Here is a 576716-nt window from a genome sequence, read left to right on the forward strand (position 1 = left end):
TTTGTACGATGTGCACAGCCAGTTTTTTTATACCTCACCTTCATCTTCCGCATGGCACTATAGGGCTGGAGGACTTGATCAGAAAGATCAACTCCCCCCATGTGTTTGTTGTACCCCAGGGCACAGTCCGGTTTGTGGACCTGTGCTGGGGTACCTCGAACGGTGGTGGCCGTGGTGCCGGGACCATGGATTGTGGTTAAGAAAAAGACGTCCCATTTGTCTTTGAACTTGACCGCAAGCATGTTGCTTCTACATTGAGCCCGGCTCTCACCCTTTGGGAGAGCCTTCCCAATTAGCAACAAAGGAAGACCCCTCTTGTTTCTGCGCACGGTATCGCAAGCGACGGTGGGTCTGGCAGAGAGGGATTGAAAGAGTGGGATGCTTGTATAAAAGTTATCAACATACAGATGGTAACCTTTATCAAGCAGTGGGTGGACCAAATCCCACAATATTTTCCCACTCACCCCCAGAGCAGGTGGACATTCTGGGGGCTGGATACTGCGGTCCTTTCCTTGATAAACCCTAAAGTTGAGAGTGTACCCTGAGGTACTCTCACAGCTCTTGTAGAGTTTTATCCTGTACCTCGCCCTCTTGTTGGGCAGGTACTGACGGAACTGAAGCCTCCCTTTGAAGTGGATGAGGGATTCATCCACACAAATTTCCCTTTGGGGAATGTACTCTTCAGCAAACTTGTTGCTGAAGTGTTCTATGACAGGCCGAATTTTGAACAGTCTATCAAAATTCGGGTCATCGCGGGGAAGGATGTCCGTATTGTCCCTAAAATGAAGAAATTTATGAATCGCCTCAAAATGTTTGCGATTCATAACCATGCCATATATTGGAGTTTGATATAAAATATCAGTACTCCAGTATTGGCGAATTTCTGGTTTCTTCACAATCCCCATGTGAAGGACCAGTCCCCAATATTTCATCATTTCTACGGAGTCAACGGGATTCCAAGTAGTAAATGATGAACTTGGGTTTTGGGCAAAAAATTGCAGGGCATATAAGTTTGTTTGCTTCACCATGAGACTGACAATTGACTCCTAGAAAAAGACTTTGAAAATGTCTATTTCCCTGAGGTTGGCAGTCTCGAATTGGATTCCTGATTGGGGAATGAAATCAGGAATCCGTGGAGCAAAATTTTCAGGGATGGGGGTCCAGGTGGGGGCACTAGTGCTAGGTTGGGTGTGACTAGCACTAGGTTGGGGGTTACTTACACTTGGCTGTGGGTCTTCTCTCCTGGGCTCCGGCTCTTCTTCCCTGGGCTCCGGGCGATTTCTCGTCCTGCAACATCTTGGAGGTGGCGAGTCCATGTCACTGGAGGAGGAAGAATGGGAGGAATACAGAAAAGTGGGGTCCTCTCCCTCACTATCAGCTTTGGAGGCAAGAAAGGAATATGCCTCCTCAGCTGAGTACAACCTTTGTGACTGGGATGACTGGGATGAGTGGGACATTGTGTGTGTGGTGTGTGTGCGTGTGTAAAAAAAATCTAAACTTTATTACAGTGTTGCGTGTGCATGTGTATGTGCGAGTGTTTGGTGAAACTCTTCTGCAGGAGGAGGCTATCAGGTGCGGGGAGCTGTCAGATGCGCGGGGGGCTGTCAGGCGTGGGGGGCTGTCAGGCGTGGGGGACTGTCAGGCGCAGTGGGACAGGAAGGGGCTGAGGAGATGCAGCGTCAGATGGAGATGAAGCTGGCAGCAGCACGTGATCAGGGGGCAGGGGTGATTAGGGGGCAGGGGGTGATCAGGGGGGGCAGGGGGTGATTAGCGGTGATCACTGAAGAGGGTGATCACCAGGGGAGGAGGGGCTGACAGACGCAGGGGCGGTAGAAGAGAAGAAAACACAGCAGCAGCAGGTGATAAGGGGGGCAGAGGGGTGATCAGGTGGACGGGGGGGGCAGGGGGTGATCAGGGGGGGCAGGGGGTGATTAGCGGTGATCACTGTTGTGATTTTGCTTTTTGCTCCCTCTAGTGGTCATTAGTGATTTGACTCTGGAGCTTCTGTCTTTTCCTATATCCTCACCTGGGCCGTTAGTTCAGGGGCGTTGCTATATAAGCTCCCTGGACCTTCAGTTCAATGCCTGGCATCGTTGAAATCAGAGCTAATCTGTTGTGCTCTTGTCCTATGATCCTGGTTCCTGTATTTCAAGCTAAGTCTGCTTCCTTGCTTTTTGCTTTTGTTTTGTTTGGTATTTTTGTCCAGCTTGTTCCAATCTGTATCCTGACCTTTGCTGGAAGCTCTAGGGGGCTGGTGTTCTCCCCCCGGACCGTTAGACGGTTCGGGGGTTCTTGAATCTCCAGCGTGGATTTTTATAGGGTTTTTGTTGACCAGATAAGTTATCTTGCTATATTCTGCTATTAGTAAGCTGGCCTCTCTTTGCTGAACCTGGTTCATTTCTGTGTTTGTCATTTCCTCTTACCTCGCCGTTATTGTTTGTGGGGGGCTTGTATCTTGCTTTGGGGTCCCTTTCTCTGGAGGCAAGAGAGGTCTTTGTTTTCTTCTCCTAGGGGTAGTTAGATTCTCCGGCTGGCGCGAGTCATCTAGCGATCACCGTAGTCATGATCCCCGGCTACTTCTAGTGTTGGCGTTAGGAGTAGCTATTTGGTCAACCCAGTTACCACAGCCCTATGAGCTGGATTTTTGAATCTCGCAGACTTACACGTTCCTCTGAGACCCTGTCCACTGGGGTCATAACAGTATGCCAGGCCAGTATTAAATGTTTAATGCATTGCAGAAGTGGGATTATAAGAAAGAAAATTTTGAGTTTTTTTTTTTCCCTCTCTCATTTTTTTTTTTTTTTTTTTTTTTTTCTTTTCCCCTTTACCTCAGAGTGGCTTAAGCTTGCTGCAGACATGAATGTCCAGACCTTGATTACAAGTGTGGACCAGCTTGCCGCTCGTGTGCAGGGTATACAAGATTATGTTACCAGAAATCCTAGGTCTGAACCCAAGATTCCGATTCCTGAACTGTTTTCAGGAGACCGATTTAAGTTTAGGAATTTCAGGAATAATTGTAAATTGTTTTTGTCCCTGAAACCTTGTTCGTCTGGAGACTCTGCTCAACAAGTAAAAATTGTTATTTCATTCTTACGGGGTGACCCTCAAGATTGGGCTTTTTCGTTGGCGCCAGGAGATCCGGCATTGGCTGATATTGATGCGTTTTTTCTGGTGCTCGGTTTACTTTATGAGGAACCCAATCTTGAGATTCAGACAGAGAAAGCCTTGCTGGCTATGTCTCAGGGCCAGGACGAGGCTGAGGTGTATTGCCAAAAATTTCGGAAATGGTCCGTGCTGACACATTGGAACGACTGTGCACTGGCCGCTAATTTTAGAAATGGCCTTTCTGAGGCCATTAAGAATGTTATGGTGGGTTTTCCCATTCCCACAGGTCTGAATGATACCATGTCCCTGGCTATTCAAATTGACCGGCGGTTGCGGGAGCGCAAAACCGCAAATTCCCTCATGTTGTTGTCTGAACAGACACCTGATGTGATGCAATGTGATAGAAAAACCGCAAATTCCCTCATGGTGTTGTCTGAACGGACACCTGATTTGATGCAATGTGATAGAATCCTGACTAGAAATGAGAGGAAAATTCATAGACGCCGGAATGGCTTGTGCTACTACTGTGGTGATTCTACACATGTTATCTCAGCATGCTCTAAACGTATATCTAAGGTTGTTAGTCCTGTCACCGTTGGTAATTTGCATCCTAAGTTTATTCTGTCTGTAACTTTGATTTGCTCACTGTCATCTTATCCTGTCATGGCGTTTGTAGATTCAGGTGCTGCCCTGAGTCTTATGGATCTCTCATTTGCTAAGCGCTGTGGTTTTATTCTTGAACCATTAGAAAATCCTATCCCTCTTAGGGGTATTGATGCTACGCCATTAGCAGAAAATAAACCGCAGTATTGGACACAGGTTACCATGTGCATGACTCCTGAACACCGCGAGGTGATACGTTTTCTCGTTCTACATAAAATGCATGATTTGGTTGTTTTGGGGCTGCCATGGTTACAGACCCATAATCCAGTCCTTGACTGGAAGGCTATGTCAGTGTCTAGTTGGGGCTGTCGTGGTATTCATGAGGATTCCCTTCCTGTGTCTATTGCTTCTTCTACGCCTTCGGAAGTTCCGGAGTATTTGTCTGATTATCAGGATGTCTTTAGCGAGTCCAGGTCCAGTGCATTGCCTCCTCATAGGGAATGTGACTGTGCAATAGATTTGATTCCAGGCAGTAAATTTCCTAAGGGAAGACTGTTTAATCTGTCGATACCTGAACATACCGCTATGCGTTCATATATCAAGGAGTCTCTGGAGAAAGGACACATCCGTCCGTCTTCTTCCCCTCTTGGTGCGGGATTCCTTTTTGTGGCTAAAAAGGACGGATCTTTGAGGCCTTGTATTGACTATCGGCTTTTAAATAAGATCACTGTCAAATTTCAGTATCCTTTGCCGCTGTTGTCTGACTTGTTTGCCCGGATTAAAGGTGCCAAGTGGTTTACCAAGATAGACCTTCGTGGTGCGTACAACCTTGTGCGCATTAAGCAAGGGGATGAATGGAAAACCGCATTCAATACGCCCGAAGGTCATTTTGAGTACTTGGTGATGCCTTTTGGGCTCTCTAATGCCCCTTCAGTTTTTCAGTCCTTTATGCATGACATTTTCCGGAACTATCTGGATAAATTTTTGATCGTTTATATGGATGATATTCTGTTTTTTTCTGATAATTGGGACTCGCATGTGGAGCAGGTCAGGATGGTCTTTAAAATTTTGCGTGAAAATTCTTTGTTTGTCAAGGGCTCAAAGTGTCTTTTTGGTGTACAGAAGGTTCCCTTTTTGGGGTTCATTTTTTCCCCTTCTGCTGTGGAGATGGACCCAGTCAAGGTCCGAGCTATTCTTGATTGGACTCAGCCCTCGTCAGTTAAGAGTCTTCAGAAGTTCTTGGGTTTCGCTAACTTCTACCGTCGTTTTATCGCTAACTTTTCTAGCATTGTGAAACCTTTGACGGATATGACCAAGAAGGGCTCCGATGTGGTTAATTGGGCTCCTGCTGCCGTGGAGGCTTTCCAGGAGTTGAAACGTCGGTTTACTTCGGCGCCTGTTTTTTGCCAGCCTGATGTCTCGCTTCCCTTTCAGGTTGAGGTGGATGCTTCAGAGATTGGAGCAGGGGCCGTTTTGTCGCAGAGAGGCCCTGGTTGCTCTGTTATGAGACCTTGCGCCTTTTTCTCTAGGAAGTTTTCGCCTGCGGAGCGAAATTATGATGTGGGCAATCGGGAGTTGTTGGCCATGAAATGGGCATTTGAGGAGTGGCGTCATTGGCTCGAGGGTGCTAAGCATCGTGTGGTGGTCTTGACTGATCACAAAAATCTGATGTATCTCGAGTCTGCTAAACGCCTGAATCCTAGACAGGCCCGCTGGTCATTGTTTTTCTCCCGTTTTGACTTTGTTGTCTCGTATTTACCAGGTTCAAAAAATGTGAAGGCCGATGCTCTTTCCAGGAGCTTTGTGCCTGATGCTCCTGGAGTCGCTGAACCTGTTGGTATTCTTAAGGATGGTATTATCTTGTCAGCTATTTCTCCAGATCTGCGACGTGTGTTGCAGAGATTTCAGGCTGATAGGCCTGATTCTTGTCCACCTGACAGACTGTTTGTGCCTGATAAGTGGACCAGCAGAGTCATTTCCGAGGTTCATTCCTCGGTGTTGGCAGGTCACCCAGGAATTTTTGGCACCAGAGATCTGGTGGTCAGATCCTTTTGGTGGCCTTCCTTGTCTAGGGATGTGCGGTCATTTGTACAGTCCTGTGGGACTTGTGCTCGAGCTAAGCCTTGCTGTTCTCGTGCCAGCGGGTTGCTCTTGCCCTTGCCTGTCCCTAAGAGACCTTGGACACATATCTCCATGGATTTCATTTCTGATCTTCCGGTGTCTCAAGGCATGTCTGTTATCTGGGTGATATGTGATCGCTTCTCCAAGATGGTCCATTTGGTTCCTTTGCCTAAGCTGCCTTCCTCTTCCGATCTGGTTCCTGTGTTTTTCCAGAACGTGGTTCGTTTGCACGGCATCCCTGAGAATATTGTGTCAGACAGAGGATCCCAGTTCGTTTCCAGATTCTGGCGATCCTTTTGTAGTAGGATGGGCATTGACTTGTCGTTTTCGTCTGCTTTCCTTCCTCAGACTAATGGACAGACGGAGCGAACTAATCAGACTTTGGAGGCTTATTTGAGGTGTTTTGTCTCTGCTGATCAGGACGATTGGGTGACCTTCTTGCCGTTGGCTGAGTTTGCCCTTAATAATCGGGCTAGTTCCGCCACCTTGGTTTCGCCGTTTTTCTGCAACTCTGGTTTCCACCCTCGTTTTTCTTCGGGTCATGTGGAACCTTCTGACTGCCCTGGGGTGGATTCTGTGGTGGATAGGTTGCAGCGGATCTGGAATCTTGTGGTAGACAACTTGAAGTTGTCACAGGAGAGGGCTCAGCGCTTTGCCAACCGCCGCCGCGGTGTGGGTCCCCGACTACATGTTGGGGATTTGGTGTGGCTTTCTTCCCGCTTTGTTCCTATGAAGGTTTCCTCTCCCAAATTTAAACCTCGTTTTATTGGTCCTTACAAGATATTGGAAATCCTTAATCCTGTATCCTTTCGCCTGGATCTTCCTGTGTCGTTTGCTATCCACAACGTGTTTCATAGGTCCTTGTTGCGGCGGTACGTTGTGCCTGTGGTTCCTTCTGCTGAGCCTCCTGCTCCGGTGTTGGTTGAGGGCGAGTTGGAGTACGTGGTGGAGAAGATCTTGGATTCTCGTCTCTCCAGGCGGAGGCTTCAGTACCTGGTCAAGTGGAAGGGCTATGGTCAGGAAGATAATTCCTGGGTGGTCGCCTCTGATGTTCATGCGGCCGATTTAGTTCGTGCCTTTCACGCCGCTCGTCCTGATCGCCCTGGTGGTCGCGGTGAGGGTTCGGTGACCCCTCACTAAGGGGGGGGTACTGTTGTGATTTTGCTTTTTGCTCCCTCTAGTGGTCATTAGTGATTTGACTCTGGAGCTTCTGTCTTTTCCTATATCCTCACCTGGGCCGTTAGTTCAGGGGCGTTGCTATATAAGCTCCCTGGACCTTCAGTTCAATGCCTGGCATCGTTGAAATCAGAGCTAATCTGTTGTGCTCTTGTCCTATGATCCTGGTTCCTGTATTTCAAGCTAAGTCTGCTTCCTTGCTTTTTGCTTTTGTTTTGTTTGGTATTTTTGTCCAGCTTGTTCCAATCTGTATCCTGACCTTTGCTGGAAGCTCTAGGGGGCTGGTGTTCTCCCCCCGGACCGTTAGACGGTTCGGGGGTTCTTGAATCTCCAGCGTGGATTTTTATAGGGTTTTTGTTGACCAGATAAGTTATCTTGCTATATTCTGCTATTAGTAAGCTGGCCTCTCTTTGCTGAACCTGGTTCATTTCTGTGTTTGTCATTTCCTCTTACCTCGCCGTTATTGTTTGTGGGGGGCTTGTATCTTGCTTTGGGGTCCCTTTCTCTGGAGGCAAGAGAGGTCTTTGTTTTCTTCTCCTAGGGGTAGTTAGATTCTCCGGCTGGCGCGAGTCATCTAGCGATCACCGTAGGCATGATCCCCGGCTACTTCTAGTGTTGGCGTTAGGAGTAGCTATTTGGTCAACCCAGTTACCACAGCCCTATGAGCTGGATTTTTGAATCTCGCAGACTTACACGTTCCTATGAGACCCTGTCCACTGGGGTCATAACAGATCACTAAAGAGGGTGATCACCAGGGGAGGAGGGGCTGACAGACACAGGGGGTGGTAGGAGAGAAGAAAACAGCAGCAGCAGGTGATAAAGGGGGGCAGAGTGGTGATCAGGTGGACAGGGGGGGAAGGGGGTGATCAGAGGGTAGGGGGTGATCAGGGGGGCAGGGGATGATTAGCGGTGATCACTAAAGAGGGTGATCACCAGGAGAGGAGGGGCTGACAGACACAGGGGGCGGTAAGAGAGAAGAAAACACAGCAGCAGCAGGTGATAAAGGGAGGGCAGAGGGGTGATCAGGTGGACAGGGGGGCAGGGGGTGATCAGGGGGGATAGGGGGTGATCAGGGGGGGCAGGGGGTGATTAGCGGTGATCACTGAAGAGGGTGATCACCAGGGGAGAAGGGGCTGACAGACGCAGGGGGCGGTAGGAGAGAAGAAAACACAGCAGCAGCAGGTGATAAAGGGGACAGAGGGGTGATCAGGTGGACAGGGGGGGCAGGGTGTGATCGGGGGGTAGGGGGTGATCAGGGGGAAGGGGATGATTAGCGGTGATCACTAAAGAGGGTGATCACCAGGGGAGGAGGGGCTGACAGACACAGGGCGTGGTAGGAGAGAAGAAAACAAAGCAGCAGCAGGTGATAAAGGGGTGCAGAGGGGTGATCAGGTGGACAGGGGGTGATCAGGGGGGATAGGGGGTGATCAGGGGGGGCAGGGGGTGATTAGCGGTGATCACTAAAGAGGGTGATCACCAGGGGAGGAGGGGCTGACAGACACAGGGCGTGGTAGGAGAGAAGAAAACACATCAGCAGCAGGTGATAAAGGGGTGCAGAGGGGTGTTCAGGTGGACAGGGGGTGATCAGGGGGGATAGGGGGTGATCGGGGGGGGCAGGGGGTGATTAGCGGTGATCACTGAAGAGGGTGATCACCAGGGGAGGTGGGGCTGACAGATGCAGGGGGCGGTAGGAGAAAAGAAAGTAGAGCAGCAGCAGGTGATAAAGGGGGGCAGGGGGGTGATCACCGGAGCAGGGGGTGATCAAGGGGGCAGGGGGGAGGGAGCGGAGGTTGGGGGAGTGGAGGACAGGAGAGGGGAGGTACCTGTCCTCAGCAGCAGCGGTGGTGCTGGCGGTAGCAGTGGGGGAGGCGATGGTAGCGGCAGCGGCGGCGCTCTGAAGAGGTATGCAGCAGCGGCGGCGGCGATCGCGGTGTCTGGGGGGGCAGGTGAGCAGTCGGGCACATCGCTCCTCAGCTTCCACGGATGGGATGAAGCTGAGGAGGGAGGCAGACACTGTTTTTCTCCGCCCCTCCACATCTGATTGGAGTGCTAGTGTCACATGGACGCTAGCTCCAATCAGAGCTGGAGGGGGTTAAAAAAAGTTCACCCGGAGCGATCGTAGACCCGGGGGGGCAAATCCACTCCCCCTGGGGTGAAGTGCAGGTTCCCCTGCACCTGCAGGTCTGGTGACATTTGAATGACCCCGGTCACCGGACCCGCAGGGAAGCGTTCCCGCCATGACATCACATAGGCGTCATGGGTCGGATTGGCACCGACTTTCATGACGCCTACGTGGCGTCATGGGTCGGGAAGGGGTTAATTGCACTGTCGTGATTCTCTAGTTTAGCTATTTGGTAAAATAAAGATGTAGATATAGAAATGTCTGTTTCCAGCCATCTTATTCACTATAGTTCCTACAACTTCTCACGTTAGTCCCTGTTTCTTCCCCTCAGTGGAGTCCACAGAGCAGCCCAGAACCTGAAAAGTAAGAAGCTGACCCCTATCTATGAACAGTATGTAAAGTGTGTATTTAGGTGAGCATAAGTGTGTGCATGTACGAAGAATGTATTAACATGTCTGTGGTTGTATATAGGAATGCAGATTGTCTGCATCTATGTGTGCATATATGTGTATGTAGTAGGTGCACAAATTTAGAGAATGTGTGTGTGTAAATGTGTGCCTAAAATATAGATGTCCATATGTGTGTATTGGAAAGCATTATTACATGACAGGTATGCAGTACTATTTTTATATAAGGTGACATATATATGACATTATTGGTCTTCATTTGGCATATAAAATGGACAAAGCTCCTGATTAGTGATCAGCTAATTTGTTTGGAAAACGATCGCCAAACATAAATTCGGCACGAATATGGCACATTCGGATTTGTGATCGGAAACACAAGTAAACTGTAAATAAAATCGGTAAAAATCGGTAACATCTAGTAAAAGTGTGGGAAAATTGCAATGCCACAAAAGTATTTTCAGCCCTTTAGTAATGATAATGGTGGTGTATCATGAGCGTTTGGCACGTGTGTGATGATGCGAAGGGGTTTGCAGAACTCAAAGGCACAGCGTTATTGTAAAAAAATTTTTCCTACATTTATGTGTGCACATTGCGGCTAGACAATCAGAGAGCAAGAAACATCCATAATGTCCTGACACCATGGCTTACTACATTACGTGCAGATAGCTGCCACACTTTCCATACCATTGCAGCCATTCCATATGGAGAGTTCATCAGAGTTAAGAGAATTTTCATTGGCTGTAAGCCATAATCATCAACATTAACAGACATAAACACTTGAAAATACATCACTCTATTTGTAATGACTCTATATAATATATGGGTTTCACTTTTTCTTTTGACGAACTGAAATAAATTAACTTTTTGATGATATTCTAATTTTGTAAGAAGCACCTGTATAAGAGTGGCCAGAGCTCGCCTCACATGCCTTGGAGGTTTTGTAATTGCCCAGCAACCAGCGTTCTGTCTGAACATTTATTCAGCGCTGCTGGTGGTGTCCTGATGAAAATGTGTATCTGGCTGTCCATTGAAAGGAGAGGCCACTTGATGCATTGCTAGCCATCCTCTGGAGCACATGTTCTTTCTGTCCCTCATCTACAAGCATACTGCGGTGCGGCTGCCATAGAAAGAGAGTTGAGTAGCCCATCCAATAACAGACATTGTAATTTGTCTTTGAATACGAAGAGCCAGTGTTTGTTCAGTAGATCTTTTAGTAACATTACCACCTATTCTGCATACACCTAAAAAACCAAGCCTTTTCCCTCTTCCACCACAACCTTGCTTTCATCCACTCATGTTGGGTGTACCCTTCCCCACTCTTAACCAGCTGTTTCACAAAACTAGGCCCAGCCTTGGCAGTCACCGGTCACTAAGTTAATAATCAGTATTTATTGGCTGAGATAGTGTGTCTCGACCACAGAATTAGCACAAAAGATTTAGATGCTGAATTATGAAATGCACCAGAGTATTAGGCCAAATGATTTTGATTATGAAATGAGGCCCGTTACCTGCACCATAATTTTAGCCCCAACAATTTGGATTAAGAAATGAGGCATGGTGCCTTCACAAGAGTATTAGGTCAAACAATTTAGATTATGAAATGAGGCATGGTGCATGTACCAGAGTATTAGCCCATTTTTTTAAATGAGTCCTGGTGCCTGCACTAGAGTTTAATCCCAAACAATTGTGATTAGGAAATGTGGCCTGGTGCTTGCACACCAATATTAGCCCAAATCATTTTGATTGGAAAACAGGGCCTTTTGCCAGCACCCCACTATTAGCCAATCAATTTTGATTTTGATTAGGTTATGTGTCCTCATGTCTGCTCTACAATATTAGCCCAGACAATTTTGATTAGGAAATGTGGTGTTGTGCCTACACACCAATATAAGCCCATTAAATTTTGATTAGGAAATGGGGCATCGTGCCTGCACATCAATATCGGACCATATGATTTTGTTTAGCAAATGTGACCTCCTGAGTCCTGACTGCAACCATATTAGCCAAGATAATTTTGATTAGTAAATGTGGACTCTTGCCTGCACAACAATATTTGCCCAAACAATTTTGAATATGAAATACAGACTCTGGCCTGCACAACAATATTAGCCCAAATTATTTTTATTAGTAGATGTGACCTCCTGAGTCCTGAATGCAATAAATTATGAGCCCAAACGATTTGGATTAGGAAATGTGTACACTTGCCTGCACAAAACTGTTAGCACAAAATAGTTAGTTGCTGGAAGATTAATTTTATACAGGGCAGGATTTTATCTAACTATATAACTTGCATCAGGAACAGAGTCTCTGCAATGTTGCGCTTAGATAATGGCACCAGCATAAAAACATGTCTGCTTTTTATATGAGGAGGAACATGTGACTTTGGCAGCCAATGATAGAAGCCCTTGTGTCTGTACATTGTGGATGGTTTCTGCTTCTTGATTAGCTGCCAGAATCTACACACATTAACTTAAATTAAAAAAAAACACTCAGCCGCTCCTCTGACCTCAATCCATCCCCTCCCCTCATCAAACACGACCCCCATTCATCATGCAGCACCACTATTCTGGCCAAAGTTGTAACAAAAAAATTAGTGGAAACGTGATTATTTACTGAACTGTACCCGATTTTTGATTACTTTGAGAGAAAATTCTTCTTCGGAATCTGAAAATGAATCCGAATGAGCTAGATTCAAGCTGAATTTGAGATTGGTGAAATGTTTCTGAACAAGTTCTCTCATCTCTTTTGCTGACAAGGAGTGTAGTGACAATATGGGCTGTGAAGAAGGCGAGACACTGTGCTTTTTTGGTCTTGGTGAGGCTACAGTAGAAGGAAACTGGATGTGAAAATGCTTTATACTGTGAAGTAAAGGTCCATAAGACTTTGTACCTGCTACCTCTTCTATATAACCCTTACCGAGTTACCGTTTAGTAAAGACTGTGTCTTGGCCAGCCAAAACTACTGGTTACAGGTCTCCTGCTCAAGTATAAGGCCCTCACAGCCCTCACAGCACCAACACCAAAGCCCAGCCAGGACCCACTCATTCATGTAGCGAACCAGCACATTACAGGAGAAGGCGAGGGTCTATCTGTTGTGAATTAGACTTTTTGGCTCCCTCTTGTGGTTACTTGTGATATGACTCTGGGATTTTCTTCCCTCAGGTTGCACCCACCTGGGTCGTTAGTTCAGGGGTGTTGCTATATAAACCTCCTGGATCCTTAGTCCAGTGCCTGGCATCGTTGTAATCAGACACATTCTGTTTGCTCCTATCTGCTGGTCCTGGTTCGTGCAAAATTAAGCTAAGTCCTGCTTCTTGTTTTTTTTGGGTTATTTGCTTGCTCTCATTTTTGTCCATCTTGTACTAAATGTGATTCCTGACCTTGCTGGAAGCTCTAGGGGGCTGGTGTTCTCCCCCCGGGCCATTAGACGGTTCGGGGGTTCTTGAATTTCCAGTGTGGATATTTTTGATAGGGTTTTTGCTGACCATATAAGTTATCTTTCTATATTCTGCTATTAGCTAGTGGGCCTCTCTTTGCTAAATACCTAGCTCATTCTTATGTTTGTCTTTTCCTCTTACCTCACCGTTATTATTTGTTGGGGGCTTGTATCCAACTTTTGGGGTATTTTCTCTGGAGGCAAGAAAGGTCTTTATTTTCCCTTCTAGGGTTAGCTAGTTCTCTGGCTGGCGCGAGACGTCTAGAATCAACGTAGGTACGTTCCCCGGCTGCTGTTATTTGTGGTGCTAGGATTAGATATATGGTCAGCCCAGTTACCACTGCCCTATGAGCTGGTTTTTGTGTTTGCAGACTTAGAAATTATTTCTGAGACCCTCTGCCATTGGGGTCATAACATCTATCCTGCAGCTACCGCCCCATGCCGTGCTACATCTGCTGCTACTATAAGCAATGTGGGCAACTTGCCCTCTACATTCTGCTTACTCTTAGCTAAAAACCATAGTGCAACAGAAATTAACGTAAGCCCATAATGATTGTTATGTTTCAGAGTCTAATTTTCTCTGTGAATATTATTTTCCTGCTGGTATTTGGATGTGGCTTTTTTTCTCCTTGTGAAATGTATTTTGCCCAATGGGTGGAGATATTCTGCAGAATCAATTGCAGAGTTCAGGATCGTTATGTCATTTGTTTTGTGAACAAAACTCCTATTCATTCTGTGATCAGACAGATCCTATGACCACTGGGTCCTTTCACAAATAAGAAACAGTTTTTCTCAGAGTCTCAACCTCTCCTGAATGTAAGTACATTTTACATTTCCATACAACTCTCATTTCCTTTTGCATTGTTATAATAGAACGTAAAGAATAGAAGATATAATCATGCAATGCTGTTGAGTTTAGAAATGACCAATGCAAGGGCCATCACAAAGCTTAGATTCAGAGGCTGAGTCCCGATCCCGATTCTCTAGTTTACCTACAGTTATATGAAAAAGTTTGGGCACCCCTATTAATCTTAAGCTTAATGTTTTATAAAAATTGTGGGGGTTTTTTGCAACAGCTATTTCACTTTCATATATCTAATAACTGTTGGACACAGTAATGTTTCTGCCTTGAAATGAGCTTTATTGTACTAACAGAAAATGTGCAATCTGCATTCAAACAAAATTTGACAGGTGCATAAGTATGGGCACCTCACCAGAAAAGTGACATTAATATTTAGTAGATCCTCCTTTTGCAAAAATAACAGCCTCTGGTCGCTTCCTGTAGCTTTTAATGAGTTCCTGGATCTTGGATGAAGGTATTTTTGACCATTCCTCTTTACAAAACAATTCCAGTTCAGTTAAGTTTGATGGCCGCCGAGCATGGACAGTCCTCTTCAAATGATCCCACAGATGTTCAATGATATTCAGGTCTGGGGACTGGGATGGCCATTCCAGAACAGTGCAATTGTTCCTCTGCATGAATGCCTGAGTAGATTTGGAGCGGTGTTTTGGATCATTGTCTTGCTGAAAGATCCATCCCCTGCATAACTTCAACTTTGTCACTGATTCATGAGCATTATTATCAAGAATCTGCTGATACTGAGAGGAATCCATGCATCCCTCAACTTTAACAAGATTCCCGGTGCCGGCATTGGCCACACAGCCCCAAAGCATGATGGAACCTCCACCAAACTTTACTGTGGGTAGCAAGTGTTTTTCTTGGAATGCTGTGTTTTTTTGCCGCCATGCATAACGCCTTTTTGTATGACTAAACAACTCAATCTTAGTTTTATCAGTCCACAGGACCTTCTTCCAAAAAGAAATTGGCTTCTCCAAATGTGCTTTTGCATACCTCAGCCGACTCTGTTTGTGGCGTGCTTGCAGAAATGGCTTCTTTCGCATCACTCTCCCATACAGCTTCTCCTTGTGTAAAGTGCGTTGTATAGTTGACTGATGCACAGTGACACCATCTGCAGCAAGTTGATGCTGCAGCTATCTGGAGGTGGTCTGAGGATTGTCCTTGACTGATCTCACCATTCTTCTTCTCTGCCTTTCTGATGTTTTTCTTGGCCTGCCACTTCTGGCCTTAACAAGTACTGTACCTGTGTTCTTCGATTTCCTTACTATGCTCCTCACAGTGGAAATTGACAGGTTAAATCTCTGAGACAGCTTTTTGTATCCTTCCCCTGAACAACTATGTTGAATAATCTTTGTTTTCAGATTATTTGACAGTTGTTTTGAGGAGCCCATGATGCCACTCTTCAGAGGAGATTCAAACAGGAGAACAACTTGCAAGTGGCCACTTTAAGTAGCTTTTCTCATGATTGCATACACCTGGCTATGAAGTTCAAAGCTCAATGAGGTTACAAAACCAAAAAAAGTGCTTTAGTAAGTCAGTAAAAAGTAGGTAGGAGTATTTAAAACAAGAAAATGATAAGGGTGCCCATTAGGGTTGAGCGAAACGGGTCGATCATTTTCAAAAGTCGCCGACTTTTGGCTAAGTCGGCGTCTCATGAAACCCGATCCGACCCCTGTGCTTGTCGGCCATGCGGTACGCGACTTTCGCGCCAAAGTCGCGTTTCAATGACGCGAAAAGCGCCATTTCTCAGCCAATGAAGGTGAACGCAGAGTGTGGGCAGCGTGATGACATAGATCCTGGTCCCCACCATCTTAGAGAAGGGCATTGCAGTGATTGGCTTGCTGTCTGCGGTGTCACAGGGGCTATAAAGGGGCGTTCCCGCCGACCGCCATCTTACTGCTGCTGATCTGAGCTTAGGGACAGGTTGCTGCCGCTTTGTCAGAAGCAGGGAGAGCGTTAGGCAGGGTCCACTAACCACCAAACCGCTTGTGCTGCAGCGATTTCCACTGTCCAACACCACCTTCGGTGTGCAGGAACAGTGGAAGCTATTTTTTTTTTTTTCCCCTCAGCGCTGTAGCTCATTGGGCTGCCCTAGAAGGTTCCGTGACCGTGATAGCTGTATTGCTGTGTGTACGCCACTGTGGAAACCAACTGCTTTTTTCAAAGCACATATCCTCTTGTTCCTTCCTTTCTGCACAGCTATCTTTTTTGTTTGTCCACACTTTTTATTTAATTTGTGCATCAGTCCACTCCTATTGCTGCCTGCCATACCTGGCTTACATTACTGCAGGGAGATAGTAATTGTAGGACAGTCCCTGTTTTTTTTTTTTTTTTTTTTGTGGGAGATTAAGATTGGCATTTCTGCTACAGTGCCATCCCTGTGTGTGCCATCTCTCACTGAGTGGGCCATAGAAAGCCTATTTATTTTTTCCGTGATTTGTGTTCTAAATTCTACCTCAACACAAAAACACTACATCTATCAGTGGGAGAAAAATATTGGCCTCAGTCAGGGCTTGTGTGCCACTGCTGTGTGTGCTATCTCTCATTCAGTGGGATATAGAAAGCCTATTTTTTTTTTTTTTGTTTAATATTATTTGGTTTCTAAAGTCTCCCTGAAAAAAAAAAAATACCTAAAAAAACAGTGGGAGAGTAATATTGCCCTTTCAGCTTGTGTGCCAGTCTTGACTCCTGGGTGTGCCACCTCTCTCTCTCATTCAGTGGGCCATAGAAAGGCTATTTTTTTTTTTGGTTTTTTTAATATTATTTGGTTTCTAAAGTCTCCCTGAAAAAAAAAAAAAAAACATACAAAAACAGTGGGAGAGTAATATTGCCCTTTCAGCTTGTGTGCCAGTCTTGACTCCTGGGTGTGCCACCTCTCTCCCTTTCATTCAGTGGGCCATAGAAAGGCTATTTATTTATTTTTTTAAATATTATTGGGTTTCTAAAGTCTCCCTTAAAAAACAAAAAATACATAAAAAAACAGTGGGAGAGTAATATTGCCCTTTCAGCTTGTGTGCCAGTCTTGACTCCTGGGTGTGCCACCTCTCTCTCTCATTCAGTGGGCCATAGAAAGGCTATTTTTTTTTTGGTTTTTTTTAATATTATTTGGTTTCTAAAGTCTCCCTGAAAAAAAAAAAAAAACATACAAAAAACAGTGGGAGAGTAATATTGCCCTTTCAGCTTGTGTGCCAGTCTTGACTCCTGGGTGTGCCACCTCTCTCCCTTTCATTCAGTGGGCCATAGAAAGCCTATTTATTTATTTTTTTAAATATTATTGGGTTTCTAAAGTCTCCCTTAAAAAACAAAAAATACATAAAAAAACAGTGGGAGAGTAATATTGCCCTTTCAGCTTGTGTGCCAGTCTTGACTCCTGGGTGTGCCACCTCTCTCTCTCATTCAGTGGGCCATAGAAAGGCTATTTTTTTTTTGGTTTTTTTAATATTATTTGGTTTCTAAAGTCTCCCTGAAAAAAAAAAAAAAAACATACAAAAAACAGTGGGAGAGTAATATTGCCCTTTCAGCTTGTGTGCCAGTCTTGACTCCTGGGTGTGCCACCTCTCTCCCTTTCATTCAGTGGGCCATAGAAAGCCTATTTATTTTTTTTTTTTAATATTATTGGGTTTCTAAAGTCTCCCTTAAAAAACAAAAAATACATAAAAAAACAGTGGGAGAGTAATATTGCCCTTTCAGCTTGTGTGCCAGTCTTGACTCCTGGGTGTGCCACCTCTCTCTCTCATTCAGTGGGCCATAGAAAGGCTATTTTTTTTTTGTTTTTTTTAATATTATTTGGTTTCTAAAGTCTCCCTGAAAAAAAAAAAAAAAACATACAAAAAACAGTGGGAGAGTAATATTGCCCTTTCAGCTTGTGTGCCAGTCTTGACTCCTGGGTGTGCCACCTCTCTCCCTTTCATTCAGTGGGCCATAGAAAGCCTATTTATTTTTTTTTTTAAATATTATTGGGTTTCTAAAGTCTCCCTTAAAAAACAAAAAATACATAAAAAAACAGTGGGAGAGTAATATTGCCCTTTCAGCTTGTGTGCCAGTCTTGACTCCTGGGTGTGCCACCTCTCTCTCTCATTCAGTGGGCCATAGAAAGGCTATTTTTTTTTTGGTTTTTTTAATATTATTTGGTTTCTAAAGTCTCCCTGAAAAAAAAAAAAAAAACATACAAAAAACAGTGGGAGAGTAATATTGCCCTTTCAGCTTGTGTGCCAGTCTTGACTCCTGGGTGTGCCACCTCTCTCCCTTTCATTCAGTGGGCCATAGAAAGCCTATTTATTTTTTTTTTAAATATTATTGGGTTTCTAAAGTCTCCCTTAAAAAACAAAAAATACATAAAAAAACAGTGGGAGAGTAATATTGCCCTTTCAGCTTGTGTGCCAGTCTTGACTCCTGGGTGTGCCACCTCTCTCTCTCTAATTGTGGGCCATAGAAAGCCTTTTTTTTTTTTTTTTTTTAATATTATTTGGTTTCTAAAGTCTCCCTGAGAAAAAAAAATAAATAAATTAGGTGGGAGATTAATATTGACATTAGTGCTTGAGTGACAGTCCTGCGTGTGTGTCATCTCTGTGATTTTGTGCCACAGAAAACAGAGTGTGTAACATTGTGCCTGATTTTCCTTGTGGTCTCACCAACCTGTTAAGGGATATTGAAATCATACTGAAGTTATAGCTCACCGTGTAAGTTGTTTGACAGCAACAAATAAAGTTACTTTGGTTAAGATTTTAAAACAATGAGGAAGTCTGGTGCAAGAGGTCGTCGTGGGCGTTCATTGTCAGCTGGTAATGATGGTAGTGGTAGTGGTGCATCAGGTGGTCGTGGGGATAAAAATATTCCACCTAAGTCTGGAGCTGTGGAGCCAGTTTCGTCGTCAGGCTACACACGGCCTCGAACGCTCTCTTTTCTGGGAGTAGGAAAACCGCTTTTAAAGGCGGAGCAGCAACAGCAAGTTTTGGCTTACATTGCAGACTCAGCCTCTAGCTCTTTTGCCTCCTCTTCCGAAACTGGTAAATGTAAAAGCAGCGCGTCGCTTGTGGATGTTCACGGTCAGGGACAAGTCGCTTCCTTGTCCTCCTCAGCAAAAACTACAACAAGAGAGAAGGATGCAGCAGGCAACACAACGGGTCACTCCATGGAGCTCTTTACACATACCGTCCCTGGCTTAGAAAGTGAAACATTTAACAGGCCATGCCCATTACAAGTATATTCTGACATGGAGTGCACTGATGCACAGCCACAGCCAGAGTACTATGCTGCTCCTTTGACTCAGACCACCACATTGCCCTCTCAGGGTACAGATCCACAATCAGACCCTGATGAGACTATGTTGCCCCGCCACGAACGCTATACCACCGACCGACACAGTGACACAGACGAAGTTGCACACGAGCTCGAAGAGGAGGTAATAGATGACCCAGTTATTGACCCCGATTGGCAGCCATTGGGGGAACAGGGTGCAGGCGGCAGTAGTTCAGAAGCGGAGGTGGAGGAGGGGCCGCAGCAGGCATCAACATCGCAACAGGTTCCATCTGCCGGGCCCGTATCTGGCCCAAAACGCATGTCAAAGCCAAAACCTGTTGGAGCACAGCGTTGCCATCCGGTTAAAGCTCAGTCTGCAATCCCTGAAAAGGGATCCGAGTCTAGGAAGAGTGCAGTCTGGCATTTTTTTAAACAACATCCAACTGATCAGCGCAAAGTCATCTGTCAAAAATGTTCAACTAGCTTAAGCAGAGGTCAGAATCTGAAAAGTCTAAATACTAGTTGCATGCATAGACACTTAACCACCATGCATTTTCAAGCCTGGACTAACTACCAAACGTCCCTCAAGGTTGTAGCACCCTCGGCCAATGAAGCTAGTCAGCAACGCAACATCCCTTCCGTCACTGTAAGGCCACCATTTTCCGCACCACCGGCAGTATCTGTGCAGGTTTCTTTGCCAGCCAAAAGCAGTCAGGGTCAGGGAATCACCAGTTTTGTAGGAGGAAATATTGCATCTAGGGCACCGGCGGAAACAATACCGTCTCCAACCGTCTCTCAGTCTGCCATGTACACCGGCACACCCGAAAGTTCCACGATCTCCAGCTCTCCAGTCCAGCTCACCCTACATGAGACTCTGGTTAGAAAAAGGAAGTACTTATCCTCGCATCCGCGTACACAGTGTTTTAACGCCCACATAGCTAGACTAATCTCGTTAGAGATGATGCCCTACCGGTTAGTTGAAAGCGAAGCTTTCAAAGCCCTGATGGAGTACGCTGAACCACGATACGAGCTACCCAGTCGACACTTTTTTTCCAGAAAAGCCATCCCAGCCCTGCACCAGTGTCATGATCTCCATGGCCAGAGAACTAGCATAAGCCTCAATAGGAACAAGCTCTTGGAAGATGTAACTGTACTGACCATGAACTAAACCTACCGCATCATCTAGAAGTAGCCAGGTAGCATGTCCTACTTTTTATCCCTATATGCCCAGCGCCGGCCGGAGAACTAAATAATGCTAGCAGAGGGAAATATAAGACCTGACTCACCTCTAGAGAAATGCCCAAAAAGGAGACAGAAGCCCCCCACATATATTGGCGGTGATATGAGATGAAACAACAAACGCAGCAGGAAAATAGTTTTAGCAAATTTGAGGTCCGCTTTCTAGATAGCAGAAGACAGAAAGCATACTTTCATGGTCAGTAGAAAACCCTAACAAAACGCATCCAGAAATTACTTTAGGACTCTGGCATTAACTCATAATACCAGAGTGGCAATTCCTGATCAACAAGAGCTTTCCAGACACAGTAACGAAACTGCAGCTGTGAACTGGAACCAAAATACAAAAACAAAACATGGACGAATGTCCAACTTATCTAGTAGATGTCTGGGAGCAGGAACAAGCACAGAGAGGCTTCTGATAACATTGTTGAACGGCAAGCATCTAACAGAGAAGCCAGGTTATATAGCGACACCCAGATCTAATCAGAACAGGTGAACAGGGAAGATGATGTCACAAGTTCAATTCCACCAGTAGCCACCGGGGGAGCCCAGAATCCAAATTCACAACAGTACCCCCCCCTCAAGGAGGGGGCACCGAACCCTCACCAGAACCACCAGGGCGATCAGGATGGGCCCTATGAAAGGCACGAACCAGATCAGAGGCATGAACATCAGATGCAGTGACCCAAGAATTATCCTCCTGGCCGTATCCCTTCCACTTGACCAGATACTGGAGTCTCCGTCTGGAAACACGGGAGTCTAGGATTTTTTCCACAACGTACTCCAACTCACCCTCAACCAACACCGGAGCAGGAGGCTCAACGGAAGGCACAACCGGTGCCTCATACCTGCGCAATAACGACCGATGAAAAACGTTATGAATAGAAAAGGATGCAGGGAGGTCCAAACGGAAGGAAACAGGGTTAAGAATCTCCAATATTTTATACGGACCGATGAACCGAGGCTTAAACTTAGGAGATGAGACCCTCATAGGGACAAAACGAGAAGACAACCACACCAAATCTCCAACACAAAGCCGAGGACCAACACGACGGTGACGGTTGGCAAAAAGCTGAGTCTTCTCCTGGGACAACTTTAAATTGTCCATCACCTGCCCCCAGATATGATGCAATCTCTCCACCACCGCATCCACTCCAGGACAATCCGAGGATTCCATCTGACCGGAGGAAAATCGAGGGTGGAACCCCGAATTACAGAAAAACGGGGACACCAAAGTGGCAGAGCTGGCCCGATTATTGAGGGCGAACTCCGCCAATGGCAAAAAAGCAACCCAATCATCCTGGTCAGCAGACACAAAACACCTCAGATATGTCTCCAGGGTCTGATTAGTCCGCTCGGTCTGGCCATTAGTCTGAGGGTGAAAAGCAGACGAAAAAGACAAATCTATGCCCATCCTAGCACAGAATGCCCGCCAAAATCTAGACACAAATTGGGTTCCTCTGTCAGAAACGATATTCTCAGGAATACCATGCAAACGAACAACATTTTGAAAAAACAGGGGCACCAACTCGGAAGAAGAAGGCAATTTGGGCAGGGGAACCAAATGGACCATCTTAGAAAAACGGTCACACACCACCCAGATGACAGACATCTTCTGAGAAACAGGCAGATCTGAAATAAAATCCATCGAGATGTGTGTCCAAGGCCTCTTAGGAATAGGCAAGGGCAACAATAATCCACTAGCCCGAGAACAACAAGGCTTGGCCCGAGCACAAACGTCACAAGACTGCACAAAGCCTCGCACATCTCGTGACAGGGAAGGCCACCAGAAGGATCTTGCCACCAAATCCCTGGTACCAAAAATTCCAGGATGACCTGCCAATGCAGAAGAATGTACCTCAGAGATGACTCTACTGGTCCAATCATCAGGAACAAACAACCTATCAGGCGGACAACGATCCGGTCTATCCGCCTGAAACTCCTGCAAGGCCCGCCGCAGGTCTGGAGAAACGGCTGACAAGATAACTCCCTCCTTAAGAATACCTGTGGGGTCAGAGTTGCCGGGTGAATCAGGCTCAAAACTCCTAGAAAGGGCATCCGCCTTAACATTCTTAGAACCCGGTAGGTACGATACCACAAAATTAAACCGAGAGAAAAATAATGACCAGCGCGCCTGTCTAGGATTCAGGCGCCTGGCGGTCTCAAGATAGATCAAATTTTTGTGGTCAGTCAATACCACCACCTGATGTCTGGCCCCCTCGAGCCAATGGCGCCACTCCTCAAACGCCCACTTCATGGCCAAAAGCTCCTGATTCCCAACATCATAATTCCGCTCAGCAGGCGAAAATTTACGGGAAAAGAAGGCACAAGGCCTCATCACGGCGCAGTCAGAACTTTTCTGCGACAACACTGCCCCAGCCCCGATCTCAGAAGCGTCGACCTCAACCTGAAAAGGAAGAGTCACATCAGGCTGACGCAACACAGGGGCAGAAGAAAAATGGCGCTTAAGCTCCTGAAAGGCCTCCACAGCATCAGGGGACCAATTAGCAACATCAGCACCCTGTCTAGTCAAATCGGTCAATGGCTTAACGACATCCGAAAAACCAGAAATAAATCGACGATAAAAGTTGGCAAAGCCCAAAAATTTCTGAAGACTTTTAAGAGAAGAGGGCTGCGTCCAATCACAAATAGCTTGAACCTTGACAGGATCCATCTCAATGGAAGAGGGAGAAAAAATATATCCCAAAAAGGAAATTCTCTGAACCCCAAAAACGCACTTAGAACCCTTGACACACAGAGAATTAGACCGCAAAACCTGAAAAACCCTCTTAACTTGCCGGACATGAGAGTCCCAATCATCCGAAAAAATCAGAATATCATCCAGATACACTATCATAAATTTATCCAAAAATTCGCGGAAAATATCATGCATAAAGGACTGGAAGACTGAAGGGGCATTAGAAAGACCAAAAGGCATCACCAAATACTCAAAGTGGCCCTCGGGCGTATTAAATGCGGTTTTCCACTCATCCCCCTGCCTGATCCGCACCAAATTATACGCCCCACGGAGATCAATCTTAGAGAACCACTTGGCCCCCTTTATGCGAGCAAACAAATCAGTCAGCAACGGCAATGGGTATTGATATTTAACCGTGATTTTATTCAAAAGCCGATAATCAATACATGGTCTCAAAGAGCCGTCTTTTTTTTAACACAAAGAAAAAACCGGCTCCTAAGGGAGATGACGATGGACGAATATGTCCCTTTTCCAAGGACTCCTTTATATATTCTCGCATAGCAGTATGTTCAGGCACAGACAGATTAAATAAACGACCCTTTGGGTATTTACTACCCGGAATTAAATCTATAGCACAATCGCACTCACGGTGCGGAGGTAGCGAACCCAGCTTGGGTTCTTCAAAGACGTCACGATAATCAGACAGGAACTCAGGGATTTCAGAGGGAATAGATGATGAAATGGACACCAAAGGTACGTCCCCATGAGTCCCCTTACATCCCCAGCTCAACACAGACATAGCTCTCCAGTCAAGGACTGGGTTGTGAGACTGCAGCCATGGCAATCCTAGCACCAAATCATCATGTAGATTATACAGCACCAGAAAACGAATAGTCTCCTGGTGATCCGGATTAATACACATAGTCACTTGTGTCCAGTATTGTGGTTTATTATTAGCCAATGGGGTGGAGTCAATCCCCTTCAGAGGAATAAGAGTCTCCAAAGGTTCTAAATCATACCCACAACGATTGGCAAAGGACCAATCCATAAGACTCAAAGCGGCGCCAGAGTCGATATAGGCGTCCGTAGTAATAGATGACAAAGAGCAAATCAGGGTCACAGACAAAATAAATTTAGACTGTAAAGTGCCAATGGGAACGGATTTATCAAGCTTTTTAGTACGCTTAGAGCATGCTGATATAACATGAGTAGAATCCCCACAATAGAAACACAACCCATTTTTCCGTCTAAAATTCTGCCGCTCGCTTCTGGACAGAATTCTATCACACTGCATGTTTTCTGGCGTCTTCTCAGTGGACACCGCCAGATGGTGCACTGGTTTGCGCTCCCGCAGACGCCTATCGATCTGAATGGCCATTGTCATGGACTCATTCAGACTTGCAGGCACAGGGAACCCCACCATAACATCCTTAATGGCATCAGAAAGACCCTCTCTGAAAGTAGCCGCCAAGGCACACTCATTCCACTGAGTAAGCACAGACCATTTACGGAATCTTTGGCAGTAAATTTCAGCTTCATCTTGCCCCTGCGATAGGGACATCAAAGTTTTTTCTGCCTGAAGTTCCAAATGAGGTTCCTCATAAAGCAAGCCCAAGGCCAGAAAAAACGCATCCACATTGCGCAACGCAGGATCCCCTGGTGCCAATGCAAAAGCCCAATCTTGAGGGTCGCCGCGGAGCAAGGAAATCACAATCCCAACCTGCTGTGCAGGGTCTCCAGCAGAACGAGATTTCAGGGACAAAAATAACTTACAATTATTTCTAAAATTCTGAAAGCTAGATCTATTCCCTGAGAAGAATTCCGGCAAAGGAATTCTCGGCTCTGATACCGGAGCATGAACAACAAAATCTTGCAAACTTTGTACTTTCGTGGCGAGATTATTCAAACCTGCAGTTACACTCTGTAGATCCATTATAGACAGGTGAACATAGAGCCATTCAAAGATTAGAAGGAGAGAGAAAAAAAAAAAAGACTGCAGCATAGACAGACTGGCAAGTGATCCAATTAAGAGCACACTAACTACTAGAGAAAAAAAAAAAAAAAAAAAAATTTTCAGCAGACTTCTTATTTCTCTCCTTTCTCAGCCAAGGATTTTAACCCTTTAGTGGGCCGGTCAAACTGTCATGATCTCCATGGCCAGAGAACTAGCATAAGCCTCAATAGGAACAAGCTCTTGGAAGATGTAACTGTACTGACCATGAACTAAACCTACCGCATCATCTAGAAGTAGCCAGGTAGCATGTCCTACTTTTTATCCCTATATGCCCAGCGCCGGCCGGAGAACTAAATAATGCTAGCAGAGGGAAATATAAGACCTGACTCACCTCTAGAGAAATGCCCAAAAAGGAGACAGAAGCCCCCCACATATATTGGCGGTGATATGAGATGAAACAACAAACGCAGCAGGAAAATAGTTTTAGCAAATTTGAGGTCCGCTTTCTAGATAGCAGAAGACAGAAAGCATACTTTCATGGTCAGTAGAAAACCCTAACAAAACGCATCCAGAAATTACTTTAGGACTCTGGCATTAACTCATAATACCAGAGTGGCAATTCCTGATCAACAAGAGCTTTCCAGACACAGTAACGAAACTGCAGCTGTGAACTGGAACCAAAATACAAAAACAAAACATGGACGAATGTCCAACTTATCTAGTAGATGTCTGGGAGCAGGAACAAGCACAGAGAGGCTTCTGATAACATTGTTGACCGGCAAGCATCTAACAGAGAAGCCAGGTTATATAGCGACACCCAGATCTAATCAGAACAGGTGAACAGGGAAGATGATGTCACAAGTTCAATTCCACCAGTAGCCACCGGGGGAGCCCAGAATCCAAATTCACAACACACCAGCATGTTAAACAGCGCATCGTCCATGCACTCAGGCAATCTGTGAGTACAAAGGTGCACCTGACTACAGATGCATGGACCAGTAGGCATGGCCAGGGACGTTATGTGTCCATCACGGCACACTGGGTGAATGTGGTGGATGCAGGGTCCACAGGCGACATCAATTTAGGGACAGTTGTGCCTAGCCCACGGTCTAGGAAACAGTTGGCTGTAGGCGTTCGCACCCCCTCCTCCTCCTCCTCCTCGTCCTCCTGCAGAAGCTACAGCTCTTCCACAGAACGCAGTCTGCCAACCACTCCATCGGCAGATGACACTGTTGCACACCAGTTGTCCCATTATGGGCCAGCTACTGCCAAGCATCAGCAGGCTGTATTGGCTATGAAGTGCTTGGGCGACAACAGACACACCGCGGAAGTTCTGTCCGAGTTCTTGCAACAAGAAACGCAGTCGTGGCTGGGCACAGTAGATCTTGAGGCAGGCAAGGTAGTGAGTGATAACGGAAGGAATTTCATGGCTGCCATCTCCCTTTCCCAACTGAAACACATTCCTTGCCTGGCTCACACCTTAAACCTGGTGGTGCAGTGCTTATTGAAAACTTATCCTGGGTTCTCCGACCTGCTCCTCAAAGTGCGTGCACTTTGCTCACATATCCGACGTTCGCCTGTACACGCCAGCCGTATGCAGACCTATCAGCGGTCTTTGAACCTTCCCCAGCATCGCCTAATCATAGACGTTGCAACAAGGTGGAACTCAACACTGCACATGCTTCAGAGACTGTGCGAACAGAGGCGTGCTGTTATTTATTTGTGGGAGGATACACGGGCAGGCAGTAGGATGGCAGACATGGAGTTGTCAGGTGTGCAGTGGTCTAAGATACAAGACATGTGTCAAGTCCTTCAGTGTTTTGAGGAATGCACACGGCTGGTTAGTGCAGACAACGCCGTAATAAGCATGAGCATCCCCCTAATGCGTCTGCTGATGCAAAGTTTGACGCACATAAAGGAGCAGGCGTCTGCACCAGAGGAAGAGGAAAGCCTTGATGACAGTCAGCCATTGTCTGGTCAGGGCAGTGTACAGGACGAGGTAGCGGGCGAAGAGGAGGTGGAGGACGAGGAGGATGATGGGGATGAGTATATTTTTAATGCCGAACCTTTCCCGGGGGCACAGGAATTTGGTTGCGTGTCACGGCCGGGTTCTGGTTTTTTGAGGGACACAAGTGACGTAGATTTGCCTGCAACTGCCCCTCAACCAATCACAACCGGAGATTTGACAACTGGAACTTTGGCCCACATGGCGGATTATGCCTTACGTATCCTAAAAAGGGACACACGCATTACGAAAATGATGAACGATGACGATTACTGGTTGGCCTGCCTCCTTGATCCACGCTATAAAGGCAAATTGCAAAATATTATGCCACATGAGAACTTGGAACTAATATTAGCAACCAAACAATCAACTCTTGTTGACCGTTTGCTTCAGGCATTCCCAGCACACAGCGCACGTGATCGTTCTCACACGAGCTCCAGGGGGCAGCAGACTAGGAGTGTTAGGGGTGCACACATCAGAAGTGGCGTTGGACAGAGGGGTTTTCTGACCAGGTTGTGGAGTGATTTTGCTATGACCGCAGACAGGACAGGTACTGCTGCATCAATTGAAAGTGACAGGAGACAACATTTGTCCAGTATGGTTACTAACTATTTTTCATCCCTTATCGATGTTCTCCCTCAACCGTCATTCCCATTTGATTACTGGGCCTCCAAATTAGACACCTGGCCAGAATTGGCAGAATATGCATTGCAGGAGCTTGCTTGCCCGGCAGCAAGTGTCCTATCAGAAAGAGTATTCAGTGCTGCAGGTTCAATATTAACCGAAAAAAGGACTCGTCTGGCTACCCAAAATGTTGACGATCTAACATTCATTAAAATGAACCACAACTGGATTTCGAAATCTTTTGCCCCACCTTGCCCGGCCGACACCTAGCTTTCCTATGAAAAGCTCTTGCCTGTGAATTACTTTTCTAATGTCTAATTTGCTGCAGCTGATTGTACAGCATACGACATGTTTACACCTCCCTAAATGGCAAAACTCCCCACACGGGGCCGTGGTATCGCGACTTGGCGCAAGCACCCGTGAGACTGCTGTTTGTCTGAAGAGGTGGGTGTGCTCGCTTTTGGTTGACGGCATTGCTACTGGGTCCCTCATAGTACAATGTAGTGTCTCTGGCGGTGGTGGTGCGCACCCAACGTCAGACACACCGTTGTAACATGAGGGGCCCTGGGGCGGTCCCGCCGGCCTCAAGAGAGTTCCCCCCTACCCCAGCTCAAAATGTGCTCTACCACGTCCAAAATTATGTTGCACAGCTCCACCAATCTTTAGTCTATTCGCTGACATCATTCAATGTCTGGCACTGACAATACAAATTTGTAGACATCTATGATGCAACTTAAAGTAGTCTGTGTCTGTGTCCTATATTGGCACCATTAAATAGTTACTGCCAAATTACTATGTCAGAAACTCAGTAGATGAGCCCACCCCTGTACCTAAGTATGCCACCTTTTTTTTTGTTTTGGTTGTTTTGCGAGACATTAACATCTATTTATATTTTGGGAGTACTGGGACAGACACTCCTTGCACTACTCCTCCACTCACCACCAAGCTGCCTGTGTATCCATGTAACCGCTGTAAAGCTGCCATGAGCCTATTGTTTGTTATTTTAGGCCTTTGATAGCCTGTCTGCGGTCCCTACTTTAAATACTCCTCCACTGACCACCAAGCTGCCTGCCCGTGTATCCATGTAACCGCTGTAAAACTGCCATAAGCCTATTGTTTGTTATTTTAGGCCTTTGATAGCCTGTCTGCGGTCCCTACTTTAAATACTCCTCCACTGACCACCAAGCTGCCTGCCCGTGTGTCCATGTAACCGCTGTAAAACTGCCATGAGCCTATTGTTTGTTATTTTAGGCCTTTGATAGCCTGTCTGCGGTCCCTACTTTAAATACTCCTCCACTCACCACCACCAAGCTGCCTGCCCGTGTATCCATGTAACCGCTGTAAAACTGCCATAAGCCTATTGTTTGTTATTTTAGGCCTTTGATAGCCTGTCTGCGGTCCCTACTTTAAATACTCCTCCACTGACCACCAAGCTGCCTGCCCGTGTATCCATGTAACCGCTGTAAAACTGCCATGAGCCTATTGTTTGTTATTTTAGGCCTTTGATAGCCTGTCTGCGGTCCCTACTTTAAATACTCCTCCACTCACCACCACCAAGCTGCCTGCCCGTGTATCCATGTAACCGCTGTAAAACTGCCATAAGCCTATTGTTTGTTATTTTAGGCCTTTGATAGCCTGTCTGCGGTCCCTACTTTAAATACTCCTCCACTGACCACCAAGCTGCCTGCCCGTGTATCCATGTAACCGCTGTAAAACTGCCATGAGCCTATTGTTTGTTATTTTAGGCCTTTGATAGCCTGTCTGCGGTCCCTACTTTAAATACTCCTCCACTGACCACCAAGCTGCCTGCCCGTGTATCCATGTAACCGCTGTAAAACTGCCATAAGCCTATTGTTTGTTATTTTAGGCCTTTGATAGCCTGTCTGCGGTCCCTACTTTAAATACTCCTCCACTGACCACCAAGCTGCCTGCCCGTGTATCCATGTAACCGCTGTAAAGCTGCCATGAGCCTATTGTTTGTTATTTTAGGCATTTGATAGCCTGTCTGCGGTCCCTACTTTAAATACTCCTCCACTGACCACCAAGCTGCCTGCCCGTGTATCCATGTAACCGCTGTAAAACTGCCATGAGCCTATTGTTTGTTATTTTAGGCCTTTGATAGCCTGTCTGCGGTCCCTACTTTAAATACTCCTCCACTGACCACCAAGCTGCCTGCCTGTGTATCCATGTAACCGCTGTAAAACTGCCATGAGCCTATTGTTTGTTATGTTAGGCCTTTGATAGCCTGTCTGCGGCCCCTACTTGCAATACTCCTCCACTGACCACAATGCTGCCTGGAGTGCCTGCCTGTGTATCCATGTAACCGATGTAAGACTGCCATGACTGCCTACTGTTTGTTATTTTAGGCCTTTGATAGCCTGTCTGCAGCCCCTACTTGCAATACTCCTCCACTGACCACACCAATGCTGCCCGTGTACCCCTGGAACCTATTTAAAAGTTCATAGAGCCTAGTTATATATTTTATTTACTATTAATAAGGCCATGATGGACTACGCTGTACCACGCTACAAGCTAACCAGTCGACACTTATTTTGCGAGAAAACCCATCCCAACCCTCCACCAGCATGTAGAAGACCGCATTGTCCATGCACTCTGGCAATCTGTGAGTACAAAGGTGCACCTGACAACAGACGCATGGACCTGTAGGCATGGCCACGGAAGATTACGTGTCCATTACGGCGCAATGGGTTGATGTGGTGGATGCATGGTCCACAGGGGACAGCCTACTAAGTCTGTCTGCAGTCCCTAATTCAAATTGTCCTCCACTGTCTAAATCGGAGCTTCCACCTTCTGGCTTTCGGCCTATAGTATCAGAAATTAAACTGCATTTGGCCTTCAACTTTGGTTAGGGCCTACTAACGGCTTCTGCCCCTGCCTGGTGTTGCCCTCAACTAAATAAAGCTGAGCTTCAACCTTCTGCTCCAAATTACCATTTTAAAAAATGCAATAGGCTTTTCCGGCCTACTAAAGGTGTCTGTCTGTGTGCCCCTGCCTGGTGTTGCCCTCAACTAAATAAAGCTGAGCTTCAACCTTCTGCTCCAAATTACCATTTTAAAAAATGCAATAGGCTTTTCCGGCCTACTAAAGGTGTCTGTCTGTGTGCCCCTGCCTGGTGTTGCCCTCAACTAAATAAAGCTGAGCTTCAACCTTCTGCTCCAAATTACCATTTTAAAAAATGCAATAGGCTTTTCCGGCCTACTAAAGGTGTCTGTCTGTGTGCCCCTGCCTGGTGTTGTCCTCAACTAAATAAAGCTGAGCTTCAACCTTCCGGCTCTCATTAAGTGGTTTTAAAAAAAAAAAATGGTGGTTAGGGCCTACTAACGGCTTCTGCCCCTCCCTGGTGTTGCCCTCAACTAAATAAAGCTGAGCTTCAACCTTCTGCTCCAAATTACCATTTTAAAAAATGTAATAGGCTTTTCCGGCCTACTAAAGGTGTCTGTCTGTGTGCCCCTGCCTGGTGTTGCCCTCAACTAAATAAAGCTGAGCTTCAACCTTCTGCTCCAAATTACCATTTTAAAAAATGCAATAGGCTTTTCCGGCCTACTAAAGGTGTCTGTCTGTGTGCCCCTGCCTGGTGTTGCCCTCAACTAAATAAAGCTGAGCTTCAACCTTCTGCTCCAAATTACCATTTTAAAAAATGCAATAGGCTTTTCCGGCCTACTAAAGGTGTCTGTCTGTGTGCCCCTGCCTGGTGTTGCCCTCAACTAAATAAAGCTGAGCTTCAACCTTCTGCTCCAAATTACCATTTTAAAAAATGCAATAGGCTTTTCCGGCCTACTAAAGGTGTCTGTCTGTGTGCCCCTGCCTGGTGTTGCCCTCAACTAAATAAAGCTGAGCTTCAACCTTCTGCTCCAAATTACCATTTTAAAAAATGCAATAGGCTTTTCCGGCCTACTAAAGGTGTCTGTCTGTGTGCCCCTGCCTGGTGTTGCCCTCAACTAAATAAAGCTGAGCTTCAACCTTCTGCTCCAAATTACCATTTTAAAAAATGCAATAGGCTTTTCCGGCCTACTAAAGGTGTCTGTCTGTGTGCCCCTGCCTGGTGTTGCCCTCAACTAAATAAAGCTGAGCTTCAACCTTCTGCTCCAAATTACCATTTTAAAAAATGCAATAGGCTTTTCCGGCCTACTAAAGGTGTCTGTCTGTGTGCCCCTGCCTGGTGTTGTCCTCAACTAAATAAAGCTGAGCTTCAACCTTCCGGCTCTCATTAAGTGGTTTTAAAAAAAAAAAATGGTGGTTAGGGCCTACTAACGGCTTCTGCCCCTCCCTGGTGTTGCCCTCAACTAAATAAAGCTGAGCTTCAACCTTCTGCTCCAAATTACCATTTTAAAAAATGCAATAGGCTTTTCCGGCCTACTAAAGGTGTCTGTCTGTGTGCCCCTGCCTGGTGTTGCCCTCAACTAAATAAAGCTGAGCTTCAACCTTCTGCTCCAAATTACCATTTTAAAAAATGCAATAGGCTTTTCCGGCCTACTAAAGGTGTCTGTCTGTGTGCCCCTGCCTGGTGTTGCCCTCAACTAAATAAAGCTGAGCTTCAACCTTCTGCTCCAAATTACCATTTTAAAAAATGCAATAGGCTTTTCCGGCCTACTAAAGGTGTCTGTCTGTGTGCCCCTGCCTGGTGTTGCCCTCAACTAAATAAAGCTGAGCTTCAACCTTCTGCTCCAAATTACCATTTTAAAAAATGCAATAGGCTTTTCCGGCCTACTAAAGGTGTCTGTCTGTGTGCCCCTGCCTGGTGTTGCCCTCAACTAAATAAAGCTGAGCTTCAACCTTCTGCTCCAAATTACCATTTTAAAAAATGCAATAGGCTTTTCCGGCCTACTAAAGGTGTCTGTCTGTGTGCCCCTGCCTGGTGTTGCCCTCAACTAAATAAAGCTGAGCTTCAACCTTCTGCTCCAAATTACCATTTTAAAAAATGCAATAGGCTTTTCCGGCCTACTAAAGGTGTCTGTCTGTGTGCCCCTGCCTGGTGTTGCCCTCAACTAAATAAAGCTGAGCTTCAACCTTCTGCTCCAAATTACCATTTTAAAAAATGCAATAGGCTTTTCCGGCCTACTAAAGGTGTCTGTCTGTGTGCCCCTGCCTGGTGTTGTCCTCAACTAAATAAAGCTGAGCTTCAACCTTCCGGCTCTCATTAAGTGGTTTTAAAAAAAAAAAATGGTGGTTAGGGCCTACTAACGGCTTCTGCCCCTCCCTGGTGTTGCCCTCAACTAAATAAAGCTGAGCTTCAACCTTCTGCTCCAAATTACCATTTTAAAAAATGCAATAGGCTTTTCCGGCCTACTAAAGGTGTCTGTCTGTGTGCCCCTGCCTGGTGTTGCCCTCAACTAAATAAAGCTGAGCTTCAACCTTCTGCTCCAAATTACCATTTTAAAAAATGCAATAGGCTTTTCCGGCCTACTAAAGGTGTCTGTCTGTGTGCCCCTGCCTGGTGTTGCCCTCAACTAAATAAAGCTGAGCTTCAACCTTCTGCTCCAAATTACCATTTTAAAAAATGCAATAGGCTTTTCCGGCCTACTAAAGGTGTCTGTCTGTGTGCCCCTGCCTGGTGTTGCCCTCAACTAAATAAAGCTGAGCTTCAACCTTCTGCTCCAAATTACCATTTTAAAAAATGCAATAGGCTTTTCCGGCCTACTAAAGGTGTCTGTCTGTGTGCCCCTGCCTGGTGTTGCCCTCAACTAAATAAAGCTGAGCTTCAACCTTCTGCTCCAAATTACCATTTTAAAAAATGCAATAGGCTTTTCCGGCCTACTAAAGGTGTCTGTCTGTGTGCCCCTGCCTGGTGTTGCCCTCAACTAAATAAAGCTGAGCTTCAACCTTCTGCTCCAAATTACCATTTTAAAAAATGCAATAGGCTTTTCCGGCCTACTAAAGGTGTCTGTCTGTGTGCCCCTGCCTGGTGTTGTCCTCAACTAAATAAAGCTGAGCTTCAACCTTCCGGCTCTCATTAAGTGGTTTTAAAAAAAAAAAATGGTGGTTAGGGCCTACTAACGGCTTCTGCCCCTCCCTGGTGTTGCCCTCAACTAAATAAAGCTGAGCTTCAACCTTCTGCTCCAAATTACCATTTTAAAAAATGCAATAGGCTTTTCCGGCCTACTAAAGGTGTCTGCCCCTCCCTGGTGTTGTCCTCAACTGAACAAAGCTGAGCTTCCACATTCTGGCTTTCGCCCTATACTATCAGATATTAAACTGCATTTGGCCTACTAGTGTGGTTAGGCCCTTGAAACAGTGTCTGCTGCTCTTGGGTTTGCTACTCCACTGAACAAAGCAATGCCGCCTGTTTAGTCCTGTTACCAAGTTTGAACTGCATGTAGCCTACTTTATTCTTTGGCCCTATATCTGTTTCCTCCTCATCCTGCCCATTGCCCAGCCACTGCTAAATGAGTCTGCTGGTACATTGACCTAGACCACTACATTCCCCTTGTACTCTACACAGCCAGAATCTGACCCTGCTGAAAGTAAGGTTCCCCTTCCCGCATGTTATACCACCTTACACAGGGACAAAGAGGAAGGTGCAGATGAAAGTGCAGGTTCCTTCATCAGGTGGGGGGGCATACTCGTTGGCGACGTCACTGGCACAGGGCCCCTCAGAGTACGCAAAAGTGTCGCTGCTGGTGGGAGGCGCCCCCGCCATGCAAACACACCGCCGTACTTTGAGGGGCCCTGTGCCAGTGGCAATGCGAACGAGTGGGCCCCCCCGCTTGCTCAGGATCACAGCACTTGCAACGTTTAAATACTTACCTTTCCCTGCAACACCGCCGTGACGTAGTCCGCATTTCCTGGGCCCACGAAAAACTTGAGCCAGCCCTACTCCCCCCACAACTTTCCCCCAATTCCCTATGCCCAACTATTATTATACAGTTAATTAAGATTGGCAAGCTTCAGAAACAAGAATGGATGTTTTTGGCATTAAAATGGGCACTGTAGGTGTTTTCCTGGCCTCCACTCACTGCCGACTATGCTTCCCCATTGACTTGCATTGGGTTTCGTGTTTCGGTCGATCCCCGACTTTTAGCGTTAATCGGCCGACTGCACTCGACTCGACTCTGGACAAAATCGGGTTTCCCAAAACCCTACTCGATCTTAAAAAAATGAAAGTCGCTCAACCCTAGTGCCCATACTTATGCACCTGTCAAATTTTGTTTGAATGCAGATTGCACATTTTCTGTTAGTACAATAAACCTCATTTCAAGGCAGAAACATTACTGTGTCCAACAGTTATTAGATATATGAAACGGAAATAGCTGTTGCAAAAAAAAAACAATTTTTATAAAACATTAAGCTTAAGATTAATAGGGGTGCCCAAACTTTTTCATATAACTGTATTTGCTAAAATAAAGATGACTTTATAGAAATGTCTGTTTCCACCCATCCAATACACTATAGTTCCTACTACAACTTCCCACTTTAGTCCCTGTTGCTTCCCCTCAGTGGAGTCCACAGTGCAGCCCAGAACTTGGAAAGTAAGAATGTGACCCCTATCTATGAACAGTATGCAAAGTGGGCATTTAGGTGAGCATAAGTGTGCATGTATGAAGAATGTATTAACAGGTGTGTGGTTGTTTATAGGAATGCAGAATGTCTGTATCTGTGTGTGCATATATGTATATGTGTATGTGGTAGGGGCACATATGTAGTGAATGTGTATGTGTAAGCGTGAGCCTGAAATATAGATGTCCATATGTGTGTATTGGAAAGCATTACTATATGACAGGTATGCAGTATTACTTGCATATAAGGTGATGTATATATAGGACATTAGCTCCCGACATACCCCCAATGGATGCCATGCAGTGGCGTTTTTCACTTTTAGGTCCACTTGGTATACCACACAGTTTACCTTCTACTGTATATTGTGGAGGACAGGTTAGTTTTTATGCTATTCTATAAATTTTTTGCAGTATAGGCCGGATGGTTAATTCTAAATTACAGACATTCCTTATAATTTAGAAAAAAATGTTTCAGCACAAATATAAAATGCTGCAGGTTTAAATATGTGCAACATGCCCAAATATCTGCAATTTACATTTCCATGTATTGTATATGGGGATTTGTAAAACTCTGCTTACTTCCATTGATCTGTAAGTTAGTTACAGATTTTTGGTGTGGACATTACAGTATACCAAAAGATTTAGAATTGAGAGTCCTCAGTGGTTGATACCTTTTAATGGCTACCTGAAAAGATGGTAACAAATTGCAAGCTTTCGAGACTACACAGGTCTCTTCATCAGGCATAGACTAATACAAAATCTGAATCTGAAGAATCACATATTTATACACAACACAACACAGAACTGTCATTATATGAGAGTGATAAACAGTTGTGTCCATAAATATTGGAAAGTTCCTAGATAAGGAGTGAATGTATTGCTGTCCTCTGATTGGGGTCTGGTTCTGCGTTATGATGCCCCACAAGGTCTGAGTGCAAATTCCTTAATTGATGTAATAAGACATAAATCCATGTGTCAAAGGATGTCATAAATTTTTTCTTCCGAGATGGGGAAAATACATGTTGGGAAGAGGAGAGAGAGAACCCCACTAACCATAAACGCTTATACTCTACAGGATAAAGAGAGAGAGTGTAAGGTGGCTCGGGTGGTAGTCAGGGCGAGGGGCGACTGTTCCGTCACACCCTGGCACCCCGCAACGAAAATACAATGTCCCATTGGTTGTGTGATTTGTGTGCAATGCATGTCAATCTCTTTTAGATTTGAGTTCGCCTCAGGTTACACTGTCCCAGTTCCAGATATCATCACACACTGTTTGACAAGAGTCCAAGTCAATTTTTAACAAAACAAGTTTACTCAGCAAGTTCAGTTCAGTCACCGGCATTGCACAGTAATTCTCACTGATCACAGATCCTTTCCTCTTTGCTGTCCCTTGCTCTACTGGCTATCTTTGTTCCGGTAATGTACCACCCGATACCTCAGCTTCCCGACTAGCCAGACTAGTTCATGCTTGGGGTTCCCCACCTGTTTTCCTCTCTGAGGGTGAAGTAAAGAAAGGTGCTTCCCAACCTATTCAAGACCATAGTTCGCAGACCTTCTGGATTTCCCACTGAACCTAGTCACTGCTGCTGTCAAGCTGCTCTTGTTCACTAGTGCTTGTGTGACTTCCAGCCCCGAGGCACTGAACTGCTGAACTCCTCCTCTTGAATTTTTTTCTGAATCAACCTTACTGTTCATCTTCCAACTCTCTAACTAACTAAACCCAGGAATTGTCTCAACTATCACTACTCTGGCCCCTCCTAACTTGGAAATCCTCTATTCCTTAACCAGTACTTATACTAACCTTATCTAATCTCCTCGTCTACAATTCCCACATTACTAAACCCTATATTACCTGTTACTATTAATCTGACTAGATCCTCCCCTTATACTGTAATTCCCGAACTCTATCCCTAGTCCATAAAGATGCACAACTTACACATTACACAGACATCATAGCATTATAAAGCATCCTACTACACAATAAATTATTGTCACATAATACACAATTTTACACATAGAATGTACCTGCTTTATCAGGAAGGGATGTGAAGGGATGCAGGGCATGACTTGACCCGCAACACACCTCTTACATACCTCCCTCCTAAAGCATAGTCATCCCTGACCATACGGTACATGTAGGATATATCACAAATATAAAACATCATTTTAAAACACATTTAACCAGCAAAATTCTTAAACTCTACACAAGAGTATGTTTCTCCTCTCTGTCGTCCATCTCTGACCTTGATCTTGGTCAGGACTGGTACCTGTCCCACTTGGTTGAGACCCTGAAACTTGCAGTTAAAATCCCTTTTGTTAACCTGGCCCTTTGGCCAACAATATACATTTGCCAGTAGACGCATAGGCACAGTCCTGTATAACCCGGCACAATACTCGAGTTGCCAGTTTAATACTATGGGTCCATTTGACCCTGGTCCCTCCACCACAGGGACCATGACACAGTGTGTCTAAGTACCTTTGTCAGCATAGGTCCGCATGACCCGGTCCCTTTTCCTAGGGACACTGACACAGAGTGTCCAAGTATCTTTTTCCTTAAACATGGGTACATCTGTCCCTGGTCCCCTTGCTCCTGGGACCCGAACACACATCGTGCTCATGAACAACATTCCAGGCCCATTGGCCAGTCCTTTCTTGTGTCCAAACACAGGAAGTCCTTTTAATGACCCAGCAGCCAACCAACAAACAGCTCCGACAGTCCAGGAGCACTCACAATCCATATAATCCTGACCCGGCTCACTCCTCAGGTCTTCCTGTTCAGGTTTTCCCCTCCCTCCTTTTTACATAGTACAGCCCCTTAAAAGCAAGAGTATTGCTCTTAAAGGGCACCTGTCACCCCGTTTTTTCAGTATGAGATAAAAATACTGTTAAATAGGGCCTGAGCTGAGCATTACAATAGTGTATTTTGTGGACCCCGATTCCCCGCCTATGCTGCCAAAATACGTTACCAAAGTAGTCGTTTTCGCCTGTCAATCAGGCTGGTCTGGTCAAAAGGGCGTGGTGTCTTCCCCCAGATCTTGCTTAGTTTTCCGTTGGTGGCGTAGTGGTGTGCGCATGTCCAAGGTCCTGAATCCACTGCACAGGGGAGTTAAAAGAGCGCGATGTGCACTATTTCATTGGTGATCGGTGGGGGCGGCCATCTTCCTTTGGCGCTCTGCTGGCCGCGGCTTCAGGAAAATGGCCGCGGGATGCCGCGCGTGTGCAGATGGAGATCGCGGCGGCCATTTTCCTGAAGCAGAGTTCGCATCTCGGCTTCATGAAAATGGCTGCCGCGATCTCCATCTGCGCACACGCGGCATCCAGCGGCCATCTTCCTGAAGCCTCGGCCAGCAAAGCGCCGCTTCTGCGCACGCGCGGCCAAAGGAAGATGGCCGCCCCCACCGATCACCAATGAAATAGTGCACATTGCGCTCTTTTAACTCCCCTGTGCAGTGGATTCGGGACCTTGGACATGCGCACACCACTACGCCACCAACGGAAAACTAAGCAAGATCTGGGGGAAGACACCACGCCCTTTTGACCAGACCAGCCTGATTGACAGGCGAAAACGACTACTTTGGTAACGTATTTTGGCAGCATAGGTGGGGAATCGGGGTCCACAAAATACACTATTGTAATGCACAGCTCAGGCCCTATTTAACAGTATTTTTATCTCATACTGAAAAAACGGGGTGACAGGTGCCCTTTGAATTCCTGGGGAAAAATACAATTAACCCCTTCATGACCGTGGGATTTTCCGTTTTTCCGTATTCGTTTTTCACTCCCCTCCTTCCCAGAGCCATAACTTTTTTATTTTTCCATCAATTTGGCCATGTGAGGGCTTATTTTTTGCGGGACGAGTTGTACTTTTGATCGACATCATTGGTTTTACCATGTCTTGTACTAGAAAACGGGAAAAAAATTCCAAGTGCGGTGAAATTGCAAAAAAAGTGCAATCCCACACTTGTTTTTTGCTTGACTTTTTTGCTAGGTTCACTAAATGGTAAAACTGACCTGCCACTATGATTCTCCAGGTCATTACGAGTTCATAGACACCTAACATGACTAGATTATTTTTTACCTAAGTGGTGAAAAAAAATTCCAAACTTTGCTAAAAAAAAAAAAAAAAAAAAAATTGTGCCATTTTCCGATACTCGTAGCGTCTCCATTTTTCATGATCTAGGGTCGGTTGAGGGCGTATTTTTTGCGTGCCGAGCTGGCGTTTTTAATGATACCATTTTGGTGCAGATATATTCTTTTTATTGCCCATTATTGCATTTTAATGCAATGTCACGGTGACCAAAAAAACGTAATTCTGGCGTTTCGGATTTTATTCTCATTACGCCGTTTAGCGATCAGGTTAATGCTTTTTTTTATTGATAGATCGGGCGATTATGAACGCGGCAATACCAAATATGTGTAGGTTTGATTTTTTTTTATTGATTTATTTTGATTGGGGCGAAAGGGGGGTGATTTAAACTTTTATGTTTTTTTTTATTTTTCACATTTCACATTTTTTTTAACTTTTTTTTTTTTACTTTTGCCACGCTTCAATAGCCTCCATGGGAGGCTAGAAGCTGGCACAGCACGATCGGCTCTGCTACATAACAGCGATCATTAGATCGCTGCCATGCAGCAGAAAATCAGGTGTGCTGTGAGCGCCGACCACAGCTACCGGCGATCGGTAACCATAGAGGTCTCAAGGACCTCTATGGTTACAATACTGGAGCATCGCCGCCCCCCGATCATGTGACGGGGGTCGGCGATGACGTCATTTCCGGCCGCCCAGCCAGATGCGGTAGTTAAATTCCGCTGTCTGCGTTTGACAGCGGCATTTAGCTAGTTAATAGCGGCGGGTGAATCGCGATTTCACCCGCCGCTATTGCGGGCACATGTCAGCTGTTCAAAACAGCTGACATCTCCCGGCTTTGATGCGGGTTCACCGCGGAGCACTGCATCAAAGCAGGGGACCTGAAGTCGGACGTACTATCCCGTCCGACGTCAGGAAGGGGAAGGCAGTTCGTGGGTAATAGAGCATAGTCTATAGATCAGCCACACACAGTCTGTTTTTATTACAAAGAGTGGTCGACCCCATTAGGGCCTCAGTCCCGTAATCCAGCTGGAAATGCGCAAACGTGCGCTAAAGAACTTGGAGGGGGAAAAAACAATATAACTTCTTTTAAGAAAACGCCTATCAATCTGATCAACACCAGCTGTTCCCAGTTGCCACGGGCCTCCTGCCCTCAGGGACGCCGAACAGTCTCATTTTTCTTTCCTCATGCAACTAGCACAACATCAACAATTTATTGGGGCCACCTTCATTTGGCTGTGTCCTTGTGACCAGAGTAGTGAGCTGCATTCTGGCCCTGCACAACAATAAAAGTATGTCCCAAAGATCCACTGGAGGAAGACTCTTTGCTGCTTCTCCTACTCCTCCCTCCAGAAGACAGCTGGCCCGGAGACCTTGGAGCCCCCTGCTCCTGTGGCCTGGCTGCTACCACCGCTTCATATGGAGGCATCGCCGCTCTTGGGGTTGTCACTTGAGCTGCGACCGTAAGAGGCAGCTACACGATATGTCAGGCCTCTATCACTCACTGCTCTTCCATACTGGAAATCATGGTGACTGTAACGGGATATGGTCCCCTGGGCCCCTCCTCCTTTAAGAAGGCCATCCAGTCCCACTCTTGCAAAGGACCCTCTTGTGTGATGGACCAAGCATTCACGTACACTTTTTCACTGCTCCTGGCCTCTTGAATGAACCCATATCCCCTGGTATAGTTAAAATATTTAATCAGGCCATCTGTCATTCAACCGGCCATGGCTCCGCATTACACACTACACAGACATCATGACATTATAAAGCATCCTACTACACAATAAAGCATTGTCACATAGTACACCATTTTACACTTAAACCATACCCGCCTTATCAGGAAGGGATGTGAAGGGATGCAGGGCATGACTTGACCCCCAACACACCCCTTACAAGAGGATCTGCTGACCATAAGAGTTTATAGTCTACAGGAGAGAAAAAGCCAGAGGTCCCCACTGACCATAAGAGCTTACACTCTACAGGAGAGAGAGGACCCCACTGACCATAAGAGCTTACACTCTACAGGAGAGAGAGGACCCCACTGACCATAAGAGCTTACACTCTACAGGAGAGAGAGGACCCCGCTGACCATATGAACTTACATTCTACAGGAGAGAGAGGACCCCACTGACCATAAGAGCTTACACTCTACAGGAGAGAGAGGACCCCACTGACCATAAGAGCTTACACTCTACAGGAGAGAGAGGACCCCACTGACCATAAGAGCTTACATTCTACAGGAGAGAGAGAGGACCCCACTGATCATAAGAGCTTACACTTTACAAGTTATAGGACCAGACTGACCATAAAAAGCTTACACTTTACGAGAGAGAGAGACTTACTTTGTGATTCTGGATATGGAAAAAGACTATAATCCGTTAGATGTCATAGCTGCAGGGGATTATGAGGAAGCGAGAGCAGCAATGTCAAATTATGCTAGCCCACTCTCTGATGTTTTACCAGTGTGAGAAATGATGATGGCCATGTTTTTTTCGTGTCAAACCTCAAATTGAATCTCAAAATATTCAAATTCCTGTGAAACCGCAAGTTTTAGGAAATTTGACTCAAACTTGATCCTGTGGGTATTAAATCTGCACATCTCTGAAATAACTAAAAGGGTTTTCTGAGCTAAAAAAAAAGTTACTGTGGACATGGATGAGGTGAAAATAACAGAGCTAGCATACACACCTCTTGTCACCCTTTGGATCTTGTGCAGGCCAGTCTGGTGGTCTTGGACAACATTTGCACTTGCAATTGCTTGCAGTGGTCAGGTGACTGCAATGACATGTTAGAAGGAAACTTTCAGTGATTTCATGGCAAACCATGTCTCATTTGATACAAAATTGATATTTTTTCTGATTTACCACTGCTTTCGCCACTCTTATCAAAAGAAACAGGGCTTGGTGCAACAGGTAAAAAAAATGCTATAAAATTTTCCAAATTTATTGGTAATACAGCTTTTAATAAATTACCCCCCTCTTGCTTCAGTGCAATTTAAAAAAAAAAACTACTGTATGAAAAGCTTGTCTTACCTACATCTGAAACATATAAGCCAAGCTGTCTGGGTTCTGGTTCTTTATAATATGTTTTAATTTAGATATTATAAAACTCAGAAATATACTTTGAGTGTATTGTGATATTGGATTTTCCTGACTTTCTGAACCATTTCAGTTTTTTATGCTAAATTACTTGCTGAGTGTACTTTACCAAAATATATTTTTCAGAAAAAACTTCTTAAAGTTCTGTTAATTCTGTTAATGTTTCGGATTTTGTTTTGCCTGTTACCAGAAGAAAAGAAAAAATATGGTGACGCTCCAGCTCCCTAACATTTTTTAAACTTTATTTGTCCTATTTTATGCTTTGATAAAGATCTGGCTTCAGATCGAAACACGTCGCGTTAACCCCTTGAATTCACATCGCATAAGGAGTTTTTCACCGCCATAATTTTTTTTTAGTAAGGAAAAATAAAGATGGACATTTTTTAAGGAGCTGGAACGTCACCATATTTTTACTTCAGACATCTCGTCCCATCTAGACGAAGTTCCGTGCACCTGCGGGTTTGGTCGGTGAGCTGACTGTGGTTTCTAACCACATTGTTTCTATTTTACCAGAGGAAAAGAATCACATATCTGGTGCTAAATAGAGGTGAGCAAATATTTCAATGTTCGGTTTGGATTACATTCAACGAATTTGCAATATTTGCGGATTAATTAGTTGAATATTCACCAAACATAACCTATCGCCAATCACCTCAATGGGAGGCAAAAACAAACTCATGCACAACACCTTATGCTGGCCCCAAATGCTACCAAAACACATCAAATGAGGGACAGACACCAGGAAAGTAACCTCAATTCACCCACAGGACAGATTTTAGCATGACACTGCAGCAATCAGCCAGGCATGAGGTATCGGGGTCTGGGACACCATTTATAGATTTCAATTGAACGTCACAGTATGATGAGGTGGGTGAAGGATCGGTGTAGGCCTCCAGTGCTGGGAGCCCTGATACCACATGCAACACCTCTACATGCTTTCATGTTGAGCCACACTCAGGAGGCACAAATATCAGTTTTCTAAACAACCATGGCCAGAAAAATTTAAGGATAGTAACACGGGTAGTTGAGTCAAGGGACATGGAGGCCTGACGGTCTCAGAGGCCTACTGCTACAGGCAACACGCATGATGGAGACCCAACCAAGGGTCTGCACATTTAAAAAAAAATTAATGGCAGACAAAAACAAAGGGTCATCAATTGACAAGAGAGAGAGGACCTTGTAAGGGAGCCACAGGCAGCAAGGAACTCGCTTTAAAGCACAAGAAGGAAGGTTTATGAACCTCACCTGGGAGAGGGATCCACCATTGCCTCAAGGCCAACCGAACCACACCAACACCTGTTGCTGGTTCCCTGGACTGTCTACATCAGTAAACCAGGTAAAGAAACGTCAACCCTGTGTCTTCCGTTTATTTTCGGCACCACACCATCCTTGCCAAACATACCGGAGCCCTGGTTACCTAGCTTCACCTGTGGGAAGCAATACCATCATTGCTGCAGTACTATCACCCTCAGAGGACACCCGTAAGCAGCATTGGTCACCCCTGACCAAGTACCACAGGTGGCGTCACGAACATTTCCTTTTTTAGAAACATTATTCAACAACCCCTTTAAAGTCCTTTCCCTTTTACTTGGACACCCAGGGCGATGGACCGAGTCGGTTCCACCATGACCATCCCTTTAATGATGACCGGACCTGGTAACAAGCACCCCTAGGCCCTGGAGGGCGCTCGATGGGTAAGGCTTGGGGCCGGTATATCACTTCTTCTCCAAGGGAGAGGGGATGGAACACCCTGATGGTGTGAACCTCAAAATAAGAATGGTGTTCAATTGGCCTTGTTGTTGGCAGCAAGGAGTGTAGTTTTATCAAAACGATCAGTGATCGTACAGCGGGATATACGCATATTCCATATGTTGCAATCTAGACATGGATAAGCCGTACCCTCATAGTTACATAGTTATTAAGGTTGAAGGAAGACTGTAAGTCCATCTAGTTCAGCCCATAGCCTAACCTAACATGCCCTAACATGTTGATCCAGGGGAAGGCAAAAAAAACCCATGTGGTAAGAGTAAGCTCCACCATGGGGAAAAAAATTCCTTCCCGACCCCACATATGGCAATCAGACTAGTTACCTGGATCAACGCCCTATCAAAGAATCTAATATATATACCCTGTAACATTATACTTTTCCAGGAAGGTATCCAGTCCCCTCTTAAATTTAAGTAATGACTCATTCATTACAACATCATACGGCAGAGAGTTCCATAGTCTCACTGCTCTTACAGTAAAGAATCCGCGTCTGTTATTATGCTTAAACCTTTTTTCCTCCAGACGTAGAGGATGCCCCCTTGTCCCTGTCACCGGTCTATGATTAAAAAGATCAGCAGAAAGGTCTTTGTACTGTCCCCTCATATATTTATACATTAACATAAGATCCCCCCTTAGCCTTCGTTTTTCCAAACTAAATAGCCCCAAGTGTAATAACCTATCTTGGTATTGCAGACCCCCCAGTCCTCTAATAACCTTGGTCGCTCTTCTCTGCACCCGCTCCAGTTCAGCTATGTCTTTCTTATACACCGGAGACCAGAACTGTGCACAGTATTCTAAGTGTGGTCGCACTAGTGACTTGTATAGAGGTAAAATTATGTTCTCCTTATGAGCATCTTTGCCTCTTTTAATACATCCCATTATTTTATTTGCCTTTGTAGCAGCTGCCTGACACTGGCCACTGAATATGAGTCTGTCATCCACCCATACACCCAGGTCTTTTTCATTGATGGTTTTGCCCAGAGTTTTAGAATTAAGCACATAGTTATACACCTTATTACTTCTACGCAAGTGCATGACCTTACATTTATCCTCATTAAATCTCATTTGCCATTTATCAGCCCAAGCTTCTAGTTTACATAAATCATCCCGTAATATAAAATTGTCCTCCCCTGTATTGATTACCCTGCAGAGTTTAGTGTCATCTGCCAATATTGAAATTCTACTCTGAATGCCCCCTACAAGGTCATTAATAAATATGTTAAAAAGAAGAGGGCCCAATACTGACCCCTGTGGTACCCCACTGCTAACCGCGACCCAGTCCGAGTGTGCTCCATTAATAACCACCCTTTGTTTCCTATCCCTGAGCCAGCTCTCAATCCACTTACACATATTTTCCCCTATCCCCATTATTCTCATTTTATGTATCAACCTTTTATGTGGCACCGTATCAAAAGCTTTTGAAAAGTCCATATACACTACGTCCACTGGGTTCCCTTGGTCCAGACCGGAACTTACCTCTTCATAGAAGCTGATCAAATTAGTCTGACATGAACGGTTCCTAGTAAACCCGTGCTGATACTGGGTCATGAGGTTATTCCTCTTCAGATACTCCAGTATAGCATCCCTTAGAATCCCCTCCAGGATTTTACCCACAGTAGAGGTTAAGCTTACTGGCCTATAATTACCGAGTTCAGTTTTTATCCCCTTTTTGAATATTGGCACCACATTTGCTATACGCCAGTCCTGTGGTACAGACCCTGTTATTATGGACTCTTTAAAGATTAAAAATAATGGTCTATCAATGACTGTACTTAGTTCCTGCAGTACTCGGGGGTGTATCCCATCCGGGCCCGGAGATTTGTCAATTTTAGTGATTTTTACACGCCGCCGTAATTCCTGCTGGGTTAAGCAGGTGACACTTAATGGGGAATTTTTATCACTAGTCATTTTGTCTGCCATGGGATTTTCTTTTGTAAATACTGATGAAAAAAAGTCATTTAGCATATTGGCTTTTTCCTCATCCTCATCCACCCTCACTATTACTTTTCTGATAACTAATTATTGTGAACAGCCTGCATCCTCCTCGGATAACTCATGGCGTAATCGTGTCATTGTCTGGATGATAGGGGCCATCTGAGACCTATAAGCTACTAAGATCATAGCGCTTGTTTCTGTATGACTTATTGCCTGTGATCTCTGTGATTATTAAAAGGCTGCTCTAATCTGTTGGCCATGGAAATGCAGCCTTTACGCCTTATGGATACAGACGGTTTCCGAAAGCTGATGGCTGTTGCAGTCCTCCAATATCAATTACCCAGTCACCATTACTTATGAAAGAAAGATGTGCCTGTGCTACAGCAACAAATCGCAGACAACATCACCTGTTCCATTAAAAATTCTATGTCTGCTAGGGTTGCATAACTAAACCACTACACACCATACGATGGAAAACTAAACTAATAGACAACCAGGGTTGGAGAGCTAAACTACTAAACAGTTATGATTGCAAAACTAAACAAATACACACCAGAACATGCTGTGGCTCCGGCGCAAGCATACTTTGTCTTCCCTGTTGTGGGCAGAGCAAAGTACTGCAGTGTGCAGGTGCTGGGCCTCTCTGACCTTTCCCGGTGCCTGCGCACTGCAGTACTTTGCTCTGCCAAGACAAGAAGAGGACATCGTCGTAAGAAGATGGGAGTCCCCGGACCGGACCGTGTCGCCCATCGGACCGGACCGCAGCGGGACCGCCCCTGGGTGAGTATAATCTAACCTCTTTTTCTCATCATTCAGGATACATCGGGGGCTTATCTACAGCATTACAGAATGCTGTAGATAAGCCCCTGATGCCAGTGGGCTTAGCTCACCTTCGATTTTGGGGGTGACAGGTTTAAACAAGCATAGGGGAAAAATTATGGATCACTCAATTCTGAGGAAAAAATTATGGAATCATGAAAAACAAACAAACAAAACCACACTCCAAAACATCACTAGTATTTTGTTGCACCACCTCTGTCTTTTATTACTGCTTGCAGTCTCTGAGGCATGGACTTAATGAGTGTCACACAGGACTCTTCATCAATCTGGCTCCAACTTTCTCTGATTGCTGTTGCCAGATCAGCTTTGCAGGTTGGAGCTTTGTCATGGATCATTTTCTTCAACTTCCACCAAAGATTTTCAATTGGATAGAGATCCGGACTATTTGCAGGCCATGACATTGACCTTATGTGTCTTTTTTCAAGGAATGTTTTCACAGTTTTTGCTCTATGGCAAGATGCATTATCATCTTGAAAAATTATTCCATCATCCCTAAACATCCTTTCAATTGATAGGATAAGAAATGTGTCCAAAATATCAACATACACTTGTGCATTTATTGAAGATGTAATGACCGCCATCTCCCCAGTGCCTTTACCCGACATGCAGCCCCATATCATCAATGACTGTGGAAATTTGCATGTTCTCTTCAGGCAGTCATCTTTATAAATCTCATTGGAATGGCCCAAAACAAAAGTTCCAGCATCATCACCTTGCCCAATGCAGATTCATGATTCATCACTGAATGTGACTTCCATCCAGTCATCCACAGTCCACGATTGCTTTTCCTTAGCCCATTGTAACCTTGTTTTTGTCTGTTTAGGTGGTAATGATTTGTTTTGTTTAGCTTTTCTGTATGTAAATCCCATTTTCTTTAGGTGGTTTCTTACAGTTCGGTCACAGACGTTGACTCCAGTTTCCACCCATTCGTTTGTTTTGTTGTGCATTTCCTGTTTTGGAGACATATTGCTTTAAGTTTCCGGTCTTGACGCTTTGATGTCTTCCTTGGTCTACCAGTATTTTTGACTTTAACAACCTTCTCATGTTGTTTGTATTTGGTCCAGATTTTAGACACAGCTGACTGTGAACAACCAACATCTTTTGCGTGATGATTTACCCTCTTTTAAGAGTTTTATAATCCTCTCTTTTGTTTCAATTGACATCTCTCGTGTTGGAGCCATGATTCATGTCAGTCCACTTGGTGCAACAGCTCTCCAAGTTGTGATCACTCCTTTTTAGATGCAGACTAACGAGCAGATCTAATTTGATGCAGGTGTTATTTTTGGGTATGAAAATTTGGAGGGTGATTCCATAATTTTTTCCTCAGAATTGAGTGATTCCATTATTTTTTCCTCTATGCTTGGTTAAAAAAGTAACAATTACTGACTACCACATTTTTTGTTCTTGATTTCTTTTAGTGTTTCTTAAAGCCAGAAAGTTGCCATTTGAAATGACTTTAGTTTTGTGCCATGTCTGTGATCTTCTTTTTTTCTACAAAATTAAACAGCTGAATGAACATTCTCCAAGGCCATTGATTCCATAATTTTTGCCAGGGGTTGTACTAAACAGCTTGAGTTGGAGAACTGAGCTACAACAAATCAGGGGATGGAGACTTAAAGCGCTAGACAGCAAGGTGTCACTAGAGACCAAGTCTTGGAAACCCCAGGGCTTGCAGAACAAACCTCTGTATCTAATGCTTCCTACAGTGCTTCTGCCTCCTCCATCTCCTTTAGGGTCTCCACCTTTGCCTTAATGAAACAGAAGTTAAAAAACTGCAGTGGTAATTCCCCCCAACTTGTTACTGTGCAACCATGGCTCACTAAAATCAGGCAGTGTTTAAATTAATATGCCTTGGAGATCGCAGTCACACAGATCAACAGTTGTGGACAGCTATCCATGCCAAGGTTGAGCAATATCAGCCTATACTCAACCTGGAGCCATGGAAGGTCATGTGTGATAATGGTGCAAACCTGATGGTGGTCCTATGGCATGTCAACCTTACACATGTGCCTTGCATGGCTCGCATCCTCATCCTGAGGGTACAGCAATTCCAACATCACTGTTCCATCATGGATGCACAGCTGTAGAAAACACTGTCATTGTGTGTTCACGTTCACCAGTCCATTTAAGTTGGTATAGAGATCTTTCGGACAATCAGTTACCCGATTAATATGCGAAGTAAGAACACCGTGAAATTCAACTCTGCACATGTTGCAGCAACTGTGGCAGTAGTGCCAAGATCTGATGCAGTATGCCATTTTACATAGCTTGGTACAACACAGTATGGACATGATGCAATTCACACTTGCGTAGTGGACACAGATGAAGGACCTCTGCATCCTTCTGCATGCTTTCGAAATGGCTGCTAAGATGGTGAGCAGTGACAATGCCATCATCAGCATCACTATTACTGTCATCTAAATGCTGGAGCACACTTTAGATAGTCTGTGTGAGGAGGTGCTGATGGTATCGGGAGAAGACACGGAAGCAGAGGAGGATGCCTTTAGGGTTAACAATATCTCTAAGTTCAGGACCGTCATCTCACAGGCGGTTGCCATGGGAGGAACAGATGGAGGTGGAACAAATGGAGAAGGTTGAGAAGGAAGAGGTGATGGATGAGCACCAGTTAGGAGATGAAGAGGATAATGATTGAGTGTTATCCCGCCACCAACACACTATGGATTTGGGCCTCATGAAAGAGACTGACCCATGTGTGCCATCTTGCAGCACTATCTGCAACATGATTGTTACCCGTATAGTTATGCTTTAAAATAGTGCTGATATCTGGGTGCCAGTGTGTTCTATCCATAATACAAAAGTACATTTTGACAGTTGCCTCTCTCCCTGAAAAAGGGGTGCACCCATCCTGCAGTATCAAAATATGCTTGAAGGCAATATTGACAGTGGTTTTCCCCAAGACAGCAGTGATGCTCACCGTTTGCATCAAAGTGATAGGCTTCCAACCACAGAAACGTTGTCAACGCAAAAACATTAGTAGCCTTGCAGTTCCTGAATCCTGTGTTCCAACCACACCAAGGACAGCATCTGCAAAGAGTCTGTATGTTCTAACTGTGCATGCAACGGTTTCCTCCCCACACTCCAAAGACATACAGATAGTAAATTTCGATTGTGAGTAGGGTTGAGCGAAACGGATCGGTCATTTTCATAAGTCGCCGACTTTTTGAAAAGTCGGGTTTCATGAAACCCGACCGGATCCCTGTGTGGGGTCGGCCACGCGGTACGCGACTTTCGCGCCAAAGTCGCGTTTCAATGATGCTAAAAGCGCCATTTCTCAGCCAAAGAAGGTGGACGCAGAGTGTGGGCAGCGTGATGACATAGATCTCAGTCCCCACCTTCTTAGAGAAGGGCATTGCAGTGATTGGCTTTCTTTCTGCGGTGTCACAGGGGCTATAAAGGGGCGTTCCCGCCGACCGCCATCTTACTGCTGCTGATCTGAGCGTAGGGAGAGGTGCCACTTCGTCAGAAGCAGGGATAGTGTTAGGCAGGGTAAATTAACCCCCAAACTGCTTGTGCTGTAGCGATTTCCACTGTCCAACACCTCCTTTTGTTTGCAGGGACAGTGGAAGCTACATTTTTTTTCCCTCAGCGCTGTAGCTCATTGGGCTGCCCTAGAAGGCTCCCTGATAGCTGCGTTGCTGTGTGTACGCCACTGTGCAAACCAACTGCTTTTTTCAAAGCACAAATCCTGTTGTTCCTTCCTTTCTGCACAGCTATCTTGTTTGGTTGTCCACACTTTTGTTTTTTTTTTTGTGCAGCTGTCCACTCCTTGTTATTGCTGCCTGCCATACCTTGCTGAGATTACTGCAGAGAGATAGTAATTGTAGGACAGTCCCTTTTTTTTTTTTTTTTTTTTTAATTCTCCCTGAAAACAAAAAAAATAGTGGGAGATTAAGATTGGCATTTCTGCTTGAGTGCCGGTCCTGTGTGTGCCATCTGTCTCAAATTATTGGGGCACAGAAAACCTAGTGTGTCATACTGGGAAATTTTTTATTTTTTTTTAAATTCTCCCTGAAAACAAAAAAAAATAGTGGGAGATTAAGATTGGCATTTCTGATTGAGTGCCGGTCCTGTGTGTGCCATCTGTCTCAAAATATTGGGGCACAGAAAACCTAGTGTGTCATACTGGGCCTGATGTTGTGATTTTGCTTTTTGCTCCCTCTAGTGGTCATTAGTGATTTGACTCTGGAGCGTCTGTCTTTTCCTATATCCTCACCTGGGCCGTTAGTTCAGGGGTGTTGCTATATAAGCTCCCTGGACCTTCAGTTCAATGCCTGGCATCGTTGAAATCAGAGCTAATCTGTTGTGCTCTTGTCCTCTGATCCTGGTTCCTGTTTTTCAAGCTAAGTCTGCTTCTTTGCTTTTTGCTTTTGTTTTGTTTGGTATTTTTGTCCAGCTTGTTCCTATCTGTATCCTGACCTTTGCTGGAAGCTCTAGGGGGCTGGTGTTCTCCCCCCGGACCGTTAGACGGTTCGGGGGTTCTTGAATCTCCAGCGTGGATTTTTATAGGGTTTTTGTTGACCAGATAAGTTATCTTGCTATATTCTGCTATTAGTAAGCTGGCCTCTCTTTGCTGAACCTGGTTCATTTCTGTGTTTGTCATTTCCTCTTACCTCACCATTATTTTTTGTGGGGGGCTTGTATCTTGCTTTGGGGTCCCTTTCTCTGGAGGCAAGAGAGGTCTTTGTTTTCTTCTCCTAGGGGTAGTTAGATTCTCCGGCTGGCGCGAGTCATCTAGGGATCACCGTAGGCATGATCCCCGGCTACTTCTAGTGTTGGCGTTAGGAGTAGCTATTTGGTCAACCCAGTTACCACAGCCCTATGAGCTGGATTTTTGTATCTTGCAGACTTACACGTTCCTCTGAGACCCTGTCCACTGGGGTCATAACAGTATGCCAGGCCAGTATTAAATGTTTAATGCATTGCAGAAGTGGGATTATAAGAAAGAAAATTTTGAGTTTTTTTTTTCCCTCTCTCATTTTTTTTTTCTTTTCCCCTTTACCTCAGAGTGGCTTAAGCTTGCTGCAGACATGAATGTCCAGACCTTGATTACAAGTGTGGACCAGCTTGCCGCTCGTGTGCAGGGTATACAAGATTATGTTACCAGAAATCCTAGGTCTGAACCCAAGATTCCGATTCCTGAACTGTTTTCAGGAGACCGATTTAAGTTTAGGAATTTCAGGAATAATTGTAAATTATTTTTGTCCCTGAAACCTTGTTCGTCTGGAGACTCTGCTCAACAAGTAAAAATTGTTATTTCATTCTTACGGGGTGACCCTCAGGATTGGGCTTTTTCGTTGGCGCCAGGAGATCCGGCATTGGCTGATATTGATGCGTTTTTTCTGGCGCTCGGTTTACTTTATGAGGAACCCAATCTTGAGATTCAGGCAGAGAAAGCCTTGCTGGCTATGTCTCAGGGCCAGGACGAGGCTGAGGTGTATTGCCAAAAATTTCGGAAATGGTCCGTGCTGACACATTGGAACGAGTGTGCACTGGCCGCTAATTTTAGAAATGGCCTTTCTGAGGCCATTAAGAATGTTATGGTGGGTTTTCCCATTCCCACAGGTCTGAATGATACCATGTCCCTGGCTATTCAAATTGACCGGCGGTTGCGGGAGCGCAAAACCGCAAATTCCCTCATGTTGTTGTCTGAACAGACACCTGATGTGATGCAATGTGATAGAAAAACCGCAAATTCCCTCATGGTGTTGTCTGAACGGACACCTGATTTGATGCAATGTGATAGAATCCTGACTAGAAATGAGAGGAAAATTCATAGACGCCGGAATGGCTTGTGCTACTACTGTGGTGATTCTACACATGTTATCTCAGCATGCTCTAAACGTATATCTAAGGTTGTTAGTCCTGTCACTGTAATTTGCATCCTAAGTTTATTCTGTCTGTAACTTTGATTTGCTCACTGTCATCTTATCCTGTCATGGCGTTTGTAGATTCAGGTGCTGCCCTGGGTCTTATGGATCTCTCATTTGCTAAGCGCTGTGGTTTTATTCTTGAACCATTAGAAAATCCTATCCCTCTTAGGGGTATTGATGCTACGCCATTGGCAGAAAATAAGCCGCAGTATTGGACACAGGTTACCATGTGCATGACTGCTGAACACCGCGAGGTGATACGTTTTCTCGTTCTACATAAAATGCATGATTTGGTTGTTTTGGGGCTGCCATGGTTACAGACCCATAATCCAGTCCTTGACTGGAAGGCTATGTCAGTGTCTAGTTGGGGCTGTCGTGGTATTCATGAGGATTCCCTGCCGGTGTCTATTGCTTCTTCTACGCCTTCGGAAGTTCCGGAGTACTTGTCTGATTATCAGGATGTCTTTAGCGAGTCCAGGTCCAGTGCATTGCCTCCTCATAGGGAATGTAACTGTGCAATAGATTTGATTCCAGGCAGTAAATTTCCTAAGGGAAGACTGTTTAATCTGTCGATACCTGAACATACCGCTATGCGTTCATATATCAAGGAGTCTCTGGAGAAAGGACACATCCGTCTGTCTTCTTCCCCTCTTGGTGCGGGATTCTTTTTTGTGGCTAAAAAGGACGGATCTTTGAGGCCTTGTATTGACTATCGGCTTTTAAATAAGATCACTGTCAAATTTCAGTATCCTTTGCCGCTGTTGTCTGACTTGTTTGCCCGGATTAAAGGTGCCAAGTGGTTTACCAAGATAGACCTTCGTGGTGCGTACAACCTTGTGCGCATTAAGCAAGGGGATGAATGGAAAACCGCATTCAATACGCCCGAAGGTCATTTTGAGTACTTGGTGATGCCTTTTGGGCTCTCTAATGCCCCTTCAGTTTTTCAGTCCTTTATGCATGACATTTTCCGGAACTATCTGGATAAATTTCTGATCGTTTATCTGGATGATATTCTGTTTTTTTCTGATAATTGGGACTCGCATGTGGAGCAGGTCAGGATGGTCTTTAAAATTTTGCGTGAAAATTCTTTGTTTGTCAAGGGCTCAAAGTGTCTTTTTGGTGTACAGAAGGTTCCCTTTTTGGGGTTCATTTTTCCCCTTCTGCTGTGGAGATGGACCCAGTCAAGGTCCGAGCTATTCTTGATTGGACTCAGCCCTCGTCAGTTAAGAGTCTTCAGAAGTTCTTGGGTTTCGCTAACTTCTACCGTCGTTTTATCGCTAACTTTTCTAGCATTGTGAAACCTTTGACGGATATGACCAAGAAGGGCTCCGATGTGGTTAATTGGGCTCCTGCTGCCGTGGAGGCTTTCCAGGAGTTGAAACGTCGGTTTACTTCGGCGCCTGTTTTGTGCCAGCCTGATGTCTCGCTTCCCTTTCAAGTTGAGGTGGATGCTTCAGAGATTGGAGCAGGGGCCGTTTTGTCGCAGAGTTGCTCTGTTATGAGACCTTGCGCCTTTTTCTCTAGGAAGTTTTCGCCTGCGGAGCGAAATTATGATGTGGGCAATCGGGAGTTGTTGGCCATGAAATGGGCATTTGAGGAGTGGCGTCATTGGCTCGAGGGTGCTAAGCATCGTGTGGTGGTCTTGACTGATCACAAAAATCTGATGTATCTCGAGTCTGCTAAACGCCTGAATCCTAGACAGGCCCGCTGGTCATTGTTTTTCTCCCGTTTTGACTTTGTTGTCTCGTATTTACCAGGTTCAAAGAATGTGAAGGCCGATGCTCTTTCCAGGAGCTTTGTGCCTGATGCTCCTGGAGTCGCTGAACCTGTTGGTATTCTTAAGGATGGTATTATCTTGTCAGCTATTTCTCCAGATCTGCGACGTGTGTTGCAGAGATTTCAGGCTGATAGGCCTGATTCTTGTCCACCTGACAGACTGTTTGTGCCTGATAAGTGGACCAGCAGAGTAATTTCCGAGGTTCATTCCTCGGTGTTGGCAGGTCACCCAGGAATTTTTGGCACCAGAGATCTGGTGGCCAGATCCTTTTGGTGGCCTTCCTTGTCTAGGGATGTGCGGTCATTTGTACAGTCCTGTGGGACTTGTGCTCGAGCTAAGCCTTGCTGTTCTCGTGCCAGCGGGTTGCTCTTGCCCTTGCCTGTCCCTAAGAGACCTTGGACACATATCTCCATGGATTTCATTTCTGATCTTCCGGTGTCTCAGGGCATGTCTGTTATCTGGGTGATATGTGATCGCTTCTCCAAGATGGTCCATTTGGTTCCTTTGCCTAAACTGCCTTCCTCTTCCGATCTGGTTCCTGTGTTTTTCCAGAACGTGGTTCGTTTGCACGGCATCCCTGAGAATATTGTGTCAGACAGAGGATCCCAGTTCGTTTCCAGATTCTGGCGATCCTTTTGTAGTAGGATGGGCATTGACTTGTCGTTTTCGTATGCTTTCCATCCTCAGACTAATGGACAGACGGAGCGAACTAATCAGACTTTGGAGGCTTATTTGAGGTGTTTTGTCTCTGCTGATCAGGACGATTGGGTGACCTTCTTGCCGTTAGCTGAGTTTGCCCTTAATAATCGGGCTAGTTCCGCCACCTTGGTTTCGCCGTTTTTCTGCAACTCTGGTTTCCACCCTCGTTTTTCTTCGGGTCATGTGGAACCTTCTGACTGCCCTGGGGTGGATTCTGTGGTGGATAGGTTGCAGCGGATCTGGAATCTTGTGGTGGACAACTTGAAGTTGTCACAGGAGAGGGCTCAGCGCTTTGCCAACCGCCGCCGCGGTGTGGGTCCCCGACTACGTGTTGGGGATTTGGTGTGGCTTTCTTCCCGCTTTGTTCCTATGAAGATTTCCTCTCCCAAATTTAAACCTCGTTTTATTGGTCCTTACAAGATATTGGAAATTCTTAATCCTGTATCCTTTCGCCTGGATCTTCCTGTGTCGTTTGCTATCCACAACGTGTTTCATAGGTCCTTGTTGTGGCGGTACGTTGTGCCTGTGGTTCCTTCTGCTGAGCCTCCTGCTCCAGTGTTGGTTGAGGGCGAGTTGGAGTACGTGGTGGAGAAGATCTTGGATTCTCGTCTCTCCAGGCGGAGGCTTCAGTACCTGGTCAAGTGGAAGGGCTATGGTCAGGAAGATAATTCCTGGGTGGTCGCCTCTGATGTTCATGCGGCCGATTTAGTTTGTGCCTTTCACGCCGCTCATCCTGATCGCCCTGGTGGTCGTGGTGAGGGTTCGGTGACCACTCACTAAGGGGGGGGTACTGTTGTGATTTTGCTTTTTGCTCCCTCTAGTGGTCATTAGTGATTTGACTCTGGAGCGTCTGTCTTTTCCTATATCCTCACCTGGGCCGTTAGTTCAGGGGCGTTGCTATATAAGCTCCCTGGACCTTCAGTTCAATGCCTGGCATCGTTGAAATCAGAGCTAATCTGTTGTGCTCTTGTCCTCTGATCCTGGTTCCTGTTTTTCAAGCTAAGTCTGCTTCTTTGCTTTTTGCTTTTGTTTTGTTTGGTATTTTTGTCCAGCTTGTTCCTATCTGTATCCTGACCTTTGCTGGAAGCTCTAGGGGGCTGGTGTTCTCCCCCCGGACCGTTAGACGGTTCGGGGGTTCTTGAATCTCCAGCGTGGATTTTTATAGGGTTTTCGTTGACCAGATAAGTTATCTTGCTATATTCTGCTATTATTAAGCTGGCCTCTCTTTGCTGAACCTGGTTCATTTCTGTGTTTGTCATTTCCTCTTACCTCACCGTTATTATTTGTGGGGGGCTTGTATCTTGCTTTGGGGTCCCTTTCTCTGGAGGCAAGAGAGGTCTTTGTTTTCTTCTCCTAGGGGTAGTTAGATTCTCCGGCTGGCGCGAGTCATCTAGCGATCACCGTAGGCATGATCCCCGGCTACTTCTAGTGTTGGCGTTAGGAGTAGCTATTTGGTCAACCCAGTTACCACAGCCCTATGAGCTGGATTTTTGTATCTTGCAGACTTACACGTTCCTCTGAGACCCTGTCCACTGGGGTCATAACAGCCTGATTTTCCTTTCAGTGTCAGCCACCTATAAAGGTTTATATAAATCATACAGAAGTTTGAGTTCCTTATAAGTTGTTTTACAGTAACAAATACCGTTACTTTGGTTACGTTTTGCAAAGAATGAGGAAGTCTGGTGGAAAAGGTCGTGGCCGTGGGCGGTCATTGTCAGCTGGTAATGATGGTAGTGGTGGTGGAGCATCAGGTGGTCATGGTAAAAGCAATACAGCTCCTAAGTTTCGAGTTGTTGAGCCAGGTTCGTCGTCTGGCTACACAAGGCCTCGAACGCTCCCTTTTCTGGGAGTAGGAAAACCGCTTTTAAAGCCGGAGCAGCAAGAACAAGTTTTGGCTTTCCTTGCTGACTCAGCCTCTAGCTCTTTTGCCTCCTCTTCTGAAAGTGCTAAATGTAAAAGCAGCGCGTCGTTAGTGGATGTTCACGGTCAGGTACAAGTCGCTTCCTTGTCTTCTTCACCCAGAACAAGAGAGAAGGATGCGTCAGGCGACACAACGGGTTACTCCATGGAGCTCTTTAGACATACCGTTCCTGGGTTAGACAGTGAAACAGTTAACAGGCCATGCCCATTAGAAGTTGAATCGGACATGGAGTGCACAGATGCACAGCCACAGCCAGATTACTATGCTGTTCCTTTGACTCAGACCAGAACATTGCCCTCGCAGTGTACTGAGCCAGAATCAAACCCAGCTGAGACTATGGTGCCCCGTCACGAACGCTATACCACCGGCTTACACGGTGACACAGACGAAGTTGCACACGAGATAGAAGAGGAGGTCATAGATGACCCAGTTGTTGACCCGGATTGGCAGCCATTGGGGGAACAGGGTGCAGGCCGCAGTAGTTCTGAAGCGGAGGAGGAGGAGCCACAGCAGGCATCAACATCACAACAGGTTCCATCTGCCGGTCCCATATCTGGCCAAAAACGCGTGGCAAAACCAAAACCAGTTGGAGGACAGCGTGGCCATCCGGTTAAAGAAGCTCAGTCTGCAATGCCTGAAATGGTATCCGATAGTAGAAAGAATGCAGTCTGGCATTTTTTTAAACAACATCCAAATGATCAGCGCAAAGTCATCTGTCAAAAATGTTCAACTACCTTAAGCAGAGGTCAGAATCTTAAAAGTCTAAATACAAGTTGCATGCATAGACATTTAACCACCATGCATTTGCAAGCCTGGACTAACTACCAAACGTCCCTAAAGGTTGCAGCACCCTCGGCCAATGAAGCTAGTCAGCAATGCTACATCCCTTCCCTCACTGTAAGCCCACCATTTCCCGCACCACCTGCAGTATCTGTGCAGCTTTCGTCGCCAGGCCAAAGCAGTCAGGGATAAAGAAGAAACCTGGCACTCAACTTAATGCTCGTGTCAATTTAATGTAGTACACAAAACGTTTCGGTCCTATGCTCGGACCTTCATCAGTTACGTACTGCAAGAATGGAGGGTGACAGATGACAACACGTGTCAAAATTTACCCGGTGGACTGCGCCTGTCAAAATGCGCTGTAAGAGCATGAATGGAAGGGTTAATACTGGCCGTAGAAGCGTGCACCGGTGTACAGACGCGGTATCCACCGCGGCCAGTATTAAGCCTTCCATTCATGCTCTTACAGCGCATTTTGACAGGCGCAGTCCACCGGGTAAATTTTGACACGTGTTGTCATCTGTCACCCTCCATTCTTGCAGTACGTAACTGATGAAGGTCCGAGCATAGGACCGAAACATTTTGTGTACTACATTAAATTGACACGAGCATTAAGTTGAGTGCCAGGTTTCTTCTTTATGTGTCACAAGGTGTGGGAACCTACCTCGGCACCTATCCTAGTAGTGCACACGCCGTTATTCCTAAAGCAGTCAGGGAATCACCAGGTTCGTAGTAGGAAACACTGCATGTAGGGCACCGGCAAGAATACCATCTCCAACCCTCTCTCACTCACCCATGTCCATCGGCACCACCGCTAGTTCCACAATCTCCAGCTCTCCAGTCCAGCTCACCCTACATGAGACTCTTGTTAGGAAAAGGAAGTACTCATCCTCGCATCCGCGTACACAGGGTTTGAACGCCCACATTGCTAGACTAATCTCATTAGAGATGATGCCCTACCAGTTAGTTGAAAGCGAAGCTTTCAAAGCGCTGATGGACTACGCTGTACCACGCTACGAGCTACCCAGTCGACACTTCTTTTCGAGAAAAGCCATCCCAGCCCTCCAGCACCATGTTAAAGAGCGCATCGTCCATGCACTCAGGCAATCTGTGACTACAAAGGTGCACCTGACAACAGATGCATGGACCAGTAGGCATGGCCAGGGACGTTACGTGTCCATGATGGCACACTGGGTGAATGTGGTGGATGCAGGGTCCACAGGGGACAGCAATATTGGGACAGTTCTGCCTAGCCTACGGTCTAGGAAACAGTTGGCTGTAGGCGTTCCCCCCCTCCTCCTCCTCGTCCTCCTGCAGAAGCGAGAGCTCATCCACAGACCACAGTCGCACAACCACTCCATCCGCAGCTAACACTGTTGCACACCAGGTGTCCCATTATGGGACAGCTAGTGGCAAGCATCAGCAGGCTGTATTGGCAATGAAGTGTTTGGGTGACAACAGACACACCGCGGAAGTTCTGTCCGAGTTCTTGCAGAAAGAAACTCAGTCATGGCTGGGCACTGTACATCTTGAGGCAGGCAAGGTAGTGAGTGATAATGGAAGGAATTTCATGGCTGCCATAGCCCTTTCCCAACTGAAACACATTCCTTGCCTGGCTCACACCTTAAACCTGGTGGTGCAGTGCTTCCTGAAAAGTTATCTGGGGTTACCCGACATGCTCCTCAAAGTGCGCAGACTTTGCTCGCATATTCACCATTCGCCCGTACACTCCAGCCGTATGCAGAACTATCAGCGGTCTTTGAACCTTCCATAGCATCGCTTAATCATCGATGTTGCAACAAAATGGAACTCAACACTGCACATGCTTCAGAGACTGTGCGAACAGAGGCGTGCTGTTATATATTTGTGGGAGGATACACATACACGGGCAGGCAGTTGGATGGCAGACATGGAGTTGTCAGTGTGCAGTGGTCGAAGGTACAAGACCTGTGTCAAGTCCTTCAGTGTTTTGAGGAATGCACATGGCTGGTTAGTGCAGACAATGCCATAATAAGCATGAGCATCCCCCTAATGCGTCTGCTGATGCAAAGTTTGACGCACATAAAGGAGCAGGTGTCGGCAGCCGAGGAAGAGGAAAGCCTTGATGACAGTCAGCCATTGTCTGGTCAGGGCAGTCTACAGGACGAGGTAGCGGGTGAAGAGGAGGAGGACGAGGAGGATGATGGGGATGAGTATTTTTTAAATGAGGAAGCTTCTCCGGGGCCAATGGAAATTGGTGGCGTGGCAAGGCCGGGTTCAGGTTTTTTGAGGGAGACAGGTGACGTAGATTTGCCTGTAACTGCCCCTCAAACCAGCACAACCGCAGATTTGACAACTGGAACTTTGGCCCACATGGCGGATTATGCCTTATGTATCCTCAAAAGGGACCCACGCATTATTAAAATGATGACCGATGACGATTACTGGTTGGCCTGCCTCCTTGATCCTCGCTATAAAGGCAAATTGCAAAATATTATGCCACATGAGAACCTCGAACAAATATTAGCAACCAAACAAGCAACTCTTGTAGACCGTTTGATTCAGGCATTCCCAGCACACAGCGCCGGTGATGGTTCTCACACGAACTGCAGGGGGCTACAGGGCAGAGGTGTTTTAGGTGCACAAATCAGAAGTGGCGTTGGACAGAGGGGTTTTCTGACCAGGTTGTGGAGTGATTTCGCAATGACCGCAGACAGGACAGGTACTGCAGCATCTATTCAAAGTGACAGGAGACAACATTTGTCCAGTATGGTTACTAACTATTTTTCAGCCCTTATCGATGTTCTCCCTCAACCGTCATTCCCATTTGATTACTGGGCATCCAAATTAGACATCTGGCCTGAATTGGCAGAATATGCATTGCAGGAGCTTGCTTGCCCAGCAGCTAGTGTGCTATCAGAAAGAGTATTCAGTGCTGCTGGTTCAATATTAACCAAAAAAAGGACTCGTCTGGCTACCCAAAATGTTGATGATCTAACCTTCATTAAAATGAACCACTCCTGGATTTCAAATTATTTTGCCCCACCTTTCCCGGCTGACAACCTAGCTTTTCAATAAAAAGGTCTTGCTTGTGGACTGGTCTTACTGAGTGTTCCAATCTCTTAATTTGCAGCAGCTGTTTGTCCAGCATACGACATGTTTACACCTCCCTAAATGGGAAAACTCCTTCCACGGGGCCGTGGTCTCACCACTTGGCACAAGCACCCGTTAGAGTGCCGTTTGTCTGAAGGTGGATGTGCCCGCTTTTGGTCGACGGCACTGCCACTGGGTCCCTCATAGTACAATAAAGTGTCTCTGGCGGTGGTGGCGCGCAACCAACATCAGACACACCGTTGTAACATGAGGGGCCCTGGGCCTGTACCACCGGCCACAAGAGAATCCCCCCCCAGCTCAAACTGTGCTCTACCACGTGCAAAACTATCTCTCACAGCTCCAAAAATGTTTAGTCTATGCGCTGACATCCTTCAATGCCTGGCACTGACAATACCAATTTGTTGACATGTATGATGCTAGTTAAAATAGTCAGGGTCAGTGTCCTATATTGACACCAGTAAATACTTAGTGCCAAATTACTATGTCTGAAACTCAGCAGAGGAGCCCACCCCTGTACCTAAGTATGCCACACTTTTGTTTTTTTGTTTTGTTGTTTTGTGAGACATTAACATCTATTTATTTTTTGGGAGTACTAACTGTGTCAGACACTTCTTCCAATTGTCCTCCGCTGACCACACCAATGCTGCCTGTGTACCCATGTAACCTATTTAAAACTGCATAGAGCCTATTTTATTATTTTAGGCCTAGTAAGTCTGTCTGCGGTCCCTCCTTGCAATCGTCCTCCGCTGACCACACCAATGCTGCCTGTGTACCCATGTAACCTATTTAAAACTGCATAGAGCCTGCTTTTTTATTTTAGGCCTAGTAAGTCTGTCTGCGGTCCCTCCTTGCAATCGTCCTCCGCTGACTACACCAATGCTGCCTGTGTACCCCTGCGAGATAACTCTAAGTGCCTTGAGCCTATTTTATTATTTTAGGCCTAGTAAGTCTGTCTGCGGTCCCTTCTTGCAATCGTCCTCCGCTGACCACACCAATGCTGCCTGTGTACCCATGTAACCTATTTAAAACTGCATAGAGCCTATTTTATTATTTTAGGCCTAGTACGTCTGTCTGCGGTCCATCCTTGCAATCGTCCTCTGCTGACCACACCAATGCTGCCTGTGTATCCATGTAACCTATTTAAAACTGCATAGAGCTTGCTTTTTTATTTTAGGCCTAGTAAGTCTGTCTGCGGTCCCTCCTTGCAATCGTCCTCCGCTGACCACACCAATCCTGCCTGTGTACCCATGTAACCTATTTAAAACTGCAAAGAGCCCGCTTTTTTATTTTAGGCCTAGTAAGTCTGTCTGCGGTCCCTCCTTGCAATCGTCCTCCGCTGACCACACCAATGCTGCCTGTGTACCCATGTAACCTATTTAAACCTGCATAGAGCCTGCTTTTTTATTTTAGGCCTAGTAAGTCTGTCTGCGGTCCCTCCTTGCAATCATCCTCCGCTGACCGCATCAATGCTGCCTGTGTACCCCTGCGAGATAACTCTAAGTGCCTTGAGCCTATTTTATTATTTTAGGCCTAGTAAGTCTGTCTGCGGTCCCTCCTTGCAATTGTCCTCCGCTGACCACACCAATGCTGCCTGTGTACCCATGTAACCTATTTAAAACTGCATAGAGCCAGCTTTTTTATTTTAGGCCTAGTAAGTCTGTCTGCGGTCCCTCCTTGCAATCGTCCTCCGCTGACCACACCAATGCTGCCTGTGTACCCCTGCAAGATAACTCTAAGTGCCTTGAGCCTATTTTATTATTTTAGGCCTAGTAAGTCTGTCTGCGGTCCCTCCTTGCAATCGTCCTCCGCTGACCACACCAATGCTGCCTGTGTACCCATGTAACCTATTTAAAACTGCATAGAGCCTGCTTTTTTATTTTAGGCCTAGTAAGTCTGTCTGCGGTCCCTCCTTGCAATCGTCCTCCGCTGACCACACCAATGCTGCCTGTGTACCCCTGCGAGATAAGTCTAAGTGCCTTGAGCCTATTTTATTATTTTAGGCCTAGTAAGTCTGTCAGCAGTCCCTCCTTGCAATCGTCCTCCACTGACCTCACCAATGCTGCCTGTGTACCCATGTAATCTATTTAAAACTGCATAGAGCCTATTTCATTATTTTAGGCCTAGTAAGTCTGTCTGCGGTCCCTCCTTGCAATCGTCCTCCGCTGACCTCACCAATTCTGCCTGTGTACCCATGTAACCTATTTAAAACTGCATAGAGCCTATTTCATTATTTTAGGCCTAGTAAGTCTGTCTGCGGTCCCTCCTTGCAATCGTCCTCCGCTGACCTCACCAATGCTGCCTGTGTACCCATGTAACCTATTTAAAACTGCATAGAGCCTATTTTATTATTTTAGGCCTAGTAAGTCTGTCTGCGTTCCCTCCTTGCAATCGTCCTCCGCTGACCACATCAATGCTGCCCGTGTACCCATGTAACCTATTTAAAACTGCATAGAGCCTATTTTATTATTTTAGGCCTAGTAAGTCTGTCTGCGGTCCCTCCTTGCAATCGTCCTCCGCTGACCACACCAATGCTGCCTGTGTACCCCTGTAACCAATTTAGAACTGCATAGAGCCAACTTTTTTAGTTAACACATACTACCTTTGTCTGTCTGCGCCCCTAAGTCACTCTGACCTCCACTGAAAAAGCTGAGCTTCAACCTTCAGGCTCTCATTGAGTATTTTTTAATGTCACACTGCAGTTGCCCTACTACTTTGGTTGGGGCCTAGTAACGGTGTCTGCCGCTCCTTGGTGTTCTCCTCCAGGTTTCCTTGTCTGAGCTTCAACCTTCAGGCTGTCATTGAGTATTTTTTAATGTCACAATGCAGTTGGCCTACTACTTTGGTTGGGGCCTAGTAACGGTGTCTGCCGCTCCCTGGTGTTGTCTTCCACTGAAAAAGCTGAGCTTCAACCTTCAGGCTCTTATTGAGTATTTTTTTATGTCACACTGCAGTTGGCCTACTACTTTGTTTGGGGCCTAGTAACGGTGTCTGCCGCTCCCTGGTTTTGTCCTCCCCTGGAAAAGCTGAGCTTCAACCTTCAGGCTCTCATTGAGTATTTTTTAATGTCACAATGCAGTTGGCCTACTACTTTGGTTGGGGCCTAGTAACGGTGTCTGCTGCTCCCTGGTGTTGTCCTCCACTGAAAAAGCTGAGCTTCAACCTTCAGGCTCTCATTGAGTATTTTTTTATGTCACACTGCAGTTGGCCTACTACTTTGATTGGGGCCTAGTAACGGTGTCTGCCGCTCCCTGGTTTTGTCCTCCACTAAAAAAGCTGAGCTTCAACCTTCAGGCTTTCATTGAGTATTTTTTAATGTCACACTGCAGTTGGCCTACTACTTTGTTTGGGGCCTAGTAACGGTGTCTGCCGCTCCCTGGTGTTGTCCTCCACTGAAAAAGCTGAGCTTCAACCTTCAGGCTCTCATTGAGTATTTTTTAATGTCACACTGCAGTTGCCCTACTACTTTTGTTGGGGCCTAGTAACGGTGTCTGCCGTTCCTTGGTGTTCTCCTCCACTGAACAAAGCAGTGCCGCCTGTTTACTCCTGTTACCAATTTTGAACTTCATTGGCCCACTTAATTACTTGGGCCTACTAACTGTATCAGCCTCTCATTACAGTTGTCCTCCACTGAACAAACCAATGCCGCCTGGTTAGTCCTGTTACCAATTTTGAACTGCATTTAGCCTAGTTTATTCTTTGGCCCTATATCTGTATTTCCTCCTCATCCTGCCCATTGCCCAGCCACTGCTAGATAAGTCTGCTGGTACATTGACCCAGACCACTACATTCCCCTTGCACTCTACACAGCCAGAATATGACCCTGTTGAAAGTAAGGTTCCCCTTCCCGCATGCTATACCACGTTACACGGGGACAAAGAGGAAGGTGCAGATGAAAGTGCAGGTTCCTTCATCGGGTGGGGGGGGCATACTCGTTGGCGACGTCACTGGCACAGGGCCCCTCATAGTATGCAAAAGTGTCGCTGCCGGTGGGAGGCCCCCCAGCCATGCAAACACACCGCCGTACTTTGAGGGGCCCTGTGCCAGTGCCAATGCCAAAGAGTGGGCACCCCCTGCTTGCTCAGGATCACAGCACTTGCAAAGCTGAAATACTTACCTCTCCCTGCGCCACTGCCGTGACGTGGTTCAGATTTCCTGGGCCCACAAAATACTTGAACCAGCCCTACCCCCAACAACTTTAGCCAAATGACCCCCAATTTCCAATGCCTAACTATTATTATAAGGGAAATTAAGATTGACAAGCTTCATTAACAAGAATGGATGTTTTTTCCATTAAAATGGGCACTCTAGGTGTTTTCCTTGCCCCCACTCACTGCCGACTATGCTGCCCCATTGACTTGCATTGGGTTTCGTGTTTCGGCCAATCCCGACTTTACGAGATAATCGGCCGATTTCAGTCGACCCGACTTTTGAGATAGTCGAGTTCCATGAAACCCGACTCGACCCTACAAAGGTCAAAGTCGCTCAACCCTAATTGTGAGTGCTAATGGTGACAGTGGCAGTAATGTCTATAAATGTCTGTGAAGCGTATGTTGAATTATTAGCGCTTTATAAGTGATAAAAAAATTCTGAAATTGATGCTCAGCCACACTCAGATGGCACAAATAAAAGTTTTGTAGATTATTTCTGTCAAATGTAAGAATCGTAACATGGGTAGTTGAGTCAATGAGAGTGGAGAACTGCTGGTCACGGAGGCCTACAGCTAAAGGCAACATACTCTCATTTCCAAAAATGTATTTGCAGACGCCAACAAAGTGACATCAATTTCACCACAGTAGAAATAGTATTATATGCACCAACAATTCTTCCACTATAGCCAACCCAGCAGATGGACACCCAACCAGGAGTGTACACATTTCCAAAAATGAATGGCAGACACCAACAAAGTGGTATCAATTTCACCACAGAAAATTGTATAATAGGGACCTAAAGATCTTCCACTACACCCAACTCAGCAGATTGACACCCAACTAGGATTGCTCACATTTCAAACAATTAGTGGCAGACACCACCAAAGTGGCATCAATTTCAGTACAAATAGTATAATGGGGAGCGACATCCCTTCCACTACAGCCAACCCAGCAGATGTACACCAAACCACGAGTACACACATTTGCAAAATTAGTTGGAGACACCAACAAAGTGGTATCAATTTTAAGAGATTAGAAATAGTATAATAGGGACTGACACATCTTCCACTACAGCTAACCCAGCAACTGGACACCCAACCAAGAGTGTACACATATCCAAAAATTAGGCGCAAATCTCTATAAAATGGCATCAATTTCACCACCAATCCCATTTAGACTTGGAACACTGAGCCTAATCCCCCTTCCACCCTGACCAGTCATGTTGCTCAGATAGTGTGCTATGAGCACAGTATTAGAAACTAAAATTAGATTTTTTACTCTGCGCCACCTCTGCACAGCTGAATTTCAGTGGCACTAAATGAGAAGGTGAATTATGGCATGCTGAATTGAGATAGTAACAGAAAAAAAAATCTGTGTGGATGGGGCCTGTATGACAAAGAAGATGTGCTCCAAACAATTTAAAACTGAGATTTCCCCTACTGTATGACTTTTGTAGCAGAATAATTGTTTTGTGCCTGTATAAGACTGAGTGGATGCTCCAAACAATTTAAAAGTGTAACAGGCTGGGTGGTGGAACCACTGTGCCAAAGCCCAAGTAAGACCTGTAGGGGTGCAACTAGGAGCCTCACTCAATCTGACCACAGACTCGCAGCGGCTAATGACACTGCAGTCCATGGAGGGACAAGGGAGGTGATTCAGGTTCTACTCCAGGACTGACTTTGGGCAGATGGTGGCTGATTCCTAGGAATGGATAGCTGGAATGGCCCGGGGAAATGTCCAACAGATGAAGACAGGTGGAGAAGATGACAGGAACTGCAGGTGCAGACAGGACAGTCTAACGGACAGATAAGCACTGGTGGGTGCAGCTAGGTCTGCTGCCCTTGAGGTGAGCACTGGCGGGTGCAGCTGGCTCTGCTGCTGTTGAAGAGAGCACAGGAGAGTGCAGCTGGCTCTGCTGCCACTGAGGTGAGCAATGGCAGTTGTGGCTGGCTCTGCTGCTCTGTAGGTGAGCACTGGTGGGTGCATTTGGCTCTGCTGCCATTGAGATTAGCACTAGCAGATGCAACTGGCTCTGCTGACATTGAAGTGAGTACTGGCAAGTGCAGCAGACTGGGATCAAAGTACAGGGATCTGAGAACTGGGAACAAACTCACAACATTGCACTGGCATCTCCATGTTTGAGGAGGCAGTTTAAATAGAAAAAAAATCGCCGGCCGTTGACTGGGGACACTTTAGTGGCCCCTTTAAGAAAAAGGAAGGGTGCGTGCGCCCGCTCTAAGCACAGTACTTGGAGACCTGCTAGGAGTGCGTGCACCCTGGGAAGCAGCAGACCAGGAAAGGGCAAGATGGGATTCTTGGTGGTGAGTGTGATGATTTCTCTGCATGGAGAGAGGGACAGCAGGCAGAGATGCGGGCACTACAAAAAGTGACATGTCCGCAACTGTATGACGTTAGTAACAGAAGAATTTTTTGGGCCTGTCGATAAGGCCTGTATAAGATTGAGTGGAGTGGATTGAGTGGATGCTCCAAACAATTTAAAAGTGACATGTCCTCTGCTGTATGACATTAGTAACAGAAGAATTTTTTGGGCCTGTCAATAAGGCATTTATAAGATTGAGAGGATGCTCCAAACAATTTAAAAGTGTAACGGGCTCGGTTGTGGAACCACTGTGCCAAAGCCCATGTAAGAACTGGAGGGGTGTGACTAGGAGCCTCACTCAATCTGACCACAGCAATGCAGCAGCTAAAGGTACCTTCACACTAAACGACTTTGCAGCGATAACGATAGCGATCCGTGACGTTGCAGCGTCCTGGATAGCGATATCGTTGTGTTTGACACGCAGCAGCGATCTGGATTCCGCTGTGATATCGCTGGTCGTTGCTGAAAGTTCAGAACTTTATTTGGTCGTCAGATCGGCTTGTATCGTCGTGTTTGACAGCAAAAGCAACGATGCCAGCGATGTTTTACCATGGTAACCAGGGTAAATATCGGGTTACTAAGCGCAGGGCCGCGCTCAGTAACCCGATATTTACCCTGGTTACCATTGTAAAAGTAAAAAAAAAAACAGTACATACTCACCTGATGTCTGTCACGTCCCCCGGCGTCCGCGCTGCTGCTCAGAGCTTCCTGCACTGAATGAGTCAGTGCCGGCCGGAAAGCAAAGCACAGCGGTGACGTCACCGCTGTACTCTGTACTGCCGGCGCTTACACAGTGCAGGGAAGCGGACGCCGGGGGATGCGAATGTAAGTATGTAGTGTTTGTTTTTTTACATTTACACTGGTAACCAGGGTAAACATCGGGTTACTAAGTGCGGCCCTGCGCTTAGCAACCCGATGTTTACCCTGCTTACCCGGGGACTTCAGGATCGTTGGTCGCTGGAGAGCTGTCTGTGTGACAGCTCTCCAGCGACCACACAACGACGCTGCAGCGATCGGCATCGTTGTCGATATCGCTGCAGCATCGTTTAGTGTGAAGGTACCCTTAATGACACCACAGTCCATAGAGAGGCAAGGGAGGTGATCCAGGTGCTACTCCAGGACTGGCCTTGGGTAGATGGAGGCTGACCCCTAGGAGTGGATAGCTGGAATGAACCGGGGAAATGTCCAACAGATGCAGACAGGCGGAGAAGATGACAGGAACCGCAGGTGCAGGCAGGACAGTCTTATGGACATATGAGCACTGATGGGTGCAGCTGGCTCTGCTGCTGTTGAGGTGAGTACTGGAGGGTGCAGCAGACTCGGATACAAGTATAGGGACCTGAGAACTGACAAGCATTTTAGAAAAAACTCACAACATTGCATAGGCACCTTTATGTTGGAGGAGGTAGTTTAAATAGAAAGAGACCTCCAGCCATTGACACTTTAGAGGAACGCATGTGGCCCCTTTAAGAAAGAGGAGGGTGCACACGCGCTCTAAGGACAGTACTTGGAGACCTGCTAGGAGTGAGTGAATCCTGGGCAGCAGCAGACCTGTAAAAGGCAGGACGGGATCCTTGGCGGTGAATACGCTGATGACTCTGCAGGGAGAGAGGGACAGCAGGCAGAGATGCGGGCGCTACAAAAAGGGACATGTCCCCTACTGCATGATGTTAGTAACACAATAATTTTTGGGAGCCTGTCAACAAGGTGTCTATAAGATTGAGTGGATGCTCAATACAGTTTAAAAGAGACGTGTACCTACTGTATGATGTTAGTAACAGAAGAATTATTTTGAGCAGGAATGGGAATGTACAAAAGGATCAATAACAGGGCAGGTATGGGAAGTACAATATCCAGGATCCAACCTACAACTATTACTCATCTACCCAATACCAATTACCAGAGAACATTTGATGCTCGTCAGAAGATAGATGTAACAGATGCGTGTCTCATGCTAGATATAAAAAATGCCCGTGAGAAATTGGATTCCAAAAATGCACATAAACTAGAAGATAGTCTCCAAACGATTTAAAAGTGACATGTTCCCTGCTGTATGATGTTAGTAACAGAAGAGTTTTGGGGGACCTGTCAATAAGGCATGTATAAGATTAAGTAGATGCTCAAAACAACTTCAAAGTCACATGTCCCCTATTGTATGACATTAGTAGCAGGAGAATTTTTGGGGCCTGTCGATAAGGCCTGTATAACATTGACGAGATGATCCAAACAATTTAAAAGTGACATGTCCTCTGCTGTATGATGTATAGTAACAGAAGATTTTTAGGGGGCCTGTCAGAAAGGCCTGCATAAGATTGAGTAGATTTTTTTTTTTCTAGATGCTCAATACAGTTTACAAGAGGCATGTCCCCTACTGTATGACGTTAGTAACAGAAAAAAATTGGGGGGTTGGGAGTAGGAACGTACAACAGGATCAATATCATTGTGACTATGGGAAGTACAAGATACAGGATCAAGCCTAGCCTACTACTATTACTCATCTATCTAACACCAATTACCAGAGAGCATTTGATGCTCATCAGAAAATAGGTGTACCTGATGCACATCTCAAGCTAGGTATAAAAGATGCCCGTGAGAAATTGGATGCCAAGGAAGCATAAAATCTAGAAGATATGCTCAAAACAAATTCAAACTCAGATCTCGGCTGCTGCATCACTTTTGTAAAAAAAAATAAAATTAATTTTAATGTGCAACAGCTCTGCACACAGGAAAACTTCAATGCCACATGAAAAGGTTGGATATAGCGGGCTGTATCACATTTATTAACAGAAAAAAATAAATATTTTAATGTCCTTGAGGTCTGCAGACAGCTTCATATCACCACCACAAAATGACAATGTTGGATCTGGCGGGCTGTATCATATTCAGCAACAGAAAAATTGAGAACTTGTCACACTGCTGCATTGCAGGTAGGTGCAGAATCCACTAGATGGCAGTAGGGTGGAAGCAGGACTGCACCTAAACAGAGCTGGCCTACAGTGCAGCAGTGAGGTTGCCACAGGTGACAGCAGAATAGTCAAAACAAGCCAGGTCAAATCCTAGAGTGTAGCGCAGTACCAAAGGAATAAACAAACTCATGGTCAGAGACAAGCCAGGGAGTCAGTAACGGTCATGAGCGGAAAAGGCAGAAGCAGATCAGGATAGAAGCCAAGTCAAAACCAGGGAGTCAGCACACTAATGGGAAACACGGAGTCAAGACGGGAATAGGGGAACACAGAGACATGAGTTCAGACAGCAATGCAGCAGGATCAGCAAATCAGAGCAATCAGAGTCAGCTACAGCAGCACTAGGCAAAAACTATAACTGATATTGCCTGCAGGAAGCAGCAGCGATAAATAGCCAACTTGAACCCAGACAGAGGCTGAGAACGGTTAAATCCTAACATGACCATACCGGGAAAAAGGGAAAACAGGACTCAAAATCCAGTCTGGATCATGACAGAACTTTTTTTAATGCGTGTTAGGTTTGCAGACAGGTTCATAGGACTGCCACAACATGACAACATGGGATACAGCGGGCTGAACGTCATTTAGCAAAAGAAAATATTCAAATTTCTTTTAATGAGCGCTAGACCTGCAGACAGGTTCATATCACTGCACAACATGACAATGTGTGGCCTATGGATCAGGCCTCTATAACACACTGGATGCTACAAACTATTTAAAGTCAGATCCCTTACTGTATGACGTTAATAGCAGAATATTGTTTGTGGCGTATGGATTAGGCCTCTATAACACACTAGATGCTGCAAACTAATTTTAAAGTCAGGTCCCTTATTGTGTGACATTAATGGCAGAAACATTTGTTTGTGGCCTGTGGATCAGGCCTCTACAGCTTAATTTCAACCCAAACAAATGACAAAGTGTGATACAGTGGGTTGTCTAACTTTTTGGAACTTTAATGTGCCTTAGGTCTGCAGACAGATTCATAACACTGCCACAAAATGTCTTTGCAGGCTGTTTCACATTTAGCACCAGAAAAAAATTATAACTTTTTTTAATGTGCCTTAGGTCTGCAGACAGTTTTATTTCACCACATCACTAAATGACAATGTGGGATACAGCAGGCTGTTTAATATTTTTTCACTAGCTACATGTGAATTAGAATGCTACACTCAAGCATTGATCACAATAGAAGCAGTGCACAACACATGCCCTGCTGGATATCTATGTGCACCTCAGTATGGCCAAAAATGAAAAAAGGGCTGGAAGGTAAATTTAACAGCCACACTGCACAATATCTACCTACAGTATCTGACAGATATGCAAACACCTAGCTAATTAGCTAAAATGTGGGATATAGCAGGCTTTTCTACATTTACCTACTGAAATAATATTAATGCTATACTCATGCATGGAGCACTGAAGAAGCAGTGCACAACACACTTGTAGGGCACGTGCCCTGCTGGCTTTGCCTGAGAACCTCAGTAATGTCCCCCCAAAAAAAAATCTGGAAGGAAAATTTTGCAGCCACACTGGATACTATCAAGCCACACTATTTGACTGATATACAACCGAATAACTAACTAGATAAAATCTTGCTGCTAATATTGCCAGCATCAGGAGCAGCCTCTCTGTGCTGTTACAGTATCAAAATGGTGCTAAAACAAGATGTCTGCTATTTATATGGAGAGGGACATGTGATTTCAGCAGCCAATGACACAAGCTGTGGTGTCAGGACATTGTGGGTGTTTCCTGCGCCCTGGTTGGCTAGCCGCAATGTGCACACACAAAGTTAGGAAAAAAAAATCTACAAGGTATGAAAAAAAATCTGTACAAAGTACAGTGTGCAAAGAATGAAAGACATTTTCAAAGCTTCTATACTTACATAGACGGCAGCACTGTGACCAAGACAGCAGCACCGGGATGTCAGCAACAAACAGTCTAGAAGCAACAGAAAAAAAACATAAGTACAGAGTACAGAGTGCAGTGAGAGACAGACAGACATTTTCAAAGCTTCTATACTTACATCCAGAGTCATCTGCCTGTGGCCGCATCAAGAGTCTTGAGAGTAATGGACTACCTGTCTTCTCACCCTCTTTTATACATCAGTGTTTGTGCAGGTGGTAACATAGTTTCCTGGACATGATTAGTGTTAAGTACGCATTACGTTTCGAACACATGCGTACACATGATCTTGCGTTTCAATGCGTTCACACAGACAGTAATGCTTTTTTTTTACGCAATCATCCACAATCGTCTGCATGAGGACGATTGAGCAATATTTGACGCCTCAGAAAATGCAACATGCTGCATTCAAGGACCCCGCCGCACGCCTCAAAACAACGCATGTGTACGCATCTGCAAAGCGAACGCATGCAATAACATGTCCCTGCATACACAATGTTAAAGATATGTACGCATGACGCATGCGGATGGCACGCTGCGCACACAGGCACAAATGTGAACCCGGCCTTACCAGATCTTTCTGGCACTTCTTTATTTCAGCTGCTGGCTTCCACCTGTGTATCAGGATTACTTCCCTAAAGGGGTTGATCACTACTTTACAAGTGCCTTTCAAGTGAAGGAACTGCCATTAATAAGCTGTTTTGTAAATACTATACTATACTATACTGTACTAATCCACTGGCGCTGGGTCCAAGAATATTTTTTTTCCGAGCAGCCTCTTTGGATAACAGCAACTTTTCTTAAACACGTCTGCAGCCCAGATCGTTCATTCAGTGAGGGAACACTCAGCAACAAAGGTAACTTTATCTATGCATCATATGGTTACATCTGTCTAATACATTTAAGCACTTTTGACTGCTGCTGATACCATTGACGGTCTTTAACATATTGGGGACTTTAGGAAAGGATTGCAGTGAACTGTTTTTATTCTTTCTGTTTGTGCAGTTCTTACCTCGGTATAAACTAGTAGCTTAGACCTTCGGATTCCTGGTTGATATGCAATGTTAGCGTCACTATTTCAACTAAGTTTATAGGAGGCAAATTTTAATTACCACTTTTGGGTCTCCGGTGACAATAATAGATATTCCTCACATTTGGGCTCTAAGAGCAACATTATCTGTATGTTTTCTCTTGAACCCTTAGTTCTTGTGTGAGGACAGATCATATACTAAGTTTGGCACATATTTTTTAACTGTTTGAGTGCCGTTTGGAACTTTTTTAGTGTATTAGATATATTAGGTATATTTAGGTATTACATATCTTATGTAAATACCTTGCTTTTACATATGTTTCTGTAACATGAGCTGCTTTCCTGGTCCCATGGTGCCTAGGTGAGAATCCCTTAACTTCCTGTGATGTCACTTCAACACCTCCCTGAGATCTGGAGGGTTCTGGAAACTCGTGGGTGGGCATAGCTGTCTGTGTTGGTGGGTGGGACTAAATTGATTAGAGCTGACAGTGCTCCTGTGCATGCTGCTGCTGACACCACTCTCATTGCAGACATAGCTCTGGGCTGCAAGTCAGCAGTGAGCACAGACATGTAGCACTGCCTAAACTTCTCCCCCAGCATCAAAGCCCTAGCCCCATCTCTTATACAAGGCACTGTTGTTACAGGGAATAAAAGTAATGTTCAGAGCACCAGGACACCAGCCCACAAAATAAAGATTATGCCTTACTCTCCCTCACTGACTAATGGATTGAACAGATGGGAATTTATTGACAATCCTCATTTTCCGGTCTGTGTCCTGCTTGTACATTACTTGTATTCCCTGTAACAGCAGTGTCTTTTCTAGGAAATGGGGCTAGGGCTTTGTGGGACGCTGTGGTAGGCATATTTACAGGTCTGTGCTCACTGCTGATTTGTAGTAAAGCACAAAGGCTGATGGGTAGCCAGAGAGAGCTGAGGATTTTGAGGGGGACGTGATGTCTGTGCCAGGGTACAAGAAGCAAAGTAGAAACAAATAAAACAAGGCCGAATTGAAAGAGAAGATACAAGTAGAGATGGGCAAGCCTGAACAGTAAAGTTTGGCGTCCGTACCGAATACCTAGTGAGTTTGTCTCACGGTGCTAGCAGGGATTTCATCGACTTCACGGCAGTTCAGCCCAGCTGGGAACGCAATTTCAGTGACCGGAGGTAACCTCGATGATGACACTGCCGGTCACTGAGGCTGTGCTCGCAGCAGTTCAGTCACCAGTGATTCTCAGCCTAGACGGTCGCATCTTGGCACCTTCCAGGTTGAAAACTGTTTATCCCTCAGACATGGATTACTGCATTGGACAGAATGACGGATAGATGAGAGATATTACTTTTTTATTTTTATTTTCTCACAGAAGGCGAGGGATTCAGTGGAATTAGGCATTAGATGAGTATAACAATGCTTGTTATTTTTAAACAAAAATGTAAAACTGTGTTTAGTCTTATTTCTAATAAAGGATTTTCTTCTGGCTGTGTCATTATTTAAAATATAATTATAGAATTAGTAATGGATAGGTGTCTTATAGACGCCTCTCCATTACTAACTCGTGGTCTTCATGTCACCGGACAATACAAATGTGACATCAACCCCACAAATATGAACCCCACTTTACACCACTCCAGGGCAAGTGGGAAGAGCCAGGCAAAGCGCCAGAATTGGTGCATCTAATAGATGTGCCTTTTCTGGGCATTGCGGGCTGTTACTTTTAGGCTGAAGCAGTCAAAATCCATGGTTACCAGCCTTAGAATTCCAACTCCTACCTGTCAGCTTTAGCAAGGCTTGTTGTCAAAAATGGGAGAGATCCCATGCCGTTTTTTTAAATTATTTATTTAAATAATTACAAAATACAGCATAGGGATCCCTCTGTTCTTGATATCCAACCTTGTTGGAGCTGACAGATGAGGGCTGCAGTATCCCAGCTGTGAGTTTGCCTTGCTGGTTATCAAAAATACAGGGGAACCCACGTCATTATTTTCTAAAATTATTTATTTACAGCTCAGGAGCCAGCTGATAAATACTCTCATCTGCAGCTCCTGCTCCCACTGTTATTAGCTACTGGAGGTGTTGGATGATGGGAACAGTGGTCCCATTAGCGGACACTAGTGACCAGAGGTAAACTTTATACCTTCGATCACAGCTGAGTGCTCATGCTGTCTTTTGACAGTGTGGGAACTGCGGCTCTCTGACCGGTGGGGATGATTTAACCATCGATCAGTAGCGGTGGTTGCCGTGCTGTCATACACATGGGATACTGTTCTGGTACCTGAACCTGAACTTTTTGTAACTGTTCGGTCAAACTTGCTGGACCCAAACATCCAGGTGTCCGCCCATCTCTAGATACAAGGGGTTCTTTAGGGGATTAATCTTTAGGATGTGTGGCAAAAACAGTAACTGAGTTGGGTAATGGATATACTCTTTAATGTGTTACAGAGCAGAATTTACATTCTTCAGTGACACCTGTTTTTGTTCTGCCCCATTGTCCACTAACCCACAGCTCCCAGGGTGCCGAGGAAAACACTATACCAAAACAACTTTATTCATTTTATTAATTGGAAGAGATTAACAGCCTGACTATGTACTCAGAAGACATGGCTATGGAAAAAAGAGAGCATGATGCTAGTGCTAAGCTGTGTTTCTGGCTTAGAGAGTCATTATCGAAGTGCACTGTCAGCCATAATAGCATTTTAAGCCATTGCGAATCTCAAGATGGCAATTAGGTAGCTCAATCCAATTCCAAAAAAAAAGCAAATATCACACAACTGTCAGGGATGATGATTATAGGGTGGTCAAGATTTGGATACAAGATGGAGTGCAAAAGAGGTGATGCCATCAGAGGAGCAGGATGTTTGTCGCGGCGACACACAGTGCAGGCAACATGCTGCTAAAAGATTCTCTGGGAAAAATGTACTTGTTTTATGCAGATAATACATTGATAACTAGTGACAGTATACACAGGAGCTCTGTATATAATGTCAGTGTACAAGTAATACAGGGATCACCAGTGACAATATATATAGGAGCTCTGCATACAGTATCAATGTACAGGTAATACAGTGATCACCAGTGACATTATACACAGGAGCTCTGTACATAGTGTCAGTGTACAGGTAATACAGTGATCCCCAGTGACATTATACACATGAGCTCTGTATATAGTGTCAGAGTCCAGGTAATACAGTTATCACCAGTGACATTATACACAGTAGCTCTGTATATAGTGTCAGTGTACAGGTAATACAGTGATCACCAGTGACATTATACACAGGAGCTCTGTACATTGTATACAGTGTGTAATGTCAGTGTACAGGTAATGCAATGATCACCAGTGAAATTATACACAGGCGCTCTGTATATAGTGTCAGAGTCCAGGTAATACAGTTATCACCAGTGACATTATACACAGTAGCTCTGTATATAGTGTCAGTGTACAGGTAATACAGTGATCACCAGTGACATTATACACAGGAGCTCTGTACATTGTATACAGTGTGTAATGTCAGTGTACAGGTAATGCAATGATCACCAGTGACATTATACACAGGCGCTCTGTATATAGTGTCAGAGTCCAGGTAATACAGGGATCACCAGTGACATTATACACAGGCGCTCTGTATATAGTGTATAGTGTACAGGTAACACAGTGATCACCAGTGACATTATACACAGGAGCTCTGTATATAATGTCAGTGTACAAGTAATACAGGGATCACCAGTGACAATATATATAGGAGCTCTGCATACAGTATCAATGTACAGGTAATACAGTGATCACCAGTGACATTATACACAGGAGCTCTGTACATAGTGTCAGTGTACAGGTAATACAGTGATCCCCAGTGACATTATACACATGAGCTCTGTATATAGTGTCAGAGTCCAGGTAATACAGTTATCACCAGTGACATTATACACAGTAGCTCTGTATATAGTGTCAGTGTACAGGTAATACAGTGATCACCAGTGACATTATACACAGGAGCTCTGTACATTGTATACAGTGTGTAATGTCAGTGTACAGGTAATGCAATGATCACCAGTGAAATTATACACAGGCGCTCTGTATATAGTGTCAGAGTCCAGGTAATACAGTTATCACCAGTGACATTATACACAGTAGCTCTGTATATAGTGTCAGTGTACAGGTAATACAGTGATCACCAGTGACATTATACACAGGGGCTCTGTACATTGTATACAGTGTGTAATGTCAGTGTACAGGTAATGCAATGATCACCAGTGACATTATACACAGGCGCTCTGTATATAGTGTCAGAGTCCAGGTAATACAGGGATCACCAGTGACATTATACACAGGCGCTCTGTATATAGTGTATAGTGTACAGGTAACACAGTGATCACCAGTGACATTATACACAGGAGCTCTGTATATAGTGTCAGAGTCCAGGTAATACATGGATCACCAGTGACATTATACACAGGAGCTCTGCATACAGTGTAAAGTGTACAGGTAATACATGGATCATCAGTGATTTTATACACAGGATCTCTGTATACAGTGTAAAGTGTGCATGTAATACAGGGATCACTAGTGACAATATACACAGGAGCTATGCATACAGTATCAATGTACAGGTAATACATGGATCATCAGTGACATTATACACAGGAGCTCTGCATAAAGTGTAAAGTGTGCAGGTAATAAAGGGATCACTATTGACATTATACACAGGTTCTCTGTATACAGTGTATACCATACAGGTAGTACAGTGATCCCCAGTGACATTAAACATAGGAGCTCTGCATATTTTGCATAATGTACAGGTAATACAGTGATCACCAGTTACATTATACATAGGAGCTCTGTACATAGTATACAACGTATAGTGTAAGTGTACAGATAACACACTGACTCATGGGTGACGTGTCTAGTTGAAGTCCTTCATCTTCTTTTTTCTTCTTCATCCAGCGCAGATTGCCGTCACTTCTTACAGCCAGGACTCATATCTTTATAAAATAACACTGTTATCTAGAGCACCACTTTCAGAGCACATTCCCCACTTTTTCTCCAACTTCTACACTACATAGCTGAATACACCCACTATTAATATATGGTGAATACGGAAAGTATTCAGACCCCTTTCAATTTTTCACTCTTTGTTTCATTGCAGCCATTTGGTAAATTCAAAAAAGTTCATTTTTTTCTCATTAATGTACACTCTGCACCCCATCTTGACTGAAAAAAAACAGAAATGTAGAAATTTTAGCAAATTTATTAAAAAAGAAAAACTGAAATATCACATGGGAAAAAAATTCCAAGTGCCGTGAAATTTCAAAAGAAGTACAATCCCACACTTGTTTTTTGGGCTTTGTTTTTTTTTTTCACCATGTTCACTAAATACTAAAAACTGAGCTGCCATTATGATTCTCCAGGTCACTAAGAGTGCACATACACTAAACATGCTATGTTCTTTTTTATCTAAGTGGTGAAAAAAAAAATTGTTAAATAAAAGTGCCATTTTCTGATACCCGTAGCGTCTCCATTTTTCATTATCTTGGGTTGGATGAAGGCTTGTTTTTTTTGTGTGCCGAGCTGACATTTTTGATGATGCCATTTTGGTTCAGATGCAATCTTTTGATCTCCCGTTATTGCATTTTAATTCAATGTCATGGCGACCAAACAAAGCTTAATTCTTTTGTTTTGACTTTTTTTCTCACTATGCCATTTAGCAATCAGGTTAATCCCTTTTTTATTGATAGATTGAGCGATTCAGAATGCGGTGATACCAAATATGTTTATGTTTTTTTTTATTTATTTATTTTATTTTGAGTGGGTCAAAAGGGGGGTGGTTTGAATTTTTATGCTTTTTTTATATTTTTAAAACCTTTTTTTTACTTTTGGCATGCTTGAATATTCTCCATGGGAGACTAGAAGCTGCCAAAACACGGCTCTGCTACATACAGGCGATGATCAGATCCCCTGTATGTAGCAGAATTGCTCACTTGCTATGAGCGCCGATCACCGGATGGCGCTCATAGCAATCCAAGAGTGACAACCATAGAGGTCTTCAGGAGACCTCTGGTTGTCATGCCAGCGTATTGCTGACCCGCGATCACATGACGGGGTCACCGATGGGTGGATTTCCTGAATGATGGCCGTAAGTTCGAGTTAAATGCTGCTGTTAGAGTTTGAGAGTGACAATAAATGGGTTAATAGCCATGGTTGGATCGTGATTCCACCCACGGATTTTCCGGGCGCATGTCAGCTGTTCAAAACAGCTCACATGTACTGGGAAAGGAGTACGCCAGATGTTGGAAAGGAGTTAATGACCATTTTCCCCACCCATTAAATGTATAAATTAATTAGCACCTATACTCTTTTCTCTCTCCCACCCCTACCCTTATTGCAACATCATGTGCTTTCCCTCACACTCAATTTATAACAATAATAATAATAATTTTTGTTTATATAGCGCCAACATATTCCGCAGCGCTTTACAACTTATAGAGGGGACTTGTACAGACAATAGACATTACAGCATAACAGAAATCACAGTTCAAAACAGATACCAGGAGGAATGAGGGTCCTGCTCGCAAGCTTACAAACTATGAGGAAAAGGGGAGACACGAGAGGTGGATGGTAACAATTGCTTTAGTTATTTGGACCAGCCATAGTGTAAGGCTCGGGTGTTCATGTAAAGCTGCATGAACCAGATAACTGCCTAAGTATGTAGCAGTACAGACACAGAGGCTATTAACTGCATAAAGTGTATGAGAACATGATGCGAGCAACCTGATTATGTTTTTTTTTTTTTTTAATAGGCCACACAGGGATAATTAGGTTAATGCGTTGAGTCGGTAGACCAGTCTGAACAAATGAGTTTTTAGGGCACGCTTAAAACTGTGGGGATTGGGTATTAATCGTATTAACTTAGTAGTTAGTAGTGCATTCCAAAGAATCGGCGCAGCACGTGTAAAGTCTTGGAGACGGGAGTGGGAGTGTTCTGATTATTGAGGATGCTAACCTGAGGTCATTAGCGGAGCGGAGGGCACGAGTAGGGTGGTAGACTAAGACCAGAGAGGAGATGTAGGGTGGTGCTGAGCCATGGAGAGCTTTGTGGATGAGGGTAGTAGTTTTGTACTGGATTCTGGAGTGGATGGGTAGCCAGTGTAATGACTGGCACAAGGTAGAGGCATCGGTGTAACGGTTCGTGAGGAATATGATCCTGGCAGCAGCATTCAGGACAGATTGGAGCGGCGAGAGTTTAGTAAGAGGGAGGCCGATTAGTAGAGAGTTACAATAGTCCAGATGAGAATGAATAAGTGAAACAGTAAGAGTGTTTGCAGAGTCGAAAGTAAGAAAAAGGCAAATTCTAGAAATGTTTTTGAGATGCAGATAAGAAGAGCGAGCCAGTGATCGGATGTGGGGGGTGAATGAAAGCTCTGAATCAAGGATGACCCCAAGGCAGCGGGCATGTTGCTTTGGAGTAATGGTGGAACCGCACACGGAGATGGCAATGTCAGGCAAAGGTAGGTTAGTAGAGGGAGAGAACACGAGGAGTTCAGTTTTTGACAGGTTCAGTTTCAGATAGAGGGAGGACATGATGTTAGAGACAGCGGTAAGACAATCACTGGTGTTTTCTAAGAAGGTCGGCATGAAAGCAGGAGAAGAGGTGTATAATTGGGTGTCTTCAGCATAGAGATGGTACTGGAAACCAAATCTACTGATTGTTTGTCCAATAGGGGCAGTGTTGTGAATTTGGATTCTGGGCTCCCCCGGTGGCTACTGGTGGAATTGAACTGTGTCTTCATCTTCTCTGTTCACCTGTTCCCATCAAGATGTGGGAGTCGCTATATAACCTTGCTGCTCTGTTAGTTGCTTGCCGGTCAACAATGTTATCAGAAGCCTCTCTGTGCTTGTTCCTGCTCCTAGACAACTACTAGATAAGTTGGACTCTTGTCCATGTTTGTTTTTGCATTTTTGTTCCAGTTCACAGCTGTAGTTTCGTTACTGTGTCTGGAAAGCTCTTGTGAACAGGAATTGCCACTCTGGTGTTATGAGTTAATGCCAGAGTTTTAAAGTAATTTCTGGATGGTGTTTTTGATAGGGTTTTCAGCTGACCATGAAAGTGTCCTTTCTGTCTTCTGCTATGTAGTAAGTGGACCTCAAATTTGCTAAACCTATTTTCATACTACGTTTGTTATTTCATCTCAACTCACCGCCAATACATGTGGGGGGCCTCTGTCTCCTTTCGGGGTATTTCTCTAGAGGTGAGCTAGGACTAATATTTTCCTCTGCTAGCTTTATTTAGTCCTCCGGCTGGTGCTGGGCATCTAGAATCAACGTAGGCATGCTACCCGGCCACTGCTAGTTGTGCGTTAGGTTTAGTTCATGGTCAGCTCAGTTTCCATCTTCCAAGAGCTAGTTCCTATATATGCTTATGCTATGTTCTCTTGCCATTGAGATCATGACAGTTTGACCGGCCCTCAAAGTGTTAATTGTTTGGGCTGAAGCAGGAGAAAAAGAAGTGTTGAAGGGAAATTTTTTTTTTTTTTTTTCCCCTCAGAGTTTTGCTGCCTAGCCCTTAATTGCTGTCTAGCTGCTTCTTACCTCCTCTTAACCCTTGAATGGCTCTGTGTCCACCTGTTTGTAATGGATCTTCAGAGTGTAACTGCAGGTTTGAATAATCTCGCCACGAAGGTACAAAATTTGCAAGATTTTGTTTGTCATGCACCTGTATCTGAGCCGAGAATTCCTTTGCCGGAATTTTTCTCGGGGAATAGATCTGGGTTTCAGAATTTTCGAAATAATTGCAAATTATTTTTGTCCTTGAAATTTCGCTCTGCCGGAGACCCTGCACAGCAGGTCAGGATTGTGATTTCCTTGCTCCGGGGCGACCCTCAAGACTGGGCTTTTTCATTGACACCAGGGGATCCTGCGTTGCTCAATGTGGATGCGTTTTTTCTGGCCTTGGGGTTGCTTTATGACGAACCTCATTTGGAGCTTCAGGCAGAAAAAACTTTGATGTCCCTATCTCAGGGGCAAGATGAAGCAGAAATTTACTGCCAAAGATTCCGTAAATGGTCTGTGCTTACTCAGTGGAATGAGTGCGCCCTGGCGGCGACTTTCAGAGAGGGTCTCTCTGATGCCATTAAGGATGTTATGGTGGGGTTCCCTGTGCCTGCGGGTCTGAATGAGTCCATGACAATGGCTATTCAGATCGATAGGCGTTTGCGGGAGCGCAAACCAGTGCACCATCTGGCGGTGGCCACTGAGAAGTCGCCAGAGAGTATGCAGTGTGATAGAATTCTGTCCCGAAGCGAGCGGCAGAATTTTAGACGGAAAAATGGGTTGTGTTTCTATTGTGGTGATTCTACTCATGTTATATCAGCATGCTCTAAGCGCACTAAAAAGCTTGATAAATCTGTTTCCATTTGCACCTTACCGTCTAAGTTTATTCTATCTGTGACCCTGATTTGCTCTTTGTCATCTATTACCACGGACGCCTATGTCGACTCTGGCGCCGCTTTGAGTCTTATGGATTGGTCCTTTGCCAAACGCTGTGGGTATGATTTAGAGCCTTTGGAGACTTCTATTCCTCTGAAGGGGATTGACTCCACCCCATTGGCTAATAATAAACAACAATACTGGACACAAGTAACTATGCGTATTAATCCGGATCACCAGGAGATTATTCGCTTTCTGGTGTTGTATAATCTACATGATGATTTGGTGCTAGGATTGCCTTGGCTGCAATCTCACAACCCAGTCCTCGACTGGAGAGCTATGTCTGTGTTGAGCTTTCATCATCTATTCCCTCTGAAATTCCTGAGTTCCTGTCTGACTATTATGACGTCTTTGAAGAATCCAAGCTTGGTTCGTTACCTCCGCACCGAGAGTGCGATTGTGCCATAGATTTAATTCCGGGTAGTAAATACCCAAAGGGTCGTTTATTTAATTTGTCTGTGCCTGAACATGCTGCTATGCGAGAATATATAAAGGAGTCCTTGGAAAAGGGACATATTCGTCCATCGTCATCTCCCTTAGGAGCCGGTTTTTTCTTTGTGTCAAAAAAAGACGGCTCTTTGAGACCATGTATTGATTATCGGCTTTTGAATAAGATCACTGTTAAATATCAATACCCATTGCCGTTGCTGACTGATTTGTTTGCTCGCATAAAGGGGGCCAAGTGGTTCTCTAAGATTGACCTTCGTGGGGCGTATAATTTGGTGCGAATCAGGCAGGGGGATGAGTGGAAAACCGCATTTAATACGCCCGAGGGCCACTTTGAGTATTTAGTGATGCCTTTTGGTCTTTCAAATGCTCCGTCAGTTTTCCAGTCCTTTATGCATGATATTTTTCGCGATTATTTGGATAAATTTATGATTGTGTATCTGGATGATATTCTGATTTTTTCGGATGACTGGGACTCTCATGTCCAGCAAGTCAGGAGGGTTTTTCAGGTTTTGCGGTCTAATTCTTTGTGTGTGAAGGGTTCTAAGTGTGTTTTTGGGGTACAGAGGATTTCCTTTTTGGGATATATTTTTTCCCCCTCTTCCATTGAAATGGATCCTGTCAAGGTTCAAGCCATTTGTGATTGGACGCAGCCCTCTTCTCTTAAGAGTCTTCAGAAATTTTTGGGCTTTGCTAACTTTTATCGTCGATTTATTGCTGGTTTTTCGGATATTGCTAAGCCATTGACCGATTTGACTAAGAAGGGTGCTGATGTTGCTGATTGGTCCCCTGATGCTGTGGAGGCCTTTCGGGAGCTTAAGCGCCGTTTTTCCTCTGCCCCTGTGTTGCGTCAGCCTGATGTTGCTCTACCTTTTCAGGTTGAGGTCGACGCTTCTGAGATCGGAGCTGGGGCAGTGTTGTCGCAGAAAAGTTCTGACTGCTCCGTGATGAGGCCTTGTGCCTTCTTTTCCCGTAAATTTTCGCCCGCTGAGCGGAATTATGATGTTGGGAATCGGGAGCTTTTGGCCATGAAGTGGGCTTTTGAGGAGTGGCGCCATTGGCTTGAGGGGGCCAGACATCAGGTGGTGGTATTGACTGACCACAAAAATTTGATTTATCTTGAGACCGCCAGGCGCCTGAATCCTAGACAGGCGCGCTGGTCATTATTTTTCTCTCGGTTTAATTTTGTGGTGTCATACCTACCGGGTTCTAAGAATCTTAAGGCGGATGCCCTTTCTAGGAGTTTTGAGCCTGACTCGCGTGGTAACTCTGAGCCCACAGGTATCCTTAAGGATGGAGTGGTATTGTCAGCCGTTTCTCCAGACCTGCGGCGGGCCTTGCAGGAGTTTCAGGCGGATAGACCTGATCGTTGCCCACCTGATAAACTGTTTGTTCCTGATGATTGGACCAGTAGAGTCATCTCTGAGGTTCATTCTTCTGCGTTGGCAGGTCATCCTGGCATTTTTGGTACCAGGGATTTGGTGGCAAGGTCCTTCTGGTGGCCTTCCCTGTCACGAGATGTGCGAGGCTTTGTGCAGTCTTGTGACGTTTGTGCTCGGGCCAAGCCTTGTTGTTCTCGGGCTAGTGGATTATTGTTGCCCTTGCCTATTCCTAAGAGGCCTTGGACGCACATCTCGATGGATTTTATTTCAGATCTGCCTGTTTCTCAGAAGATGTCTGTCATCTGGGTGGTGTGTGACCGTTTTTCTAAGATGGTCCATTTGGTTCCTCTGCCCAAGTTGCCTTCTTCTTCCGAGTTGGTTCCTCTGTTTTTTCAAAATGTTGTTCGTTTGCATGGTATTCCTGAGAATATCGTTTCTGACAGAGGGACCCAATTCGTGTCTAGATTTTGGCGGGCATTCTGTGCTAGGATGGGCATAGATTTATCTTTTTCGTCCGCTTTCCATCCTCAGACTAATGGCCAGACCGAGCGGATTAATCAGACCCTGGAGACATATCTGAGGTGTTTTGTGTCTGCTGACCAGGATGATTGGGTTGCTTTTTTGCCATTGGCGGAGTTCGCTCTCAATAATCGGGCCAGCTATGCCACTTTGGTGTCCCCGTTTTTCTGTAATTCGGGGTTTCATCCTCGATTTTCCTCTGGTCAGGTGGAATCTTCGGATTGTCCTGGAGTGGATGCTGTGGTGGAGAGATTGCATCAGATCTGGGGGCAGGTGGTGGACAATTTGAGGTTGTCCCAGGAGAAGACTCAGCTTTTTGCCAACCGCCACCGTCGTGTTGGTCCTCGGCTTTGTGTTGGGGATTTGGTGTGGTTGTCTTCTCGTTTTGTCCCTATGAGGGTCTCTTCTCCTAAGTTTAAGCCTCGGTTCATCGGCCCGTATAAGATATTGGAGATTCTTAACCCTGTTTCCTTCCGTTTGGACCTCCCTGCATCCTTTTCTATTCATAACGTTTTTCATCGGTCATTATTGCGCAGGTATGAGGTACCTGTTGTGCCTTCCGTTGAGCCTCCTGCTCCGGTGTTGGTTGAGGGTGAGTTGGAGTACGTTGTGGAGAAAATCTTAGACTCTCGTGTTTCCAGACGGAGACTCCAGTATCTGGTCAAGTGGAAGGGATACGGCCAGGAGGATAATTCTTGGGTGAATGCATCTGATGTTCATGCCTCTGATCTGGTTCGTGCCTTTCATAGGGCCCATCCTGATCGCCCTGGTGGTTCTGGTGAGGGTTCGGTGCCCCCTCCTTGAGGGGGGGGTACTGTTGTGAATTTGGATTCTGGGCTCCCCCGGTGGCTACTGGTGGAATTGAACTGTGTCTTCATCTTCTCTGTTCACCTGTTCCCATCAAGATGTGGGAGTCGCTATATAACCTTGCTGCTCTGTTAGTTGCTTGCCGGTCAACAATGTTATCAGAAGCCTCTCTGTGCTTGTTCCTGCTCCTAGACAACTACTAGATAAGTTGGACTCTTGTCCATGTTTGTTTTTGCATTTTTGTTCCAGTTCACAGCTGTAGTTTCGTTACTGTGTCTGGAAAGCTCTTGTGAACAGGAATTGCCACTCTGGTGTTATGAGTTAATGCCAGAGTTTTAAAGTAATTTCTGGATGGTGTTTTTGATAGGGTTTTCAGCTGACCATGAAAGTGTCCTTTCTGTCTTCTGCTATGTAGTAAGTGGACCTCAAATTTGCTAAACCTATTTTCATACTACGTTTGTTATTTCATCTCAACTCACCGCCAATACATGTGGGGGGCCTCTGTCTCCTTTCGGGGTATTTCTCTAGAGGTGAGCTAGGACTAATATTTTCCTCTGCTAGCTTTATTTAGTCCTCCGGCTGGTGCTGGGCATCTAGAATCAACGTAGGCATGCTACCCGGCCACTGCTAGTTGTGCGTTAGGTTTAGTTCATGGTCAGCTCAGTTTCCATCTTCCAAGAGCTAGTTCCTATATATGCTTATGCTATGTTCTCTTGCCATTGAGATCATGACAGGGCAGTATACAAAGAGAAGAGGAGGGAGCCTAGGATTGATCCTTGAGGAACCCCAACAGTCAGGGGAAGGTGAGAGGAGGAGGAACCAGCAAAACATACAGTGAAGGATCGGTCAGAGAGATAGGAGGAGAACCAAGAGAGAACGGTGTCCTTGAGGCCGATGGAGCTGAGCATAGTGAGGAGGAGCTGATGATCCACAGTGTCGAATGCTGCGGAGAGATCCAAGAGAATTAGCATGGAGTAGTGACCATTAGATTTAGCTGTTAGTAGGTCATTAGAGACTTGATTTATCATCATTTATTGACCCCCACCCTCAATTTATCATTTACTAGTCTCAATTCATCATATTTTCTCTTTATCACCACCTTTACATTATCATTTGCTGTACCACACTTTCAATTTATCTTTACCTCCCCACCCTCTACCCTCAAGTCATAATTCGCTCTCCCCACCCTCAAAAAAATAATTCATTACCCACTGTCCCCCTCCCCCACAATCAGTTCATCATTTACTGTGATCCACCCTTAAGTCATCATTCACAGTCCCCATCCCCCATCCTCAATTCATCATTCACTGTCCACCGACCCACACCCTCAATTCATCATCATTTGCTGTCCCCAAGCCCATTTAATTTATTTTAGTAAAAAAGTTTTTCATACTTACCATTCATCCAATCTCCTGCAGTTCCACTTCTGGACTGGTATCCTGGCAAGATACACGTGTACATGCCGGTGCATATGTGATGATGTCATCGTGTACGCGCCATCATGAGTGCATCACAGAAGAGTAGGATGAACTTCCTTGGAGCTGCAGAACCATTCAGTTTTGAAGGCTGTGGCGCTAGCTCCAGAAGCTCCCTGCACTGGCGCACGATACTCTGGGGCCTGGTGAGCAGAAGCACAAGAGAGGGGGCTCAGACTGAGCAGTAAGGGCAGTGAGAGATGTATGTCGGCTTACCAGGGCAGTATAAATGAACATAAATGTAATTGCACTCACTCCAGAATAATCTTTATACTTGTTGTCAATAGATCTGTTTCTTTATAATTAAAGGTGTTTTAGCAACTAGATGTCAGCAGTTTACAGATTCATATGACTGTCACCTGTATGTCAGTTGGCACACAGGGATAAAGCCAGTTTGAACCACCCCCAGCGTCAGTTAGAAAACTGAAGTAAGACTGAGAGATGCAGGCGGCCATCTTGAGGATGGTCTGCAGGAGTGTGTAAGGTTGTGCTGAAGACAGATGTGGTGAAATCTCCTCATGACAGCACCCGTCTGAGTAAAGAGCTGTGGCAGATTGAGGCAGGGAATTCCTCCTGTAAATGTTGCTAAAGAGCAGAAAGATCCGGGACCTGTGAAGTGAAAGGTGTCTCATCAAGCACAAGTCTTCTCGGTATTGCTCACCAGCTGGAAGAGCTCTGCATCCATCTGCGTGTCCTGATTGTGTGGTTTAGAGAAGACCCGGCGGTAAGAAACACTAAAAGACCACTGTGACGCCGCAGTAAGTAAACCGGCATGCATCATAATATATTTTGGCGCCAAGAGACACAAGGCCGCAAATAAACCTTTCGTTAGTTAGGCATATTGACGCTATGACCACGTTTTCCTACCGGAATCAACGACCACAAACCCTAGATTTGCCAGTACATTTTCGTGCTGTTTAGTAGCTAAGGATTCTATGCTACATTTTGGTGCTGACACAACACACAGTGAACTCCAGGAAGGACTTGTGTTTTCCTCTCTATTCTTAGGAAGAGGAATCTCTCTATGGGACAATATAAGGTGGAGCAGTGAATCAGTTCCAATAGACTTTGTCCATGGCACCCTCACTAAACTTTATGTATATGTATGTTTGATTAATTCTGTAACAGCCTCCATATCGTAGAGGACGGACATTTCCTCTAGTTTTTTGAGTTCATACTGGGACAGGAGGGGAATGTTTGACTGGGAAATAGAAATAGAAATATATATTCTTAAGATTGTAAACCACTGTGATAGACCGTAGGTGAGCGTGTGCGTTGCACTTAAATAAACCAGTTTACTCTCAGGGTGTAATAAGGTAACGGCGGCCGGTTCAGACGAGGACATGCCAACAGTTCAATTCCCGTAGAGTCAATAGCAGAAAAGGCTCTCTTTAGTGCCGTGCTGTCCAGCACAGTGGGTATAGCTTCTAGGAAAATGTTTGTTTGATGTGTTTTCTTTGCACATTTAGCAAAACCGAGTAGGAATAACTTAGTTTCTAAGTAGAATAGTTACTGACACTGGGCTGTGTGGAAATTAGTTATTTTCTCATCTGTGACGCTGCTGTATCTTGAACAACACCCTCGGTACATGATTCACATGATTTACAGCAGTAATGCCCTGAGGCTTCTCATGTGACAGAGCTCTTTCGCATGCTCCCAACAGACAATTTATTTGCAGCCTGCAGGCTTTGCCATGGAAAAATTAGCTGTGTATGTTCCAGCTCACATAAGATAAGAACTATGGCTTTCTAGTGGAACATAATCTACATAACCTGCCCATTTGTGAAAAATAAGGTAGCCAGCAATTATAGCAAGCCTCAAGTTGTCATCTTCCCACCTCTCGTCATGTTCATCTTCCTGTCAGCCAGGCCGCCCCAACAGCTCAGTGTCATCATCACTACAGCTTGTGTTTCTACAAAATACACTTTTCCTTCTTTGAAAGGCAAATATCCATCCCTGACTTTGTGTCAGGAAAACAGGCGTATGCTTCCAGTCATATAATGATCGTGCAGTGAGCTGGCCGGCTGTGACTGTTCTCTTATCATTGACATAGAATCTGTGACAGACACTGACCCCGTGTGGCCAGAAGTTATACCTATGCCGAATGTGATTGCAGAGAAACAAACTGTATTGGCTAAACTCCCCCCTGCTATGTCATGTGAACAGGAAGGGGAGGGAGAAGAAAAAGAGCCCGGGAAACCAGTCGGTGCAGAGAGAGGTCTGTGTGTGCTGACGTCCTCCTGTAGGTGCGATAGAGAAGATTGCCTGGATGACCTCTCTCTCTTGGAAGCTGACATCCAGATTGTTCCCAGCTCCCACACTGCGGAGCACTCAGCGGTGACATCTTCACAGATCCTGGAGCCCATGAACTGTAAGCGGGTCCTCTGTTGAGAGGCCGAAGATTCCACCCTTACCTGCTGAACCCCAAGGACTACAGTCTGGACCTGAGAGACAGAGTTTTGTTTGATCCTTGTTGTTTTCTCTTCGGCCGGAGCGTCTCCCTGCAGTGACAGACAGGCCTGCGACGTGGGAAGATAACCTCTTGGAGCAAAGGAACTGGTAACGTGTGGATAGGGACAGTGAGGGATAGTTTGTTATTACACGTTATTTCTGCGAATAAGCATACTTTGTCCTGTCTATTATTGTGTTCTGCCGTGTTAAGAAAAATGTATAACAGTAAAGATACGTTTGTTAAAATGGAATCTGAGTGTGGAGGTTTTGCTGGGCCAGATCATGGATATGCATGGGCGACCTTACCCTCGACCACTTCAATTTTCTAGATATACTTTCACCTGTCAAGTTGCTGGTTGTTAAGTCACTGCTAGACCACCGTGTGGAGTCAGCTGTCTTTTGAGAAGCTATGGTGTACCTTCAGCCTTGCTGGAGCTAATGTTTTACCCTCAGCCTTGCTGGAAGATACCCAGCTGCTATTATTTCTTTCAAAAAGTGGTGCCCACTCTCTGCTCTCAAGTGCAGAAGAACATATGACATGTTCTTGATTTGTCAGTAATCTCCGTGTGTACTGCACCATGAACACGTGGAGTAGCAATTATGGGAAGGGACAATACATGAAATTCACCACTGCAGTTAGGACAGGTGTTGAACCTTCCTTGATTGGGAGCTATGTCTGTTTCCACCTCCAAGCATCAGGTATCTGTCTCTTCTACACCTCCTCTGGATCCTACTCAACAAACATGACCACGTCATCAACAGCCAAATAACCAACTATGTCCTCAACATACTTCCTCATCTTTAAGCTCCAGTACGGTGATACAGCTACTCACCAGCGCTGTTGTGTGTATAATATAACTATTATTGTTTCAAAGCTTTTTTATAACAAAAAGTACATCCGTCTTACAGGTTCGATGGTCAAACTTTCACCATTTTAACCAAGCCATGATGTAGGACAGTGATTTTCAACCAGACACATGGTCGGGTGTGCCGCGGGGAAAATTCCCCAAACTATGGTGCCCCCTTTGTTTTGTTCCTCGGCAATGTGCAGCGATGCGCAGTCACGGAATAACACATGCGCGAGCTTTGAACGCTCGCGCGACTTAATGATGTCACCGAGGCCGGCGCATCATCCTGAGAGCGAAGAGACTCTCGCATTTGCCCGCCGCCAAGGTAATGCCCGCCAATAATGCTGTGTATAATCATTAAGTCAGCAACAGCTCATTAACAGTTAATCAGCTGTTGCTGACTATATGAGCTTTTGCCTGAGTATATGAACTGTTGGCAGAATACTCAGCATATGAGCTGGTACTTTTAGTACCTGGCAGAGGTCCTTTAAGTGTGGCAGATAATGTAATACTCTTCTATTTTAGTGTGTGGCTGCGCAAACTATCTCAGCAGTGATGGAGAAGTATTTGAGAATGGAAAAGGCAAATGCTGAACAGGACCCTGGACACAATTCTAACCCAGATGAAGGCGCTAGTATGAGAAGTCGACAAAAGAAAAAAGACAAGACGGTGAGCTCAATGCAATACAGTGAAAGCTATCTTTCATCTGGATTTACTTTCACTGGGGATGCGACAGCACCAACACCACTGTGTGTGGTGAGAAGCTATCCAATAGCACCATGGTGCCAAGCAAGCTTAAACGTCATCTCCAAACGAAACACCCTTCCATTCAAAATAAGCCGATGGAGTATTTTGTACGCTTACGTACAAACAATGAGAAAGGGGCAACTTTTTTGAGAAAAAGCACAAAGGTAAATGAGAGAGCCCTCAAAGCTAGCTACATTGTTGCTGAACTCATAGCTAAATCAAAAAAGTCACACACTGTGGCAGAAACATTAATACTGCCAGCTTGTAAAGCTATTGTAAATGAGATGCTTGGCCCTGATGCAGCCAAAGAGATAGCTAAAGTGCCTCTCTCTGATAACACAATTGCCAGACGGATTGATGACATGTCTGCGGACATTGAAACAGTTGTTTTGGAAAAGGTGCGGATCAGTAAGAAATTTGCCTTGCAACTTGATGAGTCGACGGATATCAGTGGACATTGTCAGCTGTTGGCCAATGTGCGTTTTGTGGATGGAGAAGCCATTAAAGAAAACTTCCTATTTTGCAAGGCACTGCCAGAAAAATCAACAGGAGAGGTAATATTCCAGGTCACATCGGAATATCTTGATAAAAGTGGGCTTACATGGGAAAACTGCACAGGTGTCTGCACTGATGGAGCCGCAGCCATGGTCGGGCGCATCAAAGGCTTTGTAAGTAGGGTTAAAGAAAGAAACCCAGATGTTCTTGTTACCCACTGTTTCTTGCACCGTGAGGCCCTCGTTGCAAAGACCTTACCAGCAGATCTAGCTCCCGTGTTGGATGATGTTGTGCGCATAGTGAACTTTGTGAAGACGCGACCTTTGAGATGTCGCTTATTTGCGTCTTTGTGTACAGAAATGGGAGCGGAACATAAAATCTTATTGCTCCGCACGGAGGTCAGGTGGCTGTCACGTGGCAAAGTGCTGGCCCGTGTGTATGAGTTGCGAGAGGAACTTAAAATATTTCTGAAAACGAGAGGTCCGATTATTCAAAGCTGCTTGCAAGTGATGAGTGGTGTGCAAAGCTGGCATACCTGGCTGATATATTTCAATATCTGAATGAACTAAACACATGGATGCAAGGCCGAAATGAAAACCTGCTTACAAGCACTGATAAAATGAACGTATTCCGTTTAAAGTTGCAGCTCTGGCAGCAACATGTGCAGGGTGGCAACCTTCAGATGTTCCCGCTCACCGAGAAACTGCATGATGACAACACTGCTGCAATGTGCGAGGTGATTGGCAGACATTTGAAAACTCTTGAGGAGAAGTTATCGTTTTATTTCTCTTCAACCTTCACAGAATGCCTTGACTGGGTTAGGGACCGATACAGCTCATTATCCGTTGCTGGAAAGGACATGACTTTAAAGGAGCAAGAGGAACTCATTGAACTGAGGCAAGATCACGGTTTAAAGCTAAAGTTTGCTGATCTTCCTTTGGACAGTTTTTGGTTATCTGTTGCCAAGGAGTTCCCCATTCTGGCCAACAAAGCTATTTTGACATTGCTCCCATTTTCGACCACATATCTATGTGAGCTGGGCTTCTCAAGCTTGACTGCGATAAAAACTAAAAACAGAGAGAGACTGAGAACTGTTGAGGAAGAGCTTCGTGTGTGTCTTTCCACCATTCCTGCCAGGATATCCCTTTTGTGTTTATCGAAACAGGCCCAGGTTTCACACTGAGTGAGTATAAATACATTTAGAATCTATATTATTAACTATATGTAGAATATGTACTGTTTTAGTGTCATTTTGTGCCATTTTGGTTGGTGGTGTGCCCCGGGATTTTTTAAGTATAAAAAGTGTGCCGCGGCTCAAAAAAGGTTGAAAATCACTGATGTAGGAGATTCAAACATGGTAAGGTGTGGACAAGGCAGAAACTTATTTCCAATTTAGGTTAGGCAGAAACGCCATATTAGAGATTGAACACCCACACCACGGCCACGTTTCGGGGTTCCCCCCTTTCTCAATCATGCAGCTCATTGTAGTGTTCTTACTTAAAGGATGAACACTATTTGACACCCAGCACAAATCCTGAAATAGGTGCCTAAAAAACATATCAAACTGAATAATCTTATCGCCCATCACTACAATGAAATATTCTTCTACAGCATAATAAAAGTAAATGATGAAAACAATGTATACTCGCCCAGCCTCCACCTATCTCACCACGCAGATACTCTCTGGCCTGGTCGTATTCTTCATCACACTCTTCGTTGGGTCATCCTCTGACATTTCTGGGATCATGACGCTACAACCATGTCAGAGCAAGACATGACCAGAACGAAGAAGACAGGTGGAGGCCCATTGAGAATTTTTTTTTCTATTTTCTGTCTTTTTTTAATCCAGCAAAGTGAAAGCCGGCCACTGCTAGCTGCTTTAATATGAATGGAAAAAAAAGAAAATCTGATTTTGGTGAATCTGAATTATTTAAGTCATTTTGCTTTCCATTACAGCAGTTTGATCGTAGTGATAACATTTTTGTTATGTAAAGATTTTTGGTGCTACTGGGAACGGCAACAGCCCACTCAGCTTCCGGAGGGTCATGGCAAGGCTCACAAGAGAAAGTGAGGATGCCAGCTGTGCACAATACATCAAAATAAATAAAATTGGGGTTAAACTAAAGAATATTAACCCCTTCATGACCGTGGGATTTTTCGTTTTTCCGTTTTCGTTTTTCACTCCTCTCCTTCCCAGAGCCATAACTTTTTTATTTTTCCATCAATTTGGCCATGTGAGGGCTTATTTTTTGCGGGACGAGTTGTACTTTTGAATGACACTATTGGTTTTACCATGGCATGTACTAGAAAACGGGAAAAAAATTCCAAGTGCGGTGAAATTGCAAAAAAAGTGCAATCCCACACTTGTTTTTTGTTTGTTTTTTTTGCTAGGTTCACTAAATGCTAAAACTGACCTGCCATTATGATTCTCCAGGTCAGTACGAGTTCATAGACACCTAACATGACTAGGTTATTTTATACCTAAGTGGTGAAAAAAAATTCCAAACTTTGCAAAAAAAAAAAACTAAATAAAATTGCGCCATTTTCCGATACCCGTAGCGTCTCCATTTTTCATGATCTGGAGTCAATTGAGGGCTTATTTTTTTGCGTGCCGAGATGGCGTTTTTAATGATACCAATTTGGTGCAGATGCATTTTTTTGATCGCCCGTTATTGCATTTTAATGCAAATCGCGGTGACCAAAAAAACGTAATTCTGGCGTTTCGATTTTTTTCTCGTTACGCCGTTTTGCGATCAGGTTAATGCTTTTTTTTATTGATAGATCGGGCGATTCTGAACGCGGCAATACCAAATATGTGTAGGTTTGATTATTTTTTTATTGATTTATTTTGATTGGGGCGAAAGGGGGGTGATTTAAACTTTTATATATTTTTTATTTTTTTCACATTTTTTTTTACTTTTTTTAAACTTTTACCATGCTTCTATAACCTCCATGGGAGGCTAGAAGCAGGCACAGCCCAATCGGCTCTGCTACATAACAGCGATCATCAGATCGCTGTTATGTAGCTAAAATGCAGGTGTGCTGTGAGCGCCGACCACAGGGGGGCGCTCACAGCCACCGGCGATCAGTAACCATAGATGTCTCAAGGACCTCTATGGCTACAATATACAAGCATCGCTGACCCCCGATCATGTGACGGGGGTCGGCGATGCGCTCATTTCCGGCCGCCCGGCCGGATGCGGTAGTTAAATGCCGCTGTCTGCGTTTGACAGCGGCATTTAACTAGTTAATAGCGGCGGGTGATCGCGATTTCACCCGCCACTATTGCGCACACATGTCAGCTGTAAAAAGCAGCTGACATGTCGCGACTTTGATGTGCGCTCACCGCCGGAGCGCACATCAAAGCAGGGGACCCGACATCGGACGGTATAGTACGTCCGATGTCGGGAAGGGGTTAATATTCAGGGGATGTGTTGTAAATCCTGAAGCATTCCTTTATACAAAGTCCTGCTTTGTCAGGGCACATATTACACTGATAGGTAAATAATTGCTATTGAAAAGAACATTGGCTGAAGTTATGAAGAAATACTTGTTTATCTGAGAAGTTACTCAATAATAGAGAACTGGTTTTGGCACAAAACTTGCACATACATATCACATAATCACTGCTGAATGTGGAGTGCTCACTATCACAAAGGTTGTGATAATATTAAACCTTTAGCGCTCAGGTCCTCAAGAGCCACCAACAGGTCATGTTTTCAGGACTTCCTTAGTGTTGCCCAGGTGATAATTATGTCACCTTCACAGGCAATAATTCCACCACCTGTGAAATACACAGGAAGTCCTGAAAACATGACTCGTTGGTGGCTCTTGAGGACTGGAGTTGGGGAACTCTGCGCAAAGGGATGTACCTGTTCATGCTGGGGGTCTGGAATTTGGAGGGTGGTCAGGAGCTAAGCCTCCTACAAAAGCAGCAGATGCTGGCTGGGCTATAGAGCCTACATCTATGTGTAACAGTAGAGCCTGCGCCAGTTGTCTCTGATTTACTATTTAGTTGCCACTGTCAATCACTGCCAGAGTCATTTAACTCCTTAAGGATCAGGGGTATTTCCATCTTTGCGTTTCCATTTTTTGCTCCTCTTCTTCCCAGAGCTATAAATTTGTTACTTTTCCTTCAATATGTTCATGTGAGGGCTTGTTTTTTGCATGACGAGTTGTACTTTTAATCATCGCCATTAGTTTTACCACATTGTGTACTAGAAAATGGGGAAAAAAATTCATATTGAAGTGAAATTGCAAAAAAGGGCAAATGCACAATTGTTTTGGGATTTTTTTTACCGTGTTCACTAAATGCTAAAACTGACTTGTAGTACTGGACGAGCACTAAAATACTCGGGTGCTTGTTGCTTGGGTCAAGCAAATTGGAATACTTGGGTACTCGACCCGAGCAACGAGCCCAATAAAAGTCTATGGGAAACTTGAGCATTTTTCCCAGGCGGTCTGTAGACAGACTAGAAATTGGGGAAATCGATGGGAACAGTGCTCAAATGACATGGGAATAGCATGGGGAAGACCCCTGGATGCATTTTTTACTCCCAGGTCACTGCTGTGAACAATGTTGTCAGAGTCTTACGCCATTTTTACAGACTCACAATAAACCAAACAAAAACGAAAACAAAATGGATTTTTCTAGAAAATATGTTAAGGAACATCCTTTCCAGGTTAATTACTTGTATATAAGGCAAAATAAATAACCAAAAACTAAAATGCTCCTCCACACCTTGGGCTATGTTCACACGTAACATTTTTGATGCATTTTTGAACTTTAGCATTAGTTTCAACCAAGACAAATGCATTCATTGGGAAATGTCATAGTAACATTTTACAACCTTATCTGGCCATGTGGTGTGTGACACATCATCAGACACATCCTGTTTCATTTATGAAGGAGGGACTCTGAAAATCACAAAACCTATTTTTATAGAGCCATCAGGCGGCCTTTATTATTCTTAAAGGGCCAGCAGTCGGTCCTCACTATTCTTAGAGAGTCATCAGCTGGCTATGCTTTGTTGTTCCCATAATTAAACAGTCAGTCTCCTATACTGTTATAGCGTATGCAGTGAGTGGCAGGGCTGCCCAAAATTTGGACGCACCCCAATAACCATTTGAAAAGAAGTAGAGGAGGGCCTCCTGAAAACAATGTTCCCATTATTAGGAATTGGGTCTCCCATACTGCTTGCCTATGCAGTGAATGCAAAGCCTGCCAAAAATTTGCACCTACTCCAATGCCCCTTGGACATAGAGGAGGCATAATGAAAAAAAATTCCCATTATTAGGAAGTGGGTCTCCCACAATATTTGCCTATGCAGTGAAGCAACGGTTGCAAAATGTTTGGAGGAATTCCAATGCTCCTTGGAAGAGACACAGAGGTCAGAGGGCCTCCTAAAAACAATGTTCCCAATTATTAAGAAGTGGGTCTCCCATAGTGTTTTCCTATGCAGTGAATGTAAGAGCTGCGAAAAATTGCACCTCAATGCTCCTTTGAAGAGACGTACAAGAGGGCTTCCTGAAAACAATGTTCCCATTATTAGGAAGTGGGTCTCCAATAGTGTTTGCCTATGCAGTGAAGTAACGGCTGCAAAATACTTTGAGGCACTCCAATGCCCCTTGGAAGAGACATGGAGGAGGGCCTCATAAAATAAATGTTCGATTAGAAAGGAGGAGGTCACCTATGTAATGCTGCTGCAGTGCATTATAGCTCAACCTTCACCAAGGGATGCTGGTGAAGGAAGAGAGGTTGCAAACAAAGTGTAGCACCACTGAGCAGCAGCACAGGTGTCACAAAGTGCCAAGAGAGTGGTCAGATGAGCCGAGTCTAAAACAGCCAGGACAAGAAGTACCAGAGGTCACAGCAATACACGTGGTCAAATACAAGCCAGAAGTCAGAGCCAGATAGGAGCAGAGATAATCGAGACATGAGATAGTCAAACAGGTCAGAAGACAAGCTGGGTCACATACCAAGAGGTCCAAGCACAGGGAGCACACGCTAAGACAAGCAGGGTGGCAGGAAAGGGAAGTCACGAGTAAACGGGCAGAAGACAAAACATGGTATCAAGGGGTCAGCTGCTCTAGCCTGTAAACATGAACTATCACTAACATTGGTCTGCAGGCCACAGCAGACTGAAATAGCCCCACAAAACCCAAATCAACGTAGAAGGTTAAACTCCTCATGACCAGACCGGGGAGAGAAAGACAAGACACAAACCCCGGCCTGGATCGTGATATCCTACACTTGTAATGCCCATGCACTAAGTGTGTGGGCTGACAAACATTTACCCCAGGGGGTATACATGAACATACTGTATACCATTATTTTTGTGGGCATAATGAACACCTTTTTAAAAAAAAAATGTGGGTATTGCATCACGGACTACTGTCCCCCTGGTGATATGGTGGTGGAGGATGAGGATGAGGAAAATGAGAAGGACAACAGCAAATAGCCCAAATCAGGTAGTTATGTTGCTATCATTTGGTGGTGTTGAAAAATCTGGCCCAATCCAGCGCTTGTTCATTTTTAAAACATTCAGCCTGTCAGCATTTTCAGTTGACAGTCGGATGCGCTTATCAGTTATAATTCCACTAGCGGCGCTAAAAACCTGACCTGACAAAATCCTAGCGGCAGGGCAGGCCAGGACCTCCAAGGTGTAGAGAGCCAGTTCATGCCACATGTCAAGTTTGGATACCAAATAATTATAAGGCACAGAAGAATCACAGAGTACGTTGGTAAGGTCAGCAAGGTACTCCCTCAGCATCTTCCCAAACTTTGCACTCCTTGTGAGAGTACCCCACACCTCAGGGCCTGTGCGATGGGAGGGTCTGAGAAAACTCTCCCAGAACTTTGACAGTGTTCCTCTGTCTCTGCTGGTTTGGAGCTATGTCTCTCTTGCCTGTACTCCTTGGTTGTCCAATGAACTGTGACTGCTGCCGCCAGCGTTTTCAGATGGGGATTTTTTAAACTATTCCGCAACAATGGCCTTCTGGTACTGCCCCATTTTAGTAGACCTGGACCTGTCCACCGTAGGAATAATCGAAAGTTCTCCTTATAGCGTGGGTCTAGAAATTTCACCAACCAGTAATGACTGTCACCCAAATTTTTGAGAAAGCGAGGGTCATGGGGAAGGCAGCATAAAATAAACTCAGCCATGCATGTCAGACTGCTAACAGGCAAGACTTCCATGTCCTCACCAAGAGGACGACTGACCATGATCTCCTCCTCCTACCTGTCCTCAGGCCATCCATACTGAAAAGACAGTATAACACTTGTGCAGGTAGTACCTTCTATAGCTCATGAAACAAGCTCCTGTTCTTCCTCCTCCTCCTCCTCATTGTCACCCAATCCACATTGGTATGAGATGAGGCTGGGCTGTGTGTAATCACCCTGTATGGTTCCTTGCTCCATCTCATCATGCTCCACCTGCAATGCATCCTCTTTGATTGTGAGCAGAGAGCATTTCAAAGTACAGACAAGCGTGATGATGATGCTAATTATTGCATCATTACCACTCACCATCTTGGTGGAGTCCTCAAAGATTTGAAGGATGTTACATATGTCTGACATCCATTTATACTCCTGAGATCTTATGTGTGGAGTCTGAACTGAATACAGACGGCCTTGTTGATGCCCTTTTCTTCTCACAAATCCTTTCCAACATCTGCAGTGTAGAGTTCCAAATTGTAGGGACATCACACACCTGTCAGTGAGCCGGAAGCTGCCAACATTGTTGAAGCATGGCAAATGCTGCGGAAACTGTAGCTCACTTTCTAAAATGGGCACACAGACAGCGTACTTTGACAAGCAGATCTGGCAGCTCCAGAAAGGTTTTGAGAAACTGCTGAACCACAAGGTTAAGTAAATGAGCCAGGCATGGTACATGTGTGAGCTCACTTCAGAGCCGCCACCAGGTTTCGGTCATTGTCACACACGACAGTGCCTGGCTGTAGGTTCAGCGGTGTCAGCCATGAATCTACCTGCTCTTTCAGAGCTGTCCACAATTCTTCAGCATTGTGCGGTTTGTCACCTATTAGCTTCAGCACAGCCTGTTGCCACTTGACTGAGGCAGAGCAGCAGAGCTTCCAGTTTGTGACTGATGTGGTCATTTCAGAGATGGATACTGAAGAGGAGGAGTAGGAGGAGGAGGTGCAGGAGCTGTAGACTGTGGGGGCAACCCTGATTGACCTAGGGCCCGCAATCCTCGGAATCGGTTGGAAGTGTTCCATCTCAAGGTCCAACTTGGAATCGGCTTCCACTATGTTAACCCAGTATACCATCAGCGAGATGTACCGTCCCTGCCCACAAGCACTTGTCCACGTGTCCGTGGTTAGGTGGACGTTCTCAGTAATTGCATTGATGAGGGCATGGCTAATGTTGTGGGACATATGCTTGTGTAATGTGGGGATAATACACCAGGAGAAATAGTGGTGGCTGTGGACCGAGTACCGAGGGATAGCCGCCACCATCAGGTTGTGGAAAGCTTCCATCTCCACGCGCCTAAAAGGCAATATTTCAAGCACAAGCAGTCGAAAAATGTGGGAATTTAGTAGTGTGGCCTGTGGTGCATTGGCTGCGTATTTGTGCTTCATTTCCACGGACTGGGGTACAGACAACTGAACGCTGCTCTGGGACAAGGACGTGGACGTCCTTGCTGATGGTGCTAGTTGAGTGTGTGCAATAACAGGTGCAGGACAGGAGGCATCTATGCATTCACCATGGACAGGGGATTGGCTTGCATGCAAAACAGCAGAAGAAGCAGTGGTGTCACCCGCAGACCCTGTTCCTGGCCTCTGGGGGTTCAGCCCACAAAGTCAGATGCAGTGCTGCCATGTGTCTAATCATGCTGGTGGTGGTCAGGCTGGTAGTTTTGCTACCCATGATGATGCTTTCCTTGCAGGTGGTGCAAATGGACTTTTTGCGGTTATTGGCAGAGTCTTTAAAAATGAAACAGACTCAAGAAGACCTAATAGTTGTACTGGCAACGTCTGTCGCATTGGTGTTACGGGGAATGGTTGCCGGCCTTCTGTCTGTGGCCACCACATTGCTTCTTTCTGCCTGTTGGGGTGCTACACATCCCTCCTCCTGTGTGCTGCTGTCCTCTGCATGTCCTCCTGCCAGGAAGGGTCAGATACTATATCATCCACCACCTCGTCTTCCTCTTCCACACCCTGGTCCTCCATCTGATTTTCTGGCAATTGTGTCTCATCATCATCCACCTCTTGTGAATCTTTCACACGGTCACCTTCATGTGACCGTGGCTGCTCAAATATTTGGGCATCACTACATGTGATCTCCTCTTGCCCCAGTACAAGTGGAGGGGATGAAAGACCCAAATCTCTAAATGGAAAAGTTAACAGCTCTTCGGAGTGTCCAAAGGCTACGCACTAAGTGCAAAGCCTGCCAAAATTTACAACAGGGTCATACATATAACCTTGAAAGCATCAACGGTAGTACCTCATACAAATATTTTGAGCACAGTATAGTTACAGTACATACATATATATATATATATATATATATATATATATATATATATATATATATATATATACACACCATTTAGGGCAACAACTGGATGGCATTATTAAAATTTTAAGAAAGAGTACACTTGTAACAAGCTGTGGAGAAACTGGATTATATCTTAATTACCCAGATGACTATTTTAAGCAAACCAAGAATTGTCTTTTTCTCTGTATGTTGGCTTTTGGATTTAAATGCTGATTTCTGGTTGGTCAAGGAAACTGACTTTTGTTTGAGTAACCCTGAAATACTGACTTGTAAGCTGATATTTGATATAACATAGTATGCTCTTATCCTTGATGAAATGTGAGGTCTACTGATATGTTAATTGTAAATTATTAAGCCCAGATAATTTGTTGATTTTTAAAACAGGAAGAAAATCTATGCAAATAGATTACATAATCAAACAAGCAACTAGGTCACCAAAATTTTTCCCCTTATCTTTGAGGCTGGACTGAAGGACACTAGGTAGATATAAAAATAGGTTACTTACCTTGGTATAAAGAGACAGAGATGGAGATAGAGACAGCCAGAGATTCTGCCAAGACATATACATCCAAAGGATCAGAGACAGGACAGCAGCCAATGTCATGGCACCATCACGAGAGACACAGATCTATCATTCTACAGGAAAAACCTAGGAGTTTTAGGATCTGGTTGGAAGCATACAGATCTTCTCCACTGACCATCCCTGGATCAAGGATACATTTGGGGAAATCAAGGATTGGGACTCACTGGACGCCTGGCTCCATAGAGATGTTTGGAGAAGCCAGGTTGTGACTCTCATGTCAACTGGCCTTGTACCTTGTATGGATTCAATGGACTGTCATCTTCCTAAGCTTGTCATTACCTCCTCTCTGTGTGTATTCCACAGGTATAAAAAGAAAAAAAAAGAAAAAAAAACACAAGGCGCCCCCAATGTGTCACACTGTATATAGATAAATACAGACTTGGTAGGGAATATGCTCACCTATTGCAGTTGTGAAAATGGGTCACAACTCCCATGCGGGTGTAACCGTAGCAGCAGGTCTCCACAGAAATCCAGGAGGATGTTGGGAGTAGTAGTCTTAGGCAAAATGAAGACCGCGCTCACGGGATATATTTAAAATGGTTTATTTTAGCCTACGTGTTTCAAGAGCGTTCCTGCTCTCTTCCTCAGGGCATGTAATACATAACACAATATGGAGTATATTTATAGAAAAGAAAGGAAGGGGAGGGGCGACAATGCCCCTATATTATAGTACTTGAACTAGTTAAAAACATATATATATGGTAATACAAAGGCAATACACATTAATATCAATAACCTAAAACGAAAATTTATTAAAAAGACAAACAGAAACATGAAAAGATGAAAAAAATTATTAAAATAAATAAAAAATAAATAAACTGGGAGCTGAGTATAAAAGGCAGGGATCTCAGGTAGCACAACAAGTATTCGAACCGGGGACCCTTGTATGGTAATTCTATTATTTAAGCTCCTCAAGTCATTGTGCCACCGGTTCCTGATAGGTTACAGGATGTCTGCTATTACATTTAGCCCTTCAGGTTCAAGGGAATTCAAGGTGTATATCCAATAAATTTCTTTCCTACTAAGTGACTGTGTACGATTAGAAACATGTGCAGGAACGTGATCAATGGGGTGAACACGAAATAATAAAGGATTACAATTATGTGCGATATTGAAATGTCTAGAAAGACCATGTTTTAGATAACCTGTTTTAATATTGTGTCGGTGTGAGTTCATACGGAGGTGAAGTGGTTGTGTAGTCCTACCAACATATATCTTGTTGCAAGGACAAGTGATAATGTAAATAACAAAGGAAGTGGTGCAGGTGAAGACATGACTAGTGTTGAGCGATACCGTCCGATACTTGAAAGTATCGGTATCGGAAAGTATCGGCCGATACCGTCACAGTATCGGAATCCAATCCGATACCGATACCCGATACCAATACAAGTCAATGGGACTCATGTATCGGACGGTATCCCTGATGGTTCCCAGGGTCTGAAGGAGAGGAAACTCTCCTTAAGGCCCTGGGAACCATATAAATGTGTAAAAGAAAGAATTAAAATAAAAAATATCGCTATACTCACCTGTCCGACGCAGCCGGGACTTCAGCGAGGGAACCGGCAGCGTTGTTTGTTTAAAAATCGCGCTATTACTTGGTTACGTGAATTCCCGGCTTGTGATTGGTCAGGTCGGCCATGTTGCCGGGACGCGGACCAATCACAGCAAGCCGTGACGAAATTACGTCACGGCTTGCTGTGATTGGTCCGCGTCCCGGCAATATGGCCGCCCTGACCAATCACAAGCCGGGACGTCACGGGAGGCTGGACACGCGCTCATTTTAAAATGGGCGCGTGTCCAGCCTCCCGTGACGTCACGGCTTGTGATTGGTTGCGCCGCGATCAACCAATCACAAGCCGGGAGGCTGGACGCGCTCATTTTGAAATGGGCGCGTGTCCAGCCTCCCGTGACGTCACGGCTTGTGATTGGTTGCGCCGCGATCAACCAATCACAAGCCGGGAGGCTGGACGCGCTCATTTTGAAATGGGCGCGTGTCCAGCCTCCCGGCTTGTGATTGGTTGACCGCGACGCAACCAATCACAAGCCGTGACGTCACGGGAGGCTGGACACGCGCCCTTTTTAAAATGAGCGCGTTTCCAGCCTCCCGTGACGTCACGGCTTGTGATTGGTTAATGGCGGCCATGTTGCCGGGACGCGGACCAATCACAGCAAGCCGTGACGTATTTTCGTCACGGCTTGCTGTGATTGGTCCGCGGCCCGGCAACATGGCCGCCCTGACCAATCACAAGCCGGGACTTCGCGTAACCATGTAAAAGCGGGAATTTTAAACAAACAACGCTGCCGGTTCCTGCGCTGAGGTCCCGGCTGCGTCGGACAGGTGAGTATAGCGATATTTTTTATTTTAATTCTCTATTTTACACATTTTAACATTAATGTTGTTCCGATACCCGATACCCGATACCACAAGAGTATCGGAATCCCGGTATCGGAATTCCGATACAGCAAGTATCGGCCGATACCCGATACTTGCAGCATCGGAATGCTCAACACTAGACATGACTGATTGGAAAAGAATAAGGAAAGGAAGGATGTTTGAATCCTGTACTGGTATGGGCTATAATACCACAACATAGACATTTTTTGTGAAAACATTTAAAAATCCCTGGTTTTTGTGCAACAAATGATTTTTTTCTTTCATCAAGAAGTCTGCTGGGAGCCAATTTGTTTTTCAGGCTTGGTGCTCTCCTAAAAATAATTTTAGGATGTTGTGGCACCAGTTTACCAAGTATTTTATCCTTCCTTATTTAAGCTTAAATAATAGAATTACCATACAAGGGTCCCCGGTTCGAATACTTGTTGTGCTACCTGAGATCCCTGCCTTTTATACTCAGCTCCCAGTTTATTTTTTATTTATTTTAATAATTTTTTTCATCTTTTCATGTTTCTGTTTGTCTTTTTAATAAATTTTCGTTTTAGGTTATTGATATTAATGTGTATTGCCTTTGTATTACCATATATATATGTTTTTAACTAGTTCAAGTACTATAATATAGGGGCATTGTCGCCCCTCCCCTTCCTTTCTTTTCTATAAATATACTCCATATTGTGTTATGTATTACATGCCCTGAGGAAGAGAGCAGGAACGCTCTTGAAACGCGTAGGCTAAAATAAACCATTTTAAATATATCCCGTGAGCGCGGTCTTCATTTTGCCTAAGACTACTACTCCCAACATCCTCCTGGATTTCTGTGGAGACCTGCTGCTACGGTTACACCCGCATGGGAGTTGTGACCCATTTTCACAACTGCAATAGGTGAGCATATTCCCTACCAAGTCTGTATTTATCTATATACAGTGTGACACATTGGGGGCGCCTTGTGTTTTTTTTCTTTTTATTTCTGTTATAGCTGGAGACTCCTGGCCGGGCCTCCTGCATAAGGTGATTTCACCGCCCACAAGTGCTGCCTCTTGCTGTGATCCACTCCTACCAATGGAATACTTTCAGCACCGTCTCCTGTCTAGAGAACGTCTGATCCTGCAAACAGTTGGGTCCAAAACCACCATACCGCCAGATACTACCACCACCCAGGATTTCTCAGAGGAAGATACTAATCTTATGAAGAAACTGTTTCATAATTTAGAGGAGAACATTAAGGAAGAAATTCATCAAAGCCTGGATGCAAGGTTTCTTGATATTTATATTGATGAACATATATGCCCACGGGGATTACGTATAGACCTCAGATGTCGGTTTCCAACGGACAAAGATTTAAATAATGAATGGAGCACTATATTATCAGATTGTATGCGTAGAATCTTAAGCTGCCTATATAAGAAAAGAACCACCCTTGCTGAACAAGCAGCCTTAAGGGTGCAAAAAATCAGCAATTAATTATTTAGGTTTAAAAACCATCCCTTATATAGAAATATAAATTCCAGTATATCTACGAACGTAACTAAAATTGAACACGATACCATTATCAGGAGGTCTAAAAAATTGACTAGAGACCGAACCGATTTTGGTTCTAATTCTAGTGAATTCACCCATATTGAGGGTGAGAAAAAGGAGGGCATTCCTGCCACATTAACCCCTTCACTAGTTAACAATTACACACGTACTTTTGTCAATAGTCACAAACATGCACTTAAGAGAAGTAACCCAGGGGATGTAAAAAATCCTTGCCAAACCAATAAAAATGTGGGCAGCATGAATTATCATACTGTAGATCTAACCAAATTGATTGATAATAATATTGAAAAATTTGAGAAATCTGCTGAAGGAAAAATGTCTAAACCCTTATCTGAATCTGCTGAATTAGTATTAAAGAACAGAAGGGAGTCAGCTTCCTTCACATTACCACTTTTTGATCCAAAAATAAGTATTACTGATGCTAATGATGTTTATAAAAATGATATTGATGAAGATTTATTAAATCTCTCCATTCATGAAGTCTCACAATCAGATGAACCTCTGATTTATTTAGATGATATAACGATTAACTCTCACAATAAGATTAATAATATAAGTATAAACCCAACACACAAAAATACTGACACCACCTCAGCTGCTACTGCTCCCACTAATTCTACATCTGTCATTATTGACAATTCCGCAGCAGGACTTTCAGCAGCTGTCCCTTTTCTTCCAAGGGTGGATAGCTCTATTCCGTCCACCAGTAAATCCTCTCTTGATATATTAGACACCACTAACACTAAAACTATCCCTCATTTTTTCTGCAAGGCTCAAGTAAAAAGAAAAGGAAATATAGAGGGTCTAGAGGAAAAGGAAAAGAAAAAAGGCAAAAACGATCCTCAATAACACCCAATAATGTCTTCAACCTTTCCTCCTTGGCATTGACTGGAACAGATTTAACCCTTTTATCTAGAGGTCTATCTTATTGCCCCAATTCAGGCAGTAAGAATCTTGATATATTTCTTGATGTTCATAGGTTTGTTAGAAAACTGACTTTAAAGAGACACCATGAAATCAAAAAATGCGTGCCTAATATTAATGATAATGTAGAACCATCTAATACACCCGAACTCACAGGGTTACATTTGGATGTCAAACGAAAAAGCAAATTTTATCCGATAGAAAGTAAGGGTCCTCATTTGGAAACATTTTCCAATTTACTACTTAAAAAATTTAATAATATTGAAAAAAATTGCAAGTTAAAATCTAAAAAAGGTGGGAATTTAACACCCGATGAGAAAGCGTCTCTTTTAAAACTTAAAAATAATAAAGAGATAGTCATCAGAGCTGCAGATAAGGGAGGTGGTATAGTGGTGCAAGACCGTGGTGACTATATAAAAGAAGCCCATAATATATTGTCTGACCATGATTTTTATTCTAAAATAACCAATGATCCTTTTTCAGAAATGCAAAAAGCCTATAAATTCATGATCAAGGAAGCTTTTGATAGTGGTGTCTTAAATGAGAACGAGAGCAAGTTTCTTTCCATAACAAACCCAAGCGTACCTTTCATGTACCATATTCCTAAAATTCACAAGAGTCTAAAAAATCCCCCGGGTCGTCCCATTATTTCTAGTATTGGTTCCCTGACTTCAAACCTATCTAGCTATATAGACAGTATTATGCAGGTACATGTTACCCAATTGAGAAGCTACATTAAGGATTCTGCACATGTGATCAGACGTATCAGAAATATTAAATGGAAAGATAGTTATGTATTTGTTACAGTTGATGTTTGCTCATTATATACAAATATCAAACACGAACTTGGACTTGAAAGTATGAAATTATTTATGGATACAGATCCGAGATTATCGGACAAACAAAAACAATTTTTAATGTCGGGAATGAGTTTTATTTTAAAAAATAATTATTTTACTTTCTTGGGTGAACTGTACCACCAGACACGTGGTGCAGCGATGGGGTCTCGGGTAGCACCAACTTATGCTAATTTATTTATGGGTCATTTTGAGAATTCCTTTATTTATAATAGTGCTTTTACTGATTGTATGGTTTTTTATGGACGTTATATTGATGACCTTGTTTTTATTTGGGATACAACTTTTAAATCTCCTGAATTTTTAATATCAGAGCTGAAAAACAACCCCTGGGGTCTCGATTTTACTTCCGTTTTTAATAAAACTGCTATCAATTATCTAGATGTGATATTCTTTATTGTGGATGGCGAAATTCATACAAAGAACTTTTTTAAAAAAATAGATAGTAATAGCTATGTTCATTATAATAGCAACCATCTTGATAAATGGCTCTGTAATATTCCAAAAAGCCAGTTCATGCGTATTAGGAGAAATTGTTCTTCTGATAGTGATTTTAAGGATCAATCGGAGGTTTTAAAAAATAAGTTTTTAGCACAAAAATACCCCAGGGAGTTGGTAAACAGAGCAATCGAACACGTTTTTAAGAATTTTAATCAAGAAATGTTATTAAAAAAAGAAAAAGGTGACACTGCAGCTAATTTAGATTAATACACCTGTAGTTTTTTAACCACATTCAGTACTGACCACAAATTTATTAAAAAATCTATTAATGAGTTATGGCATATAGTAAGAGAGGATAATATACTTGGTAAACTGGTGCCACAACATCCTAAAATTATTTTTAGGAGAGCACCAAGCCTGAAAAACAAATTGGCTCCCAGCAGACTTCTTGATGAAAGAAAAAAATCATTTGTTGCACAAAAACCAGGGATTTTTAAATGTTTTCACAAAAAATGTCTATGTTGTGGTATTATAGCCCATACCAGTACAGGATTCAAACATCCTTCCTTTCCTTATTCTTTTCCAATCAGTCATGTCTTCACCTGCACCACTTCCTTTGTTATTTACATTATATCACTTGTCCTTGCAACAAGATATATGTTGGTAGGACTACACAACCACTTCACCTCCGTATGAACTCACACCGACACAATATTAAAACAGGTTATCTAAAACATGGTCTTTCTAGACATTTCAATATCGCACATAATTGTAATCCTTTATTATTTCGTGTTCACCCCATTGATCACGTTCCTGCACATGTTTCTAATCGTACACAGTCACTTAGTAGGAAAGAAATTTATTGGATATACACCTTGAATTCCCTTGAACCTGAAGGGCTAAATGTAATAGCAGACATCCTCTAACCTATCAGGAACCGGTGGCACAATGACTTGAGGAGCTTAAATAATAGAATTACCATACAAGGGTCCCCGGTTCGAATACTTGTTGTGCTACCTGAGATCCCTGCCTTTTATACTCAGCTCCCAGTTTATTTATTTTTTATTTATTTTAATAATTTTTTTCATCTTTTCATGTTTCTGTTTGTCTTTTTAATAAATTTTCGTTTTAGGTTATTGATATTAATGTGTATTGCCTTTGTATTACCATATATATATGTTTTTAACTAGTTCAAGTACTATAATATAGGGGCATTGTCGCCCCTCCCCTTCCTTTCTTTTCTATAAATATACTCCATATTGTGTTATGTATTACATGCCCTGAGGAAGAGAGCAGGAACGCTCTTGAAACACGTAGGCTAAAATAAACCATTTTAAATATATCCCGTGAGCGCGGTCTTCATTTTGCCTAAGACTGTATTCCACAGGTGGGATAGCAACCCTGGAATATCTGACATAACATCTGCCATTATCCTGGTAGGTCAGCGGAAGGGTGAGACTCTGTAATGTGCAACATATGGGAACAATGCTGGGATTGTTCCATTTGTTATCTGCCTGTTTTTCAGTTCAATAAGGCATTGCCACACTGTTTTATCCTCACCCTGTGTTGTCTGAGCAGTGTTATGCCCACGTTAAAGGAAGAACAGGCTTTGTGCGGGACAATTCCTGGTCCATGCGGCTCAGGCTAGCAGACCGGGATGCCCGCCAACCCCATTGTGTTTCCACACAAGCCAATTTTGTTTTTTATTTCCAACAAACCAACAACCAACAATTTCCCACAAAGCAGGCTCTACAGTACATATGACAATAGTCAATTTTTTTAGCAAAAAAATATTTTGTGAACTGTACCAGGCAAAGCATTTTTTTACATTTAAACCCACTGTAACTACTTTGCACAAAGCACGCTAAATTGTATGCATGAATCATTGAATCCATAAATATTTTTTGGGAGCATTTTTTAGAGTTTAATTTACCAGCGAAATGTAACAGGAATCACATTAGGCTGGTTTCACATGTACTGATTGTTAATTGTCACACTAGGGTGCGACCCGTCTTAATTCTCTGCTGCCAAATTGGAGGTGAAGTTTTTTACGGCCGGAGAAATCAGGACACAAATGCAAGCAATTGTCTCTCGAAAGATTTCTGATCTTTATTGGTCGGACTGCTCTCTTTATAAGAGAAATCGGGCGGACATTACATCATAGGTCTTTTCAACTTAATAATTATCACAAGTCACTTTGATCTTATATGTTCTATGTTATTATTACTATTACTATTACAGAATAGGGCATTGCAGACGTAGGTGGTAGACAGGTGCTATGGGCCAGGATCTTCAACTGGCAACCCATAATGATGTCAGAAGCCTTGTCCAGTACAGGTGGGTTGCAAAGCGGCTCTCATGCAGGTTGGGACTCCACAGGCCACTGGTTTAAGAGTAGTATCCAGGAGGGCATTGTCTCCTGTGAAGCTGTGTCAGGACTCCAGTTGCATGGCCTTGCTTCTCCATGACAAAACAGGCAGAACAGTTTGTTATAGCCTGGCAGTCCTAGAGCAGGAGAGGATGTGAGTGCAGATTAGCATGTCAAACCCATTGATGGCATCCTTGGTTGAACAGAAAGGAGTGTCCTTGAGGCAATCATACAGGGGCTGCATGTTTAGAGGCATCAAGGCTCCAGGGACGGCAGGAAACTAGTCCAGTGAAGGATTGTAGCTGTGTTGGCTTGGCTGCCAGAGGTATGTGCTAAACAGCTGCTTCCCTGTCTTCAGTCAGAGTTGCAGTGGGATGTGTCATCTTCCAGGGCTCCAGCTATATTTCCAGTTGTTGTATAATGGAGGCAGATTGCGAAACGGAGTGTGGGTATTGCAGTTTCCATGGCAGCAGGGCTCCTGAATTCAGTTCCATCTTCATAGGCTGGACTTTGAGCCTGCCAATTTCTTCCGGGCCTTGTGGCCGCAGTGAGTCTGGGATCAATGCCATCAGTTCAATGTCCACAAGATCTACAGGTGTGTCCTGTAAAGAGAAGAGACCGTACACTTCTGCAGACTGCTCCTGTGAAAGTGACAGTTATGTCCTTATGAAACAGAATGCTGGCTTGGAGTTTTGGTAGTAAATCTGATCCTAGTAAACTGACAGGTTAGGTGGATGAGACAACTAATTGAGACAGCATACTCTGTAGGTTATAGGCCTTTGTGTAGGGGTCTGATCCTTGGAGTGTACCATGTGTTACCATCCACCCCTACAAAAGACACTACTTCATCCGTGAGAAAGTCTGGGTGGGGTAAGTCAATGTTCCTGATTACGCTTCTGGCTGCTTCGGGACCTCACCAGGAAATTGAGGGGTATACCCTCAATCTCTATATGGGTGAGAGGTGTTGCTTCTCTTGGGTATTTTTGTGGACTGTAAGGGTATACGTACTTTCATGGGTTGCAGATTCAGTATGCCAATACCCTATTAGGGTCTGGAGCTCGGTGGTCAAAGTTTCTTCTAATTGACTAACTTTTATTTCAAATCTGAGATCCTGAAACTTTTGATTACATCGATGGAAGAAACTATCCACAGGTTCTCCTTTCCCCTGAATGACATCCTGGAGAGTAGGGGTCTGGGCTGGCAGGTGGTTCTTAGCCCAGAAGTAAAGCTTATGGAGGAAATGTTCTCCAGATACACGTGACTCAAGCCATTCTACATGGAGGTTGTCAGGCTCAATGGCTAGTCTCATCCTTTGCCAAAGGGAATATCCTGCTGTAATTTGAGTGAGCCTTTCTAAATCTGTCCATGAGGCAGAGTGTGCCTTCTGTATTTGATGCATCCTTTTATAAAATGGCATGCGATGTTGCACTGGGTCTGGCAAGCTGATCACTAGAGTATCTGTCTCCTGGTATTTCCAAGGGTCCTTTTGTGGAGTAGGCTGTGTGCGAGTGTAAGCTTGGAGGTTTAGAAGATGATGATGATGTACTCCCACCATATAGTGGTGGATTCTGCGGATTATCAGTCTGAGCTGTTAATTCCTGTCTTCCCTCTTCTGCTTGATCATGTACCTCCATGTCATGTTCATCTTTTCCTTCATTATTTTTTTTATAGACTGCATTAATTAATTGAGCTGTAGTGGATGCTGGACAGGATGTAGCATAAGGTATTCAGTCTACATATATAGTTGGATAGGAAGTAGGTCTATTTGGGTTGGTCATCTGACAGTCAGAACAAGTCTCACGATATCTGCATTCTCACGATATTCTGGTACATGTCCAGTCCTCGGGAATGTATATGTATCAATGACTGTAATGCAGATGTTGCAACTGACACATTTTCTGTAAGCGCCTGTTTGGCTTAAAATTCAGTATCCTTGTCATATTCCTGTCTCCATGCCTGTCTTCTATCTTCCTTTACCATCTTATAAAATGTAAACCCACTGTAACTACTTTGCACAAAGCATGCTAAATTGTATGCATGAATCATTGAATCCATAAAAGGTATCAACCACTGAGGACTCTCAATTCTAAACATTTTTGAATCCATAAATATATTTTGGGAGCATTTTTTAGAGTTAAATTTACCAGTGAAATGTAACAGGAATCACATTAGGCTGGTTTCACATGTACTGATAATTCCAGTACAGAAAAATTGGTACCGGAGATGTCAGTGTCCGTGTGTATAGAACTTGTGGCACACATGTGGCAACAGTGTGCCTCATCAGGGCCACACGGATGGGCGCCAGGGAAGAATCAGTACAGGAAGAGCTGTACCCCAGCACTGGGTGCTGAAGACGCTCCCATCATTCCACCCTGCTCTGCCGGAGATCAGCACAAGCAGGGGAGAATGATGAGAGCTATATTCAAGTGAGAAAATTGACAGCAGGCGGGGGCTGATGAGACTATTACTCTTATTAGCCAACACCAGCTGCCGCTAATTACTGTGACATCAAGAGCAGCTGATGGGAGTATTCCTCACCCGCCGCCTGCGCTATAAATAAATACATTTAAAAAACAGTGTGGTTTCCCCTGTGTTTTTGACAACCAGCCTTGCTAAAGCTGACAGTTGGGGGCTGGTATTCTCAGACTGGTAAAGGGCCATGGATATTGACCTCAGCATAAAAATAGCAGCCCGCATCTGTCCAGAAAAGGCACATCTATGTGATGCGTGAATTCTGGCACTTTGCCTGGCTCTTCCCACATGCCCTGTAGTGGTGGCAATTGAAGCTCATATTTGTGGGGTTGATGTCACCTTTGTATTGTCCGGTGAGGTGACATCAAGCCCATGGCTTAGCAATGGATAGGCATCTATAAGACACCTATCAATTACTAATCCTATAGTTGTATTGAAAATAAAAATACAGCCAGAATAAAGTCTTTTATTAGAAATAAAACAAAACTCAGTTTTCCATTTTTATTTAAAAATAACAAACATAGTTTTTTCATATATTTCCTTTTTCCCAACTCCAGTCACATATTGATTAATTTTATTTATCAAAAATTCTTTTATAGCAGTGTGCAGTTATTATTATTACTACTATTTTATCATATGAGCTGAGATGGTGAGTGCACGCACCGATCAATTCTTAGGCCCTGACAGAGACTTCCTGACCCACTCTCTTGTGATTGGCTGATGTGGGTATTTAAACCTGAATGCCCCCTGCCCTGATATGCCTCCTTAAGAAGTGGCATGAAAAGTGGGTCGGGACAGAGGTTCTCCGTCGTGTGCAGTGGCAGCTCATCTCTGGCAGGCATTAGAAACTTTTTCAAAACTGCGGTGGCGGTCAATTTGTCAATGTATTAAAATGGCACTATGTGCACTTTAATAATCAGCACCATATTATAGAATAAATTAGGCCTTCAGAATTTTCATGCCTCCCAGCAACATGGTATATCCGGGATAAGGGACGGGTAGTGATAAAATGCATACAAATCGTAGCAGCAAGAAATGTTTAAGCGTCCCACCTGCTCTGACTATATTATAATTTATTTATAACTTTGAGCTGCCTTTGAATATCTGGCACAACGTTCATCATTTCCAGCACCTATGTGTATTTTTTAGTTTTTATGCATTTTTTTTACACTGTTGTGAAATAAAAATTATATATTTAAAAAAATAATCTACCCACTTCTTTTCATTACCTGGATGATACACATCCTTGGTTAAATGGTTCCACTTCTAAGGGAGTAGTAATATAGTGGACACAGCAGGGTCACACTTATCTTTTTAGAAACACACAGAAGGGGAGGAGAGCAGTGATATCAGACACGTGTGAGCAGATTCATCCATTTACTGCTGTCATAATGTGAGCTAGTTGTACATGGCAAATTTCAGCTGCTGCTTCCTCTAGTGTTTTAAAGTGGAAATACCAAACCTTTTTATATTATTTTTCATATCTTAGTTAATTTAAAACAAATTATAATTTTTTAAAAAAAATAAAACATTAATACTTTACATTTTTTCAATTATTGAAAACTTTTTTATGCCACTTTCCCTTTGTGGACTTATTCATCAGTTTGTTTTTTTATGTCTGTATGGGGTCCGTTTTTTAAGGATAGCAAATTCCGACACACGCACACATATTGCATTCAATGTAGATGCGCACTTGTCAGGTTTATCACACAGTGTATCCATCTGTAAAACCAGCACATGGGAGTTATATTCAGGCGCCAGCATCTGGGGAGAGGCGGTGCAGTTTGCGCTGATCTCAGGTGACTGCGGCTGCTGAAGACAGCTCTCAGCATTGCAGCCTGGTCTCCTTGAGATCAGCGTTACCAGGAGCCATTGATAGTCTCACAAAATTTTCATAACCAGCAAAGACAAAGCCCACGGCTGAGGGCTGACCTTAATAATCTGGGGCAAGTGACAATACCCCATAAGGTTTCCAGGCTATTAATAACAGCTCACAGATGTTTGCTCAGAATTTCCTGGTAAATTTATGCAGGGACCCCAGAAAATATTTTTTGTAGAGTCCCCCTATAAACTAAAACCAGCAAAGGCTAAACAGACAGCTGTGGCTTGATTTTAGTAGCCTCGGAAGAGGTTAGAGATATTGTCCCTCCTCATGCTACCAACATCAGCCCTCAGCTGCCTCAGAAATAGCCCATAAGATTCGCTAAATCTAGTGCTTATCCTTGCTCTTCCCATTTGCCCTGTGGAGGTGGCAAGTGGTGTAAATGGGTTTGGGGTTGATGTCACCCAGGGCCCAGGAGTTAATATTGGAGAGGCAACTATAAGACACGCCGATTACTAACCCCATACTAAGTTTGTAAATAAATACACAAAAATAATAAAGTTCTTTATTTGAAAAACAAAATACCCTGTTTTACACATTTGTTTAACCCCTTAGTGACAGAGCCAATTTGGTACTTAATGACCGAGCCAATTTTTACAATTCTGACCAGTGTCACTTTATGAGGTTATAACTCTGGAACGCTTTATCAGATCCCACTGATTCTGAGAATGTTTTTTCGTGACATGTTGTACTTCAAGTTAGTGGTAACATTTCTTCGATATTACTTGCGATTATTTATGAAAAAAATGGAAATATGGCGAAAATTTTTAAAATTTTGCAATTTTCAAACTTTGTATTTTTATGCCCTTAAATCAGAGAGATATGTCACAAAAAATAGTTAATAAATAACATTTCTCACATGTCTACTTTACATCAGCACAATTTTGGAAACAATTTTTTTTTTTGTTAGGGAGTTATAAGGGTTAAAAGTTGACCAGCAATTTCTCATTTTTACAACACAATGTTTTTTTTAGGGACCACATCACCTTTGAAGTGATTTTGAGGGGTCTATATGATAGAAAATAACCAAGTGTGACACCATTCTAAAAACTGCACCCCTCAAGCTGCTCAAAACCACATTCAAGAAGTTTATTAACCCTTTACGTACTTCACAGGAACTAAAACAATGTGGAAGAAAAAAATGAACATTTTACTTTTTTTTGCAAACATTTTACTTTAGAACCATTTTTTTTAATTTTCACAAGTGTAAAAACAGAAATTTTAACCACAAATTTTGTTGTGCAATTTTTCCTGAGTACACCGATACCCCATATGTGGAGGTAAACCACTGTTTAGGCGCACCGCAGAGCTTGGAAGTGAAGGAGCACCGTTTGACTGTTTCAATGCAGAATTGGCTGGAATTGAGATCGGACGCCATGTCGCGTTTGGAGAGCCCCTAATGTGCCTAAACAGTGGAAACCCCCCACAAGTGACACCATTTTGGAAACTAGACCCCCCAAGGAACTTATCTAGATGTGTGTTGAGCACTTTGAACCCCCAAGTGCTTCACAGAAGTTTATAACGTAGAGCCGTGAAAATAAAAAATCGCATTTGTTTTCACAAAAATGATTTTTTCGCCCACAAATTCTTATTTTCACAACGGTAACAGGAGAAATTAGAACAAAAAAGTTATTGTGCAATTTCTCCTGAGTACGTCGATACCCCATATGTGGAGGTAAACCACTGTTTGGGCGCACCGCAGAGCTTGGAAGTGAAGGAGCACCGTTTGACTTTTTCAATGCAGAATTGGCTGGAATTGAGATCGGATGCCATGTCGCGTTTGGAGAGTCCCTGATGTGCCTAAACAGTGGAAACCCCCCACAAGTGATACCATTTTGGAAACTAGACCCCTTAAGGAACTTATCTAGATGTGTGGTGAGCACTTTGAACCCCCAAGTGCTTCACAGAAGTTTATAACGTAGAGCCGTGAAAATAAAAAATCTCATTTTTTCTACAAAAATGATCTTTTTGCCCCCAAATTTTTATTTTCACAAGGGTAACAGGAGAAATTAGACCACAAAAGTTGTTGTGCAATTTCTCCTGAGTACGTAGATACCCCATATATGGGGGTAAACCACTGTTTGGGCGCACCGCAGAGCTTGGAAGAGAAGGAGTGTCGTTTTACTTTTTCAATGTAGAATTGGCTGGAATTGAGATCGGACGCCATGTCACGTTTGGAGAGCCGCTGATGTGCCTAAACAGTAGAGACCCCCACATATGACACCATTTTGGAAACTAGACCCCTTAAGGAACTTATCTAGATGTGTGGTGAGCACTTTAAACCCCCAGGTGCTTCACAGAAGTTTATAACGTAGAGCCGTGAAAATAAAAAAATCGCATTTTTTCTGCAAAAATGATCTTTTTGCCTCCAAATTTTTATTTTACCAAGGGTAACAGGAGAAAATGGACCCCAGAAGCTGTTGTACAATTTGTCTTGAGTACGCCGACACCCCATATGTGGGGGTAAACCACTGTTTGGGCGCATGGCTGAGCTCGGAAGCAAAGGAGCGCCATTTGACTTTTTAATGCAAAATTGACTGGAATTGAGATCGGACGCCCTGTCGCGTTTGGAGAGCCCCTGATGTGCCTAAACAGCAGAAACCCCCCAAAAGTGACCCCATTTTGGAAACTAGACCCCCCATGGAACTTATCTAGATGTGTAGTGAGAACTTTGAATGCCCAAGTGCATCACAGAAGTTTATAATGCAGAGTCGTGAAAATAAAAAATATATATTTTTTAACAATAAAGATTTTTTTAGCCCCCAAGTTTTTATTTTCACAAGGGTAACAAGAGAAATTGGACCCCAAAAGTTGTTGTCCAATTTGTCCTGAGTATGCTGGTACCCCATATGTGGGGGTAAACCACTGTTTGGGCGCACGGCAGAGCTCGGAAGGGAAGGAGTGCCATTTTGGAATGCAGACTTTGATAGAATTGTCTGCGGGCGTTATGTTGCCTTTGCAGACCCCTAATGTACCTAAACAGTAGAAACCCCCAACAAGTGACCCCATTTTGGAAAATAGACCCCCCAAGGAACTTATCTAGATATGTGGTGAGAACTTTGAATGCCCAAGTGCTTCACAGAAGTTTATAATGCAGAGTAGTGAAAATAAAAAATATTTTTTTTCCCACAAAAAAGATTTTTTTAGCCCCCAAATTTTTACTTTCACAAGGGTAACAAGAGAAATTGTACCCCAAAAGTTGTTGTCCATTTGTCCTGAGTATGCTGGTACCCCATATGTGGGGGTAAACCACTGTTTGGGCGCACGGCAGAGCTCGGAAGGGAAGGAGCGCCATTTTGGAATGCAGACTTTGATAGAATTGTCTGCGGGCGTTATGTTGCGTTTGCAGACCCCTAATGTACCTAAACAGTAGAAACCCCCAACAAGTGACCCCATTTTGGAAAATAGACCCCCCAAGGAACTTATCTAGATATGTGGTGAGAACTTTGAATGCCCAAGTGCTTCACAGAAGTTTATAATGCAGAGTAGTGAAAATAAAAAATATTTTTTTTCCCACAAAAAAGATTTTTTTAGCCCCCAAATTTTTACTTTCACAAGGGTAACAAGAGAAATTGGACCCCAAAAGTTGTTTTCCAATTTGTCCTGAGTATGCTGGTACCCCATATGTGGGGGTAAACCACTGTTTGGGCGCACGGCAGAGCTCGGAAGGGAAGGAGCGCCATTTTGGAATGCAGACTTTGATAGAATTGTCTGCGGGCGTTATGTTGCGTTTGCAGACCCCTAATGTACCTAAACAGTAGAAACCCCCACAAGTGACCAAATTTTGGAAACTAGACCCCCTAAGGAACTTGTCTAGATATGTGGTGAGAACTTTGAAAGCTCAAGTGCTTCACAGAAATTTATAATGCAGAGTAGTGAAAATAAAAAAATATATTTTTTTCCAACAAAAAAGATTTTTAGCCCCCAAGTTTTTATTTTCACAAGGGTAACAGGAGAAATTGGACCCCAAAAGTTGTTGTCCAATTTATCCCGAGTACGCTGATGCCCCATATGTGGGGGTAAACCACTGTTTGGGCGCACGGCAGAGCTCAGAAGGGAGGGAGTACCATTTGACTTTTTTAGCGCAAAATTGGCTGTCGTGTTTGGAGACCCCCTGATGTACCTAAACAGTGGAAACCCCCCAATTCTAACTCCAACCCTAACCCCAACACAGCCCTAACCCTAATCTCAACCCGATCCATAATCCTAATCACAACCCTAACGATAATCACAACCCTAACCCCAAAACAGCCCTAATCTCAACCCTAACCATAGCCCTAATCAAAACCCTAAATCCAACACACCCCTAACCCTAATCCCAACCCTAACCCTAATCCCAACCCTAATCCCAAACGTAACACTAATCCCAACCCTAATCCAAACCCTAACCCTAATCCCAACTCTAACCCTAACTTTAGCCCCAACCCTAACTTTAGCCCCAACCCTAACCATAACTTTAGCCCCCGTCGTCACAAAAAAAGTTCAATGTAACCTTTTTTTTGTACGTCGCGTCCGCCATTTCCGCGGATGCGTGGCCGTAACTCTGCCCCCTCCTCCCCAGGACATAGACTGGGCAGCGGATGCGTTGAAAAACTGCATCCGCTGCCCACGTTGTGCACAATTTTCACAACGTGCGTCGGTACATCGGGCCGACGCATTGCGACCGCCCCGTACCGACGCAAGTGTGAAAGAAGCCTAAGGCTACTTTCACACTAGCGTCGTACTCGGCCCATCGCAGTGTGTCGGGCCGACGTACCGACGCTAGCGTTGTAAGCGCCGCACAACGGGTGCAGCGGATGCTGTTTTTTCAACGCATCCACTGCCCCATTGTGAGGTGCGGGGAGGCGGGGGCAGAGTTCCGGCCACGCATGCGCGGTCGGAAATGGCGGACACGTCGCACAAAAAAGTTACATGTAGTTTTTTTTGTGTCGACGGTCCGCCGAAGCACGACGCATCCGTCGCATGACGGATGTGACATGTGGCAATCCGTCGCAATGCGTCGCTAATGCAAGCCAATGGAGAAAAAACGCATCCTGCAAGCACTTTTGCAGGATGCGTTTTTTCTCCAACGACGCATTGCGACGGAAGCCAAAAAACGCTAGTGTGAAAGTAGCCTAACCCTAGCCCTAGCCCTAACCCTAACCCTAAATTTAGCCCCAACCCTAACCCTAACTCTAACCCTAACTCTAACCCTAACCCTAACTCTAACCCTAACTCTAACCCTAACCCTAACCCTAACTCTAACTCTAACCCTAACTCTAACCCTAACCCTAACCCTAATTTTAGCCCCAACTTGTCTTCTCCTGCCGGCCGGCAGATGGCAGCAGATGGCGGGCGCACTGCGCATGCGCCCGCCATGATGAAAAAGCCGGCTGGCAGGAGAAGACAGAAGAGGACCCAGGGACCCCGGGTGAGTATGATAGGGTCCCCGAATCCCCCTATTTCTCTGTCCTCTGATGTGCGATCACATCAGAGGACAGAGAAATAACTGATCGCTTTTTTTTTTTTTTTTTGCGGTCGCCGGTAAACTGTTAATTACCGGCGATCGCAAAGCAGGGGTCGGTGCAAACCGACCCCGATCATGTTCTTTGGGGTCTCGGCTACCCCCGGCAGCCGAGACCCCAAAGAACATCCGGGTGCCGGGCGGCGGGCGCACTGCGCATGCGCCCGCCATTTTTTCCCGGAAAAAAGATGGCGGCGCCCATCGGGAGCCACGAGGAGCACCGGGGGAGATAGGTGAGTATTGGGGGGCTATTGGTGGCCATCGGGGACCACATTTCTCTGTCCTCCGATGTGCGATCACATCGGAGGACAGAGAAATTAAACGGCAAATCGCATTTTTTTTGTTGTTGTTGCGACCGCCGGTAAACGGTTAATTACCGGCGATCGCAACTCGGGGGTCGGTAAAAACCCCCCGAATCATGTTCTCTGGGGTCTCGGCTACCCTCGGCAACCGAGACCCCAGAGAAAATCCGACTCTGGGGGGCGCTATTCACTTTTTCCACAGCGCCGTTAATTAACGGCGCTGTGGATTAAGTACCCTTAGCGGCCGCCGTTAAAAGGCGTATCGGCGGTCGTTAAGGGGTTAAAAATAAAAAAGCACAGCTACGCTCACCTTATGCTCAATTTATTGAAGCCCTTGTCTCCTGTAAAAAAAAATCAAAAATAATAAACAACCATATCCCTCACCTTTCCCTGATGTGAAGGTAATCCTCTAATGCCCATGTCCCATCTAAAAAGAAAAAAATAATAAAAACAACAATATCTCTCAATATCTCTCAACTGTTGAACATACTGTCCCATGCCATAATCCATCTCAGTGATACCAGGTTTTCAACCTGGACAGTGCCTTGATGTGACCATCCAGGCTTAAAACCAGGAAACAATGAGGTGCTGCGATCGCAGATTCAGTGACGAGCAGTGACTCCATAGAGGTTACCGCTGGTCATTGAAGCTGCGTTCCCACATTTCATTGTGAGCGGCTTGATGAACTTCACCACGAGCACCATGATGAGGCCTTATGGTGTTGCAAAAGTGAGTGTATGCTGACAAACCATGTGACACTTATTGTAGATTGCACACAGGTGGATCTCCTTTCACCGAGCGTGTGACTTATAAAGGTAATTAATTGTATCAGAAAATGTATAGATGCTTCATAGCAAAACGGGTGAATAGATATGCACATGCCAATTTTTAGCAATTTCTTCCCAAATATTTAATTTATGCCTATATTTTTTTCACTTCAATTCATCAATTTTGATCATTTAGTGCTGATGCACCACACAGATCAGATTACAAAATTATTTAAGCACAGGTTGCAATTTAACAAAACTGGTAAAAAGCCAAGGGGGTGAATATTTTTGCAAGACACTGTATGCAGGGGGCTGTTTGGGGTCTCATACTGTATATAGGGACTTTGTGTGGGTTCATGCACTATATAGGGGACTGTATCCAACCTCATACCGCATATAGGGAGGTGTCAGCATACCTAATTCTGTTTAATATTCAATTAATAGTAATATAAAATAATTATAATTAATGTATACATACTACTATTGAGCAGATAACTTGTTAGTTTGGCCCTCCATATCAGTCATGATCTCTAATATGGCCACTCTGAAAAATTTAATTAATGAAAAAATTACCTACCCTGACTTAGACCATATAAATAGTTTACCTTGTTCTGGAATAATATAAGAGATGGATTTGCATGGTGCTACTGTAGTTTGCAGTGTATCAAGAAAAGACAAGAAAATTTGCAGCAATCGGAGTGATTGCTTCTTCCATCTGCTTCTGGTCAATGTACAGTTTTTAAATCTTGGTCATGCCATTAACCTACTGCTAAGTAAAAGTAGCTATTACTGCATTTACAGTGGGTACGGAAAGTATTCAGACCCCTTTACATTTTTCACTCTTTGTTTCATTGCAGACATTTGGTAAATTCAAAAACGTTCATTTTGTTCTCATTAATGTGCACTCTGCACCCCATCTTGACTGACAAAAACAGAAATGTAGAAATGTTTTGCACATTTATTAAAAAAGAAAAACTGAAATCTCACATGGTCATAAGTCTTTAGCCCCTTTGCTCAGTATTGAGGAGAAGCACCTTTTGAGCTAGTGCAGCCATGAGTCTTCTTGGGAATGATGCAACAAGTTTTTCACACCTGAATTTGGAGATCCTCTCCAGTTCCTTCAGGTTGGATGGTGAACGTTGGTTGACAGGAGACAATGATGAAAGTTATGTTCAGACCCCTTTGTGTACTTCCTGTGTTAAATATATAGTTAAATAGAAAAACGGTGTGGGCTCCCATACATTTTTCATAACCAGCAGAGGGAAATCCCATGGCTGCAGGGATATGTTAATAACCTGGGACAAGGGACAATATACCATAAAGTTCCCAGGCTATTATTAACAGCTCACAAATGTTTGCCCAGCATTTCCTGGTAAATTTATGGGAGGACTCAAGAAAAAATATGACGTAGGGTCCTCTTATGAATTCAAACCAGCAAAGGCTAAACAGACAGCTGTGGCTTAATATTAGTAGCCTGGGAAGAGGTCAGAGATATTGCCCCCTCAAACTACCAATATCAGGCCTCAGTCACCCCAGAAATGGCACATCCATAAGATGCACAAATTCTGGTGCTTAGCCTCGCCCTTCCTACTTGTCCTGTGGTGGTTGCAAGTGGAGTAATGAAGAGGTGTGTATTAGATGCCTGTCCATTGGGGTTGAGCAAAACGGATCGGACAAATTCAATTTCATGAAACCCGACCCGATCCTAGTGTGGAATCGGCCATGCGGTCGGCAATAAAGTCACATTTCTATGATGCGTTTAGAGCCATTTCTCAGCCAATGAAGGAGGACGCAGAGTGTGGGCAGCGTGATGACATAGGTTTCGGTCCCCACCATCTTAGAGAAGGGCATGACAGTGATTGGCTTGCTTTCTGCGGCGTCACAGGGGGTATAAAGGGGCGTGCACACCGACCGCCATCTTACTTCTGCTGATCATAGCATAAGGAGAGGTTGCTGCAGCTTCGTCAGAAGAAGGGACATAGTTAGGGAGGTAAGATTAACCCCCAAACCGTTTGTGCTGTAGCGATTTCCACTGTCCAACACCACCTTTTTTTTGCAGGGACAGTGGAGGCTATATCTTTGTGCATCAGCTCTGTAGCTTATTAGGCTGCCTTATAAGGCTCCCTGATAGCTGCATTGCTGTTTGTACGCCGCTGTGCAAACCAACTGCTTTTTCAAAAGCAAAAATCCTGTTGCTCCTTTCTGCACAGTTCTCTTGTTTATTTGTCCCCACTTTTGTATGCAGCAGTCCTTTTTATTGCTGCCATACTTGTCCTGAGATCATAGTAGGGAGATTGAAATTGTACTACAGTGTGAAACAACACCGTGAGCACAGCTATGAAGTGGTGTTATAGTTAGGCTCCCACGCCATATACTTAATCAACATAAAACTTAGCACTCAACTTAGGATGCTTGGAACAGAAGAATTTATTTTGCAGTATACTCAAAACGTTTCGGTTCAACATGAACCTTCTTTAGTTACTACAAAATGTAAAAAGTGCAAATAAATACAAAAAGACAAAATAACCAAAGTATGTACAAAAAGGAGAAACAATCGGTCAAATACAATGTAATCATACATGATACTCAGCGGAAGTGAATCTGGCAGAGAATATAAGCCAAAATCCGAGCACAATCAAATATAGGTGTAAGGAAGAGAGGAAGTGCAGGACAAATGTTAGATACGTGTCCGCGTGGTATAAGGTAACTAGAGAACATACCGTATACGGAATACATGTGATGAATGGGGCCGGAAGTCAGTGGGCCACACAAATTCTATGCTGGGGGCTGTGGAAAGTAACGGGGTAACCAGAGGGTTAAACAAAGGACAACAGAGGGAGAAATATACATGGACATGCTACTTACACCACAGCTGAGGTATGCAGAGAGAAGTGCTGTAGGAATTTAAAATAATAGTAGTAAGTGAGTGAAATGGAGGTAAAAGCATTAACCGTGTGAGGAGGGGTTAAATTACCTTTAGGAGAGCGAGGTGTAGGCGTGCATGCCGCCAGACGCGGAGTCCACCGCTAGTCTGGGGATGTAGAAGGGAAGGGGCGGGACACCTTAGCCAGCAAACCAATGAGTGAGGAGCCCTGGCCGGGAGTGACATATCGCTACTTAGAGGGGAAAAAAAAAAAGCAATGTTGTAGATGGGGAGCGAACTAATCTAAAACCTGGCTGAAGGCTGGCAACCGCAAATAGATGGGAATATGAAACTAGCTAGGGGAACAGGTGACATGAGATGCATGGTGGGGACAAAGTGAGAGGGGTGTTGCAGGGAGCAGATGTGGGCAAGAGGGTGGGCGGAGGATAGACTTCTATGGAGAAATGTGAACCATGTATAGCAAAAGAAGTGCCCATAGTCTGCTAAGGTGAAACTAGGTGCAAACTACTATCCAGATGTTGAGAGGAGTAGCTGTGCCCAATGCTGTAGACGTGCAGGAGGAAATTCGTGCTGGTGACTTCCAATCATATTAATATAAGCGGCTCTAGTAGAGAACAGAACAATATATTAGTATGCAAACACAACAAGCATTAAGCATGTAAAGAGAGCACCTAATAAATATGACAAATAACCAAAATGACAACAAAGGAGAGAGCACGTTAAATAAATGCTGATATTTCATATTCCCTATTCAGGCCCCTTGGACTCATGGTGTCAAGAGTGTGAATCCAGAAGGCCTCACGTTTTCCCAAAGTAAGAATCCTGTTACCACCCCTGCGTGGGGGTGGCACGTGTTCAATAATTTGGTATCTCAGCTGGGAGATATTATGTCCCTTGGTGATAAAATGATGCGGGATAGGGAGATGAAGATTCTAACATCTGATGGTACTTTTATGTTTGGAAATTCTGTCTCTAATGGGTTGAGACGTCTCCCCCACGTACAGCAGGCCACAAGGGCACTTGATAAGATAGACGACAAAAGACGAGTCGCAAGTAAAGAAACCTTGTACTTTGAACTCTTTGCCCGATAGGGGATGTATAAATTTCTCCCCTTTGAGGACATTGTTACACTGGGCACAGTGTAAGCACAGGAAGGTCCCTACTTTGCGTCTGTGTAGAAAACTCTGCTTCTCACGGGGAAGTATAGGGCCAATGTCGGCCTTTAAAAGGTTGTCTTTAATATTGCGTGGTCGCTTGAAGCATGGGAGGAAGGGTTGTCCGAACTCCGGGACGTCCGGATGAGCAGTAGACAAAAGAGACCAATTTTTACGGATAGCCTTGTTGATGATGTACGCGAAAGGATGGAATGTATGTACAAACGGTATACACTTGGAATTATTGCGTTGGGCTCTATTAGAGGGCACCTTAGCCTCATTCAACAGGGTGGAAGGATAACTCCTTGTAAGAAATTTCTCCGTCATTTCCACTAGGTGTAGGTCCCGAGTGGCAGGGTCAGATACAATGCGCTGTACTCGATGAAATTGTGACTTGGGGATAGATTTTTTTGTGGCAGGAGGATGTAAACTCTGGAAGTGAAGAAGACTATTACGGTCAGTCTGTTTGATATAGAGATCCGTGGTAAGGGTGCCATTGGAATCTTTAATAACCAAGGTGTCTAGGAAGTTGACCCGTTGTTGGTCATGTCCCATGGTGAAAGAAATGCCTGGCCAGGAGAGATTAAGGAAGTCCAGAACAAGCAAGAGGGACTCTAATGTGCCCCCCCAGATGCAAAAGAAGTCATCTATATAGCGTTTCCACACAATTACATGGTTACGAAATAGGTCATTGTCATATATGATAGTTGCTTCGAAGTCTGCCATATAGGCGTTAGCATAGGGGGGCGCCACATTAGAGCCCATTGCGGTCCCGCGTATCTGTAGGAAAAAATCATCTTGGAAACGGAAGTAGTTAGAGGTAAGTACCAGTGTGAGGAGGTCAACGCACATCTGGATCTGGTCCGGATCCATGTTTGTAGTAGACAGGAATCTCTGTGTGGAAGCTATACCCTCTAGATGGGGGATGGGGGGATGGAGGTATAGAGATCTTTTATGTCCAGAGTGACAAGTAGGGCATCAGTAGGGATGGAGCCGATTTGGCGTATGGTGTCCAGAAAAGCGTTGGTATCGAGTAAAAAAGATGGTGTCTGTTTGATCAGAGGGGTAAGAATTTTTTCTAAGTATATTGCTAATGGTGACAGGATGGAGTCGGTCGATGCCACGATTGGTCTCCCCGAGGGATTTTGTAGATTTTTGTGAATTTTGGGGAGGGTGTAAAACACCAGAGTGATGGGGTTATGGTTGGTAAGGAAATCGCAGGTTTTTTGGTCTAGGACACCAAGGGAGGAATATCTATGAAGGATCACCTCGATTTTGTGTCTAATGTTATAAGAAGGGTCCTTATTTAGGGGACAGTAGACTGACCGGTCACTTAATTGTCGCGTGATTTCTGCCAGATAGAGAGATTTGTCCATCACCACCAAAGCACCCCCTTTATCCGCCGGTTTTATAATTATGGAGTTATCATTTTGCAGGGCCGTTCCTCCAATGTAAGATTGGATGGATAAAACAGGGCCCCTCTTTCAATGTCATGTCGCAATGTTTGAAAGGAATTATGTACAAATGTCACAAAGGTTTCAACCGCATGCGAGGTATGGGGTGGACGAAATGAACTCTTACTGGGTAGACCCAAACTAATAGCTGAAAGGCATTTGGGGTTAGTGGTAACTGGGGGACTAGGTCCAGAAGAAGGGATGGAGGAAAAATGTGCCTTTAGTCTAATCAACCTGAAAAAATGTTGTAAATCCATCTCAAGATCAAACGTCCGACAACGGTAAGAGGGGCAGAATGACAGCCCTTTCTGTAGTAAACAATGTTCTGAAGGGCTCAATTTTCTTGATGAAATATTATCTACCAAATTGTCCATACCTTGGAACGGGTGATGCGCCCCGAGTCCTGGTCCCTTCTTGTGTTTCTGTCCCCGTCGCATTTTCGTCTGTAGTTGGGGCGGCTGCGTTGACCTAAAAAAGGAACTGCGGTAGCAGAGGTTAGTCCTTGCTCCTGGTCGGAGCCGGAGGTGGAGAAGTCGGAAGAAGTATGTGGAGGATGACGTGTAGTAATGCGCCTTGAACTGTCCTGCCATCTGTATACACGGTTCAGTCTATAGTCCTCGGCGTCCCGAGCAAACTTGTTCCGTTTTCTTATTTCGATATCTCGTTTGTGGCGGTGGATGCGATCTTCAATCTCAGATTTTAGAGTAGCAAGTTCCTCCGGAGTGCCTGTTGTTGACAGCTGGGCCTCAATGACCTTAATTTTATCAGAGCTAGAAGTGATTGCTTTCTGGAGAAATTCAACAGTTAGGGTTATGAGGTCAAGAGAGCACTTGTTCAATATCTGTTCGAATTTGGCACAAAACTCAGGTGATTCATGGAACAATGTGGGACGCAGAGGAACCTGTAAGCCTCGTGGAATGCGTTGTACCCTCAGGTATTCCGAGAGGGTGGCACAATGTAGTTTGATGTTGGTGGCGAATCTTAGTTCGCGCTCAAGATCCCTGCCCCGGGTCTCACTCGGGGGAATTAATAGAAATTCACTGGAGATTTTAGACTGTGCGAGGATGTTGGCTGTTTCCTCTGTGTTGTAGGAAAATGTGGTAGTGGTGGACATGACCGAGTAGCATGCTAAAAAGCAATGTTGTAGATGGGGAGCGAACTAATATAAAACCTGGCTGGAGGCTGGCAACCGCAAATAGATGGGAATATGAAAGTAGCTAGGGGAACAGGTGACATGAGCTGTATGGTGGGGACAAAGTGAGAGGGGTGTTGCAGGGAGCAGCAGTGGCCAAGAGGGTGGGCGGAGGATAGACTTCTATGGAGAAATGTGAACCATGTATAGCAAAAGAAGTGCCCATAGTCTGCTAAGGTGAAACTAGGTGCAAACTACTATCCAGATGTTGAGAGGAGTAGCTGTGCCCAATGCTGTAGACGTGCAGGAGGAAATTCGTGCTGGTGACTTCCAGTCATATTAATATAAGCGGCTCTAGTAGAGAACAGAACAATATATTAGTATGCAAACACAACAAGCACTAAGCATGTAAAGAGAGCACCTAATAAATATGACAAATAACCAAAATGACAACAAAGGAGAGAGCGCGTTAAATAAATGCTGATATTTCATATTCCCTATTCAGGCCCCTTGCGTTCTGCGCCGCACAACGGGGGCAGTGGATGCATTTTTCCAGCGCATCTGCCGCCCCATTGTGAGGTGCGGGGAAGTGCGGGGAGGTGGGGGCATTACATTACATGTAGCGTTTTTTTGTGCCGACAGTCCGCCACAACACGGCGCAACCGTCACACGACGGTTGCGACGTGTGTCAATCCATCGCAATACGTCGCTTAATGTTAGTCTATGGGGAAAAAACGCATCCTGCAAGCACTTTTGCAGGATGCATTTTTTCGGCCAAACGACGCATTGCGATGGATTGCAAAAAACGCTAGTGTGAAAGTAGCCTTACATTGTGTTGTGTAATACACCGGGCCTGAGTTTTGGTGCAGTCTCCCCCCCAAAAAATGGAGATTTAAAATCTCAACAAGTTTATATACACCTTCTACCTTGTTTTACAGTACCATATAATGGTTGTTATTTTGGTTACATTTTCCCAAAAATGAGGAAGTCTGGTGGAAGAGGCCATGGGCGGTCGTTGCCAGCTGCTAATGATAGTGGTGGTGCATCTGGTGGTAGTGGGAAAAGCAAAATAGCACCTAAGTCTCGAGGTGTTGAGCCAGCGTCATTGTCTGGCTACACAAGGCCTCGAAGGCTCCCTTATCTGGGAGTAGGAAAACCGCTTTTAAAGCCGGAGCAGCAGGAAAAAGTTTTGGCTTTCCTTGCTGTCTCAGCCTCTAGCTCTTTCACCTCCTCTTCCGAAAGTTCGAAATATAAAGCAGCGAGTCGTCAGTGGATGCTCCCGGTCAGGAACAAGTCACTTCCTTGTGTCCTTCAACCAAACCAAAATTGAAGGATGCATCAGGCGACACTACAGGTTACTCCATGGAGCTTTTTACACATACCGTGCCTGGGATAGAAAGGGAAATTGTTAACAGCCCATTACAAGATGAATCGGACATGGAGTGCACAGATGCACAGCCACGGCTAGATTATTATGCTGTTCCATTGACTCAGATCACAACATTGCCCTCGCAGTTTACTGAGCCAGAATCTGACCCTGATGAGACTATGGTGCCCCGTCCGGAACGCTATAGCACTTTACACGGTGACACAGAGGAAGGTGCACATGACATTGAAGAGGAGGTGATGGGTGATCCGTTTGTTGACCCAGATTGGCAGCCATTGGGGGAAGAGGGTGCCGCTGCCTGTAGCTCAGAAGTGGAGGAGGATGATCCACAGCAGACATCTACATCACAACAGCTGTCATCTGGCAGGCCCGTATCAGGCCAAACACATTTGTCAAAAACAAAAACAGTTTTAGGACAGCGTGGCCATCCGGTGAAAGTAGCACAGCGTGCAATGCCTGAAAATGTTATCCATAGTAGGATGAGTGCAGTGTGGCAATTTTTTAACCAAGATCCGAATGATCAGTCAAAAGTTATCTGTAAGAAATGCTCAAAAAGACCTTTAGCAGAGGGAAGAATCTCCAAAATTTAAATACAACGTTCATGCGTAGACATTTAACCAGCATCCAATTTGTTTTATTTTGCCAAGAGTAACAGGAGAAAATGGACCCCAATAGTTGTTATACAATTTGTCCTGAGTACCCCGATACCCCATATGTGGGGGTAAACCACTGTTTTGGCACATGGCAGAGCTCGGAAGTGAAGGAGCGCCATTTGACTCGATTCAATGCAAAATTGGCTGGAATTGAGATGGGACGCCATGTTACGTTTGGAGAGCTCCTGATGTGCCTAAACATTGAAAACCCTCACAATTGAAACCATTTTGGAAAGTAGACCCTCTAAGGAACTTATCTAGATGTGTGGTGAGCACTTTGACCCATTAAGTGATTCACAGAAGTTTATAATGCAGAGCCATAAAAATAAAAAGTCATATTTTTTCACAAAAATGATCTTTTCGCACCCAATTTTTTATTTTCTCAAGGGTAAGAGAAGAAATTGGACCCCAAAAGGTGTTGTACAATTTGTCCTGAGTACGCTGATACCCCATGTGTGGGGGAACCACCGTTTGAGTGCATGGCAGAGCTCGGAAGGGAAGGAGCGCCATTTGGAATGCAGACTTAGATGGACTGGTCTGCAGGCATCACATTGCGTTTGCAGAGCCCCTAATGTACCTAAACAGTAGGAAACCTCCCACAAGTGACCCCATATTGGAAACTAGACCCCTCAAGGAACTTATCTAGATGTGTTGTGAGAACTTTGAACCCCCAAGTGTTTCACAACAGTTTATAACGCAGAGCCCTGAAAATAAAAAATCTTTTTTTTTCCACAAAAATTATTTTTTAGCCCCCAGTTTAGTATTTTCCCATGGGTAACATGAGAAATTGGACCCCAAAGTTGTTGTCCAATGTGTCCTGAGTACGCTGATACCCCATATGTTGGGGTAAACCCCTGTTTGGGCGCACAGGAGAGCTCAGAAGGGAAGGAGCACTGTTTTACTTTTTCAACGCAGAATTCGCTGGAATTGAGATCGGACGCCATGTCGTGTTTGGAGAGTCCCTGATGTGCCTAAACAGTGGAAACCCCCAATTATAACTGAAACCCTAATCCAAATACACCCCTAACCCTAATCCCAATGGTAACCCTAACCACACCCCTAACCCTGACACAACCTTAACCCTAATCCCAACTGTAAATGTAATCCAAACCATAACCCTAAATTTAGCCCAAACCCTAATCCTAACCCTAGCCCCTTCCCTAAACCTAACTCTAGCCCTAACCCAAACCCTAGCCCTAGCCCTAGCCCTAACCCTAGCCCTAACCCTAGCCCTAACCCTAGCCCTAATCCTAACCCTAGCCCAAACCCTAGCCCTAACCCTAGCCCTAACCCTAATGCGAAAATGGAAATAAATACTTTTTTAATTTTTTTATTTTTCCCTAACTAAGGGGGTGATGATGGGGGTTTGATTTACTTTTATAGCGGGTCTTTTAGCACATCTTTATGATTGGCAGCCGTCAAACACTTAAAGATGCTTTTTATTGCAAAAAATATTTTTTGCGTTACCACATTTTGAGAGCTATAAACTTTCCATATTTTGGTCCACAGAGTCCTGTATTGTCTTGTTTTTTGCAGGACGAGTTGACATTTTTATTGGTAACATTTTCGGGCATGTGACATTTTTTGATCGCTTTTTATTCCGATTTTTGTAAGGCAGAAAGACCAAAAACCAGCTATTCATGAATTTCTTTTTTTGGGTGGGCATTTATACCGTTCCGCGTTTGGTAAAATGGATAAAGCAGTTTTATTCTTCGGGTCAGTACGATTACAGCGATACTACATTTATGTCTTTTTTTAATGTTTTGGCGCTTTTATACGATAAAAACTATTTTATAGAAAAAATAATTATTTTTGCATCGCTTTATTCTGAGGACTATAACTTTTTTATTTTTTCACTGATGATGCTGCATGGTAGCTCATTTTTTGGGGGACAAGATGACGTTTTCAGCGGTACCATGGTTATTTATATCCGTCTTTTGGATCCCGTGTTATTCCACTTTTTGTTAGGTGGTATGATAATAAAGCGTTTTTTGCCTCGTTTTTTTTACAGTGTTCACTGAAAGGGTTAACAAGGGGGACAGTTTTATAGGTCGCGTCATTACGGATGCGGCGATACTAAATATGTGTACTTTTATTGTTTTTTGTTTTATTTAGATAAAGAGATGTATTTATATTTTTTTTTGGGGGGGGGATTTTTTTAAATTTTTTTTTACATATGTGAATATTTTTTTTTTACATTGTAACATTGCCGCGGGGGGGCATCATGTTATAGTGTAAGATCGCTGATCTGACACTTTGCTGTGCACTGTGTCAGGTCAGTGATCTGACGTGCACTCCTGCAGGCTTACCAGCGCTTGCTCTGAGCAGTCGCTTGGTAAGCCACCTCCCTGCAGGACCCGGATGCAGCCCCGTGGCCATTTTGGATCTGGGTCCTGCAGGAAGGAGGAGGTAGGAGACCCTCGGAGCAACGCAATCACAGGGAAGCACGCAGGGAGCCCCCTCCCTGCGTGATGCTTCCCTATACCGCCGGAACACTGTTTGATCGCAGTGTGCCTGGGGTTAATGTGCCGAGGGTGGTCCGTGACCACTCATGGCACATAGTGCCGGATGTCAGCTGCGATAGTCAGCTGACACCCGGCGCGATCGACCACGCTCCCCCCATGAGCGCGGCTGGTCGCACTGGACGTACTATCCCATCGGTGGTCATACGGGCCCACCCCACCTCGATGGGATAGTACGTCCAATGTCAGAAAGGGGTTAAACTGTCATAAAGCTTATGGTAGTAAAACACATAACTGCTTCAGGTTCAGGTGAGACCTCAGTACCAGCCACCGATATCTTCATGGTGCCTGACAAGATGCCTCTTTAGTAGTGTTGAGCATTCCGATACCGCAAGTATCGGAATTCCGATACCGAGATCCGATACTTTTGTGGTATCGGGTATCGGTATCGAAACAACATTAATGTAAAAATGTGTAAAAGAGAGAATTAAAATAAAAAAATATTGCTATACTCACCTCTCCGACGCAGCCTGCACCTTACCGAGGGAAGCGGCAGCGTTCTTTGTTTAAAATTTGCGCTTTTCTTTCCTTACGTGAAGTCCCGGCTTGTGATTGGTCGCATGCCGCCCATGTGGCGGCGACGCAACCAATCACAGCAAGCCGTGACGTAATTTCAGGTCATTCAGTATTTTAAAATTACGCTCCGGCTTTGTGATTGGTGTTGTGAATTTGGATTCTGGGCTCCCCCGGTGGCCGCTTGTGGAATTGGACTTGTCATCCTCTTTCCTGTTTCACCTGATTCCATCAGTAGTGGGTGTCGCTATTTAAGCTCATTTCTCTGGTGGTTTCTTGCCGGTCAACAATGTTATCTGATGCCTCTCAGTGCTTGTTCCTGCTTCTAGACTACTACTAGATAAGTTGGACTTTTGTCCATGTTTTGTTTTGCCTATTTGTTCCAGTTCACAGCTGAAGTTTTGTTACTGTGTCTGGAAAGCTCTCGTTGATCAGGGATTGCTACTCTGGCGTTATGAGTTAATGCCAGAGTTTAAGGTAATCTCTGGATGGTGTTTTGTTAGTGTTTTTCTGCTGACCATGAAAGTATACTATCTGTCTTCTGCTATCTAGTAAGCGGACCTCAAATTTGCTAAGACTATTTTCCTGCTGCGTTTGTTGTTTCATCTGAACTCACCGTCATTATATGTGGGGGGCTACTGTCTTCTTTGGAATATTTCTCTAGAGGTGAGCCAGGTCTTATATTTCCCTCTGCTAGCTATTTAGGTCTTAGGCCAGAGCTGGGCATCTAGCGTTAAATAGGAAATGCTACCTGGCTATTTCTAGTTGCGCGACAGGCTTAGTTCATGGTCAGTATAGTTCCATCTTCCGAGAGCTTGTCCCTCTATAGGCTTGCTATGATCTCTGCCTGCAGAGATCATGACAGTTTGACCGGCCCATAAAGTGTTAAAGACCCAGGTTGAGAAAGGAGAGTTATAAGAAGTCTGCTGAAATTTTTTTTTTTTTTTTTTCCTCCAGTCTGCCTTGCTGCAGTCTTTTCTCTCTCTCTCCTCCTAATCTCTGTATGCTCTGTGTGCACCTGACAATAATGGATCTCCAGAGTGTAACTGCGGGTTTGAATAATCTCATCACGAAAGTACAAAATTTACAAGATTTTGTGGTACATGCTCCGGTATCTGAGCCGAGAATTCCTTTGCCGGAGTTCTTCACAGGGAATAGAGCTAGCTTCCAGAATTTCCGAAATAATTGTAAGCTTTATTTGTCCCTGAAGTCTCGTTCAGCTGGAGACCCTGCTCAGCAGGTTAGGATTGTGATTTCCTTGCTCAGGGGTGACCCTCAAGATTGGGCCTTCTCATTGCCAGCAGGGGATCCTGCGTTACGCGATGTGGATGCGTTTTTTCTGGCCTTGGGCTTGCTTTATGAGGAACCTCATTTGGAACTTCAGGCAGAAAAAACTTTGATGGCACTATCTCAGGGGCAAGACGAAGCTGAAGTTTTCTGCCAAAAATTCCGTAAATGGTCTGTGCTTACTCAGTGGAATGAGTGCGCCTTGGCGGCAACTTTCAGAGAAGGTCTCTCTGATGCCGTTAAGGATGTTATGGTGGGGTTCCCTTTGCCTGCAGGTCTGAATGAGTCCATGACAATGGCTATTCAGATTGATAGGCGTCTGCGGGAGCGCAAACCGGTGCACCATCTGGCGGTGTCTATGGAAAAGACGCCAGAAAGTATGCAGTGTGATAGAATTCTGTCCAGGAGCGAGCGACAGAATTTTAGACGGAAGAATGGATTGTGTTTCTATTGTGGGGATTCTACTCATGTTATATCAGCATGCTCTAGGCGTACAAAGAAGCTTGATAAGTCTGTTTCCATTAGCACCATTCAGTCTAAGTTTATTTTGTCTGTAACCCTGATTTGCTCTTTGTCATCCATTGCCACGGACGCCTATGTTGACTCTGGCGCCGCTCTGAGTCTTATGGATTGGTCCTTTGCCAATCGTTGTGGTTTTGATTTAGAGCCTTTGGAGACTCTTATTCCTCTGAAGGGGATTGACTCCACCCCATTGGCTAATAATAAACCACAATACTGGACACAAGTAACCATGCGTATCAATCCGGATCACCAGGAGATTATTCGTTTCCTGGTGCTGTATAATTTACATGACGATTTGGTACTGGGATTGCCATGGTTGCAGTCTCACAACCCAGTCTTGGACTGGAGAGCAATGTCTGTGTTGAGCTGGGGATGTAAGGGTATTCATGGGGACGTACCTTTGGTTTCTATTTCGTCGTCCATTCCCTCTGAAGTCCCTGAGTTCCTCTCTGATTATCAAGACGTCTTTGACGAACCCAAGCTTGGGTCGTTACCTCCGCACCGTGAGTGCGATTGTGCCATAGATTTGATACCGGGTTGTAAATATCCAAAGGGTCGTTTGTTTAATTTGTCTGTGCCGGAACATGCTGCTATGCGGGAATATATAAAGGAGTCTTTGGAAAAGGGACATATTCGTCCATCTTCTTCTCCCTTGGGAGCTGGGTTTTTCTTTGTCTCAAAAAAAGACGGCTCTTTGAGACCATGTATTGATTATCGGCTTCTGAATAAGATCACTGTTAAGTATCAATACCCATTGCCATTGCTTACTGATTTGTTTGCTCGTATAGAGGGTGCTAAGTGGTTCTCTAAAATTGATCTTCGTGGGGCGTATAATTTGGTGCGGATCAGGCAGGGGGATGAGTGGAAGACCGCATTTAATACGCCCGAGGGCCACTTTGAGTATTTGGTCATGCCTTTTGGTCTTTCTAATGCCCCTTCAGTTTTCCAGTCTTTTATGCATGATATTTTCCGCGATTTTCTGGATAAATTTATGATAATATATCTGGATGATATTCTGATTTTTTCTGATGACTGGGACTCTCATGTCCAGCAGGTCAGGAGAGTTTTTCAGGTTCTGCGGTCTAATTCTTTATGTGTGAAGGGGTCTAAGTGCGTTTTTGGGGTCCAGAAAATTTCCTTTTTGGGGTATATTTTTTCTCCCTCTTCCATTGAGATGGATCCCGTTAAGGTGCAAGCTATTTGTGACTGGACTCAGCCCTCCTCTCTTAAGGGTCTTCAGAGATTTTTGGGCTTTGCCAACTTTTACCGCCGATTTATTGCTGGTTTTTCGGATGTCGTTAAACCACTGACTGATTTGACCAGACAAGGCGCTGATGTTGCTAATTGGTCCCCTCATGCTGTAGAGGCCTTTCAGGAGCTTAAGCGCCGTTTTGCCTCTGCCCCTGTGTTGCGTCAGCCTGATGTGAATCTGCCTTTTCAGGTTGAGGTTGACGCTTCGGAGATCGGAGCTGGGGCAGTGTTGTCGCAGAAAGGTTCCGACTGCTCCGTCATTAGGCCTTGTGCCTTCTTTTCTCGCAAATTTTCGCCCGCAGAGCGGAATTATGATGTTGGGAATCGGGAGCTTTTGGCCATGAAGTGGGCGTTTGAGGAGTGGCGCCATTGGCTCGAGGGGGCTAGACATCAGGTGGTGGTATTGACTGACCACAAAAATTTGATTTATCTTGAGACTGCCAGACGCCTGAATCCTAGACAGGCGCGCTGGTCTTTATTTTTTTCTCGCTTTAATTTTGTGGTGTCATACCTACCGGGTTCTAAGAATGTTAAGGCAGATGCCCTTTCTAGGAGTTTTGACCCGGACTCTCCTGGTAATTCTGAACCCACAGGTATCCTTAGGGAGGGAGTAATTTTGTCGGCCGTTTCTCCTGATCTGCGGCGGTCCTTGCAAGAGTTTCAGGCGGATAGACCGGATCGTTGTCCGCCTGATAGACTGTTTGTTCCGGATGATTGGACCAGCAGAGTTATCTCTGAGGTACATTCTTCTGCATTGGCAGGTCATCCCGGAATTTTTGGTACCAGGGATTTGGTGGCAAGATCCTTCTGGTGGCCTTCTCTGTCACGAGATGTGCGAGTCTTTGTGCAGTCATGTGACGTTTGTGCTCGGGCCAAGTCTTGTAGTTCTCGGGCTAGCGGACTGCTGTTGCCCTTGCCTATTCCTAAGAGGCCTTGGACACACATCTCGATGGATTTTATTTCAGATCTGCCTGTTTCCCAGAAGATGTCTGTCATCTGGGTGGTCTGTGACCGTTTCTCTAAAATGGTCCATTTGGTTACTCTGCCCAAGTTGCCTTCTTCTTCTGAGTTGGTTCCTCTGTTTTTTCAGAATGTTGTCCGATTGCACGGTATTCCTGAGAATATTGTTTCTGACAGAGGTACCCAATTTGTGTCTAGATTTTGGCGGGCATTCTGTGCTAGGATGGGCATAGATTTGTCTTTTTCGTCTGCTTTTCACCCTCAGACTAATGGCCAGACCGAGCGGACTAATCAGACCCTTGAGACATATCTGAGGTGTTTTGTCTCTGCTGACCAGGATGATTGGGTTGCTTTTTTGCCATTGGCAGAGTTCGCCCTCAATAATCGGGCCAGTTCTTCCACCTTGGTGTCCCCGTTTTTCTGTAATTCGGGGTTTCACCCTCGATTTTCCTCCGGTCAGGTGGAATCCTCGGATTGTCCTGGAGTGGATGCGGTGGTAGAGAGATTGCATCACATTTGGGGGCAGGTTATGGACAATTTGAAGTTGTCCCAGGAGAAGACTCAGCGTTTTGCCAACCGTCATCGTCGTGTTGGTTCTCGGCTTTGTGTTGGAGATTTAGTGTGGTTGTCTTCTCGTTTTGTCCCTATGAGGGTCTCTTCTCCTAAGTTTAAACCTCGGTTCATCGGCCCTTATAGAATATTGGAGATTCTTAATCCTGTTTCTTTCCGTTTGGACCTCCCTGCGTCCTTTTCCATTCATAACGTTTTTCATCGGTCGTTATTGCGCAGGTATGAGGTACCTGTTGTACCTTCAGTTGAGCCTCCTGCTCCGGTGTTGGTTGAGGGTGAGTTGGAGTACGTTGTGGAGAAAATTTTGGACTCTCGTGTTTCCAGACGGAAACTCCAGTATCTGGTCAACTGGAAGGGTTACGGCCAGGAGGATAATTCTTGGGTCAATGCATCTGATGTTCATGCTTCTGATCTTGTTCGTGCCTTCCATAGGGCTCATCCTGGTCGCCCTGGTGGATCTGGTGAGGGTTCGGTGCCCCCTCCTTGAGGGGGGGGTACTGTTGTGAATTTGGATTCTGGGCTCCCCCGGTGGCCGCTTGTGGAATTGGACTTGTCATCCTCTTTCCTGTTTCACCTGATTCCATCAGTAGTGGGTGTCGCTATTTAAGCTCATTTCTCTGGTGGTTTCTTGCCGGTCAACAATGTTATCTGATGCCTCTCAGTGCTTGTTCCTGCTTCTAGACTACTACTAGATAAGTTGGACTTTTGTCCATGTTTTGTTTTGCCTATTTGTTCCAGTTCACAGCTGAAGTTTTGTTACTGTGTCTGGAAAGCTCTCGTTGATCAGGGATTGCTACTCTGGCGTTATGAGTTAATGCCAGAGTTTAAGGTAATCTCTGGATGGTGTTTTGTTAGTGTTTTTCTGCTGACCATGAAAGTATACTATCTGTCTTCTGCTATCTAGTAAGCGGACCTCAAATTTGCTAAGACTATTTTCCTGCTGCGTTTGTTGTTTCATCTGAACTCACCGTCATTATATGTGGGGGGCTACTGTCTTCTTTGGAATATTTCTCTAGAGGTGAGCCAGGTCTTATATTTCCCTCTGCTAGCTATTTAGGTCTTAGGCCAGAGCTGGGCATCTAGCGTTAAATAGGAAATGCTACCTGGCTATTTCTAGTTGCGCGGCAGGCTTAGTTCATGGTCAGTATAGTTCCATCTTCCGAGAGCTTGTCCCTCTATAGGCTTGCTATGATCTCTGCCTGCAGAGATCATGACAGATTGGTTGCGTCGCAGTCACATGGGCGCCGCAACCAATCACAAGCCGTGACGTCACGGGAGGCTGGACACGCGCGCATTTTAAAATGGGCGCGTGTCCAGCCTCCCGTGACGTCCCGGCTTGTGATTGGTTGCGGCGCGGTCAACCAATCACAAGCCGGGAGGCTGGACACGCGCGCATTTTAAAATGGGCGCGTGTCCAGCCTCCTGTGACGTCCCGGCTTGTGATTGGTTGCGGCGCGGTCAACCAATCACAAGCCGGGAGGCTGGACACGCGCGCATTTTAAAATGGCTTCCCGGCTTGTGATTGGTTGACCGCGCCGCAACCAATCACAAGCCGGGACGTCACGGGAGGCTGGACACGCGCGCATTTTAAAATGGGCGCGTGTCCAGCCTCCCGTGACGTCCCGGCTTGTGATTGGTTGCGGCGCGGTCAACCAATCACAAGCCGGGAAGCCATTTTAAAATGCGCGCGTGTCCAGCCTCCCGGCTTGTGATTGGTTGACCGCGCCGCAACCAATCACAAGCCGGGACGTCACAGGAGGCTGGACACGCGCCCATTTTAAAATGCGTGCGTGTCCAGCCTCCCGGCTTGTGATTGTTTGACCGCGCCGCAACCAATCACAAGCCGGGACGTCACAGGAGGCTGGACACGCGCCCATTTTAAAATGCGCGCGTGTCCAGCCTCCCGTGACGTCACGGCTTGTGATTGGTTGCGTCGCCCATGTGACTGCGACGCAACCAATCACAAAGCCGGAGCGTAATTTTAAAATACTGAATGACCTGAAATTACGTCACGGCTTGCTGTGATTGGTTGCGTCGCCGCCACATGGGCGGCATGCGACCAATCACAAGCCGGGACTTCACGTAAGGAAAGAAAAGCGCAAATTTTAAACAAAGAACACTGCCGCTTCCCTCGGTAAGGTGCAGGCTGCGTCGGAGAGGTGAGTATAGCAATATTTTTTATTTTAATTCTTTCTTTTACACATTAATATGGATCCCAGGGCCTGAAGGAGAGTTTCCTCTCCTTCAGACCCTGGGAACCATCAGGGATACCGTCCGATACTTGAGTCCCATTGACTTGTATTGGTATCGGGTATCGGTATCGGATTGGATCCGATACTTTGCCGGTATCGGCCGATACTTTCCGATACCGATACTTTCAAGTATCGGACGGTATCGCTCAACACTACTCTTTAGTAATCCAGCCTCTCGTGCTCAGTAATCGTATTGTGCATCAGATAAATGTTGATCAGATTTGCATGTTGCTCCCAGTAACTGATGTTAGCACCTAATTTGGGGTATGGTAAGTGGCAGTTTCTATTCTAAAGTCTAAAGAGATAAAGGTACTTACTCTGTAAACTTTGTGATCCTTTTCAATATGTTGAAGTATGCATATTACCTTATTGTGACCTCATCTTTTATCTGTTTTAAGGAAAATATGTCGGATCTTCACTTTGAATACAGGGGAGTCCTTTACCCTAACCAATCAATGTCTAAGGAAGTTCTGGAGTTTGTGGAAAATGAATTTCAAGTTAGAGATGATGACATCTATAATATAACCTATCCAAAATCAGGTGAAGGATTATTAAAGTCAAAGATTAAATACAAATCATTTCATTTTAGATAATACAGCTCTTCTCCATTGTCAGTGTTTTTGTCGCACTTTCTCTTTGTTTTCTCTTTTTCTTATGAAAAATAGATATTGGCGTGCACTCCGAGTTTCACTAGTGGAGGTGCCAATTGAGGGGATTGGTGAAATCCCTCTTAGACCATGTAGAATAAATATCAATTGCACACTACTTTTGAATGCAAACAAGATTGCTTTTATTAAAGGTCAAAAAATAAAAAATAAGAGCAACTTTTGAACGTCAGCATGTTTCGGCCAACTCGGCTTTTTTTTACGACAGTTGCACTCAGTAGGTATTCTCTTCTAGACAGGGATTTTTCTTCCCTGGAGGTACGATTGAGATATCCTTGAGTATTTTGATGAATGTGAAAAGCCAATAATGGAATAGGTATGTCCTAAACTATAGTGCCTGTATTTCTTACGTCCCAGACTGGTTGCTTGCTTAAATGTGTCACACACAGATGTGCCTTTTCTGGGCAGCTGCCAGCTGCTATCTTTAGGCTGGGGGTGCCAATATCCATGGCCCCTTACCAGCCTGAGAATACCAGCCCCCCGCTGTCTGCTTTAGCAAGGTTCGGTGTCAAAAATGTGGGTGACCCCATGCCTTTTTTAAATTATTTATAAGAAGTGGTGTTTGCCGCGCTGTCATGCACTTGACAGCGCATCAAACACTAGATCTTCGGGCCCCCAATTCAAAAGAATGGGCTCAGGGTTCAAGTTCAGGTCTGGGTACTGTTCTGGCATCCAAACCTCAACTTTTTGTAACTGTTCAGCCAAACCCACCAGACCCAAACATTCACGTTTACGACCAGCTCTACTTCTCTTTTCACTCAATATTAGCTGGTCCTCTTGGTTAAGACCAGGGAACTTATGTCTATCTGAGTTCATGTTTACTTTAAAACATTGGCCTTTAGGCTCACACAACAATGGCTCTTCAGTCCATGAGCACAATCCATTATCCTTAATCTGGTTTTTCAATCGGGTCATCCATCCCTCTTCCCCAAAAATGTGTCCTTTTGGCAAGCACACAGTCAATAAAGTCCGGGCTGTAACATTGGGTCGTCAGGTTTCCTCCCCTCCCATTTTTGTGAGCAGCAGTCCTTTTAATTGCAAAATGCTGCCACCGTGTCAAGGTCACAGTCTCTTGGGGGCAAAAGTAAACAGTCTTTTGAGCCCTAAAATGGATTTGGCTTTTTACTGTCCCATAATCCAGCAGGGGGATTCTCAAATGTGCCTAAAAAAACTAGGGGGAAGAAACACAAACCTTCAGCAATCCTTGGCCAACTCCGGGGACCTCAGTCACTGTTGTGCCTTCTGCAGCATTAACGTGGAGCAGTTTGTCTGCTGTCTCTATATGCAAGTAGCTCAACAGAAAACGGATCAGGGCTAACCTTTTTACTCGGCCACCATTTTGGAATTTCCATGGCTGCTCTTACACCTAAGTCTCCTTGATACTGAAAGTTGTGGTCGTTCCTGGTGAAGAAGTCTTTTGCACTTTGAAAAGCATAGGATAAACCACTATCCATTTGACAATCTGAGATATACGTCTCATCGTTGATCAGCAACCGTGAAAATCATACAGAAATCTCTCCTTTCTTTCCAGCACAAGAGAAATAAATAAGGCCTCTTACTGCCATGAACTTACTGACGCTAGCAGCTCATTGCACTTGAACTTAACCTTGGTGAATGTAGTTCTCTATAAAGGCAATGTGAGAAAAAAATTTGCATTGCACTAATACCAATGTTTATCTGTGAGTTTTTCCTCACTTGGAATTGGGGTGACGAAATTATCGCAGCATGCTGTGTATAACCGCCTAAAATGACCGAGACTCACCAATGCAAGTCAATGGGTGTAAGAAAAAAAATCACATGGCACATGTTCCATGCATGTGCTCTCTGATTTTTGCTCACCCATCTCATAGGAAACTGGACATTTCATCAGGGGAGTGCAATAAATTCACAGTGAACCATTGGAATCGATATTGTAGATAGAAAGGTATCAGTCAGAAATATAATTAGTGCAGTGCATGATTAGTTGACTGTACATATATTTTGCTATTAAAAAATTAAATGAAAAAATATGGAGTGTTTCCCTTAATTTTAAAACCCAGATGAGGGAAAGCAGACAGCTGGGGGCTGGTGTTATTATTCTGGGAAAACATTAGAGGCAGGGCAGGCCAGCACCTCCAAGGCTTTAGCGGGACAGTTGATGCCATGTGTCCAGCTTGGATACCCAATAGTTCTATGGCACAAAGGAATCACCGAGGATGTTGGTACATTTGTCTAGGTACTCCATCATCTTCCAAAGGTTTTCCCTCCTTGACAGAGTACCTCATGCATCAGGGCCTGGGCTCTGGGAGGGTCTAACAAAACTGTCCCCATCCTTGGATAGTCTTCCCCTGCCTCTGTTGGACCTGGTGTGTGTCTCCCTCATCTCTCCTCCTTTGTTATCCAAAGAACTATGACCTCTGCTGCTCGTGTTGTCAGATATGAATTTTTCTATTATTTGTTCGACTAGGGCCTTCTCTTATTGCACCATTTTACTAGACTTTTCTGCCACATGAAGGAGACATGGAAAGTTATTCATGTAATGTGGGTCGAGAAGGGTGAGCAACCAGTAATCAGAGTTGGCCAAATGCGTATAACGCGTGGGTCTTGGGAAAGGCAGGGAGACATAAAGTCAGCCATGTTTGCCAGTCTACCAACAGGACTGCCTCCCTCTCCATTTTCCCCACACTCTTCTTCAGCCCAACCACTTTGAACAGATGTGATGAAATTGGTGTGACTAGTATCCTCTTTAGTTCAGGCAATAATCTTTTTTTTCCTCCTCCTCATTGTCTCCCACTTCGCACAGAGATGAGTAGAGGCTGGGCAGTTTCTCCCTATGTATTTTCTTCCTCCATCTCCACCTGAGCAGTGGGCATTTGAGTAGACACAGAAGCGGGATGATTAAGCTGACTATGATGTCATTGACACTCACCACCTTAGTTGATTCCGCAAAGGTTAGTAAAACCTCATACATCCATGTCCACTTGTTGGTTCTTATTTGCAGAGGCTGACCGGAATAGCGACAGGCATGTAGTAGTTGATATTCCACTACTGCCCTTTGGATGCTCACAAATCCTTGCCAACATACAGTATATAATTTTGTGTTCCAGCATGTGGTCTTATCACAAACCAGTTGGTGAGGCAGCACTTGCAAGTGCTGCTGCAGCAAGAGATACAGATCTCTCTGGTCTGTTAGACCTTTCAACAACTCTGCGGCGGTGTGCTTTCTGTCACATAAAGAAATAAGTTTCAGCTGAGCCTATTGCTGCTTCAATGAGGCCGTGCTGCAGTGCTTCCAGATCGTGACTGATATGGACAACAATTCTCAGGAGTAGGAGGAGGGGGTGCTGGAATTGGTGTATGAGGTCTCGCAATTCTATGTGTCAGTAGCGCATGTGCAGTCCTGGTGTCCAACTTCATCCTGGCAAACAATAGGTTCTCCCAGTTTGCCTTGAGGAAATTGTAGTGTCCCTGGTCATAATCACTTGTCGATGTGTTACATAGTTACATAGTTATTAAGGTTGAAGGAAGACTTTAAGTCCATCTAGTTCAACCCATAGCCTAGCATGCCCTAACATGTTGATCCAGGGGAAGGCAAAAAAAAACCATCTGGTAAGAGTAAGCTCCACCATGGGGAAAAAATGTGTTGGTGGTTAAGTGCACCTTTTAAGTAACTGATTTTTGTCAGGACACGGGTGATGTTATAGGACACTTGCTTGTATAAGACGAGGATGGCACAACGGGAGAAATAGTGGCAGCTGGGGACCAAATACTGAGTGACGGCTTTGGCCATGAGGTTGCCAAAAGCCTTAGTGTACACAAACCAAATCAGCAACATTTCCATGGCAATCAGTCTGGATATGTGGCAGTTTTATGTTTTCCACTTGCGTTTCAAAGTCTGGGGTAGGGGACAGCTGAATGCAGCTATGAGATAACAAAGTGAACTTGCTTTCTGATGGTAATTGCAAATGTCCAATGACATGTCCAAGGCAGAAAACATCATCATCTTCGTCCTTGCCAGGAGAATGTCAAGCACTTAGCACAGGGGAATAAGCAGTGGTGTCACCCACAGAAAATGATTGTGGTCCCATGCGTTCATCCCACCAAGTCAGGTGCTTGGAGGACATGTGCCTGAGCCTGCTGAGGGTGGTCAGGCTGGTAGTGGTCAGGCCCCTGCTGATCTTAGAATCCTAGAATCATTGAGTGGTAGAGTTGGAAAGGACATCCTGGGTCATCTGGTCCAACCCCCTGCTCAAAGCAGGATTCACTAAATCAACCCAGACAGAAATATGTCCAGCCTCTGTTTGAAGACTTCCATTGAAGGGAAACTCACAACCTCTCATGGTAGCCTGTTTCACTTATTGATCACCCTAACTGTCAAAAAGTTTTTTTCTAATAACTAATCTGTGTCTCCTCTCTTTCAATTTAATCGCATTGCTTCTAGTATTTCCTTGTGCAAATGAAAAAAAAATATGATCCTTCTACAATGTGACAGCCCTTGAGATATTTGTAGACAGCTATTAAGTCTCCTCTCAGTCTTCTTTTCTGCAAGCTAAACATTCCCAAGTCCTGCAACCGTTCCTCATAGGGCATGGTTTGCAGACCAGTCACCATTCTGGTCGCTCTTCTCTGAACTTGCTCCAGGTTGTTGATGTCTTTTTTAAAATGTGGTGCCCAAAACTGGACACAGTATTCCAGATGAGCTCTGACCAAAGAGGAGAAGAAGGCAGTAATGCCTTCACGTGATCTAGACTGTATGCTTCTGTTAATACATCCCAGAATTGCATTTGCCTTTTTTACTGCTGCATCACACTGTTGACTCATGTTCAATCTGTGATCTTTTAGTATACCTAAGTCTTTTTCACATGTGCTGTTGCTTAACCTTATTCCTCCCATTCTGTATATTCTTTTTTCGTTTTATTGCCCAGATGTAGTACTTTACATTTTTCCCTGTTAAATTCATTCTGTTAGTTTCTGCCCACTGCTCCAGTTTATTTATATCTTTTTGAATCCTCTCTCTCTCTTCTCTAGTATTAGCTATCCCTCCCATCTTTCTGTCATCAGCAAATTTATTCAGTTTACCCTGAATTCCTTCATCTAAATCATTGATAAATATGTTGAACAATACAGGGCCCAGGACAGAGCCCTGTAGTACTCCACTTGAGATATTATTCCAACTGGATGTGCAGCCATTTATGACCACTCTTTGGTTCCGATCACTAAGCCAGCTATGAGCCCACCTAACAGTTGCCTTGTCTATTCCATACTTAGTCATTTTTTCCATGATGATTGTGTGAGATACTTTGTTAAATGCTTTGCTGAAGTCAAGTATATTATATCTACAGCATTTCCCTGATCCACCCAGTCAGTGATTCTATCATAGAAAGATTTTAAGTTAGACTGACATGACGTATTAGTTACAAACCCATGCTTGCTCTCGTTAATCACTTTATTCTTATCCAGGTACTTACATACAAGGTTTTTAATAATTTGTTGAAAGATCTTTGCTGGTATAGAAGTCAGGCTCACCGGGCTATAGTTCCCTGGGTCCAGCTTCTTCCCCTTTTTGAAGATAGGAACAACATTTGCTCTTCTCCAGTCTTCTGAGACTTCTTCTGTTCTCCAAGAATTTTGAAGATTATGGCGAGTGGTTCAACAATTTATTCTGCTATCTCCTTCAGTACTCTGGGGTATAATTCATCTGGAGAAGGAGACTTGAATTCATTTTCAGGTGCATCTCACAAAATTAGAAAATCATCTAATTGTGTTAAGTATCCACAATCAGTGATGGTTTTGGGAGCCATGTCATCTGCTGATGTAGGTCCACTGTGTTTTATTATGAGCAACATGAACGCAGCTGTCTATCAGGAAATTTTTGAGCACTTCATGCTTCCCTCTGCCAACAAGGTTTTTTGAGATGGAAATGTCTTTCTCCAGCAGAACTTGGCACCTGTACACAATACCAAAATACCAATTCTTGATTTAAAAACAACAGTATCACTGTGCTTGATTGGCAGCAAACTCGCCTTACCTTAACCCCATCTATGGTGTATTGTCAAGAGGAAGATAAGAGACACCAAACCCAACAATGCAGACAAGCTGAAGGCTGCTATCAAAGCAACCTGGACATCCACAACACCCCTTAGCAGTGCCACAGACTGATCGCCTCCATGCCACGCCACATTGATGCAGTAATTGATGCAAAAGGAGACCCCACCAAGTATTGAGTGCATTCACTGAATATACATTTCAGTAAGCCAACATTTTGGATTTTAAAATCATTTTTTCAAGCTGGTTGTATAAAGCATTTTAATTTTCTGAGACAATGATTTTTGGGTTTTCATTGGCTGTGAGCCATAATCATCAATATTAACAGAAATAATCACTTGAATTACATCACTCTATTTGTAATGACTCTATATAACATATGAGTTTCACTTTTTGTATTGAAGAACTGACTTAAATTAACTTTTTGATGATATTCTAATTTTGTGAGATGCATCTGTATATTAGCTAAGTGTTTCCTCATTATTCGTGTTGAGCGAGCACTAAAATGCTCGGTGCTCACTGCTCAGGTAGAGCAAATTGGAATACTCGGGTAAACAAGGACAGAACAACGAGCCCAATGTAAGTCTATGGGAGACCCAAGCATTTTTATCGGGTCCTTTTAAGGTCTAAAAACATCTGAAAATGATGGAAACACTGCCCAAATGACACGGGAACATCATGGAGATCTCCCCTGGAAGCCTTTCTGACTCCTAGGTCACAGCTGTAAACAATGTTGTCAGAGATTCATGCCATTTTTACATGTGTACCAAAAAACATTAACAAATGAAATCAAAATGGATTTTGCTGGGAAATATGTTAAGGTACATTCTTTCCAGGGTAATGACTTGTATATAAAGCAAAATAATTAACCCCAGACCAAAATGTTCCTCCCCCACTTGGTCTATGTTCACACGCAGCGTTTTTAATGCATTTTTCAACTTTAACATTGCTTTCAACCAATACAAATGCATTCATTGGGAAAAGAATCTTCCAACAGGTGGCGCTATAAAGTTAAGTCCTCTTTTTCTCGGAAGAGGCAATTTGCATATTTAAATTCCCAGAGGAGCATTGCACGGAGAATAACCCTCCTTACCTTGACAAGCCAGCCGGTATGTCACTCTTCAGAAGGAGAAACGTTACCCCTTAGACCCCAGTCCAGAGCCTCTCACCTAGCCAAATCAGTTCTCATGCTTCGCACTGACGAGGGGCAAGAGCCCGAAACACCGTGTCTGCGAATTGAGATACTGATTTGGCTTTTATCCTAAGTCATATTGTACGACTCGTTAAAGGGTTGATTGTGACTTGTAGGATCGCTACTTCCAACAGGTGGCGCTATAGAGTTAAGTCCTCTTTTTCTTGGAAGAGGCAATTTGCACATTTCATTGGGAAATGTCATTTTAACATTTAACAACCCTAGCTGGCCATATGGTGTGCGACACATAAGCAGACCCATCTTGTTTCATTTATGAAGGAGGGACTCTTAAATCTGCAAAGCCTATTTTTAGAGAGGCATCAGGCAGCATTAATATTCGTAAAGGTCCCTTATTAAACAGTGGGTCTCCTATGCTGTTATTGCCTATGCAGTGAGTGGCTGGGCTGCAAAGAATTACTACGCACCCCAATACCCCTTTCACGAGAAGTACAGGAGGGCCTCCTGAAAAAATGTTGCATTAAATGCAAGGCCTGCCCTGCTACCAAGTCATATGCACCCCAAGAAGCCTTTGAACCCAGGTACTGGATGGCCACAAGAAAACCCACTGCACATTCTTCAGTTGGTCCTGCCATATTGTTTCCTTATGCATTGATTGCATGGGCTGCCCTGACCTAAATTTGCACGCACTCCAATCCCCCCTTGGAAGAACCATGGAGGAGGGCCTCATAAAAAACTGTCCCATTACAAAGGAACAGGTCTCCTAGAAACGTAATGCGACAAACATTTCCCCACGGGTGGTAAAGTTAAAAAAAAATGTTTACGGGCATCATAAACACCCTTGCAAAAAACTGGAGTGGCTGTAGCAGCATGGTGCACATTAACCCTGGTGATCTAGTGGCAGTGGAAGATGAGACGTGAAGGAAGGTCTCATTAAAAACTAGGCCCAATTTAAAGGAGCGGGCCTTGTAGACTTGGAATGACCATACACTAAGGCTATGTGCACACATTGCGGATTTCCTGCAGATCAGCATTTTTTACCATGCAGAAACGTTGCAGGTCCGCAAGTGATTTACAGTACAATGTACCGTATTTTTCGGACTATAAGATGCACCGGACCATAAGACGCACCCCAAATTTGGGGTGAAAATTGCAGAAAAAAAATATTTTTTATAAGATGGGGGTCCGTCTTATTGTCCGAATTTAAGATCTCTTACCTGAGGGCAGGCAGTGGCAGAGCAGGGTCACAGGAGGCATGGTGGTGGCAGAGGTGAGGTGATGCTGAGGTGCGGTGGGTGGAATGGCGTGCACCTGAGCAGGGTCCCATCCTGCTTAGGTGGGCGACGCCATGGCCTGGTGTCCATGGGCAGGTTGCGGCAGTGCTGTGGCGGCGGCAGATGTGCGGTCACTTCCTCAGGTGGCGGCGGCCAGGGTCGCTTCCACATTTGAGGTGACGCCACCGCAGTATTGAAGGAAAGCAGGAGAGCAGCAGAGTTGGGTGAGTCACGGTTTTCCCGGTGGCAGCGGGCTTACCAGCATTGTGGTGGCGACAGAGGTGCGGGGATGATGTGGCGCGGTGACCGATATGGCGTGAGCAGGGTCCCGTCCACATTTGAGGTGAATCCGCGGCCCGGTATTGGAGAGCAGCAGAGCTGGGTGAGTTACGGTTTTCCCGGTGGCGGTGGCCATCTTTCTGAGGCCACGCGTGCGCAGATTCAGTACTCTGCTTCCCAGGGCTTCAGGAAAATGGCCGCGGGAGGCCACGCGTGCGCAGATGGAGATCACGGTGGCCATTTTCCTGAAGCCGAGATCTCAATCTGCGAACTCGGCTTCAGGAAAATGGCCGCCGCGATCTCCATCTGCACACGCGCGGCCTCCCGCGGCCATTTTCCTGAAGCCCCAGGAAGCAGAAAACTCAATCTGCGCACGCGCGGCCTCAGGAAGATGGCCGCCGCCACCGGGAAAACCGTAACTCACCCAGCTCTGCTGCTCTCCAGGTGTCAGGCCCTCATTTTTTACAATGTGAACACTCCTGATTGGGTATCCGTCTGTTGGATTGGGTGTAGTGGAAGAACTGTTGGTCCATATTATACTATTTCTACTGTGGTGAAATTGAAGACACTTCTGTGGTGTAAGACCCTCATTTATTTACATTTTAACTTTCCTTTTAGGGTGTCCATCTGCTGGATTGTGTGTAGTGGAAGAACGGTCTGTCCCTATTATACTATTTCTACTGTGGTGAAATTGATGCTACCTCTGTGGTGTAAGGCCCTCATTTCTTTAAATGTGAACATTCCTTGTTGGGTGTCCATCTGCTGGATTGAGTGTAGTGGAAGAACTGTCGGTCCCTATTATACGATTTCTACTGTGCTGAAATTTATGCTACTTCTGTGGTGTAATGCCCTCATTTCTTTAAATGTGAACACTCCTTCTATTGTGTCCATCTGCTGGATTGGGTGTAGTGAAGTCCTGTTGGTCCCTAATATACTATTTCTACTGTGGGAAAATTGATGGCAATTTGGTGGTGTTTGCCAATAATTTTTGGAAATGTGAACACTAGTGATGAGTGAATGTGCTTGCCACTATGCAGTACTCGACTGAGTATCGCTATGCTTGGCGTACTCAGTGAGCAGCGAGCATTTCTGGGATTATTCGGCGGGAACTGCAGCCTCCAACCACCAGTTTTGGCGGACTTTAGAGACCCAATCACGGTGCAGGGATTGTCTGCCAGGCCATGAAACGCCACAGCCATCTTTGTTGTGGTCGTGCAGTGATTGGCTTGGCTGTACAGCATCATCACGAGTATAAGAGACCTGGCGCCGCCCTGCTCACCGCATTCTGTTCCTGTTTTAGCGAGAGTAGGGAGAGCTGGTGCCGAAATAGGGTCAGAATCGTGGTTTTTAGAGGTAGTGTAGGTCTTCAACTCTTACATCCACAAGTCTTGAGAAACCAACAGTCCTTTTAGGGCTAATTCGTGGGTCCCGATATTGCAGCGCTAGGCAGGCAGGGCATAGCATATCCACATCAGTGCAAGGGCTGCAGGCACTGTATGAGCGTACATTGCTCCCACTGCATTCCTCCCAAAGCTGCATAACTGTCTGCTGCTGCTGCTTCTTTACTATATACCTAGTTGGATTTTTTTTCCAAAAATTTGCCCCCCCCCCAAAAAAAAAAAAAAAATACTGTCTGTTCTGTCAGACTGAGGCGTGTTGAGAAATCCTAGTTTGTCAGGCATACATAGTTGTGTGTGCTATCCTTGTGCCACATTTTTTTGTGTGTTTTAAATTCACCGAAAAAGGCCTCACATATCTGCGTGCTCCAAGTTTGGTCATTATAAGCCAGTGTACTTATACTGTATTTTTGCTGTCTGATACTCAAATTCTCTTCCACACTATTTTGCATTTCACAACAAAAAAAGGCCACATATTTGCCAGTCTGGTATTTCCATTTCAGCCTTCATATATCTGCGTTCTCCAAGTTTGGATTTTGTAGGCCGGTGTACTTAATTTTTGGCTGTCAAATTCTACACAGCGCTATTTTGCATAAATTAACTTCACAAAAAAAAAGCCTTCAAACATTGAATACAGTCTTTTACGTCAGGCTGAGGCCTGCCTCATGTTTGGGTTTGAAAAATCATAGATTTGCAGGCATACTGATCAGATATTATTTCGCAACTAATAAAGACATTTGTGTTGAGCATTTGAAATAGTGCAGTAGTCAATTTAAAATGGTTAAGGCAAGGGACAGGGAAGTGGACGTGATGCTGATGGTGCATCCAGAGGACGTGGGTGTGGCCAAGGTGAAAGTGGGCAACAACAAAGACCCACATCGTCTCGCTCGACATACCTATGCCAGTTTCTAGGGGACCGCAGCACACCACTATTGATGCCAGAGCAGTGTGAAAAGGGTTTTGGTTAGATTGCGGATAAGGCTTCCAGTCATTTAGCCACCATCACCACTATATCTTCCACATGGTCAAGTCTGAGTAGCCATGAGTGTGGCCAAGATATTCCTCACCCTGATCCTCCTTCCTCCCACCATCCCGAGTGCCCTGAGACAACTGATCCCACACTTGGACACTCTGAAGAGCTGTTCAGTTGTCCATTTCAAGATTCAGAAATCTCTGCCAGTCAACTTGAAGTGGGGAAAGATGAAATCGCATGTAGAGCTGCCCAAAGCTTTGACCAGCCCCGGTCATACGAAGGTGATGGTGAGAAAGTGTCACAAGAGGTGGACGATGATGAGACGCAATTGCCAGATAGTCAGGAGGAGGAGCAGGGTGCGGATGTGGAAGACGAGGTGGTGGATGACATAGTGACTGACCCAACCTGGCAGAAGGACATGCATAGCGAGGACAGCAGCACACAGGGGAAGGGAGGCATATCCCACCAACAGGCAGGAAGAAGCAGTGTGATGGCCACAGACAAAAGTCGTGCATCCTTTCCCAGTAACACAAACATGATGGAAGTTGCCATTCCAACAGATAGATCTTCCCGAGTCTGGTTATTTTTTAAAGACTCTGCCAATAACCCCAAACAGGCCGTTTGCAGCACCTGCCATGCCTGCATCAGCAGGTGTTGCAAAACAACCAGCCTTACCACCACCAGAATTATCAGGCACATGCATGCAAAGCACTCGACTTTGTGGGCCAAACCCCAGGCTCCAGGAACACGGTTTGCAAGTCACCCCAGTGCTTCTTCCACTGTTTTGCGTAGAAGCCAATCTCCAGTCCATCATGCATGTGAAGATGCCTCTAGCCCCGCACCTGTTGTGCACCACAGTCAAGCAGCACCATCATCGAGCCCTTCCATGTCCTTGTCCTAGCACAGCCTTCAGTTGTCTATAACCCAGTCTTTTGAATGCAAGCGGAAATACCCAGCCAACGCCCCACAGGCCACAGTCCCAAATTCTAATATTTCTCTTCTGCTTGGGCTAGAAATGCTGCCTTTTAGGCTTGTTGTACGGAAGCTTTCTGCAACCTGATGGCGGCGGCCATCCCAAGGTACTCGGTCTCCAGTCGTCACTATTTCTCCTGGTGTGCTGTACCGGCATTACACCAGCCTGTGTCCCACAACATTTCCCGTGCCCTCAACAATGCTGTTACAGGGAAAGTCCACCTAACCACGGACAAGTGGACAAGTGCTTGTGGGCAGGGATGGTTCATCTCAATGACGGCAAACTGGGTTAACATAGTGGAAGCCGGGACCCATTTGGACCTTGGGATGGAACACATTTTCCCCATGCTGAGGATTGCTGGTCCTATGTCAATCAGGGTTCCCCCCACAGTCTACAGCTCCTGCACCTCCTCCTCTTCATCCTCCATCTCTGAAATCAACACATCAGTCAGAAGCTGGAAGCACTGCAGCACCGCCTCAGCAAAGTGGCAACAGGCTATGCTGAAGCTAATCCGCATAGATGACAAACCGCACAATAAAGAATAGTAGTGCACAGCGCTGAAAGAGCAGTCGGATGTTTGGCTGACACCGCTGAACCTGCAGCCAGGCATGGTCGCATGTGATAATGGCCGTAACCTCGTGGCGGCTCTGAGGCAAGGTGAGCTCACACGTGTACCTTGCTTGGCCCATGTGCTTAACCTCATGGTTCAACGTTTTCTGAAAAGCTACCCGGAGCTTCCGGATCTGCTAGTGAAAGTACGCCGTCTGTCTGCCCATTTTAAAAAGTCAGCTACAGCTTCAGCCGCCCTTGCCGTGCTTCAGCAGTGTTTTCAGCTTCCAGCTCACCGACTATTGTGTGATGTCCCCACGAGCTGGAACACTACACTGCATATGTTGGAAAGGATTTGTGAGCAGAAGAGGGCCATTGTTGACTACGAACATTAACAAGGTTGTCAAATTTCAGGTCAGACTCCACACATTAGACCTCAGGAGTGGACATGGATGTCAGAAATATGTAACATCCTCCAAAACTTTGAGGGCTGCACCAAGATGGTGAGCGGCGATGAAGCCATAATTAGCATCACCATCCTGCTTCTCTGCATTCTGAAAACCTCTCCGCTCACAATCAAAGATAATGCATTGCAGGCGGAGTACGAGGACATGGAGCAAGGAAACATACTAGGGGATTACACTTAGCCTAGCCTCATGTCTTCTCAACGTGGATTGGCAGGCAATAAGGAGGAGGAAGTGGAAGAACAGGAGCTACTTTCATGCGCTATAGATGGTACTATAAACACATCTGTATTAGCATCTGTTCAGCGGGGATGGCCTGAGGACAGGGAGGAGGAGGATGAGGAAGAGGTGGACTGCATGGTCAGTCATCCTGTTGATGAGGACATGGAAGTCTTGCCTGTTAGCAGTCTGGCAAACATGGATGACTTTATGTTGCGCTGCATTTCACATGACCCTCGCATTATCAAAATTTTGAGTGATACTCATTACTGGTTGGTGACACTTCTAGACCCACGCTACAAGGAGAACTTTCAATCTCTTCTGCCTGAGGCACAGAGGTGTGCTAAAATGTTGCTGTACCAGAGGGCCCTTGTAGGGGTATTACTTAGAAAATTCCCATGTGAGAACGCTGGCAGTAGACGTCAGAATCTGTTGTGCAACCAAGGAGTCCAAGTGAGAGAGACAGAAGTACAATCCAGCTCAGGCAGGGGAACAATGGCCAAGTTCTGGGACACTGTTCTCCTCCCATCGAGGCGGCACAGAGGCAAGGGGTTGCTGTTACAAGAAGTGGAATGTTTGGGAAGATGGTGAGGGAGTAGCTTGCAGATCTTACAAACGTGCCTTTTAATTATTGGGTATCCAAACTGGACACGTGGCATGAACTGGCTCTCTATGCCTTGGAGGTCCTGGCCTGCCCTGCTGCTAGCATTCTGTCAGAGAGGGTTTTTAGTGCCGCTGTTGGAATTATAACAGATAAGAGCATCCGCCTGTCAACTGAAAATGCTGACAGGCTGACTCTTATAAAATAAATAAGACCTGGATTGGGAAATACTTTGGTACACTACCAAGTGAAAACATCGAAACATAACCTCAAACAAATTCGCTCTTTTGGGGAGGTGTATTCTAATGCACCTCTTCAAAACCACACATGGGTATACTCTTCCATATTTGGTCTGTTTATTTTTCTCCTCCTCCTTTTCCACATCCTCATCATCCAGAACCACTAGATGACCTGGGTTAATGTGCTCTGTACAGTGCATTTAGGTCAAGGGGGCTATGATGGCGCTCTTCTATTTTTTTTAAAATGACCCACACATTGGGGAATTGGACATGACATTACTTTGGGCCAACTTCTTCATTCTGTCTCCTGCAATGTGTCCTTTAACTGCCACTAGATCACCAGGGTTAACGTGCTCTGTGTTAGGGTTGGCGGAACTCACTGAGCATATATATATATGAATTATTAGGTGTGTTCGCAACCCGGGGTTTACTGTGCAGAAGAGGAACCTGCTGCTGGCAAAAGGCGGTGCTATATGGCGGTATAAGCGAACTCTGTTAACTCCACAGAGTCGCTAGAAATAAGATGCTGTGCCCTGTTAGCGTCACAGGAGAAAACAGCTAACTGCTGAGCTGATGGAAGTCAGTGGTCACGCACCCAGAAAAGCACACAAACACACCTCACCGGAGGTGCAGGTATTCTAGGGGCTTATTTCAGCCGGGTCCCTAAACACATATATGTAAACTCCTCACCGGAGGTGTAGGTATCCTAGGGGCTTATTTTAGCCGGGTTCCTGAATACACACATACAGGCATGACCACAAATAACAAGCTCATGACATGAGGTGATACTAGCGCATGGCCGTGCAGCCATGCAAACCTTTTATAGCTCTAGCAGCTTCAGGGCCTTCCTAGGGAACCAATGGAAGATGCTACAGTACCTGAGCAACTTCAGGACCTTCCTAGAGGACCAATGATAGCTGCTGCAGTACCTGAGCATGTGACCCCTGACCTTCAATGAGAGGTCTTACCTTGGGCATGCTCAGTGTGTGCAAGGCAGGCGCTATGCTACAATTGGTGCTAGAATGCGGGCAAAACGGTTCCCAAGAAGCACATGTACGGTGCTGGCTGAGCCAGAGAAGTCGACGGTCTGACAACCGTGTGTTATGCTGATCGGGATCAGTGAGATAAAGAGTGTTTGTGCAATAATGCTGTACCTCGGCGGGGTTACGAAGGTGACAAGCGTCTTGTTGTAACTCGGCGGGGTTACGACGGTGACAAGCGTCTTGCTGTGGATCGGCGGGTCCACGAAGTCTGCGGTGGAGCCGTACAGAGCGTTGTGGAGTGCGGCTGCAGTTGCAGCAAGAGGTTCAGCAGCAGCGGCTTGTGATTGCCAGCAGGAGCTGGTGAAGTGTTGAAAAAAAAAACAAAACTTTTTTTCTTCTTTCCGTGCAGACTCTTAAAGGGCCAGTGCGACCAAAAGAGACATGTTTTTTTCTCTGTACTGTGTGAACTGTTACTGTTGGGTGTACCCAAGGGAAGGGGTGGTGTCCCTAAAGGGTAGCAGCCCCCCCAAAAATGGGGTGGAAAACCCAAACAGGGATGGTTGCCAAAAAGGGGCGGAGTCCCAAAAGGGGGTGTTATCCCAAAAGGGAGTAATTGCCCAAAAAGGGGTGGTAACCCTAAAGGGGGTGGAGTCCCAAAAGGGAGCGGTAACCCAGGGAATGCCAGTGTCCACAAAAGGGACGGAGCCTCCTGAAGTTAAAGGGGTGGCGCAGACCGGTGGGCCCCAAGGGAAATTGTACTATGCAGGTCCATGTTATACTGTGGATTGCTCAGCTAATGGTTTATCATGACAGTGCTCCTTTTTGCTGGATGGAGAATGTGTGATGGAACTGATAGACCCAGGGAGTAAGGCGACTTTGCTGAGAACCCCTTCTGAATGCACTGTGTCACCTGGGTTAGGGACAAGTGTGAATCACAGAGGAGTCCACGTGTCACGATGTAAGAGTAGTCCCGGACTTACTATACACTATGGTAATAGGGCGAGATTTGGAAACCCAGTGGGACTGGTGGATAAAAGGGAAAGTGTCTGTGGAATTAATGTGTATGAAAGTTAATGCAGAGAATGCAAACCCTATAGTTGACAGTCCTAAGTTAGGCGTGACCAAGGAAGATGGTGGACGGTCCCAACTTACGGACATGACAACACCTGCCACAATATGACTGTTAGTGATGTGGTAGATAAAACGTGTGGAGCTGACGCCCAGGAAGAGTGTGACTTGGGGGTTCACCATACTGTGAGGTGTGAAACAGAATATGCAGGTGACTGTGACTCTAAGGAAAAGGGAGTACAGTAAAGAAGAGGCCACCAAAGGAGTGGGGCCTGAAGTAGAAACCCGGTTAAAGCAAGATGAGCTTTGGAGACAGGCTGCTGAGTGCCGTGTGAGAGCCTAATGGAAGAAAGTCAGTGGAAGGAGTGGTCAAGCCATGCAGGAGATGGTGGATGGGTCTGTAGTCCTGAGGTTGAGAGTGACATAGGTGGGAGACCTTGTTACAAAAATGTGGTGACTAAAAGGTCTGTTGCCACAGACAGATGGTGACTTGGCGGCTTAAGTTCAAGACTTACATGTTGACCGCTAAGGGCTGGAAAAACCTAACAAAGGTGTGATGATGAGGATGGTGTGTGATAAGTGTTCAACCCTACGGGTTTGAACAGAGGGGGGGAATATGTAGTATAGTGACCCCTGTGGCAACTAGGGGGCGCTGTGTGTGCTCCTTGGGATATGCATTGAGGCATATCTGTTATGATAATGGTGGTGAAACAGTGACTGGCAGTGTTGTGAATGGCCGATATGTGTCGCAGAGGGAGTCTGCGTGGTAAGTCTGATGCAATGTTGTTGTTCTGGGACCTGTAGTCCCTCAAGAGTGTGTATATCTATGGTGTAGTTGTAAGGGAGACTTATTAGGCTAGTTGTGTGAGATGGGCGGGACAAATTAGCCACACATCCATACTCCCACCTGTGGGAGTGGTTAGTACTATATAATGTGACCATACAGCAGGGCTGGCCTTGCTGCCAATGTGTAAAACAAAGGAGTATGGAGTACAAAATGCATAATGTGAAGTGGATTATCATGGGCCCATCCAGTATGTGGGTTCAAAGGCTTATTGGGGTGCAAATGAATTGCTATCCGGGCAGGCCTTGAATTCAATGCAACACTTTTTCAGGAGCCCCCCTGAACATCTAATGACAGGGGTATTGTGGTGCGTCGTAATTCTTTGCAGCCCATCCACTCACAGCATAGGCTACAACAGAGTAGGAGACCCACTGTTGCAAGATGGCCCTTTAAGAAGATTAATGCTGCCTGATGCACCAGTAAAAATAGACTTTGTGACTTTAAGAGTCCCTCCTTCGTAAATGAAACAAGATGGGTCTGCTTATGTGTCACACACCACATGGCCAGCTAGGGGTGTTATATGTTACAATGACATTTCCCAGTGAATGCATTTGAAGTGGTTGAAAGTAATGTTAAAGTTGAAAAACGCTTCAAAAGCACTGCGTCTGAACTAAGCCTAAGTGGGGGAGGAAATTTTCGGTCTGGTGTTAAATATTTGGCCTTACAGGCAAGTCATTAACCTGCAAAGGAAGGACCTTGACATATTTCCAAGCAAAACCCATTTTGGTTTCGATTTAATGTGTATTTTTTGTGGCACCGGGAAAAATGTCATGAATCTCGGGAAAAATTGATTAAAGCTGTGAACTAGGAGTCACAAAAGCTTCCAAGGTCGATCCCCATGAGGTCTCTGTGTCATTTGAGCAGTGTTTCCTTCATTTTCAGACGTTTTTAGACCTTAAAAGTACCCCCGGGGGGATCGCGGTAAAAATACTCGGGTCTCCCATAGACTTACGTTGGGCTAGTTGTTCTGGCCGAGTACCCGAGTTTTCCAAGTTGCTTGACCCGAGCAACGAGCACCCAAGCATTTTAGTGCTCACCCATCACTAGTGAACACTCTTGGTTGGGTGCTCATCTGCTGTGTGTTTGGTGTAGTGGAAGAACTGTGGGTCCCTATTATACTATTTCTACTGTGATGAAATTGGTGCCACTTTGGTGGTGTCTGTCAATATTTTTTTGGAAACGTAAACACTTCTGGTTGGGTGTCCATCTGCTGCATTGGGTTTATTGTAAGTCCTGTCAGTCCCTATTATACCATTTCAACTGAGGTGAAATTGATACCACTTTTGTGGTGTCTGCCAATAATTTTTGGAAATGTGAGCAGTACTCCTGGTTGGGTCTCCTTCATGCGTGTTGTCTGTAGCAGTAGGCCTCCAATACCATCAGGCCTCCACTACTTTGGACTCAACTACCCGTGTTACTATCCTTAAATTTATCTGACAATGGTAGTCTACAAAACTGACCCTACACCGATCCCTCACCCACCTCGTCTTACTGTGACGATCAATTGAAATCTGTTAATGCTGTCCCAGACCCCAATACCTCATGCCTCTCTGATTGTTGCAGTGCCATGCTAAAATCTGTGCTGTGGGTGAATTGAGCCCACTTTCCTTTTGACTTTCCCTCATTTGATGTGTTTTGGCAGCATGTGGGGCCATTGCAAGGTATTGTGCATGCGTTTGTTTTTGCCTTCCATTGAGGTGAATGGCGTTGGGTTATGTTCGTTGATTATTCAACTAATTAGGGGTGAATATTGCAAATTCGGTGAACATAATCGAAACCGAACATTGAAATATTTGCTCATCTCTAATTTCAGTATTTGATCGGATCTTATCCATGGCCCTCTGGAAGGTGGCTGTGGCTCCTTACAACCCAAAAGCCATCTTTTGAAAACACCATTTGGTGTAGAGAAGGCCATCTTCTATTCAGCTGCTTGGGACATGGTGAATTGCTTGCTAGGTCAAGGGTGGTGATGTATCTTGCTGACCTCAACCTCTCAATGAGCTTATTGACCCAGGGTATCAGATACTCATCAAACTTGGATATTTCAGTCAGCTTACAATAATCATTACAAAACTGACTTTCTCCATTTGGCTTCAGCACAAGGACAATGGGACTGGACCAGCTGCTCTTGGATTATTCAATGATGCCCAAGGTCAACATTTTTCTCAACTTCTTCAAAACCATGACACAGCCGAGTTTACGGTTGTGAATTCCGCTCTTGGGCTCCCTCCGGTGGTTGTAAGTAGCATTTTTGTGAATTCTGCTCTTGGGCTCCCTCCTGTGGTTTTGAGTGGTATGGCTGCTTCTTGGATTTAGCATCTGCAGCTGTTTCCACTGATCGTCTTTCTAGCTCGGCTCGGCTACTCTGACCAGTTCATCAAAGCTAAGTCCTTGCTTGTCCTTTTGCAGTTCACTTGTTGTGGACTTTATTGTTCAGTACTTTCTATGTTTTGCTCATTTGTCCAGCTTATCAGTATGGATCTATTCAGCTAAGCTGGAAGCTCTGGGCAGCAGATTTTGCCCTCCACACCTTTAGTCAGGTGTGGAAATTTTTGCATTGCTCTGCGGTGGACTTTTTCTAGTTTTTATTACTGACCGCACAGTGTCCTATTCTGTACTACCTATCTAGCTAGAGGTGGCCTCCTTTGCTGAATCTTGTTTCATACTACGTATGTCATTTCCTTCTCCTCTCACAGTCATTATTTGTGGGGGGCTGTCCTATCCTTTGGGGATTTTCTCTGAGGCAAGATAGCTTTCTTGTTTCTACCTTTAGGGGTAGCTAGTTCTCCGGCTGTGAAGAGGTGTCGAGGGAGTGACAGGAACATTCCACGGCTACTGCTAGTGTTTGTGTTAAGATCAGGAACTGTGGTCTGTATAGTTACCACCTGCTCAGAGCTAGTCGCATGTCGCTCCTAAATCACCAGACCATAACAGTACAACTGGCCAAAAATGAGCTGAATGCATCTCAAAAGAAGGAAAAGAAAAAGAGTTCTGAGCCATTTTTTTTTTCTTTAGTCTGTTTTGTCTTTTTCCTTCCTCTTAATCTCTGGGTGGTTCAGGATTTGGATGCGGGCATGGATGTTCAGGGGTTGTTTTCTCGTGTGGATCAGCTTGCTGCAAGAGTACAGAGTATTCAAGATTATGTTGTTCAGACTCCGGCCTTAGAGCCTAGAATTCCTACTCCGGATTTGTTTTACGGGGATAGATCTAAGTTTTTGAACTTTAAAAATAACGGCAAATTGTTTTTTGCTCTTAAACCCCGTTCCTCTGGTGACCCCATTCTGCAAGTTAAAATAGTTATTTCTCTGCTGCGTGGTGACCCTCAGGACTGGGCATTCTCCCTTGAGTCAGGGGATCCGGCATTGCTTAATGTAGATGCATTTTTTCAATTGCTCGGATTATTGTATGACGAACCTAACTCTGTGGATCATGCGGAAAAAACCTTGTTGGCCCTGTGTCAGGGTCAGGAAGCGGCAGAATTATACTGCGAGAAATTTAGAAAATGGTCTGTGCTCACTAAATGGAATGAGGACGCTCTGGCAGCAATTTTCAGAAAGGGTCTTTCTGAAGCCCTTAAGGATGTTATGGTGGGGTTCCCCACGCCTGTTGGTTTGAGCGAATCTATGTCTCTGGCCATTCAGATTGATCGGCGCCTGCGCGAACGCAAGGTGGTGCACCATATGGCAGAGCAGAGTCCTGAGCCTATGCAATGTGATAGGATTTTGACTAGAGCGGAACAGAGGGGATACAGACGTCAGAATGGGCTGTGTTTTTACTGTGGTGATTCTGCTCATGCTATTTCTGATTGCCCTAAGCGTATTAAGAGGGTCGCTAGATCTGTTACCATTAGTACTGTACAGCCTAAGTTTCTCTTGTCTGTGACCCTGATTTGCTCATTGTCATCTTTTTCTGTCATGGCATTTGTGGATTCAGGCGCTGCTCTGAACTTAATGGACGTAGAATTCGCCAGGCGCTGTGGTTTTTCTTTGCAGCCTTTGCAGAGTCCTATTCCCTTGAGGGGTATTGATGCTACACCGTTGGCCAAGAATAAACCTCAGTATTGGACTCAGCTGACTATGTGCATGGCTCCAGCACATCAGGAAGATTGCCGTTTTCTGGTGTTGCATAATTTACATGATGTTCTTGTACTGGGTTTTCCATGGTTACAAGTACACAATCCAGTGCTGGATTGGAAATCGATGTCTGTGACTAGTTGGGGTTGTCAAGGGGTACATAGTGACGTTCCTTTGATGTCAATTTCCTCTTCCCCCTCTTCTGATGTTCCTGAATTTTTGTCAGATTTCCAGGATGTATTCGATGAGCCCAAGTCCAGTTCCCTTCCTCCACATAGGGACTGTGATTATGCTATTGACTTGATTCCTGGCTGTAAGTTCCCTAAGGGCTGATTTTTCAATCTGTCTGTGCCAGAGCATGCAGCCATGCGGAGATATGTAAAGGAGTCTTTGGAGAAGGGGCATATTCGGCCGTCCTCCTCATCATTGGGAGCGGGATTTTTTTTTGTTGCCAAGAAGGATGGCTCCTTGAGACCCTGTATTGATTATCGCCTTCTTAATAAGATCACGGTCAAATTCCAATACCCTTTACCTTTGCTCTCTGATTTGTTTGCTCGGATTAAGGGGGCTAGTTGGTTTACCAAGATTGACCTTCGAGGGGCATATAATCTTGTTCGTATTAAACGGGGTGACGAATGGAAAACTGCATTTAATACGCCCGAAGGTCATTTTGAATACCTGGTGATGCCTTTCGGGCTTTCTAATGCTCCTTCTGTATTTCAGTCCTTTATGCATGATATTTTCCGCAATTATCTTGATAAATTCTTGATTGTGTATTTGGATGATATTTTGATTTTTTCCAATGATTGGGAGTCTCATGTGAAGCAGGTCAGGATGGTATTCCAGATCCTTCGTGATAATGCTCTATTTGTGAAGGGGTCTAAGTGCCTATTTGGAGTTCAGAAGGTCTCTTTTTGGGGGTTTATTTTTTCTCCTTCGTCTATAGAATTGGATCCTGTTAAGGTCCAGGCCATTCATGACTGGATTCAGCCCACATCTGTGAAGAGCCTTCAGAAGTTTTTGGGCTTTGCTAATTTTTATCGCCGTTTCATTGCCAACTTCTCTAGTGTGGTTAAATCCCTGACCGATTTGACGAAGAAAGGCGCTGATGTGACAAATTGGTCCTCTGAGGCTGTTGAAGCCTTTCAGGAGCTTAAGCGCCAATTTACTTCGGCCCCTGTCTTGCGTCAGCCGGATTTTTCTCTTCCTTTTCAGGTTGAGGTTGACGCTTCTGAGATTGGGGCAGGGGCCGTTTTGTCACAGAGGAATTCTGATGGTTCCTTGATGAAGCCATGTGCCTTCTTTTCCCGAAAGTTTTCGCCTGCGGAACGCAATTATGATGTCGGCAATCGGGAGTTGTTGGCTATGAAGTGGGCATTTGAGGAGTGGCAATATTGGCTTGAGGGAGCCAAGCACCTCATTGTGGTCTTGACCGATCATAAGAATCTGATTTACCTCGAGTCGGCCAAGCGGCTGAACCCTAGACAGGCTCGGTGGTCCCTGTTTTTCTCCCATTTTGATTTTGTGGTCTCATATCTTCCGTGATCTAAGAATGTTAAAGCGGATGCCCTCTCTAGGAGTTTTTTGCCTGATTCTCCTGGAGTCCTTGAGCCGGTTGGCATTCTTAGGAAAGGGGTGATTCTTTCTGTCATCTCCCCTGATTTGCGGCAGGCGCTTCAGGAAATTCAGGCTGATAAACCTGACCGCTGTCCTGTGGGGAAGCTGTTTGTTCCTGATAGATGGACAAGTAAGGTAATTTCTGAGGTCCATTGTTCTGTGTTGGCCGGTCATCCTGGGATTTTTGGTACCAGAGATTTGGTTGCTAGGTCCTTTTGGTGGCCTTCCTTGTCACGGGATGTGCGTTCTTTTGTGCAGTCCTGTGGGACTTGTGCCCGGGCTAAGCCTTGCTGTTCCCGCGCTAGTGGGTTGCTTTTGCCTTTGCCTGTCCCTGAGAGGCCTTGGACGCATATTTCCATGGATTTTATTTCGGATCTTCCTGTGTCCCAGAGGATGTCTGTTATCTGGGTGGTTTGTGATCGGTTCTCTAAAATGGTCCATTTGGTACCTTTGCCTAAATTGCCTTCCTCCTCTGATTTGGTTCCATTGTTTTTTCAGCATGTGGTTCGTTTGCATGGCATTCCGGAGAATATTGTGTCTGACAGAGGTTCCCAGTTTGTTTCCAGGTTTTGGCGGGCCTTTTGTGCTAAGATGGGCATTAATTTGTCCTTTTCTTCGGCGTTCCATCCTCAGACTAATGGCCAAACTGAGTGAACTAATCAAACCTTGGAAAACTCTTTGAGATGCTTTGTGTCTGCTGATCAGGATGATTGGGTGGCTTTCTTGCCATTGGCCGAGTTTGCCCTTAATAATCGGGCCAGTTCGGCTACTTTGGTTTCGCCTTTCTTTTGTAATTTTGGTTTCCATCCTCGTTTTTCTTCAGGGCAGGTTGAGCCTTCTGATTGTCCTGGTGTAGATTCTGTGATGGACAGGTTATAGCGGATTTGGACTCATGTGGTAGACAATTTGACGTTGTCTCAGGAAAAGGCTCAGCGTTTTGCTAACCGCCGTCGGTGTGTTGGTCCTCGGCTTCGTGTGGGGGATTTGGTCTGGTTATCTTCTCGTCATGTTCCTATGAAGGTTTCTTCCCCTATGTTCAAGCCTCGGTTTATTGGTCCTTATAAGATTTCTGAGATTATCAATCCAGTGTCTTTTCGTTTGGCCCTTCCAGCCTCTTTTGCCATCCACAATGTTTTCCATAGATCTTTGTTGCGGAGATATGTGGTACCCGTTGTTCCATCTGTTGATCCTCCTGCCCCGGTGTTGGTTGAGGGGGAGTTGGAATATGTGGTTGAGAGAATTTTGGATTCTCGTTTTTCGAGGCGGAGGCTTCAGTATCTTGTCAAGTGGAAGGGTTATGGCCAGGAGGATAATTCTTGAGTGATTGCCTCCGATGTACATGCCGCCAATTTGGTTCGTGCTTTTCCTTTGGCTCATCCTGATCAGCCTGGGGGCTCTGGTGAGGGTTCGGTGACCCCTCCTCAAGGGTGGGGTACTGTTGTGAATTCCGCTCTTGGGCTCCCTCCGGTGGTTGTAAGTAGCATTTTTGTGAATTCTGCTCTTGGGTTCCCTCCTGTGGTTTTGAGTGGTATGGCTGCTTCTTGGATTTAGCATCTGCAGCTGTTTCCACTGATCGTCTTTCTGGCTCGGCTATTTTAGTCTGGCCTTATCCCTCAATCAATGCCAGTTGTCAATTGTCCCAGCTTGGAGTCACGGCTCTTTGGATTTCTCTGACACTCTGACCAGTTCATCAAAGCTAAGTCCTTGCTTGTCCTTTTGCAGTTCACTTGTTGTGGACTTTATTGTTCAGTACTTTCTATGTTTTGCTCATTTGTCCAGCTTATCAGTATGGATCTATTCAGCTAAGCTGGAAGCTCTGGGCAGCAGATTTTGCCCTCCACACCTTTAGTCAGGTGTGGAGATTTTTGCATTTCTCTGCGGTGGACTTTTTCTAGTTTTTATTACTGACCGCACAGTGTCCTATTCTGTACTACCTATCTAGGTAGAGGTGGCCTCCTTTGCTGAATCTTGTTTCATACTACGTATGTCATTTCCTTCTCCTCTCACAGTCATTATTTGTGGGGGGCTGTCCTATCCTTTGGGGATTTTCTCTGAGGCAAGATAGCTTTCCTGTTTCTACCTTTAGGGGTAGCTAGTTCTCCGGCTGTGACGAGGTGTCGAGGGAGTGACAGGAACATCCCACGGCTACTGCTAGTGTTTGTGTTAAGATCAGGAACTGTGGTCTGTATAGTTACCACCTGCTCAGAGCTAGTCGCATGTCGCTCCTAAATCACCAGACCATAACAGTTTACCATCATGTGTGTTCCATCAGAATTTCATGTTCCACGGTCTGAGTACATCCTGGCAACTCTGAAAACAGATTTCGGTTTCGCTGGAGTTCTCGGCACTCTTGTTTCTGAGCTTCTGATAGTGTTTCTGTCACCTCAACATCCGCAACATTGGCTTTGAGTTTAGCCTCCAGGCATGGAGCTTCCACCATATCTCTATCATGCTATGGCTTGAGCATGTTGACATGGTAGATGTGATAGGGTTTTCTTCTCACTGGATGGTGGATCTTGTAGTTAACTTTGCTCAGTTTTTCACCACTTAATATGTACCTTGCCACTTAGCCAGAAATCTACTTTACAACATGGGAATCAGCAATATGACTTTATCTCCAGGGCTAAATTGTCTCAGCCTTGCCGACCAATTGTAGACCAATGATTGAGCCTATTGTTCCTGGAGGAGGCTCTCTCTCACAATCAGCATTACCTCTGCAATTCTCCCCTAAATGTGGGCCACATGTTTATTATTATTATTATTATTACTTTTTATTCATATAGCACCATTAATCCCATGGTGCTGTACATTAGACGGGGTTACAGAAAAATATAAATATCACTTAAAGTAAACAAAACTAACAATGGCAGACTGGTACAGAGGGAAGGGGACCCTGAATTTGCAGGCTTACATAGCTTACATATCGTAGCTCCGATAGTGTTGAGGTGGCCATGTGGTCATTACAGGTTGCAAGCTTTTTTGAAGAGCTGGGTTTTCAGGTTCCGTTTAAAGGATCGAAATGTGGTGGATAACCGGACGTGTTGGGGCACAGAATTTCAGATGATGGGGGATATTCGGGAGACATCTTGCAGGTGATTGGGTGAGGAGCGAAAAAGCATGGAGGAGAGAAGGAGGTCTTGGAAGGACCGGAGATTACGTGAGGGAAGATATTGAGAGAAGGTACTGGAAGCCATAGGACTTTAAGAGTTGTCCCAGGCCAAGGGTATAGATTGAGAAGACAAGGTATCCTAGGACAAAGCCTTGAGGGACACCAATAGAGAGGGGGAAAGATGAAGTATGGGAGTAGGAAACGCTAAATGTGCAGTTGATGTTGATGTTTGATTATGCCCCAGTGGGGTGTAACTTCTGCTTCCCAAGTGTCCTTTGCAACATTCAAGAGACCTCCAGGGTGCTGGACATTTTTCAGTTCAAATGGAGAAAATCCTGTAGAGGCCTGTAGAACTTCCCTTATGGTGAACAGCAGATATGGGAGTAGGGTTTCCCAGCCTCAACCATCCTTCTCCACGACCTTCTTAAGCATGGACTTCAGGGTTTAATTAAGCCTCTCCACAAGGCTGTCAGTTTGCGAATAGTATATCGTTATCCTGAGTTGCATATCTGGAGGGCCATTCACAAGTCTCTCATCACTTTGAAAATTAATGGATTTCCTTGGTCCATCAGTATAAACTGTGGCAGACCGGTCCAGAAAAAAACAGTTCTCGGGCTACTTAGGGGTACTGCCTCCGGGTACCTTGTTGCGTAGTCTAGGACTACCAGGATATATTGATGCCCTCTGGTGGAATTTACAAAGGGTTCAACTATATCCATGGCAATGTGGTCAAACTGGATCTCTATAATGGGTAACAGTACTAGAGGACAGCTAGCATGTCGGACAGGACCTACAATAGTTTGAAATCTTTTGGTGACATCCAGGCCAGTAGAACTTACAAAAGACCCACATTTGGGTCTTGTCTGCAACCAAATGATAACTCAAGACATGAGAATAGGCCAGTTCAAAAACCCTAGTAATATAGTGCCCTGGTACTACCAGTTGTTTTAATACCTCTCCCCCTAGCTTAGTCACCCAATATACCAAATCTCCTTTTTCTGTGTGAAAGTGTGAAAACAGGTTGTTAATTTCCATGGTTACTCTAGTAACAGGGTAGTCCTTAGCATTTCCATGAATAAAAAGGATGCCCACAATCTCTCCAGGGATCAACTGGTCAGGGAGGGAGGCCTTTATATGGGTGACTTGGCTCCCTGTGTCCAAGAGTCCACCAGTACTCCATTTATCATCACGAGACATCTCTATGACCCCTTCTTTTGTTGACAGTCCACACTGCAGGCTGGATAAGCATACTACATTCTGCGCCGCCCTAGGCTGCAGTCCATTGGTTCAGGGGACATGGGACAATGAGAAGCTATGTGCCCTGGATTCTGACACCTCCAACAAATTAAGTCTTTATACACGACCCTTGGCAATCCCTCAGCAGGCCCCTGGTACCTTGGATGCCCCCCATTTGCAGCTCTAGTACCCCTTTTTAAAATCAGTTTCCTTTTGGGGTACCTCCTTATAGGAATGATATGACACCCGGTTTCCTTAATGACTTCTCGACCACCTGGTACCTTTCAACTAAGCCTACAAGGTCGTCCGCATTTCAAGGAACTCCTAGGGAAATCTAGGTTTGCAGTGGTCTATAAACCTGTCCATTACTATGCGCTCAACCATATGGGCTGGGGTTGAAGATTCTAGCAGCAACCATTTCTGAACAAGATGTAGCAAATCAAACATTTGGGAGCAGGGAGGTTTGTTGCCAAAGTTACTCACAAACGTGCGATGTTTCTGTCATTAGTTTGGCATAGTCGTTTGCATCCTGTTCCTCCATCAGCTTCTCCCAAACAGAGACCCCTTCAAATACCACCAAAAATGCCTCCACATCATCCCCCTTGGTCATCTTTTGCATGGCATGCCTTTCCACTTTCTGGATGTTAGAGTCATCATATGGTCTTGGGGATGGGGTGCTTTCTCTCATGCAGACATTCCTTGACAGTATTTCCAGCTGCCACTGCTACTGTTGCATCTGTTATATCAGAAGTTTATTTTGTTTTGTATTGGGCTTGCTGCTGCTGCTGGTGCTGCTACTGAAGTAGCTGCTAATGCTGCTGCTACTGGCTTTGGACCAGGTACTTGATCAGCTCCTCCATTTTTTCCGACCGCTATTCCATCCTTAAAGCAACCTTCACCCAGGACATGCAGTTTGTCCACAGCCATTACACATGCTTCATGGTGATCTTTCCTGCACTTCTAGCACCAGCTTTGGTAGATCGGCTCAATCAGCTGCTTAGTAAGGTAGTCAAGGGAAGACTTTTTAATTAAGTCTTCAGCTAGTTGGCTTAAATCAGACTTGGTGGCATAAACAAAGAGCACCCTTAACAGTCTATATAGCTGCGGAGATCCACCCGCTAAAAAGGAGGGTTCTCTTTTGAAAGAGCAAAGCACTGTAGGTCAGCTTCATTTCCAAAGCACACACAGAACAATCCTTAACCCCTTCATACCGCAGCCCTTTTTAGTTTTTGCGTTTTCGTTTTTTGCTTCCCTCATTCCCAGAGCCATAACTTTTTTATTTTTCTTTCAATATGGCCATGTGAGGGCTTATTTTTTGCAGTACTAGTTGTAATTTTGAACAACACCATTGGTTTTACCATGTCGTGTACTAGAAAACGGGAACAAATTCCAAGTGTGGTGAAATTGCAAAAAAAGTGCAATCCCACACTGGTTTTTTGTTTGGCTTTTTTGCTAAATTCACTAAATGCCAAAACTGACCTGCCTTTTTGATTCTCCAGGTCATTACGAGTTCATAGACACCAAACATATCTAGGTTATTTTTTATCTAAGTGGTGAAAAAAAATTCCAAACTTTGCTGAAAAAAAAAAATTGCGCCATTTTCCGATACTCGTAGCGTCTCCATTTTTTGGGATCTCAGGTTGGGTGAGGGCTTATTTTTTGCGCGCCAAGATGGCGTTTTTAATGATACCACAATTGTGCAGATACGTTCTTTTGATCGAGCATTATTGCATTTTAATGCAATGTCACGGCGACCAAAAAACGTAAGTCTGATGTTTCTAATTTTTTTCTCGCTGCGCTGTTTAGCGATTAGGTTAATGCTTTTTTTATTGATAGATCGGGCAATTCTGAACGCAGCGATACAAAATATGTGTATGTTTGATTTTTTTTATTGTTTTATTTTGGATGGGGTAAAAGGGGGATGATTTAAACTTTTATATTTTTTTATTTTTTTCATATTTAAAACATTTTTTTTACTTTTGCCATGCTTTAATAGCCTCCATGGGAGGCTAGAAACTGGCATAGCCTGATACGCTCTGCTACATAGCAGCGATCATCAGATCGCTCCTATGTAGCTTAATTACAGGCTAGCTATGAGCGCCGACCACAGGGTGGCGCTCACAGCAAACCGGCATCAGTAACCATAGAGGTCTCAATGACCTCTATGGTTACTATTCTGATGCATCGCTGATGGCCGATCATGTGATGGGGGTCGGCGATGCGAGCGTTTCCGGCCGCGCGGCCAGAAGCGCCGGTTAAATGCCGCTGTCAGCGTTTAACAGTGGCATTTAACTGGTTAATAGTGGTGGGTGATTCGCGATTTCACCTGCCGCTATTGCGCACACATGTCAGCTGTACAAAACAGCTGACATGTCACGACTTTGATGTGGGCTCACCGCCGGAGTCCACTTCAAAGGGGGAGACACGACATGCCCCATACTAGTAAGGGGCATGTCGTGAAGGAGTTAAGTCCAGAGGCTTCACCTTTGCCTTCTGGACCACATCCTAGAGTGTAGTTTTCGTAAACAGTCAACTCGCCCCACTATTCAGCTGTTAACAAAAATAAACCTGGCCCTGTCATGGCAGATTCACTTTTCTCAGTACATAATATGCTGGAGAAAACTTCCAGGTTCATATCATTGAAGCTAATAACCTCTTTGAAACATATCTCACCTCCAGCACATTATCATTAACTCTCTCATATCCACTATATTTATATTAAAATTGCACTTGTTTCTGCCTTTCATATGGAATTAATTATACAGCTTTTCATGCCTGTTTAACCAAATACATTTTAAAATGACTTGGGGTCCCCTATATTTTATAAAATAAGCAAAGTTAAAACAGACAACTGTGAGCTGATATTGTCAAGCTGGCAAGGTCAATTGTTATTGGGTCCTATCCAACCTAAAAATGCCAGTTCTCATCCAGCCCCAAAAGTGGAGCATGACACGAGATGCTCTAATTCTGGCACTACGCCTTCGCTCTTCCTGATGCCCTAGTACCTTAACCCATTATCTACCAATGTCCTTTTTTTAGGACACCTAATCTTTAGCAACTAAGATTTTATAATTTTTATAATAAGGTCCAATTTTTGGGGTTGTGTTTGTAAAATGAATGTTTACAAAATAGGAAATCATGTCATTGTCATTTTTGTTTGAATATTGGGACGCCCTTTTCTGAAAAATCCGTACTTGAAAAATTTAGCAAATTATGTTTCTGATTCATTAGGACCCAAATCATTAAAAATCTGTCATTGGAAAAAAAAAAATGAAAATTGCTAATTTGGCAAGTAATGGGTTAACCATCTGGGCAATGGGGCTTGGGGATCATGTCAGCTTTGAAATGTCCAAAAACACAACTGACAACAAGCCCTGGTGTTAGTAATGGAGAGGTGTACATAAGACACCGCCTTTACTAACACAATAATAAAAAATAAAAAAACAAACATACAAAAATTGTTTATTTTTAAAAACACTTTCTGACTTTTTTTTCCTGCTTCACCAATTTATTTAAAAAATGAAAAGATCCCAAGTAGGTCCAATGTTGTCCAGGTAATCCGACATAGTCCATAAATGGAAACATGAAAAACATAAAAAGAGATAAATAAAAACAAGACATTGTTCGATCATTCACCAGCTTATTATAAAAAAGTCTCGTGCAAGTCCTCCTTAAGCCAATGCTTCCCACGACGTTCCCCAATTCAATCGTCCAAAGTTGATGAAGACTCGTTCTAAAGCTCCATAGCCTTTTAGCAGCAGACACTCCTGACTCACGCTGAACTGCGTGAGACTCAGTGACTGTGAAGAGCAGTGAAGCAATAACATTACTGACGTCACTGCTCATCAGAGTCTCTGGGTCTCGCATTTATCAAGACCTGGCTGCTGTAAAGTACAGTATCGTTATTGATGTCACCTCTCATCAGAGTTGCCTGGTCATGCTGTGCTATGCGAGGCCTGATGACTGAAGAGCGGTGACGTCATGAACATTACTGTTCTTTACAATCGCTGGTTCTGACAGACCACAGCGTGAGCTGGGATTGGCTGCTGCCAAAAGCCTGTAGAACCTCATAAAAAGGCTCCATAGGCTTTGGATAATGGAATCGGGGAACAAAGTGAGAAGCGCTGGACTATGCCAGACCTATGTGGGAACTTTTTTAAAATAATTAATTGGTCGATGTGGGACAGTGGCTTGTTTGTCTTGTTTTTATTTCTCTCTTTTTTGGTTTTTCAGGTTTCCATTTGTGGACTACAGTTCAGACCAAAAGTTTGGACACACCTTCTCATTTAAAGATTTTTCTGTATTTTCATGACTATGAAAATTGTAAATTCACACTGAAGGCATCAAAACTATGAATTAACACATGTGGAATTATATACTTAACAAAAAAGTGTGAAACAACTGAAATTATGTCTTATATTTTAGGAACTTCAAAGTATTCACCTTTTGCTTTAATGACTGCTTTGCACACTCTTGGCATTCTCTTGATGAGCTTCAAGAGGTAGTCACCGGAAATGGTCTTCCAACAATCTTGAAGGAGTTCCGAGAGATGCTTAACACTTGTAGGCCCTTTTGCCTTCACTCTGCGGTCCAGCTCACCCCAAACCATCTGGATTGGGTTCAGGTCTGGTGACTGTGGAGGCCAGGTCATCTGGCGTAGCACCCCATCACTCTCCTTCTTGGTGAAATAGCCCTTACACAGCCTGGGGGTGTGTTTGGGGTCATTGTCCTGTTGAAAAATAAATGATGGTCCAACTAAACGCAAACCGGATGGAACAGCATGCCGTTGCAAGATGCTGTGGTAGCCATACTGGTTCAGTATGCCTTCAATTTTGAATATATCTACAAGATTGTCACAAGCAAAGCACCACCACACTATCACACCTCCTCCTCCATGCTTCACGGTGGGAACCAGGCATGTAGAGTCCATCCGTTCACCCTTTCTGCGTCGCACAAAGTCACGGTGGTTGGAACCAAAGATCTCAAATTTGGACTCATCAGACCAAAGCACAGATTTCCACTGGTCTAATGTCCATTCCTTGTGTTCTTTAGCCCAAAACAGTCTCTTCTGCTTGTTGCCTGTCCTTAGCAGTGGTTTCCTAGCAGCTATTTTACCATGAAAGCCTGCTGCACAAAGTCTCCTCTTAACAGTTGTTGTAGAGATGTGTCTGCTGCTAGAACTCTGTGTGGCATTGACCTGGTCTCTAATCTAAGCTTCTGCTAACCTGCGATTTCTGAGGCTGGTGACTCGGATAAACTTATCCTCAGAAGCAGAGGGGACTCTTGGTCTTCCTTTCCTGGGGCATTCCTCATGTGAGCCAGTTTCTTTGTAGCGCTGGATGGTTTTTGCCACTGCGCTTGGGGACACTTTCAAAGTTTTCCCAATTTTTCGGACTGACTGACCTTAATTTCTTAAAGTAATGATGGCCACTCGTTTTTCTTTACTTAGCTGCTTTTTTCTTGCCATAATACAAATTCTTACAGTCTATTCAGTAGGACTATCAGCTGTGTATCCACCAGACTTCTGCACAACACAACTGATGGTCCCAACCCCATTTATAAGGCAAGAAATCCCACTTATTAAATCTGACAGGGCACACTTCTGAAGTGAAAACCATTTCCGGTGACTACCTCTCTCATAAAGAGAATGCCAAGAGTGTGCAAAGCAGTCATCAGAGCAAAAGGTGGCTACTTTGAAGAACCTAGAATATAAGACATAATTTCAGTTGTTTCACACTATTTTGTTAAGTATATGATTCCACATGTGTTAATTCATAGTTTTGATGCCTTCAGTGTGAATGTACAATTTTCATAGTCATGAAAATACAGAAAAATCTTTAAATGAGAAGGTGTGTCCAAACCTCTGTACTGTATATCTGATTTCCTGGATTATGTTGGACCTGCATGGGTCTTTTTGTTTGTTTTAAAATAAATTGGTAAATGATGGAAAAAATTATGGAGTGTTTTTTAAATTGAACAATTTTTTTTTTTTTTACTTTTTAGTACTAGGTTATTAATGCGGGTGTCTGATAGACACATTTCGATTAAAAACACCATGTGTTAATGTTAGTTGTGTTTTTGGACAAATAACAGCTGACCTCAACACCAACTACCCCAATTGCCAATGCATCAGGGCAATCAGGAAGAGCGAAGATGAAACACCATAGCACACCTGATGTGGTGTTCCACTTCTGGGGCAGTTGAGTGCTGGTATTTAAGACTTGGAAGAGCCTAATAACCAGGGACCTTCCCAGCCTGACAATGTCAGTTGACAGCTGTCTACTCTATTTTTGCTGCTTTTATAGAATATGGAGGACCACATGTCATTTTTTTTTAATTTATTAGGATAAGCAAGCATAAAAAGCTGTAGAATAAATTGTACATGAAAAGCATGAAATGGTGCAATTTTGATATATAATAATAATAATAATATTTATTTATATAGCGCCAACATATTCCACAGCGCTTTACAGTTTAACAGTTTCAAACACAACGGTCATAGGTAACAATGTTAACAATACAGTAATAAAGCAAAATAAGACAAAATAAGACGACCCTGCTCGTGAGAGCTTACAATCTACAATGAGGCGGGGAGATACAAAGTACAGGTGTGTATTTACAATGATGTATTTACAATGATGGTCCAGCCATATTCAGGGGGTGGGGGGTAGATGGAGATAGTGAATGGGCTACACACACACACACACACACAAACATAAAATGACTGATTAGGGAACGTGATAGGCTGCTCTGAACAAATGAGTTTTGAGCGAGCGCCTTAAACTATGCAAGTTGTGGATGGTCCTAATATCTTGGGGTAAAGCATTCCAGAGGATTTGCGCAGCATGGGAGAAGTCTTGGAGTCAGGAGTGGGAGGTATGGATTAGTGCAGAGGTTAGTCGATAGTCATTTGCAGAGCGCAACGGTCGGCTAGGCCGATAGACAGAAATGAGGGAGGAGATGTAAGGGGGTGCCGCACTGTGGAGCGCTTTGTGGGTGAGAACAAGTACTTTGAATTGTATCCTGTAATGAATGGGCAGCCAGTGTAAAAACTGGCGAAGAGCGGACACGTCCGAGTAACGATTAGCCAGATGGACGACCCTGGCTGCTGCATTAAGGATAGACTGGAGAGGGGAAAGTCGCGTGAGGGGGAGGCCAATTAATAGAGAGTTGCAGTAGTCCAGACGGGAGTGGATTAGGGCGACAGTGAGAGTTTTTGTGGTCTCCATGGTGAGAAAAGGGCGGATTCTAGAGATGTTCTTTAGGTGTAAGCGGCATGAGCGGGCAAGAGATTGTATGTGGGAGGTGAAGGAGAGATCGGAGTCAAACATAACACCCAGACAGCGTGCCTGCTGCCTAGGCGTTATTATGGTGCCACCCATGGAGAGGGAAATGTCAGATTTAGGGAGGCTAGTAGAAGGCGGGAGCAGAAGAAGTTCAGTTTTGGAGAGGTTGAGTTTCAGATAGAGAGTGGACATGATGTTAGTGACTGCAGACAGACAGTCAGTGGTGTTCTGTAGTACAGCGGGGGTAAGGTCAGGGGCTGACATGTATAGTTGTGTGTCATCAGCATAAAGATGGTACTGAAAGCCAAATCTGCTGATGGTCTGTCCAATTGGGGCCGTGTAGAGGGAGAAGAGAAGGGGGCCAAGGACTGAGCCCTGAGGTACCCCGACAGTGAGAGGAAGAGGAGATGAAGTGGAGCCGGAGAACAGAACACTGAAGGAGCAGTCAGAAAGATAGGAAGAGAACCAGGAGAGAGCAGTGTCCTTAATGCCTAGTGACTGGAGCCTAGAGAGTAGGAGAGGGTGGTCAACAGTGTCGAAAGCTGCAGAAAGATCGAGGAGAATGAGCAGAGAGTGGTCACCGTTACATTTTGCTGTCAGAAGGTCATTGGTCACCTTGATGAGTGCAGTTTCTATCGAATGTAGGGGGCGGAACCCGGACTGTGAAGGGTCTGCGAGGGAATGTGTGGAGAGGTAACGGGTAAGGCGGGAGTAGACTAGGCGCTCCAGGAGTTTTGAGATGAAGGGGAGATTGGAGACCGGTCTGTAGTTGTTTGCGCATGATGGGTCAAGGGTGGGTTTTTTTAGTAATGGAGTAATGATAGAGTGTTTGAAGGAGGAGGGGAAAATGCCAGAGGAGAGTGAGAGATTAAAGATTGTAGTTAGGTGAGTTTTGACGACTGGAGAGAGACTGGAGGAGGTGTGAGGGAATGGGGTCGGTGGTGCATGTAGTTGGACGAGAAGAGGAGAGGAGCTTGGAGACTTCTTCTTCTGTGATGGGATCGAATGTGGAGAGTGAGCCAGGGGAGATGCAGGGAGGAATGGGAGTCATTGCACTTGGTGTCTGGGAGCGGATTTCCTGACGGATATTGTCTATTTTCTCTATAAAGTGGGAGGCCAGGTCATCAGCACAAATGTCTGTGATAGGGGCTTGTGCTTTTGGCCTGAGGAGGGAGTGAAAGGTGTCAAAAAGTTTCTTGGGGTTGTTGGATAGTGATGAGATCAGAGTGGTGAAGTAGGTCTGTTTGGCAAGGTGAAGGGCAGAGTTATAGGTCCTTAACATAAATTTGAAGTGTATGAAGTCTTCTGGGGTGCGAGTTTTCCTCCATAAGCGTTCAGCACTCCTAGAGCATCGCTGGAGAAATCGGGTTTGCGATGTGAGCCAGGGCTGTTTCACTCTGTGTTTGGAGGTTCTGAGGGTGAGGGGAGCTACTTGGTCTAGGGTGCTTCTAAGAGTGTCGTTGTAGTGATGTACCACCAGATCAGGACAGGAAAAAGAGGAGATTGGGGACAGTGATGAGTGTAAGAAGTCTGAAAGTGTATGAGGGTTAATGGTATGTAGATTTCTGAATGTGTGGTAGGTAGGAGGGTGCTGGGGTGGGCGAGGAGTTGTGAGTGTGAAGGAGAGAATGTTGTGGTCAGAGAGGGGAAGTGGTGAGTTATCTAGGTAAGAGATTGAACAGAGTCGGGCAAAGACCAGGTCCAGGGTGTTACCGTCTTTGTGTGTTTCGGAGGTTGAGAGCTGTGAGAGGCCTAGGGAAGTGGTTAGTGATAGAAGCTGGGATGCAGATGTGGAAGTGGGGCTGTTAATGGGAATGTTGAAGTCTCCCAGGATAAGGGTTGGTAGTTCTGAGGACATGAAGTGCGGCAGCCAGGCTGAGAAGTGGTCCAGGAAGTGGGTGGGTGAGCCTGGGGGCCGGTATATGACAGCTACTCTGAGGGAGAGGGGACGGAAGAGCCTGATGGTGTGGACCTCAAAAGAAGGGAATGAAAGTGAAGGAACTGGGGGTATAACCTGGAACATGCATTGGGGGGACAAGAGTATGCCGACTCCACCACCAGGTCTGTTAGTGGGTCTTGGGGAATGGGAGAATTGTAAGCCACCATGGGAAATGGCAGCAGGGGAGACAGTGTCAGAGTCTTGGATCCAGGTTTCAGTGAGGGCCAACAGATTGAGAGAGTTGTTCAGAGTTGCGCAGGAAAGGGAGCTTGTTACATACAGACCGTGGATTCCAAAAGGCACAATTGAAAGGGAGAGGTGAGGGAGTGCAAGTAATATTAATAAGGTTAGTATGGTTTTGATATGAGGTAGGGTAGCGGTTGAGGTTGGGGGATGGGGGACCGGGGTTGGGGGATATGTCCCCCGAAATCAGTAGGAGTAACAAGATAAAAAGCAAGTAGTGTTTTGAAATGTTTGAAGTTTTTTTGTGCAGTGTGTTTGGGTAAGATGGGCTGATGTTTTTCAGGAAGGTGAGAAGTGCATGGGAGCTGTACATGGGAGATGGAAGCAGTGAGGAGCTGATGTGTATGAGTCGTGGTGGAGGGAGGATTGGGCGGTGAATGTGGATTGCAAGGGAGCATAGGAGGATAGGAATGAAGCACATGGATAGAAGGGAGAGCAGAGTGTGGGTTACCTGACTCCTGCCCTGACTAACTGCCATGAAATAACTGCGGTATCACGACGCTTATCTTCCGTGACGCTTTGCTTCTGTGACGCGTGCACCCCCACTAGCGTGCCCCCCTAAGGATGGTTCTACATTTATAGTCCAGTGATGGGTCAGAAGAGATGGATTATGGGACCAGGGTGAGGATAATTTGGCAGCTGGGGCCAGCACACCAGGGGGTGGTTAAATGATCAAAGGCATTGTGGCTGGCAACATGCTATAACACCTTCACCTGATTGTATCTAGAGTGGCCACAGTAATGGATATACATCAAACAGTGAGTACATCCTACAATACAACCAATGAATTATACCAAACATTACGCAGGCACATTAAAATAAGTTGATAGATGGTACAGTGGCAGATGACAGACAGCAGACAGCAAGCAGAGGTGGGAAGCTATACCATTAGAGTCTATTGCAGCAGATGAGACATGAGACAGCAAGCAGAGGTGGGAAGCTATACCTGTGTGAAGAGAGAAGATGGATGTTAGTTCTGTGCCTATATGTAGGAGAGTTGTGAAGTTATATTATATATCTGCAGGATTATCTATCTGCAGTGGCTTGCAAAATTAATCATCCCATTGGCTTTTTACTTATTTTGTTACATTACAAACTGTGTTTAAATATTTTTATAATCTGATATGTGTTTTATGCATCAGCACAAAATAGTAAGTTAGTGAAACTTAGATGAGACCAAAATTGAACTTTTTGCCCACAGAGGTAAATGCTATGTCTGAAGCCAAACCAACGCAACTCATCACCCCAAGAACATGATCCTCACAGTGAAACATCGTAATGTCAGCACCATGCTGTGGGGGTGTTTTTCAGCAGCAGGGACAGGGAACATGGTCTTCGTAGAGAAGAAAATTGATTGTGTAAAATACATGGATATTTTTGAGCAAAACCTGTTTCAGTCTGTCAGTGATTTTAGAATGGGATGGAGGTTCAGCTTCCAACAAGACAATGACCCAAAGTATACTGCTAAAGCAACACTACAGTGGTTTAAGGGGAAATGTGTCAATGTTTGGAGTGGCCTACTCAAAGCCCAGACCTTAATCCAATTGAGAATCTGGGGTCAGACTTGAAGATTGCTGTTCATCAAAGGAAATCATCTAACCTAAAGGTACCGTCACACTAAACGATATCGCTAGCGATCCGTGATGTTGCAGCGTCCTGGAAAGCGATATTGTTGTGTTTGACACGCAGCAGTGATCAGGATCCTGCTGTGATATCGCTGGTCGTTGATTAAAGTTCAGAACTTTATTTGGTCGTCAGATCGCCGTGTATCGTTGTGTTTGACAGCAAAAGCAACGATACCAGCGATGTTTTACAATGGTAACCAGGGTAAATATTGAATTACTAAGCGCAGGGCCGCGCTTAGTAACCCGATGTTTACCCTGGTTACCAGTGTAAAATGTAAAAAAACAAACACTACATACTCACCTTCTGATGTCTGTCACACGTCCCTCGCCATCCGCTTCCTGCACTGACTGTGAGCGCCGGCCGTAAAGCACAGCACAGCGGTGATGTCACCACTCTGCTGTTAGGGTCGGCACTCAGTCAGTGCAGGAAGCGGACACCGGGGGACGCAAAGGTGAGTATGTACTGTTTGTTTTTTTACATTTTACACTGGTAACCAGGGTAAACATCGGGTTACTAAGCGCGGCCCTGCGCTTAGTAACCCAATGTTTACCCTGGTTACCCGTGGACTTCGGCTTCGTTGGTCGCTGGAGAGCGGTCTGTGTGACAGCTCTCGAGCGACCAAACAGCGACGCTGCAGCGATCGGCATCGTTGTCTGTATCGCTGCAGCGTCGCTTAGTGTCACGGTACCTTAAAGGAGCTGGAGCAGTTTTGCCTTGAGGTTTGGACAAAAATCTCAGTATCAAGATGTGGAAAGTTCATGAAGACTTATCCAAAGCAACTTGCAACTGTAATTGCCACAAAATGAGGTTCTACAAAGTACTAACTTTAGGGGAGTAAAGTTATTCACACTGAAGTTTTCATTTATTTTGTCCTACATGTTTGTCCTATCTTTACATGACCTGATGCAAAGCCTTAAAAAATGGTTGTGAGGTAGCAAACCAAAGAAGACACCAATGGGTTAAAAAATTTTCAAGCTTCCGTATCTATACTATTTACTATCTATATATTTTAGATCTATCATCTTTGTATCTATATCTTAATATATCATTGCTTTATTTTTGTCAACTAGCTATTAAGTTTACATAGTGTATTATAGTATGTAAAAGATGATTAAAAAATGCATTGCATATGAATCCGAGATGAGAAAATATTTGCACTTGCATGACAAAAGGTGAACCACATGGATTTCGCTAGTTCATCTTTTCAGGATGAGAACGGGACTGATTTTTTAGAAGCTACTGTGAGCGAACTGTAAAAGTCAGGATCATTGTATAAGGTTTTGAGTTTGTCTCAGCTCCAATCATTCTGCTCCTAAAAAAGCTTTTGATGTTAATAATCCTTGTACATCCACAATACAAAAAATGTCAGATCACAGATGGTTTACAAGTGAGAAAATGCATTTCTGAGTTCAAATTTGCTTCTTCCACGTATCTTATTTGTAGTTGTGTATTGTTTTATTGTAATTTATTGTGACATTTAATATACACTGCTCAAAAAATAAAGGGAACACAAACAACAGAATATAACTCCAAGTAAATCAAACTCCTGTGAAATCAAACTGTCCACTTAGGAAGCAACACTGATTGACAATCAATTTCACATGCTGTTGTGCAAATGGAATAGACAGCAGATGGAAATTCTTGGCAATTATCAAGACATCCTCAATAAAGGAGTGGTTCTGCAGGTGGTGACCACAGACCACATCTCAGTACCAATGGTTTATGGCTGATGTTCCAGTCATTCTTGACTGTTGGTTGTGCTTTCACACTCTTGGTAGCATGAGATGGACTCTTCAACCCACACAAGTGGCTCAGGTAGTGCAGCTCATCCAGGATGGTACATCAATGCGAGCTGTGGCAAGAAGGTTTGCTGTATCTGTCAGTGCAGTGTCCAGAGGCTGGAGGCGCTACCAGGAGATAGGCCAGTACCACAGGAGGTGTGAAGGGGGCCATAGGAGGGCAACAACCCAGCAGCAGGACCGCTACCTCCGCCTTTGTGCAAGAAGGAGCTGGAGGAGCACTGCCAAAGCCCTGCAAAATGACCTCTATCAGGCCACAAATGTACATGTGTCTGCACAAACTGTTAGAAACTGACTCCATGAGGGTGGTCTGAGGGCCCGATGTCCACAGATGGGGGTTGTGCTCACAGCCCAACACCGTGCAGGACACTTGGCATTTGCCACAGAACACCAGGATTGGCAAATTCACCACTGGCGCCCTGTGCTCTTCACAGACGAAAGCAGGTTCACACTGAGCACATGTGACAGACGTAACAAAGTCTGGGGACACCATAAAGAGCGATCTGCTGCCTTCAACATCCTTCAGGATGGCTGGTTTGCAGTGGGCCAGTAATGGTGTGGGGTGGCATTTCTTTAGAGGTCCGCACAGCCCTTCATGTGCTTGCCAGAGGTAGCCTGACTACCATTAGGCACCGAGATGAGATCCTCAGACCCCTTGTGAGACCATATGCTGGTGCGGTTGGACCTGGGATCCTCCTAATGCAGGACAATGCCAGACCTCATGTGGCTGGAGTGTGTCAGCAGTTCCTTCAAGATGAAGGGAGGTCATACAGGCCCGTGGAGGCCACACACAATACTGAGCATCTTTTTCTTGTCATGGGGCATTTCCACTGAATTTTATTTTCCACTTTGATTTTGAGTATCTTTCCAAATCCAGACCTCCATTTTGATTTACATTCATTATTGTTATGTTTTATTGTTCTGAACACATTCCACTATGCAACGAATAAAAATTTGTAACTGGAATAATTCATTCAGAGATATCTAGGATGTGGTATTTTAGTGTTCCCTTTATTTTTTTGAACAGTGTATATTTTTGAATGTGTCATATAAGATGAATTCAGGTCCAGCCCCATAATTTGAAATGCCTTGCACAAATGCTCAGAGATCATCTTGCATAACTAAAATTTCTCAAATGTTAAAATTATATATTTTTTCGTTTTTGCTTTTAATAACATTATTAGGTACCACATGGATGGTTGAGATTTTAAGCCTCATTCAAAAGAATGGAGACCCAACCTGGAGCAATACTGTACTGAACTGGGAAAGAGTACCTTGGATTGAAGAGATGGATTATGCCGAAAAACTACAACAAAGTGAGGAACACCCTCGCCTAATTACCAGCCACTTGCACAGACACATGTTTATGAAATCATTTAATGGTTCTAAGGCAAAGGTAAATTTTTACACAGAAAGTCATCAAAAACATTCTGCAATGCTTAACTGAGATCACGTTTGTATATTTAATATTATATTTATCAATACGATTATTGTGTCAAAATGAAAAGTACAGTGCCTTGCGAAAATATTCAGCTCCCTGGAACTTTTCAACCTTTTCCTACATATCACGCTTCAAACATAAAGATACAAAATGAAAATTTTTGGTGAACAATCAACAAGTGGAACACAATTGTGAAGTTGAACGAAATTTATTGGTTATTTTAAATTTTTGCGGAAATTCAAAAACTGAAAAGTGGGGCGTGCAATATTATTCGGCCCCTTTACTTTCAGTGCTGCAAACTTACTCCAGAAGCTCATTGTGGATCTCTGAATGATCCAATGTTGTCCTAAATGCCTAATGATGATAAAAATAATCCACCTGTGTGTAATCAAGTCTCCGTATAAATGCACCTGCTCTGCGATAGTCTCAGGGTTCTGTTTGAAGCACAGAGAGCATCATGAAGACCAAGAAACACAACAGGCAGGTCTGTGATACTGTTGTGGAGAAGTTTAAAGCTGGATTTAAATACAAAATGATTTCCAAACTTTAAACATCCCAAGTAGCATTGTGCAAGTGATCATATTGAAATGGAAGGAGAATCATACCACTGCAAATCTACCAAGACCCGGCCGTCCCTCTAAACTATATCTCAAACAAGGAGAAGACTGATCAGAGATGCAGCCAAGAGGCCCATGATAACTCTGGATGAATTCAGAGATCTACAGCTGAGGTGTGACAGTCTGTCCATAGGACAACAATCAGTCGTACACTGCACTAATCTTGCCTTTATGGAAGAGTGGCAAGGAGAAAGCCATTTCTCAAAGACATCCATAAAAAGTGTTGTTTAAAGCTTGCAACAAGCCACCTGGGAGACACACCAAACATGTGGAAGAAGGTGCTCTGGTCAGATGGAACCAAAATCAAACTTTTTGGCAACACAGCTCATCACCCTGAATACACCATCCCCACTGTCAAACATGGTGGTGGAGGCATCATGGTTTGGGCCTGCTTTTCTTCACAGGGACAGAGAAGATGGTAAAAATTGATGGGAAGATGGATAGAGCCAAATACAGGACAATTCTTGAAGAAAAGCTGTTGGAGTCTGCAAAAGACCTGAGACTGGGATGGAGATTTTTCTTCCAACAAAACACTGATCCCAAACGTAAAGCAAAATCTGTAATGGAATGGTTCAGAAATAAACGTATCCAGGTGTTAGAATGGCCAAGTCACAGTCCAGACCTCAATACAATCGAGAATCTGTAAAAAGAGCTGAAAACTGCTGTTCACAAACGATCTCCATCAAACCCACTGACCTCGAGCTTTTTGCCAAGGAAGAATGGGCAAGAATTTCAGTCTCTCGATGTACAAAACTGATAGAGACATACCCCAAGTGAGTTGCAGCTGTAATTGCAGCAAAAGGTGGCGCAACAAAGTATTAAGTTAAAGGGGTCGAATAATATTGCACACCCCACTTTTCAGTTTTTGAATTTCCATAAAAATTTTAAATAACCAATACATTTTGTTAAAATTCACAATTGTGTCCCACTTGTTGTCGATTCTTCCCCCAAAAATTACATTTTGTATCTTTATGTTTGAATCTTGATATGTGGGAAAGGGTTGAAAAGTTCCAGGGAGCTGAATACTTTCGCAAGGCACTGTACATAACAACTAGATGTAATACATAGATCAAATATATAATGTAGAAAGTGCAATTTAAAGAGTGTAGAAGCACAGTGTAAGTACTAAGATGTGTGTAAACATTAACCCTTTTACCCGCTAGGTGGTTTGACCGTCAATTACAATTCTGACCACTGTCACTTTATGAGGTAGTAACTCAGAATCAGTGGGATTCGTTTAAGTATTTCAGAGAATCTTTTTCATGACATTTTGTACTTCACAAAAGTTGCAAAATTTATTTGATATAACTTGCATTTATTTGCTGAAAAAAAAGAAAATTTGGCAATTTTCAAACTTTCAGATCTTATGCCCTTCAATCAGAGAGATATATCACACAAAAATAGTTAATAAATAACATTTCCCACATGTTTACTTTACATCAGAGCAATTTTTTAAACACTTTTTTTTAGGAAGTTATGAGGGTAAAAAGTTGACCAGTGATTTCTAATTTTTCTAACAATATTTACAAAACCATTTTTTAAGGACCACCTCACATTTAAAGTGACTTTGAGGAGTCTATGTGATAGAAAATACCCAAAAATGACACATCCTAAAAACTGCACCCCTCATGGTGCTCAAAACCTCATTCAAGCAATTTACTAACCCTTCAGGTGCTTCACAGGAATTTTTGGAATGTAGGAAAAAAATGAACATTTAACTTTTTTCACCAAATTATTTAGACCCAGTTTTTTTATTTTTACAAGGGTAACAGGAAAAAGTGAGCTACAAAATGTGTTGTACAATTTCTCCTGAACACATCAATACCCCACATGTGGGGAAAAACCACTGTTAGGGCAAACAGCAAAGCTCGGAAGAGAAAGAGAGTTATTTGACTTTTTGAACTCAAAATTTGCTGGAATCATTAGTGGATGCCATGACCTGTTTGGAAAGCCCCTGATGTGCCTAAACAATAGAAACCCCCGACAAGTGACCCCAATTTAGAAACTAGACCCCTCATTTGTGTGGTAAGCATCTTGATCCCCCAGGTGTTTCACAGAAGTTTATAACGTTGAGTTGTGAAAATAAAAAAAATAACATTTTCCCCACAAAAATGATAATTGAGCCATAATTTCTTATTTTACAAGGGTAACAGGAGAAATTGCACCTTACAATTTGTTGTAGTTTCTTCTGAGTGTGCTGATACCACATATATGGAGAAATAAAACTTTTGAGGCACAGTGCAAAGCTCAGAAGGGAAGAAGTGCCATATTGCAGTTCAGATTTTGCTGTAAAGGTTTCAGGGTTCCATGTCACATTGGCAGTGCCCCTGAGGTGCCAGAAAAACAGAAATTCCCCAAATATGTCATTTTACCAACTACATTCCTCATTTAAATCATCTAGGAGTGCAGTTGCAGCGCCCCAGAGTCCTGGTCGTTGCAGTACTGATGCTCCGCCGCTAAGGGGGGCTATGGTACGTCTGATGGCACTGAAGTAGTTCACCTGACCAGGTATCACAGACACCAATACACTTCACAGTCTGGCCTCCAGGGGGAGCTAAGGGTGCTATGTATTAGGCCACTCCTCACAATCTGGTAAAACTGGGGGTTAGATAGGAAGTTAGACAGAAGCTGACTGGGTTGGAACCAGGCAACATCCTGTGGCAGAGGGTGTTGCAGGGGAAGATTCAAGGGGGTCCCTGTCAGGGGTGGGATCCTGACAGAGGCCTAGCGAACAGAAAGAACATTACGGGACCGCGCCTGCACTTCATCGCGGCAGTACCCCAAGAAAGGACAAGAAGCGAGGTTTATTGTGCTGAGTGAGAAACGAGATCAACGCAACAAGGAGAAACACCAGTAGGAGTCGTGCTGTAAGACGAGGCAACGTCCTACTGAGGCGCGTAGCCGGTGGCCGGAAACACCAAGGAAGTATTGAGCTCCAGGCCTTACTTCAAACCTACAGCAGGACAGTCAGTTCTAGGCGGGCTGTCTCACCCAAAATCACCTAAGCAGACATAGGGGGCAACATTTGGAGAGGGGCGACTCTAGGGTCCTGGAAGAGCTCCGAGCCTACCCGTCATATGGGTGCGTCCTAGCCATATCATCTGGGGGGACGAAGAAGAACATCAAAATCGAGTTGTGAGGGAACTTCAGAAACAGACACAACAGTTGTGGGGACTATTCCGTAAGCACAGCAGGGAAGGACCACAACACACAAGCGCTAGAAGGTAGGCACAGATTTCCACCTGCAAAGGGAACTCTGGAGGTGCCATCGGACCGGCCGGACTCCGGTAGCCCGGTTGACCGTATTCCGGACTGAGGATCCTGAAGCCTTCAGTAAAGAGGTAAAGAGACTGCAACCTGGTGTCCTCGTTATTCACCGCGACCTGCACCGCACCATAACATCATCACATTCTCAACTTTCACGGGACGCCCCTCAGCAGGGTCACGGACCGGGCCTAGCCACTGTGACAACCCCAGGACTGAGACACAGAGGCCCGGTAACGGGTACCCCTCGGCCCTGCGGCAGTGGGGGCGCTCCACAGTGATCATATTGACACTACATGTGTCTCAGAATTATTTTCTATTGAGCAGTGAAGAAAGAATAAATTACATTTTTACCATTAAAATGTTGTTTTAGCCCCAAGTTTTTAATTTTTCTAAGGGCTAATAGGAATTGTTTTTACAGCAAACTGAGGTTAATTTTTCCTGAGCGTGCCAATACCCTGTATGTAATTGGGAAATATTTTTCAGGCACAGGGCAAATCTTAGACTTACTATAGTGCAGATTTTACTGTTAAGGTTAAGATTTTATATTTTCACAAAAGAAGTGTGTAAAAATGAAACTATAATTTGTCCCATAATTTCTACCGAACATGGCAATACCCCATATGTGGCTGTACAATACTGCCTGGCCATAAGGAGAGACTCGGGAAGGACAGAGCACTATTTGCCACCTGGAGACCAGATTTGCCTAGATTAGTTTGCGGACTCCATATACAGAGTACCTAATTGCTAGAAAAGCAGAGTCCCTCCCTCAAGTGACCCCATTTTGGAAATTATACATCTATGGGAATCTATCTACAGGTGCAAACTTTTGTAGTAGTGACCAATACGCTGTAGTAACCAGTACATTGTAGTGACCAGTACCTTATTGTGACCAGTACATTATGCTCAGCTCATGCTTCTGGAGACATGCATCTGTAAGTTAGTCGGGCTCTCATCGCTTCATAAATGCCAAACCTGTGGACATTAAATGTGGATTAGACACACTGGGGCTCAGAAGGGAGGAGGCATTTGGATTTGAGAGTGCAGAATTTGCTGAATTTCTTTTGATGGGAGAGGAGCCATTTCTCTTTTCCAGAGCCTTTGTGCTACCATTAACATGGAAGCCCCTATATTTCTGTTAAGAGATGAGTTATCCTGAGTGAGGACTTGCTTTTTTTGTGAATTGAGTTGAAGCTTTTGTTATGAACATTTTACATAACGTTTTGGATCATATTTATCTGACACTCTACACTGAGCACTTACATCAGGGTGTCCACCTAAATCTCTGAGTGATGTGATCCCTTCCCTATAATGCGGTAGCAGAGTTACTCTGGACTACATCTGGCCTCTTTCAGCGGTGTCCTTCTTTTCAGAAGTGCACAAAACTGTGGCCAACGGCAATTTTATGCAATCCTAAAAAGACAGATATCGCCGGATCACAGGTCAGACGTCATCCACAGTGCCTTCATTTGCCTCATTATAGGGAATCTTCTGACAGGGGTTCTGTCTGAATCATTAGTTTCAGAGATTTACATGGAAACTCCAGTGCAAGCGCTCAGCGCAGAGAGCAGGATAAATGTTTGCTGAGCCTTACTGCCTTTGGGAGGCAAAATGAACAAATCAACAGCAGGTGAAGAATTGGCTTTGTTTTTTTTGCCGTTACTCATGCTGTATATGTGATATGGTGACTTTATTCTTCGGGTCAGTGAGATTACAGTGATTCCAGATTTATATAGTTTAATTATGTTTGGATGCTGTCACACACTTAAGAAAGGACTAGATGCCTTTCTTGAAAAGTATAATGTTACAGGTTATATACACTAGATTCCTTAATAGAGCATTGATCCAGGGAACTAGTCTGATTGCCATATGTGGAGTCGGGAAGGAATTTTTTCCCTAATGTGGAGCTTACTCTTTGCCACATGGTTTTTTTTGCCTTCCTCTGGATCAACATGTTAGGGAGGGCATGTTAGGTTAGGCTATGGGTTGAACTAGATGGACTTAAAGTCTTCCTTCAACCTTAAAAATATGCTACCTTGTTACTATGTTACTATGTATGGTAAAATTGATAAGGTAGTTTTATTCTTCAGGTCTATATGATTACAGTAATACCACATTTATATAGTTTTTTTAATGTTATGGTGCTTTTACACTATAAAAACGATTTAATAGAAAAATCATTATTTTTGCATTACTTTATTCTGAGAGCTATAACTTTTTTTTAGCTTTTTTAGTTTTCTGCTGATGGAGCTGTGTTATGGCTTGTTTTTGTGGGATATGATGACATTTTTAGTGGTACCATGTTTATTTATATTTGTATTTTGATTGTTTATTCCACAATTTGTTTAGTTGTATAATGATTTTTTACCTTGTTTTTACCTATATTTATATGGTACATCCAGCAGGGTCTCCTGATAACATTGTTTTCATTATTAGTAATGGGTAGTGTTGAGCATTCCGATACCGCAAGTATCGGGTATCGGCCGATATTTGCTGTATCGGAATTCCGATACCGAGATCCGATACTTTTGTGGTATCGGGAATCGGAAGTTCCCAGTGTATGGTTCCCAGGGTCTGAAGGAGAGGAAACTCTCCTTCAGGCCCTGGGATCCATATCCATGTAAAAAATAAAGAATTAAAATAAAAAATAGGGATATACTCACCCTCAGACGCACCCTGGTAGTAACCGGCAGCCTTTGCTTAAAATGAGCGCGTTCAGCACCTTCCATGATGTCACGGCTTCTGATTGCTCGCGTGCCGCTCATGTGACCGCCACGCGACCAATCACAAGCCGCGACGTCATCCCTCAGGTCCTATATTCCCTTCTAGGAATTTAGGACCTGAGGGATGACGTCACGGCTTCTGATTGGTCGCGTGGCGGTCACATGAGCGGCACGCGACCAATCAGAAGCCGTGACGTAATGGAAGGTACTGAACGCGCTCATTTTAAGCAAAGAAGGCTGCCGGTTCACAGCAGTAAGATCCAGGCTGCGTCGGAGAGGTGAGTATATCAATATTTTTTATTTTAATTCTTTATTTTACACATTAATATGGATCCCAGGGCCTGAAGGAGAGTTTCCTCTCCTTCAGACCCTGGGAACCATCAGGATACCTTCCGATACTTGGTGTCCCATTGACTTGTATTGGTATCGGGTATCGGTATCGGCGATATCCGATACTTTTCGGGTATCGGCCGATACTATCCGATACCGATACTTTCAAGTATCGGACGGTATCGCTCAACACTAGTAATGGGTCTCCCATACTGTTTGCCTATGCAGTGAATGCTTAAGCTGCCAAAAATTAGAACACACAATAACACCCCTTTGACGAGACATACCGGAGGACCTCATAAAAAATGTTCACATTATTAGGAAGTGGGTCTCCCATACTATTAGCCTATGCAGCGAATGCAAGAGCTGCCAAAAATTTGGACGCACCAAAATACGCCTTTGAAGAAACGTAGATTAGTGCCCCCTGAAAATAATGTTCCCATTATTAAGAATGGGTCTCCCATAATGTTTGCCTATGCATTGAATGCAAGAGCTGCCAAAAATTTTGATGCACCATAATAACCCTTTGACGAGACGTACCAAAGGGCCTCATGAAAAAATGTTCCCATTATTAGGAAGTGGGTCTCCCATACTGTTTGCCTAAGCAGTGTATGCAAGGGCTGCCAAAAACTTAGAGGCACTACAATGCCCAATGGAAGAGACGTGGAGGAGGACCTCATAAAATAATGTTCCCATTAGAAAGGAGCGGGTCTCCCATAGTGTTTGCCTATGCAGTGAATGCAAGGGCTGCCAAAAATTTGATTCACTACAATGCCCCTTGGAAGAGACATGGAGGAGGGCCTCATAAAAAATTCCCATTAGAAGGAAGCGGGTTTCCTATACTGGTAATGCCCATACAATAAGTGTATGGGCTGACAAACATTTACCCCTGGGTGGTATACATGAACATACTGACTTAGATTGTGAGCCCCACTGGGGATAGCGATGATGTGTGCAAACTGTAAAGCGCTGCGGAATATGTTAGCGCTATATAAAAATAAAGAACGGGCATCAGAGTGTTTTTAAAACACCCTTTAAAAAAATATGTGGGTGTGGCATCATGGACCACGGTCACCCTGGTGATTTGGTGGTGGAGGATGAGGAGAAGGAGGAGGATAACAGCAGCAGGTATTCAGAATTAGGAAGCACATACCCATGTGTGGGTGTGAAGAGGTGTATGAGAATAGACCTACCAAAAGAAGACACTTGATTAGAGTTTAAGTTATGCTGCTATCATTCAGTTGTGTTGAGAAGTTTGGCTCAATTCAGCCCTTGTTCATTTTTGTAAGAGACAGCTTGTCAGTATTTTCAGTTGACAGGTGGATTCTCTTGTCAGTTATAATTCCACCAGTGGCGCTAAAAACACAATTTGACAAAATGCTAGCGGCAGGGCCGGCCAGGACCTCCAAGGCATAGAGAGGCAGTTCCTGCCTCGTGTCCAGCTTGGATACCTAAAAATTATAAAGCACAGAGGAATCACGGAGGACGTTGGTACAGTCAGCAAGGTACTCTCTCAGCGTCTTCCAAACTTTGCACTCTTTGTGCGAGTGCCCCACGTCTCAGTGCCTGTGTGATGGGAGGGACTGAGATAACTCTACCAGAACTTTGCCAGTGTCTCCCTGCCTCTGCTGCATTGGAGTTCAGTGTCTCTCACCTGTACTCCTTGGTTGTCCACCAAACTGTGATCTCTGCCACCAGCGTTTTCAGATGGGAATTTTTTAATAATTCAGCAACAAGGGCCTTCTGGTACTGCCCCATTTTAGTAGACCTGTTCGCCTCGGGAATAAGAAATAGAAAGTTATTCTTGTAGCGTGAGTCTAGAAGTGTCACCAACCAATAATGACTATCACCGAAAACTCTGAGAACGCGAGGGTCACGGGAAAGACAGCGTAACATAAACTCAGCCATGAAAACCAGATTGCTAACAGGCAAGACTTCCATGTTCTCACCAAGAGGACAATTGACCATGCTCTCCTCCTCCTCTTCTGCCTCCCTGTCATCAAGCCATCCATGCTGAACAGACGGTATGATTATTTTGCAGGTATTACCGTTTTTAGCACATGAAATTAGCTCCTGTTCTTCCTCCTCCTCCTCTTTCTCAATGTGACCCAATCCACATTGGATTGAGATGAGGCTGAGCTGTGTGTAATAACTCTGTTTGGTTCCTTGCTCCATCTCTTCGTGCTCTGTCTGCAATGCATCCTGTTTGATTGTGAGCAGAGAGTGTTTCAGAAGACAGAGAAGCAGGATGGTGATGCTAATTATGACGTAAGTTTTGGAGGATGGTACATATGTCTGACATCCATGTCCACTACTGAGGTCTTATGTGTGGAGGCTAAACTGAATAATGATGGCCTTGTTGATGCTGGTAGTCAACAATTGCCCTCTTCTGCTCACAAATCCTTCCCAACATATGCAGTGTAGAGTTCCAAATTGTGGGGACATCACACACCAGTCAGTGAGGCGGAAGCTGCAGACACTGCTGAAGCACGGCAAAGGCAGCAGAAGCTGTATCTAACTTTCCAAAATGGGCACAAAGGCAGCGTACTTTACAAGCAGATCCGATAGCTTTGGATAGGTTTTAAGAACCACGAATGTTAAGCACATGGGCCAGGCATGGTACGTGCGTGAGCTCGCCTCACCTCAGAACTGCCACCAGGTTTCAGCCATTGTCACATACGACCATGCCTGACTTTAGGTTCAGCAGGGTCAGCCACAGATTTGCCTGCTCTTTCAGAGCTGTAGACAACTCTTTAGCATTGTTTGGTTTGTCACTTAAGCATATTAGCTTCAGCACAGCCTTTTTCCGCTTGGCTGAGGCAGTGCTGCAAAGCTTCCAGCTTGTGACTGATGTGGTCATTTTGGAGATGGAGTTTTATTATAAGGAGGAGGAGGAGGATGAGGTGCAGGAGCTGTAGACTGTGGGGGCAACCATAATTGATCTTGGGCATGTAATCCTCAGCGTCAGGATGACATGCTCTATCCCAAGGACCGACTGAGTCCCGGATTCCACTATGTTAACTCAGTGTGCCTTCAGAGAGATGTACCATCCATGCCAAAAAGCACTTGTCTACATGTTCGTGCTTAGGTGGACTTTCCCAGTAACTGCATTGTTGAGGGCACTTCTAATGTTGTGGGACATGTGCTTGTGTAATGCGGGCACGGCACACCGGAAGAGATAGTGGCTGCTGGGGACAGAGTACCTTGCGACGGCTGCCGCCATCAGGTTGCAGAAAGCTTCCATTTCCATGAGCCTAAAAGGCAACATTTTGAGCGAAATCGGTCAAGAAATGTAAGAATTTAATAGTGTGGCCTGTGGGGCGTTGGCTGCTTGCGTTTTATAGATGCCTATTTCTGCATTCAGGACCTGAAATTACGTCACGGCTTGCTGTGATTGGTCGCGTCGCGGCCACATGGGCGGCACGCAACCAATCACAAGCCGTGACGTAATTTTAAAAATGCGCGCGTCTCCTGCCTCCCGTGACGTCACGGCTTGTGATTGGTCGCGTCGCCCATGTGACCGCGACGCGACCAATCACAAGCCGGAACGCAATTTTAAAATCCTGAATGCCTAGAATTAGGCATCCAGGACCTCAAAATTACGTCACGGCTTGCTGTGATTGGTCGCGTCGCGGCCACATGGGCGGCACGCGACCAATCAGAAGCCGTGACGTCACGGAAGGAAGGAAACGCGCGCATTTTAAGCAAACAACGCTGCCGGTTCCCTCGGTGAGGTCCAGGCTGCGTCGGAGAGGTGAGTATAGCAATATTTTTTATTTTAATTCTTTATTTTACACATTAATGTTGTATTTTACACATTAATGTTGTTTCGATACCGATACCCGATACCACAAAAGTATCGGATCTCGGTATCGGAATTCCGATACCCGCAAGTATCGGCCGATACCCGATACTTGCGGTATCGGAATGCTCAACACTATATATCATCCATCACTTCGTTTTTCACATATGCACCCTGCTCCTCCTCCTGACTTTCTGGCAATTGTGTCTCATCATCGTCCACCTCTTGTGACACTTTCCCACCATTGCGTTCGTGTAACCATGGCTCCTCAAATATTTTGGCATTGTTACATGTGATCTCCTCTTGCCCCGCTTCAAGTGGACTGGGCGAGATGGCTGATTCGATAAATGGAAAAGTGAACAGCTCTTTGGAGTGTCCAAGTGTGGGATCAGTTGTCTCCGGACACTTGGCATAGTGGAAGGAAGGAGGATCAGGGTGAGGAATATGTTGTCCAGATTCACAGGTACTGAGACTTGACCATGTGGAAGACAGGGTGGTGGTGTTGGTGGCAAATTGGAAGCAATATCTGCTATCCAAACAATAACCTTTGGACACTGCTCTGATTTCAATAGTAGTGTGCTGCTGCGGTTCCCTAGTATTTGGAACAGGAAGGTCGGGCGAGAAGATATGTGTGTTTGTTGAGGCACAATTTCACCTTGCCCATGGCCTCGGCCTCTGCATGCACCACACCATCACCATCATGTCCAAATTCCCGTCTCTTGCCACGTGCCTTGCCCATTTTAAATGTAGGACAATATGTTCCACGTTCACTACAAATGGCTGAATTTGGAGTGAACTTATATGTGATCCGTGTGACAGAAAACCAGAGTTTAAAATATCTGGCCTGTGAGTAACTTTTTTTTTTCAGCAAGCTGGTGTTAATGACTTGACTATGACACTGCAACAAAATTTAAATTGAGGCCTGAAATGGCACAATTTTGAGCGCACTGATATGTGACTGACAAACTCCAGTTTAAAATATTTTGCCTGTAGGTAACTATTTTTTTTCAGCAAACTGGTGTCATTAGATTGGCTAAGACACTGCAACAAAATTTAAATGGAGGCCTGAAATACCGCAATTTTGATCACACTGTTATGTGATCCATGTGAACAACAAACCCCAGTTTAAAATAGCTGGATTTTTAGAGCTGTAATATGGAAAGGATCTGGCTGTATTCTGCAGTGCCAACAAGCAAATGGAGCAGAAAAATGGTGTTCTCTTTGTTGCTTTTAAACCAAATAAAAATGATTCCTGGCCCCTGATACCTGGGGCCATGGCTATAAATATATGCAATAGGCAGCAGCAGACAGAACTGAAATGGACCCTCTTGCTATATGTACTGCGTCTGCCACATATGCTGCCTGCCTAGAATTGATATACATGCAGCTTTATTAGTCCTCAGAAGGACTGTTAGTTGAGATGGATATGTATATTATATATAGTATACCCACACTAAGTACGAAGCAAAAAAATCTCTCCCTAGCTCAGCAGCAACTCTTCATACACTGCCTGATTCCGGAGCAGACTGTGACGAGCATGGCGGCACCAGGTCTGATATAGACCTGATGACGCTGTGCGGCCAGCCAATCACTGTAATGCCACAACCAACATGGCTGCGGTATTACAGTGTGTGCAGACAACCCCTGCATGCTCTTTGGCTCTGAGCATCTCGAGCAGTGAGATACTCGGGCGAGCACCGAGTGGTTACGAGCATGCTCGCTCATCACTAATCTTAAACTTATGAACTTTGAATCCCGAGACATTACCACTAGTGTTGAGCAATACCGTCCGATACTTGAAAGTATCGGTATCGGATAGTATCGGCCGATACCCGAAAAGTATCGGATATCGCCGATACCGATACCAGATACCAATACAAGTCAATGGGACACCAAGTATCGGAAGGTATCCTGATGGTTCCCAGGGTCTGAAGGAGAGGAAACTCTCCTTCAGGCCCTGGGATCCATATTAATGTGTAAAATAAAGAATTAAAATAAAAAATATTGATATACTCACCTCTCCGGAGGCCCCTGCACCTTACCGCTGTTAACCGGCAGCCTTCTTTGCTTAAAATGAGCGCGTTTAGGGCCTTCCATGACGTCACGGCTTCTGATTGGTCGCGTGCCGCTCATGTGACCGCCACGCGACCAATCACAAGCCGCAACGTCATTCTCAGGTCCTAAATTCCTAATTCTAGGGTTTATTTACAGGAGCCATTAACAAAAAGATATGAGTATTTGTATGTGGAACACCCCACAATAGCCTATATATCAGAGGTGTCAAACTGCATTCCTCAAGGGCCGCAAACAGGTGATATTTTCAGGATTTCCTTAGCATTCCACAAGGTGCTGGAATCATTCTGTGCAGGTGATTAAATTATCACATGTGCAATACAAGGAAATCCTGAAAACATGACCTGTTTGCGGCCCTCGAGGAGTGCAGTTTGACACCTCTGCTATATATCATGCTACATGTAGTTTCATCAGAGACACCAAATTTGTGAATGGTGTCTTTAATGAAATTGATTGGAAAAAAGAATTCAACAGGTTTTCTTGTGATGTGGTGGGTCCCTACCCCTCTATTCCACACAATATTGCCATCTCCTTTTTATCATACAATCTTGACACCTACAGCTCCTACGAAACCACAACTAAGGATTTCTTACTGTCTGCCATCAACTTCCTCTTGAAACATAATTATTTCAGTTTTGACTGACGTTATTTTTTACGAAAATCTGGAGTCAATATGGGAGCCAATTTTTTTCCGGTTCCAGCGAATTTAGTGATGTCAATATGGGAGGAACTGTATCTCTACAATGATAATAACTTACGTAGCAAACATATAATTTAGTATGGTAGATATATCGACGATCTCCTTTTTGTGCAGGGAGGTACTCAATTAGAAGCCATGCCATGGACTTTATAGAATATATAAATTTCAATAATATTACTGGAATTATCAAAAAATATATTCCAATATTAAATCAAGATAACAAACTAAAACATGTACTAAACAATAACATACAGTACATAAATAAAAAAAAGCCCCTACTGTAGGCTCTTCACGTTCGCCCAGATTATTTTCCAGTGATCAGCCCAGTTCACACTCAGCAGGTTAAAAAACCTGGTTGGATCAACAGGTTTTTTTTAGATGTGGCACGAAGCGTTGCATAGCATGTCAAATAAATATCAATATTCACATATTTCTACTAGTAGACATGTACATGATTTCATAAATTGCTATTACACATTTGTCAATTACCTTATAGAATGCACTGTCCGCAAACTACAAAATGTAGGAAGTATGACATGTCCCATCAAAGCAAGAATCAGACAGCACATTTCTGACGCTGCTAATCCCCAGGCTTTATCTTCTTCTGGAATGTCTAAACACTTTGCAAATGTCCATAAAGGTGATGTGAGCTGTCTGAAATTTTGTATTATAGAAAGAGAATAGAGAGTGATTCTGGATATACACACTTGGAAACAGAATACCGTCTCAACCACAGACAGGATCTTATCCTGCAATATTAAAATTGCTCATATTTTTTGTCTCAGGTTTTTCTATGCTTGTTTTTATACATATTATTGTTCCCATATATATATATATATATATACAGTGGGGCAAAAAAGTATTTAGTCAGTCAGCAATAGTGCAAGTTCCACCACTTAAAAAGATGAGAGGCGTCTGTAATTTACATCATAGGTAGACCTCAACTATGGGAGACAAACTGAGAAAAAAAAATCCAGAAAATCACATTGTCTGTTTTTTTATCATTTTATTTGCATATTATGGTGGAAAATAAGTATTTGGTCAAAAACAAACAATCAAGATTTCTGGCTCTCACAGACCTGTAACTTCTTCTTTAAGAGTCTCCTCTTTCCTCCACTCATTACCTGTAGTAATGGCACCTGTTTAAACTTGTTATCAGTATAAAAAGACACCTGTGCACACCCTCAAACAGTCTGACTCCAAACTCCACTATGGTGAAGACCAAAGAGCTGTCAAAGGACACCAGAAACAAAATTGTAGCCCTGCACCAGGCTGGGAAGACTGAATCTGCAATAGCCAACCAGCTTGGAGTGAAGAAATCAACAGTGGGAGCAATAATTAGAAAATGGAAGACATTCAAGACCACTGATAATCTCCCTCGATCTGGGGCTCCACGCAAAATCCCACCCCGTGGGGTCAGAATGATCACAAGAACGGTGAGCAAAAATCCCAGAACCACGCGGGGGGACCTAGTGAATGAACTGCAGAGAGCTGGGACCAATGTAACAAGGCCTACCATAAGTAACACACTACGCCACCATGGACTCAGATCCTGCAGTGCCAGACGTGTCCCACTGCTTAAGCCAGTACATGTCCGGGCCCGTCTGAAGTTTGCTAGAGAGCATTTGGATGATCCAGAGGAGTTTGGGGAGAATGTCCTATGGTCTGATGAAACCAAACTGGAACTGTTTGGTAGAAACACAACTTGTCGTGTTTGGAGGAAAAAGAATACTGAGTTGCATCCATCAAACACCATACCTACTGTAAAGCATAGTGGTGGATACATCATGCTTTGGGGCTGTTTCTCTGCAAAGGGGCCAGGACGACTGATCCGGGTACATGAAAGAATGAATGGGGCCATGTATCGTGAGATTTTGAGTGCAAACCTCCTTCCATCAGCAAGGGCATTGAAGATGAAACGTGGCTGGGTCTTTCAACATGACAATGATCCAAAGCTCCCCGCCAGGGCAATGAAGGAGTGGCTTCGTAAGAAGCATTTCAAGGTCCTGGAGTGGCCTAGCCAGTCTCCAGATCTCAACCCTATAGAAAACCTTTGGAGGGAGTTGAAAGTCCGTGTTGCCAAGCGAAAAGCCAAAAACATCACTGCTCTAGAGGAGATCTGCATGGAGGAATGGGCCAACATACCAACAACAGTGTGTGGCAACCTTGTGAAGACTTACAGAAAACGTTTGACCTCTGTCATTGCCAACAAAGGATATATTACAAAGTATTGAGATGAAATTTTGTTTCTGACCAAATACTTATTTTCCACCATAATATGCAAATAAAATGATAAAAAAACAGACAATGTGATTTTCTGGATTTTTTTTTCTCAGTTTGTCTCCCATAGTTGAGGTCTACCTATGATGTAAATTACAGACGCCTCTCATCTTTTTAAGTGGTGGAACTTGCACTATTGCTGACTGACTAAATACTTTTTTGCCCCACTGTATATATATATATATATATATATATATATATATATATATATATATATATATATATATATATATATATATATATATATGTATATATAATTGTCTAAGGGTTTTTCCGTCTGTCTGTCTGTCTGTCTTTCTGTCTGTCTGTCTTTCTGTCTGTCTGTCTGTCTGTCCTGGAAATCCCACGTCTCTGATTGGTCGAGGCCGCCAGGCCTCGACCAATCAGCGACGGGCACAGTATCGACGTAGAAGTCATAATGGTTGCCATGGCGACGATGATGTCCTAAAGGTTGCCTCGACCAATCAGCGACGGGCACAGTCTGCCGCGAATTCTGGAATCATCATTGTCCATATACTACGGGGACATGCATATTCTAGAATACCCGATTGTAGGGATTGTACTCTCTCAGCTGCATCAGGAGGAAGACATGAGGCATGTTCCTTTCAAAGTCCACGGGTTTATTTGCTTAATTTGTTTTCACATCTATGCTCCAGCGTTCTTTCCAATGTGTATTGCAGGAACTTTAGCTGTAATTTTGAGGGTTATGGGAATATAGTCAATACACTATATGATTTTTTTCTAGTCTCTGGATACAAGTTATATTTATGTTGATACTTATTTGTGTATTTTCAATCTTCACTACGTTGATCATTCGCATTACATCTTGCTCTTGCCTGCCATCTGCTGGTGCCACTTACTTTCTTTGGCTCATCACCTTGCACTGTATTGGCACTTTTTAACGTTGTTTGTCTTTTAAATTATTTCTACTAAAACATTGTTATTTTATTGTTCATCTTACACCTCTTCTTATATGCTCTCTCTTTTCCCCTTGTGTCGTCGTCTGAATGGGAGTCACCACTACTCAGTCTGTCATCCTGGAGCCATCAGTCCCCACTTAAACAGTTGTCAGACCCCTTTCCTGGAGCTACCCTATCTTCAACGGTCACACTTTTGGTCACCTCTGCCAAGTTCCAGAGTTGGTCAGACCCACACTTCCGTCCGATCATACTTTCTCGTACTGCCTTCTCCGTCGTGTCGCTAAGTTGAGCCCGTCCACAATTTCTCTGGGTCATGCCTAACTCAGGACTACCACCTCTAGGAGGCGCATTCTCCTCATTATTAGATCTTATACACATTATTTCTACAGACACCTCTCACTTTATCCAGCAGTCCTACAGTGCTTCCATGTCCTGACCTATTACCACAGGATGCCGTAAGTCCGGATCTACACTCACCTAGTGGTATGTGGAAACCTCAGCCACGTCAGTGTACTTGCAGGCTATTAGAAGACCTTTAACATCCTCACATCCGCCGCTTACTTTCGTCCAAGATGACCTAAAGTGTTCCAGAGGGGCTCTTAGCAAGGACACTCCACTCCCCGGGTCTATCAGTCCCATCACATCTTCTCCATCCAGCTTGATGGGACACAGTTGTGATGCCTCATTGGCCGAGCAATCCACACTGTAAATTTCACTGTACCTGGCTACAGACCAATGGCACAACTGTCGCCCTTTTTGGGCCATCACTCCTATTTAGGTCACCGCCCCTATTTGGGACTCCACCCCATTTAGGGTCACTGCCCCTTTTGGCACTCCACCCCTTTCTGGGCAACCATCCCTGTTTGGGTTACCGCCCCCTTTTAGTACTCCACCCTTTTTGTGCAACCATCCCTGTTTTGGTCACCCCCCCTTTCCGGACTCCACCCCTTTTCAGGCAACCATCCCTCCTTGGGGTGCATGCTGTGGACTCCCTGTGTCCTCTCAGGTGCTCATCGCCTGTGCACAGCATTCTATCTGCCCAAACAGTATCTCACAGCGAGGCTCTGCATCATTCTCTGCATCTTCCGACAAGCCTACAACCTGCAGTAACCACCAATCAACCAAACCGCTGCATGACCAGCTCTGTCCTCACCTACTGTATTCTCACCCATCCCTTGTAGATTGTGAGCCTTCGCGGGCAGGGTCCTCACTCCTCCTGTACCAGTTATGACTTGTATTGTTTAAGATTATTGTACTTGTTTTTATTATGTATACCCCTCCTCACATGTAAAGTGCCATGGAATAAATGGCGCTATAACAATAAATAATAATAATAATAATAATAATTCTACTCGGCACTGTCTGGCTCCGCAAGGCTCTGCATGGCTCTGCATAGTGAGGCTCCGCACTGCTCTGCTAGGCTCTTCACTGCTCCGAAAGACTCTGCACCTCTCTGCACGAGTCTGCACCGCTCTGCAGGGCTCTACTCTGCAGACTTCGTTGACCCGTCGATCCACAGCACCTGCCCAGATTTCGTGGAGTCGCTAATCCACACAATGCAGCCCAGAGTTCATGGACCCATCGACCAACAGCAAGCCACCCACTGTTATCCTCCCAGGTACCTCCTGGACCAATGCCTGCAGTGTAGCACCAACTGTAGGGATTGTACTCACTCAGGTGTATCATGAGGAAGACAGGAGGCACGTTCCTTTTAAAGTAAATATGTGTTTATTTGCTTCATAACCCAGAAGCACCAACAAAAAGGAAAACAGCCTTTAGAGCAGGCAAAAACAAATCATCAGTGTCCATAACACAGTCCTCTAGCTATGGTCCTATCTGTCCATCACACCTTAGCGCACGCACCACATGTCCATCTAGTGTCACATGACTGAAGATGTCACGTGTAGGTCCTACAGGTCCTGTAAGCACACACATGCTTATACTAGTACCGCTGGACGCCGGAACCAAGCGCTTGTCAATTGGCTGGGACAGCGCTTTCTAATCTTCACAAGAGTATCTACAAGTCACCAAAGACTAATTCATGCAATTCATTTAACCTGGACCTATTAGGACATCCACAAATGCCATAACAGAGTAGGACGACAGTGAGCAAATCAGAGTAACAGATAAGAGAAATTTAGGCTGCAAAGTACTAATGGTGACAGACCTAGCGAACCTCTTAGTGCGCTTAGGACAATCAGAGATAGTATGAGAGGAGTCACCACAGTAAAAACACAGCCCATTCTGACGTCTGTGTTCTTGCCGTTCAGCTCTGGTCAAAGTCCTATCACATTGCATAAGCTCAGGCCTCCGCTCAGAGGACACCGCCAAATGGCGCAAACGCCGATCAATCTGAATGGCCAAAGACAGACTCATTCAGACCAGCAGGCGTGGGGAACCCCACCATAACATCCTTAAGGGCTTCAGAAAGACCCTTTCTGAAAATTGCTGCCAGGGCACACTCATTCCATTGAGTAAGCACAGACCACTTTCTAAACTTCTGGCAATATACTTCTGCCTCATCCTGACCCTGACATAGAGTCAGCAAGATCTTTTCTGCCTGATCCACAGAATTAGGTTCATCATAAAGCAATCCAAGCGCTAGAAAAAATGCATCCACATTAAGCAATGCAGGATTTCCTGGCCCAAGGGAGAATGCCCAGTCTTGCGGGTCACCACGCAACAAAGAAATAATAATCTTTACTTGCTGAATGGGATCACCAGAGGAGCGGGGTTTCAGAGCAGGAAACAGTCTGCAATTATTTTTGAAATTCAAAAATTTAGATCTATCCCCAGAAAACAAATCAGGAATTGGAATTCTAGGCTCTAACATCGGATTCTGAACTACATAATCTTGAATACTCTGTACCCTAGCAGTGAGTTGATCCACACAAGAGGACAAACCTTGAATATCCATATCTACACCTGAGTCCTGAACCACCCAGAGGTTAAGGGGAAAAGAAAGACAAAACAAGCTGCAAAGAAAAAAAAATGACTCAGAACTTCTCTTATCCCTCTTTTGAGATGCATTAACACTTTGTGGGCCAGCTGTACTGTTATGACCTGGTGGTTAGAAGCACCCGAAGTGACCTGATGGTTAAAACAGAAAACCTGGGACAAGCTCTGAGGAAGTGGTAACTCTACTGACCGCAATCCCTAATCCTATCACACACACTAGAAATAGCCGTGGAGCGTACCTAACTCTCCCTAGACGCCTCTTCACAGCCTAAGAGCTAACTACCCCTAAAGATAGAAATAGTAGCCTACCTTGCCTCAGAGAAATTCCCCAAAGTAAAGGTAGCCCCCCACAAATATTAACTGTGAGTTAAGAGGGAAGTGACAAACACAGGAATGAAACAGATTTTAGCAAAGGATGCCGAATCTTCTCTAGAAAGACAGAGGATAGGAAAGGGAACTATGCGGTCAGTATAAAAAACTACAAAAACCACGCAGAGTGTGCAAAAAGACCTCCACACCGGCTCACGGTGTGGAGGTGCAGCTCTGCACCCCCAGAGCTTCCAGCTAGCAAGGAAATATCATAATAGCAGGCTGGACTGAAACATAGCATGTACTGAAAAATATATTCAAAAACCAATGAACAGCAAATGACTAGCAAGGACTTAGCTTCTGCTGGAGTAGTCAGGTCATCTGAGAATTCCAAGAGAGATCTGAACCAGTACTGAGACATTGACAGCTGGCATGAACTAACGACCTGGGCAGAGTTAAATAGGGAAGCGAGCAGAAGCAATAAACGAGGGCAGCTGAGAAAGCCAACCTCAAAGATCAGCAGTTCCACTCAAAGCCACCAGAGGGTGTCCAAGGACAGAACTCACCAAAGTACCATTCACGACCACAGGAGGGAGCCCGAGAACGGAATTCACAACCACATACACTCAAGCACCTTAATCATCAGGACTCTGCATTAGTATCCGAAGGACATCTACCTCACGCACTGAGGCACTTTAATCATCAGGACCTGTCACCAGTATCTGAAGGTAAAGTCCCCTCTGTTTGGCATTTGCCCTTAAGGTCTCATCAGTGTTATTGAACATTAAAACATTGGATTAAAGGTACCTTCACACTGAACAACTTTCCAATGAGAACGAGAACGATCCGTGATGTTGCAGCGTCCTGGATAGCGATATCGTTGTCTTTGACACGCAGCAGCGATCTGGATCCCGCTGTGATATCCTTGGTCGGAGCTAGAAGGCCAGCACCTTATTTCGTCGTTAGGTCGGTGTGTATCGTCGTGTTTGACAGCAAAAGCAACGATGCCAGCAATGTTTTACAATGGTAACCAGGGTAAATATCGGGTTACTAAGCGCAGGGCCGCACTTAATAACCCGATATTTACCCTACCTAACAGTACATACTCACCTTCTGATGTCTGTCATGTCCCCCGGCGTCCGCGCTGCTGCTCAGAGCTTCCTGCACTGAATGTGTCAGTGCCGGCCGTAAAGCAGAGCCCTGACACATTCAGTGCAGGAAGCTTTGAGCAGCAGCTCGGACGCCGGGGGACGTGACAGACATCAGAAGTTGAGTATGTAGTGTTTTTTTTTTTACTTTTACAATGGTAACCAGGGTAAATATCGGGTTACTAAGATCGGCCCTGCACTTAGTAACCCAATGTTTACCCTGGTTACCAGGGTGCTGCAGGGGGACTTCGGCATCGTTGAAGACAGTTTTAACGATGCCGAAGTCGTTCCCCTGATCGTTGGTCACTGGAGAGAGCTGTCTGTGTGACAGCTCCCCAGCGACCTAAACAGCGACGCTTCAGCGATCGGCTCGTTGTCTATATCGCTGCAGCGTCGCTGAGTGTGACGGTACGTTAAGGCTAGCAATTTTTTCAGTACAGAGAAGGAAGCTTTAGTACCTGAAACCAGTGCAAATTATTTATAACTTTTATTCGTATTTTGGTTGGTCCAACTGGTTGAGACACTAATTCTGTAGGAGTTATACCGTTAGTATAAGAGCGCCACTAAACATAGCAATGTATTTATTTGTATTTTAAATGGCTTATTAAAAGCTGTATTTTATTACAAGATCGCAGTATCTTGCTGGATTCTTCTCCAATATAAAAATCACACCTGAAACCAGGTAAGAATTGAAGAAGTTGACTCAATCTTTGCATTGTGTGTCTGTATGTGCCACACTAAGCATGGAGAGCAGAAAGAGAAGAGATCTGTCTGAGGACTTGAAAACAAAAATTGTTGACAAAAATAAAGTCCATCTTCAGAGATCTTGATGTTCCTATGTCCATTGTGTGCAAAATAATAAAGACATTTACAACCTATGGCACTGTAGCTAATCTGGCACTGTAGCAAATCACTCTCGATGTGGATGTAAGAGAAAAATTGATGAAAGGTTGCAGTGCAGAATAATCTGAATGGGGAAAAGCAGCCCCAATCAAATTAAAAAGAACTTGAAGCTGTTGTGCAGGCTCAGAGGGCATCAATATCAATGCGAGTTATTCCTGGACATTTGAATGAAATGAAACCCTATGGCAGGAGATCCAGGTGGAACCCACTGCTGACATAGACATAAAAAAGCTAGACTGCATATTGCCAAATGTGCGCGAGTAAGCCAAAATCTTTCTTGTAAAGTGTCTTGTGGACAGATGTGACAAAGATAGAGCTTTTTCATAAACCACATCATTCTACTGTTTACCGAAAATGAAATGACGCCTACAAAGAAAGAATACATTGTCAAACAGTCAAATATGGTGGAGGTTCGGAGATGTTTGGGGGTTATTTTGATGCCTCTGGCACTTTTGCCTTGACTGTGTGCTAAGCATCATGAAATCTGAAGATTACCTAAGGATTTGGGGTCACAATCTAGTGCTTAGAAAGCTAAGTTTGTGCCCTAAGTCATGGGTCTTTCAGCAGGACAACGACCCAAAACATAATTCAAGAAGCACCCAGAAATAAAGGGAAACACAGCACTGGAGAGTTCTGAAGTGGCAGCAATGAGTCCTGATCTAAATCTCAATGAACAACTGTGGAGAGATCTTAAATTGCTGTATAGAGAAGGGCCTTCAAATATGAGAGAGATTTAGCAGTTTGCAAAAGAAGAGTGGTCAAAAATTCCAGTTGGGAAGTGTAAGAAGCTTGTTGATTGTGTAGAGCGGTGGTGTTTACACTGTGCAGTAATGAGACAGTGACCCAGTTCAACGCAAATATCTTTATTGTGCAATACTCACAAATAAAAATTGTATGCTCCGCACTGCAATCGGGCGTCAAAACAGTCCGTATCCGAGACCGATTGTCGTGGGTGACTGCACCACCGTGTCACGCTGAGGGGGGCACCAGGAGTTGTTGCTTTTAGTGATGTTTAATAAAAAAAGCGGAGTATTGATTGATCACTGGTTTTCACTCCCTGTCCTGTTTGTGTTTCACCTTTTGTATGTAAAACACTGTTGGTCTATGATTTTGAATGTAGCGCTATGTAAAGTTAATTTTGGTGCTACCTTTTGGTAGCTTCTTCTGCGATTCTATCTGTGTTTGTGCTACCTAGAGAAGGCCGCCTCCCAGCTGACGAAGTGGCACCATCATTATTCGTGGCCGCTTTTCATTGGCTCCATGTTAGGGAGTCGTTGGTTGATCAGTGTGTGTGCACGTCAGAGAGGGGAGGCGGGTCGGTGTCTATATTGGTCCGGTGTCCGTGCCACCGCACGCAGCTCTCATCGTGGCCGGGAGTATTATGCTCCATTGTAAAATCATAAGGACAAATGCTGAAGGGTTAAGCCTCCTGATGTACCCTAATATGATCGTGTAGGGCGAAACGCGTTGAGGCGACGCTGCCATGGTGTGCTAGAATCTAATATCACGGCTCTACATCTCAGGCAGATTATGAATATACTAATCCCATTACAAATATGGGGAAGAGGCAAAACTGCTGAGATGTGATAGAGCTCTAAGTGTATGGCTTAGCATCTCTGGCAGACTGTATATATGGGATTCCTATGAGAATAAAGGGATAGAATGTGCCTATGAGGAGTGGCTTTTAGGGACTGAATGAATGAGTGCATCCATTCAGTCACTGGATGTCACTATTTTGTTTCAATTGAGCAAAAGAGCCTTTGTGTAGTTAATAGATTGATGCTGCACTAGGGAGATTTGTTATTCCATTGGGGATTATATGCAGTAGCATTAGCACTTTAGCCTGCTGATCGGAATAAGACAGTGGCATATTCTCAGGATAAGGATATAGTGCAATAAATATCAAACACTTCTCTTAAGAAAGGATACCTAGTGACATTATGCCATGTCATTAAAAGGTGTTCATAAGTCTATGAATACAGTGTCGTACATGTTATTTTAATACTTATATTAGTGTCTTTTGTGATCCCCCGTGTTCGAGGTTGATTGGACAGACTGCACACTAGCACGGTGAATGTTTTGAATTATTATTTATTCACAATATTATTAAAAGTTACATTTTATTATTTTTCCACCAGAGTCAGTGATTTTTTTTTCACTGTAGCTATTCGCCCTTGATGTGGATGGCAAAGAAAAATTGATGAAAGGTTGCAGTGCATAATCCGAATGGGGATAAGCAGCCCCAATCAAATTAAAAAGAACTTGAAGCTGTCCTGCAGGCTCAGGGTGCATCAGAATCAACGCGAGTTATTCCTTGACATTTGAATGAAATGAAACCTTATGAGAGGAGACCCAGGTGGACCCCACTGCTGACACAGAGACATAAAAAAAAGCTAGACTGCAGTTTGCCAAATGTGCATGAGTTAGACTACTTTCACACTAGCGTTGTACGACGCACATCGCAATGCGACGTTGCGACGTATCAACGCATACTGTGGAAGCGTCGCATAAGGGGGGCAGCGGATGCAGTTTTTCAACGCATCCGCTGCCCCATTCTGAGCTCCGGGGAGGAGGGGGCAGATTTCCGGCCGCGCATGCGCGGTCGGAAATGCTGCACGCGACGCACCAAAAAACGTTACATGCAACGTTTTTTGGTGGCGACGGTCCGACACAACATGACGCAACCATTGCACGACGGTTACGACGTGTGGCAATGCATCGCTAATAAAAGTCTATGGAGAAAAAACGCATCCTGCAAGCAATTTGGCAGGATGCGGTTTTTCTGCAAAACGACGCATAGCGACGTGCAGTGCACGATGCTAGTGTGAAAGAGGCCTAAGCCAAAATCTTTCTTGTAAAGTGTCTTGTGGACAGATGTGACAGAGATAGAGTTTTTTCCTAAATCACATCATTCTACTGTTTACTGAAAATGGAACGAGGCCTACAAAGAAAAGAACACATTATCAAACAGTCAATTATGGTGGAGGTTCGAAGATGTTTGAGGGTTATTTTGCCGCCTCTGGCACTAGGGCCTCCACTGTGTGCTGGCAGCATGAAATTTGAAGATTACCAAATGATTTGGGGTCACAATGTAGTGCTCAGAAAGATAGGTTTGTGCCCTAAGTCATGGGACTTTCATGAGGACAACGACCTCAAATATACTACAAGAAGCACCCAGAAATAGATGGAAACACAGCACTGGAGAGTTCTGAAGTGGCTAGCATGAGTCTAAAGAGATTTATATCAGTTATTTATTCTAAAAGGTGTGCAACAAAATATTGAGTTGAGGGTGCCAGCAATTCTGCTTTTGAGCCCACTCCAAGCACTTTGACACCTTCTGTGAAAACAATCCACACAGAGCTGAAGCTACAACTGACAACTATCTGGTACTGCCAGCTCAGTTAAATAGCTGAGCAATCAAGAGAATAGGCAGCATCTGGTGAGAGTTCAGCACCTCCCAGTCTCAGATTGGATGGCTGAGCTGTCAATAAAAACACAGAAAGCTCAGTGCGCCACTGCACCCGACTGGACAACTGAGCTATCATTCACTGGACAGACATACTGAGGGTTGAATCATTACAGTACTCCATCTTCTAGTGGGGCTATCAGATCCACAGGAAACTTTTGAATGGAAGGTCCTGACTAACCGCTTGGCCTTCACTTCTCGACTTGGGAACCAATATCTCTGTTCGGGTCTGAATCCCCTCCAGTGGATGAGATGTTGGAAGGAATTTCAGACCCTATGAGAGTTTGCAACACTGCACCACATACTTTAAACTGCCACTAAAAGCAACTGGAGGAGGTGGGAATGAGGGTGGCACCACCAAGGGAATAAATTCCTTCAACAAGGATGTATAGAAGGCATTAGGGATGCAGAGAGATGGAGGAACCTTAACCCTAAATGCCACCTGATTGACCACTTCCAGAATTTCATAGGGACTGATTAACTTCGGACCCAACTTTTGAAAGGTACCTTAAGTTTATTGTTTCTTGATGACAGCCAAACCCTCTCTCCAACCTTTTAAAACAGGAAACATCGAACATCTTTTATCAGCATTCCATTTTCGGTGAATCTCATCGGTCCCAATGTCCTTTTGAACCTGCCTCCAGATATCCCTATGTCTCACAGCGACTTCCACCCCAGGACATTCAGAACCAATCCAAGAAAATCCATCAAAATTGTGATGAAAACAACAAATATATAAAAACTGCGAGGTTCAAGTGAACTGATTTACCTGAGTGTTGTTCTTCCTGCCGAGCTGCTACAAAGCACCTTAAAATTTGTTTCAAAGATTGATTTAACCTCTCTGTCTGACTAATGGTTTCAGGGTGGTCTGCAGAGTAAAATGACAAGTCAATCTCTAATTTTGCAACAAAAAGCTCTCCGGAATTTAGAGACAAATTGCACTCACTTATCAGACACAATGTTAAGAGGGAGCCTATGTAGCCTTACAATGTGAGAACAAACAACATGGAAAGTACCTTTGAATTAGGTAATTCTGACAAAGGAAAAAAATGAGCTTGGTTGCAGAATTGGTCAATAACCACCCAAATAGTAGTTTCCCACCAGACAAAGGCAAATCCGTGTTGAAATCCATGGAAACTGGGTCCACCGTCTTTCTGGAATTAACAGTGGAGCCAATTCCCTGGCTATCTGGTTATGACTGACTTGCGCATGTGCAGACTTCACAAGTGGATACAAAGTCTTTAATATCTTTATGCTCTGATGGTCACCAAAAAAATCTAGCAATTGTTTTCAGTGTAGCAGTAACCCCAGGATGACCTTTCAAGATGAAACATGAAACTCTTGTAACAGACGCAATCTTAGGTACACAGGCACTTGTAATTTGGACCCTGGAGCAGCATAAGGAGGCAACACCTGGACTTTTGAAAGGATCTCCTCTTCCAATTATGAGGTTATCATGAAGACCACAATACCCTTAAGAAGAATGGAAGACGTAGGTTCTGGAGGAGATATTGAATCGAGACTGCTAGATAAATTTTCAGGATTCACATTTTTGGACCCAAGCCTTAATTTGAAAGATAAATTAAAAATAGAGAAGAACAGCTGCCATCTGGCTTGTCTGGGGGTTAATCATTTAGCTGACTCAGTGTAAGCTAGATTTTTGAGATATGTGAACACAGTAATTTGATGAACCACCCATTTTTTTTTAAAATGCCTCCATTCCTCAAAGGCCAGTTAAACAGCAAGTAACTCACAATTCCCAATATCATAACTTCTTTCAGCAGAGAAAAAAAGCACATGGACAGTTGGACACAGGTTCTTCAGCATTTTGGGCCCCCATAAAAAAACGGCCCCACCCAACCTCTGAAGCATCCATAATGAAGTATTTTAATTTTTCAAAACCCCTGATAGCATTCGGCAATTAAACCTTAAGATTCGCCCCCTTACGCGTGAGGTTGGTAAGAGGTTTAGCAATTTTAGAAAATTCCTTGACAAATTCCCTATATTAGTTGTCAAATCCAAGAAAATGTTGTAAAGCTTCAAGGTCACGAGGTTGAATCTAATCACCTTCCCAGTGTCACCTTCAACCTCTCGGTAGATCCCAAGAACAAAATTTCCAGAACAGAAAAAAACATTCAATAATTTTACAAACAAAGTTCATCCTCAACCTTTGTAATTCTGCATGGACATGTTCCTGGTGTGAGTCCAAATCGAGAGAGAAAATTTGAATATCATCCAGGTAAATCACAAAAAGTCTTCCAATGTAATCATCAAAAATATAATTTAGAACATTTTGGAAAACAGCAGGTGCATTGCATAAGCTAAATGGCATGATAAGATTTTCAAATAAGACCCTCTGATGTTAGGAATGCCATTTTCCACCAATCATCGTTCCAGATGCATATTAAATTTTAAGCCCATCTGTGATCAAGTTTAGAAAACCATTTAGCCCCCAGAGGCTAATAATATAGATTGGGGATGACTGGAAGCTAGCATGTACTGTATTTTTAACTGATTTTATTTACTTCTCGGAAATCGAAGCAATGATGGTCAAGCAGCTATAGGGGAGTAGGACAGACAGATATAACTCTTTCATAAACTTTTGTTAACATATTATTTCATGGCTGTCCGTTCAGGCCCAGTCAAATTGTAAAGGCGAACTTTAGGTAATTTTGCAACAGGGAGAAGATTATTAGCACAATCAGGACAATGTGCAGGTAGTATCTCCCCATCATTTTCCAAGAACACAATTCTGAAGTCCTGCAGGAACCCCGACACACCCTTCAGAGTAGCGGAGCATATTTGTACTGATTTTAGACATATATTGTAACAATTGGGGCTCCATTTAACAATTTGCTTCTGACATCAATCAATGACAGCTTTGTGAAGAAGCTGCCATGAATTCCCGAGTCCCAACACAGCAGCTAAATTATCCAAAACAAAACAGTATATGGATTTAGAGTGAAATGCTCCTACTTGTAGAGTGAAATCCACTGTTACACTCTTGACCAAATTCCAGACTAACGGTATCTGGCCAATCGCAAAAGTCTGAAAGGTCTTTCTAAACTAACTGTCATTAATCTTAACTTTAGAACCAGTCCCAAATCAATAAAGTTAGCAGCAGACCCGCAGTCAGGGAATGCCAATGCTGATAACATCTGGTTCTTGAAGGATAACATCAGTACCCTGTGAGAGGAAGTAAAAGGTACTTGGTTGTCTGGATGCCTACTTCGGCCATCACCTAGACTCTGACATTCTCCCGATGGTTTGATTGCTTGAGGATGGGTTGGGCATTTCTTGAGAAAATGTCCTGTGAGAGGACAGTACCGACAGAATCCAAGATCTTATCTACATATTCTCTGCACAACAGGAAGACTAGCAATTCAAACTTTCAATGGCTTCACCTCTGGTAAATGGACTTTCTTTGTGGAAGTATATAGGGCAGCATTCTGTTTGCAATGTCCCTCATGGATTCTGCTGTCCATTTGTATGTCCTGGGTCATGGCCTCCACTTGAGACCAAGGGATATCATGAATAACCAGAGCATTCTTAAAGGGCTTCGGAAACACTTTTGTGAAACTGACACCTTAGACTTGCATCATTTCATAGGACTTTAGTGGGCCACTGTCAGAAGTCAGTGCAGTATTCCTCAGCTGTGTGGCCCCCCTGTTCATGTTATTTGTCTCAGCATCCTGGATCCTGTTGAGTTTGTCATAAATCAAACCTAAAATGCTAAAAAAGGGGTCCACTGTAGACCATTCTAGGATCTATGAGGACAAGGAAAATGCTCAAGTCTGAGGACCCCCTTGCACTAGGGATATGATTATTACCGCTTAATGTAACTCATCCCCTGACGACCGACCAGGGAAGAAAGATACAAAATAAACTACAGCTCTCCCTAAACACCTTAAACTGGTCTTTCTCTCCTGATAATTTACCCAGAAGGTCCATTACAGGTTTTGAAGAGACCACCCGTACATCAGTGTGTACCGATATCAGAGCCATTGCCCACAGTGGAGGGCTAGATGAAGTTTTTAAAAAAATACTGTATATACTCGCGTATAAGCTGAGATTTTCAGCACAATTTTTTGTGCTGAAGACACACCCCTGAGCTAATACATGAGTCAATTGTCCAGAATGCTGGCGGGGGAAGGGGGAGCAGACATCATATTCAACCTCCGTCGCTGCATCTCTGTCCCTGCTTCTCTGTTGTCACAGCAACGGCAGCTCTCTGCTCCTGTGCTGAGCAGACACGTGGTACCGCTCATTAAGGTAATGAATAGGGATGTGTCTCCACTCCCTTAGGCATGGAGCTCACATTCATTACCTTAATGAGCGGTACCGTGTGACCGCTGAGCGTAGGAGAGGAGAGTTGCCGGCGCCAGACAATGGAGATGCAGGGACAGAGATGCAGGTGCGAGGAGGGTGAGTATGACGGGGAAGGGGGGTGTCATGAACCAGGGTTGTTTGGTTGGCCCCGGTTCATTTCCTGAAGGGGATTTATCTATATCCCACTTCCCAGTTCCGGTTTGGAATTTGCAGCTCTCTGTGCCCACTTACCCTTAGGTCAGTCAGGGAACTGCACCTAGGATAATTAGTCACCAGAAAGGCTGCCTGCAAAGTTCTGGCTATTGGGCTCACACAGCAGTGAGGGTGAAATAATTATTCTCAGTCGCAGCCGAGCAATACACTTATAAACCCCGTTCTGTCACTGCCAGCTTTACCCAACAAGCTCAATACAGTCTGCTGCCACCAGCTCTTGTTCCTTAATTATTAATGGGTCAGGAGCCAACCAAATTAGTAGCATAATTTACTTCAGAGGATGTGAAAGTACGTTATAGAGCAAGGAGAAACGAAGCTAGTAATTTTATATATTTTACTCTAAAAAGTAAGCAATGTTTACGAAAGAGTAAAAAGATATTATAAAATGAGACAAGTATCATATGTACGAACAACTGCCAAAATAATAAGGATTAAATACAAAAATAATGTTACAGCTGCTTATGTCATTTCATAGCAGACCATGCAGTGCGGGGGAGGGGTGATACATCCAGATGCATCACAGAACATCTCTCAGCTAGTTTCCTGGGCAAAACTGCTGCAAAATGAGCACTCCTTAACTTATACTTGTGCCCAAAACCCAGGCACTCCCCCTGTGGAGACCTCACTGGGTGGCTGAATACTCTTTCTTGAAGATATGAAAAACAATCTCTACACATATCTCGGTGTATGAACCTCGTAGAATGATGACAAATGTATTGCATGTCCTCTCACTAGGTTAGCTTCCATTTAAGTCTACACATGGGGTAGATGGGTGCCCCGGTTAAGCAGTAATCCATTTCTTTGTTTCTGCTAGGTGCTGTGCTTAGAAAATGCACTGGTGTGTAGCCCTACTGTTGCACATCCAAAATATGTAACTTTCATATATCTAATAGATCAATGGCTGCACTCAAAATTTACTGTGCTAAGGCAAGGAAATGTGCAATATGTGAAATGTGAATAGCATAATGGCTAGGGAAATTTATGAAAAAACACATGAGATTCTTAGCACAAGATTTGGCCAAAAGTTGTGAGCCCATCCACCAAACGTCAAGGTAATCTCAGATCGGATGGGTAACTGAGCTGACTGCCTAGTGTGAACACTTACCTATGGCTAATAACATGGTAAAGCCTGCTTTTATAGGAAGCTCAGAACCAACTGTGTTAGGATGTAATTAAAATCACAGCATGGTGAAGGGCGGAGCGTTCAAGCCAGAAAAATAATACATAGTAAATATAAGAAAACTGACCGAACAGCAATCTAATCTGAACTGGTGCATAACCAAAAAAGTCATATAGCAAATAGATCAATGGCTGCACTCAAAATTTACTGTGCTAAGGCAAGGAAATGTGCAATATGTGAACTGTGAATAGCATAATGGCTAGGGAAATTTATGAAAAAACACATGAGATTCTTAGCACAAGATTTGGACAAAAGTTGTGAGCCCATCCACCAAACGTCAAGGTAATCTCAGATCGGATGGGTAACTGAGCTGACTGCCTAGTGTGAACACTTACCTATGGCTAATAACATGGTAAAGCCTGCTTTTATAGGAAGCTCAGAACCAACTGTGTTAGGATGTAATTAAAATCACAGCATGGTGAAGGGCGGAGCGTTCAAGCCAGAAAAATAATACATAGTAAATATAAGAAAACTGACCGAACAGCAATCTAATCTGAACTGGTGCATAACCAAAAAAGTCATATAGCAAATAGATCAATGGCTGCACTCAAAATTTACTGTGCTAAGGCAAGGAAATGTGCAATATGTGAACTGTGAATAGCATAATGGCTAGGGAAATTTATTAAAAAACACATGAGATTCTTAGCACAAGATTTGGCCAAAAGTTGTATTCGTATTCTCAGATCGGATGGGTACCTGAGCTGACTGCCTAGTGTGAACACTTACTTTTATAGGAAGCTCAGAACCAACTGTGTTAGGATGTAATTAAAATCACAGCATGGTGAAGGGCAGGGCGTTCAAGTCAGAATAAATAGTACATAGTAAATATAGGAAAACTGACCGAACAGCAATCTAATCTGAACTAATTCTTAGCACAAGATTAGGTAAGTGTTCACACTAGGCAGTCAGCTCAATTACCCATCCGATCTGAGATTACCTTGACGTTTGGTTCCTCGTGTTCTCTCCCTCTACTAACCTACCTTTGCCTGACATTGCCATCTCCGTGTGTGGTTCCACCATTACTCCAAAGCAACATGCCCGCTGCCTTGGGGTTATCCTTGATTCTGAGCTTTCATTCACCCCCCACATCCGATCACTGGCTCGCTCTTCTTATTTGCATCTCAAAAACATTTCTAGAATTCGCCCTTTTCTTACTTTCGACTCTGCAAAAACTCTTACTGCTTCTCTTATTCATTCCCGTCTGGACTATTGCAACTCTCTACTAATCGGCCTCCCTCTTACCAAACTCTCCCCGCTCCAATCTGTCCTGAATGCTGCTGCCAGGATCATATTCCTCACCAACCGTTACACCGATGCCTCTACCTTGTGCCAGTCATTACACTGGCTACCCATCCACTCCAGAATCCAGTACAAAACTACTACCCTCATCCACAAAGCACTCCATGGCTCAGCACCACCCTACATCTCCTCTCTGGTCTCAGTCTACCACCCTACCCGTGCCCTCCGCTCCGCTAATGACCTCAGGTTAGCATCCTCAATAATCAGAACCTCCCACTCCCGTCTCCAAGACTTTACACATGCTGCGCCGATTCTTTGGAATGCACTACCCAGGGTAATACGATTAATCCCCAATCCCCACAGTTTTAAGCGTGCCCTAAAAACGCATTTGTTCAGACTGGCCTACCGCCTCAACGCATTAACCTAACTATCCCTGTGTGGCCTATTAAAAATAGAAAAAAAAAAAAAAAAACACATAATCAGGTTCCTCGCATCATGTTCTCATACACTTTATGCAGTTAATAGCCCTCTGTGTCTGTACTGCTACATACTTAGGCAGTTAACTGGTTCATGCAGCTTTACATGAACACCCGAGCCTTACAATATGGCTGGTCCAAATAACCAAAGCAATTGTTACCATCCACCTCTCGTGTCTCCCCTTTTCCTCATAGATTGTAAGCTTGCGAGCAGGGCCCTCACTCCTCCTGGTATCTGTTTTGAACTGTGATTTCTGTTATGCTGTAATGACTATTGTCTGTACAAATCCCCTCTATAAGTTGTAAAAGCGCTGCGGAATATGTTGGCGCTATATAAATAAAAATTATTATTATTATTATGCTATTCACATTTCACATATTGCACATTTCCTTGCCTTAGCACAGTAAATTTTGAGTGCAACCATTGATCTATTTGCTATATGACTTTTTTGGTTATGCACCAGTTCAGATTAGATTGCTGTTCGGTCAGTTTTCTTATATTTACTTTCATATATCTGCCAGCACCTGGAGTCGAATTATTCATCATGAATAACTTTCACACAAATCACAAAGCGCATGGCTTCAAACAAAAGAACAAGTTTTTTTGCTAACCCCCATATTCTTGAAGGAGAACAGAGTCACACACTGGAGTTTCACATTATATCTTCATGCAGGGGGAATGGAGGAGGGAGCAGTGAAAAGAAGAGCTTTCTAGGCAGTGTTAAGAGGGGGTCTGAAACCCCACAGCATATGTCTGAAAAGACATGGAACCTTCTATGTGTATACTCCAAATATGGCATATTAATATTATCGTGACAAAGGGTAATGTGAGCCATGCATACAACCAGTGGAAAGGGGAGAGCTGAGCCATGGGGGACGGGGAACCGATCCATGTGGAACAGGGGAGCCAAGCTATGCAGACTGGGGGAGCTGAGCAATGCGGGATCAGGTGAGCTGAGCAATGTGGGACAAGGGGAGCTGAGCAATGTGAAACCGGTGGAGCAGACCACTGCTGCACCGGAGGAGCTGAGCAATGCGGGGCCAGGGGAGCTGAGCAGTGCAGGAATGGGAGAGCCATGTATACAACAGGGGGAGCCACACATACCAGGACAGGGGGAGCCACATACCAGGACAGGACAGGGGGAGCCACATACCAGGACAGGACAGGGGGAGCCACATACCAGGACAGGACAAGGGGAACCACATACCAGGACAGGACAGGGGGAGCCACATACCAGGACAGGACAGGGGGAGCCACATACCAGGACAGGACAGGGGGAGCCACATACCAGGACAGGACGAGGGGAGCCACATACCAGGACAGGGGAGCCACATACCAGGACAGGACGAGGGGAGCCACATACCAGGACAGGATGGGGGAGCCACATACCAGGACAGGACAGGAGAAACCACACATACCAGGACAGGGATGAGGGGACAATGCATACCCGGCTTATACTCGAGTCAATAAGCTTTCCCAGTTTTCCATGGCAAAAGTAGGTGCCTTGGCTTAAACTTGGGTTGGCTTACACTTGAGTATATACGGTAATTATCTGACCCTGCAACTGATACAATGATGGTTCTAGACTCTGGAATTCATTAGAAAGATACTGTGACAAATTTTCCACCTGGTCACACAGCGTGTGAACAGGTTCTACACTGGTGAATAAGAGAAATGTGTAGTTCAGCCGTAATATGACACAAATTACTTCTCATGGACAAACCGCGAGTAGGGATAGTCAAAAAGTCTGAGGTCAATAGCCAGGAAGTGGCCATAAACAGAGAGAAGACACAAAGGCGTTGTCAAGTAAAAGTCCAAGGTTATAATGCAAAAAAGAAAAGCAAATCAGAGTAAAGCAAATCCATTAGACAAATGGATGTTCAGAATGAAGTTCAAGGTCAAGCAGCGATAGATCAATAAGCAAGGCACTTGGTACAGAGCAAACAATCCACACAGAGCTGAAGATACGGCTGACAGCTATCTGGTACTGCCAGCTCAGTTATATAGCTGAGCAATCAAGGGAATAGTCACTACCTGGCGAGAGCTCTGCATCTCCCAGTGTCAGATTGGACGGCTGAGCTGTCAATTAGGGTATGTGTCCACGTTCAGGATTGCATCAGGATTTGGTCAGGATTTTATGCAGGTAAAATCCTGACCAAATCTGCACCTGAGGTCACTGGCAGGTCACCTGCGTTGTTCTTGCGCTGTTTGCGCATTGTAAGGACATGCTGCGTTCTTAAAAGACTCGCCGCATGTCCGTCTCCGCGGGTCTGCCGCATGCATCTTTTAATGCTAAGGGGTGGAAGCATTACAGTATGAAGGTGTGCATCATATCACAACTCAAGTATCTAATTTATAAATACCATCAGTTCCTGTTTTTTTTTTCTTTTTTAAACTGTTGTGATCCAGTGTTGCATTTTTGTTTCGTATTGGGAAAAACATCATATTAGATTATATAGAAGCCAGTTATTAATATCAAGATATATTATGTCACCCGACAACTCTAACCATCTGTGGTGGATTAATTTAGTTTTGACACTATTTTGAAAGAAATCCCTTCTTTTATAGAGGAAATACATCTTAAAAGCAAGTACTTATGCATAAGATTGTATGAACAATCATTTAACAAATATACATTTTTATATCTTGTTTTTGAAATGTTTGTTTTAGATCATATATACAATCAGAGATCCTAAAGATGCCGCGGTGTCCCTTTATCATTTTTCAAAAATGAGTACATACTTCAAAGATCCAGAAAATATGGATGATTTTCTTAAAGAATTCTTAACTGGAAACAGTAAGTAATTAAAATTCATGTAAACTTATAAAATTGTCAGTTATAAGCATATTCTCTGCTGTCCTATTTTATTCATTACAGTACCATATGGATCTTGGTTTAATCATGTCAAGGGATGGATGGCATTGCTGGGAAAAGATAACTTTATGTTTCAAACCTATGAGGATCTTCAGAAGGTAAATCTTTAATATCAAATTATTGACATGTAGAGGAAACATTCTTATGAATATCTAATGTAAGTATAGAAATAAACCTCATAAAAAAGGTTAAACATTTAAGAGATTGAATTCTCACCTTTGCAAAACCAAAATATGAGGAGAATGGATGTTATATCATCCAGATGTGTGACTAAAGAGAACCTGCTAGCACGATTTGGCAATGTAAAGTAAATACTGTACATGGCTGTAGTGGTGCAAAAATACAAATTGCATTAATACCTTTAGTGAGGAAATCTACTTTCTGGTTCTTCTTTAATCACCACTTGAATTTTTCTGCTAATTAGATTCTGGTGCACAGGGGCCGGACACTGGGTGTTCTCACTGTCTGATTCTCTGGCTCCTTTGCCTGCTTCCTCTTTTTGAATTGGAATTTCAATCACAGAAGGGAGGTCATAGAAAAAGATAAGTGGAGAAGCCTCGGAATCACAGACAGGAAGGAGAAGACCAAATGTTCAGTCTGGTCCTGTGCACTGAAACCTATTTAAAAACAAAGTCAACAAAGTGTATTTCTTCACCAAAAGTAGGGATCCAAGGGTTATTGTTTCTGTGGAGAGTGACATATCAAGCATGCCATGATGAGGAGACTTTCAAGCCACAATGCTCCTTTCGGAAGTATGCAAAGAGACAATTTGTTTATTTCCCAGAGGAGCATTGTGGCTTGAAAGTCTCATCTCAACAAGCTTGACATGTCACTCTCCGCAAGGAGAAACGATACCCCTTGGATCCCGGTCAGACACCTCTCACACAGCCAAACCAAATCTCACACTTTGCCCTGATGAGAGGCAGTACTCTGAAAGTCTCTACAAATTAAGATTCTGGTTTTGGCTTTTATCCTAAGTCTTGTGGCAAGGCTCGTTAAAGCATCGACATTCACTGTTAGGATTGCTACTTCTTATATGTGGTACTAGAATTCTATTCCTTTTCCTCTCTGAAGAGACAAATTGCATATTTAACAAAACTATAAAATCAATCAGCATTACAGCACCATTACAGCCATGTCTTTACTTAACATTACAAATCAAGCAAACAGGTTCTCTCTACATGACTGTGGTTCTCTGCATTTTACATTTTTGGCACCGCCAGCTAAGCAAAAGAGCCAAAGCCCGATGGCCATCTTATCGTGATCAATAGTCATGGGCAACTCCTTTCTATGAATGTGGTTTGATATAAATGTCTATTATGTAAAAAAAAATATTAACCCCTTTATGACATTTGTCGTAATAATACATCCGTGTGCACTGGTCCTGTTTGTGCGCAGGCGATCGCTGACAGTTGTCAGCTGATTCTGACAGCGAACAGCCGGCACTAACTGATAGGAGCTGTCACGCACCACTCCCAGCACTTTAATCCCCTAAATGCTTCAATCGAAAGTGATTGCAGCATTTCAGAAGCTGCAGAGGGATGGCAGTCCCACTGCCCTTGGATCAGAGACCTCATGGTGTGACGCAGGCTACCGATAGTTGCCATGGTGACCCAATGTCATCATGACTACATCCAGGTCGCTAGAGCTAGGAAAGTTGCTTGATCATGCGCAGTGCATGGTCAGCAACTTTCTCCAGTGCAGAGCTGCTGCATCCCCATGATATACAAGCAACCATCCTGCAAAAAATGATGGTGCCATAGTGGACAAAGTAAAAAAGTTAAAAAAGTAAAGAAAAATGTTCTAAAAAATTGTAAAAACATGTTTTTAATAAATGTAGAATAATAATAAAAAAATAAAAAATATTGTATCCATAAAAAATATGAACAATAAAGCACACGTTTGTGTGTCCGCAACAGCCCGACCTATAAAACTGTTCAAAAAGTTAACTCCTTTGGTGAAAACAGTAAAAAAATGAAATAAAAAGCAAGGCAGAAATCAATGTTTTCGTATCATACCACAGAAGATAAAGTGGAATAAAATGTGATAAAAAAGGCAGATACAGTATAAATCAGCATGGTATCCCTGAAAACATCATATTGTCCGGTAAAAAGACAAGCCAAGATGCAGCTCCATCAGTGGAATATAAAAAAAAGTTATAGCTCTCAGAATAAAGTGCTGCAAAAATAATTATTTTTTCTATAAAATAGTTTTTATTCTATAAAAGCGCCAAAACATAAAAAAAGAAAAAATGAGTTATCACTGTAATCATACTGACCTGAATAATAAAACGGCCTTATCAATTTTGCCACACAGGGAACGGTATAACCCACCCAAGCAAAACAAAATTCCTGAATTGCTGGTTTTTGTTAATTCTGCTTCCAAAAAATCAGAATAAAAAGCGCTCAAAAAATGTAATTTGCCTAAAAATGGTAGCAATAAAAATGGCAACTTGTCCCGCAATAAACAAGCCCTCACATGACTCTGTGAGCCAAAATATAGAAAAATTATAGCTCTCAAAATATGGTGATGCAAAAAACTATTCTTTGGAATAAAACGTGTATTTTAGTGTGTGACAGCCGCCAAACATAAAAACCCAATATAAATCTTGTATCGCAGAATAAAGTCACTTTGTCACTTATACAGCACGAGGAAAAATAAATAAAACCAATTCATCACCTGCTGTTGATTTTTCTCATTTTGCCTCCCAAAAATCGCAGTAAGGCTCGGTGCACATTTATCCAGCACTCTGCTTTGAGCACTTGCATTGGGGTTTCCGTGAAAATCTCTAAAATATGTGATTCAGAATGAACTCTTGGTGGAAGATTCCCTATAATGAGGCAGATGCAGGCTCTGTGAACACCGTCAGACTTGTGATCAGGCAGTGTCCGTCTTTTTAGGATTGCACAAAAGTGCCGTCTGCCATAGTTATGTTCACTTCTGAAAAGAAAGACACCGCTGAACAGAGGCCAGACAAAAGTAACTCTGCTGCTGCACTATAGTGAACGAATCACTCTAAAGTTTCATCTGAATCATATTAATTAGAGATTTAGATGGACACCCCAAAGCAAGTGCTCAGCGTAAAAGCTTCAACTCAATCCACAAAAAAGCAAGACTTCACTCAGGTCTGTCATATGTTAATGGAAATATAGGGGCCTTCACGTTGCTGGTAGTACAAAGGATCTGGAAAAGCAAAATGGCTCCTCACCCACCAAAAGAAATTCAGCATATTCTCCACTCCCAAATCCAAATGCCCCCTCCTTTCTGAGCCCCAAAGTGTACCTATGCCACATATAGCATCCATGGTTGGTATTTCTGAAGCAATGAGAGCCTGCTTAACTTATGGGTGCATGCCTCCAGAAGCAAGGGCTGGGCATAAGGTACTGGTGACTGCAACATACTGGTCACTGCAACGGTAGTTTGCCATTTTCACTTGCAACATTCATTGCTGCTTGTTTATGGAAAATACCCATGGAGTCAAAATCATCACTACACCTGTGGATAAATTCCCCAAGAGGTATAATTTCCAAAATGGGGTCACTTGAGGGGGGAGTCTGCTCTTCTAGCAATTAGGGGCTCTGCATATGGAGTCTCCAAACTGTTCTAGGAAAATGCGCTCCAGGAGGCTAATAGTGCTCCATTCCTCCCAAGTCTCTCCATATGGCTATGTAGCACTGTACAGCCACATATGGTCTATTGCCACATTCAGTAGAAATTATGGAACCAATATTGGTGCCACTTTTACTCACTTCTTGTGTGAAAATGTAAAATCTTGGGCTAAAACTAAATTTTGGTTGTAATAATGTAGTTATTTTTTCTTCACTGTCCAACGGTATAAAATTCTGTGACATATCCGTGGTATCAATATGATCATTGCACCCCTAGATGAATTCATTGAGAGGTGTAGTTTATAAAATGTGGTCAGTTATGGAAGTTCTGCTGTTCTGGCATCTCATGGGCTCTCCTAGTAGGTCAGGGCACCTGCAAGGCATAACAGTGAAATCTGGAGCTCGTCGCCTTCTGAGCTATGGACTGTGTCTGAAAATTATTTCATGATTACATGTAGGGTATTGGTGCACCCAGGAAAATGTGTACATCGATTTTTTGTAAAAAAAAAAAAAATCCTATTAGCCCTTAGGAAAATTAAAAACTTGGGGCTAAAACAACATTTTAGTGGTAAAAATGTAATTTATTCTTTCTTCATTACTCAATGGTATAAAATTCTGTGAGGCACATGTGGTGTGAATATGACCACTGCACCCCTGGATGAATTCATTGGGGAGTGTAGTTTGTAAAATCAGTTCACATATAGGGGTTTATGTTGTTCTGGCACCTCAGGGGCTCTGCCAATGTGACATGGCACCCTCAAACCATTCCAGCAAAATCTGAACTCCAATATGGCTCCTCTTCCCTTCTGAGCTTTGCACTGTGCCTCAAAAGTAGTATTCCCCCACATATCATCGGCATTGGCATACTCAGGAAAAATTGAACAACAAATTGTATGTGCAATTTCTCCTGTTCTCCTTGAAAATGCAAAATGTGGGGCCAAAATAACATTTTGTGGGGAAAATGTGCTTTTTAATTTTCACAGCTCAACTTCATAAACTTCTGTGAAGCACCTGGGTTTTCAATGTGCTCGTCACACATCTAAATACATTCCTTGAGGGGTCTAGTTTACAAAACGGGGTCACTTGTGGGGGGTTTCCACTATTTAGACACATCAGGGGCTCTGCAAATTAGACATGACGTCCGCTAATGATGTCAGGAAATTTTACATGAAAAAAAATGAAATGATACTACTTCCTTTCCGAGCCCTGCATGCGTGCAAACAGTAATTTTCTCCCTCATATAAAATGTCGACGTATCCAGGAGATATTGCACAGCAAATTGTATTGTGCAATTTTTCCTGTTACCCTTATGAAAATGCAACAGATGAGGCTAAACATATTTTGGGGAAAATTTAATTGTCTTTATTTTCACGGCTCAACATTATAAACATCTGTGAAGCACCAGAGGTGTCATGGTTCCCAATGGCAAGGGAACGTAGGAAACATATAAATAACGAACGAGCTCTCGGGTGATGGAAACTCGAGTTGACCATGAGCTAAATCTACCACACAACTAACAGTAGCCAGGGAGCATACCTACGGCTTCCTAAATGCCACGCGCCAGCCGGAGGACTAACTACGCCTGGTAGAGGAAGAAACAGACCTGGCTTACCTCTAGGGAAATACCCCAAAAGATGATAGCAGCCCCCCACATGTAATAACGGTGAATTAAGAGGAAAAGACATACACAGTATGAAAGTAGATTTAGCAAAGAGAGGTCCACTTACTAGATAGCAGAAGGATACAAAAGAGGACTTCACGGTCAACTGAAAACCCTTTCAAAAAAACATCCTGAAATTACTTTAAGACTCCTGTGTCAACTCATGACACAGGAGTGGCAATTTCAGCCCGCAAGAGCTTCCAGCTACAGAGAAATACAAAAACTGCAAACTGGACAAAAGGTACAAAACAAAAGGACAAAGTCCACTTAGCTGATCAGCAGACTAGTAGCAGGAACATGCAACCGAAGGCTCTGGTTACAATGATGACCGGCAAGGAAATGACTGGAGAGCAAGGCTAAATAGGAAACTCCCAAACACTGATGGAAGCAGGTGAACAGAAGCAGCAAAGTGCAAACAAGTCACCAGTACCACCAGCAACCACCAGGGGAGCCCAAAAAGCGGATACACAACAGTACCCTCCCCTTAAGGAGGGGGCACCGAACCCTCACAAGAACCGCCAGGGCGATCTGGATGAGCCCTATGAAAGGCACGAACCAAATCCGAGGCATGAACATCAGAGGCAGTTACCCAAGAATTATCTTCCTGACCATAGCCTTTCCATTTAACCAGATATTGAAGTCTCCGTCTGGAAATACGTGAGTCCAAGATCTTCTCTACGACGTACTCCAATTCACCCTCCACCAGCACAGGAGCAGGAGGTTCAGTAGAAGGAACCACCGGTACCTCATATCTCCGCAACAACGACCGATGGAACACATTATGGATAGCGAAAGATGCCGGGAGGTCCAAACGAAAGGAAACAGGGTTAAGAATCTCCAAAATCCTATAAGGACCGATGAACCGAGGCTTAAATTTGGGAGAAGAAACCCTCATAGGGACAAAACGGGAAGACAACCACACCAAGTCCCCAACACGAAGGTGGGGACCAACACGACGACGACGGTTAGCAAACTGCTGAGTCCTCTCCTGGGACAATTCCAAATTATCCACCACTTGTCCCCAAATCCGATGCAACCGATCCACCACCGCATCCACTCCAGGACAATCCGAAGATTCAACCTGACCAGATGAAAACCGCGGATGAAACCCTGAATTGCAAAAGAAAGGAGAAACCAAAGTGGCAGAACTAGCCCGATTATTAAGAGCAAACTCCGCCAACGGCAGAAAGGCAACCCAATCATCCTGATCCGCAGACACAAAACACCTCAAATAAGTCTCCAAAGTTTGATTAGTTCGCTCCGTCTGGCCATTGGTCTGAGGATGGAATGCAGACGAAAAGGACAAATCAATGCCCAACCTGGCACAGACTGCCCGCCAAAATCTAGACACGAACTGGGTACCCCTGTCAGAAACGATGTTCTCCGGAATACCATGCAAGCGAACCACATTTTGAAAAAACAGAGGGACCAACTCAGATGAGGAAGGCAACTTAGGCAATGGCACCAAATGAACCATTTTAGAAAAACGGTCACACACCACCCAGATGACAGACATCTTCTGAGAAACAGGGAGATCCGAGAGAAAGTCCATAGAGATGTGCGTCCAAGGCCTCTTAGGAATAGGCAAGGGCAACAACAACCCACTAGCCCTAGAACAACAAGGCTTGGCCCGAGCACACACATCGCAAGACTGCACAAAAACGCGCACATCTCGAGACAGGGACGGCCACCAGAAGGATCTAGCCACCAAATCTCTGGTGCCAAAAATTCCCGGATGACCTGCCAGAGTAGAAGAATGAACTTCCGAGATGACTCTAGTGGTCCAATCGTCAGGAACAAACAGTCTACCAGACGGACAACGATCAGGTCTCTCCACCTGAAATTCTTGCAAAGCATGTCGCAGATCTGGAGAGACAGCAGACAAAACCACCGCATCCTTAAGGACACCAGCAGGTTCAGAATTCCCAGGAGAGTCAGGCTCAAAACTCCTAGAAAGAGCATCTGCCTTCACATTCCTAGAACCCGGTAAGTACGAGACCACAAAATTAAACCGGGAAAAGAACAACGACCAACGTGCCTGTCTAGGATTCAGGCGCCTGGCAGACTCCAAATAAATTAAATTCTTGTGATTAGTCAAAACTACCACCTGATGTCTGGCACCCTCAAGCCAATGACGCCACTCCTCAAATGCCCACTTCATGGCCAAAAGCTCCCGATTACCAACATCATAGTTTCGCTCGGCGGCCGAAAATTTTCACGAAAAGAATGCACAAGGTCTCATCACTGAGCAGTCGGAACTTCTCTGCGACAAAACCGCCCCCGCTCCGATCTCGGAAGCATCGACCTCAACCTGAAAGGGAAGAGAAACATCAGGCTGGCGCAACACAGGGGCAGACAAAAAGCGGCGCTTAAGCTCCCGAAAGGCCTCCACAGCAGCAGGGGACCAATTGGCAACATCAGCACCCTTTTTAGTCAAATCCGTCAGAGGTTTAGCAATGCCAGAAAAACCAGCTATAAATCGACGATAAAAATTAGCAAAGCCCAAGAATTTCTGAAGACTCTTCAGAGAAGTAGGCTGCGTCCAGTCGTAAATAGCCCGAACCTTGACAGGGTCCATCTCAATAGAAGAAGGGGAAAAAATGTACCCCAAAAAGGAAATTTTTTGAACCCCAAAAACACACTTTGAACCCTATACACACAAAGAATTCTCCCGCAAAACCTGAAAAACCCTCCTGACCTGCTGAACATGAGACTCCCAGTCATCAGAAAAAATCAAAATATCATCCAAGTACACAATCATAAATTTATCCAAATATTCACGGAAAATATCATGCATTAAGGACTGAAAGACAGAAGGTGCATTAGAAAGGCCGAAAGGCATTACCAAATACTCAAAATGGCCCTCAGGCGTATTAAATGCGGTTTTCCACTCATCCCCCTGCTTAATTCGCACCAAATTATACGCCCCACGAAGATCAATCTTAGAGAACCACATAGCCCCCTTATGCGAGCAAACAAATCAGTCAGCAAAGGCAACGGATACTGATATTTGACTGTAATTTTATTCAGGAGTCGATAATCGATACAAGGCCTCAGAGAGCCATCCTTTTTAGAGACAAAGAAAAAACCGGCTCCTAAAGGTGATGAAGAAGGACGAATATGTCCCTTTTCCAGGGACTCCTTAATATACTCGCGCATAGCAGCATGTTCAGGTACAGATAGGTAAAACAAACGACCCTTTGGAAATTTACTGCCAGGAATCAGATCTATGGCGCAATCACAATCCCTGTGAGGAGGGAGTGAACCAATTTTAGGCTCTTCAAAATTATCACGATAATCAGACAAAAATGCCGGAATCTCAGATGGAATAGATGACGAAATGGACACCAAAGGAGTGTCCCCATGAGCCCCCCGACATCCCCAGCTTACCACAGACATAGCTTTCCAGTCAAGGACTGGGTTATGAGACTGTAACCATGGTAATCCAAGCACCAAAACATCATGTAAATTGTACAACACAAGGAAGCTAATCACCTCCTGATGGTCTGGAGTCATACGCATAGTCACTTGCGTCCAGAACTGTGGTTTATTACAAGCCAAAGGTGTAGAATCAATACCCTTCAGAGGTATAGGGACTTCCAGAGGCTCTAAATCAAACCCACAGCGCCTGGCAAAGGACCAGTCCATAAGACTCAGAGCGGCGCCAGAGTCCACATAGGCATCCACGGTAATAACTGATAATGAACAATTCAAGGTTACAGACAAAATAAATTTGGACTGTAAAGTGCCAATTGAAATAGACTTGTCAACCTTCCTAGTACGTTTAGAGCATGCCGATATAACATGAGCAGAATCACCACAATAGAAGCATAACCCATTTTTATGCCTATAATTCTGCGCTCGCTTCTGGACATAATTCTGTCACATTGCATTTTCTCTGGCGTCTCTTCAGAAGATACCGCTAAATGGTGCACGGGTTTGCGCTCCCGCAAACGCCGATCAATCTGAATTGCCATTGTCATGGACTCATTCAGACCTGTAGGCGCAGGGAACCCGACCATAACATCTTTAACGGCATCAGAAAGGCCCTCTCTGAAATTTGCCGCTAAGGCGCACTCATTCCACTGAGTAAGCACAGACCATTTACGAAATTTTTGGCAGTATATCTCAGCTTCATCTTGCCCTTGAGATAGGGCTATCAAAGCTTTTTCAGCCTGAATCTCCAAATTAGGTTCCTCATAAAGCAACCCTAAAGCCAGGAAAAACGCATCCACATTGAGCAACGCAGGATCCCCTGGTGCCAATGAAAATGCCCAATTTTGAGGGTCACCTCGCAGCAAAGAAATTACAATCTTAACCTGCTGGACAGGATCTCCTGAGGAGTGAGGTCTGAGAGAAAGGAATAATTTACAATTATATTTGAAATTCAGAAACCGAGATCTATCTCCGGAAAACACCTCTGGTGTAGGGATTTTAGGTTCAGAAATAGGAGTATGCATAACAAAATCTTGTAAATTTTGAACCTTCGTAGCAAGATTATTTAAACCTGCAGCCAAACTCTGAGGATCCATCTTTAAACAGGTGAGCTCAGAGCCATTCAAGGATTATAAGGAGAGAAAGGCAAAGGCAGTAATTAGAGCTGAAATACAACTGATCCAACTATGGAGCAAGCATAGGGGAAACGAAAAAAAAAAAAAATTTACAGACTTCTTTTTTCTCTCCTTTCTTCTGCCAATAAGTTTAACACTGGCCGGTCATACTGTCATGGTTCCCAATGGCAAGGGAACGTAGGAAACATATAAATAACGAACGAGCTCTCGGGTGATGGAAACTCGAGTTGACCGTGAGCTAAATCTACCACACAACTAACAGTAGCCAGGGAGCATACCTACGGCTTCCTAAATGCCACGCGCCAGCCGGAGGACTAACTACGCCTGGTAGAGGAAGAAACAGACCTGGCTTACCTCTAGGGAAATACCCCAAAAGATGATAGCAGCCCCCCACATGTAATAACGGTGAATTAAGAGGAAAAGACATACACAGTATGAAAGTAGATTTAGCAAAGAGAGGTCCACTTACTAGATAGCAGAAGGATACAAAAGAGGACTTCACGGTCAACTGAAAACCCTTTCAAAAAAACATCCTGAAATTACTTTAAGACTCCTGTGTCAACTCATGACACAGGAGTGGCAATTTCAGCCCGCAAGAGCTTCCAGCTACAGAGAAATACAAAAACTGCAAACTGGACAAAAGGTACAAAACAAAAGGACAAAGTCCACTTAGCTGATCAGCAGACTAGTAGCAGGAACATGCAACCGAAGGCTCTGGTTACAATGATGACCGGCAAGGAAATGACTGGAGAGCAAGGCTAAATAGGAAACTCCCAAACACTGATGGAAGCAGGTGAACAGAAGCAGCAAAGTGCAAACAAGTCACCAGTACCACCAGCAACCACCAGGGGAGCCCAAAAAGCGGATACACAACAGTACCCTCCCCTTAAGGAGGGGGCACCGAACCCTCACAAGAACCGCCAGGGCGATCTGGATGAGCCCTATGAAAGGCACGAACCAAATCCGAGGCATGAACATCAGAGGCAGTTACCCAAGAATTATCTTCCTGACCATAGCCTTTCCATTTAACCAGATATTGAAGTCTCCGTCTGGAAATACGTGAGTCCAAGATCTTCTCTACGACGTACTCCAATTCACCCTCCACCAGCACAGGAGCAGGAGGTTCAGTAGAAGGAACCACCGGTACCTCATATCTCCGCAACAACGACCGATGGAACACATTATGGATAGCGAAAGATGCCGGGAGGTCCAAACGAAAGGAAACAGGGTTAAGAATCTCCAAAATCCTATAAGGACCGATGAACCGAGGCTTAAATTTGGGAGAAGAAACCCTCATAGGGACAAAACGGGAAGACAACCACACCAAGTCCCCAACACGAAGGTGGGGACCAACACGACGACGACGGTTAGCAAACTGCTGAGTCCTCTCCTGGGACAATTCCAAATTATCCACCACTTGTCCCCAAATCCGATGCAACCGATCCACCACCGCATCCACTCCAGGACAATCCGAAGATTCAACCTGACCAGATGAAAACCGCGGATGAAACCCTGAATTGCAAAAGAAAGGAGAAACCAAAGTGGCAGAACTAGCCCGATTATTAAGAGCAAACTCCGCCAACGGCAGAAAGGCAACCCAATCATCCTGATCCGCAGACACAAAACACCTCAAATAAGTCTCCAAAGTTTGATTAGTTCGCTCCGTCTGGCCATTGGTCTGAGGATGGAATGCAGACGAAAAGGACAAATCAATGCCCAACCTGGCACAGACTGCCCGCCAAAATCTAGACACGAACTGGGTACCCCTGTCAGAAACGATGTTCTCCGGAATACCATGCAAGCGAACCACATTTTGAAAAAACAGAGGGACCAACTCAGATGAGGAAGGCAACTTAGGCAATGGCACCAAATGAACCATTTTAGAAAAACGGTCACACACCACCCAGATGACAGACATCTTCTGAGAAACAGGGAGATCCGAGAGAAAGTCCATAGAGATGTGCGTCCAAGGCCTCTTAGGAATAGGCAAGGGCAACAACAACCCACTAGCCCTAGAACAACAAGGCTTGGCCCGAGCACACACATCGCAAGACTGCACAAAAACGCGCACATCTCGAGACAGGGACGGCCACCAGAAGGATCTAGACACCAAATCTCTGGTGCCAAAAATTCCCGGATGACCTGCCAGAGTAGAAGAATGAACTTCCGAGATGACTCTAGTGGTCCAATCGTCAGGAACAAACAGTCTACCAGACGGACAACGATCAGGTCTCTCCGCCTGAAATTCTTGCAAAGCATGTCGCAGATCTGGAGAGACAGCAGACAAAACCACCGCATCCTTAAGGACACCAGCAGGTTCAGAATTCCCAGGAGAGTCAGGCTCAAAACTCCTAGAAAGAGCATCTGCCTTCACATTCCTAGAACCCGGTAAGTACGAGACCACAAAATTAAACCGGGAAAAGAACAACGACCAACGTGCCTGTCTAGGATTCAGGCGCCTGGCAGACTCCAAATAAATTAAATTCTTGTGATTAGTCAAAACTACCACCTGATGTCTGGCACCCTCAAGCCAATGACGCCACTCCTCAAATGCCCACTTCATGGCCAAAAGCTCCCGATTACCAACATCATAGTTTCGCTCGGCGGCCGAAAATTTTCACGAAAAGAATGCACAAGGTCTCATCACTGAGCAGTCGGAACTTCTCTGCGACAAAACCGCCCCCGCTCCGATCTCGGAAGCATCGACCTCAACCTGAAAGGGAAGAGAAACATCAGGCTGGCGCAACACAGGGGCAGACAAAAAGCGGCGCTTAAGCTCCCGAAAGGCCTCCACAGCAGCAGGGGACCAATTGGCAACATCAGCACCCTTTTTAGTCAAATCCGTCAGAGGTTTAGCAACGCCAGAAAAACCAGCTATAAATCGACGATAAAAATTAGCAAAGCCCAAGAATTTCTGAAGACTCTTCAGAGAAGTAGGCTGCGTCCAGTCGTAAATAGCCCGAACCTTGACAGGGTCCATCTCAGTAGAAGAAGGGGAAAAAATGTACCCCAAAAAGGAAATTTTTTGAACCCCAAAAACACACTTTGAACCCTATACACACAAAGAATTCTCCCGCAAAACCTGAAAAACCCTCCTGACCTGCTGAACATGAGACTCCCAGTCATCAGAAAAAATCAAAATATCATCCAAGTACACAATCATAAATTTATCCAAATATTCACGGAAAATATCATGCATTAAGGACTGAAAGACAGAAGGTGCATTAGAAAGGCCGAAAGGCATTACCAAATACTCAAAATGGCCCTCAGGCGTATTAAATGCGGTTTTCCACTCATCCCCCTGCTTAATTCGCACCAAATTATACGCCCCACGAAGATCAATCTTAGAGAACCACATAGCCCCCTTATGCGAGCAAACAAATCAGTCAGCAAAGGCAACGGATACTGATATTTGACTGTAATTTTATTCAGGAGTCGATAATCGATACAAGGCCTCAGAGAGCCATCCTTTTTAGAGACAAAGAAAAAACCGGCTCCTAAAGGTGATGAAGAAGGACGAATATGTCCCTTTTCCAGGGACTCCTTAATATACTCGCGCATAGCAGCATGTTCAGGTACAGATAGGTAAAACAAACGACCCTTTGGAAATTTACTGCCAGGAATCAGATCTATGGCGCAATCACAATCCCTGTGAGGAGGGAGTGAACCAATTTTAGGCTCTTCAAAAATATCACGATAATCAGACAAAAATGCCGGAATCTCAGATGGAATAGATGACGAAATGGACACCAAAGGAGTGTCCCCATGAGCCCCCCGACATCCCCAGCTTACCACAGACATAGCTTTCCAGTCAAGGACTGGGTTATGAGACTGTAACCATGGTAATCCAAGCACCAAAACATCATGTAAATTGTACAACACAAGGAAGCTAATCACCTCCTGATGGTCTGGAGTCATACGCATAGTCACTTGCGTCCAGAACTGTGGTTTATTACAAGCCAAAGGTGTAGAATCAATACCCTTCAGAGGTATAGGGACTTCCAGAGGCTCTAAATCAAACCCACAGCGCCTGGCAAAGGACCAGTCCATAAGACTCAGAGCGGCGCCAGAGTCCACATAGGCATCCACGGTAATAACTGATAATGAACAAATCAAGGTTACAGACAAAATAAATTTGGACTGTAAAGTGCCAATTGAAATAGACTTGTCAACCTTCCTAGTACGTTTAGAGCATGCCGATATAACATGAGCAGAATCACCACAATAGAAGCATAACCCATTTTTACGCCTATAATTCTGCGCTCGCTTCTGGACATAATTCTGTCACATTGCATTTTCTCTGGCGTCTCTTCAGAAGATACCGCTAAATGGTGCACGGGTTTGCGCTCCCGCAAACGCCGATCAATCTGAATTGCCATTGTCATGGACTCATTCAGACCTGTAGGCGCAGGGAACCCGACCATAACATCTTTAACGGCATCAGAAAGGCCCTCTCTGAAATTTGCCGCTAAGGCGCACTCATTCCACTGAGTAAGCACAGACCATTTACGAAATTTTTGGCAGTATATCTCAGCTTCATCTTGCCCTTGAGATAGGGCTATCAAAGCTTTTTCAGCCTGAATCTCCAAATTAGGTTCCTCATAAAGCAACCCTAAAGCCAGGAAAAACGCATCCACATTGAGCAACGCAGGATCCCCTGGTGCCAATGAAAATGCCCAATTTTGAGGGTCACCTCGCAGCAAAGAAATTACAATCTTAACCTGCTGGACAGGATCTCCTGAGGAGTGAGGTCTGAGAGAAAGGAATAATTTACAATTATATTTGAAATTCAGAAACCGAGATCTATCTCCGGAAAACACCTCTGGTGTAGGGATTTTAGGTTCAGAAATAGGAGTATGCATAACAAAATCTTGTAAATTTTGAACCTTCGTAGCAAGATTATTTAAACCTGCAGCCAAACTCTGAGGATCCATCTTTAAACAGGTGAGCTCAGAGCCATTCAAGGATTATAAGGAGAGAAAGGCAAAGGCAGTAATTAGAGCTGAAATACAACTGATCCAACTATGGAGCAAGCATAGGGGAAACGAAAAAAAAAAAAAAATTACAGACTTCTTTTTTCTCTCCTTTCTTCTGCCAATAAGTTTAACACTGGCCGGTCATACTGTCATGGTTCCCAATGGCAAGGGAACGTAGGAAACATATAAATAACGAACGAGCTCTCGGGTGATGGAAACTCGAGTTGACCGTGAGCTAAATCTACCACACAACTAACAGTAGCCAGGGAGCATACCTACGGCTTCCTAAATGCCACGCGCCAGCCGGAGGACTAACTACGCCTGGTAGAGGAAGAAACAGACCTGGCTTACCTCTAGGGAAATACCCCAAAAGATGATAGCAGCCCCCCACATGTAATAACGGTGAATTAAGAGGAAAAGACATACACAGTATGAAAGTAGATTTAGCAAAGAGAGGTCCACTTACTAGATAGCAGAAGGATACAAAAGAGGACTTCACGGTCAACTGAAAACCCTTTCAAAAAAACATCCTGAAATTACTTTAAGACTCCTGTGTCAACTCATGACACAGGAGTGGCAATTTCAGCCCGCAAGAGCTTCCAGCTACAGAGAAATACAAAAACTGCAAACTGGACAAAAGGTACAAAACAAAAGGACAAAGTCCACTTAGCTGATCAGCAGACTAGTAGCAGGAACATGCAACCGAAGGCTCTGGTTACAATGATGACCGGCAAGGAAATGACTGGAGAGCAAGGCTAAATAGGAAACTCCCAAACACTGATGGAAGCAGGTGAACAGAAGCAGCAAAGTGCAAACAAGTCACCAGTACCACCAGCAACCACCAGGGGAGCCCAAAAAGCGGATACACAACACAGAGGGTTTCAAGGTACTCACCACACCTCAGTTCCTTGAGTGGTCTAGTTTCCAAAACCAGTGTCACTTGTGGGAGATTTTCACTGTTTAGGCACATCAGAGACTCTCCAAAGGCAAAATCCTCCAGTCCTCCAATTGTTCCAACAAAATTTGCATTCAAAAAGTCAAATGGTGCTCCATCCATTCTGAGCTCTACAATGCGCCCAAACAGTGGTTGTCTTCCTAATACGAGGTATTGGCGTACTCAGGAGAAATTACACAACAAATTTTGTGCCCTACTTTTACAGTTGTTACCATTGTCAAAATATGTGGTGCCTATAAAAAATGGTTTTGTAAATTTTGTTGGAAAAATTAAAAATCACTGGTCAACTTTTAACCCTTATAACAAAAAAGTTTGGTTTACAAAATTGTGCTGATGTAAAGTAGTCATTGGAAAATTGCAAACTTGATATAATTTTCAACATTTTCACCAAATTTTTGGAAGTGCGTTGAACAGCAAAGTGGATTGCTGCTGAGGGGAAAGAGAGAGAAAAAAAAAATTTTGTTTAAATCTTCAGCTTAGCGAGTGTGAACGAGCTGAGTGTGACCTGAGCGTAAGTGTGAATGGCGGTAAGTGTGACTTGTGATTCAGTGAAGAAGTATTTGGAAAACTTTTTAAAAATTCCTGTGTGAATTGGTGTGAGTTGCTGAATTGGGAGTAGCTATATTCACAAGGGGTTAATTTAGGGTGGGCGGTCATATTCAAGGGTTTATAAGGGGCAGCTGGTTGGGGCTCAAGTCCTTTTTGGAAATGCATTGAACAGCAATGTGGATTGCTGCTGAGGGGAAAGCGAGAGAAAACAATATTTTTTAAATCTTCAGCTTAGTGAGTGTGAATGAGCTGAGTGTGACCTAAGCGTAAGTGTGGACGGCGGTAAGTGTGACTTGTGATTCAGTGACTTGCGATTCAGGGAGTTTCCAAGGGAGGAATTACTGAATTGCTGTCTGTATTTTATTGATACTTTGCATTTATTTTTTATTTAACGTTTGTGTGGTGCAATCCCCTTTAGGAAATGTGCTCCACTATTGTTAATGCCATCCAGTGCACATCTTGCCACATGTATGCAGTCCTTGATCAGCCGGTCGAGGGTGCATACTGTTGTGCGAGATATGAGCACATTGAGCATTTGGAAGCCCAGATTCTGAATCTAAATGTGCAGCTGGCAACACTGAGATCCATAGACAATATGGAAAAGAGTCTTCTGCTCACTGAGCAGACGCTCAATGGGATAGATGAGGCGGTGGATGGTAGGATGGAGCTGCAGGACAGTGGAGCAGCAAGCTGGGTGACAGACAGCCATAGAGGGAAGAGTGCCAGGGAAGCTAGTCCTGATCTGGCACACCCTAATAAGTTTTCTAAGTTGGCGGATGAGGGGGATGCCAGAACAGGGGTAGCACTGCTGCAGCCAGGCATGTCCTCTGAAAGCCAGAGGAGTGACTGCTCTAGTAAGGAGGGAAATAGGAGAGCAGGGCAGGCCAGACAGGTGCTGGTAGTGGGGGACTCAATTATTAGGGGAACAGATAGGGCAATCTGTCACAAAGACAGTGATCATCGAACGGTGTGCTGCCTACCTGGTGTTCGAGTCCGACACATCGCTGATCGGGTGGACAGATTACTGGGAGGGGCTGGTGAGGACCCAGCGGTCATTGTGCACATTGGCACAAATGACAAAGTTAGAGGTAGCTGGAAGTTCCTTAAAGATGATTTCAGGGAATTAGGCTGCAAGCTGAAAGCCAGGACCATCAACGTGGTATTTTCCGAAATACTGCCTGTACCACATGCCACGCCAGAGAGGCAACGGGAGATTAGGGAGGTTAATAAGTGGCTCAAGAATTGGTGTAGGAATTAGGGGTTTGGGTTCCTGCAGAACTGGGCCGACTTCTCAGTTGGCTACAGGCTCTACGCTAGGGACGGGCTGCACCTCAATGGGGAAGGTGCAGCTGTGCTGGGGGAGAAAATGGCAAGAAGGTTGGAGGAGTGTTTAAACTAGGGAATGGGAGGAGGGTATTCATTTTATAGGAGGGGAAGATAGTGTAGATAGAGACCTGGGCACAAATAAGGAAGTTGGGGGTGGCGGTGGCATGGGGGGTGGGGTTAGAACAGTTAATAATTTAAGAAAGAATAGAGGTGCAGAGATACATAAAAGTTATGTATAATAATGCGGGACGCGTGGCCAACAAATTGGACGAATTGGAGCTAATGTGTTGGAGCATAATTATGGCATGGTGGGGATATCTGAGACGTGGCTGGATGAGAGCCATGACTGGGCTGTTAACTTGCAGGGCTATAGTCTGTTCAAAAATGACTGAAAGGATAGGCGAGGGGGAGGGGTGTGTCTATATGTAAAATCATCCTTAAAACCCAACCTGCTAGTATAGGTGAATCTAATGAAAATGTAGAGTCCCTGTGGGTGGAGATAAGGGGAGGGGGGGAAATAATAAATTACTGATAGGGGTTTTTATAAGCCTCCAAAAATAATGGAAGCAATGGAGAATATCCTCGTAAAGCAAATAGATGAAGCTGCGACTGAAGGAGAAGTCATTATTATGGGGGAATTCAACTACCCTGAAATAGATTGGGGAACAGAAACCTGCAGTTCCAGTAAAGGTAATCGGTTTTTGACAACTATGAGAGACAATTACCTTTCACAACTGGTTCAGGACCCAACAAGAAGGGGGGCACTGTTAGACCTAATATTAACCAACAGGCCAGACCGCATATCAAATATAAGGGTTGGGGGTCACTTGGGGAATAGTGATCACAAAATAATAAGTTTTCATGTCTCCTTTAATAAGATGTGTAGTAGAGGAGTGACAAGGACACTAAACTTCAGGAGGGCAAATTTCCAACGGATGAGAGAGGATCTTGGTGCAATTAACTGGGACGATATCCTGAGACATAAAGATACACAAAGAAAATGGGAGACGTTTATTAGCCTCCTGGATAGGACCTGTGCACAGTATATACCGTATGGGAATAAACATACTAGAAATAGGAGGAAACCAATATGGCTAAATAGAGCTGTAAGGGGCGCAATAAGTGACAAAAAGAAAGCATTTAGAGAATTAAAGGAAGTAGGTAGTGATGAGGCAATAAATAAATACAGAAAATTAAAGGTAGGGTGCCGTGATTTTAGTTTTTGTATTAATAATTATTGATTATACAATCAATTATTTTTAATACAAAAGTAAATGTATCTCTTTCATACTTTTTTATTTATTCACTTTTACTTTCACCACTGGAGGCCGCCATTTTCATTAGTGTGGGTGTAAGTGTCTGGGCACGACACTTGCACTCCTCACTTACGGCAGCCATGGACATAGGAGCCAACGGTCGGGCCCCGACCGCATCTTCTCCTGCCTCTCAGCTGTGATTTGGCCACGCCCACTGAGCTGCTACGTCACAGCTGTGAGAGGAGATCGCGGCCATTTTGTTTATTTCCCTCTGCCATCGCACACACAGCTCAGTGCGTGCGATGGCAGGAGCTGCCAGGGAGAAGCTGCTGCCGAGGGTCCAGGGTAAGTATCTGCAGCGAGGAGCTGTGATTGCAGCCTGTACTTAGCATAAAGGCTCCGTCACACACAGCGACGCTGCAGCGATACAGACAACGATGCTGATCGCTGCAGCGTCGCTGTTTAGTCGCTGTGTGGTCGCTGGAGAGCTGTCACACAGACCGCGCTTAGTAACCCGATGTTTACCCTGGTTACCAGCGTAAAAGTAAAAAAAACCAAACACTACGTACTCACCTTCCGCTGTCTGTCCCCCGGCATCCGCTTCTCTGCACTGTGTAAGCACAGTGGCCGGAAAGCAGAGCGGTGATGTCACCGCTGTGCTGTGTTTTCCGGCTGGCCGGCGCTCACAGTGCAGAGAAGCACAGCACCGGGGGACAGACAGCGGAATGTGAGTATGTAGTGTTTTTTTTTTTTTACTTTTACGCTGGTAACCAGGGTAAACATCGGGTTACTAAGTGCGGCCCTGCGCTTAGTAACCCGATGTTTACCCTGGTTACCAGTGAAGACATCGCTGAATCCATGTCACACACAGCGATTCAGCGATGTCAGCGGGACCTCAACGACCAAAAAAAGGTCCAGGCCATTCCGACACGACCAGCGATCTCACAGCAGGGGCCTGGTCGCTGCTACGTGTCAATCATAGCGAGATCGCTACTGAGGTCGCTGTTGCGTCACAAAACTTGTGACTCAGCAGCGATCTCGCTAGCAATCTCGCTATGTGAGACGGGGCCTTGAGGGTATGTGCACACGTCAGGATTTTGTCAGGATTTTTCATCAGGATTTGTAGCCAAAACCAGGAGTGGAACAATTAGAGGAAAAGTATAATAGAAACATATGCACCACTTCTGCATTTATCACCCACTCCTGGTTTTGGCTACAAAACCTGATGAAAAATCCTGACAAAATCCTGACAAAATCCTGACAAAATCCTGCCGTGTGCACATACCCTGAAGGTAAGTACAGCGTTTTTATTTTCTTATGCATCTACCACTGCTACCAGCCCCTATATACCACCTAGCACTGCCTGCCTGCCTCTGTATACCACTGCCTGCCTGCCTCTGTATACCCCTGCCTGCCTGCCTCTGTATACCCCTGCCTGCCTCTGTATACCACTGTCTGCCTGCCTCTGTATACCACTGCCTGCCTGCCTGCCTCTGTATACCCCTGCCTGCCTCTGTATACCCCTGCCTGCCTCTGTATACCCCTGCCTGCCTCTGTATACCACTGCCTGCCTGCCTCTGTATACCCCTGCCTGCCTCTGTATACCAATGCCTGCCTGCCTCTGTATACCACTGCCTGCCTGCCTCTGTATACCACTGCCTGCCTGCCTCTGTATACCACTGCCTGCCTGCCTCTGTATACCACTGCCTGCCTGCCTCTGTATACCCCTGCCTGCCTCTGTATACCCCTGCATACCTCTGTATACCACTGTCTGCCTGCCTCTGTATACCCCTGCCTGCCTCTGTATACGACTGCCTGCCTGCCTCTGTATACCACTGTCTGCCTGCCTCTGTATACCACTGTCTGCCTGCCTCTGTATACCACCCCCTGCCTGCCTCTGTATACCACTGCCTGCCTGCCTCTCTATACCACTGCCTGCCTGCCTCTGTATACCACTGCCTGCCTCTGTATACCACTGCCTGCCTGCCTCTGTATACCACTGCCTGCCTCTGTATACCCCTGCCTGCCTCTGTATACCACTGCCTGCCTCTGTATACCCCTGCCTGCCTCTGTATACCACTGCCTGCCTGCCTCTGTATACCACTGCCTGCCTGCCTCTGCACACCACTATCTGCCTCTATATACCACTGCTACCTGCCTCTATATACCCCTGTGTTGTGATCCTTAGTGGTTGAGGATCACAAATTACTCCAGCAAGGTGACTAAACATAGGACAAGCTCTAGGGAGGTGGTAAACTGGACTGACCGCAAAACTGAACCTATCCAAACACACTAGAGGTAGCCAGTGAACGTGCCTAAAATTCCTAGACGTCTCAAGCCAGCCTGAGGAACTAACTACCCCTAGAGGGAAAGAAAGACCTCTCTTGCCTCCAGAGAAATAATCCCCAAAGATATAGAAGCCCCCAATGTCCCCTAGAGCAACCAGCAAGTAATAATTCACATTTTAGCAAGCTGGACAAAAAACATGATGAACGCTGATAATCAGAAAATAAACAAACAAGAACTTAGCTTGTCTTGGAGAGACTGGGAGCAAGGTAGTCACAAGGAATCTGAAGAGCACTGAATACATTGATAGCAGGCAAGGAACTGAGTATCCAGGTGAGTTAAATAGGAAACCAACCAAGGATAACGAACCAGCTGATGCAGCCAACCTGCAGAAAGACAACACTACACAGTACCGCTAGTGACCACTAGAGGGAGCCCAAAAATAGAGTTCACAACACCCCTGCCTGCCTCTGTATACCACTGCCTGCCTGCCTCTGTATACCACTGCCTGCCTGCCTCTGTATACCCCTGCCTGCCTCTGTATACCCCTGCCTGCCTCTGTATACCACTGCCTGCCTGCCTCTGTATACCCCTGCCTGCCTCTGTATACCACTGCCTGCCTGCCTCTGTATACCACTATCTGCCTCTATATACCACTGCTACCTGCCTCTATATACACCTACTACTGCTACCTCTGTCCTTTGTTGCTAATCTAGTCCTGGGTAGCTAATCCTGTCCCGTATACTGTGTCCTCAGCAGTCGGTATCACACAGGACAAGATTAGATACACGGCTCAGCAGTTGGTGTCACACAGGACAGGATTAGATACACAGCTCAGCAGTCAGTATCACACAGGACAGGATTAGATACAAGGCTCAGCAGTCGGTATCACACAGGACAGGATTAGATACACGGCTCAGCACAGTATCATACAGGACAGGATTAGATACACGGCTCAGCACAGTATCACAGAGGACAGGATTAGATACACGGCTCAGCAGTCGGTATCACACAGGACAGGATTAGATACACGGCTCAGCAGTCGGTATCACACAGGACAGGATTAGATACAAGGCTCAGCAGTCAGTATCTAATCCTCTCCTATGCACTCTCCCCCCTGCGTGTCTTTTCCCAATGTGGTTTATTATTTTTGTTGTGGGAGATGAGGGAGTTGAGGATTATGCGTTTGGTATGGTTTAAAAAAGATTAATAAAGGACTTTATTCTGGCCGAGTCTTTATTTACAATACAACTATAGGATTAGTAATGGATGGGTGCCTTATAGACGCCTCTCCATTACTAAGCTGTGGGCTTGATGTCACCGGAAAATATTAAGGTGACATTAACCTCACAAATATGAACCCCACTTGCTACCGCTACAGGGCAAGTGGAAATTGCCAGGCAAAGCGCCTGAAAAGGTGCATGTAAAAGGCGGCTGAGAGCTGATGTTTTTAGCCTGGGGGGGACAGTATCCATGGCCCCTTCCTAGGCTATTAATGTCAGCCCACAGCTGTCAGCATAGTATTTGATGGTTATTAATTATAGGGGGCCCCACGTCTTATTTTGGGGGGTGTCCCCCATTTTAATAGCCAGTAAAGGCTATAAGTATACAGTTGCGAGCGTGTGAGTGTGAGCACACCCTACCACCCATAGACCAGTACACTACTCTCCTGAAATACTCTGTGCTCCTGTCACCCTGCTCCTTCCACCATACATCTGTGATCTCCCTAGAGCAGCACAATACCATATGGATCACGTATAATGCCGCTATATATATTTATCACATAATACTCCCGTAAAGACCACACATTATGCCGAGATATTATAATATATATATTATATCACACATTATGCCACCAAGTATTGTGTGATATATGTGACGGTATTATATGTGATCTATATGGCAATATTATGTTTGATCAGTGTTGTGGAATGATGTAAAAACCATGACGGTGGTATGTGAGAACTATATTGTGGGATTATGTGTGATCTATGTGGCAGTACTAGGTGAGAATTATATGGCGGTATTATGTGTGATCTATATGGTGGTATGCGAGAACTGTATGACAGTATTGTGTGATCTATTTGATAGTATTGTGTGTGATCTATATGGCGGTATTATGTGTGATCTATATGGCGGTATTATGTGAGAACACTATGGCAGTATTATCTTCAGAAAGCGGACCCATTCCATGGTGGTTCTGGCTGAGCACCTGCACGCGGGTCTGGGGTAATAGAGGGGCAGCATGACCTCCAGTTAGGTGCAGTCAGGACTGGTAAGGCAGCTGAAGAGAGGGGTCTCATTTTTATCGTTACTATAAGGCTACATTTCCTTCCCAGCGTCACCCCTGACTGCGCCTGTCGTCTCGCTTTCACACATCGCCAGGACAGGATGGAGAAGACAGGATCTGAGGAGGGGAATGGGGTCTGCATGCAAAGTCTGGATCAGAACAGGACATCAATCAGCAGAAATGTTTCCTGGATTTCTGTGGAGCAGACGGTCCATCCATGTGTATAAAAGACAGCGCTCTATGTGCATACAATCCCTGGCTCCGTGCACCAAACAGGGTGCCCCCCAAAGACCAGCACACTGCTCTCCTGAAATACTCTGTGCTGCTGTCACCCTGCTCCCTCCACCACATATCTCCCAGAATCCTTGCTGTCTGCCTTCCTCGGTGACTGTCTACTTGTCAGTATAAGGCTGCGGTCACACTAGCAGTATTTGGTCAGCATTTTACCTCAGTATTTGTAAGCCAAAACCAGGAGTGGGTGATAAATGCAGAAGTGGTGCATATGTTTCTGTTATACTTTTCATTCTAATTGCTCCTCTCCTGGTTTAGGCTTACAAATACTGAGGTAAAATACTGACCAAATACTGCTAGTGTGACGACAAAACCCTCAATCCCCGGACTATAATCCAGAAGAAAAAGGTGTGGACTAGGTTAAATTTTAAATTTAAAATCATCTTTAATAAATATATGATAAAATACACAAAAACAGAAAAATTCACAGTACATATGATGGGGACAAAAGAAACACCCTAAATCAGGTAGCTGCCAAAATCAATTGATACTGTCATAATCTCAAAATACATATTACATACACAAATAGTATAAAATGCAGATATTACTAGGCCATTTATATAGCAAAAAAAGTGCACAGTGCCTATTGGAATGGAGTAAAATACCCCTAATATAATGCTATATATATGTAAACAGCCATTTAACAACCTTCTATACAGAGTACAATAAAAGGCTGATACATCCTCAGTGCAGTGCTACATGTGTATACACAGCCATGTGACAACTTAACATATATACTATAAAAAAAGGGGTAGCATAAAGAGATTGACAAATGAAAACTTACATGGTCAGCTGTTTCCCAATGGTACCGTCCCCAACACCCCTTAAGGGGAACAGTACAATGACCTTTCTGATGATCTTTAAATTTGCAATCAATCAGAACAATAAGAAACAAAGCTGTAGCATGAACCTATGATGATGAAGATTAGAGGTGAGCAAACGCGAACTGTAAAGTTTGGTGTTCTTACTGGACACCTGGTGTCCTATGCTGAACTCCGCATACGGACTTCTCCTGGAAGTCCATTTTACAGTTTGGAGTCTGGAGACAGAGAAAAAGAGAGCATGCCATCATGGAGCAGAGCAAGAATACATCTAAACATTCAGTAGTTAAGATAGGAACTTATGAGACGTAAGTGCAGTCTTAGGATGCAGCTACACTCTATGGCTCATCATGCATTGAGGCTCATTCCAGCCATGGTTGGCCAATGTCTAGACTATTTTTAAATAAAACCATGCAACAATTGGCAAAAAGCATGAACGGAGTTTTGTCCTCATGTGTCCAGTCGCAATGTGTGGTCTCACCATAAAAGTTGAAACATAAATATTTAATTTAATTCTGTATAATTATTATGCTCAATATTGGATTTTCCTAATTGGCAACAGGACCTACGAGGAAGCGTGATTAAGATTTGCAAATTTCTTGGAAAGGATTTAGATGACGAAGCAGTGGACTCTGTGGTGAAAAATGCTTCCTTTAAGAACATGAAACAGAACAATATGACTAACTACAGTCTTGCACCACTTGATTACATGGACCTGGAGAAAAGTCCATTTATGAGAAAAGGTGAGCACTAAACACCATATTGAGAAAAAAAAATGTGTATAGTCAAAGTCACATCTTGCGTTAATTCTGCACTAGACACTTTCTGTCATACTTTCTCCTGGCAAGTCAGACTGAATGTATGCACACAAAGTGTTTTAGTCTGCCTGATTCCACCTGAAAGGCTTAAAAAAAGAAAAACTGTATTAACTTATGCACAGCAATGTCAAAATAACTTCATAGGTCCCTTCATTCATTACTTCTTTTAAATTCAAGCTTCAAAAGCCATGAAGTAGCATAAAAATGTGAAAAGCCCAATATTCAAGTGGCCTCAGCTTTTTTACCTTTTTCAGTTGGGTATGCTATATAACCTGGAAAAAGTAGACTCTAAAGGTCTGAACATATTCACTGCAATGTGAAAACGGTTTGCTGTTTAGGTTTCATTAACTGTTTGGGGCTTCCAAAGATGTCAAGAGGTTAAAAAAGTGACAAAAGATGTTGAGGACAAAACAATGAAAAAAAGAGATGCAAAATAAGACTATTCAGGAGAAAAGACACCGGCATGTCATGAAGCATCTTCCACCTGAAAAATTTGTCGAGTTCACAGACATTTAAAATACATAGTGTGCACATACTATAATGGTGACCATACCCTAAAAGTCACAAATTAACATAAGACTAAGGCTTCTTTCACACTAGCGTCGGGCTCGGCCCGTCGCCATGCATCGGGCCGAGGTCCCCGACGCTAGCGTTGTCCCCGCCGCTAGCGTTGTCCCCGCCGCACAACGGGGGCAGCGGATGCATTTTTCCTGCGCATCCGCTGCCTCATTGTGAGGTGCGGGGAAGTGCGTGGAGGTGGGGGCGGAGTTCCGGCCGCGCATGCGCGGTCGGAAAAAGCGGACCGTCGGGAGCAAAAAAGTAACGTTTTTTGCTCCCGACGGTCTGCAACAGCACGGCGCAACCGTCGCAGGACGGTTGCGACGTGTGTCATTGCATCGCAAATGCGTCGCTAATGTTAGTCAATGCTGAAAAAACGCATCCTGCAAGCACTTTTGCAGGATGCGTTTTTTCGGCAAAACGACGCATTTGCGACGTAATGCAGTTAACGCTAGTGTGAAAGTAGCCTAACAGTGGCCAAACCGGCCAATATCAAAAGGTTCAGCTGACAGTGTAGTATGTATAGGTGCTTCTGACTAATGATTGATGGGGGAAATAAGAATCCGGCGTGTCCAATTTCAGATTGTAGATCCTTTTATTATCTAACAGATAAGTTGCCACCAGAAATGTTTGTAGCAGCTTTCTCAAAGAAAACAGAGCACTCGACAAAGTGGGGGGATAGTATGAGATAAGCTAGCTGCTAACTAAACAATCTGAAAGCTATCAAAAGCATATGGGGTCTTTAGTAGTGATGAGCGAGTATACTCATTGCTCTGGTTTTTCCGAGCATGCTCGGGTGTCCTCTGAGTATTTTGGTGTGCTCGGAGATTTAGTTTTTGTCGATGCAGCTGCATGATTTGTGGGGATTCCCCAACAAACAGGCAATCTCCACATGTATTCAGGGTATCTTGATGCCACAAATCATGCAGCTACCTAAATTCCGAGCACGCCAAAATACTCGGAGGACACCCGAGTATACTTGCTCATCACTAGTCTTTAGACAAACACTAATTCAGGTGATATACAAGGGACGTTCATTAAAGATTTTCCTTGACTCACTTCCTGTGAATGGAGAGCAATGAAACTTGGCACAGTTAACAGTCCTTCTCTACATAGGTTCCACCTAGGGACACACTTCTCTTATCTCTTTAAGCAACTGTAAACACCTCGCTTGTTGAAGTTGACAGGTTGTTCCAAAAGCCATGTTGTGACTTCGGAAATCAGAGTCTCATCATCTGGAAAATGCTTGCCCCTCAAAAATAACTTTATTGTTGGAAAGAGGTGGAAGTCCAATGGTACAATTTGGGTGAATAAAGGGGATGCAGTGGAATTTCAAGGCCCCAGGAGCATGCTTCCATTTGGGCAACATGTGAGTTGTGAACTGGTGCATTGTCTTGCAGAAGGTGGACACCTATGGTGAGCATGCCACATCTCTTGGTTTTGATGGCTTCCCACAATTTCTGCAGCAGTGAAGCATAGTATGCCCCAGTGATCATGGTACCCTTTGCTAGGAAATCCATCAATACAACTCTGTGCTGGTCTCAAAATACTGTGAGCACGACCTTGACTGCTGAGGGTTAGACATGTGCATTCAAAGGCAGTGCTTCAATTGCATCAACTGGACTTTAGTCTCAGGATCATGGTGATGAACCCTGGATTCCACCTGTGTGATCAGTCTGTTGAAAAAGTCCTCCTGGTTTCCATGGCACATCGTCAGCAGAGCCTGAGAGCATTCGACTCGTTCCTGCTTCTGGAAAGGTGTGAGCAGCCGTGGAACCCAGCGAGAGGATATCTTATGCATGTGAAGATGGTTTGGGATGATTTTTTCCTTGGACCTCACACTAATCTTGACATTTTGGGCTGGGTATTGAATGGTTAAACAGTAATTTTCCAAAAGGGCGACCTATGCTTGCTGGATGGTGTGTTCATCAACAGCAGAGTGGGGTCGCCCTGGAATTGACTACATCATATTATGGGGAATGATCACAATAAACCTCTTTCATCTCACTGAACGCCTCCTTTGGTGTGTGGCTTTTTAATAAAGGATCTTGATGTCTTCCACTGGGTCCATAATCAAACCTCAAACCGCTTCAGCACATGTAAAATCAAGACCATTATCAGTTCTGAGTTGCACTTTGTCATGTAATCTATAGAGACATACAATTTCACATGTGCAGTTCCAGTGTCCTGTGATAAATAGAAATGGGTCAGTGGAAATCAATAATGCCCCTTGTATATGGCCCCGTTCAGGCGGCTGTATTTTCAGTCTTTGTGCTGTCCATGTGTGAAACAGACAACACACTGACCCCATAATCATCTACTGCAAAGTCTAATGAATGAAGGATTACTATATCTGTATTAATATAGGATTACTGTGTGCCTATAACTGATCTCTTAAACACAAATTTAAATTTTTTTTCACCACTTGTGATTTACAGGGATAGTCGGAGATTGGAAAAATAATTTTACTGTGGCTCAAAATGAATATTTTGACAAGATCTACAAGGCAGAAATGAAAGACTTCAGTGTGAAGTTTCCTTGGGATACAAACATACCGGAATAACGGGGCTTTGCCAGCTGAAAAATGTTCTCAGTGCAGTAAATTTACCAGTCGGTGATGATTATTGGTTACAAATAAACACTGTTTATGTAAGATCACATAAAGCTTCACACATTCATTGTTTTTATGAATAAGATGAATGATCTAGTAAAGGATATTGATGTTTTCTGAATGTTCTGCCTGTACTGAGTTCATTTCAATATTTTAAATAAATTCATTGCATTTGAGTGGACTTCATGTTTCCATATCTGTATATAACAAAACTTTACAGGTAACAAGTTTGTTCCTGCAGCCGGTGGCTTCTAATGACTGACCTTGTATATCTCTTATGTGATAGCCAGGTTCTTGATGGCTGTCCACCTGTTTATAGATGATCGGCCATACCAGACATTCCCCATAGACACATGTGGTTGTGGTTTAGTAAAAAATTGACAGTGTAATTTTATTTTAGACAAGTGCTTCTGTAATAGGTTGCAAGTACTGAGTATGTCACCAGGGACCAGACAGACCAACAGTTGAGGGGTTTAATAACAGGAATCAGGTTCTCCTCACAAGGAGGAAGCAGTGGAATATAACTAGCAATAAAACAGTGCAAAATATGGGAGTCAAACAGTGTAACAGAATTAAGCAGGATTTCTTGAAAAAAAGAACACTTATCAGTCTGATGAGGACTTGCTTGAAGGGTCGTCTTCTCCAACGTAGGCGCCGAGAAACAGCGGCACTTGTAGTCCCTCTGTTGTCCGTGGGCTGAGTAATCTCTAGGAGCCCACTGCCTGGGGTTTCGGGAGTTAATGTGATATGCACAGGCTCTGAGTCTTTAGCTTTTACAGCACAGCCTCTCCAGGGAAAACGATGGTCAGTCTATTATTAAGTCTCTCACCAGGAATCAAGGGCTCTGCACTGATACCGTGGGTGCCAGGGGTCACAGTCTCTGTACTGATACTGTGGGTACCAGGGGTCACAGTCTTTGCACGGGCCAATGTCTCTGCATGAGTCTCAAAGCACCCCTCTGTAGTCACAGCAGAGCCCGCTTTCATGTACTCACAAGATGCAGTCTTTCTGGGCAATCTCCCTGTATTTGTCCTCTGACCAGGAGCTCTCTCTCTCTACCGGTGCACAGCTGTGCCCTGCTCTGACCGCTGCTCACGCTGCTCTGTCCCTTGCACGTGCATCTTTCCCGCTCTTTGCCTGGCTTCTTTCCTGTCCCAGTCTCTAAGTCTGCCCCCTGGGGAACCTGCAGCACAGCTCAATGGTTCCAGGCATAGAGCCGAGAAGGTAACCACCCCCGGACTCTTCTTGTGCTTCACCTCCTTACACTTCAAACTGTACGGTGTAGGTCAAGAATTGGTGATGGGCGACAGGGAAGACTATTTCCAAAGAAGTGATGATATGCTTCAGTATTTTCTATAAATAAATCTGGAAGTGGGAAACAGAGAGCACAATAAGGTGATACCCTATGGAGGAAGAGTAGGAGAGGGCTGGTTACACTCATCTGGTGGAGTTGTGACAGGGACAACTCCTATGTAGGCATGGAGAAAGATAGCTGCTGCTGCCTCATGGCTGGTGAATGAATCCTCCAGGAGATATTGGATCCAATTGGATAAACTTGCAGGTGGGCTGCACTGCTTGTGTGAATCAATTCTTCAGAAATGAGGATGAGAATGAGAATGGGACAACTCATAAAGTCCCATGGATTCCAGTACCACCTCTATGCTGATGACACTCAGATCTACCTCTCTGGCCCAGACATCACCTCCCTGCTGTCCAGAATCCCAGAGTGCCTATCAGCCATATCCTCCTTCTTCTCCTCTCGCTTCCTCAAACTCATTGTGGACAAATCTGAACTCATCATCTTTCCTCCATCCCATAGATCTTCCTTACTTGACCTATCTATCACAATCAATGACATCATGCTTTCCCCCATACCGGAAGTCAGCTGCCTCGGAGTAACCTTCGACTCTGCCCTGTCCTTCAAACCGCACATCCAAGCTCTTTCCACCTCCTGTCGCCTACAGCTCAAAAATATCTCCAGAATCCATCCTTTCCTCAACTGTCAATCAACTAAAATGCTTGTGCATGCCCTCATCATCTCCCGCCTTGACTACTGCAACATCCTTTTCTGCGGCCTCCCTGCCAACACCCTTGCACCTCTACAGTCCATCCTTAACTCTGCTGCCCAACTAATTCATCTATCTCCTCGCTATTCCTCCACTTCCCCCTCTGCAAATCCCTTCACTGGCTCCCATTCCCTCAGCGTATCCAGTTCAAATTACTAATACTGACCTACAAAGCCATCCATAACCTGTCTCCTCCATATATCTCTGAACTAATCTCCCGATATCTTCCCTCACGTAATCTCCAGTCCTCCCAAGACCTCCTTCTCTACTCCACACTTATTTGCTCCTCATCCAATCGCCTCCAAGACTTCTCACGAATATCCCACATCCTCTGGAATTCTTTGCCCCAACACGTCCGACTATCAACCATATTCGGATCCTTCAGACGGAACCTGAAAACCCATCTCTTCAGGAAAGCTTACAGCCTGCAGTGACCCCGCTGCCTCCTCATCACTACTGAAGCTACCGCCTCACCAACACCGGAGCTGCAGCAGCCCTCAACCTACTGTCTCCTTCCCCATCATCCTGTAGAATGTAAGCCCGCAAGGGCAGGGTCCTCGCCCCTCTGTATCAGTCTGTCATTGTTAGTTTGTTTAGTGTAAGTGATATCTTTAACTTGTATGTAACCCCTTCTCATGTACAGCACCATGGAATCAATGGTGCTATATAAATAAATAATAATAATAATAATAATAAGGTTTTTTGTTCACAATGTTTTTCAATGCTGTACTGGCATCTTTATCAGGTTGAAATACAAATGTGAAACCTATGACAAAAGATGGATTCTTAAAGGCCCAAGATGGATGGCAATTACATATGGAACACCCACAGGAACACTTAAACCAATAGGGAAATCGGGAAGTTGAGGGAAGTTCTACTGGCAATTACAAATTGATTAAAGTTAGAGAGAAAAAATAAAGAGACCATACTTACTGATGCTAAATGTAAATAGAAGACAAGGAGTAGAGGAGAAAGGATTGGAATGTTGTAGAAGTAAGATAAGAACCCAGGATGGACCAGTGAATAGGAGCAAGAAAGGACAAATTTAATGGAGGAGCCACCTAAGATGATGAGGAAAAGGGGATACAGAGAAGGCAACTGAACATATAAATGATAATATATATATATATGAATAAAGGACAAAGTGTTGAAAAAATGAGTGCAGGAGAAATGGCATTAGAACCCAGGAAGAACCCAGAAATAACAACCAGAAGAAGTTCTTTAAGCAGAGGAGCCAAAAAAAAAAGATGATCTAAAAGCACAAAAACAATACAAAAAAAAATCTACATATACATATAAAAATAAAAAATGTGAATAGATGAAAAATGACAAAGTGTTGAAAAGAAAGGAGTGAAATGCGTAAAGTTTAGAGTGCAGGAGGAACAGAATTTGAACTCAGGAAGTTTATAATGCAGAGCCATAAAAATAAAACAACATTTTTTTCCCACAAAAATTATTTTTTAGCCATCAGTTTTGTATTTTCCCGAGGGTAACAGAAGAAATTGGACCCCAAAAGTTGTTGTCCAATTTGTCCTGAGTATGCTGATACCCCATATGTGGGGGGGGGGGAACCACCGTTTGGGCGCATGGGAGGGCTCGGAAGGGATGGAGCGCCATTTGGAATGCAGACTTAGATGTGATGGTCTGCAGGCGTCACATTGCGTTTGCAGAGCCCCTAATGTACCTAAACAGTAAAAAAAAAAAACACAAGTGACACCATTTTGGAAAGTAGACGCCCTAAGGAACTCATCTAGATATGTTGTGAGAGCTTTGAACCCCCAAGTGTTTCACTACAGTTTATAACGCAGAGCTTTGAAAATAATAAAAAAAGAAATTTCCACAAAAATTATTTTTTAGCCCCAGTTTTGTATTTTCCCAAGGGTAACAGGAGAAATTGGACCCCAACAGTTGTTCTCCAATGTGTTCCGAGTACGCTGATACCCCATATGTTGGGATAAACCCCTGTTTGGGCGCACTGGAGAGCTCGGAAGGGAAGGAGCACTGTTTTACTTTTTCAACGCAGAATTGGCTGGAATTGAGATCTTAAAGGGAACCTGTCACCCCGTTTTTTCCGTATGAGATAAAAATACTGTTAAATAGCGCCTGAGCTGTGCATTACAATAGTGTATTTTGTGGACCCCGATTCCCCACCTATGCTGCCGAAATACGTTACCAAAGTCGCCGTTTTCGCCTGTCAATCAGGCTGGTCTGGTCAGATGGGCGTGGTGACATAGCTGTTTCTTCCCCCAGATCTTGCTTAGTTTTCCGTTGGTGGCGTAGTGGTTTGCGCATGCCCAAGTCCCGAATCCACTGCACAGGGGAGGGAAAAGAGCGCGATCTGCGCTAATCCCCTGGTGATCGGTGGGGGCGGCCATCTTTCCTGTGGCCGCGCGTGCGCAGATGGAGCGCTCTGCTGCCCGGGGCTTCAGGAAAATGGCCGCCGCGATATCCATCTGCGCACACGCGGCATCCCGCGGCCATTTTCCTGAAGCCCCGGGCAGCAGAGGGCTCCATCTGTGCACGCGCGGCCACAGGAAGGTGGTCGCCCCCACCGATCACCAGGGGAATAGCGCAGATCGTGCTCTTTTCTCTCCCCTGTGCAGTGGATTCAGGACTTGGGCATGCGCAAACCACTACGCCACCAACGGAAAACTAAGCAAGATCTGGGGGAAGAAACAGCGATGTCACCACGCCCATCTGACCAGACCAGCCTGATTGACAGGCGAAAACGGCGACTTTGGTAATGTATTTCGGCAGCATAGGTGGGGAATCGGGGTCCACAAAATACACTATTGTAATGCACAGCTCAGGCGCTATTTAACAGTATTTTTATCTCATATGGAAAAAACGGGTGACAGGTTCCCTTTAATTGCATTGTCCCGGTACTCTAGTTTATCTTTTAGCTAAAATAAAGATTACTTTATAGAAATGTCTGCTTTCACCCATCTGATTCAGTATAGTTCCCATCACTTCTCTCTTTAGGCTATGTGCACACGTTACAGATTTGACTGTGAAATTTTCTGTGCAAATTCTGCATTTCTTGGCAGAAAACGCAGGTCAGAATCTGCGCCTTTTTTTGGGATGTGCACGCGTTGCAGATTTTGTGCAGATTTCTTCCTTTTTTTACCCCTGCAGATTTCTATTATGGAATGGGTGCAGAAACGCAGCATATCTGCACGAAGAATTGATATGGTCCTTTTTTGAATCTGCTGCGTTTTCCGTGCAGATTTTTCTGCACCATTAGCACAGCATTTTTTTTTGTTACTGATTTTCATTGTACTGTAAATCACTTGCAGATCTGCAGTGTTTCTGCACAGAAAAAATCTGCAGATCTGCAGGAAATCTGCAACGTGTGCACATATCCTTAGTCCCTGTTGCTTCCCCTCAGTGGAGTCCTTCGTACAGTCCAGAACCTGAAAAGTAAGAAGCTGACCCCTATCTATGAGCAGTATGTAAAGTGTGCATTTAGGTGAGCATAAGTTTGTGCATGTATGAAGAAAGCATGAACATGTGTGCGGGTATATATGGGAATGCAGATTGTCTGTATCTGTGTGTGCATATACAGGTCCTTCTCAAAAAATTAGCATATAGTGTTAAATTTCATTATTTACCATAATGTAATGATTACAATTAAACTTTCATATATTATAGATTCATTATCCACCAACTGAAATTTGTCAGGTCTTTTATTGTTTTAATACTGATGATTTTGGCATACAACTCCTGAAAACCCAAAAAACCTGTCTCAATAAATTAGCATATTTCACCCGTCCAATCAAATAAAAGTGTTTTTTAATAACAAACAAAAAAACCATCAAATAATAATGTTCAGTTATGCACTCAATACTTGGTCAGGAATCCTTTGGCAGAAATGACTGCTTCAATGCGGCGTGGCATGGAGGCAATCAGCCTGTGACACTGCTGAGATGTTATGGAGGCCCAGGATGCTTCAATAGCGGCCTTAAGCTCATCCAGAGTGTTGGGTCTTGCGTCTCTCAACTTTCTCTTCACAATATCCCACAGATTCTCTATGGGGTTCAGGTCAGGAGAGTTGGCAGGCCAATTGAGCACAGTAATACCATGGTCAGTAAACCATTTACCAGTGGTTTTGGCACTGTGAGCAGGTGCCAGGTCATGCTGAAAAATGAAATCTTCATCTCCATAAAGCTTTTCAGCCGATGGAAGCATGAAGTGCTCCAAAATCTCCTGATAGCTAGCTGCATTGACCCTGCCCTTGATGAAACACAGTGGACCAACACCAGCAGCTGACATGGCACCCCACACCATCACTGACTGTGGGTACTTGACACTGGACTTCAGGCATTTTGGCATTTCCTTCTCCCCAGTCTTCCTCCAGACTCTGGCACCTTGATTTCCGAATGACATGCAAAATTTGCTTTCATCAGAAAAAAGTACTTGGGACCACTTAGCAACAGTCCAGTGCTGCTTCTCTGTAGCCCAGGTCAGGCGCTTCTGCCGCTGTTTATGGTTCAAAAGTGGCTTTACCTGGGGAATGCGGCACCTGTAGCCCATTTCCTGCACACGCCTGTGCACGGTGGCTCTGGATGTTTCCAAACCAGACTCAGTCCACTGCTTCCTCAGGTTCCCCAAGGTCTGGAATTGGTCCTTCTCCACAATCTTCCTCAGGGTCCGGTCACCTCTTCTCGTTGTACAGCGTTTTCTGCCACATTGTTTCCTTCCAACAGACTTACCATTGAGGTGCCTTGATACAACACTCTGGGAACAGCCTATTTGTTGAGAAATTTCTTTCTGGGTCTTACCCTCTTGCTTGAGGGTGTCAATGATGGCCTTCTTGACATCTGTCAGGTCGCTAGTCTTACCCATGATGGGGGTTTTGAGTAATGAACCAGGCAGGGAGTTTTTAAAAGCCTCAGGTATCTTTTGCATGTGTTTAGAGTTAATTAGTTGATTCAGAGGATTAGGGTAATAGGTCATTTAGAGAACCTTTTCTTGATATGCTAATTTATTGAGACAGGTTTTTTGGGTTTTCAGGAGTTGTATGCCAAAATCATCAGTATTAAAACAATAAAAGACCTGACAAATTTCAGTTGGTGGATAATGAATCTATAATATATGAAAGTTTAATTGTAATCATTACATTATGGTAAATAATGAAATTTAACACTATATGCTAATTTTTTGAGAAGGACCTGTATGTAGTATATGGGTGTGTAGTAGGTGCACATATGTGGTGAATGTGTGTGTGCATAAATGTGTGCCTAAAAATATAGATGTCCATATGTGTGTATTGGAAAGCATTATTACATGACAGGTATGCAGTACTATTTTTATATAAGGTGACGTATATATGACATTATTGGTCTTCATTTGGCATATAAATTGGACAAAGCTCCTGATTAGAGATGAGTGATTTTTTTTGGAAAACGATCGCCAAACATAAATTCTTAACGGATATGGCACATTCGGATTTGTAATCGAAAACACGAGTAAAATGTTTAAAAATCAGTAACATTTGGTGAAAGTGCGGGAAAATATTTGCGCTGCCACAAAAGTATTTTCAGCACTTTATTAACGGTAATGGTGGTGCATCATGAGCGTTTGGCAAGTGTTTGATGAGGCGAGGGGGTTCCAGAGCTCAGAGGTGCGGTGTTCTTGTAAGTAGAGCACAGCAGCCTACTTTTTTTATTTCCTAACTTTATGTGTGCACATTGCAGCTAGCCAATCAGGGTGCATGAAACACCCACAATGTCCTGACACCACGGCTTGTGTCACTGGCTGCTGAAACAACATGTCCCTCTCTATATCAAGAGCGGACATCTTGTTTTAGCGCCATTTTGACACTGTAACAGCGCAGAGAGGCTCCTCCTGATGCTGGCACTGTTAGCAGCAAGATTTTAGCTATTTAGGAAGGTGGTTGTATATCAGTCGGATAGTGTAGCTAGCTAGTGTCCAGTGTGGCTGTTAAATTTGCCTTCCAGCAGTTTTTTTTTTGGGGGGGCATTACTGAGGTCCACAGACAAAGCCGGCAGGAAACATGTCCTACAAGTGTGTTGTGCACTAATTCTATTATTCTCCATGCATGAGTATAGCATTCTAAATAATATTTTTTTGCTAGCTAAATTTGAAACAGCCTGCTGCATCCCACCTTGTCATTTAGCGCTGTGGTGATATGAAACTGTTTGCAGACGTAAAGCACAATAAAAAAAATAATTTTCAGTTGCAAAAAGTTAGACAGCCCACCATGTAACACTTTGTCATTTTGATGGGTTGAAATTAAGCTGTTTGCAGATCTCATGTACATAACCAAAAAATGTTTTCAGTTGCAAATTGTCATACAGTAGGGGACCTGACATTAAAATAGTTTGTAGCATCTAGTGTATTATAGAGGCCTAATCCAAAGGCCACAAATATCCTTCTGTTCCTAGTGTCATACAGTAGGGAGTAGGGGACATCTGACTTTCAAATTGTTTGTAGCATTAATTGCCATACAGGCCTCATCCACACTCAAACAATTATTTCTTCTGTGACTAATATGATACAGCACGCCATATTTCACCTTGGAATTTACTGCTGCTGAAATCCAGCTGTTTTCAGAGGTGGTGCAGAGTTTAAAATCTATTTTTGTTGCAAATATTGTGCTCCTTCCACACTATCTGAGCAACATAACTGGGAAAAAGTGAGGCCCTGATGGAAGGGGAATTAGGCTTGGTGTTCAAGGTGTATAAGGTGTAGGTGGTAATGTTTGTGCAATCACTAGTGAAGCAACAACATCACGTCCTATGCAAAGACAACTGACAACTTATGTTACTCGGCAGGCTACTCCAAACCTTTCTTTGGCATATGCACAGTGGTGTGCCTTGTTGATGATGCCCAGAAGGTGCATGTGCTCGAGTGAATGGCAAGTGCAGCTTCAAGTGGCCTCTCCTCCTCTTCCTCTACCTCAACATCACACCCAGTACAGACCACAGAGATGGCACCCAAATTCCCCTTGCTTCCTCCCGCTTCCCAACTGTCCAACCGTTCAACTGACTGTACAGAACCACAGATGGATGAGTCTGAAGAGCTGTTCACACATTCAATGCCATGGTTATCAGTAATGTAGAAGTGTAACTTGATTCTAGCTCACCCAATTGCTCTATGCTCATCCTCCTGGGGGTCAGACACCGGCCTCGCCCTGGCCTCACATCAAGGATAATGGAAAAAATTGGAGTCCGGATCAACAGGACTGGATTTTCCTGACTCATGAGTAGGGCTGCCTAATGCAGTCGAAACACATCGACAGGGTCATGTCGACCATGTAAATTATTCTTTTGCATGCACCATATTTTCTTTAGAAAAAGAAAAGGAAAAGAGAAATCCAGTCCTGTTTAGCTGGACTCCAATTTTTTCTATTATCAGAAGTGTACTCAAAAGCTTCACAGAGTCAAGAGAAGAGATGAGTGAATATTTCAATGTTCGGTTCAGCCCACGATTGCCGAATTTGCAATACTCACAGATTTAATTGTTGATTAAATCACTGAGTATAGATGAACATACACAGCACAAAAGCAGGTGGGAAACAACGCTTCTGATTGGCGGTGAAATCATGACCGCCGGTGAGAGAGCAGCTGTTCCATTGTTGTCAGAAGACAGTGTGAGCGCTCAGCTGTGATCAGAGGTAAATAGTTTACCTCCGGTCACTGTAGTCAGCTGATGGGACTACAGCTCCCATCATCCGACACCTGCTGCCGCTAATAACAGTGAGAACAGGAGTGGCGGATGGGAGTATTCATCAGCCACTCCTGCACTGTAAATAATTAAAAAAAACCTGTATGGGTTCCCCTGTATTTTTGATAACCAACCAGGTAAAATTCACAGCTGTCAGATTCAGCAAGGTTGGATATCAAGAATAGAGGGGTCCCCCATGCCATATTTTTAATTATGTAAAATAAATAATTAAAAAAACAAGGTGGGCTCCCCACCATTTTTGACAACCAGCCTTGCTTAAGCAGACAGCTGGGGGCTGATATTCTCAGGCTGGTAAGGGGTCATGTATATTTGCCACTGCAGCCTAAAAATAGCAGCCCGCAGCTGCCCAGAAAAGGCACATCTATTAGATCTGTATATTCTGTTGCTTTGCTCAGCTCTTCCCACGTGCCCTGTACTTGTGGCAAATGGGGATCATATTTGTGTTGTTGATGTCACCTTTGTATTGTCAGGTGACATCAAGCCCACATATTACTAATAAAGAGGAGTCAGTAAGACACCTATCCATTATTAATTCTATAGTTGTATGGGAAATACATAGCAAGAATAAAGTCCTATATTAGAAATAAGACAAAACACAGTTTTCCATTTTATTTAAAAATAACAAACACAATTATACTCACCTAACGCCTAATTCCACCAAAGCCCTCGTTCTCCTGTAATAAAACTAAAATAAAAAACAACAATATACCACACCAGTCTGTCGTTCTGTCCCACGCTGTAATCCATATCTGGGGGATTAATAGCTTTCAACTTGGACGGTGCCAAAATGTGACCGTCCAGGCTGAGAAACAATGGGGAATGAGCTGCTGGGAACGCAGCCTCAGTGACTAGTGGTGACATTATCGAGGTTATGTATGGTCACTGAGGCTGTGTTTCCAGCTGTGCTGAACTGCTGTGACCTCGGTGAGATCTCTGCTAGCACAGTGGGAAAACGTCACTGAGTTCACCGCAGGTTCAAGCTCAGTGGCTTCACAGCAGATCACTGTGAGAATTTTTCACCGTGATCTGCGGTGACTTCACTGAGCTTGAACTGCGGTGACCTCATCACTGACTTTTTCCCATGGTGGTGAGGTCACTTCAGTTCAGCACCACTGGGAATGCAGCCACAGTGACAGACGGTGACTTCGATGATGTCACCACCGGTCAATGACGCTGCACTCGCAGCATCTCAGTCACCAGTGTTTCTTAGCTTGGACGGACACATCTTGGCATCATCCTAGTTTAAAACTATTAATCCCCCAGATATGAATTAAGGTGTGGGACAGATTGACAGGCATGTGAGGGATATTGTCTTTTATTTTAGTTTTACTACAGGATGGTGTTTAGTCTTATTTCTAATTAAAGACTTTATTCTGGCTGTGTCTTTATTTACCATACAACTATAGGATTAGGAATGGATAGGTGTGTTAGAGACGCCTCTCCATTACGAATCCATGGACTTATTGTCACCTGACAATACAAAGTGTGTCAGAAATGAGGAAAGGACTATGCAGAAAAAGGTGCACACCTAAATGTATCTGATAGTGAAAAAATAAACAATTTTATTACACCAACTGACAAACAAGTTAAGAACACATAAAACCAAAAAAGAGGGTGGTATATACCATCCCCCCTGGCCGAAGATGAGTATACTGTTGAAAATGCTTTAGATGTTATAAAAAACAACAATGGTAGGTAGAAAAAAACATAATGTACATATGATAATAAACCTACAAGGGATACATATAGAAATGGGCATATAAAAACAAGTGTGAACAGTATCAAAGTCACATAATTATGCCCATATGTAGTTGTGGGCGTCCCCACAGACAATCAAGTAAAAAAGTCGAACAGAATAAGTCTGACAATAATCTCAGTCTGATGTAGGACCTGATAATGTCAGGTCTATGAACAGTATTTATGGTAAATCACGCGCAGCATAAAGAATGCGTGAATAAATCAAATCCAATAAAGCTAAGCATAGTCCTAGTAAACAAATAGTGTGAATCACAAGAATAGCCCCAATGTAAAGATTGCTGTGAACTGTAGGAACCTGCTGAGAGGCTACACAGGCGCTATTATAAAGCCCTGATAGAAGAAAAAGAGATAGCCACAGCATGCCCTGATGAACAATGGTAAGCTCTGAGGTTCAGCTGCCAGGACAGTGCATGAGTACATGGTCACAGACCAGGGGGGCCGGAGAGACACACGTGTATCGCAGCTTGAAGCAGCTTCTTCAGGGAAAATGAGCTGTAATGATTCAGAAGGTGTGAAATACCCCACTGATTACCTCAGTAAGGGTACCGTCTCACATAACGATTTACCAACGATCACGACCAGCGATACGACCTGGCCGTGATCGTTGGTAAGTCGTTGTGTGGTCGCTGGAGAGCTGTCACACAGACCGCTCTCCAGCGACCAACGATGCCGAGGTTCGCTGGTAACCTGGGTAAACATCGGGTTACTAAGCGCAGGGCCGCGCTTAGTAACCCGATGTTTACCGTGGTTACCAGCGTAAAAGTAAAAAAAAAAAAAACCGTACATACTCACCATCTGATGTCCTTCAGGTCCCTTGCTGTCTGCTTCCCGCTGTGACTGAGTGCCGCCGTAAAGTGAAAGCAGATCACAGCGGCGACGTCACCGCTGTGATCTGCTCTCACTTTCCGGCCGGCAGACAGTCAGAGCGGAAAGCAGACGGCAAGGGACCTGACAGACATCAGATGGTGAGTATGTACGTTTTTTTTTTTTTACTTTTACGCTGGTAACCACGGTAAACATCGGGTTACTAAGCGCGGCCCTGCGCTTAGTAATCCGATGTTTACCCTGGTTACCAGCGAACGCATCGCTGGATCGCTGTCACACACAACGATCCAGTGATGACAGCGGGAGATCCAGCGACGAAAGAAAGTTTCAAACGATCTGCTACGACGTACGATTCTCAGCAGGGTCCCTGATCGCTGCTGCATGTCAGACACTGCGAGATCGTAACGATATCGCTAGAACGTCACGAATCGTGCCATCGTAGCGATGAAAATGCCACTGTGAGACGGTACCCTAAGGAACACCAGAGATGGTCTGCAGTCATAGTCGGACTGGGTTGTTTGGGCCCACCAGGGGAATGGACTCTAGGGGTCCAAAATCAAACTTTGAGATTCATCACTAGTGTACTGGGTGGTATCGAGTAAGAGGAATATTACAGGACCACTGGCCTATTTTATTAGCCGATGCCCAGACTGCTCCACTTAGGAGTGCCCAACCACTACTGACAGCTAGGAGAGCCCCGAACTAATGGAACATTTTAATGTGTCGGGCAGACATCGCAAGAACTAAGAAAGTGGTCACAGAAGTATCTATCCACCATCGATCTATCAGCAACAGACAGTAAAAAGGGTAAGACTCTGACACCCACTACCCATTCCAACATGATGGTACAATTTCTAATACCCATTTTTTTGGCCTGCAGAAAATTAGAGGAAACGGGAGAAGCGGGGACTGCCACCAAGTACTACTACAAACTGAGTCCAGATGGATCTTCTGCCTGCAAACAGTTAATCCTTCAGTACTGATTGAGGAATTGCTCTTCACGGGTTCCTTGGACAATCATACCCTGAACTTACCATATTGATGACGGTGCTTCAAGCCAACTTTTACTCTTGATTGGACGTTGAATGGGCCTTTGGGAGTCATTCTTGGTGACTACATCCATTTGACTGAATATTCCTTCACGGACTGGTTGTTCTGATGCTCGGCTTGGATATCGATTCAGGGCCCCAAGCTCACCAATCATCAGCTCTTTACACTCTATAACAACTGGGAGGGGGAGTTTATGCGGTTTTCGGACATTTCTAACTTCTCTAGATTTAGAATTGTTTATTTTCTATCCATCTATATGGTTACTATAGATTTTATCTCCAGCTAACCATTCATTATATATACATACACAATCATTTATATACATGCATGGAAAGTAGATAGTGTTCTTTTTCTGCCTTCTTTGTGTATTTTTAACATAACTTTACATGCTTTACCTTATTAAACCAGCTTATGATGCATATTACAAATATGTTCCTATTGTCCTGACGTTGTTTCTGCGCGGCCCTATTTGTCATCACTAATGATACCATAACTATCTTTATGACCAGATTGACATTGCTCTCGTACACCTTTTATGGCCACCATTTACCTTTTTTATCAGGACAGTTTTTCCATCTATGTGATTTACTTCCTTCTTGGGACAATATTTATTAGACTCCTAGAAGATCGGCATACTGGCCTCATCAGGTTCTATTTATTACTGATTTCCTTCTTGTTCTTTCACCATGAGCACATTGCCTTTAACATGATGCCTTTTCCCTATGTGGTAGAAGGATTTACCCTCCCTGTCCCACGCCATGGGGCACCCCACTTGCATATTCACACCTATTATGTGCCCTTGTGACTTTATTCCTTTTATTTACACAATGATTTTCCATATTCTAATACAGCCCTGCGGCTGACTTGATCTTTCTTATTTGTTCTTTATGCTTTGTCCCTGTGACGTGCGGACAGACTGCAGACGTCTCCGGTGTTCCTTACCGAGGTAATCAGCGGGGTATTTCACACTTTCTGAATCGTTACAGCTCATTTTCCCTGAGGAAGCTGCGATACGCATGCGTCTCTCCGGCCTCCCTGGTCTGGTGACCATGTCCTCAGGCTCTGTCCTGGCAGCTTTACCTCAGAGCTTACCATTGCTCAGCACGCCATGCTGTGGTTGTCTCTTACCTTCTGTCAGGGCTTTATAATAGCGCTTGTGTAGCCTCTCAGCAGGTTCCTACAGTTCACAGCCATCTTTACATTGGGGCTACTCTCGTGATTCACACTGTTTGCTAGGACTATGGTTAGCGTTATTGGATTTGATTTATTCACACCTCCTTTATGCTGCGCATGATTTACCATAAATACTGTTCATAGACCTGACACTATCAGGTCCTACATCAGCCCGAGATTATTGACTTATTCTGGTCGTCTTTTTTACATGCTTGTCGCTACTACATATGGGCATATTTTGTGACTTTGATCCCGTTCATACTTGTTTTATATGCCCATTTCTATATGCATCTCTTGTAGGTTTAATATCATACAAGCTGGAGAGCTTGGTGTTGACCGGGCGTAGAAAGTATCTGTGGTTATTATAACAAATTACAAAGATTATACTGCACATAAAAGCATTTCACATCATATACTCAACAACATTACAGGTATGCAACACAAATTAATTAAACTATTACCGAAGTATTGACAGCATTTTATTTTCAACTCATTCAAGAGCCTTTTGATAAACAACATTTTTGGCTTTTCCTTCTGGTGCAAAGATGAATATTGCCTATTAAGCAGCTGTCTGTGGTGCATGGCATTACATCTTCAGCAGTTATCGTTGGTGTGTGGCATTGTTTCTTAAAGGGCACCTGTCACCCCGTTTTTTGAAGATGAGCTAAAAATAGCGTTAAATAGGGGCAGAGCTGGGCGTTACATTAGTGTCTTTGTGTACCTTTATTACCTACCTAAGCTGCCGAAATACCTTTGTAAAGTCGCCGTTTTCTGCTGTCACTCACGCTGGTCTGGTCATATGGGCGTGGTGACAGCGCTGTTTCTCCCCCAGAAACCTGCTCATCATTGCGTTGGTGGCATAGTGGTGTGCGCATGTCCAAAGCGAAGATCCACTGCCCAGGAGATTCCCGCGGCCATTTTCCTGAAGCCCCGGGCAGCAGAGCGCTCCATCTGCGCACGCGCGGCCACAGGAAAGATGGCCGCGCCCACCGGTAAACTGCGAATAGCGAAGACCGCGCTGTTTTGAATCTCCTGGGCAGTGGATCTTCGCTTTGGACATGCGCACACCACTACGCCACCAACGTAATGATGAGCAGGATTCTGGGGGAGAAACAGCGCTGTCACCACGCCCATAGGACCAGACCAGCATGAGTGACAGCAGAAAACGACGACTTTACAAAGGTATTTTGGCAGCTTAGGTAGGTAATAAAGGCACACAAAGACACTAATGTAACGCCCAGCTCTGCCCCTATTTAACGGTATTTTTAGCTCATCTTCAAAAAACGGGGTGACCGGTTCCCTTTAAGCAGTTGTCTTTGGTTTATGGAATTGCCTACTAAGCAGTTGTCTTTGGAGCATGACATTGTATATTAAGCAGTTGTACGTCGTGCATGGCATTACATCTTACGCAGTTATCTTTGGTATATGGCATTGCCTATTAAGCAGTTGTCTTATATATATATATTATATATATATATATATATATATATATATATATATACACTTCAGGTCTCAGAAAATGGCAACTTTTTTTTAACCACAAAAAGAAATAAAATTTGGTATCGCCATAAGTGTACCGCCCAAGAGAATCGTGTCACCAGGTCATTTTTACCACCGAATGAACGCCATAAATAGGGGAAAAAAGGCAAAATTGTTGTTTTCAATCATTAGTGAAATGGGCCTCTGTGAGCGCTGTGAATTATTTTTTCCATTAAAAATGGCTGCAATGGGAGGAGGTTCATGCGGGCATTCCAGCATTTGGGGCTGTGGGATGCATTTATGGGGGGCTTTTAGCACAAGATGACACTCAGCCGCCCACTAGACAGAGAAACAGACACTTCATAGCACAGGTAGAACATATGATATCAGCTGTGTTTTCACATTTCACAGCAGATTACAGGATTAAAGACCAATAACGGTGACATTTACCTCAGAAACCATTAATATCAGCACCGTTCACCACAAGGACAGAACTACTGGTGTCATCATTCACCTCAAGAGCATTTCCCGCCTAGAAATAGTGCAGCATCTGAGGAAAGTCGGCAGTTTTCGCAATGATTGCTGGGAGTCGTAGTTTAATAATCACTTCTGCATATTAGATAACAGCAGACATGAACTACAGTTCCCAGAAATCCATGCACCGCCGCAAGTGATTTCTGGTAACTGTTGTCCAGAGAAAGCAGCAACAAATGCTAGACGGGGACAGTTACGCTACGAATCCCAGAAATCATTGCGGGATCAATTCTAGGTGTAAAATAGAGGTTGTTGATGAGGAGCGCTCTCTTACATGAGAGGAGGGGGAGAGCATAATATGAGTGACTGCTGGGACTTGTAGTTCCCCTGTAGCTAAGGAGCTAATCTCCTCAGATTATATAGATGATGTTAGTCAGCTTTCAGCATCATCTACTATATAATTGTCTAAGGCCTCTTTCACACTTCAGTCTTTTGGCGTCAGTTTGAATCCGCCGTTTTCTTTAAATAGCGGATCTGCCATTTTTTTTTGGCAGAGCCGCTATTTTCTCATAGACTTGCATTAGCAACAGATTGTGGCGGATGGTCGTCCGTTCCATCCGCCAAGTGACGGATCCGTCGAGATTTGGTGGACGTCATCTAGACATAGACGGACATTGGAAGGTTTTTTGTCTACGCCGAAATGGCGGTTCGCAGCGGATCCTGCCCGTCCGCCGTTCCATAGAATGGTCGCCTATGGGCGACGGATCAGTCGCGACCGTCATTTCGGCGGATCCGTCGCCCCAATCCGCTTTTTCAATTGCGCATGCTCCAAAAAGTAGATACTTTCCCAGACAACCCCCAAGTAAAGGATCTGTCAAAAAAACGGATCCGTTAGAACCGCTTTATCAACAATTGTGACGGATCCGTCGATCCGTCACGATGTTGGAGCTGACTGACACCAAACAACTGAAGTGTGAAAGAAGCCTAAGGGTCACTTCCGTCTGTCTGTCCTTCTGTCTGTCTGTCACGGATATTCATTGGTCGCGGCCTCTGTCTGTCATGGAATCCAAGTCGCTGATTGGTCGTGGCAAAACGCCCATGACCATTGCCACGACCAATCAGCGATGCGCACAGTCTGGAAGAAAATGGCCGCTCCTTACTCCCCGCACTCACTGCCCGGCGCCCGCATACACCCCTCCGGTCACCACTCACACAGGGTTAATGCCGGTGGTAACAGACCACGTTATGCCGCGGGTAACGCACTCCGTTACTGCCGCTATTAACCCTGTGTGACCAAGTTTTTTACTATTGACGCAGCCTATGCAGCGTCAATAGTAAAAACATCTAATGTTAAAAATAATAAAAAATCATTATATACTCACCTACACCGCCTTTCCCGCTCCTCGTGATGCTCCGGCCTGTCCATGCAAGCAGCACGTTCCAGTAGCAAGCATGGTCTGGGAGAAGGACCTGCCATGATGTCACGGTCATGTGACCATGACGTCATCACAAGTCCTGCGTGCGTGCACGAGAAGGACCTGCCGTGACGTTACGGTCATGTGACCGCGACACGGTCACGTGACCGTGACATCATCACACCCTGGGATCGGAAGCTGCCACCTGCACCCCACACAGGCGACAGAGCTACAACGCGCCTGTGGAAGGTGAGTATATGTTTATTTTTTATTTTTTTAACCTGTGGCATACATGGCTGGGCAATATACTATGTAGCTGGGCAATATACTACATGGGCTGTGCAATATACTACATGGTTCTGTGCTGTATACTACGTCACTGGGCAATATACAATGTAACTGGGCAATATACTACGTAACTGGGCAATATACTAAGTGGCTGGGCAATATACTACGTGGCTGGGCAATATACTACGTGGCTGGGCAATATACTACGTGGCTGGGAAATATACTATGTGGCTGGGCAATATACTAAGTGGCTGGGCAATATACTACGTGGCTGGGCAATATACTACGTGGCTGGGCAATATACTACGTGGCTGGGCAATATACTACGTGGCTGGGAAATATACTATGTGGCTGGGCAATATACTATGTGGCTGGGCAATATACTACGTGGCTGGGCAATATACTACGTGGCTGGGCAATATACTACGTGGCTGGGCAATATACTACGTGGCTGGGAAATATACTATGTGGCTGGGCAATATACTACGTGGCTGGGCAATATACTACGTGGCTGGGCAATATACTACGTCACTGGGCAATATACTACGTAACTGGGCAATATACTACGTGGCTGGGCAATATACTACGTGGCTGGGAAATATACTACGTGGCTGGGCAATATACTATGTGGCTGGGCAATATACTACGTGGCTGGGCAATATACTACGTGGCTGGGCAATATACTACGTGGCTGGGCAATATACTACGTGGCTGGGAAATATACTATGTGGCTGGGCAATATACTACGTGGCTGGGCAATATACTACGTGGCTGGGCAATATACTACGTCACTGGGCAATATACTACGTAACTGGGCAATATACTACGTGGCTGGGCAATATACTACGTGGCTGGGAAATATACTATGTGGCTGGGCAATATACTACGTGGCTGGGCAATATACTACGTGGCTGGGCAATATACTACGTAACTGGGCAATATACTAAGTGGCTGGGCAATATACTACGTGGCTGGGCAATATACTACGTGGCTGGGCAATATACTACGTGGCTGGGCAATATACTACGTAACTGGGCAATATACTACGTAACTGGGCAATATACTACGTCACTGGGCAATATACTACGTAACTGGGCAATATACTAAGTGGCTGGGCAATATACTACATGGCTGGGCAATATACTACGTCACTGGGCAATATACTACATGGCTGGGCAATATACTACGTGGCTGGGCAATATACTATATGGCTGGGCAATATACTACATATACTACATGGACATGCATATTCTAGAATACCCGATGCGTTAGAATCGGGCCACCATCTAGTGAATGTATAAATGTCACCGTTATTATTAAGCACATTTGCTGTCGCCATCACATTTCTCTGACATGTTGCGTTTTTATTTCTCTTCTCATGATATTTCTCCATCTTTCGATAACTCTGCTGTTGCTATGCGGAGTAGGTGTGGCTATGTGGACTGGGCGTGGCTATGTGAAGTGAGTGTGGCTATGCGGAAAGGGTGGAGCTATTTTGAGTGGGCGTGGCTCGATACATACACACACATACATGCACTCAACTTTATATATGTAGACGTATGTTTTTTCATCCTATCGTTTGACACGATAAATTTATATGTCAACCATTGTTGTTTTTCATAACATCTAGAGTATTTTCAACAGTGTACACATCTTCAGCCAAGGGGGACGGTGTATACCACCCTCTTTTGTTTTTTTTATGTGTTTTTAGCTTGTCAGTTGGTGTAATAAAATTCTGTATTTTTTCACTATCAGATACATTTAGGTGTGCGCTTTATTCTGCATAGTACTTTCCTCTTTTCTGACATATATTATCTTTATGCGGTATTCAGCACTCTACTCTTTATTTAAATTTATGGTCTGACTAGTGGTGCACCCAACATTTCCTTTATTTCTGACAATACATAGGTGACATCAATCTCACAAATATGAACCCCACTTGCCACCGCTACAGGACAAGTGGGAAGAGCTGGGCAAAGGGCCATAATTCGTGCATCTAATAGATTTTACTTTTCTGGGTGACTGTGGGCTGCTATCTTTAGGCTGGGGGGGGGGCAATATCCATGGTCCCTTACCAGTTTGAGAATACCATCCTACAGCTGTCTGCTTTAGCAAGGATGGTTGTCAAAAATGGGGGGGACCTCATACCATTTTTTAAAATTATTAATTAAAACAATTAAACAAATACGGCGTGGGGACCCCTCCATTCTTGTTATCCAGCCTTGCTGAAGCTGACAGCTGGGTTTTGCCTGACTGGTTATCAAAAAAACAGGGGAACCCATGCAGGTTTTTTTAAAATATTTATTTACAGTGCAGGAACAGTGCCAGAATTGGCGCATCTTAGAGATGTGCTCATTCTGGGGTGGCTGAGAGCTGATGTTTTTAGCCTGGGGGGCAGTATCCATGGCCACTTCCTAGGATTTTAGCATCAGCCTGCAGCTGTCTGCATAGCCTTTGCTGGTTATTAATTATAGAGGACCCTATGTCATTTGTTTAGGGTCCCCATTTTAATAGCCAAAGAAGGCTAAGTATAATTTTTTGAGCGGATATCAATAGCCTGGGAAGCTCCATGGGTATTACCCCTTCCCAGGCTATAAACATCGGCCTCCAGCTGTCGGCTTTCCCTTTGCTAGTTACAAAAATTACGTGGGAGCCCACTCCATTATTTTCAGAAAAATATATTTATTAATTAAATACATGTACAGTAATCTGTGCACACACTGTACTAATTGTATGTCACTGACATATGTATGTCTACCTTTTCTATTTGTATTTACTGTGTGCAATCCATCTTTTATATCTTGTCAGCTTCTGCTGTGATTTTACACAACACAGTTGCTGAATTGCCGACATATATATGGAGCGCCCCCACACCGCCGCAGGGCCGAGGGGTACCCGGAGCCGGGCCTCTAGGTCTCCGTCCTGGGGTTGTCACGGTGGCTAGACCCGGTCCGTGGCCCTGTCCGTCAGTGGGGGACGTCCGGTGCAATAAGTGATGTTGTATCGGTGCAGGTCGCGGTAAATAATGAAGACACCAGGTTGCAGTCTCTTTACCTCTTTACTGAAGATGTTGGAGACCTCAGTCCAGAGCGCTGTTAACTGGGTTGTCAGAGACCGGCCGGTCCAAAGGCACATCAGGAGTTCTCTTTACAGGTGGGAATCAGTGCCTTCCTTCTAGCGCTGTGTGTTGTAGTTCTTCCCTGCTGAGCTCCCGGGATAGTCCTCACAACTGTTTCTTTCTGTCTCTACTGTTCTTTCTCCGTCCTCCAGGTGATATGGTAGGACGCACCCGTATGACGGGGTAGGCCTGGAGTTCTTCCGGGACCCTAGAGTCGCCCCTCTCCCACAGCTGCCTCCGTTGTCTGCTTAGGTGTTAAGTGAGACAGCCAACCTGTAATTAGCTGTCCTGCCGTGGTTTGCAATGTACTTAAAGTCTCTTACTTGCTCGGCGTTCCGGCCACCGACTGTTTGCGCCTCAGAAGGATGTTGCCTCGGTCTAACAGCAAGACCCCTTCTGGTATTCCTCCTTTTCTGTATTCCCGTTGGTTACTGGTTAGTTCTGCTCTGAGGAGTCTGCCAGGATCCCATCCCTGACAGGTCCTCTCACTAGCTCTTCCCAGCTACTTCTCCCTGTCTTCCTGTCCAACCCCCAGTTTTACCAGAGTTGTGAGGAGTGGCCTACTAGATAGGACCCCCCCCCCCTGGTGGCCGGAGTGTGAAGTGTGGTGTGAGTGTACCTGATCAGAGAAACTCCTTAGTGCAATCAGACGTACCATAGCTCCCCATAGTGGCGGAGTCACAGTACTGCAACAACCAGGACTCTGGGGTGCTGCACTCCCCCCCGGTTAAATCCAGTACTCCGGGACTGGGAAAACAAGAACAATAATACATGTTAAACAGGAAACACACAAATTTTTGAAATAACATAACAATTGAACAAAACAATGCTTCCCTTTACGGGAGGTGAGGATTCTTGAACGTTGCGAAAATTAGGTCATGCACAGTTTATGACTCTCAGTTCAGTGGTTGAAACAGCGGGGACCCCGGGTAAACAAAGGGGTCCCCCTGTGGAAGTTTTTGAGCAATTCACCGTCCATTACTCTAGTGTCCATTTAAAAAAACCTATAACAAAAAGATATGCATACAAACATTTTCAATTACATAGCAGCCCTTATCAATACCTCCAAGGTTTGAAGCGGAGAGGAGTTTGATTTTGAGTGCTGCGTGTGGACCTTCGCAGAGCAGGGGTTGCTATTGGCCTAACAGGGCCCGCTATGCTTGCTACCGCTGGTGTAGTGCACTGTCTTCTAGCTACACTTCTAGTGAGTCTGGGTAGCACTGGCAGGTTGGGGCTCTCAGAGCTGCTGCTGTCAACAGTGGGTACAGCAGATTCACTGATAGCAGAGGGCGGACTTGCCGGTTCAACGATTGGCAGGGCTTCATCAGGTAAGGCTTGTTGAGGTAGTGGAGCCAGATGATCTGGTACCACCATGGTTTCCGGCGGGTCCGGCTGTTCAAACATCACAACAGGTACCACAACGGCTTGGTTTATCTGAGTCCAGGACTGGGGAAAGTCGCCAAGGACAGTATGGAACATTTTCTCCTTTTCCACCGGTGGGGAGATTTCTGGGGCCGTGCCCCTCTCTTTCAACTTGTCGGGGCAGACCTTAAGGTGATCCCTGGATACCGCTGTCGAGGTCTCCCCTCTGTCCTTGCTGATGAGACAGACCTTAGTGTTGTCGAAGTCGGATGGCAAGATGGTATACGGTTCCGCTTCCCATTGGTCATCAAGCTTGTGTAACCTCCTCTTTCGTTTAAGCACTTGCTCACCAGGTGACAGGGGAATCGCAGGAGCGTGTTGATTGTAGTCCTTTTCTTGTTTCTGCCTAGCCTGGGCGAGACTTCTCTCTACACACTCCTGTACTTCGCGGTATCTTCGCTGCCTTTCTGTATCCCAATCTGCCTCCGGCGAGGTATCTTCGGGTACTAGGACCCCCATGTCCAGATCAACAGGTAACCGACTAGACCTTCCTCGCATCAGGTACGCTGGAGTACAGTTGGTGGAACTTACTGGGATGTGGTTGTACATATCCACCAAGTCAGGCAACTTTGTCGGCCACAGGTTCCGTTCCTCCACAGGCAAGGTCTTCAATAAATCGATTACTACCTGGTTCATCTTCTCGCACATCCCGTTGGTTTGGGGGTGGTACGGTGTAGTTCTGATCTTCTTACACCCGTACAACTGGCAGAATTCTTGGAACACTTCCGCTTCGAATGCAGGCCCCTGATCGGTCAGTACTTTCTCTGGGTAGCCATGGGGTCTACAAAAGTGCTGCTGGAAGGCCCTGGCGGCAGTCCTAGCTGTCAGATCCTTGACAGGCACAACCACCAAAAACCTGGAGTAGTGGTCCACGATGGTAAGGGCGTAGATATAGCCCGACCGGCTAGGTGTCAGCTTCACATGATCCAGCGCGACCAGTTCGAGCGGCCGTTTGGTGATGATAGGCCGCAGGGGAGCCCGTTGACTGTCACAGTCCTTTCTGCGCAGACTACATGGACCACACTCCCGACACCACTTCTCAATGGTTCTCTTCATGCCAATCCAATAGAACCTCCCTCGGAGTAGCTTCTCCAGCTTCTTCCATCCGAAGTGTCCGGCTCCATCATGGTAGGCTCCCAGAACCATGGGCGCATCTCGCCTTGGCACCACTATCTGCCACACCAATTCATGAGTACGTGGGTCGATGCTCCTCCTGCACAGCTTGCCATCATGGATAAACAGCTTGCTTCTCCCCCTCCACAGCTGTTGGGTTTCTTGTGGATCATCTGGGCCAGGGTGCAACCCAGCCTGCGTCAAGAGTTCCTTCACCTGACGGACCGCGGGGTCACTATCCTGGGTTTCTGCCCATCCGTGGTGGGGCAGGGGATTCAGCGTGGCATCTGGTTGGCTCTTGTGCCTGTTCTTCACATGGTGAGAGTTTTGAGTGGCTTTGGGACGATGGAAGGCAGGCAGCTCCACCTCTTCAAGTGCCTCCGGGTCCTCTCCCACTTCTGGTAAATTGGGCATTCGGGACAGAGCATCGGCATTGGCATTCTGGTGCCCTGCCCGATATTTGATGGTGAAATCATAGTTGGACAGCCGGGCCATCCACCGCTGTTCCAAAGCCCCGAGTTTGGCAGTATCCAGATGCGTTAGCGGATTGTTGTCCGTGAAGACGGTGAATTTCGCGGAGGCCAGGTAGTGCTTAAACCTCTCCGTCACTGCCCAGACGAGGGCCAGGAATTCCAGCTTAAAGGAACTATAGTTGTCAGGGTTCCTTTCCGTGGGACGGAGTTTCCTGCTGGCGTAAGCGATCACCCTTTCTTTGCCGTTCTGAACCTGGGACAGCACGGCTCCTAATCCCACATTACTGGCATCTGTGTACAGCACAAATGGTTGATCGTATTCGGGGTAAGCCAGTATCTCTTCTCCCGTCAGTGCCGACTTCAAACAGGTGAAGGATTCCTCCAGCTCTTCGTTCCAATCAAAGGGGGTTTTCCTCCCCTTGGTCTTCTTTGGTTGGCCCACCAGCAGATTTTGCAAGGGTGCGGCCTTCTTGGTGAAATCCTTAATGAATCTCCGATAGTAACCTACCAACCCGAGGAACTGCCGGACTTCGTGGAGGTCACTAGGCTTTGGCCAGTCCTTGATCACTGTGACCTTGTCGGGGTCTGGGGCCACTCCTTCAGCGCTCACCACATGGCCCAGGTACTGCACTTTAGGTTTCAGCAGATGACACTTGGACGGTTTCACTTTTAGGCCGAATTTGGACAAGGCTTCAAACACCTCAGCCAGGTGCTTTAGATGGTCTTCGTAGGTTTTAGAGAAGACTATGACATCATCCAGATATAACAGCACGGTTTCAAAGTTCAGGTGTCCCAGGCAGCTCTCCATCATCCTCTGGAACGTTCCGGGAGCATTGCACAATCCGAAGGGCATGTAGTTGAACTCGCAGAGGCCCATTGGCGTCGTGAAGGCCGTCTTCTCTCTGTCCGCCTCCGCCACAGGAACCTGCCAGTACCCACTGGTGAGATCTAAGGTAGAGAAATAGTTAGCAGATTTTAAAGCAGCCAGAGACTCCTCTATCCTGGGCAGTGGGTATGCGTCCTTATGTGTAATGCGATTCAACTGTCTGTAATCAACACACATCCTCATTGTACCATCTTTCTTTTTAACAAGGACTAACGGAGCCGCCCAGGGGCTACAGCTGTCTCTCACCACCCCGGCCTCCTTCATTTCCCGCAACATGTCCTTGGCACACTGGTAATGAGCTGGGGGTACAGGGCGATATCTCTCTTTTATGGGTCGATGATCTCCCGTGGGGATGTGGTGTTGGATCCCTTTCACCTGCCCAAAATCTGAGGGGTGTTTGCTGAATACCTGCTCGTACTCGTGTACCACCCTGTACGCCCCCTGTATTTGATGAGATGGGGTAGAGTCAGTGCCCACATGCAATTCCCGACACCAGTCCTTCGGGTGCTCTGCAGAACCTTTGTTCTCTGCCATGTTTGACGGGACCAAGGGTTCAGGTGTCTGTATTACACTATTATTGACAGTGAACAGTTTGGCGAGCGTGGTATACTTGGTTAGGTGGACCTCTTCCTCCCCACAATTGAGGACACGTACGGGCACTCTCCCCTGTCGGACGTCGACCACCCCCCGGGCTGTCAGAACAGTAGGCCTATTGTCTGAATATACAGGTTCTACCAAGGCCTGGTAGTCCTTACCCCTGAGGCCTATGGCTGCTCGACACCATATTAACATTTCACTTTTGGGGGGTATCGCGATGGGGTTTGAATCGCTCACAGTGACACGACCAATCTCACCACCAGTCAGCTCTACCTGCTGTCTCTGCATCAGAGCTCTGATTTCCTTCTGCAGGGCACGTTGCTCGCTGTGGCCAGCGTTTTCTGCCACCTGTTGCAACAAAACAATCACTTCTGCAAGACAATTTTCTATAACATTAGTACCAAGAGTCATCATGGGATTACATTCTCGACGATCAATATCTACAATCACAATCCCTTGGGCTTTCAATTCCACCCGCCCCACTTTGATGGTGACCTCCTTATACCCCACTTGTGGCAACGGCTGACCATTACTGGCGATTATGGTGAAATCATCGTCAGGGCCACGAGTAATATCAGCGTCCTCCCAATACCGTTTGTAGAGCACGTAAGGTATAGTCGTCACCTGAGAACCGGTGTCCAGCAAAGCATTCAAGGGGATTCCATCAATCACTACAGGGAGAACTGGTCGTTCTCCAATATACTTGGTTCTCCAATGCTGCGGGCCTGACCGTCCTACTCCTGGGGGTTGGCCCTTTGCCCCAGGGGTTGCTCGTTTAAAGGACAGTACCTTGCAAGATGGCCCACCTGGTGACAGCGGCGGCAGATGGGTCGTCCATCCTGGTGGAAGCGATCGTCGGGCCGGCTCCTGGTCGGTGGAGTCCTCCTCTGTCGCATCCAAGGGACATCCTCCGGGCTGGAAGCCAACTGGATCTTCTCTTTGGGGGCCTCCTGTAGGGACTGCACCATCCGGGCCAGGGCAGCAACGCTCTTGGTTAGCTCTTGCATCTGGAGACGAAGTCCTGCAGGGGAGTCGTCCTCGAAGCTCTGGGCGTTGGCCTCCGCGGCAACTGGGGTATCCGATGCCACCTCCTGGTGGTATGTGAGAGCGGGGCGCCTGGGTGGTACTGCGCGGCTGGGCTGTCGCTCCTGCAATGCCTGGATAGCTTTATCTTTAAACTGCGCAAAAGTCAAGTCTGGATTTTGCATGGCCAGGAAGTGCAATTGGCCCCGCTGGTGACTGCACAGGAGCCCCTCAATGAACCGCTCCTTCAGGATTTTATCTTCATCCTGCATGCTGCCGGGGTCACTCTGCTTAATGGCCCGCATCGCCTCCTGGAGATTAAGAGCATAGTCCCGCAAGCTCTCCTGTGACCTTTGTTTGCATCCATAAAAAGTCAGTTTAATTTCTGTAGCAGTGCGAGTATCAAAGGTGGCTTTAAGCTTGGCAAAAATCTGTTGTGCAGTTCCTTTATCCTCAGCGGGCCAGGATTTCAATTCTCTCAGAGCCGCCCCAAAGAGTTGGCCGGTTATCATATGGACCTTCTGGGGCTCGGTTAGGGGATAGAACTCGAGCAGGCTGCAGAGTCCTTCTTTAAAGTCAGTGAACGTATGTGCCTCCCCAGAGTATCGTGGGAGCCAGGCCGCTCCGGGCAGGTAGGGCATGGAGAAGGGCATTATGACTTTTGCATTAGCGGCAGTGTCCGACTGGCTGATGGGGGCAGCGGGTTCTGCGGCAGCCGGTGGTGGTATTAGGGCCGCGGCTTCGCCCGCTGCGGGGACCGGAGCTGCCCCTGCGTCCGCGGCTGCGACCGCCACCTCCTCTCCTCCCGACTCGGACATGGCCGTCCCTTCCTCCCACTAACCTGCTGGAGGTCGGAGTTCCTCTTCCGGGATGGGCGCCTCACCGCGCTTTCCGTTCCGCGCTTCTTTTGGCCGATCCCGCCCACGTAGCTAAGGCTCCTCCCTCCGCGCGCGGCAATGGCGAATTTTGGCGGCAAATGGCACAGCACAGTCTTTTCAATAAAGTACAGTCCAAGCACAATAAATCACAGTTCCAAGGCACACATGACCTGATTTTTCAGGCTTAAGTAAATCCTGTTCGTGACGCCAAATTTGGAGCGCCCCCACACCGCCGCAGGGCCGAGGGGTACCCGGAGCCGGGCCTCTAGGTCTCCGTCCTGGGGTTGTCACGGTGGCTAGACCCGGTCCGTGGCCCTGTCCGTCAGTGGGGGACGTCCGGTGCAATAAGTGATGTTGTATCGGTGCAGGTCGCGGTAAATAATGAAGACACCAGGTTGCAGTCTCTTTACCTCTTTACTGAAGATGTTGGAGACCTCAGTCCAGAGCGCTGTTAACTGGGTTGTCAGAGACCGGCCGGTCCAAAGGCACATCAGGAGTTCTCTTTACAGGTGGGAATCAGTGCCTTCCTTCTAGCGCTGTGTGTTGTAGTTCTTCCCTGCTGAGCTCCCGGGATAGTCCTCACAACTGTTTCTTTCTGTCTCTACTGTTCTTTCTCCGTCCTCCAGGTGATATGGTAGGACGCACCCGTATGACGGGGTAGGCCTGGAGTTCTTCCGGGACCCTAGAGTCGCCCCTCTCCCACAGCTGCCTCCGTTGTCTGCTTAGGTGTTAAGTGAGACAGCCAACCTGTAATTAGCTGTCCTGCCGTGGTTTGCAATGTACTTAAAGTCTCTTACTTGCTCGGCGTTCCGGCCACCGACTGTTTGCGCCTCAGAAGGATGTTGCCTCGGTCTAACAGCAAGACCCCTTCTGGTATTCCTCCTTTTCTGTATTCCCGTTGGTTACTGGTTAGTTCTGCTCTGAGGAGTCTGCCAGGATCCCATCCCTGACAGGTCCTCTCACTAGCTCTTCCCAGCTACTTCTCCCTGTCTTCCTGTCCAACCCCCAGTTTTACCAGAGTTGTGAGGAGTGGCCTACTAGATAGGACCACCCCCCCTGGTGGCCGGAGTGTGAAGTGTGGTGTGAGTGTACCTGATCAGAGAAACTCCTTAGTGCAATCAGACGTACCATAGCTCCCCATAGTGGCGGAGTCACAGTACTGCAACAACCAGGACTCTGGGGTGCTGCATATACAGTACAGACCAAAAGTTTGGACACACCTTCTCATTTAAAGATTTTTCTGTATTTTCATGACTATGAAAATTGTAAATTCACACTGAAGGCATCAAAACTATGAATTAACACATGTGGAATTATTTACTTAACAAAAAACGATCGCCAAACAAATTCGGCATGAAAAATGGTACATTCAGATTTGTGATCGGTAACACGAGCGTTTTTCTTAAGATTGAAAAAAGTTGGGAACATTAAAAGATAGAATAAAAGCCGGCAATTCATGTGCCTCATTCAGTAAAATCACAGAGTGACAGGTTAGAATGGAATAGATAGAATAGATTTATACGCATAGAATGCATACATATAGATTTCACTGGCACACACATACAGTATATGCACAGTATGTATGCATAGTATATAAAGAACAGACTAAAAGTTTGCACACACACCTCATTTAAAGATTTTTCTGTATTTTCATGACTATGAAAATTTTACATTCACACTGAAGGCATCAAAACTATGAATTAACACATGTAGAATTATATACTTAGCAAAAAATGTGTGAAACAACTGAAATTTTGTCTTATATTCTGGATTCTTCAAAGTAGCCACCTTTTGCGTTGATGACTGCTTTGCACTGTTTGGCATTCTCTTGATGAGCTTCAAGAGGTAGTCACCGGGAATGGTCTTCCAACAATCGTGAAGGAGTTCCCAGAGATGCTTAGCACTTTTGGCCCTTTTGCCTTCACTCTCCGGTCCAGCTCACCCCAAACCATCTCGACTGGGTTCAGGTCAGGTGACTGTGGAGGCTAGGTCATCTGGCGTAGCACCCCATCACTCTCCTTCTTGGTCAAATAGCCCTTACACAGCCTGGAGGTGTGTTTGGGGTCATTGTCCTGTTGATAAGTAAATGATGGTCCAACTAAACGCAAACCGGAAGGAATAGCATGCCACTGCAAGATGCTATGATAGCCATGCTGGTTCAGTATGCCTTCAATTTTGAATATATCTACAACATTGTCACAAGCAAAGCACCAACACACCATCACACCTTCTCCTCCATGCTTCACGGTGGGAACCAGGCATGTAGAGTCCATCCGTTCACCCTTTCTGCGTCGCACAAAGTCACGGTGGTTGGAACCAAAGATCTCAAATTTGGACTCATCAGACCAAAGCACAGATTTCCACTGGTCTAATGTCCATTCCTTGTGTTCTTTAGCCCAAACAAGTCTATTCTGCTTGTTGCCTGTCCTTAGCAGTGGTTTCCTAGCAGCTATTTTACCATGAAGGCCTGCTGCACAAAGTCTCCTCTTAACAGTTGTTGTAGAGATGTGTCTGCTGCTAGAACTCTGTGTGGCATTGACCTGGTCTCTAATCTGAGCTGCTGTTGTCCTGCAATTTCTGAGGCTGGTGACTCGGATAAACTTATCACCAGAAGCAGAGGTGACTCTTGGTCTTCCTTTCCTGAGGGGCGGTCCTCATGTGAACCAGTTTCTTTGTAGCGCTCAATGGTTTTTGCAACTGCACTTGGGGACACTTTCAAAGTTTTCCCAATTTTTTAGACTGACTGACCTTCATTTCTTAAAGTATTGATGGCCACTCCTTTTTCTTTACTTAGCTGCTTTTTTCTTGCCATAATACAAATTCTAACTGTCTATTCAGTAGGACTATCAGCTGTGTATCCACCAGACTTCTGCTCATGACAACTGATGGTCCAAACCCCGTTTATAAGGCAAGAAATCCCACTTATTAAACCTGTCAGGGCACACCTGTGAAGTGAAAACCATTTCCAGTGACTACCTCTTGAAGCTCATCAAGAGAATGCCAAGAGTGTGCAAAGCAGTCATCAAAGCAAAAGGTGGCTACTTTGAAGAACCAAGAATATAAGACATATTTTCAGTTGTTTCACACTTTTTTGTTAAGTATATAATTCCACATGTGTTAATTCATAGTTTTGATGCCTTCAGTGTGAATTTACATTTTTCATAGTCATGAAAATACAGAAAAATCTTTATATGAGAAGGTGTGTGCAAACTTTTGGTCTGTACTGTAAATACTATGCATACATACTGTGCATATATGTGAGTGCCACTGAAATCTATTTGTATGCATTCTATGCGTATATATCTATTTTGAGGCACATGAAAAATGCTTGTGTTACCGAACACGAATCCGAATGTACCATTTTTCATGCCGAATTTGTTTGGCGTTCGCTTTCCAAAATATTCGCTCATCTATAGTCAAGAGGTGGAAATCTGCATCTATGATTTTTTTTAGCTTGAATCTGGGGCAGGACAAAGTAGAATCCTGACCCTCATCATCAGACAATATCCCATGGGGGCAGGTGATCCTGATGAGACTCAGATATCTGAGGCTCACGCAGATTGTATTATGCTGTCAGGGCAAGAGGAGTAGAAGGGTGATTTCAAGGGGGAGGAATGTGATAACACAGAGGATGATGATGATGAGGTGTTAGACCCAAGTTGAAGTGAACATAGGGGCACACAGCCGAGTGGGTCATCAGAGGAAGAAGATGAAGAGGTTACAGTGCGCCGTTCATAACGGACATGTAGTAATGCAGCCATGACGATAAATGCATCCTCAGCCAAAATTGTGGCTCTGACCAGCAGCCTCCACAGGTTTGCAGCTTGCAGGGGTGGCAAGGGTTGCCTAACCTGGGCCTTTTTTGACATATTCAAGTAATCTTCCAACTTTGCAAAAAAAAGAGCTGTGGTAAAAAGTGCAATAACTTGAATACTACATGTATGAACCTTCAATTGCGCAATTAGCATGCGCTACTGTGGGAATCCCACTGCCTGAAAATGCTGACCAGTGAACCACAACAACCATCACCGACCCCTCAATTGCATCTGCTGCTTCTTCATCCTCCTCTGTTACCATGCCAACTATTAAGACACAGGTCTTCGACTGCAGAACCTTTGATTATTTACCCACTCCAGTCATGCTGACTGAGAGCCCACCATCACCTGTAACTGAAGTGAACATGCCTGCTGTTTTTGGAGAATGAGCACACCACATCTTTCTTCATCCACCATAACATCTCTCCCTGAATATCTATCATGGTCCAGCAGTTTGTTGGGTTCACTGTATTCGACCATCTCTCAGCACTGCGGTTGACCCATGGTTCTGTAGTTGTGGTCACCTAAAAGAATGTTTCCTCCTACGCATGACAAAGCTAAGAGGTTGAACTCCACCATCCCCAATATGTTGGCCATGGAAATGCTGCCTTTCCGCCTGGTAGGTAAGGACGGTTTCTAAAAGCTGATGGTTGTCGCAGTCCCCCAGTACCAATTGACCAGTCGCCATTACTTTTCTAAAAAAGCTGTGCTTGTTCTGAATCAGCATGTCGCAGGCAACATCACCCATTCCTTGACTAAATCTATGCCAGCAAGGGTGAATTTCACCACAGACACTTGGACGAGTAAGCAAGGCCAAGGGCATTATATCTCACTGACTTGGCACTTGTTGATGCTCTCTGTTGGGACACATGCGGCTCCACAAATCTTGGAATCCCCAAGGCTTACAGGACATACTTCTACATTTAACACTTCCTCCACTGCTTCTGTCTCCTCTATCTCCTCTAGGGCCTCCACATGCACCCTCAACCTCTGCCTTAATGAGACATGCTTTCCAACAGAACAGAGCGAATACCCACCACCTCCATACTGTGCAGCCAGGGATCACCTCAACCAGGCAGTGTTTAAAATTGATATGCCTTGGAGATCACAGTCATACAGCTGAAGAGTTGTGGACAGCTCTCCAGGTGGAGTTTGATCAATGGCTGTCTCCGTCGAACCCGTATCCAGGGAAGACCATGTCCAGAAATGTTGCAAACCTGGTGTCGGCCCTACAGCGAGGCATGCTCACACATGTGCCTTGCATAGCTCATGTCCTCAACCTGGTGGTACAACATTTTCTCTACTACTATCCTGGCCTGCGTGAGCTGCTCCAGAAAGCATGTTAGCTGTGTGCTCATTTCCGTCATTCACACCCCTCAGGTCATCGACTTGCATTATTACAAAGGTCTTTGTCCATGCCAGTTAATAGGTTGATTTACGATGTGCCAACATGGTGGATTTCCACTCTGCCCATGTTGCAGTGAATGCGGTAGCAGCAGCGAGCCCTGACGCAGTATGTTATATCATATAGTCTAGGCCAACGCAGTATGGAAGTGGAGCATATTAAGTGAATGGAGTGGGCACAGATTAAGGATCTCTGCACACTTCTGCACAGTTTTGAAATGGCTGCTAAGATGGTTAGTGCTGATGACGACGCAATCATCAGCATCACTGTTCCGGTCATCTATATGCTGGAGCGGTCTGTGAATAGCCCGCAGCAGGAGATGGTGGTCCCAGAAGAAGAGGAGGAAGCAGAGGAGGATGCGGAAGGGATAACATTGTCTCTAAGTTCAAGACTATTGAAAAACAGGCGGGTGACAAGGGAAGGTGGGTTACTGTGATTGAGGGGGGCTGATGAAAACAAACTTTTATTGAAGGTGCAAGATCTGAGGAACTAATGAACTAAGAAGAGGTGATGGGCGAGCAACTGTCAGATGGAGAGGATAATCCTCCCCTCTCTGGATGATGGGAGGAGATGGAGGAAACAAACCTCATTGTTACCCAGCCACCAACACAGCATGTGCTTAGACCTCATGTTAGAGCCTGACATATGAGTGCCTTCTTGCTGCACTATCTGCAACATGATCCCTGTATAGTTATGATTAGGAATAATACTGACTACTGGGTTGCAACTCTGTTAGATCCACATTGTAAAATTAAATTTTGCTAGATGATTCCCACTCTAGAAAGTGGCCCTCAAATGCTGGAGTATCAAAACATGCTTTTACACAACCTTAAGAGAGCTTTACCCCAAGACAGCAGTGAAGAGCACAGTTCGCATTGCAGCTGTAGACTTCCAACCTCCGGCACGTCAGTTTGTCAACATCAAAACATTAGCAGCAGCAGCATTGGTGGAAGTGGAAAAAGCAACCTCTATGAGTCATTTGACAGCTTTTATTAGACCAACCCATTTACCAGCAAAATGGAGTCCAAGTCTAATATGTTGTGAACGAATGGAGAGGATGGTGCAGGAGTATCTAGAACTGAATATAAATACCATCAGGAAGGGTTTGGATCTTTTCTTATTTTGGTCTTCCAAAATGGATGAGTGGCCTGAGCTCGCCTCACATGCCTTGGAGGTTTTACAGTGCCCGGCCGCCAGCATTCTCTCTGAACGTGTTTTCAGTGCTCCTATTGGTGTCCTGACCTATAAGCACAGCTGGCTGTCCCCGAAAGTGTAGAATGCCTAACTTTAATCAAGATGAACAAGTCATGGATCTCCAAGGACTTTTGCACCACAATCGCAGACTGTACAGACTAGGTGATATTGTATTTTTTAGTATGATACATTAATGTCACGTAACTGCACTCTGTGATATCTTTAGTGTGGCTGCTGCTGATGTTAACTCAAATTTGTGGAAATGTGAACAGTCATGGTTGGTCTACATCTGCTGGGTTAGATGTAGTGGAAGATGTGTCGGTCCCAATTATACTATTTCTATTCTCGTGAGTTATTCCACTTCGATGGTGTCATGCTGTAATTTTTTAAAATGTGAATACCCCTGGTTGGGTGTCCATCTGTTGGATTGGGTGTAGTGGAAGACCTGTAGGTGCCTATTATACTATTTCTACTGTGGTAAAATTGAAGCCACTTTGGTGGTGTCTGTCAGTAATGTTTGGAAATGTGAACACTCCTGGTTGAGTCTCCTTCATGGGTGTTGCCTGTAGCAGTAGGCCCCCGAGACCATCAGGCCTCCACTTCCTTGGACTCAACTACCCGTGTTACTATCCTTAAATTTCCAGACAATGGTAGTCTAGAAAGCTGATATTTGTGCCACCTGAGTGTGGCTTTGCATGAAAGCAGGTAGAGATGTTGCATGTGATATCAGGGCTGCCAGCAAAGGGGGGCTACATTGATCCCTCACCCACCTCATCTTACTGTGACGTTCAATTGAAAGCTGTAAAGCTGTCTCAGAACCCAATATCTCATGCCTGGCTAAATGCTGCAATTTCATGCTAACATTTGTACTGTGCATGAATTTAGGACACTTTCCTGGTGTCTGTCCCTCCTTTGATGTGTTTTGGCAGCATTTGAGGCCATTAATTGGCGAATATTGCAAATTCGGAAATCGTAATCTGAATCGAACATTGAAATATTAGCTCATCTCTACTCCTGACTGCAATATCATTGAGCCACTCTGGAGAGATCTAAGCATGCAGTTCATGCTAGACAGCCCAGGAATTTACAGGAACTGGAGGATTTTTAACAAGAAGAGTGGGCAGCTTTACCTCTGACAAAATAAAGAACTTCAACCACCACTACCACAAAAGACTTCAAGCTGTCATTGATGTTAGAGGGGGCAACACACGGTATTAAGAATTAGGGTATGTAAACTTTTGATCACGGTCATTTGGATGTTTTGGGTTGTAATTAATGCTTTAAAAAGAGAAAACACAGTGGTTTGACAATAAATGACTTCACCCAACCACTAACCATGATTGGAAAAATTGTTTTGGTGTTATCATTCATATTCTCTAAAAAAAAAAAAGGCTAATAAAGCAAAAATGCTGCTGGGGTATGTAAACTGTATGCATGAATCAATAAACCCATAAACATTTTGGAGCATTTTTAGGGTTTAACATACCAGCAAAATGTAACAGGAACTACATTAGGCTTCAAATGTCCTGATAATTCTGTTACCGAAAAAAAACGGTACCGGAAATGTCAGTGTTCGTGTGTCCGTGTGTGTAAAACTGGCGGCACATGAGTTGCAACCGTGTGCCACATCAGTACCACACAGACGGGCACCAGGGAAGAAGAGGTGCAATAAGCACCGTTCCCCAGCTCTGGGTGATGAAGACAGCTCTCACCATTCTCCCCTGCTCTGCTGGCGATCAGCGCAAGCAAAGGAGAATGTGACAGTTATAGTCAAGTGAGAAAAACGATAGCAGGCGGCAGCTGATGGGACAATTACTCCTATTAGCCTACACCTGCCGCCCCTAATAACAGTGGCAACAGGAGCGGCTGATGGGAGTATTCCTTGTATTCTCAGGCTGGTAAGGAACCATGAATATTGCCGCCCCCACTTAAAAATAGCAGGTGCCCAGAAAAGGCACATCTATTAGATGCACCAATTCTGGTGCTTTGCCCGACTCTTCCCACTTGCCCTTTAGCGGTGGCAAGTGGGGCCCCTATTTGTGGGGTTGATGTCACCTTTGTATTGTCAGGTGACATCAAGCCCATGGCTTAAGGTACCTTCACACTAAACGATATCGCTAGCGATCTGTGACGTTGCAGCGTCCTGGATAGCGATATAGTTTAGTTTGACACGCAGCAGCGATCAGGATCCTGCTGTGATATCGCTGGTCGTTGAACAAAGTTCAGAACTTTATTTGGTCGTCAGACCGGCGTGTATCGTCGTGTTTCACACCAAAAGCAACGATACCAGCGATGTTTTACACTGGTAACCAGGGTAAACATTGGGTTACTAAGCCCAGGGCCGCGCTTAGTAACCCGATGTTTACCCTGGTTACCAGTGTAAAATGTAAAAAAAACAAACAGTACATACCTTCGCATCCCCCGGCGTCCGCTTCCCACACTGACTGAGCGCCGTAAAGTGAAAGTGAAAGTACAGCACAGCGGTGACGTCACAGCTCTGCTGTTAGGGCCGGCGCTCAGTCAGTGCAGGAAGCGGACGCCGGGGGACGCGAATGTAAGTATGTAGTGTTTGGTTTTTTTACATTTTACACTGGTATCTAGGGTAAACATCGGGTTACTAAGCGCGGCCCTGCGCTTAGCAACCCGATGTTTACCCTGGTTACCCGGGGACCTCGGCATCGTTGGTCGCTGGAGAGCGGTCTGTGTGACAGCTCTCCAGCGATCAAACAGCGACGCTGCAGCGATCGGCATCGTTGTCGCTATCGCTGCAGCGTCGCTTAATGTGAAGGTACCTTTAGTAATGGATTGGCGTCTATAAGACACCTATCCCTTACTAATCCTATAGTTGTATTGTAAATAAAGACAAGCCAGAATAAAGTCTTTGATTAGAAATAAAACAAAACACAGTTTTCCATTTTTATTTACAGTTTAGCACTATGCACCTTTTGTTTTTTCAACTCTGGCAACATATTAGCTGATCCTCATCAGGATATCCTTGGAAATAGTAGCAGCACTCAGTAACCTTTCAATATTCACCTTCCCGTTCCTCCTGCAGTGTCTTTGACGAGGCACAAACTGTGTGCATGCGCAAGCCGCCAGCTTAGACTACTTTCACACATCAGGTTTTCGCTGTCAGGCTAAATCCAGCTGAATTTTTTAAAAAACGGATCCAGCGAATGTTGCCGCCGGATCAAGTTTTTTTCCCCATAGATTTGCATTAGTGCCGGATTGCGCCTGATGACATTGCTTTTCGTCCGGTTTTCACCGGATCCGGCAAATCTGCCGTTTCTGGTTTCTGGAAAAAACGTCCATAGCAACGTTTTTTTGTTTCCGGTGAAAAAGCCGGAAGCGCCGGCGCTTCCAGCTGTTTGCTAGAATGGAAGCCTATGGGAGCCGGAAGGTGCCGGATCTGGAAAATGACGGATTCCGGCGACGGATACTGTTTTTTTAAACTGAGCATGCTCCAATTTTTTTTTATCCAATAATCTAGATATGCTAGCCGGATCCATAGAAGACACGGATCTGTCATATCAGTTTTCCTCTTACCCATGTCTTAAATGCCTGTGTGTCGTGCCGAGGCCCCGAAGCTTGTTTCGCTATCGCTTCCTTGGGGGGGCTCTATTTCTGTGCTAAATGGAGGCTTGAGAGGCTCACCAATCAGAAGTTTGAAATCAAAGCAGCTTGCCGCGAATAATCAGAGCATGGTGGCAGAACTTCCGGTGCTGATCTGTCATTTCTGGCATCTCGGGTGCGATGCGTGTCAAAAACAAGTGTTCCAGTGACGCCAATGACACGCATCGCCGCCGTGAGGACACCATCGGGGGCAGAGGCAACCAGGAAGACCGACAGCATGCGCGGCACACGGCATATACGTATGTATCATGTATCAAATAGAGTTACCTATTTGTATATGCAAAAGAAAAAAGAAAAAAAGGGGGAAGAAAAAGAGGAAAAAGGGGAAAAAATGAAGAAAAAGAAAAACCTAAATGCTAATGTTACTCAATTGCACGATGCCGGCCATGTTATTTATGGGCAAAAATAAGGGTAAAAAATATGTGAAAAAAACCCACCCATATTAATTGATAATTATCTCAAAATCTATGTATGTATATAAAGATAAAAATCAACACATGTCAACAATCAAAATAATTAAAGGCATGCAAAATACAGTAAAGTATTATGAAAGATGTTTTCAAGAATGATGATATAAAAAATCTTCATCATGCTATGCATGACCGAGAGACAGGCACGTCCAGAGCAAAAATCATCCTCCATTATTACAAACCAAAAGAGCTAAAAAGACACAAAAAATTAACCCCTTCCTGTCATGCACCATACTAGCACCGTATGAGCACCGCGGCGATCGCGTACAGGTGTCAGCTCTATGTGACAACTGACATCCCGCAGCTAGCACCAATCATGGGCATTTAACCCCTCTGATGCCGCTGTCAGTAGTGACAGGGACATAGAGGGGCATTGCGCAGGGACGGGGCTACCTGCGCTCTCCCACTGGAACAATGCAATACGATCGCGTTGTTCCGGTGGTCTTCATGGAGTCCCCGGAGCCAAAATGGCCACGGGGCTCCTTCCGGGTCCTGAAGTGAGGTGGCTTCCAGACGCCTGCTGAGAACAGGCTCCGGAAAGCCTCCGACACTGCCTGTCAGATCGCTGATCTGACACAGTGCTATGGAAAGTGTCGGATCAGCAATCTGATGTAATATAGTGATGTTCCACCCTGGGGCAATGTTATACAGTAAAAAAATCTCCAAATAAAGAAAAAAATTAATAAATACATATTTTCCAATAAATCCATTTATTTATGTAAAGAAAAAAAAAACAATAAAAGTACACATATTTGGTATTGCCGTGTCCGTAACGACCCGCGCTATAAAACTATCTCACTAGTTAACCCCTTCAGTGAACACCGCAAAAATAATAAATAAAAAACAAGGCAAAAAATAATACTTTATCATCATACTGCCGAACAAAAAGTGCAATAAAATGTGATCATAAAGACCGATATAAATAAACATGGTACCAGTGAAAACATAATCTTGTCTCGCAAAAAAAAGCCGCCATACAGAGTCATCAGCAGAAAAATAAAAAAGTTATAGCTCTTGGAATAAAGCGATGCAAACAATTATTTTTTATATAAAATAGTTTTTATTGCGTAAAAGCGCCAAAACATAAAAAAAAGATATAAATGAGGTATCGCTGTAATCGATAAATCAATTTTACCACACGCAGAACGGTATGAATGCCCCCCTAAAAGAAATTCAGGAATTGCTGTTTTTTGTTCACTCTGCCTCCCAAAAATCGGAATAAAAAGCGATTAAAAAATGTCATGTGCCCAAAAATGGTACCAATAGAAATGTCAACTTGTCCAGCAAAAAGCAAGATCTCACATGACTCTGTTCGCTAAAATATCAATAAGTTATAGCTCTCAAAATGTGGTGATGCAAAAACTATTTTTTGTAATAAAAAGCGTCTCTTAGCGTGTGACAGCTGCCAAACATAAAAACCCGCTATAAAAACCGGCTATAAATAGTAAATCCAACCCCCTTTATCACCCCCTTAGTTAGGGAAAAATAATAAAATTAAAAAAAATATTTATTTCTATTTTCCCATTAGGGTTAGGGTTAGGGCTAACGTTAGGGTTAGGGTTGGGGCAAAAGTTAGGGTAGGGGCTAAAGTTAGGGTTAGAGTTGGGGCTAAAGTTAGGGTTAGGGTTGGGGATAAAATTAGGGTTAGGGTTTGGATTATGTTTACGGTTGGTATTAGGGTTGGAATTAGGGTTAGGGGTGTGTCAGGGTTAGGGGGGTGGTTAGGATTATGGTTAGCGTTGAGATTACGGCTAGGATTAGGGTTAGGGGTGTGTTGGGGTTAGGGGTGTGGTCAGGGTTACGGTTAGGGTTGGGATTAGGGTTAAGGGTGTGTTTGGGTTAGGGGTGTGGGTAGCGTTATGGTTGGGATTAGGCTTAGGAGTGCATTGGGGTTAGGGCTGGAGTTAGAATTGGGGGGGTTTCCACTGTTTAGGCACATCAAGGGTTCTCCACATGCGACATGTCATCCGATCATAATTCCAGCCAATTCTGCGTTGAAAAAGTAAAATGGTGCTCCTTCCCTTCCGAGCTCTGTTGTACACCCAAACAGGGGTTTACCCCCTCTTTTGGGGTATCAGCATACTCAGGACAAATTGGACAACAACTTTTGCAGTCCAAATTCTCCTGTTACCCTTGTGAAAATAAAAATTTGTGGGCTAAAATATAATTTTCGTGGAAAAAAAATATTTTTTATTTTCACGGCTCGGCGCTATAAACTTTTAGAGGAACACTTGGGAGATCAAAGTTCTCACAACACATCTAGATTAGTTCCTTCAAGGGCCTAGTTTTCAGTATGGGGTCACTTGTGGGGGTTTCTACTGTTTAGGTACATCAGGGGCTCTGCAAACGCAACGTGGTGCCGGCAGATCATTCCATCAATGTCTGCATTCCAAAACAGCGCTCCATCCCTTCCGAGCTCTGCCATGCGCCCAAACAGTGGTTCCCCCCACATACGGGATATCAGCGTACTCAGGACAAATTGGACAACAACTTTTGGTGTCCAATTTCTCCTGTTATTTTTGGGAAAATAAAAAATTGTGGGCTAAGTATCATTTTGTGGAAAAATAAAATGTTTTTTTTTAATTTTCACGGCTCTACATTACAAACTTTAGTGAAACAATTGGGGTTTCAAAGCGCTCACAAATCTAGATAAGTTCCTAAGAGTGTCTACTTTCTGAAAAGGGGTTGTTTGTGGGGGGTTTAGACTGTTTAGGCACATCAGGGGCTCTCCAAACGTGACATGGTGTCCGATCTCAATTCTAACCAATTTTACATTAAAAAGTCAAACGGCGCTCCTTCCTTTCTGAGCTCTGCCATGCGCCCAAACAGTGGTTTACCCCCACATTTGGGGTATCAGCATACTCAGGACAAATTGCACAACAATGATCCTGGTCAAATTTCTCCTTTTACCCTTTGGGAAAATGAAAATTTTGGGGGCTAAAATATCATTTTTGTGGGAAAAAAATATTTTTTATTTTCATGGCTCTGCGTTATAAACTTTAGTGAAACACTTGGGGTTTCAAAGTTTTCACAACACATCTAGATAAGTTCCTTGGTGGGACTAGATTCCAATATGTGGTCATGTGCAGGGGTTTCTACTGTTTAGGTACATCAGGGGCTCTGCAAACGCAACGTGACGCCCGCAGACCATTCTATCAAAGTCTGCATCCAAAACAGCGCTCATTCCCTTCTGAGCTCTGCCATGCGCCCAAACAGTGGTTCCATCCACATATGAGGTATCAGCGTACTCAGGACAAATTGTACAACGACTTTGGCAGTCTAATTTCTCCTTTTACCCTTGTGAAAATAAAAATTTGGGGGCTAAAATATCATTTTTATGGAAAAAATATATTTTGTACTTTCACGGCTCTGCATTATAAACTTTAGCGAAACACTTGTTTGTTCAATGTTCTCACAACACATCTTGATAAGTTCCTTGGGGGGCTGTTGTGAAATTGGATTTTGGGCTCCCCCGGTGGCCACTGGTGGAATTGAACTGGTGTGCATCATCCCCTCTGTTCACCTGTTTCCATCAGGATGTGGGAGTCGCTATTTAACCTTGCTCCTCTGTCACTTCCATGCCGGTCAACATTGTAATCAGAAGCCTTTCTGTGCATGTTCCTGCTGCTAGACAACTCCCAGCTAAGTTGGACTTTAGTCCTCGTTTGTTTTTGCATTTTGTTCCAGTTCACAGCTGTAGTTTCGTTTCTGTGTCTGGAAAGCTCTTGTGATCTGAAATTGCCACTCTGATGTTATGAGTTAATACTAGAGTCTTAAAGTAATTTCAGGATGGTATTTTGATAGGGTTTTCAGCTGACCATGAAAGTGCCCTTTCTGTCTTCCTGCTATCTAGTAAGCGGACCTCAATTTTGCTAAACCTATTTTCATACTACGTTTGTCATTTCATCTAAAATCACCGCCAATATATGTGGGGGCCTCTGTCTGCCTATCGGGGAAACTTCTCTAGAGGTGAGCCAGGACTATATTTTCCTCTGCCAGGATTAGTTAGTCCTCCGGCCGGCGCTGGGCGTCTAGGGATAAAACGCAGGCTACGCTACCCGGCTACTGTTAGTTGTGCGGCAGGTTTAGTTCATGGTCAGTTTAGTTTCCATCCTTCCAAGAGCTAGTACCTATGTTTGCTGGGCTATGTTCTCTTGCCATTGAGAACCATAACAGTTTGACCGGCCCCAAAAAATGGTTAAATTAATTGACAGAGAAAGGAGAGAAAAGAGAAGTCTGCTGAAGATTTTTTTTTTTTTTTCCCCTTCCCTTCAGTTCTGAGTGTGCTTGTAATTGAATCTCTTGCAAGTCTGCCTATATTGCAGCCTTTCTCTCTCTCTCTATCCTTCTAATCCTGGAATGGCTCTGTGTTCACCTGTTTAAAATGGATATTCAGAGTTTAGCTGCAGGTTTGAATAATCTCACCACGAAAGTTCAAAATTTACAAGATTTTGTTGTTCATGCTCCTATATCTGAACCTAGAATTCCTTTGCCTGAATTTTTCTCGGGGAATAGATCTTGCTTTCAAAATTTCAAAAATAATTGCAAGTTGTTTTTGTCCCTGAAATCTCGCTCTGCTGGAGATCCTGCTCAGCAGGTCAGGATTGTGATTTCCTTGCTCCGGGGCGACCCTCAGGATTGGGCTTTTGCATTGGCTCCAGGGGATCCTGCGTTGCTCAATGTGGATGCGTTTTTTCTGGCCTTGGGGTTGCTTTATGAGGAACCTCAGTTAGAGCTTCAGGCGGAAAAGGCCTTGATGTCCCTATCTCAGGGGCAAGACGAAGCTGAAAAATACTGCCAGAAATTCCGTAAATGGGCTGTGCTTACTCAGTGGAATGAGTGCGCCCTGGCGGCGAATTTCAGAGAGGGTCTCTCTGATGCCATTAAGGATGTTATGGTGGGGTTCCCTGTGCCTGCGGGTCTGAATGAGTCCTTGACAATGGCTATCCAGATCGATAGGCGTCTGCGGGAGCGCAAACCTGTGCACCATTTGGCGGTGTCTACTGAGAAGACGCCAGAGAATATGCAATGTGATAGAATTCTGTCCAGAAGTGAACGGCAGAATTTAAGACGAAAAAATGGGTTGTGCTTCTATTGCGGTGATTCAACTTATGTTATATCAGCATGCTCTAAGCGTACTAAGAAGCTTGATAAGTCTGTTTCAATTGGCATTTTACAGTCTAAGTTTATTCTATCTGTGACCCTGATTTGTTCTTTATCATCTATTACCGCGGATGCCTATGTCGACTCTGGCGCCGCTTTGAGTCTTATGGATTGGTCCTTTGCCAAACGCTGTGGGTATGATTTGGAGCCTCTTGAAACTCCTATACCCCTGAAGGGGATTGACTCCACCCCATTGGCTAGTAATAAACCACAATACTGGACACAAGTAACTATGCGGATTAATCCGGATCATCAGGAGATTATTCGCTTTCTTGTGCTGTTTAACCTACATGATGTGTTGGTGCTTGGATTGCCATGGCTGCAATCTCATAACCCAGTCCTTGACTGGAAAGCTATGTCTGTGTTAAGCTGGGGATGTAAGGGGAAGCATGGGGACGTACCTGTGGTTTCCATTTCATCATCTATTCCCTCTGAGATTCCTGAATTCTTGACTGAGTATCGTGACGTTTTTGAAGAACCTAAGCTTGGTTCATTACCTCCGCACCGGGAGTGCGATTGTGCCATAGATTTGATTCCGGGTAGTAAATACCCTAAGGGTCGTTTATTTAATCTGTCTGTGCCTGAACATGCTGCTATGCGAGAATATATAAAGGAGTCCTTGGAAAAGGGACATATTTGTCCTTCGTCATCTCCCTTAGGAGCCGGTTTTTTCTTTGTGGCTAAGAAAGATGGCTCTTTGAGACCGTGTATTGATTATCGGCTTTTGAATAAAATCACGGTTAAATATCAATATCCGTTGCCACTGCTGACTGATTTGTTTGCTCGCATAAAGGGGGCCAAATGGTTCTCTAAGATAGATCTCCGTGGGGCGTATAATTTGGTGCGAATTAAGCAGGGGGATGAGTGGAAGACCGCATTTAATACGCCCGAGGGCCACTTTGAGTATTTGGTGATGCCTTTTGGTCTTTCAAATGCCCCTTCAGTCTTTCAGTCCTTTATGCATGACATTTTCCGTGATTATTTGGATAAATTTATGATTGTGTATCTGGATGATATTTTGATTTTTTCGGATGACTGGGACTCTCATGTCCAGCAGGTCAGGAGGGTTTTTCAGGTTTTGCGGTCTAATTCCTTGTGTGTGAAGGGTTCTAAGTGCGTTTTTGGGGTTCAAAAGATTTCCTTTTTGGGATATATTTTTTCCCCCTCTTCCATCGAGATGGATCCTGTCAAGGTTCAGGCTATTTGTGATTGGACGCAACCCTCTTCTCTTAAGAGTCTTCAGAAATTTTTGGGCTTTGCTAACTTTTATCGTCGATTTATTGCTGGTTTTTCTGATGTTGTTAAACCATTGACTGATTTGACTAAGAAGGGTGCTGATGTTGCTGATTGGTCCCCTGCTGCTGTGGAGGCCTTTCGGGAGCTTAAGCGCCGCTTTTCTTCCGCCCCTGTGTTGCGTCAGCCTGATGTTGCTCTTCCTTTTCAGGTTGAGGTCGACGCTTCTGAAATCGGAGCTGGGGCAGTTTTGTCGCAGAGAAGTTCCGATTGTTCCGTGATGAGACCTTGTGCCTTTTTCTCGCGTAAATTTTCGCCCACCGAGCGGAATTATGATGTTGGGAATCGGGAGCTTTTGGCCATGAAGTGGGCTTTTGAGGAGTGGCGTCATTGGCTTGAGGGGGCTAGACATCAGGTGGTGGTATTGACTGACCACAAAAATCTAATTTATCTTGAGTCCGCCAGACGCCTGAATCCTAGACAGGCGCGCTGGTCGTTGTTTTTCTCTCGGTTTAATTTTGTGGTGTCCTACCTGCCGGGTTCTAAGAATGTTAAGGCGGATGCCCTTTCTAGGAGTTTTGAGCCTGACTCCCCTGGTAACTCTGAACCTACAGGTATCCTTAAGGATGGAGTGATATTGTCTGCCGTTTCTCCAGACCTGCGGCGGGCCTTGCAGGAGTTTCAGGCGGATAGACCTGATCGTTGCCCACCTGGTAGACTGTTTGTTCCTGATGATTGGACCAGTAAAGTCATTTCTGAGGTTCATTCTTCTGCGTTGACAGGTCATCCTGGAATCTTTGGTACCAGGGATTTGGTGGCAAGGTCCTTCTGGTGGCCTTCCCTGTCTCGAGATGTGTGAGGCTTTGTGCAGTCTTGTGACGTTTGTGCTCGGGCCAAGCCTTGTTGTTCTCGGGCTAGTGGATTGTTGTTGCCCTTGCCTATCCCGAAGAGGCCCTGGACGCACATCTCGATGGATTTTATTTCGGATCTTCCTGTTTCTCAGAAGATGTCTGTCATCTGGGTGGTGTGTGACCGTTTCTCTAAGATGGTCCATTTGGTTCCCCTGCCTAAGTTGCCTTCTTCTTCCGAGTTGGTTCCTCTGTTTTTTCAAAATCTGGTCCGTTTGCATGGTATTCCGGAGAATATCGTTTCTGACAGAGGAACCCAATTCGTGTCTAGATTTTGGCGAGCATTCTGTGCTAGGATGGGCATAGATTTGTCTTTCTCGTCTGCTTTCCATCCTCAGACTAATGGCCAGACCGAGCGGACGAATCAGACCTTGGAGACATATTTGAGGTGTTTTGTGTCTGCAGATCAGGATGATTGGGTTGCTTTTTTGCCTTTAGCGGAGTTTGCCCTCAATAATCGGGCCAGCTCTGCCACCTTGGTGTCTCCTTTTTTCTGTAATTCGGGGTTTCATCCTCGATTTTCTTCTGGTCAGGTGGAATCTTCGGATTGTCCTGGAGTGGATGCTGTGGTGGAGAGGTTGCATCAGATTTGGGGGCAGGTAGTGGACAATTTGAAGTTGTCCCAGGAGAAGACTCAGCTTTTTGCCAACCGCCGGCGTCGGGTTGGTCCTCGGCTTTGTGTTGGGGACTTGGTGTGGTTGTCTTCTCGTTTTGTCCCTATGAGGGTTTCTTCTCCTAAGTTTAAGCCTCGGTTCATCGGCCCGTACAAGATATTGGAGATTCTTAACCCTGTGTCCTTCCGTTTGGACCTCCCTGCATCTTTTTCTATTCATAATGTTTTTCATCGGTCATTGTTGCGCAGGTATGAGGTACCGGTTGTGCCTTCCGTTGAGCCTCCTGCTCCGGTGTTGGTTGAGGGCGAGTTGGAGTACGTTGTGGAAAAAACCTTGGACTCCCGTGTTTCCAGACGGAAACTCCAGTATCTGGTCAAATGGAAGGGATACGGTCAGGAGGATAATTCTTGGGTGACTGCCTCTGATGTTCATGCCTCCTATCTGGTCCGTGCCTTTCATAGGGCTCATCCTGATCGCCCTGGTGGTTCTGGTGAGGGTTCGGTGCCCCCTCCTTGAGGGGGGGGTACTGTTGTGAAATTGGATTTTGGGCTCCCCCGGTGGCCACTGGTGGAATTGAACTGGTGTGCATCATCCCCTCTGTTCACCTGTTTCCATCAGGATGTGGGAGTCGCTATTTAACCTTGCTCCTCTGTCACTTCCATGCCGGTCAACATTGTAATCAGAAGCCTTTCTGTGCATGTTCCTGCTGCTAGACAACTGCCAGCTAAGTTGGACTTTAGTCCTCGTTTGTTTTTGCATTTTGTTCCAGTTCACAGCTGTAGTTTCGTTTCTGTGTCTGGAAAGCTCTTGTGATCTGAAATTGCCACTCTGATGTTATGAGTTAATACTAGAGTCTTAAAGTAATTTCAGGATGGTATTTTGATAGGGTTTTCAGCTGACCATGAAAGTGCCCTTTCTGTCTTCCTGCTATCTAGTAAGCGGACCTCAATTTTGCTAAACCTATTTTCATACTACGTTTGTCATTTCATCTAAAATCACCGCCAATATATGTGGGGGCCTCTGTCTGCCTATCGGGGAAACTTCTCTAGAGGTGAGCCAGGACTATATTTTCCTCTGCCAGGATTAGTTAGTCCTCCGGCCGGCGCTGGGCGTCTAGGGATAAAACGCAGGCTACGCTACCCGGCTACTGTTAGTTGTGCGGCAGGTTTAGTTCATGGTCAGTTTAGTTTCCATCCTTCCAAGAGCTAGTACCTATGTTTGCTGGGCTATGTTCTCTTGCCATTGAGAACCATAACAGGGGGCCTAGTTTCCAGTATGGCATCAGTTGTGGGGTTTCTACTGTTTAGGTACATCAGGGGCTCTGCAAACTCAACATGACGCCCGCAGACCATTCCATCAAAGTCTTCATTCCAAAACAGCGCTCCTTCCCTTCCGAGCTCTTCCATGCATCCAAACAGTGGTTACCCCCACATATGGTGTATCAGCGTACTCAGGACAAATTGACCAACAACTTTTATGGTCCAATTTCTCCTGTTACCATTGGGAAAATAAAAATTGTGGGCTAAAAGATCATTTTGTGGAAAAATGAAATGTTTTTTTTTTTTAATTTTCACGGCTCTACATTATAAACTTTAGTGAAACAATAAGGAGTTCAAAGTGCTCACCACACATCTAGATCTACTTTCTGAAATGGGGTCATTTGTGGGGGATTTTCACTGTTTAGGCACATCAGAGGCTCTCCAAATGCGACATGGTGTCTGATCTCAATTCCAGCCAATTTTACATTGAAAAGTCAAACGGCGCTCCTTTCCTTCTGAGCTCTGCCATGTGCCCAAACAGCGGTTTACCCTCACATATGGGGTATCAGCATACTCAGGATAAATTGCACAACAATGTTTGGGGTCCAATTTCTCCTGTTACCCTTAAGAAAATAAAAAATGTGGGGCGAAAATATCGTTTTTGTGAAAAAAAAATATTTTTTTTATGGCCCTATATTATAAACTTCTGTGAAGCACTTGGGGGGTTCAAAGTGCTCACCACACATTTATATTAGTTCCTTAGAGAGTCTACTTTCCAAAATGGTGTCACTTGTGGGGGTTTCCACTGTTTAGGCATATCAGAGGCTCTCCAAATGTGACATGGTGTCCGATCTCAATTCCAGCAATTTTTGCATTGAAAAGTCAAATGGCGCTCCTTCCCTTCCGAGCTCTGTCATGTGCTCAAACAGTGGTTTACCCCCACATATGGAGTATCGGCATACTCAGGACAAATTGTGCAACGACTTTTGTGGTCCAATTTCTCCTGTTACCCTTGGTAAAATAAAACAAATTGGATCTGAAATAAAACTTTTGTGAAAAAAAGTGAAATATTCATTTTTTTTAAACATTCCAAAAATTCCTGTGAAGCACCTGAAGGGTTAATAAACCTCTTCAATGTGGTTTTGAGCACCTTGAGGGGTGCAGTTTTTAGCATGGTGTTACTTTTGGGCATTTTCTGTTATATTCTGATATAGGCCCCTCAAAGTCACTTCAAGTGTGAAATGGTCCCTAAAAAAATGGTTTTGCAAATGTTGTTGTAAAAATTAGAAATCGCTTGTCAAATCATAACCCTTACAATTTTCTAACAAAAAAATTAAATTTCCAAAATTGTGCTAATGTAAAGCAGACATGTGGGTAATGTTATTTATTAGCTATTTTGTATGATATGACTCTCTAATTTAAGGGCATATAAACTAAAAGTTTAAAAATTGCAACATGTTCAAAATTTTCACCAAATGTCTGTTTTTTTTCACAAATAAATGCAAGTCATATTGAAGAAATTTTACCACTATCATAAAGTACAATATGTCATGAGAAAGAAGTCTCTGAATCACCATGATCCGTTGAAGCGTTTCAGAGTTATGACCTCAAAAAATGACAGTGGTCAGGATTAAAAAAAATGGCCTGGTCAGGAAGTTGAAAACAGGCTTCGTGGTGAAGGGGTTAAAATCAAATAACGACTCCAAGGGTATTGATCAAGACCAAAAAGTCGAAGAGTCTAAACATACCATAAAAAAGACAAAACCTTGGTTTTTCATTCAGACCTTCAGGGGTAATTGTGTCCAGTTTTACTATCCATCTACATTCAAGCTGAGACAGACTGCTCATTAGATCACTACCCCTAATCCCACCATGAACACGATCAATGCCCCGTATCCTAAGTAGGTCGGGGTTACAAGCACGTCTCAGCCTAAAATGACGATGGATCATTTTCAGGGACACTATATCCTCAGCGGTAATAGCTGCCCTAATGTCCCTGACAAACTCCCTAATTCTTACTCGTAATTCCCGGGATGTGAGGCCCACGTATATGAGGCCACAGTGACATGTGGCATAGTAGATGACAAAATCACTGGTACAAGATATATCTATTCCCTAATCTGAAATGTCCTTTTTCCATCTGATGAACAGATAGTAGTAGTCCGCTCAATGTTACCACAGGCTAAACAAGAGCCACAAGTCAAACATTCCTTGCTCTGCTGGGTGCATTATCTATGGTGCCAACAAGAGATATACATCAACCTTGATCTGTAGTCCTTTGTTGTTTTGTCTGTGATTTAATGATAGATTGAGGGATGGCCTAGGGATTGAAGGGATAGCCGTCGTGGAGCGGGGGCACCACATCGCAAATTTAAGGCGACAACTTCCACTGTCAGGTAGGCCATCAGTTTCCAGGGCCTAATGGGGAAAATTTAAGGTATATTGTTATTTTTCAACATTTTTTCAAGGGCCGCTACCCTGATTCCTTGGCTGAGGCTTGGTTTACAGTGTTTTTACATTTTTGAAACTATTTTTTCTTGACATTTATTTTTTTGATAATTAATAAAGAGTTTCTTTATAGGGGTAGTTTCCTTTCTTAATGTGGGAAATCAGCCGCATGGCACTACTGTAGTTTGCAGTGTATCAAGAAAAGACAAGAAAGGTTGCAGCAATCAGGAATGATCTCTCCTTCCATCTGCATCTGGTCAATGTGCAGATTTTAAGCCTTGGTCATGCCATTAACCTACTGCTAAGTAAAAGTAGCTGTTACTGCAATTAGTTGAATAGCAAATGTTGAAATTTGTTGCTCAGTGAGATAGGATAGATTTAGTACCCTGCTGCAATCATGTTACTTAGTAGCCCCAGTGCTTCCTCAGATTCCTGCAATACTGTTTGTAAGGCCTCCTTCATACATCCTGGTGATCCCTGTAAAGGAAGAAAACAGTGCTGGTGAGATATATGGTCTGTGTTCATGTGTGCGTACAGTATATGACATGTGTGTAGCTCATGTGCCATCTGTGTGTCTGTATTTGCTGTCCGTATGATGGAGTGTCCATGTGTCACATCCGTGTGACAGGTACTGGCACCTGGGAAGAAGCTGTACAGTTTGCACTGATCCCAGGCACCGGGAGCTGCTGAAGACTGCTCCCCTCATTGTCTCCTGCTCGCACTGAGATCAGCGCAACCAGGAGACAATGATGACATTTTATATTCAGACCCCTGTGTGTACCTCCTGTGTAAAATAAATAGTTAAATAGAAAAACGGTATGCGCTCCAGCACATTTTTCATAACCAGCAGAGGGAAATCCCATGGCTGGGGGCTTATGTTAATAACCTGGGACAAAGGACAATATTCCATAAGGTTCACAGGCTATTAACAACAGATCACAGCTGTTTGCTCAGCATCTCCAGGTAAATTTATGAGAGGACTCCAGGAAAAAAAATTACGTAGTGTCCCCCTATAAATTTAAACCAGAAAAAGCTAAACATACATCTATGACTTAATATTAGTAGCCTGGGAAGAGGTCAGAGATATTGCCCCCTCAAGCTACCAACATCATCCCTCAGTCACCCCAGAAATGGCACATCCATAAGATGCTCAAAATCTGGCCTTAGCCTCACCCTTCCCACTTGCTCTGTGGCAGTGGCAAGTAGGGTAATATGGTTGGTGAAATATAACACTCTAGGCAAAGAATACATACGTATAAAGATGGAAAAGCATATGTATATCAAATATCACATGTACTCTGAAATGGACATAATTTCATGGACAACTCGGAATAATTACAGAAATACAAAGAACAAAAGAACCGAACTAATGCCCAAATAATAATACGATTATTTTATTAATGAAAAAATTACACCAATTGGTAGGGGGGGGGAAAACAGAAACCAACAAAATGGCACAACACCATGGAGACAGAGCAGTATGATAAAAATACAGTCCTGCGATACTTAGAATGGTGACAAGATGTAACTAAACATTAAATGATTGTTTGTCATCTGCCACAGAACTAATATATACATACATACATATACACATGCGCACTGAAATATTTTGTGACTTGTAATACATATACTGCTGCAAATGCAGTGAGTGGCATGTACATATGTATATAAATAAATGATTGAATATATCTGGCAAAAAATTCCACGTATACTACAAAAGGAAGTTTATATATATGTGTGGCCAGCATATACTTTCATATAAACAGGTCCCAGCTCAGAGAATAACAGGCACCAATCACATATGCACCCCGTCATAGGTTGTATGTGTTGAGAGTAATCTAATCCAAACAATAAGGGCGATAAAAGGTGCCCATATGGTTGGTGGGCTGACGTCACCTTTGTAGTGCCAGGTGACATCAAGCCCAGCAGTTAGTAATGGATAGGTGTGTATCAGATGCCTGTCCATTATTAACCCCATATTCATATTGTAAATGAAGGCCCAGCAACAATAAAGTCCTTGATTTGAAAGAATACAAAACACCCTGTTTAACACGTGTATTTAAAAATAAAAAACACATTTATACTCACCCCACGCTCATTCCATTGAAACCCTCGTCTCCTGTAAAAAAAACAGAAAAGAGAAACCACCATATATTCACCTTATGCTCATTCTATTGAAGCCCTTGTCTTCTATAACAACAGAAAAATAATAAACCACCATATCCCTCACCTGTCCGACATTCTGTCCCACGCCGTAATCCATCTCAGCGATAAGTGCTTTACAACCTGGACGGTGCCAAGATGCGACGGTTCAGGCAGAGGAGCAGGATACAATGATGTGCTGCGCGCGCAGCTTCAGTGTGGGTGGTGATGTCATAGAGTTCCCACACTTGAGTGTGAGTGGCCCGAAGAACTGCGGTGACCTCAAGGAGATCACCACACTCACTGAGACAATGATAAATGCTGCTTTCAGCAGCTGCCGACACCAGGGATGAGAGGGAACTGCATCTCTTCTCACAGGCACCGGCTGCTGAATGTAACTCCCATCCTTGTCTCCTGGTTGCGCTGATCTTTCATCTGTGTGTCATGTGCAGCACACATTTAGTCTGTGCTGCGCCGAAAATAACATCATGTCTGTTGGTTTCCCATGTAGACGCGTGGTCTGTATGAAAAATCTGACATGTGCGCACCACCATTGAATACAATGGGCATGTGTATGTCCGGATTTGTGGTCCTTGAAAAACAGACATACAAAACAGATGTGTGAAGAAGGCGTAAGATATATTTCCAAAGTGCCTCGGGAACAGATGCCTTTATACATTCTGCAGTCACAATGCCTATGACTGAAAACTCATATAAATTGACAGAAAATTAACCTGTCATAAAGTTTATGGTGGTAAAACACACACATAGCTGCTTCAGGTTCAGGTGAGACCTCAGTACCAGCCACCGATATCTTCATGGTGCCTGACAAGATGCCTCTTTAGTAATCCAGCCTCTCGTGCTAAGTAATCGAATTGTGCATCAGATAAATGTTGATCAGATTTGCATGTTGCACCCAGTAACTGATGTTAGCACCTAAGTTGGGGTATGGTAAGTGGCAGTTTCTATTCTAAAGTCTAAAGAGATGAAGGTACTTACTCTGAGAACTTTGTGTTCCTCTTCAATATCTCGAAGTATGCACATTACCATATTGTGACCTCATCTTTTATCTCTTTTAAAGTAAAACATGTCGGATCCTTACCGTGAATACAAGGGAGTCCTTTACCTTAGCATGTCAACCACTAAGGAAGATCTGGAGTTTGTGGAAAATGAATTTCAAGTTAGAGATGATGACGTCTATAACATAGCGTATCTAAAATCAGGTAAAGGATTAAATACAAATCATAGGTAATACGGTTCTTCTGCAATCAGTGTTTTTCTCACACATTCTTTGTGTTCTCTTTTTCTTATACTATATTTAATATACAAAGTAAAGAACTGCATTATATTTACAAGCTGATGTGTGTTTCTGATTTTGACAACAGTTCCACAAATATTTTAAACTGGTGTCAGACTGAATTGTCAAAGGCCCACCAATAACTATTTGGCCCCACTGTTCAGCTACGTGCAAAACTGACCTGACCCTAGCACACAATTTTCCTTTTGCTTCTATATAATATTAATTTGGCTAGCCTGTTTACTGAATGATTAGATGATGTCTTTTTTTCAGTAAATAGTGAACCAAGTGCTCATCGACACTACTTCAGTGGGGCCTACCAGAGAATTATCCTGTTCCCTGCCGGCCAGTTCAAGCCTCTTTAAAACCGTTGGCTTGTGGAATACATTTTGTTCCTAACTTGGAGGCATCAAATGGAGAGATTATGAATATGGGACAGCAAAGTGAGAAAAACGGTGCTGATATGGGTGGAACATTAACTCTATTAATTAAAAAAAAACAAGAACAACAAAGTTACAAACTTATTTGACCAAAGACCAAGTCAATTAGTATTGATAAAACAAATAAAAACATATAAGGGATCAATTAGGTGTAAGGCCCAAAATCTAGATTATTTTGAATGCAGAGCTTTCATGTTTTACAACTGATTAAAATCTGTTTGTTAATGAACCTCTTCAGTGAGAAAGACATCCAGAGCTCTAAGTTCCAACCTTCTTCCTCTCTGATTGCTTATAGAAATTCCCTATATAATGACCTACGTATAAAGCTGCCTACGCTAACTTGGCACTCTCCATAACGGGAAACTTTACTACATAAAGTAGCTAATGACAACCAAGACATTTTAACTTCCCACAGATAAACACACCATGCACCGAGAGATAAATATTCTCATAATCAGTAGTTGTTTCCATTTGTTGAAGCCTTATTAAGACTCATATATTTCTATCACCAAGAAACCTCTGAATGGGGAATGTGGTTTCTTAAGACAATGCAGGCAGTGAACTGAAAAAAAAAAACACTTTTCTTTAAATAAAGCATGCTTTACAGTGGTATGCAAGTGTTCATTCCACCCACACCTTGACTTTTTACCTATTTTCTCGCATTACAGCATGTGTTTAAATATTTTTGTAATCGGTTTTGTGTGACGCACTAGCACTGAATAGTCTAAGTTGGTGATGTGAGAACAAATATAACCATAAATTAAATTTACGGGATCAAATAGCTAAAAATTGGCATGTGCATATGTATTCGCCCCTTTTATGAAGAAGACCCTAAACATTTTTGATACAGCCAATTTCATACATAAATCACATGCTAAATGCACCTGTGTGCAATCTGAGTGTCACGTGGTCTATCAGTATACTGTATATACACATTTTCTGAAAAGCAACAGAGGCTGCAACACCATTAAGCAAGAGGCACCACTAATCAAACAATACCATGAAGACCAAGGAGATCTCCAAACAATTCAGGGATAAAATTGTTGAGAATTACAAGTCAGGGTTGGGCTATGAAAAAATATCCCAATGTCTGATGATCCTCTGGATCACCCCTGGATCACTATCAAATCCATTATCATCAAATGGAAGGAACATGGTGTTAGGCGTCGGGATTCTCCCACCATGTGGGATAGCTCCCAACCATTGTCTGGTTCTGTGGTCTTCCATTTGGGTCCGGCTGCTGCAGTTGTTGCTCAGTAGAGACGTCGGTCCCAGCGTCTTGCTCAGGCTCGTGGTATACATTTGGTTCTGCTGGCTCTACAGTCATGTCTAGGGTTGAGCGAAACGGGTCGATCATTTTCAAAAGTCGCCGACTTTTGGCTAAGTCGGCGTCTCATGAAACCCGATCTGACCCCTGTGCTTGTCGGCCATGCGGTACGCGACTTTCGCGCCAAAGTCGCGTTTCAATGACGCGAAAAGCGCCATTTCTCAGCCAATGAAGGTGAACGCAGAGTGTGGGCAGCGTGATGACATAGATCCTGGTCCCCACCATCTTAGAGAAGGGCATTGCAGTGATTGGCTTGCTGTCTGCGGCGTCACAGGGGCTATAAAGGGGCGTTCCCGCCGACCGCCATCTTACTGCTGCTGATCTGAGCTTAGGGAGAGGTTGCTGCCGCTTCGTCAGAAGCAGGGAGAGCATTAGGCAGGGTCCACTAACCACCAAACCGCTTGTGCTGTAGCGATTTCCACTGTCCAACACCACCTTCGGTGTGCAGGAACAGTGGAAGCTATTTTTTTTTTTTTTTCCTCAGCGTTGTAGCTCATTGGGCTGCCCTAGAAGGCTCCGTGATAGCTGTATTGCTGTGTGTACGCCACTGTGCAAACCAACTGCTTTTTTCAAAGCACATATCCTCTTGTTCCTTTCTGCACAGCTATCTTTTTTGTTTGTCCACACTTTTTATTTAATTTGTGCATCAGTCCACTCCTATTGCTGCCTGCCATACCTGGCTTAGATTACTGCAGGGAGATAGTAATTGTAGGACAGTCCCTGTTTTTTTTTTTTTTTGTGGGAGATTAAGATTGGCATTTCTGCTACAGTGCCATCCCTGTGTGTGCCATCTCTCACTGAGTGGGCCATAGAAAGCCTATTTATTTTTTCCGTGATTTGTGTTCTAAATTCTACCTCAACACAAAAACACTACATCAATCAGTGGTAGAAAAATATTGGCCTCAGTCAGGGCTTGTGTGCCACTGCTGTGTGTGCTATCTCTCATTCAGTGGGCTATAGAAAGCCTATTTATTTATTTATTTTTTTTCTTATTATTTGGTTTCTAAAGTCTCCCTGAAAAAAAAAAAAAAAAAAAAAAAAAACAGTGGGAGAGTAATATTGCCCTTTCAGCTTGTGTGCCAGTCTTGACTCCTGGGTGTGCCACCTCTCTCTCATTCAGTGGGCCATAGAAAGCCTATTTATTTTTTTGGTTTTTTTAATATTATTTGGTTTCTAAAGTCTCCCTGAAAATAATAAAAAAAAACTTAAAAAAACAGTGGGAGAGTAATATTGCCCTTTCAGCTTGTGTGCCAGTCTTGACTCCTGGGTGTGCCACCTCTCTCATTCAGTGGGCCATAGAAAGCCTATTTATTTTTTTTAAAAAATATTATTGGGTTTCTAAAGTCTCCCTTAAAAAACAAAAAATACATAAAAAAACAGTGGGAGAGTAATATTGCCCTTTCAGCTTGTGTGCCAGTCTTGACTCCTGGGTGTGCCACCTCTCTCATTCAGTGGGCCATAGAAAGCATTTTTTTTTTCCTTGATTTGTGTTCTAAAATCTACCTCAACACAAAAACACTACATCAATCAGTGGTAGAAAAATATTGGCCTCAGTCAGGGCTTGTGTGCCACTGCTGTGTGTGCTATCTCTCATTCAGTGGGCTATAGAAAGCCTATTTATTTATTTATTTTTTTTCTTATTATTTGGTTTCTAAAGTCTCCCTGAAAAAAAAAAAAAAAAAAAAAAACAGTGGGAGAGTAATATTGCCCTTTCAGCTTGTGTGCCAGTCTTGACTCCTGGGTGTGCCACCTCTCTCTCATTCAGTGGGCCATAGAAAGCCTATTTATTTTTTTGGTTTTTTTAATATTATTTGGTTTCTAAAGTCTCCCTGAAAATAATAAAAAAAAACTTAAAAAAACAGTGGGAGAGTAATATTGCCCTTTCAGCTTGTGTGCCAGTCTTGACTCCTGGGTGTGCCACCTCTCTCATTCAGTGGGCCATAGAAAGCCTATTTATTTATTTTTTTAAATATTATTGGGTTTCTAAAGTCTCCCTTAAAAAACAAAAAATACATAAAAAATCAGTGGGAGAGTAATATTGCCCTTTCAGCTTGTGTGCCAGTCTTGACTCCTGGGTGTGCCACCTCTCTCATTCAGTGGGCCATAGAAAGCCTATTTATTTATTTTTTTAAATATTATTGGGATTCTAAAGTCTCCCTTAAAAAACAAAAAATACATAAAAAAACAGTGGGAGAGTAATATTGCCCTTTCAGCTTGTGTGCCAGTCTTGACTCCTGGGTGTGCCACCTCTCTCATTCAGTGGGCCATAGAAAGCATTTTTTTTTTCCTTGATTTGTGTTCTAAAATCTACCTCAACACAAAAACACTACATCAATCAGTGGGAGAAAAATATTGGCCTCAGTCAGGGCTTGTGTGCCACTGCTGTGTGTGCTATCTCTCATTCAGTGGGCTATAGAAAGCCTATTTATTTATTTATTTTTTTCTTATTATTTGGTTTCTAAAGTCTCCCTGAAAAAAAAAAAAAACAGTGGGAGAGTAATATTGCCCTTTCAGCTTGTGTGCCAGTCTTGACTCCTGGGTGTGCCACCTCTCTCTCATTCAGTGGGCCATAGAAAGCCTATTTATTTTTTTGGTTTTTTTAATATTATTTGGTTTCTAAAGTCTCCCTGAAAATAAAAAAAAAAAACTTAAAAAAACAGTGGGAGAGTAATATTGCCCTTTCAGCTTGTGTGCCAGTCTTGACTCCTGGGTGTGCCACCTCTCTCATTCAGTGGGCCATAGAAAGCATTTTTTTTTTTTCCTTGATTTGTGTTCTAAAATCTACCTCAACACAAAAACACTACATCAATCAGTGGGAGAAAAATATTGGCCTCAGTCAGGGCTTGTGTGCCACTGCTGTGTGTGCTATCTCTCATTCAGTGGGCTATAGAAAGCCTATTTATTTATTTATTTTTTTTCTTATTATTTGGTTTCTAAAGTCTCCCTGAAAAAAAAAAAAAAAAAATACAGTGGGAGAGTAATATTGCCCTTTCAGCTTGTGTGCCAGTCTTGACTCCTGGGTGTGCCACCTCTCTCTCATTCAGTGGGCCATAGAAAGCCTATTTATTTTTTTGGTTTTTTTAATATTATTTGGTTTCTAAAGTCTCCCTGAAAATAAAAAAAAAAAAACTTAAAAAACAGTGGGAGAGTAATATTGCCCTTTCAGCTTGTGTGCCAGTCTTGACTCCTGGGTGTGCCACCTCTCTCATTCAGTGGGCCATAGAAAGGCTATTTATTTTTTTGGTTTTTTTAATATTATTTGGTTTCTAAAGTCTCCCTGAAAAAAATAAATAAATAAATTAGGTGGGAGATTAATATTGACATTAGTGCTTGAGTGACAGTCCTGCGTGTGTGTCATCTCTGTGATTTTGTGCCACAGAAAACAGAGTGTGTAACATTGTGCCTGATTTTCCTTGTGGTCTCACCAACCTGTTAAGGGATATTGAAATCATACTGAAGTTATAGCTCACCGTGTAAGTTGTTTGACAGCAACAAATAAAGTTACTTTGGTTAAGATTTTAAAACAATGAGGAAGTCTGGTGCAAGAGGTCGTCGTGGGCGTTCATTGTCAGCTGGTAATGATGGTAGTGGTAGTGGAGCATCAGGTGGTCGTGGGGATAAAAATATTCCACCTAAGTCTGGAGCTGTGGAGCCAGTTTCGTCGTCAGGCTACACAAGGCCTCGAACGCTCTCTTTTCTGGGAGTAGGAAAACCGCTTTTAAAGGCGGAGCAGCAACAGCAAGTTTTGGCTTACATTGCAGACTCAGCCTCTAGCTCTTTTGCCTCCTCTTCCGAAACTGGTAAATGTAAAAGCAGCGCGTCGCTTGTGGATGTTCACGGTCAGGGACAAGTCGCTTCCTTGTCCTCCTCAGCAAAAACTACAACAAGAGAGAAGGATGCAGCAGGCGACACAACGGGTCACTCCATGGAGCTCTTTACACATACCGTCCCTGGCTTAGAAAGTGAAACATTTAACAGGCCATGCCCATTACAAGTATATTCTGACATGGAGTGCACTGATGCACAGCCACAGCCAGAGTACTATGCTGCTCCTTTGACTCAGACCACCACATTGCCCTCTCAGGGTACAGATCCACAATCAGACCCTGATGAGACTATGTTGCCCCGCCACGAACGCTATACCACCGACCGACACAGTGACACAGACGAAGTTGCACACGAGCTCGAAGAGGAGGTAATAGATGACCCAGTTATTGACCCCGATTGGCAGCCATTGGGGGAACAGGGTGCAGGCGGCAGTAGTTCAGAAGCGGAGGTGGAGGAGGGGCCGCAGCAGGCATCAACATCGCAACAGGTTCCATCTGCCGGGCCCGTATCTGGCCCAAAACGCGTGTCAAAGCCAAAACCTGTTGGAGGACAGCGTGGCCATCCGGTTAAAGCTCAGTCTGCAATCCCTGAAAAGGGATCCGAGTCTAGGAAGAGTGCAGTCTGGCATTTTTTTAAACAACATCCAACTGATCAGCGCAAAGTCATCTGTCAAAAATGTTCAACTAGCTTAAGCAGAGGTCAGAATCTGAAAAGTCTAAATACTAGTTGCATGCATAGACACTTAACCACCATGCATTTTCAAGCCTGGACTAACTACCAAACGTCCCTTAAGGTTGTAGCACCCTCGGCCAATGAAGCTAGTCAGGAACGCAACATCCCTTCCGTCACTGTAAGGCCACCATTTTCCGCACCACCGGCAGTATCTGTGCAGGTTTCTTTGCCAGCCAAAAGCAGTCAGGGTCAGGGAACCACCAGTTTTGTAGGAGGAAATATTGCATCTAGGGCACCGGCGGAAACAATACCGTCTCCAACCGTCTCTCAGTCTGCCATGTACACCGGCACACCCGAAAGTTCCACGATCTCCAGCTCTCCAGTCCAGCTCACCCTACATGAGACTCTGGTTAGAAAAAGGAAGTACTTATCCTCGCATCCGCGTACACAGGGTTTTAACGCCCACATAGCTAGACTAATCTCGTTAGAGATGATGCCCTACCGGTTAGTTGAAAGCGAAGCTTTCAAAGCCCTGATGGAGTACGCTGAACCACGATACGAGCTACCCAGTCGACACTTTTTTTCCAGAAAAGCCATCCCAGCCCTGCACCAGCATGTTAAACAGCGCATCGTCCATGCACTCAGGCAATCTGTGAGTACAAAGGTGCACCTGACTACAGATGCATGGACCAGTAGGCATGGCCAGGGACGTTATGTGTCCATCACGGCACACTGGGTGAATGTGGTGGATGCAGGGTCCACAGGCGACATCAATTTAGGGACAGTTGTGCCTAGCCCACGGTCTAGGAATCAGTTGGCTGTAGGCGTTCGCACCCCCTCCTCCTCCTCCTCCTCGTCCTCCTGCAGAAGCTACAGCTCTTCCACAGAACGCAGTCTGCCAACCACTCCATCGGCAGATGACACTGTTGCACACCAGTTGTCCCATTATGGGCCAGCTACTGCCAAGCATCAGCAGGCTGTATTGGCTATGAAGTGTTTGGGCGACAACAGACACACCGCGGAAGTTCTGTCCGAGTTCTTGCAACAAGAAACGCAGTCGTGGCTGGGCACAGTAGATCTTGAGGCAGGCAAGGTAGTGAGTGATAACGGAAGGAATTTCATGGCTGCCATCTCCCTTTCCCAACTGAAACACATTCCTTGCCTGGCTCACACCTTAAACCTGGTGGTGCAGTGCTTATTGAAAACTTATCCTGGGTTCTCCGACCTGCTCCTCAAAGTGCGTGCACTTTGCTCACATATCCGACGTTCGCCTGTACACGCCAGCCGTATGCAGACCTATCAGCGGTCTTTGAACCTTCCCCAGCATCGCCTCATCATAGACGTTGCAACAAGGTGGAACTCAACACTGCACATGCTTCAGAGACTGTGCGAACAGAGGCGTGCTGTTATTTATTTGTGGGAGGATACACGGGCAGGCAGTAGGATGGCAGACATGGAGTTGTCAGGTGTGCAGTGGTCTAAGATACAAGACATGTGTCAAGTCCTTCAGTGTTTTGAGGAATGCACACGGCTGGTTAGTGCAGACAACGCCGTAATAAGCATGAGCATCCCCCTAATGCGTCTGCTGATGCAAAGTTTGACGCACATAAAGGAGCAGGCGTCTGCACCAGAGGAAGAGGAAAGCCTTGATGACAGTCAGCCATTGTCTGGTCAGGGCAGTGTACAGGACGAGGTAGCGGGCGAAGAGGAGGTGGAGGACGAGGAGGATGATGGGGATGAGTATATTTTTAATGCCGAACCTTTCCCGGGGGCACAGGAAATTGGTTGCGTGTCACGGCCGGGTTCTGGTTTTTTGAGGGACACAAGTGACGTAGATTTGCCTGCAACTGCCCCTCAACCAATCACAACCGGAGATTTGGCAACTGGAACTTTGGCCCACATGGCGGATTATGCCTTACGTATCCTAAAAAGGGACACACGCATTACGAAAATGATGAACGATGACGATTACTGGTTGGCCTGCCTCCTTGATCCACGCTATAAAGGCAAATTGCAAAATATTATGCCACATGAGAACTTGGAACTAATATTAGCAACCAAACAATCAACTCTTGTTGACCGTTTGCTTCAGGCATTCCCAGCACACAGCGCACGTGATCGTTCTCACACGAGCTCCAGGGGGCAGCAGACTAGGAGTGTTAGGGGTGCACACATCAGAAGTGGCGTTGGACAGAGGGGTTTTCTGACCAGGTTGTGGAGTGATTTTGCTATGACCGCAGACAGGACAGGTACTGCTGCATCAATTGAAAGTGACAGGAGACAACATTTGTCCAGTATGGTTACTAACTATTTTTCATCCCTTATCGATGTTCTCCCTCAACCGTCATTCCCATTTGATTACTGGGCCTCCAAATTAGACACCTGGCCAGAATTGGCAGAATATGCATTGCAGGAGCTTGCTTGCCCGGCAGCAAGTGTCCTATCAGAAAGAGTATTCAGTGCTGCAGGTTCAATATTAACCGAAAAAAGGACTCGTCTGGCTACCCAAAATGTTGACGATCTAACATTCATTAAAATGAACCACAACTGGATTTCGAAATCTTTTGCCCCACCTTGCCCGGCCGACACCTAGCTTTCCTATGAAAAGCTCTTGCCTGTGGACTACTGTGAATTACTTTTCTAATGTCTAATTTTCTGCAGCTGATTGTCCAGCATACGACATGTTTACACCTCCCTAAATGGCCAAACTCCCCACACGGGGCCGTGGTTTCGCGACTTGGCGCAAGCACCCGTGAGACTGCTGTTTGTCTGAAGAGGTGGGTGTGCTTGCTTTTGGTTGACGGCATTGCTACTGGGTCCGTCATAGTACAATAAATTGTCTCTGGCGGTGGTGGTGCGCACCCAACGTCAGACACACTGTTGTAACATGAGGGGCCCTGGGCCTGTACCGCCGGCCACAAGAGAGTTCACCCACCCCCAGGTCAAACATTGCTCTACCACTTCCACAGTTATCTCTCACACTTCCACCAATGTTTAGTCTATGCGCTGACATCCTTCCATACCTGCCACTGACAATATCATTGTGTTGACATGTATGATGGTACTTAACATAGTCAGGGGCAGTGTCCTCTATTTACCACAGTAAATACTTTGCGCTAAATTAGTAGGTCTGAAACAACGCAGAGGATCCCACCCCTGAACCTAATGATTGCACCCTTTAGTGTTTTTGTTTTGTTTTAATGCGAGACATTCACATTTAATTGTTGTTTTTGACTACTACCTGGCAGACACTCATTACAATCGGCCTCCGTTGACCAGACCACTGCTGCCCGTGTACCCCTGGAAACAATTATAAAGTGCCTACAGCCAGCCCATTTTATTGTGTTAGGCCTTCGAAGCCTGTCTGCGGTCCCTCCTTCCACTAGGCCTCCACTGACCAGACCACTGCTGCCCGTGTACCCTTGGAAACAATTATAATGTGCCTACAGCCAGCCCATTTTATTGTGTTAGGCCTTCGAAGCCTGTCTGCGGTCCCTCCTTCCACTAGGCCTCCACTGACCAGACCACTGCTGCCCGTGCACCCCTGGAAACAATTATAAAGTGCCTACAGCCAGCCCATTTTATTGTGTTAGGCCTTCGAAGCCTGTCTGCGGTCCCTCCTTCCACTAGGCCTCCACTGACCAGACCACTGCTGCCCGTGTACCCCTGGAAACAATTATAAAGTGCCTACAGCCAGCCCATTTTATTGTGTTAGGCCTTCGAAGCCTGTCTGCGGTCCCTCCTTCCACTAGTCCTCCACTGACCAGACCACTGCTACCCGTGTACCCCTGGAAACAATTATAAAGTGCCTACAGCCAGCCCATTTTATTGTGTTAGGCCTTCGAAGCCTGTCTGCGGTCCCTCCTTCCACTAGGCCTCCACTGACCAGACCACTGCTGCCCGTGTACCCCTGGAACCTATTTTACAGTGCCTACAGCCAGCCCATTTTATTATGTTAGGCCTTCGAAGCCTGTATGCGGTCCCTCCTTCCACTAGGCCTCCACTGACCAGACCACTGCTGCCCGTGTACCCCTGGAACCTATTTTACAGTGCCTACAGCCAGCCCATTTTATTATGTTAGGCCTTCGAAGCCTGTCTGCGGTCCCTCCTTCCACTAGGCCTCCACTGACCAGACCACTGCTGCCTGTGTACCCTTGGAAACAATTATAAAGTGCCTACAGCCAGCCCATTTTATTGTGTTAGGCCTTCGAAGCCTGTCTGCGGTCCCTCCTTCCACTAGGCCTCCACTGACCAGACCACTGCTGCCCGTGTACCCCTGGAAACAATTATAAATTGCCTACAGCCAGCCCATTTTATTGTGTTAGGCCTTCGAAGCCTGTCTGCGGTCCCTCCTTCCTCTAGGCCTCCACTGACCAGACCACTGCTGCCCGTGTACCCCTGGAACCTATTTTACAGTGCCTACAGCCAGCCCATTTTATTATGTTAGGCCTTCGAAGCCTGTCTGCGGTCCCTCCTTCCACTAGGCCTCCACTGACCAGACCACTGCTGCCCGTGTACCCCTGGAAACAATTATAAAGTGCCTACAGCCAGCCCATTTTATTATGTTAGGCCTTCGAAGCCTGTCTGCGGTCCCTCCTTCCACTAGGCCTCCACTGACCAGACCACTGCTGCCCGTGTACCCCTGGAACCTATTTTACAGTGCCTACAGCCAGCCCATTTTATTATGTTAGGCCTTCGAAGCCTGTCTGCGGTCCCTCCTTCCACTAGGCCTCCACTGACCAGACCACTGCTGCCCGTGTACCCCTGGAACCTATTTTACAGTGCCTACAGCCAGCCCATTTTATTATGTTAGGCCTTCGAAGCCTGTCTGCGGTCCCTCCTTCGACTAGGCCTCCACTGACCAGACAACTGCTGCCCGTGTACCCTTGGAAACAATTATAAAGTGCCTACAGCCAGCCCATTTTATTGTGTTAGGCCTTCGAAGCCTGTCTGCGGTCCCTCCTTCCACTAGGCCTCCACTGACCAGACCACTGCTGCCCGTGTACCCCTGGAAACAATTATAAAGTGCCTACAGCCAGCCCATTTTATTGTGTTAGGCCTTCGAAGCCTGTCTGCGGTCCCTCCTTCCACTAGGCCTCCACTGACCAGACCACTGCTGCCCGTGTACCCCTGGAAACAATTATAAAGTGCCTACAGCCAGCCCATTTTATTGTGTTAGGCCTTCGAAGCCTGTCTGCGGTCCCTCCTTCCACTAGGCCTCCACTGACCAGACCACTGCTGCCCGTGTACCCCTGGAAACAATTATAAAGTGCCTACAGCCAGCCCATTTTATTGTGTTAGGCCTTCGAAGCCTGTCTGCGGTCCCTCCTTCCACTAGTCCTCCACTGACCAGACCACTGCTACCCGTGTACCCCTGGAAACAATTATAAAGTGCCTACAGCCAGCCCATTTTATTGTGTTAGGCCTTCGAAGCCTGTCTGCGGTCCCTCCTTCCACTAGGCCTCCACTGACCAGACCACTGCTGCCCGTGTACCCCTGGAACCTATTTTACAGTGCCTACAGCCAGCCCATTTTATTATGTTAGGCCTTCGAAGCCTGTATGCGGTCCCTCCTTCCACTAGGCCTCCACTGACCAGACCACTGCTGCCCGTGTACCCCTGGAACCTATTTTACAGTGCCTACAGCCAGCCCATTTTATTATGTTAGGCCTTCGAAGCCTGTCTGCGGTCCCTCCTTCCACTAGGCCTCCACTGACCAGACCACTGCTGCCTGTGTACCCTTGGAAACAATTATAAAGTGCCTACAGCCAGCCCATTTTATTGTGTTAGGCCTTCGAAGCCTGTCTGCGGTCCCTCCTTCCACTAGGCCTCCACTGACCAGACCACTGCTGCCCGTGTACCCCTGGAAACAATTATAAATTGCCTACAGCCAGCCCATTTTATTGTGTTAGGCCTTCGAAGCCTGTCTGCGGTCCCTCCTTCCTCTAGGCCTCCACTGACCAGACCACTGCTGCCCGTGTACCCCTGGAACCTATTTTACAGTGCCTACAGCCAGCCCATTTTATTATGTTAGGCCTTCGAAGCCTGTCTGCGGTCCCTCCTTCCACTAGGCCTCCACTGACCAGACCACTGCTGCCCGTGTACCCCTGGAAACAATTATAAAGTGCCTACAGCCAGCCCATTTTATTATGTTAGGCCTTCGAAGCCTGTCTGCGGTCCCTCCTTCCACTAGGCCTCCACTGACCAGACCACTGCTGCCCGTGTACCCCTGGAAACAATTATAAAGTGCCTACAGCCAGCCCATTTTATTGTGTTAGGCCTTCGAAGCCTGTCTGCGGTCCCTCCTTCCACTAGGCCTCCACTGACCAGACCACTGCTGCCCGTGTACCCCTGGAAACAATTATAAAGTGCCTACAGCCAGCCCATTTTATTGTGTTAGGCCTTCGAAGCCTGTCTGTGGTCCCTCCTTCCACTAGGCCTCCACTGACCAGACCACTGCTGCCCGTGTACCCCTGGAACCTATTTTACAGTGCCTACAGCCAACCCATTTTATTATGTTAGGCCTTCGAAGCCTGTCTGCGGTCCCTCCTTCCACTAGGCCTCCACTGACCAGACCACTGCTGCCCGTGTACCCCTGGAACCTATTTTACAGTGCCTACAGCCAGCCCATTTTATTATGTTAGGCCTTCGAAGCCTGTCTGCGGTCCCTCCTTCCACTAGGCCTCCACTGACCAGACCACTGCTGCCCGTGTACCCTTGGAAACAATTATAAAGTGCCTACAGCCAGCCCATTTTATTGTGTTAGGCCTTCGAAGCCTGTCTGCGGTCCCTCCTTACACTAGGCCTCCACTGACCAAGACCACTGCTGCCCGTGTACCTCTGGAAACAATTATAAAGTGCCTACAGCCAGCCCATTTTATTGTGTTAGGCCTTCGAAGCCTGTCTGCGGTCCCTCCTTCCACTAGGCCTCCACTGACCAGACCACTGCTGCCAGTGTACCCCTGGAAACAATTATAAAGTGCCTACAGCCAGCCCATTTTATTGTGTTAGGCCTTCGAAGCCTGTCTGCGGTCCCTCCTTCCACTAGGCCTCCACTGACCAGACCACTGCTGCCCGTGTACCCCTGGAACCTATTTTACAGTGCCTACAGCCAGCCCATTTTATTATGTTAGGCCTTCGAAGCCTGTCTGCGGTCCCTCCTTCCACTAGGCCTCCACTGACCAGACCACTGCTGCCCGTGTACCCCTGGAAACAATTATAAAGTGCCTACAGCCAGCCCATTTTATTGTGTTAGGCCTTCGAAGCCTGTCTGCGGTCCCTCCTTCCACTAGGCCTCCACTGACCAGACCACTGCTGCCCGTGTACCCCTGGAACCTATTTTACAGTGCCTACAGCCAGCCCATTTTATTATGTTAGGTCTTCGAAGCCTGTCTGCGGTCCCTCCTTCCACTAGGCCTCCACTGACCAGACCACTGCTGCCCGTGTACCCCTGGAACCTATTTTACAGTGCCTACAGCCAGCCCATTTTATTATGTTAGGCCTTCGAAGCCTGTCTGCGGTCCCTCCTTCCACTAGGCCTCCACTGACCAGACCACTGCTGCCCGTGTACCCTTGGAAACAATTATAAAGTGCCTACAGCCAGCCCATTTTTTGTGTTAGGCCTTCGAAGCCTGTCTGCGGTCCCTCCTTCCACTAGGCCTCCACTGACCAGACCACTGCTGCCCGTGTACCCCTGGAAACAATTATAAAGTGCCTACAGCCAGCCCATTTTATTGTGTTAGGCCTTCGAAGCCTGTCTGCGGTCCCTCCTTCCACTAGGCCTCCACTGACCAGACCACTGCTGCCCATGTACCCCTGGAAACAATTATAAAGTGCCTACAGCCAGCCCATTTTATTGTGTTAGGCCTTCGAAGCCTGTCTGCTGTCCCTCCTTCCGCTAGGCCTCCACTGACCAGACCACTGCTGCCCGTGTACCCCTGGAACCTATTTTACAGTGCCTACAGCCAGCCCATTTTATTATGTTAGGCCTTTGAAGCCTGTCTGCGGTCCCTCCTTCCACTAGGCCTCCACTGACCAGACCACTGCTGCCCGTGTACCCCTGGAAACAATTATAAAGTGCCTACAGCCAGACCATTTTATTGTGTTAGGCCTTCGAAGCCTGTCTGCGGTCCCTCCTTCCACTAGGCCTCCACTGACCAGACCACTGCTGCCCGTGTACCCCTGGAACCTATTTTACAGTGCCTACAGCCAGCCCATTTTATTATGTTAGGCCTTCGAAGCCTGTCTGCAGTCCCTCCTTCCACTAGGCCTCCACTGACCAGACCACTGCTGCCCGAGTACCCCTGGAACCTAATTTACAGTGCCTACAGCCAGCCCATTTTATTATGTTAGGTCTTCGAAGCCTGTCTGCGGTCCCTCCTTCCACTAGGCCTCCACTGACCAGACCACTGCTGCCCGTGCACCCCTGGAAACAATTATAAAGTGCCTACAGCCAGCCCATTTTATTGTGTTAGGCCTTCGAAGCCTGTCTGCGGTCCCTCCTTCCACTAGGCCTCCACTGACCAGACCACTGCTGCCCGTGTACCCCTGGAAACAATTATAAAGTGCCTACAGCCAGCCCATTTTGTTGTGTTAGGCCTTCGAAGCCTGTCTGCGGTCCCTCCTTCCACTAGTCCTCCACTGACCAGACCACTGCTACCCATGTACCCCTGGAAACAATTATAAAGTGCCTACAGCCAGCCCATTTTATTGTGTTAGGCCTTCGAAGCCTGTCTGCGGTCCCTCCTTCCACTAGGCCTCCACTGACCAGACCACTGCTGCCCGTGTACCCCTGGAACCTATTTTACAGTGCCTACAGCCAGCCCATTTTATTATGTTAGGCCTTCGAAGCCTGTCTGCGGTCCCTCCTTCCACTAGGCCTCCACTGACCAGACCACTGCTGCCCGTGTACCCCTGGAACCTATTTTACAGTGCCTACAGCCAGCCCATTTTATTATGTTAGGCCTTCGAAGCCTGTCTGCGGTCCCTCCTTCCACTAGGCCTCCACTGACCAGACCACTGCTGCCTGTGTACCCTTGGAAACAATTATAAAGTGCCTACAGCCAGCCCATTTTATTGTGTTAGGCCTTCGAAGCCTGTCTGCGGTCCCTCCTTCCACTAGGCCTCCACTGACCAGACCACTGCTGCCCGTGTACCCCTGGAAACAATTATAAATTGCCTACAGCCAGCCCATTTTATTGTGTTAGGCCTTCGAAGCCTGTCTGCGGTCCCTCCTTCCTCTAGGCCTCCACTGACCAGACCACTGCTGCCCGTGTACCCCTGGAACCTATTTTACAGTGGCTACAGCCAGCCCATTTTATTATGTTAGGCCTTCGAAGCCTGTCTGCGGTCCCTCCTTCCACTAGGCCTCCACTGACCAGACCACTGCTGCCCGTGTACCCCTGGAAACAATTATAAAGTGCCTACAGCCAGCCCATTTTATTGTGTTAGGCCTTCGAAGCCTGTCTGCGGTCCCTCTTTCCACTAGGCCTCCACTGACCAGACCACTGCTGCCCGTGTACCCCTGGAACCTATTTTACAGTGCCTACAGCCAGCCCATTTTATTATGTTAGGCCTTCGAAGCCTGTCTGCGGTCCCTCCTTCCACTAGGCCTCCACTGACCAGACCACTGCTGCCCGTGTACCCCTGGAACCTATTTTACAGTGCCTACAGCCAGCCCATTTTATTATGTTAGGCCTTCGAAGCCTGTCTGCGGTCCCTCCTTCGACTAGGCCTCCACTGACCAGACAACTGCTGCCCGTGTACCCTTGGAAACAATTATAAAGTGCCTACAGCCAGCCCATTTTATTGTGTTAGGCCTTCGAAGCCTGTCTGCGGTCCCTCCTTCCACTAGGCCTCCACTGACCAGACCACTGCTGCCCGTGTACCCCTGGAAACAATTATAAAGTGCCTACAGCCAGCCCATTTTATTGTGTTAGGCCTTCGAAGCCTGTCTGCGGTCCCTCCTTCCACTAGCCCTCCACTGACCAGACCACTGCTGCCCGTGTACCCCTGGAAACAATTATAAAGTGCCTACAGCCAGCCCATTTTATTGTGTTAGGCCTTCGAAGCCTGTCTGTGGTCCCTCCTTCCACTAGGCCTCCACTGACCAGACCACTGCTGCCCGTGTACCCCTGGAACCTATTTTACAGTGCCTACAGCCAACCCATTTTATTATGTTAGGCCTTCGAAGCCTGTCTGCGGTCCCTCCTTCCACTAGGCCTCCACTGACCAGACCACTGCTGCCCGTGTACCCCTGGAACCTATTTTACAGTGCCTACAGCCAGCCCATTTTATTATGTTAGGCCTTCGAAGCCTGTCTGCGGTCCCTCCTTCCACTAGGCCTCCACTGACCAGACCACTGCTGCCAGTGTACCCCTGGAAACAATTATAAAGTGCCTACAGCCAGCCCATTTTATTGTGTTAGGCCTTCGAAGCCTGTCTGCGGTCCCTCCTTCCACTAGGCCTCCACTGACCAGACCACTGCTGCCAGTGTACCCCTGGAAACAATTATAAAGTGCCTACAGCCAGCCCATTTTATTGTGTTAGGCCTTCGAAGCCTGTCTGCGGTCCCTCCTTCCACTAGGCCTCCACTGACCAGACCACTGCTGCCCGTGTACCCCTGGAACCTATTTTACAGTGCCTACAGCCAGCCCATTTTATTATGTTAGGCCTTCGAAGCCTGTCTGCGGTCCCTCCTTCCACTAGGCCTCCACTGACCAGACCACTGCTGCCCGTGTACCCCTGGAAACAATTATAAAGTGCCTACAGCCAGCCCATTTTATTGTGTTAGGCCTTCGAAGCCTGTCTGCGGTCCCTCCTTCCACTAGGCCTCCACTGACCAGACCACTGCTGCCCGTGTACCCCTGGAACCTATTTTACAGTGCCTACAGCCAGCCCATTTTATTATGTTAGGTCTTCGAAGCCTGTCTGCGGTCCCTCCTTCCACTAGGCCTCCACTGACCAGACCACTGCTGCCCGTGTACCCCTGGAACCTATTTTACAGTGCCTACAGCCAGCCCATTTTATTATGTTAGGCCTTTGAAGCCTGTCTGCGGTCCCTCCTTCCACTAGGCCTCCACTGACCAGACCACTGCTGCCCGTGTACCCTTGGAAACAATTATAAAGTGCCTACAGCCAGCCCATTTTTTGTGTTAGGCCTTCGAAGCCTGTCTGCGGTCCCTCCTTCCACTAGGCCTCCACTGACCAGACCACTGCTGCCCGTGTACCCCTGGAAACAATTATAAAGTGCCTACAGCCAGCCCATTTTATTGTGTTAGGCCTTCGAAGCCTGTCTGCGGTCCCTCCTTCCACTAGGCCTCCACTGACCAGACCACTGCTGCCCGTGTACCCCTGGAAACAATTATAAAGTGCCTACAGCCAGCCCATTTTATTGTGTTAGGCCTTCGAAGCCTGTCTGCTGTCCCTCCTTCCGCTAGGCCTCCACTGACCAGACCACTGCTGCCCGTGTAGCCCTGGAACCTATTTTACAGTGCCTACAGCCAGCCCATTTTATTATGTTAGGCCTTTGAAGCCTGTCTGCGGTCCCTCCTTCCACTAGGCCTCCACTGACCAGACCACTGCTGCCCGTGTACCCCTGGAAACAATTATAAAGTGCCTACAGCCAGACCATTTTATTGTGTTAGGCCTTCGAAGCCTGTCTGCGGTCCCTCCTTCCACTAGGCCTCCACTGACCAGACCACTGCTGCCCGTGTACCCCTGGAACCTATTTTACAGTGCCTACAGCCAGCCCATTTTATTATGTTAGGCCTTCGAAGCCTGTCTGCAGTCCCTCCTTCCACTAGGCCTCCACTGACCAGACCACTGCTGCCCGAGTACCCCTGGAACCTAATTTACAGTGCCTACAGCCAGCCCATTTTATTATGTTAGGTCTTCGAAGCCTGTCTGCGGTCCCTCCTTCCACTAGGCCTCCACTGACCAGACCACTGCTGCCCGTGCACCCCTGGAAACAATTATAAAGTGCCTACAGCCAGCCCATTTTATTGTGTTAGGCCTTCGAAGCCTGTCTGCGGTCCCTCCTTCCACTAGGCCTCCACTGACCAGACCACTGCTGCCCGTGTACCCCTGGAAACAATTATAAAGTGCCTACAGCCAGCCCATTTTATTGTGTTAGGCCTTCGAAGCCTGTCTGCGGTCCCTCCTTCCACTAGTCCTCCACTGACCAGACCACTGCTACCCGTGTACCCCTGGAAACAATTATAAAGTGCCTACAGCCAGCCCATTTTATTTTGTTAGGCCTTCGAAGCCTGTCTGCGGTCCCTCCTTCCACTAGGCCTCCACTGACCAGACCACTGCTGCCCGTGTACCCCTGGAACCTATTTTACAGTGCCTACAGCCAGGCCATTTTATTATGTTAGGCCTTCGAAGCCTGTCTGCGGTCCCTCCTTCCACTAGGCCTCCACTGACCAGACCACTGCTGCCCGTGTACCCCTGGAACCTATTTTACAGTGCCTACAGCCAGCCCATTTTATTATGTTAGGCCTTCGAAGCCTGTCTGCGGTCCCTCCTTCCACTAGGCCTCCACTGACCAGACCACTGCTGCCTGTGTACCCTTGGAAACAATTATAAAGTGCCTACAGCCAGCCCATTTTATTGTGTTAGGCCTTCGAAGCCTGTCTGCGGTCCCTCCTTCCACTAGGCCTCCACTGACCAGACCACTGCTGCCCGTGTTCCCCTGGAAACAATTATAAATTGCCTACAGCCAGCCCATTTTATTGTGTTAGGCCTTCGAAGCCTGTCTGCGGTCCCTCCTTCCTCTAGGCCTCCACTGACCAGACCACTGCTGCCCGTGTACCCCTGGAACCTATTTTACAGTGCCTACAGCCAGCCCATTTTATTATGTTAGGCCTTCGAAGCCTGTCTGCGGTCCCTCCTTCCACTAGGCCTCCACTGACCAGACCACTGCTGCCCGTGTACCCCTGGAAACAATTATAAAGTGCCTACAGCCAGCCCATTTTACTGTGTTAGGCCTTCGAAGCCTGTCTGCGGTCCCTCCTTCCACTAGGCCTCCACTGACCAGACCACTGCTGCCCGTGTACCCCTGGAACCTATTTTACAGTGCCTACAGCCAGCCCATTTTATTATGTTAGGCCTTCGAAGCCTGTCTGCGGTCCCTCCTTCCACTAGGCCTCCACTGACCAGACCACTGCTGCCCGTGTACCCCTGGAACCTATTTTACAGTGCCTACAGCCAGCCCATTTTATTATGTTAGGCCTTCGAAGCCTGTCTGCGGCCCCTCCTTCGACTAGGCCTCCACTGACCAGACAACTGCTGCCCGTGTACCCTTGGAAACAATTATAAAGTGCCTACAGCCAGCCCATTTTATTGTGTTAGGCCTTCGAAGCCTGTCTGCGGTCCCTCCTTCCACTAGGCCTCCACTGACCAGACCACTGCTGCCCGTGTACCCCTGGAAACAATTATAAAGTGCCTACAGCCAGCCCATTTTATTGTGTTAGGCCTTCGAAGCCTGTCTGCGGTCCCTCCTTCCACTAGGCCTCCACTGACCAGACCACTGCTGCCCGTGTACCCCTGGAAACAATTATAAAGTGCCTACAGCCAGCCCATTTTATTGTGTTAGGCCTTCGAAGCCTGTCTGTGGTCCCTCCTTCCACTAGGCCTCCACTGACCAGACCACTGCTGCCCGTGTACCCCTGGAACCTATTTTACAGTGCCTACAGCCAACCCATTTTATTATGTTAGGCCTTCGAAGCCTGTCTGCGGTCCCTCCTTCCACTAGGCCTCCACTGACCAGACCACTGCTGCCCGTGTACCCCTGGAACCTATTTTACAGTGCCTACAGCCAGCCCATTTTATTATGTTAGGCCTTCGAAGCCTGTCTGCGGTCCATCCTTCCACTAGGCCTCCACTGACCAGACCACTGCTGCCCGTGTACCCTTGGAAACAATTATAAAGTGCCTACAGCCAGCCCATTTTATTGTGTTAGGCCTTCGAAGCCTGTCTGCGGTCCCTCCTTACACTAGGCCTCCACTGACCAAGACCACTGCTGCCCGTGTACCTCTGGAAACAATTATAAAGTGCCTACAGCCAGCCCATTTTATTGTGTTAGGCCTTCGAAGCCTGTCTGCGGTCCCTCCTTCCACTAGGCCTCCACTGACCAGACCACTGCTGCCAGTGTACCCCTGGAAACAATTATAAAGTGCCTACAGCCAGCCCATTTTATTGTGTTAGGCCTTCGAAGCCTGTCTGCTGTCCCTCCTTCCACTAGGCCTCCACTGACCAGACCACTGCTGCCCGTGTACCCCTGGAACCTATTTTACAGTGCCTACAGCCAGCCCATTTTATTATGTTAGGCCTTCGAAGCCTGTCTGCGGTCCCTCCTTCCACTAGGCCTCCACTGACCAGACCACTGCTGCCCGTGTACCCCTGGAAACAATTATAAAGTGCCTACAGCCAGCCCATTTTATTGTGTTAGGCCTTCGAAGCCTGTCTGCGGTCCCTCCTTCCACTAGGCCTCCACTGACCAGACCACTGCTGCCCGTGTACCCCTGGAACCTATTTTACAGTGCCTACAGCCAGCCCATTTTATTATGTTAGGTCTTCGAAGCCTGTCTGCGGTCCCTCCTTCCACTAGGCCTCCACTGACCAGACCACTGCTGCCCGTGTACCCCTGGAACCTATTTTACAGTGCCTACAGCCAGCCCATTTTATTATGTTAGGCCTTCGAAGCCTGTCTGCGGTCCCTCCTTCCACTAGGCCTCCACTGACCAGACCACTGCTGCCCGTGTACCCTTGGAAACAATTATAAAGTGCCTACAGCCAGCCCATTTTTTGTGTTAGGCCTTCGAAGCCTGTCTGCGGTCCCTCCTTCCACTAGGCCTCCACTGACCAGACCACTGCTGCCCGTGTACCCCTGGAAACAATTATAAAGTGCCTACAGCCAGCCCATTTTATTGTGTTAGGCCTTCGAAGCCTGTCTGCTGTCCCTCCTTCCGCTAGGCCTCCACTGACCAGACCACTGCTGCCCGTGTACCCCTGGAACCTATTTTACAGTGCCTACAGCCAGCCCATTTTATTATGTTAGGCCTTTGAAGCCTGTCTGCGGTCCCTCCTTCCACTAGGCCTCCACTGACCAGACCACTGCTGCCCGTGTACCCCTGGAAACAATTATAAAGTGCCTACAGCCAGACCATTTTATTGTGTTAGGCCTTCGAAGCCTGTCTGCGGTCCCTCCTTCCACTAGGCCTCCACTGACCAGACCACTGCTGCCCGTGTACCCCTGGAACCTATTTTACAGTGCCTACAGCCAGCCCATTTTATTATGTTAGGCCTTCGAAGCCTGTCTGCAGTCCCTCCTTCCACTAGGCCTCCACTGACCAGACCACTGCTGCCCGAGTACCCCTGGAACCTAATTTACAGTGCCTACAGCCAGCCCATTTTATTATGTTAGGCCTTCGAAGCCTGTCTGCGGTCCCTCCTTCCACTAGGCCTCCACTGACCAGACCACTGCTGCCCGTGTACCCTTGGAAACAATTATAAAGTGCCTACAGCCAGCCCATTTTATTGTGTTAGACCTTCGAAGACTGTCTGCGGTCCCTCCTTCCACTAGGCCTCCACTGACCAGACCACTGCTGCCCATGTACCCCTGGAAACAATTATAAAGTGCCTACAGCCAGCCCATTTTATTGTGTTAGGCCTTCGAAGCCTGTCTGCGGTCCCTCCTTCTACTAGGCCTCCACTGACCAGACCACTGCTGCCCATGTACCCCTGGAAACAATTATAAAGTGCCAACAGCCAGCCCATTTTATTGTGTTAGGCCTTCGAAGCCTGTCTGCGGTCCCTCCTTCCACTAGGCCTCCACTGACCAGACAACTGCTGCCCGTGTACCCCTGGAAACAATTATAAAGTGCCTACAGCCAGCCCATTTTATTGTGTTAGGCCTTCGAAGCCTGTCTGCGGTCCCTCCTTCCACTAGGCCTCCACTGACCAGACCACTGCTGCCCGTGTACCCCTGGAACCTATTTTACAGTGCCTACAGCCAGCCCATTTTATTATGTTAGGCCTTCGAAGCCTGTCTGCGGTCCCTCCTTCCACTAGGCCTCCACTGACCAGACCACTGCTGCCCGTGTACCCCTGGAACCTATTTTACAGTGCCTACAGCCAGCCCATTTTATTATGTTAGGCCTTCGAAGCCTGTCTGCGGTCCCTCCTTCCACTAGGCCTCCACTGACCAGACCACTGCTGCCCGTGTACCACTGGAACCTATTTTACAGTGCCTACAGCCAGCCCATTTTATTCTGTTAGGCCTTCGAATCCTGTCTGCGGTCCCTCCTTCCACTAGGCCTCCACTGACCAGACCACTGCTGCCCGTGTACCCCTGGAAACAATTATAAAGTGCCTACAGCCAGCCCATTTTATTGTGTTAGGCCTTCGAAGCCTGTCTGCAGTCCCTCCTTCCACTAGGCCTCCACTGACCAGACCACTGCTGCCCGTGTACCCCTGGAACCTATTTTACAGTGCCTACAGCCAGCCCATTTTATTATGTTAGGCCTTCGAAGCCTGTCTGCGGTCCCTCCTTCCACTAGGCCTCCACTGACCAGACCACTGCTGCCCGTGTACCCTTGGAAACAATTATAAAGTGCCTACAGCCAGCCCATTTTTTGTGTTAGGCCTTCGAAGCCTGTCTGCGGTCCCTCCTTCCACTAGGCCTCCACTGACCAGACCACTGCTGCCCGTGTACCCCTGGAAACAATTATAAAGTGCCTACAGCCAGCCCATTTTATTGTGTTAGGCCTTCGAAGCCTGTCTGCGGTCCCTCCTTCCACTAGGCCTCCACTGACCAGACCACTGCTGCCCGTGTACCCCTGGAAACAATTATAAAGTGCCTACAGCCAGCCCATTTTATTGTGTTAGGCCTTTGAAGCCTGTCTGCTGTCCCTCCTTCCGCTAGGCCTCCACTGACCAGACCACTGCTGCCCGTGTACCCCTGGAACCTATTTTACAGTGCCTACAGCCAGCCCATTTTATTATGTTAGGCCTTTGAAGCCTGTCTGCGGTCCCTCCTTCCACTAGGCCTCCACTGACCAGACCACTGCTGCCCGTGTACCCCTGGAAACAATTATAAAGTGCCTACAGCCTGACCATTTTATTGTGTTAGGCCTTCGAAGCCTGTCTGCGGTCCCTCCTTCCACTAGGCCTCCACTGACCAGACCACTGCTGCCCGTGTACCCCTGGAACCTATTTTACAGTGCCTACAGCCAGCCCATTTTATTATGTTAGGCCTTCGAAGCCTGTCTGCAGTCCCTCCTTCCACTAGGCCTCCACTGACCAGACCACTGCTGCCCGTGTACCCCTGGAACCTATTTTACAGTGCCTACAGCCAGCCCATTTTATTATGTTAGGCCTTCGAAGCCTGTCTGCGGTCCCTCCTTCCACTAGGCCTCCACTGACCAGACTGTTGTGAATTTGCTTTTTGCTCCCTCTAGTGGTTACTAGTTTTTTGACTCTGGTTTTTCTGTCATTCCTTTTATCCGCACCTGGGTCGTTAGTTAGGGGTGTTGCTATATAAGCTCCCTGGACCTTCAGTTCTATGCCTGGCAACGTAGTTATCAGAGCTAGTCTGCTGTGCTCTTGTCTACTGATCCTGGTTCCAGTTATATCAGCTAAGTCTGCCTTTTGCTTTTTGCTATTTGTTTTGGTTTTGTATTTTTGTCCAGCTTGTTCCAAATCTATATCCTGACCTTTGCTGGAAGCTCTAGGGGGGCTGGTGTTCTCCCCCCGGACCGTTAGACGGTTCGGGGGTTCTTGAATTTCCAGTGTGGATTTTGATAGGGTTTTTGTTGACCATATAAGTTACCTTTCTTTATTCTGCTATTAGTAAGCGGGCCTCTCTGTGCTAAACCTGGTTCATTTCTGTGTTTGTCATTTCCTCTTACCTCACCGTCATTATTTGTGGGGGGCTTCTATCCAGCTTTGGGGTCCCCTTCTCTGGAGGCAAGAAAGGTCTTTGTTTTCCTCTACTAGGGGTAGCTAGATTCTCCGGCTGGCGCGTGTCATCTAGAATCAACGTAGGAATGATCCCCGGCTACTTCTAGTGTTGGCGTTAGGAGTAGATATATGGTCAACCCAGTTACCACTGCCCTATGAGCTGGATTTTTGTATTCTGCAGACTTCCACGTTCCTCTGAGACCCTCGCCATTGGGGTCATAACAGTTTGCCAGGCCAGTATTAAATGTTTAATGCATTGCAGAAGAGGGATTATAAGAAAGAAGATTCTGAGTTTTTTTTTTCTTTTTCCCCTTTACCTCAGAGTGGCTATGCTTGCTGCAGACATGAATGTCCAGACCTTGATTACAAGTGTGGACCAGCTGGCTACTCATGTGCAGGGCATACAAGATTATGTTATCAGAAATCCTAGGTCAGAACCTAAAATACCGATTCCTGAACTGTTTTCCGGAGACAGGTTTAAGTTTAGGAATTTCGTGAATAATTGTAAATTGTTTTTGTCCCTGAGACCCTGTTCATCTGGAGATTCTGCTCAGCAAGTAAAAATTGTTATTTCGTTCTTACGGGGCGACCCTCAGGATTGGGCTTTTTCGCTGGCGCCAGGAGATCCGGCATTGGCTGATCTTGATGCGTTTTTTCTGGCGCTCGGTTTACTTTATGAGGAACCCAATCTTGAGATTCAGGCAGAAAAGGCCTTGCTGGCTATGTCTCAGGGGCAGGACGAGGCTGAAGTGTATTGCCAAAAATTTCGGAAATGGTCCGTGCTGACACATTGGAACGAGTGTGCACTGGCCGCCAATTTTAGAAATGGCCTTTCTGAAGCCATTAAGAATGTTATGGTGGGTTTTCCCATTCCCACAGGTCTGAATGATACTATGGCACTGGCTATTCAAATTGACCGGCGGTTGCGGGAGCGCAAAACCGCAAATTCCCTCATGGTGTTGTCTGAACAGACACCTAATTCGGTGCAATGTGATAGAAAAACCGCAAATTCCCTCATGGTGTTGTCTGAACAGACACCTGATTTAATGCAATGTGATAGAATCCTGACTAGAAATGAGCGGAAAATTCATAGACGCCGGAATGGCTTGTGCTACTACTGTGGTGATTCTACACATGTTATCTCAGCATGCTCTAAACGTATAGCTAAGGTTGTTAGTCCTGTCACCGTTGGTAATTTGCAACCTAAATTTATTCTGTCTGTAACTTTGATTTGCTCACTGTCATCTTATCCTGTCATGGCGTTTGTAGATTCAGGTGCTGCCCTGAGTCTCATGGATCTCTCATTTGCTAAGCGCTGTGGTTTTACTCTTGAACCATTAGAAAATCCTATTCCTCTTAGGGGTATTGATGCTACACCATTGGCAGCAAATAAACCGCAGTATTGGACACAGGTTACCATGTGCATGACTCCTGAACACCGCGAGGTGATACGTTTCCTGGTTTTACATAAAATGCATGATTTGGTTGTTTTAGGGCTGCCATGGTTACAGACCCATAATCCAGTCCTGGACTGGAAGGCAATGTCAGTCTCAAGTTGGGGCTGTCGTGGTATTCATGGGGATTCCCTGCCTGTGTCTATTGCTTCCTCTACGCCTTCGGAAGTTCCGGAGTATTTGTCTGATTATCAGGATGTCTTCAGTGAGTCTGAGTCCAGTGCACTGCCTCCTCATAGGGACTGTGACTGTGCAATAGATTTGATCCCAGGCAGTAAATTTCCTAAGGGAAGACTGTTTAATCTGTCGGTACCTGAACATACCGCTATGCGTTCATATATCAAGGAGTCTCTGGAGAAAGGACATATTCGTCCGTCTTCTTCCCCTCTTGGTGCGGGATTCTTTTTTGTGGCAAAAAAGGACGGATCTTTGAGACCTTGTATTGATTATCGGCTTTTAAATAAGATCACTGTCAAGTTTCAGTATCCTTTACCGCTGTTGTCTGACTTGTTTGCCCGGATTAAGGGTGCCAAGTGGTTCACCAAGATAGACCTTCGTGGTGCGTACAACCTTGTGCGCATTAAGCAAGGTGATGAATGGAAAACCGCATTCAATACGCCCGAAGGTCATTTTGAGTACTTGGTGATGCCTTTTGGGCTCTCCAATGCGCCTTCAGTTTTTCAGTCCTTTATGCATGACATTTTCCGGAAGTATCTGGATAAATTTTTGATTGTTTATCTGGATGATATTTTGGTTTTTTCTGATAATTGGGATTCGCATGTGGAGCAGGTCAGGTTGGTCTTTAAAATTTTGCGTGAAAATTCTTTGTTTGTCAAGGGCTCAAAGTGTCTCTTTGGTGTACAGAAGGTTCCCTTTTTGGGGTTCATTTTTTCCCCTTCTGCTGTGGAGATGGACCCAGTCAAGGTCCGAGCTATTCTTGATTGGACTCAGCCCTCGTCAGTTAAGAGTCTTCAGAAGTTCTTGGGCTTCGCTAACTTCTACCGTCGTTTTATCGCTAATTTTTCTAGCATTGTGAAACCTTTGACGGATATGACCAAGAAGGGCTCCGATGTAGCTAACTGGGCTCCTGCTGCCGTGGAGGCTTTCCAGGAGTTGAAACGCCGGTTTACTTCGGCGCCTGTTTTGTGCCAGCCTGACGTCTCACTTCCCTTTCAGGTTGAGGTGGATGCTTCGGAGATTGGGGCAGGGGCCGTTTTGTCGCAGAGAGGCCCTGGTTGCTCTGTTATGAAACCTTGTGCCTTTTTCTCTAGGAAGTTTTCGCCTGCCGAGCGAAATTATGATGTGGGCAATCGGGAGTTGTTGGCCATGAAATGGGCATTTGAGGAGTGGCGTCATTGGCTCGAGGGTGCTAAGCATCGTGTGGTGGTCTTGACTGATCACAAAAATCTGATGTATCTCGAGTCTGCTAAACGCCTTAATCCGAGACAGGCCCGCTGGTCATTGTTTTTCTCCCGCTTTGATTTTGTTGTCTCGTATTTACCAGGTTCAAAGAATGTGAAGGCCGATGCTCTTTCTAGGAGCTTTGTGCCTGATGCTCCTGGAGTCGCTGATCCTGTTGGTATTCTTAAAGATGGAGTTATCTTGTCAGCTATTTCTCCGGATCTGCGACGTGTGTTGCAGAGATTTCAGGCTGATAGGCCTGAGTCTTGTCCACCTGACAGACTGTTTGTCCCGGATAAGTGGACCAGCAGAGTCATTTCCGAGGTTCATTCCTCGGTGTTGGCAGGTCACCCGGGAATTTTTGGCACCAGAGATCTGGTGGCCAGGTCCTTTTGGTGGCCTTCCTTGTCAAGGGATGTGCGGTCATTTGTGCAGTCCTGTGGGACTTGTGCTCGAGCTAAGCCTTGCTGTTCTCGTGCCAGCGGTTTGCTCTTGCCCTTGCCTGTCCCGAAGAGACCTTGGACACATATCTCCATGGATTTCATTTCTGATCTTCCGCTATCTCAGGGCATGTCCGTTATCTGGGTGATATGTGATCGCTTTTCCAAGATGGTCCATTTGGTTCCTTTGCCTAAGCTGCCTTCCTCTTCCGATCTGGTTCCTGTGTTTTTTCAGAACGTGGTTCGTTTGCACGGCATCCCTGAGAATATTGTGTCAGACAGAGGATCCCAGTTCGTTTCCAGGTTCTGGCGATCCTTTTGTAGTAGGATGGGCATTGATTTGTCGTTTTCGTCTGCTTTCCATCCTCAGACTAATGGACAGACGGAGCGAACTAATCAGACTTTGGAGGCTTATTTGAGGTGTTTTGTCTCTGCTGATCAGGACGATTGGGTGACATTCTTGCCGTTGGCTGAGTTTGCCCTTAATAATCGGGCTAGTTCCGCCACCTTGGTTTCGCCTTTTTTCTGCAACTCTGGTTTCCATCCTCGTTTTTCTTCGGGTCATGTGGAGCCTTCTGACTGTCCTGGGGTGGATTCTGTGGTGGATAGGTTGCAGCAGATCTGGAATCATGTGGTGGACAACTTGAAGTTGTCACAGGAGAAGGCTCAGCGCTTTGCCAACCGCCGCCGCGGTGTGGGTCCCCGACTACGCGTTGGGGATTTGGTATGGCTCTCTTCCCGCTTTGTTCCTATGAAGGTCTCCTCTCCCAAATTTAAACCTCGTTTTATTGGGCCTTACAAGATATTGGAAATCCTTAATCCTGTATCTTTTCGTCTGGATCTTCCTGTGTCGTTTGCTATTCACAATGTATTTCATAGGTCCTTGTTGCGGCGGTACATTGTGCCTGTAGTTCCTTCTGCTGAGCCTCCTGCTCCGGTGTTGGTTGAGGGCGAGTTGGAGTACGTGGTGGAGAAGATCTTGGATTCTCGCCTCTCCAGGCGGAGGCTTCAGTACCTGGTCAAGTGGAAGGGCTATGGTCAGGAGGATAATTCCTGGGTGGTCGCCTCTGATGTTCATGCGGCCGATTTAGTTCGTGCCTTTCATGCCGCTCATCCTGATCGCCCTGGTGGTCGTGGTGAGGGTTCGGTGACCCCTCACTAAGGGGGGGGTACTGTTGTGAATTTGCTTTTTGCTCCCTCTAGTGGTTACTAGTTTTTTGACTCTGGTTTTTCTGTCATTCCTTTTATCCGCACCTGGGTCGTTAGTTAGGGGTGTTGCTATATAAGCTCCCTGGACCTTCAGTTCTATGCCTGGCAACGTAGTTATCAGAGCTAGTCTGCTGTGCTCTTGTCTACTGATCCTGGTTCCAGTTATATCAGCTAAGTCTGCCTTTTGCTTTTTGCTATTTGTTTTGGTTTTGTATTTTTGTCCAGCTTGTTCCAAATCTATATCCTGACCTTTGCTGGAAGCTCTAGGGGGGCTGGTGTTCTCCCCCCGGACCGTTAGACGGTTCGGGGGTTCTTGAATTTCCAGTGTGGATTTTGATAGGGTTTTTGTTGACCATATAAGTTACCTTTCTTTATTCTGCTATTAGTAAGCGGGCCTCTCTGTGCTAAACCTGGTTCATTTCTGTGTTTGTCATTTCCTCTTACCTCACCGTCATTATTTGTGGGGGGCTTCTATCCAGCTTTGGGGTCCCCTTCTCTGGAGGCAAGAAATGTCTTTGTTTTCCTCTACTAGGGGTAGCTAGATTCTCCGGCTGGCGCGTGTCATCTAGAATCAACGTAGGAATGATCCCCGGCTACTTCTAGTGTTGGCGTTAGGAGTAGATATATGGTCAACCCAGTTACCACTGCCCTATGAGCTGGATTTTTGTATTCTGCAGACTTCCACGTTCCTCTGAGACCCTCGCCATTGGGGTCATAACACCAGACCACTGCTGCCCGTGTACCCTTGGAAACAATTATAAAGTGCCTACAGCCAGCCCATTTTATTGTGTTAGGCCTTCGAAGACTGTCTGCGGTCCCTCCTTCCACTAGGCCTCCACTGACCAGACCACTGCTGCCCGTGTACCCCTGGAAACAATTATAAAGTGCCTACAGCCAGCCCATTTTATTGTGTTAGGCCTTCGAAGCCTGTCTGCGGTCCCTCCTTCCACTAGGCCTCCACTGACCAGACCACTGCTGCCTGTGTACCCCTGGAAACAATTATAAAGTGCCTACAGCCAGCCCATTTTATTGTGTTAGGCCTTCGAAGCCTGTCTGCGGTCCCTCCTTCCACTAGGCCTCCACTGACCAGACAACTGCTGCCCGTGTACCCCTGGAAACAATTATAAAGTGCCTACAGCCAGCCCATTTTATTGTGTTAGGCCTTCGAAGCCTGTCTGCGGTCCCTCCTTCCACTAGGCCTCCACTGACCAGACCACTGCTGCCCGTGTACCCCTGGAACCTATTTTACAGTGCCTACAGCCAGCCCATTTTATTATGTTAGGCCTTCGAAGCCTGTCTATGGTCCCTCCTTCCACTAGGCCTCCACTGACCAGACCACTGCTGCCCGTGTACCCCTGGAACCTATTTTACAGTGCCTACAGCCAGCCCATTTTATTATGTTAGGCCTTCGAAGCCCGTCTGCGGTCCCTCCTTCCACTAGGCCTCCACTGACCAGACCACTGCTGCCCGTGTACCCTTGGAAACAATTATAAAGTGCCTACAGCCAGCCCATTTTATTGTGTTAGGCCTTCGAAGCCTGTCTGCGGTCCCTCCTTCCACTAGGCCTCCACTGACCAGACCACTGCTGCCCGTGTACCCTTGGAAACAATTATAAAGTGCCTACAGCCAGCCCATTTTATTGTGTTAGGCCTTCGAAGCCTGTCTGCGGTCCCTCCTTCCACTAGGCCTCCACTGACCAGACCACTGCTGCCCGTGTACCCCTGGAAACAATTATAAAGTGCCTACAGCCAGCCCATTTTATTGTGTTAGGCCTTCGAAGCCTGTCTGCGGTCCCTCCTTCCACTAGGCCTCCACTGACCAGACCACTGCTGCCCGTGTACCCCTGGAACCTATTTTACAGTGCCTACAGCCAGCCCATTTTATTATGTTAGGCCTTCGAAGCCTGTCTGCGGTCCCTCCTTCCACTAGGCCTCCACTGACCAGACCACTGCTGCCCGTGTACCCCTGGAAACAATTATAAAGTGCCTACAGCCAGTCCATTTTATTGTGTTAGGCCTTCGAAGCCTGTCTGCGGTCCCTCCTTCCACTAGGCCTTCACTGACCAGACCACTGCTGCCCGTGTACCCCTGGAACCTATTTTACAGTGCCTACAGCCAGCCCATTTTATTATGTTAGGCCTTCGAAGCCTGTCTGCGGTCCCTCCTTCCACTAGGCCTCCACTGACCAGACCACTGCTGCCCGTGTACCCCTGGAACCTATTTTACAGTGCCTACAGCCAGCCCATTTTATTATGTTAGGCCTTCGAAGCCTGTCTGCGGTCCCTCCTTCCACTAGGCCTCCACTGACCAGACCACTGCTGCCCGTGTACCCCTGGAAACAATTATAAAGTGCCTACAGCCAGCCCATTTTATTGTGTTAGGCCTTCGAAGCCTGTCTGCGGTCCCTCCTTCCACTAGGCCTCCACTGACCAGACCACTGCTGCCCGTGTACCCCTGGAAACAATTATAAAGTGCCTACAGCCAGCCCATTTTATTGTGTTAGGCCTTCGAAGCCTGTCTGCGGTCCCTCCTTCCACTAGGCCTCCACTGACCAGACCACTGCTGCCCGTGTACCCCTGGAAACAATTGTAAAGTGCCTACAGCCAGCCCATTTTATTGTGTTAGGCCTTCGAAGCCTGTCTGCGGTCCCTCCTTCCACTAGGCCTCCACTGACCAGACCACTGCTGCCCGTGTACCCCTTGAAACAATTATAAAGTGCCTACAGCCAGCCCATTTTATTGTGTTAGGCCTTCGAAGCCTGTCTGCGGTCCCTCCTTCCACTAGGCCTCCACTGACCAGACCACTGCTGCCCGTGTACCCCTGGAACCTATTTTACAGTGCCTACAGCCAGCCCATTTTATTATGTTAGGCCTTCGAAGCCTGTCTGCGGTCCCTCCTTCCACTAGGCCTCCACTGACCAGACCACTGCTGCCCGTGTACCCTTGGAAACAATTATAAAGTGCCTACAGCCAGCCCATTTTATTGTGTTAGGCCTTCGAAGACTGTCTGCGGTCCCTCCTTCCACTAGGCCTCCACTGACCAGACCACTGCTGCCCGTGTACCCCTGGAAACAATTATAAAGTGCCTACAGCCAGCCCATTTTATTGTGTTAGGCCTTCGAAGCCTGTCTGCGGTCCCTCCTTCCACTAGGCCTCCACTGACCAGACCACTGCTGCCCGTGTACCCCTGGAAACAATTATAAAGTGCCTACAGCCAGCCCATTTTATTGTGTTAGGCCTTCGAAGCCTGTCTGCGGTCCCTCCTTCCACTAGGCCTCCACTGACCAGACAACTGCTGCCCGTGTACCCCTGGAAACAATTATAAAGTGCCTACAGCCAGCCCATTTTATTGTGTTAGGCCTTCGAAGCCTGTCTGCGGTCCCTCCTTCCACTAGGCCTCCACTGACCAGACCACTGCTGCCCGTGTACCCCTGGAACCTATTTTACAGTGCCTACAGCCAGCCCATTTTATTATGTTAGGCCTTCGAAGCCTGTCTATGGTCCCTCCTTCCACTAGGCCTCCACTGACCAGACCACTGCTGCCCGTGTACCCCTGGAACCTATTTTACAGTGCCTACAGCCAGCCCATTTTATTATGTTAGGCCTTCGAAGCCCGTCTGCGGTCCCTCCTTCCACTAGGCCTCCACTGACCAGACCACTGCTGCCCGTGTACCCTTGGAAACAATTATAAAGTGCCTACAGCCAGCCCATTTTATTGTGTTAGGCCTTCGAAGCCTGTCTGCGGTCCCTCCTTCCACTAGGCCTCCACTGACCAGACCACTGCTGCCCGTGTACCCTTGGAAACAATTATAAAGTGCCTACAGCCAGCCCATTTTATTGTGTTAGGCCTTCGAAGCCTGTCTGCGGTCCCTCCTTCCACTAGGCCTCCACTGACCAGACCACTGCTGCCCGTGTACCCCTGGAAACAATTATAAAGTGCCTACAGCCAGCCCATTTTATTGTGTTAGGCCTTCGAAGCCTGTCTGCGGTCCCTCCTTCCACTAGGCCTCCACTGACCAGACCACTGCTGCCCGTGTACCCCTGGAACCTATTTTACAGTGCCTACAGCCAGCCCATTTTATTATGTTAGGCCTTCGAAGCCTGTCTGCGGTCCCTCCTTCCACTAGGCCTCCACTGACCAGACCACTGCTGCCCGTGTACCCCTGGAAACAATTATAAAGTGCCTACAGCCAGCCCATTTTATTGTGTTAGGCCTTCGAAGCCTGTCTGCGGTCCCTCCTTCCACTAGGCCTTCACTGACCAGACCACTGCTGCCCGTGTACCCCTGGAACCTATTTTACAGTGCCTACAGCCAGCCCATTTTATTATGTTAGGCCTTCGAAGCCTGTCTGCGGTCCCTCCTTCCACTAGGCCTCCACTGACCAGACCACTGCTGCCCGTGTACCCCTGGAACCTATTTTACAGTGCCTACAGCCAGCCCATTTTATTATGTTAGGCCTTCGAAGCCTGTCTGCGGTCCCTCCTTCCACTAGGCCTCCACTGACCAGACCACTGCTGCCCGTGTACCCCTGGAAACAATTATAAAGTGCCTACAGCCAGCCCATTTTATTGTGTTAGGCCTTCGAAGCCTGTCTGCGGTCCCTCCTTCCACTAGGCCTCCACTGACCAGACCACTGCTGCCCGTGTACCCCTGGAAACAATTATAAAGTGCCTACAGCCAGCCCATTTTATTGTGTTAGGCCTTCGAAGCCTGTCTGCGGTCCCTCCTTCCACTAGGCCTCCACTGATCAGACCACTGCTGCCCGTGTACCCCTGGAAACAATTGTAAAGTGCCTACAGCCAGCCCATTTTATTGTGTTAGGCCTTCGAAGCCTGTCTGCGGTCCCTCCTTCCACTAGGCCTCCACTGACCAGACCACTGCTGCCCGTGTACCCCTTGAAACAATTATAAAGTGCCTACAGCCAGCCCATTTTATTGTGTTAGGCCTTCGAAGCCTGTCTGCGGTCCCTCCTTCCACTAGGCCTCCACTGACCAGACCACTGCTGCCCGTGTACCCCTGGAACCTATTTTACAGTGCCTACAGCCAGCCCATTTTATTATGTTAGGCCTTCGAAGCCTGTCTGCGGTCCCTCCTTCCACTAGGCCTCCACTGACCAGACCACTGCTGCCCGTGTGTTATGACCCCAATGGCGAGGGTCTCAGAGGTACGTGGAAGTCTGCAGAATACAAAAATCCAGCTCATAGGGCAGTGGTAACTGGGTTGACCATATATCTACTCCTAACGCCAACACTAGAAGTAGCCGGGGATCATTCCTACGTTGATTCTAGATGACACGCTCCAGCCGGAGAATCTAGCTACCCCTAGTAGAGGAAAACAAAAGACCTTTCTTGCCTCCAGAGAAGGGGACCCCAAAGCTGGATAGAAGCCCCCCACAAATAATAATGGTGAGGTAAGAGGAAATGACAAACACAGAAATGAACCAGGTTTAGCACAGAGAGGCCCGCTTACTGATAGCAGAATAAAGAAAGGTAACTTATATGGTCAACAAAAACCCTATCAAAATCCACACTGGAAATTCAAGAACCCCCGAACCGTCTAACGGTCCGGGGGGAGAACACCAGCCCCCTAGAGCTTCCAGCAAAGGTCAGGATATAGATTTGGAACAAGCTGGACAAAAATACAAAACCAAAACAAATAGCAAAAAGCAAAAGGCAGACTTAGCTGATATAACTGGAACCAGGATCAGTAGACAAGAGCACAGCAGACTAGCTCTGATAACTACGTTGCCAGGCATTGAACTGAAGGTCTAGGGAGCTTATATAGCAACACCCCTAACTAACGACCCAGGTGCGGATAAAAGGAATGACAGAAAAACCAGAGTCAAAAAACTAGTAACCACTAGAGGGAGCAAAAAGCAAATTCACAACAGTACCCCCCCCTTAGTGAGGGGTCACCGAACCCTCACCACGACCACCAGGGCGATCAGGATGAGCGGCATGAAAGGCACGAACTAAATCGGCCGCATGAACATCAGAGGCGACCACCCAGGAATTATCCTCCTGACCATAGCCCTTCCACTTGACCAGGTACTGAAGCCTCCGCCTGGAGAGGCGAGAATCCAAGATCTTCTCCACCACGTACTCCAACTCGCCCTCAACCAACACCGGAGCAGGAGGCTCAGCAGAAGGAACTACAGGCACAATGTACCGCCGCAACAAGGACCTATGAAATACATTGTGAATAGCAAACGACACAGGAAGATCCAGACGAAAAGATACAGGATTAAGGATTTCCAATATCTTGTAAGGCCCAATAAAACGAGGTTTAAATTTGGGAGAGGAGACCTTCATAGGAACAAAGCGGGAAGAAAGCCATACCAAATCCCCAACGCGTAGTCGGGGACCCACACCGCGGCGGCGGTTGGCAAAGCGCTGAGCCCTCTCCTGTGACAACTTCAAGTTGTCCACCACATGATTCCAGATCCGCTGCAACCTATCTACCACAGAATCCACCCCAGGACAGTCAGAAGGCTCCACATGACCCGAAGAAAAGCGAGGATGGAAACCAGAGTTGCAGAAAAAAGGCGAAACCAAGGTGGCGGAACTAGCCCGATTATTAAGGGCAAACTCAGCCAACGGCAAGAATGTCACCCAATCGTCCTGATCAGCAGAGACAAAACACCTCAAATAAGCCTCCAAAGTCTGATTGGTTCGCTCCGTCTGTCCATTAGTCTGAGGATGGAAAGCAGACGAAAACGACAAATCAATGCCCATCCTACTACAAAAGGATCGCCAGAACCTTGAAACGAACTGGGATCCTCTGTCTGACACAATATTCTCAGGGATGCCGTGCAAACGAACCACGTTCTGGAAAAACACAGGAACCAGATCGGAAGAGGAAGGCAGCTTAGGCAAAGGAACCAAATGGACCATCTTGGAGAAGCGATCACATATCACCCAGATAACGGACATGCCCTGAGATAGCGGAAGATCAGAAATGAAATCCATGGAGATATGTGTCCAAGGTCTCTTCGGGACAGGCAAGGGCAAGAGCAAACCGCTGGCACGAGAACAGCAAGGCTTAGCTCGAGCACAAGTCCCACAGGACTGCACAAATGACCGCACATCCCTTGACAAGGAAGGCCACCAAAAGGACCTGGCCACCAGATCTCTGGTGCCAAAATTTCCCGGGTGACCTGCCAACACCGAGGAATGAACCTCGGAAATGACTCTGCTGGTCCATTTATCCGGGACAAACAGTCTGTCAGGTGGACAAGACTCAGGCCTATCAGCCTGAAATCTCTGCAACACACGTCGCAGATCCGGAGAAATAGCTGACAAGATAACTCCATCTTTAAGAATACCAACAGGATCAGCGACTCCAGGAGCATCAGGCACAAAGCTCCTAGAAAGAGCATCGGCCTTCACATTCTTTGAACCTGGTAAATACGAGACAACAAAATCAAAGCGGGAGAAAAACAATGACCAGCGGGCCTGTCTCGGATTAAGGCGTTTAGCAGACTCGAGATACATCAGATTTTTGTGATCAGTCAAGACCACCACACGATGCTTAGCACCCTCGAGCCAATGACGCCACTCCTCAAATGCCCATTTCATGGCCAACAACTCCCGATTGCCCACATCATAATTTCGCTCGGCAGGCGAAAACTTCCTGGAGAAAAAGGCACAAGGTTTCATAACAGAGCAACCAGGGCCTCTCTGCGACAAAACGGCCCCTGCTCCAATCTCTGAAGCATCCACCTCAACCTGAAAGGGAAGTGAGACATCGGGCTGGCACAAAACAGGCGCCGAAGTAAACCGGCGCTTCAACTCCTGGAAAGCCTCCACGGCAGCAGGAGCCCAGTTAGCTACATCGGAGCCCTTCTTGGTCATATCCGTCAAAGGTTTCACAATGTTAGAAAAATTAGCGATAAAACGACGGTAGAAGTTAGCGAAACCCAAGAACTTCTGAAGACTCTTAACCGACGAGGGCTGAGTCCAATCAAGAATAGCTCGGACCTTGACTGGGTCCATCTCCACAGCAGAAGGGGAAAAAATGAACCCCAAAAAGGGAACCTTCTGTACACCAAACAGACACTTTGAGCCCTTGACAAACAAAGAATTTTCACGCAAAATTTTAAAGACCAACCTGACCTGCTCCACATGCGAATCCCAATCATCAGAAAAAACCAAAATATCATCCAGATAAACAATCAAAAATTTATCCAGATACTTCCGGAAAATGTCATGCATAAAGGACTGAAAAACTGAAGGCGCATTGGAGAGCCCAAAAGGCATCACCAAGTACTCAAAATGACCTTCGGGCGTATTGAATGCGGTTTTCCATTCATCACCTTGCTTAATGCGCACAAGGTTGTACGCACCACGAAGGTCTATCTTGGTGAACCACTTGGCACCTTTAATCCGGGCAAACAAGTCAGACAACAGCGGTAAAGGATACTGAAATTTGACAGTGATCTTATTTAAAAGCCGATAATCAATACAAGGTCTCAAAGATCCGTCCTTTTTTGCCACAAAAAAGAATCCCGCACCAAGGGGGGAAGAAGACGGACGAATATGTCCTTTCTCCAGAGACTCCTTGATATATGAACGCATAGCGGTATGTTCAGGTACCGACAGATTAAACAGTCTTCCCTTAGGAAACTTACTGCCTGGGATCAAATCTATAGCACAGTCACAGTCCCTATGAGGAGGCAGTGCACTGGACTCAGACTCACTGAAGACATCCTGATAATCAGACAAATACTCCGGAACTTCCGAAGGCGTAGAAGAAGCAATAGACACAGGCAGGGAATCCCCATGAATACCACGACAGCCCCAACTTGAGACTGACATAGCCTTCCAGTCCAGGACTGGATTATGGGTCTGTAACCATGGCAGCCCTAAAACAACCAAATCATGCATTTTATGTAAAACCAGGAAACGTATCACCTCGCGGTGTTCAGGAGTCATGCACATGATAACCTGTGTCCAATACTGCGGTTTATTTGCTGCCAATGGCGTAGCATCAATACCCCTAAGAGGAATAGGATTTTCTAATGGTTCAAGAGTAAAACCACAGTGCTTAGCAAATGACAGATCCATAAGACTCAGGGCAGCACCTGAATCTACAAACGCCATGACAGGATAAGACGACAGTGAGCAAATCAAAGTTACAGACAGAATAAATTTAGGTTGCAAATTACCAACGGTGACAGGACTAACAACCTTAGCTATACGTTTAGAGCATGCTGAGATAACATGTGTAGAATCACCACAGTAGTAGCACAAGCCATTCCGGCGTCTATGAATTTTCCGCTCATTTCTAGTCAGGATTCTATCACATTGCATTAAATTAGGTGTCTGTTCAGACAACACCATGAGGGAATTTGCGGTTTTGCGCTCCCGCAACCGCCGGTCAATTTGAATAGCCAGTGCCATAGTATCATTGAGACCTGTGGGAATGGGAAAACCCACCATAACATTCTTAATGGCTTCAGATAGGCCATTTCTAAAATTAGCGGCCAGTGCACACTCGTTCCAATGTGTCAGCACGGACCATTTCCGAAATTTTTGGCAATACACTTCAGCCTCGTCCTGCCCCTGAGACATAGCCAGCAAGGCCTTTTCTGCCTGAATCTCAAGATTGGGTTCCTCATAAAGTAAACCGAGCGCCAGAAAAAACGCATCAATATCAGCCAATGCCGGATCTCCTGGCGCCAGCGAAAAAGCCCAATCCTGAGGGTCGCCCCGTAAGAACGAAATAACTATTTTTACTTGCTGAGCAGAGTCTCCAGATGAACAGGGTCTCAGGGACAAAAACAATTTACAATTATTCACAAAATTCCTAAACTTAAACCTGTCTCCGGAAAACAGTTCAGGAATCGGTATTTTAGGTTCTGACCTAGGATTTCTGATAACATAGTCTTGTATGCCCTGCACACGAGTAGCCAGCTGGTCCACACTTGTAATCAAGGTCTGGACATTCATGTCTGCAGCAAGCATAGCCACTCTGAGGTAAAGGGGAAGAAGAAAGAAAAAAAAAAAAACTCAGAATCTTCTTTCTTATAATCCCTCTTCTGCAACGCATTAAACATTTAATACTGGCCTGGCAAACTGTTATGACCCCAATGGCGAGGGTCTCAGAGGTACGTGGAAGTCTGCAGAATACAAAAATCCAGCTCATAGGGCAGTGGTAACTGGGTTGACCATATATCTACTCCTAACGCCAACACTAGAAGTAGCCGGGGATCATTCCTACGTTGATTCTAGATGACACGCTCCAGCCGGAGAATCTAGCTACCCCTAGTAGAGGAAAACAAAAGACCTTTCTTGCCTCCAGAGAAGGGGACCCCAAAGCTGGATAGAAGCCCCCCACAAATAATAATGGTGAGGTAAGAGGAAATGACAAACACAGAAATGAACCAGGTTTAGCACAGAGAGGCCCGCTTACTGATAGCAGAATAAAGAAAGGTAACTTATATGGTCAACAAAAACCCTATCAAAATCCACACTGGAAATTCAAGAACCCCCGAACCGTCTAACGGTCCGGGGGGAGAACACCAGCCCCCTAGAGCTTCCAGCAAAGGTCAGGATATAGATTTGGAACAAGCTGGACAAAAATACAAAACCAAAACAAATAGCAAAAAGCAAAAGGCAGACTTAGCTGATATAACTGGAACCAGGATCAGTAGACAAGAGCACAGCAGACTAGCTCTGATAACTACGTTGCCAGGCATTGAACTGAAGGTCTAGGGAGCTTATATAGCAACACCCCTAACTAACGACCCAGGTGCGGATAAAAGGAATGACAGAAAAACCAGAGTCAAAAAACTAGTAACCACTAGAGGGAGCAAAAAGCAAATTCACAACACCCGTGTACCCCTGGAAACAATTATAAAGTGCCTACAGCCAGCCCATTTTATTGTGTTAGGCCTTCGAAGCCTGTCTGCGGTCCCTCCTTCCATCAGGCCTCCACTGACCAGACCACTGCTGCCCGTGTACCCCTGGAACCTATTTTACAGTGCCTACAGCCAGCCCATTTTATTATGTTAGGCCTTCGAAGCCTGTCTGCGGTCCCTCCTTCCACTAGGCCTCCACTGACCAGACCACTGCTGCCCGTGTACCCCTGGAACCTATTTTACAGTGCCTACAGCCAGCCCATTTTTTTATGTTAGGCCTTCGAAGCCTGTCTGCGGTCCCTCCTTCCACTAGGCCTCCACTGACCAGACCACTGCTGCCCGTGTACCCCTGGAAACAATTATAAAGTGCCTACAGCCAGCCCATTTTATTGTGTTAGGCCTTCAAAACCTGTCTGCGGTCCCTCCTTCACTAGGCCTCCACTGACCAGACCACTGCTGCCAGTGTACCCCTGGAAACAATTATAAAGTGCCTACAGCCAGCCCATTTTATTGTGTTAGGCCTTCAAAACCTGTCTGCGGTCCCTCCTTCACTAGGCCTCCACTGACCAGACCACTGCTGCCCATGTACCCCTGGAACCTATTTTACAGTGCCTACAGCCAGCCCATTTTATTATGTTAGGCCTTCGAAGCCTATCTGCGGTCCCTCCTTCCACTAGGCCTCCACTGACCAGACCACTGCTGCCCGTGTACCCCTGGAACCTATTTTACAGTGCCTACAGCCAGCCCATTTTATTATGTTAGGCCTTCGAAGCCTGTCTGCGGTCCCTCCTTCCACTAGGCCTCCACTGACCAGACCACTGCTGCCCGTGTACCCCTGGAACCTATTTTACAGTGCCTACAGCCAGCCCATTTTTTTATGTTAGGCCTTCGAAGCCTGTCTGCGGTCCCTCCTTCCACTAGGCCTCCACTGACCAGACCACTGCTGCCCGTGTACCCCTGGAAACAATTATAAAGTGCCTACAGCCAGCCCATTTTATTGTGTTAGGCCTTCAAAACCTGTCTGCGGTCCCTCCTTCACTAGGCCTCCACTGACCAGACCACTGCTGCCAGTGTACCCCTGGAAACAATTATAAAGTGGCTACAGCCAGCCCATTTTATTGTGTTAGGCCTTCAAAACCTGTCTGCGGTCCCTCCTTCACTAGGCCTCCACTGACCAGACCACTGCTGCCCGTGTACCCCTGGAACCTATTTTACAGTGCCTACAGCCAGCCCATTTTATTATGTTAGGCCTTCGAAGCCTATCTGCGGTCCCTCCTTCCACTAGGCCTCCACTGACCAGACCACTGCTGCCCGTGTACCCCTGGAACCTATTTTACAGTGCCTACAGCCAGCCCATTTTATTATGTTAGGCCTTCAAAGCCTGTCTGCGGTCCCTCCTTCCACTAGGCCTCCACTGACCATACCACTGCTGCCCGTGTACCCCTGGAAACAATTATAAAGTGCCTACAGCCAGCCCATTTTATTGTGTTAGGCCTTCGAAGCCTTTCTGCGGTCCCTCCTTCCACTAGGCCTCCACTGACCAGACCACTGCTGCCCGTGTACCCCTGGAAACAATTATAAAGTGCCTACAGCCAGCCCATTTTATTGTGTTAGGCCTTCGAAGCCTGTCTGTGGTCCCTCCTTCCACTAGGCCTCCATTGACCAGACCACTGCTGCCCGTGTACCCCTGGAAACAATTATAAAGTGCCTACAGCTAGCCCATTTTATTGTGTTAAGCCTTTGAAGCCTGTCTGCGGTCCCTCCTTCCACTAGGCCTCCACTGACCAGACCACTGCTGCCCGTGTACCCCTGGAAACAATTATAAAGTGCCTGCAGCCAGCCCATTTTATTGTGTTAGGCCTTCGAAGCCTGTCTGCGGTCCCTCCTTCCACTAGGCCTCCACTGACCAGACCACTGCTGCCCGTGTACCCCTGGAACCTATTTTACAGTGCCTACAGCCAGCCCATTTTATTATGTTAGGCCTTCGAAGCCTGTCTGTGGTCCCTCCTTCCACTAAGCCTCCACTGATGAGACCACTGCTGCCCGTGTACCCCTGGAACCTATTTTACAGTGCCTACAGCCAGCCCATTTTATTATGTTAGGCCTTTGAAGCCTGTCTGCGGTCCCTCCTTCCACTAGGCCTCCACTGACCAGACCACTGCTGCCCGTGTACCCCTGGAAACAATTATAAAGTGCCTACAGCCAGCCCATTTTATTGTGTTAGGCCTTCGAAACCTGTCTGCGGTCCCTCCTTCCACTAGGCCTCCACTGACCAGACCACTGCTGCCCGTGTACCCCTGGAACCTATTTTACAGTGCCTACAGCCAGCCCATTTTATTATGTTAGGCCTTCGAAGCCTGTCTGCGGTCCCTACTTCCACTAGGCCTCCACTGACCAGACCACTGCTGCCCGTGTACCCCTGGAACCTATTTTACAGTGCCTACAGCCAGCCCATTTTATTATGTTAGGCCTTCAAAGCCTGTCTGCGGTCCCTCCTTCCACTAGGCCTCCACTGACCATACCACTGCTGCCCGTGTACCCCTGGAAACAATTATAAAGTGCCTACAGCCAGCCCATTTTATTGTGTTAGGCCTTCGAAGCCTGTCTGCGGTCCCTCCTTCCACTAGGCCTCCACTGACCAGACCACTGCTGCCCGTGTACCCCTGGAAACAATTATAAAGTGCCTACAGCCAGCCCATTTTATTGTGTTAGGCCTTCGAAGCCTGTCTGCGGTCCCTCCTTCCACTAGGCCTCCACTGACCAGACCACTGCTGCCCGTGTACCCCTGGAAACAATTATAAAGTGCCTACAGCCAGCCCATTTTATTGTGTTAGGCCTTCGAAGCCTGTCTGCGGTCCCTCCTTCCACTAGGCCTCCACTGACCAGACCACTGCTGCCCGTGTACCCCTTGGTGGTTCCGGCCTACTAACGGTGTCTGCCCCTCCCTGGTGTTGCCCTCAACTGAATAAAGCTGAGCTTCTACCTTCTGGCTCTGATTAACTGCTGTTTTTTTAAAAATTGGTGGTACCGGCCTACTAACGGTGTCTGCCCCTGCCTGGTGTTGTCCTCAACTGAATAAAGCTGAGCTTCTACCTTCTGGCTCTGATTAACTGCTGTTTTTTAAAAAATTGGTGGTTCCGGCCTACTAACGGTGTCTGCCCCTGCCTGGTGTTGTCCTCAACTGAATAAAGCTGAGCTTCTACCTTCTGGCTCTGATTAAGTTTTTTTTTTTTTTTTTTTTTTAAATTGCTGGATGGGGCCTAATACCTCTGTTTGCTGCTCCCTGGTGTTTATCCTCAACTGAATAAAGCTGAGCTTCTACCTTCTGGCTCTGATTAACTGCTGTTTTTTAAAAAATTGGTGGTTCCTGCCTACTATCGGTGTCTGCCCCTGCCTGGTGTTGTCCTCAACTGAATAAAGCTGAGCTTCTACCTTCTGGCTCTGATTAAGTTTTTTTTTTGTTTGTTTTTTTTTAATTGCTGGATGGGGCCTAATATCTCTGTTTGCTGCTCCCTGGTGTTTGTCCTCAACTGAATAAAGCTGAGCTTCTACCTTCTGGCTCTGATTAACTGCTGTTTTTTTAAAAATTGGTGGTTCCGGCCTACTAACGGTGTCTGCCCCTCCCTGGTGTTGCCCTCAACTGAATAAAGCTGAGCTTCTACCTTCTGGCTCTGATTAACTGCTGTTTTTTTAAAAATTGGTGGTTCCGGCCTACTAACGGTGTCTGCCCCTGCCTGGTGTTGTCCTCAACTGAATAAAGCTGAGCTTCTACCTTCTGGCTCTGATTAAGTTTTTTTTTTTTTTTTTTAATTGCTGGATGGGGCCTAATACCTCTGTTTGCTGCTCCCTGGTGTTTGTCCTCAACTGAATAAAGCTGAGCTTCTACCTTCTGGCTTTCGGCCTATACTATCAGATATTAAACTGCATTTGGCCTACTAGTGTGGTTGGGCCCTTGAAACAGTGTCTGCTGCTCTTGGGTTTGCTACTCCACTGAACAAAGCAATGCCGCCTGTTTAGTCCTGTTACCAATTTTGAACTGCATTTAGCCTACTTTATTCTTTGGCCATATATCTGTTTCCTCTTCATCCTGCCCATTGCCCAGCCACTGCTAGATGAGTCTGCTGGTACATTGACCTAGACCACTACATTCCCCTTGCACTCTACACAGCCAGAATCTGACCCTGCTGAAAGTAAGGTTCCCCTTCCCGCATGTTATACCACCTTACACAGGGACAAAGAGGAAGGTGCAGATGAAAGTGCAGGTTCCTTCATCAGGTGGGGGGGGGGCATACTCGTTGGCGACGTCACTGGCACAGGGCCCCTCAGAGTACGCAAAAGTGTCGCTGCTGGTGGGAGGCGCCCCCGCCATGCAAACACACCGCCGTACTTTGAGGGGCCCTGTGCCAGTGCCAATGCGAACGAGTGGGCCCCCCCGCTTGCTCATGATCACAGCACTTGCAACGTTGAAATACTTACCTCTCCCTGCTCCACCGCCGTGACGTAGTCCGCGTTTCCTGGGCCCACGAAAAACTTGAGCCAGCCCTACTCCCCCCACAACTTTTGCCAAATGACCCCCAATTTCCAATGCCCAACTATTATTATAAAGTTAATTAAGATTGACAAGCTTCAGAAACAAGAATGGATGTTTTTGGCATTAAAATGGGCACTGTAGGTGTTTTCCTGGCCTCCACTCACTGCCGACTATGCTTCCCCATTGACTTGCATTGGGTTTCGTGTTTCGGTCGATCCCCGACTTTCAGCGATAATCGGCCGACTGCACTCGACTCGACTCTGGACAAAGTCGGGTTTCACAAAACCCGACTCGATCTTAAAAAAATGAAAGTCGCTCAACCCTAGTGAGGACCACCAGAACACCCTCGTGATGGCCCCACGAGTAGTCAAGATCCCAGGATGTCCACCCAAAGCCGAGTAATGAAACTCCTGAAGAACCCTGAGATTAAATTGAATTGGGACAAACAGCTTATCAAATGGTTTGGACAGGGGGGCATGAGATTGGGCCTCTGAATCTCCCGTTCCAAGCCAGATGACACATCAGCCACCACGACCCCAGGTTGAAGGTTGGAGGATGGAGGTTCGGGAGGAGAAACTAGATCCAGGATCCGGACAAGGCATCAGCCCTCACATTTTTCGATCCAGGACGAAAAGTGATCAAAAACTGGAACCGGGAGAAAATTAGAGACCATCTAGCCTGCCTAAGAGTCAACCTCTTAGCCGATTCAATCTACTCCAGGTTTTTGGAACCACTAACCACCCTTATGGGATGAGCTGCCCACTCCAAAAAATGCCTCCATTCCTCAAAAGCCAACTTGACCGCAAGAAGTTCCCGATTGCCCACGTCATAATTTCTTTATGCTGGGGAGAACGTCTTGGAGAAGAAGGCACATGGTCTCAGATTGGTCAATGTGGCGGGCCCCTGGGACAACACTGCCCCCAATCCCACCTCTGAGGCATCATCCTCTACAATGAAGGGCTCAGATGAATCTGGCTGTACCAGAACCGGGGCAGTCATGAAGAATTTTTTTAACAATAAAAATGCTGCTACCGCTGAGGCAGGCCAGTTTTTAACGTCAACCCCCTTCTGTGCCAAATCGTTGAGGGTCTTGACTACCTGTGAGAGCTTAATAAACCTCCAATAGTAATTAGCAAATCCCAAAAAGCATTGCAGACCTTTCTGGTCATGAGGCTGAACCTTCTTGGGATCCATGCGAAAGACAGTTCCTGGACAAAAAAATTAGCATTTTTCCAACGTAGCAAAAAGCAGGTTCTCCCTGAGTCTCAGGAGAATTGCCCAAAAATGACCAATATGGGCCTGCTCCGTTCCCTCCCACCAACCTTGAACAATAGGGAGGTGAGGATAATCCTCTTCATCCGACTGTTGCTCGCCCATTACCTCTTCCTCCTCCATTTGTTCCTCGGATCTTGCACCTTCGATAACAGTTTGTCTACTATCCCCAGCCCCCCTAAATCACAGTACTTCACCTTCCCTTGGCACCCGCCTGTGTGTTGACAGTCTTGAATTTCAAGACAATGTTATACCTTCTGCAGCCCCTCTGCTTCCTCCTCTTCTTCTGAGACCACGATCTCCTTCCGCAGGCTATTCAAATTCTGCTCCATCTTATAGATGACCATCTTAGTAGCCATTTTGAAACTGTGCAGAAGAGTGTAGAGGTCCTTAATCTGTGCCCACTCTGTAAACATGATATGAGCCAACTGAGTACTGTGTTGGCCCAGGCTATATGACATGCCATACTGTATCAGGGCTCGTTGTGGCTGCCACAGTAGCTGCAACATGTGCAGAGTGGAATTCCATCATGTTGGCACATCGCATATCAACCTGTTAACTGACATGGACAAAGACCTCTGCATCGATGAAAGTCAATGAGCAGAGGGGTGCGAATGGTGGAAATGAGCACAGAACTAAAGTCCTTTCTGCAGCAGGTCACCCAGGCCAGGATAGTGGCTGAGCAAACACTGTACCACCAGGTTGAGGACATGAGCCATGCAAGGCACTTGTGTGAGCTTGCCTCCCTGTAGGGTCACCACCAGTTGGCACCGTTATCTGACATGGCCTTCCTTGGATGCAGGTTTAGCGGAGACAGCCAATGATCAAATTCAGCCTGGAGAGCTGTCCACAGCTCTTCAGCTGTATGGCTATGATCTCCAAGATATATCAATTTTAATACTGCTAGATTGCGTTACTGTTCAACCTCTTAGCTTTGTCATGTGTAGGAGGAAACAATCTTTTCCATGACCACAACTGAGGAACTATGGGCTGGCTTCAGTGCTGTGAGAGAGTGGAGTATGGTGAACCAGACAAACTGCTGGATCGTGAGAGGTTCAGGCAGAGATGTTACTGTGGATTGAGAAACTTCTGGTGTGATCATTCTCTAAGATTGAGGTCAAAATCAGCAGGCATAGCTGACTCTGTTACAGCAGAAGGCATCCTCTCAGTCAGTGTAACTCAATTGGGTAAAGAACCCAAGGATCTACTGTCAAAGACCTCCATCTCAATAGTTTGCATGGTAACAGAGGAGGAGGAAGTACCAGCAGATGCGATTGATGGGGCGGCTGATGATGGTTGATGTCCGCTGGTCCTCATTTTTGCACATTGGAATTCCCACACTAAAGCTGTTGATTGTGCAAGTGAAGGTTCATACATGTAGTAGTCAAATTTTTGCACTTTTTACCTCAAACCAGTCTTTTTTTGCAAAGTTGGCAGATTACGTAAGTTGGCTCATCCTTTTGCGGCGTCAGAAAAGGCCCAGGCAAGGCAACCCTTGCCACCCCTGCGAGCTGCAGACTCGCGGATGCTGCTGGTTAGAGGCACAGTTGTTCCTGAGGATGCATCGCTCGTCGTGGCTGCATCACTACCTGTCTGCAATAGATGGTGTAACGTAACCTCCTCATCTTCCTCCTCAGCTGACCTACCCAACTGTGTGCCTCTATGTTCAAGGTGACTGGTATCTAACATCTCATCATCATCATCCTCTGTGTTATCACATTACTGGCCATTGCTCCTCCTCCTCTTGCCCTGGTAGCACAGTACAGTCCGCGTGAGCCTCTGATATCTGAGTCTCATTAGGATCACCTCCCGACCAGGGGTTAACATCTGATGATGAGGATCAGGATGCTATTGGGACCATACTTCATCCTGCCCCAGATCCAAGCTAAATACATTTTGGGCATAGGTACAGATTTCCTCATCTTGACTCTGCAAATCTTTTGAGTACAATTCTGATGAACATGGCATAGAATGTGGGAACAGCTTTTCATAATCACCCATCTGTGGTTCCCTGCAGTCAGTTGAACATTTGGCTTATTGGGACGCAGGGGAAAGCAAAGGGAATATGGGTGAAACGTGTGGACTGTACTGGGTGTGATGTTGAGGTGGAAGAAGGAGGAAAGGCCGTTTGAAGCTGCACTTACCATCCACTCGAGTACACGCTCTTTCTGGGCATCATCGACAAGGTGTACCGCAGTGCATCTGACAAAAAAAAGTAGTGATGTAGCCTGTCCAGTAACATTAGATGTCAGTTGTCTTTGCATAGGACGTGACGTTGCTTCACTTGTGCTTTCATCAACATTACCATCTACCCCACGTACACCTTAAACACCAAGCCTAATTCCCATTCCACCAGGGCCTCACTTTTTCCCAGTCATGCTCTGATAGTGTAATAGGAGCACAGTATTAACAGCCAAAAATTAAATTTTAAACTCTGCACCACCTCTGCAAACAGCTGAATTTCAGCAACGGTAAATTCAAATTTGAAACATGGCGTTGTTTCATGTTAGTCACAGAAAAAAAAAAAGTTTCTTTGTACCAAGGATGCTGTAAACATTTTTAATTCAGGTCCCTTGCTGTATGATGATAATAACAGAAGAATGTGTTTGTGGCCTATGTATAAGGCCCATATAACACACTGGATGCTACAAATTCTTTCTAAACTCAGGTCCCTTACTGAATGATGTTAATAACAGAAGAATTTTGTTTGTGGCCTATGTATCAGGCCTCTGTAACAAACTAGATGCTACAAACAATTTTTAGGCTGTGTGCACACGTAGCAGATTTTTCGCATTTTTTTGCAGTTTTTCGCTTCCAGAAAAAAACGCAGCATGTTCATTAAATTTGCGGAATCACGGGGATTCCGCACACTTAGGAATGGATTGATCTGCTTACTTCCTGCATGGGCCTATGCCCACCATGCGGGAAGTAAGCAGATCATGTGCGGTTGGTACCCAGGGTGGAGGAGATGAGACTCTCCTCCACGGACTGGGCACCATATAATTGTTAAAAAAAAAGAATTAAAATAAAAAATCGTGATATACTCACCTGATGGCCCCGGAGTCTTCCCGCCTCTCAGTGGTGCACGCGGCTGCTTCCGTTCCCAGGGATGCTGTGTGTGAAGGACCTGTGATGACATCGCGGTCACGTGAACGTGATGACGTCGCGGTCATGTGACCGTGACATCATCGCAGGTCCTGCACACAAAGCATGTATACGAACGGAAGCCGCTGAGGAGATACAGCTGCCTTCGGAAGGTGAGAATAACCATTTTTTAATTTTTTTTTTATTTTTAACATTCTATCTTTTACTATTGATGCTGCATAGGCAGAATCAATAGTAAAAAGTTGGTCACACTTGTCAAACACTATGTTTGACAAGCGTGACCAACCTGTCAATCAGTTTTCCAAGAGATGCTACAGATCGCTTGAAAAACGCTAGCATTCTGCAAGCTAATTATGCTTGTTTTTAGCGGGAATATGCATGCCAATTCCGCATGCGATATACCCGTGTCAGGAGTTGCAGAATTGCCTTGGAAATGTCCTCGGCAATTCTGCAACGTGTGCACGTAGCCTTAAAGGTAGGTCTCTGACTGTATGACGTTAATAACAGAAGAATTGTATTTTGTGGCCTATGTATCAGGCCTCTATAACACACTTGATACTACAAATTCTTTTTAAACTCAGGTCCCTTACTGAATGATGTTAATAACCAAAGTATTTTTTTGGACCAAGGATCAGGCCTCTAGAACACATTAGATGCTACAAACTATTTTTCAAGTCAGATCCCTTGCTGTGTGACGTTAATAATAGTGATGAGCGAGTCTGTTCGCTACTCTGAGTTTTCCGAGCATGCTAGGGTGATCTCAGAGTATTTTGAGCATGCTTTTATATTATGTTTGTGTCTCCGCAGCTGCATGATTTGCGGCTCCGTCCTGAACACATGCAGGGATTGCCTGTTTGTTAAATGTCTTGTGCAGATGCTCAGAGATCATCTTGAATACCTAGAAATTCTCAAATTTTAAAATTAAATATTTTTTTTTCTTTCTGCTTTTTATAACATTATTAGGTACCACATGGATGATTGAGATTTTAAGCCTCATTCAAAAGAATGGAGACCCAACCTGGAGCAATACTGTACCGAACTGGGAAAGAATACCTTGGATTGAAGAGTTGGATGTTGCCAAAAAGCTACAACAAAGTGAGGAACACCCTCGCCTAATTAGCTGCCACTTGCCAAGACAACTATTTATGAAATCATTTAATGGTTCTAGGGCAAAGGTAAATTATTACACAAAAAGTCATCAAAAGCATTCTGCAATGCTTTAGTGTGATCACATTTGTATTGTTAATATTATATCTAGCAATATAATTATTGTGCCAAAATGAGAAGCACATAACTAGATGTAAAATGTAGATAAAATATATGATGTAATAAGTGCAAGCTGAAGAGAGAAGAAGCACAGTGTAAGCTGTAAGATGTGTGCAAACATTAACCCTTTTACCCCCAAGATGGTTTGAACGTTTAATGACAAGGCCGGTTTTTACAATTCTGACCAGTGTCATTTTATGACACTGATTCTGAGACTATTTTTTCATGACATATTGTACTTCATGAGAGTGGTAAAATTTCTTCAATATAACTTGCATTTACTTGTGGAAAAAAAAAGGAAATTAGGCAAAAATTTGGAAAATGTGGCAATTTTCAAACATTGAATTCTTATGCCCTTAAATCAGAGAGATATGTCACACAATATAGTCAACAAATAACATTTCCCACATGTCTACTTTACATCAGCACAATTTTTTAAACAACATTTTTTTTAGGAAGCTATAAGGGTTAAAAGTTGACCAGTGGTTTCTCATTTTTTCAACAAAATTTACAAAATCATTTTTTTTAGCGACCTTCTCACATTGGAAGTGACTTTGAGGGGTCTATGTGATAGAAAATACCCAGGAGTGACACCATCCTAAAAACTGCATCCCTCAAGGTACTCAAAATCACATTCAAGAAGTTTATTGACCCTTCAGGTGCTTCATAGGAATTTTTGGAATGTGGGAAAAAAATTAATGTTTAACTATTTTTCGCAAAAAATTTCTCTTTAGACCCTTTTTTTTCAGAAGGGTAACAGGAAAAAAATGGACTAAAAAATTTGTTGTGCAATTTCTCATGAGCATGTCGATACCCCATATGTGAAGGAAAACCACTTTTAGGATGCACTGCAAAGATTGGAATGGAAGGAGCGTCTTTTGACTTTTTGAACTCAAGATTTGTTAGAATCCTTTGTGGATGCCATGTCCCATTTGGAAAGTCCCTGTTGTGCATAAACAGTGGAAACCCCTCACAAGTGACCACAATTTAGGAACTAGATCCTTCAAGGAATGTATTTAGATGTGTGGTGCTGGTGAGCACATTGGGTGCTTCACAGAAGTTTATAATATTGAGCTGTGAAAATAAAAAAATAACATTTTTCCCACAAAAATGTTATTTTAGACCCATTTTTTAAATTTCCCTATAGAATTTGTTGTGCAATTTCTCCTGAGTGTGCTGATACCCCATATGTGGGGAAATACTACTTTCGAGGCATATTGCAAGGCTCAGGAGGGAAGAAGCGCCATATTGGATTTTATATTTTGCTGGAATGGTTAGAGGTAGTGTTGAGCGATACTCTCCGATATTTGAAAGTATCGGTATCGGATTGGATCGGCCGATATCCAAAAAATATCGGATCTCGCCGATACCGATACCCGATACCAATACAAGTCAATGGGACAAAAATATTAGAAGTGATCCTGGATGGTTCCCAGGGTCTGAAGGAGAGGAAACTCTTCTTCAGGCCCTGGGATCCATATTCATGTAAAAAATAAAGAATAAAAATAAAAAATATGGATATACTCACCCCTCCGGCGGACCCTGGACCTTAGCAGTGTAACCGGCAGCCTCCGATCCTAAGAATGCAGTGAGTGAAGGATCTTCGATGACGTCACGGTCACGTGAGCGGTCACATGAGTGGTCACGCGACCAATCACAAGACCACGACATCATCGCAAGTCCTGTACACTCACTGCATTCTTAGGAACGGAGGCTGCCGGTTACACCGCTAAGGTCCAGGGACCGCTGGAGGGGTGAGTATATCCATATTTTTTATTTGTATTCTTTATTTTTTACATGAATATGGATCCCAGGGCCTGAAGGAGAGTCTCCTCTCCTCCAGACCCTGGGAACCCTACACTGGGAACTTCCGATTCCGATTTCCGATATCACAAAAATATCGGAACTCGGTATCGGAATTCCGATACAGCGAATATCGGCCGATACCTGATATTTGCAGTATCTGAATGCTCAAAACTAGTTAGAGGGTGTCGTGTTACATTGGCAGAGCTGATTTTACAAACTGCACTCCCCAATGAATTCATCTAGGGGTGCAGTGATCATATTGACACCACATGTGCCTCACGGAATTTTACACCATTGATCAGTGAAGAAAGAATAAATACATTTTTACTGCTAAAATGTTGTTTTAGCCCCAAGTTTTTAATTTTTCTAAGGACTAATAGGATTTTTTTTTTACAACAAACTGAGGTCCATTTTTCTCTGAGTGCGTCAATACCCTGTATGTAATTGGGAAAAAAATTTTCAGGCACATCACAAAGTTCAGAAGTGAAGAAGTGCCATAGTATAGTGCAGACTTTAGTGTTATGGTTGCGGGTGCCATGAACCACTGGGAAAGCCTCTAAGTTGCCTGAACAGCAGAAACTCCCATAAGTGACCCCATTTTACAAACTACACCTCTCAACACATTCATCTAGGGGTGCAGTAATCAAACAGATACCACGGCTGTGTCACAAAATGTTATACCGTTGGGTAGTGAATTATAAATAATTACATTTTTTAACCCCTTAATGACTGCCAATACGTATTTTAACTGACCTGAGATATAAGAGAATAGCCTCCCCATACAGGTGACAATCCAGCATCTGTTGGTTGTGCACTATAGCTGACAACTTGCTGCATCCGCCACGATCAGTGTTTGCACCATCCAAATCTGTTTAACCCCTTAGATGCTGCTGTCAGTAGTGACTACATCATTATAAATGGTTAACAGAGTGTGAGGGCTTCCTCTTTATCCAAATTGGTGCCCTCAGATCATGATTCTGTGGTCCTGATGTTTGCCATGGCACTTCACAACCAAATAGTGGCCTTAGACTCAGACGGCTGTAGTAATCTGTTCAGAAGTTAGAGGCATTTAGGTGGTAAAAATACACATTTTCATTTCTGCCATGCCACTTTGCATTAATTCCTGTAAAGCACCTGAAGGGTTAACAACTAACTGACTGCAGTTTTCAATATGTCAGGGGTGCTGTTTTTAAAATGGTATCACTTTTGGGGTTTTTCTAATATATAGGACCCCTAAAGTCACTTCAAACATGGATAAGTCCTTAAAAAAAGAAATTGTGTAAATTTCCTTGAAAATATGAAAAATTGATGCTACATTTTTAAACCTCGTAAAATGCTAACAAAACAAAATAACATTTTACAAATGGTCCTGATGTAAAGCCGACATGTGGGAATGTTATTTATTAATGGTTCGCTGTGGTGTGACCATCTGGATTAAAGGGATAATCATTCAAATTTAGAAAAGTGCAAATTTTTTAACATTTTACTAAAATTTTGGATACTTTTTATAAATAAACACAAAACATATTGACCTAGATTTACCATTATCATAAAGTATAATGTGTCATGAAAAAATTGTTTCAAAATCACTGGGATTTGTTGAAGCGTTGCAGAGTTATTACCACATAAAATGACACTGGTCAGATTTCAAAAATTTGGCTCCGTCACTAAGGGGTTAAATCTAAATTTTGCTTTAGCCCCAGATTTTACATTTACACACAATACGTGAGTAAAAATGGCACCGAAATTTGTCCCACAATTTCTGCTGAATGTGGCAATACCACGTATGTGGCTATACAGTGCTACTTAGCCATATGGAGAGACTCGGGAGGGATGGAGAGCTATTTGCCACCTGCAGCATATATTTTCCTATATAAAGAGCTTCTAGTTGCTAGAAGAGCAGACTCTCTCCCTCAAGTAATTCAATTTCGGAAATTATGCACCACTGGTGTAGTGACGATTTTGACTCCATGTGTGTATTCCAGAGACAAGCAGCAATGAATGTTGCAGAGTGAAAATTGCAAACTGCTATTGTAGTGACCAATATGTTGTAGTGACCACTACTTTATGCCCAGCTCATGTTTCTGGAGACACGCACCTGTAAGTTAGCCGAGCTCTCATCACTTCAGAAATGCCAAACTTGTGGACACTAAATGTGGATTAGACACACTGGGGCTCAGAAGGGAGGAAGCATTTGGATTTGGGAGCACATAATTTACTGAATTTCTTTTGAGGGTTGAGGAGCCATTTTGATTCTCCAGAGCCTCTGTGCTACCATTAACATGGAAGCTTCTATATTTCCATTAACAGATGATGGATCTGAGTGGGGACTTGCTTTTTTGTGGAATGAGTTAAAGCTTTAGTTAAGAACATTTTACATAACATTTGTGATCACATTTTCCGGCACTCTCCACTAAGCACTTACATCAGGATTTCCACCTAAATCTCTACAATGAGGAAGCAGAGATACTCTGGACTCAGACAACTCTTGGATATAAAATACTACACTCCACTTCGGGAAGATCCCACTAAAAAATACACAGAAGAACTAGCATTAGTCATAAATGGATGTGTTCCTACTTCATCCTCACTGCTGGAACTAATACCAGACAATCCCGAAACAGGTACCTTCTACATGTTGCCTAAAATACATAAAGAAGGTAATCCTGGAAGGCCTATCATCTCTAGTATTGGGAATTAAACTGAGAATATCTCAGGCTTGGTGGAGAACATTCTGAAACCCTTGGTGAGGCGCACACCCAGCTATATCCAGGACACCACGGATATTCTTTGCAAATTGTCAGTGCTGGGCCCTCTTCCAGAGGACACAATACTAGCCACCATAGATGTAGAGCCTCTCGATTCCAACATTCCTCATGAGGATAGAAGGGCAGTATGCAAATATTTCCTTTAAAAAATCTAGCCACAGAACCAACATTGCAATTTATCAGGTTTGTGCTCCATCACAAGTATTTTTCTTTTGGGAACAATTTATACCAACAGTGTATGGGCAGCGCCATGGGAAGCAAAATGTCCCCACAATATGGTAACCTATATATGGAGAAACTAGAGGAGGAGTTTAGATCATCTTGCTCTATTAAACCACTTGCATACTTCCGCTACATTGATGATCTGCTAAAATTCTGGACAGGCTCAAAAGATGATCTGCTCACCTTCCACAATAACTTCAAAAAGTACCACCCCACCATCAAACTCACCAAAAAACTTTTCAAAGTCCCAAATACATTTTCTGGACATGACCATATACATCAAGGAAAATGCCATACAAACATCAATTTACCATAAGCCCACCGGATGTCCGGCATTTAATTCTATTGTTAACCGTTTCTTATCTTAAATGCTAATTTATTATCCTTATGCTATATTCTATAATGTCCTAATCTTACCCTTATGCTATATTCACATTATTCATTAACACTTTATATTCTGTACTGTTGTGATCCTAGTGGTAGAGGATCTCAGAACTTCCAGCTAAGTCCGCAAACACAAAATCTAGCTCATAGGGAGGTGGTAACTAGGCTGACCGAATATCTGATCCTAACACAACAACTAACAGTAGCCGGGGAACGTACCTACGTTGATTCTAGACGTCTCGCACCAGCCGGAGAACTAACTAACCCTTTCAGAGAAAATAAGACCTCACTTGCCTCCAGAGAAGGGACCCCAAAGGTATGATACAAGCCCCCAACAAATAATAACGGTGAGGTAAGAAGAAAAGACAAACGTAAGAATGAACTAGATTTAGCAAAGTGAGGCCCACTAATTAATAGCAGAAAATAGAAAGAGAACTTATGCGGTCAGCAAAAAAACCCTAACAAAATATCCACGCTGAATATCCAAGAACCCCCGCACCGACTAACGGTGTGGGGGGAGAATATCAGCCCCCTAGAGCTTCCAGCAAAAATCAGGAATCACATTGTAAAAAGCTGGAACAAAATAGCAGTAATGCGGATAAACAAAAATAAGGAAGCAGGACTTAGCTTATCTTGCAAAAAGCAGGAGACCAGGAGACAGGAGCCAAAAGACTTAGACTGATTACATCGATTCCAGGCACAAGACTGAGTTTCCAGGAAGTCTAAATAGGAACACCCAAGGCCAAACGACCCAGGTGGGTACAAACCTGGAGAAAGGCAATCCAGGTGTAATACCGCTAGTGATCATAAGAGGGAGCCAAGAAATACAATTCACAACACTGTACATCACCATACTATATTATATCACATTAATTAGACATACATTACTTTCACATATAAAACAGCACAACTGTTTTCACACAGTTCATCTGTTTTCTTCAGGGGCAAGAACAGGGAAAGACAATCCATATCCCTACACTTACAGCTGTCCATCATTAAAGTTATGGCTGAAAGTGTTGGCAACTTTGAAAGTGTTCTAGAAAATGCAGTATTTCTCCCAGGAAATTATTGCAATTACGGTACACGTTTTGTTATACACATGTTTTTTTCCTTTGTGTGTATTGGAGAATCACAAAACACAGAGAAAAAAGAAAATGGACACAAAACCCCAAAATAAACTGGACTAAATTGTTGGCACCTTTCCAAAATTGCTTGTAAATAACTTTTTTCAAGTATTTGATGCTCGTATAAACTCACCTGTGGCAAGTAAGAGATGTGGGCAATATGGAAATCAGAAAAAACATGAAATGGTCAGCTCACCTGGCTAGTACATAGATTCCTAAAGTCCAGGACTCACATGGATATAGGCTGAGGAGCAGCTGCAGGTACAGGAGAAGATAGGTAGAATCCAGCGAGATACTGCGAACTTGTAGTAAAATACAACTTTTAATGAGCCACTTAAAATACAAATATCACCAAATTTTGATCCACCTGATGCAACACTAGCACATTACAGCACAGTGCACACAATGCAATGTTAAGAACAAACGCATTCAGACTTGTATCTTAATGATGGTACATGCTTGGGAGTACTGAAGATTAGTGACGAGTGAACGCACTCACCACTACTCGTTACTCGCCCAAGTATCCCGGTATGAGGGGTACTCGCCGAGCAGCGAGCATTTCCAGGATTATTTGGCGGAACTGGTGTCTCCACCCAGCATTTTTGGCGGACTTTAGAGACCCAATCACAGTGCAGGGATTGTCTGCCAGGCCATGAAACGCCGCAGCCATCTTTGTTGTGGTCATGCAGTGATTGGCTGGGCCATACCGCATCATCCCGAGTATAAGAGACCTGGCGCCACCCTGCTCGCCGCATTCTGTTCCTGTTTCAGAGAGTGTAGGGAGAGCTGCTGCCGAGATAGGGTTAGAATCATGGTTTTAGAGTTAGTGTAGATCTGCAACTGTTCAGTCCACAACTCCTGAGAAACCAACAGTCCTTTTTAGGGCTAATTCGTGGGTCCCAAGATTGCAGCGCTAGGTAGGCAGGGCACAGCATATCCACATCAGTGCAAGGCCTGCAGGCACTGTATGTGCGTCCATTGGTCCCACTGCATCCTGCATTTACTAAATACCTAGCTGTAGATTTCGTTTTTGTTTTTTTTTTCAAAAATTCACCCCCCCCAAAAAAAAAAATGTATACAGTCTGTTATGTCAGGCTGAGGGCTGGTGTTTCTATTTTTGAAAAATCATATTTTCGCAGGCATATACGTGGCACAGTTCTGTTTGCTAGCCTTGTGCCACTCTTTTTTGGGGATTTAAATTCACCAAAGAGCAAAAAAAACACATTAATACAGTCTGTTATGTCAGGCTGAGGCCTGGTGTTTCTGTGTTTGAAAAATTGAAGCTTTGCAGGCTTACTGATAATATATAATTTAGCTCCAAATAAATACATTTGTGTTGAGCTTTTGAAATAGTTCAGTAGTCCATTTAAAATGGTCAAGGCAAGGGGCAAGGGACGGAGAAGTGGATGTGATGCTGATGGTACATGCAGAGGATGAGGACGTTGCCAAGCTGAAGGTGGGCCACAACAAAGACCCACATCTTCTCGCTCGACCTTCCTGTCCCAGTTTCTAGGGGACCGAAGCACACCACTAATGAAGCCAGAGCAGTGTGAAATGGTTGTTGGTTGTAAAGTGGATAATGCTTCCAGTCACATATCCACCACCACCAACACCACCATGTTTTCCACATGGTCAAGTCTGAGTAGCTGTGAGTGTGGTCCGGATATTCCTCACCCTGATCCTCCTTCCTCCCACCATGCCGAGTGCCCTGAGACAACTGATCCCACACTTGGACACTCTGAAGAGCTGTTCAGTTTTCCCTTTCAAGATTCACATCTGAAACCCGATAAAATTTGTAGAATTTGACTCAATCTTTGCATTGTCTGTCTGTATGTGCCACTCTAAGCATGTAGAACAGAAAGACGAGAAGAGATCTGTCTGAGGACTTGAAAACCAAAATTGGGAAAAAAAAACATTCTGAAGGCTACAAGTCTATCTCCAGAGATCTTGTTGTTTCTTTGTCGACTGTGAGCAAAATGATAAAGAAGTTCACAACCCATGGCACTGTAGCTAATCTGGCACTGGACCTAATCACCCTCGATGTGGACGGCAGAGAAAAATTGATGAAAGGTTGCAGTGCAGGATAATCTGAATGGGGAAAAAGCAGCCCCAATCAAATGAAAAGAACTACAAGCTGTCCTGCAGGCTCAGGGGGCATCAATATCAACGCTAGTTATTCATTGACATTTGAATGAAATGAAAATAACCGGCATGGCAGGAGACCTAGGTGGCCCCACTGCTGACACAAAGACATAAAAAATCTAGACTGCAGTTTGCATAATGTGTGTAAGCCAAAATCTTTCTTGTAAAGTGTCTTGTGGACAGATGTGACAAAGATAGAGCTTTTTTTATAGACCACATCATTCTACTGTTTACCGAAAATGGAATGAGGCCTACAAAGAAAAGAACACTTTGCCAGCAGTCAAATATAGTGGAGGCTCAAAGATGTTTGTGGGTTATTTTGCTGCCTCTGGCACTAGGGCCTCCACTGTATGCTGGCAGCATGAAATCTGAAGATCACCAAAGGATTTTGGGTTGCAATGTAGTGCGTAGAAAGTGAAGTTTGTGCCCTAGGTCATGGGTCTTTCAGCAGGACAACGACCCTAAACATACTTCAGGAAGCACCCAGAAATAGATGGAAATACAGCACTGGAGAGTTCTGAAGTGGCTAGCAATGAGTCCAGATCTAAATCTCAATGAACAATTGTGGAGAGATTTTAAAATTGCTGTTTGGAAAAGGCGAATTCAAATATGAGAGATGTTTAGCAGTTTGCAAAAGAAGAGTGGTCCAAAATTCCAGTTGGGAAGTGTAAGAAGCTTGTTGATTTTGTAGTGCAGTGGTGTTCACACTGTGTGGTAATGAGACTGACACAGTAAAGAACAACATAAATACTGTATCTTTATTGTCCAAAACTCACAAATGAAAACCGCTATGTTCTGGATCGCAGCCGTGCGTCAAAACAGTCTGTTTCCGAGGCCAGTTGCTGTGGGTGATTGCACCACTGTGTCACGCTGAAGGGGGGCAGGCACCAGGCCTTTGCTTCCTTTGGCTCAGTGTTAACTTTAAACACAAGCCGGATGTTGCAGAGCCACCTGCTCTGCAGCTTGCAAACCAACATTGACACACTCAACCCTTTGCTGCAGGGGTTTTTTAATTGGAATCTGTGGCCATGGACCACTGTAGTTCTGTAGTTCACTTAAATCTGCCTTGGCCTAATAGCTTGAGCAAGGACACACTTACTTTTATCCTGCACTGCCACTACAGCCATGTCTATGACTGCAATGCCCTCCCGCATATCATTTTCTTCACTGCCTCACTGTTGTTATAGGAAGAGATTTATATCAGTTATTTCTAAAGGGTTTGCAACCAAATATTAAGTGGAGGGTGCCAACAATTTTGTCTGGACCATTTTGGGGGTTTTGTGTGAAAATATGTCCAATTTGTATTTTTTTCTCTCTTTTTTGCTTTGTTCCAATATACACAAAATAAATAAACATGCATATGACAAAACATGTGCAATTGCAATTAATTTCTGGAAGAAATACTTCATTTTCTGGAACAATTTCAAGGTTGCCAACACTTTCGGCCATGGTTGTATGTACAGAATAATGATTGGGAAGAATAACGTTCAATTCCTCCTAATGACCAGGCTTTCATATCTGCAGGTCAAGAGCGTTGGGGCACATGATAGTTTCCCCTTTAATATTTTTTAAAAATGTATTTTTACACTTCTATTTATTTTAATGTACTTTGGGGAACCTGAACCAATGACTGCTTGATTGCTTATAATATTCACATCAATGCTACAGCATTGTTGTACATAGTGAAAAACCATCAGTCTCTTTTATCATTACCAGTCTGCAAATGGACAACACGGGAGATAGGTCATACAGAAAAAAGTGCTTTGTGTGACAGTGAGTCACTCCTCATGGACAAACCTTGAGTTAGGATAATAAGGATTCTGAGGTAAATGGCCAGGAGGGCACATCATAAACAGAGAGCAAAGACAAAAGCATAGTCAAGTAATAGTTTGAGGTCAAAATACAGGGAGAAGAGAGGAATAAAGCAGAAGGATTAGACAAATAGATGGTGAGAACAAGGTCCAAGGTAAGGCAGTGATAGATCAAAAAGCAAGGCACTTAGCACAGGGAAAACAATCCACACAGAGCTGAAGCTACGACTGACAACTGTCTGGGACTGCCAACACAGTTAAATAGCTGTGCAATCAAGTGAATGGGCAGCAGATGGCGAAAGCTCAGCACCTCACAATCTCAGACTGGATGGCTGAGCTGTCAATACAAACACAGACAGCTCAGCACACCGCTACACTGGACAACTGAGCTGTCAATCAATGTCAGAAATACTAAGGGTTGGAATCATTACACTACTCCCTCTTCTTGGGGGGCCACCAGATCCCCAGGGAACCTTAGACAGAAGGCCCTGACTAACCACTTGGCCTTCACCTCTCGACTTGGGAACCAGGATCTCTGTTCAGATCTATATCCCATCCAGTGAGGTGAATGAGGTATTGGGGGAAATTTTTTACCTTACGAAAGTATACAATGCTGCACATCACGTACCCTAAACTGCGATTATAAATGACTGGGGGAGGTGAGAATGAGGGAGGCACTTCCACGGGGACAAATTCCTTCAACAAGGATTTATAGAAAATGTTAGGGATGCAGCAAGATGGAAGAACCTTAAACCTACATGCCACCTGATTGACCACTTCCAGAATATCATAGGGACTGATGAACTTCAGACCCAACTTCGGCAAAGGTACCTTAAGTTTATTGTTCCTTGATGATAGCCAAACCCTATCTCCAACCTTTTAAAACAGGACCCACCGAACATCTTCTATCGGCATTTCGTTTTCGGGGAATCTGATTGCTCCCAATATTCTTTTGAACCTGCCTCCAGATATACCTATGTCTCACAGCGACTTCCACGTCAGGACATTCAGAACAAATCTTATAAAACTGCTACAAAGCATCCTAAAATTTGTTTAAAAAATTGATCTGTCCTCTCAGTCTGGTTTCAAAGGTAGTAGGCAGAGAAAAATGACAAGTCAATCTTCAATTTACAACAAACAGCTCTCCAGTAGTGTTGAGCGAGTGTGCTCGTTGCTCGGGTTTTCGAGTATTTATGGAAGCTGAATGATTTACAGCTACTAGCCTGCTTGATTATATATATATATATATATATATATATATATATATAACTATTATTATTATTATATAATTATATATATATATATATATATATATATATATATATATATATATATATACATATATATATTGTAGCATGGCTAAAGGGTGTGTAGTCGACGGGAGGTATGTGCCACATAAGTGCCTTGTTGCTGTAATGTAGCCCGGAGTATTTCTTTGTTGTATATAACCATGTATATATGTGTGTTCCAGGACCTGTGGTGATGTCAGACCACATGGCTAATCATGTGATGGGTTACTGGGTGTGGTTAGCTCTATATAAGAGAGGCAAATGCTTAACACAGGGGATATGTGTGGAGGTGAAACCCTCCTGAGTGTGTTAAGGCTACAGGACTGAGACTGGTGGACTGGACACTTTGTTTTTCTTTTCCTGAACTAAAGGCTATTTGTTTGCTGTTATTTTTCCATGTGGTTTATGACGTAATAAACCCTGTGAACTTTAAAGGAACGTGCCTCCTGAGTGTCAGCCGTCGCACCTGAGTGAGTGAACTCCCTACAATATATATATATATATATATATATATATATATATATATATATATATATAATATTATACATTATGATAGCCTTGATAGCCAATAGAAGAAGTGTCAGACTACGGGATAAATTGGTGAGAAATAGGATTACCAAGCCTTATCAAAATTGGTTGAGTGCTGCGATACCTAAAGGCAAACCATAAGTGTGGACACTGCCCCATGTGCAGGCAGCACAGAACAGAACGGTCTTTGCACATTGGAGCGATAAGACACACAGTGAATGACTTTATAACATGCAGGACGGACCACGTAGTTTACGTGGTTTTCTGCCCTTGCAGATATTATTACATAGGTAAAACAATCAGACCTATGTTTGTGCGTTTTCGTGAGCATTGCCGTTCAATAATTACAGGTAAGGGGGTACCAAGACTAATTGCCCATGTAAAAGAGAAGCATGGGGGCTGCCCTGATTGTTTAAGTTTCGCGGGATTAGAAAAAATTAGTTTACCTACCAAAGGGGGTGATCTGGACAATCTGCTGCTTAGAGCCGAGGCGAAATGGATCATGCGCAGTAATGCGATGGGTCCCTTGGGTTTTAATGACAGAGTGGATCTCTCAATATTTCTCTGAAGAGATTGGAAGACTATGGATAAATGATAACAATAGCAGGTACCGCTAGAGGGAAGGAAATAGTATGGTAGATGGCTAATCTAAAGGTTATTGCTAAAGTTCGCAAACATGTATATATGTAATATCAAGTGAATTTGGTTTTTGTCCGTGTAGTTATAAGCTATTGTTCTAATTTAATAATGAAATTATGCTTAAATGATATTGTTTTTAATTGTGCCTTTTAAGAGTGTTTTAAATTTGGTGGGAGGACTTGCAGGTGGAGGTGGGTGTCATGGCCGGCACTATATTTCCACTGTCTTGCTCTCACACTGAGTGACCCGTAGAAGCGCAAGCACAGCGCGAAACGGCCGTCGTCTCCTTCCTCCCCTGCTCACACGAGCTTCGGCTCCGACGTTCCCGGCCATGAATTTTATTCAAATATATTGCCAATAAAGACTGAATTCTGAAGACCGGTGAGTGCCCTCTACTTTTTTGCTTTTGGATTATATATATATATATATATATATATATATATATATATATATATATATATTTGTCCTTCCCTGCTCACATGAGCTTTTTCTCCCCCGGCCGCAACCACTTCTCTGGATGTTTCGTTTGTAATAAAGGAATTATATTTTTACTGAAGACCGGTGAGTGCCCGCATTATTTCTTTCTTGAAAACTTTATATATATATATATATATATATATATATATAATATTATACATTATATATTACATTATATAGGTCGGAGATGAGTGGAAGCTGGTATGTATTTTTAACTGTGATTTTGTCTTGGAAATCAAGGCAAGAATAATCAAGCAGCTATAGGGGAGTAAGACGGACAGATATACAATAACTCTTTCATAAACTTTCATTAACATATTCATTCATGGCTGTCCGTTCAGGCCCTGACAAATTGTAAAGGTGAGCTTTAGGTAATTTGTCACCCGGGACAAGATTATTAGCACAATCAGAAGGGCAATGGGCAGGTAGTATCTCCCCATCATTTTCCGAGAACACAGCTCTGAAGTCCTGCAGGAACCCTGGCACCCCCTTCAGAGTAGCGGAGCATATTTGTACCAATTTTAGACATTTATTGTAACAACTGGGGCTCCATTTAACAATTTCCCTCTGACATCAATCAATAACAGCTTTGTGAAGAAGCTGCCATGAATGTCCGAGTCCCAACACAGCAGCTAAATTATAAAAAAAAAACAGTATATGGAATTAGAGTGAAATGCTCCAACTTGTAGAGTGAAATCCACCTTTACACTCTTGACCAAATTCCAGACTAACGATGTCTTGTCAATGGCAAAAATTTGAAAGGGTCTTTCTAAACTAACTTTCACTAATCCTAACTTTAAATCCAGTCCCAAATCAATAAAGTTAGCGGCAGACCCGCAATCAGTGAATGCCAATGCTGATAACATCTGGGTCTTCAAGGACAACATCACTACCCCATCAGAGGAAGAAAAAGGCACCCAGACTCTGACGTTCTCCCAATGGTTTGATTGCCGGAGATGAGTTGGGCACTTCTTGAGAAAATATCCTGTGAGATGACAGTACAGACAGAATCCAAGATCTTATCTACATTTTTACTTCACAACAGGAAGACTGACAACTCGAAAGGTACCTTCACACTGAGTAACTTTCCAACGAGACGTTGCAGCGTCCTGGATAGCGATCTCGTTGTGTTTGACATGCAGCAGCGATCTGGATCCCACTGTGGTATCGCTGGTTGGAGCTACAAGTCCAGAACTTTATTTCGTCGCTGATCACCCGCTGTCATCATTGGATCGGCGTGTGTGACGCCGATCCAGTGATATGTTCACTTGTAATCAGGGTAAACATCGGGTTACTAAGTGCAGGGCCACGCTTAGTAACCCGATATTTACCCTGGTTGCCATTGTAAAAGTTAAAAAAAACACTACATACTCACATTCTGATGTCTGTCACGTCCCTCGGCGTCCACAGGGTTAAAACTGCTTTCGGCAGGAGCGCTTGCTAATGCTGCGCTGCTGCCGAGAGCTTCCTGCACTGACTGTGTCAGTGCCGGCTGTAAAGCAGAGCACAGCGGTGACGTCACCGCTGGTACTGCCGGCGCTCACACATTCAGTGCAGGAAGCTCTCGGCAGCAGCACAGCATTAGCAAGTGCTCCTGCCAAAAGCAGTTTTAACCCTGTGGACGCTGGGGGATGTGACAAACATCAGAATGTGAGTATGCAGTGTTTTTTTTTTTTTTTTACTTTTACAATGGTAACCAGGGTAAATATCGGGTTACTAAGCGTGGCCCTGCACTTAGTAACCCGATGTTTACCCTGGTTACCCGGGTGCTGCAGTGGGACTACGGCATCGTTGAAGACAGTTTCAATGATGCCGAAGTTGTTCCTCTGATCGTTGGTCGCTGGAGAGAGCTGTCTGTGTGACAGCTCCCCAGCGACCACACAATGACTTACCAACGATCACAGCCAGGTCGTATAGCTGGTCGTGATCGTTGGTAAGTCGTTTAGTGTAACGGTACCTTAACTTTCAATGGCTTCACCTCTGGTAAATAAACTTTCTCCATGGATGTATAAAATGCAGCCTTCTGTTTGCCACATCTCTAATGGATTCTGCTGTCCATTTGTATGTCCAGGGTCATGGCCTCCACCATAACACAAGTAACATCATGAAGAACCAGAGCATTCTTGAAGCACCTCGGAAAGTCTTTTGTGAAATTGGCACCTAAAAGCTGCATCATTCTGCAAAACTTTAGTGGACCACTGTCAGTAGTCAGTGCAGTAGTCTTCAGCTGTGTGGCCCCCCTGTTCATGATCTTTGTCTCAGCAACATGGAGCCTGTTGGGTTTGTCATAGATCAAACCTTAAACATCAGAAAAGGCTTCCACAGAAGACCATTCTGGGACCTGTGAGGACAAGGAAAATGCCCAAGTCTGAGGACCTCTTCGCCGTAAGGATATTATTTGTTGTGAATTCTGCTCTTGGGCTCCCTCCGGTGGTTGTAAGTAGCACTTTTGTGAGTTCTGCTCTTGGGCTCCCTCTGGTTGTTTTGAGTGGTATGGCTGCTTCTTGGATTTAGCATCAGCAGCTGTTTCCACTGATCGTCTTTCTGGCTCGGCTATTTTAGTCTGGCCTTATCCCTCAATCAATGCCAGTTGTCAATTGCCCCTGCTTGGAGTCACGGCTTTTTTGGATTTCCCTGACACTCTGACCTGTTCAGCAAAGATAAGTCCTTGCTTGTCCTTTTGCAGTCCTCTTGTTGTGGACTTTATTGTTCAGCACATTCTATGTTTTGCTCATTTGTCCAGCTTATCAGTATTGATCTATTTAGCTATGCTGGAAGCTCTGGGCAGCAGATTTTGCCCTCCACACCTTTAGTCAGGTGTGGAGATTTTTGCATTCTCTGCGGTGGACTTTTTCTAGTTTTTATTACTGACCGCACAGTGTCTGTCCTGTACTATCTATCTAGCTAGTAGTGGCCTCCTTTGCTACATCTTGTTTCATTCTATGTATGTCATTTCCCTCTCCACTCACAGTCATTATTTGTGGGGGGCTGTCCTATCCTTTGCGGATTTTCTCTGAGGCAAGATAGCTTTCCTGTTTCTACCTTTAGGGGTAGCTAGTTCTCCGGCTGTGACGAGGTGTCCAGGGAGTGACAGGAACATCCCACGGCTACTGCTAGTGTTGTGTTAAGATCAGTAACTGCGGTCTGTATAGTTACCACCTGCTCAGAGCTAGTCGCATGTCGCTCCTAAATCACCAGTCCATAACAATTATTATTCCCACCCAATGGAACTAATCCGCTGATGACTGGGGATGCAGGGTAAAAAATAATATACAGCTCTCCCTGAACACTCTAAACTGGTCTTTATTCTTTGATAATTTAGCGGAAGGACCAATACAGGTTTGGAAGAGACCAAAAATACATCAGAGTGTACTGATGTCATAGCCACTGCCGGCAATGAAGGGCTACAGGAAGTTTTCATAAAACTAATTATCTGACCCTGCAAATGGTTCCGAACTCTGGCGTTGATTAGCCAGATCCTGCAACAAATTTGCCACCTGGTCACAGAGGGTGTGAACAGACTCTACACTGGTGAAAAAGAGAAATGTGCAGTTCAGCTGTAATATGACACGAGTCACTTCTCATCTACAAACTGGGAGTCGGGATAGTCAAGTAGTCCGCGGTCAATAGCCAGGAAAGTACTTCATAAACAGAGGGATGACACAAGGGTGTTGTCAAGTAACAGTCCAAGGTCATAATGCAAAAAGAAAAGCAGGTCAGAGAACAAGGATTAGACAAATGGATGGTCAGAATGAGGTTCAAGGTCAAGCAGCGATAGATCAATAAGCAAGGCACTTGGCAATCCACGCAGAGCTGAAGGCTACAGCTGACAGCTATCTGGTCTGCCAGCTCAGTTATATAGCTGAGCAATCAAGAGAATAGGCAGCAGCTGGCGAGAGCTCTGCATCTCCCAGTGTCAGATTGGATGTCTGAGCCGTCAATAAGAATACAAACAGGTCATCACACCCCTGCAACAGACTGAACGCCTGAGCTATCAATTAGGCCGGCATCACACTAGCGAGTTTTACGGATGTAAGAGCGCAGAAAATACGTCCGTAAAACTCGCCAAACAAACGGCACAATTATTCTCAATGGGGCTGCTCCTATCAGCCGTATATTACGATTCAGTATTATACGGCTTTCTACGGCCATACAAAATCGCAGCATGCTGCATTTGTCAGCGTATTGTGCAAAAAAACGCCAATGAAAGTCTATTGGGGTGAGAAAAATACGGATTCCACACGGACCTGCAGTGTGACTTGCGAGAAATACGCAGCGGTGTTAGTGAAAAGCCGGTAATTCAATTGCCAGCTTTTCATTTCTCCTTCACAAACCCGACAGGATATGAGTCATGGTTTACATACAGTAAACCATCTCATATCCCCTTTTTTTTGCATATTCCACACTACTAATGTTAGTAGTGTGTATGTGCAACATTTGGGCACTGTAGCTGCTAAAAAAAAGGGTTAAATCGCGGAAAAAATTGGCGTGGGCTCCCGCGCAATTTTCTCCGCCAAAGTGGTAAAGCCAGTGACTGAGGGCAGATATTTATAGCCAGGAGAGGGTCCATGGTTATTGGCCCCCCCTGGCTACAAACATCTGCCCCCAGCCACCCCAGAAAATGCACATCTGGAAGATGCGCCTATTCTGGCACTTGGCCACTCTCTTCCCACTCCCCTGTAGCGGTGGGATATGGGGTAATGAAGGGTTAATGCCACCTTGCTATTGTAAGGTGACATTAAGCCAGATTAATAATGGAGAAGCGTCAATTATGACACTTATCCATTATTAATCCAATTGTCTGAAAGGGTTAAAAACACACACACACACACATTATTAAAAAGTATTATAATGAAATAAACACACAGGTTGTTTTAGTATTTTATTGCTCTCTCAATCCATCTCAAGACCCTCGCTTGACAAAATAATAAACCCACAATATACATACCCTCTGATGAACCGTCACGTCCCACGTGGTAATCCATCTGAAGGGGTTAAAAAAATTTACAAGCAGGAGCCCTGCTAATGCAGCTGTGCTCGTGCTTGTAAGCCCCGGCGAATGAAGGAAATGTAGGTCAATGACCTATAGTTACCTTCAGTCGCGGTGAGGCGCCCCCTGCAGGTTGTCCTCATATGAGCTCGAGCGTGGGAAAAAGTTCCCAGGCTGCAGTTCATGAGGACATCCAGCAGAGGGCGCCTCACCGCGACTGAAGGTAACTATAGGTCATTGACCTACATTTCCTTCATTCGCCGGGGCTTACAAGCAAGAGCACAGCTGCATTAGCAGGGCTCCTGCTTGTAAAATTTTTTAACCCCTTCAGATGGATTACCTCGTGGGACGTGACGGTTCATCAGAGGGTATGTATATTGTGGGTTTATTATTTTGCCAAGCGAGGGTCTTGAGATGGATTGAGAGAGCAATAAAATACTAAAACAACCTGTGTGTTTATTTCATTAAAATACTTTTTAATAATGTGTGTGTGTTTTTTAACCCTTTCAGACAATTGGATTAATAATGGATAGGTGTCATAATTGACGCCTCTCCATTATTAATCTGGCTTAATGTCACCTTACAATAGCAAGGTGGCATTAACCCTTCATTACCCCATATCCCACCGCTACAGGGGAGTGGGAAGAGAGTGGCCAAGTGCCAGAATAGGCGCATCTTCCAGATGTGCCTTTTCTGGGGTGGCTGGGGGCAGATGTTTGTAGCTAGGGGGGCCAATAACCATGGACCCTCTCCTGGCTATTAATATCTGCCCTCAGTCACTGGCTTTACCACTCTGGCGGAGAAAATTGCGCGGGAGCCCACGCCAATTTTTTCCGCCATTTAACCCTTTATTTTACAAGCTACAGCGCCCAAATTTTGCACATACACACTACTAACATTAGTAATGTGGAATATGCAAAAAAAAGGGGGATATGAGATGGTTTACTGTATGTAAACCATGTCTCATATCATGTCGGGTTTGTGAAGGAGAAATGAAAAGCCGGCAATTGAATTACTGGCTTTTCACAGATTACATAGTTACATAGTTATTAAGGTTGAAGGAAGACTTTAAGTCCATCTAGTTCAACCCATAGCCTAGCATGCCCTAACATGTTGATCCAGGGGAAGGCAAAAAAAACCCAAATGGTAAGAGTAAGCTCCATCATGGGGAAAAAAATTCCTTCCCGACCCCACATACGGCAATCAGACTAGTTCCCTGGATCAACGCCTTATCAAGGAATCTAATATATATACCCTGTAATATTATACTTTTCCAGAAAGTTATCCAGTCCCCTCTTAAATTGAAGCAATGAGTCACTCATTACAACATCATACGGCAGAGAGTTCCATAGTCTCAATGCTCTTACAGTAAAGAATCCACGTCTGTTATTATGCGTAAACCTTTTTTCCTCCAGACGTAGAGGATGCCCCTTGTCCCTGTCACCGGTCTATGATTAAAAAGATCAGCAGAAAGGTCTTTGTACTGTCCCCTCATATATTTATACATTAACATAAGATCACCCCTTAGTCTTCGTTTTTCCAAACTAAATAGCCCCAAGTGTAATAACCTATCTTGGTATTGCAGACCCCCCAGTCCTCTAATAACCTTGGTTGCTCTTCTCTGCACCCGCTCCAGTTCAGCTATGTCTTTCTTATACACCGGAGACCAGAACTGTGCACAGTATTCTAAGTGTGGTCGCACTAGTGACTTGTATAGAGGTAAAATTATGTTCTCCTCATGAGCATCTATGCCTCTTGTAATGCATCCCATTATTTTATTTGCCTTTGTAGCAGCTGCCTGACACTGGCCACTGAATATGAGTTTGTCATCCACCCATACACCCAGGTCTTTTTCATTGACGGTTTTGCCCAGAGTTTTAGAATTAAGCACATAGTTATACATCTTATTACTTCTACCCAAGTGCATGACCTTACATTTATCCCCATTAAAGCTCATTTGCCATTTATCAGCCCAAGCTTCTAGTTTACGTAAATCAGCCTGTAATATAAAATTGTCCTCCCCTGTATTGATTACCCTGCAGAGTTTAGTGTCATCTGCAAATATTGAAATTCTACTCTGAATGCGCCCTACAAGGTCATTAATAAATATGTTAAAAAGAAGAGGGCCCAATACTGACCCCTGTGGTACCCCACTACTAACCGTGACCCAGTCCGAGTGTGCTCCCTTAATAACCACCGTTTGTTTCCTATTCCTGAGCCAACTCTCAACCCACTTGCACGTATTTTCCGCTATCCCCATTATTCTCATTTTATGTATCAACCTTTTGTGTGGCACCGTATCAAAAGCTTTTGAAAAGTCCATATACACTATGTCCACTGGGTTCCCTTGGTCCAGTCCGGAACTTACCTCTTCATAGAAGCTGATCAAATTAGTCTGACATGATCGGTCCCTAGTAAACCCGTGCTGATACTGGGTCATGAGGTTATTCCTCTTCAGATACTCCAGTATAGCATCCCTTAGAATGCCCTCCAGGATTTTACCCACAGTAGAGGTTAAGCTTACTGGCCTATAATTTCCGAGTTCAGTTTTTGTCCCCTTTTTGAATATTGGCACCACATTTGCTATACACCAGTCCTGTGGTACAGACCCTGTTATTATGGACTCTTTAAAGATTAAAAATAATGGTCTATCAATTACTGTACTTAATTTCTGCAGTACTCGGGGGTGTATCCCATCCGGGCCCGGAGATTTGTCAATTTTAGTGATTTTTAGATGCCGCCGTACTGCCTGCTGGGTTAAGCAGGTGACACTTAATGGGGAATTTTTATCACTAGTCATATTGGCTGCCATGGGATTTTCTTTTGTAAACACTGATGAAAAAAAGTCATTTAGCAGATATATCGCGCTGAATTAAATATAAATACAGAATATATATATATGTGTCTCAATGACATATATATATATATATATATATATATATATATACTGTATATATGTTTTCCCGAACATTTGAGCACACAAATCCATTAGATGTCGGTTTTGCAACGGATGCCATACGGATTACATACGGAGGATGCCATGCGCAAAATACGCTGACACACCCTGCCTACGGATCACTATTTTGGAAACATTTCTCCGTATTACGGCCGTATTACGGCCGTAAAAAATGGACCGTATTGTCTTACGCTGAGAGTGACGCCGGCCTTACTGCACAGACAGCTGAGAAATCCCCTGCACAAAACTGGACAACCAAGTTGTCAATCACTGCTCAGACATACTAAGCGGTGGAAGCATTAAAGTGTGAAGGTGTGAATCATATCACAACTCAACTATCTAATTTATAGTTAGCATTAGGGTTGAGCGAAACGGGTCGTTCATTTTCAAAAGTCGCCGACTTTTGGCAAAGTCGGCGTCTCATGAAACCGAGCCGATCCCAGCGTTGCATCGGCCATGCGGTATGCGACTTTCGCGCCAAAGTCGCATTTCAATGACGCGAAAAGCGCCATTTCTCAGCCAATGAAGGTGAACGCAGAGTGTGGGCAGCGTGATGACATAGATCTCAGTCCCCACCATCTTAGAGAAGGGCATTGCAGTGATTGGCTTGCTGTCTGCGGCGTCACAGGGGCTATAAAGGGGCGTTCCCGCCGACCGCCATCTTACTGCTGCTGCTCTGAGCTTAGGGAGAGGTTGCTGCCGCTTCATTAGAAGCAGGGAGAGCGTTAGGCAGGGTCCATTAACCACCAAACCGCTTGTGCTGTAGCGATTTCCACTGTCCAACACCACCTTCGGTGTGCAGGGACAGTGGAAGCTACATTTTTTTTTTTCTCTCAGCGCTGTAGCTCATTGGGCTGCCCTAGAAGGCTCCGTGATAGCTGTATTGCTGTGTGTACGCCACTGTGCAAACCAACTGCTTTTTTCAAAGCACATATCCTCTTGTTCCTTCCTTTCTGCACAGCTATCTTTTTTGTTTGTCCACACTTTTTATTTAATTTGTGCATCAGTCCACTCCTTATTGCTGCCTGCCATACCTGGCTGAGATTACTGCAGAGAGATAGTAATTGTAGGACAGTTTCTTTTTTTTTTTTTTTTTGTGGGAGATTAAGATTGGCATTTCTGCTAGAGTGCCATCCCTGTGTGTGCCATCTCTCACTCAGTGGGCCATAGAAAGCCTATTAATTTTTTTGCTTGATTTGGGTTCTAAAATCTACCTGAAAAAAAATCACTACATCAATCAGTGGGAGAAAAATATTGGCCTCAGTCAGGGCTTGTGTGCCACTCCTGACTCCTGTGTGTGCCATCTCTCACTCAGTGGGCCATAGAAAGCCTATTTATTTTTTATTATTTGGTTTCTAAAGTCTCCCTGAAAAAGAAAAAAAAAATAAAACAGTGGGAGATTAATATTGCCCTTTCTGCTTGAGTGACAGTCCTGCGTGTGTGGCATCTCTGTGATTTGGTGCCATAGAAAACAGAGTGTGTAACATTGTGCCTGATTTTCCTTGTGGTCTCACCAACCTGTTAAGGGATATTGAAATCATACTGAAGTTATAGCTCACCGTGTAAGTTGTTTGACAGCAACAAATAAAGTTACTTTGGTTAAGTTTTTAAAACAATGAGGAAGTCTGGTGCAAGAGGTCGTGGCCGTGGGCGTTCATTGTCAGCTGGTAATGATGGTAGTGGTAGTGGAGCATCAGGTGGTCGTGGGGATAAAAATATTCCACCTAAGTCTGGAGCTGTGGAGCCAGTTTCGTCGTCTGGCTACACAAGGCCTCGAACGCTCTCTTTTCTGGGAGTACGAAAACCGCTTTTAAAGGCGGAACAGCAACAGCAAGTTTTGGCTTACATTGCAGACTCAGTCTCTAGCTCTTTTGCCTCCTCTTCTGAAACTGGTAAATGTAAAAGCAGCGCGTCGCTTGTGGATGTTCACGGTCAGGGACAAGTCGCTTCCTTGTCTTCTTCAGCAAAAACTACAACAAGAGAGAAGGATGCAGCAGGCGACACAACGGGTTACTCCATGGAGCTCTTTACACATACCGTCCCTGGCTTAGAAAGTGAAACACTTAACAGGCCATGCCCATTACAAGTAGATTCTGACATAGAGTGCACTGATGCACAGCCACAGCCAGAGTACTATGCTGCTCCTTTGACTCAGACCACCACATTGCCCTCTCAGGGTACTGATCCACAATCAGACCCTGATGAGACTATGTTGCCCCGCCACGAACGCTATACCACCGACCGACACAGTGACACAGACGAAGTTGCACACGAGCTCGAAGAGGAGGTAATAGATGACCCAGTTGTTGACCCCGATTGGCAGCCATTGGGGGAACAGGGTGCAGGCAGCAGTAGTTCAGAAGCGGAGGTGGAGGAGGGGCCGCAGCAGGCATCAACATCGCAACAGGTTCCATCTGCCGGGCCCGTATCTGGCCCAAAACGCGTGTCAAAGCCAAAACCTGTTGGAGGACAGCGTGGCCATCCGGTTAAAGCTCAGTCTGCAATCCCTGAAAAGGGATCCGATGCTAGGAAGAGTGCAGTCTGGCATTTTTTTAAACAACATCCAATTGATCAGCGCAAAGTCATCTGTCAAAAATGTTCAACTAGCTTAAGCAGAGGTCAGAATCTGAAAAGTCTCAATACTAGTTGCATGCATAGACACTTAACCACCATGCATTTTCAAGCCTGGACTAACTACCAAATGTCCCTTAAGGTTGTAGCACCCTCGGCCAATGAAGCTAGTCAGCAACGCAACATCCCTTCCGTCACTGTAAGGCCACCATTTTCCGCACCACCGGCAGTATCTGTGCAGGTTTCTTTGCCAGCCAAAAGCAGTCTGGGTCAGGGAATCACCAGTTTTGTAGGAGGAAATATTGCATCTAGGGCACCGGCGGAAACAATACCGTCTCCAACCGTCTCTCAGTCTGCCATGTCCACCGGCACACCCGAAAGTTCCACGATCTCCAGCTCTCCAGTCCAGCTCACACTACATGAGACTCTGGTTAGAAAAAGGAAGTACTTATCCTCGCATCCGCGTACACAGGGTTTTAACGCCCACATAGCTAGACTAATCTCGTTAGAGATGATGCCCTACCGGTTAGTTGAAAGCGAAGCTTTCAAAGCCCTGATGGAGTACGCTGAACCACGATACGAGCTACCCAGTCAACACTTTTTTTCCAGAATAGCCATCCCAGCCCTGCACCAGCATGTTAAACAGCGCATCGTCCATGCACTCAGGCAATCTGTGAGTACAAAGGTGCACCTGACTACAGATGCATGGACCAGTAGGCATGGCCAGGGACGTTATGTGTCCATCACGGCACACTGGGTGAATGTGGTGGATGCAGGGTCCACAGGGGACATCAATTTCGGGACAGTTGTGCCTAGTCCACGGTCTAGGAAACAGTTGGCTGTAGGCGTTCGCACCCCCTCCTCCTCCTCGTCCTCCTGCAGAAGCTACAGCTCTTCCACAGACCGCAGTCGGCCAACCACTCCATCGGCAGATGACACTGTTGCACACCAGTGGTCCCATTATGGGCCAGCTACTGGCAAGCGTCAGCAGGCTGTATTGGCTATGAAGTGTTTGGGCGACAACAGACACACCGCGGAAGTTCTGTCCGAGTTCTTGCAACAAGAAACGCAGTCGTGGCTGGGCACAGTAGATCTTGAGGCAGGCAAGGTAGTGAGTGATAACGGAAGGAATTTCATGGCTGCCATCTCCCTTTCCTGTTGTGAATTAGACTTTTTTGGCTCCCTCTTGTGGTTACTATTGATATGACTCTGGGATTTCCTTCCCTCAGTTTGCACCCAGCTGGGTCGTTACTTCAGGGGTGTTGCTATATAACCTCCTGGAACCTTAGTCCAGTGCCTGGCATCGGTGTTATCAGACACATTCTGTTTGCTCGTATTTGCTGGTCCTGGTTCGTGCAAAATTAAGCTAAGTCTTGCTTCTTTGTTTTTTGGGTTATTTGTTTGCTATCATTTTTGTCCAGCTTGTACTAAATGTGATTCCTGACCTTGCTGGAAGCTCTAGGGGGCTGGTGTTCTCCCCCCGGGCCATTAGACGGTTCGGGGGTTCTTGAATTTCCAGTGTGGATATTTTTGATAGGATTTTTTGCTGACCATATAAGTTATCTTTCTATATTCTGCTATTAGCTAGTGGGCCTCTCTTTGCTAAATATCTAGCTCATTCTTATGTTTGTCTTTTCCTCTTACCTCACCGTTATTATTTGTGGGGGGCTTCTATCCAACTTTTGGGGTATTTCCTCTGGAGGCAAGAAAGGTCTTTCTTTTCCCTTCTAGGGGTAGTTAGCTCTCCGGCTGGCGCGAGACGTCTAGGATCAACGTAGGAACGTTCCCCGGCTGCTGGTATTTGTGGTGCTAGGATTAGTTATATGGTCAGCCCAGTTACCACTGCCCTATGAGCTGGTTTTCTGTATTTACTGACTTAGCATTATTCCTGAGACCCTCTGCCATTGGGGTCATAACAGTATGCCAGGCCAACATTGAATGTTTAAAGCATTGCAGAAGTGGGATAATAAGAAAGGAAATTCTGAGGTTTTTTTTCTTTCCTTCTCTTCCTCCCCTTTACCTTTGAGTGGCTTGTGCTTGCTGCAGACATGAATGTCCAGACCTTGATTACAAGTGTAGACCAGCTGGCAGCTCGTGTGCAGGGTATACAAGATTTTGTTACCAGTAGTCCTATGTCTGAACCTAAAATACCTATTCCGGAATTGTTTTCTGGAGACCGATTTAGGTTTAGGAATTTCAAGAATAATTGTAAATTGTTTCTTTCTCTGAGACCCCGTTCATCTGGAGATTCTGCTCAGCAAGTTAAAATTGTTATTTCTTTTTTGCGGGGCGACCCTCAGGATTGGGCTTTCTCGCTAGCGCCAGGAGATCCGGCATTGGCGAATATTGATGCGTTTTTTCTGGCGCTCGGATTGCTTTACGAGGAACCCAATCTTGAAATTCAGGCAGGAAAAGCCTTGCTGGCTATTTCTCAGGGTCAGGAGGAAGCTGAAGTGTATTGCCAAAAATTTCGGAAATGGTCCGTGCTTACTCAGTGGAATGAGTGTGCTCTGGCCGCAAATTTCAGAAATGGCCTTTCTGAAGCCATTAAGAATGTGATGGTGGGTTTCCCCATTCCTACAAGTCTGAATGATTCTATGGCGCTTGCTATTCAAATTGACCGGCGTTTGCGGGAGCCAAAACCGCTAATCCTCTGGTGGTGTTGTCTGAACAAACACCTGATTTAATGCAATGTGATAGAATTCAGACTAGAAATGAACGGAAAAATCATAGACGTCAGAATGGGTTGTGTTTTTACTGTGGTGATTCTACACATGTTATATCAGCATGCTCTAAACGCCTAACAAGGGTTGTTAGTCCTGTCGCCATTGGTAATTTGCAACCTAAATTTATTTTGTCTGTGACTTTAATTTGCTCTTTGTCTTCTTACCCTGTTATGGCGTTTGTGGATTCAGGTGCTGCCCTGAGTCTTATGGATCTGTCATTTGCCAAGCGCTGTGGTTTTGTTCTTGAACCGTTAGTAAATCCTATTCCTCTTAGAGGTATTGATGCTACGCCATTGGCGGAAAATAAACCGCAGTTTTGGACGCAGGTGACCATGTGCATGACTCCTGAACATCGGGAGGTGATTCGTTTTCTTGTTCTGCATAAAATGCATGATTTGGTCGTTTTGGGTCTGCCATGGTTACAGACCCACAATCCAGTCTTGGATTGGAAGGCAATGTCTGTGTCAAGTTGGGGCTGTCAGGGAATTCATGCTGATTCCCCGCCGGTGTCTATTGCTTCCTCTACTCCTTCGGAAGTTCCTGAGTATTTGTCTGATTATCAGGATGTATTCAGTGAGTCCAGATCCAGTGCTCTGCCTCTTCATAGGGACTGTGACTGCGCCATAGATTTGATTCCAGGTAGTAAATTTCCTAAGGGAAGATTATTTAATCTGTCAGTACCTGAGCATGCCGCAATGCGTTCATATATCAAGGAGTCTCTGGAGAAGGGGCATATCCGTCCATCCTCTTCCCCTCTTGGTGCGGGATTCTTTTTTGTGGCCAAGAAGGACGGATCTTTGAGACCTTGTATTGACTATCGGCTTCTGAATAAAATCACTGTAAAATTTCAGTATCCTTTGCCTCTCTTGTCGGACTTGTTTGCCCGGATTAAGGGTGCCAAGTGGTTCACCAAGATAGATCTTCGTGGTGCGTACAACCTTGTGCGCATTAAGCAAGGTGATGAATGGAAGACTGCATTTAATACGCCCGAAGGTCATTTTGAGTACTTGGTGATGCCTTTTGGGCTTTCTAATGCTCCCTCAGTATTTCAGTCCTTTATGCATGATATTTTCCGGAAGTATCTGGATAAATTTATGATTGTTTATCTGGACGATATTCTGGTTTTCTCTGAAGATTGGGACTCACATGTGGAGCAGGTCAGGATGGTGTTTCAGGTTTTGCGTGAGAATGCCTTGTTTGTTAAAGGCTCAAAGTGTCTCTTTGGAGTACAGAAAGTTCCCTTTTTGGGGTTTATTTTTTCCCCTTCTGCTGTGGAGATGGACCCAGTCAAGGTCCGAGCTATTCATGAGTGGACTCAACCCACGTCAGTTAAGAGTCTTCAGAAGTTCTTGGGTTTTGCTAACTTTTACCGTCGTTTTATTGCTAATTTTTCTAGCGTTGTTAAACCTTTGACGGATATGACCAAGAAAGGTTCTGATGTTGCTAACTGGGCTCCTGCAGCCGTGGAGGCGTTCCAGGAGTTGAAGCGCCGGTTTACTTCGGCGCCTGTTTTGTGCCAGCTTGATGTCTCACTTCCCTTTCAGGTCGAGGTGGATGCTTCTGAGATTGGGGCAGGGGCCGTTTTGTCACAGAGAGGCCCTGGTTGCTCAGTAATGAGACCATGTGCTTTCTTCTCTAGGAAGTTTTCGCCTGCTGAGCGGAATTATGATGTTGGCAATCGGGAATTACTGGCCATGAAGTGGGCATTTGAGGAGTGGCGTCATTGGCTCGAGGGTGCTAAGCATCGTGTGGTGGTCTTGACTGATCACAAAAATTTGATGTATCTCGAGTCTGCTAAACGCTTGAATCCTAGACAGGCCTGCTGGTCATTGTTTTTCTCCCGTTTTGACTTTGTGGTCTCGTATTTACCAGGTTCAAAGAATGTGAAAGCTGATGCTCTTTCAAGGAGCTTTGTGCCTGACTCTCCTGGAGTCACAGAACCTGTGGGTATTCTTAACCCCTTCCCGACATCGGACGTACTATACCGTCCGATGTCGGGTCCCCTGCTTTGATGTGCGCTCCGGCGGTGAGCGCACATCAAAGTCGCGACATGTCAGCTGTTTTTTACAGCTGACATGTGCGCGCAATAGCGGCGGGTGAAATCGCGATCACCCGCCGCTATTAACTAGTTAAATGCCGCTGTCAAACGCAGACAGCGGCATTTAACTACCGCATCCGGCCGGGCGGCCGGAAATGAGCGCATCGCCGACCCCTGTCACATGATCGGGGGTCGACGATGTGTCAGGAAGGTAACCATAGAGGTCCTTGAGACCTCTATGGTTACTGATCGCCGGTGGCTGTGAGCGCCACCCTGTGGACGGCGCTCACAGCACACCTGCATTTTAGCTACATAACAGCGATCTGATGATCGCTGTTATGTAGCAGAGCCGATCGCGTTGTGCCAGCTTCTAGCCTCCCATGGAGGCTATAGAAGCATGGCAAAAGTAAAAAAAAAAAGTAAAAAAAATGTGAAAAAAATAAAAAATATATAAAAGTTTAAATCACCCCCCTTTCGCCCCAATCAAAATAAATCAATAAAAATAATATCAAATCTACACATATTTGGTATCGACACGTTCAGAATCGCCCGATCTATCAATAAAAAAAAAGCATTAACCTGATCGCAAAACGGCGTAACGAGAAAAAAAATCGAAACGCCAGAATTACATTTTTTTGGTCGCCGCAACATTGCATTAAAATGCAATAACGGGCGATCAAAAGAACGTATCTGCACGAAATGCTACTATTAAAAACGCCAGCTCGGCACACAAAAAATAAGCCCTCACCAGACCCCAGATCACGAAAAATGGAGACGCTACGGGTATCGGAAAATGGCGTAATTTTATTATTTTTTTTTTTTTGCAAAGTTTGGAAATTTTTTTCACCACTTAGGTAAAACATAACCTAGACATGTGAGGTGTCTATGAACTCATACTGACCTGGAGAATCATAATGGCCGGTCAGTTTTATCATTTAGTGAACCTAGCAAAAAAACCAGACAAAAAACAAGTGTGGGATTGCACTTTTTTTGCAATTTCACCGCACTTGGAATTTTTTTCCCGTTTTCTAGTACACGCCATGGTAAAACCAATGATGTCATTCAAAAGTACAACTCGTCCCGCAAAAAAATAAGCCCTCACATGGCCAAATTGACGGAAAAATAAAAAAGTTATGGCTCTGGGAAGGAGGGGAGTGAAAAACGAAAATGGAAAAACGAAAAATCCCACGGTCATGAAGGGGTTAAAGAAGGAGTTATTTTGTCAGCCATTTCTCCTGATTTGCGACGTGTGTTGCAGAGATTTCAAGCTGGTAGACCTGACTCTTGTCCACCTGACAGACTGTTTGTTCCTGATAAGTGGACCAGCAGAGTCATTTCCGAGGTTCATTCCTCGGTGTTGGCAGGTCATCCGGGAATTTTTGGCACCAGAGATCTGGTGGCTAGGTCATTTTGGTGGCCTTCCTTGTCACGGGATGTATGGTCATTTGTGCAGTCCTGTGGGACTTGTGCTCGAGCTAAGCCTTGCTGTTCCCGTGCCAGCGGGTTGCTCTTGCCCTTGCCTGTTCCGAAGAGGCCTTGGACACATATTTCCATGGATTTCATTTCTGATCTCCCGGTGTTTTGGGGTATGTCTGTCATCTGGGTGGTATGTGATCGCTTTTCAAAAATGGTCCATTTGGTGCCTTTGCCTAAGTTGCCTTCCTCTTCCGATCTGGTTCCTGTGTTCCTTCAGAATGTGGTTCGTTTACACGGCATTCCTGAGAATATTGTGTCTGACAGAGGATCCCAGTTTGTTTCCAGGTTCTGGCGATCCTTTTGTGCTAGGATGGGCATTGATTTGTCGTTCTCGTCTGCCTTTCATCCTCAGACTAATGGACAAACTGAGCGAACTAATCAGACTCTGGAGGCTTACTTGAGGTGTTTTGTTTCGGCAGATCAGGATGATTGGGTGACCTTCTTGCCGTTGGCTGAGTTTGCCCTAAATAATCGGGCTAGTTCCGCTACTTTGGTTTCGCCATTTTTCTGCAACTCTGGTTTCCATCCTCGTTTTTCCTCGGGACATGTGGAGCCTTCTGACTGTCCTGGGGTAGATTCTGTGGTGGATAGGTTGCAGCAGATCTGGAATCATGTGGTGGACAACTTAAAATTGTCACAGGAGAAGGCTCAGCGTTTTGCCAACCGCCGCCGCGGTGTGGGTCCCCGACTTCATGTTGGGGATTTGGTGTGGCTGTCTTCTCGATTTGTTCCTATGAAGGTCTCCTCTCCTAAATTTAAGCCTCGCTTCATCGGTCCTTACAAGATATTGGAAATCCTTAATCCAGTGTCCTTTCGCTTGGATCTTCCGGTTTCGTTTGCCATTCACAACGTGTTCCATAGGTCTTTGTTACGACGCTACGTTGTGCCTGTGGTTCCTTCTGCTGAGCCTCCTGCTCCGGTGTTGGTTGAGGGCGAGTTGGAGTACGTGGTGGAGAAGATCTTGGATTCTCGTCTCTCCAGGCGGAGGCTTCAGTATTTGGTCAAGTGGAAGGGTTATGGTCAGGAGGATAATTCCTGGGTGGTTGCCTCTGATGTGCATGCGGCCGATTTAGTTTGTGCCTTTCACGCTGCTCATCCTGATCGCCCTGGTGGTCTTGGTGAGGGTTCGGTGACCCCTCCTTAAGGGGGGGGGTACTGTTGTGAATTAGACTTTTTTGGCTCCCTCTTGTGGTTACTATTGATATGACTCTGGGATTTCCTTCCCTCAGTTTGCACCCAGCTGGGTCGTTACTTCAGGGGTGTTGCTATATAACCTCCTGGAACCTTAGTCCAGTGCCTGGCATCGGTGTTATCAGACACATTCTGTTTGCTCGTGTTTGCTGGTCCTGGTTCGTGCAAAATTAAGCTAAGTCTTGCTTCTTTGTTTTTTGGGTTATTTGTTTGCTATCATTTTTGTCCAGCTTGTACTAAATGTGATTCCTGACCTTGCTGGAAGCTCTAGGGGGCTGGTGTTCTCCCCCCCGGGCCGTTAGACGGTTCGGGGGTTCTTGAATTTCCAGTGTGGATATTTTTGATAGGATTTTTTGCTGACCATATAAGTTATCTTTCTATATTCTGCTATTAGCTAGTGGGCCTCTCTTTGCTAAATATCTAGCTCATTCTTATGTTTGTCTTTTCCTCTTACCTCACCGTTATTATTTGTGGGGGGCTTCTATCCAACTTTTGGGGTATTTCCTCTGGAGGCAAGAAAGGTCTTTCTTTTCCCTTCTAGGGGTAGTTAGCTCTCCGGCTGGCGCGAGACGTCTAGGATCAACGTAGGAACGTTCCCCGGCTGCTGGTATTTGTGGTGCTAGGATTAGTTATATGGTCAGCCCAGTTACCACTGCCCTATGAGCTGGTTTTCTGTATTTACTGACTTAGCATTATTCCTGAGACCCTCTGCCATTGGGGTCATAACACTTTCCCAACTGAAACACATTCCTTGCCTGGCTCACACCTTAAACCTGGTGGTGCAGTGCTTATTAAAAACTTATCCTGGTTTCTCCGACCTGCGCCTCAAAGTGCGTGGACTTTGCTCACATATCCGACGTTCGCCTGTACACTCCAGCCGTATGCAGACCTATCAGCGGTCTTTGAACCTTCCCCAGCATCGCCTAATCATAGACGTTGCAACAAGGTGGAACTCAACACTGCACATGCTTCAGAGACTGTGCCAACAGAGGCGGGCTGTTATGTTTTTGTGGGAGGATACACATACATGGGCAGGCAGTAGGATGGCAGACATGGAGTTGTCAGGTGTGCAGTGGTCGAAGATACAAGACATGTGTCAAGTCCTTCAGTGTTTTGAGGAATGCACATGGCTGGTTAGTGCAGACAACGCCATAATAAGCATGAGCATCCCCCTAATGCGTCTGCTGATGCAAAGTTTGACGCACATAAAGGATCAGGCGTCTGCACCAGAGGAAGAGGAAAGCCTTGATGACAGTCAGCCATTATCTGGTCAGGGCAGTGTACAGGACTAGGTAGCGGGCGAAGAGGAGGTGGAGGACGAGGAGGATGATGGGGATGAGTATATTTTTAATGCGGAAGCTTTCCCGGGGGCACTGGAAATTGGTTGCGTGGCAAGGCCGGGTTCTGGTTTTTTGAGGGACACAAGTGACGTAGATTTGCCTGAAACTGCCCCTCAACCAATCACAACCGGAGATTTGACAACTGGAACTTTGGCCCACATGGCGGATTATGCCTTACGTATCCTAAAAAGGGACACACGCATTACGAAAATGATGAACGATGACGATTACTGGTTGGCCTGCCTCCTCGATCCACGCTATAAAGGCAAATTGCAAAATATTATGCCACATGAGAACTTGGAACTAATATTAGCAACCAAACAATCAACTCTTGTTGACCGTTTGCTTCAGGCATTCCCAGCACACAGCGCACGTGATCGTTCTCACACGAGCTCCAGGGGGCAGCAGACTAGGAGTGTTAGGGGTGCACACATCAGAAGTGGCGTTGGACAGGGTTTTCTGACCAGGTTGTGGAGTGATTTTGCTATGACCGCAGACAGGACAGGTACTGCTGCATCAATTGAAAGTGACAGGCGACAACATTTGTCCAGTATGGTTACTAACTATTTTTCATCCCTTATCGATGTTATCCCTCAACCGTCATTCCCATTTGATTACTGGGCATCAAAATTAGACACCTGGCCAGAATTGGCAGAATATGCATTGCAGGAGCTTGCTTGCCCGGCAGCAAGTGTCCTATCAGAAAGAGTATTCAGTGCTGCAGGTTCAATATTAACCGAAAAAAGGACTAGTCTGGCTACCCAAAATGTTGACGATCTAACATTCATTAAAATGAACCACAACTGGATTTCGAAATCTTTTGCCCCACATTGCCCGGCCGACACCTAGCTTTCCTATGAAAAGCTCTTGCCTGTGGACTACTGTGAATTACTTTTCTAATGTCTAATTTTCTGCAGCTGATTGTCCAGCATACGACATGTTTACACCTCCCTAAATGGCCAAACTCCCCACACGGGGCCGTGGTATCGCGACTTGGCGCAAGCACCCGTGAGACTGCTGTTTGTCTGAAGAGGTGGGTGTGCTTGCTTTTGGTCGACGGCATTGCTACTGGGTCCCTCATAGTGCAATAAAGTGTCTCTGGCGGTGGTGGTGCGCACCCAACGTCAGACACACTGTTGTAACATAAGGGGCCCTGGGCCTGTACCGCCGGCCACAAGAGAGTTCACCCACCCCCAGGTCAAACATTGCTCTACCACTTCCACAGTTATCTCTCACACTTCCACCAATGTTTAGTCTATGCGCTGACATCCTTCCATACCTGCCCCTGACAATACCATTGTGTTGACATGTATGATGGTACTTAACATAGTCAGGGGCAGTGTCCTCTATTTACCACAGTAAATACTTTGCGCTAAATTAGTAGGTCTGAAACAACGCAGAGGATCCCACCCCTGAACCTAATGATTGCACCCTTTAGTGTTTTTGTTTTGTTTTAATGAGAGACATTCACATTTAATTGTTGTTTTTGACTACTAGCTGGCAGACACTCATTACAATCGGCCTCCGTTGACCAGACCACTGCTGCCCGTGTACCCCTGGAAACAAATATAAAGTGCCTACAGCCAGCCCATTTTATTGTGTTAGGCCTTCGAAGCCTGTCTGCGGTCCCTCCTTCCACTAGGCCTCCACTGACCAGACCGCTGCTGCCCGTGTACCCTTGGAAACAATTATAAAGTGCCTACAGCCAGCCCATTTTATTGTGTTAGGCCTTCGAAGCCTGTCTGCGGTCCCTCCTTCCACTAGGCCTCCACTGACCAGACCACTGCTGCCCGTGTACCCCTGGAAACAATTATAAAGTGCCTACAGCCAGCCCATTTTATTGTGTTAGGCCTTCGAAGCCTGTCTGCGGTCCCTCCTTCCACTAGGCCTCCACTGACCAGACCACTGCTGCCCGTGTATCCCTGGAAACAATTATAAAGTGCCTACAGCCAGCCCATTTTATTGTGTTAGGCCTTCGAAGCCTGTCTGCGGTCCCTCCTTCCACTAGGCCTCCACTGACCAGACCACTGCTGCCCGTGTACCCCTGGAACCAATTATAAAGTGCCTACAGCCAGCCCATTTTATAATGTTAGGCCTTCGAAGCCTGTCTGCGGTCCCTCCTTCCACTAGGCCTCCACTGACCAGACCACTGCTGCCCGTGTACCCCTGGAACCTAATTTACAGTGCATAGAGCCTATTTTTTAATTTTTTTTAATATTAACCCCTTCACCCCCAAGGGTGGTTTGCACGTTAATGACCGGGCCAATTTTTACAATTCTGACCACTGTCCCTTTATGAGGCTATAACTCTGGAACGCTTTGACGGATCTTGGCGATTCTGACATTATTTTCTCGTGACATATTGTACTTCATGTTAGTGGTAAAATGTATTCGATATAACTTGCGTTTTTTTGTGAAAAAAATGGAAATTTGGCGAAAATTTTGAAAATTTTGCAATTTTCCAAATTTGAATTTTTATGCCCTTAAATCACAGACATATGTCACGCAAAATACTTAATAAGTAACATTTCCCACATGTCTACTTTACATCAGTACAATTTTGGAACCAAAATTTTTTTTTGTGACGGAGTTATAAGGGTTAACAGTTGACCAGCAATTTCTCATTTTTACAACACCATTTTTTTTTAGGGACCACATCTCATTTGAAGTCATTTTGAGGGGTCTATATGATAGAAAATACTCAAGTGTGACACCATTCTAAAAACTGCACCCCTCAAGGTGCTCAAAACCACATTCAAGAAGTTTATTAACCCTTCAGGCGTTTCACAGGAATTTTTGGAATGTTTAAATAAAAATGAACATTTAACTTTTTTTCACACACAATTTATTTCAGCTCCAATTTGTTTTATTTTACCAAGGGTAACAGGAGAAAATGGACCCCCAAAGTTGTTGTACAATTTGTCCTGAGTACGCTGATACCCCATATGTGAGGGTAAACCACTGTTTGGGCGTATGGCAGAGCTCGGAAGGAAAGGAGCGCCATTTGACTTTTCAATGCAAAATTGACTGGAATTGAGATGGGACGCCATGTTGCGTTTGGAGAGCCCCTGATGTGCCTAAACACTGAAACCCCCTACAAGTGACACCATTTTGGAAAGTATACCCCCTAAGTAACTTATCTTGATGTGTGGTGAGCACTTTGACCCACCAAGTGCTTCACAGAAGTTTATAATGCAGAGCCGTAAAAATAAAAAATCATATTTTTTCACAAAAATGATTTTTTCGCCCCCAATTTTATATTTTCCCAAGGGTAAGAGAAGAAATTGGACCCCAAAAAATGTTGTGCAATTTGTCCTGAGTACGCTGATACCCCATATGTGGGTGTAAACCATTGTTTGGGCGCATGGCAGAGCTTGGAAGGGAAGGAGCGCCATTTGACTTTTCAATGCAAAATTGACTGGAATTGAGATGGGACGCCATGTTGCGTTTGGAGAGCCCCTGATGTGCCTAAACATTGAAACTCCCTACAAGTGACACCATTTTGGAAAGTAGACCCCCTAAGGAACTTATCTAGATGTGTGGTGAGCACTTTGACCCACCAAGTGCTTCACAGAAGTTTATAATGCAGAGCCGTAAAAATAAAAAATCATATTTTTTCACAAAAATGATCTTTTTGCCCCTAATTTTTTATTTTCCCAAGGGTAAGAGAAGAAATTGGACCCCAAAAAATGTTGTGCAATTTGTCCTGAGTACGATGATACCCCATATGTGGGTGTAAACCATTGTTTGGGCGCATGGCAGAGCTTGGAAGGGAAGGAGCGCCATTTGACTTTTCAATGCAAAATTGACTGGAATTGAGATGGGACGCCATGTTGCGTTTGGAGAGCACCTGATGTGCCTAAACATTGAAACTCCCTACAAGTGACACCATTTTGGAAAGTAGACCCCCTAAGGAACTTATCTAGATGTGTTTTGAGAGCTTTGAAGCCCCAAGTGTTTCACTACAGATTGTAACGCAGAGCCGTGAAAATAATTTTTATTTTTTTTCTCAAAAATGATTTTTTAGCCCCCAGCTTTGTATTTTTACAAGGGTAACAGAATAAATTGGACCCCAAAATTTGTTTTCCAATTTGTCCTGAGTACGCTGATACCCCATATGTGGGGGGGAACCACTGTTTGGGCGCATGACAGAGCTCGGAAGGGAAGGAGCGCCATTTGGAATGCAGACTTAAATGGATTGGTCAGCAGCCGTCACGTTGCATTTGCAGAGCCCCTGATGTACCCAAACAGTACAAACCCCCCACAAGTGACCCCATATTGGAAACTAGACCTCCCAAGGAACTTATCTAGATGTGTTGTGAGAACTTTGAACCCCCAAGTGTTTCACTACAGTTTATAACGCAGAGCCGTGAAAATAAAACATCTTTTTTTTCCCACAAAAATGATTTTTAGCCCCCCAAATTTTTATTTTCCTAAGGATAACAAGAGAACTTGGACCCCAGAAGTTGTTGATCAATTTGTCCCGAGTACGCTGATAACACATATGTTGGGGTAAACCCCTTTTTGGGCGCACGGGAGAGCTCGGAAGGGAAGGAGCACTGTTTTACTTTTTCAACGCAGAATTGGCTGGAATTGAGATTGGACGCCATGTCGCGCTTGGAGAGCCCCTGATGTGCCTGGACAGTGGAAACTCCCCAATTCTACCTGAAACCCTAACCCAAACACACCCCTAACCGTAATCCCAACGGTAACCCTAACCACACCCCTAGCCCTGACACACCCATAATTCTAATCCCAACCCTAATCCAAACGTAAATGTAATCCAAACCCTAACCCTAACTTTAGCCCCAACCCTAACTTTAGCCCCAACCCTAACTTTACCTCCAACCCTAGCCCTAACCCTACCCCTAACCCTACCCCTAACCCTAACCCTAAACGTGACTGAAATACGTGGCACTGAAATACGTGGCACTGAAATACGTGGCACTGAAATACGTGATACGTGGCACTTAAATACGTGGCACTGAAACACGTGGCACTGAAATACGTGATACGTGGCACTGAAATACGTGGCACTGAAATACGTGGCACTGAAATACGTGGCACTGAAATACGTGGCACTTAAATACGTGGCACTTAAATACGTGGCACTGAAATATGTGATACGTGGCACTTAAATACGTGGCACTGAAATACGTGGCACTGAAATACGTGGCACTGAAATACGTGGCACTGAAATACGTGGCACTGAAACACGTGGCACTGAAATACGTGATACGTGGCACTGAAATACGTGGCACTGAAATACGTGGCACTGAAATACGTGCAACTGAAATACGTGGTACTAAAATATGTGGCACTGAAATACGTGATACGTGGCACTGAAATACGTGATACGTGGCACTGAAATACGTGATATGTGGCACTGAAATATGTGGCACTGAAACACGTGGCACTGAAATACGTGGCACTGAAATACGTGGCACTGAAATACGTGGCACTGAAATACGTGGCACTATGACTGTCAGAAAATGTTCATTAAACGGTTAGGGGTGAGGTTAGGGGTAGAGTTAGGGTTAGGGTTTGGATCCCTTTATCACCTTGATGGTGGTGGGTGGCTTTTCAGTGTGTTTTCTGTTTTTTTTCGAAAAAATGCATGCGTTTTTAACGCAAACAAACACATGTGCTTAAAAACGCAAGAAAATACTGCAGGTTGTATTTCTGAAAATGAACGCATGCAGAAAAAAACCGCATGCGTTTGAAAACGCGACCAAACGCGTACAAAAAAACCGCATGCGTTTTCAATGTTAAATATAGGGAAAAAACGCATGCTTTTTTTGTGCAAAAAACGCTGCAGACAAAAACGCAAGTGTGAAACCAGCGACGCTTTTTATAGCAAAAAAGTTTTTGCGTCTCCACATTTTGAGACCTATAATTTTTACACATTTTTCTCCACAGAGTCATGTGAGGTCTTGTTTTTTGCGGGACGAGTTGACGTTTTTATTGGTAACATTTTCGGACACGTGACCGTTTTTGATCGCTTTTTATTCCAATTTTTGTGAGGCAGAATGACCAAAAACCAGCTATTCATGAATTTCTTTTGGGGGAGGCGTTTATACCGTTCCGCGTTTGGTAAAATTGATAAAGCAGTTTTATTCTTCGGGTCAGTACGATTACAGCGATATCTCATTTATATCATTTTTTTATGTTTTGGCGCTTTTATACGATAAAAACTAAAATATAGAAAAAATTATTATTTTGGTATCGCTTTATTCTCAGGACTATAACTTTTTTATTTTTTTGCTGATGATGCTGTATGGCGGCTTGTTTTTTGCGGGACAAGATGACGTTTTCAGCGGTACCATGGATATTTATATCAGTCTTTTTGATCGCGTGTTATTCCACTTTTTGTTCGGCGGTATGGTAATAAAGCGTTGTTTTTTGCCTCGTTTTTTTTTTTTTCCTTACGGTGTTTACTGAAGGGGTTAACTAGTGGGGCAGTTTTATAGGTTGGGTCGTTACGGACGCGGCGATACTAAATATGTGTACTTTTATTGTTTTGTTTTTTTATTTAGATAAAGAAATGTATTTATGGGAATAATATATATATTTTTTTTATTATTTATTTAGGAATTTTTTTTTTTTTTTTACACATGTGGAAAAATTTTTTTTTTACTTTTTTACTTTGTCCCAGGGGGGGACATCACAGATCATTGATCTGGCAGTGTGCACAGCACTCTGCCAGATCGACGATCTGCTGTGCAGGGCTGCAGGCTTACCAAGTGTCTGCTCTGAGCAGACACTCGGTAAGCCACCTCCTTCCCTGCAGGACCCGGATGCCGCGGCCATCTTGGATCCGGGACCTGCAGCCAGGAAGGAGGTAGGAGACCCTCGCAGCAACGCGATCACATCGCGTTGCTCCGGGTGTCTCAGGGAAGCCCGCAGGGAGCCCCCTCCCTGCGCGATGCTTCCCTATACCGCCGGTACACTGCGATCATGTTTGATCGCGGTGTGCCGGGGGTTAATGTGCCGGGGGCGGTCCATGACCGCTCCTGGCACATAGTGCCGGATGTCAGCTGCGATATGCAGCTGACACCCGGCCGCGATCGGCCGCGCTCCCCCCGTGAGCGCCGCTGATCGGTGATGACGTACTATCCCGTCGGCGGTCATACGGGCCCACCCCACCTCGACGGGATAGTACGTCTGATGTCAGGAAGGGGTTAATAAAGCCATGATGGACTACGCTGTACCACGCTATGAGCTACCCAGTTGACAATTCTTTTGCGAGAAAAGCCATCCCACCCCTCCACCAGCATGTTAAAGACCGCATTGTCCATGCATTCTGTCAATCTGTGAGTCCAAAGGTACACCTGACAACAGACACATGGACCTGTAGGCATGGCCACGGAAGGTTACGTGTCCTTTGTGGCGCAATGGGTTAATGTATTGGATGCATGGTCCACACAGGGGACAGCCTGCTAAGTCTGTCTGCAGTCCCTAATTCAAGTTGTCCTCAACTGAATACAGCTGAGCTTCTACCTTCTGGCTCTGATTAACTGCTGTTTTTTAAAAAATTGGTGGTTCCGGCCTACTAACGGAGTCTGCCCCTGCCTGGTGTTGTCCTCAACTGAATAAAGCTGAGCTTCTACCTTCTGGCTCTGATTAAGTTTTTGTTTTTTTTTTGTTTTTTTTTTAATTGCTGGATGGGGCCTAATACCTCTGTTTGCTGCTCCCTGGTGTTTGTCCTCAACTGAATAAAGCTGAGCTTCTACCTTCTGGCTCTGATTAACTGCTGTTTTTTAAAAAATTGGTGGTTCCGGCCTACTAACGGTGTCTGCCCCTCCCTGGTGTTGCCCTCAACTGAATAAAGCTGAGCTTCTACCTTCTGGCTCTGATTAACTGCTGTTTTTTAAAAATTGGTGGTTCCGGCCTACTAACGGTGTCTGCCCCTCCCTGGTGTTGTCCTCAACTGAATAAAGCTGAGCTTCTACCTTCTGGCTTTCGGCCTATACTATCAGATATTAAACTGCATTTGGCCTACTAGTGTGGTTGGGCCCTTGAAACAGTGTCTGCTGCTCTTGGGTTTGCTACTCCACTGAACAAAGCAATGCCGCCTGTTTAGTCCTGTTACCAATTTTGAACTGCATTTAGCCTACTTTATTCTTTGGCCCTATATCTGTTTCCTCTTCATCCTGCCCATTGCCCAGCCACTGCTAGATGAGTCTGCTGGTACATTGACCTAGACCACTACATTCCCCTTGCACTCTACACAGCCAGAATCTGACCCTGCTGAAAGTAAAGTTCCCCTTCCCGCATGTTATACCACCTTACACAGGGACAAAGAGGAAGGTGCAGATGAAAGTGCAGGTTCCTTCATCAGGTGGGGGGGGGCATACTCGTTGGCGACGTCACTGGCACAGGGCCCCTCAGAGTACGCAAAAGTGTCGCTGCTGGTGGGAGGCGCCCCCGCCATGCAAACACACCGCCGTACTTTGAGGGGCCCTGTGCCAGTGCCAATGCGAACGAGTGGGCCCCCCCTGCTTGCTCAGGATCACAGCACTTGCAACGTTGAAATACTTACCTCTCCCTGCTCCACCGCCGTGACGTAGTCTGCGTTTTCTGGGCCCACGAAAAACTTGAGCCAGCCCTACTCCTCCCACAACTTTTGCCAAATGACCCCCAATTCCCTATGCCCAACTATTATTATAAAGTTAATTAAGATTGACAAGCTTCAGAAACAAGAATGGATGTTTTTGGCATTAAAATGGGCACTGTAGGTGTTTTCTTGGCCTCCACTCACTGACGACTATGCTTCCCCATTGACTTGCATTGGGTTTCGTGTTTCGGTCGATCCCCGACTTTCAGCAATAATCGGCCGACTGCACTCGACTCGACTCTGGACAAAGTCGGGTTTCACAAAACCCGACTCGATCTTAAAAAAATGAAAGTCGCTCAACCCTAGTTAGCATCAGTTCCTATTTTTTTCTTTTTTAAACTGTTGTGATGCAGTGTTGCATTTTTGTTACTAATTAGGAAAAACATCATATTAGATTATGTAGAAGCCAGTTATTAATATCAAGATCACCCGATAGCGCTAACCCTCTGGGGTGGATTAATTTAGTTTTGACACCATTTTGAAAGAAATCCCATCCTTTATTTTATAGTGGAAATACATCTTAAAAGTAAGTAGTCATACAAAAAATTGTATAAACAATAATATAACAATATACATTCTTCATTTGTTTTTTAAATGTTTGTTTTAGATCATATATACAATCAGAGGTCCTAAAGATGTCGCCGTGTCCCTTTATCATTTTTCAAAAATGAGTGCATTCTTGCATGATTCAGAAAATATGGATTGTTTTCTGAAAAGATTCTTAACTGACAACAGTAAGTAATCAAAATTAATGTAAACTTACAAAATTGTCAGCTATAAGCATATTCTCCGCTGTACTATTTTATTCATTGCAGTGCCATATGGATCTTGGTTTAATCACGTGAAGGGATGGATGGCATTGCTGGGAAAAGATAACTTTATGTTGCAGACTTATGAGGATCTTAAGAAGGTAAATCTTTAATATGAAATTATTGGCATGTAGAGGAAACGGTCTTATGAATATCCATGTTAAATATAGAAATAAACCTCATAAAAAAAGGTTAATAATTTAATAGATTGAAATCTCATCTTTGCAAAACCAAAATATTAAAAGAATGGATGTAATATCATCCAGATGTGTGACTAAAGAGAACCTGCTAGCACGATTTTGTTATGTAATGTAAATACATGGCTGTAACGGCTCAAAAATACAAATTACATTAATACCTTTAGTGAAGAATAGTGATGATCAAATTTGTTCAGAAAACGATCGCCAAACATAAATTCAGCATGAATATGCACATTCGGATTTGTGATCGGAAACATGAGCAAAATGTTATAAAATCGGAGAAAATCAGTAACATTAGGTAAAAAATTGAAAAAAAGGGGGGTAAACACTGGCGCTGCACTGTCCGAACAATAGGGGGAGGGGGGAAAGAAGCTGCTGGTGGGATGACAGGGACTGTGCTGAACCCTGTCTAAAATATATACTGGAATATACAGATGACGCACCTGCGCTAATGGGGAGGGGATACTGCGTACACTTCGGTGCTGCCTGCTGTGAGGGAAAAACGGAGCCGATTGCGCTCTGCTTAATGAAGAATTTCCGTTATGCAGAAAAATGCCCAAGTGCTGTGATTACAGCGGGATGGTGATTTACCCACTAGACTCTGCTAATCATGCGCTAGACGCTGGCAGTCATATGGCTCCCTTTTGCAATATACATAAATACACATGCACTTACTAGATGTAGGCGTGAAGATGGTTGAGGAGGTCAGTAGATGTCCAAGTCCCTTCTGCCGGTGAACCGGGCTGGACCATGTGCCTCTAAGAAAATCCGGAGCCGACTATGTCCAGGTGGGAGGTTGGATGCTGGATGTCTAGCAAGGGCAGGAACCGCTCACTCCTAGCGTGACCCGGCCAGAAGCAACGCCGGAGCAGTAGCGGTGTGAAAGGGGGGGCGTGGCTAAGGTAGTGACGTCACAAGTAAGGCGGGTGCTTGTCAGGGCAACCAACCAACGCGTTTCGAAGGAGGTGCTCCTTCTTCGTCAGGGCTGGAGTTCCATGAAGGACCCGTCCTTATATAGCCTACGCCCCCTGAGACAGATCTGCCCATCTAGCTCACATGTGACCATTAGTGGGCTCCCGTAGGGTAGAGTTTGTACCGCCCTATATGCTAAGGGTGCATGGGCAAATGTGTACGTGGTGCTATGGGCAAACTTGGGACATGGATATTAGTCTACAGTGTGGAGCATCCATAGCTGGATTACCTCTACGGTATGCGTACATGGCCATAAGCTGACATAGGGATCTGGATGAGAAAAAGGAAATGGGGATGGGGGGGAAAGGAGTTGCAGGGGCTGAATGCGTGAGGGTTAAAAACATTAATCAGATAATACTTTATTTCCAATATAACTAAAAAATGTGAATCTAAAAAGCCGTGTAATTGTACACCTGGTTTTATCATAAGATGCAAGTTCAAACTAAGCTAAGAACAATAAAAGATAATAATAAAAAAAAATTTTTTATTCATTAAAAAATAAAATATAATATAATAGAGGTAAAAATGACTGTGGATCTACATAGTTAAACCTGGACACTTTAGATTTCCATGAGGTACTGACTACACCTAAGTCACCGTACCTGTAGAGCGATTAAATAAAACATTGCGTGCTAGGCTTATGTGGAGTATAACAACTGTTTAGAGGTTAACTATGTCATTGAAACACGTATACCCCCCCTTTTTTCAATCTCTATTTTCTGTGCTTTTACACTAAGGCAGCTGCACGATGGCATTAGATGCACTGATAACTGATAGAGATTTCAGACGTAGATTTATCCAGACCCAATTTTCTCAACACAAACTACCTATTAATAACCTAGACCAGGTCAAGCCCTTACTGAGATTGCTAGAAAAACAACTAGTTAATGAGATGCGCAATCTTTGGGAGATTGCCTCATTGGAAAAGTACGCAGAAGCAGATATCGTTCCTAAAGGGCTAGTCATTCAGAAAACCTTTGCAGGGGACTTTGGAGACCCTGAAATCCAGAAAGAATGGGATGCGATGTTCCAAACATTTTCTAACAAAGCTCTCCACTTCATAATTGATAAAAGCCGGATGAATTTGGCTAAAATTAATCAGTCAATCACGGGACTATTTGACCAACTAAAAACATATAATCATATAGAAGATCTTCATGACCTTATCCCTAGAATCATTTACAGAATAAAAGAAAAGGAAAAGGATATTATCAATAAAAAAATGAAAAAATTTACCAGAGACAATCTGCCATTTGAAAACATTGTACCCAACAAATTCCCTAATGAACCTACACCTAGTCCCAGCAATGAATTTGTAACAGTTGACGAATACAATTCATCCCCAACGAACCATCCGGAAGATATATCTTTGGTATTCTCCACGTATACCAACACGAACTCTACCCAATACACCCCATTGTCAATCCCTACTAGAACCAACGGGGAAAACACACTGATGGAACCCCCAATCAGTATTGACTCTCCAAACATCTATATCGAGGAGGTTAGCCCCCCATCGGGGGAACCCAATATTGTGGAAAACATCCAAATTCCTACCTCGAACCAGTTTTCCCAACTCTCCATAATGGGGGAGGAGGTGGAAACCACGACAGAATGGGAGGACCCTATCCCTACTACAAGTATGAACTATCGTTTATCATATCCAACTCTAGCAAGTAAAGCTAACAGTAGACTTCCTAACCAAATGAAAAATAAACAAACAAGAGACACAAATCCCAACAACAATCAGAGGAGGGTTCCAAATAGGGTTATCAATAAAAATCATGTAGATAAAACTAGCATAAAACCCGTTGTGCACTCGACTATCAAACGGGATTTTTTCCTTCCTCAAAATTCAAAACGAAAAGAGGTAAGAGGGGTGGGAAACTCGCCCAAAAGAAAAATATAACCAAAACCAATAAACTTCAAGCCCATACCCAGAAAATCTTTAATCTCAGTTCATACCAACTCACTCAAGGTGAGAAGAATCTGTTACAAAAAGGTCTCAAATTTGCGCCCACAGCTAAAGCGAACCCATTTAACCTATTCATTAGCATTAAGAAATTCATGCGGAATCTGGCCCTAAAAAAGTACTTCCTAAAAAAGGGTACTAACATAAACAACATCCACCTTACCACTACCACGGAATACATCCACACCAACCTGGCACCCCAATCCACGTTCAATCCTATCAATGAATATTCAAATGCCTTCCGGTCCTTTGAGACCCTAGTCACCACAGACATTAAAAAGCTTAACATAAACCATTCCAAGTATACACCACATAATCTCAATGCAAGTGAAAAGAAAGCAATTGTGGACTTACAAGCCAACCACAATATAGTTATCCACCCTGCGGACAAAGGGGGCGGCATAGTGGTCTTAGATCGTGCTACATACCATAATGAGGCATTGAGACTCCTTAGTGATACCATAACATACAAAAAACTGTTGTTCAACCCCACTGCCAATTATACTCATAAGCTTAATCACCTAGCCCTAAAAGGCAAATCACTGGGGATTCTAAGCAAAAAGGAATTTTGTTTTATTAACAATTGAACCCCAACAATAGCCATCTTTTATCACATACCAAAAATCCACAAGAACACAGTAAACCCACCAGGTCGCCCTATCATATCGGGCATAAATTGTCTCACTGCCAATCTTTTGAAGTATGTGGACTTGCATCTTCAGAAATGCATGCCACTGATCCCGGCCTATCTCAAAGACACTACCCACACTATACAAGTTTTGGAACCTATCATCTGGCAAAATCACTTTATCTTGGGTGTTGTGGATTCTGTTTGTGGGCTCCCTCTGGTGGTTACTGCTGGTACTGGGTGACTTTGGTGGGTTGCGGCCTTTGGTTTCCACCTGTCCATCAGAGGCTGGGTGTTTCCTATTTTACCTGGCCTTTCTGTCATTCCCTTGCCGGCTATCAATGTGTTCAGATGTGCTCTGTTTGGTTCCTGCCTACCTGCTCCCAGATCTTTCAGGATAAGCTAAGTGCTGATTTTCAGTTGTTTGGTTTTTTTGTCCAGCTTGCTGATTATGTCTCTATGCTAGCTGGTAGCTCTAGTGGACTGAGGTTCTCCCCATGTGCCATGAGTTGGCACATGGGTTCTTGTAATCTCAGGATGGTTTTTTTGATTAGGGTTTTTTGCTGACCGCTCAGTCCCCTTTTGTATCGTTCTGCTTTCTAGTTTACAGCGGGCCTCAATTTGCTAAAACTATATATATCATCTCTATGTGTGTGCCTTCCTCTCATTTCACCGTCAATACATGTGAGGGGGCAACTATATCTTTTGGGGTTCATTCCTCTGGAGGCAAGTGAGGTCTTTATTTTCTCTGCAGTACTAGTTAGCTCTTAGGCTGGTGCGTGGCGTCTAGAACCAATGTAGGCACGCTCCCTGGCTATCTCTAGTTGCGTTTGTCAGGCGTAGGGCAGCGGTCAGCCCAGGTTCCATCACCCTAGAGCTCGTCCGTTATCTATTTGTACTTTGCTTGTCCTGTGCTATCCCTAGCCATTGGGGATTCATGACACTTGGGTACCCTTGACATTAGGTCCCTATACACTGTAATCAACCATGAAAAGGGTTGTGAATCAGCACAGGTATTCCTACAGTCCTTAGGTGTGTATAAAAAACCTCAAATCCAGTTCCTTTTAGAAAGTATAGAGTTCATACTCAAGCACAACTATTTTCAGTATGAGAACCAATTTTACTTGCAAAGATGGCGCACCGCGATGGGCACGCGCTTCGCACCTAGTTACGCCAACATATACGTAGGCAACTGGGAGCAACAATCTATCTATAAGGATGGTTCATTGCACACTGGCTTGAAACTTTGGCGTCGTTTTATCGACGATATTCTGTTCATCTGGGAGGGTACAACCACCGAACTCAACCTTTTCATTTCTAATCTAAACAACAGCCAATTTGGTTTAGAATTTACACCTACTATCAGCAATTCTGAAATCAACTTTCTAGATCTTACAATCTATGTGGAAAACAACACACTAAAAACCAAATGTTTCCGCAAAGAGGTAGATTCAAATAGCTACATACACATCCAAAGCTGCCACCTCCCAGCCTGGCTTACTAATATCCTGAAGGGCCAGTACACCCGTGTCAGAAGGAATTGTACTGACCTTAAAGATTATATTGAAGAAACGACACACATCACCAAACAGTTTGAAGCTAAGGGGTACAACCCACAAACTCTAAACAGGGCTAGACAGGCAGTGGGCCAAATACCTAGGGAGAGCTTGGTCCACAAAATAGGTATAGATAACATTCCCCAAGATTTACACCAACAAATCAACAATTTACCGATAGTAACGCAATTCCACTCAGGATATAAAAAATTTACTAACTTAATCAGGAAGCACTGGCCCATCTTACAAACAGACAAAATTATTGGGGATCTTTTACCCGAGAACCCAAGATTTGTCTATACCAAGGCACAGAATGTGGGTCTCCTTGTAGCACCCACAACGAAACCGATTCTGGTAAAGAAAGGTGCACTCTCATCATCGGCGGACCATCGTTCTATGGGATTTACTTCATGTGGACATTGTTCCTGCTGTATTCGTACATCCCGCAAAAAAATGTACTCAAACCACATTTTTAGACTCAAGCGGCACCAGAAGTTTTTCTATTAAGAATACGATCTCTTGTGAAACGGCTGGGGTCATCTACACACTTACTTGCCCGTGCAAGAAGATATATGTAGGCCGAACTAAAAGGCCCTTGAAGGTCAGGATCAAAGAACATCTGGACAACATCCAGAAGGGTTTCAAAGGACACCCCTTATCTCGCCACTTCTTGGAAAAATATAATCGATCCTGCACTAACGTCCTTTTTTGTGGTATACAAGTTGTCCACCAAAACCCCAGGGGGGGAGATTTCCTAAAAATGATGTCCAGGGTTGAATCCAAATGGATTTTTACACTAGATAGCCTGGCCCCTAAGGGACTCAACCAGGAAATAGAGCTATACGCGTTTCAATGACATAGTTAACCTCTAAACAGTTGTTATACTCCACATAAGCCTAGCATGCAATGTTTTATTTAATCGCACTACAGGTACGGTGACTTAGGTGTAGTCAGTACCTCATGGAAATCTAAAGTGTCCAGGTTTAACTATGTAGATCCACAGTCATTTTTACCTCTAATATATTATATTTTATTTTTTAATGAATAATTTTTTTTTTTATTATTATCTTTTATTGTTCTTAGCTTAGTTTGAACTTGCATCTTATGATAAAACCAGGTGTACAATTACACGGCTTTTTAGATTCACATTTTTTAGTTATATTGGAAATAAAGTATTATCTGATTAATGTTTTTAACCCTCACGCATTCAGCCCCTGCAACTCCTCCCCCCCCCCTCCCCCTTTCCTTTTTCTCATCCAGATCCCTATGTCAGCTTATGGTCATGTACGCATAACGTAGAGGTAATCCAGCTATGGATGCTCCACACTGTAGACTAATATCCATGTCCCAAGTTTGCCCATAACACCACGTACACATTTGCCCATGCACACTTAACATATAGGGCGGTACAAACTCTACCCTACGGGAGCCCACTAATGGTCACATGTGAGCTAGATGGGCAGATCTGTCTCAGGGGGCGTAGGCTATATAAGGACGGGTCCTTCAGGGAACTCCAGCCCTGACAAAGAAGGAGCACCTCCTTCGAAACGCATTGGTTGGTTGCCCTGACAAGCACCCGCCTTACTTGTGACGTCACTACCTTAGCCACGCCCCCCCCCCTTCACACCGCTACTGCTCCGGCATTGCTTCCGGCCGGGGCACGCTAGGAGTGAGCGGTTCCTGCCCTTGCTAGACGCCCAGCATCCAACCTCCCACCTGGGCATAGTCGGCTCCGGATTTTCTTAGAGGCACATGGTCTAGCCCGGCTCACCGGCAGAAGGGACTTGGACATCTACTGACCTCCACAACCATCTTCACGCCTACATCTAGTAAGTGCATGTGTATTTATGTATATTGCAAAAGGGAGCCATATGACTGCCAGCGTCTAGCGCATGATTAGCAGAGTCTAGCGGGTAAATCACCATCCCGCTGTAATCACAGCACTTGGGCATTTTTCTGCATACCGGACATTCTTCATTAAGCAGAGTGCAATCGGCTCCGTTTTTCCCTCACAGCAGGCAGCACCGAAGTGTACGCAGTATCCCCTCCCCATTAGCGCAGGTGTGTCATCGGTATATTCCATTAGGTAAAAAATGCTGGAAAATATTTGCATTGCCACAAAGTTATTTTCAGCATTTTAGCAGCAATAATGGTGGCGTATCATGAGCGTTTGTCCCATGTTTGATGAGGGGAGAGGGTTTGCAGAGCTCAGAGGCACGGTGTTCTTGTTAACAGTCATTTTTTTTTTCTTTCCAACTTTATGTGTGCACATTGCGGCTAGCCAACCAGGGCGCAGGAAACATCCACAATGTCCTGACACAACAACTTGTGTCATTGGCTGCTGAAATCACATGTCCCTCTCCATATAAATAGCGGACATCTTGATTTAGTGCCATTTTGACACTGTAACAATGCAGAGAGGCTACTCCTGACGCTGGTGCTGTTAATAGCAAGATTTTTGCTAGTTAGGCGGTTGTATATCAGTGAGATAGTGTAGGTAGCTAGTGTCCAGTGTGGCTGATAAATTTAGCTTCCAGCAGTTTTTTTTGTTGCCGTTACTGAGGTCCACAGACAAAGCCAGCAGGGCACAGGTCCTACAAGTGTATTGTGCACTGCTTCTATTGTGCTCCATGGATGAGTATAGCATTCTAATTAATTTTTTTTTCAGTAGCTAAATGTGAAACAGCCTGCTGTAACCCACCTTGTCATTAGTGTTGAGCGATACCTTCCGATATCGGAAAGTATCGGTATCGGAAAGTATCGGCCGATACCGTCAAAGTATCGGATCTAGTGTTGAGCGATACCGTCCGATACTTGAAAGTATCGGTATCGGAAAGTATCGGCCGATACCGGCAAAATATCGGATCCAATCCGATACCGATACCCGATACCAATACAAGTCAATGGGACTCAAGTATCGGACGGTATCCCTGATGGTTCCCAGGGTCTGAAGGAGAGGAAACTCTCCTTCAGGCCCTGGGAACCATATAAATGTGTAAAAGAAAGAATTAAAATAAAAAATATTGCTATACTCACCTGTCCGACGCAGCCGGGACTTCAGCGAGGGAACCGGCAGCGTTGTTTGTTTAAAAATCGCGCTATTACTTGGTTACGTGAATTCCCGGCTTGTGATTGGTCAGGTCGGCCATGTTGCCGGGACGCGGACCAATCACAGCAAGCCGTGACGAAATTACGTCACGGCTTGCTGTGATTGGTCCGCGTCCCGGCAATATGGCCGCCCTGACCAATCACAAGCCGGGACGTCACGGGAGGCTGGACACGCGCTCATTTTAAAATGGGCGCGTGTCCAGCCTCCCGTGACGTCACGGCTTGTGATTGGTTGCGCCGCGATCAACCAATCACAAGCCGGGAGGCTGGACGCGCTCATTTTGAAATGGGCGCGTGTCCAGCCTCCCGTGACGTCACGGCTTGTGATTGGTTGCGCCGCGATCAACCAATCACAAGCCGGGAGGCTGGACGCGCTCATTTTGAAATGGGCGCGTGTCCAGCCTCCCGGCTTGTGATTGGTTGACCGCGACGCAACCAATCACAAGCCGTGACGTCACGGGAGGCTGGACACGCGCCCTTTTTAAAATGAGCGCGTTTCCAGCCTCCCGTGACGTCACGGCTTGTGATTGGTTAATGGCGGCCATGTTGCCGGGACGCGGACCAATCACAGCAAGCCGTGACGTATTTTCGTCACGGCTTGCTGTGATTGGTCCGCGGCCCGGCAACATGGCCGCCCTGACCAATCACAAGCCGGGACTTCGCGTAACCATGTAAAAGCTGGAATTTTAAACAAACAACGCTGCCGGTTCCTGCGCTGAGGTCCCGGCTGCGTCGGACAGGTGAGTATAGCGATATTTTTTATTTTAATTCTCTATTTTACACATTTTAACATTAATGTTGTTCCGATACCCGATACCCGATACCACAAGAGTATCGGAATCCCGGTATCGGAATTCCGATACAGCAAGTATCGGCCGATACCCGATACTTGCAGCATCGGAATGCTCAACACTAATCGGATCTAATCCGATACCGATACCCAATCCCAATGCAAGTCAATGGGACGAAAATATCGGAATTAAAATAAACCCTTTCTTTCCTTGTAGGATCATTCTACATGAAGGAAAACAACTAAGAATAATGTAGGATGTATTGGGGGACATGGCGGAGACATTAAAGTCACAGAGGTTTAGCCCCATCAAATAGAATAGCAGGAATTTAATTTTTTTTTATGACGTTCGGCGTTAGAAAGATTTTAACTATGTTAATTTTTTTTTTATTTTGTCAGATATTGATGTTTCACTACTTCCACGCCCTTCACCTTCTATTTTACTTCTCCCACATTTTCTTCTTCATTATCCTCATCATCAGCTTCTTTGACATCAACTATCTTCACCTTATTCATCTTCTTCTTCATCTTCTACCTATATTTTTTTTTTTACATTGTTCATATTCTTTTTATTTAACTATTATCTTCTTCATATTCAACTTCTTCATCATATTATTATTTGTGACAGGCATTCCCGTAGTTGTTATCTATAAAAGTTTGAAGATTACACCTTCCGTTCTGCCTGTCACAAAAGAGTTACATTTGTCCACGTTCAGTTTGGCCTGCAGCATCAGGCTTTATCCAGGGGCACCACGAGGAGGAACGGACTCACCCCCATACACTGCTTAGTCTTCTTCTGCTTATAATTTAGATAATATCTTTTGCTCTGATATTTAGTGTTATGCTTAATGTTCTTCTGCTCTTTGTTCTGCAGCCTCTTGTTCTTCTGCTTCTCGGTCTCCCATGTCGTCGTCGTCTCCAGGGTCGTCGTCTCCGGGGTCGTCGTCATCCGGGTGGTCTTCAGGGTCATCGTCTCCAGGGTCGTCATCATCTCAGTGGTTGTCGTCTCTGGTGTCGTTGTCATCTTAGGGGTGGTCTTCCGGGTCGTCATCTTTAGGGTCTTGAACTTGGAAATGTAGCAGAAGGTAAAAGAAGGCTGAGAAAATGCCGAGAAACAGCTGATGGAACTGGAACTCGGATGGCTACCCGAAGGTCCAAGAGCCAATGGAACTACCGAGGACCAGCTGAGGTTACTGGAACCCGGTTACTAAGCAGGAGGTACCCGTGCCTGAAAGCACTACCAAGGACCACCTGACGTTGGTGGAACTTGGATACCCAGAAGGAGGCACCTAAGCCAAAGGCTCTGCCGGGAACCAGCTGATGGTACTGGAACCAGGATGGGGAGCAGAAGGTACAAGAGCAAAAGACACTGCCGAGAACCAGCTGACGGTACTGGAACCCGGATGGGTAGCCGAAGGTCCAAGAGCCAATGGAACTACCGAGGACCAGCTGACATTACTGGAACCCGGTTACTAAGCAGGAGGTACCCGTGCCTGAAAGCACTACCAAGGACCACCTGACGTTGGTGGAACTCGGATACCCAGAAGGAGGCACCTAAGCCAAAGGCTCTGCCCGGAACCAGCTGACGGTACTGAAACCAGGATGGGGAGCAGAAGGTACAAGAGCAAAAGACACTGCCGAGAACCAGCTGACGGTACTGGAACCCGGATGGGTAGCCGAAGGTCCAAGAGCCAATGGAACTACCGAGGACCAGCTGACGTTACTGGAACCCGGTTACTAAGCAGGAGATACACGTGCCTGAAAGCACTACCAAGGACCACCTGACGTTGGTGGAACTCGGATACCTAGAAGGAGGCACCTAAGCCAAAGGCTCTGCCCGGAACCAGCTGACGGTGCTGGAACCAGGATGGGGACCTATTCAAGCTTATCTTCCTAGAGCCCCAACTAGCAGTGTTGGAGCAAAGGGTCAGCAGGGGGAGCAGAGTGTAGGCCGAAGCCTGCACTGGCGGCAGCTTTGTGTCTGCGTGGCTGTTGCAGGACACGTTGCCGGCTACACAGCAGGGGAACAGCTGGCGGTGCTGAACCCCACTGACACATTGGCGAGGTGTTTTTCTCTGTGCAGCCAGCACTTCAGGGCACCAACTGGCGGTGTTGGAGCTCAGGCTCTGCAGGGGGAGCAGAGTGTAGGCCGAAGCCTAATTGAACCGATTTTAAAGGTAACCTTTAACCCCCCCTCAGGGGTTACAAACTACAAGAGCCACAGCTTGGGCAGCAGTAATGCTGCACAAGTCAAAGGTTGCTCTTTTATTTTTGCTCCTTGCACACGCAGAAAGAAACACGTATAACATTTAGGCCCTTAAGCAGTCAAACTGTTTTGGAGGCATGAGTTCCCTTCGTAATGAGACGCAGCACAGCTGTCGAAAATCCCACCTTGGTGCTGGGCGCGGCCTCCTGAGCGTCGTTATTTGCTGCACAGGAGTCTGCGCTGTCGTATTGTCCCTTGGCCTTGCGCTGTTAGCGCTGCCCATCTTCTGACATCATTTAATGTTGGCCGGTGCGGTTCGTGATGACGATGAATCCCAGCCCTGCAGTGTCTTTACATTGTTAAAACACTGCGGGGCTGGGATTCATGGCCTGGCGCAGTACATATGTTCGCCTCTCACACTCGGGTCCTTACACCTGCTTCAGACTGTGCGGCGTCAGCTGATCCCTTATCACATGCCACGGCCATGAAGCCGCACAGTCTGAAGAAGGCGGAAGGAGATGAGGGACAGGCGAACATATGCACTGCTCATGCCCATCAATCACACCCTCGCAGTCAAAATAAATAAGACACCGAGGGGCGTTGTGTGGGGCAGGGCGGCCGCAGAGGCACAGCCAGCTAAACAATGATGCCAGAAGACGGGCAGTGCTACCAAGGGGGTTGCAGCATGTCATTACAAAGGAAAGTCACACCTCAGGGACGGTTTAATGGTCACAGAGGACACATTTTAGACTTGTTCTGTTCCACGTGTGCAAGGCGAATAAGTTTCTGAGCCACCTTGCACACATGCATTACTGCTGTACAAGGTGGCTGTGAAACATACAAACGCCTGGGGGAGGGGGGACAGGTTCCCTTCAATTTCAGTTCTTGTGTCTGCGTGGCTGTTGCAGGACATGATGCCGGCTACACAGCAGGGGAACAGCTGGCGGTGCTGAACCCCACTGACACATTGGCGAGGTGTTTGGCTCTGTGCAGCCAGCAGTACCGGGCGCCAACTGGCGGTGTTAGAGCCCAGGGGTCAGCAGGAGGAGAGGGAGCAGAGTGTAGGCCGAAGCCTGCACTGGCGGCAGCTTTGTGTCTGCGTGGCTGTTGCAGGACACGTTGCCGGCTACACAGCAGGGGAACAGCTGGCGGTGCTGAACCCCACTGACACATTGGCGAGGTGTTTGGCTCTGTGCAGCCAGCAGTACCGGGCGCCAACTGGCGGTGTTAGAGCCCAGGGGTCAGCAGGAGGAGAGGGAGCAGAGTGTAGGCCGAAGCCTGCACTGGCCACAGCTTTGTGTCTGCGTGGCTGTTGCAGGACACGTTGCCGGCTACACAGCAGGGGAACAGCTGGTGGTGCTGAACCCCACTGACACATTGGCGAGGTGTTTTTCTCTGTGCAGCCAGCACTTCGGGGCACCAACTGGCGGTGTTGGAGCCCAGGCTCTGCAGGGGGAGCAGAGTGTAGGCCGAAGCCTAATTGAACCGATTTTAAAGGTAACCTTTAACCCCCCCTCAGGGGTTACAAACTACAAGAGCCACATCTTGGGCAGCAGTAATGCTGCACAAGTCAAAGGTTGCTCTTTTATTTTTGCTCCTTGCACACGCAGAAAGAAACACGTATAACATTTAGGTCCTTAAGCAGTCAAACTGTTTTGGAGGCGTGAGTTCCCTTCGTAATGAGATGCAGCACAGCTGTCAAAAATCCCACCTTGGTGCTGGGCGCAGCCTCCTGAGCGTCGTTATTTGCTGCACAGCAGTCTGCGCTGTCGTGTTATCCCTTGGCCATGCGCTGCCCATCTTCTGACATCATTTAATGTTGGCCGCTGCGGTTCGCGATGACCATGAATCCCAGCCCCGCAGTGTCTTTACATTGTTAAAACACTGCGGGGCTGGGATTCATGGCCTGGCGCAGTACATATGTTCGCCTCTCACACTCGGGTCCTTACACCTGCTTCAGACTGTGTGGCGTCAGCTGATCCCTTATCGCATGCCATGGCCATGAAGCCGCACAGTCTGAAGAAGGCGGAAGGAGCTGAGTGACAGCCTGGCGAAGATATGCACTGCTCATGCCCGTCAATCACACCCTCGCCGTCAAAATAAATAAGACACCGAGGGGCGTTGTGTCGGGCAGGGCAGCCGCAGAGGTGCAGCCAGCCAAACAATGATGTCAGAAGAAGGGCTGTGCTACCAAGGGGGTTGTTGCGTGTCATTACAAAGTAAAGTCACATCTCAGGGCCGTTTTAATGGTCTCAGGGGACACATTATAGACGTGTTCTGTTCCACGTGTGCAAGGAGAATAAGTTTATGAGCCACCTTGCACACATGCAGCATTACTGCTGTACAAGGTGGCTGTAAAACATACAAACACCTGGGGGAGGGGGGACAGGTTCCCTTCAATTTCAGTTCTTGTGTCTGCGTGGCTGTTGCAGGACACGTTGCCGGCTACACAGCAGGGGAACAGCTGGCGGTGCTGAACTCCACTGACACATTGGCTGGTGTTTTTCTCTGTGCAGCTAGCAGTACCGGGCCCCAACTGGCGGTGTTAGAGCCAGGGTCAGCAGGAGGAGAGGGAGCAGAGTGTAGGCCGAAGCCTGCACCGGCGGCAGCTTTGTGTCTGCGTGGCTGTTGCAGGACACGTTGTCGGCTACACAGCAGGGGAACAGCTGGCGGTGCTGAACCCCACTGACACATTGGCTGGTGTTTTTCTCTGTGCAGCTAGCAGTACCGGGCCCCAACTGGCGGTGTTAGAGCCCAGGGTCAGCAGGAGGAGAGGGAGCAGAGTGTAGGCTGAAGCCTAATTGAACCGATTTCAAAGGTAACCTTTAACCCCCCCTCAGGGATTACAAACTACAAGAGCCACGCCTTATGCAGCAGTAGTGCTGCACAAGTCAAAGGTTGCTCTTTTAATTTTGTTCCTTGCACAAGCTGAATGAAACACGTACAACATTTTTGCCCTTATACAGTCAATCTGTCTTGGAGGCGGGAGTTCCCTTTGTAATGAGATGCAGCACAGCTGGCAAAAATACCACCTTGGTGCTTGGCGTGGCCTCCTGAGCATCGCATGTTGCTGTACAGGAGTCTGCGTTGTTGCGTAATCCCTTGGCCATGAGCTGCCTGTCTTCTGACATCATTTCATGTCGGCTGGTGCGGTTCGCGATGCCCATGAATCCCAGCCCTGCAGTGTCTTTACAGTGTTTCACACTGCGGGGCTGGGATTCATGGCCTGGCGCAGTACATATGTTCGCCTCTCGCTCGTGTCCTTACACCTGCTACAGACTGTGCGGCGTCAGCTGATCCCTTATCGCATGCCACGGCCATGAAGCCACACAGTCTGAAGAAGGCGGAAGGAGCTGAGTGACAGCCTGGCGAAGATATGCACTACTCATGCCCGTCAATCACACCCTCGCAGTCAAAATAAATAAGACACTGAGGGGCGTTGTGTGGGGCAGGGTGGCCACAGAGGCGCAGCCAGCCAAACAATGATGCCAGAAGACGGGCTGTGCTACCAAGGGGGTTGTTGCGTGTCATTACAAAGTAAAGTCACACCTCAGGGACGTTTAATGGTCTCAGGGGACACATTGTAGACGTGTTCTGTTCCACGTGTACAAGGAGAATAAGTTTATGAGCCACCTTGCCCACATGCAGCATTACTGCTGTACAAGGTGGCTGTAAAACATACAAACACCTGGGGGAGGGGGGACAGGTTCCCTTCAATTTCAGTTCTTTTGTCTGCGTGGCTGTTGCAGGACACGATGCCAGCTACACAGCAGGGGAACAGCTGGCGGTGCTGAACCCCACAGACACATTGGCGAGGTGTTTGGCTCTGTGCAGCCAGCACTTCTGGGCCCCAACTGGCGGTGTTAGAGCCCAGGATCAGCAGGAGGAGTAGAGGGAGCGGAGTGTAGGCCGAAGCCTGCACAGGCGGCAGCTTTAGGTCTGTTGTGTCTGCGTGGCTGTTGCAGGACACGCTGCCAGCTACACAGCAGGGGTACAGCTGGCGTTGCTGAACCCCACTGACAGAGTGGCGGGTGTTTTGCTCTGTGGAGCCAGCACTTCCGGACAGCAACTAGCGTTGTTGGAGCCCCGGCTCTGCAGGTGGAGCAGAGTGTAGGCCGAAGCCTGCACTGGAGCAAGTTGAAAGGGAAGCTTTAACCCCCCCCCAGGCGTTTGTAGCTGAAAGAGCCATCTTGTACAGCACTAATGCTGGAAAAGGTAAACTTAGCTCTTTTAATTATGGTCCTTGCACATGCTGAACCTAACACTTATGAAATGTGTCCCCTCACACCGTTAAACCGTCCGGTTGGTGGAACTTTCCTTTGTCATGTGACACAGCACAGCCATCATTCATACCCCCTTGGCGATGTGCGCCGCCTCCTCAGCGTTGTTTGAATCTGTCCCGGAGCCTGCGCTGTTAGGTTAGCCCTTGGCCATGCACACATTTTGTGCTGCCCGTCTTCTGACATCATTTGGTGTCAGGCTGGCTGCGCCTGTGCGGTCGCGCTGGCCGAGAGCCCGCCTCGCAGTGTCGTCTAATGTAATCCCACCGCGGGCCTGGGATCTGTGGCCATGCGCAGTGCATATCCTCGCCTCTCACTCCCCTCCCTACGGCTTCTTCAGACTGTGCGGTGTCACGGACATGGCATGCTATTAGGGATCAGCTGACACCGCACAGTCTGAAGAAGCCGTAGGGAGATGAGTGAGAGGTGGAGGTTCAGATATGCACTGCGCATGTCCATGGATCTCAGGCCCCCAGTGGGAATATATCGGAAGACACTGCAAGGCGGGATCTCGGCCAGTGCGGCCGCACAGGCGCAGCCAGCCTGACACCAAATGATGTCAGAAGACTGGCAGCGCAAAATGTGTGCATGGCCAAGGGGTAACTTAATAGCACAGGCTCCGGGACAGATTCAAACAACACTGAGGAGGCGGTGCACGACACCAAGGGGGTAAGAATGACGGCTGTGCTGCGTCACATGACAAAGGAAAGTTCCACCTACCGGACGGTTTAACGGTGTGAGGGGACACATTTCATAAGTGTTGGGTTCAGCATGTGCAAGTAGCACCAGGAAAAGAGGCACTTTTTCCTTTTGCATCATTACTGCTGCACAAGGTGGCTCTTTCAGTAACAAAAGCCTTGGGGGGGGACAGGTTCCCTTAAATTTAAGTTCTTGTGCCTGCGTGGCGATCGCATGACACGTTGCCGTATACACAGCAGGGGAGCAGCAGGCATTACTGAACCCCACTAACACATTGGCGAGGTGTTTGGCTCAGTGCGGACAGCACTTCTGGACAACAACTAGCGGTGTTGGAGCCCAGGGACAGCAGGAGGAGGAGGTGGAGGAGAGAGGAGGGATTGCCACACACACAGCTGGGGAACAGCTGATGTTACTGAACCCCAAGAACAGAGGAGCGACTGTTGACTGTGCGTACAGCACTACCAGGCAACAACTATCGGTGTTGGAGCCCAGGGACAGCAGGAGGAGGAGGTGGAGGAGATAGGAGGGATTGCCACACACACAGCTGGGGAACAGCTGACGTTACTGAACCCCAAGAACAGAGGAGCGACTGTTGACTGTGCGTACAGCACTACCAGGCAACAACTAGCGGTGTTGGAGCCCAGGGACAGCAGGAGGAGGAGGTGGAGGAGAGAGGAGGGATTGCCACACACACAGCTGGGGAACAGCTGACGTTACTGAACCCCAAGAACAGAGGAGCGACTGTTGACTGTGCGTACAGCACTACCAGGCAACAACTAGCGGTGTTGGAGCCCAGGGACAGCAGGAGGAGGAGGTGGAGGAGATAGGAGGGATTGCCACACACACAGCTGGGGAACAGCTGACGTTACTGAACCCCAAGAACAGAGGAGTGACTGTTGACTGTGCGTACAGCACTACCAGGCAACAACTAGCGGTGTTGGAGCCCAGGGACGGCAGGAGGAGGAGGTGGAGGAGATAGGAGGGATTGCCACACACACAGCTGGGGAACAGCTGACGTTACTGAACCCCAAGAACAGAGGAGCGACTGTTGACTGTGCGGACAGCACTACCAGGCAACAACTAGCGGTGCTGGAGCCCAGGGACAGCAGGAGGAGGAGGTGGAGGAGATAGGAGGGATTGCGACACACACAGCTGGGGAACAGCTGACGTTACTGAGCCCCAAGAACAGAGGAGCGACTGTTGACTGTGTGGACAGCACTTCCAGGCAACATCTAGCGGTGTTGGAGCCCAGGGACAGCAGGAGGAGCAGAGGAACACAGTGTAGGCCGAAGCCTGATTGGAGAAAGTCGAAAGGGAACCTTTAACCCCCCCCCCAAGGCGTTTGTAGCTGAAAGAGCCAGGTTGTGCAGCACAAAGGATGCAAAAGGAAAAGGTGGCTCTTTTCATTATGCTCCTTGCAAACACAGAACTAAACACTTATAAAATGTGTCCCCTGATACTGTGAGACCGACCCCGAGGTGGGACTTTCCTTCGTAATATGACGCAGCACAGCTGTAATTCCTACCTGTCATGGTTCCCAATGGCAGGGGAACGTTAGAAGCATAAGAAAAACGGACAAGCTCTCGGGTGATGGAATCTGGAGCTGACCGCGATACTAAACCTATTCACGCAACTAAAAGTAGCCGGGGAGCGTGCCTGCGTTTTCTCTAGACGCCTCGTGCCAGCCGGAGATCTAACTACCCCTGGAAGAAGAAACACAGACCTGGCTTGCCTCCAGAGAATACCCCAAAAGTTGATAGCAGCCCCCCACATATAATAACGGTGAAATCAGATGAAAAGACACACGTAGTATGAAAGCAGATTTAGCACAGCAAGGCCCACTTAACTAGATAGCAGAAAAATACAAAAGGGGACTTCACGGTCAGCTACAAAACCCTAGAAAATACCATCCTGAAATTACCTTAAACTCATGTGTCAACTCATGACACCGGAGTGGTAATTTCAGTCCACAAGAGCTTCCAGCTGCAGAGAGTCACATAACTGCACGCTGGACAAAACATACAAAAATAGACCAAGGACTAAATAGTCCAACTTAGCTGATCAGAAGACTGGAGCAGGTACATGCAACAGAAAGGCTCTGGTTACATTGATGGCCGGCGCCAGAATGACTGAGCAGCAAGGCTAAATAGGATACACCCATATCCAGATGGAAACAGGTGAACAGAGAAAGAAAAGCACACAAGTCCAGTACCACCAGTGACCACCGGGGGAGCCCAAAAACCAAATTCACAACACCTACCCCCTTGGCGCCGTGCCCCGGCTCCTCAGCGTTGTTTGATTCCGACCCGGAGCCTGCGCTGTTATGTTATCCCTTGGCCAGGCACACTTAGCGCTGCCCATCTTCTAACATCATTTGGTGTCAGGCTGGCTGCGCCTGTGCGGCCGCGCTGGCCGAGAGCCCGCCTCGCAGTGATGTCTAATGTAATCCCACCGCGGGCCTGGGATCCGTGGCCATGCGCAGTGCATATCCTCGCCTCTCACTCCCCTCCCTACGGCTTCTTCAGACTGTGCGGCGTCACGGCCGTGGCATGCTATTAGGGATCAGCTGATGGCGCACAGTCTGAAGAAGGCGTAGGGAGATGAGTGAGAGGCGGAGGTTCAGATATGCACTGCGCATGTCCATGGATCTCAGGCCCCTAGTGGGATTAAATCAGAAGACACTGCGAGGCGGGCTCTCGGCCAGCGCGGCCGCACAGGCGCAGTCAGCCTGACACCAAACGATGTCAGAAGAGGGGCAGCGCTAAGTGTGCCTGGCCAAGGGATAACATAACAGCGCAGGCTCCGGGACGGAATCAAACAACGCTGAAGAGCCGGGGCACGGCGCCAAGGGGGTAGGAATGACAGCTGTGCTGCGTCATATTACGAAGGAAAGTCCCACCTCCGGGACGGTTTTACGGTATCAGTGGACACATTTTATAAGTGAAAAGTTCTGCGTGTGCAAGGAGCTAAACAAAAATAGCTACCTTTTCCTTGTGCAGCATTGCTGCTGCACAAGGTGGCTCTTTCAGTAACAAACGCCTTGGGGGAGGGGACAGGTTCCCTTACATTTCAGTTGTTGTGTCAGCGTGGCGGTCGCAGGACACATTGCCGGCTACACAGCTGGGGATCAGCTGACGTTACTGAAACCCAATTACACTGGGTCGTATGTTTTGACTGTGCAGATGGCACTTCTGAGCCTCAACTGGCGGTGTTGGAGCCCAGGAATTAAAGTTCAGGTGGTAGAAAGATGAACACAACAGGAGACCTGGATACAGTAGACAGTCACCTAATTATTTAATCAGGAACAGGAGTGGCAAATTCCTGCGAGATCCAGGCCTTGTTCATTTTCAGGAAAGTAAGCCGGTCAACGTTATTGGAGGATAGTCGCATGCGACGGTCAGTTAGTACACCACATGCAGCACTAAAGACGCGTTCCGGTAATACTCTAGCCGCAGGGCAAGCCAGCACCTCCAATGCATACTAGCTTAGCTCTGGTCCTGTATCCAGCTTTTGAGACCCAAAACTTGAAAGGGGAAGAGCCGTCTGGGAGTACAGCAAGAGGGCAGGACATGTAGTCTGTCACCATCTGACGTAACCGTTGCCTCCTTCTGACTGGAGCCGTCTGTGATGGTGTAGATTTTTGTGGCGGGCACAAAAAACTGTGCCACAGTTGGGCCATACTGGTCTTGCCTTGGGCAGAGGCACTGCTTCTGCTCCCTCTTTGTGCAGAGCCCCCTCCACTGCCTGGACGCACTGAGCTGCTTTGTAATGCACTAGCAGCACTTCTCTCAGTTGGAAGGGAGAAGATGATGGAATTCACCAGTGTCTCTTGGTACTCCCGCATTTTTCGCTCCCGGTTCAACGGTGTGATGAGGCTTTCTACGTTGTCCTGGTAGCGAGGATCGAGGAGGGTGAACACCCAATAATCAGGCATGTTGAGAATGTGGGCGATGCGGCAGTCGTTTCTCAGGCACTGCAGCATGTAATCCACCACGTGCTGCAGACTGCCAACTGGCCAAGAAACGCTGTCCCCTGCTGGAGGCGTGATCTCTGCCCGCTCGTCATCACCCCACCCTCGCTGTACACACTGACTACTGGACAATTGTGTAACTCCCTCCTCTGGATGGATGTCTTCCTCCTCCATTGACACCTCCTCATCCTCCTCACAAACTGTCCCCTGCCTAAGCGTTTGTGAGGAACCACAAGGCGCTGACTGTCCAGAAGATGATGGAAATGGTGAATCCTCATCCTCCACCTCTTCCACAACATCATCCCTTAGCGCTTGCAGTGATTTTTCAAGCAGGCAGATAAGGGGGACAGTCATGCTGACTAGTGCATCATCTGCACTCGCCATCCGCGTGGAATAATCGAAGGGACGCAAAACCTGGCAGACGTCCTTCATAGTGGCCCACTCTGTGGTTGTGAAGTCTGAACAGCGCGGAGTGCGACTTCTTTGTGCCTGATGCAGCTGGTACTCCATTACAGCTTGCTGCTGCTCACACAACTGCTCCAACATATGTAACGTGGAATTCCACCTGGTAGGTAGGTCACATATGATGCGATGTTCCGGCAGGCGGTGTCGGCGCTGCAGAGCCGCAATGCGCGATTTTGCCATGCTGGAACGCCGCAAGTGAGCACACTCTAGGTGGACCTTGTGCAGCAGTGCATCAAGATCCGGATAGTCCCTCAAAAACTCTGCACGACCAAATTGAGCACATGTGCCAGACATGGGATGTGAGTGAGGTTGCCGAGGCCCAGAGCTGCCACCAGATTTCGGCCATTATCACACACTACCATGCCTGGCTGGAGATTCGCTGGCACAAACCACACATCGCTCTCCTGCTTGATGGCATTCCAGAGCTCCTGCACTGTGTGGCTTCGATTCCCCAAAGAAATTAATTTCAAGACGGCCTGTTGACGTTTGGCCACGGCTGTGCTCATGTCGGTCATAACAGGTAAACGTTCATCACGGGTCCATGTGGAGGTGGACTGTGATGGCTCCTGCCGCGATGATTCTGAGGAACTGGTGTAAGAGGAGGAGTCAATGCGTACAGAATGGATTCCTGCAATCCTTGGAGTGGGCAGGACACGTCCTGCGCCACTCGCACGATCTGTACCCGGCTCAACGACATTAACCCAATGGGCAGTGAGGGAAAGGTATCGCCCCTGTCCATGTTGACTGGTCCACGCATCGGTGGCGAGGTGGACCTTGCTACTGACGGCGTTCAGTAGCGCGTGTGTTATGTGTCCCTCCACATGCTTGTGCAGGGCAGTGACAGCTTGCCTGCTGAAGTAAAAGCGGCTGGGCACATTGTACTGTGGGACTGCCAATGACATCAAGTCACGGAAGCTGTCAGTCTCCACCAGCCTGAATGACAGCATTTCCAGTGACAGAAGTTTGGCAATGCCTGCAGTCAAAGCCTGTGCTCATGGGTGGTTTGACGAGAATGGCCGCCTTTTCTCCCATGCCTGTACTACCGATGGCTGTAGACTGTGTTATGACCCCAATGGCAGAGGGTCTCAGGAATAATGCTAAGTCTGTAAATACAGAAAACCAGCTCATAGGGCAGTGGTAACTGGGCTGACCATATAACTAATCCTAGCACCACAAATACCAGCAGCCGGGGAACGTTCCTACGTTGATCCTAGACGTCTCGCGCCAGCCGGAGAGCTAACTACCCCTAGAAGGGAAAAGAAAGACCTTTCTTGCCTCCAGAGGAAATACCCCAAAAGTTGGATAGAAGCCCCCCACAAATAATAACGGTGAGGTAAGAGGAAAAGACAAACATAAGAATGAGCTAGGTATTTAGCAAAGAGAGGCCCACTAGCTAATAGCAGAATATAGAAAGATAACTTATATGGTCAGCAAAAAATCCTATCAAAAATATCCACACTGGAAATTCAAGAACCCCCGAACCGTCTAACGGCCCGGGGGGAGAACACCAGCCCCCTAGAGCTTCCAGCAAGGTCAGGAATCACATTTAGTACAAGCTGGACAAAAATGATAGCAAACAAATAACCCAAAAAACAAAGAAGCAAGACTTAGCTTAATTTTGCACGAACCAGGACCAGCAAACAGGAGCAAACAGAATGTGTCTGATAACACCGATGCCAGGCACTGGACTAAGGTTCCAGGAGGTTTATATAGCAACACCCCTGAAGTAACGACCCAGCTGGGTGCAAACTGAGGGAAGGAAATCCCAGAGTCATATCAATAGTAACCACAAGAGGGAGCCAAAAAGGTCTAATTCACAACAAGACTGGGCTGGGAGTGTGTGGATGACTGGGAAAGTGGTGCTGCAGGTGGAATTACAGTGGGTCTCTGGACAACAGGGCCAGAGGTTCTTCCACGGTGATCCTGGGAGGAAGCCGAACCAGCTGCGTGTGAGCTGGAGGAAGAGGCAACACGAGCTGAAGAGGTGGTAGCTGCCGCTGTTGGTTGGCCTAGCTCTTCAGTGCCTTTTTCTAACTCCGCCGCGTGCCTGTTGCGCACATGTTTCCACATGTTGGAGGTATTGAGGTTGCTGACATTTCGACCTCTTTTGACTTTGTGATGACACACCTTGCATTTGACATAGCAAATGTCATCTGCAACTGTGTCAAAAAAGGGCCAGACACTGCAAGTCTTGGGAGCGCCCTTTTTGGCTTTTGGAACAGACATGCTCCTAACGGGTGCCAAAGTGGAGGCTACAGGCTGCGCAGTCTTCCCCCTCCCTCTACTTCTTTGGCCTGTTCTAGGAATCTCTTCCTCGAGCTGCTCCCACCACCTTCCTGTCCCTCATGCCACGATGGGTCAAGGACCTCATCATCTACACTACCCTCTGCCCCCAACTGCTCCTCCTGGGTAGTCTCAGCAGCAGAGCACGCACCAGAAAGTGGCACCTGAGTGTCATCATCAGCGGATGCGGCCTGCGATGTGGTGACCGGAGGCACTGGCCCACCCGCCTCTTCAGAGGAAGAGAGAAAAAGCTGTTGGGCATCACTGCACCCTGCCTCTTCTTCCATTTCTCCAATGCTGCTTGGCTTGCCCCCTGTTTCCAAGCCAAGAGATTCAGAGAACAGAAGTAGAGACGGCTCCTGTCCTGGGCTCTCTGTCTGCCTGGCCAATTTGGCAGGTGGTGAAGTGATAGATGGCTGCTCTCCAGTGCTTTGTGTCTGAGAGGATGTGGCACTAATTGAAGTCGATGCGTTAGCTGCCATCCATCCGACAACGGCTTCAATTTGGTCTTCACGCAGCAGCGGTGTACGGCGCTCTGCGACAAAGCTGCGCATGAAGGACTGTTCCCTGGTGAAACTGGGTGCTGAGGAGTCACCGGTGCCCGCAGCAGGCACAGAATCCCCACGTCCTCTCCCTGCTCCGCGCCCACGCCCACGTGCCTTACTCCCTGCCTTCTTCATCTTGGTTGACTGATAAAGATAAGCAGAAAAGTACTAACGGCTTTGTGTGCTTATTCCTGAACAGCTCCGAGTCCTAACAGGTATAGGAAACACTAATTTTCTAAAGTGTGGACTAGACTTTAATATGAGCTAATGTGGCCTACACAAATGTAAAGTGGTGTGTTTGGTGAACTTTATTATTTATTTATTTTTTGGGGGCTGAACTGACAACAGAGAGAGCTGCAGTCACACAGAGACCGTGCAGACAGCCGTAAACGGCGCTGCAAGGCCCAAAAAACCTCCTCTACTTTATCCTATGTAGTGTTTTTCCACAAATTAGCTGGATACGGATGGAAAGACACTAATAGGAATTTTTTGAAAAAATGTGCAGCAGCCTGCACTACTTAAAACAAAAGGAAAATTGATTTGACGGTATGACGCAGTGAAGAACCCTGAGCTGGATACAACCAGGCTATGGCTGCTCACAGACTACAGGGCGAGCTGCAGTCACACGGAGACCGTGCAGACAGCCGTAAATGGCGCTGCAAGGCCCAAAAAACCTCCTCTACTTTATCCTATGTAGTGTTTTTCCACAAGTTAGCTGGATACGGGTGGAAAGACACTAATAGGAATTTTTTGAAAAAATGTGCAGCAGCCTGCACTACTTAAAACAAAAGGAAAATTGATTTTATGGTATGATGCAGTGAACAACCCTGAGCTGGATACAACCAGGCTATGGCTGCTCACAGACTACAGGGCGAGCTGCAGTCACACAGAGACCGTGCAGACAGCCGTAAACGGCGCTGCAAGGCCCAAAAAACCTCCTCTACGTTATCCTATGTAGTGTTTTTCCACAAGTTAGCTGGATACGGGTGGAAAGACACTAATAGGAATTTTTTGAAAAAATGTGCAGCAGCCTGCACTACTTAAAACAAAAGGAAAATTGATTTGACGGTATGACGCAGTGAACAACCCTGAGCTGGATACAACCAGGCTATGGCTGCTCACAGACTACAGGGCGAGCTGCAGTCACACGGAGACCGTGCAGACAGCCGTAAACGGCGCTGCAAGGCCCAAAAAACCTCCTCTACTATATCCTATGTAGTATTTTTCCACAAGTTAGCTGGATACGGGTGGAAAGTCACTAATAGGAATTATTAGAAAAAATGAGCAGCAGACTACACTACTTGAAAAAAAAAAAAAAAGAACAGTATGAGGCAATGAACCACCCTCCCCGAACTGAATACAACCAGCTATGGATGGCCTATGGCTGCAAACAGACTAGAGAGTGGGCTGCACTCACACACACACACACACAGACCTTGCAGATCGCTGTGAAAACAGCGCTGCAAGGCAAAAGCAAGGTGATTAGTAGGTGAACACAGCGGTTGCTAAATTAGCCTTGGAAAAGCACAAAGAAGCAAATCGCTATCTCTAAACTGGCCCTCAGTCAGCAAACAGCGTCCTGTCACTAACTGAATTCACAGCAGAGTGAGCGAAAAATGGCACCAGCGACTTTTAAACTGCATCATGACATAATTTCAGCAGCCAATCACAGCCTTGCCAGTATTTTCAGGCCCTCCATGCTGAACAGGATGTGCCCACACTTGGAATCATTCTCATTGGCTGATTTCGTGCAAATTTGTGCAGTTTCAATCCTGGGAACTTCCGATTCCGGTATCCGATACGCGGCAAGTATCGGATCTCGGTATGGGAATTCCGATACCGCTAAGTATCGGCCGATACCCGATACTTGCGGTATCGGAATGCTCAACACTACTTGTCATATTGTACTGTGGTGATATGAAACTGTCTGCAGACCTAATGCACATGAAAAATAAAATTATAATTTTTCAGTTGCAAAAAGTTAGACAACCCGCTATATCACACATCACTTTGTTGGGTTAAAATTTAGATGTAGAGGCCTGATCCAGAGGCCACCAAAAATCCTTTTGTACCTAGTGTTATACAGTGGGAGACCAGAATTTCAATTAGTTTGCAGCATCTAGTGTGTTATAGAGGCCCGATCCGTAGGCCACAAAAAATTCTTCTGTTCCTAGTGTCATACAGTAGGGAACCTGACTTTCTAATTGTTTGTAGCATATCTTCTTTGTCATAGAGTCCTCATCCTCACTCAAATAATTATTTTTTTCTGTTACTAACACGATACAGCATGCCATAATTCAAATTGGAATTTACTGTCCCTGAAATGCAGCTGTTTGCAGAGGTGTTGCAGAGTTTAAAATTTGAGCAAAAAGACTGTTAAAAATCGAGGCCTTGGTGAAAGGAGAATTAGCCTTGGTGTACATGGGTTAGGTGGTAATGTTTGTGAAAGCACTAGAGAAGCAACGTCATGTCCTTTGCAAAGACAACCGACAACTTCTGTTACTGGACGGGCTCCTCCATTACCTTTTTTTGGCAGACGCACAGCAGTATTCCTTGTCGATAATGCCCAGAAAGAATATGTACTTCAGTGGATGGCAAGAGCAGCTACAAGTGGCCTCTCCTCCTCATCCTCCGCCTCAACATCACACCCAGTACAGTCGGCAGAGGTGGCACTCACATTCCTCTTGCTTCCCTGTGCATCCCAACTCTCCAACCATACAACTAGTTGTATGGAACTGCAGATGGGTGAGTCTGAAAAGCTGGTCACACATTTTATGCCATGGTCATCAGAAGTGTACTTAAAAGCTTCACAGAGCCAAGAGGAGGATATCTGCACTGATGCCCACATTTTTTTAGCTTGGATCTGAGGCAGTACAAAGTAGGGTCCAAACAGCATCATGACCATCGTCATCAGACGTTAACCCCTGGTGGGAGGTGATCCTGATAAGACTCAAATATCTGAGGTTGAAGCTGACTGTACTGTGCTGTCAGGGCAGGAAGAGGAGGAGGGGGATTCCAAGGGTGAAGAATGTGATAACACAGAGAATGATGATGATAAAATGTTAGATCACAATTGTTGTGAACATAGAGGCATACAGCTGAGTATGTCATCTGAGGAGGAAGATGAGAATGTTACATTGCGCCATATGTTGCAGATACATAATGATGCAGCCACGACGAGCAATGCATTGTCAGCCACAACTGCGGGTCTGCCAAATTTACAAAAAAAGGTAAAAAGTGCAATATTTTTTCTAAATACATGTCTGAGCCTTCACATTTGCAATCAAAATGCTTTAATGTGTGAATCCCATTGCCAAAAATTGGAAAAACGGACCTCAAAAACCATCAGCTGCTCTATCAATTGCATCTGCTGCTTCTTCCTCCTCCTCTCTTACCGTGCCAACTATTGAGAGGCAGGTCTTTGACCACAGAACCTCGAGTTCTTTATCTGCTCCACAGAAAAGATGGTAACAAATTGCAAACTTTCGAGACTCCTTTGATCCCTTCATCAGGCATAGACTAATACAAATTCTGAAAAAACACATATTTATGCACAATATAGCCCAGAAAAAATGCCATATATAATACAGGTCCCTTACTGAGCAGGTATCTGGATGGGTAGAGGGTATTCTTAAACCCCTGGTAAAGGATACACCCAGCTACATTCAGGACACAACTGACCTATTGAATAAACTAGCAGCAATAGGTCCTCTACCAGAAGGAACCATCCTGGCCACCATGGATGTGGAATCTTTGTACTCCAATATCCCACACCAGGATGGATTAAATGCCTGCAAATTCTTCCTGGAAAACACAGGGACTGATGCAAATTATGTGGTGATAAAATTCATCCTCACCCACAATTACTTTAAATTTGACAAAAAATATATCTAGAGGAGACTGGCACAGCAATGGGAAGTAAAATGGCCCCACAGTATGCAAATCTTTTCATGGCCAAGCTTGAAAGCAACTTTTTGTCCCCATGTCCCATCAGGCCTCTGGCCTAATACCGTTAGATTTATGATATTTTAATCATCTGGACGGAGTCTGAGACACAGCTAAAGACTTTCCATGAACAGTTTAATTAACTTCATCCCACCATCAACATAACACTCAACTACTCCAGCACTGAAATTAACTTTTTGGAGATCATTATTAACCCCTTCATGACCGTGGGATTTTCCGTTTTTCCGTTTTCGTTTTTCACTCCCCTCCTCAATTTGGCCATGTGAGGGCTTATTTTTTGCGGGATGAGTTGTACTTTTGAACGACATCATTGGTTTTACCATGTTGTGTACTAGAAAACGGGGAAAAAAATCCAAGTGCGGTGAAATTGCAAGAAAAGTGCAATCCCACACTTGTTTTTTGCTTGACTATTTTCCTAGGTTCCCTAAATGCTAAACTGACCTGCCATTATGATTCTCCAGGTCAGTACGAGTTCATAGACACCTAACATGACTAGGTTATTTTTTACCTAAGTGGTGAAAAAAAATTCCAAACTTTGCTTAAAAAAAAAAAAATGCACCATTTTCCGATACTCGTAGCGTCTCCATTTTTCGTGATCTGGGGTCAGGTGAGGGCTTATTTTTTGCGTGCCGAGCTGGCGTTTTTAATGATACCATTTTGGTGCAGATACGTTATTTTGATTGCCCGTTATTGCATTTTAATGCAATGTCGTGGCGACCAAAAAAACGTAATTCTGGCATTTCGATTTTTTTTCTCGTTACGCCGTTTAGCGATCAGGTTAATGCTTTTTTTTATTGATATATTGGGCGATTCTGAACGCGGCGATACCAAATATGTGTATGTATGATTTTTTTTTTATTGATTTATTTTGATTGGGGCAAAAGGGGGGTGATTTAAACTTTTATGTTTTTTTATTTTTTTCACATTTTTTTAAACTTTTTTTTTTCACTTTTGCCATGCTTCAATAGCCTCCATGGGAGGCTAGAAGCAGGCACAACTCGATCGGCTCTGCTATGTAGCAGCGATCATAAGATCGCTGCTACACAGCAGAATTGCAGGTGTGCTGTGAGCGCCGACCACAGGGTGGCGCTCACAGCTGCCGGCGATCTGTATCCATAGAGGTCTCAAGGACCTCTATGGTTACCATTCAGAAGCATCGCCGACCCCCGATCATGTGACGGGGGTCGGCGATGACGTCATATCCGGCCGCCCGGCCGGATGCAGTAGTTAAATGCCACTGTCTGCGTTTGACAGCGGCATTTAACTAGTTAATAGGTGCGGGCAGATCGCGATTCTGCCCGCGCCTATTGCGGGCACATGTCAGCTGTTCAAAACAGCTGACATGTCCCGGCTTTGATGCGGGCTCACCGCGGAGCCCTGCATCAAAGCAGGGGACCTGACGTCGGATGTACTATCCCGTACGACGTCAGGAAGTGCAGAACAAAGAAAAAGAGAAATATCTGTATCAGAAGCCAATCGACCGCACAACATACCTCAAATGGGACAGTTTGCATCAAAAACACATAAAAACTCTATTGTCTACAGCCATAGATTCAATCGTATACAGTATATTCCAACCCCATGGATAGAGATGAACACCTTGGTCGCCTCAGAAAGACATTTTTGAATCAGGACTACCATCCAAGAACAATTCAAAACCAGATTACAAGAGCCACCAGAATATCAAGTAATCACCTGCTACATTACAAAGCTAAAGAAGAAAACAACCGAGTACCTGTACTAGTCACCTGCAATCCAAATCTGGAGGTGCTAATGGGAGCTGCAGGGAAATTACAACCTTTACTACAAAAAGACGCCCGATTACAATCCATTTTTCCAGACCCCCCACGACTGTGTTTTAGGCAGCCCCCAAATCTAAGAAGTATCATTGTCAGAAGTTCGCTGTCCTCTCCAACAGCTGCAGGAACCTCTCCTTGCAACCAGAAAAAATGTAAAATGTTGTGAATTCCGTTTGGGCTCCCTCTGGTGGCCTTTAGCGATACTGCGGGTCTGTGGCAGGGCTCAGCTGCCTCATTTCCTGCTATGACTGGTCCCTATTTAATTCCACCTGGACATTCACTTGTTGCCTGCTGTCGGTGTATTCAGTCCTGATTCTGTGCTCTCCTGGATATTCCTTGTGACCTGTCTCCTGCCGGAGAAGCTAAGTTTGTTTGTTACTCTTGCTCATTATTTCCTTGAAAACGTTTCTCAGTATATAATGAGTTCTGTCCAGCTTGCTATTATGTGATTTTTCGCTTACTGGTTAGTTCTGGGGTGCAGAGTGCGCCCCTCACATCGTGAGTCGGTGTGAGGGTTCTTGTATTCTGTGCGTGGTTTATTTTTGATAGGAGTCTGTGCGGTCAGTACAAAAACTATCTATTTTCTGTCTATCTAGTGTTAGCGGGCCTCATTTGCTAAACCTGTTTCATTTCTACGTTTGTATTTTCCCCTTAACTCACCGTTATTATTTGTGGGGGGCTGTCTAAATACTTTGGGGTTATTTCTCTGAGGCAAGTGAGGTCTTTGCTTTCTCTCTAGGGGTAGTCAGTTTCTCAGGCTGTGAAAGAGGCGTCTAGGTTTTTAGGAATGCTCCACGGCTACCTTTAGTGTGTGTGGATAGGATCAGGATTGCGGTCAGTATAGTTTCCACATCCCCAGAACTTGTCCTATATTCCGGTCATATGTGTCAGGTCAGTTTTGAGATCCTACCACCGGATCATAACAGTAAAACCTGTCCATTTATAATGACTATGGACAAGATAAAGATCCCCAACTCACATCAGGACTACAAGATCCCAGGTACTTTCAGCTGCATCACATCTAATGGGGTGTACTTAATTATTTGTACTAAATGTCCAACTGGGGGTCTGTATGTAGGGGAGAAAGGGGAAAAGCTTAGAACAAGAATGAACTCTCATCAACATACATAAAGACAAAAAATAATGGATCTAGCTGTGGAAAAAAATTATTGTCTCCCGGATCACAGCATTATGGACATAAAATTACTTGTATTAAAAGGTAACTTCAAATCTCAGAGAGACAGAAGAGTGTGGGAATATAAGCTGACGATGACCTTTGACACTATCCATGCAGGAATGAATGTGTCGCATGGATTTATGTCTTTTTACATCAATTAAGGAATTTGCTCTTCAGACCCTGTGGGGTCATCGTAACACATAACCAGAGACATTCACAGAACCATAAAACATTCAAACTCCTTATCAATGAACTGTTCCAATATTTATGGACATAAACATTTTAGCACTCTCACATAATGGTAGTTCTGCTTCTCGTCACCTGTCTTATCTATAAACATAAGGATGAATGACCTCGGGAAGATCAAAACATCCAACACCGTGGAGACACCATCACGTGTTTCTCAGCACAGTGATCCAGAACACTGCCCCCATCCCTTAAGGGAAATATGCAAATGCATGTAGAAAAGCCGCGGAGACACCATCACGTGTTTCTTAACGCAAACAATGAATAGCCAGGTCTTTCACCGGGAAGGAACAACCACAGGAAGGGCAGTATCCAATAAAGGAAAACCACCTATGCCAAAACATGGTATCCATCCACAGACAGCTGTTTCGGGGTATTTTCCCCTCATCAGTGTGGAGTAGGAAACTGGCTATTAGGAGCAGTGCCCAGTAAAAGGACTATAAACATAAGGATGAATGACCTCGGGAAGATCAAAACATCCAACACCGTGAAGAAACCATCACGTGTTTCTCAACGCAGTGATCCAGAACACTGCCACCATCACGCATTGAGAAACACGTGATGGTGTCTCCACGGTCTCCGAGGTCATTCATCCTTATGTTTATAGTACTTTTACTAGGCACTGCTCCTAATAGCCAGTTTCCTACTCCACACTGATGAGGGGCAAATACCCCGAAACAGCTGTCTGTGGATGGATACCATGTTTTGGCATAGGTGGTTTTCCTTTATTGGATGCTGCCCTTCCCGTGGTTGTTCCTTCCCGGTGAAAGACCTGGCTATTCATTGCTTGCGTTGAGAAACACGTGATGGTGTCTCTGAGGCTTTTCTACATACCTGTCTTATCTATGGCATTTTTTCTGGGCTGTATTGTGCATAAATATGTGTTTTTTTCAGGATTTGTATAAGTCTATGCCTGATGAAGGGACCGGAGGAGTCGCAAAAGCTTGCAATTTGTTACCATCTTTTCAGTTAGCTATTAAATGGTATCAACCACTGAAGACTCTCAATTTTAACTATTTTTCTATCTACTAGCTAACATGGTACCAAGTATTATCTGCCCCAGTCACACCAACTGAGAGTCCGCCATCAGCTGCAATGGAATGGACATGCCTGCTGTTTTTGACCATCTCAGAGAAGTAGCATACCACAAGTTTCTCAATCCACTGTAACATCTTCACCTACACCTCTCTCACAGTCCAGCAGTTTGTCTGATTCACCGTACTCCGCCCTCTCTCAGCACTGCAACCAGCCTATGGTTCTGCAGTTGTGGTCACATAAAAGATTGTTTCCTCCTACGCATGACAATGCTAAGAATTTGAACTTCACCATCTCTAATCTGTTGTCACAGAAAAGCTGCCTTTCCGCCAGGTAGAGACAGAGGGTTTCCGAAAGTTAATGTCCATCACTAGGGTTGAGCGAAATGGGTCGGCCATTTTCAGAAGTCGCCGACTTTTGGCAAAGTCGGGTTTCATGAAACCCGACCCGACCCCTGTGTGGGGTCGGCCATGAGGTCGGCGATCTTCTGAATCTGGTATAGGAATTCCGATACCGAGTTCCGATATGTTTGCGATATCGGAAATCGGTATCGGAATCCACATTTAAGTGTAAAATAAAGAATTAAAATAAAAAATATTGATATACTCACCTCTCCGATGCAGCCTGCACCTTACCGAGGGAACCGGCAGCCTTCTTTGCTTAAAATGCGTGCTTGAATGGCCTTAGATGACGTCACGGCTTCTGATTGGTTGCGGCCGCCCATGTGACCGCCATGCGACCAATCACAAGCCGTGACGTAATTCTCAGGTCCTAAATTCCTAATTCTAGGAATTTAGGACCTGAGAATTACGTCACGGCTTGTGATTGGTAGCGTGGCGGTCACATGGGCGGCCGTGACCAATCAGAAGCCATGACGTCATCTAAGGCCATTCACGCGCGCATTTTATGCAAAGAAGGCTGCCGGTTCCCTCGGTAAGGTGCAGGCTGTGTCGGAGAGGTGAGTATATCAATATTTTTTATTTTAATTCTTTATTTTACACATTAATATGGATCCCAGGGCCTGAAGGAGAGTTTCCTCTCCTTCAGACCCTGGGAACCATAGTATCCCATTGCACTGCATTGGGTTTCGTGTTTCGGCCGACCCCGACCCCGACTTTTTTATAGGATCGGCCAATTTCACTCGACCCGACTTTTGAGAAAGTCGGGTTTCGTGAAACCCAACCCGATCCTATAAAAATAAAAGTCGCTCAACCCTACCCATCACAGTTCCCCAGTACCAATTGCCCATTCTCCTTTACTTTTCTAAGAAACCTGTACCTGTGCTACACCAGCATTTAGCAGACAACATCACCCATTCCTTGACTAAATCTCTGCCTGCCAGGGTGCATTTCACCACAGACACTTGGATAAGTAAGCATGGCCAAATGCATTACATCTCGCTGACTGGGCACTGGGTGACTCTGATGGCTGTGGGGAAAGGTGTTCCTCCACAAGTCTTGGAATTCCCAAGGCTTGCAGGACAAACCTCTATATTTAACACTTCCTCCACATCTTTTGCCTCCTCTATCTCCTCTAGGGCCTCCACCTGTGCCCTCAACCCCTGCTTTAATGAAACACACGTTCCAACACTGCAGAGCGAACCCCACCACCTCTGTATTGCGCAGCTAGGTCTAACTGCAATCAGGTAGTATTAAAATTGATATGCCTTGGAGATCACAGTTATACAGCTGAAGAGCTGTGGACAGTTCTCCAGGCTGAGTTTGTTCAATGGCTGTCTCCGCTAAACCAGCATCCAGGGAAGGCCATGTCCGATAATGGTGAGAATATGGTTTTGACCCTATGGTGGGGCAAGCAAACACATGTGCCTTGCATGGCTCATGTCCTCAACCTGGTGGTACAGCGTTTTCTCCGCCACTAACCTGTTCTGGGTGAGATTCTCCAGAAAGCAAGTAAGCTCTGTGCTCATCTCCACCATTCACACCCATTCTGATCACCAAATTGCATTGATACAGAGGGCTTTGTCCATGCCAGTTAACTGGTTGATATACGATGTGCCAATACAGTGGAATTCCACTCTGCACATGTTGCAGCGACTGTATCAGCAACAACAAACCCTGATGCAGTATGTCATATCATATAGCCTGATGCAGTAAGTTCATGGCACATATCAAGTTTACAGAGTGGGCACAGACTAAGGATCTCTGCACCCTTCTGCACAGTTTCCAAATGGCAACTAAGATGGTTAGCGCTGACAATGCCATCATCAGCATCACTATTCCGGTCATCAAAATGCTGGAGCAGACTTTGAATAGGATGTGGGAGGAGATGGTGGTCCCAGAAGAGGAGGAGGAAGCAGAGGAGGATGTGGAAGAAATATCACTGCCTCTAACTTCAAGACTGTTGTCACACAGGTGCTTGCCAAGGGAGAGTGGATTACTTTGGTCAAGGGGTGCAGTGATAACTAACAAATTGTTATCAAAGGTGCTAGACCCAAGGAACAGATGGAGGAGGAAGAGGTGATGAGCAAGCAACTATTAGATGAAGAGGGTAATCCTCCTCTCTGTTGTTCATGGTTGGCGGGAGGGGACCGAGCAAAGGACCTTCATTGTTACCCAGCCACCAACACAGCATGGGCTTAGACCTCATTGTAGAGCCAGACATATGAGTGCCTTCTTGCTGCACTATCTGCAACATGATCCGTGTATAATACCTCCTCAAAGAAAGGTGAAAAAAATAAAGTATACAAAAACAATGTAATAAAACTGTATAATGTTTATTAGATGATATTAAAAGGACACATTAAAAAAAGGGGAAAACCAAAAACATCAGAACAATACAAATAAAACCCCCGTAGTGCAATATTTGGAGAGGGCTAAAGGAACATAATTATACAAGGGGTACACTCAGTAGTAGATCCTCTAGTACATAGCCAATATTTCTTTTGCAAACATGCATTTAATAAAGATTAAGATATGGCAACAAGAGACAACGAGAAAATAGCATAAGTACCCTATAACATGAAATAGTCCATACCCAATAAATATCCTGTTAGCTCCAACGCACGTTTCGCCTGGATGTGGCTTTTTCAAGGAGTTCGTGTATAGTTGTGATTAGGAATACTGCTGACTACTGGGTTGCCACTCTATTAGATCCACATTATAAAACCAAATTTTTTTTGAAGCTCAAACTTCGCATCTCAGCTGAAGACTGCCAGCCTCTGGTATGTCAATTCATCAACATCAAAACAATGGCAGCAGTAGCAGTGGAGTAAATGAAAAAAGCAATTTCTGTGAGTCCTTTTAAACTTATTTTAGACCAGTTCGTGCACCAGCACAACAGTCAAAGTCATATTCGTAGTGAATCAATGGAGTTAATGGTGCAGGAGTATCCAGAACTGAATATCAATACCATCAGGGAGGGTTTGGACTCTTTCACATTTTGGTCTTCCAAAATGGATGAGTGGCCTTAGCTCGCCTCACACGCCATGGAGGTTTTCCTGTGGCCGGCAGCCAGCGTTCTCTCAGAACATGTCTTCAGCGCTGCTGGTGGTGTCCTGATGAATAAGCACAGCCGGCTGTCCCAAGAAGAACAAGTCATGGATCTCAAAGGATTTTTTCACCCCAATCGCAGACTGTACAGACTATGTCATATTGCATTTTTTAGTGTGACGCATTAATGTCAAGTAACTGCACTTTGTGATAGCTTTAGTGTGGCTTCTGTGGCTTCTGCGCCTGCTGTGCTGATGAATGTCTTACCTTGATCAATAATCATGGGTGACTCCTTTCAATCAGTGTGGTTTGATAAAAATGTCTATCATTTAAAAAACATATTAACCCCTTTATGACATTTTATCTTGAAAATACGTTCCTGTGTCCTGGGCCTATTTGACCAGAGATGGATTTTACATCACTGCAATTGCCGGCTGTGTGTGGGCGATCGCCTTCGGATGTCAGGTGATTTTGGCAGCTGACACCCAGAACTAAGTGCCAGAAGAGGTCAAGCACCACTCCCCACACTTTCATACCTTAAATGCTGCAATCGAACATGATCGCAGCATTCCGGAAGCTGGCAAAGGGCTGACAGCCTCTCTGCCCTTAGATCAGAGACCTCGCAGCATGATGCAGACTCCCGATAGTTGCCAAACTAGTTGCAAAAAATGATGGTCCCATAGTGTGACAAAGTTAAAAAGTTTAAAAAAAGTAAAAAAAAAGTAAATAATTGTAAAAATATAATAAAATATCTAAAATAATAGTAAAAAAATCAAAAGATAAAACTTTTCCACTAGTTAACCTCTTTAGTGAACATGATAAAAAAATGAAAAGCAAGGCAAAAAATATGCTTTATCGTCATAAAAAATGCTTTATCATCTAACAAAAAGTGGAATAAAAATGTGATAAAAAGATGGATATAAATAATCATGGTACCTCTGAAAATGCCATCTTGAACTGCAATAAATAAGCCACCATACAGTTCCATCAGCGGAAAAATAAAAAAGTTATAGCTGACATAATATAGTGATGCAAAAATAATTATTTTTTCTATAAAATTGTTTTTATTGTGTAAAGCGCCAAAACATAAAGAACAATATAAATTTAGTAACACTGTAATCCTACTGAAACGAAGAATCAAACTGCCTTATCAATTTTAATACACATGGAATGGCATAACCCCCCCCCCCCCCTAAAAGAAAAAAGAAATTCCTGAACTGCTGTTTTTTGTTCATTCAGTCTCACAAAAATCTAAAAAAAAAGTGATCAAAAAATGTAATGTGGCCAAGGATGGTAGAAATAAAAAGTCAAGTCGTCCGACAAAAAAACAAGACCTCACATGACTCTATGGGCCAAAATATTTAAAAATTATAGCTCTCAAAGTATGGTGATGCAAAATCTATTTTAGCTTTTTAGTGTGTGACAGCAGCCAAACATAACTCTCGGAATAAATTTGGTATCGTTATAATCGCACCAACAGTCCGGAGTAACTCTGCTGCCTCATTATAGTGAATGAATCCCTCAGAAGTTTCATCTGAACCATATCACTCAGAGATTTAGATGGAAGCCCCTGTGAAGACATGGGGGGGTTGGAGCCCAAGCCTGCTAACCGAAACAGCATGGACCAGGGATCATCCTGCCGAATGCCCGCTTGCCTTTTAATGTGGGCATAATGCTACTCAGACAACATAGGGTGAGAGTAAAACAGTGTGGCAGTGCTTTACTGAACCAAAAAACAGGCAGATAACACTTAGAACAGTCCCAGCAAAATAACCCAAAATGGTGCACATTACAGAGTCTGACCCTTCCGCTGACTCACCAGGACAATGGCAGCTGATATTTCAGAGCTCCCAGGGTCGGCTACCCCACCTGTGGAATGCACTCAAAGAGAAGGTAATGACAAGCAGAAGGAGATGACAGTCAATTCAGGTACAAAGTCAGTTGACCCAAGGGTCAAAACCTGGCTTCTTGAACATTTCCATGGAGCCAGGTCGACCGGCGGGTCCCAACCTTGGCTTTCTCCAAACATATCCATGGTTCAGAGATGGTCAATGGAGCATATCTGTATTTTTCGAACTGGGGCCAAAAAATTCTAGGTTGTTTCCTGTAGAATGATAGATCTGTGGCCCTTGTGATGGGGCCATGATAAATTGGTAGCAGTCCTGTAGGGTCCCCTGGATGTTTGGATATCTTGGCAGAATCTTTGGCTATCTCTTTCTCTCTCTCTGTGTGTCAGAAAATACAAAGGCATATCACCTCTTTTTATGTTTAAAAAAGTGTCCTTCTGTATAGCCACACAAATAAGGAGATGAATGGTGACAACCAAGTCACCTTGTTTGATTAAAGGGCCACTGTCACCCCCCCCAGGCGTTATAAACTAAAAGAGCCACCTTGTGCAGCAGTAATGCTGCAGTCTAACAAGGTGGCTCTTTTAGTTTTTGATTAAGTTATTACCGCAATAAAACGTTTTAAAAATTGGCCAAACGTACCAGCGATTGTACCGGGAGGCGGTCCGAAGCGTCCTCTATGAATCTTCAAACTGCCGTCACTCTTCTCTTCAGGGCCGATGGTACCCGCCCCCTTCGCGTTGTTGCTTCAAATCCGGCGCCTGCGCTGTGCGTGCCTGCCTGGGGCCTGCGCAGTCTTCTTTGGCCGTCATCACTCACACGCAGGGTGCCTGACTGCGTCTGTGCGGGCAGTGCGGCCGCCCTGTTACTGAATCCCCGCCCCGCACTGTGTTATTCATTATGCACACTGCGGGGCTGGCATTCCTGGGCATGCGCACTGCACTGCGCTGTTCAGGCCCTCCCCCAGCTCGGACGTTCTCCCTTGTCTGACGTTCCCCCTGCTCCCCCGCCTTCCGGCATTATTTTCGGCTGCCAGATTCCAAAATCTGGTGAGGATTAGTGTATATGGCGGCAAGCTGCTGTGTGCTTTGTCTCTCTCTATGTGTTTGTATGTTTTAATGCAAATGCATATTTACACCAGCAGCAATGAAAATTTGGTACTTGTGTGGGTGGCCATAAATTACAAAGCACTGATGATCAATACTGTTTTTTGGGGGAGCACTATAGGTTTACATTGCGTTCGGGCAATACGTTTTGCGAATATAGCTAGCGTATTGCACCAGCGCAATGTCTTTAGCGGGATTGCTTTTGCCGATTCCGCTATCGCAGATCCACAATCTGCGCTAGCGAGGAACGGAGCTGGGACGCTGAAAGCAGCATCTGAGGTCCGACTGAAAATAACGGCACATCGCAAGGGCGTGCCTAAAAAATGGCATGCGCTAGCGATGCGATCCAGATCCTAAACACATTGCCGTCAATGGGTGCGCTAACGGACCCGTTGCATGGCGTAACTTGCGACAATCACGTCATGCAGCATACTCCTTTAGCGTTAACCCATTAGTGAACCTATTCGTAACGCACTGAACATCACTAAAGGAGGAGGGGTCTGCATTATACCACATCAAAGAACAATAAACGTTGAGGGGTGACCATTATTACACCGTACTGCAGATCAATGCACGGTCAGGGGTCTGCATTATTATACCGCACTGATCATCAATAAACGGTGAGGGGGGATCATTATTATTCCGCACTATAGATCTATAAACGGTCATGGTGGAGCATTGAGTGGAGCACTTAAATACGTGGCACTGAAATACGTGGCACTGAAATACGTGGCACTGAAATACGTGGCACGTGGCAATGAAATACGTGTCACTGAAATACGTGGCACGTGGCAATGAAATACGTGGTACGTGGCACTGAAATACGTGGCAATGAAATACGTGGTACGTGGCACTGAAATACGTGGCACTGAAATACGTTGCACATGGCACTGAAATACGTGGTACGTGGCACTGAAATACGTGGCACAGAAATACGTGGCACTGAAATACGTGGCACGTGGCACTGAAATACGTGGCACGTGGCACTGAAATACGTGGCACTGAAATACGTGGCACTGAAATACGTGACACGTGGCACTGAAATACGTGGCACGTGGCACTGAAATACGTGGTACGTGGCACTGAAATACGTGGCACGTGCACTGAAATACGTGACACGTGGCACTGAAATACGTGGCACGTGGCACTGAAATACGTGACACGTGGCACTGAAATACGTGGCACTGAAATACGTGGCACTGAAATACGTGACACGTGGCACTGAAATACGTGGCACTGAAATACGTGGCACTGAAATACGTGACACGTGGCACTGAAATACGTGGCACGTGGCACTGAAATACGTGGCACTGAAATACGTGGCACTGAAATACGTGGCACTGAAATACGTGACACGTGGCACTGAAATACGTGGCACGTGGCACTGAAATACGTGGTACGTGGCACTGAAATACGTGGCACGTGCACTGAAATACGTGACACGTGGCACTGAAATACGTGGCACGTGGCACTGAAATACGTGACACGTGGCACTGAAATACGTGGCACTGAAATACGTGGCACTGAAATACGTGACACGTGGCACTGAAATACGTGGCACTGAAATACGTGGCACTGAAATACGTGACACGTGGCACTGAAATACGTGGCACGTGGCACTGAAATACGTGGCACTGAAATACGTGGCACTGAAATACGTGGCACTGAAATACGTGACACGTGGCACTGAAATACGTGGCACGTGGCACTGAAATACGTGGTACGTGGCACTGAAATACGTGGCACGTGCACTGAAATACGTGACACGTGGCACTGAAATACGTGGCACGTGGCACTGAAATACGTGACACGTGGCACTGAAATACGTGGCACTGAAATACGTGGCACTGAAATACGTGACACGTGGCACTGAAATACGTGGCACGTGGCACTGAAATACGTGGTACGTGGCACTGAAATACGTGGCACGTGGCACTGAAATACGTGGCACTGAAATACGTGGCACTGACGTGGCACGTGGCACTCAGTGCAACGTATTTCAGTGCCACGTATTTCAGTGCCACGTATTTCAGTGCCACGTGCCACGTATTTCAGTGCCACGTGCCACGTATTTCAGTGCCACGTATTTCAGTGCCACGTATTTCAGTGCCACGTGTCACGCATTTCAGTGCCACGTGCCACGTATTTCAGTGCCACGTGCCACATATTTCAGTGCCACGTGCCACATATTTCAGTGCCACGTGCCACGTATTTCAGTGCCACGTACCACGTATTTCAGTGCCACGTGCCACGTATTTCAGTGCCACGTATTTCAGTGCCACGTATTTCAGTGCTCCACTCAATGCTCCACCATGACCGTTTATAGATCTATAGTGTGGAATAATAATGATCCCCCCTCACCGTTTATTGATGATCAGTGCGGTATAATAATGCAGACCCCTGACCGTGCATTGATCTGCAGTACGGTGTAATAATGGTCACCCCTCAACGTTTATTGTTCTTTGATGTGGTATAATGCAGACCCCTCCTCCTTTAGTGATGTTCAGTGCGTTACGAATAGGTTCACTAAGCGTTAATGGGTTAACGCTAAAGGAGTACGCTGCATGGCGTGATTGTCGCAAGTTACGCCATGCAACGGGTCCGTTAGCGCACCCATTGACGGCAATGTGTTTAGGATCTGGATCGCATCGCTAGCGCATGCCATTTTTTAGGCACGCCCTTGCGATGTGCCGTTATTTTCAGTCGGACCTCAGATGCTGCTTTCAGCGTCCCAGCTCCGTTCCTCGCTAGCGCAGATTGTGGATCTGCGATAGCGGGATCGGCAAAAGCAATCCCGCTAAAGACATTGCGCTGGTGCAATACGCTAGCTATATTCGCAAAACGTATTGCCCGAACGCAATGTAAACCTATAATGCTCCCCCAAAAAACAGTATTGATCATCAGTGCTTTGTAATTTATGGCCACCCACACAAGTACCAAATTTTCATTGCTGCTGGTGTAAATATGCATTTGCATTAAAACATACAAACACATAGAGAGAGACAAAGCACACAGCAGCTTGCCGCCATATACACTAATCCTCACCAGATTTTGGAATCTGGCAGCCGAAAATAATGCCGGAAGGCGGGGGAGCAGGGGGAACGTCAGACAAGGGAGAACGTCCGAGATGGGGGAGGGCCTGAACAGCGCAGTGCAGTGCGCATGCCCAGGAATGCCAGCCCCGCAGTGTGCATAATGAATAACACAGTGCGGGGCGGGGATTCAGTAACAGGGCGGCCACACTGCCCGCACAGACGCAGTCAGGCACCCTGCGTGTGAGTGATGACGGCCAAAGAAGACTGCGCAGGCCCCAGGCAGGCACGCACAGCGCAGGCGCCGGATTTGAAGCAACAACGCGAAGGGGGCGGGTACCATCGGCCCTGAAGAGAAGAGTGACGGCAGTTTGAAGATTCATAGAGGACGCTTCGGACCGCCTCCCGGTACAATCGCTGGTACGTTTGGCCAATTTTTAAAACGTTTTATTGCGGTAATAACTTAATCAAAAACTAAAAGAGCCACCTTGTTAGACTGCAGCATTACTGCTGCACAAGGTGGCTCTTTTAGTTTATAACGGCTGGGGGGGGGGGGTGACAGTGGCCCTTTAAGTAATCTATTTGCATTTATTGCTCTCCTCTGTTTTAAAAATCAACAAACTACCTGGCCTAGATAATGATTAATTAGCATTTCAGTCAACATGACTGGTCATTAAGGATAAGCACACAATACAAGTCAATATTACAGTCTTAGGGCCCCTTCACACTGGTCGATTCTGCTACGATTACGACGCATTTGCGTCATATTCGACATCGCAGTACGAGCTCGTAGCCAGCGGTCACACTCTACGATGTTAACGCTTTTTCTGACGTAGTTGCGATGTGAACGTCACGCGTCGCAATCGTACGCTACCCTTCACACCGCCATAGTCCTACGACTCCGAGCGTGACGTATTACCAGCATGGGCGTGCTAAAACGTCACGCCCAATCAGGAGACAGGTATGCGGAAGCCCAACCCACGTAGTCGCATTACGAGCTCGTATGACCGCCGTCACATACTACGATTTCGACCGCCACAGCGAGACATTTACGACGAAAGAAAGTTCTGCTCTTTCTTTCACATCGTACGATGCTGGGCTTCGTCGCAAATCGTAACGCCATGTCACACTTTGCAACCTCGGAACGAGGACGGATAAACGTCACAAATCGAACGCTCGTTCAGACTTTGATTGCACAGTGTGAAGGGGCCCTTATACAAGTAAAAGTATAGATAACAGTCTATTCTTTCCGTCTTGCAAAAAAATATTCTGGTTAATTAAGATACAATGCTGTGTCTTCACAAACCCTAAGCAAGTGCTCAGCATAGAGTGCGGAATAAATATGATCCCAAACGTTATGTAAAATGTTCCCAATAAAATCTTCAACTCAATCCACAAAAAAAGCAAGTCCCCACTTAGGTCTGTCATCTGTTAATTGAAAAATTGGGGACTTCCATGTTACTGGAAGCACAAAGGCTCCAGAAAATAAAAATGGCTCCTCAGTCCTCACCCATCAAAAAAAATCATCAAATTCTTGTTTTCCAAATCCAAATGCCCCCTCTCTCTTCTGAGCCCCACAGTGCACCTAAACTACATAAGGCATCCACATTTGGCATTTCTGAAGTGATGAGAGCCCACCTAGCTTAAGGGTGCATGCCTCCAGAAGCATGGGCTGGGCATAAGGTACTGGTGACTACAATGGCAGTTTGCAATTTTCACTTGGCAACATTTATTGCTGCTTGTTTCTGGAAAATTATGGAGTCAAAATCGTCACTACACCTGTAGATAAATTCCCCAAGGATTATAATTTTCAAAATGGAGTCTCTTAGGGGGATTCTGCTCTTCTAGCAATTAAAGGCACTGTATATCCACTCATCCACATTAGCCCCCTCTCTACTTCCCTCTCCCATGTACAGCTCCCATGCACTTCTCACATCCATGAAAAACCTCAGACCATCTTGCTCATACACATAGAAGAAAAAAACTTCTTACAATTTCAATAACTACTTGCTCTTTATCTTCCTACTCCTACTGATTTTGCAGTGGACATCTCCCCCAACCCTGGTCCAGCATCCCCCAACCTCAACCCCTTCCCTTACTCATATCGAAACCATACTAATCTTATCATTATTACTTGCACTCCCTCATCTCCCTCTTTCAATTGTGCACTCTGGAATCCACGGTCTATATGTAACAAGCTTCCTTTCCTGCACAGTTCTCTGAAGCTGTTGGACCTCACTGAAAAATGGATCCAGGATTCTGATACTGTCTCCCCGGCTGCAATTTCCCATGGTGGTTTACAGTTCTCCCATTCCCGGAGACCCACAGACTTGGTGGTGGAGTCAGCATACTCCTGTCGAAACAATGCACTTTCCAGGTCATCCACGAAGTTCCATCACTCTCATTCCCTTCTTTTGAGGTCCACACCATCAGGCTCTTCCATCCCCTCTCCCTCAGAGTAGCAGTCATATACCTGGCCCCAGACTCACCCATCCACTTCCTTGACCCCTTCATGTTCTCACAACTACCAACCTTTATCCTGGGAGACTTCAACATCCCCATTAACAGCCCCACTTCCACATCTGCATCCCAGCTTCTATCACTAACCCCTTATCTCGGCCTCTCACAGCTCTCGACCTCTGAGACACACAGAGACGGTAACACCCTTGATCTGGTCTTTGTCGGGCTCTGTTCAATCTCCAACCTAAAAAACTCACAGCTTCCCCTCTGTGACCACAACATTCTCTCCTTCATGGTCACAAATCCTCGTGCACCCCAGAAAACTCCTACCTTCCCCTTATTCAGAAATCTACATGCCATTAACACTTACACACGTTCAGACTCCCTACGCTCATCATTGTCCCCAATCATCTCTTTTTCCTGTCCTGATCTGGCTGTAAATCACTACAATGATAATCTCAGAAGCACCCTTGACCAAGTAGTGCCTCTTACCCTCAGAACCTCCAAGCACAGAATAAAACAGCCCTGGCTCACATTGCAAACTCGACTTCTCCAGCGATGCTCTAGGTGTGCTGAACGCTTATGGAGAAAAACTCACACACCAGAAGACTTCATCCACTTCAAATTTTTGTTAAGAACCTATAACTCTGCCCTTCACCTCACCAAACAGACAAACTTCACCACTCTGATCTCCTCACTATCCAATAACCCCAAGAAACTTTTTGACACTTTTCATTCCCTTCTCAGGCCAAAAGCACAAGCCCCTATCACAGACATTTGTGCTGATGACCTGGCCTTCCACTTTATAGAGAAAATAGATAATATCTGTGAGGAAATCCGCTCCCAACCACTAAGTGCTTTTTCTCCCATCCCTCCCTGCATTTCCCCTAGCTCACTCTCCACATTTGATTCCATCACAGAAGAAGATGTCTCCAGACTCCTCTCTTCTTCTCGTCCGACTACATGCACTAGTGACCCCATTCCCTCACATCCCCTCCAGTCTCTCTCTCCAGTTGTCACAACTCACTAGACTACAATCTTTAATCTCTCCCTCTCCTCAGGCATTTTCCCATTCTCCTTCAAACACTTTAACATTACTCCATTATTAAAGAAACCCACTCTTGATCCATCCTAAACAATCAACTACAGACTAGTCTCCAATCTCCTCTTCATCTCTAAACTCTTGGAGCACCTAGTTTACTCCCTCCTTACCCGTTACCTCTCCACTCACTCCCACAGTCCTGCTTCCGCCCCTACATTCGACTGAAACTGCACTCATCAAAGTTACCAATGACCTTCTGACAACAAAATGTAACGAACGGTGAATTATTTCTGCTCATTCTTCTCCACCGTTCTGCAGCTTTCCACACTGTGGACCTCTCTCTCCTACTCTCTAGGCTTCAGTGACTAGGCATTGAGGACACTGCTCACTCTCTCCTGGTTCTCTTCCTCTCTTTCTGACCGCTCCTTCAGTGTTTTGTTTGCTAGTTCCACTTCATCTCCTCTTCCTCTCACTGTCAGGGTCCCTTTGGGGCTCAGTCCTTAGCCCCCTTCTCTTCTCTCTCTACACGGCCCCAATTGGACAGACCATCAGCAGATTTGGCTTTCAGTACCATCTTTATGCTGATGACACACAGCTATACACCCCTGACCTTACCCCTGCTGTACTACAGAACGCCAGTGACTGTCTGTTTGCAGTCTCCAACATCATGTCAGCCCTCTATCTGAAACTCAACATCTCCAAAACTTAACATCTTCTGCTCCCGCTGTCTACTAACCTCCCTAAATATGTCATCTCCCTCTCCGTGGGTGGCACCCTAATAACATCCCAGCAGCAGGCACGCTGTCTGGGTATCATGTTTAACACCAATCTCTCCTTCATATCCCATATACAATCTCTTGCCCACTCTTGCAGCTTACACATAAGAAACATCTTTAGAATCTGCCCTTTTCTCACCATGGAAACAACAAAACCCCTCACTGTCACCCTAATCCACTCCTGCCTGGATTACTGCAGCGCTTTAATAATTGGCCTCCAGTTACTCGACTTTCCCCTCTCCATACTTAATGCAGCAGCCAGGGTCATCCATCTGGCTAATCGGTACTCGGACACGTCCGCTCTTCGTCAGTTGTTACACTGGTTGCTCATTCATTACAGGATCCTATTCAAAGTACTTGTTCTCACCCACAAAGCTCTCCAAAGTGCAGCACCTCTTTACATCTCCTCCCTCATTTCTGTCTATCAGCCTAACCGACCTCTGTGCTCTTCAAACGAATTTTGACTAACCTCTGCAGTATCCGTACCTCCCACTCCTGACTCTAAGACTCTGGAATGCTCTACCCCAAGAAATTAGGACTATCCACAATTTTAGGCACTCCCTGAAAACTCATTTGTTCAGAGTGGTCTATCACGTTCACTAATCAAACTCATTTTATGTGGAAATGTGCATGTGTAGCCCATTCATTCACTATCCCCATCTATCCCCCACTCCCTGAAGATGGCTGGACCATCATTGTAAATACATCATTGTAAATACACCTGTACTTTGTATCTCCCCCAACTCATTGTATATTGTAAGCTCTCACGAGCAGGGTCATCTTATTTTGCTTTAATTATTGCATTGTTAACGTTGTTAGTTATGACTTGTATATTGAAACTGTTAAACTGTAAAGCGCTGCGGAATATGTTGGCGCTATGTAGATAAAGATTATTATTATTATTATTATTATTATTATTATTATTATTATTATTTGGAGTCTGTTCTAGGAACATCTTTGCTCCAGGAGGCAAATAGCCCTCTGTTCCTCCCAAGTTTCACTGTATGGCTAAATAGTACTGTACAGCCACATATGGGATATTGCCATGTTCAGTAGAAATTGTACGACCAACAGTGGTGCCCCTTTTACTGACTTTTTGTGTGGAAATGTAAAATATGGGGCTATTTTGGTGGTAAAAATGTAGTTATTTTTTCTTTGCTGCCCAATGGTGAAAAATTCTGTGACACACCTGTGGAGTCAATATGATCACTACACCCCTAGATGAATTTATGGAGAGGTTTAGTTTGTAAAATGGGGGTCACTTATGGGTGGATCTGCTGTGCTGGCACCTCATGGGTTCTCCCAGTGGGTCATGGCAACAGCAAACAATAACAGTAAAATCTGGTGCTCCTTGCCTTCTGAGATTTCCACTGTGCCTGAACATTTCCCTATTACTTGTAAGGTATTGGTGCACTCAAGAAAAAATGGACCTCAGTTTGCTGTAAAAAAATGTCCTATTAGACCTTAGAAAAATTAAAAACGTGAGGCTTAAACAACATTATAGTGGTAAAAATTTGATTTATTCTTTCTTCAACGCTCAATGGTTTAAAATTCTGTGAGGCACATGTGGTGTCAACATGATCACTGCACCCCTAGATGAATTCATTGGGGAGTGTAGTTTGTAAAATCAGTTCACATATAGGGGTTCTGTTGTTCTCGCACCTCATAGGCTCTGGCAATGTGACATGGCACCCTCAAACCTTTCCAGCAAAATCTGAACTCCAATATGGCGGCTCTTCCCTTCTGAGCTTTGCACTGTGCCTCAAAAGTAGTATTCAGGAGAAATTGCACAACAAATTGCATGATGCAGTTTTTCCTGTTCCCCTTAAAAATGCAAAATTTGGGCCCAAAATAACAGTTTTATGGGAAAAATGTGTTTTTTTTTCTATCACGGCTTAACATTATAAACATCTGGGAAGCACCTGGTGTTTCAAATTGCACACCACACATCTAAATACATTCCTTGAGAGGTCTAGTTTACAATATGGGGTCACTTGTGGAGGGTTTCCATTGTTTAGGCATATCATGGGCTCTCAAAATGGGACATGACATCTGCTAATGATTCCAGGAAATCTTACATTGAAAAAGTCAAATGAAACTCCTTCCCTTCTGAACATTGCTGTGCGCCCAAACAGTATTTTTCTCCATCTTATGGGGCATCAGCATGCTCATGAGAAATTGCACTGCAAATTATATGGTGCAATTTCTCCTGTCACCCTCATGAAAATGCTAAATTTGGGGCTAAAATAACATTTTTTGGGAGGAAAATGTGATTTTATTATTTTCACGGCTCAACGTTATAAACGTCTGTGAAGTCCTGGGGTTCAATGTGCTCACCACACATCTAAATACAGTCCTTGAGAGGTCTAGTTTACAATATGGGGTCACTTGTGGAAGGTTTCCATTGTTTAGGCACATCAAGGGATCTCCAAATGGGGCATGACATCCACTAATGTTTCCAGGAAATTTTACATTCAAAAAGTCACATGACGCTCCTTTCCTTCCTCATCCTTCCGTGCGCCCAAACAGTAATATTCTCCAACATATCAGGTATGAGTGTACTCAGGAGAAATTGAACAGCAAACTGTAATGTGCAATTTCTCCTGTTACCCTTATAAAAATGCAACATATGGGGGGAAACATATTTGTGGGAAAAATTTCATTTTTTATTTTAACGGCTCAACGTTATAAACTTATGTGATGCACCTGAGAGTTCAATGTACTCACCACACATCTATATCAGTTCCCTGAGTGGTCTAGTTTCCAAAATGATGTCACTTGTGGGGGATTTTCACTGTTCAGGCACATCAGAGGCTCTCCAAGCGCTACATGGCAACTGCTAATTGTTCCAGCATATTTTGCATTCAAGAAGTCAAATGGCGCTCCTTTCCTTCTGAGATATGCCATGCGCCCAGCTTTGCATTTTATTTCACAAAAAAAGCAAATCATACCAAAGAAATTTTACCACTTTCATGAAGTACAATATGTGACACAAAAATAATCTTAGAATAAGGAGGATCCGTTGAAGCTTTCCAGATTTATTACCTCATAAATTGACAGTAGTCAGCATTGTAAAAATTGGCCTTGTCATTAACGTGCAAACCACCTTCGGGAGTAAATGGGATAAAGAGGTTGTCTCATTATCATAATCATTGATCTCTGTCACCATTCTCAAAACAAAAAAATGTTGTCAAAAGTGAATGCAACTCCAGTTATGCATTTTTATTGCTGGTAGTTCGGATTATTGCTACTTGTATTCATTCTATACCCAATATAACAAAATCTCCACGCATCAAATTCCTACTAAATTTGCGACCAATCTGAACAATAAGAAGCAAAGCTGTAGCATGAACCTATGATGATGAAGGTTAGAGGTGAGCAAACTCAAACTGTAAAGTTTGGGATTCTTACTGGACCCCTAGTGTCCTGTGCTGAACTCCGAATACGAACATCTCCTGGAAGTCTGTTTTACAATTTGGGAGTCTGGAGAGAGAGAAAGAAAGAAAAAGAGAGAAAAAGATAGAAAAAGAGGTAGAAATAAAGTTCTGTTGGGTTCCAGAACCCAAACCTCCATGGATCCACTCATCCCTAATGGCGATGAAAATAGCTTTTAGACTACTTGAGAATTCAGTTAGATAATCTGAATAACTGATGTGTTACATCATAGCATGTCATCATGGAGCAGAGCAAGAATACAGCTAGACATGCAGTAATGAAGGTGGTAACTCGTAAGATGTCAGTGCAGTCTTAGGCTCATCGTGCATTGAGCCTCATTCCGGCCATGGTTGGCCAATGTCTACACTATTTTTAAATAAAATTATGCAGCAATTGGCAAAAGCATGAAGAGTATTGTCCTCATGTGTCCAGGTCACAGTGTGTGGTCTCACCATAAAAGTAGAAACATAAATAGTTAATTTAATTCTGCATAATTATTATGCTAATTATTGGATTTTCCTAATTGGCAACAGGACCTACGAGGAAGCGTGATTAAGATTTGCAAATTTCTTGGAAAGGATTTAGATGACGAAGCAGTGGACTCTGTGGTGAAAAATGCTTCCTTTAAGAACATGAAACAGAACAATATGGCTAATTACACTTTTGTGCCACATTCTTACATAGACCCGGAGAAAGGTTCATTTTTTAGAAAAGGTAAAAACTGAACACCATATTGAGAAAAAAAAATATGTCCAGTCAAGGTCATATCTTGTGTTAATTCTGCATTAGACACTTTCTGTCATGCCTTCTACTGGCAAGTCACAATGAAGGTATGAGCACACAGTGTTCCTATCTACCGGATTCGACCTGGAACTTGCCTGAAAAGCTTAAAAAAAAATAATTAACTTTTGAGCAGCAATGTCAAAATAACTTGCTGCTCATAGGTCCCATCATTTGTAACTTCTTTTAAATTCAAGCTTCAAAAGCCATGAAGTGGCTAAAAGATGTGACCAGCCCATTCTTCAGATGGCCTCAGCTTTTTTACCTTTTTCAGTTGGGTATGTTATATAACCTGGCTGAAAAAGCGTAAAGTAAACTCTAAAAGGTCTGCACTTATGCAATGCAATGTGAAAACGATTTGCTGTTCATATGTTCAACTTTTTGAGCTTCCATTAACTGTTTTGGGCTTCCAAAGATGTCGAGAGGTTAAAAGAAGTGACTAGCCAAATGGGCAAACAAGAGATGTTGAGGTAAAGTTGATCAGAAAGGTGCAAAATAAGACTCTTCAGGCGAAAAGACACCGGCATGTCCTGAAGCGTCTTCCACCTGAAAAAAATGTCTGGTTCATTGACCTTTAAAAGACATAGTGTGCACATTCTCTAATGGTGTCCATACATTAAGGCTATGTGCACATGTTGCGGATTTGTTGCAGATCCGCAGCGTTTTTTTCTGCACGGAATTGCACCAAATGTGAATTTAGAATTGTTGTGCACATGCTGCGGAAAATTCCATCCTGATTTGCAGCGTTTTATTTTCTGCAGCATGTCGATTCTTTTTGCGGATCTGCAGCATTTCTGCATCCATTGACTTACATTGTGTCAGTCAAATCTGCAGACAAACTGCAGGTGTAAAAAGGTTTGCCGACTTGCTGCGGATTTGCATGCCAACAACGCTGCAGAAAGGAAATGATGATGTCAGAAGGAGGAAGAGTGTGGGAGGAGAATATGTGCGTGTCTGTGTGTGTCTGTGGATGTCTGCGTCTGTCTGTGGGCATGTGTGTGTCTGTCAGCGGGTGTCTGTGTGTCTGTCTGCAGGTGTCTGTGTGTTTGTCTGCAGGTTGCTGTGTGTGTGTACTCAGGCATCGTTTGATGGGACTACTACTCCGATCCGGCTATGTCTGCTGTCACAAATATAATGGCGACAGCATGAGCCGATGTTGGGAGAGTAGTCCCATCATCCAGCACCTGTGTTCAATTGTAAAAAAAATTAAACCATTTACATAATTACATGCAGTTTACATACTCACCGATCACCTAATTCCAGATGCATTCATCTTCTGCAAGCAAGCAAAAATAATAAACCAACATATACTTACCTTTCTGCCATAGTCCATTTAATACCGAGTGTCCCACAACGATCTCACATGTAGAACAGTCACATAGGGGATGTGACCGCTCTACCCAGCCGCCGGCGATACACTGGCAGGAGGTGATCTCTTCTGCAATGTATCACAGCACTGCCATGAGAGTTAACCAGAGTTCATCAGCTGATCATCTCTGGTGCTCTCACTTGCGGCACTGCTGCATGAGAAAATTCTCAAGCAATGCTGCCGTAAGTGAGAGTATCTGAGCCGGCTGGGTAGAATGTTCACATGTCTCGATGTGACTGTTCTTCATGTGAGATTGTCGTGGGATACTCAATAAGGGACTACGTAGGACAGGGAGTATTATATGTTGGTTTATTATTTTACTTTTGTTGCAGCAGATGAGGGGTTTGGGGATTATGCGTTCAGTAAGTAAGATTCAATAAATGTGCCTGTGTGATTATTTCAAATAAAGGACTTTATTTTGGCCGTGTATTTATTTACTATGTAACTATAGGATTAGTAATGGAGAGGTGTCTTATGGCCACCTCTCCATTACTAACCTGTCGGCTTGATGTCACCTCACAATACAAAAATTACTTCAACCCCACAAATATGAACCCCACTCGGCTGGTTATTAAAATTATATGGGAGCCAACACAATTTTTTTTAAAAAATTTTGAAAAAAAACAACAGATATTGCATTTCACACAGATTTATGACAGTTGCTTTTTTTGTTACAGCATATGTAGTTTAATTATGTTAATGCTCCTACATAGGATGGTGTGTGTATGTCTTTATTTAATAATAATGAGGGCATCTAGCTGAAGAGTTTGAAAAAGGAAATGACAGCACAATTCTTTTTTTTTTTAACCCCTTAATCCCATATGACGTACTATCCCATCAAAGTGACCTGGGACTTAATTCCCAGTGACGGGATAGTACATCATATGCGATCGGCCGCGCTCACGGGGGGAGTGAGCGACCGCCCCGGCACATTAACCCCGGCACACTGCGATCAAACATGATCGCAGTGTTCCGGCGGTATAGGGAAGCATTGCGCAGGGAGGGGGCTCCCTGCGTGCTTCCCTGAGACCCCCGGAGCAACACGATGTGATTGCGTTGCTCCGAGCGTCTCTTACCTCCTATCCCTGCAGGCCCCGGATCCAAAATGGCCGCGGGGCTGCATTCGGGTACTGCAGGGAGTACTTCCGGGTCCAGTGCAGGTGCCGGTAAGCCTGCAGCGCTGTCAGTCAGATTGCTGATCTGACAGAGTGCTGTGCAAACTGTCAGATCAGCGATCTGTGATGTCCCCCCCTGGGACAACGTAAAAAAGTAAAAAAAAAAAATTCCACATGTGTAAAAAAAAAAAAAAATCCTAAATAAAGAAAAAAATATATATATTATTCCCATAAATACATTTATTTATCTAAATAAAAAAAAACAATAAAAGTACACATATTTAGTATCGGCGTGTCCAAAATGACCCAACCTATAAAACTGTCCCACTAGTTAATCCCTTCAGTGAACACCGTAAGAAAAAAAAAAAAAACGAGCCAAAAAACAACGCTTTATTATCATACCGCTCAACAAAAAGTGGAATAACACGCGATCAAAAAGATGGATATAAATAACTATGATACCGCTAAAAACTTCATCTTGTCCCACAAAAAACAAGTTGCCATACAGCATCATAAGCAAAAAATAAAAAAGTTATAGTCCTCAGAATAAAGCGATGCCAAAATAATTATTTTTTCTGTAAAATAGCTTTTATAGTATAAAAGCGCCAAAACATAAAAAATGATATAAATGAGATATTGCTGTAATCGTACTGACGTGACGAATAAAACTGCTTTATCAATTTTACCAAATGTGGAATGGTATAAACGCCTCCCCCAAAATAAATTCATGAATAACTGGTTTTTGGTCATTCTGCCTCACATAAATCGGAATAAAAAGCGATCAAAAAATGTCATGTGCCCGAAAATGTTACCAATAAAAATGTCAACTCGTTCCGCAAAAAACAAGACCTTACATGACTCTGTGGATCAAAATATGGAAAAATTATAGGTCTCAAAATGTGGAGACGCAAAAACTTTTTTTGCTATAAAAAGCGTCTTTTAGTTTGTGACAGCTGCCAATCATAAAAATCTGATATAAAAAAACGCTATAAAAGTAAATCAAACCCCCCTTCATCACCCCCTTAGTTAGGGAAAAATAATAAAATTAAAAAAATGGCTGGGGTTAGGGCTAGGGTTGGGGCTAAAGTTAGGGTTGGGGCTAAAGTTAGGATTAAGGTTGGGGCTAAAGTTAGGGTTAGGGTTTGGATTACATTTACGGTTGGGATTAGGGCTAGGGGTGTGTCAGGGTTGGGGGTGTGGTTAGGGTTACCATTGGTATTAGGGTTAGAGGTGTGTTTGGATTAGGGTTTCAGGTAGAATTGGGGAGTTTCCACTGTTCAGGCACATCAGGGGCTCTCCAAACGCGACATGGCGTCCGATCTCAATTCCAGCCAATTCTGCGTTGAAAAAGTAAAACAGTGCTCCTTCCTTTCTGAGCTCTCCCGTGTGCATAAACAGGAGTTTACCCCAACATATGGGGTATCAGCATACTCAGGACAAATTGGACAACAACCTTTCGGGTCCAAGTTCTCTTGTTATCCCTGGGAAAATAAAAATTTGGGGGGCTAAAAATCATTTTTGTGGGAAAAAAAAGATTTTTTATTTTCATGGCTCTGCGTTGTAAACTGTAGTGAAACACTTGGGGGTTCAAAGTTCTCACAACATATCTAGATAAGTTCCTTGGGAGGTCTAGTTTCCAATATGGGGTCACTTTTGGGGGGTTTGTACTGTTTGGGTACAACAGGGGCTCTTCAAATGCAACGTGACGCCTGCAGACCAATCCATCTAAGTCTGCATTCCAAATGGCGCTCCTTCCCTTCCGAGCTCTGCCATGTGCCCAAACAGTGGTTCCCCCCCAAATACGGGGTATCATCATACTCAGGACAAATTGGAAAACAACTTTTGGGGTCCAATTTCTCATGTTACCCTTGGGAAAATACAAAACTGGGGACTAATAAATCATTTTTGTGAAAAAAAAAAGAATTTTTATTTTCCCGGCTCTGCGTTATAAAATGTAGTGAAACACTTGGGGATTCAAAGCTCTCTAAATACATCTAGATAAGTTCCTGAGGGGGTCTACTTTCCAAAATGGTGTCACTTGTGGGGGATTTTAATGTTTAGGCACATCAAGGGCTCTCCAAACGCGACATGGTGTCCCATCTCAATTCCAGTCAATTTTGCATTGAAAAGTCAAACGGCACTCCTTCCCTTCCGAGCTCTGCCATGCGCCCAAATAGTCGTTTACCCCCACATATTGGGTATCAGCGTACTCAGGACAAATTGCACAACAACTTTTGGGGTCCAATTTCTTCTCTTACCCTTGGGAAAATAAAAAATTGGGGGCGAAAATCATTTTTGTGAAAAAATATGTTTTTTTATTTTTACGGCTCTGCATTATAAACTTCTGTGAAGCACTTGTTGGGTGAAAGTGCTCACCACACATATAGATAAGTTCCTTAAGGGGTCTACTTTCCAAAATGGTGTCACTTGTGGGGGGTTTCAATGTTTACGCACATCAGGTGCTCTCCAAACGCAACATGGCGTCCCATCTCAATTCCAGTCAATTTTGCATTGAAAAGTAAAATGGCGCTCCTTTCCTTCCGAGCTCTGCCATGCGCCCAAACAGTGGTTTACCCCTACATATGGGGTATAAGCATACTCAGGACAAATTGTACAACAACTTTTGGGGTCCATTTTCTCCTGTTACTCTTGGTAAAATAAGACAAATTGGAGCTGAAATAAATTTTGTGTGAAATAAAGTTAAATGTTCATTTTTATTTAAACATTCCAAAAATTTCTGTGAATCACCTGAAGGGTTAATAAACTACTTGAACGTGGTTTTGAGCACCTTGAGGGGTGCAGTTTTTAGAATGATGTCACACTTGGGTATTTTCTATGATATAGACCCCTCAAAATGACTTCAAATTAGATGTGGTCCCTAAAAAAAATGGTGTTGTAAAAATGAGAAATTGCTGGTCACCTTTTAACCCTTAAAACTCCCTAACCAAAAAAAATTACGGTTCCAAAATTGTGCTGATGTAAAGTAGACATGTGGGAAATGTTACTTATTAAGTATTTTGAGTGACATATCTCTGTGATTTAAGGGCATAAAAATTCAAATTTGGAAAATTGCAAAATTTTCAAAATTTTCGCCAAATTTTCATTTTTTTCACAAATAAACGCACGTTATATCAAATAAATTTTACCACTATCATGAAGTACAATATGTCTCGAGAAAACCTTGTCAGAATTGCCAAGATCCGTTGAAGTGTTCCAGAGTTATAACCTCATAAAAGGACAGTGGTCAGAATTGTAAAAATTGGCCCGGTCATTAACGTGCAAACCACCCTCGGGGCTTAAGGGGTTAATAATATATCTTTATTTAGCTCTATGGATTTACAAAAAGTGCAAGGAAGTCCACATGAAAATCTGCATGAAAAATGCATGAATTTTCAACTGTGTTTTCTGACAAGAGAGGCAGAAACCGCACAGAATTTTACACAAGCAAATCCGTAACGTGCACACATAGCCTAAGTGTCACAAGTATACATAAAACTAATGGTGGCCAAACCCAGCAGTATTAAAAGTTTCAGCTGACAGTGTAATATGTATTTGTGCCTCTGACTGTTGATTGTTGGGGGAGATAAGAATCTGGCGTGTCCAACTTCGGATTGCAGATCCTTTCATTCGCTAACAGATAAGTTGCCACTAGGGTTGAGCGACTTTCTATTTTTAAGATCGAGTCGGGTTTTGTGAAACCCGACTTTGTCCAGAGTCGAGTCGAGTGCAGTCGGCCGATTATCGCTAAAAGTCGGGGATCGACCGAAACACGAAACCCAATGCAAGTCAATGGGGAAGCATAGTCGGCAGTGAGTGGAGGCCAGGAAAACACCTACAGTGCCCATTTTAATGCCAAAAACATCCATTCTTGTTTCTGAAGCTTGTCAATCTTAATTAACTTTATAATAATAGTTGTTCAATGGAACTTGGGGGTCATTTGGCAAATTTGTGGGGGGTAGGGCTGGTTCAAGGTTTTAGTGGGCCCAGGAATCGAGGACTACGTCACAGTGGTGGAGCAGGGAGAGGTAAGTATTTCAAATTTGCAAGTGCTGTGATCCTGAGCAAGCAGGGGGGCACACTTGTTCGCATTGGCACTGGCACAGGGCCCCTCAAAGTACAGCGGTGTGTTTGCACGGCGGGGGCGCCTCCCACCAGCAGCGACACTTTTGCGTACTCTGAGGAGCCCTGTGCCAGTGACGTCGCCAACGAGTATGCCCCCCCCACCTGATGAAGGAACCTGCACTTTCATCTGCACCTTCCTCTTTGTTCCTGTGTAAGGTAGTATAACATGCGGGAAGGGGAACCTCACTTTCAGCAGGGTCAGATTCTGGCTGTGTAGAGTGCAAGGGGAATGTAGTGGTCTAGTGCAAGGGGAATGTAGTGGTCTAGGTCAATGTACCAGCAGACTCATCTAGCAGTGGCTGGGCAATGGGCAGGATGAGGAGGAAACAGATATAGGGCCAAAGAATAAAGTAGGCTAAATGCAGTTCAAAATTGGTAACAGGACTAAACAGGCGGCATTGCATTGTTCAGTGGAGTAAGCAAACCCAGGAGCAGCAGACACTGTTTTAAGGGCCCAAACACACTAATAGGCCAAATGCAGTTTAATATCTGATACTTTAGGCCAAAAGCCTAAAGACTGAAGCTCAGCTTTATTCAGTTGAGGGCAAACACCAGGGAGGGGCAGACACCGTTAGTAGGCCCTAACCACCAATTTTTGAAAACACAGCACTTAATGAGAGCCAGAAGGATGAAGCTCAGCTTTATTCAGTTGAGGACAAACACCAGGCAGGGGCAGACACCGTTAGTAGGCCGTAACCAAAGTTTAAGGCCAAATGCAGTTTAATTTCTGATACTATAGGCCGAAAGCCAGAAGGATGAAGCTCAGCTTTATTCAGTTGAGGACAAACACCAGGCAGGGGCAGACACCGTTAGTAGGCCGTAACCAAAGTTGAAGGCCAAATGCAGTTTAATTTCTGATACTATAGGCCGAAAGCCAGAAGGATGAAGCTCAGCTTTATTCAGTTGAGGACAAACACCAGGCAGGGGCAGACACCATTAGTAGGCCGTTACCAAAGTTGAAGGCCAAATGCAGTTTAATTTCTGATACTATAGGCCGAAAGCCAGAAGGATGAAGCTCAGCTTTATTCAGTTGAGGACAAACACCAGGCAGGGGCAGACACCGTTAGTAGGCCGTAACCAAAGTTGAAGGCCAAATGCAGTTTAATTTCTGATACTATAGGCCGAAAGCCAGAAGGATGAAGCTCAGCTTTATTCAGGCGAGGGCAAACACCAGGGAGGGACAGACACCGTTAGTAGGCCCTAACCACCAATTTTTGAAAACACAGCACTTAATGAGAGCCAGAAGGATGAAGCTCAGCTTTATTCAGTTGAGGGCAAACACCAGGGAGGGGCAGACACCGTTAGTAGGCCCTAACCACCAATTTTTGAAAACACAGCACTTAATGAGAGCCAGAAGGATGAAGCTCAGCTTTATTCAGTTGAGGACAAACACCAGGCAGGGGCAGACACCGTTAGTAAGCCGTAACCAAAGTTGAAGGCCAAATGCAGTTTAATTTCTGATACTATGGGCCGAAAGCCAGAAGGATGAAGCTCAGCTTTATTCAGTTGAGGACAAACACCAGGCAGGGGCAGACACCGTTAGTAGGCCGTAACCAAAGTTGAAGGCCAAATGCAGTTTAATTTCTGATACTATAGGCTGAAAGCCAAAAGGATGAAGCTCAGCTTTATTCAGGTGAGGGCAAACATCAGTTAGGGGCAGACACTGTTACTAGGCCCTAACCACCAATTTTTGAAAACACAGCAGTTAATGAGAGCCAGAAGGATGAAGCTCAGCTTTATTCAGTTGAGGACAAACACCAGGCAGGGGCAGACACCGTTAGTAGGCCGTAACCAAAGTTGAAGGCCAAATGCAGTTTAATTTCTGATACTATAGGCCGAAAGACAGAAGGATGAAGCTCCGATTTAGACAGTGGAGGACAATTTGAATTAGGGACTGCAGACAGACTTAGTAGGCTGTCCCCTGTGGACCATGCATCCAACACATTAACCCATTGCGCCGTAATGGACACGTAATCTTCCGTGGCCATGCCTACAGGTCCATGCGTCTGTTGTCAGGTGCACCTTTGTACTCACAGATTGCCAGAGTGCATGGACAATGCGGTCTTTTACATGCTGGTGGAGGGTTGGGATGGCTTTTCTCGCAAAAGAAGTGTCGACTGGTTAGCTTGTAGCGTGGTACAGTGTAGTCCATCATGGCCTTATTAATAGTAAATAAAATATATAACTAGACTCTATCAACTTTTAAATAGGTTCCAGGGGTACACGGGCAGCATTGGTGTGGTCAGTGGTGGAGTATTGCAAGTAGGGGCCGCAGACAGGCTCACAAAGGCCTAAAATAACAAACAGTAGGCAGTCATGGAAGTTTGAAATCAGTTACATGGATACACAGGCAGGCACTCCAGGCAGCATTGTGGTCACTGGTCAGTGGAGGAGTATTGCAAGTAGGGGCCGCAGACAGGCTCACAAAGGCCTAAAATAACAAACAGTAGGCAGTCATGGCAGTTTGAAATCGGTTACATGGATACACAGGCAGGCACTCCAGGCAGCATTGTGGTCACTGGTCAGTGGAGGAGTATTGCAAGTAGGGGCCGCAGACAGGCTCACAAAGGCCTAAAATAACAAACAGTAGGCAGTCATGGCAGTTTGAAATCGGTTACATGGATACACAGGCAGGCACTCCAGGCAGCATTGTGGTCACTGGTCAGTGGAGGAGTATAGCAAGTAGGGGCCGCAGACAGGCTCACAAAGGCCTAAAATAACAAACAGTAGGCAGTCATGGCAGTTTGAAATCGGTTACATGGATACACAGGCAGGCACTCCAGGCAGCATTGTGGTCACTGGTCAGTGGAGGAGTATTGCAAGTAGGGGCCGCAGACAGGCTCACAAAGGCCTAAAATAACAAACAGTAGGCAGTCATGGCAGTTTGAAATCGGTTACATGGATACACAGGCAGGCACTCCAGGCAGCATTGTGGTCACTGGTCAGTGGAGGAGTATTGCAAGTAGGGGCCGCAGACAGGCTCACAAAGGCCTAAAATAACAAACAGTAGGCAGTCATGGCAGTTTGAAATCGGTTACATGGATACACAGGCAGGCACTCCAGGCAGCATTGTGATCACTGGTCAGTGGAGGAGTATTTCAAGTTGGGGCCGCAGACAGGCTCACAAAGGCCTAAAATAACAAACAGTAGGCAGTCATGGCAGTTTGAAATCGGTTACATGGATACACAGGCAGGCACTCCAGGCAGCATTGTGGTCACTGGTCAGTGGAGGAGTATTGCAAGAAGTGTGTGACACAGTTAGTACTCCCAAAAAATAAATAGATGTTAATGTCTCGCAAAACAACTATAAATAAAAAAAGGGTGGCATGCTTAAGTACAGGGGTGGGCTCATCTGCAGAGTTTATGACAAAGTAATTTGGCAGTAAATTAGTATTTACTGGTGTCAATATAGGACACTGACCCAGACTACTTTAACTAGCATCATAGATGTCAACAAATTGGTATTGTTTGTCAGTGCCAGGCATTGAATGATGTCAGCGCATAGACTAAACATTGGTGGAGCTGTGCGAGATAATTTTGCACGTGGTAGAGCACAGTTTGAGCTGGGGGGGAACGCTCTTGTGGCCGGCGGTACTGCCCCAGGGCCCCTCATGTTACAACGGTGTGTCTGACGTTGGGTGCGCACCACCACCGCCAGAGACACTACATTGTACTATGAGGGACCCAGTGGCACTGCCGTCGACCAAAAGAGAGCACACCCACCTCCTATGACAAACAGCACTGTAACTAACGGGTGCTTGCGCCAAGTGTCGAGAGTGAGACAACGGCCCCGTGGGGGGAGTTTTCCCATTGGGGGATGTGTAAACATGTCGTATGCTGGTCATACAGCTGCTGCAAATTAAGAGATTTGAACACTCAGTAAGACCAGTCCACAAGCAACACCTTTTTATAGGAAAGCTAGGTGTCAGCCGGGAAAGGTGGGGCAAAATCATTAGAAATCCAGGAGTGGTTCATTTTAATGAAGGTGAGATCATCCACATTTTGGGTAGCCAGACGAGTCCTTTTTTCGGTTAATATTGAACCAGCAGCACTGAATACTCTTTCTGATAGCACACTAGCTGCTGGGCAAGCAAGCTCCTGCAACGCATATTCTGCCAATTCAGGCCAGGTGTCTAATTTGGATGCCCAGTAATCAAATGGGAATGACGGTTGAGGGAGAACATCGATAAGGGCTGAAAAATAGTTAGTAACCATACTGGACAAATGTTGTCTCCTGTCACTTTGAATAGATGCTGCAGTACCTGTCCTGTCTGCGGTCATTGCGAAATCACTCCACAACCTGGTCAGAAAACCCCTCTGTTCAACGCCACTTCTGATCTGTGCACCTCTAACACCTCTGCCATGTAGCCCCCTGCAGCTTGTGTGAGAACCATCACCGGTGCTGTGTGCTGGGAATGCCTGAATCAAACGGTCTACAAGAGTAGCTTGTTTGGTTGCTAAGATTTGTTCGAGGTTCTCATGTGGCATAATATTTTGCAATTTGCCTTTATAGCGAGGGTCAAGGATGCAGGCCAACCAGTAATCGTCATCGCTCATCATTTTAGTAATGCGTGGGTCCTTTTTGAGGATACGTAAGGCATAATCCGCCATGTGGGCCAAAGTTCCTGTTGGCAAATCTGCGGATGTGCTGGTTTGAGGGGCAGTTACAGGCAAATCTACGTCACTTGTCTCCCTTAAAAAAACAGAACCCGGCCTTGCAACGCAACTAATTTCTGTTGGCCCAGGAGAAGCTTCCTCATTCAAAAAGTACTCATCCCCATCATCCTCCTCGTCCTCCTCCTCCTCTTCGCCCGCTACAGCATCCTCTACACGGCCCTGACCAGACAATGGCTGACTGTCATCAAGGCTTTCCTCTTCCTCGGCTGCAGACGCCTGCTCCTTTATGTGCGTCAAACTTTGCATCAGCAGACGCATTAGGGGGATGCTCATGCTTATTATGGCGTTGTCTGCACTAACCAGCCGTGTGCATTCCTCAAAACACTGAAGGACTTGACACAGGTCTTGTAGCTTCGACCACTGCACACCTGACAACTCCATGTCTGCCATCCAACTGCCTACCCGTGTATCCTCCCACAAAAACATAACAGCACGCCTGTGTTCACACAGTCTCTGAAGCATGTGCAGTGTGGAGTTCCACCTTGTTGCAACGTCGATGATTAGGTGATGCTGGGGAAGGATCAAAGACCGCTGATAGTTCTGCATACGGCTGGAGTGTACGGGCGAACGGCGGATATGCGAGCAAAGTCTGCGCACTTTGAGGAGCAGTTCGGGGAGCCCCGGGTAATTTTTCAGGAAGCACTGCACCACCAGGTTTAAGGTGTGAGCCAGGCAAGGAATGTGTTTCAGTTGGGAAAGGGCTATGCCTGCCATGAAATTCCTTCCGTTATCACTCACTACCTTGCCTGCCTCAAGATGTACAGTGCCCAGCCATGACTGAGTTTCATTCTGCAAGAACTCGGACAGAACTTCCACGGTGTGTCTGTTGTCGCCCAAACACTTCATTGCCAATACAGCCTGCTGACGCTTGCCACTAGCTGTCCCATAATGGCACACCTGGTGTGCAACAGTGGCAGCTGCGGATGTAGTGGATGTGCGACTGCGGTTTGTGGACGAGCTCTCACTTCTGCATGAGGAGGAGGAAGAGGAGGAGGGGGGGCAAACGCCTACAGCCAACTCTTTCCTTTACCATGGGCTAGGCAGAACTGTCCCAATATTGCTGTCCCCTGTGGACCCTGCATCCACCACATTCACCCAGTGTGCCGTGATGGACACGTAACGTCCCTGGCCATGCCTACTGGTCCAGGCATCTGTTGTCAGGTGCACCTTTGTAGTCACAGACTGCCTGAGTGCATGGACGATGCGTTCTTTAACATGCTGTTGGAGGGCTGGGATGGCTTTTCTAGAAAAGAAGTGCCGACTGGGTAGTTCGTAGCGTGGTACAGCGTAGTCCATCAGCGCTTTGAAATCTTCGCTTTCAACTAACCGGTAGGGCATCATCTCTAATGAGAGTAGTCTAGCAATGTGGGCGTTCAAACCCTGTGTACGCGGATGCGAGGATGAGTACTTCCTTTTCCTAACAAGAGCCTCATGTAGGGTGAGCTGGACTGGAGAGCTGGAGATCGTGGAACTAGGAGTGGTGCCGGTGGACATGGGTGACTGAGAGAGGGTTGGAGATGGTATTCTTGCCGGTGCCCTACATGCAGTGTTTCCTACTACTAACCTGGTGATTCCCTGACTGCTTTGGCCTGGCGACGAAAGCAGCACAGATACTGCAGGTGGTGTGGGAAATGGTCGGCTTACAGGGAGGGAAGGGATGGAGCGTTGCTGACTAGCTTCATTGGCCGAGGGTGCTGCAACCTTTAGGGACGTTTGGTAGTTAGTCCAGGCTTGCAAATGCATGGTGGATAAATGTCTATGCATGCAACTTGTATTTAGACTTTTAAGATTCTGACCTCTGCTTAAGGTTGTTGAACATTTTTGACAGATGACTTTGCGCTGATCATTTGGATGTTGTTTAAAAAAATGCCAGACTGCACTCTTTCTACTATCGGATACCTTTTCAGGCATTGCAGACTGAGCTTCTTTAACCGGATGGCCACGCTGTCCTCCAACTGGTTTTGGTTTTGCCACGCGTTTTTGGCCAGATACGGGCCCGGTAGATGGAACCTGTTGTGATGTTGATGCCTGCTGCGGCTCCTCCTCCTCCGCTTCAGAACTACTGCCGCCTGCACCCTGTTCGCCCAATGGCTGCCAATCGGGGTCCACAACTGGGTCATCTATGACCTCCTCTTCTATGTCGTGTGCGATTTCGTCTGTGTCACCGTGTAAGCCGGTTGTATAGCGTCCGTGACGGGGCACCATAGTCTCCGCTGGGTTTGATTCTGCCTCAGTACACTGCGAGGGCAATGTTCTGGTCTGAGTCAAAGGAACAGCATAGTAATCTGGCTGTGGCTGTGCATCTGTGCACTCCATGTCCGATTCAACTTCTAATGGACATGGCCTGTTAACTGTTTCACTGTCTAACCCAGGAACGGTATGTGTAAAGAGCTCCATGGAGTAACCCGTTGTGTCTCCTGACGCATCCTTCTCTCTTGTTCTGGGTGAAGAAGACAAGGAAGCGACTTGTCCCTGACCGGGAGCATCCACTGACGATGCACTGCTCTGACATTTGGCACTTTCCGAGGAGGAGGCGAAAGAGCTAGAGGCAGAGTCAGCAATGAAAGCAATACTTGTTCCTGCTGCTCCGGCTTCAAAAGTGGTTTTCCTACTCCCAGAAAAGAGAGCGTTCGAGGCCTTGTGTAGCCAGACAACAAACCTGGCTCAACAACTCGAGACTTAGGTGCTGTACTGCTTTTACCACGACCACCTGATGCTCCACCACCACTACCATCATTACCAGCTGACAATGACCGCCCACGGCCACGACCTCTTCCACTAGACTTCCTCATTGTTTGCAAAACGTAACCAAAGTAACGGTATTTGTTACTGTAAAACAACTTATAAGGTGAACTCAAACTTCTGTTGGATTTATATATACCTTTATAGGTGCCTGACACTGAAAGGAAAATCAGGCCCAATGTTACACACTAGGTTTTCTGTGCCCCAATAATTTGAGAAATATGGCACACACAGGACCAGCACTCAAGCAGAAATGCCAATCTTAATCTCCGACTATTTTTTTTTTGGAAAAGGGAGAATTTAGAAAAAAAAAAAAAGGCCAAGTATTACACAGTGTTTTCAGTGGCACACAATGAGAGAGAGATGCCACACACAGCAATGGCACGGAGGCAGACTTGACAATATTTATCTCCCACTAATTTTTTTTTTGGAAAAGGGAGAATTTAGAAAAAAAAAAAAAGGCCAAGTATTACACAGTGTTTTTGGTGCCACACAATGAGAGAGAGATGCCACACACAGCAATGGCACGGAGGCTGTTGTGAACTGTGTTTCTGGGCTCCCTCTGGTGGTCACTAACGGTACTGTGTTAGGCATGTCTTTTTGCAGGCCTGGGCTCCAGCTGGGTCATTAAGCAGCGGGTGTTCCCTATTTAGGTCTCCTCTGGACTCAGTCTCTTGCCTGGCATCGTTGTATCCAGTCCTATATGGTTTCCTCCGGATTCCTTTCTGTCTGTCTCATGCAAGAAAAGCTAAGTCCGTTTTGAATCTTGGATCATTTGCATTTTTCTGTGTTTTTGTCCAGCTTGCTTAATTTGTGATTTTCTGCTTGCTGGAAGCTCTAGGGTGCTGATATTCTCCCTCCGCACCGTCAGTCGGTGTGGGGGTTCTTGAATATTCAGCGTGGATGTTTTTGCAGGGTTTTTTGCTGACCGCATAGTTCACTATCTATTTCTGCCTATCTAGACTAGTGGGCCTCACTTTGCTGAATCTAGTTCATCTCTACATTTGTGTTTTCCTCTTGCCTCACCATTATTATTTGTTGGGGGCTTTCTATACCTTTGGGGTTCAATTTCTCTGGAGGCAAGTGAGGTCTTATTTTCCCTCTAGGGGTAGTCAGTTCTCCGGCTGGCTCGAGACGTCTAGAACCAATGTAGGCACGTTCACCGGCTGCTTTTAGTTGTGTGTTAGGATCAGGTTTGCGGTTAGCCCAGTTTCCACCTCCCTAGAGCAGTTTTTATGTTTTTGCTATCTTGCCGGAATACCAGAGATCCTCTGCCACTGGGATCATAACAGAATGCCAGGCCTAAAGAAAATGTTTATTGCATCGCAGAAGCGGGATTAAAAAGAAGTTCTGAGTTTGTTTTTTTGTGTTGCTGCAGGTTGCCTTGCTTCTTCCATCCCCTTTTACTCTGAGTGGCTGGAGCTCTGCTGCAGATATGAATGTCCAGACTCTGACTTCTAGTGTGGATCAGCTTGCTGCTAGGGTGCAAAGCATTCAGGATTTTGTTATCCATAGCCCTATGTCTGAACCAAAAATACCTATTCCTGAGCCGTTTTTTGGAGATAGATCTAAGTTCCTGAATTTTAGGAATAATTGCAAATTGTTTCTGTCTCTGAAACCTCGTTCCTCTGGTGATTCCGCTCAGCAAGTTAAGATTGTTATCTCCTTCTTGCGCGGCGACCCTCAAGATTGGGCCTTCTCTCTGGCGCCAGGAGATCCTGCATTGGTGAATGTTGATGCGTTTTTTCTGGCACTTGGTTTGCTTTATGAGGAGCCTAATCTTGAAAGTCAGGCTGAAAAGATGTTGCTGGCTATCTCTCAAGGTCAGGACGAAGCTGAGGTGTATTGTCAAAAATTTCGGAAATGGTCCGTGTTTACTCAATGGAATGAGTGTGCCCTGGCCGCAAATTTCAGAAATGGTCTTTCTGAAGCCATTAAGAATGTGATGGTGGGGTTTCCTATCCCTACATGTCTGAATGATTCAATGGCTCTGGCCATTCAAATTGATCGACGTTTGCGGGAGCGCAAATCTGTTAATCCTTTGGCGGTGCTGTCTGAACGGTCACCTGATTCTATGCAATGTGACAGAATTCTGACCAGAGCCGAGCGGCAAAATCATAGACGTCAAAATGGTTTGTGTTTTTACTGTGGTGATTCAACACATGTTATCTCAGCATGCTCTAAAAGCTTAAAAAAAATGTTGTTAATCCTGTCGCCATTAGTACTTTTCAGCCTAAGTTTATTTTGTCTGTGACTTTAATTTGTTCATTATCTTCTTACTCAGTTATGGCTTTTGTAGATTCTGGTGCTGCTCTGAGTCTTATGGATTTATCGTTTGCCAGGCGCTGTGGTTTTGTCCTGGAGCCTTTGGAAAATCCTATTCCTCTTAGAGGAATTGATGCTACGCCATTGGCAGAGAATAAACCTCAGTATTGGACGCAAGTGACCATGTGCATGACTCCTGTACATCAGGAGATGATTCGTTTTCTGGTACTGCATAAAATGCATGATGTTGTTGTTTTGGGTCTGCCATGGTTACAGGCCCATAATCCAGTTTTAGATTGGAAAGCTATGACTGTGTCAAGTTGGGGTTGTCAGGGGATTCATGGCGATTCTCCATTGGTGTCTATTGCTTCTTCTACTCCTTCTGAGATCCCTGAGTTTTTGTCAGACTATCAGGATGTATTTAATGAACCCAGGTCCAGTGCCCTTCCTCCTCATAGGGACTGTGATTGTGCTATAGATTTGATTCCTGGTAGTAAATTTCCTAAGGGACGACTCTTTAATTTATCTGTGCCAGAGCATGCCGCGATGCGGAGTTATATAAAGGAGTCTTTGGAGAAGGGACATATTCGCCCATCCTCTTCTCCTCTTGGTGCAGGATTCTTTTTTGTGGGCAAGAAAGACGGGTCTTTGAGACCTTGTATAGATTATCGTCTTCTGAATAAGATCACGGTGAAATTTCAGTATCCTTTGCCATTGTTGTCTGATTTGTTTGCTCGGATTAAGGGTGCCAGTTGGTTCACCAAGATAGATCTTCGCGGTGCGTATAACCTTGTGCGCATAAAGCAGGGAGATGAATGGAAAACAGCATTTAATACGCCCGAGGGTCATTTTGAGTACCTGGTGATGCCTTTTGGACTCTCTAATGCTCCTTCTGTGTTTCAGTCCTTCATGCATGACATCTTCCGGAAATATCTGGATAAATTTATGATTATTTATCTGGATGATATTTTGTTTTTTTCTGATGATCGGGAGTCCCATGTGAACCAGGTCAGGATGGTGTTTCAGGTTCTGCGTGAGAATGCTTTATTTGTGAAGGGCTCAAAATGTATCTTTGGGGTACAGAAGGTTTCTTTTTTGGGTTTTATTTTTTCCCCTTCTACTGTGGAGATGGACCCAGTCAAGGTCCGTGCCATTCATGACTGGACTCAGCCCACATCTGTTAAGAGCCTGCAGAAGTTCTTGGGCTTTGCTAATTTTTACCGTCATTTTATCGCTAATTTTTCTAGCGTGGTTAAACCTTTGACGGATATGACCAAGAAGGGTTCTGATGTTGCTAATTGGTCTCCTGCGGCCGTGGAGGCCTTTCGGGAGCTGAAGCGTCGGTTTACTTCAGCGCCAGTCTTGTGCCAGCCGGATGTCTCTCTTCCCTACCAGGTTGAAGTTGATGCTTCTGAGATTGGTGCAGGGGCCGTTTTGTCGCAAAAAAGTTCTGATGGCTCCGTGATGAAGCCATGCGCCTTCTTTTCAAGAAAATTTTCGCCTGCTGAACGGAACTATGATGTTGGTAATCGGGAGTTGTTGGCTATGAAGTGGGCATTTGAGGAGTGGCGACATTGGCTCAAGGGAGCTAAACATCGTGTGGTGGTCTTGACTGATCATAAAAATCTGATTTATCTCGAGTCTGCCAAGCGCCTGAATCCTAGGCAGGCTCGTTGGTCGTTGTTTTTCTCCCGTTTTGACTTTGTGGTCTCGTACCTGCCTGGTTCGAAGAACGTGAAGGCTGATGCACTTTCTAGGAGTTTTGTGCCTGACTCTCCTGGAGTCTCGGAGCCGGTTGGTATTCTCAGAGAGGGAGTGATTTTGTCTGCCATTTCCCCAGATTTGCGACGAGTGCTGCAGAAATTTCAGGCTGATAGGCCTGATCGTTGCCCACCAGAGAGACTGTTTGTCCCTGACAGATGGACCAGCAGAGTTATTTCTGAGGTTCATTCTTCGGTGTTGGCGGGGCATCCTGGGATTTTCGGTACCAGAGATTTGGTGGCTAGGTCCTTTTGGTGGCCTTCCTTGTCGCGGGATGTGCGTTTTTTTGTGCAGTCCTGTGGGATTTGTGCTCAGGCTAAGCCTTGCTGTTCTCGTGCCAGCGGGTTGCTTTTGCCCTTGCCTATCCCGAAGAGGCCTTGGACGCACATTTCCATGGATTTCATTTCGGATCTCCCGGTATCTCGGAAGATGTCTGTCATCTGGGTGGTGTGCGATCGTTTTTCTAAAATGGTCCATTTGGTGCCCTTGCCTAAGTTGCCTTCCTCCTCTGATTTGGTTCCTTTGTTCTTTCAGAATGTGGTTCGTTTGCACGGCATCCCTGAGAATATTGTGTCTGACAGAGGATCCCAGTTTGTGTCCAGATTCTGGCGATCCTTTTGTGCTAAAATGGGTATTGATTTGTCCTTTTCGTCGGCTTTTCATCCTCAGACTAATGGCCAGACCGAGCGAACTAATCAGACGTTGGAGACTTATTTAAGATGTTTTGTTTCTGCTGATCAGGACGACTGGGTTACCTTTTTGCCACTGGCCGAGTTTGCCCTTAATAATCGGGCTAGTTCTGCCACTTTGGTTTCACCCTTTTTCTGCAACTCTGGTTTTCATCCTCGTTTCTCCTCGGGCCAGGTTGAACCTTCTGACTGTCCTGGGGTTGACTCTGTGGTGGATAGGTTGCAGCGGATTTGGAACCATGTGGTGGACAATTTGAAATTGTCACAGGAGAAGGCCCAGCGTTTTGCCAACCGCCGCCGCGGTGTGGGTCCCCGACTTCGTGTTGGGGATTTGGTTTGGTTGTCTTCTCGGCATGTTCCTTTGAAGGTCTCCTCTCCTAAGTTCAAGCCTCGCTTTATCGGTCCTTATAAGATTTTGGAAATCCTTAACCCGGTGTCTTTTCGCTTGGACCTTCCAGCGTCATTTGCTATTCATAATGTGTTCCATAGGTCCTTGTTGCTGCGGTACGTGGTGCCTATGGTTCCTGCTGTTGAGCCTCCTGCCCCGGTTTTGGTTGAGGGCGAGTTGGAGTACGTGGTGGAGAAGATTTTGGATTCTCGTATCTCTAGACGGAGACTTCAGTATTTAGTTAAGTGGAAAGGCTATGGTCAGGAGGATAATTCCTGGGTTGTCGCCTCTGATGTTCATGCGGCTGATTTGGTTCGTGCCTTTCACGGTGCTCATCCTGATCGCCCTGGGGGTCTTGGTGAGGGTTCGGTGACCCCTCCTCAAGGGGGGGGTACTGTTGTGAACTGTGTTTCTGGGCTCCCTCTGGTGGTCACTAACGGTACTGTGTTAGGCATGTCTTGTTGCAGGCCTGGGCTCCAGCTAGGTCATTAAGCAGCGGGTGTTCCCTATTTAGGTCTCCTCTGGACTCAGTCTCTTGCCTGGCATCGTTGTATCCAGTCCTATATGGTTTCCTCCGGATTCCTTTCTGTCTGTCTCATGCAAGAAAAGCTAAGTCCGTTTTGAATCTTGGATCATTTGCATTTTTCTGTGTTTTTGTCCAGCTTGCTTAATTTGTGATTTTCTGCTCGCTGGAAGCTCTAGGGTGCTGATATTCTCCCTCCGCACCGTCAGTCGGTGTGGGGGTTCTTGAATATTGAGCGTGGATGTTTTTGCAGGGTTTTTTGCTGACCACATAGTTCACTATCTATTTCTGCCTATCTAGACTAGTGGGCCTCACTTTGCTGAATCTAGTTCATCTCTACGTTTGTGCTTTCCTCTTGCCTCACCGTTATTATTTGTTGGGGGCTTTCTATACCTTTGGGGTTCAATTTCTCTGGAGGCAAGTGAGGTCTTATTTTCCCTCTAGGGGTAGTCAGTTCTCCGGCTGGCTCGAGACGTCTAGAACCAACGTAGGCACGTTCACCGGCTGCTTTTAGTTGTGTGTTAGGATCAGATTTGTGGTTAGCCCAGTTTCCACCTCCCTAGAGCAGTTTTTATGTTTTTGCTATCTTGCCGGAATACCAGAGATCCTCTGCAACTGGGATCATAACAGGAGGCAGACTTGCCAATATTTATCTCCCAATATTTTTATTTTTTTTTTTAAAGGGAGAATGTACCCCCCCCCAAAAAAAAAATGGCCAAGTATTACACAGTGTTTTCAGTGGCACACAATGAGAGAGAGATGCCACACACCGCAATGGCACGGAGGCAGACTTGACAATATTTATCTCCCAATTTTTTATTTTTTTTTTGAAAAGGGAGAATTTACCCTGAAAAAAAAAAAATGGCCAAGTATTACACAGTGTTTTCAGTGGCACACAATGAGAGAGAGATGCCACACACCGCAATGGCACGGAGGCAGACTTGACAATATTTATCTCCCAATATTTTTTTTTTTTTTTGAAAAGGGAGAATTTACCCTGAAAAAAAAAAAAAATGGCCAAGTATTACACAGTGTTTTCAGTGGCACACAATGAGAGAGAGATGCCACACACAGCAATGGCACGGAGGCAGACTTGCCAATATTTATCTCCCACTAATTTTTTTTTTGGAAAAGGGAGAATTTAGAAAAAAAAAAAAATGGCCAAGTATTACACAGTGTTTTCAGTGCCACACAATGAGAGAGAGAGGCCACACACAGCAATGGCACGGAGGCAGACTTGCCAATATTTATCTCCCACTAATTATTTTTTTGGAAAAGGGAGAATTTAGAAAAAAAAAAAAAATGGCCAAGTATTACACAGTGTTTTCAGTGCCACACAATGAGAGAGAGAGGCCACACACAGCAATGGCACGGAGGCAGACTTGCCAATATTTATCTCCCTGCAGTTATCTCAGCAAAGTATGGCAGGCAGCTGTAAAAAGGACAGCTGCACACAAAAGTGTGGACAAACACACAAGATAGCTGTGCAGAAAGGAAGGAAAAACAGGATTTGTGCTTTGAAAAAAGCAGTTGGTTTACACAGCGGCGTACACACAAAGCAACGCAGCTATCAGGGTCAGGGAGCCTTCTAGGGCAGCCCAATGAGCTACAGCGCTGAGGAAAAAAAAACGTAGCTTCCACTGTCCCTGCAAACAAAAGGTGGTGTTGGACAGTGGAAATCGCTACAGCACAAGCGGTTTGGGGGTGAATGTACCCTGCCTATCACTGTCCCTGCTTCTGAAGAAGCGGCAGCAACCTCTCCCTACACTCACATCAGCAGCAGTAAGATGGCGGTCGGCGGGAACGCCCCTTTATAGCCCCTGTGACGCCGCAGAAAGCAAGCCAATCACTGCAATGCCCTTCTCTAAGATGGTGGGGACTGAGATCTATGTCATCACGCTGCCCACACTCTGCGTCCACCTTCATTGGCTGAGAAATGGCGCTTTTAGCGTCATTGAAACGCGACTTTGGCGCGAAAATCGCGTACCGCATAGCCGATCCCACACAGGGATCGGCTCGGTTTCATGAGACGCCGACTTTGCCAAAAGTCGGCGACTTATGAAAATGAACGATCCGTTTCGCTCAACCCTAGTTGCCACCAGAAATGTTGTAGCTCTCTCAAAGAAAACAAAGGAGCACTGGACAAAATGGTGGATATACAGTGCAGACCAAAAGTTTGGACACACCTTCTCATTTAAAGATTTTTCTGTATTTTCATGACTATGAAAATTAGTAAAAAAGACACAGTAGTGATACCAAAATATAATTATAAAGATAAATAAAATATATACTATAATTGATGGATCACCACCTGTGCATCAGTTATAGTGGAGAACCACTAGAAAGTGGAAACCAAAGCTCCCAACATAAAGACCCTAACCAATGAGAACATGACAGGGAATAATAATAATATTAAATTATTTTATTTATTTAATAGTAGCAATAGTGACAAACATTATTGAAGAATATTATTTAAAAATAAAAAAATATAAAAGTACATATATTAATAATTTCCAAAAATTGTGCACAATTAAAGCCGCAAACTCATAAGGCAAGCCAAATCCTCATCATGTACTATATAAAATATGGCAATCTATCCCAATATGCACACTGGATAAAAAATATATATAATAATATAAAAAAAAAAAAATACAAAAATCAGTATGTGCCAGTGATAGGGATATTACAAAAGACTCCAAACAATTCACTCTCAAAATATCAAGGTGACAATGTGAAAAAATAAAGTGCTATGTGCAACAATTAGATTACCACCAAGAACTCATCAGGTGCAAAAAAAGTGGCCCGAAGGTCAAGAAAGTGCTATGTGCCAATGCAATAAAAATGCCAATTACTTACAATAATAGATCAGGGGAATGACCCCGGGCTGCCAGCGGCTAAGTAATGTGCACCCCGATGCGTGTTTCAGACACGCAGTGCTTCGTCAGGGGGAGTGTATGTTTAACATGACCGGAGGTGTTTATATACTATATCCATATGAGGGTGCTGATGTAAATCCCCGCCGTCTATGCGGCGCATGCGCCGCCCGAGCAGACCGGAAGTCCGGGACGCAGCGTCATGTGACCGGACGCACAAGATGAGATCATGGCGTTGCCAAGGACACAAAGACGCCGCGGCCCCGACGCCAGACCGCCTAACGCTCATGCGCACAACAGCAGGAACAACATGGACACAGGGAAAGTCTAAAGGTGCTCATGAAATAAGACAGCATGGTAACAAATAATAATAATAATAATTAGACGTTACAGCGCCAATGTAAAAGTATCATTGGTGTAATGAGACGCCACGGCATTTGCACATAAATGTTCATAGCCATATTAATAATGGCTATGTGCTGTGTTATAGACAATGATTTATAATACTATAACATTAGTTTCCGCGGCAAAAAAATATATTTATATAAGCTGGGTGATATAATTGTGCATCTAAAGTGTACCAAATAAAAATAAAAATAAATTAAATAAAAATATTAATATTTAAAGCCAAATAAGTATGAATATAACGTCAGTGAACAATAATAAAAATAAAAATATCTTAGTACAATAATACAGTGTATATGACATTTGGAACAGTATATACGGTATATTCTATCACAAACTCACGCTGAGTTCCCAAAGAAATGGGGCTGAATATAGCTTATACAGAAAAAATAATAAATAGCATATAGCAAAGTAATAATATATATATAACATTATTTATTTATTTATCTAGTCCATCTGGATCCAATGTGGGCCAAGGTTCGCTTCATCAGAACCGAAACAACGAAAGAACCTCAAATGAAGAAGGCTGGTCTGACGTTATATTCATACTTATTTGGCTTTAAATATTAATATTTTTATTTAATTTATTTTTATTTTTATTTCGTACACTTTAGATGCACAATTATATCACCCAGCTTATATAAATATATTTATTTGCCGCGGAAACTAATGTTATAGTATTATAAATCATTGTCTATAACACAGCACATAGCCATTATTAATATGGCTATGAACATTTATGTGCAAATGCCGTGGCGTCTCATTACACCAATGATACTTTTACATTGGCGCTGTAACGTCTAATTATTATTATTATTATTTGTTACCATGCTGTCTTATTTCATGAGCACCTTTAGACTTTCCCTGTGTCCATGTTGTTCCTGCTGTTGTGCGCATGAGCGTTAGGCGGTCTGGCGTCGGGGCCGCGGCGTCTTTGTGTCCTTGGCAACGCCATGATCTCATCTTGTGCGTCCGGTCACATGACTCTGCGTCCCGGACTTCCGGTCTGCTCGGGCGGCGCATGCGCCGCATAGACGGCGGGGATTTACATCAGCACCCTCATATGGATATAGTATATAAACACCTCCGGTCATGTTAAACATACACTCCCCCTGACGAAGCACTGCGTGTCTGAAACACGCATCGGGGTGCACATTACTTAGCCGCTGGCAGCCCGGGGTCATTCCCCTGATCTATTATTGTAAGTAATTGGCATTTTTATTGCATTGGCACATAGCACTTTCTTGGCCTTCGGGCCACTTTTTTTGCACCTGATGAGTTCTTGGTGGTAATCTAATTGTTGCACATAGCACTTTATATTTTCACATTGTCACCTTGATATTTTGAGAGTGAATTGTTTGGAGTCTTTTGTAATATCCCTATCACTGGCACATACTGATTTTTGTATTTTTTTTTTTTTATATTATTATATATATTTTTTATCCAGTGTGCATATTGGGATAGATTGCCATATTTTTTATAGTACATGATGAGGATTTGGCTTGCCTTATGAGTTTGCGGCTTTAATTGTGCACAATTTTTGGAAATTATTAATATATGTACTTTTATATTTTTTTATTTTTAAATAATATTCTTCAATAATGTTTGTCACTATTGCTACTATTAAATAAATAAAATAATTTAATATTATTAATATTCCCTGTCATGTTCTCACTGACTATGAAAATTGTACATTCACACTGAAGGCATCAAAACTATGAATTAACACATGTGGAATTATATACTTAACAAAAAAGTGTGAAACAGCTGAAAATATGTCTTATATTCTAGGTTCTTCAAAGTAACCACCTTTTTCTTTGATGACTGCTTTGCACACTCTTGGCATATCTTCTGACTGCCGCTGTTTTGGGCTTTATTTTCAGGCACAGAAAATAATAGGTGCCATTTACATAACAGATGTTCCTCTTGCATCGGTGACTGGCATACATGCGTTGTTCCCGAGTAGAGAATCATCATTTTAACCAGGAAGATCCATCTATATAATGTTATTGTCTTTAGCTACATTCACAAATTCACTTCTCTTTGCAAGTATTGACATAAACAAACCTGAAAAACTAGGGTCTGGCAAGTTAGGCTTTTTCCTCAGATTTAGTGAAAAGGCTTCCTTAGCTTTGGAAAAATTGAATTGACTCAATATATTCCCTGGCAAAGCTGGGTTAACCCTAGAACGCATATTGGGGGCCTTTTATACCGCACTCACAAGTGGAATATCATGCAAAGTGTGAACAATTTATTGTGTACATAAACAATGTAGCATTACTGTACAAATGCAGTTATAAAGCGTTATGAATAGTGTTGAGCATTCCGATACCGCAAGTATCGGGTATCGGCCGATACTTGCGGGTATCGGAATTCCGATACCGAGATCCGATACTTTTGTGATATCGGGAATCGGTATCGGGATTAATGTCAATGTGTAAAATAAAGAATTAAAATTAAAAAATAGGGATATACTCACCTCTCCGACGCAGCCTGGACCTTACCGAGGGAACCGGCAGCCTTCTTTGCTTAAAATGCGCGCTTTTACTTCCTTCCGTGACGTCACAGCTTCTGATTGGTCGCATGCCGCCCATGTGACCGCGACGAGACCAATCACAACAAGCCGTGACGTAATTTCAGGTCCTGAATGCCTAATTCCAGGCATTCAGGATTTGAAAATTACGTCACGGCTTGTTGTGATTGGTCGCGTCGCGGTCACAAGAAATGCTCAAGGACCTTTAGCAGAGGGCAGAATATAAAAAAATTAAATACAACGTGCATGCGTAGACATTTAACCAGCATGCACTTGCAAGCCTGGACTAACTACCAAACATCCACCAGCATGTCAAAGACTGCATTGTCCATGCACTCAGGCAATCAGTCAGTAGAAAGGTGCATCTCACAACAGATGCATGGACCAGTAGGCATGGCCAGGAATGTTACGTGTCCATCACGGCGCACTGGGTTAATGTGGTGGATGCAGGGTCCACAGGGGACAGCCATAGTGGGACAGTTCTGCCTAGCACACGGTCTAGGAAACAGTTGGCTGTAGGCGTTTGCCACCCCTCCTCCTCCTCCTCCTCCTCCAGCAGAAGCGAAAGCTTGTCCACAGAGCGCAGTCGCACGACCACTCCATTCGCAGCTGCCAGTGTTGCACACGAGGTGTCCCATTATGGAACAGTTAGTGGTAAGCGTCAGCAGGCTGTGTTGGAAATGAAGTGTTTGGGCAACAACAGACACACCGCGGAAGTTCTGGCCGAGTTCTTGCAGCAAGAAACTCATTCATAGCTGGGCAGTGTACATTGTGAGGCAGGCAAGGTAGTCAGTGTTAACGGAAGGAATTTTATGGCTGCCATAGCCCTTTCAGAACTGAAACACATACCTTGCCTGGCTCACACCTTGAACCTGGTGGTGCAGTGCTTCCTGAAAAGTTATCTGGGGTTACCAGCCCTGCTCCTGAAGGTGCGAAGACTTTGCTCGCACATCCGCCGGTCGCCCGTACACTCCAGCCGTATGCAGAACCATCAGTGATCGCTGAATCTTCCCCAGCACCGCCTAATAATCGACGTTGCAACAAGGTAGAACTCCACACTGCACATGCTTCAGAGGCTGTGTGAACAGAGGCGTGCTGTAATGTATTTGTGGGAAGATACACATACACGGGCAGGCAGTTGGATGGCAGACATCGAGTTGTCAGGTGTGCAGTGGTCAAAGCTACAAGACCTCTATCAAGTCCTTCAGTGTTTTGAGGAATGCACATGGCTGGTAAGTGCAGACTCACGCCATCATAAGCATGAGCATCCCACTAATGCGTCTGCTGATGCAAAGTTTGACGCACATTAAGGAGCAGGAGTCTGCAGCCAAGGAGGAGGGAAGCCTTGATGACAGTCAGCCATTGTCTGCTCAGGGAACTCTCCTGGACGAGGTGGTGGACGAAGAGGAGGAGGAGGATGATGGGGATGAATATTTATGGGAGGAGGAAGCTTCTCAGGGGGCAATAGAAACTGGTGGAGTTGCAAGGTCAGGTACAGGGTTTTTGCGGGAGACAAGTGATGTTGATTTGCCAGAAAGTGCTCCTCAACCCAGGACAAGCAGTGATTTGACACCTGGAACATTGACCCATATGGCTAATTATGCCTTGCGTATCCTAAAAAGGGACCCCCACATTATCAAAATGATGACCGATGACGATTACTGGTTGGCCTGCCTCCTGGATCCAAGCTATTAACAGAAATGGCTAAATATCATGCCACATGAGAACCTTGAGCAAATACTGGCTACCAAACAAGCAATTCTTGTAGACCGTTTGGCTCAGGCATTCCCAGCACACAGCGGCGGTGATGGTTCTCACACGAGCTGCAGGGGGCAACATGGCAGAGGTGTTAAGGCCCCATCTCACATAGCGAGATCGCTAGCGAGATCGCTGCTGAGTCACAAGTTTTGTGACGCAACAGCGACCTCAGTAGCGATCTCGCTATGTGTGACACGTACCAGCGATCAGGCCCCTGCTGTGAGATCGCTGGTCGTGTCGGAATGGCCTGGACCTTTTTTTGGTCGTTGAGGTCCCGCTGACATCGCTGAATCGGTGTGTGTGACACCGATCCAGCAATGTCTTCACTGGTAACCAGGGTAAACATCGGGTTACTAAGCGCAGGGCCGCGCTTAGTAACCCAATGTTTACCCTGGTTACCAGCGTAAATGTAAAAAAAAACAAACACTACATACTCACCATCTGATGTCCGTCAGGTCCCTTGCCGTCTGTTTCCTGCTCTGACTGAGTGCAGCCGTACAGTGAGAGCAGAGCACAGCAGTGACGTCACCGCTGCGCTCTGCTCTCACTGTACGGCCGGCACTCAGAGCGGGAAACGGACGGCAAGGGACCTGACGGACATCAGATGGTGAGTATGTACTGTTTGTTTTTTTTTTACATTTACGCTGGTAACCAGGGTAAACATCGGGTTACTAAGCGCGGCCCTGCGCTTAGTAACCCGATGTTTACCCTGGTTACCCGGGTGCTGCACGGGGACTTCGGCATCGTTGAAAAGTTTCAACGATGCCCAAGTCGTTCCCCTGATCGTTGGTCGCTGGAGAGAGCGGTCTGTGTGACAGCTCCCCAGCGACCACACAACGACTTACCAACGATCACGGCCAGGTCGTATCGCTGGTCGTGATCGTTGGTAAATCGCTATGTGAGACGGGGCCTTTAGAGGTCCACAAATCAGAAGTGGCATTGGACAGAGGGGTTTTATGACCAGGTTGTGGAGTGATTTCGCAATGACCGCAGACACGACAGGTACTGCTGCATCAATTCAAAGTGACAGGAGACAACATTTGTCCAGTATGGTTACAAACTATGTTTCCTCCCTTATCGATGTTCTCCCTCACACGTCATTCCCCTTTGATTACTGGGCATCTAAATTAGACACCTGGCCTGAATTGGCAGAATATGCATTACAGGAGCTCGCTTGCCCAGCTGCTAGTGTGCTATCAGAAATAGTATTCAGTGCTGCTGGTTCAATACTGACCGAAAAAAGGACTCGTCTGGCTACCCAAAATGTTGATGAACTAACCTTCATTAAAATGAACCAATCATGGATTTCTAATTATTTTGCCCCACCTTCCCCTGCTGACATGTAGCTTTCCTGTAAAAAGGTCTTGCTTTTGGACTCCTCTTACTGACTGCTCCAATTCCTCCATTTGCAGCTGCTGAATGTCCACCATAGGCCATTTTTACACCTCCCTAAATGGGCTGACTCCCCCCACGGGGCCGTGGTCACCACTTGGCGTAAGCACACTTGCGAGTGCCGTTTGCCTGGACAGGTGGGTGTGCCCACTTTTGGCCGACAGCACTGGCACAGGGTCCCTCATAGTACAATGAAGTGTCTCTGGTGGTGGTGGTGCACACCCAATGTCAGACACACCGTCATAACATGAGGGTCCCTGGCCCATGAGAGAGTGTTCCCCCCAGCTCAAACAGTGCTCTACCACTTGCAAAATTACCTCTCACTGCTCCACCACTGTTTAGTCTGTGCTGTTAAATCCTTTAATGGCACTGCCAATACCAATTTGTTGACATGATTGATGCTAGTAAAAATATTCAGGGGCCCTGCCTTACATTTACACCAGTTAATACTTTGCGCGAACTACCACTGTCTGCAAGTCAGCAGAGGAGCCCACCCCTGTATCTAGGTATGCCACCTGTTTATTTGTGAAATTTTTTTTTGGCCAGACATTAACCTCACTAACTACCACTGTCTGCTACTCAGCAGCTGAGCTTCAATCTTCTGGGTTTCGGCCTATATTTAGAATATGAAAATGCATTTGGCCTACTAGTTTGGTTGGGCCCTACTAACGGTGTCTGCCGCTGCTTGCTTTTCTCCTCCACTGAATAAAGATGAGCTTCAATTTTCAGCATATATCAGATATTAAACTGCATTTGGCCTACTTGTTTGGTTGGGCCTAAAAACGGTGTCTGCCGCTCCTTGGTGTTCTCCTCCACTGAAAAAAGCTGAGCTTCAATCTTCAGGCTTTCGGCCTATATTTAGAATATGAAAATGCATTTGGCCTACTTGTTTGGTTGGGCCCTACTAACGGTGTCTGCCGCTCCTTGCTTTTCTCCTCCACTGAACAAAGCTGAGCTTCTATCTTCAGGCTTTCGGCCTATATTTAGAATATGAAAATGCATTTGGCCTACTAGTTTGGTTGGGCCCTACTAACGGTGTCTGCCGCTCTTTGCTTTTCTCCTCCACTGAACAAAGCTGAGCTTCAATCTTCAGGCTTTCGGCCTATATTTAGAATATGAAAATGCATTTGGCCTACTTGTTTGGTTGGGCCTACTAACGGTGTCTGCCGCTCCTTGCTTTTCTCCTCCACTGAACAAAGCTGAGCTTCAATCTTCAGGCATTCGGCCTATATTTAGAATATGAAAATGCATTTGGCCTACTTGTTTGGTTGGGCCTACTAACGGTGTCTGCCGCTCCTTGCTTTTCTCCTCCACTGAACAAAGCTCAGCTTCAATCTTCAGGCTTTCGGCCTATATTTAGAATATGAAAATGCATTTGGCCTACTTGTTTGGTTGGGCCCACTAACAGTGTCTGCCACTTCTTGGTATTCTCCTCCACTGAAAAAAACTGATCTTCAATCTTCAGGCTTTCGGCCTATATTTAGAATATGAAAATGCATTTGGCCTACTAGTTTGATTGGACCCTACTAACGGTGTCTGCCGCTCCTTGCTTTTCTCCTCCACTGAACAAAGCTGAGCTTCAATCTTCAGGCTTTTGGCATATATTTAGAATATAAAAATGCATTTGGCCTACTAGTTTGGTTGGGCCCTACTAACGGTGTCTGCCACTCCTTGCTTTTCTCCTCCACTGAACAAAACTGATCTTCAATCTTCAGGCTTTCGGCCTATATTTAGAATATGAAAATGCATTTGGCCTACTTGTTTGGTTGGGCCCTACTAACGGTGTCTGCCGCTCCTTGCTTTTCTCCTCCACTGAACAAAGCTGAGCTTCAATCTTCAGGCTTTCAGCCTATATTTAGAATATGAAATTGCATTTGGCCTACTTGTTTGGTTGGGCCCACTAACGGTGTCTGCCGCTCCTTGGTGTTCTCCTCCACTGAACAAAGCTGAGCTTCAATCTTCAGGCTTTCGGCCTATATTTAGAATATGAAAATGCATTTGGCCTACTTGTTTGGTTGGGCCTATTAACTGTGTTTGCCGCTCCTTGCTTTTCTCCTCCATTGAACAAAGCTGAGCTTCAATCTTCAGGCTTTCGGTCTATATTTTGAATATGAAAATGCATTTGGCCTACTAGTTTGGTTGGGCCCTACTAACGGTGTCTGCCGCTCCTTGCTTTTCTCCTCCACTGAACAAAGCTGAGCTTCAATCTTCAGGCTTTCAGCCTATATTTAGAATATGAAATTGCATTTGGCCTACTTGTTTGGTTGGGCCTACAAACGGTGTCTGCCACTCCTTGCTTTTCTCCTCCACTGAACAAAGCTAAGCTTCAATCTTCAGGCTTTCGGCCTATATTTAGAATATGAAAATGCATTTGACCTACTTGTTTGTTTGGGCCTACTACATGTGTTTGCCGCTCCTTGCTTTTCTCCTCTATTGCACAAAGCTGAGCTTCAATCTTCAGGCTTTCGGCCTATATTTTGAATATGAAAATGCATTTGGCCTACTAGTTTGGTTGGGTCTACTAACGGTGTCTGCCGCTCCTTGCTTTTCTCCTCCACTGAACATAGCAGTGCCGCCTGTTTACTCCTGTTACCAATTTTGAACTTCGTTTGGCCCACTTTATTATTTGAGCCTACTAACTGTGTCTGCCACTCATTACAGTTGTCCTCCACTGAACAAAGCAACGCCGCCTGGTTAGTCCTGTTACCAATTTTGAACTGCATTTAGCCTAGTTACTTATTTGGGCCTACTCACTGGGTCAGCCTCTCATTACCGTTGTCCTCCACTGAACAAAGCAATGCCGCCTGTTTAGTCCTGTTACCAATTTTGAACTGCATTTAGCCCACTTTATTATTTGGGCCTATATCTGTGTTTCCTCCTCATCCTGCCCATTGCCCAGCCAGTGCTAGATGAGTCTGCTGGTACATTGACCCAGACCACTACATTCCCCTTGCACTCTACACAGCCAAAATCTGACCCTGCTGAAAGTCAGGTTCCCCTTCCCGCATACTATACCACCTTTCACGGGGACAAAGAGGAAAGTGCAGATGAAAGTGCAGGTTCCTTCATCAGGTGGGGAGGGCATACTCGTTGGTGATGTCACTGGCACAGGGCCCCTCATAGTACGCCAAAGTGTCTCTGCCGGTGGGAGGCACCCCTGCTGTCAAACACACTACCATACTTTGAGGGGCCCTGTGCAAGTGCCTATGCGAACGAGTGTGCCCCCCTGCTTGCTCAGGATCACAGCACTTGCAAAGTTGAAATACTTACCTCTCCCTGCTCCACCTCCGTGACGTAGTCCGCGTTTCCTGGGCCCCTCGAAAAACTTGAGCCAGCCCTACCCCCCCACAACTTTAGCCAAATGACCCCCAATTTTCAATGCCTAACTATTATTGTAAGGTAAATTAAGTTTGACAAGCTTAAGTAACAAGAATGGATATTTTTGGCATTAAAATGGGCACTGTAGGTGTTTTGCTGTCCTCCACTCCCTGCCGACTTTTCTTCCCCATTGACTTGCATTGGGTTTCGTGTTTCAGTCGGATCCCCGACTTTTCACAATAATCGGCCGATTTCGCGAAACCCGACTCAATCCTAAAAAAGTAAAAGTTGCTCAACTCTACAAGTCACAACTGAAACAGAAGGAAAGAGGACTCTGCCCACGATGGCTCACAAGCTACAAGGGATGATTGATGATACAGTAGGTGAGGATAGAGTTGGTCATGCAGTGGTTTGGTTGATCAGTGGTTACTGCAGGATGTATGCTTGTCAGAAGAGGTAGGTCTTCAGGTTCTTTTTGAAGGTTTCTATTGTAGGTGAGAGTTTGATGTGTAGGGGTAGAGTTCCAGAGTCGGTGGGATGCCCAGGAGAAATCTTGTATCTGATTATGAGAAGAGGAGATAAGAGGGGAGCCATGAAGGTCTTGTGAGGAACAGAGGTAGTGTGCATGTAAGTATCGGGAGACTAGGTCACAGATGTATGGAGGACACAAGTTGTGGACGGCTCTGTACGCCATGGTTAGGGTTTTGAATTGGAGTCTTTGGGTAATGGGGAACCAGTGCAGGGATTGATCGAGAGGAGAGGCTGGGGAATAGTGGGAGGACAGGTGCATTAGTCGGGCAGCAGAGTTTAGAATAGATTGGAGGGGTCAAAGAATGTTAGAGGGGAGGCCACAGAGCAGGAGGTTGCAGTAGTTAAGGCGGGAGTTCATGAGGGCATGGACTAGGGATTTTGCATATTCTTGGTTGAGTAATGTACGGATCTGGGAAATATTTTTGAATTGACGTCAGCAGGAAGTGGAAAGGGCTTGGATATGTGGTTTGAAAGAGAGATCAGGGTCAAGGATAACCCTGAGGCAGCAAGTTTGCGGGACTGGGGAGAGTGAACAGCCATTTAATTTAATGGATACATCCCTTGGGAGGGTCGAGTGAGATGGGAGAAAGATGATGAATTCTGTTTTGTCCACATTAAGTTTTAGAAATCTGGTGGAGAAGGATGAAATAGCAGACAGACATTGTTTGATTTTGGTTAGTAGGAAGTTGATATCTGGTCGAAACAGGTGGATGTGTGTGTCATCAGCATAGAGGTGATACTGAAAGCCGAGAGATTCTATGACCTGTTCCAGACCGAAGGTGTAAATGGAGAAGAGCAGGGGCCATAGGACTGAACCTTGTGGGACTCTGACAGATGGTGTGAGGTGAGTAGGTGGTGTGTGAGTGGGAGATGCTAAATATCTGATCTGTTAAGTATGGTAAGATCCAAGATAGGGCCAAGTCTGTGATGTCAAGAGATGACAGGGTCTGTAGTAATAGAGAATGGTCCACTGTGTCAAAGGCACAGGACAGATCCAGGAGGAGGTCTGAGTAGTGTCACTTAGCTTTGATAGTTAAAAGGTGATTGGTGATTTTAGTTAGAGCAGTTTTGAGTGGAGTGAAGCGGCTGGAAGTCAGAATGTAAGTGGTCAAAGAGGGAGCAGGAAGAAAGGTTGGCAGACAGTTCAAGATAGACATGTTCCAGTAGTTTTGAAGCATAGAGGAGAGGTGATATGGGGTGATAGCTAGATACAGCATGAGGGGAAAATATCAGTTGTTAGTGATAGGTTGAAGAGATGGGTTAGGGATGGGATAAAGACTGGTGAAGTTTGGGATGAAGTGGGATGGAATCGGGTCAAGTGCACCGGTGCTGAGATGTGATCTTGAGAGTAGAATAGAGAGTCGATCTTCTGTAATGGAGGAGAAGTTGGTTTTGAAGGAGGAGGGCTGAGCAGTTAGGGGGAGGGCCTCTGGGAGTTGTAGACCAAAACTTTCTCTGATGTTATCAATTTTCTGCTTGAAGAATGAGAGCAAAGTCTTCGGCTGAGATGACTAGAGAGGGAGGAGGTGATGGGGGACAGAAGAGAGAATTGAAAGTGTTGAATAGCTGTTTAGAGTTGTGGGACAGGGAGGATATGAGAGATCAGAAGTAGGTTTGTTTTGCTGCAGTTAGGGAGGTCTTGAAAGTAGTGAGGGACTACTTGGGTGTGATGAAGTGCTCTTTGGAGTGGCACATTTTCCATCTCCACTCAGCAACCCTGTCCCTAGCCAGTCTCAGTTCTTTTGTCAGGCTGGTGTGCTATGGCTGTCTGTTGATTTTGTGAGATTTGGTATGGGTGAGAGGGGAAACTGATTCCAGAGCTGCTGCTATTGTGGTGCTATATAAAGTGGCAGTGACATCCACATTGTGTAGGGAATTTATGTCTGTAAGAGGGAGGAGGGATTCAGAAAGAGTGCAAATCAAGGTGTTCTAGATTTTTACAAGAGTGTGCAAGTTTGTGGGATGGGGTTGTGGACAAGGAGAGGAGAGGAAAGAGAATATAAGTAAATTGTGGTCAGAAAGAGGGAGCTGCGAGTTAGAGAGGTTAGAAATAGAGCAGAGGCAGGTGAAAATGAGGTTCCATATGTGGCCATCTTTGTAAGTGGCTACTGAAGACTACTGAGCGAGGTTGAAGGAGGAAGTGAGAGATAGAAGTTTAGTGACAGCTGAGATGGAAGTGATAGTGAGATGATAGTGGGGATGTCAAAGGAGAAGAAATTATATATCCATGTGATGAAGTGGTCTAAGAAGGTGGTGGCTGGCCCTGGGGGGTGGTAATGACAGCCAGTTGAAGGTTGGAGGGTGAGTAGATGCGCACAGAGGGCACCTCCAAGGAAGGGAGGATAATGGAGGGTGGTAGTGGGATTTGGTTGAAGGAGCAGTTATGTGACAGGAGAAAACAAACTCCTCTGCCATGGTTGCTGCTGTGGCGGGGTGTGTGGAAAGGTAAAATCCACCATACAAAAATGCAACTGGAGAGACTGTGTCAGAAGGGGCGAGCCAGGTTTTCGTGACAGCAAGGAAGAAAAGTTTGTTAGTAATAAAAAGATCAAGGATGTATGAAAGCTTGTTGCAGACAGAACAAGCATTCCATAGAGCTCCTGTTAGTGGGACTGGGGAAGTGGGGCCTGGGTGAATGGATATAAGGTTAGAGAGGTTATGGAAATTTGTGATAGAGTGTGGATGGGAGGTAGACATGACTGTGGGGATGTGTTGAAGAGGACCAGGATTTGGAGAGATATTTCCGGCAGTGAGGAGGAGCAGAAAGTTATATCAAGTGGGAGCAGGATAAGGCTATCTTTGTTTGGAGACAGAGGATTATATGTTGAGGAACAGTTCTGAGGAGGAGGTGAGATGAGTGGGGAGGATGGAGGGAGAAATAACCAGTTCCTTACTTGGTGTAGGGACTAGGGGGGGTTAGTAGAAAGTGAAGGATTATAGGGGTGAGAGTGAAAACAAACAGAAACATTGTTTACAGTGACTGTATCCAATTACCATCAGTTCCCTTCTGGTTCAGTTATGATTTAATTCATATCGCACACTTCTATGATACACTTATGTGATCCACTGGGCAGACTGACGTCTTGCAGACATAGTTTGCAATATATTTGCTAGAAAGTGCATTCAGGTTTGGAGCAGCAGGGACTGGTCTGTGCTCATCTTGGTCAGATAATTAAGAGTGAGCCAGATTCATATGATCAAGGCAGAATGATTATCATAAGTAACATTGGAAAAACATACCGAGTGGATGCAAGAAGCAGAGGTAGGGAAAGTTAGTGTGGAAAGCTGGGTCAGGTACCGAGTGGATGCAAGAAGCCAATATATTCCGTTGCAAAGCTGGTTTAAGATTTTTTTGCTTAGGAACCCTAGGATTATGTCTCTCATCAAGTCCTGTGGTTGTGTTCTGGAAGGACCATCTGCTGCAATGTAGAAAAATTAATTGTAAGTTCTGTGTCTTGATTAGTCACTGAAAACCCCTCGCCAGAACATTATTGCGGCTTGATGTGTCTTCTACATCACAAATCTTACCTTTAAAATAAAGTTACCTTTTGTACTAGGGCCGCATTAGCACATATTAGATAATTATGTGAACTGGCATATTCCGTCATATTTGTCTTGATTTGTGCCTTGTGGTCCTCAACAGAATCAATGCCCCTTTCAGTTCTATAAGCATACCTTGCAGATCTTCTTGGAGAGGGGCTTTAACTGAGCTGAGAAGACACTGCATCATCATATTTGTAAGTCATTCACTGTTTCTACTATTATCTTGGGAGAGGAACGCGGAGAGACACCGGGTGAGGGGGGAGCACCGCAGGTGAGGTGTCTGTCAGATCCAAAAATTGTTAAGCTTTGTTGACGACTCCTGCTTGCGAGACTTGACCCTCAGCATTGTACCTCGCTGAGCTCTCCAGAGATCACTAGAGTGACACACATGGGGAGGAGATTACTTTACGGTAAGTTAGCTGGTTTAGCCACTTCGCAGTCCATGAATGCCAGATCTCAGGATCAGGCACTTGGCATCATCGGCTTGCAAGCCATGCCCCAACTGTTATAAGGAGATATGGTTTCTAAAAAAAATGCAATTAGTTTTGATTTTTCTTCTATATGGCATTTACCATATGGGTTATATTTTAATAGACTGGACTTTTATGGACATGGACATACCAAATATGTTTATTTTTAATTTAAAAGTTTTGATTTGAATTTTTATATTTTTAATCCCTTAGTGACGGAGCACATTTGCCGCTTAATGACCAGGCCAATTTTTACATTTCTGACCACTGTCATTTTATAAGGTTATAACTCTGGAACGCTTTAACAGATCCCGCAGATTCTGAGAGAGTTTTCTTGTGACATATTGTACTTCATGTTAGTGGTAAAATTTCTTTGATATTACTTGCATTTATTTATTAAAAAAGAACAGAAATATGTAGAAAATGTAAAAAATGTTGCAATTTTCAAATTTTTAATATTTATGCTATTAAATCAGAGAGATATGTCACACAAAATAGTTAATAAATAACATTTCCCACGTGTCTACTTTACATCAGTACAATTTTGGAACCATGTTTTTTTTGTTAGGATGTTATAAGGGATAAAAATTGACCAGCGATTTCTCATTTTTACAAAACCATTATTTTTAGGGTCCGTCTCATATTTAAAGTCACTTTGAGGGGTGTACATGACAGGAAATACCCAAAGTTGACATGATTCTAAAATTTACACCCTTCAAGGTGCTAAAAATCACATTCAAGAAGTTTATTAATCCTTTACGTGCTTTACAGGAACTGAAGCAAAGTGGAGCAAAAAAAATAACATTTAACTTTTTTTTTACAAATATTTACTTCAGAAACAATTTTTTTATTTTCACAAGTTGAAAAAGAGAAAATGAACAACAACATTTGTTGTGCAATTTCTTCTGAATATGCCAATACCCCATATGTGGGGGTAAACAACTGGTTGTGCGCACGGCAGAGCTCAGACGGGAAGGAGCGCCGTTTGCTTTTTCAATGCAGAATTGGCTACAATTGAGATCAGATGCCATGTCTCGTTTGGAGAGCCCCTGATGTGCTTAAACTTTGAAACCCCCCACAAGTGACACCATTTTGAAAACTAGACTCCTTAAGGAACTTATCTAGATGTGTTGTGAGCACTTTGAATCCCCAAGTGCTTCACAGAAGTTCATAACGTAGAGCTGTGAAAATAAAAAATCATACTTTTTTACACAAAAATGATCTTTTCACCCCCAAATTTTTACTTTCACAAGAGTAACAGGAGAAATTGGACCACCAAAATTGTTGTGCAATTTGTCCAGAGTACTCTGACACCCCATATGTGGGGGAGACCACTGTTTGGGTGCATGGCAGAGCTCGGAAGGCCAGGAGCGCTGTTTTGAATGCAGACTTTGATTAAATGGTCTGCAGGCTTCATGTTGCGTTTGCAGAGCCCCTGATGTGCCTAAACAGTGGAAACCCCCACAAGTGACCCATTTGGGAATCTTGACCCCCCCAGGGAAGTAATCTAGATGAGAATTGAGATGGGACACCATGTTGCGTTTGGAGAGCCACTGATGTGCCTAAACATTTAAACCCCCATAAGTGACCCCATATTGGAAACTAGACCCCCTAAGGAACTCATCTAGATATGTTGTGTGAACTTTGAACCCCCAAGTGTTTCAGTAAAGTTTATAATGCAGGGCCGTGAAAATAAAAAAAATATTTTTTTTCCACAAAAATTATTTATTAGCCCACAATTTTTTATTTTCACAAGGGTAACAGGAGAAATTGGACCCCAAAAGTTGTCCAATTTGTCCTGAGTATGCTGATGCCCCATATGTAGGGGTAAACCACTGTTTGGGTGCACGGCAGAGCTCAGAAGGGAGGGAGCACCATTTGACTTTTTGAACCCAAAATTGTCTGAAATCAATGGTGGCACCATGTCGCATTTGGAGACTCCCTGATGTACCTAAACAGTGGAAACCCCGAATTCTAACTCCACACCTAACCCCAACACACCACTAACAACAATATCAACCCTAACCATAACCCTAATCACAACCCAAACCCCAACACATCCGTAACCTATTGTGAATTCTGTTTTGGGTTCTGCTCTTGGGCTCCCTCCTGTGGTTATAAGTGGTAGTGCTGCTGTTTGTCCTTCACAGCAGTCATCAGGTGGGACCACTTTGGACGGGGCTATTTAGTCTGGCCTCAACCTTTGGTGCGTGCCAGTTGTCCATTGTTTTCTGGAGAATTCACATCTCTGCTTGGTTTCTCCTGCTGGATTGTCCAAATCATCAAAGATAAGTCCTGGCTTTGTTTTTTCAGTCCACATGCGGTGGACTTTATAGTTTAGTGAATTGCTATGTTTTTTCTTGTCCAGCTTTGTCTGTGTAAGGATTTATTCAGCCTAGCTGGAGGCTCTGGAGTTGCAGAGTTACCCTCCATGCCTTTAGTTAGGTGTGGAGATTTTTGTTTTCTCTGTGGTGGAATTTTGTAGTATTTTAATACTGACCGCACAGTACTCTGCCCTGTGTTTTCTTTCTAGGTAGTGTGGCCTCCTTTGCTAAATTCTGTTTTCAGTCTGCGTTTGTAATTTCCCTCTCCTGTTACAGTCAATATTTGTGGGGGGCTGTCTTTCCTTTTGGAATATTCTCTGAGGCAAGATAGTTTTCCTGTTTCTTTCTTTAGGGGTAATTAGTCCTCCGGCTGTGACGAGGTGTCTAGGGAGTGACAGGAACATCCCACGGCTACTTCTAGTTGTGGTGTTAAGTTCAGGGTCTGCGGTCAGTATAGAGGCCACCTACTCCAGAGCTCGTCCATGCTGCTCCTAGGCCACCAGTTCATAACAGTAACCCTAATACCAATCCTAACCATAACCCTAATCACAACCCTAACCCCAACACACTCCTAAACCCAATCCCAACCCTAACCTTAATCCCAACCCTAACCCTAATCCCAACACACCCCTAACCCTAATCCCAACCCTAACCATAACCCTAACCACAACCATAAACCCAACACACCCCTATTCCTAATCACAACCCTAACCATAACCCTAATCACAACCCTATCCCAAACACACCCCTAATCCCAACCCTAAACCTAATACCTAACCCTAATCTCAACACACCCCCTAACCCTAATCTCAACCCTAATCATAACCTTAACTTCAAACCTAATCCTAATCCCAACCCTAAACCTAATCCCAACCCTTGCCCTAATCTTAACCCTAACCCTAATCCAAACCCTAATCCCAACCCTAAGACTAATCCCAACCATAACCCTAATCATAACTGTGAGGCGGTGACCTCTGTTACAACTAGGGAGCGATGTTTGTACTCTCCAGAATGCAAACGGAGGCGTAGTGAGGCCATGAGGGCGTATTTCAATCAGAGATGTAGCTGTGATTACAGTGGGGAAGCAGTGACTGATTAAAATCCCTGTAGTAGAGGGGGAGGAGTGTCAGTGTTGGTTTGGAAGCGGACACAGCAGTTGTCTGCAGAACACTCCCTGTGTGAGGCAACACAGGGTAAAGAGGAACCAAAGAGACTGACACCCTGTGTCTCGGGCTATCTTTTGTTTACCCAGCTGCGATTTGGGGGATACAGCAAGCTGGCCACTGCATGAGTAAAGAGACTTGGTCACGGCTTGTGGTCACCCAGGGAAACTGGGCAAAGGGAAGTCCGGCTTGTTTAGGGACTGCAAATATAAAGCTGTGTACTATGTATTCTTATGGACTGTGTGAAGAAACACATTAAAGGAATGTTTTGTTCGAACTTGCTTGGGTCACTGCCATTTTCACTGCATATGGTGATACCACTGCACTACATATGTTGGAGAATGCGGGCAGTGTGAACTAAAGCATACCCCAGAGAGGGCTGCAGATCGTTGTGCAAGTCTGCTTGACAAATGGAAGAACTTTTGGAGCAGGTTGTGGTCAATCAATAAAAGATTCAGCAAGAGGTTCTGCAGCAGAAGGAGATGCAGTTGCAGCAGCAGAGGCAGCTAGAGGCGCTGTAGTGGAAGCTAGCAGAGCTTCAGCATGGTAAAAAGGAGACCCCTAAAGGGAGGGGTTATCAGCAGAGTCCTGAAGAGACCCCAAAGGTAAGAGATGATCATTGGGTGTACCAGTGGTCCTATGTAGGGTCTTGATTCACCAGGTCTCAGGCAAATGACTTATTGCAGTTGGTGGAGGAATGGCTCCAGCCTGAGTTTTTTTTCCCCATTCAAGATGATGGAGAGAATTGTGGCTGACTGGATGATGAGGGCTCTGCTGGCCACCATGCAGCGTTGGGTTAGGCTGAGGGACCTAGGCACCCTGGAACTGCTGATAGCATTGATTGAAACATATAAACCCACTTAGGACATTGCATCAGAGCCCGGGCATGGGGCTAGTAACTGTTCGGTGATATCTAAGCCCATGGACTGTGGGAACACTTGCCATGGGTATATGTGTGCCCAGCCAGTCTGTATCACCACTATGGGCACAGCCTGCAATGAGCCACGATTGTGCCAGGTACTTGTGAATGGGTGCCGAATAGAGGCTTTTGTGGGCATGGGGAGTAAAGTTACTCTGGTCCATAGGTCCCTTGTTGCCGGGGACAACTCCTAAGGACCGAATGTGGAGGTGATGTGTATCCACGGGGAAATTCGGGAGTACCCGACCGCGGAGATTAATTTTTTAACACCATGTGGGGACATTAAGCATGTGATGGGAGTGGCAAAGACCCTTCCATATGGGACAGTGATGGGGAGAGATTTGCCCTTGTTTTGGTCCCTGTAGGAGACCAGGGTCAACCCTCTCACGGAAAAGGCTCCACAGGTGCAGAACCCAAAGATATTGAGATACCTGCCATAGGGGTTGCCAACCTAGGGAGAGAGTGTAATCCCAATGGGCTCCCTCTAAACCTAATGGTAGGAGAAACTGAAGATGTTGTTTAGGGCGTAGAACCCGAAGATGCTAAGATGGCTGCCACAGGCGTCATCAATATAGGGTTAGAGTGTAATCTGTCTGGACTATGCCACATTCTCCATATTTTTCATTTATTTTTCCTAAGTATTGTGTCTTTGGAATTATACTATACTACTTTTAAGGGTTACTATGTGCATATAACATATCTCTTAAACATGCTGCCCCTATTGGACAAAGAATCAGTAGATTTGGTGTCCAGTACCATCTCTATACTGATGACACCCAGTGACACACCTCTGCTCCTTACATCATGCCTGCATTATTAGAAAACACCAAGTCAGAACAATGAAAGCAAATGTTACCTTTCACCTCTCGTGTCTCCCCTTTTCCTCATAGACTATAAGCTTGCGAGCAGGGCCCTCACTCCTCTTGGTATCTGCTGTTTTATGTGTTTATTCTTATTCTGTAATGTCTTTTATTGCCTGTACAAGTCCCTCTAAAATGTAAAGTGCTGCGGAATAAGTTTGTGCTATAGAAATAAAATTATTAATGTTTTTATAAATATAAATATTTTGTCACCACTTGTGATTTACAGGGATAGTCGGAGATTGGAAAAATAATTTTACTGTGGCTCAAAATGAATATTTTGACAAGATCTACAAGGCAGAAATGAAAGACTTCAGTGTGAAGTTTCCTTGGGATACAAACATACCGGAATAACGAGGCTTTTCCAGCTGACAAATGTTCTCAGTGCAGTAAATTTACCAGTCGGTGATGATTATTTGCTACAAATAAACACTGTTTATGCAAGATCAAATAAAGCTTCACACATTCATTGTTTTTATGAATAAGATGAATGATCTAGTAAAGGATATTGATGTTTTCTGAATGTTCTGCCTGTACTGAGTTAATTTCAATATTTTAAATAAATTGATTGCATTTGAGTGGAATCCATGTTTCCATATCTGTATATAACAAAACTTTACAGGTAACAGGTTTGTTCCTGCAGCCGGTGGCTTCTAATGACTGACCTTGTATATCTCTTATGTGTTAGCCAGGTTCTTGATGGCAGTCCATCTGTTTATAGATGTTCGACCATACCGGACATTCTCCATAGACACATGTGGTTCTGTGTTAATAAAAAATGCACAGTGTAATTTTATTTTAGACAAGTGCTTCAAACTATACGGTGCTGGACAGGAATTGGTGACGGGCGACAGGGAAGGCTATTTCCAAAGAAGTGATGATATGCTTCAGTATTTTCCATGAATAAATCTAGAAGTGGGAAACAGAGAGCACAATAAGGTGATACCCTATGGAGGAAGAGTATGAGAGGGCTGGTTACACTCATCTGGTGGAGTTGTGACAGGGACAACTCCTATGTAGGCACGAAGAATGATAGCTGGTGCTGCCTCATGGCTGGTGGATGAATCCTTCCGGAGATATCGGATTCTGTTGGATAAACTCCTAGGTGGACTGCCCTGCTGGAGTGAATCAATTCTTCCGAAATGATGATGAGAATAAGGTTTTTTATTCACAACACATTTCAATGCCATACTGGCATCTTGTTTTAATGCCATGACACTGTAACAGCGCAGAGAGGCTGCTCCTGATGATGACACTGTAACCAGCAAGATTTTAGCTACTTAGCTAAGCGGCTGTCTATCAGTCAGATAGTGTAGCTAGATAGTGTCCAGTGTGGCCGATAAGTTGACCTTCCAGCATTATTTTTGCCATTGCTGAGGTCCACAGACAAAGCAAGTAGGGCACATGTCCTACAAGTGTGTTGTGCACTGCTTCTGCAGTGCTCCATGCACGAGTATAGCATTCTAAATCTTGTTTTTTCACTAGATAAATGAGAAACAACCTGCTGTATCCCACCTTGTCTTTTAGTGCTTTGGTGACTTTATTCTGTGATTTGAGCTGTTGTGCATGAAAAAATATTTTTTGCAGCAGTTGCTACCATGATTCAACAGGCGATATCTCACCTTGTTATTTAATTGGGGGGGGGGGAATTCAACAGTGTGAGTAGCTCATGCACATTAAAAAAATATATAATTGTTTTTCTCTTCCTAAATGTCATACAGCCTGCCATATTCCACATTGTCATTTTATGGAGGTGATATGAAGCTGTCTGCAGACCTAACGCACCTTAAAAAAATAAAATGATAATTTTTTAATGTTGCCAAACAGGATACAGCCTACCGTATCCGATTTTTGTCATTTTTTGGAGGTGACATGAAGCAGTCTGGAGACCTGAAACACAAAAACAGGAGAAAAAAGGCAGCGATGTTTACCTGCCCATGCCACCAAACTCATGCACTCAGGATGCAGTGGACCCCTGTAGTTAAGATGGCGGCAACACAGGTGCAGAAATACCGATGAGATAACCACTCACAGCCTACCAATCCATGGAGGAGGTGGCTGCTTGGTATATTAATGCACAATAGAGGCTTATAATGGGGCACTGTTCACACACAGATGATGCACAGCATCCAGGTTAACAGCCTATTAGTGATGCCCATACTATTCGATCAGGCAGGCTGACCAGTGCTATACAAATGCATGCCATGTGAACAGACACCACAGTTTACAAGACCAAATGGGCCCAGCTGCACCCTGAAAAAAGAGCAGAAAATACATATAAAAATATGAGACATTAGTCGATATTTTGGCCAAGATATGCAAACTTGCAACCCGCAACAAGGGTCCTCACTCTTGAGAGTCCTAACACTAAAAAAGAAAAGCACAAAAAGAGGACTTAAAATACCTCCAAAATAAAAAACAGCAGAAAAAGGCAGTGATATTTACCTGCACAGGCCTCCAAACAAATGCACTTTGCGGATGCAGTGGACCCATGTAGTTAAGATGGCTGCAACACAGGTGCAAAAATAGTAGTAGCCCATGTTGTCATTTTGTGGCGGAGATATGAAGCTGTCTGCAGACCTCACGAACATAACAAAAAAAATATTCTTTTCTGTTGCTAAATGTGACGCAGCCTGCTGTAGACCACATTGAAATTTTGTGGCGGTGATATGAACCTGTTTGCAGACTTAAAGCACTTTAAAAAAATTATAATTTTTTTTCTGTTGCAAAACGTGGTACAGCCGACCATATCCCACTTTGTAATTTTATGGTGGTAATATGAAGCTGTCTGCAGATGTAACGCACATTAAGAAACAAAAATAATATTTTTTCCTGCTGCAAAACAGGACACAGCCCACCGTATCCCACAAGTTGTCATTTTGTGGCAGTGATATGAAGCTGTCTGCAGACTTAATGCACATTAAAATATTTATATTTTTCTCTTGATAAGAGTGCTACAGCCCGCTCTATCCAACCTGTTCATTTAGTGGCACTGAAATTGTTCTGTGCACAGAGCTGTTGCACATTGAAATTAATTTATATTCATTTTTTTTACAAACGTGATACAGCAGCCGAGATCTGAGTTTGAAATGGCTTTGAGCTTATCTTCTAGATTATGTGCATCTTTGACATCCAATTTCTCACAGGCATCTTTTACACCTGTCTTCTCTGACAAGCATCAAACACTCTCTGGTAACTTGTTTTGGGTAAACGACTAATCATTGCAGTCTGAATCCTGCATCTCATACCTCCCATAGCCGCGTTGTTATTGATCCTTTTGTACTTTCCCATTGCCACCGTCCTCATGCCCCCTTTCATGATCAGTACCTCTAACGACACATCAGCCATATTTTTCCTGCAAACCTGCACCTTACCAGCAGCAACTGTAGGACAGAGCGTGTTCCAAGTCCATAGACAATCTTTCTAGATTATACAATTCTCATTCACACTAAAAATATATATATTTTTTTATTACTAGCGTGATACAGAAGGGGAGATCGCAGCTTGAAATTGTTTTGTGCATCTAGTCTGTTATACATCGACAGGCAAAAGTTCTTCTGTTACTAACGTAATACAGTAATGGACATCTCAAGTAGAAATTGTTTGGAAGATGTAGTCAATGTTATACAGGCCTCATCCACACACAAAAAAATATGTTACTAGTGTCATACACAGAGGCGTAGCTAGGGTTTTGGTCCAGGGGGGGCGAAGCTTCTGAATGGTCCCCTAACCAGGTAACCTTGATTACAATTTGGTGATGCCCCCTAATACTGGAGGAGAATCTCAGCAGATGACCATGCTATTACTGAAAATAATCTATATATATAATTGTCTAAGGGTTTTTCCGTCTGTCTGTCTGTCTGTCTGTCTGTCCTGGAAATCCCGCGTCTCTGATTGGTCGAGGCCGCCAGGCCTCGACCAATCAGCGACGGGCACAGTATCGACGTAGATGTCATAATGGTTGCCATGGCGACGATGATGTCATAAAGGTTGCCTCGACCAATCAGCGACGGGCACAGTCTGCCGCGAATTCTGGAATCATGATTGTCCATATACAACGGGGACATGCATATTCTAGAATACCCGATGCGTTAGAATCGGGCCACAGTCTAGTCGTTATATAACGACCAATATGGATATTACCGCCATATGGTCAGTGGTAGATACCAGCCCTGCAGAACATATAACAGATCACTACATAGTTACAGATAATTAAATCAACTAGTATTGTGATCCTACAATCATTATTGTGTTAACAAACCACCATAATCAAAAATTGGTCAATAGTCGCTGTTGAGGGGCGAACAAAGACACATCACACAATGCACATAAATAAATAAATATAATATCTTGTTTATAATCACAAGATGAAACACATACAGTTATATTTAAAAGAATTACCTCCAATGTGAGGAACACAGATTACCCAGAATATAAAAAACACCTGTATGAATCATCGGTCTCACTAGACAAAGTGCACATTGAGCTTAAAGGACAAGGCAAGGTAACACTCCTTTGCCCAAATTATCTCATTAGAGGTGCCAAATGCTAGGTTGCATAGATACACTATCTATTGTTAATAAACATGCACAATAATAAATAAATCTTTCACCTTCCAAAAGGCATCCCAAAGCTAAAGCTCTTGTCTATATATAGAGGAAAAGATCACTTAAATAGTGTATGATATCTGCGTGCTTGTTCCTTCACCCCAGTTACAGATAATGTCTTACCGCTGATGTCCTTTATGATGGAATCATTCATTTTTCCCGTCTTTTTCATCTGGCCCAGACTGACATGACAACTTCTTCCAGCAATGACTCACCTGCAGAGAAAACAACAAAGACACTTTTCACTTCTCATATTCCAGCTCATCACCATCTATTCCCAACCTGCACAAACTCCTTATTCTGCTGATACCCCAAACACTGAGCCGCTGCTGCCGTATGAGTCCCTATTACTGCACCTGATACCCCAATACTGAGCCGCTCCTGCCGTATGAGTCCCTATTACTGCACCTGATACCCCAATACTGAGCCGCTGCTGCCGTATGTGTCCCTATTACTGCACCTGATACCCCAATACTGAGCCGCTGCTGCCGTATGTGTCCCTATTACTGCACCTGATACCCCAATACTGAGCCGCTGCTGCCGTATGTGACCCTATTACTGCACCTGATACCCCAATACTGAGCCGCTGCTGCCGTATGTGTCCCTATTACTGCACCTGATACCCCAATACTGAGCCGCTGCTGCCGTATGTGACCCTATTACTGCACCTGATACCCCAATACTGAGCCGCTGCTGCCGTATGAGTCCCTATTACTGCACCTGATACCCTAATACTGAGCCGCTCCTGCTGTATGTGTCCCTATTACTGCACCTTATACCCTAATACTGAGCCGCTCCTGCTGTATGTGTCCCTATTACACCTGATACCCTAATACTGAGCCGCTGCTGCCGTATGAGTCCCTATTACTGCACCTGATACCCCAATACTGAGCCGCTGCTGCCGTATGAGTCCCTATTACTGCACCTGATACCCCAATACTGAGCCACTGCTGCTGTATGTGTCCCTATTACTGCCCCTGATACCCCAATACTGAGCCGCTGCTGCCGTATGAGTCCCTATTACTGCACCTGATACCCCAATACTGAGCCGCTGCTGCCGTATGAGTCCCTATTACTGCACCTGATACCCTAATACTGAGCCGCTCCTGCTGTATGTGTCCCTATTACTGCACCTGATACCCCAATACTGAGCCGCTGCTGCCGTATGTGTCCCTATTACTGCACCTGATACCCCAATACTGAGCCGCTGCTGCCGTATGAGTCCCTATTACTGCACCTGATACCCTAATACTGAGCCGCTCCTGCTGTATGTGTCCCTATTACTGCACCTTATACCCTAATACTGAGCCGCTCCTGCTGTATGTGTCCCTATTACACCTGATACCCTAATACTGAGCCGCTGCTGCCGTATGAGTCCCTATTACTGCACCTGATACCCCAATACTGAGCCGCTGCTGCCGTATGAGTCCCTATTACTGCACCTGATACCCCAATACTGAGCCACTGCTGCTGTATGTGTCCCTATTACTGCCCCTGATACCCCAATACTGAGCCGCTGCTGCCGTATGAGTCCCTATTACTGCACCTGATACCCCAATACTGAGCCGCTGCTGCCGTATGAGTCCCTATTACTGCACCTGATACCCTAATACTGAGCCGCTCCTGCTGTATGTGTCCCTATTACTGCACCTGATACCCCAATACTGAGCCGCTGCTGCCGTATGTATCCCTATTACTGCACCTGATACCCCAATACTGAGCCGCTGCTGCCGTATGTGTCCCTATTACTGCACCTGATACCCCAATACTGAGCCGCTGCTGCCGTATGTGTCCCTATTACTGCACCTGATACCCCAATACTGAGCCGCTGCTGCCGTATGTGTCCATATTACTGCACCTGATACCCCAATACTGAGCCGCTGCTGCCGTATGTGTCCCTATTACTGCACCTGATACCCCAATACTGAGCCGCTGCTGCCGTATGTGTCCCTATTACTGCACCTGATACCCCAATACTGAGCCGCTGCTGCCATATGTGTCCATATTACTGCACCTGATACCCCAATACTGAGCCGCTGCTGCCGTATGTGTCCCTATTACTGCACCTGATACCCCAATACTGAGCCGCTGCTGCCGTATGTGTCCCTATTACTGCACCTGATACCCCAATACTGAGCCGCTGCTGCCGTATGTGTCCATATTACTGCACCTGATACCCCAATACTGAGCCGCTGCTGCCGTATGTGTCCCTATTACTGCACCTGATACCCCAATACTGAGCCGCTGCTGCCGTATGTGTCCCTATTACTGCACCTGATACCCCAATACTGAGCCGCTGCTGCCGTATGTGTCCATATTACTGCACCTGATACCCCAATACTGAGCCGCTGCTGCCGTATGTGTCCCTATTACTGCACCTGATACCCCAATACTGAGCCGCTGCTGCCGTATGTGTCCCTATTACTGCACCTGATACCCCAATACTGAGCCGCTGCTGCCGTATGTGTCCATATTACTGCACCTGATACCCCAATACTGAGCCGCTGCTGCCGTATGTGTCCCTATTACTGCACCTGATACCCCAATACTGAGCCGCTGCTGCCGTATGTGTCCCTATTACTGCCCCTGATACCCCAATACTGAGCCGCTGCTGCCGTATGTGTCCCTATTACTGCACCTGATACCCCAATACTGAGCCGCTGCTGCCGTATGTGTCCCTATTACTGCACCTGATACCCCAATACTGAGCCACTGCTGCCGTATGAGTCCCTATTACTGCCCCTGATACCCCAATACTGAGCCGCTGCTGCCGTATGAGTCCCTATTACTGCACCTGATACCCCAATACTGAGCCGCTCCTGCTGTATGTGTCCCTATTACTGCACATGCTGTGTGGTTCTCTGTGCCCTCTAAATTGTAAAGCAACTCTCTACAATATAGTAATGCCAGGTGCTAGTGCCCTAGAAAACAGTGCCCATATTTTGACCCTTGAAAGTAATATTGCCCTGCGTGCCCCTTTGATAGCCACAGTAACCCGAGTTCCCCTATAACAATAAGTGCTCACTTTACATTTACTAAAGTCCCGAGTCTCCCCCTGTACAGCTCCCCTATGCACAGTATGATGCTCTCTTATACACAGTATAATGCACCCACACAGTATACTGACTCTTCAAGAAAAGAAAGGGGTAGCCAGCGGCAAAAAATACCTGTAGTATAACATCTGGGAAGGTAATATTAACTCATATATTATCTCTTAATACTGCCCAGTGAAAAAAATATTTTTGCCCTAATATTGGATTTGAGACAGTTATCATAAACAACACAGAAGCAAGGAAGAAGGAAATGAATCCAAAGAGATAACTTTATGTCTCAGAATAAAATTGCTTTATTAAAGTGCAAATATAAGGAGGAAATGGTGACAACACAGTCACCCAACAAATGTTTTTAAAAGCCTCACTATAGATATTAGAGACTGCAATTACGCAAGAACAATGCAACACACTAAAAACTTTAACATCCAGTAAAAGGAGTTGTTAATTGTCCTTGAATATGATGTCATATTATTGTTTCACTAGTGTTTTCAGAAACATTAACACCTACCCCACATACACTTCAAACACCAAGGCACTCTTTTTCCAAGCCATGTTGCTGAGATAGAGTGCTATTAGCAAGTAAAAATTAGACTTTTTACTCTGCTCATCCTCTGCACACAGCTGAATTTCAGCAGCACAAAATTAGAAGGTGAAATATGGAGTGATGAATCACATTACTCACAGAAGAAAGAATTGTTTCAATGTGGATGAGGCCTGTATGACAAAGAACATCTGCTCCAAAACATTTCAAAGTCAGATGTCCCCTAATTTATGACCAGTAGCGTAACTACCAGGGGGCAGAGGGTGCGGGTGCCCCGGGCCCGGTTCTCTGAGGGGGCCCACCCGGAGCTACGGTACTGTAATAATAATAATAATAATAATAATAATAATAATTTTATTTATATAGCGCCAACATATTCCGCAGCGCTTTACAACTTATAGAGGGGACTTATACAGACAACAGACATTACAGCATAGCAGAAATCACAGTTCAAAACAGATACCAGGAGGAATGAGGGCCCTGCTCGCAAGCTTACAAACTATGAGGAAAAGGGGAGACACGAGAGGTGGATGGTAACAATTGTGCGCACACAGAGCGCCGATATAGTTACATTCTGTGGCAGAGCAGGGAGAATAGATCTCCCTGCTATGCCGCTATGGGGCCCCTAAGCAGGTGGGGGTCTCAGTGCCAGCAGTGAGCCCCCCGCCATCATCAGAAGATCAGCTGTACCAGCATTTAGCCGATAGGGCTGATCGCAATGATGAGAGAAGGAGCACTGCGCTCCTTCTCTCATCATCCCCCTGTCAGTGTCGGCATCTAACATCGCCGACACTGACAGCGGGCGCGATGAGGTCACTGCCCGGTGCCCACTGTCAGGAGATCAGCGGGAGCAGCACAGGAACCAGGAAGAAGAGAGGTGAGTATTTATTTATTTATTTATTACAGGGTCTGACTATGGGGGTGCTGCCTTATTACAGGGTCTGACTATGGGGGTGCTGCCTTATTACAGGGTCTGACTATGGGGGTGCTGCCTTATTACAGGGTCTGACTATGGGGGTGCTGCCTTATTACAGGGTATGACTATGGGGGCTGCCTTATTACAGGGTCTGACTATAGGGGTGCTGCCTTATTACAGGGGCTGCCTATGGGGGTGTTGCCTCATTACAGGGTCTGACTATGGGATTCTGCCTTATTACAGGGTTTGACTATGGGGGTGCAGCCTTATTACAGGGTCTGATTATGGGGGTGCAGCCATATTACAGGGTCTGACTATGGGGGCTGCCTTATTACAAGGGCTGCCTATAGGGGTGCTGCGTTATTACAGGGTCTGAATATAGGGGTGCTGCGTTATTACAGGGTCTGAATATAGGGGTGCTGCCTTATTCCTGGGTCTGACTATGGGGGTGCTGCCTTATTACAGGGTCTGACTATAGGGGTGCTGCCTTATTACAGGGTCTGCCTATAGGGGTGCTGCCTTATTACAGGGTCTGACTATAGGGGTGCTGCCTTATTAATGGGTCTGACTATGGGGGTGCTGCCTTATTACAGGGTCCTACTATAGGGGTGCTGCCTTATTACAGTGTCTGACTATGGGGGTGCTGCCTTATTACAGGGTCTGCCTATGAGGGTGCTGCCTTATTACAGTGTCTGCCTATGGGGGCTGCTGTATGCTATAGAGTCTGCCTATCGGGAGTGCATTATACTATACTGTGGTTTGGTGCATTATGCTACTGTATATGGAGGCTATCTAGGGGGTCATCATACAGTATGGAGAATACAGTGTTCAGGTCATTATACATTGTTGGAGCCATCAAACAGTTTGGAGGCTACTAAAGAGTCAGTATCAAGGAAGAAGGAAATGAATCCAAGGAGATAACTTTATGTCTCAGAATACAATTGCTTTATTAAAGTGCAAATATAAGGAGGCAATGGTGACAACACAGTCACCCAACAAATGTTTTTAAAAGCAAGTAATGCACAGAGACACCAGGAGGGAGCAGCTGCTGACCCAAAATAGGAGAATATTAGTATAACCATCAGCATAAAGGGTCAATCTTTTCAACATCAACAGGGTTAAGTGGACAGTGGCACAGTGGCCCGTCTACGAAATTGCTAAATGCCATAAAAAACAATTAACAATTAACCTTAGTAGTCATGTTCTTTCTCCATCTGACCTTTCTCTTTTGAGTAGAGGCCTTTCCTTTTCTCCGGTGGCGGGTATAGACACCTTTTCGGCGATTAAAAATCTTCACCTGTTTGCTCGGTCTGTATTATTTAAACGCTATTTCTTTGATGATAACCTTCACCAACTGTTTCCCACAGAGGAGGAGCAAGATACATTGAGGATTCTTGAGGAGCTCTCCAGTGAAAGTATCGCGGAGGGAGGTAAGATCCCACCCGCTATTAGACCACGCTCAAGGAGGTTCCCCCCTCTCTCCACATGTACTCCCATTGATATGTTTGTCCAGGTGGTTACCCAGGACCTTCTTAAGATACCACAGCACCTTGGGAGAGATAATCTAAGTAGAGATGAGAGGACACGACTGCGTTATCTTAAAAGTATTCCGGATGTTGTACTAAAATCGGCCGACAAGGGAGGCAATGTGGTCATTTGGCCAAAGGTTATGTACGAGAGGGAGGTCTTTAGGCAATTACATAATACCGTATGCTATAAAAAATTGACCTTTAATCCCTTGTCGGCTTTTAGTGCACAACTGGATGGTATTTTGGATGCCGCTGTCGCTGGAGGGGTCATTACAAATGAACTATCCTTGGCACTTCGGGTCACTGAACCTACCATCTCTACTTTTTATCTCCTTCCCAAGGTGCATAAGGATACCAAGGTGCCACCTGGCAGACCTATTATCTCTGGGAATGGGAACTTCCTTGAGAAAGTAAATCAGTGGATAGACTTTCACCTTCAACCATTGGTCTCTAATTTGCCTTCCTTTTTGAAGGACACTGGGGATCTCCTCAGGAAAGTCGACTCAGTCCATTTGGATGATGACACAATCCTAATGACGGCTGATGTCGAATCCTTATACACAAATATTAAACATAGGGACGTCCTTAATGCTGTACATTTTTTCCTCGATCTGTCTGGCTCCTCCTCTGATTTTGGAAAACTTCTGTTGGAATTACTTGAATTTTCTTTAACCCACAATTTTTTTGTTTTCAAGGGGTCCTTCTTCCTGCAGCTCCAAGGAACAGCCATGGGGGCGGCCTTCGCGCCCCCCTATGCTAATCTGTTCCTTGGGCTGTGGGAAAGGGACCTCTTCCTGTCAGATCGGGGGTCGTCAATGGACCGGGCCCTCCTATGGGCCCGCTACATTGACGACATACTCATGATCTGGCAGGGACCTTCCCAAGATTTGGTTATGTTTATGGATGCACTAAATATCAATGACCTAAACATCCATCTCACATACCATTGGAGTAGTGAGTCTGTGGAATTCCTGGATGTCATGCTCAAGAAAGACCAGCTCGGTTTTTTACAAACCGATCTGTTCCGCAAGCCGACATCCATGAATTCCTTATTACATGCGACATCCTGTCACCCTTCACATGTTGTTAGAGCGGTACCGGTGGGACAGTTTCTCCGTCTGCGAAGAATCTGCTCCACCGAAGCAGACTTTGAGCGACAGGCTAAGGAGCTTCAGATGAGATTCCTCAGTAGGGGCTACAGTAAACGGGCTGTCAAGAAGGCCTACAATAGGGCAAAATCTGCCCCCCGTGAGTCTCTGATTTATGATCAGAAATCTAGCCAGTCTAGACAGCCTGATAGACAAATACGTTTTGTGACCAACTACAATTCTCAGGCGCATAAAATTCGTGAAGCTCTATCCAAATCCTGGCCAATCCTTAGGGTAGATAAAACCATTTCTAAAATTCTACCGGATCGTCCCCTCATCTCTTTTCGGCGTGCTAGGAACCTTAAAGATCATCTTACGAGAAGTCATTATGAGGGGATACCTAGGGTTACTTTCCTTGATAATATTCCTCCTCGCTTAGGTTCCTCACCCTGTGGCCACTGCGTGGCGTGCCCCAATATGGATCGGACCCAGGTCTTCACTGATTCTAGTGGGGTGAAAACATTTAACATTAGTAAGATGATAAATTGTACAACACGCTGGGTCATTTATTATGCTACATGCCCGTGTGGCCTAATATATATAGGACTCACATCACGTAACTTTAAAATCCGTATACGTGAGCATGTACGTGGAATTGAGGCGGCTGCTGACCCCACAATAGATATTACCAAGCTAACCACTCTCCCTAGACATTTTAGGGAACATCACGGATGTGATGGTAAACTAATTAGATTTAGAGGTATTGATAGCTTGGATATTGGTATTAGGGGTGGTAAACTTACAACTAGGCTTGCACGCCTAGACACTTCACCCCCTAGGCCTCAATGAGTATTTAAGTTTTGTCCCATTTTTGTGATCGTCTGACTGTTGAGTGCTCTCGCTGACAGCATATTCTTGCCCAACGTCTTTTAACCTTTTTACCTGTGTTTTTAGTCTTAGTGTATTTAGGCTAGTCTCTTGGCTGTTCCCGTGATGGCCCGTTTATCCACGCTGTATACCTTTCGGAGGAGGTCACCTGTGATGGTGGAAGATAATGGAAGATAAAAGAAAAGAAATAGAAGAGGAAGAATAAGAGTAAAGAGGAAAAAGAGAATAGTATTAGAAGTGGAAAACTGTTCCTCTACTACCATCTAGTGGACATTCTCTGCGCGGCACCCAAACTATGAAGATTCTTTAAGTGTCATCACTGCATTATTTCAGTATATGGATTCATTATATGGTCTTTTCTCCCTTTTATATATATATTTCTTTATCATGGACATATGTCTTGCACTAAGGAGAACACCATATGTGGCCGTTTGTAATACTATATGTACGCACATGATATAGAATAATTTTTGGTCATTTTATAATCCTTATACTGAATGACTTATTATTGCTCTTTAGCATATGTGTGTGAATGCTAACTTTCATACTTTGACAACAGCCGTTTGTTGCGGCACTACTATGTATTGCCGCGCTACTGTCTCTCTTCATTCCTTTCTCCCACCTTCCTGGCTGTCCCCGCACCTTATATTGTCTTGCGCATGCGCCCGCCGGCGGTGCGGTTGGTGAACGGCAATTCAGTGTTTATTGTGGGCGGATCACGTGGGGCCCCACGTGTACCGGCCCACATGACCTAGATGACGCCGTCTCCCTCGACTGCACCACGGTTGCTATGATACGCATGGCCGTTTCCGGGTTACGGCCGGTGTTCACTTCCGGGACCTGGCCTATTTATACAGCACACTTTTTACCTTTCACTATGCGCCCCCTGACGAAGGGTTCCAAAACGCGCGTCGGGGCGGACACCGGGATCCTGCAGCTGCCTAGCACCAGATCTTTTGGGGTGATGTATAAAACTACCATTTCTCTGCTTATTTAAAGTCTTGTTCCATATTAATGCTATACTAGCCGGTATGTTGTACTGTGATATTGTTTTTTATGGCATTTAGCAATTTCGTAGACGGGCCACTGTGCCACTGTCCACTTAACCCTGTTGATGTTGAAAAGATTGACCCTTTATGCTGATGGTTATACTAATATTCTCCTATTTTGGGTCAGCAGCTGCTCCCTCCTGGTGTCTCTGTGCATTACTTGCTTTTAAAAACATTTGTTGGGTGACTGTGTTGTCACCATTGCCTCCTTATATTTGCACTTTAATAAAGCAATTGTATTCTGAAACATAAAGTTATCTCCTTGGATTCATTTCCTTCTTCCTTGATACTGACTCTTTAGTAGCCTCCAAACTGTTTGATGGCTCCAACAATGTATAATGACCTGAACACTGTATTCTCCATACTGTATGATGACCCCCTAGATAGCCTCCATATACAGTAGCATAATGCACCAAACCACAGAATAGTATAATGCACTCCCCATAGGCAGACTCTATAGCATACAGCAGCCCCCATAGGCAGACACTGTAATAAGGCAGCACCCCCATAGTCAGACCCTGTAATAAGGCAGCACCCCTATAGACAGACCCTGTAATAAGGCAGCACCCCTATAGTCAGACCCTGTAATAAGGCAGCACCCCCATAGTCAGACCCAGGAATAAGGCAGCACCCCTATATTCAGACCCTGTAATAACGCAGCACCCCTATATTCAGACCCTGTAATAACGCAGCACCCCTATAGGCAGCCCTTGTAATAAGGCAGCCCCCATAGTCAGACCCTGTAATATGGCTGCACCCCCATAATCAGACCCTGTAATAAGGCTGCACCCCCATAGTCAAACCCTGTAATAAGGCAGAATCCCATAGTCAGACCCTGTAATGAGGCAACACCCCCATAGGCAGCCCCTGTAATAAGGCAGCACCCCTATAGTCAGACCCTGTAATAAGGCAGCCCCCATAGTCATACCCTGTAATAAGGCAGCACCCCCATAGTCAGACCCTGTAATAAGGCAGCACCCCCATAGTCAGACCCTGTAATAAGGCAGCACCCCCATAGTCAGACCCTGTAATAAGGCAGCACCCCCATAGTCAGACCCTGTAATAAGGCAGCACCCCCATAGTCAGACCCTGTAATAAGGCAGCACCCCCATAGTCAGACCCTGTAATAAGGCAGCACCCCCATAGTCAGACCCTGTAATAAATAAATAAATAAATACTTGTGATAGAAATATATATATCATGTAGATCTCACTTGCATGTATACTCCTCTATAATCAAATATATACTTATATGCTCACATCTAATATATACATTATAATAAATGGTTTAAAATGGCTGACAAACTGATATAACCCAGACAGATCATATGGGGTTTTCCACCCCTAAAAGCAGAAACAGAGTCAGATGTTTGGTGACTGCTGATCAAGTCTCTCCACTTTGTCCTAGACACAGAACTCGAGTTCGGTTGCTTAATCAGCAGTCATATGAGCATTAATCACAATATTCCATATATGTTTAGATAACCAATGACAGAGGAGCTAGACAATATGATAATTAACTAACCACCCCTGACAACCCCTAACCACTCCTTTCTATGTGAAAATATAAAACTATGTATGTACAATAAAGTATCAGTATTGATGGAATGTTGTTCTGTCACAGTTGTGTACAGTCCATTCTTGATGAGCGCTCAAAATACTCAGTCTAATTGGGAGCGGCCACAGCACACGCAGGGATATATTTATCCAACCCTAATATTTCCATAACAAATGGCGCCCAACGGCACGGATGAAACGCACACGTGGACCCACTACTGACCGGAACGGAAGTTATGGCCGTGGCTTTGGCACAGGGGCAGGAGACTGCGCAGCTCCATAAGTAAGGTAAGAAAATGTTATCATCTTACCTGAAAGTCCCCTGTGCCCAGTCCTTGTCTATGCCTCTTGCCGGTCAGGTGTGGTCACGAATTCCCAGGTAGTGTAAAAAATCCGTAGCCACGAATCCACCCTGGGAGGTGTCTGCTGTGGACCGTGTATGTATTTGTGTAAAATCCGAGAGAGGAAGGAAAAAGTGACTTTTGTTTGTGGTTGCTGAGAAACAGACCGCAGGAGGTAAAATCGCTCGATAAGTTATTGCAGGATTCCCGTGCATAGGAGGAACACGCAGAGTTCCGGGGCAGGTAGTCCCATGTTCCAGGCACGGGTTGTGATAACTTAAGAGGGCTACTGCAGATTCCCGTAGTGCCGGCGATCCAGTCAGGACGTCCGGACCGGGGTGGTAGAGATTTCCCGCTTGTTGTGCTTCTCAAGCACTCAGGTGGCCCGGGCGCAGGTGCGTCCAGTGCGATTGGCAGTAGTCTGTTCCCAGCGCAGCCTGCATGTGTCACAGAATTTAAAAGGGCATCTCTCGGATTGTCTATCTGTCTGTTTGTGTCATGTACTATTGCCGCTTTAAGAAGCAGAAATAGTTCTCTTGTCCGAACTTCCTCTTTCTCCGTGCTGTTTAGCAGAGAGATATGCATTGTAAATCAAACTGTTTTTTTTTTTTTTCTCTGACTGTTTTCAGCTGCAATGCTGGGTATGTGTAGTTTTTTTGTGAAGAAGTGAAAGTTAAATTGTATCTATCATTTTTTGATGTGACCTACATGTTTTCAGAAATGTGATTTTAGTGACATTTGATATTATTGCAATGGCATACGGAGTAAAAGAGGAAGTGTGTCTCTGACTGCATTTGAGCGCAGAGATTCTAAAGGAAAAAAAAAAAAAGAGAAAAGCCGTTTTAATTTTTAATTTTTTTTTACTCTCTTAAAGGGTCTTTTTCTTTTTGCGGCATTTTAAAGTTTTTTAATTAAGTTTTCCTCAATCTTCAATCTCTTTACCTTTTTATTTTTTTATTTATTTTATTTTTGAAAAAAAAATTTTTTCCTCTTGTATCAAAGTTTTGAGTTTTTGGTTGTGAACTAAGTTTTTGACGGTTTTTCTTATCGTTTTGAGTTTTTCTTAGTGTTTTATATACTCATTTTTAGAAGTTTTTTATTATTTAGCACTGTTTTTTTCATTTTTATGTGTTTTTCATTTTTTTTTTTTTTTGCTTTTGCAATGGGGAATAGAGTGGCCGAGCAACAGGAAAGTCAGTAGAAAGTGACAGAACACGAAGGTATTAAGTATGTGTAGATTTTGGAAGGTATAAAGTACGTGAAATTCATTAGAATGGCAGACTTCAAGCTGCAGAGTGGCATGACGTAGAAAGGAAAAGAAGGGAAGTTACAGTAGCTGATGTTAGATTGCTGAATACTAATACATGGTATGAAGTGGCAGCAGAGCTTACATCGTTTAGGTGGTACAGAAAGTTATGTGAGCAAACCAGGAAGTGATTTTTGTGGGTATGAGACGGGAGAATCTGCGCAGTCTGCTTTTAGCAGAATCCATGGTATAGGTAGTTATTTTTGCACAGTATGTGGTGCGCCCCGTCTCTCCCTACAGGGAGAAGGCATAATTGCTCCTCTCTATTATTCTTGTTGTTCTCCTCTATCCTCTTTCTTTTTTTCTTTTTTTTTCTCTCTGTCAGTCTTTTCTCTCCGTATTCTCTCTCTCCTTTCCTCTCCTCTTCCTCCACATTTTTTTTCTCTTCTCTCTCTTTTCCTCACTTCACCACTCCTCTCTCTCCACATTCTCTCTCTCTCTCTCTCTTCCCCTCTCTATCTCTCTCCTCCATACCCTCCATCTTCTCCTCCCTCCTTCTCCACTCCCCCACCACACCTTTCTCCTCTCTCTCTCCTCCCTCTTCTCCTCACCCTCTCACTCCCCTCCTTCTCTCTCCTCTCTTCTCCTCCCTCTCTCTCCACATTCTCTCTCCCCTCCTACTATTCCTTTGCCTCACTCCTCAACCCCACCCTCTTCTTCTTCCTCTTTTTTCCTCCTTGTTGCCGGCTGGGCCAACGCCCAATTCAAACAATATGGTGCTTACAGCACAAGGTTCCCTTTCCATGTCCCTGGCACAGTCTAGCCATTGCCATTTGTGATATCGGGGAAAGAGGGTGAAAGCCCCCCCTACAGTGGGCAGCCCCAGACATATCAGGTAGCAGACAGCTCAGCCCTGGGTGCAGAGGGGGGAGGAATGATATCAGAACGAGCTCACTGACAGATCCTCCGTTACCTCATTTCACAGTCAACAATATTGTAACCCTTAAGGTTTTACATGAACTTTGATATCACCATGTATTGATAATGTACAGCTTCAGCACCGGTCAGAGCTGCCTACATCCACATTCACACCAACATGAAACTATAATCCTAATCCATCATAGCTTCAGCAAGGGGGGAGACATCCTCACATAAAAAAGCAACTTCTAAGTTCAAAATCAGTCAGTGTACGACCCCAGTACAAGCTATCACAACTATTCCTCTGATGAAGATGAAGACGGAACATCATACATGCTGTCTAGTACTAGAAAAGAAACCCACAGGCACCAAGAATGCAGGGGCAGATAGAGGCACCACCATTACACTATGTGCACTGCACTTCAAGTCAGGTGACACTCTTCCAGACCCAGGGATGCATCCCATGCCATTTTACCGAAGAATGTAGCAGAAGCAGTAAACATATGCAGCCAGCTGGAATGATCTCTGGGCCATGAATGAAAATAGAAGCAGGTGATGCACTCTGGCCAATCATGAAGGAACAATTCAAACTTCCAGCAGAATCAGACGTACACGCTTGGGAGTCAGGGCCACAGCTAATTGAACAGCTCAGAGAGTGGGCCAAAGGCAGATTGGCAGGACAAGCCATGACATGAGCCAAGATAAGACAGAGTCTGTAAAGAAGTTTCATTGCAGAGTAATGCAAGTATTCCAAGACTTGGGCTTCACCATTCATGACCAGATACACAGGCCTTTGGGCATGGACTGAGACAGCCAATCAGGAAACCACTGATAGTGGCTAGGCCTAGGAACAGGTCAATAGCAGTGGACTGACCCAGAAAAAATGTTTCATGTGCGCCTAGGAGACTGTTTATTGCCGATTGTCACCAAAATTGCCACCATTATAGCACCACAAAAGAGCACAAAGAAGGAAAAGGATGACGTGCTGCTGAGAACACCAGAAGGGAAGCCAGAGGTGAAGATGCTGCAAAGTGCCGATCAACACACCGGAAGAACCGCTGCAGACTCCATAGAGGAGACACCGACCTCAATAAGGTTAGCAAAGGGGAGAAGCTATGTCGGAGTAGGAGGAAGAAGTGATGGCAGATGCAGCCACAGCCCCTGTAACGCCCCAAGACCTTGGGTTGGATGCAGCCGCCGGTCTCATGGCACCCCGGGCCTCGCCACGAATGCACCTGCAGGCCCCATCTTACCACCGCAGCCACAGCCAGCAGGCCGGACCCCGCTGCCGCTACAGTACCCATCATGCCGTTGTCCACAGTAGCCAAAAGGATTGAGTCTCAACCAGGGGTGCAGAAGACAGCCCCTCTCATGGTGACCACTGACCTGGAAGAGCAACTACCCTACAAAGACAGAAGAAGTGTCAAGGGTTACATCTGTGGCAAGTTTGGCCATTACCAGAACCAGTGCAAAAGCACTCACGCCCCCGAAGAGACTGGACCCATGCAACCCAAGAGTTGGTCCAGAAGAAACAGGTCAAGGAAGAAGTGCAGAAAGCAGTGAAGTACCCCGTCCATAGGACAGAGGCAAGCAAGCCAGGCCCGCAAGACACTATGCTCCTGACATGTAAAACTTCATCTGCAGGACCAATACCTCAAATTACCCTTAAAGTGGATGGCGTTGTCAGATCCAAAGTGGTGCAGCCAGAAGTGTGATGACACATGTGGAACTCACTGATCCCACCTGCCTATCAGAATCCTCTGTGTCTCGCATGGGCATTGATGGTCAAGTCAGACATTCTCAGCTTACAAAGCCACTGAGCGTGTGCACTCAGCCAGGACACTCTATCCTGTCCCAGTTTGTGGTGTAAAGGACCTGCCACTCAACCTACTGGGAGCGAACCTACTGCAGAAGCTGAAGGCAACCACAGTGTTCCAGGAAGATGGGACAGTGACACTTTCTTCATCCCTGACCCGAGAAGAGTCATGCTGGCGGCCCTACAAGAACATTAAACAATCGATGAGGCCTACCCAAGGAGGTACTGGATGTAGTACCAGAAAGTCTATGGTCTAAGGGACCCCAGCACATGAGAAAACCTCAAGTTGCCCCAGTACGGGTGTCACTCAAGCCATGAACCCCGTACCCTCGTAAGGCCCAGGCCAGGCCTAGAGTCAAGCTGCCTCTGACCAACTGAAGGTCTACCTGGAAATAGGAATCATTGTTCCTCGCACATCGCCTTGCAATACCCCGCTTTTCCCCATCAAGAAAAAGACTGTAAAAGGAGAGCCTGCCAAGTTCAGAATGGTATACAACCTGAGAGCTGTGAATGACGCCACGGTGTTTGAAACTGCAATTATGCCGAATCCGCACACTCTGCTCTCAAATGTGCCTGCCACAGCAAAAGTGTTCACAGTGAACAACCTGGCAAACATTTTCTCCAGTGTTCCAGTTCATCCGGAAGACCAGTTCATGTTTGCCTTAATGCACCAGGGGGGACACCACACATGGACAGTGATGCCACAGTGGGCCCAGAACAGCCCTTCACAGTTCACCAAAGCAATGTCCACAGTTCTCACCAACTGAGTCACAGAACAAGCAGAAGTAACCCTGCTACAATACATGGACAATCTACTCCTTTGTGCAGTTGACTTTGACACGTGTAAAGCCCATTCCTTGTATCTCCTACTCTACCTGGCGGAGCAGCACTGCAAGATCTCAAAGAACAAAGTCCAGTGGTGTCTGAAGCAAGTTACGTTCCAGAGACACTGTATTGCTCACCAGGCGAAACACCTGACAGATGACCGGAAGACCACAGTGGAGAAGATGGTCCCTCCGAGAACTCCAAAGGTGCTACAGGCCTTCCTTGGTCTAGTTTCGTATTGCAGAGCCTGGATCCCTGATGCTTCCGTCCTAATGCAGCCTCTGTGTGAATACGTCAGCGTGACCCCGTTCCTCCAGACAGATGTGGCCTTCAGTTCGTTCAAGAAGTTAAAAGGCTCTGTAGTCTCAGCGCCAGCACTAGGCCTATCTGACTACAAGAAGCCATTCCGTCTCTACTTGATGAGAAAAGAAGGCCTTGCTACTGGAGTCCTGACACAGCTTCAGGGGGGAAAGCAGAGACTTTTGGACTACTTTTCAGCTTGCCTGGATCCAGTTGCAAGGGAAGCCTCTTCCTCCCGCATGAGAGCAGCAGTTGCAGCACACGCCCTCCTGGACAGGACTACTGACATCAGTGGAAAAACCATTGGAAATCCTGGCTCTGCATGACATCTCAGCAATCCTCAACCAAACCCAGCTAAAACATCTCTCCACCGCCAGGCATCTTCGCCTCCAGTGCTCTCTACTCCTGCCCAACAATGTCACCATCTCCAGATGCACAGTCCTCAACCCGTCCACTCTACTCCCACTCCCAAGGGGGGATACAGATATGGACCCTCAGATAAAAAGTCTGCATGGGATCTGAATTTGCTCCAGACGGATGACCATGATTGCTTCAGCATCATGCAACAGGAAACAGCAGGACTACCCAAGGTGGCAGAAGAGCCACTGATCAACCCAGAGTTGATCCTCTATGTGGATGGCTCCAGATTTGCAGATGATGAAGGAAGATTCCACACGGGAGGTGCAGCGACCAGCAATCAAGAGATCCTGTGGTCCAGAAGTCTGCCGCCCAGTCTGTCAGCCCAGGAAGCAGAACTGATAGCGCTGATGAAGGTCTACCAGATGGCAGAAGACAAGACTGAGAAAATGTATACCGATTCAAGGTACTTGCATGGCATAGCACATGACTTCGGACCCATCTGGGCTGCAAGGGACTTCCTCACAGCAAGCGGAACAACCGTGAAGCATCATGGAGCCATTAAGGACCTGCTGAACACACTTCAACTTCCAAAAGTGGTGACAGTACTAAAAGTCAAAGCGCATGGAAAACTAAACACAGTAGAGGCACGGGGCAACAACATGGTCAATATGGCAGCCAAAGAAGCAGTCAAGGGAAGACAATATGGGAAAGTGTAAGAGGTCGTAGAGCCGGACGGCTACTACATGACGACTGAAGACAAGAAACCTGACCAAATGACGTCCTGTGATCTGCTCAAAAAGCTGCAAGAGCAAGCCCCAAAGGACAAGAAGGAATGCTGGATGCAGAAGAGAGCAACACATGAAGAAGGAAGGGTATACTCAATGGACTACAAACCCTGTTTACCCCGAAGCATGTACCCTATGGTGGTCCAGTGGGCACATGGGCCCACACACAGATTAAAGACACAGATGAATGATCCGATTGGTGCTTACTGGTTCGCTCCAGAAATCTCCACCCTAACAGCCAAGTTCATAAACAGCTGTCTGACCTGTAGCAAATGCAACCCTGGAAGAATGAAGAAAATTCCCACACATCATCTTGCCAGACCACTGTACCCCCTTCCAGAGGATCCAGATAGACCACATCCAGATGCCGCCAAGTGGAGGATTCGAATATGCCCTTGTGGTCGCGGACGTGTTGTCAGGATGGCCAGAAGCTTTCCCAGTGAGGAACCAGTCAGCAAAGACTACTGCAAAGAAGCTACTCTCAGAGACGAGATATGCAGCTATGGGGTCCCAGAAGTGATAGAGAGTGACCAGGGACCTGCATTCACAGCAAACCTCACATGAGAGATCTAGTCAGCAGTAGGGTCAGACTTAGGCCTACACACTCCCAATCACACTACTCAGTGTTAGGCACACTCCCAGAGGCCCAGAAAAGCTGTCACCATATGAAATTTTGTTTGTGTCTAGTCCCAGGTTAGGGGTATCCTTTCCCTTAGCAGCTGATTATGCAATATGATACTTTGTCTGCTTATGTAATTGAAATCACCAAGAAACTTGCTAACATCCATTCTCGAGTTTTTTTCTTCATTGCCAGATCCAGATTCAGTGTCCGGTATGCACTCCTAGAAGCCAGGAGACTGGGTGTTGGTGAAAAAGCTTGTAAGGAGAACACCACTTGATCCCAGATTTGATGATCCTGCTCAAGTGCTGCTGATGACACCAAACTCTGTGAAACTGGATGGAAGACCCACTTGGATCCACTCATCGCATGGCAAGAAAGCTCCCCTACCAGAAGATGACACCCAAGCCAGAATGATGTCGTGGATGCCCTGCCTGACCGAACAGATTACCTACCTGATAAAGACTACACATCGCTCACTACACATGCTATTGACTAAGAGACTGATTGCAACGAACCCCCGTTAGGGACAGATCTCCTGACCGCCCATTTGCGAAAAGTCTGTATGGAGTGGGGCACAGGCGTTAGGCTTGTGTCAGTTCGCCGTCAGCACAAAAGAGTTGCAGCGCTTTGGGACAGGAGGCTAGGATTAGGGCAAGTGATATCTAAGGGGGGCTTGTGATAGAAATATATATATCATGTAGATCTCACTTGCATGTATACTCCTCTATAATCAAATATATACTTATATGCTCACATCTAATATATACATTATAATAAATGGTTTAAAATGGCTGACAAACTGATATAACCCAGACAGATCATATGGGGTTTTCCACCCCTAAAAGCAGAAACAGAGTCAGATGTTTGGTGACTGCTGATCAAGTCTCTCCACTTTGTCCTAGACACAGAACTCGAGTTCGGTTGCTTAATCAGCAGTCATATGAGCATTAATCACAATATTCCATATATGTTTAGATAACCAATGACAGAGGAGCTAGACAATATGATAATTAACTAACCACCCCTGACAACCCCTAACCACTCCTTTCTATGTGAAAATATAAAACTATGTATGTACAATAAAGTATCAGTATTGATGGAATGTTGTTCTGTCACAGTTGTGTACAGTCCATTCTTGATGAGCGCTCAAAATACTCAGTCTAATTGGGAGCGGCCACAGCACACACAGGGATATATTTATCCAACCCTAATATTTCCATAACATACTCACCTCTCTTCTTCCTGGTTCCTGCGCTGCTCCCACTGATCTCCTGACAGTGGGCACCGGGCAGTGACCTCATCGCGCCCGCTGTCAGTGTCGGCGATGTTAGATGCCGACACTGACAGGGGGATGATGAGAGAAGGAGCGCAGTGCTCCTTCTCTCATCATTGCGATCAGCCCTATCGGCTAAATGCCGGTACAGCTGATCTTCTGATGATGGCGGGGGGCTCACTGCTGGCACTGAGACCCCCACCTGCTCAGGGGCCCCATAGCGGCATAGCAGGGAGATCTATTCTCCCTGCTCTGCCACAGAATGTAACTATATCGGCGCTCTGTGTGCGCTGATATACTTACAGTACCGTAGCTCCGGGTGGGCCCCCTCAGAGAACCGGGCCCGGGGCACCCGCACCCTCTGCCCCCTGGTAGTTACGCTACTGGTCATAAATTAGGGGACATCTGACTTTGAAATGTTTTGGAGCAGATGTTCTTTGTCATACAGGCCTCATCCACATTGAAACAATTCTTTCTTCTGTGAGTAATGTGATTCATCACTCCATATTTCACCTTCTAATTTTGTGCTGCTGAAATTCAGCTGTGTGCAGAGGATGAGCAGAGTAAAAAGTCTAATTTTTACTTGCTAATAGCACTCTATCTCAGCAACATGGCTTGGAAAAAGAGTGCCTTGGTGTTTGAAGTGTATGTGGGGTAGGTGTTAATGTTTCTGAAAACACTAGTGAAACAATAATATGACATCATATTCAAGGACAATTAACAACTCCTTTTACTGGATGTTAAAGTTTTTAGTGTGTTGCATTGTTCTTGCGTAATTGCAGTCTCTAATATCTTTAGTGAGGCTTATATGCCTACTGTTGTTGTTGCTGCTGCTGGAGATGTTAACACAAATTTGTGGAAATATGAACAGTCCTGCTTGGGTGTCCATCTGCTGGTTTGATGTAGTGGAAGACCTGTCGGTCCCTATTATAATATTTTTTACAGTGTTAAAATTGATTCCACTTTGTTAGGGTTTACCAATAAATGTTTGTAAATATGTAGTGTAATAATTATAGGGGATAACTCAGGAGACTCTTTGCGTGGAACAAGACAACTACAGGACACAGTTTTATAAGTGGTAAAGTCTATATTATCACATGGTGATTCAAACAGGTGCAGAGAGAAACTCAAGTCCACAACACTTGGTGTAAATATTAAACACAGCTTAGCAGTCTATAAGAAACTTCAGAGGACAATGCAATCACACAGAAAGTCTATGAAGCACAGTTAGTCTTGAGGATACTTGACACGAATAAGTCCTTGTTTTAGTCCAAACACAGATAGATATGCTTATAAGGCAGTTCAAATAATATCTTAGCACAACCAGGGAGGCCTGGGTAATAGTCTCAGGCTTTTGAAGAGCAGCAACAGCTTACATGTCCAGCAAATGCAGATGGAAGTAAATACGAGTAGCAGATAAAGGAGGATTACTGGAAACTGGTGTATGCAGCAGGAACTCAGAGCATAGTAGCAGGATCACCACACAGGTTCACAGGAGCAGGTATATAGCTAGGGAGTCATCAGAGTCATGAGCTGGATGCAAGGCAGAATACTCTAGCACAGACTGAAGCCTGGGGTGGAGTTTTATAGCAGGAATACACAGTGCACATGAGAAAAAAGATGCCATCTTGGAAAAGGGCAGTAACGTACAAAAGGTAATAAAAAATGTTTAGAGTCCTGACATTACTCCCTCCTTAGAAGCGGCCTCAGGATGATCCTGGACCTGGTTTCTCAGGAAATCTCTGATGAAAATGAGAAATCTTCTGTTGGGCATTGATGTTTTCCACAGGTTCCCAAGAGTCTTCCTCAGGGGGATATCCCTGCCATCTTATCAGATATTGGAGCCGATTCCTGCGAAACCTGGAATCAACAATTTCCTCCACCACAAATTGTTCTTGCCCATCAATCACCGCAGGCTGTGGAGGTGGCACAACACATCCCTGGAAGGTATTAGGAGATACAGGCTTTAGTAAATATACATGAAAAATTAGATGTACCTTCATAGTCCTAGGCAGCTTCAGCCGGCAGGCCATAGAGCTCACAATACCGTTGATCTTGAATGGGCCAATGAATTTCTGTCCACGTTTCTGTGAAGGAATGTTTAACTTCAGATTCTTAGTTGCTAACCACACGGAATCTCCTACCTTGAACATGGGTGCAGGTTTACAGAATCTATAGGCCCCGTCTCACTTAGCGATTTACCAACGATCACGACCAGCGATATGACCTGGCCGTGATCGTTGGTAAGTCGCTGTGTGGTCGCTGGGGAGCTGTCACACAGACAGCTCTCTCCAGCGACCAACGATCAGGGGAACGACTTCGGCATCGTTGAAACTGTCTTCAACGATGCCGAAGTCCCCCTGCAGCACCCGGGTAACCAGGGTAAACATCGGGTTACTAAGCGCAGGGCCGCGCTTAGTAACCCGATGTTTACCCTGGTTACCAAAAAAAACAAACAGTACATACTCGCCTTTCGGTGTCCAGGTCCCTTGCCGTCTGCTTCCTGCTCTGACTGAGTGCCGCCGTACACTGAGAGCAGAGCGCAGCGGTGACGTCACTGCTGTGCTCTCACTTCTCACTGTACGGCCGGGAGTCAGTGAGAGCAGGAAGCAGACGGCAAGGGACCTGACGGACATCAGAAGGCGAGTATGTATTGTTTTTTTTTTTTTACATTTACGCTGGTAACCAGGGTAAACATCGGGTTACTAAGCGCGGCCCTGCGCTTAGTAACCCGATGTTTACCCTGGTTACCAGTGAAGACATCGCTGGATCGGTGTCACACACACCGATTCAGCAATGTCAGCGGGGCCTCAACGACCAAAAAAAGGTCCAGGCCATTCCGACACGACCAGCGATCTCGCAGCAGGGGCCTGATCGCTGGTACGTGTCACACATAGCGAGATCGCTATGGAGGTCGCTGTTGCGTCACAAAACTTGTGACTCAGCAGCGATCTCGCTAGCGATCTCGCTATGTGAGACGGGGCCTTATCAGCCGATCTCTTATAACGTTCTTGAGCTGTGGTCAGGGATTCCTTCAGAACCTCCAGATTTTGCCTCATCGCAGTCAGCCTTTCCTCCACTGCCGGAACCGGAGAATTAATTGTAGACCTAGGTAAGATACAAGGATGATAGCCCAGATTGGCAAGGAAAGGTGTAAATTTAGTGGAGGCGCTCTGAGAATTGTTATATGAAAATTCGGCTAACTGCAGCAACTCCAACCAATCATCCTGGAGATGGCTGACATAGCATTTTAGATATTGTTCCAGTGTATGGTTGGTGCGCTCAGTCTGACCATTTGTCTGGGGATGGTAAGCGGAAGAGAGACAGACATTAATATTGAGTGCAGAGCAAAACTCCTTCCAGAATCTTGAAGTGAACTGTACTCCACGGTCAGAGATGATCTCATCCGGAACCCCATGCAACCGAAAGACATTCTGTATAACCAAGTTCACTGTATCTTATATCTGTATAAGGGCGGGACAGAACAGGTAATGGTTGTAGAAGACCCGTAGGAGCCACATGAGGAGTCTTGTAACGAGCACATACCTCGCAAGAGAGAACATAGTCCTTGGTATCCTTCAGGCAAGTTGGCCACCAGAAGAATCGGCTCAGGAACTCTTGTGTCTTCTGTACCCCCCTGTGACCAGCCAACTTGGAGTTATGTACCAACTTGAGGATCTGCAGACAGATGACTTGATGGATGTAGACACGTCGATCTCTGAACCACATGCCACCCTTAAAGATAAGATTAATATCCACAGGTGGGTTGGCCAGAAATACATCACTGTCATAGGCCTCCCTGCACTCCTTCCACAAGTCCTGATCGTGGATAACTCCAATGAAATTGGCATCAGATAGAATGGTCTTGAACGGGGCTCCAGGTACGGAATCCGCAGCATGGATTCGGGATAAAGCATCAGCCTTCCCATTAAGAGAACCTGGATGGTATGAGAAAACAAAGTTAAATTGATTTAAAAATAAGTTCCAATAAGCCTGACGAGGAGAAAGACATCTAGCAGATCTAAGGAACTCTAAATTGCGATGGTCAGTTAGCACTATGATCTGTTGTGCAGCTTCTTGCAGATGATGTCTCCATTCTTTGAAAGCCGCAATAATAGGCAGCAATTCCTTGTCTCCCATGTGGTAATTATTCTCTGCTGAGGATAGTCTGCGGGAAAAGAAAGCACAAGGATATAGCAGACCCTTCTCTCCAGTTCTTTGGGAGAGAATAGCCCCCAAAGCATTATCAGAAGCGTCCACCTTCACAATTAAAGAAAGTGTTGGATCTGGGTGTATCAACAGCGGTTCTGATATTAAACAGATCTTAAGCCGATCAAAAGCTTCTTGAGTCTGTGATGACCACTTAAAAGGCTTTTCCTTCTTTGTCAAGGAAGTAATGGGACGGACAATATCAGAAAAATTTTGAATGAATCGTCTGTAGAAATTTGCAAAACCAATAAAACGTTGGACCTCCTTAACTTTCTTGGGTACCGGCCAGTCAAGGATAGCCTGAATCTTACCAGATTCCATGTTCAGCCCCTGGGGAGAGATGATATAACCTAAGAACTGTATCTCAGAACGATGGAACTCGCATTTTTCCGGCTTTATATACAGATGGTTCTCTTTCAGATGTCTTAAAACAGTTTTGACATGTTCTTCATGTTCCTGTAAAGAGTCAGAAAAGATTAGTATATCATCCAAATATATCACCACAAACTGGTCCAACAAATCTCTGAAAATGTCACTAGCAAGGTGTTGAAACATTGCAGGGGTGTTACAAAGCCACAAGAATACGCACCAAATTATAAGCCCCACGAAGATCCTGTTTCAAGAACACTTTAGCATGGGGGACTCTTTCCAGTAATTCGGGAATCAGAGGCAAAGGGTAACAGTTTTGTACGGTTACCTTATTGAGTTCCCGATAGTCAACACAGGGTCTCTGGGTCCCATCATTCATTTTTACAAAAAATATAGGTGCCCCTGCTGGTGAAGAAGAAGGATGTATGAAGCCTTTGGCCAGATTTTCATCAATATACTCCTTTAAGGCTTGAAGCTCAGGTGCCGCCAAAGGGTATACGTTACCAAAAGGAATAGCTGCCCCAGGAAGCAGCTCAATGGGACACTCATAATGCCTGTGTGGAGGAAGCTGATCTGCATTCTTCTTGTCACAGATGTTAGAGAACTCTTTATATGCTGGAGGCAAAGAAAATACCTGTACATGTGGTTCCGTAGCCGTGGACTCAGGGACAGCTTCTGTTAACGCTGAGTTGCTCCTTGTTGGAAAGATAATCTCCTTGGTCTCCAGTTGATAATTGGGTTCTGAGAACGCAACCAAGGAATGTCTAAAATCACAGGAAAATGAGGAAAAGAAATTAGCAAGAAAGAAAGTTGCTCCTGATGATTAGGCTCCAACAAAATTTCAAGGGGTACGGTCTCCTGATCCACAGGCCCAGAGATTAAAGGTGACCCATCCACTGTTTCCATGGTAATTGGAGAGGCTCTTTGCTGTATTTCAATACCATATTCCTTGGCAAATGCCATATCCATGAAATTGCCACCTGCACCAGAGTCAATCATAGCTGAACTGGAAATCCACTGTCCTGAACACAGGATCTTAATAGGGAGAGAACAGTGAGAGTTCTTTTCCTTAAGCTCCTTGGGGGTGAAGTCATAGAAAGTTAATGGAATACAGTGTTTAAAGGCAGGCTACATTCAGAGATGTCAGATTCATCATCGCAGTTGTCATACTCCCCTACTGCTGCTAGCACCTTGTTAGGCCGTCTAGGACACTTAGGACAATTGATCAAGAAGTGGTCAGACTGGCCACAGTAGAAACATAGGCTTTCACAAAGGTGATGCTCCCGGCACTCATTGATCTCGTGCTTCTGAACGGAATCAATTTGCATGGGCACCGCCTCCTCCTCCCGATATGTTTTACCTGCAGGCCCTTTGGAAGGAAGGGAAAAATTAGAAATACGGTTATGTGCAGCAAACTTCTCCTGCCTACGCTCAGTAAGGTGAATGTCTATGCGCACACAATGCTGTATAAATGTCTCTAGCTCTTGTGGTGACTCAGAGCGAGCTAGTTCATCTTTTACAATACTAGACAGACCCCTATTAAAAATAGGCAATTGTGCATAACTGTCCCAATTGGTATCTACCGCTAATCTCTTGAATTCACTAGCATACTCAATAACAGAAAGTTTAGCCTGGCATAAAGGCAATAAAGCAGATTCAGCGGATGCACGGCAATTAGGGTCATCAAACATTAATGCCATAGCGGCCAAGAAATCATCCAAGTTATTTAACCGTGGGTCACGAGACTTAATCATCAGATTAGCCCAGGCGAGCACTCGTGCGGTCAGCAGCATTATTACACACAATACTTTGGATCTATCATTAGGAAAACGGTCAGCATGCACATCAAAATATAGCATACACTAGGTGTGGCCCGATTCTAACGCATCGGGTATTCTAGAATATGTATGTCCACGTAGTATATTGCCCAGTGACATAGTGTATTGCCCAGCCCACATAGTATATTGCGCAGCCCACGTAGTATATTGCTCAGCCACGTAGTATATTGCCCAGCCACGTAGTATATTGCCCAGCTACAGTATGTAGTATATTGCCCAGCCCACGTAGTATATTGCCTAGCCACGTAGTATATTGCACAGCCCAAGTAGTATATTGCCCAGCCACACAGTATTTTGCCCAGCTACATAGTATATTGCCCAGCTATGTAGTATATTGCCCAGTGACGTAGTATATTGCACAGCCCACGTAGTATATTGCCCAGTGACGTAGTATATTGCCCAGCCACATAGTATATTGCCCAGCTACGTAGTATATTGCCCAGTGACGTAGTATATTGCCGAGCCACGTAGTATATTGCCCAGTCACGTAGTATAATGACCAGCCACGTAGTATATTGCCCAGTGACGTAGTATATTGCCCAGCCACATAGTATATTGACCAGCGACGTAGTATATTGCTCAGTGACGTAGTATACAGCACAGAGCCACATAGTATAATGCCCAGCGACGTAGTATATTTCACAGCCCATGTAGTATATTGCCCAGCTATGTAGTATATTGCCCAGCCACATATGTCACAGGTTAAAAAAATAAAAAATAAACATATGCTCACCTTCCGCAGGTGTGTTGTAGCTCTGTCGCCTGTGTGGGGTGCAGGCGGCAGCTTCTGGTCCCAGGGTGTGATGACGTCATGGTCACGTGACCGTGTAGCGGTCACATGACCGTGACGTCATGGCAGGTCCTTGTCGCGCAGGACCTGTGATGACGTCGCAGTCACATGACCATGTCACGGTCACATGACCTCGACATCACTGCAGGTCCTTCCTGCCCAGGCGCGCAGGACTTGTGATGACGTCACGGTCACATGACCATGACGTCATGGCAGGTCCTTCTCCCAGACCATCCTTGCCACTGGAACGTGCCGCTTGCATCGCGAGGAGCGGGAAAGGCAACGGAAGGTGAGTATATAATGATTTTTTTATTTTTTTATTATTTTTAACATTAGCTGTTTTTACTATTGATGCTGCATAGGCTGCTTCAATAGTAAAAAACTTGGTCACACAGGGTTAATAGCTGCGGTAACTGAGTGCGTTACCCACGGCATAACGCGGTACGTTACCACCGGCATTAACTCTGTGTGAGCGGCGACCGGAGGGGTGTATGCGGGCACCGGGCAGTGAGTGCGGGGAGTAAGGAGCGGCCATTTTCTTCCGGACTGTGCGTGTCACTGATTGGTCATGGCAATGGTCGCAGGCATTTTGCCACGACCAGTCAGCGACTTGGATTCCATGACAGACAGAGGCCGCGACCAATGAATATCCGTGACAGACAGAAGGACAGACAGAAAGACGGAAGTGACCCTTAGACATTTATATAGTAGATTGATTCACAAAGCCATGAAATTTGTCATGATCACCATAAATCTGAATGGGGCAACTTAGGTGGGCTAGCTGGTGGCGGTTGCCCAGAGGGTAAAGTCACTTGTGCAGCTATTTGCGTGCTTATATCCTGAAAAAGCCGGTCCTTACTGGGACTCTATGCCAGCAAGTTTGTTTTCCTGGGCTGCCATTCGGGTGCTTAAGTCCTGCAAAGTCTGTCCAAACACTTGTTGATTGTGTTCAAAGCTTCCAAACTTCTTTTGCAGACCTTCCACATCTTTCTGCAGTGATCTAATTATGGAAAACACCTACTCTAATGTGCTCTCTGCAGTCATTGTTCCAGCAGTCTCCTCTTTTGTGGCTAGAGTATCCTGTAATAATTATAGGGGATAACTCAGGAGACTCTTTGCGTGGACCAAGACAACTACAGGACACAGTTTTATAAGTGGTAAAGTCTATATTATCACACATCGATTCAAGCAGGTGCAGAGAAAAATTCAAGTCCACAACACTTGGTGTAAATATTAAATGCAGCTAACAGTCTATAGGAAACTTCAGAGGAAAATGCAATCATACAGACAGTCTATGAAGCACAGATATTCTTGAGGATACTTGACACGAATAAGTCCTTGTTTTAGTCCAAACACAGATAGATATGCTTATAAGGCAGTTCAAATAATATCTTAGCACAACCAGGGAGGCCTGGGTAATTGTCTCAGGCTTTTGCAGAGCAGCAACAGCTTACATGTCCAGCAAATGCAGATGGAAGTAAATACGAGCAGCAGATAAAGGAGGATTACTGGAAACTGGTGTATGCAGCAGGAACTCAGAGCAGAGTAGCAGGATAACCACACAGGTTCACAGGAGCAGGTATATAGCCAGGGAGTCACAAGAGTCAGGAGCTGGATGCAAGACAGAATACTCTAGCACAGACTGAAGGCTGGGGTGGAGTTTTATAGCAGGAAGACACAGTGCACATGATACCAAAGACGCCACCTTGGTAAAGGGCAGTAATACAGGAAAGGTAATAAAAAATGTTCAGAGTCCTGACATGTAGATTCCTTTTTGGGTCTCCTTTATCTGTGTTGCCTGTAGCAGTAAGCCTCCGATACCGGCAGTCCTCCACTCTCTTTGAGTCAACTACCCGTGTTACTATCCTTACATTATTCTGACAATGGTAATCTACGAAATGGATAAGCGTGCTGCCTGAGTGTGGATGAGCATAAATTTCATTAATTTTTTTTGTTTTATCACTTATATGGCACAAACAATTTAACATTGGCTTTACAGACATTTACAGCCATTACTGGCACTGTCCCCATTAGAACTTACACATTAATTTTACTATCTGTATGTCTTTGAAGTGTAGGTAGAAAAACACTTATTGGGAGAAAATCCTTGCAAACATGGGTAGAACATACAAACTCTTTGCAGATGCTGTCCTTGGTGGGGTTGGAAAACAGGACAACAGTGCTGCAAGGCTGCTAATAGTGGAGAGCAGATTTATTTGGAAAATGATTGCCAAACATAAATTCGACGCAAATATGGCACATTCAGATGTGTGATAGAAAACATGGGAACATTTTTATAAAATCTGTAAAAATCGGTAACATTCTGTAAAGTGCGGGAAAATATTTGCATTACCACAAAGTATTTTCAGCACTTTAGCAATGATAATGGTGGTGTATCATGAGTGTTTGGCACATATTTGATGAGGGGAGGGGGTTTGCAGAGCTCAGAGGTGCAGATTTCTTGTAAACAGTCATTTTTTCCCTAACTTTATGTGTGCACGTTGCGGCTAGCCAATCAGGGCTCAGGAGACATCTACAATGTACTGACACAGCGGCTTGTGTCATTGGCTGCTGAAATCACAAACCCTCTCCATATGAAGAGCAGACAACTTGTTTTCGCGCATTTTTGACACTATAACAGCACAGAGAGGCTGCTCCTGACACTGGCACTGTTAGCAGCAAGATTTTAGCTAGTTAACTAGGCGGTTAATCACTCAGATCGTGTAGCAAGCTAGTGTCCAGTGTGGCTGTTAAATTTACCTTCCAGTATCTTTTTTGGGGGGGCCACAGACAAAGCCAGCAGGGCAAATGTCCTACAAGTGTGTTGTGCCCTACTTCTATTGTGCTCCATGCACGAGTATAGCATTCTAAATAATATTTTTCACTAGCTAAATGTGAAACAGCCTTCTGTATCCCACCTTGTCATTTACTACTGTGGTGATATGAAACTGCAGACCTAAGGAACATAACAAAAACAATTAGAAAAGTTAGACAGCCCACTGTATCATACTTTGTCATTTTGTTGGGTTGAAATTAAGCTGTCTGCAGATCTCATGTACATAACTAAAAATTGCTCGGAAGTGCTCAGTGCTTGCACGAGCATCTCACTGCTTGAAATGCTCGGCTAGTGGCGAGAATTTCTGGCTTTGCTCGGCGGGAGTTCGGGTCTCACACTCTGCAAGTTTGGTGCTCTTTACAGAGCCAATCAACATGCAGGGATTGTCTGACACACACTGTAATGCTGCAGCCATGTTGGTTGTGGCATTACAGCACCCGCACAGCATCATCAGGTCTATATCAGACCGGACCTTGCCCTGCTTGTCAGAGTCAGCTCCGCAATCACGCTGTGTAGGGACAGTTGCTGCAGAGACTGATTTGGTGTTGTTTTAGTTAGTGTGGGTATACCATCTTTACTACGCAAATCCATCTAAACCAACAATACTTCCGAGGTCTAATCAAAGTGCATAGAACCATAGATATCATTGCTAGGTAGGCAGGCGGCGTATGTGGCAGACTTCATTGCATATAGCAAGAGGTTCCATTCCAATACTGTCTGTCCATTCCAGTGCTGCTGTTGCTTCCTATTACAAATATTTACCATATATACATAGCCCCAGGTATCAGGGACCAGAAATATTTTTTTTTTGCATCTTAAACCTGATTATTTTCTTCAAAAGCAATCCAGAGCACCTCGTTTATTTGCTGCTACATTTGATTGCTGGCACTGCAGAATACAGCCAGCCCAGATTCTTTCCATATTACAGTGTGAAAATCCAGCTATTTTAGAGGGGTTTTGCCATCACAGGGATCACATCTGAGTGCGCCAAATATTCTGCCATTTCTGGGCTACTGTAAAATTTTGTTGGAGTGTCTTATACAAGTTATTGACAAAAGTTTTCTGAAAAAAATAGTTACCTACAGGGCATTTATTTTAAACAGGGATTTGGATGTCACAGGGATCACATCAGAGTGCACAGAAAATTCTGACATTTCTGAGCTACTGTAAAATTTTGTTGGAGTGTGTTATACAAGTTATTGACACCAGTTTGGTGAAAAAAATAATTAACTGCAAGCCAGCTATTTTAAACAGGGGTTTGGCTGTCACAGCAATCACATGTAAGTGCGCAGAAAATTCCGCCATTTCTTGGCTACTGTAAAATTTTGTTGTTGTGTCTTATGCAAGTTATTGACACCAGTTTGCTGAAAAAAGTTACCTACAGGCCAGTTGTTTGAAACTCAGCCATCTGTAGTGACAGTACAAAATGTTGTTTTCCATTTAAAATGGGCAAGGCTCATGGTGCATGCAGAGGCCGTGGTCAAGCTGAAATTGTGCCACAACAAACACCCACATCTTCTCGCGCGACCTTCCTCTCCCAATTAGCAGAGGACTGCAGAAGCACACCACTATTGAACCCAGAGCAGTGTAAAAAATGTTGTTGGTTGGATAGTGGATAATGCTTCCAGTCAGTTTTCCACCACCACCACCACCACCCTGTCTTCCACACGGTCAAGTCTGAGTAGCCGTGAGTCTGGACCGCATTATCCTCAACCCAATCGTCCTTCCTTCCACCATGCCAAGTGACCGGAGACAACTTATCCTACACTTGAACACTCCATAGAGCTGTTCACTTTTCCATTTATAGATTCGGGCCTCTCGCCCAGTCCACTTGAAGTGGGGCAAGAGGAGATCGCATGTAGTGATGTCCAAATATTTGAGCAGCCACTGTCACACGAATACGATGGTGGGAAAGTGTCACAAGAGGTGGACAATGATGAGACACAATTGACAGAAAGTCAGAGGGAGGACCAGGGTGCGGAAGAGTAAGACAAGTTTGCAGATCACATTATTACTGACCCAAACTGGCAGGATGACATGCAGAGTGAGGACAGCAGTACTCAGGTAAAAAGGGAGGCACAGCACCCCAACAGTCAGGAAGAAGCAGTATGGTAGCCACAGACAGAAGGATGGCAACCGTTCCCCGTAGCACCAACATGACGGAAGATGCCAGTACAACTGATAGGTCTTTCCAAGTCTGGTTGTTTTTTAAAGACTCTGCCGATAACCCCAAAAAGGCCATTTGCACCACCTGCCATGCCAGCATTAGCAGGGGTAGCAAAACTACCAGACTGACCCCCACCAGAATGACCAAGCACATGGCAGCAAATCACCCCACTTTGTGGGGAGAACCCCAGGGTCCAGGCACTGTGTCTGCAGGTTACACCATTGCTTCTTCTGCTGTTGTGCATGCAAGCCAATCCTCTGTCCATGGTGCATGTGAAGATGCATCCTGCCCTGTACACTCTCAAGTAGCACCATAACAAGCACGTCCACGTTCTTCTCCTGGTGCAGCATTCAGTTGTCCATACTTCAGTCCTTGGAGCGCAAGAGGAAATACTCTGCCATCGTTCCACAGGCCACGCTACTAAATTCACACATTTCTCAAGTGCTTGCACTTGAAATGTTGACTTTAGGCTTGTGGAGACAGAATCTTTCTGCAACCTGATGGTGGCAGCCTTCCCTTGGCAATCGGTCCCCAGTCGCAAAAATTTCTCCCAGTGAGCCATCCTCACGTTACACAAGCATGTGTCCAACAACATTACCTGTGCCCTCAACAATGCAGTTACTGGGAAAGTCCACCTAACCACGGACACGTGGAGAAGTTCTTGTGAGCAGGGATGGTACATCTAGCTGATGGCACACTGGGCTATCAAAGTAAAAATTCAGGACCCAGTTGGACCTTGGGATGGAACACATCAGTGAGGATTGCAGGCCCTAGGTTAATCAGGGCTGCCCACACAGTCTACAGCTACTGCACCTCATTCTCCTCCTCATCATCATCAGCCTCCAGCTCCAAAATGACCACATCAGACACAAGCTAGAAGCACTGCAGCACTGCCTCAGCCAAGCGGCAGCAGTCTGTGCTGAAGCTAATATGCTTAGGTGACAAATTGCACAATGCTGAAGAGTTGTGGACAGCTTTGAAAGATCAGACAGATCTGTGGCTGACATCGCTGAACCTACAGCCAGGCATGGTAATGTGTGACAAATGCCAGAACCTGGAGGCAGTTCTGAGGCAAGGCAAGCTCACACACGTACCATGCCTGGCCCATGTGCTTATCCTCGTAGTTCATTGGATTCTCAAAACCTACCTGGAGCTGCTGGATCTGCTTCTTAACGTACACCACCTATCTGCCCATTTTAGAAAGTCAGCTACAGCTTTCGCCACCCATGAGGTGCTTCAGCAACATTTGCAGCTTCCAGTTCACTGACTGGTGTGTGATGTCCCCTGTTATGAACTGGTGGTTTAGGAGCAACATGGGACGTGCTCTGGAGGAGTTGGTACCTTTACTGACCGCAGACCCTGAACTCAACACAACACTAGAAGTAGCCGTGGAATGTTCCTGTCACTCCCTAGACATCTCGTCACAGCCGGAGAACTAAATACCCCTAAAGATAGAATCAGGAAAGCTATCTTGCCTCAGAGAAAATCCCCAAAAGATAGGCAGCCCCCCACAAATATTGACTGTGAGTGAAGAGGGAAATGACATACACAGAATGAAACCAGGATATAGCAAAAGGAGGCCAATCTAGCTAGATAGATAGGACAGGATAGAGTACTGTGCAGTCAGTATAAAAATACTAGAAAAATCCACCACAGAGTTTACAAAAATCTCCACCACCTGACTAAAGGTGTGGAGGATAAATCTGCTCCTTCAGAGCTTCCAGCTTAACTGAATAAATCCATACTGACAAGCTGGACTAGAAAAAACATAGAATGTACAGAACTATTAAGTCCACAACATATGGACTACCAAGGACCAAGCCAGGACTTATCTTTGATGATCTGGTCAGAATAGCAAAGAAATCCAAGCAGAGATGTGACTCCAACTAGGAACATTGACAACTGGCACTAACAGAAGGATAGAGCCAGGCTAAATAGCCGAGCCCAAAAAGACAATCAGTGGAAGCAGCTGCAGACTGCTAAATCCAAGGAGCAGCCGTACCACTTATAACCACCGGAGGGAGCCCAAGAACAGAATTCATAATAGTGCCACTTACAGACACCGGAGGGAGCCCAAGAGCGGAATTCACAACAGTACCCCCCCTTGAGGAGGGGTCACCGAACCCACACCAGAGCCCCCAGGCCGATCAGGATGAGCCAAATGAAAGGCACGAACCAAATCGGCAGCATGAACATCGGAGGCAACAACCCAAGTATTATCCTCCTGGCCATAACCCTTCCACTTGACAAGATACTGAAGCCTCCGCCTTGAAAAACGAGAATCCAAAATTTTCTCAACCACATATTCCAACTCCCCCTCAACCAACACCGGGGCAGGAGGATCAACAGAGTGAACAACAGGCACCACATATCTCCGCAACAAAGATCTGTGGAAAACATTATGGATGGCAAAAGAGGCTGGAAGGGCCAAACGAAAAGACACCGGATTGATAATCTCAGAAATCTTATAAGGACCAATAAATCGAGGCTTAAACTTAGGGGAAGAAACCTTCATAGGAACATGACGAGAAGATAACCAGACTAAATCCCCAACCCGAAGCCGGGGACCAACACACCGAAGGCGGTTAGCAAAACGTTGAGCCTTTTCCTGAGACAACGTCAAATTATCCACTACATGAGTCCAAATCTGCTGTAACCTGTCCACCACAGAATCCACACCAGGACAATCAGAAGGCTCAACCTGCCCTGAAGAAAAACGAGGATGAAAACCAAAATTACAAAAGAAAGGCGAAACCAAAGTAGCCGAACTAGCCCGATTATTAAGGGCAAACTCGGCCAGCGGCAAGAAAGCCACCCAATCATCCTGATCAGCAGACACAAAGTATCTCAAATAGGTTTCCAAGGTCTGATTAGTTCGCTCAGTTTGGCCATTTGTCTGAAGATGAAACACCGAAGAAAAAGACAAATCAATGCCCATCTTAGCACAAAAGGACCGCCAAAACCTAGAAACAAACTGGGAACCTCTGTCAGACACAATATTCGCCGGAATGCCATGCAAACGAACCACATGCTGAAAAAACAACGGAACCAAATCAGAAGAAGGTACCAAATGGACCATCTTAGAAAACCGATCACAAACCACCCAGGTAACAGACATCTTCTGGGAAACAAGAAGATCCGAAATAAAATCCATGGAAATATGCGTCCAAGGCCTCTCCGGGACCGGCAAAGGCAAAAGCAACCCACTAGCACGGGAACAGCAAGGCTTGGCCCGCGCACAAGTCCCACAGGACTGCACAAAAGAACGCACATCCCGCGACAAGGAAGGCCACCAAAAGGACCTAGCAACCAAATCTCTGGTTCCAAAAATCCCAGGATGACCAGCCAACACCGAACAATGAACCTCAGAAATTACCTTACTAGTCCATCTATCAAGAACAGTTTCCCCACTGGACAGCGGTCAGGGTTTTCAGCCTGAAATTCCTGAAGCACCCGCCGTAAATCAGGTAAGACGGCAGAAAGAATCACCCCCTCCTTGAGAATGCCAACCGGCTCAAGGACTCCTGGAGAATCAGGCAAAAAACTCCTAGAAAGGGCATCAGCCTTAACATTCTTAGATCCGGAAGATATGAGACAACAAAATCAAAACCGGAGAAAAACAGGGACCATCGAGCCTGTCTAGGATTCAACAGCTTGGCAGACTCTAGGTAAATCAGATTCTTATGATCGGTCAATACTAGGGTTGAGCGAAACGGGTCGTTCATTTTCAAAAGTCGCCGACTTTTGGTAAAGTCGGCGTCTCATGAAACCGAGCCGATCCCAGCATTGCATTGGCCATGCGGTACGCGACTTTCGCGCCAAAGTCGCGTTTCAATGACGCAAAAAGCGCCATTTCTCAGCCAATGAAGGTGAACGCAGAGTGTGGGCAGCGTGATGACATAGATCTCAGTCCCCACCATCTTAGAGAAGGGCATTGCAGTGATTGGCTTGCTTTCTGCGGCGTCACAGGGGCTATAAAGGGGCGTTCCCGCCGACCGCCATCTTACTGCTGCTGATCTGAGCATAGGGAGAGGTTGCTGCCGCTTCTTCAGAAGCAGAGATAGTGATAGGCAGGGTACATAAAGCTGCAAACCGCTTGTGCTGTAGCGATTTCCACTGTCCAACACCACCTTTTGTTTGCAGGGATAGTGGAAGCTACATTTTTTTTTCCTCAGCGCTGTCGCTCATTGGGCTGCCCTAGAAGGCTCCCTGACCCTGATAGCTGCGTTGCTGTGCCTGTGTGTGTACGACGCTGTGCAAACCAACTGCTTTTTTCAAAGCACAAATCCTCTTGTTCCTTCCTTTCTGCACAGCTATCTTTTTTGTTTGTCCACACTTTTTATTTAATTTGTGCATCAGTCCACTCCTTATTGCTGCCTGCCATACCTGGCTGAGATTACTGCAGGGAGATAGTAATTGTAGGACAGTCCCTGTTTTTTTTTTTGTGGGAGATTAAGATTGGCATTTCTGCTAGAGTGCCATCCCTGTGTGTGCCATCTCTCACTCAGTGGGCCATAGAAAGCCTTTTTTTTATTATTTGGTTTCTAAAGTGTCCCTGAAAAAAAAAAAATTCAAACAGTGGGAGATTAATATTGCCCTTTCTGCTTGTCTGCCACTCCTGACTCCTGTGTGTGCCATCTCTCACTCAGTGGGCTATAGAATTTTTTTTTGTTTGTTTTTTTTTATTATTATTTGGTTTCTAAAGTCTCCCTGAAAAAAAAATAAAAATCAAACAGTAGGAGATTAATATTGCCCTTTCTGCTTGTGTGCCACTCCTGACTCCTGTGTGTGCCATCTCTCACTCAGTGGGCCATAGAAAGCCTTTGTTTTTTTTATTATTTGGTTTCTAAAGTCTCCCTGAAAAAAAAAAATTCAAACAGTAGGAGATTAATATTGCCCTTTCTGCTTGTGTGCCACTCCTGACTCCTGTGTGTGCCATCCCTCACTCAGTGGGCCATAGAAAGCCTTTGTTTTTTTTTATTATTTGGTTTCTAAAGTCTCCCTGAAAAAAAAAAAAATCAAACAGTAGGAGATTAATATTGCCCTTTCTGCTTGTGTGCCACTCCTGACTCCTGTGTGTGCCATCTCTCACTCAGTGGGCCATAGAAAGCCTTTTTTTTTATTATTTGGTTTCTAAAGTGTCCCTGAAAAAAAAAAAATTCAAACAGTGGGAGATTAATATTGCCCTTTCTGCTTGTCTGCCACTCCTGACTCCTGTGTGTGCCATCTCTCACTCAGTGGGCTATAGAATTTTTTTTTTTTTTAATTATTATTTGGTTTCTAAAGTCTCCCTGAAAAAAAAAAAAATCAAACAGTAGGAGATTAATATTGCCCTTTCTGCTTTTCTGCCACTCCTGACTCCTGTGTGTGCCATCTCTCACTCAGTGGGCCATAGAAAGCCTTTGTTTTTTTTATTATTTGGTTTCTAAAGTCTCCCTGAAAAAAAAAAAAAATTCAAACAGTAGGAGATTAATATTGCCCTTTCTGCTTGTGTGCCACTCCTGACTCCTGTGTGTGCTATCTCTCACTCAGTGGGCCATAGAAAGCCTTTGTTTTTTTTATTATTTGGTTTCTAAAGTCTCCCTGAAAAAAAAAAATCAAACAGTAGGAGATTAATATTGCCCTTTCTGCTTGTGTGCCACTCCTGACTCCTGTGTGTGCCATCTCTCACTCAGTGGGCCATAGAAAGCCTTTGTTTTTTTATTATTTGGTTTCTAAAGTCTCCCTGAAAAAAAATAAAAATCAAACAGTAGGAGATTAATATTGCCCTTTCTGCTTGTGTGCCACTCCTGACTCCTGTGTGTGCCATCTCTCACTCAGTGGGCCATAGAAAGCCTTTGTTTTTTTATTATTTGGTTTCTAAAGTCTCCCTGAAAAAAAAAATCAAACAGTAGGAGATTAATATTGCCCTTTCTGCTTGTGTGCCACTCCTGACTCCTGTGTGTGCCATGCCTCACTCAGTGGGCCATAGAAAGCCTATTAATTTTTTTGCTTGATTTGGGTTCTAAAATCTACCTGAAAAAAAATCACTACATCAATCAGTGGGAGAAAAATATTGGCCTCAGGGCTTGTGTGCCACTCCTGACTCCTGTGTGTGCCATCTCTCACTCAGTGGGCCATAGAAAGCCTATTAATTTTTTTGCTTGATTTGGGTTCTAAAGTCTACCTGAAAAAAAATCACTACATCAATCAGTGGGAGAAAAATATTGGCCTCAGGGCTTGTGTGCCACTCCTGACTCCTGTGTGTGCCATGTCTCACTCAGTGGGCCATAGAAAACCTATTATTTTTTTATTATTTGGTTTCTAAAGTCTCCCTGAAAAAGAAAAAAAAGATAAAACAGTGGGAGATTAATATTGCCCTTTCTGCTTGTGTGCCACTCCTGACTCCTGTGTGTGCCATCTCTCACTCAGTGGGCCATAGAAAGCCTATTAATTTTTTATTATTTGGTTTCTAAAGTCTCCCTGAAAAAGAAAAAAAAGATAAAACAGTGGGAGATTAATATTGCCCTTTCTGCTTGTGTGCCACTCCTGACTCCTGTGTGTGCCATCTCTCACTCAGTGGGCCATAGAAAGCCTATTAATTTTTTTGCTTGATTTGGGTTCTAAAATCTACCTGAAAAAAAATCACTACATCAATCAGTGGGAGAAAAATATTGGCCTCAGGGCTTGTGTGCCACTCCTGACTCTTGTGTGTGCCATCTCTCACTCAGTGGGCCATAGAAAGCCTATTTTTTTTTGCTTGATTTGGTTTCTAAAATCTACCTGAAAAAAAAACACTACATCAATCAGTGGGAGATTAATATTGCCCTTTCTGCTTGTGTGCCACTCCAGACTCCTGTGTGTGCCATCTCTCACTCAGTGGGCCATAGAAAGCCTATTAATTTTTTTGCTTGATTTGGGTTCTAAAATCTACCTGAAAAAAAAAACACTACATCAATCGGTGGGAGAAAAATATTGGCCTCAGTCAGGGCTTGTGTGCCACTCCTGACTCCTGTGTGTGCCATCTCTCACTCAGTGGGCCATAGAAAGCCTATTAATTTTTTATTATTTGGTTTCTAAAGTCTCCCTGAAAAAGAAAAAAAAAAGAAAACAGTGGGAGATTAATATTGCCCTTTCTGCTTGTGTGCCACTCCTGACTCCTGTGTGTGCCATCTCTCAGTCAGTGGGCCATAGAAAGCCTTTGTTTTTTTATTATTTGGTTTCTAAAGTCTCCCTGAAAAAAAATAAATAAATAAAACAGTAGGAGATTAATATTGCCCTTTCTGCTTGTGTGCCACTCCTGACTCCTTTGTGTGCCATCTCTCACTCAGTGGGCCATAGAAAGCCTATTAATTTGTTATTATTTGGTTTCTAAAGTCTCCCTGAAACAGAAAAAAAAAGATAAAACAGTGGGAGATTAATATTGCCCTTTCTGCTTGTGTGCCACTCCTGACTCCTGTGTGTGCCATCTCTCACTCAGTGGGCCATAGAAAGCCTTTGTTTTTTTTATTATTTGGTTTCTAAAGTCTCCCTGAAAAAAAAAAAAAATCAAACAGTAGGAGATTAATATTGCCCTTTCTGCTTGTGTGCCACTCCTGACTCCTGTGTGCGCCATCTCTCACTCAGTGGGCCATAGAAAGCCTATTCATTTTTTTGCTTGATTTGGGTTCTAAAATCTACCTGAAAAAAAAACACTACATCAATCGGTGGGAGAAAAATATTGGCCTCAGTCAGGGCTTGTGTGCCACTCCTGACTCCTGTGTGTGCCATCTCTCACTCAGTGGGCCATAGAAAGCCTTTGTTTTTTTTATTATTTGGTTTCTAAAGTCTCCCTGAAAAAAAAATAAAAATTCAAACAGTAGGAGATTAATATTGCCCTTTCTGCTTGTGTGCCACTCCTGACTCCTGTGTGTGCCATCTCTCACTCAGTGGGCCATAGAAAGCCTATTAATTTTTTATTATTTGGTTTCTAAAGTCTCCCTGAAAAAGAAAAAAAAAAATAAAACAGTGGGAGATTAATATTGCCCTTTCTGCTTGTGTGCCACTCCTGACTCCTGTGTGTGCCATCTCTCAGTCAGTGGGCCATAGAAAGCCTTTGTTTTTTTTATTATTTGGTTTCTAAACTCTCCCTGAAAAAAAAAAAAATTAAAACAGTAGGAGATTAATATTGCCCTTTCTGCTTGTGTGCCACTCCTGACTCCTGTGTGTGCCATCTCTCACTCAGTGGGCCATAGAAAGCCTATTAATTTTTTATTATTTGGTTTCTAAAGTCTCCCTGAAAAAGAAAAAAAAAATAAAACAGTGGGAGATTAATATTGCCCTTTCTGCTTGTGTGACACTCCTGACTCCTGTGTGTGCCATCTCTCACTCAGTGGGCCATAGAAAGCCTATTTATTTTTTATTTTGTTGTTTCTAAAGTCTCCCTGAAAAAGAAAAAAAAAATAAAACAGTGGGAGATTAATATTGACATTTGTGCTTGAGTGACAGTCCTGCGTGTGTGGCATCTCTGTGATTTGGTGCCACAGAAAACAGTGTGTAACATTGTGCCTGATTTTCCTTGTGGTCTCACCAACCTGTTAAGGGATATTGAAATCATACTGAAGTTATAGCTCACCGTGTAAGTTGTTTGACAGCAACAAATAAAGTTACTTTGGTTAAGATTTTAAAACAATGAGGAAGTCTGGTACAAGAGGTCGTCGTGGGCGTTCATTGTCAGCTGGTAATGATGGTAGTGGTAGTGGAGCATCAGGTGGTCGTGGGGATAAAAATATTCCACCTAAGTCTGGAGCTGTGGAGCCAGTTTCGTCGTCTGGCTACACAAGGCCTCGAACACTCTCTTTTCTGGGAGTACGAAAACCGCTTTTAAAGGCGGAGCAGCAACATCAAGTTTTGGCTTACATTGCAGACTCAGCCTCTAGCTCTTTTGCCTCCTCTTCTGAAACTGGTAAATGTAAAAGCAGCGCGTCGCTTGTGGATGTTCACGGTCAGGGACAAGTCGCTTCCTTGTCCTCTTCAGCAAAAACTACAACAAGAGAGAAGGATGCAGCAGGCGACACAACGGGTTACTCCATGGAGCTCTTTACACATACCGTCCCTGGCTTAGAAAGTGAAACACTTAACAGGCCATGCCCATTACAAGTAGATTCTGACATGGAGTGCACTGATGCACAGCCACAGCCAGAGTACTATGCTGCTCCTTTGACTCAGACCACCACATTGCCCTCTCAGGGTACTGATCCACAATCAGACCCTGATGAGACTATGTTGCCCCGCCACGAACGCTATACCACCGACCGACACAGTGACACAGACGAAGTTGCACACGAGCTCGAAGAGGAGGTAATAGATGACCCAGTTGTTGACCCCGATTGGCAGCCATTGGGGGAACAGGGTGCAGGCGGCAGTAGTTCAGAAGCGGAGGTGGAGGAGGGGCCGCAGCAGGCATCAACATCGCAACAGGTTCCATCTGCCAGGCCCGTATCTGGCCCAAAAAGCGTGTCAAAGCCAAAACCTGTTGGAGGACAGCGTGGCCATCCGGCTAAAGCTCAGTCTGCAATCCCTGAAAAGGGATCCGATGCTAGGAAGAGTGCAGTCTGGCATTTTTTTAAACAACATCCAATTGATCAGCGCAAAGTCATCTGTCAAAAATGTTCAACTAGCTTAAGCAGAGGTCAGAATCTGAAAAGTCTCAATACTAGTTGCATGCATAGACACTTAACCACCATGCATTTTCAAGCCTGGACTAACTACCAAACGTCCCTTAAGGTTGTAGCACCCTCGGCCAACGAAGCTAGTCAGCAACGCAACATCCCTTCCGTCACTGTAAGGCCACCATTTTCCGCACCACCGGCAGTATCTGTGCAGGTTTCTTTGCCAGTCAAAAGCAGTCAGGTCAGGGAATCACCAGTTTTGTAGGAGGAAATATTGCATGTAGGGCACCGGCGGAAACAATAACGTCTCCAACCGTCTCTCAGTCTGCCATGTACACCGGCACACCCGAAAGTTCCACGATCTCCAGCTCTCCAGTCCAGCTCACCCTACATGAGACTCTGGTTAGAAAAAGGAAGTACTTATCCTCGCATCCGCGTACACAGGGTTTTAACGCCCACATAGCTAGACTAATCTCGTTAGAGATGATGCCCTACCGGTTAGTTGAAAGCGAAGCTTTCAAAGCCCTGATGGAGTACGCTGAACCACGATACGAGCTACCCAGTCGACACTTTTTTTCCAGAAAAGCCATCCCAGCCCTGCACCAGCATGTTAAACAGCGCATCGTCCATGCACTCAGGCAATTTGTGAGTACAAAGGTGCACCTGACTACAGATGCATGGACCAGTAGGCATGGCCAGGGACGTTATTGTCCATCACGGCACACTGGGTGAATGTGGTGGATGCAGGGTCCACAGGGGACATCAATTTCTGGACAGTTGTGCCTAGCCCACGGTCTAGGAAACAGTTGGCTGTAGGCGTTCGCACCCCCTCCTCCTCCTCCTCCTCCTCGTCTTCCTGCAGAAGCTACAGCTCTTCCACAGACCGCAGTCGGCCAACCACTCCATCGGCAGATGACACTGTTGCACACCAGTTGTCCCATTATGGGCCAGCTACTGGCAAGCGTCAGCAGGCTGTATTGGCTATGAAGTGTTTGGGCGACAACAGACACACCGCGGAAGTTCTGTCCGAGTTCTTGCAACAAGAAATGCAGTCGTGGCTGGGCACAGTAGATCTTGAGGCAGGCAAGGTAGTGAGTGATAACAGAAGGAATTTCATGGCTGCCATCTCCCTTTCCCAACTGAAACACATTCCTTGCCTGGCTCACACCTTAAACCTGGTGGTGCAGTGCTTATTGAAAACTTATCCTGGGTTCTCCGACCTGCTCCTCAAAGTGCGTGGACTGTGCTCACATATCCGACGTTCGCCTGTACACTCCAGCCGTATGCAGACCTATCAGCGGTCTTTGAACCTTCCCCAGCATCGCCTAATCATAGACGTTGCAACAAGGTGGAACTCAACACTGCACATGCTTCAGAGACTGTGCCAACAGAGGCGGGCTGTTATGTTTTTGTGGGAGGATACACATACAGGGGCAGGCAGTAGGATGGCAGACATGGAGTTGTCAGGTGTGCAGTGGTCGAAGATACAAGACATGTGTCAAGTCCTTCAGTGTTTTGAGGAATGCACACGGCTGGTTAGTGCAGACAACGCCATAATAAGCATGAGCATCCCCCTAATGCATCTGCTGATGCAAAGTTTGACGCACATAAAGGATCAGGCGTCTGCACCAGAGGAAGAGGAAAGCCTTGATGACAGTCAGCCATTGTCTGGTCAGGGCAGTGTACAGGACGAGGTAGCGGGCGAAGAGGAGGTGGAGGACGAGGAGGATGATGGGGATGAGTATATTTTTAATGCGGAAGCTTTCCCGGGGGCACTGGAAATTGGTTGCGTGGCAAGGCCGGGTTCTGGTTTTTTGAGGGACACAAGTGACGTAGATTTGCCTGAAACTGCCCCTCAACCAATCACAACCGGAGATTTGACAACTGGAACTTTGGCCCACATGGCGGATTATGCCTTACGTATCCTAAAAAGGGACACACGCATTACGAAAATGATGAACGATGACGATTACTGGTTGGCCTGCCTCCTTGATCCACGCTATAAAGGCAAATTGCTAAATATTATGCCACATGAGAACTTGGAACTAATATTAGCAACCAAACAATCAACTCTTGTTGACCGTTTGCTTCAGGCATTCCCAGCACACAGCGCACGTGATCGTTCTCACACGAGCTCCAGGGGGCAGCAGACTAGGAGTGTTAGGGGTGCACACATCAGAAGTGGCGTTGGACAGAGGGGTTTTCTGACCAGGTTGTGGAGTGATTTTGCTATGACCGCAGACAGGACAGGTACTGCTGCATCAATTGAAAGTGACAGGCGACAACATTTGTCCAGTATGGTTACTAACTATTTTTCATCCATTATCGATGTTATCCCTCAACCGTCATTCCCATTTGATTACTGGGCATCAAAATTAGACACCTGGCCAGAATTGGCAGAATATGCATTGCAGGAGCTTGCTTGCCCGGCAGCAAGTGTCCTATCAGAAAGAGTATTCAGTGCTGCAGGTTCAATATTAACCGAAAAAAGGACTCGTCTGGCTACCCAAAATGTTGACGATCTAACATTCATTAAAATGAACCACAACTGGATTTCGAAATCTTTTGCCCCACCTTGCCCGGCCGACACCTAGCTTTCCTATGAAAAGCTCTTGCCTGTGGACTACTGTGAATTACTTTTCTAATGTCTAATTTTCTGCAGCTGATTGTCCAGCATACGACATGTTTACACCTCCCTAAATGGCCAAACTACCCACACGGGGCCGTGGTATCGCGACTTGGCGCAAGCACCCGTGAGACTGCTGTTTGTCTGAAGAGGTGGGTGTGCTCGCTTTTGGTCGACAGCATTGCTACTGGGTCCCTCATAGTACAATAAAGTGTCTCTGGCGGTGGTGGTGCGCACCCAACGTCAGACACACTGTTGTAACATGAGGGGCCCTGGGCCTGTACCGCCGGCCACAAGAGAGTTCACCCACCCCCAGGTCAAACATTGCTCTACCACTTCCACAGTTATCTCTCACACTTCCACCAATGTTTAGTCTATGCGATGACATCCTTCCACACCTGCCACTGACAATACCATTGTGTTGACATGTATGATGGTACTTAACATAGTCAGGGGCAGTGTCCTCTATTTACCACAGTAAATACTTTGCGCTAAATTAGTAGGTCTGAAACAACGCAGAGGATCCCACCCCTGAACCTAATGATTGCACCCTTTAGTGTTTTTGTTTTGTTTTAATGCGAGACATTCACATTTAATTGTTGTTTTTGACTACTAACTGGCAGACACTCATTACAATCGGCCTCCGTTGACCAGACCACTGCTGCCCGTGTACCCCTGGAACCAATTATAAAGTGCCTACAGCCAGCCCATTTTATTGTGTTAGGCCTTCGAAGCCTGTCTGCGGTCCCTCCTTCCACTAGGCCTCCACTGACCAGACCACTGCTGCCCGTGTACCCCTGGAACCAATTATAAAGTGCCTACAGCCAGCCCATTTTATTGTGTTAGGCCTTCGAAGCCTGTCTGCGGTCTCTCCTTCCACTAGGCCTCCACTGACCAGACCACTGCTGCCCGTGTACCCCTGGAACCAATTATAAAGTGCCTACAGCTAGCCCATTTTATTGTGTTAGGCCTTCGAAGCCTGTCTGCGGTCCCTCCTTCCACTAGGTCTCCACTGACCAGACCACTGCTGCCCGTGTACCCCTGGAACCAATTTTAAAGTGCCTACAGCCAGCCCATTTTATTGTGTTAGGCCTTCGAAGCCTGTCTGCGGTCCCTCCTTCCACTAGGCCTCCACTGACCAGACCACTGCTGCCCGTGTACCCCTGGAACCAATTATAAAGTGCCTACAGCCAGCCCATTTTATTGTGTTAGGCCTTCGAAGCCTGTCTCTGTCTGCGGTCCCTCCTTCCACTAGGCCTCCACTGACCAGACCACTGCTGCCTGTGTACCCCTGGAACCAATTTTAAAGTGCCTACAGCCAGCCCATTTTATTGTCTTAGGCCTTCGAAGCCTGTCTGCGGTCTCTCCTTCCACTAGGCCTCCACTGACCAGACCACTGCTGCCCGTGTACCCCTGGAACCAATTATAAAGTGCCTACAGCCAGCCCATTTTATTGTGTTAGGCCTTCGAAGCCTGTCTGCGGTCCCTCCTTCCACTAGGCCTCCACTGACCAGACCACTGCTGCCCGTGTACCCCTGGAACCAATTATAAAGTGCCTACAGCTAGCCCATTTTATTGTGTTAGGCCTTCGAAGCCTGTCTGCGGTCCCTCCTTCCACTAGGTCTCCACTGACCAGACCACTGCTGCCCGTGTACCCCTGGAACCAATTTTAAAGTGCCTACAGCCAGCCCATTTTATTGTGTTAGGCCTTCGAAGCCTGTCTACGGTCCCTCCTTCCACTAGGCCTCCACTGACCAGACCACTGCTGCCCGTGTACCCCTGGAACCAATTATAAAGTGCCTACAGCCAGCCCATTTTATTGTGTTAGGCCTTCGAAGCCTGTCTGCGGTCCCTCCTTCCACTAGGCCTCCACTGACCAGACCACTGCTGCCCGTGTACCCCTGGAACCAATTATAAAGTGCCTACAGCCAGCCCATTTTATTGTGTTAGGCCTTCGAAGCCTGTCTGCGGTCCCTCCTTCCACTAGGCCTCCACTGACCAGACCACTGCTGCCTGTGTACCCGTGGAGCCAATTTTAAAGTGCCTACAGCCAGCCCATTTTATTGTGTTAGGCCATCGAAGCCTGTCTGCGGTCCCTCCTTCCACTAGGCCTCCACTGACCAGACCACTGCTGCCCGTGTACCCCTGGAACCAATTATAAAGTGCCTACAGCCAGCCCATTTAATTGTGTTAGGCCTTCGAAGCCTGTCTGCGGTCCCTCCTTCCACTAGGCTTCCACTGACCAGACCACTGCTCCCCATGTACCCCTGGAACCAATTTTAAAGTGCCTACAGCCAGCCCATTTTATTGTGTTAGGCCTTCGAAGCCTGTCTGCGGTCCCTCCTTCCACTAGGCCTCCACTGACCAGACCACTGCTGCCCGTGTACCCCTGGAACCAATTATAAAGTGCCTACAGCCAGCCCATTTTATTGTGTTAGGCCTTCGAAGCCTGTCTGCGGTCCCTCCTTCCACTAGGCCTTCACTGACCAGACCACTGCTGCCCGTGTACCCCTGGAACCAATTTTAAAGTGCCTACAGCCAGCCCATTTTATTGTGTCAGGCCTTCGAAGCCTGTCTGCGGTCCCTCCTTCAACTAGGCCTCCACTGACCAGACCACTGCTGCCCGTGTACCCCTGGAACCAATTTTAAAGTGCCTACAGCCAGCCCATTTTATTGTGTTAGGCCTTCGAAGCCTGTCTGCGGTCCCTCCTTCCACTAGGCCTCCACTGACCAGACCACTGCTGCCCGTGTACCCCTGGAACCAATTATAAAGTGCCTACAGCCAGCCCATTTTATTGTGTTAGGCCTTCGAAGCCTGTCTGCGGTCCCTCCTTCCACTAGGCCTCCACTGACCAGACCACTGCTGCCCATGTACCCCTGGAACCAATTATAAAGTGCCTACAGCCAGCCCATTTTATTGTGTTAGGCCTTCGAAGCCTGTCTGCGGTCCCTCCTTCAACTAGGCCTCCACTGACCAGACCACTGCTGCCCGTGTACCCCTGGAACCAATTTTAAAGTGCCTACAGCCAGCCCATTTTATTGTGTTAGGCCTTCGAAGCCTGTCTGCGGTCCCTCCTTCCACTAGGCCTCCACTGACCAGACCACTGCTGCACGTGTACCCCTGGAACCAATTATAAAGTGCCTACAGCCAGCCCATTTTATTGTGTTAGGCCTTCGAAGCCTGTCTGCGGTCTCTCCTTCCACTAGGCCTCCACTGACCAGACCACTGCTGCCCGTGTACCCCTGGAACCAATTATAAAGTGCCTACAGCTAGCCCATTTTATTGTGTTAGGCCTTCGAAGCCTGTCTGCGGTCCCTCCTTCCACTAGGTCTCCACTGACCAGACCACTGCTGCCCGTGTACCCCTGGAACCAATTTTAAAGTGCCTACAGCCAGCCCATTTTATTGTGTTAGGCCTTCGAAGCCTGTCTGCGGTCCCTCCTTCCACTAGGCCTCCACTGACCAGACCACTGCTGCCCGTGTACCCCTGGAACCAATTATAAAGTGCCTACAGCCAGCCCATTTTATTGTGTTAGGCCTTCGAAGCCTGTCTGCGGTCTCTCCTTCCACTAGGCCTCCACTGACCAGACCACTGCTGCCCGTGTACCCCTGGAACCAATTATAAAGTGCCTACAGCTAGCCCATTTTATTGTGTTAGGCCTTCGAAGCCTGTCTGCGGTCCCTCCTTCCACTAGGTCTCCACTGACCAGACCACTGCTGCCCGTGTACCCCTGGAACCAATTTTAAAGTGCCTACAGCCAGCCCATTTTATTGTGTTAGGCCTTCGAAGCCTGTCTGCGGTCCCTCCTTCCACTAGGCCTCCACTGACCAGACCACTGCTGCCCATGTACCCCTGGAACCAATTATAAAGTGCCTACAGCCAGCCCATTTTATTGTGTTAGGCCTTCGAAGCCTGTCTGCGGTCCCTCCTTCCACTAGGCCTCCACTGACCAGACCACTGCTGCCCGTGTACCCCTGGAACCAATTATAAAGTGCCTACAGCCAGCCCATTTTATTGTGTTAGGCCTTCGAAGCCTGTCTGCGGTCCCTCCTTCCACTAGGCCTCCACTGACCAGACCACTGCTGCCCGTGTACCCCTGGAACCAATTTTAAAGTGCCTACAGCCAGCCCATTTTATTGTGTTAGGCCTTCGAAGCCTGTCTGCGGTCCCTCCTTCCACTAGGCCTCCACTGACCAGACCACTGCTGCCCGTGTACCCCTGGAACCAATTATAAAGTGCCTACAGCCAGCCCATTTTATTGTGTTAGGCCTTCGAAGCCTGTCTGCGGTCCCTCCTTCCACTAGGCCTCCACTGACCAGACCACTGCTGCCCGTGTACCCCTGGAACCAATTTTAAAGTGCCTACAGCCAGCCCATTTTATTGTGTTAGGCCTTCGAAGCCTGTCTGCGGTCCCTCCTTCCACTAGGCCTCCACTGACCAGACCACTGCTGCCCGTGTACCCCTGGAACCAATTATAAAGTGCCTACAGCCAGCCCATTTTATTGTGTTAGGCTTTCGAAGCCTGTCTGCGGTCCCTCCTTCCACTAGGCCTCCACTGACCAGACCACTGCTGCCCATGTACCCCTGGAACCAATTATAAAGTGCCTACAGCCAGCCCATTTTATTGTGTTAGGCCTTCGAAGCCTGTCTGCGGTCCCTCCTTCCACTAGGCCTCCACTGACAAAGGTACACCTGACAACAGACACATGGACCTGTAGGCATGGCCACGGAAGGTTACGTGTCCTTTGTGGCTCAATGGGTTAATGTATTGGATGCATGGTCCACACAGGGGACAGCCTGCTAATTCTGTCTGCAGTCCCTAATTCAAGTTGTCCTCAACTGAATAAAGCTGAGCTTCTACCTTCTGGCTTTGATTAACTGCTGTTTTTAAAAAAAAATGGTGGTTCCGGCCTACTAACGGTGTCTGCCCCTGCCTTCTGTTGTCCTCAACTGAATAAAGCTGAGCTTCTACCTTCTGGCTCTGATTAACTGCTGTTTTAAAAAAAAAATGGTGGTTCCGGCCTACTAACGGTGTCTGCCCCTCCCTGGTGTTGTCCTCAACTGAATACAGCTGAGCTTCAACCTTCTGCCTCTCATTAACTGCTGTTTTTTTTTTTTTTTAATGGTGTTTAGGGCCTACTAACGGTTTCTGCCCCTCCCTGGTGTTGCCCTCAACTGAATACAGCTGAGCTTCAACCTTCTGCCTCTCATTAACTGCTGTTTTTGTTTTTTTTAAATGGTGTTTAGGGCCTGCTAACGGTTTCTGCCCCTCCCTGGTGTTGCCCTCAACTGAATACAGCTGAGCTTCAACCTTCTGCCTCTCATTAACTGGTGTTTTTTTAAAAAACAAAATGGTGTTTAGGGCCTACTAACGGTTTCTGCCCCTCCCTGGTGTTGTCCTCAACTGAATACAGCTGAGCTTCAACCTTCTGGCTCTCATTAAGTGTTTTTTAAAAAACAAAATGGTGGTTAGGGCCTACTAACGGTTTCTGCCGCTCCCTGGTGTTGTCCTCAACTGTATAAAGCTGAGCTTCAACCTTCTGGCTTTTGGCCTACAGTAGCAGATATTAAACTGCATTTGGCCTATTAGTGTGTTTGGGCCCTTAAAACAGTGTCTGCTGCTCCTGGGTTTGCTACTCCACTCAACAAAGCAATGCCGCCTGTTTAGTCCTGTTACCAATTTTGAACTGCATTTAGCCTACTTTATTCTTTGGCCCTATATCTGTTTCCTCCTCATCCTGCCCACTGCCCAGCCACTGCTACATGAGTCTGCTGGTACATTGACCTAGACCACTACATTTCCCTTGCACTCTACACAGCCAGAATCTGACCCTGCTGAAAGTCAGGTTCCCCTTCCCGCATTTTATACCACCTTACACAGGGACAAAGAGGAAGGTGCAGATGAAAGTGCAGGTTCCTTCATCAGGTGGGGGGGCATACTCGTTGGCGACGTCACTGGCACAGGGCCCCTCAGAGTACGCAAAAGTGTCGCTGCTGGTGGGAGGCGCCCCCGCCATGCAAACACATCGCTGTACTTTGAGGGGCCCTGTGCCAGTGCCAATGCGAACGAGTGGCCCCCCCTGCTTGCTCAGGATCACAGCACTTGCAACATTGAAATACTTACCTCTCCCTGCTTCACCGCCGTGACATAGTCCACGTTTCCTGGGCCCACTAAAACCTTGAACCAGCCCTACCCCCCACAAATTTGCCAAATCACCCCCAAGTTCCATTGAACAACTATTATTATAAAGTTAATTAAGATTGACAAGCTTCAGAAACAAGAATGGATGTTTTTGGCATTAAAATGGGCACTGTAGGTGTTTTCCTGGCCTCCACTCACTGCCGACTATGCTTCCCCATTGACTTGCATTGGGTTTCGTGTTTCGGTCGATCCCCGACTTTTAGCGATAATCGGCCGACTGCACTCGACTCGACTCTGGACTAAGTCGGGTTTCACAAAACCCGACTCGATCTTAAAAAAATGAAAGTCGCTCAACCCTAGTCAAGACCACAACACGGTGCTTGGCTCCCTCAAGCCAATGTCGCCACTCCTCAAATGCCCACTTCATAACCAACAACTCCCGATTGCCGACATCATAATAGCGTTCCGCAGGCGAAAACTTTCTGGAAAAGAAGGCACACAGTTTCATTAAAGAACCATCAGAATTCCTCTGAGACAAAACGGCCCCTGCCCCAATCTCAGAAGCGTCAACCTCAACCTGAAAAGGAAGAGAAACATCTGGCTGACGCAACACAGGGGCAGAAGTAAATCGGCGTTTAAGTTTCTGAAAGGCGTCAACCGCCGCAGAGGACCAATTCGTCACATCAGCGCATTTCTTCGTCAAATCGGTCAGGGGCTTAACCACACTAGAGAAGTTGGCAATGAAACGGCGATAAAAATGAGCAAAGCCCAAAAATTTCTGAAGGCTCTTCACAGATGTGGGTTGAATCCAATCGTGAATGGCCTGGACCTTAACAGGATCCATTTCTATAGACGAGGGAGAAAAAATGAACCCCAAAAAAGAAACCATCTGAACTCCAAATAGGGACTTAGACCCCTTCACAAATAAAGCATTATCACGAAGGATCTGAAACACCATCCTGACCTGCTTCACATGAGACTCCCAATCATCGGAAAAAATCAAAATATCATCCAAATATACAATCATGAATTTATCAAGATAATTGCGAAAAATATCATGCATGAAGGACTGAAATACAGATGGAGGATAGCTGCGGAGACACGATCACGTGTTTCTTTTTTTGAGAAACACGTGATGGTGTCTCCGCAGCTATCCTACATGCGTTTGCATATTTCCCATAAGGGATGGGGGCAGTGTTCTGGATCACTGCGTTGAGAAACACGTGATGGTGTCTCCGCGGTTTTGGATGTTTTGGTCTCCCCGAGGCCAATCATCTGTTCCTTCACTGAAATACAGATGGAGCATTAGAAAGCCCGAACGGCATCACAAGGTATTCAAAATGGCCTTCGGGCATATTAAATGCAGTTTTCCATTCATCACCCTGTTTAATACAAACAAGATTATACGCCCCTCGAAGGTCAATCTTAGTAAACCAACTAGCCCCCTTAATCCTAGCAAACAAATCAGAAAGCAAAGGTAAAGGGTATTGAAATTTGACCGTGATCTTATTAAGAAGGCGATAATCAATACAGGGTCTCAAGGAGCCATCCTTCTTGGCAACAAAAAAGAATCCCGCTCCCAATGGTGACGAAGATGGACGAATATGCCCTTTCTCCAAAGACTCCTTAACATAACTCCGCATGGCGGCATGTTCTGGCACAGACAGATTGAAAAGTCGGCCCTTAGGGAACTTAGAGCCAGGAATCAAGTTAATAGCACAATCACAGTCCCTATGTGGAGGAAGGGAACTGGACTTGGGCTCATCAAATACATCCTGGAAATCCGACAAAAACTCAGGAACTTCTGAAGAAGGGGAAGAGGAAATAGACATCAAAGGAACATCACTATGAACCCCTTGGCAACCCCAACTAGTCACAGACATAGATTTCCAATCGAGCACTGGATTATGTACCTGTAACCATGGAAAACCCAGTACAACAACATCATGCAAATTATGCAACACCAGAAAACGGCAATCTTCTTGATGTGCTGGAGCCATGCACATGGTCAGCTGTGTCCAATACTGAGGTTTATCCTTGGCCAACGGTGTGGCATCAATGCCCCTCAAAGGAATGGGGCTCTGCAAAGGCTGCAAGGAGAAACCACAACGCTTGGCGAATTCTAAGTCCATTAAGTTCAGGGCAGCACCTGAATCCACAAATGCCATGACAGAAAATGATGACAATGAGCAAATCAAGGTCTCAGATAAGAGAAATTTAGGCTGTACAGTACTGATGGTAACAGACCTAGCGACCCTCTTAGTACGCTTAGGGCAATCAGAAATAACATGAGCAGAATCACCACAGTAAAAACATAGCCCATTCTGACGTCTGAGTCCCTGCCGATCTGCTCTGGTCAAAATCCTATCACACTGCATAGGCTCAGGACTCCGCTCAGAGGACAATGCCATATTGTGCACAACTCTGCGCTCGCGCAGGCGCCGATCAATCTGAATGGCCAGAGACATAGAATCACTCAGACCAGCAGGTGTGGGGAATCCCACCATAACATCTTTAACGGCTTCAGAAAGACCCTTTCTGAAAATTGCTGCCAGAGCATCCTCATTCCATTTAGTGAGCACAGACCATTTTCTAAATTTCTGACAGTATAATTCTGCCGCTTCCAGACCCTGACACAGGGTTAACAAAGTTTTTTCTGCATGATCCACTGAATTAGGTTCGTCATACAATAATCCTAGCGCTTGAAAAAATGCATCTACATTAAGCAATGCCGGATTCCCTGATTCGAGGGAGAATGCCCAGTCCTGAGGATCGCCACGCAGCAGAGAGATGACAATTTTAACCTGCTGAATGGGATCACCAGAGGAACGGGGTTTCAAAGCAACCAGTTATTTTTAAAGTTCAAAAACTTAGATCTGTCCCCAAAAAACAGGTCTGGCATTGGAATTCTAGGCTCTAAAGCCGGAGTCTGAACGACATAATCTTGAATACTCTGTACTCTTGCAGCAAGTTGATCCACACAAGAAAACAAACCCTGAACATCCATGCCAACGCCAAGATCCTGAACCACCCAGAGATTAAGAGGAAAAAAAGACATAACAAACTGCAAAAGAAAAAAAAATAGCTCAGAACTCTTTTTTTTTTCCTTCTTTGGAGATGCATTTATCTCATTGCTGGCCAGTTGTACTGTTATGAACTAATGGTTTAGGAGCAACATGGGACGTGCTCTTGAGGAGGTGGTACCTTTACTGACCGCAGACCCTGAACTTAACACAACACTAGAAGTAGCCGTGGAATGTTCCTGTCACTCCCTTGACATCTCGTCACAGCCGGAGAACTAAATACCCCTAAAGATAGAATCAGGAAAGCTATCTTGCCTCAGAGAAAATCCCCAAAAGATAGGCAGCCCCCCACAAATATTGACTGTGAGTGAAGAGGGAAATGACATACACAGAATGAAACCAGGATATAGCAAAAGGAGGCCAATCTAGCTAGATAGATAGGACAGGATAGAGTAATGTGCAGTCAGTATAAAAATACTAGAAAAATCCACCACAGAGTTTACAAAAATCTCCACCACCTGACTAAAGGTGTGGAGGATAAATCTGCTTCTCCAGAGCTTCCAGCTTAACTGAATAAATCCATACTGACAAGCTGGACTAGAAAAAACATAGAATGTACAGAACTATTAAGTCCACAACATATGGACTACCAAGGACCAAGCCAGGACTTATCTTTAATGATCTGGTCAGAATAGCAAAGAAATCCAAGCAGAGATGTGACTCCAACTAGGAACATTGACAACTGGCACTAACAGAAGGATAGAGCCAGGCTAAATAGCCGAGCCCAAAAAGACAATCAGTGGAAGCAGCTGCAGACTGCTAAATCCAAGGCCCACTGCTACAGGCAACACACATGAAGGAGAATCAAATAGGAGTCTACATGTTTAAAAAACTTTTTGGCAGACACCAACAATTTAGCAGATGAATACAGAACAGAAATGTTCACATTTCCAAAAATTAGTGGCAGAAACCAACAAAGTGTCATCAATTTAACCACAGTAGAAATTGTATAATAGGGACCGACAGGTCTTCCACTACACCCAACTCAGCAGATGGACAGTTGGACATCTAACCAGGAGTGCTTATATTTCAACAATTAGTGGCAGAGACCAACAAAATGGCATCAATTACACAAGAGTAAAAAATAGTATAATGGGGAGCGACATCTCCCACTACAGCCAACCCAGCAGATGTATACCCAACCATGAGTGTACACTTTTCCAAAAATTAGTTCGAGACACCAATAAAGTAGTATTAAAGTAGTATAAATTTCAAGAGAGTAGAAATAGTATAATAGGAACCGACAACCAAGCAACAGTGTGCACATTTCCAAAAATTTATGGCAGATACCAATTAAGTGGCATCAATTTCACAACCTACCCCATTTATACCTTGAGGCTAAACCCCCTTCCACCATGACTTTGCTTTTTCCAATCATGTTGCTCAGATAGTGTGCTATGAGCAGAGTATTACCAACTAAAAATTTGATTTTTCACTTTGATTTTTCATTTTTGCATCACCTTTGCAGCGCAGAATTTCAGTGGAACTAAATGAGGAAGTGAAATATGGCATACTGAATCGAGATAGTCATAGAAAAAAAAAATCTATGTGGATGAGGCCTGCATGACAAAGAAGATGTGCTCCAAACTATTTAAAACTGAGATCTCCTCTACTGTATGTGTGGAACCCCAGGAGTTCGGGTACCACAGTAGTGCTGCCTTCCTCTCGGGGAGGGTAGTGTTATGCCTGGAGACAGGCAAGATTCCCTTTCGCAGGTTATCACACACATAACACCTTCCAAATACAGGCAAGGAGGGGTGTTAGGGAATACACCAAATATTTATTTATAAAGTAATAGGTGCGTTCTCAACCCGGGGTCCGTCGTGCAGGGGTAAAACCCGCTGCTAGTAAGTGACGGTACTATATGGCGGTATAAGTGAACTCAGTTACTTCACAGAGTCACTTAAGACAAGAGAACGCTGTGCCCTGTTAACCTCACAGAGGAACACAGCTACCAAAGAGATCGAACATGCAGTCAGAATAGCACACGCAAAACTTCTCACCGGAGGTACCGGTATTCTAGGGGCTTATTTCATCTGAACCCTCAAACCACATACATAAGATCACACTGGCGCTGGAACAATGACTGCAGAGAGCAGATTAGAGCAGGTGTTTTCCATAATTAGATCACTGCAGAAAGATGTGGAAGGTCTGCAAAAGAAGTTTGGAAGCTTTGAACTCAATCAACAAGTGTTTGGACAGACTTTGCAGGACTTGAGCAACCGCATGGCAGCCCAGGAAAACAAACTTGCTGGCATAGAGTCCCAGTATGGACGGGCTTTTCAGGACATAAGCACGCAAATAGCTGCACAAGTGTCTTTACCCTCTGGGCAACCGCCACCAGCTAGCCCACCTAAGTTGCCCACATTCAGATTTAATGGTGATCGCGACAAATTTCGTGGCTTTGTGAATCAATGTATGCTATATTTTGATGTGCATGCTGACCGTTTTCCTAATGATAGATCCAAAGTATTGTGTGTTATAATGCTACTGACCTCATGAGCGCTCGCCTGGGCGAATCCAAAGATTGAGTCTCGTGACCCACGGTTAAATGACTTGGATGATTTCTTGGCCGCTATGGCATTAATGTTTGATGACCCTAATCGCCGTGCAACCGCTGAATCTGCTTTGTTGTCTTTATGCCAGGCTAAACATTCTGTTATTGAGCATGCCACTGAATTCAGGAGATTGGCGGTAGATACCAATTGGGACAGTTATGCCCAATTGCCTATTTTTAAAAGGGGTCTGTCTAGTATTATAAAAGATGAACTAGCTCGCTCGGAGTCACCACAAGAACTAGAGACATTTATACAGCATTGTATGCGCATAGACATTCACCTTACTGAGAGTAGGCAGGAGAAATTTGCTGCATATAACCGTATTTCTAACTTTTCACTTCCTTCCAAAGAGCCTGCAGGTAAAACTTCTTGGGAAGTGGAGGAGGTGCCCATGCAAATTGATTCCGTTCAGAGATGCGACATCAATGAGCGCCGGGAGCATCACCTTCGTGAAAGTCTATGTTTCCACTGTGGCCAGTCTGACCACTTCTTGATCAATTGTCCTAAGTGTCCTAGATGGCCTAACAAGGTGCTAGCAGCAATAGGGGAGTATGACAACTGTGATGATGAATCTGACATCTTTGAATGTAGCCTGCCTTTAAACGCTGTATTCCATTCACTTTCTATGACTTCACCCCCCCAGGAGCTGAAGGAAAAGAACTCTCACTGTTCTCTCCCTATTAAGATCCTGTGTTCAGGACAGTGGATTTCCAGTTCAGCTATGATTGACTCTGGTGCAGGTGGCAATTTCATGGATATCGCATTTGCCAAGGAACATGGTATTAAAATTTAGCAAAGAACCTCTCCAATTACCATGGAATCAGTGGATGGGTCACCTTTAATCTCTGGGCCTGTGGATCAGGAGACCTTACCCCTTGAAATTTTGTTGGAGCCTAATCATCAGGAGCAACTTTCTTTCTTGCTAATTTCTTCTCATTTTCCTGTGATTTTAGGCATTCCTTGGTTGCATTCTCAGAACCCAATTAACTGTGAGACAAAGGAGATAATCTTTCCAACAAGGAGCAACTCAGCCTTAACAGAAGCTGTCCCTGAGTCCACAGCTACGGAACCACATGTACAGGTATCTTCTTTACCTCCAGCATATAAAGAGTTCTCTGACCTCTGTGACAAGAAGAATGCAGATCAGCTTCCTCCACTCAGGCATTATGACTTCCATTGAGTTGCTTCCTGGGGCAGATATTCCTTTTGGTCACGTATATCCTTTGGCGGCACCTGAGCTTCAAGCCTTAAAGGAGTATATTGATGAAAATCTGGCCAAAGGCTTCATATGTCCTTCTTCCTCACCAGCAAGGGCACCCATTTTGTTTGTAAAGAAGAAGGATGGGACCCTGAGACCCTGTGTTGACTATCGGGAACTCAATAAGGTAACCGTGTGAAACCATTACCCTTTGCCTCTGATTCCCGAATTACTGGAAAGAGTCCGCCATGCTAAGGTGTTTTCTAAGCTGGATCTTCGTGGGGCTTATAATTTGGTGCATATTCGTCCAGGGGATGAGTGGAAGACAGCATTCAGATGCCGGTATGGACACTTTGAATCTCTTGTGATGGCCTTCGGGCTTTGTAACGCCCCTGCAGCATTTCAACACCTTGTTATTGACATCTTCAGAGATTTGTTGGACCAGTTTGTGGTGATCTATTTGGACGATATACTAATCTTTTCTGACACTCTACAGGAACATGAAGAACATGTCAAAACTGTTTTAAGACGTCTGAAAGAGAACCAACTGTATATCAAGCCAGAAAAATGTGAGTTCCATCGTTCTGAGATACAGTTCTTGGGTTATATCATCTCTCCCCAGGGGCTGAACATGGAATCTGGCAAGATTCAGGCTATTCTTGACTGGCCGGCACCCAAGAACGTTAAGGAGGTCCAACGTTTTATTGGTTTTGCAAATTTCTACAGATGCTTCATTTGAAATTGTTCTGATATTGTCCATCCCATTACTTCCTTGACAAAGAAGGAGATGCCCTTTAAGTGGTCATCACAGGCTCAAGAAGCTTTTGATCGGCTGAAGATCTGTTTCACATCAGCATCGCTGTTGATACACCCAGATCCAACACATCCTTTCATTGTGGAGGTGGACGCTTCTGATAATGCTTTGGGGGCTATTCTCTCCCAAAGAACTGGACAGAAGGGTCTGCTACATCCTTGTGCTTTCTTTTCCCGTAGACTAACCTCAGCAGAGAAGAATTATGACGTGGGAGACAAGGAATTGCTGGCTAGTATTGCAGCTTTCAAAGAATGGAGGCATCATCTGCAAGAAGCTGCACAACAGATCATAGTGCTAACTAGGGTTGAGCGAAATGGGTCGGCCATTTTCAGAAGTCGCAGACTTTTGGCAAAGTCGGGTTTCATGAAACCCGACCCGACCCCTGTGTGGGGTCGGCCATGAGGTCGGCGATCTTCTGAATCTGGTATCGGAATTCCGATACCGAGTTCCGATATGTTTTCTGACCAGACCACTGCTGCCCGTGTACCCCTGGAACCAATTATAAAGTGCCTACAGCCAGCCCATTTTATTGTGTTAGGCCTTCGAAGCCTGTCTGCGGTCCCTCCTTCCACTAGGCCTCCACTGACCAGACCACTGCTGCCCGTGTACCCCTGGAACCAATTTTAAAGTGCCTACAGCCAGCCCATTTTATTGTGTTAGGCCTTCGAAGCCTGTCTGCGGTCCCTCCTTCCACTAGGCCTCCACTGACCAGACCACTGCTGCCCGTGTACCCCTGGAACCAATTATAAAGTGCCTACAGCCAGCCCATTTTATTGTGTTAGGCCTTCGAAGCCTGTCTGCGGTCCCTCCTTCCACTAGGCCTACACTGACCAGACCACTGCTGCCCGTGTACCCCTGGAACCAAATATAAAGTGCCTATAGCCAGCCCATTTTATTGTGTTAGGCCTTCAAAGCCTGTCTGTGGTCCCTCCTTCCACTAGGCCTCCACTGACCAGACCACTGCTGCCCGTGTACCCCTGGAACCAATTATAAAGTGCCTACAGCCAGCCCATTTTATTGTGTTAGGCTTTCGAAGCCTGTCTGCGGTCCCTCCTTCCACTAGGCCTCCACTGACCAGACCACTGCTGCCCGTGTACCCCTGGAACCAATTATAAAGTGCCTACAGCCAGCCCATTTTATTGTGTTAGGCCTTCGAAGCCTGTCTGCGGTCCCTCCTTCCACTAGGCCTCCACTGACAAAGGTACACCTGACAACAGACACATGGACCTGTAGGCATGGCCACGGAAGGTTACGTGTCCTTTGTGGCTCAATGGGTTAATGTATTGGATGCATGGTCCACACAGAGGACAGCCTGCTAATTCTGTCTGCAGTCCCTAATTCAAGTTGTCCTCAACTGAATAAAGCTGAGCTTCTACCTTCTGGCTTTGATTAACTGCTGTTTTTAAAAAAAAATGGTGGTTCCGGCCTACTAACGGTGTCTGCCCCTGCCTTCTGTTGTCCTCAACTGAATAAAGCTGAGCTTCTACCTTCTGGCTCTGATTAACTGCTGTTTTAAAAAAAAAATGGTGGTTCCGGCCTACTAACGGTGTCTGCCCCTCCCTGGTGTTGTCCTCAACTGAATACAGCTGAGCTTCAACCTTCTGCCTCTCATTAACTGCTGTTTTTTTTTTTTTAAATGGTGTTTAGGGCCTACTAACGGTTTCTGCCCCTCCCTGGTGTTGCCCTCAACTGAATACAGCTGAGCTTCAACCTTCTGCCTCTCATTAACTGCTGTTTTTGTTTTTTTTAAATGGTGTTTAGGGCCTGCTAACGGTTTCTGCCCCTCCCTGGTGTTGCCCTCAACTGAATACAGCTGAGCTTCAACCTTCTGCCTCTCATTAACTGGTGTTTATTTAAAAAACAAAATGGTGTTTAGGGCCTACTAACGGTTTCTGCCCCTCCCTGGTGTTGTCCTCAACTGAATACAGCTGAGCTTCAACCTTCTGGCTCTCATTAAGTGTTTTTTAAAAAACAAAATGGTGGTTAGGGCCTACTAACGGTTTCTGCCGCTCCCTGGTGTTGTCCTCAACTGTATAAAGCTGAGCTTCAACCTTCTGGCTTTTGGCCTACAGTAGCAGATATTAAACTGCATTTGGCCTATTAGTGTGTTTGGGCCCTTAAAACAGTGTCTGCTGCTCCTGGGTTTGCTACTCCACTCAACAAAGCAATGCCGCCTGTTTAGTCCTGTTACCAATTTTGAACTGCATTTAGCCTACTTTATTCTTTGGCCCTATATCTGTTTCCTCCTCATCCTGCCCACTGCCCAGCCACTGCTACATGAGTCTGCTGGTACATTGACCTAGACCACTACATTTCCCTTGCACTCTACACAGCCAGAATCTGACCCTGCTGAAAGTCAGGTTCCCCTTCCCGCATTTTATACCACCTTACACAGGGACAAAGAGGAAGGTGCAGATGAAAGTGCAGGTTCCTTCATCAGGTGGGGGGGCATACTCATTGGCGACGTCACTGGCACAGGGCCCCTCAGAGTACGCAAAAGTGTCGCTGCTGGTGGGAGGCGCCCCCGCCATGCAAACACATCGCTGTACTTTGAGGGGCCCTGTGCCAGTGCCAATGCGAACGAGTGGCCCCCCCCTGCTTGCTCAGGATCACAGCACTTGCAACATTGAAATACTTACCTCTCCCTGCTTCACCGCCGTGACATAGTCCACGTTTCCTGGGCCCACTAAAACCTTGAACCAGCCCTACCCCCCACAAATTTGCCAAATCACCCCCAAGTTCCATTGAACAACTATTATTATAAAGTTAATTAAGATTGACAAGCTTCAGAAACAAGAATGGATGTTTTTGGCATTAAAATGGGCACTGTAGGTGTTTTCCTGGCCTCCACTCACTGCCGACTATGCTTCCCCATTGACTTGCATTGGGTTTCGTGTTTCGGTCGATCCCCGACTTTTAGCGATAATCGGCCGACTGCACTCGACTCGACTCTGGACTAAGTCGGGTTTCACAAAACCCGACTCGATCTTAAAAAAATGAAAGTCGCTCAACCCTAGTCAAGACCACAACACGGTGCTTGGCTCCCTCAAGCCAATGTCGCCACTCCTCAAATGCCCACTTCATAACCAACAACTCCCGATTGCCGACATCATAATAGCGTTCCGCAGGCGAAAACTTTCTGGAAAAGAAGGCACACAGTTTCATTAAAGAACCATCAGAATTCCTCTGAGACAAAACGGCCCCTGCCCCAATCTCAGAAGCGTCAACCTCAACCTGAAAAGGAAGAGAAACATCTGGCTGACGCAACACAGGGGCAGAAGTAAATCGGCGTTTAAGTTTCTGAAAGGCGTCAACCGCCGCAGAGGACCAATTCGTCACATCAGCGCATTTCTTCGTCAAATCGGTCAGGGGCTTAACCACACTAGAGAAGTTGGCAATGAAACGGCGATAAAAATGAGCAAAGCCCAAAAATTTCTGAAGGCTCTTCACAGATGTGGGTTGAATCCAATCGTGAATGGCCTGGACCTTAACAGGATCCATTTCTATAGACGAGGGAGAAAAAATGAACCCCAAAAAAGAAACCATCTGAACTCCAAATAGGGACTTAGACCCCTTCACAAATAAAGCATTATCACGAAGGATCTGAAACACCATCCTGACCTGCTTCACATGAGACTCCCAATCATCGGAAAAAATCAAAATATCATCCAAATATACAATCATGAATTTATCAAGATAATTGCGAAAAATATCATGCATGAAGGACTGAAATACAGATGGAGGATAGCTGCGGAGACACGATCACGTGTTTCTTTTTTTGAGAAACACGTGATGGTGTCTCCGCAGCTATCCTACATGCGTTTGCATATTTCCCATAAGGGATGGGGGCAGTGTTCTGGATCACTGCGTTGAGAAACACGTGATGGTGTCTCCGCGGTTTTGGATGTTTTGGTCTCCCCGAGGCCAATCATCTGTTCCTTCACTGAAATACAGATGGAGCATTAGAAAGCCCGAACGGCATCACAAGGTATTCAAAATGGCCTTCGGGCATATTAAATGCAGTTTTCCATTCATCACCCTGTTTAATACAAACAAGATTATACGCCCCTCGAAGGTCAATCTTAGTAAACCAACTAGCCCCCTTAATCCTAGCAAACAAATCAGAAAGCAAAGGTAAAGGGTATTGAAATTTGACCGTGATCTTATTAAGAAGGCGATAATCAATACAGGGTCTCAAGGAGCCATCCTTCTTGGCAACAAAAAAGAATCCCGCTCCCAATGGTGACGAAGATGGACGAATATGCCCTTTCTCCAAAGACTCCTTAACATAACTCCGCATGGCGGCATGTTCTGGCACAGACAGATTGAAAAGTCGGCCCTTAGGGAACTTAGAGCCAGGAATCAAGTTAATAGCACAATCACAGTCCCTATGTGGAGGAAGGGAACTGGACTTGGGCTCATCAAATACATCCTGGAAATCCGACAAAAACTCAGGAACTTCTGAAGAAGGGGAAGAGGAAATAGACATCAAAGGAACATCACTATGAACCCCTTGGCAACCCCAACTAGTCACAGACATAGATTTCCAATCGAGCACTGGATTATGTACCTGTAACCATGGAAAACCCAGTACAACAACATCATGCAAATTATGCAACACCAGAAAACGGCAATCTTCTTGATGTGCTGGAGCCATGCACATGGTCAGCTGTGTCCAATACTGAGGTTTATCCTTGGCCAACGGTGTGGCATCAATGCCCCTCAAAGGAATGGGGCTCTGCAAAGGCTGCAAGGAGAAACCACAATGCTTGGCGAATTCTAAGTCCATTAAGTTCAGGGCAGCACCTGAATCCACAAATGCCATGACAGAAAATGATGACAATGAGCAAATCAAGGTCTCAGATAAGAGAAATTTAGGCTGTACAGTACTGATGGTAACAGACCTAGCGACCCTCTTAGTACGCTTAGGGCAATCAGAAATAACATGAGCAGAATCACCACAGTAAAAACATAGCCCATTCTGACGTCTGAGTCCCTGCCGATCTGCTCTGGTCAAAATCCTATCACACTGCATAGGCTCAGGACTCCGCTCAGAGGACAATGCCATATTGTGCACAACTCTGCGCTCGCGCAGGCGCCGATCAATCTGAATGGCCAGAGACATAGAATCACTCAGACCAGCAGGTGTGGGGAATCCCACCATAACATCTTTAACGGCTTCAGAAAGACCCTTTCTGAAAATTGCTGCCAGAGCATCCTCATTCCATTTAGTGAGCACAGACCATTTTCTAAATTTCTGACAGTATAATTCTGCCGCTTCCAGACCCTGACACAGGGTTAACAAAGTTTTTTCTGCATGATCCACTGAATTAGGTTCGTCATACAATAATCCTAGCGCTTGAAAAAATGCATCTACATTAAGCAATGCCGGATTCCCTGATTCGAGGGAGAATGCCCAGTCCTGAGGATCGCCACGCAGCAGAGAGATGACAATTTTAACCTGCTGAATGGGATCACCAGAGGAACGGGGTTTCAAAGCAACCAGTTATTTTTAAAGTTCAAAAACTTAGATCTGTCCCCAAAAAACAGGTCTGGCATTGGAATTCTAGGCTCTAAAGCCGGAGTCTGAACGACATAATCTTGAATACTCTGTACTCTTGCAGCAAGTTGATCCACACAAGAAAACAAACCCTGAACATCCATGCCAACGCCAAGATCCTGAACCACCCAGAGATTAAGAGGAAAAAAAGACATAACAAACTGCAAAAGAAAAAAAAATAGCTCAGAACTCTTTTTTTTTTCCTTCTTTGGAGATGCATTTATCTCATTGCTGGCCAGTTGTACTGTTATGAACTAATGGTTTAGGAGCAACATGGGACGTGCTCTTGAGGAGGTGGTACCTTTACTGACCGCAGACCCTGAACTTAACACAACACTAGAAGTAGCCGTGGAATGTTCCTGTCACTCCCTTGACATCTCGTCACAGCCGGAGAACTAAATACCCCTAAAGATAGAATCAGGAAAGCTATCTTGCCTCAGAGAAAATCCCCAAAAGATAGGCAGCCCCCCACAAATATTGACTGTGAGTGAAGAGGGAAATGACATACACAGAATGAAACCAGGATATAGCAAAAGGAGGCCAATCTAGCTAGATAGATAGGACAGGATAGAGTAATGTGCAGTCAGTATAAAAATACTAGAAAAATCCACCACAGAGTTTACAAAAATCTCCACCACCTGACTAAAGGTGTGGAGGATAAATCTGCTTCTCCAGAGCTTCCAGCTTAACTGAATAAATCCATACTGACAAGCTGGACTAGAAAAAACATAGAATGTACAGAACTATTAAGTCCACAACATATGGACTACCAAGGACCAAGCCAGGACTTATCTTTAATGATCTGGTCAGAATAGCAAAGAAATCCAAGCAGAGATGTGACTCCAACTAGGAACATTGACAACTGGCACTAACAGAAGGATAGAGCCAGGCTAAATAGCCGAGCCCAAAAAGACAATCAGTGGAAGCAGCTGCAGACTGCTAAATCCAAGGCCCACTGCTACAGGCAACACACATGAAGGAGAATCAAATAGGAGTCTACATGTTTAAAAAACTTTTTGGCAGACACCAACAATTTAGCAGATGAATACAGAACAGAAATGTTCACATTTCCAAAAATTAGTGGCAGAAACCAACAAAGTGTCATCAATTTAACCACAGTAGAAATTGTATAATAGGGACCGACAGGTCTTCCACTACACCCAACTCAGCAGATGGACAGTTGGACATCTAACCAGGAGTGCTTATATTTCAACGATTAGTGGCAGAGACCAACAAAATGGCATCAATTACACAAGAGTAAAAAATAGTATAATGGGGAGCGACATCTCCCACTACAGCCAACCCAGCAGATGTATACCCAACCATGAGTGTACACTTTTCCAAAAATTAGTTCGAGACACCAATAAAGTAGTATTAAAGTAGTATAAATTTCAAGAGAGTAGAAATAGTATAATAGGAACCGACAACCAAGCAACAGTGTGCACATTTCCAAAAATTTATGGCAGATACCAATTAAGTGGCATCAATTTCACAACCTACCCCATTTATACCTTGAGGCTAAACCCCCTTCCACCATGACTTTGCTTTTTCCAATCATGTTGCTCAGATAGTGTGCTATGAGCAGAGTATTACCAACTAAAAATTTGATTTTTCACTTTGATTTTTCATTTTTGCATCACCTTTGCAGCGCAGAATTTCAGTGGAACTAAATGAGGAAGTGAAATATGGCATACTGAATCGAGATAGTCATAGAAAAAAAAAATCTATGTGGATGAGGCCTGCATGACAAAGAAGATGTGCTCCAAACTATTTAAAACTGAGATCTCCTCTACTGTATGTGTGGAACCCCAGGAGTTCGGGTACCACAGTAGTGCTGCCTTCCTCTCGGGGAGGGTAGTGTTATGCCTGGAGACAGGCAAGATTCCCTTTCGCAGGTTATCACACACATAACACCTTCCAAATACAGGCAAGGAGGGGTGTTAGGGAATACACCAAATATTTATTTATAAAGTAATAGGTGCGTTCTCAACCCGGGGTCCGTCGTGCAGGGGTAAAACCCGCTGCTAGTAAGTGACGGTACTATATGGCGGTATAAGTGAACTCAGTTACTTCACAGAGTCACTTAAGACAAGAGAACGCTGTGCCCTGTTAACCTCACAGAGGAACACAGCTACCAAAGAGATCGAACATGCAGTCAGAATAGCACACGCAAAACTTCTCACCGGAGGTACCGGTATTCTAGGGGCTTATTTCATCTGAACCCTCAAACCACATACATAAGATCACACTGGCGCTGGAACAATGACTGCAGAGAGCAGATTAGAGCAGGTGTTTTCCATAATTAGATCACTGCAGAAAGATGTGGAAGGTCTGCAAAAGAAGTTTGGAAGCTTTGAACTCAATCAACAAGTGTTTGGACAGACTTTGCAGGACTTGAGCAACCGCATGGCAGCCCAGGAAAACAAACTTGCTGGCATAGAGTCCCAGTATGGACGGGCTTTTCAGGACATAAGCACGCAAATAGCTGCACAAGTGTCTTTACCCTCTGGGCAACCGCCACCAGCTAGCCCACCTAAGTTGCCCACATTCAGATTTAATGGTGATCGCGACAAATTTCGTGGCTTTGTGAATCAATGTATGCTATATTTTGATGTGCATGCTGACCGTTTTCCTAATGATAGATCCAAAGTATTGTGTGTTATAATGCTACTGACCTCATGAGCGCTCGCCTGGGCGAATCCAAAGATTGAGTCTCGTGACCCACGGTTAAATGACTTGGATGATTTCTTGGCCGCTATGGCATTAATGTTTGATGACCCTAATCGCCGTGCAACCGCTGAATCTGCTTTGTTGTCTTTATGCCAGGCTAAACATTCTGTTATTGAGCATGCCACTGAATTCAGGAGATTGGCGGTAGATACCAATTGGGACAGTTATGCCCAATTGCCTATTTTTAAAAGGGGTCTGTCTAGTATTATAAAAGATGAACTAGCTCGCTCGGAGTCACCACAAGAACTAGAGACATTTATACAGCATTGTATGCGCATAGACATTCACCTTACTGAGAGTAGGCAGGAGAAATTTGCTGCATATAACCGTATTTCTAACTTTTCACTTCCTTCCAAAGAGCCTGCAGGTAAAACTTCTTGGGAAGTGGAGGAGGTGCCCATGCAAATTGATTCCGTTCAGAGATGCGACATCAATGAGCGCCGGGAGCATCACCTTCGTGAAAGTCTATGTTTCCACTGTGGCCAGTCTGACCACTTCTTGATCAATTGTCCTAAGTGTCCTAGATGGCCTAACAAGGTGCTAGCAGCAATAGGGGAGTATGACAACTGTGATGATGAATCTGACATCTTTGAATGTAGCCTGCCTTTAAACGCTGTATTCCATTCACTTTCTATGACTTCACCCCCCCAGGAGCTGAAGGAAAAGAACTCTCACTGTTCTCTCCCTATTAAGATCCTGTGTTCAGGACAGTGGATTTCCAGTTCAGCTATGATTGACTCTGGTGCAGGTGGCAATTTCATGGATATCGCATTTGCCAAGGAACATGGTATTAAAATTTAGCAAAGAACCTCTCCAATTACCATGGAATCAGTGGATGGGTCACCTTTAATCTCTGGGCCTGTGGATCAGGAGACCTTACCCCTTGAAATTTTGTTGGAGCCTAATCATCAGGAGCAACTTTCTTTCTTGCTAATTTCTTCTCATTTTCCTGTGATTTTAGGCATTCCTTGGTTGCATTCTCAGAACCCAATTAACTGTGAGACAAAGGAGATAATCTTTCCAACAAGGAGCAACTCAGCCTTAACAGAAGCTGTCCCTGAGTCCACAGCTACGGAACCACATGTACAGGTATCTTCTTTACCTCCAGCATATAAAGAGTTCTCTGACCTCTGTGACAAGAAGAATGCAGATCAGCTTCCTCCACTCAGGCATTATGACTTCCATTGAGTTGCTTCCTGGGGCAGATATTCCTTTTGGTCACGTATATCCTTTGGCGGCACCTGAGCTTCAAGCCTTAAAGGAGTATATTGATGAAAATCTGGCCAAAGGCTTCATATGTCCTTCTTCCTCACCAGCAAGGGCACCCATTTTGTTTGTAAAGAAGAAGGATGGGACCCTGAGACCCTGTGTTGACTATCGGGAACTCAATAAGGTAACCGTGTGAAACCATTACCCTTTGCCTCTGATTCCCGAATTACTGGAAAGAGTCCGCCATGCTAAGGTGTTTTCTAAGCTGGATCTTCGTGGGGCTTATAATTTGGTGCATATTCGTCCAGGGGATGAGTGGAAGACAGCATTCAGATGCCGGTATGGACACTTTGAATCTCTTGTGATGGCCTTCGGGCTTTGTAACGCCCCTGCAGCATTTCAACACCTTGTTATTGACATCTTCAGAGATTTGTTGGACCAGTTTGTGGTGATCTATTTGGACGATATACTAATCTTTTCTGACACTCTACAGGAACATGAAGAACATGTCAAAACTGTTTTAAGACGTCTGAAAGAGAACCAACTGTATATCAAGCCAGAAAAATGTGAGTTCCATCGTTCTGAGATACAGTTCTTGGGTTATATCATCTCTCCCCAGGGGCTGAACATGGAATCTGGCAAGATTCAGGCTATTCTTGACTGGCCGGCACCCAAGAACGTTAAGGAGGTCCAACGTTTTATTGGTTTTGCAAATTTCTACAGATGCTTCATTTGAAATTGTTCTGATATTGTCCATCCCATTACTTCCTTGACAAAGAAGGAGATGCCCTTTAAGTGGTCATCACAGGCTCAAGAAGCTTTTGATCGGCTGAAGATCTGTTTCACATCAGCATCGCTGTTGATACACCCAGATCCAACACATCCTTTCATTGTGGAGGTGGACGCTTCTGATAATGCTTTGGGGGCTATTCTCTCCCAAAGAACTGGACAGAAGGGTCTGCTACATCCTTGTGCTTTCTTTTCCCGTAGACTAACCTCAGCAGAGAAGAATTATGACGTGGGAGACAAGGAATTGCTGGCTAGTATTGCAGCTTTCAAAGAATGGAGGCATCATCTGCAAGAAGCTGCACAACAGATCATAGTGCTAACTAGGGTTGAGCGAAATGGGTCGGCCATTTTCAGAAGTCGCAGACTTTTGGCAAAGTCGGGTTTCATGAAACCCGACCCGACCCCTGTGTGGGGTCGGCCATGAGGTCGGCGATCTTCTGAATCTGGTATCGGAATTCCGATACCGAGTTCCGATATGTTTTCTGACCAGACCACTGCTGCCCGTGTACCCCTGGAACCAATTATAAAGTGCCTACAGCCAGCCCATTTTATTGTGTTAGGCCTTCGAAGCCTGTCTGCGGTCCCTCCTTCCACTAGGCCTCCACTGACCAGACCACTGCTGCCCGTGTACCCCTGGAACCAATTTTAAAGTGCCTACAGCCAGCCCATTTTATTGTGTTAGGCCTTCGAAGCCTGTCTGCGGTCCCTCCTTCCACTAGGCCTCCACTGACCAGACCACTGCTGCCCGTGTACCCCTGGAACCAATTAGAAAGTGCCTACAGCCAGCCCATTTTATTGTGTTAGGCCTTCGAAGCCTGTCTGCGGTCCCTCCTTCCACTAGGCCTACACTGACCAGACCACTGCTGCCCGTGTACCCCTGGAACCAAATATAAAGTGCCTATAGCCAGCCCATTTTATTGTGTTAGGCCTTCAAAGCCTGTCTGTGGTCCCTCCTTCCACTAGGCCTCCACTGACCAGACCACTGCTGCCCGTGTACCCCTGGAACCAATTATAAAGTGCCTACAGCCAGCCCATTTTATTGTGTTAGGCTTTCGAAGCCTGTCTGCGGTCCCTCCTTCCACTAGGCCTCCACTGACCAGACCACTGCTGCCCGTGTACCCCTGGAACCAATTATAAAGTGCCTACAGCCAGCCCATTTTATTGTGTTAGGCCTTCGAAGCCTGTCTGCGGTCCCTCCTTCCACTAGGCCTCCACTGACAAAGGTACACCTGACAACAGACACATGGACCTGTAGGCATGGCCACGGAAGGTTACGTGTCCTTTGTGGCTCAATGGGTTAATGTATTGGATGCATGGTCCACACAGAGGACAGCCTGCTAATTCTGTCTGCAGTCCCTAATTCAAGTTGTCCTCAACTGAATAAAGCTGAGCTTCTACCTTCTGGCTTTGATTAACTGCTGTTTTTAAAAAAAAATGGTGGTTCCGGCCTACTAACGGTGTCTGCCCCTGCCTTCTGTTGTCCTCAACTGAATAAAGCTGAGCTTCTACCTTCTGGCTCTGATTAACTGCTGTTTTAAAAAAAAAATGGTGGTTCCGGCCTACTAACGGTGTCTGCCCCTCCCTGGTGTTGTCCTCAACTGAATACAGCTGAGCTTCAACCTTCTGCCTCTCATTAACTGCTGTTTTTTTTTTTTTAAATGGTGTTTAGGGCCTACTAACGGTTTCTGCCCCTCCCTGGTGTTGCCCTCAACTGAATACAGCTGAGCTTCAACCTTCTGCCTCTCATTAACTGCTGTTTTTGTTTTTTTTAAATGGTGTTTAGGGCCTGCTAACGGTTTCTGCCCCTCCCTGGTGTTGCCCTCAACTGAATACAGCTGAGCTTCAACCTTCTGCCTCTCATTAACTGGTGTTTATTTAAAAAACAAAATGGTGTTTAGGGCCTACTAACGGTTTCTGCCCCTCCCTGGTGTTGTCCTCAACTGAATACAGCTGAGCTTCAACCTTCTGGCTCTCATTAAGTGTTTTTTAAAAAACAAAATGGTGGTTAGGGCCTACTAACGGTTTCTGCCGCTCCCTGGTGTTGTCCTCAACTGTATAAAGCTGAGCTTCAACCTTCTGGCTTTTGGCCTACAGTAGCAGATATTAAACTGCATTTGGCCTATTAGTGTGTTTGGGCCCTTAAAACAGTGTCTGCTGCTCCTGGGTTTGCTACTCCACTCAACAAAGCAATGCCGCCTGTTTAGTCCTGTTACCAATTTTGAACTGCATTTAGCCTACTTTATTCTTTGGCCCTATATCTGTTTCCTCCTCATCCTGCCCACTGCCCAGCCACTGCTACATGAGTCTGCTGGTACATTGACCTAGACCACTACATTTCCCTTGCACTCTACACAGCCAGAATCTGACCCTGCTGAAAGTCAGGTTCCCCTTCCCGCATTTTATACCACCTTACACAGGGACAAAGAGGAAGGTGCAGATGAAAGTGCAGGTTCCTTCATCAGGTGGGGGGGCATACTCGTTGGCGACGTCACTGGCACAGGGCCCCTCAGAGTACGCAAAAGTGTCGCTGCTGGTGGGAGGCGCCCCCGCCATGCAAACACATCGCTGTACTTTGAGGGGCCCTGTGCCAGTGCCAATGCGAACGAGTGGCCCCCCCCTGCTTGCTCAGGATCACAGCACTTGCAACATTGAAATACTTACCTCTCCCTGCTTCACCGCCGTGACATAGTCCACGTTTCCTGGGCCCACTAAAACCTTGAACCAGCCCTACCCCCCACAAATTTGCCAAATCACCCCCAAGTTCCATTGAACAACTATTATTATAAAGTTAATTAAGATTGACAAGCTTCAGAAACAAGAATGGATGTTTTTGGCATTAAAATGGGCACTGTAGGTGTTTTCCTGGCCTCCACTCACTGCCGACTATGCTTCCCCATTGACTTGCATTGGGTTTCGTGTTTCGGTCGATCCCCGACTTTTAGCGATAATCGGCCGACTGCACTCGACTCGACTCTGGACTAAGTCGGGTTTCACAAAACCCGACTCGATCTTAAAAAAATGAAAGTCGCTCAACCCTAGTCAAGACCACAACACGGTGCTTGGCTCCCTCAAGCCAATGTCGCCACTCCTCAAATGCCCACTTCATAACCAACAACTCCCGATTGCCGACATCATAATAGCGTTCCGCAGGCGAAAACTTTCTGGAAAAGAAGGCACACAGTTTCATTAAAGAACCATCAGAATTCCTCTGAGACAAAACGGCCCCTGCCCCAATCTCAGAAGCGTCAACCTCAACCTGAAAAGGAAGAGAAACATCTGGCTGACGCAACACAGGGGCAGAAGTAAATCGGCGTTTAAGTTTCTGAAAGGCGTCAACCGCCGCAGAGGACCAATTCGTCACATCAGCGCATTTCTTCGTCAAATCGGTCAGGGGCTTAACCACACTAGAGAAGTTGGCAATGAAACGGCGATAAAAATGAGCAAAGCCCAAAAATTTCTGAAGGCTCTTCACAGATGTGGGTTGAATCCAATCGTGAATGGCCTGGACCTTAACAGGATCCATTTCTATAGACGAGGGAGAAAAAATGAACCCCAAAAAAGAAACCATCTGAACTCCAAATAGGGACTTAGACCCCTTCACAAATAAAGCATTATCACGAAGGATCTGAAACACCATCCTGACCTGCTTCACATGAGACTCCCAATCATCGGAAAAAATCAAAATATCATCCAAATATACAATCATGAATTTATCAAGATAATTGCGAAAAATATCATGCATGAAGGACTGAAATACAGATGGAGGATAGCTGCGGAGACACGATCACGTGTTTCTTTTTTTGAGAAACACGTGATGGTGTCTCCGCAGCTATCCTACATGCGTTTGCATATTTCCCATAAGGGATGGGGGCAGTGTTCTGGATCACTGCGTTGAGAAACACGTGATGGTGTCTCCGCGGTTTTGGATGTTTTGGTCTCCCCGAGGCCAATCATCTGTTCCTTCACTGAAATACAGATGGAGCATTAGAAAGCCCGAACGGCATCACAAGGTATTCAAAATGGCCTTCGGGCATATTAAATGCAGTTTTCCATTCATCACCCTGTTTAATACAAACAAGATTATACGCCCCTCGAAGGTCAATCTTAGTAAACCAACTAGCCCCCTTAATCCTAGCAAACAAATCAGAAAGCAAAGGTAAAGGGTATTGAAATTTGACCATGATCTTATTAAGAAGGCGATAATCAATACAGGGTCTCAAGGAGCCATCCTTCTTGGCAACAAAAAAGAATCCCGCTCCCAATGGTGACGAAGATGGACGAATATGCCCTTTCTCCAAAGACTCCTTAACATAACTCCGCATGGCGGCATGTTCTGGCACAGACAGATTGAAAAGTCGGCCCTTAGGGAACTTAGAGCCAGGAATCAAGTTAATAGCACAATCACAGTCCCTATGTGGAGGAAGGGAACTGGACTTGGGCTCATCAAATACATCCTGGAAATCCGACAAAAACTCAGGAACTTCTGAAGAAGGGGAAGAGGAAATAGACATCAAAGGAACATCACTATGAACCCCTTGGCAACCCCAACTAGTCACAGACATAGATTTCCAATCGAGCACTGGATTATGTACCTGTAACCATAGAAAACCCAGTACAACAACATCATGCAAATTATGCAACACCAGAAAACGGCAATCTTCTTGATGTGCTGGAGCCATGCACATGGTCAGCTGTGTCCAATACTGAGGTTTATCCTTGGCCAACGGTGTGGCATCAATGCCCCTCAAAGGAATGGGGCTCTGCAAAGGCTGCAAGGAGAAACCACAACGCTTGGCGAATTCTAAGTCCATTAAGTTCAGGGCAGCACCTGAATCCACAAATGCCATGACAGAAAATGATGACAATGAGCAAATCAAGGTCTCAGATAAGAGAAATTTAGGCTGTACAGTACTGATGGTAACAGACCTAGCGACCCTCTTAGTACGCTTAGGGCAATCAGAAATAACATGAGCAGAATCACCACAGTAAAAACATAGCCCATTCTGACGTCTGAGTCCCTGCCGATCTGCTCTGGTCAAAATCCTATCACACTGCATAGGCTCAGGACTCCGCTCAGAGGACAATGCCATATTGTGCACAACTCTGCGCTCGCGCAGGCGCCGATCAATCTGAATGGCCAGAGACATAGAATCACTCAGACCAGCAGGTGTGGGGAATCCCACCATAACATCTTTAACGGCTTCAGAAAGACCCTTTCTGAAAATTGCTGCCAGAGCATCCTCATTCCATTTAGTGAGCACAGACCATTTTCTAAATTTCTGACAGTATAATTCTGCCGCTTCCAGACCCTGACACAGGGTTAACAAAGTTTTTTCTGCATGATCCACTGAATTAGGTTCGTCATACAATAATCCTAGCGCTTGAAAAAATGCATCTACATTAAGCAATGCCGGATTCCCTGATTCGAGGGAGAATGCCCAGTCCTGAGGATCGCCACGCAGCAGAGAGATGACAATTTTAACCTGCTGAATGGGATCACCAGAGGAACGGGGTTTCAAAGCAACCAGTTATTTTTAAAGTTCAAAAACTTAGATCTGTCCCCAAAAAACAGGTCTGGCATTGGAATTCTAGGCTCTAAAGCCGGAGTCTGAACGACATAATCTTGAATACTCTGTACTCTTGCAGCAAGTTGATCCACACAAGAAAACAAACCCTGAACATCCATGCCAACGCCAAGATCCTGAACCACCCAGAGATTAAGAGGAAAAAAAGACATAACAAACTGCAAAAGAAAAAAAAATAGCTCAGAACTCTTTTTTTTTTCCTTCTTTGGAGATGCATTTATCTCATTGCTGGCCAGTTGTACTGTTATGAACTAATGGTTTAGGAGCAACATGGGACGTGCTCTTGAGGAGGTGGTACCTTTACTGACCGCAGACCCTGAACTTAACACAACACTAGAAGTAGCCGTGGAATGTTCCTGTCACTCCCTTGACATCTCGTCACAGCCGGAGAACTAAATACCCCTAAAGATAGAATCAGGAAAGCTATCTTGCCTCAGAGAAAATCCCCAAAAGATAGGCAGCCCCCCACAAATATTGACTGTGAGTGAAGAGGGAAATGACATACACAGAATGAAACCAGGATATAGCAAAAGGAGGCCAATCTAGCTAGATAGATAGGACAGGATAGAGTAATGTGCAGTCAGTATAAAAATACTAGAAAAATCCACCACAGAGTTTACAAAAATCTCCACCACCTGACTAAAGGTGTGGAGGATAAATCTGCTTCTCCAGAGCTTCCAGCTTAACTGAATAAATCCATACTGACAAGCTGGACTAGAAAAAACATAGAATGTACAGAACTATTAAGTCCACAACATATGGACTACCAAGGACCAAGCCAGGACTTATCTTTAATGATCTGGTCAGAATAGCAAAGAAATCCAAGCAGAGATGTGACTCCAACTAGGAACATTGACAACTGGCACTAACAGAAGGATAGAGCCAGGCTAAATAGCCGAGCCCAAAAAGACAATCAGTGGAAGCAGCTGCAGACTGCTAAATCCAAGGCCCACTGCTACAGGCAACACACATGAAGGAGAATCAAATAGGAGTCTACATGTTTAAAAAACTTTTTGGCAGACACCAACAATTTAGCAGATGAATACAGAACAGAAATGTTCACATTTCCAAAAATTAGTGGCAGAAACCAACAAAGTGTCATCAATTTAACCACAGTAGAAATTGTATAATAGGGACCGACAGGTCTTCCACTACACCCAACTCAGCAGATGGACAGTTGGACATCTAACCAGAAGTGCTTATATTTCAACAATTAGTGGCAGAGACCAACAAAATGGCATCAATTACACAAGAGTAAAAAATAGTATAATGGGGAGCGACATCTCCCACTACAGCCAACCCAGCAGATGTATACCCAACCATGAGTGTACACTTTTCCAAAAATTAGTTCGAGACACCAATAAAGTAGTATTAAAGTAGTATAAATTTCAAGAGAGTAGAAATAGTATAATAGGAACCGACAACCAAGCAACAGTGTGCACATTTCCAAAAATTTATGGCAGATACCAATTAAGTGGCATCAATTTCACAACCTACCCCATTTATACCTTGAGGCTAAACCCCCTTCCACCATGACTTTGCTTTTTCCAATCATGTTGCTCAGATAGTGTGCTATGAGCAGAGTATTACCAACTAAAAATTTGATTTTTCACTTTGATTTTTCATTTTTGCATCACCTTTGCAGCGCAGAATTTCAGTGGAACTAAATGAGGAAGTGAAATATGGCATACTGAATCGAGATAGTCATAGAAAAAAAAAATCTATGTGGATGAGGCCTGCATGACAAAGAAGATGTGCTCCAAACTATTTAAAACTGAGATCTCCTCTACTGTATGTGTGGAACCCCAGGAGTTCGGGTACCACAGTAGTGCTGCCTTCCTCTCGGGGAGGGTAGTGTTATGCCTGGAGACAGGCAAGATTCCCTTTCGCAGGTTATCACACACATAACACCTTCCAAATACAGGCAAGGAGGGGTGTTAGGGAATACACCAAATATTTATTTATAAAGTAATAGGTGCGTTCTCAACCCGGGGTCCGTCGTGCAGGGGTAAAACCCGCTGCTAGTAAGTGACGGTACTATATGGCGGTATAAGTGAACTCAGTTACTTCACAGAGTCACTTAAGACAAGAGAACGCTGTGCCCTGTTAACCTCACAGAGGAACACAGCTACCAAAGAGATCGAACATGCAGTCAGAATAGCACACGCAAAACTTCTCACCGGAGGTACCGGTATTCTAGGGGCTTATTTCATCTGAACCCTCAAACCACATACATAAGATCACACTGGCGCTGGAACAATGACTGCAGAGAGCAGATTAGAGCAGGTGTTTTCCATAATTAGATCACTGCAGAAAGATGTGGAAGGTCTGCAAAAGAAGTTTGGAAGCTTTGAACTCAATCAACAAGTGTTTGGACAGACTTTGCAGGACTTGAGCAACCGCATGGCAGCCCAGGAAAACAAACTTGCTGGCATAGAGTCCCAGTATGGACGGGCTTTTCAGGACATAAGCACGCAAATAGCTGCACAAGTGTCTTTACCCTCTGGGCAACCGCCACCAGCTAGCCCACCTAAGTTGCCCACATTCAGATTTAATGGTGATCGCGACAAATTTCGTGGCTTTGTGAATCAATGTATGCTATATTTTGATGTGCATGCTGACCGTTTTCCTAATGATAGATCCAAAGTATTGTGTGTTATAATGCTACTGACCTCATGAGCGCTCGCCTGGGCGAATCCAAAGATTGAGTCTCGTGACCCACGGTTAAATGACTTGGATGATTTCTTGGCCGCTATGGCATTAATGTTTGATGACCCTAATCGCCGTGCAACCGCTGAATCTGCTTTGTTGTCTTTATGCCAGGCTAAACATTCTGTTATTGAGCATGCCACTGAATTCAGGAGATTGGCGGTAGATACCAATTGGGACAGTTATGCCCAATTGCCTATTTTTAAAAGGGGTCTGTCTAGTATTATAAAAGATGAACTAGCTCGCTCGGAGTCACCACAAGAACTAGAGACATTTATACAGCATTGTATGCGCATAGACATTCACCTTACTGAGAGTAGGCAGGAGAAATTTGCTGCATATAACCGTATTTCTAACTTTTCACTTCCTTCCAAAGAGCCTGCAGGTAAAACTTCTTGGGAAGTGGAGGAGGTGCCCATGCAAATTGATTCCGTTCAGAGATGCGACATCAATGAGCGCCGGGAGCATCACCTTCGTGAAAGTCTATGTTTCCACTGTGGCCAGTCTGACCACTTCTTGATCAATTGTCCTAAGTGTCCTAGATGGCCTAACAAGGTGCTAGCAGCAATAGGGGAGTATGACAACTGTGATGATGAATCTGACATCTTTGAATGTAGCCTGCCTTTAAACGCTGTATTCCATTCACTTTCTATGACTTCACCCCCCCAGGAGCTGAAGGAAAAGAACTCTCACTGTTCTCTCCCTATTAAGATCCTGTGTTCAGGACAGTGGATTTCCAGTTCAGCTATGATTGACTCTGGTGCAGGTGGCAATTTCATGGATATCGCATTTGCCAAGGAACATGGTATTAAAATTTAGCAAAGAACCTCTCCAATTACCATGGAATCAGTGGATGGGTCACCTTTAATCTCTGGGCCTGTGGATCAGGAGACCTTACCCCTTGAAATTTTGTTGGAGCCTAATCATCAGGAGCAACTTTCTTTCTTGCTAATTTCTTCTCATTTTCCTGTGATTTTAGGCATTCCTTGGTTGCATTCTCAGAACCCAATTAACTGTGAGACAAAGGAGATAATCTTTCCAACAAGGAGCAACTCAGCCTTAACAGAAGCTGTCCCTGAGTCCACAGCTACGGAACCACATGTACAGGTATCTTCTTTACCTCCAGCATATAAAGAGTTCTCTGACCTCTGTGACAAGAAGAATGCAGATCAGCTTCCTCCACTCAGGCATTATGACTTCCATTGAGTTGCTTCCTGGGGCAGATATTCCTTTTGGTCACGTATATCCTTTGGCGGCACCTGAGCTTCACGCCTTAAAGGAGTATATTGATGAAAATCTGGCCAAAGGCTTCATATGTCCTTCTTCCTCACCAGCAAGGGCACCCATTTTGTTTGTAAAGAAGAAGGATGGGACCCTGAGACCCTGTGTTGACTATCGGGAACTCAATAAGGTAACCGTGTGAAACCATTACCCTTTGCCTCTGATTCCCGAATTACTGGAAAGAGTCCGCCATGCTAAGGTGTTTTCTAAGCTGGATCTTCGTGGGGCTTATAATTTGGTGCATATTCGTCCAGGGGATGAGTGGAAGACAGCATTCAGATGCCGGTATGGACACTTTGAATCTCTTGTGATGGCCTTCGGGCTTTGTAACGCCCCTGCAGCATTTCAACACCTTGTTATTGACATCTTCAGAGATTTGTTGGACCAGTTTGTGGTGATCTATTTGGACGATATACTAATCTTTTCTGACACTCTACAGGAACATGAAGAACATGTCAAAACTGTTTTAAGACGTCTGAAAGAGAACCAACTGTATATCAAGCCAGAAAAATGTGAGTTCCATCGTTCTGAGATACAGTTCTTGGGTTATATCATCTCTCCCCAGGGGCTGAACATGGAATCTGGCAAGATTCAGGCTATTCTTGACTGGCCGGCACCCAAGAACGTTAAGGAGGTCCAACGTTTTATTGGTTTTGCAAATTTCTACAGATGCTTCATTTGAAATTGTTCTGATATTGTCCATCCCATTACTTCCTTGACAAAGAAGGAGATGCCCTTTAAGTGGTCATCACAGGCTCAAGAAGCTTTTGATCGGCTGAAGATCTGTTTCACATCAGCATCGCTGTTGATACACCCAGATCCAACACATCCTTTCATTGTGGAGGTGGACGCTTCTGATAATGCTTTGGGGGCTATTCTCTCCCAAAGAACTGGACAGAAGGGTCTGCTACATCCTTGTGCTTTCTTTTCCCGTAGACTAACCTCAGCAGAGAAGAATTATGACGTGGGAGACAAGGAATTGCTGGCTAGTATTGCAGCTTTCAAAGAATGGAGGCATCATCTGCAAGAAGCTGCACAACAGATCATAGTGCTAACTAGGGTTGAGCGAAATGGGTCGGCCATTTTCAGAAGTCGCAGACTTTTGGCAAAGTCGGGTTTCATGAAACCCGACCCGACCCCTGTGTGGGGTCGGCCATGAGGTCGGCGATCTTCTGAATCTGGTATCGGAATTCCGATACCGAGTTCCGATATGTTTTCTGACCAGACCACTGCTGCCCGTGTACCCCTGGAACCAATTATAAAGTGCCTACAGCCAGCCCATTTTATTGTGTTAGGCCTTCGAAGCCTGTCTGCGGTCCCTCCTTCCACTAGGCCTCCACTGACCAGACCACTGCTGCCCGTGTACCCCTGGAACCAATTTTAAAGTGCCTACAGCCAGCCCATTTTATTGTGTTAGGCCTTCGAAGCCTGTCTGCGGTCCCTCCTTCCACTAGGCCTACACTGACCAGACCACTGCTGCCCGTGTACCCCTGGAACCAAATATAAAGTGCCTATAGCCAGCCCATTTTATTGTGTTAGGCCTTCAAAGCCTGTCTGTGGTCCCTCCTTCCACTAGGCCTCCACTGACCAGACCACTGCTGCCCGTGTACCCCTGGAACCAATTATAAAGTGCCTACAGCCAGCCCATTTTATTGTGTTAGGCTTTCGAAGCCTGTCTGCGGTCCCTCCTTCCACTAGGCCTCCACTGACCAGACCACTGCTGCCCGTGTACCCCTGGAACCAATTATAAAGTGCCTACAGCCAGCCCATTTTATTGTGTTAGGCCTTCGAAGCCTGTCTGCGGTCCCTCCTTCCACTAGGCCTCCACTGACAAAGGTACACCTGACAACAGACACATGGACCTGTAGGCATGGCCACGGAAGGTTACGTGTCCTTTGTGGCTCAATGGGTTAATGTATTGGATGCATGGTCCACACAGGGGACAGCCTGCTAATTCTGTCTGCAGTCCCTAATTCAAGTTGTCCTCAACTGAATAAAGCTGAGCTTCTACCTTCTGGCTTTGATTAACTGCTGTTTTTAAAAAAAAATGGTGGTTCCGGCCTACTAACGGTGTCTGCCCCTGCCTTCTGTTGTCCTCAACTGAATAAAGCTGAGCTTCTACCTTCTGGCTCTGATTAACTGCTGTTTTAAAAAAAAAATGGTGGTTCCGGCCTACTAACGGTGTCTGCCCCTCCCTGGTGTTGTCCTCAACTGAATACAGCTGAGCTTCAACCTTCTGCCTCTCATTAACTGCTGTTTTTTTTTTTTTAAATGGTGTTTAGGGCCTACTAACGGTTTCTGCCCCTCCCTGGTGTTGCCCTCAACTGAATACAGCTGAGCTTCAACCTTCTGCCTCTCATTAACTGCTGTTTTTGTTTTTTTTAAATGGTGTTTAGGGCCTGCTAACGGTTTCTGCCCCTCCCTGGTGTTGCCCTCAACTGAATACAGCTGAGCTTCAACCTTCTGCCTCTCATTAACTGGTGTTTATTTAAAAAACAAAATGGTGTTTAGGGCCTACTAACGGTTTCTGCCCCTCCCTGGTGTTGTCCTCAACTGAATACAGCTGAGCTTCAACCTTCTGGCTCTCATTAAGTGTTTTTTAAAAAACAAAATGGTGGTTAGGGCCTACTAACGGTTTCTGCCGCTCCCTGGTGTTGTCCTCAACTGTATAAAGCTGAGCTTCAACCTTCTGGCTTTTGGCCTACAGTAGCAGATATTAAACTGCATTTGGCCTATTAGTGTGTTTGGGCCCTTAAAACAGTGTCTGCTGCTCCTGGGTTTGCTACTCCACTCAACAAAGCAATGCCGCCTGTTTAGTCCTGTTACCAATTTTGAACTGCATTTAGCCTACTTTATTCTTTGGCCCTATATCTGTTTCCTCCTCATCCTGCCCACTGCCCAGCCACTGCTACATGAGTCTGCTGGTACATTGACCTAGACCACTACATTTCCCTTGCACTCTACACAGCCAGAATCTGACCCTGCTGAAAGTCAGGTTCCCCTTCCCGCATTTTATACCACCTTACACAGGGACAAAGAGGAAGGTGCAGATGAAAGTGCAGGTTCCTTCATCAGGTGGGGGGGCATACTCGTTGGCGACGTCACTGGCACAGGGCCCCTCAGAGTACGCAAAAGTGTCGCTGCTGGTGGGAGGCGCCCCCGCCATGCAAACACATCGCTGTACTTTGAGGGGCCCTGTGCCAGTGCCAATGCGAACGAGTGGCCCCCCCCTGCTTGCTCAGGATCACAGCACTTGCAACATTGAAATACTTACCTCTCCCTGCTTCACCGCCGTGACATAGTCCACGTTTCCTGGGCCCACTAAAACCTTGAACCAGCCCTACCCCCCACAAATTTGCCAAATCACCCCCAAGTTCCATTGAACAACTATTATTATAAAGTTAATTAAGATTGACAAGCTTCAGAAACAAGAATGGATGTTTTTGGCATTAAAATGGGCACTGTAGGTGTTTTCCTGGCCTCCACTCACTGCCGACTATGCTTCCCCATTGACTTGCATTGGGTTTCGTGTTTCGGTCGATCCCCGACTTCTAGCGATAATCGGCCGACTGCACTCGACTCGACTCTGGACTAAGTCGGGTTTCACAAAACCCGACTCGATCTTAAAAAAATGAAAGTCGCTCAACCCTAGTCAAGACCACAACACGGTGCTTGGCTCCCTCAAGCCAATGTCGCCACTCCTCAAATGCCCACTTCATAACCAACAACTCCCGATTGCCGACATCATAATAGCGTTCCGCAGGCGAAAACTTTCTGGAAAAGAAGGCACACAGTTTCATTAAAGAACCATCAGAATTCCTCTGAGACAAAACGGCCCCTGCCCCAATCTCAGAAGCGTCAACCTCAACCTGAAAAGGAAGAGAAACATCTGGCTGACGCAACACAGGGGCAGAAGTAAATCGGCGTTTAAGTTTCTGAAAGGCGTCAACCGCCGCAGAGGACCAATTCGCCACATCAGCGCATTTCTTCGTCAAATCGGTCAGGGGCTTAACCACACTAGAGAAGTTGGCAATGAAACGGCGATAAAAATGAGCAAAGCCCAAAAATTTCTGAAGGCTCTTCACAGATGTGGGTTGAATCCAATCGTGAATGGCCTGGACCTTAACAGGATCCATTTCTATAGACGAGGGAGAAAAAATGAACCCCAAAAAAGAAACCATCTGAACTCCAAATAGGGACTTAGACCCCTTCACAAATAAAGCATTATCACGAAGGATCTGAAACACCATCCTGACCTGCTTCACATGAGACTCCCAATCATCGGAAAAAATCAAAATATCATCCAAATATACAATCATGAATTTATCAAGATAATTGCGAAAAATATCATGCATGAAGGACTGAAATACAGATGGAGGATAGCTGCGGAGACACGATCACGTGTTTCTTTTTTTGAGAAACACGTGATGGTGTCTCCGCAGCTATCCTACATGCGTTTGCATATTTCCCATAAGGGATGGGGGCAGTGTTCTGGATCACTGCGTTGAGAAACACGTGATGGTGTCTCCGCGGTTTTGGATGTTTTGGTCTCCCCGAGGCCAATCATCTGTTCCTTCACTGAAATACAGATGGAGCATTAGAAAGCCCGAACGGCATCACAAGGTATTCAAAATGGCCTTCGGGCATATTAAATGCAGTTTTCCATTCATCACCCTGTTTAATACAAACAAGATTATACGCCCCTCGAAGGTCAATCTTAGTAAACCAACTAGCCCCCTTAATCCTAGCAAACAAATCAGAAAGCAAAGGTAAAGGGTATTGAAATTTGACCGTGATCTTATTAAGAAGGCGATAATCAATACAGGGTCTCAAGGAGCCATCCTTCTTGGCAACAAAAAAGAATCCCGCTCCCAATGGTGACGAAGATGGACGAATATGCCCTTTCTCCAAAGACTCCTTAACATAACTCCGCATGGCGGCATGTTCTGGCACAGACAGATTGAAAAGTCGGCCCTTAGGGAACTTAGAGCCAGGAATCAAGTTAATAGCACAATCACAGTCCCTATGTGGAGGAAGGGAACTGGACTTGGGCTCATCAAATACATCCTGGAAATCCGACAAAAACTCAGGAACTTCTGAAGAAGGGGAAGAGGAAATAGACATCAAAGGAACATCACTATGAACCCCTTGGCAACCCCAACTAGTCACAGACGTAGATTTCCAATCGAGCACTGGATTATGTACCTGTAACCATGGAAAACCCAGTACAACAACATCATGCAAATTATGCAACACCAGAAAACGGCAATCTTCTTGATGTGCTGGAGCCATGCACATGGTCAGCTGTGTCCAATACTGAGGTTTATCCTTGGCCAACGGTGTGGCATCAATGCCCCTCAAAGGAATGGGGCTCTGCAAAGGCTGCAAGGAGAAACCACAACGCTTGGCGAATTCTAAGTCCATTAAGTTCAGGGCAGCACCTGAATCCACAAATGCCATTACAGAAAATGATGACAATGAGCAAATCAAGGTCTCAGATAAGAGAAATTTAGGCTGTACAGTACTGATGGTAACAGACCTAGCGACCCTCTTAGTACGCTTAGGGCAATCAGAAATAACATGAGCAGAATCACCACAGTAAAAACATAGCCCATTCTGACGTCTGAGTCCCTGCCGATCTGCTCTGGTCAAAATCCTATCACACTGCATAGGCTCAGGACTCCGCTCAGAGGACAATGCCATATTGTGCACAACTCTGCGCTCGCGCAGGCGCCGATCAATCTGAATGGCCAGAGACATAGAATCACTCAGACCAGCATCCTCATTCCATTTAGTGAGCACAGACCATTTTCTAAATTTCTGACAGTATAATTCTGCCGCTTCCAGACCCTGACACAGGGTTAACAAAGTTTTTTCTGCATGATCCACTGAATTAGGTTCGTCATACAATAATCCTAGCGCTTGAAAAAATGCATCTACATTAAGCAATGCCGGATTCCCTGATTCGAGGGAGAATGCCCAGTCCTGAGGATCGCCACGCAGCAGAGAGATGACAATTTTAACCTGCTGAATGGGATCACCAGAGGAACGGGGTTTCAAAGCAACCAGTTATTTTTAAAGTTCAAAAACTTAGATCTGTCCCCAAAAAACAGGTCTGGCATTGGAATTCTAGGCTCTAAAGCCGGAGTCTGAACGACATAATCTTGAATACTCTGTACTCTTGCAGCAAGTTGATCCACACAAGAAAACAAACCCTGAACATCCATGCCAACGCCAAGATCCTGAACCACCCAGAGATTAAGAGGAAAAAAAGACATAACAAACTGCAAAAGAAAAAAAAATAGCTCAGAACTCTTTTTTTTTTCCTTCTTTGGAGATGCATTTATCTCATTGCTGGCCAGTTGTACTGTTATGAACTAATGGTTTAGGAGCAACATGGGACGTGCTCTTGAGGAGGTGGTACCTTTACTGACCGCAGACCCTGAACTTAACACAACACTAGAAGTAGCCGTGGAATGTTCCTGTCACTCCCTTGACATCTCGTCACAGCCGGAGAACTAAATACCCCTAAAGATAGAATCAGGAAAGCTATCTTGCCTCAGAGAAAATCCCCAAAAGATAGGCAGCCCCCCACAAATATTGACTGTGAGTGAAGAGGGAAATGACATACACAGAATGAAACCAGGATATAGCAAAAGGAGGCCAATCTAGCTAGATAGATAGGACAGGATAGAGTACTGTGCAGTCAGTATAAAAATACTAGAAAAATCCACCACAGAGTTTACAAAAATCTCCACCACCTGACTAAAGGTGTGGAGGATAAATCTGCTTCTCCAGAGCTTCCAGCTTAACTGAATAAATCCATACTGACAAGCTGGACTAGAAAAAACATAGAATGTACAGAACTATTAAGTCCACAACATATGGACTACCAAGGACCAAGCCAGGACTTATCTTTAATGATCTGGTCAGAATAGCAAAGAAATCCAAGCAGAGATGTGACTCCAACTAGGAACATTGACAACTGGCACTAACAGAAGGATAGAGCCAGGCTAAATAGCCGAGCCCAAAAAGACAATCAGTGGAAGCAGCTGCAGACTGCTAAATCCAAGGCCCACTGCTACAGGCAACACACATGAAGGAGAATCAAATAGGAGTCTACATGTTTAAAAAACTTTTTGGCAGACACCAACAATTTAGCAGATGAATACAGAACAGAAATGTTCACATTTCCAAAAATTAGTGGCAGAAACCAACAAAGTGTCATCAATTTAACCACAGTAGAAATTGTATAATAGGGACCGACAGGTCTTCCACTACACCCAACTCAGCAGATGGACAGTTGGACATCTAACCAGGAGTGCTTATATTTCAACAATTAGTGGCAGACACCAACAAAATGGCATCAATTACACAAGAGTAAAAAATAGTATAATGGGGAGCGACATCTCCCACTACAGCCAACCCAGCAGATGTATACCCAACCATGAGTGTACACTTTTCCAAAAATTAGTTCGAGACACCAATAAAGTAGTATTAAAGTAGTATAAATTTCAAGAGAGTAGAAATAGTATAATAGGAACCGACAACCAAGCAACAGTGTGCACATTTCCAAAAATTTATGGCAGATACCAATTAAGTGGCATCAATTTCATAACCTACCCCATTTATACCTTGAGGCTAAACCCCCTTCCACCATGACTTTGCTTTTTCCAATCATGTTGCTCAGATAGTGTGCTATGAGCAGAGTATTACCAACTAAAAATTTGATTTTTCACTTTGATTTTTCATTTTTGCATCACCTTTGCAGCGCAGAATTTCAGTGGAACTAAATGAGGAAGTGAAATATGGCATACTGAATCGAGATAGTCATAGAAAAAAAAAATCTATGTGGATGAGGCCTGCATGACAAAGAAGATGTGCTCCAAACTATTTAAAACTGAGATCTCCTCTACTGTATGTGTGGAACCCCAGGAGTTCGGGTACCACAGTAGTGCTGCCTTCCTCTCGGGGAGGGTAGTGTTATGCCTGGAGACAGGCAAGATTCCCTTTCGCAGGTTATCACACACATAACACCTTCCAAATACAGGCAAGGAGGGGTGTTAGGGAATGCACCAAATATTTATTTATAAAGTAATAGGTGCGTTCTCAACCCGGGGTCCGTCGTGCAGGGGTAAAACCCGCTGCTAGTAAGTGACGGTACTATATGGCGGTATAAGTGAACTCAGTTACTTCACAGAGTCACTTAAGACAAGAGAACGCTGTGCCCTGTTAACCTCACAGAGGAACACAGCTACCAAAGGGATCGAACATGCAGTCAGAATAGCACACGCAAAACTTCTCACCGGAGGTACCGGTATTCTAGGGGCTTATTTCATCCGAACCCTCAAACCACATACATAAGATCACACTGGCGCTGGAACAATGACTGCAGAGAGCAGATTAGAGCAGGTGTTTTCCATAATTAGATCACTGCAGAAAGATGTGGAAGGTCTGCAAAAGAAGTTTGGAAGCTTTGAACTCAATCAACAAGTGTTTGGACAGACTTTGCAGGACTTGAGCAACCGCATGGCAGCCCAGGAAAACAAACTTGCTGGCATAGAGTCCCAGTATGGACGGGCTTTTCAGGACATAAGCACGCAAATAGCTGCACAAGTGTCTTTACCCTCTGGGCAACCGCCACCAGCTAGCCCACCTAAGTTGCCCACATTCAGATTTAATGGTGATCGCGACAAATTTCGTGGCTTTGTGAATCAATGTATGCTATATTTTGATGTGCATGCTGACCGTTTTCCTAATGATAGATCCAAAGTATTGTGTGTTATAATGCTACTGACCTCATGAGCGCTCGCCTGGGCGAATCCAAAGATTGAGTCTCGTGACCCACGGTTAAATGACTTGGATGATTTCTTGGCCGCTATGGCATTAATGTTTGATGACCCTAATCACCGTGCAACCGCTGAATCTGCTTTGTTGTCTTTATGCCAGGCTAAACATTCTGTTATTGAGCATGCCACTGAATTCAGGAGATTGGCGGTAGATACCAATTGGGACAGTTATGCCCAATTGCCTATTTTTAAAAGGGGTCTGTCTAGTATTATAAAAGATGAACTAGCTCGCTCGGAGTCACCACAAGAACTAGAGACATTTATACAGCATTGTATGCGCATAGACATTCACCTTACTGAGAGTAGGCAGGAGAAATTTGCTGCATATAACCGTATTTCTAACTTTTCACTTCCTTCCAAAGAGCCTGCAGGTAAAACTTCTTGGGAAGTGGAGGAGGTGCCCATGCAAATTGATTCCGTTCAGAGATGCGACATCAATGAGCGCCGGGAGCATCACCTTCGTGAAAGTCTATGTTTCCACTGCGGCCAGTCTGACCACTTCTTGATCAATTGTCCTAAGTGTCCTAGATGGCCTAACAAGGTGCTAGCAGCAATAGGGGAGTATGACAACTGTGATGATGAATCTGACATCTTTGAATGTAGCCTGCCTTTAAACGCTGTATTCCATTCACTTTCTATGACTTCACCCCCCCAGGAGCTGAAGGAAAAGAACTCTCACTGTTCTCTCCCTATTAAGATCCTGTGTTCAGGACAGTGGATTTCCAGTTCAGCTATGATTGACTCTGGTGCAGGTGGCAATTTCATGGATATCGCATTTGCCAAGGAACATGGTATTAAAATTTAGCAAAGAACCTCTCCAATTACCATGGAATCAGTGGATGGGTCACCTTTAATCTCTGGGCCTGTGGATCAGGAGACCTTACCCCTTGAAATTTTGTTGGAGCCTAATCATCAGGAGCAACTTTCTTTCTTGCTAATTTCTTCTCATTTTCCTGTGATTTTAGGCATTCCTTGGTTGCATTCTCAGAACCCAATTAACTGTGAGACAAAGGAGATAATCTTTCCAACAAGGAGCAACTCAGCCTTAACAGAAGCTGTCCCTGAGTCTACGGCTACGGAACCACATGTACAGGTATCTTCTTTACCTCCAGCATATAAAGAGTTCTCTGACCTCTGTGACAAGAAGAATGCAGATCAGCTTCCTCCACTCAGGCATTATGACTTCCATTGAGTTGCTTCCTGAGGCAGATATTCCTTTTGGTCACGTATATCCTTTGGTGGCACCTGAGCTTCAAGCCTTAAAGGAGTATATTGATGAAAATCTGGCCAAAGGCTTCATATGTCCTTCTTCCTCACCAGCAAGGGCACCCATTTTGTTTGTAAAGAAGAAGGATGGGACCCTGAGACCCTGTGTTGACTATCGGGAACTCAATAAGGTAACCGTGTGAAACCATTACCCTTTGCCTCTGATTCCCGAATTACTGGAAAGAGTCCGCCATGCTAAGGTGTTTTCTAAGCTGGATCTTCGTGGGGCTTATAATTTGGTGCATATTCGTCCAGGGGATGAGTGGAAGACAGCATTCAGATGCCGGTATGGACACTTTGAATCTCTTGTGATGGCCTTCGGGCTTTGTAACGCCCCTGCAGCATTTCAACACCTTGTTATTGACATCTTCAGAGATTTGTTGGACCAGTTTGTGGTGATCTATTTGGACGAAATACTAATCTTTTCTGACACTCTACAGGAACATGAAGAACATGTCAAAACTGTTTTAAGACGTCTGAAAGAGAACCAACTGTATATCAAGCCAGAAAAATGTGAGTTCCATCGTTCTGAGATACAGTTCTTGGGTTATATCATCTCTCCCCAGGGGCTGAACATGGAATCTGGCAAGATTCAGGCTATCCTTGACTGGCCGGCACCCAAGAACGTTAAGGAGGTCCAACGTTTTATTGGTTTTGCAAATTTCTACAGATGCTTCATTTGAAATTTTTCTGATATTGTCCATCCCATTACTTCCTTGACAAAGAAGGAGATGCCCTTTAAGTGGTCATCACAGGCTCAAGAAGCTTTTGATCGGCTGAAGATCTGTTTCACATCAGCATCGCTGTTGATACACCCAGATCCAACACATCCTTTCATTGTGGAGGTGGACGCTTCTGATAATGCTTTGGGGGCTATTCTCTCCCAAAGAACTGGACAGAAGGGTCTGCTACATCCTTGTGCTTTCTTTTCCCGTAGACTAACCTCAGCAGAGAACAATTATGACGTGGGAGACAAGGAATTGCTGGCTATTATTGCAGCTTTCAAAGAATGGAGGCATCATCTGCAAGAAGCTGCACAACAGATCATAGTGCTAACTAGGGTTGAGCGAAATGGGTCGGCCATTTTCAGAAGTCGCAGACTTTTGGCAAAGTCGGGTTTCATGAAACCCGACCCGACCCCTGTGTGGGGTCGGCCATGAGGTCGGCGATCTTCTGAATCTGGTATCGGAATTCCGATACCGAGTTCCGATATGTTTGCGATATCGGAAATCGGTATCGGAATCCACATTTAAGTGTAAAATAAAGAATTAAAATAAAAAATATTGATATACTCACCTCTCCGACGCAGCCTGGACATCGCCGCTGGTAACCGGCATCTTCCGTTCCTAAGAATGGCGCTTGAAAGACCTTTCGATGACGTCACGGCTTGTGATTGGTCGCGGCGGCCCACGTGACCGCTCAGCGACCAATCACAACAAGCCGTGACGTAATTCTCAGGTCCTAAATTCCTCATTCTAGGAATTTAGCACATCAGAATTACGTCACGGCTTGTGATTGGTCGCTGAGCGGTCACGTGGGCCGCCGCGACCAATCACAAGCCGTGACGTCATCGAAAGGTCCTTCACGCGCTCATTCTTA

General features: G+C 45.3%; 2 protein-coding genes across 4 annotated transcripts; both read left to right on the forward strand.

The window, feature by feature from the left end:
• Positions 1–13662: 13662 nt before the first annotated feature.
• Positions 13663–246783, forward strand: LOC143774207 (sulfotransferase 2B1-like). Of its 3 annotated transcripts, XM_077261586.1 has the most exons (8): positions 13679–13785; positions 87899–88275; positions 140548–140689; positions 181964–182175; positions 217822–217948; positions 218030–218124; positions 243178–243358; positions 246430–246783. In XM_077261586.1, the coding sequence occupies exons 3-8, from the start codon at positions 140554–140556 to the stop codon at positions 246552–246554; spliced, it is 876 nt and encodes a 291-aa protein (XP_077117701.1). In that variant the 5' UTR covers positions 13679–13785; positions 87899–88275; positions 140548–140553; the 3' UTR covers positions 246555–246783. The 3 variants fall into 3 exon arrangements, with proteins under 3 accessions (XP_077117700.1, XP_077117701.1, XP_077117702.1); XM_077261585.1 differs by lacking the exon at positions 87899–88275 and having other exon boundaries at positions 13663–13785; XM_077261587.1 differs by lacking the exons at positions 13679–13785; positions 87899–88275 and adding an exon at positions 111277–111552.
• Positions 246784–260902: 14119 nt separating this feature from the next.
• On the forward strand, positions 260903–483744 carry LOC143774208 (sulfotransferase 2B1-like). The gene is made up of 7 exons (XM_077261588.1): positions 260903–260957; positions 299716–299857; positions 349397–349608; positions 391401–391527; positions 391609–391703; positions 441180–441360; positions 483396–483744. The coding sequence occupies exons 2-7, from the start codon at positions 299722–299724 to the stop codon at positions 483518–483520; spliced, it is 876 nt and encodes a 291-aa protein (XP_077117703.1). The 5' UTR covers positions 260903–260957; positions 299716–299721; the 3' UTR covers positions 483521–483744.
• The last annotated feature ends 92972 nt before the right edge of the window (positions 483745–576716 follow it).

Source organism: Ranitomeya variabilis, chromosome 5 (assembly GCF_051348905.1).
Source record: "Ranitomeya variabilis isolate aRanVar5 chromosome 5, aRanVar5.hap1, whole genome shotgun sequence".
Classification (NCBI taxonomy): domain Eukaryota; kingdom Metazoa; phylum Chordata; class Amphibia; order Anura; family Dendrobatidae; genus Ranitomeya; species Ranitomeya variabilis.

What these genes read in the sequence shown, in the direction of transcription:
- LOC143774207 (XM_077261585.1), top strand. Translation starts at nt 140,554, where the DNA reads ATGTCGGATCTTCACTTTGAATACAGGGGAGTCCTTTACCCTAACCAA. An exon ending in CCTATGAGGATCTTCAGAAG is followed by an intron (nt 218,125 to 243,177) that starts GTAAATCTTTAA and finishes AATTGGCAACAG; the next exon opens with GACCTACGAGGAAGCGTGAT. An exon ending in AAGTCCATTTATGAGAAAAG is followed by an intron (nt 243,359 to 246,429) that starts GTGAGCACTAAA and finishes TGTGATTTACAG; the next exon opens with GGATAGTCGGAGATTGGAAA.
- LOC143774208 (XM_077261588.1), top strand. Translation starts at nt 299,722, where the DNA reads ATGTCGGATCCTTACCGTGAATACAAGGGAGTCCTTTACCTTAGCATG. An exon ending in CATAGCGTATCTAAAATCAG is followed by an intron (nt 299,858 to 349,396) that starts GTAAAGGATTAA and finishes TAACATTATTAG; the next exon opens with GTACCACATGGATGATTGAG. An exon ending in AGGTTCATTTTTTAGAAAAG is followed by an intron (nt 441,361 to 483,395) that starts GTAAAAACTGAA and finishes TGTGATTTACAG; the next exon opens with GGATAGTCGGAGATTGGAAA.